Source organism: Sander lucioperca, chromosome 10 (genome assembly GCF_008315115.2).
Source record: "Sander lucioperca isolate FBNREF2018 chromosome 10, SLUC_FBN_1.2, whole genome shotgun sequence".
Taxonomy (NCBI): domain Eukaryota; kingdom Metazoa; phylum Chordata; class Actinopteri; order Perciformes; family Percidae; genus Sander; species Sander lucioperca.
Window position 1 is genome coordinate 37,879,571 of NC_050182.1, and position 576,716 is coordinate 38,456,286.

General features: G+C 40.8%; 2 protein-coding genes, 6 long non-coding RNA genes and 1 pseudogene across 11 annotated transcripts in view; 4 read left to right on the top strand and 5 right to left on the bottom strand.

Annotated features, from left to right (window-relative positions):
* The window catches only part of ascc3 (activating signal cointegrator 1 complex subunit 3), a 208,505-nt gene extending 190,579 nt beyond the window's left edge, over window positions 1–17,926 (bottom strand). The window contains exons 1-3 of one of the 3 annotated variants that reach the window (XM_031278220.2): window positions 17,829–17,926; window positions 12,414–12,548; window positions 6,657–6,807 (exon numbers count right to left, since the gene is read on the bottom strand). In XM_031278220.2, coding sequence (XP_031134080.1) covers window positions 6,657–6,807; window positions 12,414–12,503 — 241 coding nt within the window. In that variant the 5' untranslated portion in view covers window positions 12,504–12,548; window positions 17,829–17,926. Of the gene's footprint in view, window positions 1–6,656; window positions 6,808–12,413; window positions 12,549–12,739; window positions 12,760–13,422; window positions 13,528–17,828 lie in introns of those variants that run through there. The other 2 variants (XM_031278219.2, XM_031278221.2) reach the window with 2 other exon arrangements.
* Window positions 17,927–23,411: 5,485 nt separating this feature from the next.
* On the bottom strand, window positions 23,412–35,491 carry LOC118496188. Its single transcript, XR_004898675.1, has 3 exons — window positions 35,404–35,491; window positions 26,822–26,824; window positions 23,412–23,421 (listed from the first exon to the last, which is right to left on the bottom strand). It is a non-coding gene; the product is annotated as an uncharacterized LOC118496188 (long non-coding RNA).
* A 23,113-nt stretch (window positions 35,492–58,604) lies between these two features.
* grik2 (glutamate receptor, ionotropic, kainate 2) lies at window positions 58,605–358,082 on the top strand. 2 transcript variants are annotated; one of them, XM_036005960.1, is made up of 18 exons: window positions 58,605–58,839; window positions 61,590–62,010; window positions 153,244–153,411; window positions 155,535–155,792; window positions 176,312–176,493; window positions 186,952–187,005; window positions 191,119–191,292; window positions 245,600–245,743; window positions 249,235–249,342; window positions 252,620–252,733; window positions 268,793–268,999; window positions 276,123–276,346; window positions 284,735–284,853; window positions 293,009–293,226; window positions 308,729–308,954; window positions 332,824–333,074; window positions 333,357–333,384; window positions 356,036–358,082. In XM_036005960.1, exons 2-18 carry the CDS (start codon window positions 61,893–61,895, stop codon window positions 356,287–356,289), a joined length of 2,847 nt encoding a protein of 948 aa, XP_035861853.1. In that variant the 5' UTR covers window positions 58,605–58,839; window positions 61,590–61,892; the 3' UTR covers window positions 356,290–358,082. The 2 variants fall into 2 exon arrangements, with proteins under 2 accessions (XP_035861853.1, XP_035861854.1); XM_036005961.1 differs by lacking the exon at window positions 333,357–333,384 and having other exon boundaries at window positions 356,036–356,291.
* LOC118496009 lies at window positions 209,853–223,509 on the top strand. Its single transcript, XR_004898475.1, has 3 exons — window positions 209,853–209,863; window positions 222,528–222,533; window positions 223,430–223,509. It is a non-coding gene; the product is annotated as an uncharacterized LOC118496009 (long non-coding RNA).
* LOC118496010 lies at window positions 339,206–341,401 on the top strand. Its single transcript, XR_004898476.1, has 2 exons — window positions 339,206–340,641; window positions 340,691–341,401. It is a non-coding gene; the product is annotated as an uncharacterized LOC118496010 (long non-coding RNA).
* A 40,046-nt stretch (window positions 358,083–398,128) lies between the features above and the next one.
* Window positions 398,129–422,421, bottom strand: LOC116035272 (annotated as a pseudogene).
* Window positions 422,422–435,180: 12,759 nt separating this feature from the next.
* On the bottom strand, window positions 435,181–453,508 carry LOC118496123. Its single transcript, XR_004898584.1, has 3 exons — window positions 453,498–453,508; window positions 448,934–448,941; window positions 435,181–435,393 (listed from the first exon to the last, which is right to left on the bottom strand). It is a non-coding gene; the product is annotated as an uncharacterized LOC118496123 (long non-coding RNA).
* Window positions 453,509–468,906: 15,398 nt separating this feature from the next.
* On the bottom strand, window positions 468,907–482,095 carry LOC116035304. The gene is made up of 3 exons (XR_004101325.2): window positions 481,987–482,095; window positions 480,244–480,249; window positions 468,907–468,917 (listed from the first exon to the last, which is right to left on the bottom strand). It is a non-coding gene; the product is annotated as an uncharacterized LOC116035304 (long non-coding RNA).
* A 55,010-nt stretch (window positions 482,096–537,105) lies between these two features.
* On the top strand, window positions 537,106–558,454 carry LOC116035222. The gene is made up of 3 exons (XR_004101304.2): window positions 537,106–537,117; window positions 540,112–540,114; window positions 558,217–558,454. It is a non-coding gene; the product is annotated as an uncharacterized LOC116035222 (long non-coding RNA).
* The last annotated feature ends 18,262 nt before the right edge of the window (window positions 558,455–576,716 follow it).

The following is a 576,716-nucleotide window of genomic DNA, read 5'->3' on the forward strand; positions in this document are numbered from 1 at the left end:
ACAGTTCATTAGCTGTGAAAGGGGGCGTGGCCAAAGCATAGGGGTCGGGGCAAACCTTTACCAATAAAAAATGAAGTCTCTGCTGAGTTCATTGATACCTCACATAAGACTACCTTAAATGGGTCACCAGTTATGAAAGAGGGGTGGCTTAAGCATAGGGGGGCGGGCCAAACCATCACCAATGAATAAGGAACTCTGCTGGGTTCAATGATACCTCACACAAGGGTCTACATCAAACGGGTCATAAGTTATAAAAAGGGGCGTGGCTACAGCATAGGGGGCGGGTCAAACCATCACCAATCAAAAAGAAACTCTCTGCTGAGTTCAATGATACCTCACACAAGACTCTACCTTAAATGGGTCACCAGTTATGAAAATGGCGTGGCCTGAGTAAGTGGGCGTGGTTAAAGTATAGGGGGCGGCTCAGTATCACATGTAGACCACACATTATAAGTTTCATGTAAATCGAATGATGTTTGTCATATAAGGCTGATTTCCTGTTGCCAGCAGGGGGCGCTATGACCAAAAGTCAATTTTGGCCTGTAGTTGTTTTCAGGCCTGGACCCTTGTCAAACCTAAAAAAACTTTTGTACACTAAAGTTACAACAACTTCGTTCATCGATAATTGCTCAAAATGGCCGCCACGCCACACCCACATCGTTTGACGAAAGGTTTTTCTTTTAATAACTTTTCATCTTTAAGGTGTTGAGATGCTACAGACCAAATTTGAAGTCCATAGGATGAAATCTCTAGGAGGAGTTTGTTAAAGTATAGCACCTTGACTTTTAGGTCTCCTTCCTGTTGCCACTAGGGGGCGCTATGACTTTGAGCTAATATCGGCCTGTAGGTGTCATCAGGGTTGGACTCTTATGAATCCTGAAAAGTTTTGAGCCAATTGGACAATGTACACTCGAGTTACACCCACTTCCTGTTTCGATGGCGAAACGCACAAAATGGCCGCCCCGCCACGGCCATGCCCTATGACGAAAAGTTTTTCTTTTAATAACTTTTCATCTTTAACGTCTTAAGATGGCACAGACCAAATTTGAAGTTGATCGAATGAAATCTCTAGGAGGAGTTTGTTGGAGATGGAGACTTGTTGTTTGTTTGTTAGTACGACATGTGGAAATGGCCAAAATCACACTAATTTCGAACTTTCAATTAAAAATGGCGGACTTCCTGTTGAGTTTAGGGTATGGCTCCAATGACATTTCTTGTACGTCTTGACATGCTACATATGTGTGCCAAGTTTCGTTCAAGTCGTTAAACGTAATGCAGGGGCTCAATTTTTTTTACTTTATAGGGGGCGCAAGCGAGCCATTTTTGTGCGCCTATTCCCGAGTATGTTAAGCCCCTCAAAAAGGCAATTAATTTGCCGGGAAAATAATAATTCCTTCAGTTTCAATAGGGCCTTCGCCGCTGTCGGCGCTCGGGCCCTAATAAATTTTATTTATGGGCACCTTTCTGGACACTCAAGGGTCACCTTACAAGACAATAAAATAGTAATAATAATAGTAAAAACAAACAGAACATTACTAAATACAGATGAGTGGTTATGCTTTTGGATAGGCCAGTGTGAAAAGATGTTTTCAAGCGGGTTTTGAAAAGGGAAAGCGAGTTAATGTTGCCAATGTCTGGTGGAAGGGAATTCCAGAGGCGAGGGGCAGAGATGCTGAAGGCTCTAAACCCCATGGTGGTCAAACGGGCAGGAGGTGTAGTAGTGAGGTGAATAGATGAAGAAGACCTTGGAGTACGAGTGGGTGTGTTGATGTGAAGGAGGTCAGTGAGATACAGAGGAGCGAGGTTGTGAATGGACTTGAAGGTGAGAAGAAGAATCTTAAAATCAATGCGGTGTTTTGATCCAATGAAGCTGCTGAAGAACAGGAGTGATGTGACTAAAAGGAGATGTTCCGGTGATGATACGAGCAGCAGAGTTCTGAACCACTTGAAGTTTATGTATATGTTTGAGAGGAAGACCAAAGAGAAGAGAGTTACAGAGTACAGAGTTTCTGCATGTTTCACCAAGTCAAATTTAAGACTTTTTAAGACCTTTTTAAGACCATTATTAATGAAATTTAAGACCTTTATCACAGCCAAGTATCACTAAAGAGTAAAATCAGTTCTATGTCCGTGGTACAATCCGAAAGAGACTCCCGCCAATAACACAAAAGCTGATTGACTGCAATATAAGTAGCATGTTGGTCTCATTTGTAGTCGTAATACAGTGAAATTTTATTTGGACTACAAAAGAAAGAACTACAACATCGCGGAATTAAAAAAAAGAGCATTAGAGGTAGCGTTGCATGGATGTAGAAAAAGCCCTGTTTAAAATTATTTAAAACCTAGAACACAGAACACTTCAGCAAATTTTAGACTTTTTAAGGCCTAAAATTTTGATTTTGAAATTTTTGACTTTTTAAGACCCCGCCAAAACCCTGTAATTAAGGTGTGAACAAGAATGGCTGTACCAGTGGGTGTGAGAGACGGACGAAGACGATCGATGTTTCGTAAATGAAAATGTGCAGACCGAGTGACATTTTTAAGGTGAGCTTGAAAGTGTGCTGTCAAAGATGACACCCAAACTCTTGACCTGAGGGGAGGAGGAAACTGAGGAGTTATCGATGGTAAGAGAAAAACATTCGACATAGGGCTGTAATGGTATGTGTATTTGTCCTGAAGCGCCACGGTACGGGGGTCAAGGTTCAGGGTTCTCGGTTCGGTGCGCACAGCCGTAGCAGAATACACGGTATTTAGATTGATGCACGGAATGCGGAACCAAAGTTCACAAGTGCATGTTCAGCCCGGAATTTTTGAGAAATTCTTATGCTGAGCTCAGCGTGCATCACCTGATGCATCAAACACCGAGACGAGGAAAAAAACTAACTTCAGCCTAACTCCTTATTCCCGCTGTTTTCTAGCAGCCTTTAGAGCAGAAAAGCAAAACGCGATAAAATAATTACTAAAGCAATTTGCATTTACATTGGAAAATAGCCAAGGTGGAACTAAGTGAAACACTCCTCCTAATGCACAAGTTTTATTTTTTTATTATTCTATGTATTTAGTTTTTTTTCAATTTCATAGCATAGGAGATGCTTTTCAGTTTTTATAGCCTTTTGTTTAGCCTAATGTTTGGTCAGTGTGCATTCACTGTTAATACAGGAGTGTTTGAAATGTTTCTTATTTGTATAATAAAAATAGTTTACGGAGTCACTTGAGACCGCTGAGGGAGATGGTTGCCTAGAACTTTCCTCCCGATTAAAATTCTCCTATTTTCATGTATATTCGATAATTAAAGCCTATATTTTAAGTTACTACGAATTGTAAAGTGTAGTATCACACAGTATCGCACACACAGCACAAGTGTGTGCGAGTGCGAGTGTCTATTCCGCGTCTTTTCCCTCCCCTCATGGCAAATACGTCGAAGAGTAGATCAGCTAAGCAAGGAATAAACTATGCTAGCATGGCTAGTGGCACTACATCCAAGACAGGATCCAATTCAGCCAGTGTTCCCAGTCTTGCAACAGATGCTATAGCCGGACTTCCGGCTGCTTTGGAGAAAACAATGCATGAGATTCTCAGGTTAGTGGTATACTTAAAGAGCTACAAGAGGATGTTTCCCAAGTTAAGAGAGTACAAGCTAAAACTAGCATGGACATTAAAGTTCCCATATTATGAAAAAAATCACTTTTTCTGGGATTTGGGGTGTTATTTTGTGTCTCTGTTGCTTCCACACGCATACAAACTTGGAAAAAAAAACATCCATGCTGTTTTGAGTGAGAGGGTGAGGGTTTCTGAATGTCTTCTGCCTTCTGTCTCCGGGTGAGCTGTTCAAAATCTGCACGGCTTTCTACGTCAGTAGCCAAGACGAGGTGGCTAACCGCAGCATGCTAGCGCTAGCATGTTAGCGCTAGCATGCTAGCTCGTTCTCAATGGAGCTACAACACACACTAGTTCACCATAATAAACCACGCAAAGTTGGAAGTGCGCCCTCATTTAGAAGAAGTCTCCCGGCTAATCCTGCCTTGTATTGACTGAAGTTGTAGAAACAAACGGCTATCTGATGTGATCCTTACCTAGCTACTGCGCATGTGCAACTCCCAACAAAGATGGGATAGAAGTGCGATGTCTCACTCTGTAGCTAAAACAGAGAGCTCAACACACAGGGTGAAAAGAGGAGCTGCAGCAAAAAAAACAACAATATGGTGTTTTTTGAAAATTAAACCATGTAAACCTATTCTGGTACAACCTCAAAATACACTGCTCAAAAAAATAAAGGGAACACTAAAATAACACATCCTAGATCTGAATGAATGAAATAATCTTATTAAATACTTTTTTCTTTACATAGTTGAATGTGCTGACAACAAAATCACACAAAAATTATCAATGGAAATCAAATTTATCAACCCATGGAGGTCTGGATTTGGAGTCACACTCAAAATTAAAGTGGAAAACCACACTACAGGCTGATCCAACTTTGATGTAATGTCCTTAAAACAAGTCAAAATGAGGCTCAGTAGTGTGTGTGGCCTCCACGTGCCTGTATGACCTCCCTACAATGCCTGGGCATGCTCCTGATGGGGTGGCGGATGATCTCCTGAGGGATCTCCTCCCAGACCTGGACTAAAGCATCCGCCAACTCCTGGACAGTCTGTGTTGCAATGTGGCGTCGGTGGATGGAGCAAGACATGATGTCCCAGATGTGCTCAATTGGATTCAGGTCTGGGGAACGGGCGGGCCAGTCCATAGCATCAATGCCTTCCTCTTGCAGGAACTGCTGACACATTCCAGCCACATGAGGTCTAGCATTGTCTTGCATTAGGAGGAACCCAGAGCCAACCGCACCAGCATATGGTCTCACAAGGGGTCTGAGGATCTCATCTCGGTACCTAATGTCAGTCAGGATACCTCTGGCGAGCACATGGAGGGCTGTGCGGCCCCCCAAAGAAATGCCACCCCACACCATTACTGACCCACCGCCAAACGGTCATGCTGGAGGATGTTGCAGGCAGCAGAACGTTCTCCACGGCGTCTCCAGACTCTGTCACGTCTGTCACATGTGCTCAGTGTGAACCTGCTTGAAGAGTGTGAAGAGCACAGGGTGCCAGTGGTGAATTTGCCAATCTTGGTGTTCTCTGGCAAATGCCAAACGTCCTGCACGGTGTTGGGCTGTAAGTGTGTTGTATGTGGATGTCGGGCCCTCATACCACCCTCATGGAGACTGTTTCTGACCGTTTGAGCAGACACATGCACATTTGTGGCCTGCTGGAGGTCATTTTGCAGGGCTCTGGCAGTGCTCCTCCTGCTCCTCCTTGCACAAAGGCGGAGGTAGCGGTCCTGCTGCTGGGTTGTTGCCCTCCTTCGGCCTCCTCCACGTCTCCTGATGTACTGGCCTGTCTCCTGGTAGCGTCTCCATGCTATGACACTACGCTGACAGACACAGCAAACCTTCTTGCCACAGCTCGCATTGATGTGCCATCCTGGATGAGCTGCACTACCTGAGCCACTTGTGTGGGTTGTAGACTCCGTCTCATGCTACCACTAGAGTGAAAGCACCGCCAGCATTCAAAAGTGACCAAAACATCAGCCAGGAACTGAGAAGTGGTCTGTGGTCACCACCTGCAGAACCACTCCTTTATTGGAGGTGTCTTGCTAACTGCCTATAATTTCCACCTGTTGTCTATTTCATTTGCACAACAGCATGTGAAATTGATTGTCAATCAGTGTTGCTTCCTAAGTGGACAGTTTGATTTCACAGAAGTGTGATTGACTTGGAGTTACATTGTGTTGTTTAAGTGTTCCCTTTATTTTTTTGAGCAGTGTACAATTATGAACCTGAAAATGAGAATAATATGGGCACTTTACAGCCATATATGGAAGACTGGATGAGGCAGACGGTCAAATTATGGACTTGGAAACTGAAAATACCAGGCTGGCCCCTGAATTACAGAAAAGAGCAAAGCATTGTGAGGAGTTGGAGAATGCAAAATGCAGAAAATAAGGACAGACAACTGTATTTGCAGCTGGTTGGATTAAAGGAAAATGAGGGTGAACATTTGAGGGAGCTAACTCGTCAGCTCATTGATGACGTTCTGGGAGTGAGGCTAGCTGACAATGAGCTACAGCGCGTGTATCGACCAGGGCCATTTCGGACGGATGAGGAGTCCCCTCCGCGACCGGTCCTTATAAGATTTCATTCTCTACAGGACAGGGATCGAGTGATGGCTGCCGCTAAGGGGTATGTGACCAGCTTAGACAGGTTTTGGGCTTGTGTTGAGTGTTGTCTGATGTATTGTGTTTACTTTTGTTATGTGCTCTACCCTTGATATATGTTTTTGCTGTTTTTATGATGTACTGGGAGTATGAATGTTATGGATGTATGTAAGTTTATATAATATTCTCATGAAATAAGAGAGACCCCAGGAAGAGTAGCTTCTGTTTAAGACAAACAGATGCAAATGGGGACCTTAATAAACAAACAAAGATTTCTAATCTCGATCTACCAAAGGCACAAAACAATAACATGATCATTTCAGCCGCTAGTTAGTATCATAATCACTAAAGTCTGAAGTCTAAACACAGTAAACGGCATGCTGTTATTTTTAACTGTGTTTTATCAGTGTTACAAAAGCATTTGAGGCTGAGGAGTTAATTACCAATTTCTTTGGCTGCAAGGAGGAGGCTCTTCAGTTCCTGATTGGCAGCTTGCCGTTTAGCTTTGTCCTGATCCTCAGAGCAGAAATGGACAATCTTTTGCCACGTCAGACCCTCTCTGGCAAACAGCTCCCGTCTCTTTAGTCGTTTGGTCTAACATGAGCCACAGGGAGAAATACAATTACATTTCAAAAGTAGCACTTAAACTGCTTTTATAATCACATCTATTTCTAAATGTACACATAGCCTTGGATAAGACCAATGTACCCCGACATGTATTGTGCAAATAGCTTGTCAAAGCAGGACATGGTGCAGTTCAGTCAGTCACTGAACGAGTGTAGTTCATCTTAGATATTTGCTGTAAAATTAATTAAGACAACCAATGCATTCTTTCTGTGGCATGTATTGAACCCAAATTGATTCTTATGAGTCATTTTGATAAAACTGAAGAACCATACCAGAGGTTTTTGTTTATCCCAATCAATTAATTCAATCATTTATTTATTTATTGATTTATTTATTTATAAGGACAAGGCACATCACCAGTTCATTTTCAACATGTTCATACCATAATTCAAACTGAAGCTCCAGACTTAAAAAAATGCTGGATACTTTTCCATATTGCAACTAAATAGCATCTTTTTGTTAGGTCTCGCATTGCCGGACCTTCCTCCAGAGCACGGAAAGAAAGAAAAGAAAGAGTTAGGGACATCCAGCCGAAAATGAGGGACATCAGGCGGATCTTCCGGCGACACCGGAATAATCCCCTAAATGAATCGTCGTCGATTTAGACTATACCGTTGTTAGATCCTCAATACCTGGTAAACGCTGAAGAATTTCAAACTCTACACCCTTGTGGCTTTCAGTTAGAGATTTGTCATAGAAAATAACCCTGGTGACATCATCAAGGTTATTTTCTCTGACATGACAAAGCTCCAGAGCAACAGAAGACATTATACAACCGTCTTTATAGCCTGAGTAGTACTCTCCAAGATCAGTACACTGACCTTAATGTGTAAAATTGTTGAAGTGGTCCTTATGTACCCCTATAGAATTTGGAGAATTTTTCCTCTCAGAACAGACATTTTGGGCAGGATTAATCACAACAAAACCCAGAGGCACCCTGATGGGTGTGAATCATTAGGGGCTCCAAGAAATAGAAGCTGGGTCTCATTTGATTTGTGTTAATGTATGAATTTAATTCAAACAACTTCAAAGGAGAGATGTTTAGTTAGTATTATCGCAGTTACTGTATGTTCCTGTATGCATTACAATAAACCACAAAGTCCTCCAGAAATCAGCCACAGAATTTCTTTGACACTGAATATTTTCTATCAAGTGTTATCCATTCATAGATAAATGGAGTCATGTTGCACAATCGCTAATCATTTTGACATTTTCTAGTAATAATTACCTCCCAAAAAGACAATTTATTTATTTACTTTTCAGCAAACACCCAACAATGAGCAAGTCAACAGATTCACCTCACTATCAGAACTAGGCCTGGGAATCATTTGAAAGTGCCTTTACGACAAGTGACTTTTGGTACTGATACCAAAATGATGCTATTTTTGATAATGTGCTTTTCATATTGTAGTTACAAGTTTCCCTTAGTAGTTCTGTAGAAAAGTGTGTTAATGAGATATATTTTTTTTTCTTTCTTTTTTTTTTTTTTTTAACTTCTATCATTAGAGCAGTGAGGTATTAAATCAGTTCATGCTCTGAGGTCAGGAGAAGGATTGACCCAGTGACTCCATTATAATCTGCATCTCCATGTCTTCTAAAACTAAGCATTTTAACACAAGCTGAGAGATAATCTCAGAGTGACTTCAGCCATCTTTTCCCTAGAGAAGCAGTTTTTCTGCTGAGATTATTTAACTGGAGGTGAGCCAGCTAGAGGTGTATGGCTGAATAAAGCTTTAAACAAACAAATCACTGACATGGAGTGAAAAGACGAGGATAAGAAGGAAAAAGAAGGATATTTTGATGGCAAAAGACAAAAAAGTAATGTTCCATATCCCAAGAAGGAAACATCCCTACAAACGCAGAGTTTATAACTAGTTGTATCTAGTTTAATTATACATTGTGCAGGTAGTCGTACGCGACTGTGCAGGTAAGGTCAGCGGTCGAAAAAAAAAACAGACATGATAAGCTTATAGAATACAACGTATTATTAAGATAAACCAGTGCTTTCCAAACTTTTTGTCTTGTGACTATTTGGCTGGGGATCCTTGCACGTTTCCGGTGTCTCAGAGTTGTAAACAGTTCCACCAAAGACATATTTCCCCAATAACTGTTAAAAATATCCAATATTAGCAAAAAAAATAAGATTAGAGAAAAGTAAAAAAAATATATATATATAATATATATATATGAAAACAGAGCTTCGATTTTTCTTCTAGCCTCTCCCCTTAATCACCTCACCACATTTCCCTGGCCGGGCCCCTAGGTTGGGAACTACTGGACTGTAAAACCTTTTTACCTTCAATACCTTAAGTACATTTTTTCTAATAATACTTTTACTTGGGATCTTGAAAACAGGAATTTTAATTATGAAGGCCATTACACACCGGGGTGGTGACGAATAAACGACACGAAAACGCGAAATAATCGCCTGTGAATATTTCGCATCAAAACTATTTATACCAGGGGCGCCTGGTTAGCTCACCTGGTAGAGCGGGCGCCCATATATAGAGGTTTACTCCTCGACGCAGCAGCCGCGGGTTCGACTCAGACCTGCGGCCCTTTGCTGCATGTCATCCCCCCCCCTCTCTCTCCCCTTTCAAGTCTAAGCTGTCCTATACAAATAAAGGCCTAAAATGCCTCAGTCAGCAGTTTGAGCTCCTCCGGACCAGTGGAGGTGTCCTGTCCTGTTTCCCCGGCTGCTGGAGCCCCGGAGGCTCCAGCCCCGTTTCTCCCTGTGCTTTCCAACCAAGGTCTGGAAGCCGAAGCAGGAAAAGCTACTCTAAGCTATTTATTGAGTTTCCTCTTAATTTAATTCCCTCTGGTAAACAGTACGCAGTGTAGGTTATTTGTCTAGGGCTTTTTAAGAAAGGAAATAGTGTCTCTGGTAAATGCTGTCTTTGTCAAGGTTGAAAGGAGTAATAAAGTTTCCCATACAGTCTATGGTTCGGACAGCAGCCTCCGCGTTGTTGTATTATGACCCCCATGAGTAAACAACACAAAGTGATAGGTTGATGTCTTTATTGGCGGTGCGAAAGCTCAGAAAAATCAACCTAGTTTCGGAAAAGAATTACGTTGCTTTATCGCCGCGCGACATTCACGTTCTGTGGGAAAGTACTCACGACAAAAACAACAGACCGAAAAAATGAATTGACTTGTGAATTAATCGCACGAAAAAAAAACGGAGTAGTTTTATATTGTCGGATTGGTACTTTTACTTAAGCAAGGGATCTGATCCGAAAACTTCCTTTAACCACTGGGTAGGTAAGGTAAGGAAGGGTAGGACTGCTGACTCTGTAACTGTATGTTTATGACTGGTTTAATGCAGAGCGCAAATGTTTATCGAGCTCAAAAATAATATTAATAATAACTTCTGAACATGTGTTCAGTTTCAGTGTGTGACTTGTCGACAGCTGATAGAGGCGGCAGACTGTTGGCTTTGGATGGAAAATGCGTCGCGTTGTTATGCCAATAATGATTCAGAGGGAAATAAAATCAGAAAACTGTGTGCAGAGTCTCTTTTCATGATCCCCTGCAGCTGATAATAAATCCAGTATTGACAGTATGAGCAGAGCTTTATATACACAGCAGGCATCTAAGAATAGGAGTTTTTGCACTCGACATCTGGCAGATTTCTAGTGTTGGATATATTTTTAAGGCCAACATCAGATATTTTATTTACTTAATATTTATTTTAAGTGTTAATACTGCTACTAGGTGCCATTAGCCATACGAATTACGTGTGTCATGTACTCCTCTGTAGCAGTGGTTCTCAACCTGGGGGTCGGGACCCCCAAGGAGGTCGCGAGTTCATTTCTCGGGGTCGGCAGATAGTTGGGGAGAAAAAAAAATGAAATTACATATTCTAGACTGGGGAATGGTTTCTACGTTACTGTGTGAGTTTGGTACATTTCATGGACACAGAATGGGGTGTGAAGGTGGTCAGGGAGAGAGAAAAAGTCACAAATGCATCAAAACTCCACAGAGCCTGGAGCACATTTGACAATGCTAGGGGCTAGCTGCTAAAAGTAAAACTAAAACGTAAAGCAAAGCATTATTTGTTTTTATGTATTAATCAGAGCATTCACAAAACTCACTCAAAATCTGCAGGGGGAGGCGAGTAGACACCTGTTTGCAGCTCTCTTTCTCTTGTTGTCGAGGGAGGTGGGGGGTGGGTCGCGAACATTATTATTATTGTTAATTTTTTTTAACCTTTTTAACAACAACAACAAAAAATTAAAATTAAAAAAAAAAATTACCATGAAACCATTACATTATTAGCAATATAAATATATAAATCAGCCTGTTTGTGAAAAATAAACCCATTGATGATAGGCTTACTGGCCTATAGGTGAGGTAGTCACCAAAGTAGCCATCCACAGATACAGTTAATAAGGATTCACTGTGCCACAGCTATGTTTAACAATAAAACATGATTTTTTTTTTTTTTTTTTTAAAACATGCCAACAATTATTATTTTAATAGCTTAGTATTCTGTGCACTAAAAAGGTATGTATAAAGGCTTTAGGCTGCCCTACAGTTTACTGTAGGCCCAGTTTAATATGCAATTTCATACAAAATATATAGTAGGGGGTCCCTGCTCCGTCTCTCTTTCAGTTAAGGGGTCCTTGGCTTAAAAAACGTTGAAAAACTCTGGACTAAAGTATCGAGTATCAAAAATACCTCGTCATTCAACACCCAATATCAATACCTAAAGCGTGATTTATGGTTCTGCGGAGGCTCCACGCACAGCTTTTGCTGTGGCCTACGTAAGTGACCTGAAATTTACTTTAAGAGAATAGCAGGGCCAGCATGTGTGTGTGCGTGGGGAGTGTTTGGTAGAGCGAGTGAGAGAGTGACGGTGATTAGCTTCGGAGCGAGTAGCGACTCTAGAGAGGCATAGTGAGAGAAACAAAGTGTCTCCCCTGTTCTTTCTGACCACAGTAGGAAGTCTGTAGCAGCAAAGGTTAACCCTCTCCTTGATTTCATGTTTTTTTTTTTTACCAACAATGAACGTCTCCTATTAATAGGTTTGTGTGTGTCTCCAAAGCCTAAAATATCTCATTTCCTCTGTGTCTTCATGCTCCATTGTTGTCCAAAAAACTATTAACAATTACATCAATGAGCCACACCATTGCACTGGGTGACATGTTCCTTCACTGCCATGGACACACTGTGGTGTGTTTTGCGTCAATCCCACATACACCATCCTTAACCATCACCGGGGGCTAAAGGGGCCAGTGCACTCTGAAGAAATAGAGTTGCAAAATTCAAGGTGGAAACTTTCCATGGGAATTACCAGGAATATATATGGAAATTAACAGAAAATCAAGGAACCAGGAATATGTCTTTTCCTTGTTTTAAAGGCTGCATTACAGTAAAGTGATGTCATTTTCTGAACTTACCAGACTGTTCTAGCTGTTCTAGTATTTGTCTTTACCTACTTAGTCATTGTATCCACATTACTGATGATTATTGATCAAAAATCTCACTGTGTAAATATTTTGTGAAAGCACTGATAGTCAACGTTCTATTGTGACAATACTAATTTCCAATTATCCATTAGCTGGCCTCACCTTCAGATCATGGAGGTGCTCAGTAAAGTCCTCCTTCTTGCTGACATTGGAGAAGGAGCGCAGTGCACCTGTGAGCCGTGGAGGAGACATCTTTCTCTGATGCTCTCATCCATACACTGGTTCTCCGGCTTAATTCTATGACAGACAGAATGACAGTTACAAATAGCGAACATAACTTTCGTGGCAGTATGGTTTCTACATGACATAGCCTGTCAATAGTACCGCACGTGTCTATATAAATACAGCTGAACGCCATACAGAAAAGCTGTCAGTTTAAAGTTGCATTTCTAAACCAGAGTCACACACGTAAGGTAGGACATTATTACCAGATGTCACACATCGTTGGGGTCTTTTGGTGTATTCGGCATACAATGAAACCCCACAAACACCTAACAGCAGTTAAATATTTGACTGTAATATCTGAAACGTTATCTGTAAGGAAGTAACTTGCTAACGTCACCAATGCGTTGGCTGAACAGTAACTGAGATACCGGTAACGTTAATAAACGTCAAATTAATAGCGAAACAACGACGTATTGGTAGATAGGGTGTACGCCGAATTGAACACTCGATACTGTCGATTCGTCCAAGGCCCGAAATCATCTATAAAAAACATTGTTTTTTAGGTGAATTAGGTGATCAAGACAGCTGTTTTTAACGACCTGTCATTCTCTCCGCGCAGTTCAAGATTAACGTTAACGTTAGGGCACACGCCAGAGCCAGTGTTGTCTTGCTTGTATTATTGTAACGTAATAAACGATACGTTTTCTTACGCCACTTTTACAAACTTTAAACATAACAAAATTAAAGATGCTCACTAACGTAGCTAGCTAGTAGAGTCTGTGTTGCTAGCTAATGTTAGCTTGCTTGGCAGCCTGGCTGCCACTTCCACAGTCGTATTACTGTACCGTTAGCTTTAGCACTTAAGAACTGTCACTGTCAAACGAAATGCGAAAAAAATAGCAGTCTGTTTGGCAATGTAAAACATAATATTTCAATAGCAAACTACCTTCCAAAGTGTCTTGTAGAATGAACTGTAATACGCGTGTCAACTGACTGGCCTAGCGGCAGATGTCAACAGAAGTCGCGTGTAAGCTATGAACTATGGGTATTGTAGTTTATACGACAAATACTTGCTATAAGCTAAGCATAGAGGCTAAGCCTAAAATGACTACATTGCCCACTTATACACAGGAGTGCCACATCACACAAGGTTTGCTTTAAATTCAAACCAGCGTACACCGAAACACATATAAGCGGAGTCGGTACTCGAATTAAAACTGGGTACGCCTCTGCTATTTGAAATTGATCACGGGTGCCACCAAAACCGGGTCGTGCGTCAAAGTCTGCTCCGTGTTGTGGAGTTGTTTGATGCCCCAGGGTCTTGTTGCCCTATCCTTACAATGACTAACTCCACACAGTGCGAGCTCCCCGGTATCTACAACAAGCGCTACCACAAAAACTATAAGTTTACTAGAAAACGAAACTTGTCATCCTCTTCTGGGACATTACTTTAAATCACTACATGCATAGCAAAAAGAAAGCCATCAAGACTAATGTGGCAAATGTAGGCCACAAATCAATATTTTGAGATATATATATAAGACAAACATAAATCTTCTTTTTTTTTTCTTCTTTTTTTTAAGTTAAGATTACTTTAATGTATCCGATTGGACAATACAGTCTTGGAGATAAGGACATCGCACATCACAATTAAACACAAGTGCAAACCTGCACATAAAACCTAGATTAAACCATCAGCCTACATGTTATGATCATCATCATGGTGGTAGTGTCTGGAGATAGGATGTATCCGTCTCACATTCAAACTGATGCCGATAATCACATTATTCTCCACTATACCGGCTCAACCCTGCTCTGTAAAACTGACAACATATGGATATGGTACATGGTAACATTCAAGACAAACGTGTATGCAACATTATCTCAGCATATCCATATGACTGAAGTGTTTTCAACAAGTGCTGGCCAGATTTGCATGACTTTTTCTGTGGGTATTCATGAAGATTCTGGAGCGTCTGACCTTTCCTCTAATAAAACCAACCATTTAGAATTTCCCCCCTCACCGACATTGTAATCCATGACAGGGTATCTTAGAAACAAATGGGCACATTTTTATTAAAGAGGACAATGAATATCCGCAGCGCTATACATCTTTACTGTCTGGCCAAGCTTTTCTCTCTCTCTTGACATATTAAAATCCAGTGAATTGATTGCCATACAATATATGTTTCAGCCTAAACATTTTACTCACATTCAGATGAATGGGAGGACTGGCTTTTTTGCCACAACCCATGAGATAGTGTGAATGTAGCCTAAAGCATTACCAATAATTTAAAAAAAAAGTTTGGTGGGGCTGTTTATATGAATGCATCAATCCGACGCTACTTCAGTTATTCTACCGTATGTCATGTTGTAAATGATCACACCATATCTTAAAACCCTCTGAGGTCTAAGGGCATTTTCACATATCATCTTAAATTTAACATGTTAAGGTATTTGCATATAACTGATCCCCATGTGTGTCATATGAAAATGTTCAGAACAAACTCAGCTTGACCCAAATATGTCTCAGAGCAATGTGTAAGGAGATAATAGAGGGTTTTCACCGACGTCACGTTCTGGGCGGTAACCTGGATGCGCGGCCATATTGGAGGCACTCGGTGTAAACAACTGAATGGAGTAAACGGAGTATTGTGCACTTTGGATACTTTAATACTTTATGTCTAAACAACAGAAAAGCTCATCAAAACGCGTCCAAGATGCAAAGGCATGGAAGGACTTGGGCCACAAAAAAGGCGCGATATTTTGAGAAATTACAGTTTACTGGCGGTGCAGATCCCTACAAGTTGGCTCCCTCTTCTTGGATCCATGGCGACCCGGTGATTCTTCCTTCAGTTGCATATCCCGATATAGTCAACTACCTGGTTTTCTCGCCGAGGCCATACACAGCGGAAGACCTTAAATCCTACAAAAGTTTGGAGGCTTATAACCAGATGGTGTGTGGATGGGTGAGGGAGACGCAGTACCAACATCATTAACGACCGTTGTGTTGTGAAGACCAAAGTAAGTAATTCAATAATGTCTTTAATCAACCTAACCTTAACTGTATGATATCATTGTGATACTCAAGGTGTAGCCAAGTGACTCTCAATAGTTTTTTTTTTTTTTTTCATTTCAAAGACTGAACAAGACAGATTTGTCCCTCGTAGATCCTGGTTGAGCTTTGCCAACCACAAGCGCCTCCTTTCCTCTGATAACTTCTGGCATTCCTCTCCCTGGTTTTTAATAACTTTGGGAAGTCGATAATATTCCAAATTCCAAGTTTTTCTCGGTCTGACCTATTGGTACAACCTAAAACATGGCAATAATTAACCATTTTCCTTGACGCCGTTCGGGATCTACTTCAGTGCCTGTGCTTTGTTGTGATGCGGAGTACCTCCAATATGGCGACTTCTGGTCTGATGACGCGTCTGATGACATGTCGTGAAAACCCTCTATATGGCGCTAAGGCTGAAACATTGATGTTGGCTTTTTGAAATTCCTCAAATCTCTATAAAAAAAACAAACCTTAACTTATAATGTGTTATGAGGTGCTTGAAATGAGTTTACCAAAGTCTTAGGTTATATATGATTCAAATAGTAAATAAATGTCTGAAATGAAATTTTGTGATATCGCTTTTTGAGTGGGAGTTTTGTCAAACATCGTTTGGACGTGCCGGTGCGTCTTTTGTCCTCGGAGGGTTAAAATGTGACAGCAGCTTTTGCTTCATAACGCATTTCAGGAATAAAACGTGAACCGCTGTTTTTTTTCAAGTAGGAAATGAGGACATGTAACGTAATAACGTATGTGCCATTGGTGGAGCCGTGCGCAATGAGTTTATCTGTGTTTTATCTGTAAGTTGTTGTGCTAATAGGGCCATATCTCTCATTGACGACCTTCCACTTCCGGGATTGCTCCGTCGCCTATGGAAACTCCGCCGGATTTCACTCATTTCGGCTGGATATCCGTTGCCTTGGGCTTCCTTTGTTTTGGCGTTCTAAACTCAGGTGGATTTATGAGGACTATGGTTAACTGCTCCTCAGATCTCTGCAGGGTAAATCCAGACAGCTAGCTAGACTATCTGTCCAATCTGAGTTTGCTGTTGCACGACTAAAACTACTTTTGAACGTACACGTTCTACCAAAACAAGTTCCTTCCCGAGGCTATTTTGCTGAGGCACCATGGCTCCATCCGGCGCTTAGCACCGACCAAGACAATTGTGATTGGTTTAAAGAAATGCCAATAAACCAGAGCACGTTTTTCTCCCATTCTGGAGTGCTGTGTGAACTAGCCAGACCCTCCTCCGCAGCGCTGTGGAGGAAGGTCTGGCAACATGAGACTACTCACTGTCTAACACGCAGATTGTCTTTTAAATGCTTCCATACTGAAGACTCACCTATTTAACCCTTGTGTTGTCCTCTGTCTGTTTTGCCTCTTAATAAAGTATTAAGTATAAATTATCTCCCGATTGTGTTACATCTTGTTAGCTAACTTCATTCCTACTTATTAACTCTAGTTTTACATTCATGGACAATAATCCTAATTTTTATGAAATTATACCCAATTAATGAGTTTTAAAAAAAGCAGAAAATATGAATTATTATGACTAACAGTTAAAAATCAGAGGATGTTGAGTGGATCACAGACTGGTACATGTTGCACGTTTAGTCAGGATACTGTTTTAAAAACCATTTCATTTTTCAAATGTTATAAATTTGAATAAAACCCCAAATCAATAAAAGTAGAGATCTGAGCTTTCATTTTACTTGCAAAGAGCATTGTATGGAACCGTGCATGTTATTTTAGTGCAATTTGGTTGAAGAAAACCCAACATATTTGATACAGAAACTTTGAAAACTGGTCAAATTTGACCCGAGGAAACCAGGAGTGTTAAACTAAGTTTTTGTCTCATGTTTGTAATTTCTTTTTTTCCCATTATTTGATTCCTTTTTCTGCTGGTTCCAATTTATTTTTACTGCAATGTTTCTCTTGTGAAGCACTTTGTGACTTTGTCTGTAAAAGCTTCTATATTAAATACACGTATTATTATGCTATTATTATTATTATTATTATACTGTGGACTGTAATACTATGAACATTGCACATTCTAGGAGCCATTAGCAGAGATTTAGACTTAGATTTACTCCATTTTTTTATGATTGTCATGTCTTTAGTAGTAGTTTTAGTCAGCTGAAAAGTGTATATTGTTCTATGCACAAGAACAGAGGTAAACATGCCTTTGAGATTCCCTGCTACAAATCCTTCAATGTTGTATGCTGCCACACAATGATGGTAAAAGCAGCCTGCCATGTGCACTCAATTAGACAACCTCATTGTAATTCATAACTCACCCACTGTGACTTCAACCTGTGGAGAAGGTGTCTCGTCTGCCCTCTCACTTCATTTTCCTGATTCCTCTGTGTGGTTTCTCCTCTTGGCCAGGTCCAAATCAACGTTCGTTCCCCCCTCCACACACACACACACACACACACACACACACACACACACACACACACACACACCACTTCATGCACTGTATGCATGAGTGGTGTCCACCGAACTCTGGCTACGCTGCAAGAGAGCTCTGCTTCAGAGAATAGTGAGAGTGAGAGAATGATTCACTCTTATTGTGTGTGTGTTTGTGTGTGTGTGTGTGTGGGTCTTCCTCTCTATCCCTTATACACACACTCACACACACAAGCCAACAACAACAACAGATATACACATGTCCCCGAGACAATACTAAAGGGCACGACTTGTAAAATATAATGCATCAGTTTGAGTTTTATCTATGTGAATCTCTCATGTTTGACTTGTCATCTCTGATATTGTTGTATCAAACATAAACCACATTCCAAGTGAATATTCTGTGGAGGACATTACCAGGGGCAAAGACAAAGTAATATGAACCAAACTGTAAAGAAAACCACGAGATCTATGAGGCAAATACGATTTCCTATATATACAGCATCACTGAACAAACAAATGTGAAAGCTATTATGCTCAGCAATTAGTGGTTAAATTGGAAACAAAGGGACATTCTGTTTTTAAAAAACGTAATGAGAAATGATTTATTCTGAAATCAGGCTCGGTACACTATATTAAATGTTATTGTTCTGACATTTTTTTATAATTATAATCATAGTTTTTTTCTGTAATTATGTACATTTGTATCTAATCAAGATCTTAAACTGTCATTAGTCACCTTAAATGCTTTGTCAGGGGATTGTTGCAAACAGCCAAAGTGTATAAAAAAAACATTTTTTAATTTCTTTTTGATATGAAAACATCACTAAAACAATCTTTTGCTGCATATGCTAAGGCCTCTTCATATGACCAGCTCCAGATTGCTTTGCGCCATCAGGATCTATTGTTTAGCAGGTAGTCTCGCATTGCCAGATCTTCCTCCACAGCGCTGCGAAGGAAGGTCTTGCCAGTCCACACAGCATTCCGGGATGGAACAAAAACGTGCTCTGTTTATTGGCATAGATTTAAACTAATCACAATTGCACTAAGCACCGAGCGGAGCAACAGTACCGGTGCAAAATAGCCTCGGGAAGGAACTGGTTTTAGTCGTGTGAGAGAAAACTCAGATTGGACAGATAGTCTAGCTAGCTGTCTGGATTTACCCTGCAGAGATCTGAGGAGCAGTTAACCATAGTCCTCATAAATCCATCTGAGTTTAGAACGCCAAGTTTAGAAAGTGGAAGGTAACGGACATCCAGCCGAAAAAGAGTGACATCTGGCGGAATTTCCGGCGGCAGCGAAGCAATCCCGGAAGTGGAACGTCGTGGATATAGACTAGTGTCCGAACTACCATCTTACCGCACCAATCAGTGTCCAGTGAGGAGCTACTGGCAGCTACGGCCGTGGTTTAACTATGTGTGATGGCCGTGACTGTTGTTCAAAACAACAATGGCGAACGTGATTGACAGATGGTTCATCCAATCACCTGTCAAAGTATTATCGACACCCTGCTAATGTGCTTCCAGGATGCTGCTTCCGGCTATTCCCTCAAGGCGCAAATCCATCCTAATTATTCACATTTTGAAGTGAGCTCCATGGTGAAGACCTTCTCCCATGGTGCAGCCAGCGTCACATACATCTTAATAACTCACCTCCCTGAAAACTGCAGCCAATCTGCCACACACTCCCAACAACTCTTTGTATAGCCAGCACAGTATGTGTACTGTGTGTGCGCATACATGCGTGCATGACAAATTGAACAACATAGTGTCTGAGGTCATGACTGTACATGCAAGAGTGACTGGGTAAGTGTGTCTGGCCATGTATGACGTGCAAGCTATAATTCATTCTGGGCCTCTCACATATAAACATTGTGCTGTAGATTTTATTTTCACATTAATGTACTTTCATTTTTCATATACACTCTTCTACACTCTTCTCTCATATACATTTATCCACTCATATACATAAACACTACATTCTCACACCTATATATTTTAAACTTATAATCATTACTCACATACATACACTCAGTTGCCAGTTACAGTAATAAGGTCTGTCTAGCTAAAAGTAATACAGTCTAATCCAACAGTTCTTCAATAAGTCATGAAGGCTACAATGTTTAGTTTTTGTTTAAACAGTTTTAGAGCGATGTTGATTTAACTTTAGGATCATTATAGAGGTTTGTGGTGCTGTTGAACTGTATTGCATTATACTGAGAGCTGTTTCTGCTTTACTGCTCCAGCTTCACAGTCAAGCACAATGCACTAAATGAGCTTTCCTCTGTTTCCCTGTTTCCACTATCCTCTCACGTATACATTACAGTCATTATTTTACATACATATATTATATTCATAAATACTGTACATACATTCTTATCTTACCTAGGTACATATCGTCGCTGTCCAACAAAAATCAAATATCTACAATTGTTTTCAGGAAAACAGGAAAATGGTTTTCCATTAATGTATCCAATAATCTCATAGATATATTTCAGCTCACATTTATATTTTTAAAAGGAACATGCTTGGTTTCCAGATGTGGAATGTGGACATAAATGGTTAGCTTACCACGGATTGCAATGAGCTGCTGATTGTTCTTACATTCAAGGGACTGTTAAAGTGTAACCGCATACCCCTGATACCCATTATTACGTGTTAAGCATTTCACCTGCAAGGTAAAATATCTGTACGCAAAAGTTGAAGTGGGCTCTCCCTCACAGGCTTGACCAAGGAGACACGGAAGATGGGAGGGATCTGCATGAAACGAAGGAGTTGGAGGCGCACTGCGGCCAGGTTGATTACCTTGGAGACGGGGACCATGAAGCCTATGAAGACCATGAAGGCCATTAGATGGCTGGGGGAAATTCTGGGAGTTGTGGGCATTGAAAGGGGCTTCCACCAAGCTGTAGTTCTAGATGAAATGCTGTTGGCGAACCCCAGGAAGTGTTGCAACTGCTCGTGAGAGGAAGGGGCGGGCCAGTCAGTATCCAACTTGACCTTCGACGGGTCCATCTGGATGCTGCCTGCGGTGACACTTAACCCTTCCAGCAGCCTTTGGAGAACACACCACACATGTTGTCATGCTTCTGCTGGGTCTCGGAAAAGATCAGAATGTCAAGTACAATCAATGGTTGTGTGTTGAGAGATGTTTACAATCCAAATGAATCTGTGAAAGCAGAATATACTGTATATGTGAGTATATAAAAGTGTGTGTGTGTGTGTGTGTGTGTGTGTGTGTGTGTGTGTGTAATATGTGTTTGGGTGCGTCTTTGTGTTTTGGGGCATCTTTGTATGTGTGTGTGTGTGTGTGTGTGTGTGTGTGTGCAGGTTGGCTCTGTTAATTCTCTCTGACTCTGGACTCCTGGTAATTTGTTGGCAGCTTGTTCAAAAGAATGGGCTCTGAATTATTCACTTTTTTCTCTGTGAAGAGAACTCTCCTGACTTTTAGTTTCCAAATTGAATTCTCTGTGGGCGCAGTTGATTCGACTGGAGGATATTTTAAAAGATTGAAAAATGTATTTTAGACAGAACTTAATATGACAATCAGTACCGTACAATAACATGGAAGGCAAAACAATATGATTCAGTGTGCATCAAACTCTTGGTGCTCAGTCCTTATTAAAGTGCTCATATTATGCTGTTTGGCTTTTTATCATGTTATATATCTTTTTGTGCACGTTATAGGTTTGCAAAGTGAAAAAGCCCAAAGTCCACCCCAAAGGGACTTACCATCTCCAACAGAAAACACTGTTCACAAACTGCTCCAAACAGCTCTATTGTAGTCCAGCCTTTACTTCAGAGACAAACGTGGTCACTTTGTAACACACGTTATAATGCTCACCTAGCTGCTGGCATGGCACGCCCTCATACTCTGCTTCTGACTGGCTAGTAGTCCTTACCTAGGTACTGAGCATGTGCGACTCCCAGCAAAGATGGAACAGAAGTAAGATGCCTCACTCTGTAGCTAAAACAGAGAGCTCAACACACAGGGTGAAAAGAGGAGCTGCAGCAAAAATATGATGTTTTTTGAAAATTAAACCATGTAAATCTATTCTGATATAACCTCTAAATACAATTATGAACCTGAAAATGAGCATAATATGAGCACTTTAAAGACACATGATGATGGATGATGATGAATTTTGCTTAGCCTCAAAGGACGGACATTTCAGTAAGAGAAAAATTAAGGATCAAATCATCATATACTGCGTACTGAAAGCTTTCAAATGCAAATTGTAACATGACTTAAACTTACATCCTCAGAAAAAATACAGAGGACATGATGACCAGGGTGTCCTGCAGCTGTGATTTGTTTGTGTTACTGCCCAGTTTCAACAATCGTGATGGATGGTTAAAGGGGAAAAAAAAAGATTCCAAAATTACCTTTAAATGTAATTGATTTGGAGCCGAGACAAAAAAAAAAAAGCCTGGCATCTGAAGTTTTTTCTCTGCTTATCTTTTTGACAGTTTATCTACCATATTTACCCAGAATGCCTCTGACAGCAGTTAGCGCTAGTCGCTGTGCTTGTGATTTAATAGCAATGTATTGCTTAGGAGAAATCTGTTGGCATTTTCAGATGATCAATTTGACAGAGACTAAATAAACAGATTTATTCAAGCATTTGAGAACCCAGACACCATTGCACTGAGAAACTTCATCCATCAACGGGCACAATTGCTTTCTTTGGCGTGTTGCAGGTAAGACACACTCCATCACCTTCCACAGAGAGAGACGCTATCAACTGCGGACTGGTGCACCTACACCACACTATCAAATACTGGCTGACATTTGGAGAGAGTGCAGAATCAAAGCAATTTGTGAGTCATTTATTTAATTAGAATTTACAAAAATTAAGAAATCACTGAAATTCGACAATGGAAATGCAAACATTTTCCAAGTGCTCTGTTTTTTTTTTTATAGTAAAACCAATACATGGGGCACATATAGGGCCTTTTATTAACATGTTCTCATTCCAAATTCAAACCTTAAAGGTCCTATGACATGCTGCTTTTTGGATGCTTTTATATAGGCCTTAGTGGTCTCCTAATACTGTATCTGAAGTCTCTTTATATAGGCCTTAGTGGTCCCCTAATACTGTATCTGAAGTCTCTTTTATATAGGCCTTAGTGGTCTCCTAATACTGTATCTGAAGTCTCTTTTATATAGGCCTTAGTGGTCCCCTAATACTGTATCTGAAGTCTCTTTTATATAGGCCTTAGTGGTCTCCTAATATTGGATTCAATGATTGCCTGCTTTTAGCCGAGGGCATTGAACCATCGACCTCCTGCAAATCTCCAGGACCAAGCGCTGACGACACACCTTCAGGTACGTATGACTTCCGGTTGACTTCCTGTTTCCTGTTGTAGACAACGGCAGCTGCAGACTGCTTAACGCTTAACGTCCTGCGATTTAAGTCCTCTACAGTGAAATACTGTCACTCTTTGCATCGTTTAGCTGTATTTTAACCGGACCTGTCTGGCCGCAGTTTCTCTGTTGTTTGTAAAACTCTCCTCCGCTCCGTTAACCAACGTCTAGCTATTTGTTGTGCTAACGGCTAGTTAGCCTGTCTGCTAGCGGGGAGGTGATGCGGACCCCTTAGGATGTTTGCCTCCTTGGAATTCTTTTCTATATTTTGGCAGTAGTAACGGAGTATCCACAGCTTGCTAACACAAGCAGGAGCATCCGCAAGTGTTGACTTGTGAAGTGCAAGTGAAGAGGGATCGGTTTTTGGAGAGGGCCTCCATCAACGTTGCTGCTAGCTAAACTAGCAAGCTACACGATGCCCCCCCTCAGCTGTACACCTGGCTGCGACTCGTGCCTCCTGTTCAGCCAGAAGATAGTGGAACTTGAAGCCAGAATAGCGACTCTCCACCAGATCAAGGTGAATGAACAGTTCCTTGACACCATTATCATTGGAAGTTCCCCTCACACACACACTAATGTCGGATGTCTTGATTCCACTCTGCCCTGCACTACTCTCACCCCACCACGCACTAATACAACCTCTGTCCCTGTCGTCTCTCCTCGGCTTCTGCCGAGAACCAAGTCAACTCTGCTGACCAGCTCCACTCCACACCAGCCTGAGCCATGGCGTATAAGCAAGCACCACAGCAGGCGGTCAGGACAACGCTCAGGCCCAGCCCAACCTATACGACTAGAAAATCACTACACCATTCTGATGAACGATGAGGAGTTCCCTCTGCTCTGCGGAAACCCTTCTCTGCCTCGTCCCCACGGCACTCATCCTGGCCCATCCACACAGTCGGCGCGCCCCCCTTCAGACCCAACAACTTCCACGCTGGTCATCGGAAGCTCCATGGTCAGGGACCTCTACATTCCCCCTACACCTAGCGGTCCGTCCAAGGTCTACTGCTTCCCTGGTGCCAAGGTCCGTGACATCCAGCACAAACTTCCCAGCATCCTCGCCTGCCACGCTAAGGTCGACAACATCATCGTGCATGCGGGCACAAACGACATCAGAGAGAGACGGTCGACAGCACTTCGAAAAGACTTCACCACTCTCATCACCACCCTGATGGGCACAGGAAAACGGATCGTCATCTCTGGGCCTCTACCTACCTACAGAAAGGGTGCTGAAAGATGGTCCAGACTGTTCTGGCTCCACACCTGGCTGAAACCCCACTGCGCTTCCCTGGGCATTCCCTATGTCGACAACTTCAACTTGTTCTGGGAGAGGCCCAGCCTGCTGAAACATGATGGTCTCCACCCAAACCGACATGGAGCCAGGCTGCTATCTGACAACATAACGACCACACTGAAAGTTAAGTATTGACATTCTGTTGAAAATATCACAGATTCATGCCCCCCAGGTATTGATCCTAATGGCACTTTACAAGTGAATGAATCTGAAAATGTTTTCTGCAGGGTAACATGTAGTACTAGTACTATTCCAGTTATAATCAACAATAGACCATACAAAGTGTTGAATCCCCTAAGTAATAAGAAGTTGACTGCAAACATAGTCAATTTAGCATCCAGTTCACGTCAGCCACAACCTGCCCCAAAAAACGAGACAGTGTCTGTAACTCGACTCAGATCAGTTAAATCACAGGTAACCAAAAGAGGGGCAATACTTAACAACCTAATTGGAATTACAACTACCACTGCAATGATAGAACAGGATAGGAAAATTAGATGCGGTCTACTAAATATCAGATCTCTGTCTTCTAAAGCAATACTAGTAAACGAATTGATATCCGATAATCAAATTGATCTATTCTGTCTAACTGAAACATGGCTGGGCCATGAAGAGTATGTCAGTCTAAATGAAGCCACTCCTCCCACTCATATTAATACTCAAATTCCTAGAGGCTCAGGCCGAGGAGGGGGAGTTGCAGCCATATTTGACTCAAACCTGTTAATTAATCCTAAACCTAAACTAAATTATAACTCTTTTGAAAATATCGTTCTTAATCTTCAGCATCCAACATGGAAAACAGTACAGCCTATTATATTTGTTGTTGTCTACCGAGCACTAGGTCCATATTCTGAATTTTTATCGGAATTCTCAGAGTTTTTATCATGTGTAGTCCTAAAATCAGACAAAGTACTTATTGTAGGTGATTTTAATATCCATGTGGACGTTGACAGCAATAGCCTTAGTACTGCTTTCAACTCACTACTAGATTCAATTGGTTTCAGTCAGAGTGTGCATGAGGCCACGCACTGTTTTAACCACATCCTTGACCTTGTGCTGGCATATGGCATAAAAATTGAAGACGTAATAGTATTCCCGCAAAATCCTTTATTATCAGACCACTTCTTAATAACTTTCGAATTCTTACTACCCGACTATACGAAATTAGATAAAAGCTTCTACACTAGAAGCCTATCTGACAGTGCTATAGCTAAATTTAAGGAAGATATTCCAACAGCACTAAACTCATTACCGTGCCGTAATATAACAGAGGATCTTTATGTAAACTTTAGTCCCTCTCAAATTGATAATTTTGTAGACGGTGCTACGGCCTGCCTACGGACTACTTTAGACTCTGTTGCTCCCCTTAAAAAGAAGACGATGAAGCAAAGGAAACTAGCACCTTGGTATAACTCCCAAACTTGTAAATTAAAGCAAATCTTGCGCAAACTTGAAAGTAAATGGCGTTCCACCAAACTGGAAGAATCTCGTTTAGACTGGCAAGACAGTCTGAAACCCTATAGGAAGACCCTAAGAAAGGCCAGATCAGACTACTATTCATCACTAATAGAAGAAAATAAGAACAACCCAAGGTTTCTTTTCAGCACTGTAGCCAGGCTGACAGATAGCCACAGCTCTATTGAGCCATCTATTCCTATAGCTCTGAGTAGTGATGACTTTATGAGTTTCTTTAACGATAAAATTATAACAATTAGAGATACTATTCATCACCTCTTGCCCCCAACCTCTAATGGGTCACCTTTAACTGACAGACTGCTAGAAAGAACGACTAGACCTGACATATACTTAGATTGCTTTTATCCTATAAACCCTCAACAATTAATGCTAAAGGTCTCTTCAGCAAAGCCATCTACCTGTCTCTTGGACCCCATCCCAACGAGGCTACTTAAAGAAGCGTTACCCGTGGTTAACACTTCATTGCTAGATATGATAAATATGTCTTTATTGACAGGTTATGTACCGCAGTCATTTAAAGTAGCTGTGATAAAACCTCTACTGAAAAAACCCACCCTCGATCCTGAGGTCTTAGCCAACTATAGACCTATATCTAACCTTCCCTTTCTCTTCAAGATCCTTGAGAAAGTAGTCGCTAATCAGTTATGTGATTATCTACATAGCAATAGCTTATTTGAGGACTTTCAGTCAGGATTTAGAATGCATCATAGCACAGAGACGGCACTGGTGAAAATTACTAACGACCTTCTAACTGCTTCAGACAAAGGACTTGTCTCCGTACTTGTCTTATTAGATCTTAGTGCTGCATTCGATACTATTGACCATACCATCCTCTTACAGAGACTGGAACATTTAGTTGGCATTAAAGGAATCGCACTAAACTGGTTTAAGTCCTACTTCTCTGATCGATCACAATTTGTTAATGTTAACAATAAACCCTCCAATTACGCTAAAACTAACCATGGCGTTCCTCAAGGCTCAGTGCTTGGACCAATTCTATTCTCCTTATATATGCTTCCTCTAGGCAATATTATTAGGAAACACTCAATTAACTTTCACTGTTATGCGGATGACACCCAATTATATCTGTCAATCAAGCCAGACGAAACCAGCCAGCTAGCTAAACTTCAAGCTTGCATTAAAGATATAAAATCATGGATGGCCTACAATTTCCTGATGTTAAACTCAAACAAAACCGAAGTTATTGTGCTGGGCCCGAAACACCTACGAACCTCATTAGCCGAAGATATAATTACTCTGGATGGCATTACCCTGGCCTCCAGTACTACTGTCAGAAATCTAGGAGTTATTTTTGATCAGGATCTATCCTTTAACGCCCATCTAAAACAAACCTCTAGAACAGCCTTTTTTCACCTTCGTAACATTGCTAAAATTAGGAACATCCTATCTCAAAACGATGCTGAAAAACTAGTCCATGCATTCGTTACTTCCAGGCTGGACTACTGTAATTCCTTACTATCAGGATGCTCAAATAAAACCCTTAGGACTCTCCAGCTGATCCAGAATGCTGCAGCACGTGTTCTGACAAGAACTAAGAAAAGAGATCATATTTCTCCTGTATTACCTTCTCTCCATTGGCTTCCTGTAAAATCCAGGATTGAATTTAAAATCCTTCTTCTGACCTATAAAGCTCTAAATGGTCAAGCTCCTTCATATCTTGAGGACCTCTTAGTACCTTATTGTCCCACTAGAGCACTACGCTCCCAGAATGCAGAGTTACTTGTGGTTCCTAGAGTCTCTAAAAGTAGAATGGGAGTCAGAGCCTTCAGCTATCAGGCTCCTCTCCTGTGGAACCAGCTCCCAATCTGGGTTCGGGGGGCAGACACTAAGACTAAACTGAAAACTCTCCTCTTTGATAAAGCTTATAGTTAGGGAGTGAGGAGTTGCAGTGAACGCCTAGACCGGCGGGGCAGGGTGTATAGCTGCAGACACAGCACCCCTGCTTTTCTCTGCTTCTCTTTACAGTCATCAGATTTACCTATCGTATAATCAATAATATAGTGCCTCTCCTAGTTATGCTGTTATAATTCTAGACTGCCGAGGAAGTTCCTTCTTATGACACGCTCTTTTCTTTTGTTTCCTTTTATGCACGTCCTGTCTCAGAAGTGCTTGTTACTAACCTAGCTCTGGGGAGTTTACTCCCCGGAGACCTTATGTTTCTTCTTCGCCCAGAACATCGCCTCGGATTAGGGCGACACCAAGACCTGGGTCTTGGGTGCAGCTGTGGCTATGGACCTGCTACACCCTGCTACGCTCTGCGATTCCCTGCAATGCCTGGCTACGTCCTGCTGCGTACACCGCGTCCACCCATGCTCTGCTGTGCCACGCTACATCCCGTACCGTCATAACCCCAACCGTCAGACACCGCCCACCAAGAGTCTGGGTCTGCCGAGGTTTCTTCCTAAAAGGGAGTTTTTCCTCGCCACTGTCGCAATAGCCACTGCTAATGCTTGCTCTTGGGGGAACTATTGGAATTGTTGGGGCTTTGTAAATTATAGAGTGTGGTCTAGACCTACTCTATCTGTAAAGTGTCTCGAGATAACTCTTGTTATGATTTGATACTATAAATAAAATTGAATTGAATAATACTGTATCTGAAGTCTCTTTTATATAGGCCTTAGTGGTCTCCTAATACTGTATCTGAAGTCTCTTTTATATAGGCCTTAGTGGTCCCCTAATACTGTATAAGAAGTCTCTTTTATATAGGCCTTAGTGGTCCCCTAATACTGTATAAGAAGTCTCTTTTATATAGGCCTTAGTGGTCTCCTAATACTGTATAAGAAGTCTCTTTTATATAGGCCTTAGTGGTCCCCTAATACTGTATAAGAAGTCTCTTTTATATAGGCCTTAGTGGTCCCCTAATACTGTATAAGAAGTCTCTTTTATATAGGCCTTAGTGGTCCCCTAATACTGTATAAGAAGTCTCTTTTATATAGGCCTTAGTGGTCCCCTAATACTGTATAAGAAGTCTCTTTTATATAGGCCTTAGTGGTCCCCTAATACTGTATAAGAAGTCTCTTTTATATAGACCTTAGTGGTCCCCTAATACTGTATCTGAAGTCTCTTTTATATAGACCTTAGTGGTCTCCTAATACTGTATCTGAAGTCTCTTTTATATAGGCTTTAGTGGTCCCCTAATACTGTATCTGAAGTCTCTTTTATATAGGCCTTAGTGGTCCCCTAATACTGTATCTGAAGTCTCTTTTATATAGACCTTAGTGGTCCCCTAATACTGTATCTGAAGTCTCTTTTATATAGACCTTAGTGGTCCCCTAATACTGTATCTGAAGTCTCTTTCCCGAAATTCAGCCTTGGTGCAGAATTACAGCCACTAGAGCCAGTCCCACAATGAGCTTTACTTAGGATGTGCTATTTCTGTGTCTGTAGCATTGACTGTAAATATTAATGGACAGAGCATGTGTGACGTCAGCCATTGGTTTGTGGAGATCTGCTATGAGTCGTTGAGTTTGCCGTTACGGGCCCAGCCATCCTAGTTGCGGATGTGACGATTTTACTTTTTTTTTTAGATTATTTTTTTGGGCTTTTTCCCTTTACGGCCTATTATATAGTGAGAAGTGGGTCACTTTCTCATAGACCTCTACAGAAACCGACCTCCTTTTGCAACCGCATGTGTCGCCCCCTGCTGGAATTCAGATAGAATGCAGGTTTAAGGCGCTTCCGCATTTGCAGCACTTTGCTGAACTGGATGCTTTGTCCATTAATATAATTAACAGTCTATGGTCTGTAGCTATTGAGGAGGAGAGTGTGTGTGTGTGTGTGTGTGTGGGGGGGGGGGGGGGGGGGGGGAGGGGGGGGGGCCTTGACCAACTGCCATGCTTTGCTTGTTTTCAAGCCATGATGTCTCTCTCTTTCATGGGTGGGCCAAATTCTCTGGGCGGACAAAGCAGAGAAAGGGGAGGTAACCTTCCTCCTTATCAGAATCAGAATCAGAATCAGAAAGGGCTTTATTGCCAAGTACGTTGCACATACGAGGAATTTGTCATGGTGTTGTTGGAGCATGTCACACATACAAATATAAGAAGGATAAAAAGATATAAACAATATAAGTATAAACATATACACACAGTACGTATTAATAACGATAAAATACATTTAAATAAATAGTAAAATAAGTTAAACAGTAGTGAAAAGGGACGCTACAGCAGAGTAGGTACAGTGGCATGAGGAGCCAGAGGTGGGGTGTGGAGAGAGTCAGGATGGATTCCGAGCCTTGTTAATAAGGCTAGTGGCGGAGGGGAAAAAACTGTTTATGTGGCGTGAGGTTTTGGTCCAAATGGACCTCATCCTCCTGCCAGAGGGGAGTGGCTCAAAGAGCTTGTGTCCGGGGTGGGAGGGGTCAGCCACAATCTTTCCAGCACGCTTCAGAGTCCTGGTGGCGTATAGGTCCTGGAGCGGCGGCAGATTGCAGCCAATCACCTTCTCAGCTGACCGAATGACACGCTGCAGCCTGCCCTTGTCCTTGGCAGTGGCAGCAGCGTACCAGATGGTGATGGAGGATGTGAGGATGGACTCAATGATGGCTGTGTAAAAGTGCACCATCATTGTCTTTGGCAGGTTGAATTTCTTCAGCTGCCGCAGGAAGTACATCCTCTGTTGTGCTTTCTTGACGAGGGAGCTGATGTTCAGCTCCCACTTGAGGTCCTGGGAGATGGTAGTTCCCAGGAAGCGGAAAGACTCCACAGTGTCAATTGTGGAGCCACAGAGGGTGATGGGGGCAGGTGAGGCTGGGTTCTTTCTGAAGTCCACAACCATCTCCACTGTCTTTAGAGCGTTGAGCTCTAGATTGTTTTGCTTGCACCAGGTCACCAGGTGGTCAGCCTCCCACCTGTAGGCGGACTCGTCTCCATCAGAGATGAGTCCGATGAGGGAGGTGTCGTCCGCAAACTTCAGAAGCTTGACGGACTGGTGACTGGAGGTGCAGCTGTTGGTGTACAGGGAGAAGAGCAGAGGAGAAAGAACGCAGCCCTGGGGGGATCCGGTGCTGATGGTCTGTGAGTCGGAGACGTGTTTCCCCAGCTTCACATGCTGCTTCCTGTCAGACAGGAAGTCAGTGATCCACCTGCAGGTGGAGTCAGGCACACCAAGCTGGGAGAGTTTCTGCTGAAGCAGAGCTGGGATGATGGTATTGAAGGCAGAGCTGAAGTCCACAAACAGGATCCTGGCGTAGGTTCCTGCGGAGTCCAGGTGCCGGAGGATGTAGTGGAGGGCCAGGTTGACTGCATCGTCTACAGACCTATTGGCTCTGTAGGCAAACTGCAGGGGGTCCAGGAGGGGGTCGGTGAGGTCTTTGAGGTGTGAAAGCACAAGGCGCTCAAAGGACTTCATAACCACAGAGGTCAGGGCGACGGGTCTGAAGTCATTAAGTCCTGTGGTCCTTGGCTTCTTGGGGACAGGGATTATGGTTGAGGTCTTGAAGCAGGCTGGCACGTGACATGTCTCCAGTGAGGTGTTAAAAATGTCTGTGAACACTGGAGACAGCTGGTCAGCGCAGTGCTTCAAGCTGGATGGGGAGACAGCATCCGGTCCAGCAGCTTTCCTGGGATTCTGTCTCCTGAACAGTCTGTTGACGTCCCTCTCGTGAATGGAGAGAGTCGTCACTGAGGTGGGAGGGGGGGTGGAGGTGGAGGGGACCTTTAAGGAGGGCATTGGTGGGGGGGCCCAGGACCCTGCTGAGGTGGGCGAGGTGGAGGTGATGCACAGTGGCTGTAGCTGTAGGGAGGTGTCGTGGGGGATGGTGTCAGGACTGTCCTTTTGTCTTTCAAATCGACAGTAGAACTCGTTCAGGTCATTGGCTAGGTGTCGGTCATTGAAGGAGTGGGGGGTTTTAGGCTTGAAGTTGGTGATCTGCCTAAGTCCTTTCCAGACAGTCGCAGATTCATTAGCTGAGAACTGGCGTTGGAGCTTCTCAGAGTACCGATGTTTAGCCTCCTTCACTGCCTTGCTAAATTTGTACTTTGACTCTTTAAATCTGTCTTTGTCCCCATTCCTGAACGCCTCTTCCTTAGCCAGCCTTAACCTTCTGAGTTTGGCTGTGAACCAGGGTTTGTCATTGTTGTAACTCACCCTGGTGCTTGATGGAACACAGCAGTCCTCACAGAAGCTGATGTATGACGTCACAGCCTCTGTGTACTCATCCAGACTGTGGGTAGCAGTCCTGAACACATCCCAGTCAGTACAATCCAAACACGACTGGAGATCCTCCACAGCTACACTGGTCCACTTCCTTGATGTCCTCGCTACAGGTTTGCAGAGCTTTAGTTTCTGCCTGTAGGCAGGGATCAGGTGGACCATGACGTGGTCAGAGTGCCCCAGTGCAGCACGGGGGACGGCGTGATAAGCATCCCTGACTGTGGTGTAACAGTGATCCAGAATGTTCTCCTCTCTGGTCGGGCATTTAATATGTTGACTATATTTAGGGAGTTCATGAGTGAGGTTCCCTTTATTAAAGTCACCAAGGACAATAACTAGGGAGTCCGGGTTGGTCCGCTCCACACACAGTATCTGGTCGGCAAGCATGCGCTGCGCGTCCTGCACGTTGGCCTGCGGTGAGATGTAAACACCGACCAGAATGAATGAATGGAACTCACGGGGTGAATAAAAAGGCTTACAGTTTATGGTGAAATACTCCAGGTCAGGAGAACAATACTGCTGGATCACTGTCACGTCGTTGCACCAACCGCTGTTGATGTAGAAACAGATTCCTCCACCTTTAGTTTTGCCAGAGAGGTCCGTGTCTCTGTCCGCTCTGAAAAGCTGGAAGCCTGCCAGCTGCAGCGCAGAGTCCGGTATTATTCCACAGAGCCACGTCTCCGTGAAGCACAAAACAGCAGATGAAGAAAAGTCCCTGTTTCCCCTCAACAGCAGTTGTAATTCCTCCACTTTGTTGGGCAGAGAGCGCACGTTAGAGAGGAATATTCCAGGTAACGGTGTGTGTGATCCTCGCTGGCGGAGACGCACCAGCGCACCGGCCCGTTTCCTTCTCCTCCGGCGTTTCTCTGCGTGAGCAAAGGTGAGCGCACCTTTGACCAGAATGTCCAAAATTTCCAGTGAAGGGAGAAGAAAAGTGGGAAATAAGTCTGATGGTGTTGTTGCCCTGAAGTTCACGAGCTCTTCACTTGTGAATGAGATACGGGTACCATCGCAAGAAACAGAATTAAAACACAAAACAAAACAAAACAAAACAGAGCGCTCCAACACACCGTGTCGCCATTCTGCGGCGCCATCTTGAATGTACAGACCTCATATGTATGACCTCATAAGGAGCAAGATTCCAGATCGGCCCATCTGAGCTTTCATTTTCTCAAAGGCAGAGCAGGATACCCAGGGCTCGGTTTACACCTATCACCATTTCTAGCCACTGGGGGACCATAGGCAGGCTAGGGGAACTCTTATGTGTCACTGTGCCGTCTACGGCACAGCTTGTGGCTGTGGCGTCGCTGTAATCTCCATTTATAAACGTTTTTATAACTTTAAAGCATTAAATCTTCAAAATATACAGCCATGCGACACACCAATTTAAAGCTTAGAGTCTCAGGATTCCATTAAGCCCACACACAAAGCATAAGATGATATACAGCAGTTACACAACTGCTACAAAGTTATAATAAATAAAACAATACAGCGTAAACAGCGCAGCCCGTGTGTAGTGCATCCTTACCTATTTCCTTGTCCCTTTAGCCACTGCGTGGATTTTTTGCCCAAAACTTTTTTTTCTTAAATCCCCAAGAGTCTAAGGAAATGGAATATCCAAGCCATTATATCCAAAACGAGCTGTTCGCCTCACAATCTTGACGTTTCTGGCCGAATCACAACGGGAAATCGCTAAACTGTTTTTCATTTCCGCACTTCTAACGCTGCTCGCTTCTCTCCTGAGGGTCCTAGCAACTTGATGTGGGCGTCACTCTATTCCCTGAGTTCTAAGGTTTCCATGGATACCTGGTATCCATCGGTGGATGGAAGCCAATCGGTGCAGGTTTGGCTGTGATACACCAATAAGAAAGCTGAAGTCTCCTCTGACGCGTTTGGGCCCACGTGGAAATGATCGACATTTGCTCGGACCAGTTAGATTTAAATGCCCTAAGACCCGGCTACATTTGTAGCCAATGAGCAGACAAGTCGATAGATACCAAATGCGCCAGTGAAATTTTAACCCTGTAATGGCTGGAGCTGTGTCAAAGCAAAAACAGGGCCTCCTATAAGCATTTCACACCCTGTGCAGTTTATAATGACTTATTTCTATATATTTATGTATATAGTTATTTCAAGTATGTGTATAATTGATGTGGATGTGTTTGTGTATTTGAGAAGTGTTTTATTTTGTACTTTATTGGCTTTTTTCTTTGCACTTTTCAAATGGAAATTAGAAAAACGCACAGACATATATGTAGAAAAAAATTCATATAAAATCCATTTTTGAGTCTTTTGGCTTCTGGATTTTTTCTGTAGTAAGCTGAGACATGTGGCTAATGTCCTGGATTGTCTGTCAGCTGGAATATGTGTTCACAGCAGTGTATTTTAATCATTTTACAGATGTATGACTTGGACGGAAATAGAAACCCTCCATTCTAGCCTCTGTAACTCTGTGTCAGTAAGGTCTAGAATCACCCTGACACTTGGAACAAAAACTTGAGAGTGTTTTCTTTCCAGTGATACCAGGCACATCCCTGAGTGTCAAAGTATATGGGAGCTGTACCAATTTTAATTTGGGTATGATGTTTAGACCAAAAAGCTTGAAAATGCAGGCGACTCTTAAAAAACCTCATAAAGTGAAATTTTCATGCCATGGGACCTTTAATTTACCAGTTTAATATTGTATTACTTCATAGCCACTGTTACGGAAAAACTCAGGAGCAGCACAACTCATTTCACATACGTAAAGAAGGTTCAGGAGACTTATGAATTACACAGGAGCATTTAATGAACACTCAATTGAGGAGACACTCAGGCAGGCAGTAAAGTTTAACCACGATGTGTTATTGTGCAGTGCTGTCCCAACTCTCTGAAGATCCTGTCCTCCTCAAGGTGTATTTAAACTCATGCTGGAGGCGTTACGTTTAGCTGAACCTTTAAGGTAAACAAAGATATTGCAGGCGCCTAAACACAGACGCTAAAGCCTAGCTCAGCCTATCTCTCACTCTGGGAAGTATGCTAAAGTGTGGCTGGCCCGCCGACCTCCAAAAGGAGACAGTCCTGAAACAAAACATTCATTTATCATACAGCTGACACATACATATTCATATATGAAAAGGTTTGGTTATTAGAGAATATTCTCGTTCCCTTACCTGTGACCTATGAATGACCTGATGTTGTCTAAGCTTTCCCTTTAGTCTCATCATACCACAAAATTTTGTTTCTGGAAATTCCACCACAGCCATCATGTCTATAAAGGCTAAATGAATAACACTAGGCATTGAATGTCAGCCAATGAAATGTAAAATCTAATTGAGTCATTTTGCGGGGGATGTTACATTACACTAATTTACAGATGTCTCTTTCACGATGTAAGTATATGGGAATGCAGTGAATCTGGGGCTTTTTGGGGCCCCTTAGGGTTAAAATACAACAGTCTAATTACCCTTTCTTGTTTCAAGAATGTTTTTTTCAAGCCTCAATGTGCAAGGTCAGAACACCTTTGTCGGGTGCTTGGCAGTGGTGGACTGTAACTAAGTACATTTACTCAACTACTGTACTTAAGTACAAATTTGACATACTTGTACTTTACTTGAGTCTTTTCTTTTCATGCCACTTTCTACTTCTACTCCGCTACATTTCAGAGAGAAATATTGTACTTTTTACTCCACTACATTCATCTGACAGCTTTAGTTACTAGTTACTTTACAAATTGAAATTGTGTGCACATAAAACACATGTAGTTTATACAATTCAATGTGTTATCATTAATTAAACTACCCAACAATATATAGATCCACAAGTGTAGCTGAAATGATTAGACCATTAAACACTTAGTTGAATGGCATAACTGTTTTGGATCATTTCCAGTTTCTAAAATGTGAGGATTTTTCCTTTTCCTTTTAATACTTTAAGAACATTTTCCTGATGATACTTACATACTTTTACTCAAGTAACATTTTCAATGCAGGACTTTTACTTGTAACAGAGTATTTTTACAATGTGGTATTAGTACTTTTACTTAAGTAAAGGATCTGAATACTTCTTCCACCGCTGTTTGAGACTATATTATATACTTGCTAGTTGATACATGAAACTGTAAGGCTGAAGATGATCTGTTTCATCAGTAGGGTTGGGCATCGTTTGGATTTTAACAATTCTGATTCTAATTCAGATTCTTCCTTTCGATTCCGGTTCTTATCGATTCTCGATTCCGATTCTTTGAGGGGTGGAGTTGAAACGGCTTATGGTTAAACATGCTTATTTCACAAATAAAAGAAAAGTTGTATTTTGATTCAATGGTGGTTTGCAGTTTTACCGGGCTTTTTCAACATCAAATAAAGCCACACTAGAACGCCCCTTACTGTGCTCCATGGCTGCAACACAACAAGCGCCTGGCCGCTTCGGAAACCAAAATTTGCGCATGTTAAATTTGAAACTGATGATCGGATTGGAAACCTCCAAACGATTCCACTGGAATCGTACATTTTTAAACGATTCCAAGTAAGAATTGGTTCTCAATGCCCAATCCTATTCATCAGTGCACTAAAGAACTCTGCCATAGTGAATGGATGATAGATTGTGACTTAAGCTTATTTTATAAAAAGAGTGTAACCTTTACTACTGAACTCTATTAGCATTTGGAGCACACATGGGTTGTATACAGTCGATAGTTTGTTTTCCTTATATTTAATTTAACTGCTGAACTGTGTTGTGCACCTGCGCAGATTTTACAGCTGTCAGTCATAGAAATATCAATTTCAGCATATTATTTGGCCCTTCTGATATTTGCATTACTCCTGCAACAAATTTGTAAAATATGAGTGACTGAACACAAGACTTTGAGAGAATTTGTTTTAGATTAATAATGTTTCATGTAGCAACTGTAATGCATCAGTTGTCACAGTAAGTCTCCATCTGCATAAACAAAATACCCCTGCCAATTAGATAGACAACTGGCATTTCTCCCTGCAGCTATCACTGTGAAACCACACTCCCTCCAAAAACAGAAAATATTTAAATTCTTGTACTGTATGAATTGTGTTTCTCATGTATCACAGGCCTATAAAATATGACATTGTTTGTTAATAGAATTCAGATTTACATGAAAAGTGGCAATATTATAACGTTTATATCGTTTCTGACAGTTTTTTCATATACACAGTACATATATATATATATATATATATATATATATATATATAGCGCCCTTAACGCACCTGCGCCTGGCGCTTCACACTGTGCGCTTAGATCGTTAACATAGGGCCCTTTATGTGGTCGGTTTGGAGAACTTATAGATAGATAGATAGATAGATAGATAGATAGATAGATAGATAGATAGATACTTTTTACTGAGCTTGGATCAAATATTGGGTGTATCTTTTACTATTACATTTATCTATTTGATTCTAAATGCCAGCAGTTTACTTTGGTCATGAGCGGTTTGTGCAGTGTAGCTGGGGAGTTGAGTCAATTTTCGAGAAAGCTGTAATGCATCTAACCTTCATTTGACTGGAGGATTTGCTGCCTGCCAACAAAAAGGGTATTGTCACTGACTGATATTCTGCGCTGTCTGGAACTGAGTCCATTGTTACATCAATACAAGGATATCTGTGAAGGATTGATCAGTGCTCTCAGTCCCTCATCAAAACAACACTTTATGTGCATTGAGACAAATGTAATTACACAAAGAGATATCTACAATAGACAATAGAATATGTACCAGTGGACCTTTCGGGGTTAGAGTTAGGCTCATTATTACAGCTGTACTGAGTTGAAGATATTTGTGGAAATTTCAAATAGTGGCTATTTCCAGAGTAACATTAAGCCCTGGTTGCCATAATCACTAAAGGATAATCACAAGGTGACATGCCACTCTCTTGTCAGAGGGATTTCTGAAGCAGTATGAGGCCAGTTCAAACCCTCAGAAAAACCCTATACAACATGAGTACATGGAATAAGAGGACAGGGGGTCCACAGAGGGAAGACAGACAAAAGGAGCGCTTCTTTTCGGTGGGGGTTGAAAAATGTCTAACAAGGTGCTCTTTGGTGCAGGGGTAGTCTCTCATTGCCAGACCTTCCTCCACAGCGCTGCATAGGAGGGTCTGGCTAGTCTACACAACATTCTGGGATGGGAGAGAAACATGCTCTGGTTTATTGGCATTTCTTTAAACCAATCACAATCGTCTTGGGCGGCGCTAAGCTCCGGATGGAGCCACGGTGGCACTGCAAAATAACCTCAGGGAGGATCATGTTTTGGTGGAACATGTGCTTGTTCAAAAGTTGTTTTGAAAATGTAGTTTGGACAGATAGTCTAGCTAGCTGTCTGGATTTACCCTGCAGAGATCTGAGGAGCAGTTAACCATAGTCCTCAGAAATCCACCGGAGTTTAAGATTACAACACAAAGAAAGCGGAAGGAAACGGACATCAGTGAAAAGACTTGCATCCGGCAGAATTTCCTGCGGCACCGGAGCAATCCCGGAAGTGGAATGTTGTGGAAATAGACTAAAGGGTCCTTGGCTTAAAAAACGTTGAAGACCCCTGATCTAGGGAGATAAAATGCATAAAATAAAAAAACATCACTGAAAAAAATTTATAACATAAAAATAAATAACCAGAACATTTTATTTTTTGGTAGCTAATGAAAAATGTCCTGGCGGTAAGGCTGCACTAGAGCAGTAGATCATTAATATTTTTCTAACCTCCAAAAGGATGAATATTAGAGATACGTCTCTAGATCTCTGTGTCACTTTAAGATTGTGTCTCCTTACTTTTTAGCAAATAACTTTTTAACTCCTAAGTCGGCTTTTTATTACATTTATATATTTTTGATAAACACTGGCCCTAGTTGTGTAGGAAGCAGCAGCTTTTTGTTGTGGTTAAATCTACAAACTGATTGACCAGGACAATCCGCCGATTTTGGCCCCCTCCACCTCCTCCTCCTCCTCCTCACCCTCATATCTCATCTGTTCACAGCGAAGGCCTGAATTAAACATGGCTTCATATAATGTAAGAGGCGATTGCACAGGCCGGTCGATAGGCTTTTAATCCCTTTCCTGCTCTCCTTTTATCCCCATTCTGCAGTTTTAGTCTCCCAGCTAAATACACAGTGGCTCTCATCTCAGTGTCCTTCAAGCCTTCTCTCTCAGCCGCGCACCACTTTGTCCGGCTAAACACTTTCTTTCTCTCATTCTTCCCGATAGCCTCGGCCCCTTTCTCTGCCACTGCTTGGTGTCATCCTGTTCCCCTGAGGCAGCTGCTTTGTAGTCGCTGTTATTCTGCCCGTGTCTAGGCTGTGTGAGCATACATGCCTTTACTAAATCACTTTCAGTTTATCCACACGTCATCATCATACTATTACAGTAAGACACAATTTCAGAAGGCACAAAATTCATATGTAGGACAAAATAACCGCATAACATTAAACATACAACAGAGATTTCTGTTTAGTTTATGTTGAACATGTAAAAAAATTTAAATTAAAAAATAACAGATAAATAAGAACACGTATTATACATTTTCAGCACAATCTTCCAAAAGTATTGTAAATGATTCAAATAAGTAATTCCCATGTTCAAAAAGGAGTAGGAAGAAGTTGTCTATACTTTAGTTAAATACAAAACAATTTGATGCTTCACTTATTTATATATGTATACATACACATACATGTACAGTTTATCTACCTATCTACACGCACATTCACACATAGACACACATGCATACACACATACATATACACATTTTTTTTCTTTTCCATCTATCTGAGAAGTTACAGAAAGTCAACTCACAACAGACTCGACACAGACAAGTACAACATCATACAGACGATCCCAGTACAAGTGTAACACTTAATGAATAATCAAGAATCATATGTTGGGGCGTCTGGGTAGCCCACCTGGTAGATTCTGCGCCCCATGTACAGTGGCTCGGTCCTTGCAGCAGCAGCTGCGGGTGTGATTCTGACCTGCGGTCCTTTTCTGCATGCCATTCCCCCACTCTCTCCCCTTTCATGTCGAAGCTGTCCTATCAAATAAAGGCCTAAAATGCCAAAAAATATATAATAATAATCCATACGTTATAAGCAGTTTTACCTTTAGATTTTTCTTGAAGATGGAGACAGAATGCAACAATTTTAAAGCTTTCTTCAAGCTCGTTCCAGATTGTGCACTTCGGCCTTTGTTACATGTAGTTAAAGGCATGTAGTTAAAAGGAATCCTAAGACTTAGAAACAGTGTTGATGTGCTTACTCTTGACCTGCAGTCTGCCTGCTTCCTAAACTACCGTGTCCACTTGTACGCAGTCATGTCCTGCCTCTAGAGTCGCTACCTGACTCACTGTTTTGGCTAACCAAACACCCCCAGGCCTTTCTTTTTATATCAAAGTTAGAATACATAAACATCATTTCCCTTGTGCGTGTTGGGAAATGGCTGAAGCAGATGCTGTACATTCCCAGTGCAGCAGAAGCTAATAACGTCATGCTTACCAAGTAGCAGTGTTGTGACCAAGTCCCAAGTAAGTCTCAAGTCATTTGGTCCAAGTCTCAAGCAAGTCTCGGGTTAATGTTTTGGGGGCAAGATAAGTCACAGGTTATGTCAAGTCGAGTCCTTAGTCAAGGCAAATCCCAAATAAAGTCACTTTTTTTTTTTACAACCAAGACAAAGCACTCTTACCTGTAATATCTGGTCTTTATAAAGAGAAAAGACAAGGTTTTAGTTGCCCATCTAATAAAATGATTGGCTAGTACAAAAAGTATGACAATGAATTTCATCTGTAGCACAGCCATTGTGGTGATCTGGTCTGACTAATGAGACTTCATCAGGGGTCGTTGATGTTATGTGTTGCCATAGCGAGGAGTTTGACTGACAGCCAGTCATCCAGTCATGACAATCACATACCGGCATACCGGGGAGCTTTTTGAGTCGTCCAGTCATGATTAACTTGCACTGTTGCCCCAGCATAGCATACTTGATAGTTAGACAGAAACGTGACAACATTAAATTATATTATTTTATATTTAACAGCTATGATTCAAACGCAAGTCATCCGAGTCATTATGCCTCAAGTCAAGTCTCGAGTCATTAACTTACAAGTCCAAGTCGATTTTTTTTCAAGTCAATGGAAAAAAAATACAAACGGTGACTCGACTCGAGTCAACCTCTCAAGTCAACCTTTTTACTTAAAAATGCTCCATAATGCGGTTACTTTCACACTTTTAAAAGATTTTGTGGTATGGTGTAAAACAGGTATTGGCCAGTCCCCCAGCATAAGCGCTCAACTTTGCAGCCAATTTTGTCCAGTGGCCACTCGTGGTATTGCAACGGAAAATACCCCCTGCAGCCTAAATAGGATTTTCCCAATTGTAATAAAAACAATTTTAACGCTGGAAAGAGGTTGTTTTCATAAAACTAGGCTGTCTATGCAGTAAAGGGTGCAAACATTTTTTTTTTTAAGTTGGTGCTACATGACCAGAGAAAAACAGAAAAAGATCTGTGCTATTCCTTTACACTACAACTACTGTACTGCACCGGACCAACAAATGCTCCCGCTGGTGGGTGACGTAATGCAAGCTCGTCGAGATCCTCCGTATGGACACAGAATGGTGACAGGCAACACATTCTCACTCTAAAATACGGACGCTTGGTCATGTGCCTTTGGTGTTTGTTGTTCACGGTAAAAGTCTCCTTTAGCGTTGGGACTCTTGACATCACTTTTGACGCTCTGTGTTGGGACGTACTTACTGACATGCGGCACAAGAACGGGACAGTTAAGTTTAGGAAAAGATCGTGTGTGAATGGGATTATAAAATGTACATTTCAGTGACATGCGGGACAAGAACGGGACACGAACCCTGGTCTCCTGGGTGAAAGTCCTGTGTTGTTTGACCCATCCAACCTCCTCATGCGGCATTTCGGTCTTTTACACTACTCGCTACCGTTGTCTCTCTTAATAGTACGTCATCTTGCAGCGCTGCAGAGCTGCTGCTCTCTGCCCAGAGCGTTCCATACAGACACTGAAGGGTGCTTTTTGCGTTGCATCTGCCGCTGAGAACCACTGCCCAAGTGTCCGTATTTTACGAGTAGGGAGTGAGAACGGCTTGTGACAGGCTGGTAACAAACAATCTCGTATTTCATTTCACTAAAATATGTTTCTGAAAACATTTTTATGCGAGAAATAGGCAGTACAGTAACCAAATCTTAGTTTATATTTAGTCAGCACTGTTTAGTTTTACAGTTTCATCTGAGTTCGGTCTGAGTTTTGGAAAGAGAGATCAGGGCGGCTGTCTCTCTAGATCGGCTTCTATACTCTTTGTATCCATATGCGGGAGTACAGTACAGTCTGTAGTTCAAGCAACAGGCCCTAGGGCCAGCGGCAAACCACCAAGTGACACTTTGTGTTTCTTTCTGCTGGTCTGTGAGTAGGGAGATCTGGGCACTGGTTAGATGGAGAGAGGTTTATCATAGTTCATTTACACATACTACCAACATTATTACGATACAAAGTTAGTTGAATAATGGCAAAGTATCCCTTTAACAAAGTCTTGCCCTACTTATCGGCATGGTGACTCCATTAAAGGAAATATTCAGTTCACTCTTTTCTGAAGTGGCAATTTGCAGAGCATTTCTAATTAGTGTCTGGGTCAGCTAATTATAAATCGGCAAAAACCCTTTGATTCCTCACAAATGAGGACAAATGAAGACAGGTAACGCTGTTAACCGCATCTTTCTCTTTACTCCTTCTGTCTCCATCCATTCAACCTTTTCCAAACTCTCCTCTATTATTCTCCCTCTCGTTCCATTCCCTCCCTCGGTTATATCTCATCCCATGGCTGCTTGGTATATTGTCAGTTGGGAACAAAGCACAGGTTGTGTGGTTGATCTGCTCTGGTATTTAGAAAGCTGACATCAGATGCATAGCAGTGGCCCTCTGTCTCATTAAGATGGAGCTGGCTGCACGGCTTGAACTTCCTCTGGAGAGCACAGCAGTAATTGGTAATCAAAGAGGGATGGGGCAGGGCATTCCTTGCTGGCAGCGTGACCTCTCCCTGCGGTGTAGACGGCTACACCTCGCTTTGAAACATGCATGAACATTGTACTTGACAAGTGCCTGGCTGTGCAACTAAAGCGGCTACAGTCTGGACAATGTTTCGTATAAGCTTTTGATGGTCTATAGAAATCACTTAAATCTTCTGTAGTTATTAGAATTGCTCTTATTATGTCAGGCTTCAACCTAATGCGTTTGTGTCTGAACTACCAGCGTATAGTGTGTTCCATTTGTACCCGAAAGTCGGATTTTTCCATCGGAAACTTGCCTCCTGACCTGGGATTTCCGAGCTTGGAATTCCACGGAGTACCCCTAGCTAAAAATCCAACATGGCTGCTCCATGCAGCAACAGTAGTGAAAGCTGTAGTAACACACAGTTATTAGCACTTCTGTCTTATTTGTAGGGCTGAACGATTAATTGCATTTGCGATAATATCGCAATATGTTAAAACGCGATTTCCTAATCGCAAAGGCTGCGATTTGGTCACATGACTCGCGAGAGCAAATCAGTCTGCACTCCGCAGAGAAAGCATCAACTTAGCACGCTAACGCTACACTATACTGTCATTCAAACAACTCTGAGTTGTAGTTTAAAACTTTTACAGCCATTTTAATAAAATGAAGGGTTTTATTCTGGCTCGAGTCTATACATGCAGTTAATGGATACAGACACGCAGAACTGAAGGCTCGTTTGGCAACTAGCACTGATTAGCGGTTAGCTCCGGTTAGCGGTTAGCTCCGTTATAAAGATATGGAGTGGAGGAGCTGCCACTGAGAGGGGTAACAACCAGACTCTGATAAATGACGTTCGGGGAGCTTTCACAGCAGCGTGGCCGGGGCGTTTCAACAGTTTTATTAGTACAGTTAATCCCATGGCAAGAACACCAACAACATGCTAACGTAACGATAGCCTCTCTGAACTGAAGTGCACACGGCGGCACGCAACTTCACGAGGGGGAGGGGCTGGAGGCAGCTCCTCTCTGTGCACTGTAAAAAAAAATACACTGTTTGTGTGTGTGTGTGTGTGTATATACTATATTTTTACTTTTTTAACTGTCTAATGTGTAATTGTGTGTTGTTCATACTATAAAATGATTTATTGTTTGTCTTTGTTGAATAATACAGAAGACAAAGCTTAAAAAAATAATCGAATCGCAATCGCAATATTTGGGAAAAGAATCGCAATTAGATTATTTTCAAAAATCGTTCAGCCCTACTTATTTGTGTCTCACTAAATCAGTCGTACACACAGTCCTGTCCAACTTCTATCTGTGGACATGTTACTACGCTGTTTGTGTGCAAAAAAAATGTGTAATGCGTTGTTATAAACTTATATGTTATAAACTGTCATTGCTAACAATGGCTGACCTGGCTAAAGCTAATGAAAACAATGAAAATCCGACACTTAAATGGCACATTCAACTCGAGTGCAGTGAACAAGGCTTCCAAGTCCCGAGGTAAATGGACGCACTATTACCGACCAAAAAGGTATCCGGTGAGGAGCTACTGGCAGCTGCGGGTGTAGTTTAGTGGTGTGTGACGACCGTGACTGTTTGTTCAAAACTACAATGGCAAACATGATAGACAGATGGTCCATCCAATCACCTGCCAGGTATTTCTCTGAAAGTGCCTGCCCTTTTCCAAACAGTTTCCAATGACGGCTTCTCAGACGGTTCTGTGTAACAAACCATATGGCGCGTCAGGTTAGCTGACCACTATATCAATGTCAAATGTTTAACATTACACATTTTCCTGACTGCTTATTTTCTATAGAATATTGTTTGTGCCTTTTAAGTCCAAACAACTTCTTAAGTTTTCAAACAAAAGTCACTAAGTGAAGCAAAAAATTGTCATCTCAAAAGGTTAAACTTAAAACCTGCAAATAAAATATTTGCGTAGTCGTAAAATATTGGACTTTTATTTGTTTAATGATATGTCATCTTGTTTACAGTTCCCTCCGCTTCTTTCTCAATGATCTTTTGCGCTCCCAGCTTTCTGGTTTGCAATTCCATATGCTTTTTTTTGCAGTTCTGGGACAAACCTCTCGCAAGGGCGGGTCTTACAGGGGTGCGTGCCCATTGGGTAATCAGTTTTTCAGTGCAGCTAACGTTAGAACGAGTTTGGAGGACACACAACCCACCCTAAACAGCATATGGATTCGTACATGATCAGTGAAGGGTAAGTAGTGATCATGAATGTTGTTTCGTTTTGTGTGTGTGTGTGTGTGTGTGTGTGTGTGTTTGTTTGTGAACGAGCGGACATGCAATGAACGTGTGTGCCTGACTGTACCTGTTTTCATTTCTGATATGTAATCGCATGCCATGAGCTTATTTGCCAAGGGTGTGAAAAAGACCATGCCCCTGTTTATATTTTCAATTGAGCACCCCTGAAAGAACAATTTCAGAGACAGCCAGAGCCAGGCACTTTACCAGGCCCACACATTTCAAGTGTATGTGACTCATCAGGTGAAATTCAACTCCCTCTATTCCCTCTATTTGTCTTGCTGATTTGCCTTTAATGAGAGTGTTGTGTGGCTGAAATGACATGATAAATCCTCCTGAAAACATTTGTTGTCGGCAATCAACGACAAAAATGTATTTCCACAATTCTCACATAATTATTTTGGCTAAAAGGGGCCAGGATGTCGGTGTTGTGTGTTGAAAAAGAAATCGTGTGGGGTGGCTGGGGGCAGAGAAAGCCTTTCAACCTGATTTTCTCTCAGGCAATACCCTCGCTGGCTCTGTGTGTTCAGGTCCTTCTGTAATCGCCAAGACTGTGCTCTAGGCCTCATTACCAACTATGACAAGAGAGGAGAGACCACCACATTGTCATTAGAGAGAGAAAGAAGAGAGACAACTTTTTTATGTTATGGTCCAATTTGCTTGGACTCCATATAAAAAAAAGATCATGTAGTTGAAAGTAGTACAACAACAGCATCTAGAAAATGATGAACACCAAAGTCTTTAGGATACATCCTCTGGGCACCATGGAATGTCTGTTTATAATGTGCCAATCCATCTAGTAGATGTTGAAATATTTCACAAGGTACATGAAAACTTTAACCTCCTGCTGGCATTATTTCATTCTTCATATATGTTTATAATCTATCTGTCCTTTTGTCGTCATGATTGTCTATACTTTCATTTTATTATCTTGGTCTATTCTGTACACTCGGCATCTATTGCATGTCTGTCCATCCAGGGAGAGGGATCCTTCTTCTGTTCCTCTTCCTGAGGTTTCTTCTATTTCCAGTGCAAAATGGAAAAAACGGCAAATGCAAAAGGGAAGGAGGAAATGGACAAACAAAAGATAACTCTGAAGTTCTCCCTTTCCTTTTCAATTACATGTTTAATTTTGAGTACATGCATTAATGAATATATTGACATTTTCTTCATATTTATCTTTATACAACACTCACATGACGCTTATCTATTGTGCATCGACAGAGGTATTGGATGCTTTAAAACCACGGGTGGAAACAAGAAACAAATAGCAGTCTCCTGTGTCAAAATGTAGTGATTTGTTGACCATCCCCCCTACACAGCCTTTGTCGCTGTACAACAACATCACCTGACTTCCTCCTTTGCTCCTGCAATTACTCTGGACACTACAGGGCTTTGTCACTTGTGCAAAAACACATGTTCCTTTGAGGCACTGGCTGAAAAGACTGATGCTGTTGCTGGGGACAGTCTCGAAGGAATAGTTTTTGCTGCGAAGACTTTGGAGGATACCCACTTCATTTGACTAATTTAGCTTCAGGTGAACAAATGCATTTTTGAATGCAGAACGGTGACTATGGATTTTGTCACCCAAGTTGCCATTTCACAATATCAGTTTGTCATTTTTTTTTATGATTAACAGTTTATTGGTTTTTCAGAAAATTTAAACACACACACATATCCATCAGAAAAAAGAAGCAGTACACATACAACAAAAAAGAATGAAAGGAAGACATAGTGCGACCATAGACAAAAACTAAACTATAAATACATTTTAGAAAATTATAAAAAAGTAAATAAAAAAAAAAGAATGAAAAAGAGACAGTGATGCAGAGACCCTTGAGTTTACAACCTTGCCTATATGTAGGTACAGTATTCTATCAAAATGTATCCATCAGTCATGTTTTATATCAGTTTGTCTAATTTCCCTTTTCTTTTTAATATTTAATTTTGGCCTGATTATTCTAATTAATTACTCAGAATAATAATTAAATGTATAAATACATTACATTTTTCTTTTAATCTTCCATTCTCCTTTTGAGTTTTAATTCTAGATAAAATGATTCTCCACACAAGACTGGTAAGGCTCTAAAACAGCAAATTCATCATCATTGGCCCCCTCTGTTAAACCAGAGGCAAAAAAAACTTGGAGTCATATTTTACAAACAAATCAATCAGGTAGTAAAATGAAGCTCCAAACTCTAATCAATTCTCTGTACTTCTGACCTGGAGAAAGTCATTCATTCATGTCTTCATATCCTCCCACCTTGCTTGTTACAACTCGTTATATTTTGGTATCACCCAAGTCTTGTTTCTGCCGTCTCCAACTAGTTTAAAATGCAGCAGCAAAAGTCTTGACAAGGTCAACAAAAAGGGAACACATTTCTCCCATTCTTGCCTCTCTACACGGGCTGCCTGTTAGCTATAGCTAGAATTGATTTTAAAATCCTGATCTTTGTTTTCAAGGTGTTACATTTGTCCCCTATTACATTACAGAACTCCTGTCCCCATATCACACAGTCAGGGATCTGAGATCTAAAAATAAATGGACGAAGCTTCCGGGCCTGAAAAGTGAAGCCAATGCTGAAGTGTCTTAAACCTGCATTCTATCTAATTTTCAGCAAGGGGGAGACTCCACTGGTTGCAAATAGAAGTCTGTTTCTATAGAAATCTATGGGAAAATTACCCTAATAAACATTTTAATGAGTTTATGGTCTCAATCACTGGTTTTAATTCTTCTTTAATACAGCATAATGTTGCAAATTTATAAATTATGGTCTCATTTATTTTAAAATAGACGATTAAGCAGGTGCTTTAGAGGTGTGACTACACACCACCTGTCAATCATGACAGAGGCTTTGCAATGCTAACCATGGCACAGTGTGCATTAAAACAGCCTTAAACTTGTTTTTGGGTGTGTTGTCTTAAACTTTGACCCTCTCACTGTGTGTTTTCACTTCACTAAAAAGGTAATTGGAACATTTTTGTTCCTATGAATTTCTTGTTCATTTTCTGTATTGCCGTACATGCAGTATGAAAATCGGCAACTTTCCCTCTTGCATTTAGCTTAGCGCAGCGCCATCCATAAACAACACTGGCTTGGCCGCGTCATCTTCCCCAGCTCCACCCTCTCTTCAAAAATGGTCACGTCCGGTTTCAAAAAACCAAGATGGCGACAACCATATTGCCCAAACTCAAGGCTTCAAAACGGCAGTCCACAAAGCAATGAGTGATGTCACTGCTGCTACGTTCACTATTTTTGCAGACTATGCATATGACCAAAGACTTCTGTCTGTCCGAAGATCCAGGACTAAGTGTTATGGGGACAAGCCTTTCTCTATTGCTGCCCCAAAACTTTGGAACTCCATCTCACCATCAGATCCTCCCTCACTATTGAGACCTTCATGAATCCTCTTAAAACACACATATACTCATTAGCTTTTAACTGTGTCACGGTATATCCAACCGTGGGGAAACTTGATTACTCTCGTTACATCTAGGATTATAACAGAGCTTGATTTTCCTCGTGTATTTGAAAACTAGAGAAGCTAACGCTAGGCCGCCAGAATGGAGTTAAGGATTATATCCTTATTTTGTTTCTCCAGTCAAAACACTTACTTACTGTACTCACTAGGGAACTCTACTGGGATTTTATTCTAATTCTATAGACAACTGACACCCTTAGTATGCATTACAGTAAACCCACAAACCATCAAAATATCAAAACTATCATAGAGGCTCTGAACAGATAACTTGGCAGTGAATTTGTGGTGACATTGAGAAACCCTCTAGAGAAGAAAGACACAGTTGTTTACCTCAGTATTGGGGCTGATTTGTATGGTCATTGAGTATTTGTTTCCTCACTGATGGGCTATAAAAGCCCAGTGTTGGGGACAGTGCAGTGTCGCCGCAAGCACAGAAGTGAGTGTCATCAGGAGTTTACTGTTAGATTTTGGAACAGTCATGGGGGACAGGCCTGACTCCAAGGACATGAGTGGATGTTTGCTTTGTTGTGTGGGACACACCATAACTCTCCGTATAAAATAAATAGGGAAACAGAACTGGGAGTAATTCTACCTTTTGCTGCAACATTCCTAAATGTCATCATTTCAGCAAACTGGACTTTGATGTCGAACTATAATTGGCATCAGAGTCTCAGAATTGTTAGTGGATTCACTGATGTGAGAAGGAAAGCAAACAAGCATGAAAGAAAGAGTGCACTGAAAATATCCCTTCTTTTATACTTGCATTTATGTTGCATGGTACACCAGCAAAAGCATGACTCTACAGCTAAATTAGTTTGTAGTTACTGACAATGGCTCATTGTACTTTACCTGAGAATACAGTTTTAAGTGATTGCTTCATATATCCACTCATCACTAAAATTAATTGACATAGATTTACAGTGCTTCTGTACTGATGTGTTGATATATTTATTGTTAAAGTGTCCTTCAGCACTCTAGATGTTGGTGCTAAATTGATTTGATCTTTTTCTAGTAGCAGTAGTTGCAAATGTATTATGACTGTTTATGTGAATTTTGATATCATTTCTAGAATTACAGTGCCACTAACAGGAGTCCCCCTTTGAGTTTTTGCACATGTTGATACTTTTGTTGCTATTAACTAATTTTCAACATGTGTTTATGCCGGGTGTGTCATGTATGTCCTGTTCCATGCTGAATCCATGTGAATGCAGCATAAAGCATTCTGCACCCGTAATTGTATACAGTATATAATGTATAGGTTCTAATTGTAAAAGTATACTGTTTTTGATGGTAGTAGACAAAGGACTAATCCAAAGACAAAGAATTAAAATTTAGTTAAACAATTTGTGCAATTTAAAAAAACGCAATACATCACTTAAACAGCAACTTTGGAAAGCGTAAAATAATCTTCCAAAGATTAAAAAATACTTATTTTCCAAGATCTAGTGTGCAATTAATGTAGAGAGGTGGAAGGTAAGGGTAAAGAGGTTAGGGAGGTGGACTGGTTCGTAGGATCTCGTAGCATTCGTCTGGCTTTTAAAGGTCCTATGACATGCTGCTTTAAATGCTTTGAGGAAGAGAGAGGGGGGGCAAGGTGGAGGGTGGGGGTGTGGCCTTGACCAACTGTCATGCTTCGCTTGTTTTCAAGCCATGATGTCTCTCTCTTTCTCATGGGCGGGCCAAATTCTCTGTGCGGTCAAAGCAGAGAAAGGGGAGGTAACCTTCCTCCTTATGACATCATAAAGGGAAGATTCCAGATTGGCCCATCTGAGCTTTCATTTTCTCAAAGGCAGAGCAGGATACCCAGGGCTCGGTTTACACCTATCATCATTTCTAGCCACTGGGGGACCATAGGCAGGCTGGGGGAACTGAAATTAATGTTTAAAAACCTCATAAAGTGAAATTTTCATGCCATGGTACCTTTAATGCAGGGCACCATAGTTTGCGTCCCATGACAGACCTGCAATTAATGTTTGTCCTTTACTTTAAAGCAACACTATGTAACTTTTAGTGCGAGCTGTAGTTCCAATGAGACAAGTAGGGGGACTGAAGCGGGGAAAGTTACATAGTGTTGCTTTAATGGATAATTTCCCCACAGCTTTAGACCCTTTTTAGTAATGGGGCTAAAAATGTAAAGCTCATTGCCTAGCAACATCAAAATTAACCGCGAGACTCCAATAAGTCACCGTGACGGCTGCTGGTCACCGAGAAATAGTTTCAGCACGAACTCCCCGTAAACTCCCAACTTCTTTGTTTTTACACATCAGTTTGTGTGCAGATTATGCAGAATAGATACAGTATGTAAATTAATGATCTTAGATGTATTTATATTTTAACTTTAGAGAGACATAGTCTAGCTGTTTCCCCAGCTTCCTGTATTTATGCTGAGCTCCATAGTTAATTGACACACTTGAGAATGATCTTCTCAATTAACTCTCACCCAGAATGCAAATAAGCATATTTCCCAAAGATTTTGAACTAGTCCTTTAACCAGGTGGTTCAGTTGTCTTACCCTAAACATAATTCCCTTTACCCTAACCATTCTATAGCAGCCATGCACTGATACTGTAGTAGGAAAAACATTTAAAAATGTGAAAAAAGAAAAGAAAAATGATCTAAGAAAAAATATATCTGGGAATTTTTCAGAATCATTCAACGTCTATGTTTTTGTCAGGTTGAGCAAATCAACCTCCCTCACAGTGGGCCTTTATTGAGCTTTCTGAATCAGGCTTTGGAAGCTCATCATCTAACCTGTAGCTGCCTGGTGCATCACAAAGCTTTACATTTTAAACTGCCACAGGATCATCTGAAATGTATTTGGAAAAAATTGAAATTGAATCCCTCTTCAGTGAATAAAGGACTGTGAAGTTCCCAGCTCCATTAGTGGCTTCATTAGCTTCTTGATTTGTTTTCAGAAACTGTAAACTACAGTCTTTGGCAAATGAAGTCTACTGGACAGGAAACTGAATAATTCCATTCTCTAGAACTTCCAGCTGTGAGAGTTTTTAAAGCAATTATAGGAGTACTTTGACAGGGATCGTGGACCAATTTTGTATGCGGCTGAATATATTAAAAATGACCCTTTTAAGTCTGACACTTGATGGTTTTTACATGTCAGGGTGTCAGCTTGAGAGAACTGCACTAGTGGCACGGCTGAATCTGAGATGGGCTGAAAATGCATGCAATAAGAGCACTTAACTGGCTAATTTCTCTCTGTAAATACACATATAACCAGCAGCATTTCATTTCCACTACAGCAGACCCTTCAACATTCTGAAACATAGAGAAAAATGTTTTACTGAAAAGAGAATGAGCAAAACTGAACGTTTTTCAATGAGTCACAAATTATAGCAATATTTCAGATCATTTCATGCACGTCAGATATGTGATGTGTGATGGTGGTCAAGTGTATTTTCTCTTAAAGGTATTTGCATGTGCAGTGTGTGTTAGCATTTACGATGTCCTGGATTTGAATCTGACTTGACTGGGTTGTATTTCAACCCATGAGTCTACCCTAAAAACTGATTACAAAGTTCCATGCTTGTGGCCACTTCATTCAAATGAATGTTCCCAGCCTCACCTCAGAGGGCTAAGGGTGTTTCAGCCTTCAGAAATTCAGTGGGGACCATTACAGGGGCGGGTCTAGAGGGGGAGGCCCGGGGTGGTAAACCTAACTGCGTCAAAAGTGACGCCAATAGTCCCGACCCAGCCCGTTTAGATAAAGCGCGTTTAGATATTATATATATATATATATATATATATATATATATATATATAATGTTATTGACGCTAAAGGAGACTCTCAGCGTCAATAACAACACCAAAGGCACCTGACCAAGCGTCCGTATTTTACGCGATGGGAGTGAGAATGTGTTGGAATATTGGAGATGCATTTAAAATATGGAGACAGTTTAAAAGAGCCAAAGAAAAAAAAAAAATATATATATATATATATATATATATTAACCCAATCAGCCTAAAATGTATGCAAGTTTATACATCATGAGTTCAGTGGCAACTATTTTTTTTATGTCTTTGGCTTTGGCCTTTTTTGAAGTGAATTCTGGGAAGATTTCCTTTATTTCAGTGTATAAAACACGTAAAAGGAACCATCTGCAATCATTGTACGTGGTTTGTCTTTGAATGGCAACTCCAAACATGTAAATAAATTGGGCACAATTGGAATGTGGATCATGAAGAGGATGATGTAATGGTTGTGATGGAAATGGTGCTATCAGACACACTCAAACTTAAACCATCCAATTTGAATGTTATTTATATGTTGAGCTAATACAGTTTACATACAACAAAAGTTGCTGCTAAACTTATAATGTAACAATTTCTATACATTGTAATAACTTTTTTTAACTTATGTGCTTCTATGTGTGGGGAAATTTTCCTTGAAAAGAAGTCTAATGTGACCAAACCTTGAGGGAAACAGGGCCACCATGGCTTTTCTCAAAAATCTTCCATTTCTGAATGATTGTTCTGAATGGTTATTATTATTAACCTGAAACTCTTCTCACCATGTGGCCCAAATAGCATCTGCAAAGACTGTATTTGTTCTTGAAAAGTTGTCTATATTCTCTGTTGTTGAACTCTGTGTAACAGACAATATGTTTTCAATCAACTGTGTTTTTGGAATTCATCATTCATCAGTGTTCTGTGGCACCAATTACAATCAACGTCACTCCCAATCTGACTGAATAATTAATCTCTACATTATCTTATCTTATCTCTTCTGTCCCATGGGTGAGAGTAGTAGAGGTTGTTGAATCACAGAGCTGTCATTGACTATTTATGTGTAACCCCCACAATTCAACTTTTCATGCTGCACACTGTGTGGGTGGGTGGGGGGTGGGGGGGGATTGCGATCAAAGCTTCCTTTCATTTCAGCTCCAGACTGTGGCATCAGATCAGGCCTCCATTAATGCAGGGATGTGCTCTTTCACCACTAAATTGTATGTCTTGTTGCCGTTATTTCTGTCCTTTGGCCTCACTTTGTTCCCCTTATTTTTTGATCCTGCCTTTTGATTGGCCAATATGCTGAAACAAAATGAGAAAAGGTGTTCATGTTGGGCAATGAACTGCAAAAAATAAAGGCTTTCTATCTAAACTAGGCAATTGTTTAGACATTGCATCTGGAGAAAAGTGACTTTGCCAAGCATAGGGGATCATTTCTGTTGTTTCTATGCAAATCAAGATGTATCAAGATTTTTCAGAATTGAATGACATTATCTCACATAATGTCAAGATATTGTCACCTGCTTCTCTAAACATAAATTGAAACAGAGATAAGTGTCTCAGCATCTCAGAGTTTTTCATTGGGTTTTAGCAAAAACGAACATTTGTTACATGTTATGACAAACATTGTTTTGCAATATGCTCCATAGGTAGACTAATTCATGCATCGATATTAGGCTTTTATGTTATTCAATCAGTGTCATCTGCCTCCTAAATGGCAGCCGTTTCCTGCCTGATTACACTGAAATGAAATCAGTAGGACATAATATTTTCTTTGCACATCCATTCATTGTTTTTTCTTTTTTAAATTCTTAATACATTTTTTATTTCTATGTATGTAACCTTTAGGTTACAGTATAAAAAATGACAGGTTGGACACCTCTTTTGCAAGGGGGAACTGGCCAAAACAACAACAAAGTAATGCAAAATCAGGCAACAGATAAAACATGTATGTTCCTAAAACATTAGGGGCAGATAAATAGTAAAAACATATGTCTTATGGTTTGATATACATCTTAAAGCTCTGTGATAAACAGAGTTCAACATGTGGGAATGTTGTGATTATGCATCAAAGTCTTAAAGGTCCCATACTGTAAAAGTGAATTTTCCATGTCTTTTTTTAATATAAAGCATGTCGAGCTGCTATATACAGTAAATACTGTGATCGTATCAAAACCCTCAACCCACAGAGAAATGCACAAAGCTCGTATTCAGAAACTATGCCTTTAAACGAGCTGTCAGGACTTCCGTACAGTTATAATGTCACAACTACACTATATATAGGTGCTAAGAGCTGCTACAGTGCCGTTTCTGTCATTCCCCGGCTGCAATAACAGTGCAGAGACTCGGAGCACAGATGCGGAAGACCCAGAAACGTTGACCAATCAGAGCAGACTTAAATGTTTTCAGGAGCGGGGCTTAAAGAGACAGGCGCTAAAATGGAGCGTTTCATGCAGAGGGTGAATACAGGTATATTCAGACAGACAGTATGAGAAAAAGATTGTGGTTTTAGGAAATTAAAGCATGTAAACATGTTCTATTAGAAACCCCAAATGCATGTAGGAACCTGAAAATGAGCATGATATGCGACCTTTAATGTAGCCCTGCAACTGAACAGGTCAATCCTGCTCGGCATAAATTAAGGTTTGGGTGTCCCTTACTGGTCTAACTAATGTTTCTTTGGTTTTTCCACACTAACAAAAACACAGTTCTAATGGAAATTCGAAAAATCCTCACACTGAAAGATATTTTATTTCAGCACAAACACAACAGCTTCAGTACACACACAACATTGTATTGTTATTTGTATTTGTTTAAAATACAAAGACCTGTGTGTACACCCATTACCTCGACCAGACACAGGACACACACACGATAAATGTTATATTTCTTTTAATTTCTTTACAATGCTGTAATGTTCCAACTGTAACATTCTTATAATGTGTTTTTAACTACTGAATGTGAGTGATGGGAATGTTAGAGGGGAACTTACTGGTCTGAGTCAATTTAACCCTAAGTAAGTCTGTACATTAAATGCAATTTATCACCCAACATCTAACCTCTGCTTACAGTTTGTAGAACTGATATGAAGCATGCATGCTTTTTTCTTTTTCGCTTCTAATTCCTTGACAAGAAATAAGTAATCTGATAAACCAGCGGCATCCAACCTACTCCATAGACTGTGATTGAATGTCTGTCTCCTGTCACAAATGCAAAATGGCCTGCATCCTGCGTACAGTAATTGAGTCCGAGGTGGAAAGGTGGGTGACTGAGCAGATAGTTAATAAAGATCATTCAAATGTTTTCACCCCGTAACAGTCCCTTTAAGTTCTGACAATGTGGGGAACCTGTGAACTGCAACATTCAATGTATAGACGAGCTCTCTTGCTTTAATTTTTTTGTATTATCTTTTTTCTAAAGAGGGTTTTAATATTGAACACTAGTGATGGGAATGTTAGGGTTATGTTTATGGAAACAATATATCTGCGTTTACAGAGGCCTTTTATTTTTTGGCTAATATTAAAAAGGAATTTGGAAATGTTAACTTTAGTTAACATACCAAACCCAAAGCAGTGGGATCTTTTGTCATCTGTAGTTTTTATTGAAACCACCAAGCTTTTAAAACTGAATAGTTTGCATAAGTGATAACTTCTCTTTTGCTTCTACTCTTTTGACAAAATATTCGTTTAATTCATTTACTTTGGTGAACTATTTTCAACAACTTTCAAACACACTACATAAACTGTGTCTGAAAGTCTATATAGCTTGTCACAAATGCAAATTAAACTGCCTCCTATGGACAATAATTCAGAGTCTGATGAACCAAAATAAGCTGGGTTCACCAAACTCTGGGGTTAAAATCCTTCATTCTTCCATTCATTCCCTAAAGCCCAAACAGTGGGCTTGGCTGTAATCTATACTTTTAATACCATTTACCACCAAACCTCAAGTGGCAACCCATCCCCTCTTTAAGTTCTGTTTAAACGCTTATTTGACTTGGCCACCGATGCAAATTAAACTTCTTTAATTACCGTAACCATCTTGCTTTCATTAAACGTGTTAAAACAGAGATCTTCAACAGGAGGTCTGGGACCCCTAGAGGGTCCTCAGAATTGCTGCAGGGGGGGCCCACCAAATTACTGATTGATGATTTAAAAAAAAATATGTCTAAAAAAATACATTACCATGAATCCAATATATTATTAAAGATAAATCTTTTTTTAATGTGCACAACTTTGATGATAGGCTTACTGGCCTGTAGGTAAGGTAGCCATCCACAGATACAGTTAAGCTTAAGGATTCTCTGTTCCACATTTCAACATTAAAACATGATGATAAATATATGAACATGCCAACAATTTTTGTTTTAAAAGCTTAATGTATGCACCATTAAAAGATATGTATACAGGCTTTATGCTGCCCTACACTTTATTGTAGGCCCAGTTTAATATGCAACTTAATTTTATACAATATATGTAGTAGGGGGTCCCTGCTTGTCTCTCTTTCAGGTTAGGGGTCCTTGGCCTAAAAAACATTGAAGACCCCTGCGTAAAATTGAATCTGTAGGGTTATGATGGCTAACCGAGTAGATATTACTATTTGATAAAGGTCATCTTACTACATAGTCTAGTGTAAGAGCAGGGAAGTTTTTTTTCAAAAATTAAAAAGTGTTAATATGAATCCAAAATATTATTAGTAAATATACCGTAAATCCCCACTGATGATAGGCTTACTGGCCTATAGGTAAGGTAGTCACTAAGACATCCACAGATACAGTCTATCCTAAGGAGTCGCTGCTCCACATGCAGCGGTGGAAGAAGTATTCAGATCCTTTACTTAAGTAAAAAGTACTAATACCAAACAGTAAAAATACTCTGTTACAAGTAAAAGTCTTGCATTGAAAATGTTACTTAAGTAAAAGTATGTACGTATCCTAAGGGAAATGTACTTAAAGTAAAAAAGTAAAAAAATCCTCACATTTTAGAAACTGGAAACGATCCAAACAGTTCTGTCAATCAACTTGGTGTTTAATCGGCTAATCATTTTAGCTGTACTTGTAGGCCGTTATATTGTTGGATAGTTTAATTTATAATAAAACATCAGATTTTATAAAATCTTAATGTGTAAAGTAACTAGTATATAAAGTAACTAAAGTGAGTAACTAGATGAATGTAGTGGAGTAAAAAGTACAATATTCCTCTCTGAAATGTAGCGGAGTAGAAGTAGAAAGTGGAAAGAAAGTGAAAAGAAAATACTCAAGTAAAGTAAAAGTACCTCAAATTTGTACTTAAGTACAGTACTTGAGTAAATGCACCACCAATTATAAGGCTATTTTAATAGCTTTGTATTTTTAATGCAAAAAAAAAGTGTAAGTACAGTTTAATATGCAACTTAATTTTATACAATACTGTATATGTAGTAGGGGGTCCCTGCTCCATCTCCTTCAGTTAAGGGGTCCTTGGCTTAAAAAAATGTTGAAGACCCCTTTCTTAGAGGGAACATTGATCTTCTCTCCCCTAATATGGCGCATCTATATTCACATTCCTGTCAGATCAGTTCAGCTTGGGGCTCACCCAATCTGCAGCATTAACAGTGCCACCCTTTTACACCCAATTAGCGCCTCTGATTCCCAAATTCCCAGGGGACTGCAGATGTAAATTAGCCTGAAGCTAACTCTGGTACAATGCATCAAATGGTAACATTTATGTTTAAAATTGAACATGGTCCCTAATAAATATAAGAAACAAACAAAACAAAAAAAATCTGCATCGCAATGGTTTATACTTCCTCGGAGTGCAAATTTCCACAGGGGTGTGGGGGCTGAACTATTACGTGGATAAAGGATTATAATGTTCCTCAGTCCGACCTGACACCTGCACACTCGGTGTCGGTGAATCCCCTGGTCCGGTGTGTGGTCCCCCCCCCCCTGTTGCTTTAAGCAGTGCGTCCTGCCGTCCGACAGGAGGCGTGTCTCCCCTACGGCCGGAGCGCAGCGCTACCAGATGCAAGTGCGGGGGAAGCGACTCGGCTCCTCCATAGAAACAAATCAACTTCTTTGTGCTGCTCTGGTGACTCTTCCCTGCTCCAGCTCTACCTAGGGTAAGCCCATTCTTTCTAACTTTACATACATTTACAGCTCTATTTCTTTTTTTTTTGCGCGTTACCTCTTTTCTAGGACCAGGTTATATCTTTTGGAAACAGATGAGGCAGACGCAGATTTTTTTAACATCGTTTCCAACCGGCAAAACCGCGCAGAAAACACCGTTACGCACTTGACCGGTCAGGTTTGAAGTTCATCAGTGAGTTTAGAGAGGCAAAGCCGCTTTTCCCCCTCCGCACCCACAACGAAAATAACATTTAAATGTGTCAGAAATAGGCTCCGACTTATGGTTTAATAAGCCTTGGAGATGTGACCTCCCTTGTCTTTGCCCGACCTCTATTTGGAGACGCTTGTCACCTTTTCGGGTTCCTCCTCCTCCTTTTTTCTTCTTCATCTTCTTCTCCTCCCCGGGCTGATGCCCTCACTGTTGTGGGGCTTGAAAGACATTATGAGGGTCGTTAAATGCCTACCCGTGATCCGCTTTAGGAATGATCCGTGGATAACGTCTCTAGTTCGCGGGGCTGGATGGGAACCTAGCGGAGACGAGCCGCGCATTTCAATCCCATAGTTGATGAGCACATTAGCTTTAAATCAACTTTATCATCAAACAGCGTTGGGGCTCCGCTCAGCCTGTTTTAAAGCCCCTTCTCACATATGCAAAGGGACATTTGTTGAGCCGTCGCTCTATCAGTAAAAAGAGCTAAATATATATATAAAAAAGAAAAGAAAACGAGGACAATATGCACTGATGCCAACTGTGTTTCTTTCACCTGCCAACCCCGAAGACTCCATAAGCACCTTTCTGGCCGTTATGCACGGCTATCAGAACGGCGGCTTTGTGTTCTTGATATAAGTTCAGAGCTGCTCCTTTTAATTATGGCCTCTATGTGGGTTAATATACTGCGCCGATTTACTCATTGTACGCGGAGAGACAAACACATCTCAGTTTTGTGCATTAGTCACACATTGGCTCAATCATTTTGACAATATATTTTTTAAATCAAAATAAACATGCATATTCTAAAAAAGTAAGTTCCACTGCATGTTGTCACAGGCGAGGACAGTACAAATGATATTCCAACTACTTGATTAAAACTATGACGTTGGTATGTTTTTAAAATCACTTTTGCATAGGCCTACAATTCGTTACATACAATGAGTGCTAATGTGGAAGCAGGCAGTATAGTGGAACAATATTTAACCTTTAGGCATAAACTGTATCATCACATGGATCCGGTCCAAACAGAATGCCCTGCTGCTAATTAAGGAGGCACACGAGCAGGGAAAACTGGTAAAAATAAAAAGGAACACACGGGGCCGCGGAGTCTCTGTCCATGGTGCTGAAAAAAGCCTCAATGCAAAGGTTGAGCCAAAACAGATTCGCTGTCCGTGGTGCTGAGAACTCCTCAACGCAAAGACTCGGTAAAAACAAATTCCATCGGCTATGGCCTAAATGTTAAGCCGTTTATTTCTTTAAGAGGCTGTCTGAAATCTCACAAACAGACGACGTTACGAGAAGAAATGTATTTTTGTCAAAGCTTAATGTTTTCCTGAAAATAGCCTACTGTTAATTTGAATTGAGTGCTGACAGCTTGCAGTAGAGACAGCTTCCCACTCTTTTTATTTGCATTTTTTTTTTTTTAAATCAGCTTGACCTCCATATATATGCAATAGTCTTGATCCTGTCTAAGTTAGGAAGTTTAGAGAAGGAATACATACGATTTAGAAATGATGCATCATCATAAGCAACCAGGATTTGACTGAACACTCACACAGCACATTTACCGATCTTGGAAATAATACAGTAATACTGTGTGCTTTTTATATCTAGATATCCAATTAAAGTAACCCATATGGTTTTAATATCGTTATGGAATTATGAGATGTATTTGTAAATAACAGGTTAGAGGCCACACCACCAGCCTACGGGAACGTATCGAAGGTGACACTTACATTTCTTCGCCTTTCAGACCACGTATGCACGATTAGTAATTCAACAGTCATATAAAGGAGCCGATATGGCACTTCTTCTTGCGATCACAAGTCAGATGACACACGCTCAATTAAAATGTGATGCTGAGGGTTGGCTCTTATCTAACAGGCTTGTACAGTCTCAGTCGCCGGCGGAAAAGTAGAAAATCAACAACAACAAAAAAGTAATAATTCAAAAAAATACAGAAGAGTGCTGAAATACAACGGGGGGTGAGCAGAGGATATTCATCATGTTGAGTGTACGGTGACAGGTTTGCTTCACGGAGCCCTCTCACATGAGTCCAAGCTTGAGTGACTCCGATCAAACACAGGCGATCTTTTCAAATTCATAGATTGGCTTTTATACGGCAGTGCACGGCGGCGCTCCGCTGCCAGAAACGGCCATTGAACCGTAGTGAGGGTAAAGAAATCTGACGGAAAACCGGAGAGCGGCGGCTATCTGGCCGGGGGACACGACATTGGGGAAAGAGAAAGAAGGAAGGAGGAGTACGGGGGCGATATAGATCAAGGGGTCGAAGTAACAGCCGAGAAACATGCCCGCTCTACCCTGTGCGCTCCCCCACTACTAGTGTTGGCTCGACGTCAGATGCTGTGCGGCAGTGCAGCAGGAGGAGCTCGGGCTCGGGAGGCTGCTGAGACCGCCGCTTCACTCACTCCCTCTCTCACTCACACACACTCTCACTTGGTCACGCTGGATCTCCACAAATCCCCGCTCTCCCCCTCTCACCCCCCTCCAACCTCTGCCTGTGTCTTTCAGTAGATGGATTTCTTCAAGCTCTGCCCTGCCTAACATGGATGCCCAGTCACCTCCACCACCAACAACACCTCCACCATCCTCAGCTGAGTCGGAGGGCTGTTTCTTCTTGGCGCAGTGAGCTGGACACGCAGTGCTTCCTCTTCTTTTTTTTTTTTTCTTTTTTTTTTTAGCTAAATGGATGTGGGGAAACCGCTGCCCAGCCCACCGGTGGTGCCCAGCCGCCTTGCCTCACGTTAAAGAGAAAACAATTCTGGGGAATATACCGAATCAGGGAATAAAAATCCTGTGCAGCACACAAGCACCATGAAGAGTACCTCCCTGCTGATACTTAATGCGAGAGTCAGGTGCACCGTCAGGCTTCTACTGCTGCTTTTACACTGTGTGGGATATTCTCATGGGATGCCACACGTCTTGAGATTTGGTGAGCTACTTCTTCTTTTCCCTCTTATGATGCCCCAAAAAGTTGAATTGGTGTTTTTTTCCATCTCCATAAAGCATGTTGCTCTCATACCGACCTGTTGGAGACTCACTTTCCTCCCTTTCCTCACTTGTGGGAAAGTTGTTGTTCTGAGTGTTATTTGCAGTGTAACGCGGAGTTTTAATAGCAATAGCACGAGAGTAGTTCGTCCATAGAGTTGGCACATACCTGCAATACTATGGTGCAAAGCTGCCAAAAAAGAGAAATTAATATATAAATGGTCCATAAGGAAATAACCTGTAACTTGTTGCTATTTGGAAACTTTTCCATTTAAAAAGGTTTAATGTTTGCAGACATCAATGCCCCTCACACTACACCCTGTGTGTGTGTGTGTGTGTGTGTGTGTGTGTGCGTGTGCGTGTGCGTGTCTGTGTGTGTGTGTGTGTGTGTGTGTGTGTGCGTGTGTGTGTGTGTGTGTGTGTGTGTGTGCTCATTCAAGAAATCATATTGTGCAGTATATTTAAATGTGGTAGTGGTGTGTGTGCACTTGTGTGTGAGAAAAACAGAGAGACAGTTAAATGTCATTTATTACAGTAAACAGTAAACTGTATAATTTGGCATACTATACCCACATGCCTCGTCCATATTTCAGAAACGGGAAGAATATGCTGTAAGGGAAATGTTTGGATGACCTTTTGAACCACACCCCTTAAATTTGCTCAGTGAGCAGCTTGCAATTTCCACATTGCAGCTACAGTATATGATGCTTACACAGGGCATTTTCCACTCCAGGTCAACATGTTTGCATAGCTGCATCATTGTATCCAATGGAATTATCCGGATGTCTCATGTATCATTTTTTACACAACAAAATGTCCGTGGGTTTGAATAAGTCAGCGTTCGTAATGTGAGGGCCAGCGTTTTTAACGAAAGGGTTAAGGTCACTGACTTGCATATCACACAGTGTGGCTGCGACCACAGAAAAAAACCAACAGAAAGAAGGAAAAGTGCTGCAGAAACAAACAAAAAACATTAGAATAAAATGTTATGAATCTTATAGTATATACAGTCACAGTTATGAATATTATAGTTAGTCTATACAGTTATATTCTTCTTATGTTGTTAAAAATGATTTTATTTATCCTATCAGTCATGTATTTATCAAGAAAACATACAGTAATGCGGGCACGCAAACACACAGCACAATAATAATGCGCACAGATACAGAAGTACGCAGAGTGCTGCTACTGTACTTTGACCAGCACACGGATATATTTATATCGACAGATGTATGTTTTGTTGAAAAATCCAACCGTTTTAGTTTTGTATGGATTGGAAGCAACAGCGCCGCTACATACTACAGTATTTAGAAAAAAACCCCACAGTAATTAAATCCACAATGTACTCAGAATTCATTCATGAATGCAAATTGATGAGGTGCAGATTGATCTTTCCGCTGATGGAGCTGTAGGATCTGAATCAAAGTGTAGATGGATAGATAGGTGAAACCCTGCGAACCTCTGGCCTGCAGGGTGTGTGTGTACAGCCGTAATCTCTTTACATAACATTGACTGGCTCCCAGTTTAGAGACGTTCAGGCAATGTGTAGAGGGGGACACGGTGTGCTGATGGAAACACCCTGTACCCCATTACATCCCATTATTTCATCACAGTCCTTTACCGCTCCTCGGCTAAATAGGCCTGTATTTGGCAGCAGCAGAGTCAGAAGGCTGAAGCTGAACACTTACAAGCGGAATCTGTCTGTCGGACAACGTGTTTTGTGATTACATTTATTACTCCTCTCTTTTTTTGCCAAGGTACTTCTATTAGCTACCAGCCACATGTGGGTTGACACGTCTGTTCAGCAGGCATCTTTAGCCCTCGAATGTGTGTTTTTAAGGTCCCATCATAGAATGTTTTCAGTTTTGGATTGTGAAAACATCCACCGGGAGCAATTCAGTGGCTCAAGAGATAACTAAGAGCTGCGAAAAGAGAACACCGTTAAGCATATTAATAAATCATGGCCATATAGAGGTTTATGCCTCGAAGCAGAAGGTCCAGGGTTCAAGTCCTACCTGCGACAATTTCCTGCATGTCTTCCCCCTCTCGCTCCCGTTTCATATCTAGCTGCCCTATTCATTAAAGGCGGAAATGCCCAAAAAAATAATCTTAAAAAAAGAAAAGAATATTAATAAATATTAAAGGGGCACTCCAACAGTTTAGTATTGCACTAAATACAGGCAAGGGAACATGTGAGATATAGATTAACCAGCAAATGCACACAATCTAAGCAGCAGAGGCTGAGTTACCCTTACTTTTAGTCCCTAGTTACCGAATTTCCCCTCTTATCTTACTGAAGTATGGGTCAAGCTCCATAAAACACTGGATCCTACACTTCCCATGATACAACTCAGCAATGTCTTTCACTAGACCCTCCCGCCCTGGTAAAGGCCAACTTCACACCCCCAGTTCGTAAGTCAGGCTTTCTGTTAAAAAAATTCCCTGATGTTGTCATCTGGTCATCATCATGTCCCTGGTGAAATCATCATGCCCTGGTAACATCACCAGGGTCATTTTCTGAGACAAAGTTCCTTCAGAGCCACAGCAGATTCAGGCTGAATAGTACTCCTCGTGACGAGTAAAATGACGCTCATGTGTAAAATTGAGTACGTTTACATGCACGCCAATATTCCTGTTGTATAAATCCAGAGAATGTTGTAGGACCCACATGCAGAGACAACAGGCAACAGTAGTAAGCTTGAGGATTTAATATCAAACAAAAGATATACAACCAAGGAGTCCTCAAGACAGAAGGCAAGGAAATCCAGCAGTCAAAAACAGGAGTCACAGGAAACAGGAACACTGAGACAAAACGGGTAGACTCACACACCGACACGCCAAAACAGAACACAGTCCAAAACAGAAATAATGACCTGACAACAGACAGAGAAAACACAGAGACTAAATACAAGAGGTAAGGAGGAAACAAGAGACAGGTGACACTAGGCTCAGGAACAGGTGAAACATATCACGGTGGGGCAGATAATCACAAAAGGTGGGAAAACACAAGACAGGAAGTAAAACAAGACAAGACAGAAAAACAGACTACCAAAATAAAACAGGAAACAGAAACATACACAGCCATAACAGTTCCACTATTATTCCGAATATGACAATATTCTGAATTTGATTCAGGTCATGTAAACAGCATGTTCCAGTTGAATATTCCAAATAAGGCCTTTTTCCGAATATAGCATTTTCCGATTAAGACGTGAGATATTCCGGTATAATACGGGTTTTAGAGGCATTCTTTGGACATGTATACAGCGCATTCGGAATATGCGTCTCAATCGGGCTTTTTACGCCCAGAGTATGGCCTCTTGCTTGTTTATGGCTTACGGTCAGCTGTGCGTTGCGATGGTTTCCATCGCAACGCTGACCTTTTCAAGAAGCTGGCTGAAGGAATGAAAGAGGGATGCTGTGTTCTCACGGTCCAACATGTCCGCCACCGCTGGAAAACTTTGAAAAAATTGTATTTTTCACGACTACATGTAAACGGGAATATTAGTGGAATATTCACTTTCATTAGCCATGTAAACAGCTTAGTCAGAATAATAGGTGTTATTGAGTGCTTTAAAGAGATCAAGGAGTGTATCTTTAAATAGGAGCAAGGGCCTCACAATAAGTAGTACTCCTTACTTGTCCACTGTCAAAGCTGTGCTACTTTAACTCAACCAATTGAAATTTGACTTCCCCAATGGGATTTCCTCTGCTTCTGGAGCAGCTTTGAAATGACATGAAAAGAGCTTGCTATTAATGCAATAATCCCAACATTACATTTCTGGATGTGTTTTGACTTTTCATTTGTAGTAGCTATTCTTCAAAATACTGTAGGAGCTTGCAAATGGTTCAAATCATTCAGCCGTTAGAAGAATAACGGTGCAAGAGTGATGGATAGCTAAATTGGATTTACATTTTGAAATTCAAGCACAAGAAAAAGAGCTCAGAGTAAGAATGCCACGGCTGTTGTTTTTAATCAATCTGACCAGCTCCTGTGATGAAAGAAAAAAGCTTTTTAACAGCTTCCCACTGTGAGTTCTTAAGAGACCTTTGGAGTAGAGATATATATGGTTAAATATTTTTTTTTACAAGCAGCTGTGCAGGGAATAAGGACATTGTAGCAGGGTAAGAGCTCACATAGATTGTTTAGCAGTTGTGTTTTGTTGAAGACAGAGGGTCACTTGCTGACAACCTCTGAGGATAGAAAGCACATAACTGAATTTTCCCACAGCCCATTGAAGATAACGCTTGATACACATCAGCTTTTAGTAGCGATAGACTGAACCACAGCAACGTGTGACCTTCCAGCTCTTTAACTACGACTCGATTGGTCGGCTGAAATGTTTGAGTTTTTTTTCAAGGAGTTGTATTGCAGACAGGAGAGGTGTGAAGGAGAAGCCATATTTAGGGTCACTTCACAGGAATTCAGCAGAATGTATTTCAATCATTCGCTGCCTGAGCTGGGGGGCGGAAAGCAGCCCGGTTCACCCCTTTAGAGAAGAAGCGTTAGCAAAAAAAAGTTAAGTTCAAGAAAGTGGTCCAACTAAACAGACAGTGTGGAAAGTCATGGATTAAATACAATTTATCTACATCAGAGCCACCGAGTCATGGACATCCACGAGTTTCCTAACATCTAAAAGAAGCAATTTTAAGCACTGTTTTTGTATCGTGCGTTGGCGCTGGCTGCCGTGGTCGGCATTAGTATGAAGGTCACTGTCTAATGGGGCAGATGAGCTACATGTTGCAGGTCGAGGCAAGAAAAATCCCTTTTTAGAAAATAACTCGCTCTCTGAGGAAAGGCTGGCTGTCAATAACTGAACAGAAAAGTTGACATTATCCTCCAGGCTCCAGGCTCCAGCCCCCATCTCACTGATGACTTGTAAATAAGGAGATTTGCAGAGAAACGCGAGCTGCTTGGAAACAATGGGTGGCTAAGCAGATCATTGTGCAATGGAGAGCATGAGGTATGAAATGAGAGGTGATATTCACAGTGTCCTTCAATGAACATTTGAAGCTCATTTACTTATTTGCTTTCCAGTTTATCAATGTAGCTGTAGGCGTTAAGAGCTTTCTGAAGAGACCGCTTGGAGATTATAATACCGTAAGGTGACAAAAGCAATAAATGTGTATTAATTCACAACTGAAAATAGTCCACAACAAATGGACTATTTGTAGCTGAAATTACTGAAGCATTAAAAAATAAAAATAAACCTGTATTTAAAGACTTAAGTCTTCAGTAGGAACCAAATGGCTTAGGGCTGTGAGTCACAGACTGGGCGGGGATGCCAGAAAGGACCATAACATAGTTGATGTTGTCCTTTAATGGGATAGCCTACAAATTAAAATCCATACATATTTGCTAAGACAGTCATTACACATAATGTGTACAACAAGTGCTCCCAAGTAAATGACAAAATTGGTAGCTGGTTAGTACTTTCCTAGTCTATATCCATGACGTTCCACTTGCGGGATTGCTCCGTTTCCGCCGCAAATTCCGTCAGATGTCCCTCTTGTCGGCCGGATGTCCGTTACCTTCCGCTTTCTTTGTGTTGGCACTTTAAACTCCGCTGGATTTCTGAGGACTATGGTTAACTGCTCCTCAGATATCTGCAGGGTAAATCCAGACAGCTAGCTAGACTATCTGTCCAATCTGAGTTTTGTGTTGCACGACTAAAACAACCCTTGAACGTACACATGTTCCACCCAAACATGTTCCTTCCCGAGGCTGTTTTGCAGTGGCACCAAGGTATAACATTGCAATTGTAATAGAAAAAGTAGCCCAGATGTTTAAAAAGTAAAAAAAGAGGCTCTGGTGTGTTCTTATTTTGCTTCTATGTTACGATACTTTACAATATTAAAGTTGATCAATGTTCAAATTACACATTGAGGCAAAAAACACAATTTAGCTAATACCTTACACGAAATTTAGTTATGATATCAATTGACTAGTGATAGGTACTTCCAGTGAAGACGCATTTTACTTCCATGATGTTTGAATTGTTAAATTTGCCACGGTTCATTTGTCTTACAAGTGCTGCAGCAATGACAATGTGTAATACAGCATACAGTGTGTGTTGCCAGATCATCAGGTCAGGTATCTTTTTACAGAAAATATACAAACCTGGCGACTTTACCACTACCTTACCAAATCTTCAAAATGCAATGCAGCACATTTTATTGACTTATAATACTGGATATTTCCTTTATAGCTATCTTGTTTAAAATGCTTTAAATTCCTTCTCTTTCTAGCTTCCGTTTGTCAGAAGTGTGTACAGAACTCTGTGCACTTACAGTACATGAAGAACAATCTGCAACAAGAGAATATAAGTGACAATAATAATTTCCATGTTTAATATTTGGACTGCCACACTTGCTGGATAGCTCATTATGTTTACTGCCTGTGTTGTCACACTTCCTAAGTTTTGAGACGCCACATGGGAGGTTAACACTGCAACATATCCTCCTTGTATTTCCAGGGGGATGATGACATGAACACTTTTTATCCCAGTCGGCATTCCCTGTTTACAGGAAATTCAACATAGCATCACTTGAACAATGAACAGCTGACTAGCCCACGGAAGTTATCTAATTCTGATAATATGCACTTCTCAGGCATGTAAGCATGCAGGTTCGCTGCAGTGTTTGTGTGTGTGTGTGTGTGTGTGTGTGTGTGTGTGTGTGTGTGTGTTTTTTGGATTCAGCTGTTGGAGACAGTTTTTCCCCTGTGGGTGTGTATTGGGAGCAGCGTTTCCAGTCAACGGAAGCTACATCACGCTTGCTAGTGAAGTAAGAGATGAAATCTTGAACATAATCAATACTCATGATGGAAGACGCTCCATTTTTAGGTTTAAAAATGGAGCAGGTTATGGATTATGAATAGCAGTCCAGTCATAAAGGCTTACATCAAAGGAGAGTGGATAATTTATAGTATTTGGAAGAAAAGGCTCTGTGGTTGAGCATGATTATCATATGAATCCGAGCAGCATGTTAAGGATTCAGCAGGGGCCGAGATAAAAACGCTCAGGGGTATAAAACAGAATCCAGCAGAGACATTGCACTGAAAAAAACACAATAAAGGCAGCAGATGCAATTGTATATTGAGAATTACTTTAAGAGTTTTGGGAAATATTCTTATTTGCTTTATTTTGGAGAGTGACATGAAAAGATCAATTGCATGTCTGTACAAGACAAGACGGAGAGACAAGAGCTGGAGTCAGGACAAGGTTAGCCTAGCTTAGCATACAGACTGGAAGCAGGGGGGAACAGCTAGCCTAGCTCCGTCTGAAGTGACAAAATGTACCCATCAACAACTCTAAATCTTGCTTGTGTCGTGATGGTGCTATTTCTTGATGAACAACAGTGTATTCATCAACCGAGTGGAGCTCCGGGCTTATCCTGGGCAGACACTGTATGAATTAAGACAGATTTTAACCCCAAATTGGTCGCCCATGACTAATTTAAGGAGGCTTCCACTCCTGCCTTGTTTAGTTCGGTTGTAGTCTCTCATTGCCAGCATCGGACGGAGCAATGGTGCCACTGCAAAACAGCCTCTTGGTGGAACTTGTCTTGTCTTGGTGGAACATGTGAAGTTCAAAAGTTGTTTTAGTCGTGCAACAGAAAACTCAGACTGGACAGATAGTCTAGCTAGCTGTCTGGATTTACCCTGCAGAGTTCTGAGGAGCAGTTAACCATAGTCCTTAGAAATTTAAAATGTTTAAAATGCCAACATGAAGAAAGAAGAAGGTGACGGACATCTGGCCGAAATAAGGGACATCCGGTGGAATTTCCGGAGGCACCTGAACAATCCAGGAAATGAAACGTCGTCGATAAAGACAACCCATTCTCACTCCGAACTCATAAAATATGGATGCTTGGGCAGTGGCTGTCAGCGTCAGATACGATGCAAAAAGCACCCTTCAGCATGTGTGTAGAACACACCGGGCAGAGCAGCAGCTATGCGACGCTTTAAGATGGTGTAGTATTAAGAGCGACGGTAGTGAGTAGTGTGAAAGCCCAAAATTCGGCGTGGTTGGGGTGGTGGATGGGTCAAATAACACAGGACTTTCAACCCGGAGACCAGGGTTCGTGCCCCGTGTGTCACGTCTCCTAAACCCAACTGTCCAGTTCTTGTCCCGCGTGTCACGGAAACTTAACTTTTATAAGCCCACCCACGATCTTTTCCTTAACCTAACTGTGTCAAAACTGACCAAGCGTCTTTAGATACGACGCTAAAGGTTCGTATTTTATGCGACAGGAGTGAGAATGTGTTGATAGATAGATAGACATTTATTGATCCTTTTGGAAACTCATCTTGCACCATACAGCTCATCAAATAGACAGACAGACAGCAGACCATAGACAACAGACAACAACAAGACCACTAAACCCCCCCCCCCCGCACAACAACAATACACAATCCCAAATATCTCCACATCATAAAATAGCAAAGTGCAGTCGTTAGCACCAGTGGGCTATCAATAGTAAGGTGCAACATCATCACTGGTGTTTTAATATTATACCAAAGTGCAGTATTATCACACAGAAAGGATCAAGTTATTTTCCCTAACTTATTCAGTAGTGTAATGCTGGTAGGAATGAATGATTTGCGAGCCCGGTTGGTTTGTAAGGATGGCACCCTATATCTTCTGCCTGATGGCAGCACCTCATATGCCTGAAATAGGGGATGTAGACCATTACCCCAAATTGCTTGTCCTTTCCTCACTACCCTGGATTCGCAGATCGTGGTCAGAGAAATTAACTGATGTCCAGCAATCTTGCTGGCCATGTTTTGTTTGTCACTGACAAAGACAAATACCAGGCAATGGAGCAGAAAGTTAAAATACTCTCAACAAAAGAGCGATAGAAAAGGACCATGACGGATCATGTCTTTTTCTACTCTGAACTGTCTCAGCTTCCGCATAAAATACAATCACTGCAGACCCTTTTTATAGATGGCATCAGTAAAATATATAAAAAAGATAAAGACTAACATTCCATGTGAGCACCCAAATTGTATCTGGTTGATCGAGTGAGCTTAGAGGTCATAGATTCTGGATGTGCAGGGCGGATTAAAACGTTTAGGGTGAGTTAATGTGAAGGACTAATATCATGCCCGGCTTTAGAGGTCTTCACAAGTCCAAAGTTTTGAACCCAATCAGAGACCTACCTGAACCCAACATGCATAGATTTATATTACTACTACTAACAAAAACATGTGGGCCCTTGGTTGGGTTGCCAGGTGAGGTCAATGAGTCTCTGTACAGGCAACATGGTATCAAACCTAGACCCGTGGAAGTTGTTCACCAAGAAATACTTCTCCTTATCAACATGTAATTCCGCCTGACAACATTGTTTTTATTTTCTTCTATTCATGTAGGGGTTAAACCAATTACATACAAGTTTAAAGGTGCTGGTTTTTGTAACAGGCTAGCTGTTCCCCCTGCTTTAAGTCCTCATGCTAAGCTAGGCTAACTACATCGCAGCAACTATTTCCTCAAATGTTGAACTCTTCCTTTGACACAAACCCAGAACAGATAGAGGCTAAGGTTGTCCATCCATCCATCCATCCATCCATCGTCGTCTGTTTATCCAGGGTCAGGTCACGGGGGAGCAGCTAAGACTGAAAAATCCAACAGCACCATGACTTCTGTACAGTAAAAGTGTAAGCTGTCACACTCGAAAGAGCCATTCATTGTCTTTGTTCATGATCTCATAATCTCCAGTCATATTCAAACTGCAGTGCTTTGCCAAAACATGATGCTCCATTCAGTATACACTGGATACAATAGCCAGAGTCAGATCATCATGCTCAAAAGACTGACTTTCCGGCCATTTGTTTACCAGCTCTACATCTTCCCTACTTGAATTAGCGAGCTAAATTAGAAGTGTCAGAAGTCAAGGTTATCTTGAGCTGGAAACGAAGCTATAATTTCAATTAGAAGTGTACTAGTTGAACTACATTTGACCTCAATCAGAGGTAACTAATCTGATTTGATGGAACCGTGTTAAGGAGGATATTTATAGGAACTTAGGCATAGGCACTTTTTCTGGTTTGAATGGCGAACAGGTGTTTGGTGCTTGAGTTATCAGTGTAAGATTAGGACACAACAAATATTCTGCAAATGCCAAAACACATGGAAAAAGAAAAAATGAACAGAGCAGAACAGATTCTCCAGTCTTTAATATCTTTGAGAAATAAATCATCCGGCTGTTCCAGAATAACTGGAAACATGTAAGCTTTTACAATCAATTTTATACTTTACTTTTTGTCAAATTCAAAGCCAAGACACTCATTTTTGCAGTCTTGTCTCATTGTAAAATGACAAATATGGAGAAAATCTGCTCTCTCACTTTCCAGTAGATGGGATATGTGCACCTATACAAAACCAATAATGCTGAGCATTTTTTTTTGACTGATATTCACTGCTTTTCTTCAAGTGACTTTGTGTTCATTATCCCTCCCTGCAGTGTAAATGTAGTTTATATACTCTGCCATCAGCACTTCTTCCACCAGTAAGTGCTCTGCAAGAACAGGTCTTTCACTCAAAAGTGGTATTACAATTTATTGTAAAACGTGTGTGCATTTCTCTGTAACTCAATTAACAGCAGGCAGTGTCGGGCAAAGGCAACGGCTGCTTTATGACATTGAGATGAGGACATAGCACAACCTTTATCTGTTGCCAAAGCATTTAGCTAACATCTTTGGATGTCATGCTGCAGTAAGGGCAGGCGATAAACCTGCTGTAAACCCAGCTCCAGCCCCAATGGCATCGAGGACTCATACGAATAAACATTTCCAAGGACAGCTTGGGTGATAGCCATATCGTTTGCCTTTATTATCTCCTCCAAATACATTTGTTTCCAACCTCTCTGATTGCCATTGAACATCATTTTAATGATGTCACCATGCTTTAAATCTCAGCAATTTCGTGAGTACAATATTGTCATAACTGATAGAACCAATGGCCAGAGATATGAAAATGAAACCCATGTCATAATAAACCATAGTTTCTGTTCTAAGAGCAGCTATTATACTACTTTTATGGTCTTAGTTTTTAATTCAGGACTATAGAGCAACCTGACATGATTCACGGCACAATAAACTATGTAGATCGTCGGGAAACTGTTATCGTCATCTCTGCACTTCCTCCAATAAAAACTTGGTTTAGGTTCCTCCTCACCCTTTTCCCCCCCTTCGCCCCCCTCCAGCCAAGCCCGCTCCGTTGTTATTGGTCATCTTCCGGAAGACCTCCGAATGGGATGGCTTGGAGCTTGAAGCAGCATGACCATGTAAGGAAGTCTGTTTCATTGATGTAGACAAATCTAGGAAATTCAAAGACCCCACTGAGAGCCAATGAGATTTGAGCGTTCCGAGCTGGGCAGAGCTAACCCAAGCTGCCTGCAGGGCTCACGTCTGAATGCATTCACCTAATTATTTGACACTTTGGTATTGTTTAACATGACAATACCATTATAACAACATGTAAGACGAAAAAGCATAATATATGCTCTTTAACCCCTATACCCCTATAGGCTGCAACGTTCCTCACATGGAAGGTTGATAATTTTACTGTGAACTTCAGAAGAACACCAAAAACACAGAACGATATGAAGACCATGACTATCCAACTTCATGGAAATCTGAATAGTAGCTGTGCACCCATCTTGCTTTGGAACAAGGTGTTGGATTGAAGAATAGAGAAGAGGTGCTAAGATATTTATATTGATATTTGCCCATTTGACCAAAATGATGGACATCTCTAGACCCTGTCTACTAAGTGGAGCACATAGTAGGTAGAACTTACCCAAATGGTAATGCCTTGGAAAGAAAGACAGAGCAAGTGTATATTCCTTATTACACAGTCCTTGGGAACCTGTTTTCAGCCAGTAGGCATGTTTGCTGAGACGGAAAGAAGTTCAGCGGCTTCACAGAATGGCAACACTCATCGTATCATCCTTCATTGAGGGTAACTCAAGCATATGATGTGTCAGTGACTCTTTTTATGCCCTTGGCAGCAGAGCACACGTTCTACCATTGCAGCACTTCCCCTTCGCTTGTTCTTCCAGTTTATGATGATTTCCTACTAAGATGTGCAGCTTTACTGGCCTTATTTAAACAGATGTAGAGTGCAGTGATCGTGTTTTATAAGGTTGAGGATCCTCATGGCTTGTTTCTTGCCAACCATATGTAATGGTAAAATAATTATAAACACTTGCTGCTTTCTTGCCACTGCTAATAGGGTTTCAAAGTTGTTATAAACCTTTAGTTTTACATCATTATAAACTGATCTTGGTTCTTGGTGAAAATTACCTGGTAGTAGGAAGTGATGCATGATGATGCTAAGTTTGCAGTCTGTTTGGAATACTGTAAGTAGAAAAAGCAGTGGCTGGTTAGCAGAAGCAGCAAAGCCATCATGGCTTAACAGGCAAAAAAGAGTAGCAAATTACGAAAATCACTAAAACTCAAACCTTGACAACAGAAAATGCAAGTAAAAAGGTTTTTAGTTTACACAACACAAAACAACAACACAAAACAACAAATCATTGAGAGCGCCATCTAGTGAGCTCAGAAAATAAAGACAGTGGTTCGCAAAGCTTCATCTGACCATCACTACTGTTAACCAGTTGACCATCATCGTTCGTGATCTTTGAAATAGTAGTTTGTCAACTCAAGGTCCATTTACTAGCTTTTTCAACCATATGACATGGTTTTCATCAGCAGATGGAATTTGCATAGTTGTCATGTGGATGACAATGTGTATGTTCAAACTTTCCGTTAGTGTAAGTTTGGAGGTAGACATGTACTGTTTATGATTTGCTTCTTAAGCTTTTTGAATACTACATTTTAACATGTAGCAGGTATGACACTATCTCCTGGATTTCTTGCCAAAAAGCTGTACAAAAGTTCTAACAACTCAAACCTTTACATACACTACAGTGTACTGCGCTAGTTTCCAAGTGCAAAGCAGGCTCTGTCTCTCTTGTGGCTGTCTGCCTACAACACTGATTAGCCTATACTTCTGAGATCTGTTCATTTAGTCATTTCTGTAAATACTTGCAATAAACATATTCAGTATTATTATAATGGAATGTCAAATTATTCCAATGGTCATATTATTGTGTAGTTACCACCAAAGCCATTGCCTACTGTATACTGTCTGTCGTATTGGAAATGTCCTCTGTAAAAAGGACACGTAATGTAGAATGGGAAATGACTCACCCCACTGGTCTTAGTTTTTCTTGTTGCTTAATATTCTCTTTGCCATGTTCTCTCCATGTCTACTCATATCAGTGTTATTCTCCTTGCTGTTTCTACAAAGCCTGAGAAAATGAAATATTTTACTTAAATGACTTTATTTGCCTTAGCGCTGCCAGTCTGAATTATCAGCTTTCTTAAATTGAGTTTAGCAGTGGTGGCTTTGTGAAATTACACTGTGTCCTGGCCCACAGCCAGCACACTGCTGGTAAATATATTTAAATCAGTGCTAAGCTGCTTAAAATATTCATATTTCACTCATAGCTAGTTTATAGAAATTTGAAACTATCTCAGGCTGGCAAATCATTTACATGGATAATATATATATGTATATATATATATATATATATATACATATCATTGCACATTTTCGGGTAACAAAGAGAGCTGGAGCTGGTGAGCGGTGGTGAGGCGTTAAGCCCCCGTGCACAGTGTGTGTTTTTCTGATATGGCTGGCTTTAGATGCTCTGTCTCTCCAGACTGAGAGAGGCAGGAGGACGCATGCCATGTTCCTCTCAGGCTCATGATACTGCCACGCGTGACGATGGTTAATGTGCCACGTAAAATGATTATTCTAAAAGCCGTTTCTCTGCTTCCTTCCCTCGGCTTGAAACAGAAAGTATCTGCCCGCTGTTGGTTTTGCCAAATGCGGCATGTATGTGGATGTAATTAGCTGAGTCTTAGATGCTGACTGGGGTTGAGCTGGAGGTGACTTACCGTGCGGACTAACAGTGACAGAGACACTCTGTTCCTGCTGTACTGGAACACACTGAGAACATAAGTGACCAGATCCATTCCCTGTATCACTGTGACGGTAATACAAACCAGGACTTCTCATGACACACTGTCCTCTGCTCTGAGTATTCTATCCTTGTGGTTTGTCCTACACTTGAGGCACTGTGTACTAAGAGCTGCATCCTGGTGCCATGACTCTGTGCACTTTAGGGCCATGACTGAAATGAATTACATTTACCCAATGTTCTGTTTGCCTGATTCAGAGTCGCTTCTGCAAATTCTGATCCCGTTCTTAATTTACACAAGAGCAGAGCTTTAAGAGTCTCTAAGGGCATTCAAATCACATTTCCCATATTCAGTGGTCTCAGTAAGTCTTCTCTGCATTGACACTTTCAATCTGGTGTTCCTGAAGTATACATACATGCCATGGTAACAAAAAATGGCAAAATGCATTGTTTGTCAGTAATCAGTGGTTACCGGTCTAGGGTTAGAAGGGGCCTGCTACACCTTCTTGTAGGTTTAGATCTAGATCTAGATCTAAACCTACAAGATCTATTCACATGGTAAAGGTCGCCGTTAGCTTGGTCAAGACCCCTTGGCGGCACTTTTTAACACTCTGGTAGTTCCATTGTGAATTCAAACAAAACTAATGTTACTTGATTAGGCTAAGGAAATGGTTGTGGATTGGGTTAAAATTAGGGCTGGGCAATATATCGACATTATATCGATATCGTGAAATGAGTCTAGATATCGTCTTAGATTTTGGAAATCGTTATATGGCTTAAGTTTTGTCTTTTCCTGGTTTTAAAGGCTGCATTATGGTAAAGTGATGTCATTTTTTGAACTTACCAGACTGTTCTAGCTGTTCTATTATTTGCCTTTAACCACTTAGTCATTATATCCACATTATAATCATTATTTATCTAAAATGTCATTATGAAAATATTTTGTCAAAGCACAAATTGTCAACCCTACATATCGTTGCTATATCGACATTGAGGTATTTGGTCAAGAATATGTGTGATATCTTAATTTCTCCGTATTGCCCAGCCCTAGTTAAAATACTTGCGTTTGTGGCTTTAGTAAAAAACTTTACGTATATTTTATACATTTTACATTTAGACACTTTGTTTGACCAATGGTCCTCCATTATGCAGATGTTGTGCAGCAGTCTAACAATGTCATACTACCACCTCCTTTTGCATCTTAGCGAAGACATTCATTACTTGCATGACAACAAGAGGTTGCTTGTCGGGAAAACCTAGAATTAGGTTGTTATAAGTAGGGATGTCCCGATCCCGATCACAGTATCGGATCAGAGCCGATTTTGGTATTTTTTAACTTTTAACTGGGATCATTTACATCAGCTTGTTATGGTAGCCCTGAAGTGCAAATCACAACAGCAATAAGAAAAATGCGACGGCAAATATGAAAACACGACAGCGAATATGAAAACACGACGGCAAATAGGAAAACACGACGGCAAATAGGAAAACACGACGGCAAATAGGAAAACACGACGGCAAATAGGAAAACACGACGGCAAATAGGAAAACACGACGGCAAATATGAAAACACGACGGCAAATATGAAAACACGACAGCAAATATGAAAACACGACGGCAAATAGGAAAACACGACGGCAAATAGGAAAACACGACGGCAAATATGAAAACACGACAGCAAATATGAAAACACGACGGCAAATATGAAAACACGACAGCAAATATGAAAACACGACAGCAAATATGAAAACACGACGGCAAATAGGAAAACACGACGGCAAATAGGAAAACACGACGGCAAATATGAAAACACGACGGCAAATAGGAAAACACGACGGCAAATAGGAAAACACGACGGCAAATATGAAAACACGACAGCAAATATGAAAACACGACGGCAAATATGAAAACACGACAGCAAATATGAAAACACGACAGCAAATATGAAAACACGACAGCAAATATGAAAACACGACAGCAAATATGAAAACACGACGGCAAATATGAAAACACGACGGCAAATAGGAAAACACGACGGCAAATAGGAAAACACGACAGCAAATAGGAAAACACGACGGCAAATAGAAAAACACGACGGCAAATAGGAAAACACGACGGCAAATATGAAAACACGACAGCAAATATGAAAACACGACAGCAAATAGGAAAACACTTCAATAAATCACAAAACACAACGGCATTAACTTCTACCGGAAAAGGTAGGGCCTATCTAGTAGTGGACGGACTGTCTGTCTTTCGCACTCCCAAATCACCCACAATCCTATGCGCGCGGCTTTGCCGGCTCGTTAAAAAAACAACAACAATGGCGGACCTAAGTGGGAGTTGGAGCGGCATTGCTGATGGCACAATTAACATTTAAATGTAAGTATATTTAGTGTTTGCCGTACATTTGTTATCACCGTTAATGTGTTACATCAATGTCAAGTGTTACGCATTAATGCTGGTACAAATTGCTATTATAATTAGGTAGATACACCCCGAGCTAACGTTAAGCTAACTGAACCTATCATTTAACATTAGGCTGTTAGCTAGCTAGCTGTGTTGCTGTCTTTTATGCCATTTGTGTTCGTAAAGTTTAATGTCCGGTGGCATTTTCATCTCTTTTTGTAAGCCGTTACTGTATATGCGTAATGTTAGCAGAGATTTAGAAATTGGTTTGTTTATCAGTTGTAGCTGCAGGATTGGAGGTAAAGCTGCACCTTGTTAACTTCACTAGCAACGTTAAATGAAAGCTAAAATGTATGAGTAGTTTCCCATGTAACAAGTATAACATTCCGTTATAGCATTTATAATGGTAAAGATCTTTTTCTTGTGTTTGCTGTCTTTTAACAGGGACTAAGGAACAAATGGAGGCTGCACTACAACGCTGAAGTTGGCATCCGATTCGCAGCTTCTGATTCGGCAGTTAAGGGGAAATTTAAGGGGAACTTAAAACTGTCCGATTCAGCAGGGAAACATAATTTACATTGCTAAGTGACTGATCCTCCGTTTTTTGAACCTTTACTGTATTGAATGAGTGTGTCATTAAGGTAAATTATTAATTATATCTAAAACACACTTTTAGATTTGTGAAAGCTTTATTGTCTTTATGAGAACACAATAAAGGGAGATTTCACCGTTTTTCTAAACTTGTCAAATCAGGACTAAATTATCCCAGAGAGTCTAAGGAGTCTTAAAAACACAGTTTGAGATTTGTGAAAGCTTTATTCTATTTGTGAAAATGCAATAAAGGGAGATTTTACTGTATTTTTCACATATAGACTACATTGGACCAGGTCCAGATCCAAAACCACAATACTTAAGACTTGTCAAATCAGGACTAAATTATCCCAGAAAGGCTAAATAAACTGTTTTATTTTATTGCCACAGCATGGCCTTTGCTAATTGACATTCAACGTACAAGTCAACGTCTCTCCATGTCATTTCTTATATCCATGAGCAGGTCTTCCTTCTCACTTCAAAAGAAAAGTAGAAAAAGTTATTTTTACCTTTTGGAAATCAATCCAAATATCGTCATAGATTTGCCAGTGGTTTAATTTACTCTTCAAATCCTTCTCCTTCAACATAAGTGTTGTTTTCTCACCTTTCCTCAGAAAAAGAGGCAGGACTGAGTATTTATTAAGATTTTTTTTAATTCATACTTCATAGGCCATTGTCTCAGGTGAGGAGCAACCCCACTTCTGGGGAACGCTGGATCCCGATCTTCTTTGATGATGAAACCCAGCTGGACAGGATTGTGAAATACCTGTCAAACTTCCTCGACAGCTGTGACACACTCTCTGATAAAGTGTGCACCATGGTGTCTTCTGACAGGATCAAATACATCCTAAATGTGTTGCTGTCAGAGATAGGTCCACAGCAGTTCCACATTATATTCATGAAGACATTTTTTTCTATGACTTAAAGTGGCTATATGTAACTTTCAGTTTGTGTTAATTCTAGCGGCCACTTTGGACAAAAGTGGTAGTATTTTCACCACACCTGCTGTCGTAAAGGTCTTTTCTTTACGGTGCTGTATTGCCCACTGTAGATTACCAAGTTTGCGTTACCGTGTTTACACAAGTACAGGGGAAGACCTGCTCATGGATATAATAAATGACATGGAGAGAGTGAGTTAATTCTTGTCCAGTTTTGACAAGTTTAGGTATTGTGGTTTTGGATGTGGACTTGGTCCAATGTGGTCTACATATGCAAAAAACAGTAAAATCTCCCTTTATGGCATTTTCACAAATAGAATAAAGCTTTCACAAATCCCAAACTGTGTTTTAAGACTCCTTAGCCTCTCTGGGATAATGTAGTCCAGATTTGACAAGTCTAGGTGGATCTAGACCTAGTCTAATGTGGTTTATATGTGGAAAAAAAACTTATTGTGTTCTCATAAAGACAATAAAGCTTTCACAAATCTAAAAGTGTGTTGTAGACATAATTATAAATTTACCTTAATGACTAACACTCATTCAATACAGTAAGAGGTTAAAAAAACAGTTTTAAGTTCCCCTTAACTGCCAAATCGGAAGCTGCGAATCGGATGCCAACTTCAGCGTCGTGGCTGCACTAGCGTCACCAGAAGGGAGAGATGAGGAGGAGAGGGAAAGCAAAAGACAAGCAGGGAGACAGAGGCCAAAAAGAGATGTTGAATAGATTATTTGCTATATTAGAGATTGCCATTCAAAAAATAAATACATTAAATTAACTAGTTTGTCTGTGTCTTTTAAGTTTTTGGGTGTGTATATAATATAAACTGTTTTTCAATGTTTATTTTTCCATCAAATTATGACCTGGACACAGGAAACTTCTAACTGAGTAATTATATTCAGATGCTACCTGTTTTAATAACTAGTTAGGTATACAAGCTCTAAAAAGACATTAATGAAACGTGTATCTTTATTATAACATTTATTCAAACATTACTATATACTGTACACAAGTATATTCAACATGAAGCGGCGATCAGACTCAGCTCCCGATGATGGTGTTGCTTCCGGACTGCAGACAGAAGGAGAAAGATTAGGTTAGTCCAGTAGTTATCCAACCTGTCCTGGTAAGATTAGAATTGTATCATAAGTATATTTAAGCATACTGAAACATGAAGGTACTTCATGTAACTGTGTAGTGGTGTAGTTTCTTCATCATGGTCTTAACTGACAACTGTTGACCATTTAACACACTTACACCTACCTTTACTGTATTAGTGGGTGTTTATCAATGGAGGTATTATGACTTTTCATATGTTGGTTGTAGCCTTGTAGCTTGTGTGTTTACAGTACTATTTACCCTTTCTCACTTGCAGTTTAATGCATATCATACTGCCTGTGGTAGCTCATTAGCTGGTAGCGTTTACCTTGTAGTTGCTGATCATATTTTGCACTGCATTTGTCTGAAAGCTAGAAGCTACTGGACAATGAGCTAATGTTGCATACATGCAGTAAACTACAAGCTAATGTAAACGGTTAGCTACTGCAATTCTCCTTACCGGTAAGTGTTATGACTACTGTACAAACATGAACTCCCACGAGTTTTTAATTTGTTGACATGGGATAAATAAGACAAAACGACTATTGCTTACATTAAAGCCTATCGGTGTCGGTAACGTTACCTATCTTTGCACGTTGCGAGCAAAGTTCCTGACAGAATATTCTCCTCCTGCAAGCAGACTGACGCCGATTCACCAACAGCACAGTTCATAGTTCCACATCCATTTCGTCCAGTGTTTTGAAATGAGAAACGGCTAGTCCGTCTGTTAAAAGCATAGACAGTGAGGCACTTTTATTTTTTCACCTCTCCTTCCTGTCAAAAGACAGACAGTGCGTCTGTCCAATCAGGAGGGTCCGTCCTCTACTAGATAGGCCCTACCTTTTCTGGTAGAAGTTAATGCCGTTGTGTTTTGTGATTTGTTGAAGTGTTTTCATATTTGCTGTCGTGTTTTCCTATTTGCTGTCGTGTTTTCATATTTGCTGTCGTGTTTTCATATTTGCCGTCGTGTTTTCATATTTGCCGTCGTGTTTTCATATTTGCCGTCGTGTTTTCATATTTGCCGTCGTGTTTTCATATTTGCTGTCGTGTTTTCCTATTTGCCGTCGTGTTTTCATATTTGCCGTCGTGTTTTCCTATTTGCCGTCGTGTTTTCCTATTTGCTGTCGTGTTTTCATATTTGCCGTCGTGTTTTCCTATTTGCCGTTGTGTTTTCATATTTGCTGTCGTGTTTTCATATTTGCCGTCGTGTTTTCCTATTTGCTGTCATGTTTTCATATTTGCTGTCGTGTTTTCATATTTGCTGTCGTGTTTTCATATTTGCCGTTGTGTTTTCATATTTGCCATTGTGTTTTCCTATTTGCTGTCGTGTTTTCATATTTGCTGTCGTGTTTTCATATTTGCTGTCGTGTTTTCCTATTTGCTGTCGTGTTTTCTTATTTGCCGTTTTGTTTTCATATTTGCTGTTGTGTTTTCATTTTTTCTGTTGTGTTTTCCTATTTGCCGTTGTGTTTTATGATTTGTTGTTGCGTTTCTCTAATTGCTGTGGTGATTTGCACTTCAGGGCCACCGTAGCTTGTACTGATCCGTCGCCTTTAATCACACACGCTCTGCACCACAGACGTACCGCCAGACTGCCTGGAGGCCGGCACTTTCATACCAAGAGATTTAAACAGTTTTGTTTTAATCAGAAGAGAAGACACATTAAACACACACAACTAGTTCTGTTACTATTTCTTTTTTTACATACATTTGAATATTTTTCCTAACAAAACATATTTTGATCAAACTTGGCTGGACGGGCCAGTGAGTAAAGTGGGTGGGCCAGTGCCGCCCTGGCCCATTACTGACTACCCGCCTGGCGCGGCCACTCACTAGAGAAATGTCTCGTAGCTTGCCGTCTTTCTTAGTCACTCATTTTATACAGATGCAGATTATTCTAAATCTCCACACCTCTTCCCTGATTCCACAAGGAAACCACACGTTCCGGCTGTTATTTCCTGGAGCCGGCATCGGTAAACACGAGAAGAAAATCAAAGATTGACTATTAATCGCAAGAGGCGTCACTAAGTTTAGTTTTTATCAAAGATTCACCATTAAGCGCGAGAGTCACTAAGTGTAGTTTTTGTTGTCCAGTGGGGAACTTGAGACTGTTTTTTTTTTGATGGGGGGTTGCTTGGATCCTAAAGAGAACTGTTTTGGTGTTGAGAGAAAAGACAAATTTGCTGCACTGAGTTAAAGCTATTAAGCTTAAGATATATTTTAGTTACTTTGTTTACTTAGTTATTTTTGTAAACAAAAAAACAGTGTGCAGCTCTATTATCTGAGCAAATATAAGTATTGGATCGGGACTCGGTATCGGTAGATATTCAATATTTAAAAAATTGGATCAGGGTCAAAAAAGCTGATCGGGACACCCCTAGTTATAAGCATTTGAAGAAACAAATGCTTTTTGTTTTTCAGGTAGAGGCAGCCTTAATCGTAACTTTAAAGAAAGTGATGGGACATGATTAAAAAAATGCATTGCTGGTATAAGTCATCGCTTCAATTCAAAGGAGAATTATCAATCATACTTAGACATGTATTAGAAATACTCAAAACCTTTATATACATATAACGACGAGGCTCAAAAACAATCCAAAACAAACTGGCAGTGTTACTGAGACTTGTTAAAAAAAAGAAAAAAACGTGTTCAGTTACATCCTTCCATTTGTTTTCAGTTCTGCATTTACAGTTATGTCCTCATTCACTCGGGGGTGTGACATCCCTTCCTGCCGTTAGAACTGTATTAGACATTCAAATGAATGACAAAACATCTTCATTTACAATCAAGTGGTTTCAGTCTGACTTGACTATGAATGCGACGTGAACCTATTCGTTACATGCATGGGAGGAATATATATTCTGTAGAAGGTTTAGCAGCAATTGTTAATATTACACTAACTGCTAACTCTATACTTAACTGTAAACATAATTTATGGTGAAAAACATGCCTAGAGTCTCCTGCACAACCAGCTGTGCATAAAGCAAAACCTATGGATCTCCAGTATGGCTGCCAGAGGGGGTGTTCCATCACCTGAAAGCCCTCTATTTCCATGTGAGTCCTCCAGATGTCTCTATCTTTCCTCCCGCTGCTGTCTCTATCTTTCCTCCCGCTGCTCGGAAGACAGGTGTTTGGAGACCAGAGCTTGATATATTGTAAGTAAAAGCCTCTGATTGTGAATGGCAGCGAAGCCTCTCCAAGTCAATAACTCATTTGGAAATAGTTTTGAAATAGAATGATCTTGTTGAAGGGAAGGTAGACTCCAGCCTGTATCCTGCCTCGAGTCGCTGAAGAAACTAGAATAATAATACTCCAGGAAAATCGATGGCAGACTGCAGCGCCACAGGGACAAATACCAGCACTGGTCCCTTTCTGCACCACACAACTCTTATCGGTCCATCGGTTGAATTTCTGCTGATACGCCATAAATCCAATTCCCTGAAATGTCATATTAAAATTTCAGGCCATTTAGATTGGCTGGCGGATGGAGAATGACGGCTTCCCTCTCCCAGGGGCTGGGATTATATGTCAATAATGTCCTCAGTGCCAGGGAGGTTCTTTCATTAGCTTGTATTTAGATTGAAGTGTCATCCATATTATGAGAGTCTGCTACTGCGTCTCAGCAGTGTGTGTGTGTGTGTGTGTGTGTGTGTGTGTGTGTGTGTGTTCTCAGCTCTCACCCTTAATAGAGTCGTCAGTTCGATAAGTCAACAGCGTGATGTGTTGGGAGATACACAGTGTATGGAGTGGCATTGTTACATTGCAGTGTAGAGGTCACAGAGACCACCCCAAACTGAAAAGTAGCATGGGTTAAAGGTCAGTTAGTGTCTCTGAAGTACCCTTAAGTCCAAACCTGTCTGATGTACACATCTTTATTGGCTACTTGAAATTTGCGCATAATCCATAGTTGTCAGTATATTGACAAATGTTTGGCCCACTGTCAGGCCTTAATCAGTGCAGAACTGTAAACAGGCTCTAAATGAATGTCTAAGAATGATTAAAATTTCGTTTATAGTAAAAATGACATAGCGAGCAAGATGAAAACATCAGTTTGTCAGAAATGACCAATCCTATTTTTTAAAAAGACATTTTTGACATTCTCTTGAGAATCAAATCCAATCCAGTAATTTCTTCTGGACATCCATGGTTCAATGTAGATTGGAACTGCTAACAGACAACTTTTGAATTGGACCATCAGTTTTCCCAATTACTTCGGTCAGTACGTTATTTTAATCAATAGAACCAGAGCTATGAAAATTAAATGCGTCTGTGTAGTATTTCTTACAGTGATCACCTAACTTATTATCAGCATTCATTCCTGGCGTTGGACAACACATTCTTCGAAAACTGACGTCATGTGCCTTGGCATTAGTTTCTGACGCAAAAAGTCTACTTTAGCCTCTCAGTCAGACACAGCCCTTTGGCATTGTTTTTTTATGCACTTAGTCAGGGCTCTTGGCGTCACTTTTTTAAGCTTTGGGTCGGTACCTATTTGGCGTCATTTTTCAACGTGCACGGTAAAACCACTTAGTTATGGTTAGGAAAAGATCGTGGGTTGGGTTACAAAATGTACGTTTCAGTGACACGTGGAAAAAAATCAGGACATGACCCCCGATTTTCTGGGTGAAATTCCTGTTGTTTGACCCATCCATTTTCCATCCATCCCATTTTGGGTCTTTCATACTACTAGCGACTGTTACAGATTTGGGAAGTGATAAGACTTCATAGATGACAGACTCAAATGTCTTTCAGTTTAAGGCAACTGTATTTGAACACACTGTACCGGGAGATTCATGTTCAGCATTCAAAACCATCTCAAAATACATGGTTCTACTGTATTTATCCTTTTCTTTCTGCTTACGTACAGTATCTTGGTTACGTATTTTAAATTACCTCCTCCTAACGTGTATGAACAAAATTGTTTATCCCTCCACTCTGGCGTCCATCTCAGTTCTCTTACTGTAGTCTCAAAGGTCAGAGGTTAAAGGTGAACAGATGAACTTGGACATAGTATTGGGGCCTCTTGTCTGACACTTGTAGTGATGTCACTGTACACACGTGTAAAGTCAAACAGTAAAATTATTATGATAATTAACACACACTGGCATTTCACATAAGCACACATGCTTAATACTCTGTCATCTTACAGTGCAGAGGTCGAATTGCTGCTCTGCCCGGTGCGTCCCATACAGACGCTAAAGGGTGATTTTGTCGTCAGTATCTGACGCTCAGAGCCACTCACCAATCGTCAGTATCTGACGGGTTGGGAACGAGAACGGGTTGCGTTGGAGGCCGTGTAAAGCAGTGTGGATGCTGTGCTGCTGTTTAAATGCATTAATAGAGATTATTGAGCTGGTGACTCTTTGGTTGCCTTTGCTTTCCAGCTAATGTAAACCTCAACACGTTTCCTGGGTCAGTGGAGCGTTTGGCATATGTTTCCCTTCGGATCATGTCTGGGTTACAGGTCAAAGAATTCAGGGACCTAGTTGTCTGCCTTTAGGTGCTTTGGTGCTTGATCATTAAGTTTTTTTTTTTTAAATATATTAGCTTTCAAAATGTCTATAAATGACTTTTTCTAGACCTATATAAAAGCCATACTGATTTACATCTCTTTGATCTTGCCTGACTTCCTCTAAGTCTGCCCTGCACGTCCTGGCTCATGATTACGTTGGTTATATATAAATTTAATATTGCATTACTTTTCATAGGTCTAAGTACGGAGACTGAATGAGAACAGTCGGGCCATCATGACCCATCAATCATCAAGGTTTTCATTTCAGATACACACTACAGCAGCTGCTTTCATTCATTAGCCGAACAAAGAATGGTAGTTTCCTTTTTATTATTATTTTTAAAGGCTGTAGCATGTCTTGCTGCTACCGTGGGTTACCCTCAGCACAAAGCACAGCCAAGACAGACAATTTACAAGCAACAGTCTTCATTTTGACTGCTCACACACTTCTAACCTAAATTTACAAGCTTGCAAACTATGCGCCTCTGTGTGCCCGGCTACTGTCGGCACAAGGTCCCGTTGCATCGTCACAGTCCAGTGTCCTGACTCTGTAGTGTGTGGCAGTCTTGTGAAGGTCCGGCACGCTACTGCATATAAGGGAGAGTGTAATTAGTCCAACAAGAATCAGCTGAGACAATTAACTGCTCTCATGAGCTATTCCCACACTTCTCTCCACTGCAGCTAATTGCAGACCATGCCCACCTCCACAAAGGCATTTCCTGTTTTATTGGACAGTTGACAGTGCAGAGGCAGACAGGAAACAGGGTGAGAGAGAAGAGGGTATGCAACAAGTCCCTGGCTAAGTGCGAAAAAATCATATGTACTACATTATTGCGACGTTTTTCAAAACATACCAAGCTTTTCATACCTTGCAGTGAGCCATTGGTTTCACTTCATTTTAGATTGCTCTGAAAAGAGATTTGAAACTTGGTGTGGAAAGCTAAGTCCTTACCGCAGTGGCCCGGGTTCAAGTCCGAATCAGGGCCCTTTGCTGCATGTCACCCCCACTCTCTCTCCCCCTTTTCCTGTCGTCAGCTATCCTATCTAATAAAGGCCAAAAAGCCCAAAAAATAATCTTAAAAAAAAAAAAAAACTCTCAATTTGTGGAGACTTAGCTGCTGTATAGCTTGACCTTCAATGCACCACCAAGGAATGTTAGACAGACTATAGTTGTCTTTTCATGGGATCTGTTGACAATAAGTAACATCAGCCTTATTCTTTAAGTTTAAAGCAAAGGATGGTCAACAGAAAGGCCATCATAGTGTTTCTTATTATCTTACAACCCAGTCTCACAGCAGTTCGTGTAAATGTCACGTAATTTGAATCTATTGATTCGTGTTCACGGGGACGTTTTTCTCGGTTTTGTTAAGCTGTGTCCAGCATGTCCAGCTTCAACCAGCCAATATGTGCTTTCTAATGCTTCAGGCAATAATGTGCATATTTAGAGCCGTTTTGTCCCGTTACTCAGTGACTGTACACACTGAATCTTGCATTCAGAGACAGGCGCAGAGAAAAATGCTCTCACTGAGGAAGTGGCTCACACTGCTGACTGGAGAATAAAGAAACACTTCAGGCATTTCTTAGAAGTGCTGCGACATCACAACCAACAGGATCTCTGGTTGTGGGGTATTTTATCTGCACTTCTAAAGGCTGTGTGTGTGTGTGTGTGTGTGTGTGTGTGTGTATGCGTGTGCGCGTGCTATCTCCTGCTGTTATCTTCACTCTTTGAAACTTTGTATGTGGGATTTTTCTTGTGTGTTTTTTGTCTTTTTTTTCCCTCATTTACCAGACTTTTGTAAGGTTTCTCATCTTGAGCTGATCTGCCCTTTGTAACTCTGAGGGTATATCTGTGCATCTCAAACACCCCATCAGCTCACTATAACTCCTTATTGACTGCTATGGTTTTGAGTTTTTGAGAGTGTGTGTGTGTGTGTGTGTGTGTGTGTGTGTTGTCATGCAGGCTCATATCCGTACAGTGGGCGGGGAGCCGCTTTGATTTCCCAAGATGTATCGGTCAGGCCTCATCGCTTTCAAACAGCAATTTCTACTTAAAGAGGAGAGAAAAATGTTGGGAGGAGCGAAAGGGCAGCGGAAAGTGCGTGCATCCTTGTGTGTGTGTTTGGGAGAGAGAGAGAGAGAGAGAGAGAGAGAAGATGGAATGGAGGTCAGTTGGGGAAACTTTGCAGAAAAATAGGAAGACACTTTAGAGAGTAAGGGGCAAATAAATAAAGGATGTTTCCTTTGAATTAAACATGACTGTAAACAGCGTCGGGGATAGGGACCTCACACTTAGTTCATCTGAGCTGGTCAACACAGCACATCACTACGCCTCATGAGCCTGTTGGGGCACTGAACAGTTAGGCACACTTGCCTGGGCCGCTCTTCTCGTCTATATTTTGAGTCTCTAATTTATGTTTTCATGATCTGTCTTCTAGCATGTCTGGTGTTTTGTAGAGCAAACGCCAATAGCGTTAGACCAATAGACTGGTGATGCCAGGCTACCAAGCGGACAAGGCTCGTTTCAAAACAATAGTGTAACTGGGGTTGGCTTTTTAACCTGCTGGCGAGCATCGTAACCCTTGTTGAGCCGGGGCCAACTTTGAATGTTGTGTTTACCAACCCAACGACAAATCTTTCTCATTCTGCCTTTAGCTGCATAGGCTATTTCTCAGATCAAATATATTCAGATGTTGGTGAAATTGTAGAAATTTTAGAGAGATATTTTTCAGTTGAAGAACGTAAATACAAGCTCAGCTCATGGTGTGGTACATTCAAGCATAGTACACATAGGGGGAGGAGAGAACTGCCAATCAAATTACAGTTGGATGAAAGCAAATGCTTTGTTGCCCTGCAACACACTCACAAACATACACACGATCACACCTGGAAGCTGCCCGAATCACCCACAGTCTGATCGGTGGGTCTCTAAGCATTGTAAGTGCCTTGCTAAGGGGCACCAGGGGCAAGTGGTGCTCCTTCACTTCCCTGTCATGGTTTTGACAGGCAGATTGATAAAAAAGAGGCAAAACTGGTAGGATGGATTACAATTTGGGAGGAAATCCGCAGTATTTGAGAGTGAACATGATCTAACTTGAAGAAAATCCAAAAGATGAGGTAATGTTGGTCACGTTTTTTCAATTTTAGCCGGGCTCCAGTTCCACATTTTGCTGACTGATTGTTGGATGCATGTACTCGGACACCAATGTTACGGTCAACTGCACTGCGCTGAAGTCAGTGATATTTGTTAACCTAAAATATAAATATAATATAAAAAATATAAATAGTATTAATTGAAAATCTAAGCATGTGTCCAATGATTCGAATCAGGGAGGGTTGTTCAACAGTGAAAAATATGGAAGAGGTCTAATTTAACAAGCAAGCGGGCCATTTCCCTGTGAGGGCTACAATTACCCTAATTGAAAAAGCTGGACACGGATTGAAACTGGCAGTCTAATTAATGGACTCATTTACAAGCTTCCATAGAACCCTCTGTTCAGTACAATACTTTCTCACATGGGTGAGTCCATGGTAAGTCTATGTATATATATATATATATATATATATATATATATATATATATATATATATATATATATATATAGCTGGCATTTATTGGTATGTGTAATATGTGTGTTTTTTCAAGGATACAGAGTTTGCCGTCTTGGCCCTTTCTTTGTACGTGTGGAGCCCCAAATGTTTTAATTTTTTTTCAATAGGACATCGTGAAATAAATAATCATATGATCACTTTGTGAAAAATATATAAATTAACCAGTAATTTGTGAAATACAAGTTTCATTGTTTTTCTTCAAACTCAAATTTAGGGGCATGTGATTGGCTAAAGGTGACTGGTGGACAACTTCACTGTCATGAAAAGTGACATTATGAAATAAAAAATGGCATGAAATAAAAGTGTAAGTAACAAAAAAACATTATGAGATAAAAACTGAATTTTTAAAAAAAAGTGTATTTTAAAAAATAGTACTCAGTCAATATGAAAAAAATAACATTTTACTATAATGATGCTGAGTTTATTTCTGAAACTACTGCACAGTTTATTGTTCACATATATAAAAGAAAATAAATGAAACACAATCTATTCATGTATATGTGTCAGCACATTGGGGCTACATATTTGGGTTAAAGTTTAGAATTAAGGTTAGGTTGTAGCTTTTTTCTGTCTTTGTGTCATCTATCGACTTATAGTTAAAGCCACAGGAAACTCTGAATATGTGTTAATTGTTTTGGTGGCCTTTTCATCAGCTAATAGAAATGTCATCAATAGTTGTTAATGGTTTTTCATGTTATCTTTATTAACTGGCTCCAATGCTCAGTTCTGAATTGTTATGCCACTGACGGTAAATGCTCCAACTATAAAATGCTGCTCTTCCCTCAGCTGCTTTCCCCTCAGCATTCCTTTCAATGCGACATTATGGTATTATGTGCAACATCCTGGACATAATCATAAACATTTAGAATGAACTATATAAACTCATCCAGGGCACTACTGTTGTTCAGATTTCATAGTGCATGCCACTTCTCATACATATCTTTAAAGGTGCCCTGCTACACAAAACCATTTTTACTTACTTTATTTTTTTTTTTTTAAATATGTTAGGTCTGTATGTGTTTGTGTTATGTTGTGAATGTGAAAATGAACTGCTACCTCCTCTGTCAGCGCTAGCCACTGAAAAGAAATAAGCGGAGGAATCAGGCCAATTACAAAAGCTGGTCAGTCTGACGTGGTGTTGCCTGAGCTCATTACTATTCATCAACTCCACCAGTTGCGCTGGGGTAAAGGATGCTGATAGCCAGCCTCTCATTGGCTAGCTGTTAGCCAATCAGAGTCAAGCAGCTTAGCTGAGAACTGGCACAAATCGAGCTGAGTCTTCCTGCAGGCTTTCTATACTACGCTAGAATGGCTTGAAACAAGGTAACCGAGGCATTTTTTCCACAAAAAATGTTACAGAGTCCATGGTAGAACTTCAGATATTACTACAAAGTAATGAAATATGTGTGGCAGGGCACCTTTAAAGAAAACCACCAAGACTGATCCTTAACTTGTTTATATTCTTTTGGGATTTTGGATTTTCACCTTATTGTTTTTTTATATATACATACTGTATATATTTGCACTGCTTCCTACTTTGTACTGCAACTGCTGCACTACAATTTCCCTCAGGACTAATGAAGTTCTGTCCCTGAGGACAAAGGACGCACCGGCAATTTCAATTTCACATTTCGTGTTCAGAAAGCGATATTTAAAAAATACATTTTAGATACAATTTTATTCATATGTTACACTATTTTTGTGAACACAAGACTTTTGTAAATTCACTTCATGCGCCAAAACAACTGAGTTTTGGTTTGTTTTCACAAGAGATTTGAAAAATTTCTAAAAGCAAACAAACTTTTCAGCTTAAGGGCCGAATTATCTCTTTACACATTGCTCTGGAACAAAATTTGGCCTCACTTTACAGAAAGCTGAGTTTGTTCTGAACATTTTGATATGAAACACATGGGGATCAGGTTATATGCAAATACCCATAAAAAGTGAATTTAAAAAAAATGCCCTTAGACCTCAGAGGGTTAATATGGAATCAACATAAATCAACTAGTTGGAGCTGGGAGAAATGCAACTTGTCAAGTATTGACCAATACAAGCAAAATTACAGAAAGTTTCACCATAATAAAAAAAAGGAAGGAAGAGAAAAGATTTATGCAGCGTGGCATTTGAGCCAGGGCACAATAGAAAACCACCTGGGTTGGTAAACAAGATTTGGGGCAGGATGCATTGACTACATTGTTGGCATTCTGTGCTGCTCAGCAGAAGTTTTTCCAAATGAAATGGCAACATTTTATATTATGTTTGTTACAGCTGTAGCTTTTGGCAGACGTGTTAAACAATTTGTTGGCATTGCTAAATGAACTCTTCCTGCTCCCTGTCAAATAGAGAAATACAGACCTTGTTGAATTGGTGCATGTGTGAAGCATAAGCTGGTTTCATTCCTCAAGTGGAGGCTAACAAATACTCCATTAGCATTCAATGAATGAAAAAAAGAACAAAAAATGAATCTTTCCACTTGGTTTCTTGTTAGGTTTAACGTGCTTAAGTTGCTTTGCAGTTTGTTCGAAACTGTCCTTTCCGCGAAAAACGCCCACATAAGTCGTTAATTCAAGCAGCAATTAGGACTCACATTTACTTATATTGAAAATTAGGGCTTGCCCTCAACTGTACCTCCGAGAACTAAATAAAGGTTCATGATGTTGATGATGATTTACGTTTATAGTGGCCGCGCCATCTAGTGGCCGTAGTAATTATGATGGGAGCAAATCAGAAAGTGAGGTGAAGTTTAACAGCTTAAACATATCTGGCGCGGAAGCGCTGCGCTTAGCCCCAAAGCACCGTGAAGCGGAGCTATTTTCATTTCGGCGCCCATGTTCCAATCTGTCCGTTCATACTGGCTGTGATCAGGCGCGGAATGGCCACGCTGGCCTGTGCGCTGCAGCTCCTCTTTTTCTTCCGGGAGCCGCAAGTGAATGTTTCAAGCTAGGCAGGTAATCACACACAGGAAGGCCACAGTGCAGCTGGATACTTAATAAAATAAACCCAATTTCAAAATAAAACACCCAGGTTTATGGTGATTTTGGCTGTCTTGTCTTCTCAGCAAGACACACGATTAAGCACACGGAGAGAGAGACCGACGGATGGACAGACAGAGAGAGAGACACACACACGGAGAGAGAGAGCCGAGAGGAGAAGGATCGCTTTGTGACCAGTGCGGAGAAATGCATGTCCGGTATGAATGGCCAGCCGTGCGATTAGGCACCAATATATGCTAAGCGGCTATTTGCGCCCAGGGGGCTTTCGCTGTAAGGGTAAATTTTGTGTGAGAAAACAGGTTGGGTTGGTGGATGGGTCAAACAAACAAAGGAGTAAAAATAAGTAAACTGCAAGGTTTTTTTCTAAAAGGAACAAACTGAGCTACGCCACTTCCTGCACCCTGTGCGGTGAAGTGAAGTAACGTTTGATTTGACCCCAAACCCCAATCTTTTTTCAAAAATGACCTAGTAGTTTTTTTGCCTAAACCTAACCAAACTGCTGCAACGTTAACGATATGTTTAAACCTGCGACTGTTATGTTCTGTGGTTTAGTTATGAGGAAAATTCTCCTGTGGGTCATATTTCCTGCCACCGCTAGGGGCGTTCGTTTATGAAACGCTGCCATATGGAAGTAAATCGGTTTCATTGGATTTTGAAATGAAAAAGCCATTGAATTTCTAGCACTAAATATTTCGGCATTGAAATTATGTACCTGAATTTTTTGCCTCTGAATTTTACTCTTCAAATTTTCAACAACAAATTTTAAATTTTTTTTTTAAGTTCATAAATTCAACGTGAAGAAATTCAATATAACAAATTCAGATGCAAAATACTAATATATGTTCAACTTGCTCAAATTCAACAGGCCAAATTCAGCTGCAAAATGTAATGTTTAAAATTCAGTGTCAACATCCGGGAACCCAAGGAAAAGCAATCGATTCTAGAATCTAGATCGGGAGTTTGCCATCGTAGCAGCAGCCAACAACTGGAAACTTTTTACAATTTTCGTCTGCTATTTCACCACTAAATTCACTTTTTATGCGAGAAATCAACTGATCAACTCGAATATGGGCATTTTCACAAAAATCGATGGCAAATTGCACATTTGCTCCGATGTTGTCGGACTTGAGAAGCTCCAGTCTGACGTGACAGCCAGTTGGTGGCGGCCGGGATCGCTCGCTCGCCGGCTGGCCAGTGATGCTCACAGACCCCGCTGTCAGCTGGAAGTCTCTCAATAGACTCATGGACAAGTTTATTTTCTCAATCATTTGTTTAAATAACAACACACAATTATCTATTATAAGATAAACAGCAACCTGTGGTTAGGGCAGCCTAAAGCCTTTACACATACCTTTTCTATGGTGCCCTAAGCTACTATTTACATATTCATATATCATGTTTTAATGTCAAACATACATGTGGCAGGCACATGTATGTTGAGGTTGTTGTTCTTTTTTTACAAAAAGGCCGATTTGTCTTTGCTAATAATATGTTGCATTCATATTAATGTATATTTTTATTTTTATTTTTTTATTTCAAAAAAAGTATTTAACAATAATTTGGTGGCCCCCCTCCAGTGACTCTGAGGACCCCCTGTTGAAGATCTCTGGTGTAGAGATTAAAATGGAAAGATCCATGAGTGCTAGTGTGATATAATAAGTGACACGATGTGGGTTGTGGTTGGGATGAGCTACTGGTAGAGGGGTTCAGGTCAAAAGATCTAATGCAAAGTCTGTCACATTAAACCCCAGTTCGGGCAGTTAACGGGTCAAAGGGTTTAAGGTTAGGATTGAAACATATTGCCACATTCATTCTAATTTCTGTTTGGCTTCTTGCCTTTGCCAACATGCATGTCGACTTAACTCATAATGAGTTCATAAAAACTTAATGCTAATTGCCAGTTTCTGCTAGTCTAATTTAGTCATGATTCTCTCTATTTCATGTGTCCACTTTATTAACAATAAATAGAAGAACTAAAGAATTAACATGAGTAGTTATTGTTACCATAAGAAGAAAAAAGCACCACTATTAGGAACAAGTTAAAAAAGAATAGTGTGTTTTTACATATCTGTTTCATTCTTTAAGTGTCTTGCACGTACGTCTGTTTTTCTGCTGAACAGTGAGAGTGTGAGCACCACTGAGTGAGCATTTACATATGTCTGTGACTAAGCCCGTTGGCACAGTACAGTATGATGCAGTGCTCCTCGCTCCTCACTGTGCCTGTCTGCTGAGAGTGTAGTTTTCTGTGTCCTGGTTGTAATCCTCAGCACTGTCCCTGGGGAAAAACTGGTGATGCTAATAGCATCTGGAGACAACAACAGGTCAGTCTGTCCTAGCTTCCCCACTGGCTGCCACAGCACTACAACAGTATCACAGCACTCAAATGGCGTTTTTCCATTACATGGTACCTGCTCGACTCGCCTTGACTCTACTCGCCTTTTTAGTTTTTCCATTATGAAAAACTAGGTACTTTTTTTAGTATCACCTCTGTCGAGGTTCCAAGCCAGCTGAGGCGATACCAAAAGGTGATGTGAAAACCTGCAGGCTACTGATTGGTCAGAGAGAATCGTCACAAATCACTGCGTCATCATTGCTAGCGACAGACGAACAAACCCGCCATATTTTTTTTTACGATTATTTTTTTGGAGCTTTTCCCTTTATTTGTGGTGACAGTGGATAGACAGGAAAGGTGGGAGAGAGATGGGGTATGACACGCAGCAAAGAGCCGCAGGTCGAATTCGAACACCGGCCGCTGCAAGGGACTCAGCCTACATGGGGCGCACGCTCTTACTGGGTGAGTAAGTCTTCTGGCTGTGGTAACAGCCACATGCTGAGAATCAAAAACAACACACCTTCGACGTTCTGTGTCTGTGTCGCGTTAGGTCATGGCCGTGTCCTGCGGCATCGCTATGACGGCCAGCCATGCTTGCCTCACGCATGAGGCGGTACTAAATCTGCAATGGAAAATGGAGGACGGAGCACCGCGGCTGAGCCGAGCCGAGCAGAGCTGGTACTAGCAGTGGGTAAGCGCCATAGGTGATGCAGAGCACTGGGGAAGTTAATAAAGGAGACCTATTGTATACAATGTTCAGGTTCATACTTGTATTTTGTGTTTTTACTAGAACATGTTAACATGCTTTAATGTTCAAAAAACACTTTATTTTTCTCATACTGCCTATGGCTGCTGCACCTGTTTTCACCCTCTGTCTGAGACTCTGTTGGAGCACCTGTCTCTTTAAGCCCCCACTCCCGAAAAAAGCCCAGTCTGCTCTGATTGGTCAGCGCTTCAATATCACCGGAGTGTCTGCATCTGTGCTTTGATCTCGCTGTCTCTGTACAGTCCATTTCAGGAGTATATAGCGGGACTAATAGTGGATTGTAATGGAATATAGCAGCACCTTCTACCGTCAAGATAAAGGCTTCTTAACCAAATAATATAAAACTAGACATTTTCCAGCAAAGACCCGAAATTGGGCAGAAATTTATAACATCTGGAACCAAGATTACAGCTTTCCCTGACTTAGCATGTAGCTACATTCAAACTCAAATTTGTTTGTCACATACACCATCATACGCAGTACAATGTGCTTCGAAATTCATTGTGTACCTGTTCCGGCTCAATAAAAACAATAACAATGTGACAGGGTATTTAATGTTAACATTGCAGTAGCGTGCCTGCCTGGAGCAGATGACCACATATGGAAAACCGGCTCGGTATGACATCATACAGAGCCAAGAGTAGAAAAAATTGTTGATACCGGACCGTTGAGAACAGTGGAAAATCTGAGGTTTTGGCTCACAGGGATTTTTTTTAAATAGGTTTACCTCATTATTTGAAGCTTTGGCCACATTTAACATTAACATCAGACATTGTAACATAATAGATACAACAGAAAATACGGGAAAGCATAATTGGTCTCCTTTAATGTTCAATTAGGAAGTCTTTGATGGCACAAACAACATACAGTACTGACAAATTATATATGAGTGCCATTGGTCGTGACACTAAAAATATAAAGTTTGTTTTTGTGAACCCCTACACTTACATTGCATGTAAGCCATGACTGATAGCAAACTTCCAATCTGGCTACTACATCATAAGCGAGAATGCTGGCAGTAAAGCTAGTATTTTTGTAGAGCAACATGGTGATAAGGGTCCTATTTTAACGATCTAAGCGCATGGCGGGAAGCGCATGGCGCAGGTGTGTTTAGGGCGTGTCCAAATCCACTTTTGCTAGTTTAACGGTGGAAAAAAGGGTCCGTGCGCCTGGCGCATGGTTCAAAAGGGTTGTACTTAGTGTCTTCATTAATCATAGGTGTGTTTTGGGCGTAACATGCAATAAACCAATCAGAGAGTCATCCCCCATTCCCTTTAAAAGCCAGGCGCGTTTGTACCTTGGTGCATTGCTATTATGATGTCGGATTTGGACTGTAAAATTTCTATTTGTAATCTTTTGCATGTTTGTGTGCTTCTGCGCTTCCGTGTTTGTGTGTGTAACAAGCATAGTGTGCGTGCGTTGTGCATAAGCCTAGGAGCATTTTACTAATGCGCTGTTAAAATAACAATGAAATGCTGCGCTATTGACTTTAGACCAGGTTTTTGTTGGTCAATGGCACGATCACTTCCCGCTGCCTCAAGATAGCAATACGCCAAGAATTCACCTGAACGCACCTCCCTGTAAGACCAGCACGCCCATGGGCGCACAGATGGGCGCAGGTGCATTTGCTAATTAAACAACGCGGGCGCTGGACGGGAAATTGACAACTGCGTCGGTCTTAAACAAGCAAAGGCACTTACGTGGGTGCAAGATAGGGCCCTTAGGGACACATAAAGATGACGATATACTCTATAAACTCTTTCAGTGCTGTGGGTGTGCGAGCCCCTTTCATGGAACTCTAATCTCACTGTCTTCCATTTGACTGCTCCATTGAACAGACCTCTGCCCTCCTCTCTATGTCTTTCAATAAATCAGCCAGTGTAGTACTACACAGGTCACTACATGTGGGATCTTATTCATTAGGAACATGGATGACAATTGGACACTAAATTATTCATTCAAAATTTGCAAGAAGGAGAATCTCTGCCCCCCATCCCCATGTAATTCATTTACGAAGTCCAGTTAAGAAAAGGCGATTAAAGCCAGTGAATGATACACAGTGACTCAGGCTACAATCTGAAAGCAGCCTTTGGGATACTGTAGGAGAGATGTGCATGGGCCCTGTAACTCATTCAGAGGTGAAAATAGGCATTGGGGACCCGCTGGGAGACGGGAGTGTTGGCAGGTGTCCCATATCGAGGAGTGTGAGACAACCCCATGCTGCATGGCAGAGTGAAAGAACTAAAAACACAGTTTGGATGAGTACCTGCTTAGTTCAGGGACTATCATGTGACTTGGAGGTTAGAGAGGCCACTCCCTTAAATCCCAGGACCAACTGGGAAAACCTGAAGAAAGCAATAAATTAACACTCTCCATTCCTTCATCACAATACTTTTTTAAGTAAAGCGCAGAACCCTCAGCTGTTCAGTGGTCACTAGTAGACAACAGATCAGGTCCTGTAATAGTTGTGTGGTTTAGATTTGTAAATGTAAAAAGTCACTTTCGCCACATAAATAAAGTTGAAAATATAATACCTGCAGGCAGCACTTCCTGGGGCTAAGCACAACGCATCAAGCACAGTGCACTGCACACAGGTACTATGAGGACATGTCTTCCCTCGGAGCAAGTGTGATCATGATTGGAGAAAGCATCACAGAGATGTGGCCCACTTCCTGGTTGTTCCTACCAACTTTGACACAGGAGAAATGGTCTGCAATAAATGACTTGTTAAATAAATGACGGAACGGAAAAGAGAGCAAACGGAAGCAGTTTCCTCACAAGAAACATAGAAAGCTGTTTCTGCGTCTTGAACAAAATTATATTTAAATCACTGCCGTTAAAATGTAGTAAATAAGCCACAATGAAGGCTGCATGCTAAGAATGTGAGATAAAAGGCTGATTTACACACGATTACCATGTCATTTAAAACAAATCACTGAATGAAACATGGCAAAATTCTACACTTTTTAAGAGATTTTTTTTCCTGCTTTACTTTACTGCATTTAATATGTACTGCGTGCAATGACAGTAAAGTTGAATTTAATCTGTAACCTGCGATAGGACAGATTCAGTTCATCACAACAAGTATATGGCAACAGCTACGTGGCAACTTAAGAACAAAGATGCATCACCTTATTGTTTATGTCTGGCAGTAGCCTGCATGCTTTGATCAAGTCCACTGCTCTTCTTCTCCTTCAGTATAACCCATGTTGTCTGCCTTTGTCATAATTTACATGAAATAAGGGATGTGCAGTGGTTAGCACTGTCGCCTCACAGCAAGAGGGATTGCTGGGCTTTTTTTGTGTAAAGTTTGCATGTTCTGTTTTCTCCAGGTCCTCCCACATTCCAAAGACATGCAGGTTAGAATAATTGGTGACTAGTACCCTTTTTCTACCAAAATTCACGTCTATATGCAGGGTTTTAAACACCGGTAAACCTGCTAAAAATGGCCGACTCCTTTCCCATTGCCAGTAGACAAGTATGGTTGTCTGTTTTTTTTCCTAGTATTTTACGTTTGACATCACGAACCCGCCGTAAAAAAACAGGTGTTAACACATCCTGATACAGTGCACACAACTGCAAATTCTGCTGTACATTCACTTAATATCTTCACTAATGAACTTAAACTCCTCTGCTGAGACTGATCACTTTGCATTCACAGTCACTATCTCACTCGCTCAACCACACACTCCCCAGACACTGCCAAACACACACACACACACACACACACACACACACACACACACACACACACACACAGATTCTCTTTCAAACTCGGTGCCAACTAACTTGATGTTCCAGCGCTGCTTGGGCTGAGACGGACAGAATTTGTGGCCAAGATGACAGAAGTTACCGACGGAGACGACGTGCATCACAGCATTGCACAGGAAAAGGCCTGAAAATTTACGTAAATTAGCGTATCTACCCGGCTCTCCTGTTTCCATCACTGCTGATAGTAGCTGGAGTGGAGAAATACCCGTGCCTACTGCAGAGTCATTTGTACTGGGGTTGAATGCCCATTGTAACTTTTCCCATTGCAGACAAAAGCTAGTTAGTGGGTGTATGTGGATTGTTTGGCTAGTGGGAAAGGGGTATAAATTGCCCATAGGTGTGAATGTGAGCGTGAATGGTTGTCTGACTCTATGTGTCAGTCCTGTGTTAGCCTGCCACCATGTCCAGGGTGTACCCTGCCTCTCACCCAGTGCCAGCAGTGATCAGCTCCAGCACCCTGCAACACCGTAGAGCAGGCCAGGGACCCCTTAGCTGAAAGAGAGAGTAGGGACCCCCTACTGCATATATTGTGTATACATTTAAGTTGCATATTAAACTGGGCCAAATGGATGAAAATAAATAGTTATTATTTATTTCATATATGTGGAAGGCCCAGTGAATCCTTAAAGTGCCCATATTATGAAAAAAACACTTTTTTTCTGGGATTTGGGGTGTTATATTGTGTCTCTGGTGCTTCCACATGCATACAAACTTTGAAGAAAAAAACATCCATGCTGTTTTGAGTGAGATGCGGTTTCTGAATGTGTGCTGCCTTCAGTCTCTGGGTGAGCTGTTCAAAATCTGCAGGGCTTTCTACGTCACTAGCCGAGACGAGGGGCCTAGGGGGCTAACCGTTAGCATGCTAGCGCTAGCATGCTAGCTCGTTCTAAATGGCAAAATACTGCTACAACACACACAAATTCACCCTAATCTACAAAATAAATTGTATAGAACTACTTACATGTCCCTGTTCTGCAGGTATTCCAAACAAAGTTGGAAGTGTGCCCTCGTTTAGAAGAAGTCTCCCGGCTAATCCTGCCTTGTACAGGCCGAAGTTGGAGCTAGCTCATGTAATCCTTAGCTAGCTACTGCGCATGTGCGACTGACAACAAAGATGTTACAGAAGTTGAGAGGTCTCACTCTGTAGCTAAAACAGAAACCTGACAGCGTGTGAAATGAGGAGCTGCAGCAATGTGCAGTAGAACAAAAATATGGTGTTTTTTGAAAATTAAACCATGTAAACCTATTCTGGTACAACCTCAAAGTACAATTATGAACCTGAAAATGAGCATAATATGGCCACTTTAAGCTTAACTGTATGGCTACCATAGTGGCTACCTTACCTATAGTAAGCTTCAATGTGTAAATCTTTTTTCTGTACAAATAGGCCAATTTATTTTTCCTATTTATGTTGGATTCATTAATGTATATTTTCAGACATACTGTATATTACTTTTCGGAAAAAAAGTGAGAACATTGTTTTTTTTCCACATTATTTGGTGCCCCCCTTGCACTAACTCTGAGGACCCCCTAGGGGTCACGGACCCCCTGTTGAAGATCTCTGCTGTAGAGGATAATTAGTTACAGATAATGGATGGATTGATATTCCAAAATAAATGTATGTTTGATGGGGTCAGCAGGTGTCTGCAGCCCCTTTTTTTTTCTCGAACCAACTGGTTCTTTTGGCTGCCATAGACTTCTATGGAAAGACAAAAGGAAAGCAATAAGGTGCAACTGCCTACTCTTTCAGTGATTGTCCCTTTAATAAAGAAAAACGAAAAAAATCTCACACAATCTTTGAGTTTTTATTTTCATTTTATACTCAGTTTATGTCAACACGTGGCAGAAACCAGGAAAAAGTTCATTTTGGAAATGAAAGTAGGGTTTTTTCCTGGGCCATCTATCTCTCTCTTTTCTCTGCCTCTCTCTTTACTTCATGCTCTGTAAGCCGAACCCTTGAGGGCGACGGGCTAAAAAAGGAAACAGACGGTTTAGCCCTTGGCTCTTTTCTCTTTTAATAGGCCTGATATTCCTGGCGGAGCAGGCAGGAGTTCACCTTGATGTCACATATCAGCGGCAGGCGCAGGGCCGGCCTTCTCTCACTGGCTCATAGTTACAAAGGACAAGGGTTTGGGGAGGGAGGGAGGGAGGTGGAGGAAGTGAACAAATTCTCTGCCCTTCTTTCATCTGCCAGGTCTACTGTGAAGGGGCAGTGTGTGATTTCATTTAATTGTATACTGTATGTGTGCGGTCAGCCAATTGCTAAGACACACTGAAATATCTTTTTTGACATGTAAAACTGGTCATGAACTACAACTTCATTTTTTTATTTTTTTTTTGGTACTACTGGCTTATTGCCAGGGGCGGATTGGCCATCTGGCAACTCTAGCAAATGCCAGAGGGGCCGGACCATTTTTTTTAATGTGGTCCGGTCAGAATTTTTTTTTTTTAACATACAAATTGTCTTTTACAGGCCGACAGCACATAGGACGTTTTTTTATCGCTTGCACGATTTCACTATGGTTATAATAATAATAAAATTAATAATAATAAATATTAAGCATTTGGCCAGTCGGCAACGGCGAAATGGGCCGACCGACCCAATCAGAAGTTACCAAATTGGGACATTGTGATATCATAAATATAGATGTTTTTACCATAAATTGGTGCCCAAAAATGTATCAGAATGCAAGAATTGAAGTCGTTTACCCTCAAAATACCCCCAGACCCCCGCCCCCCTGCTTTATGTGTTCCCCCAAAGGTCAATTCTGAGCAAGGAAAAACCCTGAAGTATAATCACAGACAGCCATAACAACATATTAAAATTGCAGAATTAGAGAGTTTAAACAGATAAAAGATGGAGAACCAGATGGACAATATGTACAGTGTCAACAGAGAGAAGCACAGAGAATCGAACAGACAGTGACAACAAAGAACAACATACTGTAGAGAATGACAGCATACAAACGGCATAAACAGGCAGACAGTATGTGTACATTTGTTATAAACATGAGCTCTTTAAAAAGTAGTAAACATTGTTTGCCAGTTACTTAAATTAAATGTTTAAAAATCTGTTACATGAGGTACTGCTTATATTATTTCACCATCTGTACACAAATGTAATTAGTGAATGCATGTGTCCGTGGGTGGGGCTGCATGGGCGTGGTAATGTGAGCTGGTGTGGCTACAGTGCCAGGGCTGAAATTTTGTCCCAGTCCGCCCCTGCTTATTGCTGCAGGATGTTTTTGCACTGTTCTTCTAAGAAATCACTCTGTCAAACCAGTGTGGTATCTTTAGTTTCGTTGCTGTGATGCTGTATGGAAGAAGTATTCGCAGACACTGATCTTGATTATAAAAAGGTTTATTACATCAAAGATTTCAGCATCATGACGGGCTCTGCAGAACCCGGAGAGGATTTTCTCTTCAAACATGAGGTTAAGTACTGTCCTGTGTAACATGAGACGTGGGGGGTAGTTCAGTCCAGTGCAGGGGCCAATCAGTCAGTGGCCCCCATTTGCTCCAACAAAGTCACTTCCCCCAGAAGGTGACCTCCAACCATTTGCCCTAGCCAAATGGAACCATGCGTGCAAGCAAACCATATACTACACCAGTCATCGTCTGAGTATCACTGCTCATGCCAATTTCAAATTTTTGTCATTCGAAACCCTTCTACTCCTTCATTAACACCTGTGTTGTACATGAAAATAAGGGTTGTGCAGTGTTTCAAATCAGATGCCACAAATCACAAAGTAACGTACGTAGTGCTGAGATTTATTGGCGATACATAATGTACTAATGTAAAACCATGATGTCTAAGCACCCAGCTTCAGGTTAGTATCTGCAATACAATATATAACCCATTCTTTTTTGCACTATGGCCTGTTTATAGATCGACAATGTTGTTGTGACTGCCTGTCAAGAGGTGGGGTGGTAGATCCCGACCAAAGTAAAAGTTGTATTCCAAGCAGGTCGACACGCACAAAAGATGCGTCTCCTCAACCTCATTCACACAATTTCTCAAGCTGTCTCAAACTTTTGTTTTACTCATATTAGCTAGCTGTAACACTAAAAGTACACACAGGTCAAATATAATGGACTGGCCACACCAACTTTAAGGCATCTACCACAAAAGCCTATACAAATACATATATATTCAGATTTTTTGAAGAATCATATAATTTCAAGTAAATGTGCCATGGAACAGGGGTTGAGTCCCAGCAAGATTGCAATGTACATTACATAATCCTTGGCTATACAATAGTCAATGTTCCACTCTTATTTGCAGTCAAATCAGTTAAATCTGACTCAGACTGACTGTTTATTTGTCCACTTATTTGAATTTTAAGTGCAAAAACTGGTTGAAACCCATACTCTCACCAACACCATGCCATTAGAGCTATAGTGTGTAGTTTCTGTCTCCCCCATGAGGAATTCTAAGAAATGACACCAACACTGTCAGCGCATCCACATGATGCAAGCCATCCATCATCACGTACCACCCCCACCCCTCCTCCATGTAATTGCTTGTGGCCAAGGAGGACAAGGAGAGGATTAAAAAACATAAAACACTCTTCAGAAGAAGCAATTATCTTCAATCGTGCTTCTGCGCTCGAAAGTTGCCGGACTACACCATTTTCTAAACATAGCCATACTGAGAAATACAGAGAGAGTTGTGGGGAGCTGATAGTCTTAATTAGCTTTGTAGCAACTCATTTGGCAATGGCTTGAATGTAACAGACGTCGATTATTATAAAAAAAAGTTACGCATTAAAGCTTTAAGGAGAGTGTAGTGCCATGGACATTGGCATTCCTCTGCATAATGCTGTGCTCCCATGTTTGGTGTGAAAGCCCAATTGCTCTGTTATCTGTGCACATATGACTGCATATTTAAAGGCCGAGTGCATCATAGGACATGTGATATGTTTAATAGTTCATGAATCAGTTGGCATTGTGGCCAGTGAATAGCAATTAGCAATAGCAGCAGTATCAGATTGTATCATTAGCAACACATTTGTGAAGCAGGTGTTTCAATAAACCGCTCTGCGTAGTAAATGTGTGTGATGATCTCCTACTAAAGATGTCATGGTCTTACCTCAACCCGCATTATATAAATTCTTATAAGAGAATCACTCAGATAACACACATACTATAAGTAAAAAATAATAAAGTGGTAATAACCAGGAAACAAAAATTTGTTTGACTTAAACTTCCGTACAACTCGAGAACTTTACATCTGACTTTTAAGTCAAGTGAAGGTGAACCCTTTAGTGGGCATGAGGTTTCCAAGGGATTTGTTATGGTGTCATAATATCATAATATAATATACATTTTGCATTGACTTTCCTTGTACTGAACTTGTCTGTCCAATTTTTTATAAGCACATGTCAGGGATCATTGCTTTAGGGCCTTCTGTGGAGTGCACATATGTTACTGAGTTAATCTTGGCCTTTTCACCATCAGCTCTCTGTCATTGTGTCTCTCTCTTTCTGTCTCTCTCTCTCTCTCTCACACACACACACACCCCAACTCTCTCTTTTACTCAATTTTCAATTTCAATTTCAATTTGCTTTATTGGCATGACAAAAAAAAATACATCTGTGTTGCCAAAGCATAAGAACAAATAAACAACAACAAGGAGTTAAAGAGGTGGTTCAGAATTTTGGACATAGGACCTCATTTCCAAGTTAGCCAGTGTGTTATTTATCAGTGGAGACAGTTTTCAACACTTTTCATCCAGTCCTTCCAGTTGCAGAGTTCACTGGTGCTAGGCTAGCTCAAGTCAACAATATCTGCTAGCCTGCCAATAAAAGCAGTCTTACACACTCCACAGTACACCAGAGGCAAATAAATTATAATGCCAGACTATCGATGTAAATGTCTGTTGATAGAATAATGTCAGAATTAAAACTACCCTTGCATCGCATTGCAATAGTTATACTTTGTTCCCTGTAGTTGGTGGCATAGGCTACAGCAGCGGCGGAGTGATATTACCTAGGCTACCGAGAAAGCCGGTTTACATGACATCACGCAAGTTTATTTACCTGCCGCTGTGAGCTCCAACTAATTCCACTCTGCCAGGCTATAAGTCACATAACGTTACCGGTACATGAAAGCACACGGGCTAGCAATTTGCATGTAAACTGTCCGAGCTTACATGACGTTTCTGTCAGCAATTACCTAAAGTTAGCGGTTAGCCCAGCCAGGTATCTACTAAGAGTGTAGCTATACCGTTAGCTAACGTTGTCACTCTCCACAGTGCATTGAACAGTAACGTTCCACTAATGTTGTCAGTCTCAATCTATCAGAAGCAGCTAGGCTAACGTTATGAAAGGGGCTAGCTTTATTAGCTAGAGTAGCCTACCAAAAGTTTTTACCTGTTCATCAGTAACTGTTGGTGCATCTAGAAAGACGGATGGAACCGCATTCGTTGTTAGTGATTTGTGGTCCTTTAAATTGCAGGGTTTTTCAAAGTCGTCTGGTCTAAAATGATCACTACACATTTGCCACTTGAGTAGAGTCTCCGCCGGTGTCTTGATGTCCAAGCCAGCAGCTACTAGGTTTCCCGACTGGAGTGCGCTTCTCTGTTTACTTTATGGCGCAGTACTACTAACTGGAGCTAAGTAAAATTCTGCCACTGCTGAGAAACTAGTCCCTCAAAATGTAATGCGATCATTGAGATGCAAAGGTAGTTTTATTTCTAACATTATTTTATCAACAGACATTTACATCAATAGTCTGGCGTTATAATTTATTTGCCTCTGGTGTACTGTGGAGTGGGTAGACTGCTTTTATTGGCAGGCTAGCAGATACTGTTGACTTGAGCTAGCCTAACACCAGCGAGCTCTGCAACTGGAAGGACTGGATGAAAAGTGTTGAAAACTGTCTCCACTGATAAATAACACACTGGCTAACTTGGAAATGAGGTCCTATGTCCAAAATTCTGAACCACCCCTTTAATACATCAGATATAATAAGTGATTATAGTGAATAGGATAATTATGATATAATTGCAGATACTAAACAAATTATGTGCATGTCCCTCAAAGGGTACGCAACAATAATATAAAAAATAAAAAATAGAATAAAAATGATAATACTCTTTCTCTCTGTTATTTAGTCACTTGCTGCTCTCTCTCTCTCTCTCTCTCTCTCTCTCTCTCTCTCCCTTTATCTCTCTCTGTGTTATTCAGTCTCTTGCTGTTTGGACAAACACTTTACCCGAGAATCCAGCAGGCCAGACAATCAATGGCAAATGCCCATGGCTAAATCAAATTACTTCTTCTCGATTTGTAGCTGAAAAGAAAGAAAGGGGATGAGGAAAATATAAAACAGTATTATTTCCAGGGTCAGTGGCTGTCTGAAGCATTTTTCGTTGTCTTTCTCAGTCTGGGAAGACGCACAGCTCTGAGTCAAACTTCAGCCGAGTACAGATGATCCCTGCTGTGAGTGCTGTGGTGTGTGGCGGTTCACCGAGCTGATGAAGCAGTGGGTGTTCAATGCATTGTGGACAGTTACGATATACTGTAATTTCTCAAAGAAAAAACAGCAATAATGGTAGAGTCTACGTGTAGTCAGCATTAACAAATAAAGGCGGGTGACTAATAAAGGCCTGTAAACATTGAGGGGGTTGGAATTTGTATTGTAATGCTGCACATAGTAAATTTAGTAATTCAGAATGTCTAGTCTTGCATTGTCAGACCTATGTCCACAGTGTTGCGTCAGCGCTGGAGTATGGTCTGGTGGCACGAGTTAACATTCTTGGTTGTTTGCATTTCTTTAAACCAACACAATCGTCTTGGGCTGTGCTAAGCCCCGGATGCCAAAACATTCTCCCTCCCATCGCATCAAATAGCGACGCTTGATCAGGAGCCTTTGGTGTTTGTTGTTGACGCAAAAAGTCTCCTTTAGCATTACATTTCTCGCGTCTTCTCCCTTTGGTGTCATATTTAGATGCGCTTGGTCGGGACTTTTGGCATCAATTTTTGACGCTCTAGGTTGAGACTCTTGGTCACTTTTTGACACTCTCGGGACTCGCGTCTAGCTCTGGCTCGGGATGTACATTTAACTGACATGCGGCACAAGAACAGGACAGTTAGGTTTAGGAAAAGATTGCGGGTAGGGTTACAAAATGTACCTTTCAGGGACACGTGGGACATAAACAGGACACGAACGCCAGCCTCTTGGGTGAAAGTCCTGAGTCCATGAGTTTGTGTCAGACAACTTTCACCCAGGAAAGGCGTGTTTGTGTCCTGGGAGTACTACTTTAGGGGACCGGTGTTTTAATCTAAACTACAATCTTTTGTGTCACCTTTTGTTGGCTAAACTCAACTGCAACGGCGTCTGAAACGACTACAACCTCACAGAGCCCTGTACCTGGCTCACAGTACTAATAGTTTTCTTGGCTAAATTTAACTGTAAAGACTGCTAAACTTAACTGTCATGTGACTGGTTTCGCATGACCAGCTGGCGGTCGCCTAATTTCGTGGGACATCATGCAAATTGTTGTGCATAAGTATCGTTCGATATCATATGAACCTGTTCATGAGAAAGCGTTGTTGCACATCCAGTAAGCCAGACTAGTATATTTCCATTTCCACAACAGAGTCATGTCATACTTACGAATACATTCTTTATTTACACTAATTAATTCCAAAAGCTTCTACTTTGCAGTTCTTTTGTTTTGGTGTGCTGCTGATGAAACGCAACACTTCTTGCAAGTATTTCACGTTAAAAGCCTTCCAAAAAGGGATAGATTATGCTAGTTGAGCTGCTGGACAGATATTAATGTAACACATCTGTGTTAAGTTTTAAATGGGTTACAATGCTCTGAAAAAATAATACCAAAGTGGAACTACCTCAAATTTAATTGTGATTGAGGAGAGTATTTCCTTTAAAAGGAGAAACAGCAGCACAATGAGTATGACATGGTATTGCTAATGAGATGTAACTGATGAAAAAAGGGGAAACATTTTCAAATTGACCAATGATCATATTCAAACCTTTTGGCTATTCATTTGCAAAATTCATTGGCGTATAGTAAAAACAAAGAGTTCTGTAATTTCTTGATGAATTACAAGTCATATCCTTGGAAGTTTCCTGATCAGAACAATTCAATTTGTCACTAATTATGGGAGAATTATCTCTTTAAACAATAGCACAGGTGTTACTAATAATGTGTGACAGTGAGCCAGTATGAACAATACCAGGACCCTGAAACTGAAGCAGCTAAATGGATTCCAACCATCATTTATTTGACCGTTTACACTTGTGCTTTTCCTACTGTGACATGCCAGCAGATTAGATTTATGATTATGCATGTTCAGCTGACCTGCTGTGCACCAACTAAAAATGTTTTAGATTATGCAAGTAATTTATTGGAATGCATTACTTTCATCATATTTTCTTTATAATCCATGTCAAATTACATAGTTCGTCACAGGAAAGGTTTTGGAAATTGTTAGGACATTGTTTGGAAATTACAGCCCTGTAAAAAAATGCATTTTCAATCTTTAAACCTTTGACTGATTCTTCATTCTTCTTTTTTTTAACCCCTTTTCTTGCATTTTTTGTCTTATCATATTGTATCATCATTATTCTAGTCCATATTCTCTCTGTGTGCCATCCTTTCCAGTCCTCTCCTTTCTGTCTACACCCCTCACCCCTGCCTCCAGGGCCATTTTGACAATACATGATGCAGGTGTCAGACTGCAGATACTAAGCTATCCATTTCTCTGTCTAATGGAGTTACGGCTGGCCTCTGTTGACCCTTAAACAGTTTGCGGTGGAGGAGGCGGCCACCGGCGGCGGCATTAGTGTGACATTCTCTCCTTGCCGCCGCCTGTTTGTTCTCTGCCAGCTGATTCCATTTCAGGGTGAAAAGTTGGATTTGACAAAGAAGGACCTTTAATGCAGCAGAATGATTGATTTGCGGAGAGATCTGGAGGTGAGTTTGTCTACGCACGTCCTCCAGCAGAGCTGGGGTTTTCATCCTGGTTGTGGCCTCGGGGCTCAGCCTTTTAGCCACCCCCCCATCGCTTTGTCTCCTCCTCTTTGATCTCTTGCTGCTTTATTTTCTCAGCCAGTTTCAGTTGGAACCATGAAGGTAGGCTGGATTTGCTGCATCGTGCCTATGCTTGCATCATAAAAGAATACGTAGCGGTGGTGTCTAAAAAAAAAAAAGTTAGACTTTTGTCAGAATTTAAGGAAAGATCATGCCATTCAAAGCCATTGAAGACCATTCAAAAAGTGTTACACTATTTATCACTTCAAACCAGAGGAAGGGCATAGCATTGACATCTTCTGCAAAGGTCATGAGCAGTAATACATCTTGAATCATATTTCTTATGGTTTGTGTTTAATTTTTGATCATTTCATTTTCACATTGTATTCACCAGTATTTGCTGAGATCTGAGAACATGGTGACATTATTCCAATATTCCAATAATTAAGCCAGACCAACAGTTTATCCAGATGATCTAAACTACTTGGAAAACTGAAATGTCAAATGAAATGAAAAGCTTGTTTTTGCTGAAGTGACTGACAAATGTCATGCTGACATTCAGAATGACATCATGTGAAAATAATGCCAATTTAATTTGTCTCTCGAAGGCAATTAAACAATTGCCGTATATATTACAGCAAAGATCTTCAACAGAGCCACAAATTACATAAAAAATATATATTTTTGAAAGTTTCTTGTTTCAAAAAATTAAAATAAGTCTGAAAATATACATTAATATGAATGCGAAATTGTAATAGCAAAGATAAATTGGCTTAGGACTTGTTGGAAAGCTCCAAAAAAGGCTAAAAACTGGACCTTGAGTTGAGTTAAGATTATATGGCAAAGGACCCAAGTAAAAATAATGAGTGGAATTATTCTTAAAATAAATTATATTGTTATAAAATAGCATATAACAGTCAGTTTTCATATCACAACATTGATATTATAATGCTATAATGGCTGACTCTACTCTACAATCTAGCCAGTAGAGATTGCAAATGAGGAAAGGTCTCAGAAAGATGGAAACAAGATTCCCTCACCAAGCATCAAAGAGCTTAAAAATGACAAAGAAAAGGTCTCACATTCAGATTTCCTGTTTGTCTCTTACCTGCAGATTCATTCTGGGGCTGAAGAATGTCCTGCTGCTAATTGTGTTATTTCTGGAAAGTTGAGGCTTTATCCTTGCAGAGCTGCAGCACTTGCCTTCCATGGCACCTGTATATTCTCTCTACAATATCTCCCTCATTCGCCTCTTCCATAATTACCATTACATTTTCTGCTAAAATGCCTTCCCTCCTCCAGTCTAATTATCACCAACCTGTTCCCTCTCTCTACATAATGGATACCAGGAAACATTAAGCTCCTGTGCAAAAATTTGCGCTTGACCCGCAGCCCCCGTACTGAGATAATGTCTGTACGCTTACAGTAGAGGGAAAAAAAATCGGGGAGTGGGTGTGCTGTGGGAAAGGGGGGTTGGGGGTGGAAGACTGTTATCTCTTCCTTTGCCTTTTAAGTGCTGAGGGAATTGAGCGATAAAGTCTAACTCAAAAAGGCTTGGTGTCTATAATCCAGACAGAACGAGAAAGGCGACGCAGAGACACTGAGAAGGAAAGGGATCAAGAGGGTGAGGCGAGAAGAAAAAGCTGCTCTCATTATCCCTCTCTCTTACCATTCAGCATCATTACTGCAACATGCCTGTCTACTTCTTCTTCTTCTTCCTCGCAGCATCCAAAAACACTGTTCCATTGCTCAGATAACTACTGCTATGGGAACTGGGCTGTTTCATGTGGAGTAGGCACACAGAGAAAAGACAGCAAAAAGGAAGGCATTTACCAACTTAACATGAGAGAGAATGGGCTGTTTCACAGTTAGGTTGACATTGAATGTTATGAGGGTGGAAACATGTTTTTAAACAATGTGCCAATAGTTATTGATTCATGTGATTAATCATTGTCTCATTTAATTGATTATTTGTTTCTATAAAATGTTAGTAAATTGTGAAAAATGGCCATCACAATTTCCAAGAGCCAAAGTTGACATATTCAAATGATCAACAGTCCGAAAGCTCACGATATTCAGTTTACCATTGTAGAAGAGAAAAGAAAACTAGCAAATATTCAACTTTAAAAGGTGCTCTAAACGATGTTGGGTGACGGCACTTGTTGACGTTCAAAGTATTTTCAAACAAAACGAGACTAGCTTGCCCCCACCCTCCTCCTCATCCCGTCCCCCTCCATTCCGTGCTTCCGCGCACTAACCCCCCAACCCCCACCCCCAAATCCTTCTTGTCGGTTATTGGCTGCAATGCTGGAAGACTGTTTGTTATGTTTGGTGGTGCAGGTTGGCGCAGTTTGTTTTTGTTGGCGTTTGTGGAGCCTGGGCTGTCTACAGAGATTGCGTTTTTTTACAGTGTGTTCAGGGGAGAGGCAGCTAGCCGATAGTGAGGAGATGTTTGCTGTATGTGACAAAAAATGTTGTAGCCTAAAAAACGCGTGACATCGCTTAGAGCACCTTTAGGAAGCTAGAGTCAATGGAGTTCTAAGTGTACATTTGAGGTCTGGAAAGTGTAAGAGCAAACAGATGATTTTTCTATTCTTACCATGTTTTCACATCAAACGTGCAACCTTGACATTGGAGGAAGGCTATTATTTTTAATTGAGAGTGCTGCTGTCCAACTGGTCAACTTACAACTTTGTGCATTTCTGGTGGATAATAATGTCCTTATCCACACCAGTCAGGCTTGAGCCCTGGACACAGTACAATAACTGTTATAGCTGCTGTTGTGGATGGTGAATATGTCAAATATGCTGCTTTCCAAGGGTTTTGACAATTCTGCTTACAGCTGGTTTAAATTCTAGTAGAGTTCAGGTGAATTTCAAGTTAAAGGTGCAATATGTAATGCTGACAGCTAGTGTTTAAAATAGTTACTGCAATACAAATTCTAAATACTGGAGAGAGTCGTCTCCCCCGCCCCCTCCTCCCCAGACTCGAAGTTCATGGAGGTTGCCAGGCTGAGACCGCAGCACAGCGGAGTAGCTAACGCTAGATGCTGGCTATATTGAAAGTCATAAAAGCCCATGCTCACGTGGAGCTCTGTACCCAACTGACAGACAGACTTTTTCGGCGTAGAATTACAGTAGGAACCGCTAAAAACACAACAAACTCGCCGTCCTCTCCACCCAACGGAGAGTCACACTTCCTAGGCTTAGAATTACGGTTGGAGCCGCTAAAAACCCCACAACCTCGCTGCCGCAAATGTTGAAATTACATAAAATGCCTGTCCCTAGTAGCTGTGATAAATTAGCCTGAAGCTAATGCTTACCTGTTCAGGAGGAAATTAGCCAACTCTGCGTCCTTTTGGGCTCTAAGCTGTCTCCATCTTTCAAATACATCTCCAATATTTACGTCTCTGGTCACGCAACTGTTAGAAATATGACGTTTTTTTTTTTAAGGTTGGATAGAATCTATCTCCGTTGATCCCGTTCGTTTGTGTGCTGCTTTCATGGCTGTACTAACGTTACAGCTGTGTTTACGTTTTTACAGGTATATCTGGCGGCCAGGTTGCCAGATATACCTGTAAAAACGTAAACACAGCTGTGCCATCAATTCTACTGCAAGCCAGGACTTCTCCAGGTAACAGTCTGTATTTGACAACCTCTAGACCTTTCTTACTAATTTAAAGGTTGTTTTTAATTCCAAAAAGACAAAATACATGCATTTCATAAGCACATTCAATGATGGGGCATGGGTTATGACAATGGCAATTATACCGTAGAGAAGAATCAAGGAGTTTATGTCTCTGAATTCCAAAAGTACTATATGTAACTCTCTCGATCCTACTCAGAATTGTGTTAAAAAAATCTCAACCATGACTGAAGAAATCACAAAGATTGGAGAACCAGGTTAGAAAACTAATATGTGACTTTTGTATTGCAGTGTAGTCCATAACATCCTAGTTAGCTGTTTTTTAGGATGGGTAATGCTTTACACAATGGTCTTCATTTCATGCTTCTTGACCGCACCTGCCCTTGACCATTTGGTATGAAAGATGCTTTAGAACCTTGTCAGTAGGTTAAACATATAGCTTGTTCTAAAACACAGGGTCATTATAATCAAAGGCTTCATCCTGTATGAGACTGTTATAGAAAAGAAAGTGCATATGCTCTCAGATTCCTTCCTTATCTTGGCATAATGATATGCCGTTATATGCCAATATGTTAGAGCTGGAGGCATTTGATTCAGCAGGAAGTCTTATTAGCATAGCACTGGCTGCAGGACATTTGCCTCATACTTGTTTAAAAGGTAATGAAGAATCATCTGAGAGAGCACATGCTGCGATCAGGCTGCCATCTGTTACCTGCTAACACTGCTCACCCTAACAATGAGGAAAAAGCTGGAAACACTACACAGCCACACCGACCTGTGTGTTCATATGTGAGCACTTGTTTTACAAATGATCTGTTTCAAAAGTTGCTGACACTCTGTTCACGCCTCACTGTTGGCCTTTTTTTGGTCTTCTTGTCTTCCCCTCTCTCTGATTTACTGTTTTTATTTTTGTTGACTGATAGTGACTTTTAGACTGATATTAAGATTTAATTTGAGCATTTTCATGTCAAAACATCATACCTGAAGCAGTGATTTTGATCATTAATCGTACAATATGTAATTTTCAATGGACAATGGATGTAAACACAGACTTTTGACGACATTGTGAAGTTGCACTGGATCATGGGAGTTGTTCATTCATTAACTAAAATTGGCGATTAAAATGTATGTTCAAAGACGAGTTAATCTATTAAAGTTGTGTTCACGTTATGTTTATTAATGTTGAGTAACATTTATTCATGAACTTTGTTTTAACCTTATAACATTAAGGTGCGGTTTAGTCACCAAGCATTAGCATGAGACACTTGTCAACCTAGCACATTGTAGTAAGTTGGATCAATATTGAAATATCATATCAATCCAGCCTGGTCTCACAGAATTCCGTGAAATGATAACGAACTGTTAACACCGCATTACGTGGTGGTGGCACGGAATGTGTGAAAATTCTGTGTGGCCACCATGGAAAACAATGCCAATGTAAAGTCAATGAGAAGATGACGTAGCATTAAAAGAGACTACGGTAGCAAGTAGTATGAAAGCCAGAAAATCAGCGTTTAGAGGTTGGTTGGGGTGGTGGATGGGTCAAACACAGGACTTTCACCCAGGAGACCAGGGATCATGTCCCGTGTGTCACATTTCCAAAACCCAACCGTCGCGTTCTTCTTTTACTAAAACCAACCATCCCGTTCTTCTTTTCCTAAACCCAACTGTCCCGTTGTTGTCCCGTGTGTCATGGAAACGTAAGCCCATGACAACCTTTTCCTTAACTTAAGGGGCCGTGTTCATTTCACAGAATTCTTCCGTGAGCCCAAAGAAAGTCACCGGATGACACAATCTTCTGAACATAGCCATATTGAGAAATACAGAGAGAGTTGTGTGGAGCTGATAGTCTTAATTAACGTTGTAGCAACTCATTTGGAAATGGCTTGAATGTAATGGACGTTCATTAATATAAAAAATGTACGCACTAAAGCTTTAAGTCAACTGTAACATCTGTACACTACATGTTGCAGTTATGTAAGAGTGTGTGATACCTAGTTAACAAGCGAGCACAGAAGTTTAAACAGGTAGCTTAGAGTAATGACTAAACAGTTCAAATGATTAGCTAAAAGTAATGGAGAAACAGTTAAGATAGTTTATGAAAGTAACGTTAATGGATAAATGGTTGAAACATTCAGCTTCACAAGTAGTAGTAGCTTAGTAGGCTCGTAGTAGTTTGATGACCAAACCAAACCTCAATATTGACGGTTCACTGAAAAAAATACCTATATCCGCTTTTGTATAAAGGTTGCACAACTTTGGCTACATTGAACGCCTATTAGCGGAGCCCCAAAACAATCATAGGGGAAACACTAAAATGTGAAGAATTAATTGAATAAATAAATTAATAAATACACAATTTTTTTGGTTTCACGTTGTCGTTACATCTGGTTGTCCTCATGGTTGCTTGGCAACGATCATCTCAGACTGATTGTCATTCCATTCCTCTTACATTCCTCTTTAGTTTGTTGATGAAAGATCAAACTGTTCTCTGGATATTTATTCATTGCTTCAGCAATATTGCATACAAAGAGCTCATCAGGAGCAGTTATGGATGGAATTTTGTTTTGCTTGGAGACAATCATGTCATATTGGAAATACAGCATTACAGTTATCATTTTCTTCAAGAGTATCAGTATTGCACTGAATATAATTTGTGAGTTATCATAATAATTAAAGTAAGAAGAGAAAGCCTGAATATTATTACAATGAATCAACCTCTAGGGCTCTTACTGTGCTTTGGCTAGTGTTCTAGTGTTGTTTGGGGATTTCTGAGGAAGCGTCCAATCTATCAGGGAAAACCATAAGAGTGTGAGATGAACTAACACGAAAAGAATTGTTTCCGTCACATTAATGACCACAAGATTTTGTATTTGTTCAAAAAAATCTATTCTGTCCACAACACGGGGAGAAGAAATTGGTTCCCCAGTGTTTGTTTCATTTGTAATCGACAAATCCCAAAAAACCATAGGGGAAATCGAAACACGGCGGGGTGGGGGAATAGTTACTTGGTGGGTAGTTTCAGATTTTGTTGCTGTTTGCACTGTCTTCATCCTTGGCGTGTCGTTATGGTAGATCCAATTAAACTTGCTGTAGACATGAGAAATGAGCAAAAATTAAATCAATACTGTATTGAGTGTAAATTCTACCCTGCTCTATTTTGGTCTCTCTTCAAACATGGCTGGACGCACACACACACACACACACACACACACACACACACACACACACACACACACACACGAGCGCACACATGCAGCAGACACACACACAGAGCAGTGAGACTGTTAGTTAACGGGAGGCTGGTATCGGGGCAGTGAGGTGGTGAATATTGATGCCAGCAGTATTGATTGAAGACCTGTAGGGTTTGTCTTCTTTTATCCAACGAGCCTTCTGCCTGTCCAGCAGACTTTATGGAGCATCCTGTCTATGCCTGGCTGCACATTATGAGAGGTGTGGAGGAGGCCCATTAAAAGAGCTGAAGAGACACACTTATATACACTGCACAGTTCAATCATAGCAAGACACTGCCTAACACTGATGTTACAGCATATAATGAGCTACAACTGGCTCAGTCCTCATCATATAAACCCTAGCTGTGACAGCTACTATATTAAGATCTTTGTAACTACAAGTAACTACTACACAACCACACCGTAATACAGCAGTAATAAAGCAATCACCCAGAATCCATTAATATCTGCCATGCAAACACTAGATAATTGCTTCACTGTCCTTGTCTGGTGATAGGTTTGATGTGAATCCTCCACCCAAGAGGTTACGTGATTCCCTCCAGCCACTCAAAATGTATTTGTCTGTAGCCAACATAACTCAAAAACTAATGGCTGGATTATAACATTAAATGTGCTGAACATCAATGCTCCCAACAGAAGGATACCTATTGATTTTGACTGAATATTGATTTCAAAACTGGTACGCTACAACTAACGAGCAACTAGCGTGAGATTATTAGGCCTTGGAGGGAGGTCAACACTACACTGAGTGCTTCTTGCTGCCTAACGGTACCATTTTCACACTGATTGCATTTTGCACCTTTTCACGCTGATTGTATTTTGCACTATTTACTTCTGTCATTTAAAAGTGTCTCGTTTCAAGAATATATCTAGATTCGAAAATTTTAAATGTTGCAGAGGGCCGCTGTTTGAAAACAGGGTTTGATGCATAGACTGTATAAGCGAAGCCAGTGGCTGGCTGCAGTATAGGTCATAAATCCTGCTATTGACAGCTGTGACTTTCTTTTTGTCCAATTATTTTTTCTCATTTTAATGCTCTTATCAACATGGAAAAGTGGATCGGCTTGCTTTGTGCTTTCGTCGCCTGGCTTTGACAAGGGGGCGGAGAATTGGCATCAGCTGTGTGCTTGGCCATCAAGTAGTATTTCAGTCTGGACGTGCTGCGATGATAGCTCAGTTCACAACGACAAAACACACAGATCACTTTGGTCTTGTCAATGGAACCATTTGGCAACTTTTACTTCTTCAAAAGTAAACTTTCCATTCAGAATCTTATTGGCATCCATTTCGGCGTCTTACGCTCGCCATCCACCCAAAACGTAACGTTAGCCTACTACTCTTTGGTCGGCTCGCAAGCCCAAACAAGTGTGTGCAGCGTGCCTGTTGTTTTGTTTCCGGTCTAGCTAGAGCCGGTGTGGTGTTGTAGTTTTTCTAACGTTACTAGTTGTTGCAACAGCATGTGAAAAAAACTACAAAGTTTGCTAGGCCAAAAAGAACGTTAATCTGGGGCCAGGCCCGGTAGAGGTTACCAGAGGGGCATACCCTATCATACCCGCCGCAGCGGCACCCACACAGTAGCACCGCCCTCGGACAAAACCATGGGGAGCGTGTCGACTCGGGGACGGAGGTCTCCGGTTGGACAATGGTCCAGTCTAGGTTGGCCAGTCACTCGCGATCTCATATCTGTCTTCGAGAGAAGAATAAAAAGGTGCACAGGAAACAAAAACCTTAAAAAATTATATACAGTGGCCGGGTTGGATCAGGGGGTAGAGGAGGTGCACATATACTGAGAGGTTTATGCCTTGACGCAGAGGTCAAGGGTTCGAATCCGACCTGTGACGATTTCCTGCATGTCTTCCCCCTCTTTCTCACCTAGCTGTCCTGTCAAAATCAAAGGCGGAAAAAAATCATCTTAAAAATAAAAAATATTATATACGACCCAGCCAAATCACAGACATGTTGATTAGCACAGGACTAATATTATTATAGGGCATCGGTAATCGGCGAAATGTGTTAGGTCATTTGCGGGTGAATTTTTACTTGACAAATTACCGACATGGCCAATTCGCACGGGATTGAGATCACAGACAACCTCCGTAATGATTACAAATGACTAGAGGTCACGAGGTAATACTAATCCCGTGCAAATAGGGCTTTAGTTGCTTTCATCTATGCTATGCATTTTACTTATGTTTTAATATAAACATGGGATCTGGTCGTGTCAGGGGAGCGTTGAGATGGGAACGTTACAGAACAATTTTGATTAAGAGACACAAAATATAGTGTTCCTGCCAAATGTTGGACACACCACAGTAGTCTCTGACTAGTTTTCAGGATTTTAGAACTGCTCCATTGTGAAGTGTTGTTTGTGGCCCTGTGGGTTGGAAGCCTCTGGATGTTTGAAGCCTTATATAACACCACCATTCAGCATTAAGTACCACTTATTCAGATTAGTGCAGCGCTCGGCTGAATCACCTGTTTTCACAAAACCAGTACCCACTGAGTGGAGAGCATCTGGGCTTGCTTTGCCAAACAGGCTTTGCATTATCTACCCATTTGCGATTTAGATTAGCTGTGATCTTAATGGCCATAAAACACTTTTGGCATATGTGTAGATATTTATGTGTGTTAGGAATTAAGTGTTTCTGTGTGCCAATTAAGTAAAGATAATGTATTATTATGTATCATTCGTCCAAGTGTTCACTTAAAAAAGGCTACTGGCACCCCAAGTTAAAAAAAATCTACAAGAGAAAGAAGTTAATATAATTTGATTGAAATGTAATTTCCTTACATATTTTTGACATTTTACCCTGATATGATGCAAACTTTTAATGCATTTCTTGTTTTAGTTAATTGTTTCCTTAGAGGTTTTTGGCTATGGTGTCATTTTAATAACACTTCTGATGGTTACCATGGTCCAACCATAAATCCACCCGTAATCTAGGACCCCCCCCATATTTCTCCATCACCCCGGAGTACAGACTTTATTTGCAGGCTTGCCTTGTTACTGCTTAGTTTCCACGTATGCAGTTCCTCCGGCTGGTGAACAGGGAGGAAAGTGGAATTGGTAAAAAAATGTTTGAGCCTGTAATTACTTCCTGAATTATTATAAGTGCCTAATGTTGTTGATGGTGCTGCCTCCGTGTGCACCCTCAGGCTCTGAGCTGAGACCACCAAAGCAAGGAAGTTGTGCATGTTTCCCCCTCATGTTAAATACAAACAATGGATAACTGCTCAAAGTATTGACCAGATGCAAATCTGGTCCCTTAACACAAGCATTTGGTAATTTACTAAATAATTCATTTTGCTTATTGATGTTTTCTGGTAGGGCCGATGAGAGTAACATGGATTACTTCTGGTTCCAACACTGCTCTAGCCTCGTGAGACCGTCCTGATCTCGTGAGCTCTAGTTTTCCACTCGCAGATCAGTCTGGCATCTTGAGACAGAGAAAATTTGGAGCCGTTCGCCAAACGACTGACCAATCAGCGTTGGTTTTGAGGCGGGTTTAGGTGTGACGCAACGTGAAGCGACTGTTCAGTCTAAACAACATGGCGGCTTCCACGGATGAGATGAGCGTAGCTATCACGCAAGTTTTATCCGAATTAGAAAGTATTCCTTCATTGAAAGAAGAGCAAAAAACGGCACTGGAGGCTTTTCTTGGAGGAAAAGATGTTTTTGCTCTTCTCCCGACTGGTTTCGGCAAGGGTTTGATATTAAGTTGATCTGATTGGTTGATTTGGCCCGTCTATCACCAACATAGGTGGTGATAGACAGATGGTTTATCCAATCAGCTAACCAGTATTTCTGCCCCTTCCCAAAAGTTCTCCAACGGAAAGTTCCCAGATGGATATGCCGAGCAAATGCGAAGCAATCCATCTGGCGGAGTCAGGTTAACACTGCTCTGGGAGTTCAAACCCACAAGCTGCTGTGTCCATAGTACATGAAACCTTTACAGGCAAGGGCGGGATAGAAGGGGGGCAAGGGGTGGCAAGGGATGGCACAGGTTTAAACTGATGATAATATATTATGCTGCACTAGGCAAGATTAGTAGAAATAACCAGTGTGTATACATCTGGATGTAGGAGTGCAATAGCAAAACATGACACTGTCATGAACACATGACAGTGTCATGACACATGAACCCTAACCCTAACCCTAACTCTAACCCTAACTTGTCATGATAAAAACCGAATGACACTGTCTGACAGAAGCGTTATGTCATAAACGTTTATGACTTGTTTATAATGTTTAAGACACTTTCATGACAGTGTCATGTCACTCCTATGTAGATACCTTCAAGTAAAGTGCAACCAATTGTTCTAAAAATGCATTTGTGTAATCCTTCTCTTCTGTGAAAGATACAATAGATAGATAGATACAATAGAATTTGTTGTGTTCTGTGTGTTTGTAACTGTCCTTTGTTCTGTTGTGTTTGTGTTTGTGCAACTCATATCTGATTTACCGAACAGAGAATAGAACAGAGAAGAGAGAGAGAAGTGCACAGGGCAAAAACGTCAGCGTTCCACAAAACCCCGCTGGTGAAAATCACTTAGACGAGCATGTTTTCCTGGATATTAAGTATTGAAGACAATTACAGTATATTCTTCATTCAACTTTCATTATTCCCCTCCTCCTGCCTCCCTCATCACCACATGCTTTGTTTTCTTCCCCTTCCCTCTGTTGTATTTTGTCAAAAAGGAAAAGCACATGCTCGTTCCTCTGCTAAAGGGACTGTTTAACTCAACAAGAACAAAGAGCAGCAGTCTTGTCTGCGTTGTGTCACACAACTCTTATGTCGATTATTTTTACCTCCTCTATTTATAATCTTTCCTCTGTCCTACATATGTCTAAGACAACTCTCCTGGGAGGTATTTGTCACTAAAAAGCCTATTGCTCTCTTTGCTGTCTTCACCTTGTGATTAGGTCAGAGAACACAGCACCAAATGGACTGAAAACCGCCCATTTTGAATGTCATTAGTTCGTATCACTACCATTATAATGCTTTAGACAGGGCAAACTGTATGGGGCGGCTATTGCTCAGGTGTAGAGTGGTCGCCTACCAATCAGAAGGGTGGTGGTTTGGATCCCTGGCCCTGCAGTCCCAAGTGTCCTTGGGCAAGAAACTGAACCCCGAATTGCTCCCGATGCTGCGCCATCGGAGTGTTGATGTGTGTGAATGTTTACCTGATGAGCAGGTGGCACCTTGATTGGCAGCCTCGGCCACAGTGTATGCATGTGTGTGAATGATGAATGGTTCCTGTACTCTGTAAAAGTGCTTTGAGTAGTCGTTAAGACTAGAAAAGCGCTATATAAAAACAGTCAATTTACATTTACAGTCCATGTACCTAGTACCAGCAACAGGCACACGTTATGAAACGGTCGCACGGACATTAACGTTGTGAATTGAAACAAAACTAACTGGTAGGCCTACCAATGATCATGGTTTGGTTAGGATAAGTACATTTGTTACATAACTTAGGTAATGTACGTATGTTAAGTATGTTATGTTAAGATAATAAGTCAATGTTGACTTTTAGTTTCACATGGGACACGAACAGCGGTCTCCCGGGTGAAAGTTCTGTGTTTGTTTGACCTATCCACACACCCTGACCATCCTCCATATTTGACGTTGTGGCTCTTTATACCAAGTCACCTGACTTCCTCCTTTGCTCCAGTCATAATTACTATGGCTGCTAGAACAACTAACAATAAGTGTCATAGTAATATGTGTCATTTTGAACCTCCCTGCGGTGAAGTGAGCCAATTAGGATGTAGAGTAGGGCCACACCACCTTAAATCTATGCTCTCAATGACAACTGATAACAGCCATTTAACTTTCTAATCCGCTGCGAAAAACAATATTTCTCATTCTTTCTTAATGTGGCTGTATGTAACTTTCAGTTTGTGTTGATTCCAGCGGCCTCTTTGGACAAAAGCGGTAGTGTTTTTATCACACCTGCTGTCGTAAAGGTCTAGGAGTTAGCGTTACAGGGAGGTCATATAGTTAAGATGAATGTTTTGCTCAGACATAAAATCATTAATTTAAAATAAGAGAATATGTTACAGATGCATCATTGCATTTCAAGTGCTGCATACGGTAACTTAGCCTACTTTACATGTATTGTGAGCTAAACCAGGTATCACTGTCACTGTGTCACGAGCCAAAGCATTAGGAGATTGTCGTAACTTAGATTATAGCCCATTTCATGAAACCCAAGGACGCTTTACACAAGTCATAGTTACTGTAAAAGCTGGTTAACTAGTTCACATACAGCATTACAGCATGGTGTGTGTGTGTGTGTGTGTTTTTTGGATCATAAGATTCCTGCACGGGAGGAAAGCCACTGTGTTGGAAGCTCTGTCTCCAGTGTGAGTGGATTGTAGAGGGAGGTGACTGGCTGCTGGCAGCTTTCTTTGTGTGGCCTCTATTTAGCTGGTGGTCCTGTCCCTTTGCTCTGTATCTCCATTGTTGAACTGCTCCAGCAGTCTCACCTGGTAATCCCCCCTGCCTTTACCTGCTTCCACAAGGAGCTCCTGCACTGTCTGCCCGCAGGCTTGGCTGGCTCTGATTACACTACCTGTGGATATTGATGCCACATTCTCCTCACACTCAGCCATTTGAGGCGTCTACATCTCAGAGAAAGCGCAAAATATTCCCACCACATTCCCACCTCTAGCAATATAACGTTTACACCCCGCTCACAGCTTGGCACACACTCTTTTTGGGAAGGGTGTGTGTGTCCAACGAAAGTGTTAATTTGGCTTTTAAGAAAAAGAGTGTGTGTTTCTGCTGCATGTGTGTGTGTGTGTGTGTGTGTGTGTGTGCGTGTGCGTGTGCGTGTGTGTGTGTGTGTGTGTGTGTGTGAATGCAAGTGGGTGCGGTTGGAGTTTGGTGGGACCATGCGGTGGTGTAATGGAAAGCAATGGTGGTGGTAGTGTGAATTGTGCGTAGGAATGCTACGTTGGACCCCAGCAAGTGTTGTTGGTGGTGGCTCATGTGGGACGCAGAGCTGATCCTGGGTCATTGCCACGCTTAGGCTCGTCAGGTCATCAAGACTGCTTCACTGGGGCTTCTTTGAGGTAGCCAGGTGTTAGTCTCGCATTGCCAGACCTATCTCCACAGCACTGCAGAGGAGGGTCTGGCTAGTCCACACAACATTCCTGGATTGGAGAAAACGTGCTCTGGTTTATTGGCATTTCTTAAAACCAAACACAATCGTCTTGGGCGGCACCATGCACTGGACGCAGATATACGGTGCCGCTGCAAAATAGACTTGGGAAGGAACTTGTTTTGGTGGATCCACGTAGGGAGGCGAGCTCTGAAATTACAAATGCTGTTGAGCGTGTGATGAGAATTTTACAAAAAAAAAAGATAAATTAAATTTGATTGTTCTAGCTCATAGGATGTTTCCCAAATCAACCAGAGTTTAGAATGCCAACACAAAGAAAGCAGAAGGTGAGGGGCCGATTAGCGATACTCAAAAGCGCCCAAAAAATTGTCTAAAGCATTTAAGAAGTGTGGGAGAAAAACGTGCTCTGGTTTATTGGCATTTCTTTAAACAAATCACAATCGTCTTGGGCGGCGCTAAGCAAAATAACCTCGGGAAGGAACTTGTTTTGTTGAAACGTGTACGTTCAAAAGTTGTTTTAGTAGTGTGAGAGAAAACTCAAATTTGACAAATAGTCTAGCTAGCTGTCTGGATTTACCCTGCAGAGATCTGAGGAGCAGTTAACCATAGTCCTCATAAATCCACCGGAGTTTAGAATTCTAACACAGAAAAAGGACACCGGCGAAAAGACATGGATCCAGCGGAATTTCCTGCAGCACCGGAGCAATCCCAGAAGTGGAACATTGAGGATATAGACTAGTCTTGCATTGACAGATCTATCTCTACAGTGCCTATATATTCTGGGATAGGGGTAAAAACCAGGCCCCCAGAAAGAACGACAAGCTTTGAAATTCTTTTTAACATAACAGCCAAACAGTGGAAATACAACGCCCGGTTGTTTAGAATGCCAACACAAAGAAAGAGGAAGGTAACGGACAACCGGCCAAAATGAAGGACATCCGGCGGAATTTCTGGCAGCACCGGAGCAATTCTGGAAGTGGAACATCATGGATATAGACTAGTATATTATATATGCTATTCTTGTGTGTGTGTGTGTGTGTGTGTGTGTGTTACTGCCAAGTGTGTTTTAATTCTATAAAAAATAAATTTGGCAATGACTAAATAAATAAATGTGAAAATGCAAAGTGGCACTGCACCATTTAAACAACTGAACTCTAAAGAGATTTTAAGACGTGTGAATTTCAAGGGACAGCGTTAGTATCCTTATAGAATCCCCTCGAAAATGAGATGCTACATCTCAAGGGGCTATCCTTTCAATAAATTCAATGGTGCATGCAAATGCATGCCGTTTCAGAGGCTTGTCCACCTGGCTTGGTGAGTTAGCACTACAATATGACATAATATGAATGAGTAAATACTCCTTCAACCACCACCATCATCATTATCAGCACCCCGAAAGAAACTACAAAAAGCCAAAAATGTGCAACATAAAGCCAAAAGCGCACAAACACACACACACACACACACACACACACACACACACACACACACACACACACACACACACACACACACACACACATATTGCCCGGTTGTGTAGCAGCTGGCTCTGTATCACAGCTGACTGCAGCCAGAGGTACAAGTTCCCTCAAACAGGTAACAATTTCCTCCAAATGCGTATACTGTTTGAAATAAATAAGCTACAGTATGCATAAAAGGGAAAATGATTACCTGCTTTTAAAAGCCTTCATGAATATTTATATAATGTTTCTGTCGCCACTTATTTCCCTTCCTTTTTGGATATGCAGTAAGGAGCCACTAATAGAAAAGCCTACGCTCCCTCTCACTGTTTCAACATAAAGCCGACTTGCATATTACAGAAACACTTTTAATGCTTTGCCTTTACATCAAAAAGTCTTACCTTTGATTGCTGATAACATTTTCATTTCCCATGCTCTTTTTTTGGGTGATTGTATGCCTTTTGTGTGCTTTTACATGGGAGCCTGACTGTGCGTGTGAGTGTCTTTCAGTTTTAAAGGTGCCTGCAGGCAGGAAGCTGTGTAGGACAGCTTTTCCCTCCCCGTAGCTGTGATTGTCAGGGTTAGTTAAAGGCAGAGGGTCCAATGTTCCTGTGGCTTTAAGGACAACGTGATCTTGCAGTGGAGGGATGAAAAGATAGAGGTAACTCTTCCACCCATCTGAGGGGATTTTCCCTTCATCATGCCCTTTCCAAATGAAACCATTATCTCGACATTTCTGCCCCAGGCGCTCTCACTCAGACTATTTTGCTCTCTTTCTTTTTTTCTTTCTTTCTTTCTTTTGCACACACACATTCACACCGTGTCATCTATGCTACCCTGAACTTTTCCCTCTCTTTGGAGCGGTATTTTAGAATTGTGAAGGGAAGATGGAAGGTGACAGAGGCAGAGAGAGGCTGGATGGTGGGAATGGAGAAGGGGGAAGTAAAGGGGTGGAGGTGTCAGGGGAGGAGGAACCAGCAGGGAGGGAAGTGTCAGAGATGGAAGAGACAGTGGCGGTATTATGTGTGTGTGACTGGAGGTGACTCCTAATTCATCCAGGGAAAGCTGAGATTTGGTTTGCTTGTCATAACAGATGCCTCAGCCTGCCCAGAGGGAAAGCTCTTCTCCACCTGCCGTGATTCAGTTTGAAATGTCTCTTAATGTATTAGTCGGCTATAATGGATCCCATGGCTCATACCTGCAGACATGGCCTGCCTTTTATCTCCATACACACACACACACACACACACACACACACACACACACACACACACACGCACACTGCAGCCACCCACCAACCCCCAAAGGAGGGAAGGGGGTAAAAAAGGAGAAAAAGAAACGACAGAGTGAATGAGAGAGCACAGTGATCATGGTGGTAACGGTGAATAATGGCGTGGCGGCAGGACTAAAACAAATCACCTGTAGATGATTCTATTATGTGCAGCCACAGAGGAGCTGTTCACCACTGCCTGCTGCTGTGAAGCTTACTGAGAAGCTGTTCACTCAGGACACAACCAATGAAATGAGAATTGAATTATGTTTATCATTGTGTGGTTAGTCTTGCATTAGTCTTGCATTGCCAGACCTTCCTCTCCTCCACAGTGCTGTGGACGAGGGTCTGGCGAGTCCACACAGCATTCCGGGATGGGAGAAAAACATGCTCTGGTTCATTGGCATTTCTTTAAACCAATCACAAGCGTCATGGGCGGAGCAAAGCTCCGCACGGAACTGCTGCAAATTAGCCTCGGGAAGGAACTTGTTTTGGTGGAACATATGGACGTTAGGGGTAAAAACCAGGCCCCCAGAAAGTACGATAAGCTTTGAAAAAAAAAATGTAACATAACAGCCAAACAGTGGAAATACTACGCCCGGCCCGTCACGTGATGGCCTCTGGCCCCAAAAATACTTTTTCCCATAGACTTACATGGCGAAAGAGACATCTGTAAATCAGTGGATGCTTTTTTTTTAGCGTCACAACCCCCGCGAAATGACTCGTTTCACTATCAGAATTTGATCCATTCGGTCCAATAACATTTGGAAAGGCTATTTAAATAGGCTCAGAGGTGAGCCTAAATTAATAAGTGAAATGACAGTAGTAATCTAGATAGTATGTTTGTATTTATAAAGCAAAGTATGGTTTTGCAGTGTGACAAACAGTTATATCCACTGGGCAGCATAATGTGGCCTCACAGCAAGAAGGTTCCGGGTTCCAATCCCAATCGTCTTGGGCCTTTCTGTGTGGAATTTGCATGTTCTCCCCATGTCTGCATGGGTTCCTCCAGGTGCTCCGATTTCCCCCACCATCAAAAACATGTAGAATAGGTTCTCCAGTCAGTGCCCTTGATCAAGGCACTGGCTCAGATCAGGGGCCTGTTTCACAAAAGCAGAATATATAAATCCAGGATAACTGATAAAGCGAGGCTTGACCTGGTCTAATCTGTGCATCCTGGCTTGGTGCGTTTCACGAAGGCCAAGCCAGGCTGAGGAGGAGCGACTAGGTTGAGCCAGGCTGAAGTAATTCAGATAGATGCGCGTCCACGGCTTTCCACAAAAGACCGCGAGGTCGATCACAGATTTTCTGATGCCAAAATGGAGAATACGCATTGTACATACTTTATACAGAGTGAACAGCAGCTTCTTGTGGAAGTATGATGACGTGAAACACATTATTTGTATAAAAAGAAAAGAAACACGGCCGCTGTAATGAAACGGCGAGAGAAAGCGTAGCAGACGATCACGGACCGACTGAATGCATAAGTAGCCTAAATATATACATTAACTGACCACTGCTCTGAACTGAAACCGTCATAATCATACCATTCAAGGATTAGGCTACTAATCATTTGCACAAATTAACAGTTGTACTCTTTGCCTTAAAAGTAAGCAGAAGATAATGTTACTCAGTAAATTTACCATGAAGATCAATTTTCTACAACGCCAGAATATGATGGGTAAATATCTCTTTCACTCTGTTCCTCCCTCTCTCTCATGGGCTAAAATATAAATTTCCTAAGTCATATTAACTTCCACTGCTCGCTTTTAATGCAAAGTGTACAACTGTTCGTTTTTGCAAATGACAGTGACTCATTGAATGGTTTCAGTTAAGAGTAGTAGTTGATAAATGTATATTTTGCGTTTTTTTTTTTTATTTTTTATAGAGGACGAGTTTCCTTCTCTACATATTATATGCCTTGCTCCCTTGTATATATGGACATAGAAAATAAAGACACTGAAGAAATTGGACTCTAAAATCTAGAAACTATAAAGATAATTAAGTGATAAATATAATGCACACTGTAAACATGAATGGAACAGAGTATATTCATCAGTTATTTCCCCCCCAGCAAAATATAAGGTCAAAAACCATTGAGGTGTCCTCTCCCTGTTGTAACATGAATGTACAGTAGCCTACATCATAGTTACTGGTCCAGTGAACTAAGACTATAATTTGGGAGGATTGTACAATTAGGATATGTTCTTAAAATGTACAGTCCTCCCAAATTATAGTCCCAGTTTACTGGACAACACAAATTGTGTGCTAAGAATGCCAAATACAATGCACATGGAAGTGGAACAAACATGATCCTTATTGTTAAAGAATTTAAAAAAAATTAATCAACTAAAATAATTCAAGGTGCATACGTCAACTATAGAAATGTACAGCATTGTATGTATTGCCCTTAGTAACAGACTTCATTTAAAACACATTTGAAATGTTATCAGCAACCAGAAACCGGGTCAAGGCTAAATTCATCCAGGATAACGGGGAAATCCCGGCTTAATCCCTTATCTTGGTTTTGTGAAACAGGCCCCTGGAGTTGGTCCCTGGGTTAAAGTGCAGAGAATGAATTTTGCTACATGTATGTGTATGTGACAATATAAGTACATTTCTTATTTCTTTCTGTGAAACTTAATATTTCCAGTAAGGTTCAACATAGTTATAAACAATTATATAAAAAATAATTACAGTTTTAAGAATTAAATTATCAGATAAGTTGCAATTGTTAAGACTTGTTAATAGTGCAAATGTTCAGATTCCCTAAATAACTAGGTAAACTACAAGCAGTATCCACATGTGCACCACGGTCTAGTTGAATGAAGAGATGTGGATGGGCATTGGCGGTCTGGGCCCGGCCACTGAGTCAAGTGGGATGAGCCTTCGTCCCCAAACTTGGACCAGCCTAATAATGTACATTACACACACACACACACACACACACACACACACACACACACACACACACACAGTTGCCAACTTGGAGACTTTCTAGCTAAACATAGCAACTTTTTAGAACCTTTTTGCGACTTGCTGCTCAGAGTAATCTCAGTCAGCGGCTGAAATCCCCTGAAATCGATGTCCGTCTGAATATTTCCACAGGGGTGTGCAAGCATTCATAAGAACCCACAAAATGAGTGTCAGGGTTTCAGGGAATGTAGGACCCAAATGCAGAGACAGATGGGGAATGTTGAGTTAGAGGATTTAATAAGCAAAAACAAAGTTCATATCAACAAAAAGGTGTCTTGATAACAGCAGGCAGAGTAATCCAGAATAAGAAAAATATAAAACAGGAATCACAGGTACCAGGACCAGGAATCAAGAACAACGAGACACAACACACAGACGCTCAAACCATGAAAACACACCAACAGGAACACTGATCCGACAAAAGACAAGGGAAACACAGAGACTAAATACAAGAGGTAACGAGGACTAACAAGGGACAGTTGATACAACAGGTGAAATACATAAGACAATTACAAGGGTGGGAAAACTAAAGACAGGAAGTAAAACCAGACAGAAAACCAGAGACTTCAAAATAAAACAGGAAACAGAACATATACAGAAACATACAATCATGACAATCAGTTTATATACATTTTTAAAAAACAAAATGAAACTAAAATCCGTGCTTGGTGTTTTGTTGGTTAACCAATACATGTGACTTGGACACACTGTTGTTCACTTCCTCTTTCCTGCCAGTGGACAATGTTGTTTTCGTCTAACCATAGCTGTGTTCGAAACCGTTCCCTATCACAGAAATATCGCCCTATATAGTGTATTCGCCATTTTGTAGTGGTGTTCGAATTCTCCGTGGTTAATTTAATTTACTATGTAGTCCACTATAAAATACCCACAATGCACAGCTAATTTGAGTGTACATACCATGTACCCTACATTTTACTCCCATATACCACAATGTAGTCTATATCCTTGGCGTTCCACTTCAGGGATTGCTCTGTTGCCGCCGGAAAATCAGCCGGATTTCACTCATTTAGGCCGGATATCCGTTGCCTTGGGCTTCCTTAGTGTTGGCATTTTAAACTCCGGTGCATTCATGAGGACTATGGTTAACTGCTCCTCAGATCTCTGCAGGGTAAACCCAGACAGCTAGCTAGACTATCTGTCCAATCTGAGTTTTCTGTTGCACGACTAAAACAACTTTTAAACGTACACGTTCTACCAAAACAATTTCCTTCCGAGCCTATTTTGCAGCGGTAGCGCAGCTTTTCTCCGGTGCTTAGCATCGCCCAAGATGATTGTGATTGGTTTAAAGAAATGCCAATAAACCAGAGTACGTTTTCCTCCCATTCCCGAATGCTATGTGGACTAGCCAGACTCTCCTCCAGCGCGCTTTGGAGGAGGGTCTGGCAAAGCGAGACTAACCACAGTGCAACGCGGTCATGTTTTCCCGCCGAAGAAGAAGAAGCAGAAGCACCCGCAAAAAATGAAGAGGAAAAATGGAGCAGGCTTCCATTTCTAAACAGTGAAAATATAACAAGCAACATTTATACAACCTTTTATTATTCTCCTGAGTACTTTGTTTCAGGGACGTATTAGAAGTATTTTTGTTTCGGTTTGTTTACATGATGCTGGGCGCACCCACCTCCATCACACAAATAACTGGTGCATCTACTAATGCAACAATACTTTCAGTGAGTGTCCGAAATCTCGTTTGGTCATTCCCTATATTGTTCACTATTTAATAAACAGTTTATAGGGAATAGTGAGTGAGTGAATGAGGGAACGGTTTCGAACTCAGCTCATGATTGTTTCCTACCCCTAACCTAGTAGTTATATCCCTCCTATTATAACTACAATCATGCTGTTTTTGTGGTAACATGAAGCCATTTTTAAAGGTCATGTGTTTTGGAAGGCACTGACAAACAATGTTGTTCTGCTAATAGGGGCGACAGATTGTGACACTTGTGTGCTGCAATGAAAGGACGAGGAATCCACTGGATATCACAAATGTGTTTATCCTTTCAGGAGAGAGGGCACAGGATGCAAGAAAGGTGGCTGCAGAGCCACTGTTACAGCAGTTAAAATGTTATAATAGCACCGTACATCTCTTAAATTAATAAGACTATGCTTGGACTTTAATCTATCCACAGGTTACATTGAAGGGTTGCGATGAACAAAGGGTTAACGCTCACCCCCACTCGGTTCCATGCGACGGATCAAATGGAACAAGTTCATTACAGAGACGAGGCGGTTTGTTCCACTGCATCCATCATCCATCCATCAGCCGTTAGTTCTGTCTCCCAGATTCCCAGAGAACCTGTTGGGACCTGGGAGGCGAAGCAATCAGTCCACAGCCCCCCCCCAACCCACCTCGATGAAGCCGACCCGGCTGTGACCTTGCGGCTGCTGCGTGATTTCATTATGGGGACAGTTGAGACAATGGAGGCAAGGCGTCTTAGAAGCACAGAAAGCTACATGCTAAATGATGATTACATTGTGTTGGCACTTAGTGAAGACGTGTACAGCAGTGGGGAACACAAAATGTGCACATGGTAGACACACAAAGGATCACAGTCTGGGTTTAGAAAGAAAGTCTGATAACTGATAAGATCCCCAGTTCAATAAACACATCTGTCTCGTCAATTACTTATTGAGAACGACACTGCCCTCCGCCTTTCTTGCTCATTGCAATGCATAAAGCCGTTCAGACATTTCAGACATTTCAGACATTGCTAGCGTGATCTTTTCTGTTGAAGTGCTGACCTGTTTGGCTTTCAAACATAGGTTACTGTTACGGAAATGTTCCGTAGTGGCATGACATGACAGAATGTTTTGAGCATTCAGTAGCTCTTTATGTCATTGTTATACATTACGAAAATAACTGCAATGCTTGCACAATATTTGGTACCTGGCCCATGAAGGAGAGTGTGTCATTGCTGGAGAACAGCAGTAAGAATGAACAGTATTCTCAGTTGTCAGGCTCCATGAGTAAGCAACCTTTTAGTGTCATATTTTAATGTAAAACTAACACTTTGTGGAATTTGTATTTGTGTTTTTTAATACGTATTTGGTTTTTAGTCAAGGTAGTATTTATGAGCCAGAGGAGCCACGTTCATATGTGCACTCTGTATGTTAAGTTGAATGACAATAAAATCTATCTATCCATCCATCCATCCATCCATCCATTATTCTATCTATCTATCTATCTATCTATAGATTTTAAAGTGCTCATATTATGCTTTTTGGCTTTTTCCCTTTCCTTTATTGTGTTATATATCTTTTTTGTGCATGTTATAGGTTTACAAAGTTAAAAAAGCCCAAAGTCCACCCTGAAGGGACTTACCATCTCCAACAGAAAAAAACTGTTCACAAACTGCTCTATTGTAGTCCAGCCTTTACTTCCGTTATAAACGTGTCCATTTGCAACACACGCTATAATGCTTACCTAGCTGCTAGCATGGCACTCCCTCATACTCTGCTTCTGACTGGCTAGTAATCCTTACCTTGGTACTGCCCATGCACACAAACATGCAAAAGATTACAAAAGATAGCCACTGTTTTTTTTTACAATCATGACATACAGGAGTTAACCTCTGCTTTCTCATCTTACACATCACACTCAACTAATTACGGTGGCCATTCCAGTAGATTTACTCACTAACATAGTTGTGGAAACACAATAAGCATGGAAACTAAATGCACACTTCCTGAATTACTGCATTACTTCAAATACTAAGTTACTCCTCTAGTAAACTAGTATTCACATGAAATAAAACAATAAAACAGTGAGACCAACAACAACAAAGCACACTGGGTAATAACAAATTCAACACATGAACTGGTTGCTATGGACTCATCACTAGTCATTGTATATTTTAGCATATAGGTAAAGTTGCCGAAGCTGAACATTATCCAAAACTCTCATTTCTCAGACGAGCGTCAATTTGAGAGCTTGCATGCTACCACTCATTCCTTCTCAAATGCTTTGAAAAGGCTGTCGTTTGCACAATTTCAAATCACTGTGACCGAAAGGATATTTGAAGTACGTATTGGCGCCAGAAATCACATTCGCTCTAGAATCTTTGCTAGTGACCCTCAGTCTCTCCACTCGAAAGCCACAGCGCGAGGCCTTTATTTTACTCTCCCTACCCTGCAAGAAACAAGGAAATGAAGGATAAACGTGGTGTGCAGAGGGGTAGGGGCCTGAAGTGTGAAGAATGCGATAATTACGACCTGCCATCACAGGGCAATGCCTGCAGCTACTGTGGATGCACACCAGGACACCACCTGCAAGTCCCAGAGACCGAGTGGGGTCACACATTTGAAAGTTGCCAGAAATTCGACCAGGTGTTAATGTTATGTTACTTACATTTGACATGGTTTATGTTAATGGTGTTTCTGCTGTTGGTTTGAAGCTTTAAATGAACATTTATTTGCTAGGCAACGTGAAACCTTTGAGCTAGTCAGCTTCATTATATTCCAGCTTCATGTCAGTGACGATACTTTGGCAACAGGTAGCGCAGTTAGCCATAGGGTTTTTTGTTGAGTCAGACCAATCTGCTAGCGATGGGGGGCCGAGACTGAGAGCTACATGGAAAAATATGCACTTTGAAATTTTTCAAATGAAAAAGTTTTCATGAATACAAAAGTTGGGTGACTCCCCCCTCCTAGACTAAAAAACATTGGGTGATCCTCCCCTCAATAAAGAATAAAAAGACATGACCCTCCCCTATTTTACTCCGGTGGTCCATTCCATAAATACAGAACGGTCCCTTATAGACTGACATGAAAAGAATGGCGAAAACAAGCTGTAAATATCTTTGTGAGTATAAACTTTGTAGCCTGTAGCCTTTATGTTAATGTGGCGGCATTCTGACCTAGTAATATTGCCATTATGTCCTCGTCGTAGAGTTATTCAGATATGAGACCGACATCTAAAATTGCCAGCACATTTACATAAAAAAGCACGTGTCTGTTAGGGGCTCAAAAGCGCCAGCTAAACATCTCAGTTTTAGTTGTGAACACACACACAAACAAGCTCCCATTAACTCTGCTTGCAGTGTGACCCTGAGTGCAGCTCTATATGAACGATGCAGCTGTGAGGAGATTTTTCTTTTAAAAGCCAGGCGTTGCATCTTCAGTGTTATCAGTGCGCTGTGCCGGGCTCTCCCACCTTCTGAATTATCTTTTTCTTGACATCATAATTCAGTGCACACTCAACAGCGCTGTTTTTCTCCCTCAAAAATCTCATTTCTGTAAATTTGATTTGTTCCTCTTTTTGTTTTCTCATTATCTGCAAAACATGTTGTGTACCTCTCCACCCATTTCTAACCCTCTACAATTTCATAGAGGCAGCAGCAAATGAAAAGTCACACGGCATATCTTCATATGAAAGTGTCCAGGTTCAATTTTCCTCCTTCCCACTTTTCAAAAAATATTTCTAATAATAAATAGGTCTTGGCTGCAATTCTCTGGAAAATGAATTCAGAACATGATGATAAATGTGCATAGAATAATACCCTGGATGATAAAAGAAGGGGACTTTCTTTTAAGTGGTGTACAGAGAGCTGACTTCTCCCACTTTCTTCCTCCATGTACAATATTTTTTACCAGCCCAGCCATTGGGTTATTGGAGATATTCAGAGATTTACAGCATTTATATGGGGATGAAAGAGTTCACGTTTCCATTTCTCTGCTTTTAAATCATCTGTAAAATATGTGGTGATACAGAATAATCTCATCACGCTGGGATCTTCCTTTTTATTTCTGGGCTACATGAAATGCAAACCTTTATTTCTTTGTGATGAGCAATGACATTTCTCTGAAGCTAAAGCGGAATTCATGAGGTAACTTTAAGCTGCTCTATTTAATATTTTATAATTAACATTAGATCAACTGGCTATATGAAAGGGGTCATTCATAGTAATAAACCAGCACAGATTTATCACAAACTCTTTTTGCCTCATTGTTTAGTTTTATGGACCACAAACGTCACTGCTCAGTGTCAGTGCTCGCATCAGCCTGGATTCCAACAGCTGCAGCCTGCTGTTTTCAGTAAAAACTGTGCTCTGCTCCGAACCAAACAGCAGACACAGTTAGAGATTTGCTAGTCTCGCATTGCCAGACCTTCCTCCACAGCACTGCAGAAGAGGGTCTGGCTAGTCCACACAACATTCCGGGATGGGAGAAAAACGTGCTCTGGTTAATTGGCATTTCTATAAACTAATCATAATCATTTTCTGCGGCGCTACACACCGAATGGAGCAACGGTGCCACTGCAAAATAGCCTCGGGAAGGAACTTGTTTTGATGGAACATGTACATTCAAAGGTAGTTTTAGTTTTAGGAGCAGTTAACCATAGTCCTCATAAATCCACCCGAGTTCAGAATTACAACACAAAGAAAGAGGAAGGTAATGGACGTCTGGCCGAAAAGAGTGAAATCCGGTGGAATAACCGGCGGCAACGGAGCAATCCCGGAAGTGGAATGTCGTGGATATAGACTATGTGGCTTGTGAAGAATAGGTCCAATATTTACTTTGATGATTATGGGCCAAAAGAATTGGTCATAAACTGTGTTCACGTTCACTTCTCCCATTGGAATCAATACACTCAGGACCTGCTGCTAGTCTCCTAAAGAGGCGCGGCCGTGGCGGAGCCCACGTGACACATTTCTTCTACTGTGTTTTCGGGTAGGACTGTGTTCAACAGCTTTTTGACAGTTTCTGTAAACACTAAGTCTTTGTTGGCCATGAAAAGGGAATATTGGCACAAACAATTGGCTACTGGCAGCTTAAATTCTAAATCTGTTGGTCAAGCCATCAGCAGTACAATAGAGAAAATGGTAAAAACAGCAGAAAAGGAAGGAGGACAGCTATACGAGGGAGGACAGAGGGGGCATGTAAGATTCAAGACTCTGTGACCTGAGGAACCTCTATTCAGGGCTTTAAAAATCCACTATTGATCCTATTATGGGTGGACGACTTTATAGACAGCTCGGCATCGGAGCCATCAAGAGCTGTATATCTTAATGAATCTGAATCATGGACAGAGAAAGCAAGTTTGTGTTTGTGTACCCGTTCGATCATTGGCTGATGTTTCCTCCTTTGCAAATCAATGAGTCTGCTGAGACGTCTTCATATCTAATCAGAGCTGGGCTGATCCCTTAAACGGACTGGGATTACATCACAATGGAAGGGTCAAGGGGCATCATGCCGGTGCACCAAGGGAAAATGGCCTCGGGAGGAATGAGCCCCTGACCCCTCATCTCCGATCAGTTTTTCCCTTTTACTCCAGATAATATCACACACTCGCCTGAGCACAGAAAATCAATATGCCTCAGCTTAGTTCAAAACCGAAGCTCCTCATTAAAAAAGAGAGGGAGCAAACACGTTGTTAGAGTATTGGTCCAACCCGGCGAGTTAAGCTGCGGGGATTGTTATCACTGTTAAGCAAATAGATCCACAGAGGGAGAGATAGAAAGGAGAGAAATAATAAGATTAACTCCCTGTGCTATTAGGAAACTGTATCTTATTGTAGACCGACGGGGGGAGCCTGCCCCTTCGGAGTGACTGAATGCCCACCTCAGCACATGGGGAATTAGCTAATGTGATATGGAGGAGGTTGAATTGTAAAGCAGAATAAAGATGTGCTCTCTGAGAGTCCTCTAAACATCTTGCTCACAGTGTCACTGCATGCTATTGCCTCCAGTGTTTGAGGAATGCAACGTGATGCACTGGAAGTATAGAATAAGCATTCTCTGGGGTTAAATTTAATATATTAACAATGTTCTGTTTGACAAGGGAATTTTCTGGTGCAACATTAACCCTGATCCAAGGCTGCATAGGCATAGCAGTGCTGCTAACAGCGGCAGCCCTGAGAGCTGATTGTCAAGAACATTGCCAACAATTTGTATTGTAAACAACTTTACCATACCCTAAGTAAATGGTCAGTTTCCATAGCCGTAGATTGTAGGGCTGATGTTTCCGGGTTGTTTGGTCGATTGGTTGGTCAATATGCTCTTGTACAACCTAATTTGTCATTGGTCAGACAATCGCTGGTGTTACTTTCATACAGCTGAAAATGCTAGGCACTCATATATCACGCGCTCCGCGATTCCGCAGAAGTAAAAATGTTGGGTGTCTGAACCATATTGGTCAGGATGGACTGTTTTTATTATACATCCATGGTCGGCACAAGGTAGAATACTTGCTCTGGATGAAGGGAAGGCTGAAGCACGTAGGTAGGGAAGACAGATATATATATATATATATATATATATATATATACGGTCCAGCAGTATTCATTTCTCCTCTGTTGTTTGTTCAGCACAGTACATGTAGAATGTGATGTTTGGTCTTTGTGGTAATTGTACCGCCCCTCCTCCACTGTGAATTGACAGCTGGGTAAAAAGTGACAGTGAGGAGCGCAGCTTTTTACCCAAAAGTGAACATTCTTCAACGCCCTGTGACCAGAAAAAAACTTCCAGCACTCAGTAGAGAAGAAGAAGAGACATTTTTTACACTTTACTGTTGATAAATTACATATTACACACAGGTCAGAAATACACAGACATGCACAAACAGGACCTATACATGCACTAATGGAGAGATGTCAGAATAGACACTCACCGCCGCGTCACGCTGCTGGCGTTTGTAGCATCATTGCAAAGCATTTAAAATGTACAGTGGCTTCAGGAAAAAAGGTTTTGATGGATACATAACGCTACCAGGTAGAGTGCGCTCAGTGCACTGCGGACCATTGAGTTAATATAAAGATATTCTCGCATTGCCAGACCTTCCTCCACAGCTCTGCGGAGGAGGGTCTGGCTAGTCCACACAACATTCCGGGATGGGAGAAAAACGTGCTCTGGTTTATTGGCATTTCTTTAAACCAATCACAATCGTCTTGGGCGGCGCTAAGCGCTAAGCAGAGCAACGGTGCCTCTGCAAAATAGCCTCAGGAAGGAACTTGTTTTGGTGGAACGTGTAAATTTTAGATGTGCAACAGAAAACTCAGATTGGACAGCTAGCTGGATTTCCAGCGGCTCCTGAACATTCCCGGAAATGAAACGTCGTTGATATAGACTAATATAGAGATAAAATGCAGATGTTTTTTCCCTATCGAGCATGAATTGGTTGAAGAGTAGGTAGAATTTCAGTCGACCAAGATTTTTATTTGGTTGAATACAACCGTTATAGATTGGACTTGTGGGAAATGATGTTAATCGAAAGAGATGCTAATTGTTCACTCACTCAAACACTCAACGTACTAGCACCCTCTTGCAGCAGTAAGTGTAAAGTTGTGAAAAATGACTGAGGAAGAATTATGCTATATGGCTTAATGCTTTATGTGGGGGATAAGATTAATCCGTTTCATTTGTTCACAGTTATTCAGATATCACAATACATTTGAAAATGATTGGTTATTGATTGTAACACTTTAACACCTATTTCTAGGTTAAATGTATCATCTAAATGTGTGTGACCTTTGCCTTGTATGGGTGCTGATATGGGTCACAGGTTAGTAGCAGTAGAGTGGATGAGTTTTTCTTCATTGCGTGACCAACCTTCTACAGTAGCTCTTTATAGTAGATTGGATTATGCTGTGGTTTCTGCATTCCAAGAATCTACTCCCTCCCATTGTGGATTGCTCATTGACATTTCCAGATGTGAGCAGTTCACAAAGGCTGTGACTGAGGAGAGAGGCTGACATTTTGTGTCTCTCCGAGTGCTTGACAATGGCTGAGAAGCACTGACATTTGTGAAAGTGCCGCGAGGAGCGCTCCTCAGATTTTCTATTATGAGAAAGAGAGGAAAATTACACATTACACGCTTATATCTGTTGCAGTAATGTGTGCTCACTGGATGTCAGATAAAAATTAAACAGAAAAAGATGAGTGGTGGGAAAGAGGAAAAACAAAGTACAGGAAGAAGAAGGCAACAGAAATAGGAAAGAGAGATGAATAAAGGAAGATGGAAGATAGAATAAATACAACAACCTAGTTGCAATTCTCAAGTGGCTCACTTTGTGAAAGCGTCTTCAGTCTTTTTCTTCTAAAACTCCCTCAACTGCTGCAGACAGCTCCCTGAAGTATAGAAAGCCTTCTGCTGTTGATCTTGGATGAAAAAAGGTACAAACTGTTCTGCACAAACAGACCATTGAATAATAATGACAACACTCTGGGAAACAAATTCACAAGTGACTGTACAAGTTTTGCATGGGCTTACAGAGATAGAACACTGAACAAGGACAGCTGGAGTAGGAATCATATTATTTCACAATTGCATTCCACAATTAAAAACATGTAGTAAACTATTTAAAAAGGCTTAATTGCACATTTACTCAATAATTGATACTTCTAGAAACTATGAATATGCAAATATAGGGATGCCTCAGACCCTGTTCCTCTAGTTACACCACTTACATCATTTAAAAGAAGAATTCAAGCTGTTATAACCATGTGTATTGTATCCACATTCAGAAATAACAGTCTGATGGGACTACTCAGATAAACTTGGATCTCCTAATGCCAGGATCAGATACAATATAAACTGATGGGTGGTGATGGCGCAGTGGATATGACACATGCCTTTGGTGTGGTAGATCTGGGTTCAATTCCCACTGCGATACATCAACCAATGTGTCCCTGAACAAGATGCTTAACACTTAGTTGCTCCAGAGGCGTGCGTCCTCTGATATTTAACATATATAGCAATTGTAAGTTGCTTTGGATAAAAGATAAATGACATGTAATGTAATGTAATGATAATGTCCCTATACAACAAGCACGGGAGGTCTTGAACAAAAACATCAGGACATGAGCACTTTTTGTTTTGTCCTGTGTAATGTGTCATAATGCAAGAAACTGATTGTGTCTAGAACACCTTATGAGCAGAGCTGGATTAAACTTTTGCAGGGGCAAAAATAAGTTGTGGGCCCCTATCGAACCCCCAATTCTTTGTAGTCTTGTTGCGATTTGTACAGTTTTTCCAATGATTAAGCATGAAGAAACTAAAGTCCTGCGCACAATTTATCTGGAATAACTTACTGTAGTAGCAGTTATAAACATTTTAGCCACAGTGTTTCAGTTGTTAGACCTTGGTTAACATTTCACCCAGTGATTTATGATCGTGATTTAACCCTTGTGTTGTCTTCCTGTCAACCTTGAAAAAAGACACTATTTTTCCCGGCGTTTTTGATGCCTTTTTTTCACGCCTTTTTTTTCACAGTTTGTTTTCGCTTTTTCCAACGTTTTAAATTGTTACATTTTTCTTCTACACATTTTCAGCGCTTATTTCTACATCCCATATTTTCTGATATAAAACAAAAATTGAAAACGGGTCATGTGACCCGAAGTCAACACAAGGGTTAAGGTAAAGACCTTCACCAGGTATCAGGAATTCATTAGCCCTACCTTCAGCTGATACATTTTTACCCAATGAAGGTCTGAAGACCAAAATGTAATAAAGCCAGAACAAGTAATAAACAGTGTGCAGGATTATTTGTTTTCTTCACAGCCAATCATTTCTGGTTGAGGTACTTCTCAAGATTCTGGGAGAGCTGTAGTACTCTGACTTGTCTTGGACTTGTTGGCATTTGGACTCAGATTTGTCTCGGACTCGGCCATTGGACTCGCCAAATATTCTAGTTGGTCGAAATCAAGTCCAGCACTACATGCTTTTTTTCAGTTCAATAATGTGAATATGTCAGTTCTTTAGTGACACCTTTGTTACTTGTTATTTTTTACATTTTCCATCGGCAGTCCAAAATGTTCTTGTTACACCAGAATAAAAAGACTCAACATCTAATATGTAAAGTTGTACTTCAGCTTTATGCGACTTAAGTGAAGTAAATAATATTGCCTAAATTGATTATTTTTCTCTCTGTCTCATTTGGACTCGGTCTTGACTCTGTCTCTACTAGTCCTGGTCTTGGACTTGTCTTGGAGTTGACAAAGGTGTATCCTGGATTCTGGCATGCAGAACTTTACCCTGATTCAATGAAACATTATTTTTTATAGAAACTTGCACCAGTTAGGCATATTAACTATAGTAATGATCAGTAAGGCCGGCTCTGTTTTGGGAACTACCCTGGAGCTGTTAGAGGTGGTGAAGAAGAGTATGCTGCACAAACTGTTGTGCTAACTAACCCATAACATAATCTTAAATGAACTCCTGTTCAAACAGTGGAGTGCTCTCAGTAAGAGACTGATTCAGCTCTGCCGTGACAGCTGCCATCTCCCTGTACAACCAGTCCCCTCTGCGTCAGAACAGGGGGCTCACGAGGAGGAACAATTCACATGCAATGTATTTGGCACTACTTGCACTTTCCACCTGACACACGTATATATGTATAGTAAAACTTTTCCCACTTTTAATTAAAGTTATCTATCTATCTATCTATCTATCTATCTATCTATCTATCTATCTATCTATCTATCTATAATAAAGACCTTAAAATAAGATCTTAATAGTGGGCCCCTGTGCAAGGCAGAGTGTCACATAAAAAATAAAATATGATAAAAATGGATGAGAAACATTAAAGCCTTTACCATTTCAGTTTATTTTGGGCTGTAGTGATTAGCATTTTACCCAGAAAATTTGTAATGACCACAAACCTATTGCCACACAGTAAACATGGGGTCTTCCAACCTTGCAGATGAATTACTGACAGAGACATTCATGGCTTTCTCTAGTTTTGCAGTGTCTGTGACATGCTACAGTATGCCATACTTATATATATATATATACATACATATATATACAGTATATACAGTATATACTATGGAGCTAAAAGAGTCTCAATAAAGATAAATGCACACACTACATTCACATATGCACACACAGGATTCATACATCCACGCACATGATTCATAAATACACACACAGGATACATAAATGCGCACAAAATTCACAAATACACACACACAATTTAAAAAGCACAGAAGATTCACAAATGCATACAAAATTCAGAAATGCACACAAAATTCTTAAATGCACACACAATTCAGAATTGCAAACAACATTTACAAATGCACACAAGATTCAGAAATGCACAGGACAGGATTCAGAAATGTATTTCTGATGCACACACAAATATATCTTGATTTACAAACTGCTTGCGGTCTGTGAACTTCACTGCATTTGCACAACTGCTTTCTCTGTGCCATTGCAGGAACTGTCTCCTTCTCAGAGGTCTGTGCTTGAAGGAGGAATGCACCCTATTCTACCTCATGAATATCACTGCCCCTTTTTCCTCATCGTTTCCCATATTATTCAGTTTGCATTCATTGCCCGTTGCCTTTGCGTGTTTATTTTTTTCTTTACCGCCTCCATCTGGCCCTTTTCCTGCCCTCCCTCTCTCCCCCCAAACTTGTCGACTGCAGCAGAGTCTCAGCTGTGATAAAGATGGAACATGCTCTCGGAGCTCGTCATGCTACACTTCCCGTTCTGCAGCGCTGATATTCTGACACTGATCGCCATCAAACTGTCAACAACAGACAGGGAGTGAGGGCCGAGGGTGGGTGGAGGTGCCGGGGGAAGCTAAAGTATTTTTCCTCATAAATAATTTTCACTCAACAGAAAAGATGAGCTGAAGCAGGATTTATTATTAATTTCTGTCTTTTTTTTTCAAGAGACAAAATTGAGATGGATGATGCCTGGTGTTTGCCGGGGCCTGCCAGAGAGGAGACGTGTGAAAGGCCGGCCCATAGCCTGGCGGGGCCCTGAGTTAAGTCGTAGCCCAGTGAGGCGGGATTAGATAAGGCCTTTATTCACTTTGTGGATAAGGATTAGGCTGACATGTTGTTCATGAACTCACTCGAGGGTTTCAGAGGAGTACAGAAGTCATCTTTGCATTTAACACTGTCCAGGCAGTAAACCAATCACAGCAAATAGACGGTGCTCATCTGTCCTTCGCTGTCTCTTTGAATTCAGCAGGAGATTTGTCTGCAATTTACTGTGACATCCTAAGTATTGATCTAGATGCCAGTAGTGGCACAGTGGCCAAGTTGGGGAACTGTAGCATTCATGCGCAAACACATATTATCTATCATGGGCAGATTTTCTTAGCTATGGAAGTCTAAAATCTCTAGTAATAAAATCTATTTGAATTGCTGAATCGCTGAAGGAGGAAGAGCAGAGTGCAAAAGACAAACAGAGCTTTTTTAGCAAACCAAACAGCATTGATGCTACCAACTGACTGGTTTACTGCACATTCACCAAATGGTCTATACAGCCTTCTTCTTCAGTACACTCGTGTTTTTGAAATGTGTCAATACTACCAACTACTTTTGTTCCATTAGGGATAGAAATGATAGTTGGTTTGTCCAACTTTGTTCCAAAGAAAGATATCTTGGCAACTACTGGCCATATTATGTGCAGCAAATAAAGTTTACTGAGCATATTCAAGCTCTTTTAAACATTTTAACAAGTGCCATGTACTTTTGTATAGATTCATGGTTCCCAGACAATATATCCTCATATAGGTCAGACTTTCAGTTCGTTCAATACTTTGGTTTATGACGGGATTCAGACTAAAACTAGACGTGCACTCAGAGAGTACAGACCTCTGTCAAGGCATGCCCTACTTCACAATGTTATTACAGTGTGAATTATTGCCATGGTAGCTCACCTGGGTGAGTGTGCGCCCCCATTTACCAAAAAAGCTCAATCTTTACCCCAGCACAGAGCGTAGTGATTACATAATTTCATTTCATAGTATGTAGTTTCCAGGGGCCATCAATAGTGAGTAACCTCTGGCTCAGGAGAAGTGTGACTTTGTTAACAAGTTGATTCAGATACCATCCTATTGTGGTAAATTGTTTGATTATTGAGAGAAAGACATTTCACTGAACCAGATGATTTAACTGATCTCCAATGGAAACCCATTTACGGATCAGTTAAGACTGACGGATATACTTAAGCCGCAGATGTGGTTTTTGTGTTTTCCTGCAAGCCTCGTATTATTCATTCTGTTTGTACTGTACCACATACTGTGTAGTACTTTCTTGTGTAACGTGAAATGCTCCTGAAAAGGAAGTACAGATTTCTGCTAATGCCAATACCACCCCCCTGCCAAGCTCTGACTGTTATTTAGGGTCGTAATGATTACACTGACTTCAATGCTGCTACCAGTGTCATAATTAATTATTTATAACTTCTGAGGGGGTTCAATCGATTGGGGAGCATGTGGTGGGGAAAAAAGGGATTGATGCATGGTCTTATTAAGACCTGGCTCTGTGCTTACAGGACTTGTGTCCATACAGACAGGACAGGGACATAATGGATCCATCTCAACAGTGTTTGTTGTGTCTTAGAACCACCAGGAACTCAATATCCTGTGGCTCAGGGCACCTGTCAGTCACTGTGCTTGCTGAATACCAGGGAAATGTTCTACCAACCCTTTATGCTACAGGATCATAACTGCTTCAATGGATACAGGAGCTTTGTAAATACAGATATTTTTATCATATCACTCTAACAGGGGTTCTCAAACACATCAGTCAAAGGTCTGCATCTGATTTTTATTCCAGGTCAAAGGTCCGGAACATTTGGCAATAACGTTTGGTCCGTTTTTTGAGCTTCATGCAGTAAAAGTACAGCAGTATTCTTAGGTTCATGTAGTAAAAGGAAGTTTTTGTCTCTTCCACATTTTTGCTTGGCGTTGTCTGTTTTCTTTTCAAAAAATATTCTCTCTCACTTTTGCGATTTTTGCCACATTTTCGTCACTTTTTGAGGTTTTTGTCCCCTCTTTCAATGTTTATGTCGCCTTTTTTTCAACGTGTTTGTCGATTTTTTTCGTGTATAGTCACATTACTAACAATGTATTGATCAATAGAAAATGTATTTCAAAATAGAATATACTTCATAAGGTATTGTATTCATAACACAAGGTATGGGCCGGGTCCGGATTGACTTGCCATTTTGTCCGGATGCGGACCTTGGTCCGGACTTTGAGAAGCCCAGCAGAACTTGATAATTCTGTGACTTTCCTTGAAATTCATGTTTTATTTTAGGATTAAGATAGACATCCTTTTTTCAGGTTGATGTAAATTCCTTAATGTCAACATCAAGCCACAGTTTGGAATAAAGTGAAAGACAAAAATGATTTAACAACAAGAAGGTTTTTGTCGGTGTCAGTGAAAGCAGAAAGACGGTTATGCTACAGGATAATGACCCAAAACTATCTATCTATCTTAGAAATGCTCCACAAAAAGAAACCTAAAGCGAGGCATTCACAGCAAAACATCCAAGGAACCACAGGGGAACTAATACAGTTTTGGAAGGAGGAATGGGCCAAAATTCCCTTTAAGCAGTGTTCAGGTCTGATCTGCAGCTACCGGAAGTGTTTTATGAAGTTAATTGCTGCCAAATGAGGTTCAACCACGTATTAAATCCAATGATTCACTTACTTTTCTACAAGCACTGTGAATGTCTATTGGGTATGTTCAATACATCCATGAATAATTATAATTGTTTCTATTTTATTAACGTTATCATGTTTGTCTATACATGTGAATTTGAAAATTATTTTATGACCAAATAAACAAGAAAACCAGGTAATTCCAAAGGGTTCAATCTCTTTTTCTGGGCACTGTATAATACACTAATGTAGGCTATGTAGATAAACTCTAAATTTCTTTAGGTGGCGCTCTTTTCTTCATCTGTTTAGCCATGTTGGCTATTTTAAGGTGGTTATATTCCAGTTAACCCTAACCCCAGCACTAGTTCAATCATCAACAGGTTGGAGCTGGATTAGAAAATTCTAATTTGTTCAGAAGGGAGTAGGGGTTTCACAGAATAGTCGACTATTCTATCATCAAAGCTACGAATCGACGTGTGCATTATTGTCAAATATTCATTCTTCTGTGGTTTTTACATGGTGCAGTAATAAAGTATTGGCAATGTATCTTACTTCAGATTTGCAGCAGGGGCGATGTGGGAAAACATGTCATAGTTGTTTTGTGTGAACTATGACAATGCAGTGAACTGCAGTAAAGCAGTGGACATGGATCAGAATGGAGCAACGCAAATAGACAATCAGTGCGTTTACATGCACTGCAGTAACCAGGGTATGGTTATGCCAGTTCTCCCCATATACATGAGCGGGGAAGAATGGTAAGAATGACGGGTGTAACTCTACCTCCGATACAGTAGGTGGCGCTCTGACAACGCGCAACTGGTCAGAATAAGGCTTTTTCTTCCAGTCAATCTATGTCAAAATTACACCGACCGGCCGCTAAATTAGTTGCCAGATGACATTGACATTATCTGTAACCAATGTCGGCCAGTGTCGGTTGGAATTAGCAAGCTAGCTAACTAACCACGTCGATCACATCGGGCTAGTCGGTTCCTCCACTTCTTTGCCGAGACACCGTTGACAGCCCCGGAGTTGGACCATCTGTTTAGCCAGCTCCTGTTGTCCGCTGCTAGGCAGGGATTGAAGCAGATGAACCGTAGGCTGCTGCTGATCCGAGCAACGCTGTTATATAACAAACGCCAAAGGCACGTCACCAAGTGTCAGTATTTTATGCAGTGGGAGAAGACAAGAGCATAATGTCTCTGTGAGTCCTGTATTCACTGCGCACATCCATCTTAGGCTTTGGCTCAGCAATAAACATGCTGGATGCCAATCAGGGCCCACCTGCCAGGCTTGGACACTCTCTAGACTGTCATAACTTTTTTCTTTATTATAATATTAATGATTGCACACGTTTCATGAATCAGATGTATGGTTTTCTTATGTTTCTGTTATTTGCAAGAATAAATAGAGCATCTGCAAATGAGGCCCACTGTTTGAAAGTATCCCAGAAAGAGGTTGGGAATATAATTTCTAAAGGGAGGTTGGAAATAGAATCATTTAACATTTTAAAACTAATCCCAATCCTAACCCAAGACTAACTCTAATTAAGATTAGAACAAGCACAGTGTTCTCACATTGAAGGATTTTCTCTTTTTTCTTTCTGTCCTCAGCTTCATTTCCATATCTCCGTGTCCATGCAGACAAGCGAGCAACTTTCTCATTAGACTTCATGTGTATTCCTATTCATGCTTAACTACTTAGACAGTCACCTCTCTAACACCGATTCACCTTCCTGCAGTGATTCATCTACACATTTACCAGATTCCTGTCAATGGAACTGCAGAGATTCTCAGCAGGAAAACACAAGGTTTCTTCTGTGTGAACAGAGCCATTCCAAACGCTCAGCTTTCCAATTATAGAACATCCCGCTTAACTGATGCTTATTAATTCCTTCAAACTCATTATGGCACGCAAAATAGGGCTTTCCCATGAGATGAATACTAATGAAACTAGAAACTTTTCGACAGTGCCGCTGCTGTCAGAGGTCTTTCTATTTAGATGTTTACTTTAGGCTGCCGCACACAGACAAAAGAAAAAGCCCCTGGAAAGAGAGCATTTCTAAAAAGTCCACTGGTGAAATCATTGTAGGGAGCATTGATCAGAATCAGTCTGTCCTGTGGTAATCGCTTGTGACAGGGGGGGGAACCTGCAGTACTCGTGCAATGGTGTGTATGGATCATGTCTAGACTTGAAGAGGGTCCTACAGTAGAGTGCTTGTAGTTGGAGTAAATAAAGCTCCCTCTGACTGACACTGAGCCAGCAGGGCCAGGCCATAGGGCTAACCCAAACAAAACACTTCAATCACTCTTTGTTGCTCTCCACTGCTCCTCAAGGGCTTGATTGATTGATTCGCTGGCCAATCAGAGAACATTGATCTCAGGACCCCCCCCCCCCCCACCCAGCCCCAACTCACCGGGGCCTCCTCTCTGTCCATTCATCTGCTGGCTGTCAGAAGTATTCACTGGAGGATGCTCTTTTAAACACACATCAGCTTTACATTGCCTCATATTGTTATTGAATCCTCCCTGGATCTGGTTGATTTTGCTATCATGGGGCTCATGGTTCATTCATATATTGTGTCAGGATATTAAAAGCTCGCTTAGTTACGGTATTGAGCATATGTGGTTTTCACCTGCATAGACAGTGTTGATTGTTGGAACTGTTCCAGGCTTGAATGGACATAAAACTCTCCTGACGGAGTGGCCAGGATAGCTCAGTTGGTAGAGCAGGCGCGCATATTCAGAGGTTTATTCCTTGTCTTCCCCCCTCTCTCTCCCCCTTTCGTAGCTTTCCTATCCATTAAAGGTGGAAATGCCCAAAAAATAAAAAGAAACTCTCCTGGTGGAAATCAGTACAAAAGTGAGCAACTGGATTGGAAAATGACTGTTTTTTTCTGATAAAAATTCAAAGTCAAATAAAAACCTGGGTACAACATGAAAACACAAGGAGATTAGTCTAGTACAACTCTCAAGCATTTTGGCAATAATCATCTGATCGCTGAGCTTAACGTTTGAACCGGATTCACATCAAAATCCCCACCTCTTTTACTTGAAGCCATAACCCAGTTAAATTGGAACACATATTTCACAAACATACTGCTGAAATCAGTGTGACTTCATCTTTCCACTATGTCCATTTAGGATACACGTCCATAAATCTGCTCAGAAATCCTGTTAAAATAGGCATTCTGAAAAAATTCAGATGCTGCCTTGTAATCATCATTCATATTACATTTATTTAGTATCAAAAGTAATTCAGGTAATTGCTGTCTGTACATACAAAAATCTAAATTTCTTTCTAAAAATAACCTTTAAACATTCGTTAGAAATGGAGAAAGACTAAATGTAAAAATATTACTTTTTTAATTAAATGTTTTGACAGAAGTAATGTTCAGAATGTCCCATCAACAAAGTTTCTCCACTGACTCTCCTTCATCCATTCGTTGACAACAATGTTGTCATTTAGAATATTAATCTGAGCCTGTCAGTGGCAAAATGAGCACTTTTGTGAAGGTAAATACAAGCTGGACAATTGCCCCATTAACTTACATTGTAGCTCGTTTTACCGCTGCCTACTGCAGCAATCTCGCTTAATACTGGACCAATGTCAAAGATTGTTGTTCCCATCAGTCACTTAGACACAAACACATGGAAAATAGGGTCCAGGTTGAAAAAAACAGTAGTTACCCTTTAAATTATCCAGGAGACTGCCATGTTTGTATGTTGATGAACATGAGGATATCGGTAAATGATCATTTTTAAAAGGCAAATTTGGAAAAAATACAACCAGCAACCCCTCCCACTTTACAACTCTACTGACATCTAATCCTCCCAAACATATGAACACGAATCCCAAATGAAATAGGAAATAAAGTTATCAGTTCTGACTTTTATAGTGCAACCACTCCAAGGTTGCTTACTGAAGCAACCGCTGCATCTGACTTAAATATCATACTGGCATTATTCATCATCATCATCATCATAGCTTTATTTGTATAGCGCCTTTCATACACAGAGTGCAGCTCAAAGCGCTTTACATCCAAAACATTCAACACAACTCTCGCAGGAGCACATTTAAAGCACGCAAACAGTATATTTGCACTGTTGCACTGGTATTTTTTGGTATTATTGACCTGTAAACATCACTTACTTTAACCCAACATGATTTTCATTTAAGAGACGCACCACACAGAAACGTAGAGTGCTCATAAATGGCAATCAATGGATCGATAAGAGAGTGGTGCATCTTCCCAGGGGAACATCTTTGAGTTAACTGAAGAGGGAAAGTGTGCAGCAGTGCAGTGTGAATATTCCAAAAATAGACAGTAATAAGGACACGTTTTCTCGTTACTTGTTATGTTCTTACTATTATTATTATTCATATAGTGCTAATTAATTGTGTGGTAATAACTTTCACAGCTATACTGAATTTTTTTAGTAACAGGTTGTGTAAAAGATGCACTAGAGTTACCAGTAGGCTACTACTCGTCGTTTGGTGTCTTACTGGACAGGGACCAGGACAATGGAGGTTTGATATCAACTTCACATGGGTTATTTTAGACTCTTTTTAGGGGGGCTTGAGCTTCATCTTAGCCCCCCTAAAATTTATTATATTAAAACACTTTTTTTTTTAATCAATTTTAGTGTTTCAAGTTAGAGTATGCAGTAAGTTTAGCTAACTTGTCTGTTAGTGACAGAGGACAAACAATTACAGGTTCAAAGGGCTTGAAACAGGTTTAATATCCTGTGTTGCTGACGCCGATGCTATGCACCTGTAACCCAGTAGTAGTAGTATGTTCCCTGTGTACAGCAGTAGTAGTAGTGTGTTCCCTGTGTACAGCAGTAGTAATAGTATGTTAGGCGTTAACAGTTTTGCATGCACTATATCATTGTCGCATTCTCATTAGGGGCTGATCCTAGAATTGCCCCTGCAACTTCATCTCCGTGCATTCAGCAGAGATACTGGTGTGTAATTACCTGTTGTGTTTTGTTACCTGGCTTGCTAACCACTGGTCACTCTATATTCAGCTGGGGTTTTACAGAGTAGGAGAGACAATTTTAGTAACTCCAAAGCTGTTTTACATTTTGTCTTTTGCGGCGTCTTGCTTACGTTAGCTACATTTAGGAATCACCTGGGTTTTAAATAGCTCGCTAGCGCCGGACGAGAGCAGTGGAGCCTCTCACTCTCTCTCTCTCTCTCTCTCTCTCTCTCTCTCTCTCTCTCTCTCTCTCTCAAATGCGCATAAAAACAGGTGGTTAGAAACGCACTGTGAATTTCCGGAGGTCTAGATCAGTGGTTCCCAACCTGGGGTCCGGGCACCCCTCAGGGGTACACTAGAATATATAATTTATACAAAAGTCTATAAAAACTATATATTTTTGTTCTCGCTTAAACTTGTAGTCAGGCTACTTAGTAGGCCAAACCTCCGGGACCTCTTAACCTGGGACCCTTGCTGTCATCAGGTCAGCTGCTAGCTGCTATCATCCTAGTTTTTCCTGCCGCCACGGCATCACTATTTTATGAATGAAACATGGCGGAGAAACGTAAAAGTGCTGATAACTCCTCTATCTGGGTCTATCTGGAGAGTTACCTCAACTTCGGTTTCGGGGGGGGGGCTCAGCTTTTCTTAGACATGAGTAGGGGGGGTGCCAAGGAAAAAAGGTTGGGAACCACTGGTCTAGATGCAGTCATCATGGCTAAGCTAGGTGTTGATGGTCAGTAGAAACCTATTAATCCACAATGTCTCCTTTTTTAACATGCATTAAATACAGAAGATGCATGATGTGTCTGTGGCAAGGAGTAGATGGAAATGGGCTGGTACACTAAACTAGGAGACTAAGTAATTGGAAGCAGGTGTGCAGTAGTTGTGGGGATACATTGACTGGAACAGGAGGAAAAACACTGAATGCAGGACAGGATTTGTCGATGTGCGACTGTTAGGGCTGGTTATTGGTACTCAATACCTTATTGATGGAAATAACCCAGTACAAAGTAGTATTGAAAACTTCTTCAGTCAAACGATACCAACATTCAATACTTTTTGTACCCAGATCTATAATAAAATGACTATTTGTATGTTTTTTCTCGCAGTCAATTGAGCATTTAATTTAGCTGGAAATATTTAGGGAAAATATTTTAAATAGTAGATATCACCATGAGACGTCCCCAGTTGATAACATCTTTTTTGTACTACACGTTTTCTGAAATGTATGTTTAAATTAGCAAATGGGGCATTATCTTATTAAATATGTGCTCATTTGCATACATTTCCTGACCATAAATCTAAACATTTGATGAAGCCAGTTTCAAAATTCTTGTCTCATTTTGTTGACAATTAGAGTCAAGGTTTTTACAGATTTTGGACATCAACTATTTTCGCTACGTTTTTAGGTATGTTGTTACATAATCAGGTTATGAATGATGTATGAACACACCCCCCACAGCTTCGAAATATAGATAGGAATGAAACTGCAAAGTTTGGTGTATGTAAGTGCTAATGAAGTGGAGATTTCTGTCTCAGAGTATGAGAAACACTCATTTGTAGTAAACGGCCTTTAAAGGTTAAAGCTAGATTTTAAAATTCATACATTTTGAAGACACTACAGGTGAATAGAGTAAAACATATCGGCATCACTTCAACGGTTCTTGTATTGGTACTGGTATCTTCTTTTTGTAATACCCAATGATCCTGAGAAAGACCGGTGTTCAGTTGATACGTCTCGTTCTTGTTTTAATCCTCTAGCAACTATAGTTAAAGCTTTTTAATGTTTTGCACTGTAAAGATGCAAAAGGCCTTGGTTTCCCTTTTTTGTGGACAGCACTAAGGGAGTGTGTATATTTGGGGGAAGAAATCCTTTAATCTTCTGTCTAATTATAAACTAATTATAAAATGTGTAAGCCAATTTCTTCTGAATAAGCCAGGTTACTGATTGAGATGCTTCTTCCTACTCTTATTTTTAGTATTGGCTTCATTTAATCATGACTACTGGCTATTGTTAAGCATCTTTTCCAATTAAAACAAGTCAACCTTGATAAATCACTAATCACTTGTGTCTCTTTCTTTGACAGGGGGGATATTTGAGTCCATTGAAAGCGGCCCGTCAGGTGCTGAGGAACTAGCCTTTAAATTTGCTTTAAACACAATCAACAGGAACAGAACCCTACTGCCAAACACCACGCTCACCTACGACATCCAAAGGATAAACATCTATGACAGCTTTGAAGCCTCCAGGAAAGGTATTTATGTGTTTGTGATTGGAAGATCTGCCTCCGGTGTTGGCATGCTCCCGGCTGCTGTGTATGTATAATATGTGCGAGTGAATGTGTGTGTGTGTCCCATATGCTATGCCATAGCTGCTTTGCATTGTAAATGTATTCCCCGTTCGAGGCTTACGAGCTGCAGTGGCTTAGATTGTGACAATTATAATCAGGCGAGGGAGAAATGGCTGAGCACTTCAAATGTAAACAGAGGGAATTGATTGGTTCCAGGTAATGACTCAGCGGCAGTAATTCATAGAGAAGACCTGTTTGGCCCCCAGAGACAGCCAATAAAGTGCTATAATCTATCAGTTTTGTGTGTGCATCAGGCTGACATTTCAAGTCTCTTATCAATTATGGGCTATTATATCCTGTCTCAGTGATTTAGCCAACTCCCTAATATCAAATAAGGTGATTAGAGGGCACAGTCGAGCAAATACAAAGATGTGCAGTTGTTTGTATGTCCTCCGAATAATTTCATAAAAGCAAGCTCAAATTGGTCACACCTTAAGCTTGCGCTTTTTATTGAGGAAAGGTAATGTAGTAGAGGTTGTGGAATCAATATCAGTAGACATATTCACAGTATATATATATATATATATATTTATAAATGTTCATACACTACATGGCAAAAATATGTAGGTATCTCTTTTCAAAACCATGGGCATTAATGTACCCATGCTCAGGCTTTTTTTTTTGTAGCCACAAGAGCATTAGTGAGTTTGGCCACTAATATTGGCTTTAAAAAGTTTAATCTGTAACCTATGTTCCTGCTCTTATCTTGATTTTTTTTAGTATTAGTATTTTTGAGTACAGGATAAGGCTGGTGTTATTCTATTGTTTCCTGAGTGTCAACAAAACTATTTTGGCACAAAAATATTGAGCTTCAATTAAAAAAAAAGACATTCCTCAAGCAGGAGAAAATAATGCATTTGTTGGGGACTATTTTCGGTTGCGGATTATTTCACATTTAGAGCTGTTACGGCACAGGTACATGGGTAATACTAATACGATGTTTTGTTGTTAGGTCTAGAGGTTTTAATTACCACAAAGGGCATTTTAACACTGTAGATTCGCTGTGATTCGGGAGTGAAGTTGCAATACTGTTGCATTTTTTTATGTGGTTCGATTAGCATTCGCACTGCACTTTGTCAAGCGCATCAAACTGTCACACAGTGAAAACGGTTGAGTGAAACCCGCTGACACTTCCTGCTCTCAGAAATAAGGGACACTAAATGCATGTCTTGTCTTGGGTTTTCTGGTCTTGCTTTAGTGTTACTAATATTTTAGAAGGAGGTGAACAACATGAGCAGCTGACAAGACAGTGAGTGAAGAAGAGGGCGTGCCATGATGAGAGATTATGATGTGTTGTCAGACTGACGACGGGCAATGTATGGTCAGCATAAATTATGGATTTGAAAAGTTATTTGAAAGTTATCATGAAATCATATATGAATTGCAGGCTAATAAATGAACTGTTTTTTGATTAACTTCCTATATTTGGGTCCATATTTAAACCAATATCAATCGTCTTGGGCGGCGCTAAGCGCCAGACGGAGCAAGCGCCTCTGCAAAATAGCCTCGGGAAGGATCTTGTTTTGGTGGAACATGTGTACGTTCAAATGTAGTTTTAGTCGTGAAACAGAAAACTCAGATTGGACAGATAGTCTAGCTAGCTGTCTGGATTTACCCTGCAGAGATCTGAGGAGCAGTTAACCATAGTCCTCATAAATCAACCAGAGTTTAAAATGCCAACACAGAAAGCTGAAGGTGAGGGACAGCCGGCGGAACCTCTGGCGGTACTGGAACAATCCCGTAAATAAAATGTCATCAATATAGACTATTGTCAGACTAGCTCATATTAGTTAAGCACACCTTCTCAACAAATGGGAACCAATCAACAGAAAAAAAGAATTTTGGGTAGCAGGACACTGTCTGTGCTATTGAGTTAATATAAACCACAGTGTATTTGTTCATGGTGATGAAGGAACATGTCACCCAGTGAAGCTCATTAATGTGTTTTTGAACAACAATGGAGTTCTATGGCATATGCTGCATCACAGTAGTAGGAAGCTAACTAGTCAAATATTCCCCCTCTCTAGCCTGTGACCAGCTTTCTCTGGGGGTGGCGGCCATATTCGGTCCCTCTCACAGTTCCTCGGCCAATGCGGTCCAGTCCATTTGCAATGCCCTGGGAGTGCCACACATCCAGACCAAGTGGAAGCACCAAGTATCGGACAACAGAGACATCTTCTACGTTAGCCTCTACCCAGACTTCTCTTCCCTGAGCCGGGCCATCCTGGACCTGGTCCACTTCTTCAAGTGGAAGACGGTCACTGTGGTTTATGATGACAGCACAGGTAAGAGCACTTCCTCTACTTTTACTACTGTTGTTTTATTCCATCTGTCTGCTCTGATGTTGTCTAGCAATTACCAGGAGATTGTCTAATGTTTAATCCTGAACAATTTTCATATTGCATATATTTTTCCTAAAATGTATTTTACAAAAATGTTTTTAGTGTTCTGCTAGTCTCGCATTGCCAGACCTACCATACAGCATTCTGGGATAGGAGAAAAATGTGCTCTGGTTTATTGGCATTTCTTTAAACCAATCACAATCACCTTGGGCGGCGCTCAGCAAAGGACGCAATAACGGTGCCGCTGCAAAATAGCCTCAAACTTGTTTGGGTGGACCATGTGTACGTTCAAAAGTAGTTTTAGTCGTGCAACAGAAAACTCAGATTGGACAGATAGTCTAGCTAGCTGTCTGGATTTACCCTGCAGAGACCTGAGGAGCAGTTAACCATAGTCCTCAGAAATCCACCGGAGCTTAGAACGCCAACACAAAGAATTTTTTTTTTTTGTGTTTTCTCAAGATGAAAAATAAAAACAGTTTTATATATAAGGGAAACTATTTGGGAAATAGAAGACTGAGAATTATAGCAGCGTATTTTACCATTTGTAGATGTTTCATCTTTATTGGAAGTCAGAGAGCTTGTGAGGCTGCAGAAGACATGCTTGCCTTGTTACTCAGGGAAGCAGGCCTTGTTCAAACCATCCTATTATTGCAGTCCAGGTCAGCAGGTGACAAATACGCCAGCAGGCTGGGTACATGTACCATATGCCAGGGGTCAGGGTGTGTGCCAGCCTGAAGACAGGCTGCCAGGCCTCCCAGAGCTCCATCCAACAGACACACTGGGACCAGTTTGGCCTGTATCACAGCACTGCGTGTTTACTGTGTTTAGCATTAAGGTCAGCTGAACTCTGCTTTTTCATTTCATATGCTAGTTAGATTTGCTAGATTACAAACTAGCCAAATTATCAAGAAAATCTGCAAACAGAGATGCAGAATATTGCAGTTTATAAATTCATTCATCTTATTTTCAATGGTATTATGTTATAATTGGAAAAGAGGTCTCCAGTCACAGGGCTAAGGCACATAGGCAGATTGACAGTGGTAGATAGTAACTTAATACATTTACTCAAGTGTTGTACTTCAATTTTAAATCCTTATTTTGATTACATTAAACATTCTCTAACACTTTTTAATTAATGGTACATGAATTATCATGTGTGTATATTTTGCATGTTTGTGTGTGTGTGTGTGTGTGTGTGTGTCCTTGCCCTGCAGGTCTCGTATGCCAGCTTTAGGGAGGAATTGATTGTCGCTGATCCCGCCACCTCTGTTAATTAAGTTGTAAAGTGGACATCGCTGGTTCACTATGGGGTTAATAGTGGCTTGATTTTCTGTCTCGGTGATAGGAAATGAGATCCTGGCTCGACCTACAAACGGCTTTACCTTCTCATTGTCGCCATTTACACAGATGACCTGATAGCGAGGACAGATAGCATTGATGGTGACCACTGAGGGCAAACAGAAATCTGATTTGATTGCAGTTCTTGAAGAGGTTCAGGCAGGATTCTATTTCATTTAAATCGTTTTCTTCTCTTGTTTCAGTACGAGAGCCACATTGCCTGATGTACTGAGCAAAGTCAGTGCAGCAGAACATTTATATTATCATATAATTCTCATGGGTTCTCCCCCTGACCCCCCCACCCGCTGTTCTAAATCGTGTCTGCTTTTCGGGAATGGGATATATCACGGCGGTAGGAAACAACCTCTCTCTTTGTGCTGTTTCACCACCAAGCGGGAGCAAACAAGCAAATCAATAACCGTAATGGGACTCCTCTAACGGCTCAACTTTATAATGGCAAAACTGAGATGGCAGCAGTATGTGTTATAGCTCTCCCAGCCAGCCATAACATCCATACAACTACCTGGAACACTGCTGCTGCTGCTACTGCTGCTGCTGCAAAGTTTGATTAGGCCATAAGGGAGAACAGGCTTCTATACAACAAAACACTGCAGAAAGAACTGCTTCTTTCTGCTGTTCACAGTATGGATACATACACCTGTCAGTTACCAAACAACACAGTCTATGCTTTCAGCTTCTGAATTGGAAGGATTTGCTGCTTTTCTTTGTCATAGAGTTAATAAAAACTCTTTGGGTTTTGGACTGTCGATGGAACAAAAAATGTTCAAGACATCAATGTGGGCCATTGAAAAATCCATTTATTTACCATTTTAGAACATTTTATAGACTAAACGATTAAGTGCTTCATGCAGGGCAGGGCTGTATATTGAGGACATTCTTGAGGAGATCATGTCCTTTCTTTTAGGCAGATTTCAGTATTTTGACCCAGTATGAGTCTGGCTAGGCCAACAAAAAACTATTTATCAGATTTCAGCTAACTGAATAAATGAACAGTGAAGGTCGGCCACTTGGCTGATAAGGCCTGGCTTGCAGTTGGCGCACCAGTTCATCCCAAAGCTGTTGGGATTAATGTCCGGGCTCTGTGCAGGCTAGTCAAGTTCTTCTACACCAAACAGGGGAAACCATTCCTATTTGGTGCTGGCTTTGTGCGTAGGGACATTGTCATGTTGTAAGGAAAGTGTCAAGCACAAACTGGCTTCCAAACTCAAAGTTGGAAGCCCTCTAAAATACCACTACATGCTGCATTTTCCTTCATTGCAAATAAGGGACCTAGAACAAACCAAGAAAAACAACAAATACACAAATATTTGCCCACATACATTTGTCTATAAAGCGTATGTTGACTATCCCCCCTCATCACACGTTTTTTTTTTCAGATGTCTGGGCTTAAAGATCATTACATTAATGGTATTACTTAATGGTTTTTGTTGTGACTCCCTTTAATGTTTTTTCTTCTTAACAGATTAATGAAATAGTATCTACTATAAACTATATTTTGGAATGACAATTCCTATACATATACAATACATTACAATTTGGACATACATTACAATTTGGATAGTTTTAGTTCAATGACAGACAAAAGATAATCGTGCTAAAGATATGTCCAATCTGAGTTTTCTGTTGCACGACTAAAACCACTTTTAAACCTACACGTTCTACCGAAACAAGTTCCTTCTCGAGGAAATTTTGCAGCGGCACCGTGGCTCCGTCCAGTGCTTAGATGATTGTGACTGGTTTAAAGAAATGCCAATAAACCAGAGCATTCCCATTCCGGAATGCCGTGTGCACTAGCCAGACCCTCCTCTGCAGCGCTGTGGAGGAAGGTCTAGCAATGCGAGACAAAAAAATGATTAATCTCCTGTGTAGCATGAATGTGTTCAGTAAATGTAATGTTGGAACGTGTTGCAGGTATCATATTCAAAATGAGTGAATATTTGCAAAAAAACTCTAAAGTTTATCAGTTTGAACATTAAATATCTTGTCTTTGTAGTGTATTCAATTGAATATAGGTTGAAAAGGATTAGCAAATCATTGTATTCTGTTTTTATTTACATTCTACACAACGTCCCAACTTCATCGGAATTGGGGTTTATACTAATTATGCTTTGGTATTTCTTTTGTACAAGTGGAATTTTTGGCCTGGTGGTTGTGCCAGTGGAACGATTGGAGGTCAACGTGATCTTTAGGAATGCTGCTGGCAGTGCAAAAACATCAGTCAAAAGCAATAACAGCCTAGTCAACCCCTTCTTGTTTATAGCCTGGTTTCTATGGCAGCAGCATCCTGAGGTGGTGTAGGAAAGAAAAAAGATGCTGTACTACCCCAGCCAATCACATCTCCATTCACTGTGACTCTGCTCACAGTCGTTTCTGCAGTATTTTACCCCTAGCTGTTTTTTAGCCTTGAACATGTCTTGTGAAACTCTGACAGTAAAATAAATTAAAAAATGTTTTGCCGCATGCTTTCCTCAATTAAATAACTTACAAAGTCCTGAATCAGTATCCCGCTTCTTTCTTGATGCGGTGGGGGCTGTGGGGCTTCAAGAAAGGTCAGCTTGACGGCACGTTCACTACAGGTAATATGGATGACTGCATGGTGTAATTTTAAAGTGGTCATTTGAGAGAGGCACGAAAATGATTAAGAGCCATGTCAGACCAGCTGAGTTGGTATTTACAGGGTGGGCATGTCTGATCTTTGTCAATCCTGGTGGGATGTTAATGGAAATTAGAAGGCTAGGAGCAGCAACAGGGACAATAGTGAGTTTTAGTGGCAAAGGTAATTGTTACAGTGCTAATGTTACCAGTAATAGTAGCAGTTGTACAAGGGTTTGTGTTAAAGCATTAGTAGCTTTAGTAGTAGTAGTATTGCAGTAGTAGAAAAGGTATAATTACCAGAAAAGCAGTAGTTGCAGTTGTTGCCTAGCACTAGTACAGTCAGAGACACAATTAGGGCAAGAAAGTGACCATTTATAGCAAATGGTTATATAGTTAGATTTGGGGGGAAAAGGCTCTGCTGTTGAGGGAGGTGGATCTAATTAGTGACTGAAAACATAATTTTTTACATTATCCTGAATTTATCAAGACTTCATGGGGGATTGTGTTAATAGCAAACACATCGTCATTCCTAAACAACATTATGGGTCGATTTCCAAAGAATCCCAAAATGACAAATAGGACAGTTCAATTACTGCTGCATGGTGGTGGAAGGCTCCCAAAACGACATATGCTACGTAACGGACAGTTTTAAACACGCAGTAAACATTGTGAAACGGAAGGAGTTTAGGTAACAAAAATACTTATGGTTAGCATCAGGGACTGGCTTTAATTGAGTCAGGTAAAATTACCAAAAAGGAGGACGTACTGTAACGTGACGTCACAGGCGTCATTGCGTCGTGGACTAAGGTCCGTAAAACTCATTTGATTTCAAAATGACAGTTGACTTTTGGTTTCACAAAACCTGCAAGTTGTTTGAACCATCCCACCCCAACCTGGCGCTCTTATACTTTGGCACCTCGCGAAAAATTACTACAGCCACTAGAGTTCGTTGCCTAACAAGAAACGTAATTGATGATCATTATTGCTTGCATAATCAACCCAAATGGTCGTTTTCTGGGTGAGGACTGGCTGAACAAGGAGATGCTTGATAAACTAAAAATAGACATAAATCTGGGAAAATTAAAATTAGAGAATAAAAGCCTGTCTCTAATATAAACCTGTTTTAAAAAGGTCTGGTTCTCTTCTCAGTTGAGGTTTATAAAGAATTTACAATATACTGTATCTAGAGCATATATAGCCATGTGAGTGTGCCTGTCTTTTTAAAGAGAGTATATATATACTACCACTGAGAGTCCATTCCTTCCCTTGTACTTCGAAGTGTCCCAGGACCCCTCCAGTAATCTGTTTCAATTTGGTATGTGTGTGTGTGTGTGTGTGTGTGTCCGCACCAGCAGTCCCAGTCCCATCATACGCTCGACTACCGCTCAACAGCCTGTTTAAAGAAGGGCTCACTGACTCTTCACAATTCACCATGCTAATCGCACTTTTGCTGTGCTGGAATGCTAATGGCAGCTGCAATGTTTTTATGTGCGGTGTCCCTATATTATTGTCTTGTGTGTTTGTCATTTTGAGAGTGTGGAAAATTGGACAGTATTGTCAAATGAGCCTATTTTCAGCTGTTTCTAATTAGAAATGTATCTGGTCAGTAACAAAATCCATGACACATGCACCAGTATGAAACCAAAGGGCATACAAAACTACCTCAATGAGTGACCAAAGTATTGCAAGAACACTGACTGATTTTTGACAGAAACATGAATAATGCAGTAAGTCACACAACTGGCAGGATGAAGCAAGCCAAATATCCAAGAGGTCCAAAGGAAACTCCAAGAGAAGATGTCGCTTTGGAGGAAAATTGCAAAGACAAATCAAATCTCCTCCGAGGCTGACTTTTTTTTTCAAGCTTCTTTGTAAATAGGGAGGCACAGTCCCCTTCATGTCAACCAAAGTTAAGGGTGGGAGAATCTAGTGTATTATTACATGGTACAAAGCTATAAAGAAAAAAATTACCAAATTTATTTTTCAACCAACTTTTATTGAAGGCCTTTGCAATAGCAAAAGTCTAGCAATGCCCCTTCTTTCCAAGCAGTGTTTTGTATAATCTTACCTTTAAACTTATCAGTCCAGACCCAACGTTGAAGTGGTTTGAGCTGCTTTTTGTGTTCGCTTTCAAACAATATCAATACTTCTGTCTTTAAAAGGCAAAATGGGCATAATAACTTCTGACTATATTTCCCATTTGAGGTGAACCTCATAGAAATTACCAGATAAAAGTTGCAAAGTAAGAGTGCAAAGTAATGAATGAATTGTCTAATACCATGTGAACTTAATAAAACACGGATTCCATGTAATACATTCAAGTCTATCTTAAGTGAATGTGTGTAAAGGGCTTTTCACACAGGGAGAGATTGTCGCGCCTCGTAATTCATTTTCAATGAGAGGCGGCGGGCTGGTTGGGGGGGGGCGATGCGACAAGCGGGCGCAATCCCATGAAATTGCTGCGTTTCTGCTCGCCACACACACACGCCCGCCCACTGCAAAAGTTGAATTGTGTTGAACTTCTCCCCACGCGACCGACACAGCGCAAATCAATGAACGAGATACTGATTCTTGCTTGTTTGTGAGTTCCCTAAAATATAAAAAAAACATTTCTAAACAGTTATCAGAACATGGACAGCGGGGCTTTTGCTTGTCAGAGCATCGGCACAAGACTAGATTTATCAGGTATCGTCCATAATGATGACTATGCTAATTTAGCTAACTTTAGCTATCAACAACAACAGTCCGTGGTTAGGAAAGACTCGGATTACCACCATTTGTTATAAATCGACCAGTGATTACGGATATGTGAAACCACAGTCAGCTAATCTCATTCAGTCGTACGGGGAGCGTTGTCCTTCACATGAGGAGCGTAGTGGACACCTTGGGTTCCATGTGACTACCCAGGCGAAGTGTTGCTCCCCGTGTGAAAAGCCCTTAACACTACTCAATCCTCAGTTGACAAAGACATGTCTGTTATTGCCATTGCTGGTTTTGTGAATCCAGCTAAAGCATCTTCTCATCTTCTTGTATCAGCTGAAAATTATCTCCAAGTATTTTATTTGAACTGAAGATTACATATTTTTTCTGCAGGTTAAGAAAAATTCATGACACTCATGAAACCCTTTAATGTTATTTTACCTGTAGTCATAATAACATACATGTAACTAAATGTTACTGTACCTTCATGAACGTGTGAAACTAAGAAACAACCCACATTCATTAATCCACTTTAGAGTGGTATCTGGCATGGTGTGTGTCTTCACACCTCGTCAGCACTCGATGCAGATGTTGTTTTCATTAGTGCACTGTCACCATCAACACCAAAAGGCAGCTAAAAGGAAAACTGAAGACAGATATTAGATAAGGACAATATTCTCCATTGAAACCTCTTCTCTTGGGGATCAGACTTTTTAAGAAAAATTTCACATTATACAACAGGATTTAAAAACAACAAAATGCTATTATGAAATAATCCATTACTTTTTTTTTAAACTTAGCACAATCATTTGAAATGTTGTTTCTTCATTCTATCCCTTTCCATCTTTCCATCAGATTTTATTCCATTTCTTTTTACAAAGTCTGTACGCATTTTTTTCCCAACAAGCATTGTTTTTCATATTCATCAAAAAAGTCTTTGCCGAGTCAATTGTCTGATTGGCTGTTTCACTCATTCAGACCAAAAAAACAGGCAATCACATGATTGTCGCTGCCCCATTTGTTTAATTGACAGACAAAGGGCTCAATTTAAATTAACCCAGCGATGCTTATTGCAGCCAAATGCACCCTGACATTTGCGTGCGTACCTTTGGCACCCCTGGAACAGATCGTACGTTACAGATGGCCGTGTTAGAGGTTGTGGCAATCATGGCAAGTCACATGCTTAACTTGCAACCCTTTTTAAACACATCACAATGATCCGTACATAACCATCTGCCCTTAAATACCACCATAACGCCAAATACAAAATTATAGTATAATATAAAATATGGTCTAGTCTTTCCATGTTGTATGTTACATTTGATTGAGTTACATGCAAAAATAATTGCTGACAATCTGGGAACGAAAAAGTCGTCAACTTAATCTTCATATTGCAACATAAATATAAACCTGGTAATGATACACAAATAAGTTCAAATTTTTTTAAATAACGCTTTTATTTCTAGTAAAATTTAACCCCAACAAATACTATCACATCACGTTGCTCATCGAGACTGTCCTCCCCCGAAAAATGACCCCATAGGTTGTTTGTACAAGCAGCAATTACGACCCATTTTTACGTTTATTGGTAGGTGGCACCAGCTAGTGGTCGTAGTAATTATGACGGGAGCAAAGTCATGTAAAGTGGTATTTAGACCCAGAATGTCTGTTGAGGGTGAGCGGGAGGGGTGTTGGATGGGTCAAACAAACACAGACTTTCACCAAGGAGACCGCTGTTGGTGTAAAGTTTGAAATCCTTTTCAATATAAAAGCATACAACAAATTATTTTAACTTAAACGGACCCATATCATATTCTGCGTCATGTTCGCAATTACGTCATGTAGGTATGCACGGAATGAATGAACTTAACAAATGCACTATTTGTTACTACGCAAATCTCAATCTTTTTCTAAACTGAACTAAATAGTTCTTAATGCTCGCGTGGGTCGTATTTCCTCCTATTTCCTATGGGCGCGAATTTATGAAATGGGTAGGAATAAACAACATACTGTATGTGGTCGTATGGTTGGGAGGAGTTGTTCATCACAGCCACATATCTATTTGCATTGTAATCAAAAACACAAAAGCACTTTGGCCGGACTGGTGGTCCAGGATGTTACTGTTGATTGTATTTATTTGTATGATGATTTTTGTCATGTCTTATTTATGCATTTATTGAATGCTATATAGTAAATTATTTCCAAGTGAACCTCTCAGTAAATGTATCACATAGTAATTTTAAAGTATGTTGAAAGAAGACCACTGAAATGCGCTGAGATTTCAGATTCTGGAAATATTAGGGATTTCTTTGCTTAAACATGGGATGAACAGTTCAGTTTATTAAGTGTGTGAGAGAGGATGCATGAGCAGGAGAAAGACCCACTGAGACTTCCTGCTGAGGGCCCAGTTTTTTGTGCTATACCCTTTCATATGCATTTGATTTGTCTTAGGACTACATATAATAACTAAAGGTATTTGCTCCCATTCCGAAATGAATTAGTTTGAACTCATTTTGTGGTAGAGGAAGAAGGTTTTATACCCACTATACCATGTGGCAAGAGTAGAAGGGAAGAGTTAATTGCACAAAGATAGAGTGGTGGTTCAGGCAATGGACTCTTTTTCGCACAAATGATTTAGAGCTAGGAGAACTATGGTGAAGCTAATAACCAAGACAAATTTCACTGTTGTGACTGGCCCACATTTACACCCAGAGGTTTATTTATAGTGAGGGAACAGCAGCATGCATGTTCTGCCTCCACAATCCTACAAAGGCAAAAGTCAAAGGCTCTAAAAACTGCTAGAACCTTTGACTGCAGGCCTGCTTTAATCTTTCTCCAACTTGTTACATGCATTTAATTGAACATAAATAAGCCATCCGATGTGGCGAGGGTCACATTAACCTTGACCCGCGGGAGTCTGCAGCTCAGGGACTGATCAGCCATTACTCCCATCATGCAACGCTTCGGATCAGCCATCTGTGGGAATCACTTTAACGTCTACGCGACCTATGATGATTGAGCAGCCCAGTAAAAGGAACTCTTCTTCCTTGTCGCACGGCACTCGCGAAGGGGAGTTGGGAAGGGAACGCTTGAGGGGCCGTTTCCTTACAAGGATATTTATCACAGGCAGGCCGATCTGTTTTACGCTCAGGAGACTCCCAGACGGCCCCCTAATAAACGCTTAGAGGGGATGAAATATTCATGCAGAGTTAAATATGGATCCTAGAGCAGTCGCTGCACATTAAACACCGTCGATGCTGATCAGCGCCGACACCCCTCTTTTCTCCCACTCCAGTATTTTTCCCCACCAGATTTCCCATCGGCTGGGCCTGCAGATTTTAGAAAGGTACATGTAGAAAAGGAAAGATCGGCCATGCAGAATGGAAGGAGAGATGTCTTAGGAACGAGAGGCAGAGCTAGAAAACTCTGACATGTGTTTATGATGAGCGAGTGCAGCAGTCAGATGTGTCGGGGTGCTTTTATCGATGTTAACTAACTAACCATAAAACAGCGATTGCTGCTCCAGCAGCTGAAGCTGTATTTCTCCTAAGACAGCTCACACAACATCAAGCGCTCGTATGAGATTAGACTCAAATCAAATATAACACACAAACACACACTTTTGCTCTCTCACACTCTTGTATACATGCAAATTGAGCCAGGTGATTTCTTGGTATGGGAACCTTACAGTGCAAAACAAAAATGTAATGTTTGACATTGTCAAAGTGGCTGGTAAAATAATTGGCACGCAGCAGCTTTCTTTGGCAGATATCTATGAAGGAACGGTTCATCTTCGGCAGCTCTGACCCCCCTCTCTAGGAGGAATTTGTTTGTCATATCGCTTCTGGGCGGAGATACAGGTTCCCCAGGGAAAAAAAACAAAATCGGTTAGAATTTTCCTTTGTTCCAAGTGCAATAAAAAGGCACAATTCGCACTGCACCTTGACTGAACTTTATCATGGCTTCCATTCGCATGGTTTAATACTTTTAAAGAACAGATGCACCTTTTTTTTATTGGTTGTTCTCTGTAACTGTTGTGTGTTCATGTCCTCTTCAGGGGCGGGGATAGAAGGGACGCATGGGTGGACATGTTTCCATGACAACTATCCAAAGTTTTAATACCATGCAAACATCACTGGAATTGTTTATATTAAAAGATGCAGACTGAGCCTATAGAAAATGTGTACTGTATTCGGATAAACGAACGGATTTTCATGAAAACTAGTGAAATTAATAATAAATGTGTGTTGATGTGTTTTATTTAGCAGAATTTCATTTTGTTCTATCCTATCCAATATTTCCTATATTTCTAAGCGGATTTTCAGTTTTTTTTTTTGCTGTATTCTGATAAAATACATAATCAGTCAGGAACCCCCCTGACTGATTGGGCACATCCAGAATTTGTCAAGCATGGTGGCCACCCCCAGTGGAATCATTGGAGGGACTAAGTGGATCAGCATGGGTCTATCTGTCCAAGCATCTTTCCATCTGTCATGTCAAATGCAACTGACTGGCTTTTGTTTAAGATTTATGGAAGAACTTGTGCCTGTCCTTGGTTCTAAATTCTCAAAAATACAGCAATTGGCCTTACATGGATCAGATTGGTCATGTTGTAGGGCTCAAGTACAAGTGAGTTGTTGTGTTGAAGTCTAAACTGAGTTGCACGTCTTTTTTGATCATTTTGACTGTAGTCATCAATAAAAATATATAGAGTGATCAAATTTACAGCAAAAAGTAAATGGTCATGTGACCATGGCAGGTGACGAAATGTATGCCATGCTAACCATTGTTGACCCTTGTGGCAACACAAATATGGGAGGTATAAATGTGCCTTGTGTTTGTCTTTAACTCCAGGTAGCCAGGGTGATATTTCCACCTCATACCAAGAGCATTTCCACTGTCCTGAGCTTATTTTTTTGTTTAGCAATTTTTATTCATGATAAAAGCTTTTTCCCACAACATTAACTGGTTGTATTTAACTACAGTGTTGATAGCCAATAACCAACGTTTTCACATGAAAAACAGGTGAAATTATGTCCAGTTGTCACATCTGCAGAAATCTCCCTTATCGGATCATACTTAGTCAGTGGCGCCGGCAACCATAATCCTGTACGCACTGTGCGTACATTTTTTACATCTAATGATAACAATGCATAAATGCGCACCAGCAGCCAACATCAGCTCTGTTCTGCTCTATGCTCTGTTCACAGTAATCATGTTCTCATTAATTATTAGGGCTGTCAAATGATACATTTTTTTTAATCGCGATTAATCGCTGAATTTCTATAGTTAATCGTGATTAATCGCATGTTTTATCACATGATTAAAATTCTATTATTTTGCATTTCAGAACTGTTTTTAAGTACATATTAACAATGGAAAGCAATTCTTACCAGTGTATCTTGATTGGGAATCAAATGAATGCAAGGAAAGTTACTACTAGATTTGTATTTGTTTATTATTTATTTATTTATTTACTGTAAACAAAAGAAAAATGTGTGAATCTAGTCACACATTTGAATCTAGAGTCAATATAGTGTGCAGTAACTCCTAAATAATTTTGATTACTCACTGACGTCCAGTGATCACCTTGCCTCACTTTGCAGCAGTTCCAGTTGGGCTGCTTTCTCCGTGTGGTACAGGCTGTGTATGCGTGAAACTACTGTCCCCCTCGAAGGCAATGTATAAGACGGGTCAGAACATTCCAACCGTAGTACGTCTTTAAGACCCGAGTCTTCTACGATGCTGACAGGTCTGCAGTTAGTTGCTACCCATTTTGGCTGTCATCAGCGGTAGTCATTTTTTGGGATTTGGTTTCATCCGCAGGTCGGCAAGTTGCACTCTCCAAAATAGTGCTTTGCCTGAACCCGGTAGCGTCAACCGGTAGAGTCACGTTAACTGTACTATGCTTAGCTCGTAGGTGGTAGCTCCAGCTTGACGTGCTTCGTGATATTTTAATTCAGCTAAACACAATGTGTATATGGCTTTCGACCTGTCCGGGAGTTTTGGAAAATAAAACGCGCTATTCAGAATTTTGTTGCTGCTGTCTTTCTCTATCATGCCTGCAGCCTGCAGCAGCAGGATGTGTTGTTACGAGGAAGTATGGCAAAGTGCGGCAAAGGGTCTAAATAGTAGCCTGTTAGGCACGACGCAAAGCTGAGTGAAGTGAAAATAAATTAATAAATTAATAAATGGCGGCATGCGATTAATGCGTTTAAAAAAAATTAACGCGTTATGCTCGGCCCTTAATCACATCGCGATATTGCGTTAATGCTGACAGCCCTATTAATTATACCTTATTTCACCAACAACCTATCAACTATTAAACAGAATGTTCATCTATATGACTCGATCTGTAGATAAACTGAAACTAAACTGTTGCTGAACGCTGAGTATCGCTAAACAAACGGACGGAGCTATAGCATGTTTGTTACGGAACGGCACTGGAGGTTGGACCCAAAAGCAGACGTGACACAGGAGTAAGCTCGCGGATTTACTTTAATGAAAATCCAAACAAACAAAAGGAGTCCTGGAACAGCAGGCAAAATACAAAAACAGGAACAGGCAGAATCCCAAAAAACAGGAACAGGCAAAAACACAGAAACAGTGGCAAGCAATCCACTGACAGAGGCAAGCGAGATACACGAAACAGAAACAATGATCAGATACAGACAAAAGATTACGCAGAGACTAAATACACAAGTAAACGAGGGTTAACAAGGGGCAGGTGACACAAGGGCTAGGGAACAGGTGAAAAACATCAGGGCGGAGCAAACAATCACAAAGCATGCAAGAATTAAATCCCCCTTCCAATACCATGGATATAGAGCCACTCGGCCAGCCATGCCAAAACACTTATTTATGAACTTCAATATTCAATGGTAAATAATCTCAAAATGAAATAGCACAACGTGGTGTCACCATAAAACACAGCGCTTACAAGCAGGAAAGCAGAGTTCACTTTGCAAAACAAAATACTTTCACCCAGGAAACGCTCGTTCGCTCCTCTGGAGTGTTTTAATCCAAATCCTCTTTTTCCTAAACTTCACTAGTCGTTTTTGGTACCTAAACTGTCCTTAAGTGTCACCGCTGCATGACGCTCACTTTTTCTGGCTAAACTCCACCACCACGGCCCCTGAAAGGACCGTCATTTGGCAGTGCCTGTAGCCGGTCACCTGTTGGTGGCTTAACAACTGCCGCTGGTAGCCGGAGTCCCGGAGCTCATAGCCGCTAAATACAACCAGCAACTGCCGCTCTGATTTTATTGTTCTATCGCACTATAGACTGTTCATGTTACAGCGCTTTACTTAGTTTAAAATACTTCTATTTTAGGTATATAATTAATATATGGTCTATGCCAACGGTGAAGTAGCATTGATCACTTTGAGGGGGGAATACATTCTGTCCCCACCGGGGATAAAAATAATTCAGCAGAGGCAGGGATATGTAGACCAGAAAGGGGGAAATCCCACGCATCCCCCCCCCCAGCAAATCACACCCTGTTTACATGGCACACAGAGATATCTCTCTGTGTATCTCCGTACAGGCTTGCCAGGGGCACAACTACCCAGTGTCAGAGGGGTATGCGGCAACAAAAAAAAGTAAAATAAGAGTATGGGGTTTAAATAATAAAGGTTTATTTTAAAATATATCAGTCCCTGTAGGCCTAGCATAATTATAAATAATGATATGGTATCTATATACATATATAAATTTACTTTATTTTCATTACAATAAATAAATCATCATTGATGGCATTCGAACATATGTGTTGTGGATGTTTAAATTTGCGTTCTGATTTGTTTACTACGTCCCCGCTGTCAGACAATTGTTATATTTCCCACATGTGCTGGGTTTTGATACAGAAATGCATTTTTCATTCGCAATGGCAAGATTAGCCTAATAGCATATAACAAAACATGTTAAATTATTTTTATTTGGCATTAGAAGTAATCAGACTTCATCTGTAGGCAACACTAACGTTAAAGTGCAAAATGAAACGAAAGTGAGGAGGACTCGGAGCTTGAACTGGATATTTAGTTTTGTGTGGTCTAATAGAACTACCTGATGTCATCACTGGTCTCATCTCTACGTGATGCCATTGCTGACCTCATGTCTGTCTCATTCACTCCTTGCCTGTGTTCTTCTCCACTAAGACATATTGTCAAACAAACATTATGTAATATATATTAGTTTTTCCATATTAATAATACTAAGAAATGAATCTGTTGGTATCAAGTGGCTCCCCCTACACTTCCACCTAATGTTAGACCTACCTGTTGCCTTCCCGTCTTTCCTGATCCACCATCCTCACACCTGAATGAAATGAACTCACTGTTAAATATAGCAACCTAAATTCAATTTTTATCAGCCTAGTGATGGCATCAGATAAGACAACTATTATGCAGTAAGGTTGTGTTGCTGTTGAAATTACATTCACATTTTGGATTCTAAAAAGTACAAATATGGAGAGCCACTTAGCATAGACCTTTAAAGAGAGAGATGTGACCCTGTAATTACAGCTTCCATGTCACCCAACAGATGTAACTATAGCCTGTATGTCTAACAGCACAGCTAACAGCTAATGGTAAAACAAAATCTATTAATGATTCCATGGTAAACCAGAGTTATTGCATAAGTTATGTTTTCCAGCTTCTTGTCATTTATTGTGCATGCTACCTTATATTTACCAGTTATTTTACATTAATAAAATTAACATATGTCATGCATGGGATTGGTACCATAGGGTTTAACCAAAATCTAAATGTAGCTATCAGCAACATTGGTTTGCATTAAGCTAGCCGTAAACCCCACTTTAGCTGCTAGTGTTAGCAAACACTAGCTAGTCTGAGAACAGTCTGTTAACATGAATATTTGCAAGCCTCCAAGTTTGGTAGCAAATCTATGCATGATTCCATGGTAAACCCCCATTTGGCTGCTACATTCCCAGTGTTAGCAAACGCTAGCTAGTCTGTTAACATGAATATTTGCAAGCCCCCAAGCACAGACGTCACACTTTAAATCCTACCTGTTGCCTTTAACTGCTGTCACATCCCTGGACATGCCATCTCCTTTTCCCTCTTTCATTCATTTCAACATTCTCTGATGGAATCTTAAGACAGGGCGCCTACTCTAACTTGTTAGTCCTCTAAAATGTTATATAATAACATTGAGGAAATGCAGAAATGATTTAGAAACGCACAACAGCAGCTACCCAAAAAATAATTTTTTATTTTTATTTAAAAAATTTTACCATCGCTTTGGCGCCTCCATGGTGCGGCGCCCCATATAGTGCATACCCACTTTTTGCGCCACTGAGGCTCACCGTCAGATGTCTGCTCTGAGCACATCCACCTCTCTCTCTGCCTCTTACAAAACGCTTCAGTAAATATTTTCATGATCTGGTCATTATGATATGATAAAAAGTACGCTAGGAGCACACTCTCATACACATTAAATATTATAAGAACAGCTCATTTCTGTCACAGTAAACTGCTTCAGTGGGCAGGCGGTTTTTGTGCATACTATGAAATAGAATCCTGCCGGCACCACTGTACTTAGTCATTACTAAATGGATACACAGCTACACCACAACAATCTCTATTTTTACACATACATTTACACATAAATATATATTTTTGCACAGCTAGTTCTCTGATAGTCATGGTTACTGGGAGCTCTGTGACACAACTTCAAACCTTCATAGTCTGCTGTGTCTATATTACACAGTAGTGTTTCTGAGGCCAGCTGAGATGTTGTGAACCCCTAGCCGAGGAGTCACTTTGTCATGAGACGGTTAAATGGAACACTGCCAGTGTCTCACAGGTCAACACACTGGGGATATCATCATCAACAGTGTGCGACAGAGTGTTTGATTTAATGAAAACCAGAGACAGGCTGCTGAAGCTCCGGCAGGCTGCAAGCTGGTTTCCCACAGTGCAGTGCACTCATCTGGAAGCAGGAAGTAAACAAATAATGCCACAGGCCAAACAGCTGGGGACGGTGGGCTGTGGGCAGAGACACGGCACTGCTGCGCCAGTTTTGGCCGATGTGCCTGTTTGTAAATGCATGGACTGGTGCTGGACTAGTATTTACAACAGCATCTGGTCCAGAATTCACTTGTGATAAACAGTAGTTTGATTAATTACCTGTGATCACTATTGAGTTTTTAAATTAGAGTCAGAGTAGAATGGCAGTAACTCTACACATTTGTTTTTCACTGGATAATAACTTACTTCTTACTTCTTACTTCTTCGACTTGAATTTCAGCACCTGCATCTTAAAATGATTTCTTTTTTTTTCAAAATTTTCAAATTATAATGTGAATAAAAAAAATGGGGTAACACTACATAATGGTATTTAAAGCAGAGTAAAGGTCCTTGCACACAAATATTGGTATGGTTTGTTTTTGTACTTTTCTTTGTAGAAATTCGTCCAGCTTTGCACATTGCACACTGAGTCCGATGCGTATTATTTAATCCGTTGCAAAACGTTTCGCAAAACATTACGTAGTGTGACACTGCTGTCGCTCTGCCTTTCCTTCCTTCTCCCTCACTTCATCCACTGCTTCTCTCCGTTGACAGTACCTCGCTAGGCTGTCCTCTTTGCCTGTGTCCTCTTGCATTTGGCACCGCGGCTACCTGAAAGAGTTGCGCTGCCCTCGCTCTTTGTCTCCATCTCCATCACTAGTCTCGCTTTGCCAGACCTTCCTCCACAGCGCTGCGGAGGAGGGTCTGGCTAGTCTACACAGCATTCCGGGATGGGAGAAAAACATACTCTGGTTTATTGGCATTTCTTTAAACCAATCACAATCGTCTTGGGTGGCGCTAAGCACTGGACAGAGCCATGGTGCCGCTGCAAAATAGCCTCGGGAAGGAATTTTTTGTGTACATGTGTACGTTTAAGAGTTGTTTTAGTCGTACAACAGAAAACTAAAATTGGACAGATAGTCTAGCTAGCTGTCTGGATTTACCCTGCAGAGATCTGAGGAGCAGTTAACCATAGTCCTCAGAAATCAACCAGAGTTTAAAATCACAACACAAAGAAAGCGGAAGGTATCGGAAAAGAGTGACATACGGCAGAATTTCCGGCAGCAACGGAGCAATCCCGGGAGTGGAACGTCGTGGATATAGACTATCACTACACTGTTGCGCTCCTTTTTTTACCTGCGTTCTCTCATCTTCCCCTCTTCCATTCTCCTCCTCCTCATCATCATCTTTCTGAATATTCCTATCTGACCTGTTGACAGTAGGCATTGCACTCTTTCTTTGGTGCATTTCTGCATAGGCTCATACCTTCTCCTTATCAATATGCTTGCTAAGGATGCAAGAAAATTTAACCCCGTTCTGATTTTTTTATGACGACATTTTCAGAGGCAGTGTGTAAACATGATTGACACAATGTGAGGTCATATTTATAATGTTCGAAAATGTCGGGCACTCAGTGTGCAAGGCCCTTTTTTTAAGATCATTTTCTTGGCATTTTATTGTTGATAGGACAGCATAGACTTGAAAGGGGAGAGAGAGGGGGAATGACATGCAGCAAAGGGCCGCATGGTAGAACCGAACCCACGGCTGCCACGTCGAGGACTGAGCCTCTGCATGTGGGCGCGAACTCTACCAGGTGAGCTACCCAGGTGCCCAGTGTGCAGGGACCTTTAGCTGGAGTTGGCGAGCAGTGGAGGGATATAAAGAAAAGATGCAACCCTCCCAAAACATTTTTAGCAAAATGAAAAGATGGTTATGACATGGATATGGCTCTTTTCTGGTCTGCCACTGCTATGGTTGAGGTGTGGCTAGGTTTAGGCACAAAAAGTGTGAGGAAAAGAAGATTGTGGTCATGGTTAAAAGAAACCAACATTGACTTTTTGGTTGGAAACAGGATGCAAGTGCAAGTGGTGCCTTGATGTCCAAAAATACATTGTTCTTCCATCCAACCATCCACCCAGGCCTCCCCCCCCATGAGGCTTTTCCAGTGCTCAGTAGGTTGTAATAAAGCATTTGAATAGCAGACTGATGCTGTTCTTTTTTCTCTAGAGGACAGTCTTCAATTGAGAAAGCAGAAAAGCATACAAAAACATCTGCCAATTGGATGCACAGACAATGCATTTAACAAACTAGATTTAGAGAAAATATTCTTTCATCAAGCATACACACTCCGTGTGAATCCCTTGAAAAATGACTTCAATTGCAAAAAGCTTGCATTAAATGACAAAATGAGTGCATCAACCACAAAATCCATTCTAAACTAAGGCCATGTTCACACTTGGCATCTTTGTAAGCTGCCAGTATCTGTTTTACATTATAATCCTATTGAGTAAACCATGTGTTCATTGTCTTTTTTAAAATTGAAAAAGCTGACCAATGGCATATGCGGAGTGGCGAGACCTGTCGTTTCCATAACAACAAGGAAAAATGGAGAAGGTGCCGATAGATAGACTTTGAAGCACACAGCCAGTTGTATGATATGACCGGGTGCTCCTTGTTCAGGCAATGACGGTTAGGGGAACTCGCTTTGTTTTATTTATCTATCTAGCGTTAGCCTTAGCATTAGCATTAGCGTAAGCATTAGCACAGCTTCCCTTTACAAAATCAATATCTGTTTTTTATCTTATTAAACAAAGCATCACGCTGTTCACAATTAAAAGGACAGTAGAAACCAAAATGGAGCTCATTTTCTATATCATTTAAACAATACATCATCAATATGTACATATGCACATATTCTTCTGCTGCAACACAAAAAAGATTGATCAGCTACTGAGAAGAGAAATGCTCAGTGAACATTACAGTAGAAGTGCATCTGTCAAAATTAAGATGTTTGTGATTCTGTTGAAGTCACAGTCAATTTCTCTAGCAAGGTTGAATTTACAAAAATCCTATACGCAGCAGTGAGTGGCCCATTGAGGAGGTGAGGGATCAATAGTGAGCACAGAATCAATGTAATCTATGATGAATGATGAATGTCAGGTAATGTGTAGTATTGATGTGTGCATTTGTTCTGTTGTGTTTGCAAGAATATTTTATAGTTGGATCCATGTCTGCTTTTTAGATGCGGCGTAGTCTCGCATTGCCAGACCTTCCTCCACAGCTAGTCCACACAGCATTTGGGGATGGCAGAAAAAAACGTGCTCTGGTTTATTGGCATTTCTTTAAACCAATCACAAGATAGAGCCACGATGGCGCTGCAAAATATCCTCAGCAAGGAACTTGTTTTGGTCGAACATGTGTACATTCAAAAGTCGTTTTGGTTGTGCGAGAGAAAACTCAGATTGGACAGATAGTCTAGCTAGCTGTCTGGATTTACCCTGCAGAGATCTGAGGAGCAGTTAACCATAGTCCTCATAAATCCACCAGAGTTTAAAATTCCAACACAAAGAAAGCGGAAGGTAGCAGACATCAGCCGAAAAGACATGCATCTGGTGGAATTTCTGGCGGCACCGGAACAATCCCGGAGGTGGAATTTCATGCATATAGACAGAAACTAAAAGAAAAACTGTGTGTTTAGGATAGAGAATAGAGAAGGCAGGGGAGGGTGTCGAAGCAAAATGGATTTTATTAGAAATAAACCGACAACAGAAATATATCCCTACAGCTTTCTTATCCTGACTGTTATTATGGCCACCACTGCCAAATGAATCAGAGGAAGCTTTTACCTCAATTACTGTGGAAAAGTATGTACATATATTTGAGATTTCCTTTTATGAAATGCATTGCCCTCAGGACCAGGCTAATTTTTCAAATAGCAATGACTCTTTGGGCAAAAGTAAAAGTGAAAAAAAAATTTTTTCTTTGTTGTTCTCCCTGCAGGTCTGATTCGCTTGCAAGAACTCATAAAGGCACCATCCCGGTACAACATCCGGTTAAAGATCCGACAGCTGCCTGCAGAGACCAAGGATGCTAAGCCGCTGTTAAAAGAGATGAAGAGGGGGAAGGAGTTCCACATCATCTTTGACTGTGGCCATGAAATGGCTGCTGGGATCCTGAAGCAGGTGTGTGTGTGTGTGTGTGTGTGTGTGTGTGTGTGTGTGTGTGTGTAAATCATTTTGAAGTCCTCAAGTGGGGAAATACAGCAGGAGACAGCTGTGAGGTTCTGAATGTAACAGGTCCAAGAACATTTTGTTGCTAAAGCACACTTCAGTGATGCTTGAAAATGTAGCTCACACTTGTGTGAACAATTTCATGTGACACATTTTGTACCAACACATTCAATTGTCTATAATTATGTGGAATATGTTTCAGTCCTTAGGGTTCAACGGATATTGTAGCCTATCATCAGGCCAAATTGTTGTCTTTTCTTAAAAGAGTTTTTTTTTTTAATTTGATAGGATTGCGAAGCCGGCATTTTAACAGCAAACTGCAGCTACTGCAGCTAAGCTAACATTCAGAGTCAATACAGGCATTAGTGTGCCATTTCTATTGTCAAATGCACAGTAAGGAAACATGTTTCCCTGTACAATGAAATTCTTCCTTTGCTGTCCACAGAATGTAAAATCTACAATATATACTACAAATATACAAAATAAAGCACTTTTAAAAGGCAGGTCTATATAGTGAGGCGGAGAGTAAGGGCAGGTAAGGGAGTAAGGGAGGTCGCATTGCTGGATGGATGTGTGTGGAAGTTTAGAGATCCCGTCCCATGAAGGGCTGCAACTAACAATTATTTTCATTGTTGATTTATCTGTCAACTTTTTTGTCGATTAATGGATTAATTGTTTGGTCTAAAAAATGTCAGAAAATGGTTAAAAAATGTCAATCAGTGTTTCCCAAAGCCCAAGATTATGTCCTTAAATGTGTTTTGTCCACAACTCAAAGATATTCAGTTTACTGTCATAAAGGCGTGAAGAAACTAGAAAATATTCACATTTAAGAAGCCAGAGAATTTTTTACTTTTTTTCAATATAAAAAAGATATAACTGGTTAATCGATTGTCAAAACAGTTGGTGATTAATTTAATAGTTGACAACTAATCTTTGCAGCTCTAGTCCCATCCCATTTAAAAAAAAATCTAAACTACAATCCTTCCCTAACCTTAACCAAGTAGTTTAGCTGCCTAATCCTAATGATACCTAAACCATAGTTTATTTGTTATAACCATGATCTTTTTTTAACTTTCACTGGCACGTACAAATAACGAGGACATCACTGGCATGTAAAGATATCATAGCAAATGTCGAACCTCCACTCTCCATTTTGCAGATTGGTCCAATATAAATGTTCTCTGATGAGTTGGTTTCCTTCTCCCCTTTCTATGTATGCTGATCTCCTTGTGTGTGCATGTGCAGCATTCAGCAGTAAGCCAAACTCCATTCAAATGAATACGGGAGTCAGGATAGTGTCCAAGCTCCTGGTGATTTATTTGGCATCACTGTCATATACAGTATGAATAGGAGTGAAACTGTAGAACATAAACAAAAATATACAATAAGCAAGATGCACAATCAAAGTATACACTGTAGTATAAACTCCACATAGGTACTATGCATCAGTTGTATAGTGATTTAAGTGTACAGTATACATGGCATGCAGTTAAGCTGATAACTTGCTAACGTACTTGTGGTTTAGCTTACGATTTACTAACTTACAGAAATTAGGCTTAGTAAAACATTCATCCCAAATATAATGTCCAGATATTGTTATATGGTCTGTGCTAAACTAGTACTTCCAGAGTTTGCTTTCGAAGGCATAAACAAAAGAAGGATTGCAGCAGATGAGATGTGAGTCCATTCAGCAAAAATATGGCTGCATACTAAACACTAAAATGGCCGACTTCCTGTTCTGGGTCAAAGTGCATATCAAACTAAAAGAAATTGAAAGGGCCGGTAGGGGGTTAATTCACTAAACCTGAAAGCAAAACACTATGCATGAGTGCATTATCCCTCACCGGTTTCCCACCTTTCAATGCTGCCAATAGTGTTCAATGTGGAGCCTTTTCCCAAACAGTCCAGATACTACAGTGGAAGCCTTGAATGGCTGTAGTTGCTGATGATAATAGGTAGTAAACATAGTTGCTATGTATAGTTTTTAGACCAATTATGTTTAAATTAAGACTCAGTCATCTCATTATCCCAAGGTAACAAAGGCAACAAGCTGTTTATCATGACTTAATTATCTAATTTAGTATCATAATGGTCATATTGTGCTCCTGTTAATTGTGCTCTATCCTCTTCTGGGATACCTTTTTTTTTCTTCCAAATAATGGACAGACCATGAAATACAGAAGCCTTAGACACTGTGATAATGACATATTTATATCACAAACAATGTTTGATATCTCAAGATATTAATAATATTAAAGCTTTAGTGTGTAACTTTTTGATATTAATGAACGTCCGTTACATTCAAGCCATTGCCAAATGAGTTGCTACAAAGCTAATTAAGACTATCAGCTCCACACAACTCTCTCTGTATTTCTCAGTATGGCTATGTTCAGAAGATTGTGTCGTCCGGCGACTTTCCCGCGCAGAAACTCGAGTGAAGATAATGACCTCTTCTGAAGAATCCATCATGTTTTTTTAATCCTCCGTGTCCTCCTAAGGCTTGTATCATGTGGACGCGCCGACGGTTTTGTTGTCATTACTTAGAATTCCTCATGGGGGAGACAAAAACTACGCACTATAGCTTTAATTTCAGAATTTCACATTACAAGCTGTCAAAACATGTTTAGATAGTTGACTGTGTTGTGCATAAGTCAGCCTGACGCATAGAGACACACAATATTGAGAATGTTGTAATGTTCATATTTTCAGTAAAATTGTGAATGTTGTGTTTTATCGAGAGCTAAGAATTTGAGTAGACCTTCTGTTAAATATAGTTGTTAGGACTTCTATTGTAAGAGGGGTGCATATATTGTGTATTTTGGGCTATTCTGTATTCCATAGTGAGATACACCTGATGGATTGTGGGTAGTCTATATCTATGACATTTAATTTCCGGGATTGTTCAGGTCCATCCATCTTCGTCCGCTTATCCGGTAACGGGTCGCGGGGGTAGCAGCTCCAGCAGGGGACCCCAAACTTCCCTTTCCCGAGCCACATTAACCAGCTCCGACTGGGGGATCCCGAGGCGTTCCCAGGCCAGGTTGGAGATATAATCCCTCCACCTAGTCCTGGGTCTTCCCCGAGGCCTCCTCCCAGCTGGATGTGCCTGGAACACCTCCCTAGGGAGGCGCCCAGGGGGCATCCTTACCAGATGCCCGAACCACCTCAACTGGCTCCTTTCGACGCGAAGGAGCAGCGGCTCTACTCCGAGCTCCTCACGGATGACTGTGCTTCTCACCTTATCTCTAAGGGAGACGCCAGCCACCCTCCTGAGGAAACCCATTTCGGCCGCTTGTACCCTGGATCTCGTTCTTTCGGTCATGACCCAGCCTTCATGTGAGGGTAGGAACGAAAACTGACCGGCAGATTGAGAGCTTTGCCTTCTGGCTCAGCTCTCTTTTCGTCACAACGGTGCGATATATTAAATGTAATACCGCACCCGCTGCGCCGATTCTCCGACTAATCTCCCGCTCCATTGTCCCCTCACTCGCGAACAAGACCCCAAGGTACTTGAACTCCTTCACTTGGGGTAAGGACTCATTCCCTACCTCCATCGGTTTCCTGCTGAGAACCATGGCCTCAGATTTAGAGGTGCTGATCCTCATCCCAGCCGCTTCACACTCGGCTGCGAACCGATCCAGTGAGTGTTGAAGGTCACAGGCCGATGATGCCATCAGGACCACATCATCCGCAAAAAGCAGCTTAGTTAACTGCTCCTCAGATCTCTGCAGGGTGAATCCAGACAGCTAGCTAGACTATCTGTCCAATCTGAGTTTTCTGTTGCACGACTAAAACAACTTTTGAACGTACACGTTCCACCAAAATAAGTTCCTTCCCGAGGCTATTTTGCAGCGGCACTGGGGCTCCGTCCGGCGCTTAGCGCAGCCAAGACGATTGTGATTGGTTTAAAGAAATGCCAATAAACCAGAGCATGTTTTTCTCCCATCCTGGAATGCTGTGTGGACTAGCCAGACCCTCTTCCGCAGCGCTGTGAAGGAAGGTCTAGCACTGCGAGACTAGATTGTGGGTAACTTTAGGAAAACGTGCTTTGGACTTTAGATCAGACTATTCTTTTCTTTTTCTTTTTTTTACAATTGCAAACAATGGCTTTTCTATGCAGCCCAAGAATGTTGGCGTAAAAGGGGAACTTTGCAATGAGTAACTCAATTAACAAGCATTCATATTTCTTCTGCTTGCAAGATTTATCAAATATTAAAGACAACATTATTCACCCCAGCACTCTGTCACTCTCCTAGGGTTTTTAATCAATGCCTGAGTGGTAGATTGCTTGGGAAGGTCAAGTACTACTTTCATTAATAATGTCAGAGAGAAACCCTGCTAATGGGAGGTAATGAAAGACTGTCCTGCTCTGAAAACTCTCATTACATGAGACACCAATAAGTTAGAGATCGTAAGTAACCTACTCTTCACCAGCTATCAGCCAAGCCTTTACCCCCAAAATGTAGAAACATCAAGAAGGATAACAAGTGACAGTCATGTGAGCATTTGTATTCATTTATTTTCTGTGTTCAGATATTGGCATGTAGCACAAACACTAGCAGGGGAAAACTTTTGTTAAATATTGTGGTGCCTTAAGTAGTAATGCTGTGATGCTGTATGAAGAGGAATCCGCCGACACTGTTCTTGATTATAAAAAGGTTTATTACAATCAGAGATTCAGCATCAATTTTACAAACTCCTGCAGAGAGCTTGGAGAACGACCAACACAAAATTTGTCGCTCTGCTTTTTCTTTGTGTGAACACAGTATATATATCCATACATTGTATTAACATAAGACGTGATATGTGTGAGTATATGATTGGACCAGATAACTGACCAATCAATGCCTGTTATCTGGCACAACTCCAAAAAAGGTATCTTCTGTCTTGGGGGGACCTCTGCTCATGTTAACAGTTTCCAGATGTGTGCAGTAAATGTGGAGTAAAGTTCATGCATCTCCTTATACCAAGAACTTAAGTCAAAGTGTATAGAAAGTTATAGACTGTCAATATACCACAATATACTATTCAAAAACTATAAAATTGTATTTTTGCATGCAAATTGTGTGTTTAACAAAACAAATCTGCTACAATAAAAAAGAAGCAAACTAACATTTTCAACATTTAACAGGTTCATGTTGCTGTGTTGCTCACAATAACTGCATTCAAACTTGGCAAGCCCACGGGGATGACCTTGCTGTTGAAAATGTGGTTTACAATGCTAAAGGAGGCTGATTAACACCAACATGTGCAGTCATTTTTTAAACGATGGGTGTTCGATTTCACACAGAATAGAAAAAGAACAAAGGCTTCTCATTTTTAGCTGATGGCGCTAAAACTGAGTGTGAGTTGGTTGAGAACTCTGTCCCCATCTGATTTGTTTTAAAACGATAAGCCTGTTACATGGTTTTAAATATGCACATGGAGGCACACAATTCTGTGCTAAAGGCTGAGGCTAAAATTGCATGGCCCAACCAAAAAATCTGCATGCATCCTCACCAGCTGTAGTCTATATCCACGACGTTCCACTTCCGGGAGTGTGTGTTAAGTTAAACTGTTTTTATAAATGCCTCAATTTCCAGTTGTTGTCTTAGACAATTGTGATGACCTGACTCTGACCAAGAATCAGGATGCAAATCTTTCTATGACATGTCCCTAAACTAGTGCTGGGCAAAATGGAGAAAATCAGGTATCAGGATATTCTTCACCAAATACCTCAATGCTAGAACAGTCTGGTAAGTTCGGAAAATTACATCACTTTATTCTATTGCAACCTTTAAAACCAGGAAAATACAACACTTTTGCCATATTACGATATCCAAAAATCTAACACGATATCTAGTTTCATTTCACGATATCTATATAATATCGATATATTGCCAAGCCCTACCCTAAACCTCTGATGCTGTGGCTACCGTTTACTAAATCCAATTCATTTTGCATTGTGTCACCGAGAAGCACAGCTTTGTATCTGAATGCACCTTTAAGTCATACAACACTAGTAGGGAATGCTTTCCCTTCCTGTTGCTATATTTGATCAATATTTTAAAGCTTAACGGCTTTTATATCTGAACACAATGTCTTCTCTATCAATTTGTTTTCATTGCCCATAAGTGGCATACAAAAATTCATTCATTCATTTAGATGGCGACGGCGTTTTTGGGGCTTAAAAACGCAAAAAAGTGAAACCACCCTCCAGAGTGGAAATCTTAAAAAGTCGGGTTCCCGTCTAAAGGGTAAAAACGCACTGTGCGATTATGTGTGTGTGTGTATGTGCCACGTGTGTGTACCGTGTGTGTGTGTGTGTGTGTGTGCCGTGTGAGTGTGTGTGCCGTGTGAGTGCACTGTTTGGAGCAATAACTCCACCTCCTCGTCTGTCCAGACAAAATTATCAGCTTTTGTTGTTCGCTACTAGGGAGAGAAGTAGAAGGAAGGTTCTACGCAGGCGTGGTGGTGTTGTGTGGCGGTGCTTCACACTACCACCTAGCCGCCTGGTGTGCATTTCACACACTTTTGCGTCACCATATGCATGCAGATTTCCCCCTCAAAACGCTTGTCTAAACGCGGAATAAAAACTGAGAACGCAACGCCACTTTTGCGTTTTCTCTTCAGATCGTTTCCGTCTAAAGATAGCCTAAGATTCATATTGAGTGAGTCTCAGCACGGCAGGCAGGACTCTGACACTGCCATATACCCCACACAGCCAGCACACACACACACACACACACACACACACACACACACACACACACACACACACACACACATACACACACACACACATACACACACATCTGCATGATAATACAATAATGCAGAGAAAAGTTCCACTTTACCATCTCAAAGGTGCTTTTTTAGAGACAGATTGTCTAGGTAATGGTGTGAATGAGTACATCTTCCTGTTGGTGATATTACTACAGTCGCTTGGTAAGATGGGCAAGCGCAGACAGCTGGCAACAGTCTGACTCATACTAAACGCGAACAAGGCAATCAACTTAAAATGGAAAATGGAGCTGCAAAAGAGCAAAACGTTGTATCCCCATTTATATAAGCCCCCCACCCCCCTGTATGCTCAGATTCAGTGCTGGTGTTCATGTGATTCTAGTTTCTCTACTTACAGTTTTTTTCCGATTGCTTGAGCACTATTTTGAAAACAGGGACCGGTTTTTCAGAACACTACACACAATAGCACAACCACACACCCAATCAGCAGAACACCTCAGACCCTTTGCAAAATGAAACACAACAAAAAAATATACACTAATTCATAAAAAAAGAAACACATGTTTCATATGACTTAGTTCTGTTGGTACCAGTTACACACTGCTGTTGCTAACCTAAAACACTTTTAGCAATTCTACTTCTCAGTGATTAGGGACTGTTCGGTATTTATGGAATGGACCACTGGAGGAAAATAGGGGAGGGTCATGTCTTTTTATTTTTTGCTGAGGGGAGGGTCATCCAACATTTTTTAGTCTGGGCGGGTGGGGGCGGGGGGGGGTCACCCAAATTTTTTATTCATGAAAAGAGCAAAATTTCAAAGTGGCTTGTTTGGTGCATATTTATCCATGTAGCTCTCAGTCTCGGCCCCCTAGCAGATGGTCTGATCGCATATGCAGAGTTTGCTGGGGGGGGGCAGGAGGAACACTGCCCCCTGGTGGCTCAAACAGGTAATTGCATTGTTTAAAAAATGAGTGGAATAATTACATCTGGCATGACCAGATATTTTATAAATATCTTAAATAACACAAAACAACTAAATGGTGATAGGTAATACATCAGATTTCATATACTGCTTTAGTAATAAAATATTACCTGGCTGACGATGGGAGCAGCAGGACGCAAAAAACAAAAGTTACTGTTGCACTAGTCTGGACATCTTTCCGTGCCAACCTTGCAATAAAGGTTTCCTAAATGCCATGTATATACATGTGATGTCAGCTTACTAATTGATGTTTTGTGTAGATTTGGACTTTTATACGTTTATTCCACTTTGTTTAAACGGCGAAGTGGAGAGGCCTCGTTCACCTGTTTGGAGCTGGCTGGTGAATGTGACGCTCGTATCGGCCTTGCTGGATACACCGTGACTCTGTTTGTGGATCTACTGATCGCTGTGGATTACTTTTTTTCGTGTCATTGGATTACGGCAAAATGCGGATCTTTTTTCTCAACGTGTCTTAACGTGTGACTGCGCTTGGTTTCTGCATTTGGAGAGGCATCTCAACAGACTGTAGGTCCAACACTGTTCACTGCTACATTTTAGTTGAATTTAAGCGTTTGTCTATTGCGTTCCAAAACAGCCGTGCCGCGATTGGATTTCATAAGGGCGAATTGTTAAATTGTTACAATGTAACTCAAAATCTGCTTTAAAAATAAACATATATGTTTTGGAATATAATGTTCAGCTTCGGCAGCTTTACCTATGTGCTAAAATATACAATGACGAAGCCTAGTGACAAGTCCATAGCAACCAGTGTTGAATTGGTTATATCCCAGCGTCCTTTGCTGAATGGTCTCAATGTTTTATTGTTTTATTTCATATGAATACTAGTTTACTAGAGGAGTAACTTAGTATTTGAAGTAATGCAGTAATGCATGAAGTGTGCATTTAGTTTCCATGCTTATTGTGTTTCCACAACATTGTTAATGAGTAAATCTACTGAAATGGCCACCACACCATAACAGAGGAGTGGGATGTGTAAGATGAGAATGCAGAGGTTAACTCCTGTACATCATGGCTGTAAAAATCAAATGTACTTCTTTGCTAAGTGCAAACTTGCACGCAAGGGGAGGGTCATGCCTCTTTTTCAAATCATTTTGGAGGGTCATAGGAAAATTATTACTGATGAGGGGAGGGTCAAGTCTTTTTAGGTTAGAGGCCACAAAACTCCTCCGGTGGCCCCTTAATTAAATAACGAACAGTCCCTTAGAGTACTGTAAATGAAGTACACAGAGAAAGTACAAATATACAATATCTGTAGGTAACTATGTTTTAACTATGTGCTAAGTCTTAACATTTATTATGGTCCGCTGCATGAAAGTTGAGTGTGCAACACACCCATTCACCACCCTTTCCTCCACACCCTTGCTTTTCGTTTCCCTACATAGAGGACACACTACTTCCCACGTTGATAATGAGCTGCATTAACATGTCCATCTGTGTGGTGAAATAACGCAAATGCTGGCCCACTGATTGTTGCTCTACATGCTACTGTTTTTAAACTGTTGATCAGCTGCTTGCACCTTCCCTCGTTGACAGTGCCAATAAAGTCTGTTCCAAATGTTAGCACTGAAAGCATTATCACACACCATGCTTGTATTTTCACACATTCAAATCAACAGCATAAGTATCACACCTTTCTAGCTGTTTTCTTCCCTCCAAATGTTGTAAACACCTAGCCTGACAAGCCAGACCCACATTAAGATGTTGGGTCTGGGAACTCATCATTGGCAGGGCTCAATCCGAGGGGCGGGATAAACGGTTGTCTTTCAAATTCCCTCTGCACTCATAGCCAACCAGAGCAACGCTAGTTGATAGATTAAAATTTTGCCGTATCCGGTCGGCAAAACTCCGAACACATCTTCGTTTTTTAAGAATGACTTCAGTGCCGTTCTTTGTTCTTTTCTCAAAGAAAAGCTTAACTCCAAGTCTTCCAGAGTCGCGGCTAAAGCCGATTCCAAAGACCGCTGTTTGCCAGCAGCAGCAGCCATCTTCTTTGTTTTCAAGTAGTAGGGAATTCACGCGGAACCGTCGTAACTCTGTCGTCCTTATGTAAAGCTCACCCACCGACTCTATACACGATGTGATTGGCCTGACCAGCATTTGGTTTTTCCAGCTCACAAGCCAACGGAGAGTTCCTAGACCTCCCTGGCTTGCAAATTACATTTGCTGCCGCTAGGGTGCGTCTAGATTTCTAGGCTAGTAAACACCACGTAGCTTCCAAACAATCTCCCACAGCAACTACACCGTGAACCTCATTATTGTAGGATGACTTCTTATATACGTTTCCCAGATGTCCCACATCTATAGAATCATGCACTATCATCCATATTTCCCAACACGTGCCAAATGCATGATGAGACTGAGCTCTGTTTTTTGCTTTATTTAGCTGTTTTTTTTCTTTTTGGTGGGTGTTTGTTTCTTATCTCTGAGCCTGTGGCTGCAGCAGTGTAGCAGAATATATGCCTCTTCACATTACATGGTAATACAGCCACACAAACAGACAAATGGCTGTGTGTGTGTGTGTGCATGTGTGCAAAATATGACAAAATATTGTATCTGCCTCCCTATTCATTTATAAATCTCTCCCTCTCCTAATCTCTCTCTCTCTCTCTCTCTCTCTCTCTCTCTCTCTCTCTCTCTCTCTCTCTCTCTCTCTCGCTGCCTCCTTCTGTCACTCTCTTTCTTAGGCTCTCGCCATGGGGATGATGACAGAGTATTATCACTATATCTTCACCACACTGGTAAGTAGAGAAAGTGGCTGTGCTGCACAGTTGCTTTGTCATCAGGTCTAACTCAGAGCTCCATATCCCCATTGTTGCGTGCACAAAGAACGAGATGACGCCGCTCTTCAATCTTCATTTTCTCAGCTATTCATTTTACATGTATTACCTTTGATCAATCCTTTTTTTTTCCCTTTAATGTGTTTTCCAGAGCCTGAGAAAATAATAGCATGGTACTTTGTGACATCAAGATAATTTTTTTTTCTCCCTTTTTTTCAACTTCCACTTCTTTTTTTCTAAAGTTAATGCTCTTCATCTTCCTCGTGCAATGTACTCTGCAGTGACTGCAGAGAAAAGAGTGGATGAGGCAGAAGATGGTGTCACTATTTATTTTTCACCTAAATGTGAGAGGCTGAATTTATAGTCTGTAGCTCTTCTGATATTATGTGGCTGTAGAAGTGACCTTGCCTTTGGTTATCTCGGGATAAAGTCCCCTTCCCTGTCCATACAATAAAATGCAATACAACACACTTCTACATATGTACACACACTCAAATATTTGACTCAAATAAAACTCTTTGTGTAGTCACATCCCACTCTCATCCTGAAGAGGCTGCGTGTGTTGCCTTGGATCAAAACACTCTGTGTGTGTGTGTGTGTGTGTGTGTGTGTGTGTGTGTGTGTGTGCGTGCGTGTTCTGCCTTCCCCCTTGTCCTTTACTTTTTTTTAATGTCAAGTTCCTTAGAAAACTGAATAATTCTGTTTTTCACTGTCACTGCGCTTTTCATCAAGGCGCCTAAAAGGGATCAATTTTGGTTTGAAATGAAACATCTAAATGTGCATACTTTTCTTTCTGCAACCATTCGGCGTGGCCCAATTAATGTGAGATAATTAAATGTCCCACTGTTGTTTTCAGGAAGATGAAAAGTAAAATACAAACATGAATGAGGCAGGGGAGGTACGGTAGTAGTTGTCATTTCCCACTGTTGTGTTTGGCAGACAGAATCCAGTGCTGACAGCCTAATTCTCCCAGCAGAGTGAACAAACCAGCCATACTGAGGCCACATATGGCAGCCACTTTCCTGCCAGATTTTTCTCTTCACTTGCCTCGTGTTAAAGGAACACGCCGACTTATTGGGACTTTAGCTTATTCACCGTATCCCCCAGAGTTTGATAAGTCCATACATACCCTTCTCATCTCCGTGCGTGTTGTAACTCTGTCAGAGGCACCCACCGCTAGCCTCGCATTTTGTCACTATGTATGGACTTATCTAACTCTGGAGGATACGGTGAATAAGCTAAAGTCCCAATAAGTCGGCATGTTCCTTTAAGTGTTTAGTCTAATACTGTATGGAAGGTTTGGTCAGTGTGTCAGTTTGTCAAACGTGCCTGACTAAGGTTTGACAAACTGACATGCTACGTGTACATCTCGCATTCACACTGCTCTGGCGTTTCAGAGCCCCTAAACCGGAGAAATTTGAAAGCACTTCTGACCCATTTTGGTTTGGAATCTGTGGGGTTGTGTTGCAGTCTCAACACCTTTGGCAACACAACACTGACACCAACGTTTCGCTGCCAGATTGGGTCCTATTGTTCATGACGGCTCGTTCTCTGAGACTAAGCTACTTACGTTACCATGGCAACTACCAGCAATGGGCGGAGTATACATGCTGCCTCCATGCACGCACATGCCCAGTATACGAGAATGTTGGTGAGATATTTTGGTTTGGGTGTGTTAGTTTAAACAGAGATTAGTTATTTTACTGGAGCTAAAAACACATGTGTGCACAGAGATCGCTTTTGGCTCAAAACTCCACTTAAAAATCAAAACTTAGCAATGTAAATGTAGCCTAAAGGTTCACCACTGTCATGGTGTATTTAATACAGTTTGGAAGATTGATCACTATCATTCTAATAATAAAAGTAGCAGTAGTGAGTTCAAGTTTAAAGAGATATTTAAACAAATATACTCTTATCTTTTATTGGTGAGAGTAAGATGAAAAGATGGATATCATGTCTGCGTGTAAAGTACAGAGCTGAAGTCCAGGCCTGGTTAGCTTAGCTTAGCAATAAAGACTAAACAACAGATGAAAAAGAGATGAGCGGTGGGGTATTCACTTGGTTGCAAACTGCAACCTCAATGCTTGATGCCATTAACACTGGTCCTTTAAAGCGTAACTCTCGCCAAAATGCAACATAGGGTCTTTTTGTGAATGTACCTGAGTCAAACTTTCTTTTAAAAGCATATTTAGGACGGAATCGCCACTTTTAAGATTTACCGTATTTTCGTTTTTCGGTCAAATGGCCTTTTGAATGGGAGTGCTAGGGGCACTTTTATGCTAGCCTCAAAATAGCTATTTTTAAAACACTAAGAAGGCTCAACACAACATGAAACTTTGCTCAAAGTATCACCAGGGGCTCTACACCTTAACGAAAGCATTAACAACATTGTTTGTGTACCCAGAGTTTACTAAAAAGAAAGGTTTTGAACAACTCACCGTAGCTCTTGTTGTTTCCGGCCGCTACCACCTCGGCAGTCAAAACGAGTCAATATCCGAATGCGGATGAACGGACTCCATATGAGGCTCCTTTTTCAACTATGAGGTCAATATTGTTTTTCAATAACGACAAAACAAGAAATAATCCGTGCATTTATATGGAACTAAGCTTTAGGAGCTTTCCATCTTTACTCTCCTCCCTGTTATGTTGCATTCGGAAATCGTTTGTTTTTGACTGATAAAATGGCTGCGGCCGGAAACAACAAGACCTACGGTGAGTTGTTCAAAACCTTTCTTTTTAGTAAACTCTGGGTACACAAACAATGTTGTCAATGCTTTCGTTAAGGTGTAGAGCCCCTGGTCATACTTCGAGCAAAGTTTCATGTTGTGTCGAGCCTTCTTAAAAATAGCTAGCATAAAAGTGCCCCTAGCACTCCCATTCAAAAGGCCATTTGACCGAAAAACGAAAATACGGTAAATCTTAAAAGTGAAGTAGAAGTAAATATGCTTTTAAACGAAAGTTTGACCCCAGTACATTCACAAAAAGACCCTAGGTTGCATTTTGGCGAGAGTTAAGCTTTAAGCTTAATGTTAGCGGAGGAGGACACAGAATTTAAAGCTCAATGATTGGGCAGTTCTTACAAAAATGCTCTTTTGGAGTTGTAGTTTACTTGTCTCTTTACATTTTTACGTCGACAGGCTGGCACCTTTGACTTTTCTTATCAAATAACCAGATATTTCCTGACCCAGTTATTCATCTCTTATACTGATGATTCAAGCATAGTTTCATGTCCATGTAAGCTCCAGTTGAGACAATGAATAGGACCCTCACTTCAGGAACCCTGTTGGATGCCAGACATATCGGCTCAACAACCTAGAGTTCAGTCCAGATGATCCAGCCATTAGCACAAAGACCCTAGCCTTGCTATGTCAAAAGTTATTATGTCTTATCACTGACTACCTTTACATGCACATAATATTACGGTTTTTGCCCTTATTCCGTTGCGGACTTGTTGTGCATCCCTCTTTCATTCCTTCAACTAGCTTCTTAAAAAGGTCGGCGTAGCGGCGTTTGCTCATATCCACAAACCTGTTGATATCCAAGTCTTTGATAATGTTTAAAAGTTGCTGTGTTTCTCCTTCTTATCGGGTCTCCAGCCTTGCAAACTGTTGGCTGGTTGGTTTGTGTACAGCAACCATAGCAACGCCCAGAGCTGACCATAAGCCGTAAACAGGCAAGAGGCCGTAAACTGGGGTAAAAGGCCTGATTGAGACGCATATTCCGAATACGCTGTATACGTGTCTAAAGATTGCCTCTAAAATCCGAATAATACTGGCGTATCCCACGTCTTAATCGGAAAATGCTATATTCGGAAAAAGGCCTTATTCAGAATATCTAAACGGAATATGTTGTTTACATGACCTGTATCAAATTCGCAATATTGTCATATTCGGAATAATAGTGGAATATTGGTGTGCATGTAAACGTAGTCACTGAAGTGTCATTATGTTTCTTGTTAGCTAAGATTCTAGTAACTAAATATGACTTACTAGTTAAACTTTCCACTGCATGGCTGTTGAATAATGAAATCTCAGTCTGTCTCTCATACCTCTGATGTATTTTCCTTCTTTCCAGGATCTGTTTGCGCTGGACGTGGAGCCCTACCGTTACAGTGGTGTGAACATGACGGGCTTCAGGATCCTCAACACTGAGAACAGCCAGGTGGCTTCCATCATCGAGAAATGGTCCATGGAGCGACTGCAGGCTCCACCCAAACCTGACTCTGGTCTACTGGACGGCTTCATGACCGTGAGTCTCATGCACAAAATAAATAAAGAGTGAATGAATTAATCCCTCTGACCACTTTGGCAGAGATGAGTTTCCATGATATGGAATTTATATGTTGTTTCCCATTGGTCAGTTAGGAACATTGATGAAAACATATAACATCCATGAATTTGCTTCCACGCTCCATGTTTTTTTTTTCTTCTGAGGTCACTTTCACACCTGTAGTTCGGTTCATTTGTTCTGGACCAAAGAAAAAAATGTGATTCTGTTTATTTAGATTTTGAATTGCATAATTTGTGCACCGACAACTTTTGGCGGCCACGGAGGTGGTTTTTGGGAGATTGAAAATGTCAACGTTGTCACTTTTTGTTTGTGTTTGTGACACTTTTTACGACGTTTCTGTCGCTTTTTTCAAACATTTGAGAAGTTTTTATCAACGTTTTCAGAAGTTTACTGACTGAGCAGCTTTGTATGTGAGGATTCTTAACTTAACTTAATTGTTCTGTTTTTTAAGGTACACCATAATTTCTGTTTTGTAATTATGGGACAAAGTGAGTAATGAGCTGCCAGTAATTTTTTTATTTTACTGATTTATTTCTTAGAGTGTAACACATTGTTACCCGTGTTCATGCCAACTTATCACAAATGAACCAAGTCATGTAAACTGACAGATAACTTGTTCATTGGACAGATTTGGTGGCTGCATCAAAAGCAGTACATGCAACGTTTATTCCAGTTACTGACAGCAAGTCCTGTTGTGCTTTAGTGTGCCTTATGGGTTTATTCATCTTAGCGGGAGCTCACAAAGAAATTGGTGTATATACGCATCATAGAAACTGCATTCAGACAGCGAATATCAAAAATAAAGACAGCTAGAAATAGCACAAGAACAAGGCATCTTACCTTACAGTAACTTACCATTAATGTCAACTGGATGCAGCTGCGTCAAATTCTGGCTCTGTTGTAGCTGTTGGACACAAGCCACTTCCATCCTACTGGTGGACGTCCTTCAGACAGGAAGCATCTTTATGAAGACTGACGCACTTCTCTTTTCTTTATACACTGTATTTTATAGAAGTTGTTGCAGCTCCACTCAGTTTACGCAAGCTACTTGAGTTTTCACAGTGAATATAGTCTTGCATTGTTAGACCTTCCTCCACAGCATGGCGGAGGAGGGTCTGGCTAGTCCACTCAGCATTCTGGAATGGGAGAAAACATGCTCTTGTTTATTGGCATTCCTTTAAACCAATCACAATGGTTTTGGGTGGCGCTATGCGCCGGACGGAGCCACGGTACCTCTGCAAAATAGCCTCGGGAAGGAACTTGTTTTGGTGTACATTCAAAAGTTGTTTTAGTCATGCAACAGAAAACTCAGATTGGACAGATAGTCTAGCTAGCTGTCTGGATTTACCCTGCAGAGATCTGAGGAGCAGTTAACCATAGTCCTCATAAATCCACCGGAGTTTAAAATGCCAACACAAAGAAAGAGGAAGGTGAAGGACATCCAGCCGAAATGAGGGCCATCCAGCGGATTTTCCAGCGGCACCTGAACAATCCCGGAAATGAGACGTTGTCGATATAGACTACAGTTAATATGATGTATACTATGTTCTCAATCTAAAATCTTTTGTCACAAAAACCGATATCTCCTGTGCATTAGCCCACTAGTTGGCTGATCGATTGAAAATACCTGTAAATATTTGCCGAGTATGAAATTACTCTTCGAGGTATCATTTTTTTAATCGCTGCCTCTGAAACACTTTCAGTGGACATTGAAACCGCAACGGAAAATGTCACGGCCATGGCGCATCGTGGCTCCAGCCGCATCCAGCTGACATGAGGGGAAAACATAAGCATAAACAAATGGAGGGTATTGTTGAGTGTGTGCTCTCAGAGATATATTGATTTGTAGAAATAGAAGTGTATCTGTTCTCTGATGCTTGCGTGTCAGTGGATCAGTGTAAAGCTCACTGAAACACTGTTAGTGATATGGGGCACCTGTCGTAGTGAGACAAAACTTGAACTTGTGAATTTCCAGTGTGCTTCTCCACTTTTTCTCTGCTGCTTTGGCTGTTTTTTACAGATGTAAAGTCAGTATAAAGCATTGTTCTGGACATGATAGACCTGTTAGAATGGATGTACAGTGGCATCTCTTACTGTAACTTGCTAGTCATCCTGAGGGAGTCAAATGGAAAACCTCAGTGCCCTGAGTTGTGAGTGGGTGTGTCACTGTGATCTGAACAGTGTTGGGGAAGTTACTTTTAAAAAGTAGTGTTTGCTCGTTACTCGTTACTTCTTAAAAAAGTAATCCGTTACTTTACTTAGTTACCCCCTATGGAAAGTAACTTATTATTTTACTTGTTACTTTTACATTACTTTTAAAAGCAGGCATCTCTGGCAGGGACTGAAGTTAATTATACAAAAACTATCTTAGACCATAAAGCCAATCAATGGTTTATCAGTGAAGTGTCTGAACTACATTGCAGACTGGATTCTCTCCTCACAGAGTGACAGCTGATTCATTATGAACAAGTCCAGCGCGGGTTGAATGCACATGAGCAGGTCATCGGCGTTACACGGTGTTAATGTATACTATGTAATGTCTGTATCGACTTGTACCGGTTGCTCAGCCACGATGTGTTTTGTCGTAGACACATACAGCGTCTTTTCTGGAAGTCCACAGCAGTCTGCTGCGTGTATGTATGAGGCCATCTCCACCGCATCCATCTGTGAGGTTGTCAGCTTTGTGTCTGCCTGGCTCAGAACGCCGTCCAGCAAAAAGCCACAAAGCTTAAAACGCTCTCAAAAGTTGGCTTTGTTCTCGCTTACCATGATTACTCTGCTACCAGCCTCTGTCACATCCCGTGTGGAGCTTGTGAGCGCGCAGCTGAGAAGGCAGTGTCGCTGTCAAATCTGTCCCTGGGAAAAGTAACGTTGCGCCGAATTGAAAAAGGAACTACGTTTCGTTACCAAATTTTCAGGAGTAGCGCGTTACACTACTTTTTACCCGAAAAAAGTAGTTACGTTACTGTAACGCGTTACTTTGTAACTGTAACTTTGTAACGCGTTACACCCAACACTGGATCTGAAACCCCTCTGATCACAGCACACCGCCTGTAATAACTGTTCCTCCACGCTTTCATACCACTCTATCTTGGAACCTTTCCAAAAAAACGTCAACCCACCAGAGACAAGGAATGGGAAGGAAAATAAAGTAATAGAGGAGATGAGGGGCATGAATAAAAAAAGAAAAGAAGAAGAAGAAGGACAGAGAGTGGGTGAAGGGAAGGCAGAAGTGAAATCAGAGTCCTTGTGTTTTATTCCCAGATCGACTGTTGAGGTGTTAAACGTTGGGCCGATGTAGCCACTTGGTCTGATTCCAGTTGGAAAGCACTGGCGGCGGCCGCGGCAACATGTTGGCTGCTGATTGAAAACAGTGGCTTACCTCTGGGGAATAACACATTCCCTTTTCTTTTTTTTCTAAAACAGCGAGATCTCGCTGAGTCATGTTTCTGGATTGATATCGGAGAGTGGATGTTACTCAGTTTAAGCCCCTTTTGTTGGATTTGTGGCTCAATCAATACGCTTTCCCACTTGAGACCTGAAATGTACTGTGTGTGTGTGTAATAACTGTACCTTTCAAAACACAAAAAGCTCAGAGAGTGCCTTCATAGCTACTAGCTTTCAGCACAAGCTGCTACATGGAGTCAATTTGATGTCTTAAGTCCGCATAGGAAAAAAAATAAAATATCTGTCTCATCATCTTTGTGTTTATATTCAACTCTTTTACTCCATTCTGTGCTGTAGAGAGCCATCAGGCGAGCAGAGCCTGGTGGTTATTTTTGGATCAGCGACAGGTGAAGATTTATGTGTGAGGAGTGTGCAGTGACCCTGCTCATCACTGAATTAATGGCATTTGCGTTCGAAGGTGGGGATTGATTAATTAGACAAATGGCAATCAGTCAGCAGCTAATGCATATTGACATGGTGAAAGGTTCCGTAAACGTTTGATTAACGGCTTAATTTGTGTGCTGTATTTACGGTTTTGTGTGCTTAAGTAGTGAACTGCTGATGTGATGTAACTTATGAACTCGCAGATCATGACGGATTGCACTGAGCAGTGAGCAGTCCAGGGTCTTCACTCTCTCACACTGCTTCTCCATTCAGCACTATTGTTTCACATTTAGTGGTCAAATTTGCAGTTTGAACTGAACAGTATGACTGATTGCAGAATAACAACAATACATTTGCAGCCAAGGTTGCAAATGTATTGTTGCTGCAATGTTGAAATTTAAAGCAAACAATTACAAGTTGCGACTTCCCCATAAATGGTGTTCTTGGCAGCTGGCAAAAAAACTCTGAAATGGCATTTAGTTCAGCAATAAATAGCCTCAATTGCAATCAAACATTTGATCTATCCTGTCTGACATAGGCGAGATCATGCAACTGATTTTAAAATCAGTGTGTTATGCCTACCATACACTAGAAGACTTTGAATTGACTTTGAAAAGACTAAAGTCTGACACCATCTCACATCTAAAGACAATCATCTCACATCTAATGTTAAAGACTGTCATAATATGTAAAGACTGGAGATCTTGCAGGGTCACACATTACAAGACTACAACTAGATTAATTTTGAAAGATTCAACCAAGGTAGCTGGCTACCGCTAGCGTTAGCTGGTAATTTAAGGGAAAGTTTGCAGATTTTCTGTTCTGCCGTACCTGCAGATGAATGTTTGAATTTGTCGGAATGTCGAGACGGGAAAAAGTCTGACTCAGAGTTTTATGACCACCTTACATCAAACAATTGAGACGACGGGAGCGCACCCCAACTCTAGCAAGACTCTCAGGATTTCATTCCGATATTGGAAATTAGTCTGCGAAAGTGAAATCGCTTGAATAGCTGTTTGGTGTAAGGTCGGCATTAGTCTTAGAGTTTAGATTCTCAGCCCAAGCCCGAGCCCGACCCAAGCCCGACCGGACCTCGGGTCGGGCTCGGGCCATTATTTTCCGCCACATCCTCGGGCCGGGCCGGGGCCGGGGCCGGACCGCGCCTGGGCCGGACCCTTGATCAAGCAATTTTTTTTTTTTTTTTATCCATTACCTTATTATCCTGTTTGGGTGGGGAGATAGCTATGCCATAATCAGAAATATTATAAATATATATATATAGGCTATATAAAAGTAACAAATGTGTACAAAAGTTAGGCTGCAGTTACAAAATGCAGCACGTGTCATGCAGGAGTCTCCTCCTCTCGCACGCATCACACCGGGAGCTTGAAGATGTAAAGAAAAAAAGAAAAACAGGAGAATTAACTTTGAGCAAGTGTGGAGGAAAGTCGAAGGTATGGAAGCAGTTTAAACAAGTCGTGGGCAGTGACAACAATATGTTGTTCATCATTGTTTCTTTTTTTTTTAACGTTTCTTCACTCGGATCCACTTGCGATCCGTTCCATTCTAAACAAACAGCACAGTTTACAGGCTTCGTCCTTGTTGTATTATTCTAAACAGATTTCTGCAGTTCAAACAACTCTGAATTGTAGTTGAGAACGTCAGTTATAACGGCCCACGTATTAAAAAATTGTCGGGTTTAAATCGGGCTCGGGCTCATAATTACAGTTAATGTTTCGGGCCGGGCCGGGCTCGGACACAACGTGCTCGGGCTCGGGCAGGTTCGGGCTTGATTTTTTGGGCCGATCTAAGCTCTAATTAGTATCAAGGCATGGTCACACCTGCATTTCATACTAAAAACAATCATTTCAACACTGCAATCACTGGATTCACTTGTGGACCTTACGCAAATGCTCCATTTCAAATTCAGTGAACCTTGAAATGCGTATTAATTTTTTGACCAATTGCAAAGTATTTTGACAGTGCTAACCTTTAATTGAGTAGAACTCTTGAGTCCAGAATGGAGGTTGCTATCGTACTAGCTATGTTGCATCGTTCAATTTTACATAACCCTTCTCTGCTGGTGTTTCAACTGCGCCAAAATTTACCGTAGAAAGAAATTCTTCTTGTTCTTTTAAAAATCACAAAGTCACTGGTGTGGTCAATCAAGCCAATCAAGCCGACATTCACAATCTTTTTCCTTGAATATCCTCAAGTGAAACAAAGGAACAAATGCCAAACTCATGACAATGTTGATTTAGTCTGGCAATACAATATATTTCCTGAGGCCTTCCTGAAATCACAAGTCATGTTAATGTGTTTCACAATACTGTTGGATATGTAGAAGAAACTGCCCTCTGGTGGTTAATAACAACTATTTGTCAGGAAAAACATGATCCTTTGAGACTTTTGTCTCTCAGTTGACTGTTAATACATGTCTAACAAACCATACACTTCACCAAACTCAATACATGAAATAATCTTAAATCTACAGTCTAAATGTTCATTTCCCACACTTTGTTGTCATAAGACGGATGGATGGTACAAATGCATTAAATTAACTGTTAACGTATTAAACGGTTTGTGATCGAGAGCCCATTATTTACTATGGCTGTGTCTGAAATCACTCCCTCCTTCACTCATCCACTACTCACTACTGTATGTTATAGAACCTGAGCAGTTTTTGCAGTAAATTGAGATTTCAATATATGAATCACAATCATCATTATCATCATCATCATTGTCATCATCATTATCATCATCATCATCATCATCATCATAAAATGCAACGGATAGCATTGTGGAATTGTTAGTAGAAAGTACTGTACACGCAATGGACATTCCTGTTTTCCTTTACATTTATCCTGGAACGTGTTGTCGCTGCTCAAATCAAAACCCACCTCACCTCCAATAAGCTGTTTGAACCTTTTCAATCTTGATTCCTCTCACAACACAGCACTAAAACAGCCTTCCTCAAAGTCACCAATGACCTCCTCCTCTCCTCTGACTCTGGCCACCTCACCATTCTCATCATGCTCAACTCAACCACTCCATCCTCCTGTCCCGACTGGAAAGCTACTGCAACATCACTGGCACCGCACTCTCCTGGCTCCGTTCCTATCTCACTAACAGACAACAGTTCATACACATCAACAACTGCACCTCCTCCGTTGCTCCTCTGTCACAAGGCGTCCCCCAAGGTTCGGTGCTTGGTCCTCTCCTTTTCATCCTCTACATCTTACCACTCGGAAATATCATACACAAACATGGTCTTCACTTCCACTTCTACGCTGATGATGTCCAGATCAACATTTCCACCAAATCCATCACAGCTACATCCTCCACCCTGACCTACTGCATCACTGATATTCAAACCTGGATGCAAACCAACTTCATCCAACTCAACTACAATAAATCCAACTTGATTATCATCAGCCCGAAATCCCTCACAAAGAACACCCATAACTTCGGTCTCCCTGTCAACAACTCCACCCTGTCTCCATCCCTACATATCTGTAACCTGGGAGTCATCTTCGACAGCAACCTCACTTTTGAAAAGCACATTAACCAAATAACCAGAACTGCCTTTCACCTCAAAAACATTGCCCATCTCCACCCATCACTCACCTTCTCTGCTGCCGAATCTTTGATTCACGCCTTCATCACTTCCAGAATTGACTACTGCAACAGCATCCACCATATGGTTCATCTGCAAAATCAACTTCAATACATCCAAAACTCTGCTGCCTGCCTTCTCATCCACACCCGTTCCCGTGAGCACATCACTCCCGTCCTTCAGAACCTTCACTGGCTCCCTGTTCCTCAACGCATCCAGTTTAAAGTCCTCCTTCTCACCCACAAAGCCCTCCATAACCAGGCTCCTTCCTACCTCACAGACCTGCTCCACCGCCACAATATAGTTCACTAAGTAGCCTAGTATACACAGTAAATTTCAGATACCACCTATAGGCCTATCACTTAAATTCCTGTACCAGCCAATTTGCGACAATGTGCAAATTAATTTAGCTCTCTCACTTTCTGTGAGCAAGCACTAATCCCTGTAGTTATATGGAGAGATAAGTAGCTTATATGCCAGTGGATTTTGTCTTTAATTGTGTCAAAGTCAGTTTTTTACTTGTTAATTGCTGACTCAGAATCAGTAGTGTTGTTAACTGTGTAGCAAGGTGTTGCGAAACGTCTTCTGTTGCTGAAGTAGGTGCAATTAACCTACCCCCTGATTTTAATATGACAATCCAGCAGTGCCCTAAAACCCAAAAATACCCTCCCAGTCACTGCTGAAGTTTAGAAACTCACTGATGACTGCTGAGTTTCAAAACATCAGTGAAACGGAACAGTGTGGAAGTGCTCTTGGCAACATTACAGACAACTAACCAAAATCAGGAGGTACATACTGTATCCAAAGCTATGCGAAGCAATCTTATATGATTATAAGATATTTCAAATAATTTAATGTCTTAATTGTATCAGGATTTTTCTTTTTCTTTTTTCCAGCTGGAATGTTTGCTACACTGGATGCATTTTATTATAAATTGCATGTGGTTGCTGAATTGATTTAGAATAAAGTGTTCCATGCTACTGTATGTTAAAACGAGCTAAAAGCACAGCTCTGCTGAGTATGGAAGTTTTTTCTTGACCTTGGAAATCATAGCTCCACAAAATCATTTCTAACTCATGGTCCACTTACTAGCTTTTTTTTTTAAGAGTTCTTCCTCTGATGCTTCCAATACTGCCTAAAATGCTGGCATTGCTATCAGTGAGTATGCAAGACTGACTGTCAAACTAAAATAAAAGAAAGTTAAACGGTTACTTAAGTGGTAGCAATCATATCACAACCATACAGAGTTACTAGTATACAGCTGTTTAAAACTAATAATATACTGTATAATATTTTTTTTAATGCACTGTTATCAGATCGGATACTCGCTATCAGCCAATATGCCACTTCAGGTAATCCTAATATCTGTAGCTTTTTGATATTGAGATTCTCAACCACCTGCCTGATAGTCTTTTCCCACCCAGCAGACTATCCAGTTCCAGCTTTTCTCCCTGCAGCCACAAACTGCATCGTGTCATGGCATCATATCCTGAAAATGATTAAATTAACCCATGAAATTTGGCCCAGACATTGTTTTCTTCTTTCCACAACATGTTTATGTGTGGCAAATCAGGTAAACTAATTCTGCACCTCATTCCTTTTATACTGCCTTCAATTAAATTGGTGGTGAAGAATACCTGCCCTGAGTTGTGGCTTAACATTCACGACGAGAGTGACCTTACAAGCGCCACACTCTCATTACCATAATGCCTTTCCTTGTTAATTGCTTAAGCTGCTGTCTGATTCATTGTGTGCCTTGCTAAATTGAAACAGGTTAAAAAAAACACTCATGCATGACTGTAATCTTTGCATTTATCTCTTTGTCATAAGTTGGAAAGCCGGAGACGTCTGGGCAAACGGGCTGACCCTTGAGTTGCCTCTTTGTTTGTTGCAGCTCCAAAACACAGTTGTTATTCAGAGCCACAGCTTTGCTGCGGAATCAGTTCTATTCCCATATTACCATAAATATGCTATTCTTGTGGGTACATTTAAATGGGGCAGTGATGGAAAGCTATTTCCTTTTTGACAGATATAATTTAAAGTCTGATCCAAACAGAGTTATAAAAAAAAATGTCACACAGGCATCAGGCATATTCCAGGATTCATATTATCTGAGCATCACTCAAACAGTCATATGGTGGACACCGTCAAAGGATGGGATGAGTCATATGAGAAATATGTTGCCTTCAACTAAGCTGAAGGATTAGCAGCCAAAACTGTGTTCGCACTTTGCAGTTGTGTGGCTGCCAATAAACCTACTTACATTAACTTATATGTATACCATGTATTTTATATTTATTAATTCATTTTATGGAAGACCATTCATAACCGTCATCTGCACTCAAATGCACACATGATATATTAACTTATGCTCTCCATTTAGCTGTCTATTTACTGTCTATCTTTACAGAAAATTTGTTTCTTTTTGAGTCATGGTCTAAATTTTGGTATTTTGATAATCAGTTTTTGTCTATTTTCAATGCTGAGACATTTCCTGCCATGAAAAGTAAATTACTGTCAAAGTGAAAAAATAACAGGTCAACCATTTTTTTTATCATATGTTCACTTATTTTTTTCATATTTTTTTCCCAGAAGCTTTTGTTGTTCAGCTATCATTGAGAATGTTTAGTTATCATATGACCTGCGTATGGAATTTAAGTTACATGATAACAATAAAACAAGCCATACATGAGCAAACTCCATTTGATAATGAAGGCCATTAGGTGTGGCTGTAAGCTCCAGGAAAAAAAATAATAATATAAAAATAATAAATAAATGGACCTTGTAATAAGATGTTTTTGCCAAATTGCTACTTCCAAGGTCAAGAAGGAACCACAAATTCTCAAAATATCTTGGTTTAATAGATATTTGTCATGATTCCTCAATAATATGATGCTTGCATCTCTAAAAAAAGATATCTGCAAATGAATGCAGAATATGTAGGCAATGGGACAAGATTTTAGTATTGGAAGCGTTCTGTTTGGTTTCCGTTTGTAGTCTGAGTAGTATTGACCAATCCAGTTTGAGCGTTTGGCTTTGGTTGCATGCAGGTTAGTCTATGTTGACGACGTTTCACTTCCGGGATTGCTCCGGTGCCGCCAGAAATTCTGGCGGATGTCCCTTATTTCGGCCGGATATCTGTCACCTTCTAAACTCCGGTGGATTTCTGAGGACTTTGGTTAACTCTCCTCAGATCTCTGCACGGTAAATCCAGACAGCTAGCTAGACTATCTGTCCAATCTGAGTTTTCTGTTGCACGACTAAAACAACCTTTGAAAGTACGCACGTTCCACCAAAACAAGTTCCTTCCCGAGGCTATTTTGCAGCAGTACCGGGGCTTCATCCAGGGCTTAGCGCCACCCAAGATAGGCGACCAGACGTCCCCGGTTTCGGTGACCTGAAGAAAACATTGACCAAATGTATAGTCGCGCAGGCTCACACCTAGGCTACACGCGCAGGCTCAAGACAGCCAGAGCAAGCGCTGCTCAGGGCTCAACTTCGGTAAAGGTAGAAAGATATTCACAAACAATGCATCTTTCCTAACATAGTAAGGTAAACAACGAGCTACAAACTCATTTTCATCAAAACGAGCCGTCCTACAACCTGGAGACATAACATTGGTCTCTACGAGCAGCCGGCGGTGAGACGGCAGTAAGACGAGTGCTTAGGGACGGTCTACAAACTACAACACCGAAAAGAGATACAACAAAAATATGTATTCATTAAATGAATAAATAAGGTAGCGTCTCCAAACATACCTCAATTATAACTTGTCTCCTGTTAGTTGTACTACAGCAATTACTTTTCAAAAATAGGCATATGCCTAATTTTGGGGAATATTTTTTGCCAAAGAAATGTAATATATGTCAAAATTATAAAGAGTCATGTCTCCAAAACTACTCCACACATAGAAGGCCCCTGCTGGTTGTACTACAGCACTTACCTTTAAAAAAATAAGCATATTCATAATTTTGGGGAATATTATTTTGCCAAAAACATTTACTATTTTAATAATTAAATAGAGTTGTGTCTCTAAACCTACCTCACATATAATTAGTCTTCTGCTGGTTATACTACATCACTTACTTTTCAAAAATAGGCATATGCATAATTTGGGGGAGTATTTTTTGCCATACATTTTTTTTTAATATATGTCATAATTACAAAGAGGCATGTCTCCAAAACTACTCCACACATAGAACCCCTCCTGCTTGTTGTCTGGATTTCTTTTCAAAGTGCCCCAGTGTAGCTCTAGGTCTAGTGACACCCCTGGGGCAGTGTCCCCGTTTTAAGTTTACAAAGATAAAAACATTACCTGTTTAGGAGGTATATATGCTTCTGAGCTGAAAATGTCCCCGGATTTTGTCTCAGAAATCTGGTCACCTTAACCCAAGACGATTGTGATTGCAATCCCGGAAGTGGAACGTCGTGGATATAGACTCAGGGCTGACTGAGTCAGTGGGGGTTGGGTTGGTTATAGGGTTGGTAGCAGTGGTGGAATGTAACTAAGTACATTTACTCAAGTACAAATTTGAGGTACTTTTACTTGAGTCTTCTCTTTTCATGCCACTTTCTACTTCTACTCCGCTACATTTCAGAGAGAAATATTGTACTTTTTACTCCACTACATTAATCTGACAGCTTTAGTTACTAGTTACCTCACACATTAAGATTTGTGCACACAAAACACATGTAGTTTATAAAATTTGATGTTTTTAAATTACCCAACAATATAACGGCCTACAAATACAGCTGATTAAACACAGAACTGTTTTGATCGTTTCCAGTTTCTAAAATGTGAGGATTTTTCTGCATTGAGTACTTTTACTGTTGATACTTTAAGTAAATTATCCTGATCATACATACTTTTACTTAAGTAACATTTTCAATACAGGACTTGTAACTTGTAACAAAGTATTTTAACAGTGTGGTATTAGTACTGGCTTTGAATACTTCTTCCACCTCTGGTTGGGAGGGTTGTGTTGGTGCTGACCCTGGGCAGAGTTTTTGTCAAAGCACACAGCAGTAAAGTATACAAACAGCCAACACAGAGCAGGAACCTGCCAGATCATGCTCCACTCTATGGCCTCATTGTTTTCCAAGACGCACAGCTTTTGCGTTGCATTGTGGGATATGCCTGGATAAGGCTGGTGCTAGGGCTTTGGAAGGCTTCCAAAGCCTTCGTCTGGAGTTCAAGCTGTTTGAAGGAGTTCTCATTAGAAGGAGGCTAATATTTGGTTATTCCACATTTTGGCTGCGGCCCCAAACGTGGCGCTGGGATGATGCTGTGGACTGTGCCCTTCCCCGCCTCTTAGATGGGGCTTCTCTGAGCTTAGCTTAGTTTATTCTCTGTGTTCATCGCGCCATGCCTCTGTCTCCCTCTTCTCTGGCTCACAGACTTGGATCTGACTCTGGCATAGTCCAAATGTTGGGGTAGGAATTTGGCTGTGAGATTTTGCTGGGACATGGGCAGCTGGCGTTACTTGTGCAGAGGCTGGCGGTGCTTGGCAGTGCTGGGCAGGACGAGGAGCAGTGACTCCGGTGCCACAGAGAGCCATTTAGTGACTGCCGGGGTTTCTGTGAGCGCAGAGGACTGTGGGAGACAAGTCGCTCTCTACAGTGCTGACTCGAGGTGGTTGAAATTTGCACCTTTTTACATTTTTTTCAAATAACGTGATCTGGTTTTTGCTTTCTGCAGTTTGTACAGCAGCGTGTCAGGGTTTCAGGAGTGGGCTGCAGATTAGAGAACATTCAAACAGGGCTTCAGCTCAGTTCCTTGTTTTTGGCAGGCCCGTTGGAGTGGCTGCTCTGCCTTAGAGCCATGTTGTCAGTCTAAGAAGCAGTACAAGGTAACATTTTCATTCTGAACATTAGAATACTGGATACAATACTATTGTGGAGTCACCGGATTAACTTGACTTTGAAAACAAGCATGAGAAGGGAACTTGCTACATAACTAGACTAGCCAATGAGATGCAGCGGCAGTGCTTTTCCTATTTGTTTGTGTTTAAAGACAGTCATTGGGAGTGAGACTCATCCACGCTCAGAGAGAAGGGATCATTGATTGTCTTTGGTCTCATTTAAAGTAAAGAATTCAGTTGACATTGAGGGGACTGGAATAACAACATCTGAAAAACCACAATGCCATCAGTTGTAGCTGAAGGTCAACATACATAGGGGGATTACAAAAGACCATTTGACACAGAGATTCAACAATAGCGCCGCAATGAAGGTCTGCCATTATGCTGGCTTTGTTTATTCACAGAGAACCAAGCATGGACGCCATAATGCTGCCCCGGTGCGTGATTTCACATAGCTTGCCCACATTCCGACTGCCAACTTTATACATCATAGTAGCACAATTGTCAATAGAAAGAAGAACAGAGACAAGCGCAGAGCAAGCATAGTGTGTGTGTGTGTGTGTGTGTGTGTGTGTGTGTGTGTGTGTGTGTGTGTGTGTGTGTGTGTGTGTGTGTGATAAGTGATTGCTAGCTGAAATGTGCAGGCCATTCAGCTGTGATTAGAATAGACATGAGAATGCTACAGAAGACACTTTACACCATTCAAACATTCAGATTCAAGTATTCTCCAGTCTTCATTTTGCTAAAGTTATCTTATAGCTGCATGGAAATGGAATTTTATGTAAGACCCTATTTATAAAGCCCATGATTAATGTGTTGATGAAACTGAACTGGTCAGAAAATGTCAATGCTGTGTAAAAAGGTTTTTCCTCAGGAACATTACATTGTTTTATTTCAGTAGGAAGCCTTTAAATGTTTTCGATCCATGTTTTATGGCCAGTGCCTTGTATTATGCTGTTGTATGCTGAGCTCAGAGCAAAGATTGAAATAGGATTCAAAAAAAAAAAAAAAAGGTTTTACACCTGAATAATTTACTAATATTAGTGAAAAGAACGGTATGCAGTTTAAAAACTGTGTTGAGTGAGTTCATTTTTTTTTTTTTTTTCATTTATTCATTTATTTCAGGCAGACAATAGTAACAAAAGAAAATTATACAATATATAAATAAAATGATCAATTTCTACCTGAAAGGGAGTGGGAAGAATATAACTTATTTAATCCCACCCCCAGTTCCCCATTCAGAGCTTACTACATTCAGCTTCACTGTTACTTGTTCAAGGATTATTTTACAAATGAAAGATCATGGTGGCGTTACCACAGGTAACAATAATTATTACATTACAACAAACTGTATACCAACAATATAAGGTAATATAAGTTAAAGATACCCGCAACTGTAGAACAACATTTAAGATGCACAACAATATTTTACAGTATCCTTCAATTTCCAAATACCATCGCAGCTCACAGCAGGTGTATTAAAACTCAAAATAAAGATTTTTACATCAACACATCTGCAGTGAGCTGAGGCAAATTTTAAGATTTGTTAGGTACTAAAGCAAAATCAGGGAGTGGATATGTCAAAAATGAACACACTAACTAAATCATTTCTCTTTCTCCACAAACACTATACGGTGCATATAGTTTATGAATCAGCTTAACTGGCTAAATACATTTGCACTACTGTAAGAACCAGAGTTGAGCCGGATACTCGGCTGAAACGAGTACGGATAAAGCACTTTTGCCGAGTACGAGTATTATACGAGTAATACGAGTCAATATCTGTGCTCGGATTGAATAAAAATCCTCATTGGGTAGTTGACTGTGTCTGCGTTCTGTGATAGGCTAGTCGTCACAGCGCCCCTCCCCTACACACATACAGATTTATTGTGTTGCTGTGTCCCGTTCTGCTCACTCACACACAGAACAGCTCTCTCTCTCTCTCTGTCTCTCCCTCAGTCACTCAGGTTCGTGGGTCTTTTCCGTTAACGTTGAGGGTTTCTTCAGCTTCAGGTTTGTTTTTTACTTCGGTTTGTAGTACTTACTTATTAACCAGTAGAGTTCTGGTAAACGTGGGGTTTGTTCAGACGTGGTGCTTGGTAGAATGCGACTCACGTTGCGTCTCTGCCTGTCGGAGATTTTTTTTCTTTTTTAAACCGTCAGCTGGCTCTAAACACATCTGAAAAACAGCGTCGGACTATTTGATCCGTAGAACACAGTACCCCCCGCCCCCCTCTCTCTCTCTTTCTCTCTCTCTCTGTCTCTCTCTTACTCACTCACACACACACACACACACACACACACACACACCTGGTGTGGAAATAAAAAAAATAAAAAAGAACCAAAAAAAAATAAATCACACTGATCATAAAAAAATTAAAAGTTAAAAAAAGAAGTTATGTTGAGTATGAAAACTCTTGTTCATTACATTTTACTTCATAATTGCAACCGCATGTGTTGTATTCATTGTTCTTGTTCTGTATATAGTTTGTTTATCATGATCAAAACCATTGATCTGAAGCGCAATGCTGATGCTGTCATGTAAATAGTTTTCTAATCAGCAATAAATATAACAATTTCTGATCAACCCATATCAACTGCATGCTTAAAATAACATACCAAAGCCCCGCCCATTTCAAGACAACCCGACCCACTTCCAGGTTAAATCCCGCCCACTTCCGGGTTAGGCCCCGCCCAGTCCGAGTACAGATACAGATAAAGATAATTCATATGGTTAACAGATACAGATACAGATAATGCTGTACTCGCTCAAAACCTAACTGTCCCGTTCTTGTGCCGCATGTTATTTAAACGTATGTCCCGACCCACAGCGTCAAAACCTAACACCAGGAAAGTCCCAGCCCAGAGCATCAAAAAGTGACACCAAGACTTCCGTCCCAGAGCGTCAAAAAGGGATGACAAGAGTCCCAATCAAACTGTCAAAAAATTATGCCAAAGGACTAGACGCTAAAGAAAACTTTTTGTGTCATTAAGAAACGCCAAAGGCACCTAACCAATCGTTGCTTTTTGACGTCCTGAGATGGAGAATGTGTTGGTATTCTTGCTTCAGGTCAATGTTCAATGCAGCATTTCAGTTGCCTCTATACACACATGCAATATATTGTTTTACTATGATTCAAATTCCAGCACGCTTGGCATATTAAAGCCTACAGTTAATTCTAAATCCTCTCATTGAACAGTGCACACACTGCCAGCGTCCTGATGCTGCCCAGGCTGAGAAAGTTTGCAGACGTTCCGAGGGTCTTTATAGCAGATTCCTTTCTCTGCTCATTATCTGCTTGCTGGGAAAAACTCATCAGATTCACTTGAGTGTTAAGACTATTAGTCCTCCTGACAGTGTGTCTTAGTCACGGGACGGTGGATTCTGCTACTAAAGCAATATGGCAGAGCTCTGCTCATAGTCATGTCTACAGTCCATTCGAGGATTGGGCATTAGTATGCCTGACAGAGTAGGAGTCTTTTTAATTAGCAAAGCTCCGCTTAAAGAACTCATTTGTGTTGCTTTGAACGAGATCAAATACAACACTCTGGGTGTTTTTCTTTGTCTCTCCCCGCATTCTGCAGTGGACTCTAGACAGACAGGTTTGATAGACATATCATTGCACAAACCATAATCAAATGGGCTGCGGCACACCAGTGTAGCACATACTCAGCACACCATTACAGTTTATTGGAGTGCTGCAGCCAGGGCTGGACTGGGGTAAAAATCTGCCCTGGACTTTTGAGACCCAGACCAGCCCACCAAAATCGGCCCGACACCAACCATCCTTGCACTCCCCTTCAACACATGTACATACCAGCAGCGCTCTGTCTCTATGAAGTGGGACATAGTGGGATGTGATTGGCCCGTGTTCAGATGAGAGACAAACTAGTTGGCCAATCATGTAATCTCTCTCCTCTCTGTGGCGTGGTCAGTCAAAGACCAAGGATGTGAATGGCTAGTGTTTATATGACAGACACACAAGTGTGCCAATGATGTGATCTCTCTTCTCTTTATGGACCGATCAAAAAAAAAAAAGTTTAACCGGAGCCCATTCAGCCCACACAAATAGGCCAGCCCACCGGGAAATCTCCTGGTACTCCCGATGGCCAATCTATACGTGGGTGCAGCTGGAGACATTATGGATTTAGTTTTCTATTGTTGTGTATTAAGTTCAAGTTTGAATAGTATTCAGAGTATTCAGAACTTCATCTGTCTCTGTTGGTTAAATCTGTGCGTCGATGGGCGTGACAAAGCGATGGTTTGGAATTTAAACGGGCTGCACAACCTGTGCACAACCTTGTATTAGTCTATACGTTGTTTTTTTAGGATACTACTGCATAAGGCAATCTACAATGCAACACAATTGAAGATTAAATTAAGGCTAACCATGCTTTTTGTATACTATTCGTCATTTGACATAAAAAATACTGTTATTTCCACAATAATTGCATTTGTCTTGTAAACTTTGCAATATATGATCACACAATGATGTCACCTCTGTGAAAATGAGGAATTAATATTATAAGAGACAGATAAATATACCAGTTGTGGTTTTAGGACTTTTGTGTACTGAGACATTTACCCAACTTTGAACAAACAAAGAGCGAAAATGAACTTTTCTACAACAACGTGCAACAAAACAAAGATAGAAGTGGAATACTCATTCTCTCCGTCCTTAAGTTTTAATACATGGTCAAACTAGCAAAAAACCACGTAACTGAGACAATGAAGTTTAACTTTTCTGAAAAAAACGCCCTACATCAAGCGCTTTTTTGACAGCCGACCAATGACAAGCGGAGTAGCCAGACCTGTCGTTTCCATAACAACAAGAAAGAATGGAGTCGGAGCACAGCGAGTTATACGCTTATACGGTATGACCGGGTGCTCCCTGTACAGGGAACTCACTTTGTTTTATTGAACGTTAGCAGCACCGCTCTCTCTATCTGTTCTTTGTCTAGCTCGCTCCACCGCTTAGTTTTATCTAACGTTAGCACCGCTCCACATAGCTTTAGCTAGGATACTGTAGCAGTTATAGCAACAAAAGACACTCTCTGCTGCTTTATGGAAACAAAACGCTGCCAGCTTTTTTTTTACTACAAAAGCGCCCTAGTCAACTTTTTCTTGTCAAAAAAGACGCCAAGTGTGAACATAGCCTAACTGTATCTGTGGATGGCTACCTTACCTGTAAGCCAATAAGCCTATCATCAATGGATTCATGTTAATGTTTTCAGACATTTTTGTTAAACCATCAATCAGTAATTTGGTGCCCCCGCTCCCCCTGCAGCAACTCTGAGGACCCTCTCTGGGGGTCCCAGACCCCCTGTTGAAGATTTCTGGCGTAAAGGACAGGTTGTGTAAATGCAGTGATCAGTGAATTTATCAGAGAACCAAAACTAAAGTTCCCCGATGCACTTAATAACACAGTCCCCATTGAGTCATCAGTACCCACACTCATTATTACCCAAGTTGTGGTGCTTTGTCAGGGGACAGATCAAACCATGTGGATGAGTCAGACTCAGGCCTGAAGATGTTCGCACATCCTTGAACACAAAAGAAGCTCAAACCCAAGGCCCCACAGCTGCTGCTTTCTTACCTTAAACTCAAAAATCCTTCTGCCCTTTTTACACTATTCACTCTTTCACTGGGAGAGACTCTTATCAAAGGGCTCCCCTCCCAGGTTTACTGAGGCTGCTTAAGCAGATAAATAGCTGCTTCCTCGATCTTGTTCTGCAGAGGACAACTTGTAAATGGCTGTGTAGTAACTTTAGAGCTGCAAAGATTAAACGATAAATCGATTAGTTGTCAACTATTAAATTAATCGGCAACTATTTTGATAATATAGTTGGTTATATATCATTTCTTGAAAATTCTTGATTCCAGCTTTTTAAATGTGAATATCTTTTTTTCACTCCTCTGTGACAGTAAACTGAATATCTTTGAGTTGTGGACAAAACAAGACATTTGAGGACGTCATCTTGTGTTTTTGGAAACAGATTTTTCACAATTGCTCTGACATTTTATAAATATAAACATTTTATAGACCAAACAAGTCATCTATTAATCGAGACAGTTGACAATGAAAATAATCATTAGCCCTTAGTAACTTAGCGAGTAACGAGCCAGTATTAGTTTTATTAGACATAATTTGCATATGATTTTTAAACTACCAATTGCAATCTAACATTTATTGCATCAAAAATAGATGAGGCAGGTCGAGGGAAATTGTGTACAACAAAAAGCTACAACTGCAGCACTTCAAAATAAAGTAACTCTTGGAGTTCATTATTACATGTAACATTATCAGAGGATAGAACATGTGATTATTATTTTTTTTAAGAGAAGAGGAGCATGTACACAGAGTCAGGGCATTCTTTCTCTTCACTCCAGTACAGCAAAGGGAGAGTATGACGGATCAATTAACTCTTCTGAAAGGATAAATTGTGCTGCTAGCTCCGGCTGAATCTCAAACTCATTCAAGCGCTTTGTGCAGGAGAAAGGGTCCGACTTCACGGCCATCTGCTTAATTCATCGCTCTGTTAAAAAAAACAAAAAAAAAACAACAATCACGAATCGGGGATGTTTTTTAATCAGCTCACCCTCTTTTAAAGCCATAACGCTTGATGACTTTTCTCATGAGTTAAGCCATTAACTGAGGCTTTAAATTGATGAGTTAATCTGGGCAGGGAGATGGAGATGCAGATAGAGATGGAGGACTGTGTCTGGTGGCAGTGGAGGCAGAGGAGGTGGAAGTGGTGGTGATGGGATGTTTTCCAAGTTTGAAGGGTTCTCTCCGGTCATCTTGTCAAAATTGCTAATGGAGACATCCCGCTGAGAGACGCTCCGAGTGTTTCGCGGAAAGAGACAATGTGACTGACATTGCAAACCCAAATGTCCCATTGTGAACATGAGGCGGAAAACTGCCCACAGTACACAAAATAACCTGAGGGGCCTGCAGGGGGGCCATGATGAGATCGAGGACAGAATGGAGGGATGGCTGAGAGAGAGAAAAGGAAAAGAAATCTAAAGTAGACAGACTCGATGAGACTGCAAAGAGAGGGGAGTGTGACATTTGGGGCGTGCAGAGTTGGGGTGGGAGGTGGGGGATTTGGACAAAAACAAAACACAGAAGTAAAGAGACGCAGGAGGGGGAGACAGCAGCGAATGAAACAGCAGAGCGCAGCAGAGTGGGAGCGGCAATGACATTAAATCTGTGGCTGAAAACAGATGATTTCCCATTTAACACTCCATTGAGTTCTCCGTTATCCTGGGTCCTGCCTGGCACTGTGATGGCGCCACTGCTTTCCTTCTGTTTCACAATAACAACCTCAAACCAGCCACCCTCCACGCATACACACACACCAGCAGATACACATCATCCTCTACACACCCCTCCTATTGTTTATATACAGTGCTGTTCAATATCCCTACCACAGAGGCTTCCAGGACATTATTAGACAGCCTGCAGGATACTGAGTGGGGGGTGGAAATGGGGTTTAGGGGGGTGGGGGTGGATGGTGTCCAAATAACAACAATCTACCACCCACGCCTCTCTCTGTAGCTCCAGTAATGAACCACGATGGACTCAATGGGAGGCATTGTCAACAGATGTTTTTTTGTTTTTTTTGTGGGGGAAATGATCAGGCAGCAAAGGGGTGAGGATGTTCTCACTTTTACTGAGAGAATTACACACATACAGCATCAAAGGGACAGTGGAGGTGAGGGGGAATTGTGTCTTTCTTCAGCCTCAAAAACACGGCTGACATTCTTAGGCTGTGTTGCACCAAAGAGAACATTGACTATATGTTTGCATTCACATAATATTCTGGTTTTTGCCCTTTCTCTAAAATAGACAATATTCTGACTAAGCTGCTGACATGCACGGCTAATGAAATGAATATTCCACTAATAATACCGTTTACATGCACCCGTGCAAAGTAGGATTTTTTCAAAGTTTTCTACCAGTGGCGGACTTGTTGGACCGTGTGACCACAGCATCCCTCTTTCAGTCCTTCAACCACCTTCTTGAAAAGGTTGCGATGTTTGTGCATATTCAAAAATAGTCTTTCATAATATTTAAAAGTCGGTGTGCTTCTCCTTCCGACCAGAAATGCGGGCTGTTTTGGGGGGGATGCATCTCTATTGCAGCCTTGCAAACTGTTGGCTAGCTGGTTAGTGTACAACAACCATAGCAACGCACAGAGCTGACCGTAAACAGGCAAAAGGCCGTAAACTGTCGCAAACTGTGGTAGAAACTCTGATTGAGATGCATATTCCGAATACACTGTATACATGTCCAAAGAATGCTACTCAAACCAGAATAATAACCGCATAACCCACGTCTTAATTTAAAAAATGCTAAATTTAGAAAAAGGCCTTATTCGGAATATCCAAATAGAACATGCTGTTTACATAACCCGTATCACATTTGATTGTTGTCATATTCTGAATAATAGTGGAATATTAGTGTGCATGTACAGTTGTGTTCAAAAGAATAGCAGTCCAACATCACTAACCTCATAAATCAAATTTTTTGGTAGAAGTGATATTTCTACATGGCAAATAATTTACTAGTAAGTGTTGTAGAGTTATAGAAAACCAACAGACCCAACAGTCATGACATGCATGCTGCTCATTCTGTGTAATTGAATCTGTAATTGAAAGGGGCATGTTCAAAATAATAGCAGTGTTGTGTTCAATTAGTGAGGTGATTGATTCTGTGAAGAAACAGATGTCAATTATGGCCCATATTTAAGGTAGGAAGGAAGCAAATGTTGTGCATGCTGGTTATAGTGCATTTCACACTGAAATACTCAGCAAAATGGGTCGTTCCATACATTGCTCTGAGGAACGGCGGACTTTGATTAAAAAGTTGATTGGAGAGGGGAAAACATATAAAGAAGTGCAGAAAATTATAGGCTGCTCAGCCAAAATGATTTCAAATGCCTTGAAATGGCATCCAAAGCCTGAACGACGTGGGAAAAAACGGTCAACTACCATTCGAATGGATCAAAGAATAGCCAAAATGGCAAAGGCTCAACCAATGATCAGCTCCAGGAAAATCAAAGAAGACTTAAAGTTACCTGTGAGTACTGTTACGATCAGAAGAAGGCTATGTGAAACAAAGCTATCAGCTAGAAGCCCCCGCAAAGTCCCATTGCTGAAAAAAAGACATGTACTGAATAGGTTGAAATTTGCCAAAGGACACATTGACTGGCCAAAGGAGAAATGGCGCAACATTCTGTGGACTGATGAGAGCAAAATTGTTCTTTTTGGGTCTAGGGGCCGCAGACAGTTTGTCCAACGACCCCCATGCACTGAATTCAAGCCACACTGTGAAGACTGCAAAGCATGTTGGTGCATAAATCATGTTATGGGGATGTTTCTCATACTGTGGTGTTGGGCCTATTCATCGCATACCAGGGATCATGGATCAGTTTCAATACATCAGAATACTTGAAGAGGTCATGTTGCCTTATGCTGAAGAGGAAATGGCTTTGAAATGGGTCTTTCAACAAGACAATGACCCAAAACACACCAGTAAGTGAGTAAAGATTGATGTTATGGAGTGGCCAGCCCAATCCCCAGACCTCAATCCCATAGAAAACTTGTGGGGTGATATCAAAATGCTGTTTCTGAGGCAAAACCCAGTAATGCAGAGGAATTGTGGAATGTAGTTCAGTCGTCCTGGGCTGGAGTACCTGTTCACAGGTGCCAGAAGTTGGTCGACTCCATGCAACACAGATGTGAAGCAGTTCTCAGAAATAATGATTATACAACTAAATATTAGTGCAGTGATTCAAAGTAAAGCAAACCCTTGAGACATTTTTCAGTTTATACAGTAAATGTTTGAGTTTGTCAAGAAAAATGCAAATACTGCTATTTTTTTGAGCAGCCTAATATTCCTTTTTCTTCACTTTCTGTAAAGGTATAACACAAACTTGATCAATTCTGGTCATGTTTTGATTTGGAATAGAATGTGCAGTGTTCCCAATGCATTGATATTATGGAATTAAAAGCTATTCTGAGGATTTTGAAGATTACTCACTTTTTTTAAACACACTGCTATTATTCTGAACACAACTGTAAATGCAATGTGTTTATCCTGCCAACAAGTATTTTCTGTGTAGCCACAGCCTGATACTGTACAGTAGCTATGAATCTGTGGAATTAAACTCTATTATCATCCAATAAAAACTACTTACTTACTTACTTCTTATGCTAACATGCCACTCTTTTTCAACATGTTATTAACTTCTTAGCCAGCCTAACGGCAGATTGATTATTGCAATGATTATTTGGTACAGAGAACAGAAAATGTCAAATATGTTATGATATGGTTATCATTTATTTCACTATGTTGTTATATCAATTAGTAATGATTGTAGCAAAAAAGGTATTTATTTTAAAATTAGTTTTAACTTTACTGACGGGGCAACATCCAACATCCAAAAGCAACTTAAAAACCTGAAGGAGTGGGTGTGTGGGATGAGAAAGCGAAAGGATATGGCGGAAGGCAGCAGGCCAGACGGAGAGATGGTAGGAGATGGTTGGGCGCCGACACCATTTCTGGGTGTCGGTAATGAGACACAGTGGCAGTCTTGGTCTGCTTTAGGAGTGTTTGCCAAACAATAAGTGTTAACTCAATTAAAGGCCAGATTTCCTCCAGGAAGAACGGAAAAGTGAAATTATCCCTGCTTGTTAAACCTGCCACTTAATTTCACTCAAATTATTACATATGATCCCAAGGACCCCTAGGCTAATTGTTTCTCTCTCTCTCTCTGCTTTCCCCCTCACTCCTTCTGCCTTCTGCTTAGTTTGCAGTGACAGAATGAAGCTGTTTCATCAGCTCTGGTAAATGGCTTCATCAGGGAGAAGCTGTGAGCTCCCTCTGCTTTGGAGACTGTTGCTGTAGTCATCTGAGCAGCATCATGTCACTTTGTAAAATGAGCTCAACGTCTGGAAAGCACATTACATGTTTGGACACAAATCAAAGTGATTTTCATCGCAATGCACAGAGTATGTGATATACTGTCATTTTTAATCCTCTCTTCTTTCTACTTTTACTCATTCAGGCTATAGTGCGTAGTTTCTGTCACCCCCATGAGGAATTCTAAGTAATGACAACAAAACTGTCGGCGTATCCACATGATACAACCCTCCCAGCCCTCCTCCATACAGTTGCTAGTAGCCAAGGAGGATTAAAAAAACATGACGGACTCTTCAGAAGAGGTAATTATCTTTACTCGGGCTTCTGCGCGGGAAAGTCACCGGACGACACAATCTTCTGAACGTAGTCATACTGAGAAAGACAGAGAGAATTGTGTGGAGCTGATAGTCTTAATTAGCTTTGTAGCAACTCATTTGGCAATGGCTTGATTGTAACGGATATCAAAACGTTACACAGTAAAGCTTTAAAAAGTGAGCTGAAGCTGAGGCCGCACAAACGTTTCTATGCACTTCCACGTGGGAAGGATACATTGTCATCAAATACCTTGGACAACAGACTTTTGGCAGATGAGGCATCTGTATTTGTTTCTCAGTTGTAATTGTGACTTGGATTTTGACATCAGCACTGTTTACAAGTCAGAAACTGGTTATAACAGTAACTCCGATATGATGTGCATCAGACTTCCTTGATGTAGTCTATATCCACGACGTTCCACTTCCGGGAATGCTCTCGTTCTGCCGGAAATTCCGCCGGATGTCCCTCCTTTCGGATGTCCGTTTTCGGATGTCCGATTCACCTATAAGTGATTGATCCAATGTTAAACCCAAATATGTGAAAACTTTATTTGTGATTTTCACTGTAGAAAGTCCTGCTATATACTCTGTTGCAGTCAGTCTCAGGCTTCAGAGTGAATCAACACAGCGGAGATCTCAGAGACTCGTGGACATGCACAGGCCAATCAGAGCAGACTGGGCTTTTTCGGGAGGGGGGTGCTTAAAGAGACAGGCGCTCCAACAGAGTGTCTCATACAGAGGGTGAATACAGGTGCAGCAGTCATGGGCACTATAAGAAAAATAGTGTTTTTTGAACATGAAAGCATGTAAACATGTCCTAGTAGAATCACAAAATACTGTACAAGCATGAACCTGAAAATGCTATATAATAGGTCCACTTTAACAAACCATCTGGCGCGTCAGGTTAATACTTCATAGTAGATAACAAAAAAAACAACTTGATTGACATTAGAGTGGATGTTCCTTGTAATCTCATCATGTAAAACTTTGCAGGTAGGGAAACATTTCTCGCACATCACATGGTGGGCGTCTCACATCATTTCCTGAGAACAGGCTGAATACATATACAGATGGACATTTTATTTGTTAATGTTTTCATGATCCGTGCAAGTTTCTCTTTTTCCTTCTTGCTTCATCACTCGGTTTCAGTGGGTTCCGTGCCGTTCGTGCTGCATTGAGGTGATGGACTGCACACATGACGGACAACGAGCTATCATTCAGCTCAGCTCTAATCAAAAGGCTCTCTAATTACATGCGGAGGAAGTGGATATCGGTTTGTGTGATGAAACGCAGCTTTGACATTGAAAGAAAGACTCATCCTGTTGAAACGCCGCTCTGACATTGAAAGAAAGAAAGGCCCGTCCTGAATGTCACCCACAGCTACGCCTTCTCAATAAATCACCATTTCAAGGACTGCAAATGAAAAAACGTGTTGGTTAGATTTTCACAGGAGCACGCAGTCACACATCCATATATCCACATGCACATCTCCCCTTTGTTGCCCTTTTCCTCACACACATATGCTACCTCTTTTTCTGTGAAAACACTCATATTGCCTACCACTACACACACACACACACACACACACACGCGCACACACACACACACACACACACACACACACATCTGACCTAGATCACTGGAACACATGCCTCCATACGCCTGCAGAAAACTCATAGGGCACAATTTTCCAAACATGCTCCCTCTCGGCAGAGTCTTCAATCTTCCTACCCTGAGGAAATCTTAAGCAGAAGATTAGCTTTTCCAATTTGTGAATTGAAACTTGCATCATTGTTCATATTTAATCAGGCGCTTGTTTCAAACTGACAACAAAAAAAAACGCTTGAGGAGGGGAGAGTGGGACATTGTCACTGTATGCTTTACATAAAAATGGGATTCAAAAATAGTAGCATATCACCAGCTCTAGTAATCTCACAGAAGAGAATGAATGAAGAATCCACTGAATAGAGGCATAAAATCTATTAGGCATTACTAATGAATTTAATGAGTGAGAGATATGTTCCTCTAAGGTGAAGATGCAGTCCAAGAAGACATACTATAGCAGCAGAAATCTCCAACGTTGCCTTACCGCTGAATCGTAGGGCTGATGGTGCTGTAACTCTGCTTTACTATGCTATAAGTTAGCACTGCCGTTTTTGTCCGTTATTGTACTGCTGAGTTTTGTGGCATTTTATACTCCTTTGTCCATTATTTTTCCTTAACTTCCACTAGTCTCTATTAAATGTTTTATGTTTTGGGTGTATATTAGTTTTCATACGCAGGGTTTTTCTAGTGTTAATCACTTCTCCCTAGGCTACATACAATTTATAGGAGATCAAAGCAGTTAAGCAAAGGAGGTTAAGCAGGTTTTGAAAAACAGAGTGAAAGATTCAGCCTGATATTTAAAGAGTGTAGAAACTAAGCTGTTTGCTTATTATAGATATGATGACTTTCAAATTTCTGCCGTCTCAATTGACATAATTCAAAAGTGAAAATGATGGTGATGGGGAAAACTTGACAAGGACCTAATACAGGGGTGGGGCTAGAAAGGGGGCCCGGGGTAGCACCCGCTCCCCCTCCCTGAAATATGATTGCCTATGGTTAACTGCTCCTCAGCTCTCTGCAGGGTAAATCCAGACAGCTAGCTAGACTATCTGTCCAATCTGAGTTTTCTGTTTCACGACTAAAACTACTTTTGAACATACATGTTCCACCAAAACAAGTTCCTTCCAGAGGCTATTTTGCAGCGGCACTGGGGCTCCGTGCGGTGGTTAGCACTGCCCATAACTATTGTGATCGGTTTAAAGAAATGCCAATAAACCAGAGCACGTTTTTCTCCCATCCTGGAATGTTATGCCAATTGTTTTCATCGGCTAAATGTAACCATACCTTAACCCCAACCTTTCCCCAACTTTAACCATTGTATTTTTGCCATGTACAGATGTTTTAGAAAGCATAATTTAATTAATATGATAGCATTAGACCTAAACAATGTCAGTGCGTTAAATCCGTGATTTTGTTTTAAGAGTCTAATATTGAAGTTCTTTTCTGGCAGTAGGGTTGTAGTGTTTACTTACTTTACTTACTTTAGTGTCCATCATCATGAATATATTAATGCTAGTCTTTTGGTCACATATTGGGCAGATGAACAATGAAAAACACAGCCTTGATGTTTTGATGCTGGAGAGTAATTACAGTCCATCTCAGAAGTAGGGGTGTAACGGTACAAAAAAGTCACAGTTCAGTCCAACCGTGACTCGGTTTAGGAGTCATGGTTCAGTGTGAGTTCGGTACAGCAGAAAAAAAACTACATGAACCCCAAAGGTTTCTTTTTATTATTTTTATAGGTTTTATTTATTTTGAAAACAGGTTGTAGTGCAAGTGTCAAAGACAGACAAAATTCTCTTGATGGGGACTTAGGTAGCACTTTGCCCACTGGCAATTTTGGTAAACTATTTTCATTATAAAAATAAGCAATATTTTAAAAGCTTCTGTATTACACTGTATGAACACTGAACAAACACTTGGGAACAAACACTATAAAACTGAAAAGCATCTTGGGTTGCTTGATGTTTCAACTTGTTCAACAGTGATCTGTTTGGGCATGCGACTGATATGACCTCGTCGTTTGCCATTTTCACAACCCTGTGAGTTTTTTTTCTTGTGTCCTGATTCCTGTCAAGTATCCCATTACAATGCTCATACCCAGCCTTGCTCTGTGTGTTAATGGCTTGTAGTGATCCTTTAGTTGTCACCTCTATCACTCTCATTGGCAGCCAGCAGCCATCTTCAGGACTCATTTCCTGGCGTCATTTTAGGGGCGTGTACGCTGATGGGATGTGGAGAGACACATATCGTCATTACAAAGGATAGCCAGCCGTAGTAATGATTCGGTTTTACACAGTCAATTTCCTCTCCTATTGAGGCACAATAAGGACCCTCAATAGGAGAGGAAATTCTACGGCATAAATGGTGAGGCAATGTCATTCTCTCCCCTCTTTTTTAGTCCTGCTCCTTTTGACTCAACATTTTATCTCCCCGACACAAAAATAGTTTTTCATTTAACAGATTTAACATTTTATACATGAAGGGAGTGGTCACTGGAGCCAAATGTAAAGGGAAAAGTGGTTGCCATGGGAAAGATTTTGGAGAAAACATTTGATTTCTGTGAAGTGAGTATAAAAGCCATCTGGAATCTTAGCCGCAGGCACAGTTGCAGAAATAAACAAGAGCCTGGAGGCAGTCCGCTCTGCTCCCATCTCACAGTCTGCTCCTTTATTTCTAAAAGGATTTATGTTTGCTTTGCAAGTTGATAGAGTATAAAGGGTTTGACTGATATGGGCTTTTGAAGGGCAATATCTATATTATGTTTCTTGGTGTGAAGCTGCCAAAAGCCAACGTTTAAGTTGGATCACTTTCTACCAATATAATTCTATAGTGTACTGCAGAAGGCACAACTTACTATAACGGAATGGAAATTATTTTATATGTCTTTGAACTACATGATTTCATCAAAGCCTATTAAGCTTAAGTTAAGATATTTAACATGATTCCACAGCATCATACTGGTCCTTTGGGTTCCACTTTATCCCATCATGCAGTCTCTATTGTCCATCCATCCATCTTCAACTGCTTATCCTGGCTCGAGTCATGGGAGTAGCAGCTCCAGCAGGGGACCCCAAAAGTCCCTTTCCCGAGCCACATTAGCCAGCTCTGACTGGGGGATCCCGAGGCGTTCCCAGGCCAGGTTGGAGATATAATCCCTCCACCTAGTCCTGGGTCTTCCCCGAGGCCTCCTCCCAGCTGGACGTGCCTGGAACACCTCCCTAGGGAGGCGCCAAGCGGGCATCCTTACCAAATGTCCAAACCAGCTCAACTGGCTCCTTGAGACGCAAAGGAGCAGCGGCTCTACTCCGAGCTCCTCACGGATGACTGAGCTTCTCACCCTATCTCTAAGGGAGACACGAGCCACCCTCCTGAGAAAACCCATTTCGGCCGCTTGTATCATTTTTTTTTCGGTCATGACCCAGCCTTCAAGACCACAGGTGAGGGTAGGAACAGAAATTCAAACAAAATCCTTGTCATGACATTGTAGAAATCCTGTGGACAAGTTGTTGCGAGAATATAATTGTTTAGCAATGCTCTGTTGCTGAAAGCAAGCCAGCAAGCAACTCTACAGCACACTTCAGTCAAGGAGAGACGCAATGGGCATAATGCAAGAACATTTTTCGTATTCTTATCCTTCCGCTCCATTTGTGATCAGTTTCATTCACAAAATCATTAACCAAGATTCACATAAGAACTTCACACCACAGAGCTTCAAGTCCTGCTTTTGAAAATCAGCAGATAAGAACAGAACAAGTTTAGCCTATTCAGAATTGAAAAACAATTCAAAAGTATGAACAATGTTTCCTTAGAGAAGAGCTGCACTGTGAATGAAATAAAGAGGGAAAGGTTTAGGCTACATGAAGTTAAATGGTAAAAAGCATTATAGTAGCATATAGTGAAGCAGACCATGACTTATACTGTGTATGAGGCAGTCAAGGGGAAGTGACAGTCACAGGCATATTAGACGAGAGAATATCATCGCCTACAGTAGACACTTTCGGTGCAACAGAGGATGATACTGGACAATTTACTTTCAATCAAATCAGAGTTATTTAAAGGTTATTTAAAGGTCCCATATAATGCTCATGTTCAGGTTCATACTTGTATTTGGGGGTTTTACTAGAAGTGTCCATGCTTTAATGTTCAAAAAACAGCCCTCACCCAAAAAAAAGCCCAGCCTGCTCTGATTGGTCAGCGTTTCTGGGTCTTCGCATCTGTGCTCTCACTGTCTCTGCACCGCCATTGCAGCTTGCAGCTGCATGACTGTGACGGCACTGTAGCAGCACTTTCTACCCATATACGTATAGTTGTGACATTACAACCGTACGGAAGTCCTGGCAGTTTGTTCAAAGGCACAGTTTCTGAATACAGGCTGTGTGAATTTCTCTGTGGATTGAGTGTTTTGGTAAAAATAGTGGACGTAGCATCAGACCCATTGGTTTGTGGACTGCCGTTTTGAAGCCTCGAGTTTGGCGATACAGGCGTCGCCATCTTGGTTTTTTACAACAGGATGCAACGATTATTGGTGAGATGGTGGAGCTGGGGAAGTTGACACTGCCAAGCCAGTGTTATTTATGGTTGCAATGGTGCTGCGCTTAGAAAAAGGGGGAAAAGGGGGTCCGGGTCCTGCCTCCATTCATCTGCATGTATGGCAGTAGAGCCCGACCGATAAAGGATTTTTAAGGGTGATATTGATACAAATATTTGGTAATTTAAAAATCCCATATTCCGATATATCGGCCGATATATATTTTTAAAAAAAATCCAGAATCGGCAACAAAACATAAACAGATTTCCCTAACATTTGTTATTTGTAGATATTTGAGTCCTCACTAAAATAATATGATAATGCAGTTTAAAAATAAACTAAAAATGAACAGAGGAACATCAAAATATATTAAAGTTCTGATAAATAAAATGTATAAAAATACAAACTTAAGATATGAAACTTAAAGGTTTAAACACGAGTGTTGCCAACAGGGAGGTTGTAGAGAGCCCTCTGGTGGACAAACTATGCAACGCCAACACTCAGAACAAGGTTGAAAGGTGTTTCGTCCATTTATATTTTATTTTATAAATATTAATTTATCGGCCATTATAAATGCTGATACCGATAGTTTGGAAAATGCCTAATATCGGCCGATAATATCGGCCCGCCGATATGTTAAAATAAATCGGATCATAATTTACAAAATGAACATCATGCTGTATTGAAGAAGAATTGAAACCAGTGATTAAGGCCATAAACTCAATATGAAAATGTTTATTGAGGTAATAAATCAAGACAGAAGTAGGGGCGCCTGGAAAGCTCACCTGGTGGAGCATGTACCCCATGTACACAGTATCGGTTCTCGCCATAGCGGCTGCAGGTTCAATTCCGACCTGCGGCCCTTTGCTTCATGTCATTCCCCCTCTCTCTCCCCTTTCATGTCCAAGCTTTACTATTAAATAAAGGCCTAAAATGCTGAAAAAATTATCTTAAACAAAAAGACAGAACTAGGGACATTTCCCCATAGACTTCTACAGAAACTGACTTCTTTTTACAACAGTGAAGGCGCCCCCTGCTGGGAATTTGATAGAATGCAGGTTTAAGACACTTCCGCATTGGCTTCACTTTGTCAGGCCCGGAAGCTTCGGCCATTATTTTTACAGTCTATGGTTTTGATACTTTCACAGTATTTATATACAAAGTAGCACCGCGGTCCTTTTTATAATAATAAATTACATGGTATCTCACTTCTCATAATATGGGGCCTTTAAACTGCAAAGTAGGTTAGGTGTGAACACAAACTAAGAGGCCAAACATAAGCCACAGAAACATTGCCTCACCATTATCCAAGATTAATTAGAGCAAGAAACGCCCACCTCCTCAGCTGTCCAGTTTTTAGGATAATACGCCCACTGTGGCTTCATGGTCCTGTGAGCTGATAATAGTTTAAATTTAAGGTTATTTCATTTATATAGCACTTTAAAAGCAAACAAGTTTGCACAAAATTGCTTCACAAAGACAAAAACATACCAGCATAAAGCACACATGTATACATAGATATAGTGGAAATATGACACTATTCAAGTAGAAACAAGTTAAGAAACAAGTTGAAACTTATGAAATCGCATAAACAGATAATATATATACTATATATATATATATATATATATATACACATACACACCCACATACATAAAATAGAAGGAAAGAACACCGTTTAATCACAATTAAAAATTAAACGCCAGAGAATAAAAGTGTGCCTTAAGCTGCGTCTTAAAAATATCAATAGACTCAGCCCATCTAAAGGCCTCCGGCGGGCTATTCCAGAGCCGAGGAGCCGCTACAGAAAAGGCCCAGGCACAGTCAACATGCCACGGTAGGCTGATCTGAGGGGTTTGCTGGAGCTGTAGGGGCTGAGAAGTTCTGATATATATGCAGGGGTGAGACCATTGAGTGATTTATAGACAATTAAGAGGGTTTTAAAGTTTATCCTGAAGTGAACGGGGAGCCAGTGTATGGATACAAGGACAGTTTGAAATGTATGATTTGAATCAATTGAGGGCGGACCCTGAAATGCCGACCCATCGTGACAGGCGATCCAGCAGGATCATCATGATATCGAAAGCTGCACTAAGGTCTGAAAGAATGAATACAGAACATTTACCACATTATGCAGCACAGAAGAAGTGATTTGTCACTTTCAGGAGAGCTGTCTCAGTGCTATGGTGCTCCCTTAACACTAACTGAAATTTTTTGAAGATCTCGTTTTGTTTTAGAAAGGACAACATTTGATTACATGTATTTGGGGGTTTTACTAGAAGTTTCCATGCTTTAATGTTCAAAAAACAGCCCTCACCCAAAAAAAAGCCATCCTGCTCTGATTGGTCAGCGTTTCTGGGTCTTCGCATCTGTGCTCTCACTGTCTCTGCACCGCCATTGCAGCTTGCAGCTGCATGACTGTGACGGCACTGTAGCAGCACTTTCTACCCATATACGTATAGTTGTGACATTACAACCGTACGGAAGTCCTGGCAGTTTGTTCAAAGGCACAGTTTCTGAATACAGGCTGTGTGAATTTCTCTGTGGATTGAATGTTTTGGTAAAAATAGTGGACGTATCATCAGACCCATTGGTTTGTGGACTGCCGTTTTGAAGCCTCGAGTTTGGCGATACAGGCGTCGCCATCTTGGTTTTTTACAACAGGATGCAACGATTATTGGTGAGATGGTGGAGCTGGGGAAGTTGACACTGCCAAGCCAGTGTTATTTATGGTTGCAATGGTGCTGCGCTTAGAAAAAGGGGGAAAGGGGGGTCTGGGTCCTGCCTCCATTCATCTGCATGTATGGCAGTAGAGCCCGACCGATAAAGGATTTTTAAGGCTGATATTGATACAAATATTTGGTAATTTAAAAATCCGATATTCCGATATATCGGCCGATATATATTTTTTTTAAAAATCCAGAATCGGTAACAAAACATAAACAGATTTCCCTAACATTTGTTATTTGTAGATATTTATGAGTCCTCACTAAAATAATATGATAATGCAGTTTAAAAATAAACTAAAAATAAACAGAGGAACATCAAAATATATTAAAGCTCTGATAAATAAAATGTATAAAAATACAAACTTAAGATATGAACAACCTTTTCTAAAGCCTTTGATAAAAACGTAAGCTTTGAAATGGGCCTAAAATTATTCAGGATAGCCGGGTCAAAGATCTGGCTTTTTGAGAAGTGGCTGAATTATGGCATGTTTAAATAAGACGGGACGGTACCTTTGGTTAGAGAACTGTTAAAAATCGCCACTTTGGTAGGACCGACTGCATCAAATGACTGTTTTATAGCTTTGTTGGTATAAGTCTAGCTGGCAGTTAGTGGGCTTCATGTCTGCAATTATGCGTCCAAGCAAGGGTAAGGAAACTGGACGGAAATTATTAAAAGCTGGAGTTTCCTCAATAGCCAGTGAGAAATCTTAAGTCTTAAGTTTGACCTAATGATTTCAATCAGGGGTTAACTACAGAGTTTATGGTATTAAACAGAATCCTGGAGTTGCTACTGCTCTTGGTGATGATGTCTGAGAGGTATTTTGCTTTTGCGTTCTTAACGGAGGATTGATACTTCATTAGAAGGTCTTTATACATTTCATAGGAGATGTGCAATCTATCCCTCATCCACTTTCGCTCTGCTTTCCTGCAGTCCCTTCTTAAGGAGAGTGTGGACTCAATCAGTCAGGGGTCAGTGGTAGTCTTCCTAGCTCTAGTCCTAAGAGGGGCAATGGAGTGAAGGATAGAAAGACAGATCCTGTGGAAGAGGTCTGTCAGTTCGTCAGTCTTTAGACGAGAGGAGGATTCAATAACAGGGACTGTGGAATCGGCACTATAGGCACTGAAAAACAGACAGTGTCATAGAGTTAATTATACGGGAACACATTGGGGCAGACGGTTTTGGTATGGATAGATGGTCAGACACAGATGTCACGTAGAACAAAATTTCAAAAAAAATCAGTAGCCAATGCATTTGTTCTACAGCAGACATGGATATTAAAATCACCTAATACTGCTAGCCAGCTCGGCCGCTGTTGCAGTGCATCCATTTTACAACTGCTTTGGGCTGAGATATCCTTGTGCACATCCTATCTTTCCATTCTCCTCTGACCTCTGTCATCAGTCAACATTTGGGGTGACTGGACTTTCCAGACAATGTGTGTGGTAAAATCCCATGAGGCACTGAGCATCATGCCACATTCAGAGTTCCATGAGGCAGTGTCTGGCTCATTCCAACACTGAACTGAACAGTAAGAACCTCTCCTCAAGCTTTACACATCTACTTTATTTATAATATGATATCTGCAGGAGTGAGTTGTTGGCACAAAGGCGCTGTACTGAGTTAAGTGGGCACAGAAAGTACAGTGGTCTACCTCTTAATACATGAAGTTGTCCAATACGCAGACACCATTAATTTAAGCACCAATTAGTGGCATTAGTCCTGTCTCATTATCTGGAGAGACTCCTCAGAGAAACTCTTGTGTAACCCTTGTGTGGCTCGATACCCACATTGCCTTCCTCAGCTGTGTCCCAGAATACATTTCAGGGGTGAAGATTGTGTATTTCAAAAAGTGACAAAAAGCTCCAACATTTTTTTTACCTTGAAAAGGTGACAAATGTCCCCCCCCCGCCCATAAATTACGCCTATGCATAGCAATCATTTCTGAGGCATAACATCAACACCTAGAAGGAACGTACCTGTAGGTTTGTGCAGGGTAGCCATGCACACAACAGGGGGAGGTCTGGCTCTGTCCGGTGGGTAAAGAAAATCTACCTACTAGCCCCTATGAAGCTCACTTATTGACATGTTATATTTGTTTGTTTAATCCGTACGAAAAACAAGGTGTAACAAAGGTTTATGTACTGGACAATTTTTTGACAGAGACCAGTAACCTCCTGGAGTCTTTGTTAGTCGCCTGGCAACTGCCGTTGGTCAAGAAATAGTCCGGCCATAACCTCCCCCTGTTAAACAATTAATTTTTACACAGTTTTTGTACAGACAGAACAAGATGTTAATACATTTAGTTTAGTTTATTCACACATTATTAAAAAAAAAAAACAATAAGTCTTGCAAGGTAAACATTGTGCAGGGGAAGTTAGAAGTAGTACTGGGTGGTATGACCAAAAATTTGTATCACCTGTATTATGATATATGAAAAATTCATATCATTCATGAAATTAAACCGGTATACTTTATGAACCAGTATACCGCCCAGCACTAGTTAGAGGCCAAGAAAAGGCTCATAAAGATACCACCCCTCTAAGTAACACTAGTTACACTAAGCAGCAGAAGAAAAAAAAAAGAAAAATAACAATAAAATAGGGTGTAAGTGTACAAAATGGGATGAATTACAATAAGATCTTAAAAGTCTTAAAAGTCATTGTTAATTAATGACCTTTCAAGAAAAATCTTTTAAAAAGAGACAATTATGTGCATTTTACAGCTAATAGTGATGTACTTTTACTTGAACTTGAACTTGAACTACATTTTGAAAGCTGGGCTTTTTTCAGAGCATAATTAATTATTTGTCTGTATTTTTCCTTTCTACAACGTATGAGTTGTTTTTTTCTCACACCGTGCAGGTGAATGCATGTGAAGTGTCTGGCCTGAATTTGTCTCTTAAAATTGCACGGCGCTGAAACATTAAGTAGGATGGGATGTGAAAGCTACACGATGCTGGATGGAAATGAGAGGGCAGTGTGAGGGCATCCAGACTGAGGCTGGCTGGTTGAGAGCAGATTTTAATCAGAGAGGCTGGTAGCAACAGCAGTGCGGCCCCTGAGGGGCCCGGGCATCACATCACATTATAACCCAGCCCAAACAGAGGCGCCAAAATGGCCGTGCCTGAAATAACAGATAACCCTGCCAAATCGCATCATCATCCAACCCGCTGCTGTCTTAATCCGCCGCATCCTCCCGCACTAATGAAGCTAATGGAGGGAATAAGTGACATGCTCTTTCTTCTCTCTCCCTCTCACTGTCACTGTCGTCTCTTTAATGGCGTAGCTGCTGGTGTCGCAGAGAAGGACCAAATCTGTTCTCTCGTGCCTGTGTTTATTTTAGGGTATGAACATGAAAAAGAAGAATGAAATACATATGTAAAATGGATATAAGCAGATATCTGGGTCATGGATGCATAGTCAGTTTTTGTACCTATAGTTACTTATACTAAATGTAATGCTCTATTGAAACAGACGATAGTTTGTAATGATATTCAAAATCTTTAAATCAGATAAAGTTGCTGCATACTGTACTATATATAATATAATAACATTTTTAATCACGACTAATGCACAAAAGTGTCCTAGTTAACTCGCAATTAATCAAATTTTTTATCCGTTCTGAATGTAGTTTAAAAGGGATATTTTTCCAAGTTTTTAATGCTCAAGTGGTATTTGAGACTCGACTACTCCGCTGGTGACTCGACAGAATCGACAGTACATGCAAATAACTAGTGGAGATGGAGAGAACCATCTGAAGGGTTTTGAAACTCAACTTGCCATTCAAAAGACCCTTTTATTCATAGGCGTAGATTTCAGGGGGGGATGCAGGGGAAATGTTCCCCCCAATATTTAATTGTTTTGTCCCCCTAAACAAATATGAGTGGTTTTGGATTTTTTTTTAATTGTTTTAAGAAGTTTACTAACTGAGCAGGTTTGTATGAGATCATTTTGTATAGGCCTAACAGTACAGGAAAATACTTTTGTCATCTACAACGTGAGACAGGTGCGTCAGAGGGGGACAAGCAGGTCAAAAAACATCTTCAGGCAAAATCTAAATATATATATATATAGGCTTAACAGAAAATGTTCTTTATTTTAACTGTAGCTACACAAATCATTTTCCAGTTTTTAATTACGGGGCAATGTCCGGGTAAGATCTGTGATGTCTATTATGTTTTTCTACCTCCAAGATGATTTCGTTGTCCGTCGTGTTGTACAGGAGAGATATTGTTGGGTGTATTTTGGTAAATTAACTGGTGGCTGTCCAAACGCCCCGCGGCTCGCGTAAAAAATAGACCTGGCGCGTATATTTAGCGGAGCGGAAAGCCGCTTCTTGGACGCGGTGCGGGGGGTGGAATATCATCATCTACTTGAATGGCCGCGATATTACTCGCGGGGGTCGCGCTGCCTCTGGAACGCAGCGCAGATGGGCCCAGTGGAAAGTAGGGGTTATATTTGTCATCTTACTTCCTTGTTTGCTCTCGCGATAATCACTACAGCCACGAGAGTCCTCTGCCTAACAAGAAACAAGTAATTGTCGCTCGTTATGAGCTGCTTGCAAAAATGACCCACATGGTCGTTTCAATTTGAAGAAAGCAAGTGTGTGTTCTCATACTTTACACCGAAACAATAGCCATATCCTACATAGAACCCAAACTTATTGATTTTCAATGTAATACCTAACCCTTAAAATGTCTATCTAATATATAAACATAAACATGAGTTTGCAAGCCTATGATAGTTTTTTTTCCCACACCACTGCTTGTGCTAATGTTAAATTGAAGACCTCATTTCCCATCAATCCTATGGGCTCATAAAAGCTACTAAAAGGTGCTCAGAAATGTAGTAATTTCATTTTATTGTTAGTTGTGTTTGCTTTGAGTCAGTTAATCTAAGCCGTTCTTTTGCAGAATTTATGTTTTTCTGCTGCGGCATTGTTGCAAGTCAAGTCAATGGTATTAATAAAGCCCAATATCACAAATCACAGATTTGCCTCAAGGGGCTTGCACTCTCAGGCTGATCTGTTTACATTGCTGCAGTTTAAAAGAAGAAAATAATGGTTTTATTGCATGCAAGCTCTGCCGACGTCGTGCTGATTATGCATGTGCAGCGTAGCTGTCCGTGGTTCAGTCCAGTGAGTGCTGTCTGAAGTGCAGTGTAATAAGTTAATGCTCACATGATGATTCATATGATTATCTGATCCTGCTTGATTTGTACATGGGGTTTTGATTACTTATGCAAATAATCTATAGTGATTTCACATACTTTTTTTGCAATTAAAATGAAGTTGTTTTATTAATCTTGCCTGTTTATTAGAGTTTATGTCAGCTGCTGGAGCTGTCCAGCAGTCCGGTGCTTTAGCACCAGCATTAGTGTTTAAATGAATAAATCATAAATAGCTCCCACAAAAAAAGATCATCATAATTAATATGCAATTCCAAAAAAAAAAAAAAAAAAAAGGAAAAGATATGAACTATGAGCAAGGCAGGCTCCTGAAAAAGAAAGTGAACTCTTTGGGCTATAAATAGAGTGAACATCTCCAATGCCTTTCAAAGATGAAAATCATTTCAAGATGAGAACAGACATTGAAAAATGACTTGGGTGTGATGTAGCTCTTTTCTCTGTTGGAATAGAATGTGTCCTTATCATTTATTGGCTGAAGTTCATATTTTTGGAACTTTGAATAATATCTGCAATAATATGTTGGGCTGGTGCCTACAAGGAGTTGGAAGTTACAGCAGGAGGACAAATTTGCAAATCCATTAAAACTGAATTTTAAAAAAAGAAGTAAAATATGCAGCAAACCTCCAAATCTCTTTGTTAGTAAGTTAACAGACTTAAACTACTGAATCTATGTTACTAGGGTAGTTGTCTGCAGTAGCTTGCAAAATATGTGGACCATTTCTTATTTTTGTATATAACACACTTATTTTTTGTGTTTTTTCAGATTTGTGCGAAAAATCGTCTGACTTCCTGTAAAGATAGGCACCGTGTTATTGTGTGGGAGCGTGTGAGGCTGTCATACTGCACGTGCGCATATGAATAGCTTTCAAGTCGGAGAGTGGAGTTCACTTTGCGGCGACAACAAAATACTTTCACCCAGGAAACGCTCGTTCGTTCCTCGAGAGTGTTTTAACCACAATCTTTTTCCTAAACTTAACTAGTTGTTTTGGTGCCTAAACTTAACTGTCATCGCTGCATGACGCCCAGTTTTTCTGGCTAAACTCCACCACCACGGCCCCTGAAAGGACCGTCATCTGGCGGTGCCTGTAGCCGGCTCACAGTCACCTGTTTGGGTCTGAACAACTGCCGCTGGTAGCCAGCGTCCCGGAGCTCTGTAGCGGCTAAATACAACCAGCAACTGCCGCTCTGATTTTATCGTTCTATGGCACTATAGACTGTTCACGTTACAGCGCTTTACTTAGTTTAAAATCCTTCTATTTTAGGTATATAATATATGGTCTATTGGTGAATTAACATTGATCACTTTGAGGGGGGGGGATACATTTTGTCCACACCGGGGATAAAAATAATTCAGCAGAGAAAGGGGTATGTAGACCAGAAAGAAGGTAAATCGCACACAAACCACCCCCCTCCCCCGGAAAATCGCACCCTGCGAGGACTAACGAACACCCTTTGCCCTTCTCTTGTTCCGGAACAGAAACTCTGCTCCCTCTCTTGAAAGCCCTGTGTTTTAAGACCCTTTATGCTCTTATAAAGCAGCAGTCAATGTAGTGCATATAGTAATAAATACCTGGAATACATACAACTGACAGTACTTTTAGTAGCTATATGTACGAATGGTTCATGAGAACAGCCTGCTGTTGTTTGGTTAGCCAGCAAGGTATCCCATAAGTAGATCCTAATGCAGTTAGCTACGAAACCTAATCCCGGGGGCTAGTTTCTGTATATACCCTGGGTCAGATGCAGAAAAAGGCCTTTAAAGTCAAAAAGTTTATTTGTATAGCTTTAGGAGGCTAGCGAGACTCAGACTCTCTGTTTCCCAAATGGAAACATTTCTGAAGCAGAGCGACTGATCTTCAACAGCCACATTTTTTATGTTTTTGTTGTTGTCTTTTCTGTTTTACAAGCATAAATCCACATCTGCAGGTCATTTAACAGATGCTCCTTAGCTGTACATGAATATGACAACCGTTTATTGCTTCAAACCTCCTCTGCCATCACTCAATTTTAAATGTCAATAAAGCCGATTTCACTGCACAGCTGCTGTCATAACCCATATTTTTTGTTTATTTTGTCTGTCGATGTCTTAATCGTTAAATAACGATTTTATCTGCATCTCAGCAGCTTGGCAATGCCTGCTGGTCAACATAGTATTTACGAGACGAGATCAAATTTCATACTTCATACACGTTCCGTTGTCTGCCAACAGCATGAGAAAAATAAGTAAATGAGAGCAACTATATCATAAATACAGCTACATTAAAACACAGTTTAGGTGATCACAGAGAGCAGGAGGAAGCAGAACGAAGGTCCTCCCTCCCTTACTTTTAACCAATATCTCTCTCTCTGTCTCTCTCTTCTCACTAACTACAAACACAAACAAAATGTTTTCAGCAGCGGTGGAAGAAGTATTCAGATCCTTTACTTAAGTAAAAGTACTAATAACAAACAGTAAAAATACCCTGTTACAAGTAAATGTCCTGCATTGACAATGTTACTTAAAGCGCTCATATTATGCTCATTTTCAGGTTCATAATTGTATTTTGAGGTTGTACCAGAATAGGTTTATGTGGTTTCATTTTCAAAAAACACCATATTTTTGTTGTACTACACATTGCTGCAGCTCCTCTTTTCACTCTGTGTTTAGGTCTCTGTTTTAGCTACAGAGTGAGGCATCGCACTTCTATCCAATCTTTGTTGGGAGTCTCACATGCGCAGTAGCTAGGTACTACGCAGTAGCTAGGTACTACGCAGTAGGTAGGTAATGGGCTACTAGCTAGAAGCTAACGCTGATAGCGGTTAGCCACCTGGTTCTCAATGGCAAAACACTGCTACAACACACAGGAGTTCACCATAATCTACAAAAGAAATTGTATAGAACTACTTACATGCCCCTCATCTGCAGGTATTCCATGCAAAGTTGGAAGTGCGCCCTTGTTTAGAAGAAGTCTCCCGGCTAATCCTGCTTTGTACTGACCGAAGTTGGAGAAACAGCTAGCTGATGTGGTATTAGCTAAAGTGGTTAGCACACACCAAATGTTTTGGCCGATGACGTAAACGGCCCTGCCGATTTTGACCAGCTCACCCGGAGACTGAAGGCAGGACATATTCAGAAACCTGTATCTCACTAAAAACTTTTTTTTTTTTCCAAGTTTGTATGTGTGTGGAAGCACCAGAGACACAAAATAACACCCCAAATCCCAGAAAAAGTGATTTTTTCACAATATGGGCACTTTAAGTAAAAGTATGTAAGTATCCTCAGGAAAATGTACTTAAAGTATTAAAAGTAAAAATAAAAAATCCTCACATTTTAGAAACTGGAAACGATCCAAACAGTTCTGTCAATCAACTCAGTGTTTAATGGTCTAATCATTTCAGCTTTACTTGTAGTTTACATGTATATTGTTGGGTAGTTTAATTCATAATAAAACATTATTTTATAAACTACTGTTTTATTCATGCAGTATAGATTTCCATTTCTGTAGACATGACTAAAATGTTGTCATTTCCATTACATCGAAGCACAGGAGATACTTTTGGAAATTGATTGCTGGGGAAATGCAGTAAAACAGGATACAGTGATGACCTGTAAGCACAGCAGATGTTACTGCACACGTCACCAAAGCTGTTGACTAAAAATAGTTGAAAAGTCGGTCGTATGGTTGATTTTGATTGCATGCATTAGTGTATTTCACTCAGCCCAACAGGAACAACAACTGACCTGCAGGCTGTACTTAAAAAGCTTTATTTATTTATTATGTATTGCATCTATTGCTCATGTAGGTGTTTTTAATTAAAGAAGTGAGACTTCTGTTATTGTGAAACTCTGAATCTTTACACCTTAGCTATTATTCCTCTAAAATACATGCCAAACAGTTGGTGTTTGAATTCACATCCAATATTTGCTGGAAAAGCTTTTAGGGTAGTTGTCTGCAGTAGTTTGCAAAGTATGTGGACCATTTCTTATTTTTGTATGTGACACCTGTTTTGTTTTTTGTTTGTTTTTCTTTCTTCAGTATTTTTTGAAAAATTGTTTAAATCTTCTGATTTCCTGTAAACATAGGCACTTTGGTATTGTGTGGAAGCGTGCATGCTTGAGGCTGTCATTGCATACTGCACATGCACACATGAATAGATGTGTGCGGAAATGTCTTATCAGGATATGTATGTTTGTGTACATACACTTTACACTGGTGCTTACCTTACAGTGCACCCAGAATTCACAGAACCATAGTTACATACGTAACTCTCATGTGCAGTTGTAATTTAAAAATAAATCAGCTGAAACTCGAGCCGTTTCACCGCCAGTATAGACATATTTTTTAATCCATTTAATCATTATTTTTCATAGGAATAAGTCAACGCATTCTCATGAACGGGTTTGTAGGATATCGTACGAAAAGTTACGCACACTAAAACGTATATATATTATATGAAAACTTGAAGACTGCCGGCTGGTGACATCAGCTACAGAGCGCCGTGCTACAGAGAGGCAGTTGCTAGCTGTTTAAGCCGCTACAGATCTTCGTGACGCGGCTACAGACCTCCATCACAGCTCGTCGTAACAGCGACAGTTAATAGATGTGTTTAGCCTCTACAGAGCGAAAGGCTGAGTCAGTGTCATGCACAGAAGGGCAGAGCAAGTTTAAATATCTTTTCCACTCTATATTTCCATCTTGTAATGCCACTGTTTGGGGTATTTTTTTAAATATAAGTCATTTGTAATAGAGCAGACTTAGGGTTGTGTTGTAGCCCTGCTTGTTTTTAATGTTTTTATGAAATATCTGTATTGACTGCCTGATCATATCACCGTATTATTTACTGCCTTGCGAGCCACAAATTAAAGCTTGGCAGCGCAATGAGTAACACTGCTTTAACGCCTCCATAACTCTGTGAAAGGTAGTTTAATTTGGAAGAAAGCCTTGGTAATGGCTTTACTGCTTGGACTTTTTAAATGGGCAACAGGTTACTGGCATTCTTTTCTAGGAAATGTAACACCTCCCATTTTATGGGATCTTTAAAAATTACAGAAAACTGTAGTGTATGTTTATCTCACACCTGTTTGCCACTGCCAGTGTGTCCCTTTTCATCCATTGGAAAATAATCAAATCTTGGAGCGCTGAGTGATTACAGCGCATGTCATATAACCACAAAGTCCTGGATTTGATTCTGGCCTTGGGACCTGTGTTGCATGTCATATCCCTCTCTCTCTCTCTCTCTCTCTCTCTCTCTCTCTCTCTCTCTTTCTTTCCCACATTTCTACACTGCCTTCTGTCAAATAAATGTGAAAATGCAAAGCCACACTCTGTGGCTGTTGTCTACTCCTCCCAGTGAAGTCTCCTACACTAGCTAGCTAACTTTTACTGATTAAATGAGTTGAACCTGTTGAACGGTCTTGTAACGTTACAAACATTATTGTATTCATTAGCTTGGTGACTGGCATGAGCCACTTGTCTTAGCATTGAGCATTTAGCTTTTATGATATAATATATGATATTTTATTTACATGTCATGCCACTAAGTGGCCCATGCCACACGGAATTACATGACACCTATATGAAAGTAATTTCATCCACAGCTTCTAGTCCAGTATCCACACACAACATGCTCTACTTTACACAAAATAAAGAATAAAGAAAACATATTAAAGCAGCCACAACACAATAGTGTAACCTATAAATTGTCCAACTAGAACTAAACATTTCAAACATAAAACAAAACCACAGACACAAAAAATAAAATAAAAAATAACAGGGAATGTCACTTGCAGACAGATAATTATTGATTCAAAGCAATCTTGTTGTAGCACATCTTAGTAATGTGGATTGAAATATCATCAATAAATTAGGTCACTGTGTTGCAAATTGGCATTTAATTAATGAAAGATGATGCTGCGTGGCAGAATAAATGCTGTAACACAGTATGATTTACAATTACTCTCCGACATATTATCTAGTGTTTCTTGTGTTTCCCCAGAATTAGAGGGGTCACAGGTTATATGACGCCAATGACAGGCGACCAAATGTTTCGGACTGTTACATTGAATAAAATAACAGATTTCTCTGGGATAATGTATAGTAAGCACACAGCTCAAAATTTTTAGACATTTTGATGTGGAAATGTAACATAGTATACCATTATCAGGGTGCAAGTGGAGATATGAATAGGTAACTGACTCATTTTTAGCTTCTCTGTCCCTTCTGACACCAGAGAATATGCCGGTATTCTCTGGATAAAATTATTTGACATATCAGTGCAGCTTGTGTATACAGTGCTGAGAATAGCAAAAATAGCTGATGGCAGTGAGTGACCCAGTCATGACTAAGGCTTCTGAGAGATTCCAAAAGAGTACAAAACATGCTCAATTTTAATCCCTTCAAGTAGCAGGGAGGAGGGACACGAGTAGCCACAGAGAACGGAGGGAGGGTACTGAGCTGCTTTGGGCAGTCGGCCTCGTGTTAAACCTCCCTCCCTCCCTCCCACACACACACACACACACACACACACACACACTCCTCCTATACCTACTTTCCCTGGCTTGTTCCCGAGTGCGCCCTCATCTCTCAAGGTGTTTATGTTTCAATCAAGAGAGCCAGAGCAGCGTGACCACAGCTTTCTGCGTGACCAGCAGAGCTCCAGCTGCAGCCACCACCCTTCACCGCTTTAGGAATCAGCCATAAAAATGCCACCTCGCCTGACTAACCTAGACTCTGGAAGCCAGCTATTGGCTTTGTGTCCCGCTTTCTGAGAGGAACTTCAAAGTAAATCCATCACTGTCCCCCATGGCAAGAGTGTAAGAAGGGCTAGGATTGACCTCTGTCCGTTTGTTCCTTTTGTTTGAACATCTGTCACATGCGATATCACTAATACAATTTTGACAAACATGGGCAGCAGTGTCACAAATAATCATCATGTGTTCCAGTGGTGTTCCAGAAGAGTTAGATCAACATATTGGGTCAGTATTAATTATATTGGAATCAAATGTCTGACTACCTAAGCCAATCATTGTAGGTTCACTGCCAATATAATAAAGGATCTACTTTGACTTCAGAAAATAATAAATGCTAAATGCCTAATTGGTTAAAGAAATGTCTCCTCTTATATCAGCTTCTCTAAAACTATACACCAATTAGATACATTAATTCATTCTCCAGTTATTTTTCTTCTGCAGCAGGCTCTGCTCTCCTCAGAGTGCATGTACAAAGAGAATTCTGCAAACCAGTGTCAGGAAACGATAACCCCAGCCCCAGTCAAGCTATTTCTTGCCACTTTGTTTCCATGGCAATGCTGATGAGCTAGTTGGTTAGTACAGGGGGTTGGCTTGGGGGAGGGAGCGGTGGGGGGAACCTTTGCAGCCGCCAAGTCAGGCCTGGGCATTTTAACAATTCATAAAACTGGTGAAATCAATCTGAGCTTAGGAGATTTAATAAATCTCTCTCGCTCTCTCTGTGAGATGAGCAGGAGAGAGAGAGAGGAGGTAACAATGAGGTGGAAAAATAGACAGCGTCAGGGGTAATGCTCATATTGGCTGACACAAGGGAAAAGCAGCTTTTAAAGCATTTAGCTTTAATTTCATTCAGGAGTGACATAATTGATTTTAATGAGATGTTTATAGAGTGAAGTGCCAGTGTTGCAAAATCATTTGCGAGTCTGCCTGACGGGTACTTGTGAGGCTTGCACCGGGGAGAAGCAGAGAGCCACACAAGTCTCTGCTGCCAGAACTCCTCCAGCAAGCCTCTACTCATCGTCACTCACTTCCGCGCACAACAGAATACATTTGGCTGCTTCTTTTAATTAAGAGCATATTTAATTCATGAACTACTTTCGTAGATTTGACACCTTATTGACTGAAACGCTAAATCCTAGGATATGCCAGCCAAGTCCCAGCCATCTGGGTGAGAACACAAGTTTACTGCTAATACCCAACAAACCCCGCTGACTTCTCCTGTTTGAAATATCAGTGCTGTGACTGACAGGGTGTCACATTGCTATTATGAGATCCCCGTGGGCCTGTGTGGTTTATAGCAGAGATAATGGATGGCAGTGTGAACATCACAGTGCCCTCAGCACTGAGAGAAAGACTGGGTGCCATGAAGCTAGCAGTCACACTTCAGTCTTTCCCACCCAAACACACAAAGTCATGTTGAACTAAAGTAGGTTTGTGATGACTGATATAAGAGACTGTCCTATCCCAGAAAAACAGCATTGGTCATGATTACAAACACTTCAAGCTGTAAATGGTTACATGTCCTTGACAGTAAGTAGATCACCTTGGTACTGTATTCGCCGTCGTCAAACTGGTCTTTTAACTTTGATGATATCTTAATGACATGTCCAAATGGTTCAACATTACTTGGGGAACTATTACTAGGGGATTATTCATGCCAAAATTATAAAAGCATTTGACATAGTAATCAAACTTTATGACATCTTTAAGTCTAAATTGTTTGACTTTACTTGAGGTAAAGGAAAATATTCATGGCACAATTATAATGGTCTCATGACAGCCAATGTAAATACTAACTACTAATGACAGTTTAATGTAATGCTAACACCTAAATGGTTTATTTAAGTTTGATAATTAGGCCTGCCATGACATATTTATGACAGGTTATGTTGTCTAGGTTAATGTCAAGTTGTCATACCAAAGACATTGACAGGTTATATTGTCTTGTTTGATGTCGAGTTGTCATGACACAGAGATTGTTGTCCTGGTTAACGTCAAGTTGTCATAACACAAACATCTCAAACAATGCTAACTTTGAATTAAACGTGTCATAATTTACCAAATGACACCTAATGACAACAGGCATAAACATTCTTAAAGACTCCATGTCTGGTTTCATGTCATGGTTATGATGGTGTCATGTCAGATATACGCATACCCCTTCAAATATAGTGATGATGTTTTATATCCAAAAGGTCAAAAGTCAACTTGACTTTGACATCATAATGTACTGAAAAAAAAATGCTTTTCTGGCCATTATTCATCGCCATAACTCAGGAACAGAAGGGTGGATTGTGACCATATTTCACATTTGGTTGGATAATGAATTGGTGACACTAATCTTGGGTGCCCACCTTGAAACTGTGGTGATTGTATAGAACTTCTGTGTGAAACATCCATATTTTGCCAAAAAATACACTTAATATCTTTTAATCAATTGTGTCAAAGTCTTCACTACATATACAATATTATGAGTCTGGATAGACATGGATGTAAACTTGACTGGTTGGTGGAGGCATACAGCCGTAGTAGACACTGGCTTTTATGATGCCATTGGCTAGACATAAGCAATGACCAGATCCTGCCAATACAATGACATGCATCTATTAGTTAATGAAGACATGATGTTTTTTGAAACATTAGGGGGAAGGAAACTATTTTATGTGTTTCTCCTTGACAACAAATCCCATGTGCAAACCCAAACAACCAACAATGGATGTATCCTACTTTCACTGGTAAAACGTGTGTATCCAAAACCTAATATATCTTATTGCTCATTTGTCATCCAAAAACAATCAATGAAATCAATCAATGAAATTAGTCGCCATGAATACACTATTTACTCCTTGCTCTAAGCTACAGGACCCAGCTATAAAATTGTCACCCCTTTTATAAATAAAAGGATATGTGTGAGACCTATTTTTAAAGGTTTAGATCTTAGTGTGCTGAAAAAAACACAAACAATTCATGGAAGTTGGAAACTATTGAGAGATTACAGGATTGCATGTGGATATTCTTGAAGGATGAACCCTACTGATTTTGGTGATCTCTATTGTTATGTGTGGTCCTTACACCAACATCTTTAGTCGCACATAAGATATTTGACAGTATGACATATAGCATGATTAATTCTACAACCAGTGTAGCCTTGGTTAGTTCTATATATAAAGTCAGTCAAAGTGGGTCATATCCTATCACTGCTGGTGACACCCATATCTGCAAAACGATACTGCATAACCCCCAACACACACACTTAACAGCCTCCAGGTGATACCCACACTGCAATAAATTCACACACCCTTTGCTTCAACACCTTCTTCTAACACAGATTATTAATACCTCACACTCCCGTGGGCATTCACTAAAAAAAGTCTAAATTTCTAGAAGGCAAGCTTATTAACTGTGATTGATTTTTAAACATCTCTGGACATCTCCCATGCATCTGTATCCGGCTACACAAACAAATACACACACACACACACACACACACACACACACACACACACACACACACACACACAGACACACACACACACACACAGACACACACACACACACACAAATTCAAACATGTAGAATAGCCACTGGAGTGTCTTCACAACGCTATTACAGCCAAACTGGCATCTTAAGCTGCAACCTTTCCAATGCTCAATCAGGGCTCAAATGGGGGAAAATGACAGGTTTGGGAGTGATTTTTTTCCTGCAGGACAATGCTTTCCCAAGCACCTTAGGGCACAATTTCCGTGCAACAACTGTGGAGAGCTGTTTTGATTGCTTTTCAATCAAGCGAGACAAACACTAATTAGATTTTATTTTTTTTTTGTTGAGGAACTGCAGAATTATAGGCTTCATTCATGAAGCGTGGATGACTGGCACTTCTCTGATAGCTTCAGCGACACTCTTCTGTTTGGACTGTTTACTGTTAAGACTTTATTATATATGTCTGTGTGTGTGTGTGTGTGTGTGTGTGTGTGTGTGTGTGTGTGTGTGTGTGTGTGTATGTTATATATAGTATATATATCGAGAAAGAGAGAGAGAGAATTCTTGCAGCACACAGTCAACCTGGGAAAAGGGTCCTGCACATAGTGAGCTTGAGAGCCTTTTGTATTCTTGTTTATTTAATTTTCCTGAGCCGTCTCTTGTTGCTGTATAACAAAAGAACATTATTGACACCATAGTTTAATTGACGTGGAAAAAATGCTTGCTTCTGTCACTTCAACTCCCTGCTCCTGGTATCACCCGTGTCTTCATTTACTGTAGGCGCTTTTTGATGTCCACATCAGTCCTCCCCAACAGAGCTTTACCCAATTCTGTGGCTATTTGTGCATCTGTCAAGGTTTGTGCAGGCTTGGACCCAAAAATGCAGAGGGTTAAGACGAGAAGGCAGCGTGAAGGTCTTGAAGGTTTATTAAATTAAAACGGCTACAACAAAAGGTGTCCTGAAGCATGCAGGTCAAAAACTGGCAAAAAGAATAGCCAAACAAAAATCCCAAACACTCAGGAAACAGAAGACTAGAAACAACCAAAAATACTAAGAAAGAAACTACACAGGGACGCAGGGAATGTCTCAGGAAGCGACACAGGAAAAGACAACAGGCAAAGAGAGCACAGAGACTAAATACAGGTAATGAGGGTAGTAACGAGGGACAGGTGACAAGCGAGCTGATGAACAGGTGAAACACATCAGGGCAGGGAAGACAATCCCACAAGGCAGGAAGTAAAACAAGTCATGACACAGGAGAAACAGAAGCCATGTTTGAAACCGTTCCCTATCACAGATATAGTGCACTATATAGTGTGCACATTTTGTGGTGGTGTTCGAATTCTCTGCGGTTAATTTCCTTCACTATAAAGTCCACTATAAAATACCCACAATGCACAGTTAATTTGAGTGTACAAACAATGTCGTGTTTTCCCACAGCAGACGAAGAAGCAAAAGCACCCACGAAAAAAAGAAAAAAGAAAAATGGAGTAGGCTTTCATTTCTAAACAGTGGAAATATAACATGCAACACATATACACCCTTTTACTTTCCTCCTGAGTGCTTGGTTTGTTTCAGGGACGTATTAGACATATTTTTGTTTCAATTTGTTTACATGATGCTGGGCGTGCCCGCCTCCGTCACACAAATAACTGGCGCATCTACTGACGCAACGATGTGTTTTCAGTGAGTGTCCGAAGTCTCGTTTGGTCGTTCCCTATAAAGTTCACTATTTAATAAACACTATATAGGGAATAGTGAGTGAGTGAGGGAATGGTTTCCAACACAGCTAGAGACTACAAAAAAAACAGGAACTGCAGCATGGAAACATACACAAGAATGGTACTGGGAAAGACAAAACAGAGAACAATACTGCAAAACAGGAAACGGTGAACAAATGACAGGGAAAACAAGCAAAACAGGGAATGAATAAACAAAATAAAACAGGAAAAACCACAACTGAAAACCACAACCATGACAGCATCGACCATTACAGACTTTAATTTATCAAGCATAGTGTGGCAGTATTGTACAAAGCCCCCCTGAAGGGTCAAGGTGAATTTTTTTATTACTAAAAATCTTTTATACTTTTAATTATATAAGAGTATAACTATGAAAATCCTTCTTTTATGTTCCCTCACAATTTTCTTTTTGCTTTTTCCTGTGTTGTATTGCTTTGTATTTCCTTTAATCCATGGAGAAAGGCTGAGTACAGCTACCATTAGGGCTGGGTATCGTATAGCTGGTAATTCGATACCAGTACGGATACCAATACCATGACTTTCGATACCGGTTCCTAAGCAATACTATTAGAATGATTAGATTTTCTCCTTAGGTATTGAAATTGGGTACTGAATGACAAGGTATTTTTTGATAATCCATACTTTAAAGGCAATTCGCTCGGTGCCTATAAGTATTGAATTCGGTACCCAGCCCTAGCTACCGTAGCCATATCCACAGCGACAGCTTCAACCAGCACATCCAGAAAGGGCAGCTGCAGCTGTGCTCACAGCCAGGGACCGTATGTTCTCGTGGCTCGGAATTTGAAAGAAGTAATGAGCAAGGCTGTGTTTCAGTCCACCTTTATCGAGTCCAAGACCAGGACTAGTCGAGATCAAGTCAAGACTTAGTCCAAATGAGAGACAGTCAAGGCCGAGACAGAAAAAAGACAAATTTCTTACCTGTTCATAATTTATGTGATGTGAGGGACAGCATATGATTTTGCTTTATTATTTGTAATAATCACAAAGCAAGTGCAGAGTGACACACTATAGGATCAAATTAGGCCATATTGTTTACTGTAAGCATAACAATTTCACTAAAGTCACATAAAGCTGATGTGCAACTTCACATTTTAGATGTTATTCTGGTGTAACAATAACATGCTGGACTGCCGATGGAAAATGTAACATATAACAAGCAACACAGGTGTCACGAAAAAATGTAAATGTTCGCATTCTTGAACTTATTACTGAAGAATACATAGTACAACATGCTTATTGACATTGTGTCTATGGCCAAAATGAAACGGATTGATGTCTGATGATTGAGGTATACCAGGCATCCAGGCGACCAATGTGAATGCCTGTTCCAGATAAAGTAATACCTGTTTTCAGAACGAGCGTGCTTCATCCATGGTTTTGTTTTGAAGGAAGAAGTTACTTTAGAATAAAAGCATATAGTACAGGACATTGGACTCAGAATATTTGGCGAGTCCAATGGCCGAGTTTGAGAAAAGTCTGAGTCCAAATACCAACAAGTCCAAGACAAGTCCGAGGCAACAGAAAAACGTCTCAAGTACTACAGCCCTGGTAATGAGTAATAAATGCATAACGTGAAATGTCACGTCATCCCTCCCTTCTCTAGTATCTGCAGAGTGTTTCCCACAACTGCGAGTGTGTTATAACTGGACTGGACCAACACACTAACTGGTCCTATGGATCATTGGAATGCAAAATGTATTGCGAGGAAATGCAAAAGTAGTTCAGAAAAAAAGAAATCCCTCTGTGACCCTTTGGGGCCTCTGTACTATAATTGTAATCACTTCACTGCACATTTAGATTTGACCTTTACACTGTATACATAATTTTACATGCATAAAGTGTTTCTGAAAGGCTTTTAAGAGTTGGCTGCCACCTTTTGTTCTGTGAATTAGAGCTGCAGCTAGACAAGTACCTTCTATTCACTATTTTATCTTGTGTCATTGGGTTTGCTGAATAGTCCTAACTAGGACTAAGCTTTTTTTTCCAAAATACTTTGAGAGTTTACAGATGGCTGGAAGAATATATAGCTTATGGAATGTGCACTCTTGTCATTAAGGGACCTAAAAGAATTAAAGCTTTAGTGTGTAACGTTTTGATATTAATAAACGTCCGTTACATTCAAGCCATTGCCAAATGAGTTGCTACAAAGCTAATTAAGACTACCAGCGCCACACAACTCTCTCTGTATTTCTCAGTATGGCTGTGTTTAGAACATGGTGGCGTCCGGTGACTTTCCCGCGCAGAAGCTCGAGTGAAGACAGTCCATCATGTTTTTTTAATTCTCCGTGTTCTCCTTGGCTACTAGCAACTGCATGGAGGAGGGGTGGGGGCGCATGCGCGATCACAGAAGGCTTGTATCATGTGGACATGCCGACAGTGTTGTTGTCATTACTTAGAATTCCTCATGGGGGAGACAGAAACTACGCACTATAGCTTTAATGGACTGTGGGTCAGAATTAAGGAAATTAACTATGTACCTACAGCTGTGTAAAAGGTCAGACTGACAGATATGTGGTGTCACACTCTCTACTCCCTTTTCTCCTGCTCCAACCTGCAAATCTCTGGATTGTAAAGTGACAGTTACACAAAGACTACAATAATCTTAGACTATTGTACACTGAATCAAGCACAAACAAAATGACCTTGTATTGGACCATACTGTTGTTGTTAGAGAAAATCGGAAAGTCCTGGAGTTTATGCACCGATCCGATACCACGTAATTTGGCCCTTAAGAAAATTTACTTTAAAGTAGTTTATTTATGTCCTTTTTCCGTTATGACTGACTGTCAAACTGGATAGTAAAAGAAAGTTCAACGGCATTCATTGTTTGTGTTGTGAGCCAGGCCGAACAACAAAGATAGAAGTCATTTCACATCCATATAGGGATAGTAGTATACAGTTGTTAAAGTGCTCATATTATGCTTTTTGGCTTGTTCCCTTTCCTTTATTGTGTTATATATCTTTTTTTGTGGACGTTATCGGTTTACAAAGTGAAAAAGCCCAAAGTCCACCCCAAAGGGACTTACCATCTCCAACAGAAAACACTGTTCACAAACTGCTCCAAACAGCTCTATTGTAGTCCAGCCTTCCATACTTCCATGATGAATGTGCATAACTTTGTAACACGTTAGCTACTGCGCATATGTGACTCCCAACAACAAAAGATGGAACAGAAGTGTGATGTCTCACTCTGTAATTTCTTTAATTTCTCAGTTTATATGTATTTCTTCATGTGTTTCTTTGCCCTTTTATCCTGTTTCTTATGCTAGTGTCACATCACACCACACCACTACAGATTAATGCACAATTCTGACCTTTGACAAGAAAAAATAAATACAAATAAATATGCCAAATATATACAGTATATATATATATATATATATATATATTTAGGTTTAACCCAAATTAATTCTATATACAGTGTGCATGTATTTCGACTTTTGTCTCTTTCCTTTTTTTTCTCACTATTTTTCTCTCTCTACATTTACATATTGTAATTCTATTACTCTCAGTTATTCACACTCTGCAGAATCATACAACTGAGTTTTAATGTGAGGCTTTGATTCTGCCATCATGATATGGCTATTACTTTGATTCTGAACACATCCATGCTGACTTCTCATGTGCTGTATTCCATGTTAATGACGCTCTGTCCCCCCCCCCTCCCCCTCCTCTGTCTCCGCCTGCAGACGGCCGCCGCACTGATGTACGATGCCGTGCACGTGGTGGCCGTGGCTGTGCAGCAGTCTCAGCAGATCACTGTCAGCTCATTACAGTGCAATCGGCACAAGCCCTGGCGCTTCGGGAACCGCTTCATGGCCCTCATCAAAGAGGTAGATGCTTCTCTACCTGCTCCCCATTCTGTCTTCCTCCTCAACATACACAGCACCTTCACAAGGAAAACACATGCTCTCCGCAAAGCAGACAGAGATGGAATGCAAATAAGGCAGAGGCAGTCAAGAGAGGGAATGTTAATGAATAGAAATGATTTATCTGTGTATTTATTTATGTGGAAATATTTTTTTCAGTTTGTCTACATACATATTCCCCATCGAGGGCAGCCATCTTGAGCCTGCTTTCTGAATTTCAGCATTAATCACCCATGCAGAAACAAAAACACCACATTATCTCATTTTTAGTAATTGCCCCACAGTTCACTGCATTTGTGAAGCTGGAATGCTTAATCCAGAGCTTTCTGTCTGTGGAAAAGGCCGGGGGATTAGGCAACCTATATTTAGGGCTCTCTAACCCGCATTCATAGAGTGATGTTTTGAATGCCACATAGTTTATAGGGCTGTTGGAATGAATTCCGAAAGTCAAATATAATTTGAATAGTAAAAAAATCAATATTATTCGAATGCTGAAATTACTATTCGAATGTGGTTTTTTTTTTTATAAATATGTTGGCTAGCGTTAGCTAATCTCCCTCTTCTCGCCTTGGCCTACCCGCATGTGAAAACGAAATGATTTTGTCATGTCATGTCTAATGAACAATAAGTTAGCGGGAGTGAGAAGCACAAGGCATTGTGAAATCACGGAGCTAATGTTACGTACCGAGTAACGTTAGTACAGGGGGGAGCGACAGGCTGCGGTTCAAAATCGGAAGATGGGAAATAGTTTTAACATGACTTTAGAATCAACATCCACTGAGCCAAAATGCTTATGTTATCATTAGTTAGCTGGTTCTTGTTTCCTAACTGCATCATGAGTTATTCTCACCATCGCTTGCTTAGATGCCATGGTGAATTGACAACTGACCAAACTCTCTCCAATTAGAAAGATGGTGAGATGCAGTTGAAAGCTAATACGTTTATGTAATAAATTAATTTAATATACGTTTTACAGACAATGTTAAAAAGTGTTTCACAAAGGGAACAATTGTTAAAAATAAGATACATACCGTACTCACACAATGCATACATAGTAGAAACAAAGTAATACAATTGCAAAATAATAATAAAAAAACAATACTATACATTGCTGTTGATGAATAAAAGTGGCTTTAAAATGTACTCTTATACTAGCAATTATTAAACGGTGGTGAAATTTGCATCTGTGTTGCTGTTTTACAACCATCATGAAACTATATGAATGTAGAAGTAAAAACTGTATGGCAGTGTGCAGCACTAAAAGAAGAATAAAATGGAAAGACATCTGTTCAGATTTCCACGAGATTTGGTATGCATATTGACAGTCAGAGGATGGTCTCTGACTTCTATACTGCTAAACTTTCCAATTGTACACAAAAAAAAAAAAAAGGGGCCAATGTGAAACCTAAGATCATCATACAGTAGCAAGCACTGATGGAATTCAATTCAAGTAGACACAAATAATTCAAATACAGTATATTCTTGTTTTACAGGGTCATTTAAGAATGCTTTCGTGGACCCCTTTAGATCAGTTTGCCCCAGTTTCAGAACCCCTTTGCTGGCTGAAGTGCAGTCGTTTGTATTAGCTCTCACCTCGTCTATATCGACGACGGTTAATTTGCGGGATAGTTCCGCTGCCGCCAGAAACTCCCGCTGAAAGGCCCCTTACTTTCCACTTTCTTTGAGTTAACTTTAAACTTCGGTCGGATCGAGCAACATTAACTGGAACCTCTGATCAACGTAACAGGCTGACAATGGCAAAGTTAAAAAAAGTTTTAAGGTACATTTTGGATCGTGCAACAAGACAGGCCTGTTTGGTTCGTTCGGGGAATGATTGTAAAGATTTACAAAGAATATGTTTACTGCATTTACTATCTAACTGGGGCTCTTTAGGACTGATTGGTGGGGATTTGCTATAGACAAAATACAGCTCACGTTACTGTATTGTATGAAGTTAACTTCATTTAATAATTAATGTGGCGTTTTCTTTGGCGGGGTGCGTATATTAGAGTAAGTTACTTACCGAAACCATTTTGAAGAGCCATGCTCATTGCGTCCAGAGCTTCGCGTCGCCCAAGATGATTGTGATAGGTTTAAAGAAATGCCAATAACCCAGAGAACATTTTTCTCCGATCAGTGAATGTTGTGTGGAAGGGCCTGACCTTCCTCCGCAGCGCTGTGGAAATAGGTCTGGCAATGCGAGACTAGCTCTCACCCACAGTGCCTCTATTTAAGAATCTTTAGCTAGGCAAAAATCTCCTTGGAATCCTCTGCCTCCCAGTTTACAACAGTTGAACCACGGGGTCACTAAGCTGGTGTGTATTGAACAGCTGGTGCTTTACAGGAAACAAAAAGGCAGCACAGAGGTTTGAACTGTAACTTCGAATCCCCTCTAAAGTCAAGGTCAAACTCTGTCTGTGATAAAATAGAATTCCCTGCCATACACAAAAAATTATGTTTTCAGTAAAGAAAAATGTTTTAGTAATTTTGGACAAAAGACTCTATAGACTCTTTATAGCAATAATGGACACTATGTAAACATGACACATTCAAATAAATGTGTAAAGAGCCATTACTACTCCCACTATAAACTCTCGGTAAAAAAACAACGGTAGACATACATTGTTTTAGATCACAAATGAATTGTATAAAACAATGGCGCAGATGAAATTGTTTGTGCTTTTACATAGCTAAGACTTAACTGAATCACCTCAAGTGACCAACACGGTTCATCACAATGTTGCTTTTCACAAATTCACAACATTTATCAGTTATTTAAAAAACAAAAATACAATCATGAAATACAAACAACAAATCCACATGTTGTTAGCTTACCCAAACAGTTGACAGATATACCTACCGCATTCCTTGGTAATAGTAGTTCATAATTATCTCCATTGGAGTAACTTATGCTTGTATCTGCAAACAGCACTGGTGTCAATAGAGAGGTATTTAGACACTCAGTCTCAATGTCAATTCAGACAGTCAAAGTAGTATGACAAATGCTTTCTAGCACAGTTGACTGTGCAGCGTGAGTAACTTCCAGATCTGTGACTCCCACTCATCTAACTAAAGATAGGCCCTGAAGTTCCCGGCTTCCAGTCGGAGCAGCACGGTGATGATTTGCTGTAGCTGAAAAAAAAAGCCTTTCCTGCTCTGAACCACTTTCATGCTACATTGTATCCTATCACACCCCTAAATATCTGTAAAGATTGGGTAATTGCATTCCCACTGTTACAAATGCAGCCTCAGACACTGTGTAGGCATCATGATGCCAGGGAAGGCTGTACAAACCGAAACAGTGTTTGGGGAAAAATAGAAATAGTGTGTTTTCACTCCTTGACTGCTTTGCCTCGAACACTGACATCAAAAACATATCAGAAAGCGGAGATGTAGACTTGATGCTGATGATCTCCTCTAATATTCTCTGTGTCTCTCTGCCTCCCTCTCTTTAGGCCCACTGGGACGGCCTGACCGGGAGAATCACTTTCAACCGGACCAATGGCTTGAGGACGGACTTCGATCTCGATGTCATCAGTCTGAAGGAGGAGGGCCTTGAGAAGGTAGTGTGTCTTTAATGTGTGTGTGTGTGTGTGTGTGTGTGTGTGTGTGTGTGTGTGTGCGTGTGTGTGTGTGTGTGTGTGTGTGTGTGTGTGTGTGTGTGTGTGTGTACGTTCACTTATGAGCCTGGTATGCCAATGTGATGTTGAGATAAATTCAAGGAGTTAATGTAGCCGTGGTTCATGAAAGATCAACACAAACACAATCAATCTGCCATAATCCCCTAATTACGTTTATGTGTAAATGCATATCTCAATGCATAGCTGCAGTCCATTAATTGAGGGCTTTCAGCTAACTCTCTGGCAGCCACATCGTAGGTCCATAAGTCACGGGTAACATTGGCATTGAATGGCATATACTGCAGCAGCATTATCTAAGCTTTGTGTAGGTATCCAAACAGACAAAGAATTGATCATTTTACCAGTGAATCATCTTTTTGAAGAAATTGTTTAGCTTTTACAAGATTGGAAGATCAATATCAATCTCTCGTTTGTATGTTAAGTTCAGACATGGAGTCAGGACGTGATTTCAAATATATATATATTAGGGCTGTCAAAATTAATGCATTAATAACGAGTTAACACAAATTCCTTTGAACGCTACACATTTTTTTAACGAGTGATTAACGCACGCACGTTCTGTGATCTAGCTCCATAGTTTGGATGGCTAGCAGAAACAAAGCTCCTTTCCACATGTCGAAATGTCTTTGGCCAAGACACTGAACCCTAAGTTGTTCCTGATGGGCAGGCCAGCGCCTTGCATGGCAGCTCCATTGTGTGTGTGTGTGTGTGTGTGTGTGTGTGTGTGTTTGTGAATGGGTAAATGAGAAGCAAATTGTAAAGCACCTTTTCAGTTAATGTAGAAAAGTGATATGTAAGTGTAAAAAGTAGAATGATGCTGTTAATTGTATACAGTAATCTCAGAGGAATGTATATCTGCATGTATTGGATTGGCCAACTTAGTGCTTTGCCACAATAGCATTGCTGCAAAAGTTGAGCAGGTCCATCTACTTTGCAGATGAACTTATTTTTGCTAAAGCTCTTTACATAGATGACCCCAGCATGCCAGCACTAGGGTGAATCAGGGGGATGCATTTTTTGACACAGCACTAATGTCAGTCTAAACACAGCCTAAAATGTGTATTAGCTATCCACATGAAAATAAATACACCAGTTCAGACTTACATGTGTGTAGATGCCACTTCATTCGACTTTTATGTCCTTTGCAATTTTCTGCTGCAGGTCAGCATGAAAGTGCTATAGACTAACTTTAAAATATACCAATTTGATTTGTCTAACATCCAAACTAAATCCAAACACTACCTCAGTTGGAATGCATCAGGCATGTGACTGTGTACTAATATGAATATGAATAGTTGCATCTATGGTTTACATCTTTTCCTGGCATCTCCAGTGTTCAGCACTCAATTTAAGATTCATGAGATTACCAGCGGGAGGATAACCTGCTAGCACCGCCGATACAAATAATATTCTCGAATGCAACCGCAAACACTTCACACTTCAGCATCCTCACTGGTGCTCGCCTCTCAGCAGCACCTGACCTCTGGTCTGTGTGCGCCTGCACCTCCATGAATAATTTACTCGATTAATAAAAACCCCTTCAGAAGCCCTCCAGCCTCATGAAGCCTGAATTAAAGAGTTGATTTGCAATTACAAAGCCTATCTCTGGCCCTCGTGTGGAGCATCAGAGGAGCCCTGAGGTGTGTGTGGCTGGTGTGGGTTGGAGTGTTTGTGGTCCATGTGCTCAGGTCAGTGGGTTTGGATGGGGTGAGAGTGGAGGGTTGCTGACGAGGAGGCTTGGGTGTGGAGACTTGAGGGAGAGCCGAGAGAGGACAAGAGAAGCCTAGAGGCACGATCCGATAGCTTCACCCTCCTCTTCTTCCTGCTTGCTTCCCCAGGATGCTCCCCTATTCTTCTTTATATCCCTTCTTAGTGTTGTCCTCCACCAACCCTCCCACAGGGCCAACCCAGATCCTAGATCATCTCTAACATTATACCCTGTGGGAGTATAGAAGAAAGTGCCCCCTGACAGTGGTGAGGGTTCACACGGCTGTCAACTGTGTCCTCAGGGTGCTGCACATTATCATCTGTATGTATCCAGAAAAGAAAGTGGGGGATGTCTGAGTACAGTTTATGTCTATACTGTACAGGTCTGCCTGTGTGTTTGGTAGTGTTACCAATTGAAACAGAAATAACATAAATGCTTTATCTTCTGTTAATATACACATGAACGTCTCCACCAGTCCAGTATCCTTAGCATTGACAATGGCAATGGAAGAGTTTGCGCCTCACAATATATGTCCTATGCCACTCCAGGAAGTATTATGTCCTTCATGCGGCAAGGCAGAAGTTAAGAGTGTAGATGTTTGTGTGGTGGATGGTCATAAAGTGCATACGACTTTAATAGAAAAGACCACAGTTTGCATCCCATCACAGACCTGGGTTTAAGGTTTGTCATTGGATTAACCAAAACCATGATCTTTCCCCAACCAGTTGTTTAAGTTGCCTAACCACATAGGGTTTCCATATACAGGTATTGTAGAAAGCAAGCATTTTTAAAAACAGTATCATTGGATGTAAATAAAATGTCACTGAACCTACATCAGTCTTGTAGAGTTGTTCAATATTGACATTCTTTTTTGGCAATAGGGATGTATCTGCAAATCTATGCAGTGAATCATAAATCACAGAGGGTTGCAGAGGTGCTGATACTTAAACCTTTCAAATCTCAACATTGCATTTTATGGCCCTGTTTGTCAAAAAAAGCTGATTGGTTGATCCAAGACATAATCTTCAATCCAAAACGTATAAAAGTATAAAATAAAGGTGCTATGTCAAATGTCTCCAAACGTTTAGAATGTTCACTCACATCCAGACGGAGCAGCACATTCCAGTCATTGCTAGAGATAAATATTCTTTATATGGTACCAATTACATCTTTCAATCAGAAAACAGAACTAGCTTTTACTCATTAATTATTGTTCTTTCTAAATAACAGACTGAAACTGAAGTGCATCTTGCATTTTCCCTCTGCTTAATTTGAGTTGCTTTTCCTCTCACAATGAGCAAGTTTTAAATAGAAACTGTCACTGCTTTCATGACAAATGGTAAAATATTCCAAATGAGCCAAAAGTAAGCAGCCTAGTATTAGTTTTTTAAGTGAAATGTCTGATCTGTATGCCTGTATAACTGTATGTTACATGTATCTATCTGTCCTGGAACCAGTTAAAAAAATAAACAAGTGTATTTTGTTTTGCAGATTGGTACCTGGGACCCTCCAAGTGGCCTGAACATGACGGACAACCAGAGAGGGAAGACGTCTAATGTATCTGATTCCTTATCCAATCGATCTCTGATCGTCTCCACCATACTGGTACTTGTTTTAATTAATCTGTTTGTTTTCTGAACTGTTGCTGGAGCGGTTGCAACACTGTTCAGCAAGTGGAATTGGCTCAGGCGTCGTTATCTGATCGAAACTTCAGTTAGGCAAGGCAGGGCAGCTTTATTTGTATAGCACATTTCAGCAACTGGGCAATTCAAAGTGCTTTACCTAAAACATTAAAGAGCAGTTAAAAACGATAAAAAAAAAAATAAAAAAACGAAACAGGCAGGACCATATTTCTTTACCAACTCATCCACCACGGGCCCTGCCAGGAACATGTGACTTTGTTCTCTTGTTACCCATAACAAGAGTGGAAGTACTTCTCTTTACCTACAATATAGCCGTCGCTATAAGGCTTAGTTTAATCAGACAAACTTTGCAAAATCCTAAACAGTTCCAACTGTTTTACTTTAGATTTTATGATAAAATCTATGTCACACCCGCGTTGGAGAAATTCTCAGAAATATGTCCATTATCTGTTCAAAAATGTAACACGCCTGTTACATGATAACAGGCGTCTGTAAACGGGGGGAGATTGTTGGAAGTCGTGTATAGTACGCATTGAAGACACAGTATTGGTCCTTTGATTCTCTCCACTTTGGCCAAATGAAATGCTGGTGTTGTTTGCTCACTGGCATTGGTGTCTTTGATATCAATACTGTATTACTAAGTGGGCAAAGCAGGCAACTGCCCCAAAGGTCCCTTGATCATTGAATCCATCAATTTCTTTTGTAACCACTGCGACTATTACACAGTCCTGTTTTGTACAGCACAAAAGCCAGAGTAAAGACGTTGCTTAAGTTTACTGCAGATTATAGGACTTGGACCACAATTTCTCAAATACTTCAAACAAAAAATAGTGCATCATAGTGCAACAGTGGTAGGACCTGCAAAAGGAAACAGAAGGCAATTGTTAGCCAATGGGAGGCTTATCTCACCATCCACATCAATGTGGAGGCAGATTGGTATTGGATGAGTTCTTTGATAAAGAAATAAGACACAGAGCCATTTGGTAAACATAAACCAGTGTAGTTTAGTAATGTTATCTAACAGGACTTCTAAGTAATGATGTCTGCAAAATTCAAACAGTTACCTCTCGCTGCCATTTTGGGACGGCAGTGTGCAAATTAAATATCGCAGCTTTAGATGTCTGTTTATAGGCAAATCAAATTGTAATGGTGCTTTATGTGGGACCAATTATAGAAGGGTAGAACAGCTCTGAGCCAAAATAGACTCCCTCCAAAGATGTCATTATTTTTAAGCTTTTCCTCTTGAAAAATCCTTCTCTGCTTTGCCTGAGCTGCCCTTTCTGTTTAGAGCACTTTCTGGGGATGCTGCTCTCCGAATCATTTGAAGTAGAGTACCCCAAAGCACTGTACTCCCAAATTGCCAGTTGACTTCACCAGTGTGGAGGACTCCAATTTGGTAGGAACAGGCTCAGGCAGGAACAATTGACTGATTGATTGTCCAATAAGATTTCATGGTTTACAGCTGTGCCTCCTGCAGACTAACTTATCAGGCATATTGTGCTATTGTCTCTCTTGCCAGTGGTGCCAAAAAAAAGAAATTCAGATCTAAGTTTGAGAAGAAGCAGTAAAATCAGTGTATTTTTATAGCAATTCTTTCCTAGTAGTAATAGTAGTAGTATAGTATAGTAGTAGTAATAGTAATACACATATCAAACATGCTGTGTTTTAAGGTTAATTGTAATATTGTTTTAGACTACATGTCATTAAACTTAGACTGTTCAGCAAAAAAAAACTTAAAATAAATCATGACTATAAGTCAACCAAAATTATAGTTTAGCAGCTTTAAAACAACATTATGACCTGACAGAAGTCTATCAGTTGTCATGGAGATGGATCTGTTGACAAGTGAGCTCAGTAGCTGTTATAGCTTCATCCATAGCACCTTCTTATCATGATGGCTTAAAAGTCAAGCATCAAATTTCATTCTTGACCACTGTACTTAGTGGCAAACTTGCCATAGCAATACCAACTCAGGGTCGACTTATTAGTTTTTTTGGAGCTTACAATGAAGATCATTTAGACCATAATGTATGGAGATAAAGGAGATAAAGTTCATTAAAATACAAGGACTACAGTTGAAAATTAGCCGGCTGTTAATGAATGTGTGTTGTCCTTTATAAAAATAAAGAAATTAATACTCAAACAACTTTGGTTGGCGGCCAGTCACACATTTCTCAGGTGACATGGGTTGTGATGGGACAATTTGAACTTCAGTCAAGTTCAAGTCAAGCCACTTTTATTTATATTGCCAAAATCTAAAATTTGTCTCACGTGGCTTTACAATCACTTCAACATATGACACCTTCTACCTATCAAGGCTGGATTAAACCACTAAAATAACCTGTGAGCCCCGTTTGGCCCCAACATTTTATCCATCGACACAGCTATTCTGTGGAGCATCTGGCTGCTTCACAGTGATGAAAAGTATGCACGCAGCTGGTGTTCACCAAGAAATAGAGCCAGCATGTAACTCCCCCAAAAACCGATTTAAAAGAGGAGACACATCATGCTAATTAGTGAGTTGGTTGGTGTATTCTTGACATTGGATAAGGCAAGGTTACCTGTTTATCCCAGCCTCCAGTTTTTATGCTAAGCTAAGCTAATCATCTTCCAGTTTCAGCTCCATACTGTTAATGTTAATGTTAAACTATTCCTTCACGTGCCCTATCACTTCACAAAGATACCACTAATGTCACAATGTGCAACGTTTGCAATTGATTAAATTACCACAAAGGTATTGCCAAATGGTGCAGCTGGAGCCGTTGTTTTTCTGTCGCTGAACAATTCACTTACCATACCTCCCGTGTGTTCGAATATATGCATGCCTGTACTCCTACAAACAGTAGGCACAGACTATGTGCCATGTGAGAACCATGACAGTGGAGGAAAACTTGTGGAAGTGAGCCAAATTAAAGCCATTTATGATCCGGTTATCGAGGAGGCAAGCGTAAAAATAACAATATCAAGTAAATTGCGGGTTGTCATTATTTATCGTGGGCCGTCTTTCCTTCCGCGCGTGCTGTGAAGTGATTGGATTGCAGTTATTAGCAAAGACTTCACAGCTGTAATTGCCATATCAGGACTGAGTCATGGGGAGATGTGTGATGGCTGTGAGCAGCGAGGAAAGGAAGGGAGGGCTGACAATAATTGGGTTTGTTACGTTTGATTGATGCACACTTTCATCCAGCTTCTCATCATTTTCTCAGGGATTATGTACTATAAAACATGATGTAATTACTGTTGAGATCTTGGCCTATCAACAGTTTATCTACTTTGGAAATCACTCCCGTAATGTTGCGGTGGAAATGAAGTACCTTTAGGCTAATGGCTGGAGCTGCAGATAATATACTGTGTAATGTCTCAGAGAGAGCAAAGAGCAGGCATGCTTCCACTTCCACAGAAACAAACCCACGTTTTATTAGTCACTGCAGGAGAGTAGTAGCGCTACGTGCAGACTGCTCTAAAATACAAAATTATGGATTTTCTCTGTTGCAATGCAAAAATGGCAAATTGGATAAGATACCCAGCAGCTGGGCATCAGGTTTAAGAATTAAATAGCTGTTGTTGAGCTGTTGAAAGTATATATCATATGTGATCCTTTCTAGTCAACCTCGATAATTATAACAATGTTATGCTTGCAGTGTCCACTAATCTCCAGACTAGACAACTAAATACATTGATTGACATTGCCTTCCAAAACAATCCATATGCTTTGTGATCTGATGCCATATCAAAACTATATTTGGTCATGGTTAGGGAACCATGAAAAGACCAAGCCAACATGTGTCAGTCCGTCTCAGTCTCAGTACTTTCAGACTTGTCCACCCTGTCTGTGGCCCATTGGTTCCTACTGAGATATACTCCTTAAAAATGTCTCAGAAATATATAGTTTCTTTTTTATTTATTTTTTAACAACAGTAATTTGCAAAAACATCTGGTCACTGTAGCTTTTATCAAACGTTACTCAGGACAGGAATGAGAAAATATTTAATTTGTTGTTGTTGGGCCTATTTTCAGCAGCAGATTAATCCACATGTAGTGCTCTAGTGAGTACTTGGGGCAGCAGGACAGTGTACGTGGGATTGAGCCAAAATAAATTACTGTTTGTATTTCCAGGGTGATGAAGGAACATGTCACCCAGTGCAACAGTGTGGCTCATTGATGTGTTTTATGTTATATAGTTATTATATATTTATATTAAAAAAAGATTACTTAAAACTGTGTGCAGGTAAATAATTTACCCCCATTTATATCTTATAGTTTTCAGATTCGAGTTCAAGGTGAAACATCTTAACAAAGAGATTATTGTATAGCGGGATTGGAGGATGGGTTTGTCTTCATTAGTAGGTATTTAGTATGCTCCACATTGGAAACAGTTTATTGAAATGGAATAAATCATATGACTTGTATTTACTTCCACTGTGTAAGATTAAGACATACTTTATTGATATATAAATTAACATTATCACTCTGTTGTCAGTTATTACACACAGGCCTGAAATGCACACACATGCCCAGGACCTATACATGCATTAATGGAGAGATGTCAGAGTGCCTTAAGCAGCACTCCGTACTTGGTTCGCACGGGGACTTGAACCGGCAACCCTTAGGGTTCCCAAGACAAGACCCTATGGACTGAGCTACTGCCACCCCCTTGCCATCTAATCTATCAAACAACTAGTCTATATCCACGACATTCCATTTCCGGGATTGTACAGGTGCCGCCGGAAATTCCGCCGTATGTCTCTCATTTCGGCCAGATGTTTTTTAACTCCGGTGGAGCTTAGTGCCGGCCATGACGATTGTGATTGGTTTAAAGAAATGCCAATAAACCAGAGCACGTTTTCTCCCATCCTGGAATGCTGTGTGGACTAGCCAGACAATCCTCAGCAGCGCTGTGGAGGAAGGTCTGGCAATGGGAGACTATCAAAAGTCTATCAGGATTTCTAAAAGCATCTGAAAGCTAAAAAAAAAAAAGAGAGCAACAGTAAAGCCAGTGATTAAAACGTTTGGCTGAAAAACGGACAGACCTCTGGTCTTAGATCAGGTCTCATTTCCATTTGGCTGTCAGTATTCAGGGCAACCGTTCTTGGATGAGACGTGAGGAAATGCAGTCAAGCTGGTGCCAGAGCCCACAGACCTTCCAGGATGTATCACATTCAGGAAAGAGACAGATGTGGAAAGATTATTTAATAAATTGGAACAGTTGCATCACACTGACAAATAAGTACTGTAAAGGATCATTAAGCTAAATGCCCAAGCTATCAAACATATGGTGTTAGTGTAACATCCTGGCGATTATCTGCTATGGGATGCATCTCGCTTTTCTAATATATCTCCAGGATCCAATGTTGATCATTTGTAGGACATAAACCGGATTGTAATACAATTATATTAATTGAAATAGCATAGAACAGACAGTAGTTCTAGTAATTTGTCAGTGTTGAATTAAACCTGTTTGGGTTTACTTTAATATACCCTTCAGTGTAGAATATCATATGGCAATGTACATTTTTTAGGGCAAGGCTAAAGTTCCATAGTGACAAAAGCTGCAACAGTCAAGAAACATAAATAAAATTCACGGTAACAAATATGAAACAATATTATAACAATATGTAGAATATATCTTCTTTTAAAATTAAAAGCTTTACAGTTTTGTGCAGGAATGTGCAGTGTATTTTTTTTTTATGATTATTTTTGGGCCTTTTTAGGCCTTTATTGACAAGACAGAAATGAAAAGGGAGAGAGAGAGGGGGAATGACATGCAGCAAAGCAAGCAGCAGACCCACGTGAGGCGATCAGTTGCAGCCATCTCGGTTGTAGGAGGGTGTAGACTGTTTTCTTTGCTTGTCAGTGGTCAGTGAAGAGAAACTGGTAGCAAGCCCACTAGCGTGCAATGTTGGGAAGCGATCCCATTCGTGAAAACAACGCGTATATGGACACACACTATCAGATTGCCCGTGCCCCCCTACCTGCCCGCTCGCCTCTCATCGAAAAAGCCATTAACATGCAAGTTTACTGCATATTAGTTGGATTTATATATATAAAATCACAATGTCTTCAGTATGTCCCTTTGTTATGTGTAAGCCAATGGGCAGTTCTTCATCACACCACTGCATGCTGAGAGCACCTGGATGATTTGCTTTGTTCTCAGCTACAGCCACACTAAAATAAATGTTTAAAAATGAGTCAAATAATGCAGTATCATTGTTTTTCGCTGACGCAGAACATCTATTGTGTTTTTAATTTGTTGGAAAAGAATGGGCTTGATTTCGTGTTTAAGGAGAGTCTGCAGAGAGGCATGGATGTGGTATAGCTTTAATTAGGTTTGCTTCACAGAGACACTCAGCTTCTCCTTCTCTCTATCTTCTTAATTAAAGATGCACCGGCCTCCGTCTGCAGCCAGCTTCTCTGCAGGAGACAGGAGGGAGTGTGTGTGTGTGTGTGTGTGTGTGTGTGTGTGTGTGTGTGTGTGTGTGTGTGTGTGTGTGTCAGAGATGTTCACAAGTCATTTTTTGGAAGTCCAAGTCGAGTCTCAAGTCTTTGAGCTTGAGTCCAAGTCAAGTCTCAAGTCTTTGAGGGGAAAGTTCAAGTCAAGTCTCAAGTCTTTTGCCACGAGTCCAAGTCAAGTCTCAAGTCTCTGGCCATCTGATCTGTCCCTAACACTGTATTGTTAAATCTTAGGAATTCAAAACATGTCCTGTAGCTACCATCCATACAGTACAGTATCAAAATCAGTTGTGGGATAACTTTATGGGGTCTACTTAACACATCCATCTTGCCCTCAGACCTGGTGAAATATTAACCTAAGTCTGTCACATCATATGGATACAACTATAAAGATACAATTTGCTTGTTCACAGGCAATCCCAGCATTAGCACAACACTTTGCGATGGTTAGCTTGTTACCTGTGACGATATATGCTAAATGTAACGTCTCTTTCACTCAAAAAAATGTCTAATGTCGAAGTGGAAATCAAGAGAATAGTGGCAGCGCCACACCAGTTACAGAACAACATGCATCTCAGTGTCAGTCCAAATTATGCACAATAAGCAGTTTGAACTCACTGATGTAATGCAATTTATTTATTTTCTAAGTGTTGGTACGCTCAGTGAAACTGAGTCCAGCGCGATGGAGATCCGACTCAGAGGAGGAGAGGTTAGTGAGGCCAGCGTCTCCACGGCAGGTGACAGTGCGCACGGCTCCGCTGCGCCACGCATGGATGAAATAATGAAATAGTAAATAGGACTACAATAACAGAAATATGTGCAGAATCAACACAGTCAAGACGGCCCAGTGTTTGGTGGACCGAGTACACCTTGTTCACTTTATAGCCTACAAATCATCCACAGGATCAATTACGCATCACATGAGTTTGCCCACCCGACACAGCGCTTGTTCATGGGAAGATGGATCAGTGCGTCCTGCCTCCTGTGCGCCATTGATGTCTGAGCCTCAGCAACTACTAACTATAAAGATACAATTTGCCTGTTCCCAGCATTAGCACAACACTTTGCAATGGTTAGCTTGTTACCTGTAATGATATATGCTAAATGTAACGTCTCTTTCACATTAGCAAGTGACTGACCTGCCTGGGTGCATTTGGAGATGCCTGATGAAGTTCAACGTTGTTGATCCGGTATCATTTATCTTGGTGCCACACACCTCGCATGTAGCTGTTCGCTTACTGCCACTGTTTACAAAGTTATTGAAAGCAAAACTAATGACAAAAGGTACAACTCTGGGAGGACTTGGTATCGCCATCGTCAGTGCATTTTTTGATAGGTGAGTGCGCGCACATATGGCATAGAGCATGCGTTACGTTGCACATTATGGCAACGGGCAGGGGACATGCAGCTCGTCATACGTTTCCCCAACGTATATGCGCCAATAAAAGAAAATAGAAATATATGAATGTATGAATACTTTCAGATATAAAAAGCAATAATTGCATGAAAACAGGTTGTTGACGAGTCTCAAAGCTCGAGTCCGAGTCAAGTCTGAAGTCTTTTGGGTCGAGGTAGTCTGAAGTCAGCGGTTTGTTCGACTTAAAGGGGTGATAGAATGCAAAACCGATTTTACCTTGTCATAGTTAGTCATAGACAGTTTGGTGGGTAAAATAGGACATACATTGAACCTCAAAATCCCATTGACACCTCTTTCCTCTGCAAATCTCACAATTTGAAACGGCCTCTGAAAACGGGCAAATCTCAACGAACCACCGAGTTGACGTCAACAAATTGTATACATTGTTCATCTGCTATTTTATCACTAAATTCACTTCTGAGACTTTTTTATGCGAGAAATCAACTATGTAAAGGTCAAATATGGCTAAGTGCAAATTTTGTCCGAATTCAGCGGCCGGTGCTGCCTGGGTTACTGCCTTGCCGCCCGGCCTGTCGTCCTTCACAGACCTCGGCCCGCTGTGAGGTAGATGGAGCTCCATCATGGCTGGCAGCCCGCGGTGCTCGATACCCGCGCAAAGTCACCGTTTCTGGGTTGCTGGACTACCAAATGCCGCTGCCCTGACAGAGCTCCTCTAAAATTCACAAAAATGCAGATTGCACACACAGTGCATTAGCATCACATGTATTGTATGTAATGTTATTGGGCAATGTGCTCGTGTCAGATTGTGCACTTTACTGGGCCGCCTGTGTTGATACGATTATTGGGATTAAAGCATGTGTATAGCAGCTGGCGAACCATGCTGGTTGAATCAAACCATTCCATTAAAAATTCTTTTGAACGCGTCTCTTTTGAAGCTGTAATTCATAAATAACAGACATTGCTAAATCACTGTTGGTCAGTGTTGGACCTTAATCAAACTTGAAAAAAAAACAAAATGCATGAATCTGATTGGAGCAGACAAGGCTTTGGAGCTGACTAATTATCAGATTTGGGTCTGTACAGCATAAACCAATGTGTCAGTTATCTACTCTTCTACCATTGGACCACAGTGTTCAACCAAGTCTCCTAAATTAGAAATAAAAGCTTTGGGGCTCAGTTCTGGAGTATTTTGTGAAATGTGTGAAGAGTGATAAGTAACAGTTCTCTCATGTTGTGGCTACTAATACAAAAATATATATTAAAACCCCTCCATGTGCCATTTCCAGTTCCACAGATGGAAGATGAAAGCTTTTATAATGTCCTGAAAGAATCGTAGGTATTGCTGACTGTTCCAGTGAGAGGTGCTTTTTGTGCCCAGCGACGGACGGTTTATGATAATTACAGTCTTTCACAGTTGACAGAAGGTGAGAGGTCATAAGCTGCTAATGGGCTCACAATAGCGTCTTTGTGCTCATGATAGATAGAACAGTTGTTCTACTAGTTAACATGGCAGCAAATAGAGACTGAGAGAAATTATCAAAACATAAAGAGAGGAATAAAATGATTAGTTATTAAAGGGGCTGAGGAGGAATTTACTGTCACCATGTTCAAACAGGTTTTTGAAAGAGATAAGAATAAAGCAGAGATGTTGTCTAAGCCTCTCTACATTACTCTCTCTCTCTCATACTCATACCTCTCTCTCTATTAAAATAGCCCCACATCATCACATCCCCTTCACCATATCTAGAGATTGGCATGGTTTTATTTCAGTTAGCCTAATAGCTAGTTTGATTTGCATTGAGAGATGATTTTATGGAAAGTACCCCATGCCAATCTCTAGGTATGGTGAAGGGTATGTGATGATGTGGGGCTATTTTAATTCCAAAGGCCAAGGGAACTTTATCAGGATGCATAGTATCCTGGATCCATGAAATAACTGGCCTTTAAAAATAAAAATCTGCCTGCCTCTATGGGAATTTAACATAGGGGTGTACTTACTTATGCCCCCTGTATTTTAAGGAAGAACATTTATTTATTTACGATACATTATTCATTCACAAAGAAAATTGGTGCCCTTAAAAGATTGGATTTTTCCTAATTTTTTTTAATTAAGGCATTAAGATCAATTTCCAAAAGATGATTTTTTTATTCCTCTTTTTAGTCAACTTTAGCATGGGTATCCTAATTTTTTCACATGACTGTATATGTACACTGCATAACGCATTGCGAGGAGAAGTGTACTGTTTACGTCACCAACGGGCGGCAGCTACTGTAGCAGGAAAGTATTGGGAAATGTGAGGACGAGCTTAGCAAATACAATTTGTGAATTATGTGGATGTGTGAGCTATATTTTATGACAGGTAAATAACCCATCAGTCAGGAAGGCTTAGGGTGCATATAGTCTGGCATTGACAGACCTTCCTCCACAGCGCTGCGGAGGAAGGTCTGGCTACTCCACACAGCGTTCCGGGATGGGAGAAAAACGTGCTCTGGTTTATTATTTCTTTGAACCAATCACAGTTGTCATGGTCGGCTCTAAACGCCGCACGGAGCCCCGGTACCGCTGCAAAAAAGCCTCGGGAAGGAACTTGTTTTGGTGGAACATGTGTACGTTCAAAGGTAGTTTTAGTCGTGCAAAAGAAAACTCAGATTGGACAGATAGTCTAGCTAGCTGTCTGGATTTACCCTGCAGAGATCTGAGGAGCAGCTAACCATAGTCCTCATAAATCGGAGTTTATAACGCCAACACAAAGACAGAGGAAGGTAACGGACATCCGGCCCAAAATGAGGGACATCCTGCGGAATTTTCGGCGGCCCCTGAACAATCCTGGAAGTGGAACGTTGTCAATATAGACTACCGTAGCCTATATTTCCAACAGTAACTCTGTTTAATCTATTGTGTTCACAATGTGACATAGAATAAAGGTGGGCCACACTTAAAGAAAAGGAGTAACACCCAGGCATCACCTGTTTCACTTTGTTTCATTACTGAATAGGAGACTACTACCGTGCAGTCACTGTGTTTACAATGGTTCATTCACTGTGATAGAGAAAGGAGGTCATGAGCCGTGGAGATGTCTTTGTTAGATATGTGCTACTGTGAAGGAGAACAGAGTTGTTCTTCAAATTGCTTCATGTTGTCTTCACTCTCAACGGCATCAGAAACTTGTAGGAGTGTAACGTAAATAACCTACACGTGTATTGGATTTTGGATATTAATATTGAATATTAATCAATTTTAAATCAATAATTACTTGCACTCGTGAAAATAGGGCGCCACTTCGAGTTTTAGGAGTCGAAGACGCTCAAATTGAATGGATTAAATCATCAAATTTAACGTATAACGCAATTTAATCACCAATTATGTTTCAGTTAAGATTTAGTATTTCAGTCTCAAATCGAAAGCCGTGGAGTTTGTAGGTGTACATTGACCCGAGAGTCTGTTCATGAACAAGATAGACATACAAACCGATTTATCAATAAATGGAAGGATTTAATAATCATTTTTATAATATTTTTTTTTATAATATATAATATATTTTTATAATCAGATAATAAAAATAAAATAACCAGGTACTGTAACTTAGAAAAAGGCAGAAAAAATGAATGAGATATGAACACGGACTAACTGCTGAATTGAAACTTTAGTGATGGGAAAATGATTTGAAAAATGTGAGAAAAACGGAAGACTTAGGAAGAGGACTAAATAACTTTTAACTGAATTTAAACGGACTCAACAAAACAGAAAGAGCAAAGGTTTCGTCCTCTGACGATCTGTGTCCACCTTCAGGAGGAATCAACGAGCCACATCCTCGCTGGCGATCGAAGAGGATTGCTTTGCAGGAACAGAGTCTGTTTGGCCTGCTGGCCGGCGTCTGCAAGCAGCGTAGGAAGTCGACAGCTATGGTCAGGTGGTCAGCTATCTGATGATTGTTGATGAGAAGGCTCTTACAGCCTGAATAGGAGTCAGTGTTCGTTTGATGCGTCAAAAACTATCCACTTAAACGAATAAAAAAAAACTTTAGATTTGGAAAATGAAGGTTATTGAATTGATGGATGCAAAATCAGTGAAACGCTTCTCTTCAGTTTGAATTTAGAGAAACTTCAAAAAGCATTGTGTCTCAAAAATACAGCTGAGAATCTTAAAATAGTCGAGGATGAAAGAAAACAAGAAGGCTGCATGTGTGTCTCAGTGCGGGACAATTTGTCTGGCTCTGCGCATCCGTCTGTGGCCTGCTAGGCCGAGCTAAATCTCACCCGGCCCTCGTGTGTTGCTGGTGATCGGAGCTGTGTGTGTGTGTTTGATGAGAGCACAGATGATGGCGGGTCCCTCAGAACTCCAAGGCAACTGGCAAACGACAAAAAAACTGTTGTTTCTTTAAGTTTTAGTTTGTGTGGCTTGTGTGTTGGTTGGATCAGAGATTCTATGTTAACTGGAGGAAAGGTTAACTAGTGTTTTCTAATGTCCATTGATTCTTAGGTGGTCGCTTATGTAAGGTGTCCAACCATCATTTTTCATGATAGGTACTGTCCTGTATCAGGGGCCCATGATTTGATGTAGAGTTGTTTTACATCTGGTTTTGCTCAGCACTGGCATTGGGCAGACATTTATGGAGTCAAAGAGAATGGGCACATTCAAGGGTAAACGACCAAAAGATGTTTATCACGTATCATATGAAGGAACCTTGCAATTTACAGTCTTGTTGTGTAAGATTTTAGCCCACAAAGTGGACAAGTAGAGTTTGATAGTTCAGAGGTGGAAAAGGGAGAGAGAGGGGCATTCCTGTGCAGCACCAAAAGGGGCCCCTCAGCAGTAGTGTTTTGTCACCTTAGTGATAAGCAGTCTCTCTCAACAAGCTGTTCACGAGGCCTTCAGCGATGCAGGAGACATGGTCTTTGTGCTATGATGACAGGAGTTCTTGGAGAATTAAAGTTTAATTCAAAGTATTCCACTTCATAGCGCTACAGGAGAAAACACAAACAGCCCAAGCTGACCAATCACAGTTCTTGGGTGGCGTAAACCTTTGACGCACAACTGTACTATAAATATAAAAAGTCTATATCATTTCCTGTAGCAGCAGCTAACTGGATGTGATAGGGCTAAATGCTTCACAATTTGTACTTCAGCTCTAAAGAAACAACAGACAAATAATAATCATTTCTGATATGTTATTGCGGAGGGAATTTCAGTGATGAATGTGAATTCTGAAGTTTGAAATGAAAATTAAAAGATAGAAACCCTGTTTGAAAAGATGATGCCCCTGTTCCTTCCTTAATACTCTAATATCAGTGAGTGTAGTTCTTCTGCACACAGTATTAAAAGTGCCTAGAAAACTACCTGTTTGGATTTAAAAAACACTGGCATGCTCATCACCACTGAAGCAGTTACCATGGCAATTGGAAGAAAGGAAAACACTGCTCCTATCTTTGATTGTTGGATGTTGCAATGAATGTGTTAAAAGGCTGCCATTTATATGTATGGTGTTGTCAACAGTAGCTGACCTGAGGGACAGAGTGTGTGCACATCCAGGCAGAAATACTCAAAGATAGACTTAACTGCAGGGCATAAAGAAGGTCTGCACACTGGCTCCAAGTCAATAGTGTATTTCTCTTTTTAAAGCAACGTTTTGATCTGCAAAGATCTTCCTCAGGCCATCTTCCAACAGTAGCTGACCTACCATCTCATATATATTTCAGTGGTAATTGGGTCCGGTATGTGTGCCTATTTTATATGCCAGCAGAGACGTTATGGAGTTATATGTACATTTCACCTATATTCACCTTCAATGACATGCCTGGACATACAAATAGTAGCCTGTTTTGGTGTTTGCACTGTATGTCTTGACATTGCAGCCGCGCTGGTATTGATCCAATTGTGGACAGTGCTTTCTGCTCTTTCACCAAGATTACATCAGTATAATGTCGCAGCCCATGAGCTACAGTAGGTATATTATGTGCTGAGATGTGTCAGCAATGATAATTGCTGGTTGCAGTGTGGTTAAAGTGAGGCTGTAGGGGTGGGAATCACCAGAGGCCTCACGATACGATATCATCACGATACTTATAGATATTATTGCGATTTTAAACATATTGCAATATTCTGCGATATATTGCAATTTATCACCTTTTTTCCAACTTCAAATTTTTCCCAATTTCAAATTATGTCCCCAAAAGGAAACTCTGTCAACATCTGTTTTATCTAAAAAGAAAATGTTATTGCTGCAAAATGGGATTGTCAAGCAGACAAACTGACCAACACATATATGATAATAGATCGATACTTGGCATCTGTGTATCGATACAATATTACCACGGAAAGTATCGCGATACTATGCTGTATCGAATTTTTTCCCCCATCCCTAGGCTATCCTGTAGCTGCTAATTTGAGATTATTTCCTGTTTTTTTACATTTCACATGTAAACAATCCTAACCATACCAGGTGTTCAAAAATGCTTTGCGCTGGCCGTTCCATTGATTTCCTATTGGGAGGGCGGTGGCCCAACTATGTGCTGCGCTATCCCTGGCGTCGCGCACCGCTCGGATTTGCTGCTTTGCGCTGCACTCAAAATTCAAATTATTTCAACTTTGACCTAGTTGCTGCTGACTTTTCGAAAGCGCAACCAATGAGACAACAGCATGCCGTTACCTAGCAACAGGAAATAGCTTCCTTGCCACCGTTGATGATGAATACCTGCGCTGCGCTTTGCTCTTTGTGCTTTGTGCTTTGCTCTTTGCGCTTTGCTCTGCGCCCTACCTAGCGGTGCGCAGAGAGCAAATCGTTATCATGTGTAGGCGGATTACTGACAAAAATCCAAACATAATAGGAGATTTCAAACAGCATTTAACATATAATCAATTTCCATTATATGGCTTTTAAACATTTGACATGTGAAATGTCAGACATCACTGCTGTACTGTACTTTTTGGTAAGGCACACAAGTTTCTCATTTTTAACCATTTACATCACATATTTACACTATTAGATCACACACAGGCATTTGTGTGTTTTGGATATTTCACATGTGATGCACACATGATATAGTGAGTTGTAGTGTTTTATGTAAAATAGGATTTCACATGTGAGATTTTTTGCAAGGGACAAACATTTCAGGTTTAAGACAGAAACAATAATTGCATACAAATATAAGGGACTAATGATAGATTATAGAGAAAACACAAGGGGACATACAATGTCATGCTGTTCTACCTTTTCTTCTTTGTGATCTATATATCCTGTCTGTCTAATAGTGTGCAGTGAAATCATTCTCCTCAACATCTGTCTTTTATCACGACTACAAGGCAAATGTATGATATACTGCAAAGACAGCCTGTTTGTTCGGGCTGCCATTACTAGTAAAGAGAACAAACTGTTGTTTACCCCTCTGTTATGCAAACATCTCAAGGCCTGCATACTGTTAAAATTCCAGCCAGTGAAATGTGTCAAAGCTGTTAGCAATCTTTAATTGTTTTGTGTTTCAGTCATGGCACAGTTATATTATAAACAACACCTGCCTGATGATATATTTTTGGATTTATTTGTCTGAGAGAGTCAAGGGAGTAGTAGGAATGAGGGACGTGTGGCGAGAACGAGCGCCGAGGCTAAGGAAGACAGATGGTGCGTGTAGCATATAGAGAGGGGAGGAAGCAGGAGGGGGAGAAAACAGGGAGTGAAGCGTGGAGGAAAGAGAGGAGAAGGACATGGTAGAGGAGATGCTCAGTAGGCGGGAGGGAGAAGAAAAAGCTGCATGAAAGAAGACATTAGTAATCTCCCCAGCTGTTAGTGTGAACAGAGGGATGTGACGGCTCTTGCTCTCTCTTTTTGTGTCCGTCTATCAGCATCTCTTATCTTATTGACAAAGCATGTGGTCTCCCGAAAGCTGGGCCTGGGCCCAAAGCCAGCCTGCTGAGGCTGAGAGGAGCACAGAGTCATTGATATGGGGGATTATCTCTTATTGTGGTCATGCCTCACTTTGCACCTACCCTACCTCTCATCACAGGACTCTGACTGCTGGCACACATAAACACAGCGGCTTTACACATGCATTACTAGTCAAGCCAGTGTGTGTTTGGGCTCACACAGTTCCAAAGCCTATCTCACACATCAGACAGCCTCTCAGATAGGCCTTATCAGTTGTTAAAAGATGCCAAGTGCTGTAGCGACTCATCCCTTTCTCCAATATTTCACCTGACAGGAAGAGCCATATGTGATGTTCAAGAAGTCTGACAAGCCGCTATATGGGAACGACCGCTTCGAGGGCTACTGCATAGACCTGCTGAGAGAGCTGGCCAACATCCTGGGCTTCACTTACGAGGTTCGCCTGGTGGAAGATGGGAGATACGGTGCCCAGGATGAGAACACGGGCCAGTGGAATGGCATGGTCAAGGAGCTAATGGACCACGTGAGTCTCTAAATCATCATTATTAAAGACACTGCATGAATGTGATCCCAGCAAACGGATGTCAACTTATTATTAGAGGATCTTTCCGTTTTCCGTGTTATTGTAAGTTAAAGGGTAACTTCATTTTTTTCAACCTGGACCCTATTTTCCTATGTTTTTGTGTCCAAGTGACTGATGGGAACAACAATCTTTGAAATTGGTCCAGTATTAAACGAGATCGCTGCAGTCGGCAGCGGCGAAACAAGCTACAACGTAAATGTCAGACAGGATCCCTAAAGCATGATTTATGCTTCTGTGTTAAATCTACGCCGTGGCTACGTACGTAGCTACGTGAAGACATGGACCCTACGCCATAGTTTGACGTGCACCTCTCGAAAAATGTAACTACACGTCATGGCGACGCACGTCGCTCGGCCGTGGCTTTGTAGCGTTGCATTTCCCCCCGACTCATTTTCTGATTCTCCTTCTCCATAAACAACATGAAATCAAGGAGAGGGTTAACTTTTCCTGCTACAGATTTCCCACCGTGGTCAGAAAGATCAGGGGAGACACTTTGTTTCTCTCACTATGACTCTAGAGTCACTACTCGCTCCGAAGCTAATCGCCATCACTCTACCACACACTTCCCACACACACACACACACACACACACACGTCGGCCCTGCTCTTCTCTTAAAGAGATATTTACAAGTATAAACATCAGGCCACTAACGTTGGCTTTGGCGAAAGCTCTGCGTGGAGCCTTTGTAGAACCATAAATCACGCTTAAGGAGGTTAACCTTTAAGTAAGAGTAAGATTCTTTTTTGTTAAACATGAAACTACCCCAAAATCACTGTCGCCAAACTCACCAGACTCTATTTAAATAAACCCACAAAGCAGCCGGTTACAGCATTTCTCGATCAATATTGGACCAGTTTCAAAGATTTTTGCTCATATCAGTCACCAATGCATAGGAAAATAGGGTCCAGTGCGAAAAAAAACGAAATTACTCTTTAATTGCTGAAATTTGGGGAAATGTTGTACATCTGACTTTTTGAGTGATATTGTTATCATTTCAGATAAACAATCAGCTTGGGGAGTACAATATTATAATTACTGGAAGAATTGGTGACCGAACCTACGAAAATGAAATTTAAGTTGTAATAAACTGTAATTATTCTTAAACACATACAGCACTATGAACAAAATGCTGCTTTTTACCATTTGAAACGGGACAAAATGGTAAAAAGCTTGTTTAGGTTTCAATTATTTATTATTTTTTAAGTATAAGTTTTAGTATGATAGTGAAAGCAAGAACTGTTTTTGGTTTAAAGTTATGTTTTATTATTGGTCAAAAAGTGCATTAAACTTTTGTATTTTCTTGAGAGAACATCACATCCTTTTTTCAAATTGTTTTGACGTTTAATGTCGAATCTATAATGGGGAAAAGAACATTAAAAGATAAATACATCCTGACATTAATTGTTAGTTGCCAATCTAATTTTCAATGCAATTCACCTCTAAGATGCTCTCTTGTTTTATGTCAAGAACAGGTTTTACAGATGTGCCAATACTAAATTTGCTTTCATTTTTTTTTTATTTATTTATTTTGGTGCTGGTTTAATGACTTGTACATTAGTGATACAAGTCATACCAACATATATTACCCTCCAAATGTTTGATCGAAAATGACCAAAACTAAGATGTAATGGGGAGGAGTATTTCACTGCAACTTACTAAGAGGTAAATAAAATAAAAAAGAATTTAGAGGGAGGTAACTACTAGCACTATTTGAGAGTACAGTTATGCGAGTCACAATATCACTAAAAGCCATGTTGCGCCATGTTGCGCCATATTGCGCCATGTTGCGTAGTTTTGCATGATTGGATGCCCATTGCACACACCAGACGTGCCATACAGACATAGTCAAGTACAGTAGCCAGGATGTGCCAATGCAGCCAGCGAATGTGATACAATTTCTGTTTTTTGAAAAGTGGTCTCAATTAGGGTTGGGTATTGTTTGGGTTGTTCCGATACCGGTGCCTAAACAGTGCCTGAACAGACCACAAACTGACGGTTGGTGACATTAAAGAACAGGTTTTTTTATTGCGAAGGCCATATGGACAAATTTAAATGATTTATTTAAATATGATAACAATAACTCATCTCACCAGTCACTAGCTGTTAAACAACAAAAAGAAGAACCACTAGATGGCATTAGGGTACTTTACACAGCTTGAGTTTCTCAAGGTGCATTTGAACGCACCATTAAGTCCTGTTCGGACAACTCTGACTCCGGCAGTGGCCATGGTGTTGTAAAGTGCGGCTAGTCTTCTATGTGTCTTAGCTGCAGACTGTTGAATGTCTCGGTGTTGGAATCCTTTCAAGTGAAATACATCGATACGTTAGACCGTTTAGCTGTCAGCATTTTATCCGTCTTCAAGCCAGCTACTAGCTAACAGTAGGCTAAGGTTACCTGCTGCCAAGTCTAATGTTAACTAGTGTCACGTGCAGTGATGCTTTTGTTGCATGTAACATCATACGTTCATAGCACCAGAAGGCAGCGCAGGCATTTAAGTGGCAGGGAAATATGGCACCGAAATCTGCATTGTCATTCGGTCCGGTAGATACCATCACCGTCGTTTAATCACATTGGCACCTGATTTTGGTACCCAACCCTAATCTTGACATGACATCATGCCGTCACATATTGATATGTTGATGCTGCCTGTGTATGGACTTAAATAGAAAACAGTAGGCACAGGATTTCGATGCAAGTCATACAAGCCAGTGTGTGTTGTCCTAAGGACTGTAGTTTCAAATAAGATGTAATGAGGAGAAGTATTTCACTGAAACACACAGATAGGGAAAGAAAGTAAAAAAATAAAGAGGACGGATGTAACAACTAGCACTATTTGAGAGTACAGTGATGTGAGGAGAGCATAGATTTTGTCGGGACGTGTTTCCCCTACAGAGCTTATTAAAACACACACACACACACACACACACACACACACACACACACACACAAGCACACAAGCACAAACAATCTGCTCACAGTGTAGATCATTACACCCAACAAAGTCCCAGTAAGGATAAACTTCATGGGCAGAAAAATAGCAGGTGCTGCACGGCCGATAGTGAATGTTTAACCCAAGAGGGGTCGAGTCTCCCATAACTGCTTCTGCCCTTGATCAGTGCAGTGATTGGCTGTCGTGACGGATTGTCTGGTTCTTTCATGGGTGAAGGGCCCAATCCCCTGCGAGATAATATTGAGCGTTGGTTTGCCCCACTTCTTGCACATGGTCAGGGCTTGATTTAGACTGGTAGTGATTGTAGCAGACAGGCCCTCAGAAGATTGGGTAGTGTGGACTCACAGAGAACAAGTTGAGTTGAGGAAGACATGCTGAATCGAGCTGAAAAAGTTGGAAACATCCTGTCAAAGGCTTTTAGCAAAATTTTCGTTGCTCTATCTAATGCTCAAAGTGGAGCATGTGTAGGGTTGTGTTTAACTACTTTGGATAAATACAGAGAGAGAGCATGATATGCGCAAGACTTTTTATGTATCACAGCTGTGAGCAGGAAGCTCAGTCAATTCATCCTAGAGTGATATATGGCAACCTTCATAAGACAAAAAGGGTATATCTTTGAGAAATGAACTACTTGACCTTGCTGTGAATGTTTCGCATTTATAGTCACAATGCAGCCCAAGATTTATTAACTGTCAACAGCACAACATGGTTTTCACCCCAGATATGGTAACATGACTTTCCTTGGCAGGTTCTATACATCCCTTCTCTTTATCTCTAAAGCACACGTCTCACATATAACCACGACTTCTGTGTTTGCCAGAGAAGGGATTATGCCTTATTATAAATAAGAAATGTCATGTTAAAGCTCAATGTGTTGTGCAAACAGTCACCTGTCTTCAGAGCAGAAACTAATTCTGTAGCAAACCTTTTTTTCCACTGCAGGACCTTAAAGCTAGGGGTGCGGAAATTGTACTTGTAATTGAACGTGAAGCATTTGCCAGGGAAGCTCTCTGTATTTCTCTGGATACCAGAGTTGGGAAAACACGGACATGTTCAAGTCCTCATTAGTATTTGGGGAGAGGAAGCCATTTGGAGGGAGCCAAATCAGAGGGTTAGAAATTAAACCGAAAATACTACAAAGTGATGCAAGGCACTGGATTTGGTTTTTTAGCCACCGACTGGCAGACCCCCAGTGGAGCCCTGCTTTAGTATATAATGTACTTAGTGTATCTTATGTTTATGTAAATGTGAAATAAAATCAATAACAATAATAGTACTGCTTCTTACAATTTTGTCTGACACATAACCACCTATCTTACTACCAAACAAGTGCATAAAAAGGATGTAGTTGGTCTGGCTTTGCCTTTTATATGGCGTATATCCAAAATATAGTGGAAATGAAAGGAAGAATTTAGGACCGAAGCCTCACAAGGTTCTTAAAAGTTCATGTTATTGGAAGCCTGGGGAATAGGTTGTTAAGTTCTTGCAGTGGAAAAGGATTATAGGTGTCCCCCAGAACTGCAAATGCACAGTATAATTAAGCAATAGCTCATGACAGGCCATGGTATGTTGTGCCCTTTGCACACACCGGACGTGCCATATAGAAATAGTCAAGGTACAGTAACTAGGATGTAACAAAATGCCAAAGCATAATGTTTTACCTTTTACAGTCAAAGTACTTAGCTTAATAACTTATGTTATGTTAATACTTAACATAATAAAAAATAGTGTGGCCAAGACTATTACCTAGTAGCCGAAATCATGTTAATACAAATCGTATCATATTAGCTAGACCGGTGATTCTCAAACTTTGTTCAATAATGTAATAATGTTTTAAGCCACATACCCTCTTACCGGCGTAAAACATTTGTGGTAGAAAAGAAAGTCGATACAAAGATGTACGATACAGTATCCGCAGTGATAGAGTTACTAAACAACATTACGCCAACACTTTTATCCAAAGCGACTTACAGTTGCTATATATATATATATATATATATATATATATATATATATATATGTCAGAGGTCGCACGCCTCTGGAGCAACTAGGGGTTAAGTGTCTTGCTCAGGGACACATTGGTTGGTGTATCGCAGTGGGAATCAAACCCAGAACCCCCACACCTAAGACATGTGTCATATCCATTGCGCCATCACCACCCCAGTTACAGCAACCTTGTAACTGAAAAACATTTATATGCTACATTTCAAATGTTTAGAAACCATCACGTAATTCATTTATTATTATAGTATAATTATTTTAGGAAATATGCATGACATATATTTTAAATTAGCATTTTGCAAAACTGTCACGTTCCTGCATTAATCCAACATTCCCCAAGGGGTACCCGTACCCCCATTTGAGAACCACTAGGCTAGAAAGAAAGCAAAACTAAAAGTACTCTAGTTGCTCGTTTTCTCCCACAGTCCAAAGTATTGAGTCAAAGTATTGTGCAGTGAGTTATTGGTACTAAGAGGTTGTTGTAGTTGTGTTAGTCCTCTAAAGCACTGGGGACCTGTTTCCTGTATGGCTCCCATCGTCCCAGTACATCTTATAAACAGTGTTGGGCAAGTTACTTCCAAAATGTAATACATTATAGATTACTAGTTACTGTCATTTGAGAGTAATTAGTTATATTACAATATTACTGTCTCTGAATTGTAATGCGTTACACTACTTTTGCATTACTTTTGAGTTACTTTCACCAAAATAACAGGGGAAATTTGATTTGGCAGCTAGCTTGTGAATTTCACCACCGGATCAATAAAGTCTCCTCTTTATCCACTTTAATACATCATAGATTATTCATATTTTGTATAATCAATATAAATATACAAAGTAACTAAAGCTATAAAAAATAGATAAGTAAAACGTATAACAGGCAAGTAGGAGAAAATGAAAATACTCAATTAAAAGTACGGCATTGTTGTAAAATGTTTGTTTGTAGCACTTGAATAAGAAATTCATGTTGTTTAGTTTAAAACACTCTAAAGGAAATGTTCAATTATAGCGTGATTAAAACTCACTATTTACATTATTTACAGTACTTGATTTACAGCTGGTTTGTGAAAAGGTAGCCTACACAACCTTATTTAACAGTAATTTAGTTTTACTGCGAACCGTCACAAGAAGTGCTTTTATTTTGAAGTAGGTTACACGGACGTTGTCTGTTGTGTTGTTACTCAGATGAGGCTCAAGTTGTTCACTTTCTTGTTTGTAAAACTGCAACATATTGAACAGTAAATGGTCACAATAAAAGACAAGCGTTTTTGGTCGTCATTCGAAGCGATTCCACTACATGCAGAGTTACTCTCCACGGCTGATAAAATGCAATGATATTTACGTGTAGCAAGCCTCAACATTAATTCCCGACATGTTTATATCTGTCAGCCGCTGACGTACCGTCACCTGTTAGGACATACATGCTGTCCTTACCGTCTCTGGTTCTGGTTCTGACCACGGGAACAGAAACAGGACAGCTCACTTCAACGCAGCGTAATAACTCCTGAAAATAATATCCATCTCGCAAATGTATTTGTCTCTGCAGTCATCTCAACCATCGAATACAGCGACAGGAAAATAATACGGCTTTTTTTTCCTGTGAAAAAATGTGCGGTGTTGGTGAATTCTTTAAAAAAACAATGCACCACTAAATGTTGCGTTAAAATGCGTTGTAACTCGCGTTACTGAGATTGTAACGAGTATAATATTACCGAAATTTAATTAGTAATGCGTTATATTACTGCGTTACAGCAAAAAGGAATACATTACTGTAATTGCGTTACTTTTGTAACGCGTTACTCCCAACACTGCTTATAAAGTATAGTACTATGATAGGCTACAGCTCCCAGCCATCCCAACAAAAGGAGAAAGTAGGTAAAGAAAAGCAATGCTTTGATTTAGGCCCCAGAGGGAAAAAAGTGAATTTAGTAGTGGGAGTGTACTTGATGGGTGGAAAGAGAAAGAGCGCTTTAAATTTCTTGCTAAGTGCCTTGGGACAGACTCTGTAGTGTGTAAAGACCCTGTTTTCTTAATTTGATTGCCTCTAAATGCTTCCTGTGCTTGTGACTTATAGCCTATCTCTCTTCCCTTTTATGTTTGCTGTTGACAGAGAGCTGATCTGGCAGTGGCTCCCCTCGCCATCACATACGTGCGCGAGAAGGTTATCGACTTCTCCAAGCCCTTCATGACGCTGGGTATAAGTATACTGTACCGCAAGCCCAACGGGACCAACCCTGGGGTCTTCTCCTTCCTCAACCCCCTCTCGCCTGATATCTGGATGTATATTCTGCTGGCTTACTTGGGTGTCAGTTGTGTGCTGTTTGTCATAGCCAGGTAACATGTCACTTCCAGTGATCACAGCCTCACACAGTCAGAAACATGCTTAGCTGTCATCGCCCCGCCTCGCCCATCTGACTAACAACAGGCCAATCTCTGTAATTAACGGATCAGCATCCGGAGCACACTGACTCACTGATAGTAAAAACGTACCCCTCAGTGACAGTGCTGACACTAACCAGCAGCCACGGATTAAAACTCAGACTCAACACCATTGCTGTGTAATGTGTTTAATGCAGTTTGACCATGAAAGATGATATAAATATTTGCCTTTTTCACCATTAGACATTTAGAAAGAATACATTTGGTACTTGGCTTAGCTGCGGGGTTACTCCTGGCCTGCTTCTACTCACCCTGGTATCATTAAATCAAACCACAGGATATTCACACACACACAAACACAAACCTTAGACAGAGAAGTTGTAGGCCTATCAGCCGTTGTAAGGGTTGTGTGTATAAGTCTGAGAGAGTGGCAGAAAGGTTGTGCACTCATATGAAGATGTGTGCGGAAGTGTGTGTGTGGGGTGTGTCGAGCTCGGTGTGAACACTGCTGCCCCTCTACCCCCTTTCCCTCACTGTCCCCAGTGTCTCCAGAGTTCATGCTGTCTTTTCTTTTCTCTTGTTTCCTTCACCTTGCTTCAAGCACAACCATGACTCAGAGATAAAAAATGTTTCTTCTTCTGCTGGTTCACAGTCTCCAATTAACTAGAGAAAAAGATTTACAAGTAGCTGGTTAATTTGAGTTTTGAGCTGTCATCTCACCAGATTAGACATTTTGTTGGTAAAGTGGAGTCAAATCTGATTCTAGTCCATGAAACCTTGGTTTAGGATGACAAATGTATTTTTACTTTTTGTTATGACTAACCTTCTCTATTGTAGCAGCTGAGGATATCAAGATATAACCAAATGTATATGTCCAGACTACTTTGCTAGGATTTCAAAGCACACAGAACTGTTAGATGTCAACATCATTCTCATTCCCCATATAACTTTAGATGTGGGGTTATTTTCTGTAGTTGCCTTGGATTAGTTTTCTGCGCCAATGTTCTCTTATAAGTGGGGCTGAGACCTGCAATTTCAGGTCTCTCAGTGCAGTTAATCGGTGCCACCCAAGTTCAAATGGCATTGCACACTTTCAGAGAAACTGAACTCAAGGAGGGAGTGCTGCAAAGTTTAAATACATTGTTCCAAATGTGCTTGCTATGAACATTTATGAAGAAGGACAAGGTTCTAGAACTCATTTGGAGTTGCACTAATGGTGTTGGTGATGGGAAGTTATAGTACATACAATAAGGGCTATGTTCAGTTGGGTTCTGTTAATTTAATTTATACTGTTTATTGATCCCCAGTGGGGAAATTACAATTTACACTCTTTTTGTTAGAAATCACTACCTGAAATACACACACATGCTCAGGACCTATTCATGCACAAATGGAGAGTGGGCTGCCAGTGCTGGACCAGCGCCCTGAGCGGTTGGGGGGGGTACGGTGCCTTGCTCAAGAGCACCTGGAGTTGAACTGGCATCTCTCCAGCTACCAATACACACTCTGTACTTTGGTCCGTAATGGGACTTGAACCAGCGACCCTCCGGTTCCCAACCCAAGTCCCTACGGACTGAGCTACTGCCACCCTGTTGAGGGTAAGTGTAGTATGGGTAGGGTTGGGTATCGTTCGGATTTTTTTCTGATACTGGTGCTAAAACGATACTTTTAAAGCGTGTAACGGTGCCTGAACCGACACTTTTTTTTTTTTTTTTAAAAGATTCTTTTTTTGGGCATTTTCGGCCTTTATTTTTGACAGGACAGATGAAGACTTGAAAGGGGAAAAGAGGGGGAATGACATGCAGCAAAGGGCCGCAGGTCGGAGTCGAACCCATGGCCGGTGCATCGACGAGTAAACCTCTATATATGGGCGCCTGCTCTACCAACTGAGATATCTGGGTGCCCTGAACCGACACTTTTAAAAAGATTTTTTTTTTTTTAACGGCAGTCGGTGACATTTAAGAACGGCTGCTTGTTTATTGCTAAGGCCATCAAAATCTAATAACAATAACTTATAACAATAACTTATTTCACCAGTAAATTGCTGGTAAACGACAAAAACAACCATTAGATGGGAAAATCGTATTTGCATTAACTATCAATGCACCACGAGGCTGGCGAGGCGAGAGAACATACCGTCTGTGTGGTTTTCCCGACAACGGCAGCTGCAGACTGTTGTACATCCCGCTGTTGGGATCCTCTACAGCAGAGCTCTTCAACAGGGGGTCCGGGACCCCTGGGGGGTCCTCAGAGTCACTGAAGGGGGGGCCTCCAAATTATAGTTCTTTTTTCAAATTAAAATATCTTAACATGAATCCAACATATTATATCATATAATAATGACATTTTTGCTCTGCTGGTTTCACTGAGACTTATCGTGACCTAACCCTAACCATATTGTAAGTAAATCTTGCATAGACTGGTAGGTGTTGTATCTAAAACGGACACAAGCAGCTCTGCGTTACGTTATTTGCTTTTGTGTTCATCTACTCCACAGTTTATTGTGGTGATGCAGCTGACATCAACAAAGCTTTGGCTGGTGAAATGATACAACAAATTATTTGCATTGGCTGTCTTTCCTTTTTTAAGTGTCTTTGCTCAGACAAATCCTTTCAGTTGATGAAACCAGACCAGTGTTTTCTCACGCTCGGTTGATCGCGGGGCTCTTGCTTGTTCGCTGCCATTTGAAGCATGGTGAAGCAAAAAAAGAGAAAGAAAAGTTCATGTTAACTCTAAAACTTTTGGGAGACATCGGTTCTCTTGCGGCCGTGACCCGACAGTTTTACAGTTAACGCACATATGTTTTTCCGATGTTACTGGCAATATGATCACACAAGAGAATAAAAAGCGGCAACTGTCATCTAAGTTGGCTCAGAATATGCACCTATCTGTATTTAATATCATAATAAGTAAGTGCTTGGGTAAGTGTACAAATTCCCCCCTTACTTTATTCCTTCTTTTCTCCTCTATACACAAATGCATGCTGGGCTACAGTTGCATGTTTTTTTTTCTGTATAGTGTAGCACATAACAGTCTCACAAAATTTCATGAAATGAGAAGTCTAAAAGGCAGATTACGTAATGTGAACAGAGATGCGGATATAACGTCCCTCTACCATGACAGGATTTTGTGACAATTTTTATATGTTTATAAAATTTCAGGCGTTGGGGAAAAGTGTCTGTGCAGTTGAACTGTCATAGGAGTGTACATATATTCTAACTTTCCTCCCCCTGTGGCATGTAGCCATACAGATAGTTTTGATTGAGATTTTGGTTCCTTAGCTCCAACACAATGGAGGGGAATGGAATTTAGTTTACAGTGCTCACCACAGAAATTCAACAGGCATATGCCTTGCCAGAAAGAGTGTCCCTGTTGTTATAGATCATCCACAGACCTAGCTGTCAGCAGTTTTTACTGAAGCTACCTTCTACAGAAGAAATAGTCTTTGTTTAAACTAAAAATATCTGTGAAAATCCAGAGATAGATATCTTAAAACCATCTTTAAAAATAAAAATAACTTTCACACAGGCCACAGACCCAGTGTTTGTGTCACGTTACAAATCTGTAAACGGTAACTTTACTTAACAAATGGAACTAAGTCATGTTCTGTGTCACGTAGGTAATTACGCTATGTACGAACGCATGGAAGTGAAGTAACTAGGGCTAAACAATTTGGAGAAAAAATCTAATTGCGATTTTCCTGCCACATATTGCTATTACGATTCAATTTACGATTTTCTTTTAGCTACATATTGCACCTTCTACGATCATGTTAAATAAAGTAATAAAAAATAAATGAAAGATCCACTTGAAAATAGGACATTTCTGTAAACAATCTGTGATATGTAACATGATTCCAGCATTTATCTTATGAAAAAAACAGTAAATATAATAATGAAGAGGAATAAAAAATGTGAAATCAAGTGTTACACCAAACATTCAACTAAATATTTCAAATTCGATTAATCGTGGTTTTCTTCTTCAATCTGATTTATCGTTCAGCCCTAAGAGTGACTTAACTAATGTACTGACTTTAACCCAAACCAAGATCTTTTCCTAAACCTAAGTAGTTTTTAGCCTAAACCTAACCACACTGCGACCATTCCACATCGTTAACAATAAAACAGTAACAGTTACATTTAGATAAGAGGACAGAAAACGCTCCTGTGGGTCATATTTCCTGCCACCTCTAGGGGGCGCTGATTTATGAAACACTCCTATGGGTCGTATTCGAGGGTAGAAACAACCGATCTATATGGTCGTATGGTTTGGAAGACGTTTGGCTATTATAAATAGCCTAAATTTGGCTACTTATAAATACAACCTTTTGGTTTTAACAAGATTTTTTTTCCAACAAGTCACCTAAACTGAATGACCAAATATGGAATTTTTCATTGCCATACAAAATGACATATATATTTGTGTTTTCTTATCTGATGCCCTACGGCAAGAAAAGTGCCCTCTAAACCCTTATAAATCAGTTAAAGATATATTTCTTTATCCGTCAATGCTTTGGTAAAAGTTTGATTAGGTTTAGGCACAAGAACTACTTGGATACGGTTAGGGTCAGATCTAGGGATAGAGTTAGGGTTCAACATCATTATCTACTTGGAAAATTTTGGTTTGGGTTCAAAACTGCTTAATTCAGGTCAATGTTATGGTTAAAAGAAGAACTGGTAGGTTTCTTATTCACGTGGACATAAGACGTTGCATCTTACTTAGATGTAAACATACAAGTAGGTCGTTTTTAGGCATTTGCATAAAACATTGGATGCTATCATTTTCTTGGAACAATCTCTGCTTATTCTACACACCCCATACATAGCCTTATTTATCCAATGTCCTCCACTTAATCCTTTCATGGTGGCGAAATGTTTTTCCTTCACAGTCTGTTCACATACATCATTTGTATGTTAAGAAGTCACACTCATTTCACAAAAGTTTGTGAGACCAAACTGTCTAGCAAATTGACAGGCAATACCGGTTTAGATTTAGTTCCACTGTGCATTTATATACTGTTTAATATATGTGTGTGTACACATTACACATTTTATCTATGTATGCTTGTGTTTGTGCGGTACTGTGTGACTGTTTGTATGAATGAGAGAGTGACAGTGACTGAACTCTAGGACTGACACACACAGTGCTAGAGTTAGAGCAGCTTCTCTTTGCCATGGATAGGCCTATTCTACATGTGTGCACAGCTAAAACCACATGGCTACTCTGTTGTACTGTCACCTGCCCTGATATCTCCAGTTACTGATGTTAATGTCACCAGTTGCTATTGCTTTTTATGTTCCCTCTAATGACATAGCACTGCTGCTACTTATGGCAGAGGTGATGAAAAAAAACATGTGCATTATCACCTTGTTACACTTTGGGGAATCACATTCCGGACATCCTACACGTCAAGCGAACTTTCTTAAATAAGCAAGAAGCAGAGGTTAAGCTTAGTGACTGTAGTCGATCGGAACGTTTGTCTTTCTCTAAATAACGATGACTCATGATATTGGCATCTAGTTTTCACCTGTCTTTCTCAAAATTTGAATATTTCTCTGTGTGCAAGTCTTTATTTCCTTACATCAAAGTGCAATATGTCTTTGAATGAAAGTACGTGCTCATATTAAAGGCACAGCCTCATCATGTTAAAATTCTCCTCTGAATCCCATGCAAACCTCTAATTATATATATTATAATTATTATAGATATTCTGGATACACTCTTTTTCTCAAAATCTAAGATTCTGAAAACAACTGGGGTACTGAGTCTTAATAAGTCAAGAACATGTTAACAGTTCTAATTGAATTGGACCTTAAAAGAAATAAGTTCTCCTTAAATACATACTTTGTAACTAAATACATACAACTAGAAGGGAATGTACTCGGACAGTGCAGATTCAGATGGATTCTTCATTGGCCCATGGTACAACCTTCCACCAAGTTTCATGAAAATCGGGCCGGTAGATATTCTGTAATTCCTCTGACAGATAAACAATTAAACAAACCAAACTGATAACACAACCTCCTTGGTGGAAGTATTAAATTAGTGTCGGGTAGGGATCTGCAAATACAGTACCATGTACAGTGTACCAGAGTTAACGAACCCAACTTGTACATTGGTTGAACCTTAAAGAATGTTGCCGGTGTTAAGCCAATGAACAACAAATGATTTAGCTTGCACTCTTCATTATTAACGTTTTCCAAGGCACACCATCATGTTTTATGTTTTTTAATGTTCTCTGCCTACCTTCCAGGCAGCTATTAATTTTGTATTAATTATTGTCTGTACAGAATGGAAATCACCATATACTGTAAAGACACTGAATCTGCTTAAGAGTGCTGCTAACTCTTTGACTCTTTGACCTGAGAATATATTTTACTTTTTCTGCATCTTTCATTAGACTTTTGGTGTGACCTGTTCAAAGATCATAACAATAGATGGAACAATATAACAATCTAAAATACTTCAACAGTCAGTGTAAGGTGTACTGTTCTGGTCCTTAATTGCTCACTGCAGAATTTATAACATCAGTCAAAAGCTCATTTGTAGACATATAAAGTCTATCATCCTGTGACGCTGTTGATTCATGTCCCCTGACATTGGCATTATCAGGTGTTAACATCGCTGGTGGTTTCTGCTTGGTGACCCTGTCCCTGTAGAAAGATAAAAGCCTCACATTGTTTCTGCGCTGTGGGTGAATTCCTCGCCTTTTTTTTCTTCGTCCGCGCTTATCTCTGCACTGACCTTGCTCAAAGTTTCTCCCTCTGCAGCACAGATTATCTGAGATAATGTAAGGACAGTGTAATTGGATCAAAATGACAGCAAGCGGGGCCAAGCAGTGCTACAGTGAGAGACAGGTTAAGCTGTTGTCTCCTGTAAACGGCATTGGTTTAGCATTCCCTGACCCATCCAGCAGCAGCAGCAGCAGTCTAGCCAGCCACTCCCATGATCTAGCACGGTGCTGACAACTTTGCTCGTCCATGTTCATGGCGAGCGGTAATTGGCTTTTCACGATGCGATTGGAGGAAACACACTCAGAGACCTCTGCGCAAGGGATTGGGGTCACATATTCACATATGCCACGGCAAGGGCGCAGTTCAGCTGAACTCAATTTGGCATTGCAAATTGACAAGCAAGCAAATCTGGGGCAAATTGAGTGAGCGGATGGATTGATTTAAGGCCAAGGATTCTCTTAAAGCAGAAATAAGGGGGACATTCAGAGGTCCTTGAGCACTGCACAATATCCTCCTGTGAGTGTTGTAGGGGTGGAAAAGAACACCACTGCTAGCCCATTAGTCAATGACAGAGTACAGTTATGATGCTGTCATGTTATCGATACAGCCATACATCTTCATATAGAGTCGCGTATTACAGTATTCGACCCGTACTACTGTATTATAACCAGAGGACAATGGATCCAAACTTTCGACACACGGCGGTGTGGCACTTTGATCTGCATTATCCTCCATCAACTCGAGGTTATCGTTCTTGACTTCCAGCGCAGTAAGTCTACATTATGCATTGCAATTTGATTAGTCAAACCCTTGTGTCTGTTAAACAGCTTGAGTCAAGATAGGGCCCCGGTTTCCCCCTCTACACCAGCACACACCAAATCAGGTCAGAATGCTTAATTGTAGACCAATCAACCTTTACTAATGTAATGTCACTTTTATTTGATATGAATAAATGAGAAATCTCTGCTTGAGGAGTGTGTCGAGTGAGGGAGGGGGGAGCGCCGGGGCCGGCGTGGGCATGATGGGAATGAACCGCTTGATCTGCTGAATATTAATGCTCCTCTAAGATTATAAGGATTATTAGTTCTTTTCTCGGCTGACAATGGAGTTATTTTCAGACCCCATCGATTAAATTACTGAGGGAACTGCCTTTGATATGAGCACTCCCACATGAGGAGCCACCTTTGGAATATGAGTGGTGTGAAATCGAGCAAGTATAGTATCTTTTTTAATTCAAAAGCACACAAGAGAGATTTAGATGAGCAGTCATTTCTCAGGCTTTATTTTGACTAATAGATTATTCCATAAATAAAATGCTAATCATCATTTTACAATAATTCATGTAATAAACTCTTAACGTACTAATCCAGTTAACAATCTGAGGTATGTACATGAAGACATAGAAATGCTTCTTGATTTGGGAAGTGTCCTCGGGCATGATTTGCAGTGTCTCATCCCTGGACATGCCTATGTAACCCTTTGTTTTCTCTCTCCTGTCTCCCCAGGTAGGATGACAACTCTCGGTCTCTTTTATTGTTTACTCTTGTGTCTTTATGCAACTGCAGTAAACATATATATGTGTGTTTGTGTTTTCTGTTAATTGTCACAGGTTTAGTCCCTACGAGTGGTATAACCCCCACCCTTGCAACCCCGACTCGGATGTAGTGGAAAACAATTTCACCCTGCTAAATAGTTTCTGGTTTGGAGTTGGAGCTCTCATGCAGCAAGGTAGACGCCTCTGCCTGCCCCCCTTTTTTTAGCACATGTCCCACTTTTTGCTGGGGGTCAACCTTGCTCTTTGACCAGGCCCGTGACCATGCATGGGGGCCTCTGTGCATGATGCGAGATGCTTCACAGGTAGAGTCCAGCAGGATGGACTAAGTGTGGGATTTGAGTGATGTAATCAATGACTAAGGATGGTATTCCTGCACGCTCCCCTTCCCCATGCTTCCTAACTCCTTCCCCCACCTTTTCACAGCCATCGGAACAGGTAAGTGGACCCACCCACAATACCTGAGATGAATCAAATGAGTGAGATTGAATGAGAATGTGAACTCAGCAGCTTACCCTGCCTGTTTAGTTTCCTTCTGCCAAACCAATGCCATATCTTCTCAACTAGTTTAGTAGTTAGTAAAGTTTAACAGAAAATGGAATGTTATCACTGTAATAATGTTGTAGCTTATATCGTTTAGAAGGCATGTCACAGTGGGAGAAGTGTTGGATTTTTTTTAAATTTGCATTTCCTCCGAGGCAATTGACAATGCAACATTATTATTATTTTTTTTATTATTTTATTATTTTAGGTAGTGATGATTGTAGGGCCTTGGAAGCATGATATATAAGTCTGTGTGTGTCCTTGCATCTAAACAGTGCAATGGAGCACACAAAGAACTAGCTGCTATAGTCAATGCTGCTTTACAGGGTCAGTTGACCCGAATCACAAGAAATAAATGCTTTAAAAAATCTCCCTTACCTCTAGTGGTATCCAGCCATGAAGATTGGGTTTGGATTTTATATGTCCAGGTTTTGAATATCTGTCTCTGGCATTTCTGCCTCCACCTTAAAACAATGGAGGTGGATGGAATTTCATTTGTGGTACTCACAGTATTGAAATATATATATATATATATATATATATATATATATATAAAACCAAAAAAACGCCATAGTCATTTCAATTTTAAAGGTCCTATGACATGCTGCTTTGTGGATGCTTTTATATAGGCCTTAGTGGTCCCCTAATACTGTATCTGAAGTCTCTTTTATATAGACCTTAGTGGTCTCCTAATACTGTATCTGAAGTCTCTTTTATATAGACCTTAGTGGTCCCCTAATACTGTATCTGAAGTCTCTTTTATATAGACCTTAGTGGTCCCCTAATACTGTATCTGAAGTCTCTTTTATATAGACCTTAGTGGTCCCCTAATACTGTATCTGAAGTCTCTTTTATATAGGCCTTAGTGGTCCCCTAATACTGTATCTGAAGTCTCTTTTATATAGACCTTAGTGGTCCCCTAATACTGTATCTGAAGTCTCTTTCCCGAAATTCAGCCTTGGTGCAGAATTACAGCCACTAGAGCCAGTCCCACAATGAGCTTTCCTTAGTATGTGCCATTTCTGTGTCTGTAGCTTTAAATGCTAATGAGAAGGAGAGAGGGGGGCCAAGGTGGAGGGTGGGGGTGTGGCCTTGACCAACTGCCATGCTTCAATTGTTTGCAAGCCATGATGTCTCTCTCTTTCTCATGGGTGGGCCAAATTCTCTGGGCGGGCAAAGCAGAGAAAGGGGAGGTAACCTTCCTCCTTATGATGACATAAAGGGAAGATTCCAGATCGGCCCATCTGAGCTTTCATTTTCTCAAAGGCAGAGCAGGATACCCAGGGCTCGGTTTACACCTATCATCATTTCTAGCCACTGGGGGACCATAGGCAGGCTGGGGGAACTGAAATGAATGTTTAAAAACCTCATAAAGTGAAATTTTCATGCCATGGGACCTTTAAAATCAACCATATTGTGAATTTCAACGACAAATGAATAGTTAATGTTAAACTTTAGGCACCACCGAATCGTCAAATTTACTGAAATATTTTACTTCAAAAATGTATTCAGAAAACAAAAATTCAAGATAAAAAAATCTAACTTGATTACTTAAACTTTAACGTTCGTAAATGTTTATTTTTGACTTTGGAAACAGTAGTCCAGTCGTTTCAATCATATTTCATGGTCTTCCTCAGCAACCATATTGTATACACTATACACCACATGTTAACACTTGACCCAAGTTCCATACTTAGGTCACGTCCTGACAACTGAGTAACTCCATTCATGAAATGTGGTTGAAAGCTCCAAAAAAAAGCGAGTAAGTGGACCTTGAAATATATATTTTTTACACTTTTCTATCTGAATTTGAAAAAACTGAAAAACAACACTTTAAATCACTTACTGGATGTTTTTAAGAAAATGTTTCTTACAAGATCAAATTATTTGTCTGGTATTTGCTTCTGTAGATTACATTTAAAAAAAAAATCTGTTTCCAGACACCGGTGTTCCAAGTACTCTGGATATTCCACATGACACAGTACACTTCACCTCCATCATGGTATTAGACAGATATCTCAAAACTTGGACAAATAGGAGCAAAACTATCTGCCCTGTAATGATGATACTACTAGAGGAAAGTGAGATAATGTGTTTTTTTTGGATGAAGTGACTCAGTCAACAGACATCGCAATCTTTCCTACGATTTAGTAGCTGATAACGTATCCCCTGTTGGCTGGTTGCATGCTTACTTATTCTGCATGCTTACTAATATCCCCAAATTAGCTACACATTTTTTTCACAGATTTTCAGAGTCCTAGGATGCAAATATTATTTTAATTATTTAAAATCAAAATGTGATGACTGGTTTGACTGTAACCTCGCCCCAACAAAAAACACCCAAATGATTTTATGAACAGTGAGCATAAAACATGTTTATAACTAACGAGGAGGTGTTCAAGATCTTTGTAAATGTCATGCATTTTAACAACTACAAATACAGTAGGGTTGGAAAGCCAGCAGAATGTGTGTAATCTTGCCCAGTTGAGAAGATGTGGCTGCGGGCCAGAAGGCTGTGGGATTAGAACAAACACACAGTGTCTGCATGGCACCGTGCTGGTCTGCAATGTAGAGAGGCTCCCCTGCCCGGCAGCGTGCCCCGCCCCCCAGAAAACTGTGGGATGTGCTGTTTGGTCATGACGTTACCTTGGGTACATGACAGTCAGCCCCAACCAGGCTCTGTTTGGGTCAACCTCGCCTCTCTGTGTGGGTTGCCCCTCTTTTCTGTGTGGTTTCTGAGGTGAAACAGGAAAAGAAGCTCGGAGCTGGTAACATGTTCCACTTTTAATCAAACCTGCATCTGATAGCCGGCCATGGGTCCGACACAGAACAAGCAGAATTCACTGCTAAAAGTACTGATGAATATGTGTATGTGTTCATGCCTGCTACCTTGATTTTTGTATTTGGTTGTGCTTTTATGAATGGGCAAAGTGGGTGGCTGGTGCCCCGTGCTGGGTGACTCCGATACTGGGGTTGAGCCATGTCTGACAGCGGGGATGGCTGGTGGCTAATGAGAGGTTAAACAGACAATGACTACGTTTACATGCACATATCATTCCGGATTTTGCCCTTATCCTGAAAAAGACAATTTTCTGACTAAGCTGCTTACATGACTAATGAAGGAGAATATTCCACTAATATTCCCGTTTACATGCAAGTGTGAAAATAAGATTATTTCAAAGTTTTCCACCGGTGGCCGACTTGTTCGACCGTGCAAACACAGCCTTCCTCTGTCATTCAACCACCTTCTTGAAAAGGTTGGCGTTGCAATGTTTGCACACATCCAAAAACCTTTTCATATCCAAGTCTTTAATGTTTAAATGTAGGTGTGTTTCTCCTTCTTGTCTTTTTGCCATGCATCTTAACGGCAGCCCTGCAAACTGTTTGGCTGTTCAACTGATGACTGGTTGTTTTTTGTACAACAACCATAGCAACGCACTGAGCTGACCGTAAGCTATAAACGGGCAAGAGGCCGTAAACTGTCACAAACTGCTGTAAAAACCCTGGTTGAGACACATATGCCGCTGTTTACATGTCCAAAGAATGCTTCTTAAACCCGAATAATATCGGCATATCCCACGGCTTTATCGGAAAATGCTTATTTCGGAAAAAGGCTTTATTCGGAATATCCCAACGGGATATGCTGTTTACATGACCCGAAATAAGGTCATATTCGGAATAATAGTGGAATATTGGTGCGCATGTAAATGTACTCAATGTGTTTTTAGAAGACTGTACCACTGGTTAATTCATGTTTTCACTTTCAATTACCCAAGTGATAACATAGACACTAAAGTAAGTTTTTGTTGCTACTGTAGTAGCAGCGCCAGCCTTAGCTTTATGAGGGCCCACTGTGAGATTAACATTTAGAGGGGTCCTCCACTCAATTACTTCTTAACTTTTGAAATAACCTTCAATTAATGTATTTTACATTTTAACATATGGCAGATTTGAGCTATGATGCGTCTACCAAATGCATACAAATGAAAGGGGTGTAAATGCAAGTTCTATATCACTAAAGACTCTCATAAAAAAACTGAAACTGATCCAGATACGTGCAGTTTATCACATAGCAGCATCATTTTGCCTCTAAACCCATTCATTACTTTATAAACCAATCAGTAGTGTAAAATCAGTTGTTTGCAGGGGCAACATATTGGGTAGGTAGGTAGAACATTCAAAAAGAAAAAAAGAAATTAGCTTTTTACAATCCTGTAAGGTTATAGTAATGAACAGCCATCAATACATTAGGATAAAGCACTAATGGCTAATGTTGCTGATCTGGGAGCTGAGGCCGTGTCTCAATAGCGGTGGGCTTAAGCTGCAGTTGGCTGTCATGTCTTTCGCTGCACGCTCCCACTCCTAGACAGCTCACTCAGGGGATTGCGAGAAAGAAAGAAAGTTTTATGAAATGTGAGTTTCTCACAAAGGGAGTGGAGCACAGAGTTCTTAACCTCCTATATCTCTGGCTCTTTATCAGCTTTCCCTCGGAGTGAACGTGCAAAATCCCAGCTTTCAATTTCTTAAGCCGCTTGAGGAGAATAGTCCTGATATAACCCAAGCCCACCTTCTTACACCCGGACGACATACCTCCCCTTCTCACTCACTCCCACTCTACCCACGCACATATGCTCCTTCATGCTTTGGATACATTCATCATAAAACTTTACTTGAATGTAAAACAGTCAGATTAATTGAAGATTAATTTTACTTTATTGTAAGTGATAAAAATGGTGAAAGCAACTGATGCCGGGCAAAGCTAAATAACTGTATGTAGACAGCCAGTTGCTGCCAAATAACTTAACAAAGTTTATTTCATAGGAATTGCTGCAATCAGTGGAGTCACTCGCAGAGATTAAGTAAATCCCGACAGATCTTTATGTAGAGTTTAGCTTTTGACATCTTTGACCAGATTTGATCTTTTACCAGAGAGCTGAAGAGTCTAACATATGGCAAGGTAACATTTAAGCTGCGTGCAATCCAATTAACTCTGATATAGTACAGCATACACAGTCAGGGCACCGGTAGTACTGATCAAAATATTTATTGTTTTGTCTAGGGGATCAATTACCACTAAGCCTTATAGCTATATCAGCTGCTAACAGGCCAACACATATGCTAAATGCCTTAAAAAATAAATGTACAAGAAAAGTATGCAGGCCTTAAGCCTGATTTATGGTTGTGTGTGTGTGTTGAATCTACGCAGTTGGTACGTACGTAGGTACGTATGTATGTAGGTACGCGTAGATACGGACCCTCCCCAGAAACTTCACGTCGCTGCGTGGCAGACCGCAACAACTGGGATTGGTCTGTTTGGCCGTGGCTTGGTTTCGTTGCATTTCCCCCTACTCATTTCCGGGGAACAACATGACATCGAAGAGAGGGTTAACTTTTCTTGCTACAGCTTTTCTTACCGTGGTCAGAAATCACAGGGGAGACACCTTGTTTCTCCGTCTTCACCGCTGGAGTCTGGTACCTGCTCCGAAGCTAATCTCTCTCGCTCTACCACACACTCCCCATGCATACCCACATACCAGCTCTGCTATTCTCTTAAAGAGATACGCTATAATGACGCAGACACAACAGCACACATGTATAAAACCTCACAATGGCGTAGGCCACGTACTGAAGTCAACAAATAGATGCAGACATAAACTAAACCAAATTACTTCAGGGATGGGATTTTACCTTCATCATCCATCGGTCTCAACAAAAAGTTGCTCTTTGCATTCATCTGCAGTAGTCCGCTCTCATGCGTCCATATCCAACCTGTTCTCACTCCGAACTCGTAAAATACGGACATTTGGACAGTGGCTGTCAGCGTCTGAAGCGACGAAAAAGGCGTCTTTCAGCGTGTTTGTAGAATGTAGCGGGGAGAGCAGCAGCTAGACGGGGTTTAGCGTGTAGTACGTAAGGCCGAAATTCCGCGTAGGGAGGTTGGTTGGGGTGGTGGATGGGTCAAACACAGGACTTTCACCCAGGAGACCGGGGTTCGTGTCCCGCTTGTCACATTTCCTAAAGTCGCTTTCTTCTTTAACCGTCCCGTTCTTCCCGCGTGTCACGGAACCGTAAGCCCACCCACAACCTTTTCCTAAGCCCAACTGTCCCGTTCTTCCCGTGTGTCACGGAACCGTAAGCCCACCCACGACCTTTTCCTTAACATAACTGCGTCAAAAGGGACGCCAAAAGTCCCGACCAAGCGTGTTTAGTTAAAACGCTAAAGGAGACTTTTAGCGTCAATAACAACGACAAAAGGCGTCCTTATTTTACGAGATGGGAGTGAGAACAACCATCCTTATTTTACGAGATGGGAGTGAGAACAACCGTCCTTATTTTACGAGATGGGAGTGAGAACCTGTTGCCATATCTCTACTCTAGCAATCTCTTCCTCTGTGTCTGCCCTCAGGCCAGCTCATATTACATCAGGCATGTCCTCTTGAGTCTTACCAACTAATCAAAAAAGACTAATGACAACCTGTGACCGTGACAATGCCTTGCTTCACAAAAGATGGTTTGCAGACAGTTGCAAGACCAAAGTCTGAAATGGTACAAATACTTTGTCTCCAATAAACTGTTAAATATTTGTCTAGCCAGCAACGGGGCAAGGTTTGGTTGGCAATCTTCTCAAAAATAAGTTGTTTTCTTCTAGCTAGCTAGAGTTAATAGCCCCCGAAGTAGTCACTCTGTCACCAACTTTCCAGAAGTAGCCTACCTATGAACGTAAAATTAACTTTCCTGTGCCACTTTCTAGCAGAGGGACACGTTCTTTTTCTTTCACATTTTTAATTTAAAGAGAAGTGATGGAAAATGATCTTGGTTATAGTAGTTGTAGAAGAGGCAGTACAGTAAGGACAGACAGTCAGACCAGAGCACAAAGGTAGTAAGCATAATGCCTACCATACAGTAGAAGACTTTGAACAGACGTTGAAAAGACTAAAGTCTGACACCATCTCACATCTAAAGACAACCATCTCAAATCTAACGCTAAACACTGTCATAATATGTAAAGACTGGAGATCTTGTAGGGTCACAAATTGCAAGACTTCAACTAGATTCATTTTGAAAACTGTAACCAAGCTAACTAGGTAACTAACAAGGTAACTTAAAAAGAAGATTTTATGTTCTGCTGTACATGCAGATGAATGGTGGCAGTCTGCATTTATCTGCTGGTAAAACTCCTGTTGGATGACACGCTTCAGAGGGGTTGAAAATTGGCAATTTCTCCTCTTTAGCGTTTAACTTAGCGCGGTGACATAGCAACCATAAACAACTGGCTCTAGCTGTTGCCGCTTCCTCTTTGGTGCTGGAGGGAGGGCAACCATTGGTTGTTGACAATGTTCACATGATTTAATTTCACTACCACGACAACTTACGATAATATCAAACACGTAACATATTTCGTCGGATTGTCAAGATGGGAAAAAGTGTTTTATGACCACCTTACACCAAACGATTGATACGACCGGAGCGCGACCCAACTCTAACAAGACTCTCATGATTTCATTCCGACATTGGAAAATAGTCAGTGACAGTGGAATCACTTAAAAAGTCGTTTAGTGTAAAGTCAGCATAAGAATAAATACCAATCCCCAGTTCCAACCATGAGGCCGCCCACTCTGCCCACTTTGTGTGTATGTGAGTGTGTGTGATCCAGGCAGCAGATGCAGAGGCCTAGCCTGGCCCGGTCTGGTCTGGCCTGGCCTGGTCTAGTCTGGCCTGGGTGCTGCCCCTTTCCCCTGCCTAATGCTGTACCAGGCCTCACCAGCCTCCTCTGCTCCTCTCGTTCAGGATCTGAGCTCATGCCGAAAGCCCTCTCCACCAGAATTGTAGGAGGAATCTGGTGGTTTTTCACGCTTATCATCATCTCCTCCTACACGGCAAACCTGGCGGCCTTCCTCACCGTGGAGAGGATGGAGTCGCCCATTGACTCTGCTGACGACCTGGCTAAGCAGACGAAGATAGAATACGGGGTGATAGAGGATGGCTCCACCATGACGTTCTTCAAGGTTAGTTAAAGCTGGATATCATTAAACCAACTACAGTCTTTTCTAGTTTAGTGGTTCACTGCTCTCTATCACCCAGCGGTTTACACATACACAATATAGCTATGTCAAGGCTTATGCTAAACTTTGAAATGGTTGATGCAGCATGTCAAATCTGCATAGTAAATACTGTATTTATAGTGTAATACAGGTTTTTTTTTTCTTTCTTAAGATGGATAAGTTATTTTATGGGACACTAAAACTCTTCACTTCAACTCACACTAATGAAATGCTTATGTGGTTGTTTCCCAGTGATCAACCTCATGCAACCACTGAATTAATACAAGTATATTATAAGAACACTACTTTATAAATCTGATAAATATCAAACTCTAACCTACTTAACCTGTCTTATGTTTGCTGTACTTAACACAAAATTTAGACATTTCCTTGGGAAAAAAACCTCTGATGGTTCAAAAGTTAATTTCATAATTGTTCATTGTTTATTCTTTTGTTGAAAGATTACATGTGCTTTAGAATTATACTTTAATAATGTTGGATTTTTTAAATCAGATTTAGAAAAATAATGTTAAAAATCACTAGATCCTACATTTCCGTATTAATTCAGTATTGACTCTCTCTGCCTGGTGAGTCTTTTTAAAACCACTTTGTAACATGTACTTTCAGTTCGAATGTATGAGCCCAAACCTATAGATTACAAATCACTCAAATTATGTTGCCTGAGTAATTTTGTCATCAACACGTACTCCAAACTTAACATGTCAATTTTTATTACCTTCCAAAATGCATATGGCTGTGTAGTTTTATCTGCCACCTCTATGGTTAAGGCTCGGTCATGTTTATGCTATTATGCTACTTATGCTACTATTATGTGTTCTGACATATATCGTTTGCATGACCAAGAAGTAATTTTCACGTGAATATTGCCACAGAAACCATTTTAGACATTTTACAGTTTTCACAAGAGTGGCCCTTAAAGGTGCTCTGCCACACGTATTTCATTACTTTGTGTGTCTGAAGTTCTACCATGGAAAAAATGCCTCGGTTACCTTGTTTCAAGCCATTCTAGCGTGGTATAGAAAGCCTGCAGGAAGACTCAATTTGTGCCAGGTCTCATTAATATTCAACGAGCTAAGCTGCTTGACTCTGATTGGCTAACAGCTAGCCAATGAGAGACTGGCTATCAGCATCCTTTACATCCTTTAGCTTTTGTAATTGGCCTGATTTCTTCGCTTATTTCTTTTCAGTGGCTCGAGCTAACAGAGGAGGTAGCAGTTCATTTTCACATTTACGACATAACACAAACATCTAACATATTTAAAAAAAAATACAAGTAAAAATGGTTTTGTGTGTTAGGGCACCTTTAATAAATGGCAAGGTGGCTATCATAGTTCATGGTAAATACTGTGACACACGCAGCACCTATAGCTAATGGTTTTAAAACTTATCATCAATTGTCTAATTTTTAGCTACACTGGCAGTGTGGCTCTATGGATGAAAATGTCCCATAAATCAGTCGGTCAGTCAGTCAGTCGGTCAACCACTTTCTTTCAGAGTGAAATAGCTGTGACCCTGATGAAGGCCATAGAGTTTTTCTTCTTCAGAGTGAAATATCGAACAAATATTGGAGGATTGCTATAACATTTTATATATCCAGAGATAGTGTCATTATGATTATGATAAATAAAATGTAATTGAATCCAGTACCATCATCAGATCGAAATATATTTTGTCTAATGTTTTGGAGATCCACAAACCAACTAGTTTTTCTATGCTGGAATAATACTGAAACACCTGACTCTACTACATGACTGTGTGCGTGAATGAGTTTGTGGTAATTTGATTAAACTCAACTTTTCTTTGGAATGTGTTCTTTGATAGCACGATATGAACTCCAATAACAAAGGTGTTCAACATAGATTTTGACACAAGGCCACTCAACAAGACAGGGCCTCGAGATTAAGTAACAATGCAGTACTTTCCTAAATTGATATTGTGACAATTGGTGATAATTGGTGAAAAATTTTAATTATTGAAAGTACCAAAAAATCTATTGAAACAGTGAATCGGAAGCCTTTGGGACCACTGAGTGTCTGGTGCTCAGAGGCTGTTTCCCACTTTGCCCAGTTGGCGTTCCAACATCCGTAAAATAGAAAGCCATTGAGTTGATACAAAGCTTACTAAGTCTCTAGGTCCACAAAACTCTCTCTCTGTACTTCTCAGTGGTGAAAATGGTGTCGTCCGGTGACTTTCGCACGCAGCAGCTCAAGTGATGCGTTTTACGTCACCGCTGAGAAAGGACAATAGCAGCGTTCAGCTTTGAAGACAAAGAGGACATAAAAATGATAAGATAATTACCTCTTCCGAAGAGATTATCATGTTTTATTAATCCTCTGTGTTAGCAACTGCGTGGAGGAGGGGTTGGAGGCGATTACCGAAGGCTTGCGTCATGTTAGTCTATATCGACAATGTTCCACTTCTGGGATTGTTACAGTGCCGCTGGAAGTCCCTCTTTTTAGGCCAGATGTCCCACACTTTCCTTTTTCTTTGTGTTGGCGTTCTAAACTCCGGTGGATTTCTGAGGAGGTTAACTGCTCCTCAGATCTCTGCAGGGTAAATCCAGACAGCTAGCTAGATCTGTCCAATCTGAATTTTCTGTTGCATGACTAAAACAACTTTTGAACGTACACATGTTCCACCAAAACATGCAACATGCTGCATTGCAAGGATGTTTTGTGATTACGTTTGAAAACTTCCCTGCATTAGTTCTCTTTGCTCCAAGTTTGATTTCTCACCTCTGTTTTTAATTAATTTATTTAATTTTTTTTGCTTCTCTTGCAATCCGTCGCTTTTTTCACACCTCGTTTTCATCCATCTGGGCAATAGACACACATGCATTCACGCGTACTGTTCACACACAGGGGCACGGCTGTGATTACTATGTTTGTGTGTGTTAAGTCTTCACACTGAAACATACTGATACCAATTCATTAGAAAACTCTTTATCATTTCACCACAGAAATTAATGAAAACAACAGTTGGTGTATGAAGCAGCATATGTGCTTGTTAATCAGCCTACCTATGCTGAGGTCCCTCTGCAGCCATAATGTACAGCCTCAGGTCACTGTTAGTGCAAATTGTGCATTATGGGCTCTGTTGGTATACACACGCAGGATAATACCCCTGCTGATTTACAGTGTAAAAATTGTTTAAATGCACAATAGTCAGTATTGAGAATGTTTCATTTTGCAAAATAACAAACATATGCTCCAAACTTGTCATACCTTCAACCAAATGACATAATGGTGTCTAAAAAGAAAATGCTGTAACTAAATAACTCCTTTCCAAACAAAGATAGCAAAATGAAAAACAACCTTCTTTTTCAACACAAAATATCACAAGTTCACAAGTTTCATGGTGATGAAAAAAGAGAAAATAAAATTAATACAATGTTTTGGGCCAACTGGCACTCCATATAATTGATATTCTTTCACATCACACCTAAACTAAAATGCTTTCAACACAGTTGATCAAAATGCTTTGCGTGACTAATCCTACTTTAGAACACACTTCAAGACTCAGCTGTGAAAACTGCAGAGAATTCTGTGAAGACAATCAAAAACCATTAAAGGTTCAGTGTACAGAAATTTCAAATATGTTCTAGTGGTTTAAAGATATCTGTACAATTGAGGCGTATGGTGGTTTTGAAACCAGGAAAGAAAGAAAAAAATGTACTGATTTCTGTAGATATTAGCACTGCATTATGCTACACAATATTGTTAAAATTGTCCAGGGGAGATACCATTACATAGAGCTCTCTCTCTCTCTCTCTCTGTCACGGAAACATTAGTCTCGCTTTGCCAGACCTTCCCCCACAGCGCTGCGGAGGAAGGTCTGGCTAGTCTACACAGCATTCTGCGATAGGAGAAAAATTTGTTGTGGTTTATTGGCATTTCTTTAAACCAATCACAATCGTCTTGGGCGGCGCTAAGGACCGGACGCACGGTCTATATATATATATATATATATATATATATATATATATATATACACACACACACACATACAATTTGATTGTCGGCTTTGGATACCTCGGAGTTTAGAATGCCAACACAAAGACGGCGAAAGGTGAGGGACGTCAGACTGAAAATGAGGGACATCAGGCAGAACTATCCCGTAAATGAAACGTCGTCGATTATAGATTATAGACACAACTATCAACTAGTTAGCTACGTATCCCTATCTTTCTTCCCCTCTCACACTCTTACCTGTGACTCCTTCTCATCTCTTTATTTTCTGGGTGGTTTTGGTCACATTTCCTCTGTCCTTTCCCCTGTAGTTGTCCCTCACATCTACAGACAGCAGTTTCACTGCAGCTGATGTTATTCTTAAAGTCCTCTTTTTTCTCTGACTTCCATTAGTTGAGATGGACCTCCAGATGTAAGTAAAAATCACGTGAAATTAAATTTAAGTGGTTCTCATCTGGAAGCTCTATTAGAATGTATTTGCTGTCAGTGGTGGTGGTTACGCTAATAACCCCAGCTCCATGATCTTTAGCTAAGCCGTGGCTCCCTTTGCCTACAGTTTCATACTGCTGCATTCATTTAGAACTGCAAACCCTGTGTCATAAATTGTCGGTAATGCTAGCAGCGAAACATTGTGAACAATCCTCACTGAGATAACACACACTCAGTCACTCAGAACACACTGAGAGTAAAAACACTAGCATCAAACACCAATACACAAATTACAAACTTTTCATCTTTACAGTTTGAATAACTTAAGTGACTTCACACTAATCAATATTTTCTTCAAAGAAAAGAGTGAAATTCTTTCACATGATATTTTTAATTTTATAATATACCAGTTTTTAAGGTAAACAATAAGGAATCCAAATCAGCAGTTTGCTTCAATAGATATATTTTTTACAGTATTTTGTCTCTAGTAATTTATGGATTTACTGGGGGAAAAAACCTAAAGGTGCAGAAACAGTAACAAAGAATAGTGTGACTAATCCTGTTTCTCTCCAGCATCATGCGGCAAGTTATCTTCATCACATTGGATGTCTGCATCATCTCTAAATACAAATTACTGTAATGTTGTGTTTCCATTGCTTTCACCTCCATTACTTTCTGGAAAACAGTAAGAACACAGTTTTACTATAGTAAAGGAAGTGTTTTTTCTCACTTTTTGTTTTATAGCTGTGTATAACCTCAGACATCTTACCTGGACATATTGGTATCTCTGCTTTTTTACCTGTTTCTCTCAAACGGTACAGTGTATAATTGTTTTATTCTAATTTGGTGTTTGTATACAAAAAAAGGCTTTCTGAGCTTTCTCTATATCAATACCGTATATGTTCACTAACTAGTCTAAAACAAGACACCTGCTTAGACTTTCAGCTAAAATTGCAATCAGCAGTGTTTGATAGGCACCAGACTGAAATCTGTTCTGTCTTGAATGCGTGGTTAACAGTTTTGACAGCAGTGTGTTAGCATTTGAACAAAGTGCTGTAAATCCACAGTGTTGTGCACGTTGTGGTTAAAGTGATGGGATAAGTGTGTATTTCTTGTGTTCAAGCAATGAAAAACGAACTAGAGTTTGGATCATGTGAACTGCTGCTGTGCAGACTGGAGTTAGAGTTTTGCACGTGGCTCCAGTTGTTCCCACTGTCGTCTAGCAATCGAAACAAAAACTGTAATTAGCTTTATATCAACTCATTTGGCAATAGTTTGAATCAGGGGCATTCATTAATATAAAAAAGTTGCACACTAAAGCTTTAAATGGAAACGGTATTGGACTATAAAATAACAAAAAATTGCCGGTGCAACACAGATGTCTTCTTACTTGATGATTTTATTTCTTAAGGTGCATAACAGTGACTAACGTTTCAATGTAAGGTTACATCCTCATCAGAGTCCTTCTGCAGATCTGCAGAAGCGCAGAGAACTCTCCTTTTGACCTGTATTGGACTATCTTGCCTTGATTAAATGTCAGCAGAAATGTTGCCAAGTAACAACTAAAGCACATAGCTATGTTTTCATCAATAAAAATTAATTTAGGTGCTGATGCAGCTTCATTAGAGCCCCACTGTGTCTGAAAATAATAAACATGCACCAGCCAATCAGAATCAACTTCTCTGTTTGGTCATAACAAATAAAAAAATAAATAAAATACAATGTATTACAAGGATGATACATACATAAATAACGTTAATAAACATATCATATCCACCGAACAGCAGATTTTACCATGAGATCCACTGTTTGCCTATTTCTGTAACATGTAGTCCTTTGCTTTTTCTTTGTTTGAGTATTAATCAGTCCAGGCAGATGCAGAGGGCATTTGTCCTCAACTGAGTTAACATATTCTGTCCACACATCCTGTCTGAGGTGTTTAGAACGCACTGTTGTGATGATGGATGGAGCGTTTTGATTATCATCAGTCTTAGTTGATCGAGTGCAGCACACTCGCAGCTGATGTGTGCACGCATCACAATCTCGATTCAAAGCCAGGGGAAAAAATGACAAAATACCTACTGTTTGGGGTAATTATTGACTTCTGCTGTAAAATACAACTCTAATGGTGGCTGATTATGAAAATGTCGGCGTGGGATAGTCTCTGAGGCATTGAGGCGTGTCACTCGTCTCCCAGGCAGGTACATTCCCTATGGACTGTCGCTACAATACCACTGAATAATTGAATAAGCAAACACACCACTGCTGTGGCTTGCTTGTTAGCTAATAAAATCCCATCTTATTAAAGGCATTGTTGGTTTTTCACCTTGTGTGTATAATGTGGTGATGGCTGGAAGCCCTTTACATGGCCGTGGCACGGAGCTCCATGGCTGTACAAGCCTGCATTGTTTTGCATTAGCCATAAGACAAATGGGAGGAACACCTGCAGCATGGTGATTAAATCACAAATCTAAAGCTTATTGGGATGATGTGCTTGATACCTGAGAGAGGACAGAGGCAGGGTATGGAAGAGTGGAGGGGGGGGAGAAAAAGCTGCTATATTTCTAACTTGCTTCAGCCCATGGTTGTATGATTCAAAGTGTTTATGAACTCATGAATAAATTCACAAGAAAATAGCAGCAGACTGCATATAAGCTAGTTACAATGATAAATGCAATTAGATTACATTAGATTAGATAGACTTTATTGATCCCAAATTGGGAAATGTCAGTGCTACAGCAGCAAAATATCAGAAACTGCACACATACAGAATATACAAGAAATAATAAATAGGATAGAATACTAGAACAACTATTCAAAAAATGAAGATAAAAAATACAAAGGAAAAAATGTACAAATGTATATACAAGTTGGGAATAAAACTGTGTGTATGTATTGTGATGTATATGAGTCTTATCTAACACTTAGGGCCCTATCTTGCACCCAGCGCAATTGACTTTATACACCGACTCATGTATCATTCCTATTTTGCACCCGACGCACAGCGGACTTTTCCCTCCACAGACTCACGTCGGTAAATTAGGGAATGAACTTGCGCTCCCGGGGGCGGTTCAGCAAAAAGAGGAGGCGAGTTCCGGCGCAAACGTTCCCTAGTGCTATTTTGCAATTTCAGAAAACAGTTCCGCCACAGACCAGGAAAAACCTAGTCTAAAGTCAGTGGCACGTTATTCAGATGCTATTTTAAGGGTGCATGCTTGGCCGTAATGTAGAGTGTGCACACCGCGCATACACTTTGCTTCTCTCATCTCACGGAGCCAGCAGTTCCCATTTTTGCAAACCATACATAAATACAAGGAAAAATATAACCTTGTTTTACACAACATTTCCATGAATCATGGATGTGTTGATGACATAAATGAGGAAATATTAGAGGACTTAAGGTGATGTGATGTTGAACTGCATGTGCTGATGCCACTTAACCCAAATGCCCCAGCAGCAGCACGGGAGAGGAGAGACAGAAGAGCTGCATCGTCTATAGTGAGGTCATCTCGGTCTAATGTTAGACTACATTGCAAAAATATCACCATGCATTCATAACCTCGTGATTCAGTGAGAGTGAGCCCATAACATCGGAAAGTATGTTTTTGTGACATTTCTTTATGAAATTCTTTATTTACATTTTGACAAATTGTATTAAAACATTCCCCGGGAACAAACACGAGTTTTCTGGGTGAAAGTCTTTTCTTTTCCCTGGGAAGTGATCTCCACTATCCTGGCTTGAAAGCGCTGGGTTTTATGAACCACCCATCCCCTGACCTAGTCCCTATGGAGTCCAAAGGACTCACATACAGCGGCAGTCAGTGTGGTGCAACAGCTACATACGAATTACAGTGCATTACTTTTTGTAGCTATATGAACAAATGGTTTAAACTTTTTATTTTGATTTATCCAGGTAAGTCAATTGAAAATATATTCTCATTTGCAACGACGACCTGTCACATTCACACAGTTACACATTCATACCTGGAAGCTGCCCAGTACAACCACAGTCTAATCTGCTGGCCAATGAGCAGCTCCACTGGAGCGTGGTCCTTTGGCCCTTGCTCAAAGGCACCTCAGTGGTGGTAATGAGGGAGGGACAAGTGCTGCTCTATCACTTCCCCACCCAGATTTATCCTGTCTGTCTGGGTATTGAACCAACGACCTCCCGGTCACAAACTCACTTCTCTAACCTGCCCCATGAGAAAATGTTCAGGAGAACAGCCTGACCTGTAAGCTGCACTTGTACTGTATTGTCTTGACTAGACAGTAGGCTTTAGTAGAAGAAGACACAGCACAGTACTGTATGTAGCCTACAGTTTTTTTATATTAGAAACATTACATCTGTCTCTCTTTATGTGATGTCACTGTCTTTCGTCCTTACATGGGCGTGTGTACCTGGGCTGTGTTTGTGTGCTATGATAAAGACAAAAGTAACGCGCCAATTTAAATTTCAGTAATTGTAATTGCGTTACCTTTCTAGTTACCGCCGAAAGCAGTAGAATCACAGCAATGCGCTACTCTATAATGCGATAATGAGAACCTTGACAATGAGATCAAGCTATTATTGGCTATATATATATGGAGTAAACCTATACAATGTACCACCTACCTTTGGTCTATATATGTAGTGTTCATAATGCAGGAACACAACTAAGATATGCAAGATTCCCCAAAGTTTCAGAGGTTTTCAACGTGTAGTGTTCGACGTATTGTGCATGTGTCAGACAGAAGGCCAACAAGTCTGCAACCAGCTTGACAGGGTCTTCAATACAGGATATAACTAGAAACGGGCACTCAGTAGAGTGCAGATTTTCCCCAGGCGTGTCTCCCTCTCCCAAACAAAGATTAGTTCAGTCTCACTCAATCAAACTCAATCAAACTCTGGCTCCCTTTCAGTCAAGATGGCGGCAAAGATAACAAACACAGAGATTTACTAATCTAGTATTGTGCCTAACTTTAGTGGATCATAACATATCGGGTATGGAATTAATCTGCATATGCTCCGGTTTAAAATGAGAACAAACTTTTCTATGGATGTCAGTTTGTGAGCCACGACAAAGCCCAAAATGTGGCCTGCAACAGAGGAGGAAAGGCTTGTTTTTAGTCTGCCTTTTGCTACTAAAGCAGTTGTTGATTACTTGTGGAGTGATGAGTCAGCAGACTGACGGTATAAATTTAGAGCACTCAATAAAATAGGTTTTTCAACGATTGTGAATCACAGCAACCACAAGAGGTCCTTGAGCAGTCATAAATGTGCACAAAAACATTTAAGGCTAATGGGTCCAGTACGCAAGATTAGAGGCGGACAGACACACACACACACACACACACACACACACACACACACACACACACACGACCGAAAACATGATCCAGGCTTACACCTAACGGAGATAATAAATACCAATTCAAGTTGCAAAACCTTGTATGCATGTTTAAAGACAACCTAAACCCCCTGTTTTTGCTTGTAATTTAAAAGAAAATGAATTCTGAACCCTGACATACACTGACCCCCATCCCCCCACCCCATCATAGATTAATAACGTGACTCTACATGTAATTTACTAACTCAATAAACTTGCTCTTTAAAGAACTTTGCAAGTGGTAACATTGATTCTCGCAGGATCATGCAGTTGTCTATGCTCTTCTTGATGAATCTCAAAGTAAATATAGTCTTGCATCTCTAACAACATTAATATGTTAAATGAGTCTGCCCTCTTTAAGTCCGCTATTTGATTTTACAGAACTGGGATGATTACTGTGCACTTTTGTTTCCTGTTCCCCAAGGTCCTGGAGCGCAGCTAGTTTGATTTGTTATTTTGTTGACTCGGCACTGTTGGCCAGAAAATAGGCTCCTTAGCTAGCGTAAGCTGTTACGTGATGTTTCAGTACTTGCTAACCCAAACCCACTCCCCTTCTTTACTCGCACAGCTCAGAGAAATGAAGCAAATACAACAATTAATGTCTTGTTTTCATCTGAGAAGCTGCATTTTCTGTGTAAGGGCGGTATAGCGGTCTGACAGGGCCTGCAGGGGATTTTTCTTCACTTCACTTCATTTTGTTTGTGGTTGGTGTTAGGAATTTAAATGTATGTTTTCTGTGTAAAATACTGAGGAAAAACTATCAGAAAGAAACTGAGAAGAATACTGTGTCAACCCTTGTGCTCTGAATGCTTATTAGAATGTCATTGCTCAATAGCTGGGGCATAAAGACATTCATATAGGGTGGACAAAATAGCAGATAACCATGAGAAAGTCACTCAATTCCAGTTCAAAAAGAAGCTTAAAGCAAAGTGTCAGCTTTATCTTTACCACTGACAATCACACCTTGTACATTTTCAAAGGAACCTCTAAGGTATATAATAAACTGGCAAAATAATCACCAATCAATCAGTGTTTTCCATGAGCCCTTTTTACAAAAAACTGCAAAAAACGGTTTAATCTGTGACAGAGAACAGTCCAGTCTTAAACATCAAGAGTTATAATGCCAAGCAACAGAACAGTGCATCAAGAAGAGGATCCAACTAGTCCTGCTTCCCAATGACAAAATGGGCTGTTTTGTAGTGGTGGAAATCTCAAATAACTTTTATAGCTGATTAGCAGTGTTGGGAGTAACGCGTTACAAAAGTAATGCAATTACAGTAATGTATTCCTTTTTAATGTAACGCATTACTAATTAAATTTCGGTATATATTATACCCGTTACAATCTCAGTAATGCGAGTTACAATGCATTTTAACGCAACATTTAGTGTTAGTGTTTGTTTTTTAATTCACCAACACCGGGAAACATTTCTTCACAAAAATAAAAAGCTGCGAGTATTATTTCCTGTTGCTGTATGTGTTATTAATCATCACCCTGCAGCAGCTCCTCTGCTCTCTGATGTTGGGGCTGAGCTCCTCCAACTACGCTCAAGACAAGATAAATCACAATAAGTTTAAAGCTTTAGTGCGTAACTTTTTGATATTAATGAACGTCCGTTACATTCAAGCCATCGCCAAATGAGTTGCTACAAAGCTAATTAAGACTATCAGCTCCACACAACTCTCTCTGTATTTCTCAGTATGGCTATGTTCAGAAGATTGTGTCGTCCGGCGACTTTCCTGCACAGAAACTCAAGTGAAGATAATGACCTCTTCTGAAGAGTCCATCATGTTTTTGTAATCCTCCGTGTCCTCCTTGGTTACAAGCAATTGTGTGGAAGAGGGGTGGGGGCGGTGCGCAGTCACGTAAGGCTATATCATGTGGACGTGCCGACAGTTTTGTTGTCATTACTAAGAATTCCTCATGGGGGAGACTGAAACTACGCACTATAGCTTTAACCTCACTGAAGATCACTGAATGTTATTTACACAACTAACCAAGGCAGACAATAGATAGATTTTAGAAATGTATTGGACTTATAGTTCAATACATTTGATAAAATGTATACACTGTAACACATTGCTGCTGTTTTCACAGCATTACTGCATTATGAACAAATGCTTACTGTAGAACCTGTAATGCAGTTATGCCTGTTATTGTAGTCAAATATTTTCTGTAATAAAAATTACAGCACCCAATTACTGTGATACTGTGAACGCTTATGCTATATTATATTATTATATTGATGAATACACAGATACTGTATACCCATCACTTTAACTTGTGTGAACAATGCTTTACTGTGCACCCTTGTGTGAGTGTGTCAAATTATATACAAATTACATATATAAAATATATACTGCATGCCTAAAGTTTATTGTTCATATGTAAAATGTACATTAAAGGTCAATAATAAATACTAAACAGAGTCATAATCATTGCCACACAGCTCTTTATACGGAAGTGAAGCTATTTTATGCCACCTGCATCTGTATTACTCAACTTCAGTAAATACATGCCAATAGGTGTCATAAAAGAATCTCAATGCAACCAATGTAACCATTACTAGAACTTAACAATAAAATACTAAGTTAAGTATAATAGTATTAAGTATAATAAGTGTAGTAATTAACAGTCTTACCGGCAATTTCCACTGGATGCGGAACGGCTGTGGAACGGCTGTGGAACGGCTCCGGAACTTCGATGGAGTCATTAGGTTTCCATTAAAGTCAATGTGTGTATTTCCACTGACTGCGGAACGGCTGCGTCCCTACTCCGTCCCAGCTCCGGCGGTCCACAGCCCTCTGGAGCAGATACGCAGAGCTTTTAATTTTGCCGGACGCCGGAGAGCTCCGCAGCAATTCAGCACACGGCAGATAGTGCGGGACAGGACAAAATAAAAATCTGGTTAATTTTCAAAGTAAAATACACCGTGCTCACGGCGGATCATATTTCCCTGCACTACACCTTGAAAACACAGCACAGAGTTGTTTCCCCTCTACTCCTCTGGATGGAAACAAACTGTTGTTGGTTTTGTGGTTCTATTCTACGTGAATTCGCGAGATATTGTGGGTCCTTGTGACTACAGCTGTCAGTCATGGCCGCAGCCGTGCCGCAACAAATCCGGACCTGGTGGGTATTGACGGACGGCGGAGCACGCAGCGGTTCCACAGCGGAGCTGGTCTGCAGACGTTCCGCATCCAGTGGAAATCCACAGTTACAGTACATCAAAAAAGCCAACAGCTTTTGGCCTGGCTAGGGTCAGCAAGAAGCCCATTAAAGTTATTATTTTACTGAGTCATTTATAGGGTGGTTCGCTAGTAGTGGATGAAGTAAAAATCCCCCGTTAAAAATTAACAAATTGCCAAGTGACCGAAATGATAGTGAGATGATAGCCAGTAGTGATGGGCAAATTAAGCTTCATGAAGCTTCTTAAACCATTTTCTTTATTTTCCAAGCCCACTTGATGGTGCTTTCTGTTCAAAAAGGGTTGATAACACACTGAATTGCCATTCCTTGAGCCATTTTCTTTAAATCAAAAACACCATCTAGTGGGCTCAGACAGTAAAAAAAAAAAGATTTATGAAGCTATATGAAGCTTCATTTGGACATCACTAATAGACTGATACAAACAGCTGACAACAACTTATAAAAAATTAAAGTTTGATACCTTCCGCTTTCTTTCTGTTGCCGTTCTAAACTCCAGTAGATTTATGAGGACTATGGTTAACTGCTCCTCAGATCTCTGCAGGGTAAATCCAGACAGCTAGCTAGACTATCTGTCCAATCTGAGTTTTCTGTTGCACGACTAAAACTACCTTTGAATGTACGCGTTCCACCAAAACAAGTTCCTTCCTGAGGTTATTTTGCAGCGGCACTGTGGCTCTGCCTGGTGCTTAGCGCCGCCCATGACGATTGTGATTGGTTTAAAGAAATGCCAATAAACCAGAGCACATTTTTCTCCCATCCCGGAATGCTGTGTGGACTAGCCAGACCTTCCTTCGCAGCGCTGTGAAGAAGGTCTGGCAAAGCGAGATTATATATGAAGGGATTTATTAGGAGACTTTGATCATGTTCTAGTGTAAAAATTGTCATATGGAGTACTATTAAATGTTGAATATTTTTGCCTTCACAAACCCACATTCAATTGACAAACTTTGCATTGAAAGCTCATATACTTACAGATAAAAGGATCAGACGCCATATCCCTTTCAATCTTAAATGTGTCTTAGTGTATGCAATTACATGACATAAACCAGTTAATACACAGTGTAAATATTCACTCAAGCAGTAATAGAGCGGATTACTCGCCATGTTGATCTAACTACGGCTGATTGTGGTTTCGGCTGGCTCTTTCCACCCAATCACCCCGCATGACTCACCGCTGCCTAACATTTCAGCTCGTGTGAACAATCTTTGTGATTTATAGAACAAAATGTGTGACTAAAATCTACAGAATGTGAAGCATTGCTAATTTACAGCCACTTCGATTTGATGACAGGATTAACCAGCAGATTTTACAGATACGGGAAACTGAAAAACAGAGGACAGCATTCTCCAACAGAGGCAGGTCCAAGGAAACTTTATCAGGCAGGTGATGATTTGAGAGTATCAGACAGCAGAGAGCTTTTTTTTTGACCTGGTATTTCTTTTAGTTATTGCAGGATTTAGAATATTCTGATTCAGTTTGGCTAAACAAAAAGGATATTACACATTCTGCAATGCTACGGTTGGATTCATTTGGATTTGTTTACTATTTCAATTTGACAGCTATTCACTGGTGTACCCGTTGCATTTTCCAAGATCTCTCGTATGGTTTAAGTGCAATCAGCTCTGGATCCCCATGTGAAGGCTCTGGGAAGCCCTCCACGGCTCTCTGCCTGACTTGGAGTGTAGGTGGTTATCTGACTCCCCGTGTATTCACAGCCACCGCTCTCGCCTTATCAGCAGTCTGAAGCTTGCATGCTCAATCGCCTGATTTGTCAAGGGTGACTCCGAAAAGATTCTGATAGGCACTCCGCAAATCACCCAGTTGATCTAAAATATCGACCAGCCACAAAAAGTCATTACACACAATAATGGCGGGCAGGACCTTGAAGATGTGACTTAATTAGGTTTAAAATGGCTTCAAAAATGCCTTCAAATCTGCTCCCCTGGAGAGTAATGTGCTCTTGGATTTTTCTCCATGATTACAGGTGTAGAAAGTGAGGCACACTGCTACGGACAACGCTGCTGGTGATCCTAACTATAGGTGATAGCAGCAGCACAGGCAGCAGAGATGTACGGTTATACAACATCACACTACATGTTGAGTTGAAGTAAAAATTGTTAATCATAAAAAAAAAAAAAATCTAATGCTGCTATTTAACATGCTTTTCCTCAGGCATAATGCAATTTGGAGAATAATTAAATACAAACAGTTCTGCAGTCCTTGATAGAGCTGTATACATTGGTGCTATTTAAATACTATATATAATGAGGGATTTGATTGCTCTGCCTTTCGTTGTTTCTTTTATTGGCTTAGAACATTATAACTGCAGAGACTAATTCTTCATTAACCTCCAACCTAGAACTTCAAATTCATCAGTGTGGCTTTTACAATAAATACATGTGACAATGTTCCTTGTGTCTAAGTCAGGATATATTTTCTTACTCACATTGCCATTCTGTGTCTCCTCACAGAAAACCAAGATCTCCACATATGATAAGATGTGGGAGTTCATGAGCAGTCGGAAGCACTCGGTGATGGTAAAGAACATCGAAGAAGGCATTCACCGTGTGCTCACCTCAGACTACGCATTCCTCATGGAGTCCACCACCATTGAGTTTGTCACCCAGCGCAACTGCAACCTCACCCAGATTGGAGGCCTCATTGACTCTAAAGCCTACGGGGTTGGCACGCCAATGGGTATGTATGCTACAATTATAACACACCATGTTTTGCTGAGGCAAAGCATAAACTCTTATACCTGTAAAATATCTTACATGAAGTTGAAGTTGAAATGTCTTTAATGTCCCCAAGGGGCAATTTGGTTCACAACAGATAGCCAACACATACACATTCACACAAAAACACATAAAAACATGAGATACTAGATAGATAAGAGCATAAATACACATATACACTGTACGCAAAGAAATGAAAAAAAATATTTGCTGTGACATGGTCAGGGATGGCAGATGACCTATAGTTTGTTGAGAAACCCAACAGCTGATGGTACAAATGATCTCAGGTATCTGTTAGACCTGGCACGTTCCCGAAAGGTATACCTCCTTCCTGATGGTAGGAGGCAAAACTCAGAGTGTAGTGGGTGAGTGATGTTAGCCAGAATGGCCGTTGCTCTCTGCGTGGCTCTGGCCTCATACACATACCCAATGCTGTTGAGGTCAGTGCCAATTATTTTTCGACATATGTTTACAGTTTTTCCCAGTCTGTTTTTGTTGATTACACTCAAATTGCCAAACCAGCAGATCATAGCAAAGGTTAAAATCGAATTAACGAAGGATGAATAAAAAGTTTTCAGAAGTGATGTGTTAACATTAAACCCCTTCAGTTTCCTTAAAAAAAACTGGCTTTTTTTACATATATATATAGTCTGTATTGGTAAAATGGTGCCCAAGTACTTGTATTGGTTTACCACATCTACCGCTGTGCCATTAATCAAAGTTGAAGCATGGTTTTTTGATCATGCACAAAAAAAAAACATGCAAGAATTAAATCCTCCTTCCAATATCATGGATATAGAGCCACTCGGCCAGTCATGCCAAAACACTTATTTATGAACTTCAATATTCAATGGGAAATAATCTCAAAATGAAATAGCACGTGGCATAAAACACAGTGCTTACAAGCAGGAGAGAGGAGTTCACTTTGTGGCGTAAACAAAATAGCCTCTAGAGTGTTTAATCCAAACCACCATCTTTTTCCTAACCTTAGTCATTTCGGTGCCTAAACTTAACTGTCATCCCTGCATGACAACTACCATGGCCCCTAAAATACTTTTATTTTAGGTATATAATGGTTTATTGGTAAAGTAGCATTGATCCCTTTTTTGGGGGGGGATACATTTTGTCCACACCAGGGATACAAATAATTCTGCAGAGGCAGGGATATGTAGACCAGAAAGGGGGAAATTTCCCCCCCACACGCAAATCGCTCCCTGTACATATGTATTCAAAAACTACCAGCTACTCAAAGTAATTGCGTTGCAATTAGTGGCGCTGTAGCAGGCAACAACTGGATGAAGCTGTCTTTTCTTTAAATTGTTTTCCCTTTTGGCCCTTCGCAGCTGTCATGGGAGCCAAGTTCAACCACTGTTTTGCTGTGTCAATGCCTTTTGGTGTGCTGAGTCTGAACAATCTCATGAGTCCATGCATAAGCCATGTGTAGTCATTAGAGTTTAGATTCTCGCCCGAACCCGACCGAGCCCGACCCGAGGTCCGGTCGGGCTCGGGCTGTTATTTTCCGCCACATCCTCAGGCCGGGCCTGCCCAGGCGGACCCTTGATCAAGCAATTTTTTTTTTTATCCATTACCTTATTATCCTATTTGGGTGGGGAGAAAGCTATGCCATAATCAGAAATATTATAAATATATATATATAGGCTATATAAAAGTAACAAATGTGTACAAAAGTTAGGCTGCAGTTACAAAATGCAGCACGTGTCATGCAGGAGTCTCCTCCTCTCGCACGCATCACACCGGGAGCTTGAAGATGTAAAGAAAAAAAGAAAAACAGGAGAATTAACTTTGAGCAAGGGTGGAGGAAAGTCGGAGGTATGGAAGCAGTTTAAACAAGTCGTGGGCAGTGACAACAATATGTTGTTCATCATTGTTTCTTTTTTTTTTACGTTTCTTCATTCGGATCCACTTGCGATCCGTTCCATTCTAAACAAACAGCGCAGTTTATAGGCTTCGTCCTCGTTGCATTTTTCTAAACAGATTTCTGTAGTTCAAACAACTGCGAATTGTAGTTGAGAACGTCAGCGGGTCACGTATTAAAAAATTGTCGGGTTTAAATCGGGCTCGGGCTCATAATTACAGTTAATGTGTCGGGCCGGGCCGGTCTCGGACACAGCGTGCTCAGGCAGGTTCGGGCTTGATTTTTTGGGCCGATCTAAGCTCTAGTAGTCATGTGTAGTCATGTGTTTTTAATGTACTTGCATGTGTTTCAAGCTTAAAAGCATTAAAGCACTGAATGCAAAATTAGACGCAACACATTTGGTAATCTGGTTTTATGACAATTTATGTTATAGGTCAATAAATTCTAAATAATTTCCAAAATGTTTACTGCAAAGAACTATCTAAATTAGTACTAATTAAAGGGGAAATGGAATTTTCCTTGAAAGAAAAGTTCAATTTCAACCCACTAAAACATCCGTTTCATTATTAATTAATGTATTTATTGGTATGTATTTATAGCCAAACTTTTATTTTAACATATATCTTCACAGTTTTGCATCTTCAGCTGGCTGAAAGACTATCTAGGTAACGCTAGCAATTCCATGGAAATGTAGCAATTGAACACTCTCTTTTTCACTATGATCAATAAGGAATTACACAGTCCTTTGGTGGAACTTCTTGGAAATAGTTTGGATCTGTTCTAAAATTACAAAGTGTGACCAATGAGCCTGTTCTACCAAAAGTTAATGCTGTTTTGGATCTTGTGATGGAAGCGTGTAGGAAATGGTTGTACTCTGACATAGCAGTGAAAGGTAAAGGTCTTGAGGTCAGAGCTTAATGTTCTAAATGTCCGTCTTCAGTTGGATTTAGTTTCCAAATCATGGCAAGAAGATTGGGAGTTATGGTTTCAATTCATATTCCGAGATTAAAGTCGGAAATTTATGAGAAAGAAAACGTATCAGAATTGTTTGATATTAAAGTGGCACATTTCCAAGAAAAAGCTTACAAATTTACAAGAAAAACAGAGCTTTTGTTCCCCTCCTTAATGCAGTGTGCAGCATTCCAAGTGGGCCGGAAGCGTGCCAAACGCACTTTTGATCATTTTGTGGCCAGGCTTCCTTGGCGCACCTGTGGCACACTTGGGCACAGGGTGGGATCAGAGAGAAGGCATTATTATTATAGGTGGTTGCATTAGAGGCTTTGGCAATCGTGGCTTATCACATCCACTACTTTCACCCCCTTTAGTCACAGAGCTCTCTCCGTCATGACACACTGACAGTTTGGATATTCTGTAGAGAGTTTTCCTCAGAGGAAACTTATTGATGGCTGGGACTAGGCACAGAAATTATTTTTATACTTTAGTATTGCACCCGAATAATCTCTATCACATCATGTTGTTTGTAGGAGCCACATTTTTCTCCTGTATGTTTATTAGGGCTGGGTATCGTTCAAAAAATATCGATACAGTACCGATACCAAAACCGTGACTTCGATATAGGTTCCTAAACAATACTTTTTTCGATACCAGTTTTATAAAACAAAAAGAAATCACACATCACCACACAAATCTTTTTATTTATTTCTCAGTTCCTACTACGTCTCTGTGTAACGAGTTTTTCCTGCGTGTCTCTACGACGTGTAACGTTAGACAGCCAATCACAAACATTATTAGATCTTGGTAGAAGCATGCTGCATACTTATTGGCTGACGTTGATGAGATTTACTCCTTAGGTATTGAAATTGGGTATTGAACGACGAGGTATTTTTCGATACTCGATACTTTAGAGGCAATTCGGTCGGTTCTCTTAAAAGTATTGCATTCTGTACCCAGCCCTAATGTTTGTGGTCTCATTTATGTTATTCATTGATTATTATATTATGCACTGATATTGTAGGTGGTGGGCGTGTTCACCGGGGTTTGGGCGGAAGTGATATATGTTTGTTTGCTTCCCCTGTTCATCTGGTTTTTGGCCTTTGACAGAGATGGGGTGAGCCTGGGAGCGAACACTTTCTGTTGACCACACTTATTCGCATCACAAAGTCATTTTGCATTTGACAACTGCTGTACCAGTTGTATTTTACGTGTGAAGGAGTACATGATTGAAATTGGATCTTCAGCGCGTCATAGTGTTTTTCATCTATCAGTGTTTAGTCCCTCACAGCGGCTTTTGTTTTGGGTCGGCTTACAGCCGCAACATTGTTCATCACAGCCACACATTCCTGTAGGCTATGGTAATTAAAAATGTGGAGCTCTAGGCCAGCCTCGTTAAAAAAAAAAAAGAAAAGATGTTACATGCAGCCGGTTACCTGGTGTTTAGGATGGAGATACCGGGTGATAGACTGGGCAGGAATGGATGGTCCTGAGGGAGTTAATAAGATGATAAGTGGAGCAAGAAGTTTCAAGTGATTTATTGTGGAGCTGTGTGAACTGTTTTCAATGTGTCAGTCTCCAACACAATGCAGAAGAAACTGTGTAGAATAATTAATCAAAAGGCGCATATAATGTGCACGTAGCATTATAAAATGTAACCAGAAAGGAGTATCAAAAGGAGTTAATTGCCGCCCTACGTGGAATTTGCCTTGGTGATTGGTGCATACATACACAAACAAACATATTAAACATTAAATAGGAAATAAACAATGAATCCAGAAACATACACAAATATATACAAAATAGCTGTTTAGTGTAAGAGAAAGAAGGCTGAATGGGTTTAGTGCAAAATGCAAAGAAGTATATTATGTGCAATGGGCAGATGTATAGTCCAGGATGGTGGGGGGTTCAATGACAGTGGGGGGTCCGGGGGCCTTGTTGGTGAGGCTGACTGCAGAGGAGAAGAAACTTTTTATGGCGTGAGGTTTTGGCCCTTCTGGGGGAAAGGTTCAAACAGTTTGTGTCCAGGGTGAGAGGGACCAGCGGATCTGCTGTGATGGAACAGATTTAGCACTGTAAAGGAAATGTCTTCAGTAATACTAGTACAGTGGTAATGGCACCAGATAACACCAGTGTTGATTAGTGCTGTCAGTTAAACGCGTTATTAACAGAGTTAACACAAACCCATTTTAACGGCATCAATTTTAAAAAAAATGTGTTGCTGTTGCAACAACTAGTAACGTTAGAAAAACTACAACACCACACCGGATCTAGCTAGACCAGAAACAAAACAACAGGCACGCTGCATACACTTGTTTGGGCTTGCGAGCCGTTTTGTCGTTGTGAACTGAGCTATCATCACAGCACGTCCAGACTGAAATACCACTTGATGGCCAAGCACACAGCTGATGCGAATCAAATCCAGGCGACAATGGATGACTTCAGACAAGCACATTTGCACAAAGCAAGCACTTTTCCATGTTGATAAGAGCATTCAAATGAGAAAAAATAATGGGACAAAAAGAAATCAAGGGACATTTAGAATAGATAAAAATGTGTGATTAATTGCGAGTTAACTATGACATAAATGCGATTAAATATTTTAATTGTTAATCTTTTGACCGTACTAGTGTTGATAGTTACATGTTGAAAAGAAATCTTACCAGCGCCTGCAATCTATTATACAAAAACTACAGCCCAAACTTGTTTGGAGCACAATTCACAACAGTATCTCTTCAAAGTCCCCATGCTTATGATAATATGGTGATTCTTGGCTAAAATCCAGAGTATTTCCTTATTGCCTTGTGCGGTGCCAGCAGCGTCTGGTGTTGTGATGAGTTGGTTTTTTTAAAGTGCTCATATTATGCTCATTTTCAGGTTCATAATTGTATTTTGAGGTTGTACCAGAATAGGTTTATGTGGTTTAATTTTCAAAAAACACCATATCTTTGTTGTACTGAGTGAGACATCCTACTTCTGTACCATCTTTGTTGGGATTCGCACATGCGCAGTAGCTAGGTAAGGAATACATCAGCTAGCAAGCTGTTTCTCTAACTTCAGTCAGTACAAGGCAGGATTAGTTGGGAGACTTCTTCTAAACGAGGGCGCACTTTGCGTGGAATACCTGCAGAACAGGGACATGTTAGTAGTTCTTGTAGATTATGGTGAACTCGTGTGTGTTGTTGCAGTGTTTTGCCATTGAGAACGAGGGGGCTATCCGCTAGCATGCTAGCGCTAGCATGGTTTAGCCCCCTCGTTTCAGCTAGTGACGTAGAAAGCCCTGCAGATTTTGAACAGCTTACCCGGAGACTGAAGGCAGGACACATTCAGAAACTGTATCTCACTCTAAACAGCATGGATGTTTTTTTTTCAAAGCTTGTATGCGTGTGGAAGCACCAGAGACACAAAATAACACCCCAAATCCCAGAAAAAGTGATTTTTTCATAATATGGGCACTTTAAGCTACTGCAGTGTTAACTCTGTAGCTACATGCTAACGGAAGTAAAATATGTCATCTTGGCTGCCAGTGTTGTTAAGTTCTCCCCAATTCTGGGTCACATTACTCCTGAAACATTTTCTGTTAATGTAGTATTTGGTTAAGCCTTTATCTGCGATTTGTGACAGTAGAAAGTGCTGCTATATTCTATTAGTGTCCACTGCTAACTATAGTAGCTACATGCTAACGGCAGTAAAAGATGTTATCTTATATCTTATATATATATAAAGAAATCTCCTGCTATCTTTACCTGGCTGGATACTCAAACACAGGCTTTTCCGGTGTTACGCCAAAATCTGTGACCCTTCAGAATGTGTGACTGTAGAACCGGTCTTCCTGCCGTAAATCATTTTGTGACTTTGCCGGAATAATCGGACCCTGGCAAAAGCATTAATAAAAACTATATAAAAATAGTGTTCGTTTCACTGTTAGTCTCGTTAAAAGCTGTGTTAACTGTATTCTGGTGTGTTCACGCTGCAATACATCCCTGAGGGTAACCCATGTGCAGAAATACTTAGCAGGAAAAATCCTTTGGGCTATCTCTAGCAGGCAGAACGGCGTTACATAAATATAGGGATGAATAAGGAGGGTGGAACATTACAATTTGTGTGTTTGGAGGTGCAACATTTGATTACGGGGCTCAGCAGCAGATACTCATAATCCTGTTATACATGCAGTGAGAAGTACCCGCAGAATTATAACTTCACATGATGACCTGATGCAAAAGGTTGCTCCTAATAATACTTATTCACAGAGAGGGGATTGTAAAATAGTTCCTACAGTGTTTATGCTTGGCTTGTTAAAAGACATGTCCTATTATTTTAAAGGATGCTTCTGGTTTACTTACGTAGAAAATATTAGAAACATACCATAAGACATAGAAGATGAAGCTAAAGTTAAACTAATAATCTTGTTGCCAATGTATAGTATTGATTTGATACAGAATTGCTGATAGCATTCTGATACAGTCTGTAACACCTGCAGTGAAAATGTCTTTGCACATTTACTGTATTTACTTATTTCCAGATGTTTGATTGCAGTTTATACAAATCATTTCATATTGTAAACATGCTGTACAACAGATGACATGAACCTCTCCCACACTGGCCTGAATAAAGGCATCACTCAGTGGGCTGTCATTGGTCTTTATTCCGATTGTTAAAAATGTAGGTAAATGTGGGTTCAGTTGATTCTCAGTGGATGTTTTTCAGGCTTGAGTCAGAACTTTGTACAGTTATGTATCCCTTATTAATGTTCCTCCAGCCATTTAAAGGATAAGGCTTAAGTTATTCTAAATTGTTCCCATGAAAAGACCAAAACCAATAAATAAAAAATATGCAATATGTTAGTGCGTCTCTCAATACTTATTGACTTCCCTACGCTGTCTGTGGCTCTCAGCTCCAAGTAAGGCTTGGGGATATAGCCTAAAAATAAAATCAAATTTTTTTACCACTACACCAAATTTAATCGATTTATTCCCCCTTAAAAAACAAACTACAAAAGACAAAGGAATTGTTCAAATAAGTTTCATTTAAATTTTAACAATAAAATGTAATGCTTCATCCACACACTCCTGTCACAGAGCAGGAAAGCACATTGCTATCGCCAGATTAAAGTGTAACGTTAATCAGTGTACCATAGAAGCCTGGCCAAATAAGCAAGCAAGCTAACTAGCCAGCAATCTGCTAGTTAGCTCCCCTCAGACCTCTGTGCCGCGTCAGCCTTGCACAAAGCTTTAAAAAGCTGGGGATGACAGCAGGGGGGCGGGCGGGTGTCAGATCTGTGCACTGGGGAAAATACACAAACACTACAGTACGTTACTATGAACTACAGGTGCTCAGGGGGTTCCATACCATAATTACCCAAATGGATTTTCATTTTTAAACATCGTCCTAAACCATACATTCGAATTAATTCATGAAATTGATTTATCGCCCAGCTTCAGCTCCAAGCCCATTGGTTCCTACTGGGATTTTCAGCAGCAGATTAATATACATTTAGTGCTCTAGTGAGTATTTTCCAACAACAGGACACTGTATGAGTCAAAATAACCTACAGTGTGTGTGTTCATGGAATAATGAAGGAACATGTCACCCAGTGCTACAGCGTGGCTTATTGATGTCTTTTGAATGTTTTTTTGGACAATGGACCTCTATGGCACAGAGGAATAAGATCAGGCTTTGGATACACACAGTAGTAGAATCAGTGCATTGTTGGTTTGGATATTTTCATAGAATTTGTTGACAGTAATAAAATATAGAATATTACTATATTGGTCCTTTAAAAGTGGAGTAGTGTGTAGGTGTGGTGGATCAAGGTTTCATTGAAACTATTTTGATCCATGATTGTCTGCTATTTATGCAATTTACACTTAAAGGTGCCGTAGGTAGGTTTGTGAAGATCCAGGACTTAGCCAAAAAATTTGAACATTGACAACTTCTCAGTCCCTCCCCCTTTTCCGCTAAAGCCCAAAACGGTCTCCTAAGCCCCTCCCCCCACAAGGGAGAATGCGTGTGCATGAGCGGTGATTGACACGCAGTTAGCTTGCTTCATGTACTTCTACTGGAACATAGGGTCAGTTTTAGCAAATATGACAGAACGTTAGTTTTATAAGGCTTACCTACTGAACCTTTAATATCCAGTTTTAGCCCTTTTATTTCACTTCAAGGCGCTTTAAGGTTGTCAGATTTATCATGTTCCCCACTGTCTGACAGTATCACATATTGTGTATTAGCTCTTCATTGAAGCAACATTGTGTTTACAACCAGTGAAATATTCAAACTCAAGACTCCATGTTTTTATGGCTGTCCCATTCCATCAGATGGAAATACTCTGCATGTTTCAACAATTCAGCCTAACATTTGGTACTCTAAGATCACCATTAGAAGAAAAAAAAAGGAAGTTATAAAAAACCCACACATTTTGACAAGAAAACAGTCACATTTATACTGTAAAAATGATCTGAAAATTGGCAACAACCAAATATCATCAGCATCAGCCTTCAGAAATCTTTCTACGTGGAGGATAGATGATATCCAGTGGCTGTACTGACAAATCGGGGAAATGTCCTCTGGGACTGTGAGTGTTGGCAAGGTTGTTTGCTGCTGTTTGTGTATGCTCTGCTGGTCAGCCACAGAAGGTAATTTGAGTGACTGTTTTTCTGTGTGTGAAAACAGTGGAGGTAGACTATATTTGCTTTGGGTGATTGCATTTCTTGACTGATGTGCTCCTTTTGAAGGTTTGCTACAGTATGTGTGTGTGTGTGTGTGTGTGTGTGTGTGTGTGTGTGTGTGTGTGTGTGTGTGTGTGTGTGTGCGTGCGTGCGTGTGTGCGTGCGTGCGTGTGTGTGCGAGCATTTGCTTTTTGTGTGTCTGAATATATGCCTAGATGACTATATACATATATTTATATTATACATGTGTGTGCATGGGTGTATGTCACTGAAAGAAAGAAAGGAAGGGTGAGCGGAATGAAGGGAAAGTGAGAGCTCGCCTGTGGCAGCTTGTGCACCACACAGATTGTCCGTACTGAAGAAAGGAGGGGTGTTAGCATCATTACTCCCTGGTGGCCCATTCACATGCAGTCAGAACAAGGTATTTAAATTGCTAATCCTACCCTTTTAGTACCCTTTACCATATACAGCCTGTATTCCCATGTAGCAAGGCCATTTAGCATATATCTCATTGACTTGAACAGAGAGTAGGTGTCGGCCTGCATTAGTACTTGGGCCCTGATAAAGCCACAGCGCTCAGCGCTCGGCCCCTTGGTAGCTCTCTCAGCTCTGTAATGGACAGACTTAGTTTACCTCCCAGCTGTTAGTCATAGCTCATTTTAATGGTATGTTTACTACATGAAACCTCTACTGGCCACTTCTGTTAATTCTCAGGACAAAATGTACACATATGAAAGGCCGTTGTAGAGAAAAGATGGATCCTGTGTGTCAGGAGATGTTATTTTTCAGTAGTTATTTTTCTCTATATTTTTTTGTTTTGTTGAAGAGAATTACATAGATTTATTGACCACCTTTTTAAGATGAAACATCCCCTGCGTTATAATTTGCAATATTAGCATGTTGCTATGACAGAAGGTTTTCCAGGAGCCCAGAATCCATTTTAGGAAAGAAACCTTGCGTGCCTGTGACTGTGGCTCAGCAGGTAGAGAGGGTTGTTGTTAATTGCAGGGTTCCTACTGTCCACATGTTGAAGTGCCCTTGAGCAAGGAACTGAACCCCAACCTCTCTCAATGATTGGGCCAGTGCCTTGTATGGTAGCTTGCAGCTATTGGTGTGTGAGTGAGTGTGTGCAAGGGTCAATGAGACACAAATTGTAAATCACTTGGGATAAGAGCTCTATAGAAATGCAGTCCATTCTCCATTTACCTGTGATGGCAAAGTCACAACACTACGTGAAATATGCAAATTTTTGAGAGACTCCATATTTGCTATGTCTGCACCATTCCATCAATTAGAAATATTCCAGATGTCTGTTTATAATTATAAACATATTACCCCAGCAAAATGATGTACATTTGAACAATGTTTGGCTGCACAGCGTACGTTTGTAATGACGTGCCCACTGGTGGGTCAGTAGTTAAATAACCTAAATCTACATAACCCAATGACACATGCAACAGAATGCAAAAATATAAGAATTGGCATGATGGTTAGTCTGTCTCTCTATCATTTTGATATCTTAACAATTATATTGGCCAGATTATCATGACATTTGCTGTGAATATTAACATTCACCAGACGATGAAGTCTGTACAAGAAGTCAGAGAATTCCTTTCAAAATGCATGGAAAATTAGTAAAAGTCCAATAGTAAGGGAGCAGCAGTATTGCTAAATTGATATTACTGTGTGTTTATTCAATTGACAATGTCTGCATCATATTTTTATATAGGCTAGATACCTGAAAGGTTATACACATTTTAGAGGAAAACTGGTTATGTGTCCATAGTGAAATGTGGTACGGAAATGAGAAAATGGTATCAAGCCATCCCTAATTATAACTAGGGCTGGGTATCGTTCAAAAAATCAAGTCAAGTATAACTTTATTTGTTGCCAAAGGGGCAATTGGTTTCGCAGCAGTGACCACACAAGATCAATACAAATGCAACAATAAATTGCAAATATGTAAGGACAAAAAAACAAAACAAATTTAAGCATATGTAAACTTAATTCCAATTAAATTGTTTTAAAAAAACATTCAATACCGGTACCGATACCAATACCGTGACTTCGATACCGGTTCATAAGCCATACTTCTTTCGATACCAATTTTATAAAACAAAAAGAAATTCCAACATTACACATTACGGCACTAATCTTTTTATTTATTTTTCAGCTCCTACTACGTGAGCCCCGTCTCTGTGCTTAACATATAGTTTTTCCTGCGTGTCTCTACGCCGTGTAGCATTAGACAGCCAATCAGCAGCATTATTAGATCTTGGTAGAAGAATGCTGCATGCCTATTGGCTCACTGACGCTGATGCGATTTACTCCTTAGGTATTGAAATTGGGTATTGAATGACGAGGCATTTTTCGATTCTCTATACTTTAGAGGCAATTCGGTCAGTGCCTAAAAAGTATTGAATTCGGTACCCAGCCCTAATTATAACTGAACAAAAAGCAGTTAAGATAAAAAAATATATTCTCTTTTCATCATGGCAATTTCAATGTCTCGCATCTGCCCAAGCGGCAGTAGCGTGGCTGTCTGCTGGGATCCAGGCAGGGGAATGAACAGTCTCAGAGTGCGAAGCGAAGATTGGTTTTCTTCTTTTTCTCTCTTTAGGTTTATGTTTTACAGACAGCTTGCGCAGCCGCTGTCTCCTCCTCTGCCCTGACTGTAGTCTCAGGAGGCTCTGCACTATTCATCATCCTTCTTTTCTCTTTGTCTCTCTCCGTGATGAGTATCAGTCTTCATTTAGCTTCATTAGGCTGCATTAATCAAACAGGCTAAGGGGGAAGTGTATGCGCTGCTTGTCAGCAGACTGCTGTCCTTCCAGTCGTCTCTGCGGCTGCCCGATGGGCTGTTCAGCTTTGCATCATAAACAGGAAGATTCGAGAATGCATTGCTGTGAGATAGAAGATCTCCAACGTGACCTGCGGCGCTTTACCCCCCACCTCAAACCCCAACACTCAACCCCCCGCCACTTTCGCCACCTCCCGAGCACACTCTAGGATGTGTGTGATAGAGAAAGAAAGGATATTAGACATAGAGCGCACACAGAATGAAGATGCAGCAGGGACATTGATTCTCTGGAGGGCACTGCATTTAAAGACATTTACCACCATTCCCAAACTGATACAGTATATCACCTCTATTAGTGGAGACAAGAGGTCATCTGAGCGAATTATAAATACTTTATTTGATATAGGGTGCACTACATCAGAATCAGAAATGGTTTTATTGCCACAATAGGTACACTTATGTGGAATTTGCCTTGGTGAAAATTGCATACATAAACAAAAATATATTAAACATTAATATATATATATATATATATATATATATATATATATATATATATATATACATACAAAGTTGCTCTTGCTAAAGAAAAAAGGCTGAATGGGTTTAGTGCAAAATTTGCAAAGAATATATAGTATATCCAATGGGCAGATGTACATCTACAGTACATATGAAAAGCTGAAAAGACATATGTAGAGTCTTAAGCTATTAAACCCCATACTTTGGTGCTATAAAGCTTACGAACTGAGCCAAGAGCCACCTTCACCCTGAGCCTTTCCAAGCCAGCACCGCCACGGAGGAAAATGTGAGTCAATGACCCGCCCTGGGCAGACTGCGTGGACTGCCACCTGTTTGAGAAGTGACAAAATATTTTGGGGTCATTATGAAACTGTGGCGGACTGCATTTCACCACATTTGACTGTCAATGTGGTCGAAATCCTCACTGAAACTCCTGCCAATGGATCTTATGATTGTCAGATGTCTACTAGAAAAAACAGGAATGAATAGTTGAATCTTCGTATTGAATAGCCAAATCTGATTCCAATTAAAAAACTCAGATTTGGGTACAGCCCTACACTCAGCTGGTTCTGATGAAAACTGGAGTTAGAGGAGTGGATGTGGGTCTCTTCAATCAGACACTAGCCCCATTTCACACAGCCTGTTCAAGGTGGGAATGTTTTGAGATTACTGCTTAGCTCTTAACAAAAGGTACGGACACGGAATACCGGAAGCGGAGGTAGTCACAGAGCGGAATCAACGTCTGTAAAAGGGAGAGCCGGCACGGCAGGACTACATGACATACACACACACACACACACACACACACACACACACACACACACACACACACACATACATATAGACACTAGACAGTGACAAGACTGTGTTGTGTTACATGTCAAGCCTCTTTTGCTTCCAGAACGCATCATGCTATCTAAAATCACACACTGGGGCGACATTCTGCCGGATCTTCTTTGCGGCAGTATTGCAAATCTATGTGTAAAAGAGGCTACTGAAATCACATGTGGCAGCCGCCCAGATATATGGCATATGAAAAGTGGCCTTCCTACTTTCGTTAAGCTTGGATTATTTTCCACTTGTCGATTTGGGTTCTAAATAGATTCCTCTGGATTTTTAAGTCATCATGTTTTTCTTTAGTTATGTGATTTAGTTATGGAACATGACATAGCTTTACATGGAATAAAAAAGGTGCCTGTGCTCTACACCAGCAGCTTTCATAGCATGCACATATGGCATGTGAGGGCACAGAGTATGTACAAAAATCATTCTTTTGAACTACTTAAAAGTAGTCAAGAAATTGGAGAGTCAGGCTTCAGTGTATAAAGGACACACATTGATTTTTCCCTTTCTCCTAATCAAAGGTACCCTAATACCTGCGAAGCTCTGTTGAAACCTTTTGTGGACAGAGGCTTCCAGCAACCTTTTAACCAAACTAGACCACATTTTGTACTTCCAGCAGCTGCACATTTTGGCCTATTCTCGTGGCTTGTTGGAGCAGGAAACTAGCCTATTTTTCCTGACAATTAGAGTTTCCACATCATGTGTATCTACATTCATGAAAAGATATCAGTACTAGGTTATAAAGTAATAGCACTCAGTTGGACAGAAATCAAATGTGTCATGAGTACTGTCCCAATTCAAAAACTGCTTATATATACCAAATTGCATCTGTTACATTTATCTTTTAAAAAAGGTACGAGGTTATGGTAAGAGGAAACTCAAATCCAAAGCGGCTGCCTATTTATAAAACAGAATCTATGATGTTTCCAGTTTATCAAAACCCCTTGAGCAATAACATTTGAAATACACATTTATTTGCTGTTCTTTGTGTTTGTTCCATGCAAAACAAATCTTTCGATGTATTACAGAGAGCAGCACTTGGTGGGCTAAAAATACACGTCTTCAGAGTGTAAGACATTGCAGCACATTTGAATTTTCTTCATCGAAAGACAATGCATCAGGGATCGGTGTGCTATTACTCTGCTTTGATCTGGCAGATTACATCTATGTGTTTTATTCTGGTTTCAGTATGGCCTGTCACTTCACTCTGCACTCTTCCCTGAATTGAAGGATTAAGCAGCTCTTTTGTGGGCACACATGCAGCTCACAAATTAACATATTCTGTTGAGCACTGACAAGGATAACAACACATTTCTCCATCCATCAGCCAACCAGACTCAGGAGAAAAATCTCACTAGATCTTCACTCCCAGTGAGATTTGATTGATGTATATACAGTATATTGTATTAAGTTGCATATTAAACTAGGCCTAACATAACGTGTAGTGTAATCTTGTAAGTTGCCCTACAATACTAAACTGTTTACATATTTTATATCATCATGTTTAAACGTCAAACATACATGTGGAAGGCACAGTGAATCCTTAAGCTTAACTGTATCTGTGGATGGCTACCATAGTGGCTATAGTTATCGTATCGTCAATGTTGTTTTCTAATAACATGTTGGATTCATGTTAGTGTATTTTCAGCCTATTTTAATTTTGGGGGGATAGAACTTTCAAAAAGTTATTAAACAATGATTTGGCGGCCCCCCTGCAATGACTCTGAGAACCCCCTAGGGGTCACGGACCCCCTGTTGAAGATCACTGATTTACAGGATAGTTCCGGTGCAGAGCTGTGGAGGAAGGTCTGGCATTGCGAGACTATTACCACAGCAATGTGTGCAGCATCATATTTACATTCAGTTTATTTTTCCTTATGTGAGCGCATCTGATGATGAGTAATCAGTGTGAACATCAAAATTAAAGAAATGAGGACTACAAGGACATAATTAGTCAAGTCAGATTTTGAGTAAAAGCAACTTACATGAGTATTTAATTTAAGCACCTAACTTTGTGTAATTTGTGTTTGAGTGTGTCAAAACTATGATTTTTCTTTTTTTTAAATCTCCCACAGCCTCACAACACTGTGATTTGCTTAAACTGTTGTACATAATGAAAGAATAACATTTCAAGACAAAATTCTCCCTTGGTCGGTGACAGAGGACTCAATTGATCAATAAATAGTCACTCAAGGATGAAGTTGTCACATGTGTGGTTGCAGTCAACTAGATAAGTGCACACCCCACCCAACTCAAGATAATACCTATAGTACATCACAAACCAATTTACATTTAGACGAAAACCCCATGTCAAGGAGTAAAGAAAAAGAATATAAATTTAGTTTACATCCTGTATCTAGGACTGGAAAAAGGAATCAAATCTGAAATAGGAGACATTTTGAGAGCTGGCGCTTAGTAATTCATTCTCAAAAAAAAGGGGTGTTGAATGAGAATACTACATGTAGTCATACAGGGGCAAATATATAATCAAATGTAGAAAACATATAAAGATAAGATGCAAATCTTAGATGGCGTAGAGAAATCAAATTTGAATAACTGAATATTTAAACTACCTGAAAAATTGTAAAATGAATTTGTCTAAAAGCATTACGCCCTATTTCATGAATCAGTTGGTTTCTGATTTTACAACTATTCTGGACATGATTTACACTACTCGAAAAGGAAGGAAGGAGATTTTAATTGATTCTACATTTTGTAAAATAACATGTATTTGCTTGGGTGTCGGACTGGGGGGAACTTGAGTACCCAGGGCCCTCATGTGAGAAGGGCCCAAAAAGATGCTAGAAATGAATGGCTGTGGATGCGGGGAGGGGCCCGTAGAGAATGCCTTTCTACAGGGCCCAGAATTTTGTGCTACGCCCCTGATGTCCATAGTACATGAGAAGATTGCTAGCACTCTCATGTGTGTATGGTAAATATGAAGTTACAGCCAGCAGCTAGTTAGCTAGCTTAGCATAAAAACTAGAAACAGTGGGAAACAGCGAGCCTGACTCTGTCCAAATGTTTAAGTGCAATTCAAACAAAACTACATGGTTGGGTTTAGGAAAACAAAACCACTTAGTAAGGGTTAGTAAAACATTGTGGGTGGGGTTAAAATAAGCACGTTCGTAACGTAAGTAAAGTGGATAGGACAGGACACGAGCCGCAGTCTCCTGGGTGAAAGTCCTGTGTTGTTTGAAGGTGCCTTGTGGCTCGGTATCAAACGCTGTGGGCTGTGACAAAGCGTCAGGATTGGAGTTGTTTGTTTTACTAAATCATAATTTCTTTGTGTCTAATCCAAGGGAATATCAATGAAATTGGTGTTGGGTTGTTTTGATACCAAATCATGTTTTTCTTATTGTGCACTCAAGGGAATATCAATCATCTTTTGTGTTGGTTTATTCATTTTTAAATGGCCTTTTTCTGTTTTTACAAATGAACTCTTCAATATATCTAGCCAGCATTTTCCACAAAGTTCCTGTATAGTGCAGCAACACTCAGATCCTGCCAGAGCAAAAATCATTGAAAAACTGAAAAAAAGGAACTAGTACTACAAACAATAAAACATGAAGGAAATCCCTACATACTGTATGAAATATTTGATTGCTACATATAAAACCATCAAAAGAATAATTTTAAACCAGCTCATGTACCCTAAATCTGCATGACAATTCAGCACCATCTATATGATTGGATACAAGTCGTCTGGAAATGTTCCAAATATGAAACATAGGAGGTGTAAAATCTTGTTGCCTTTTTAAGTACATTTTTCTACTAGCAGGAATGTGATACTTGTTCAAGGAATAACCAAGTTAAATTAAAAAAGATCCTGGCAGAACTAAAGGCATGAGGTAGCACACAATATTAAATGAAGCTGTTCTAAAAAGATGAGTTTTGACGAACCTCTTGAGCATTAACGGATTGGTGCAGTCACAGTTGTGACTCTCATCCCAGGTATAATCTCCACAGCGCTGTGGAGTAAAGTCTGGCAACACCACATACATTCTGAGAAAGAAGAAAAAAGAACGTTCTGGGTTGTTTGCATCTTGGGCAGCGCTAAGCCACGGATGCAGAGCCGCACCCACAGAACAGCAGTTTGTACCCCGCAAAAGAAAACGCCACATCAAATATTAAATGAATTTAACTGAGCTATATAAATTGTCTGGATACATGGTTAAATGTAATTTGCTCTTACAAGTGTGTACTTAGCCCACAGCAATCCAAAACGTGCCAGTTAGAGAGCAAATGCTGTAAACACATTCTTTGTAAATCTTCACAATCATTCGCCGAAAGAACCAAGCAGGCCTGCCTTATTGCACAATCAAAATTTTCTTTGAAACTTGCCATTTTCAGTGTGTAGTTGAAGTTTGTTGTTCCAAAATCCTTTGGAAGGGATATTGAGAACAGTAACACACATAGAGCGGAAGGAGACTGACATCCTTCCGGATGTCAGGCTTTAGTTGACCAGCAAGGTCAAAGGAGGACTGACTATGGAAAGCACTTTGAATTAAATCCGTTGAGAGACAGGGAGTCAGCAGAGGTTCTTTAGGACAGGGAGCGATGTGGTCACAGGAGTGTGAGTGAGTGAGCAGGCAAGCAGCAGAGTTCTGGATGTACTAGAGTTCATTAAAGCAGCCATATTATGCTCATTTTCAGGTTCATAATTGTATTTTAAGGTTGTACCAGAATAGGTTTACATGGTTTAATTTTCAAAAAACACCATATTTGTGTTGTACTGCACCGCTCTCTCTCACTGCTGCAGATCCTCTTTTCAGCTGGTCTCTGTTTTAGCTACAGAGTGAGACCTCTTTTCTTCTTCTTCTTCTGTACTATCTTTGATTGCACTGCACATGCCCAGTAGCTCAGATGTAGATCATGTCAGCTAGCTAGCTCCATAGACAGTAAAAGAAAGGCTGTTTCTACAACTTTGGTCAGTTACAAGGCAGGATTAGCTGGGAGACTTCTAAATGAGGGCACACATGTAAGTAGTTCTTTTGTAGATTATGGTGAACTTGTGTGTGTTGTAGCAGTGCTTTGCTACTGAGAATGAGGTAGCATGCTAGCGTTAGCATGCTAACGCTACGAGCTAATGGTTGCGGTTAGCCTGCTTGTTTCAGCTTGTGACGTCACAAGCCGTGCCGATTTTGAACAGCTCACCCAGAGACTGAAGGCAGGACACATTCAGAAACTGTATCTCACTCTAAACAGCATGGGTGGATTTTTTTCAAAGTTTGTATGTGTGTGGAAGCACCAGAGACACAACATAACACCCCAAATCCCAGAAAAAGTGATTTTTTCATAATATGGGCACTTTAAGGACGTTGGTATGATGTACCATAAATAATGCTATTGGAGTAGTGGAGTCTGGATGTGATGAAGGCATGTATCAGAGTTTCAGGAGAAGAAAACGAGAGAGATGGGCATTGACTTATTGAAGAAGCATGAATAGCTCTTGACGTTTCCTGCTCTGAACCAAAGGATTGGAGCGATCATATGATACTGCCATACTTAGGCCTCGTGACTAGACAAACTTATCAGTTATTTGCAACTGAGTATAAAGGCCTATTGTGTTTATGGAGCATTCAAGTTTTACAGCCGAGGCCAGCTTCGTAATGCCATCTGATTTTTTGTATGAAAATGGTGGAGGATCTGATGGTGTGCAGTATATTTTACAACTGTAATATAAAACCCATCTAAAGGAAACACAGTTTCTCGATTTTCAACTCAGCGGGTCAGTAGGGATCAGACCCATTTCATGATCATGTCAATGTGGTTTATGACACTTGCCAAAAAACGTGGCACAGTGACAGTGCAGCACAGGTCTTGACTGTGTGACATGATGCTCATGTTCATATACAGTAGTATACATGATATTACTGAGGTCTTTCCATTTGTTTTGATCAGGCAAAGCTGGCCCAGTTTCAAGAATGCTTGTTTCTTTGTCGTAGCAAGTGATTTATGTGACACACATGTTCAACTCAGGAGCTGAAGGGGATCTATCTACTGTAGATGACAATGAATAACTAGAACCAGAGTGCGATTCACATTTGCCATCACCATGGTAATAGATGCTTTTGAAGCATGTTGGCCGGCTTGTTCTGAAATAAACAGTCACATAGCAGAAACCCTTGGGCAGAGATGAAGGACAGAAGAGATGTTAAAGAGTGTGAACACAGCCTTGTGACTGCAGCCACGCTGCCACGAGTCTGAGGGCCGCGGCTCAAAGCGCCACTTCAGTAGGGGCTGATCATTGTCACTGTTTCGGGTCTTTTGGGTCCACTACATAATACTGTTTCCAAACTGGCTCTGCATACTAACTACTAATCACAGAGATCGCTACTCCACTGGAGCTAGCCAATTGCTAATGTTTTCTCATCCAAACATGTTTCGCCCCCTGTGTTCCTCAGAGAGTTCATTCAACTTCATTCAAGTGTTTGCAATAATAGGTGTTATTAGTTTTTTTTTTTAATAATTCAAGCTGCATTGACATCCTGATTGCAGTGTATTGGCTGTACTGCAGAAGACTGGGACTGGGAGCTTTTTTTTTTTTTTTTTTTTAACAAGGCTTCACCCTTCAGGTTTAATCAGGGATCTTGACATGTGGCTGGTTTTGATCAGCAGAGCAGGGGAAGGTGCTGGAGTGCTTTACCTGAGTGGAGAAGGGAGGTAGGGGGTTCATTGAGCACTCTGCAGACATTCCACATGGGCAGACGGAAACATTTCAAGTCTTGCTTTGGGTACAATAACTTATTAAGCCAAGGTAACAGTGCACAGTGCAAACATTAGCACAGATTAACCATGGCAACTGGTTTTAATTACAATTACAGTTATAGATGTAGAATGAGCCCCACAGATGTATTTCAGGTGTATTAGTTTAATGTTGTTGGGCCTGTGGGGACAATGAAATGGTAATGCCATACATTAGCATTAATATTTTACATTGTTAAACATGTGCAATGAAATATACTGGAATGTACCGAATGCTCATTGAAATATAATGGGGTTTCAACTGAAATACACAAATACACAGCAAAGTAGAGAGTGCTTTCCAGAGGTAGGACCGAGGAGGCTTTAAAACCAAAGCATGGAATAAAAAAAGCAGCAAATCTGATCCATAAGAGTAGAAAAATAAGTTTCAACAACGGAATGAAAACATGAGTTTTTCCATCCGATTCTTTTTCGATTCGATTCTCATTTTGCTTTGTTCCATTGTTGAGAAGCAAGATGCGGGAACTTTACTTGGGTCTTGAGTAGGGTTGGGTACCGAGACCTGGTGCTAATATGGCACGACCGGTATCTACCAGTCCGAATAGCAACGCAGATTTCGGTGCCTCATTTCGGTGCCACTGATATGCCTGCGCTGCTCTCTAACGGACGTTAGAGGCAACAGAAGCATCGCTGCACGTGACGCTAGTTAACACTACACTCGACAGCAGCTAACATTAGCCTACCGTTAGCTAGTAGCTGGAGTAAACACGGTTAAAATGCTGACAGCTAAACAGTGTAAAGTGTGACTGTATTTCACTGTAGAGCAGAGATCTTCAACAGGGGGTCAGGACCACTAGGGGGTCCTCGGAGTTACTGCAGGGGGGCCACCAAATTATTAATATTTTTTAAGTTTTACATTTTTTTTAAATGTCTTAACATAAATCCAACATATTATTAGCAAATATAAATCAATCTATTTGTGAAAAATCCTCACTGATGATAGGCTAACTGACCTATAGGTAAGGTAGTCACTAAGATCAATAGATATGGTTCATCCTGAGGATTCACAGTGCCACATGTATGTTTAACATTAAAACATGATTTATAAAATCATGCCAACAATTATTTTTTTAATAGCTTAGTATTCTATGCAAGAAAGGGGTATACATGTATAAAGGCTTTAGGCCGCCCTACACGTTATTGTAGGCCCAGTTTAATATGTAACTTCATTTAATACAATATATGTAGTAGGGGGTCCCTGCTCTGTCTCTCCTTCAGTTAAGGGGTCCTTGGCTTAAAGAACGTTGAAGACCCCTGCTGTAGAGGATCCAACAGCGGGACGTTAAGCAGTGTGCAGCTGCCGTTGTTGGAAAAACAACACAGACGATGCGTTCACTTGAAACTGGTAGCCTCGCGGTGCATTCAAAGTTATTGTAAAATACCCTTTTCCAATCCGGTGGATGTTTTTGTCGTAATTGGCTCCGTTCCGTTGGCGTCCTTGCCGGGCCAGCCCCGCTCCCCCTTTGTTGTCTCAGTTCAGATTTAAAAAAAGATGTATATATAAACGTTTGTAGTGGGGAAAACAAGAAAGTCTTTCGGTCCTCTGTCTTTCGTAGTGTTTTTCACTTGAGACCCCGGTCTTTTCCACTTCCTCCAAAATAGCAATAATCCCACACACCTGTCACTCTCCAGGTTAAATCGGCACACAACCACTCCCCCCTCATGTCACATCAGTCTGACCCTGCCCATTACCTGAAAGACCAATATTAATATTGTAACACTACGTACACACTAAGCACTGAGCTATTCCTAAAAGTAGCTACGCTTCAATTACAATACGGCGATAGCCAGCCAGAACCTCCTGTATTTGGTGTGAAAGTCCGAACCATCAAAAAGAAAAAGCTTTCACAATAGAAGCGAACCGGACCATGGCTCAGTTTGATCCAGACTGATACCACCACTTTTCGTCGGACCAAGGTTTGGCTGTTTGGTCAGGGGGAGGTTTCACACCTGTAATTTTGGTTTGGATCAAACTGAGAAGTCCAAAAGTCCGGACCAAATGAGGTAGGTGTGAAAGCACCCTAAATTGCAATATATTGAGTTAACATTTATTTTACACATAATTTAGTTTATTTGTTCTCCTATTATCTGCATTCGGGAGCTGTGTCAGCCAAAACAAGACAGGTGCAGTTCCTGTGTGGCCCTCTAAAAAATGCACCACTTTTTACAGTATATATGTCAGTCACAACCCAGGTAGTCTATAGCCACGACGTTCCACTTCCAGGATTGCTCCGGTGCCGCTGGAAATTCCGCCGGATGTCCCTCTTTTTGGCCGGATACTTTCCTCTTTCTTTGTGTTGGCATTATAAACTCTGTTGGATTTATGAGGACTATGGTAAACTACTCCTCAGATCTGCAGGGTAAATCCAGACAGCTAGCTAGACTATCTGTCCAATCAGAGTTTTCTGTTGCACGACTAAAACAACTTTTGAACGTACACATGTTCCACCAAAACTAGTTCCTTCCCGAGGCTATTTTGCTGTGGCACCATAGCTCTGTCCGGCGATTGTGATTGGTTTAAAGAAATCCCAATAAACTCCCGGAATGCTGTGTGGAAAAAAACAAAAACAAGGCTAAGCCAGACAATGTCTCCAACTACAGTCTGTCAAATTAAATGCTTTTATACAATTCTGGTATTGAATTGATGCCCCTCTCTGCACTGGGAGAAACTCACATGATTTATACAGCGTTTGTTTTTAAATATCTTCTGAGAAATATTTCAGTTTAATAGAGACTCTGGAACACAAACTGTAAAAGCTGTATTGGGCAGAATAGACAAGTGTTTAGTGCCTGAATACTGGAAATCTTATCTTTAATATTATCAACAATGTATTGCTTTGCAATACTCAAAATGTTACACAGCTGGACCATGACTAGGATGAGCTTTATACATGAAGTCATTTCCAGATGCTAATGAGGCACCAATAGAAAAAGGTTGATATGACTGTGATATTAGATGAGAACATGTAAATTATTAAAAATCCTCAAGACCTGTTTGTGTAATCATTATAATATAGGTTTTTCTGACTATTGTAGGGTCGTGGAACCTAACTAATTGGTTTTTAGTTTAGATATTTGATGGGTGTTTGCCATTCAAAACTAAATTAAAACATATACTTCCCTAAACTACTCTCTACCACCAATGTGTAGCACCCACCTGGGTGATGGACAGTAGCATTACGACGCAAGACGCACACATTAACTTGGTATTATCTATACAAGTGAAGTATTTTCTCTACACCACAATTACTTTTTCACGTGTTTGGTTGATTCACTTTGGCTGATCATCAAAGACAATATTCTATAAAGGTGTCAATCTGTGTCCTCCATGCACAGATAAGGTAAAGGCACTGATTCAGTCATGTTGGTTGCTCACGCTGACCTCATGTTTTTTTTGGTCCTTTAGGCTCTCCATACAGAGATAAGATCACTATTGCCATCCTGCAGCTTCAGGAGGAAGGAAAGCTGCACATGATGAAGGAGAAGTGGTGGAGAGGAAATGGCTGTCCCGAGGAGGAAAGTAAGGAGGCCAGCGCCCTCGGGGTGCAGAACATCGGAGGGATTTTCATCGTCCTGGCCGCTGGACTTGTCCTTTCCATATTCGTAGCCGTGGGAGAGTTCCTCTACAAGTCCAAACAGAATGCACAACTTGAAAAGGTAAGAATGTCCTCTGACTTTCATCTCTGCTTTCTTACTGTATTTACAACAATGATAGCAGAATTTCTTACTATAACCACATATCCTATGAAAGGCAGTCTCATGGCAAAAATAATCTATAAATGCTAACAAAATCAAACAAAATACATGCTAAATATATGTTCTGATTTATAATTTAAAGAAATCATTTGTTTGCCAATTTGCGGAAACTCACACTATAATGACAGTGCTATATCATATGCAGTAAGATAAGGGTTGGTTTCTCTGCATTTATTCACTTAGGCCCAATGGCGACAACGAGATAAGAAACGTGAGGAATTCTGCTGTCACCATGGATCCAAGCTAGACTTTAACCACCATCTCAAATGACCTCAAGAAAAACTCCAGAAATGTTTTTTCTATTGTAATCTTAAATGATCTAAAACTTCCCCAAAACTATTGAACTGTTTTTATGATTTTTTCCTGACACTCCTGAGGGAATGGGAACACTAAGAGCAGTTTAATAAAACATTTGGAGTGCTGGCAGTAATATACAGTTGGATCACAGGCACATGTATGGCAAAGGTTTGCTCTGCTGCATGAGCCATGTCATCAATAGCCCCATCACTAACACACACCTCCCCACTTCTGCTGTCCATTTCCATTCTGCTAATAATGTAACTATTCTCACTGTTTTTATTTGTGGCATTTAGCTCATATATAGTGCTTTCTAAATCAGTGCAGTAACACAACACAAGATTGTGTTGTTTGACTAGAACTTTAGAAGCTATCACACTGACACTGAATAGTTGCTGATATAATGGCCTGCACCACCGGAGAAATACTTAGGGCAACTGTAAATACATTAAAAAAATAATGAAACAGTGAAATCTCACCAGGAATGTATAAACCTGGGTTGTCTGTGTTCAGTATGGACCCAATTCTGTCGTAAATGCTCAGTTTCACTTAGTCCAGCTCAAAACCTTGAGCCAGTTACTAACTCTTTATAGGACACTATACAAAATATATATCTTAACCCAGACTTATTCAGCTGCGAGACACATCTAAACTGCTTTACTCATTTTAACACAGGTCTGCTTTAAGCTAAATGCAGCTGTAACTGTATAAAAAATGAATTACAATACATAAGTATATCCTGTGAAATAAATAATTATGTATATAACATAGTATGTCCTTTATACGTGACATTATAAATGTATCTTTATTTATTTCCGAGTCACAAGTGGGGCATTGTACAATGAGGGATGTATTTACTTGGATGTTCTGTATGACTTAATGTGTTTGCATTAGCAGACAAAATAGCAGTTATGAATATTTTATACGCAGCAGTCCACTGCAAGATATATGCTAAAGAAGTAGAAGCACTGTAGAAGCCAGTTAGCTAAAAGCTAATAAGCTCTCCATTTATTTCCTATGACTAGCTAATGAATAAGAGAGAAAAATATTTGACACTTATATAACATGTTTAAGTTTTTTTATCACCATTGTTAGCTCAAAAGCTGACAGTGAACAGCAGGGCGCCCCAATACTGTAGACTGAACCGAAAATATATATACATTTATCATAGTGGGAGGTGGAGAAAGTTTTGTTTCTTCAGCAAAGAAAATACAAGACATTGTACATTATTGTACATTAGGAAAGAACATTTTTAAATGAAAAAAAAAAGTTTTGCCTTATTTTTCAGTCAAACATGTTTTAGTTTTAATATTCAGATGTAATTTTTGATATAAATTCAGTTGTTATGTAGATATAGCATACTGGGATAATATTTGAACTATCAGTTTGAACATAACTTCATGCCTAATATACACACGTTGTATAGTGTGTAGTATGTGGTAAACCAGTGTAAATACTGCACATAAATGAAATGATGGCCACAGTCATTCATATATGCTACTTAGACCATTTTGTAAAACTTAATGAAAATGAATTCAGAACATTTTAGAAAGCTGTTTCAATATCTTGTAAGGTCACATTGTCAGAATTGTGTACTGATTAAGTTGACATCATCTAGTTGAAAATATGTTCTAAAATCTTTGAGGGCGATTACCAAATGAACAATTATTATTATCCAATACTTTAAGTGATGAAAGAGAGCCAAGACCCTTTAACCCAGTCCTCTGCCCGTGTTGTTTTGCCTTAAAAGTAATAGGCTGTCATGGGAGGAAATTAATTCCATTTTCTGGAGCTATACAGTACTTATCCTGGAAGAGTTAGTAACAACTTCCTTCAACATTTGATTGTATTGATTGTACAGTGTTTTAGCTTCACCCAGTGACCCTGTATTGATGAGTCAGACACTCCTGTTGTGTTATTCTTTTAAGTGAATACACTCAGAACACTCAAATATGTTGGCATGCACATTTGAACGCACACACACATATAGTGTAAGCACACTTACACACCCCAAGGCTGTGCCGGTAAATCAATGGGTTGAAAGCACAGCAGTGAAGAAATAACGCATAATACCAGGGTTACTAATGTTACTTTATCACAGTAATGTTTACCTGCTAAAATGTGTCCATGACTTGCTGTCAACAAGTGACCATGAACAAGCAAACATCTCTTGGAAGAAAAGTTCATTTAAAGCAGCTTTTGTTTTGCTGCTTCTACTAGTGCAAGTATTTGCCTCAACACATAAAAGCTAATCGTTGCTAATGGTTAGTGTTATTGTTGGGGGAAAATCTAAATTTCAATCGCAACACAAGTCCCTTTGCTGTGAAATTGGTATTCTTTTGAAGTTAGTGGTGAAACAAAACTTCAGATCCTAGTAGAAGTAACAACAAAGGGTATGCACATGATGTCACTGTTTGCGTGATGACATTGCATAAATGGTACAAAGATGTTGCGTAATTAACTACACAACTAGATTCAGAATGAATTAAGAGAAGAGGCTAAATAGAAAATTGGTAAAATGTAGCAGGCCAATCCAAGGCATAACATCAACAAATTAAACAGATTTCTGATGTAGTACAACCAAAATACTGTTACAAACCTGCCCACTGACACCCACAATATCAGTTAAAGTTCTCATAATTGTATCTACTTTTAAAGGTGCTCTAAGCAATGTCACACATTTTTTAGGCTACAACATTTTTTGTCACATACAGCAAACATCTCCTCACTATCGGCTAGCTGCCTGTCCCCTGAACACACTGTAAAAAAAACACAATCTCTGTAGACAGCCCAGGCTCCACAAATGGCAACAAAAACAAACTGTGCCAACCTGCACCACCAAACAAAACAAACAGCGTTCCAGCCAATAACCGACAAGAAGGATTTGGGGGTAGGGGTTGGGGCGTTAGTGCGTGGAAGCACGGGAGGGAGGGAGAGGGGATGGGATGAGGAGGAGGGAGGGGCGAGCTAGCCTCGTTTTGTTTGAAAATACTTCGAAAGTCAACAGGAAGTGCCGTCACCCAACATTGCTTAGAGCACCTTTAAGTAGGATGTTGCATACATGTCATGTACCCTTGGCATTAAGGCTGCCAGGAGGACTTTTTTAAATGTCCTATTCTATGTAGTATGTAGCATAGACCATTACCACACACCACAGCATTTATAGATTAAGATAATTTGCAATGCCCGTCCCTACATAGATTGGCCTTTGGATTACATTAGATTATGTGCCCCTTGTAATAAGGCTGTCTGGGGTAAATTAGTTGGTGCTCAGCCTTACTACCGGAGGTAATGTACCCTGGGCAATAAGGCTACATTATGTGGTGCTCCAAGGGTAGGCTACATAATATACCCCTGATAACCTTATTGGCTTGGGTAGTAAATGTGGGAGCACCATATAATGTACAGCATGTACCACTGGTAGCCTTATTGGCTGGGGTAGGACGCATGGGTATGATCTTGCATAATGTGGGCAATAAAGCTACCAAGGGTATATTATGTACCCTTAGCAGCCTTATTGCCTGGAGCAGTGGTTTTCCATTTCAAGGACCCCTAAACTGACAAAAATTAGAAAGGGACACCCATTTGATAAGATTTTGTCCCAGGGTCCCCCATCTGATAGGATTTTTGCTTTTAGATGTTTTATTACAGAAAGTGTATGAAACCCATACCCAAAATAGTCATACATTCTATCATTACTTATGGATGGAATTGTAGTGAACTAAAGTATCCCCTGAAACTACCTCAAGGACCCCTGGGGGTCCCCGGACGCCACTTTGGGAACCACTGGCCTGGAGTACATTATGTGTACATGGGACCCACATAATATACCCCTGGCAATAAGGCATCCAGTGGTATATAAGGTGCTGCTCCCTTATTGTCAGAGGTAATAAACCCCTAGTAACCCAGCTGAACATTATATGGTGCTCCAGGTGTACATTACAGTACCCTGTGTAGCCTTATTGCCTGGGGTACATTACATTAGTGTAGTATCTTAGATAGTTATTCTAGTCCCCATTATTCATTAAAAACACCATATATAGCAAACTTGCAACTTGATATGTGTACTACTATTGGTATTTTCTCAGGTTGGTGCAGGCAATGATGTTAGCAATCAGTGTTCCAAATCAAAATTATTACTGGGATGATGTATTAATGTTCTCATAAACACTGCACTTTTTACATTCAGATATAATTTGAGTTGTCCAACAAGTAATCACTTTAGACATCTGAATTCAGTGTGCTTTTTTCAGAAAGTTCAGTCTATCACACATTTAGAATTCAAATAAGACATTCTTGCTACGTTTCCCCAGCCTTAATAGAAGGTTTGTATATCTAACAATGTAATGAGTAACAGGTTATAATGGAGCATATACATTTAAATATGTTATACACAGTGTGAGTGTGAGCTTCACAACAGCACTGCTCCACCACAACATTAATTCCCAAACAAGGTTATGCATCAATTCGGAACAATTACCTTGTTACGATATGATCGTAACAAGGTAAATAAGAACAGACAGAATGATTAGTCCCAACAGGCACCTTGCAAGCAAAACAGAACAGAACAGAGTCTGACATACTCATACTCAAGGTTTCTCTATTCAAATGATAACATACCACCCTATGTTAAACCTCGTATTGACAACTAATTTCTTGCACACTTGTTTAATGCACAAATGCCACTATTGCCGCATGTTATACACTCTGCTATGTGGACATGCCCTGGATTGGAGTGTGCAATAATTGACACGCTGTCACTCGTTTGCTTTGGATTACACACAGTGATTCACTTAGTATGTAGACAAAATATGATCACTAGACTAGAATAAAATAGGGTTTGACTAATATTGGTTTTGAAGGCTGTTTAGAAGCTGCCTATAGCTAGTATGTGCTGATATTCATTAACTTATTTTTCGGCTGAAAGCGCTTCTGAAACAGTATTTAGATCAGGGGTGTCAAACTCATTTTAGTTCAAGGGCCACATACTCCTAATTTGATCTCAATTGGGCCAGACCAGTAAACCACTCCAGAAAGATCAGAAACTTTATCTGCCACAGAGATTCTTGTCAGCTTGATGTTGTTTCTATGACAGCGTTCTAACGCCGTTGTATGAAAAAAAATAATGTTACGGACCCGGGAGAGAGGGGTAACATTCCGAGAAAAAACTCTAAGATTAAAGTCGTACATTAACTGTAAAAATAACTTGGATATTCTCTGAGATTAAAGTGGTAAATTTGGAATTGAAATGAATTACTTCTCTGCCATTTTCACACTTTGCAAAGTCATCCAGTGGGCCTGATTGGACCCTTCGGTGGACCGGTTCTGGCCCACGGGCCATATGTTTGACACCCCTGATTTGGACCATCATGGAGCTCCAAAGCTCTCCACTGAAACCCAGACGACTTAAATAGTTTGAAGTGGGTTATCAGCTGTTTGAAGGAAGCTCAATATCTGATTTCTTAATTTCTGACTCTGTTCGTGGTCTATTTAGTCCACAATCTTGTTCACTTTGATGTAGTCAATAACAAAGCCTGCTGTTCTGCTCGTAGAGCCTACCTAGCCCACAGGGCATAATATGATGCATTGCAGCTTCTGTTCTCAATGTTGTACCCTCAAGAACAGCCCAGCTTAAAGACAGGCTGATTTGGCTGTCAATGATGACCTTAGTAGGCAAACACAATAGGACTTGAGGACTGGTTTACATGTCACATCCACTGAAATCTGCATCTCTTGCCTATACATACAATATGTCTCTGTGGTGGAGACATATAGTTTTTTTTTTAACGTCCATTGTCAACAGTTAGGCATATTGAAATAATTTCTTCCTACAATATCGGCACATGCCGTTGGTTGGTTAAGATAGAGACATATTTTGGATTTGGCAAATAAACCATGGTACAGGTATAGCTAAGGATAGGCAATGAACGTACTTGTTGAGGTTAGGGAGAGGTTATGATTACAGTTTTCAAATAGCAGACACTAACTGTTGGATTGTGACAGGACAGGAATTCGGTGTCCACAACCCCAATGTCCATATCGGTAGTTTGTGTTTGGTTACATAAAGGGCACACTGCTTCCTGCATTGGCACTGAATGTTGGCACAGGACTTTAATCCAGCAGAATTGCCCAATACAAACATAATTCTAATTTCAAAACCTTTGACTGATTACAATTGGTGCCCAATCAATATGAGCATCCATTATCAAAAGCAATGCCATAGCCACCTTTTGCAACTGCAGTATAACAGCTAACAAATAATTGTTGCCATGCTGGCCATATAAAAATTAAAAACTTAATTTAGGCAAACGCTCAGTACTAACCAGCCCTCTTGTTTGTGTTGGCATTGGTGGTGTAGTGGTTGTGAATTTTGTAAGCAACCTAGGCTACCAAAGCATGGCCCAATGATATATACATACAATAGCAAGTGTTGTAGACATTAAAGGGGAACCACACCTAAATTAAGAATTCCAATATTTTACTTTTATGGGCTAGGAAAGTGCAATCAATATTTGTGAACATAAGCTATTTTCTCTTTCAAAACCAGAAACCAGAGAAGTTAGTCTTAAACTTGTGATGTCATTAAGTGTAAAGTCTGGAGCCGCTCCATAGCCAATGAATGGGAGACTCATTTTGTGGACCCTCAGAATGTTTTTCTTTTCTTTTTTTTATACCCAAATGAGCTTTATTCCATTGTAGTGTTCTCATGTCTGAAACAGAAAATGTACCCATACACTCAGAACATTCCTCTGGGGGCCCTCGGTGTCATCTATAACATCTTTCCCAATGCATTGTCTATGGAGCAGTTCCAGACTATACTTGATGACATCCCAAAATTTGAATTTTAGCACTCCAGTGTTTGGATATGGGAGGGACCTTTTCATGTTTAATAATATTTTTGGACTGTCTCAGACCATAGGAAAAACATGTATGAGTTCTGAAAATAAGCGTAGTACACCTGAAAGACATGACCACTATTACTTAATCATAAAATAAAAGTGGAAATTGACAAAGTGTTCCTTTAAGATAGAGGAAACCGAACACCTTTTTAGCATAAGGGGAAACTCTTGGAATGCATTTATAACAGAGCTGTCAAAATTAAAGCGATAATGATTTAACGCAAATTCCTTTTTAACACCACTCATTTTTTTGACGCGCGATTAACGCACACGTGTTCTGTTATTTGGGCACCGGGCCGTACCGCAGTTTTGGGAAATCAGGAAGCGATGCAGCATTAATGTTGTACTTCCATGCATTGTGGATGGCCAGCAGAAAACGTAAGGTGCCCTGTGATAACATCCAGGGCATCCAGCCATCCGCCGTCTGGCTCGCCACGGTGGAGTGAAGCACATCTCCGGTCTGATCTACGAGGAGACCCGCAGTGTGCTGAAGGTGTTCCTGGAGAACGTGATCCGTGATGCTGTCACCAACACGCCATGAGGAAGATGGTGACCACCATCTATGTGGTGTACGCTCTGAAGAGGCAGGCCCGCACCCTGTACGGCTTCGGAGGTTAAACCTGATCCTGAATCACAAATTGAAGGCTCTTTTAAGAGCCACACACTTACTTCCCGTTCTGAGTAACAGGCTTTTTTACTTACATTTTTAACTAAATTAATTATCATTAAAAAGCAGCTCAAAGCCCTTTTCAAAAAAAAGAAACAAACCTCCTTGAGCAGAAATGTACTTTCGATGTGAATTGAGTGACCACCGGAGTACGTCGAGTCTCATATACCACTTACCATTACCATTAAAAACTTGAAAAATGTCCCTTTAAAGTACATTTAAAACAGATACAAAATGTCCGATTAATTTGTGATTAATCGCGAGTCAACTATAGACAATCATACGATTAATCGCAATTAAATATTGTAATCGATTGACAGCCCTAATTTATATATGTATCAGAAAACATAACAGCATAATGTGCAGAAAAAGAAAAACTTGCATTCCACCCTTTGTAGACCCTTTTTTGTACAGTTCTGTTTTAGAAGTAACTTTAATCATAATGGTGGCTTAAGACTCAGACTGACATGTAATATGAAATATGACATATTAGATAAAGGCAGATACTTGAATAAATGTAGTCCAAATATTGGTTTAAAAAAATGAAGATTCACTATAATGTGTAGCTTGTGCATTCCACTCCAACACTAATTAGTATCAGGCTAATCTGTGAAAATCAACCATATATTTTGTTTCATTGCTCCAGGCTTCTAATATAATTGAATACCACCTACTTTTACAATATGGGGTTGTTTTCTCACCATGATGCTGAAAGTGTCAAGTTGAAAAATGTGGTGCTAAGCATCTCTTTGTTGTGTTTCACATGCTTGACAGTGCACACCCTGCAATTTGCATTTTATAATTACTTCTGTAACATTAGAAAGGAGCAAAAATAGCAGATAGTCATTTATATAAATGGATGAGCCATACACCATACAATAGAGTAACTGCTAATAGTTTTTCTAAAGGTTTAATAGACATGTTAATGCCATAAATATGTGTTTTTGAGACTACTGCATTTACTAAACAGATTGTAATGCCACAAGATGAGAGCATTGTTAGGAGAAAACATACACTTGTTAAACATTTTAATAAAAAATATTAATAAACATTTGATAACTTTACAAACGATAGACCTCTGAAGGCTTGTCATTGTGATTCATCTATCGACACTATGAGACTTTCCTTTCCATGTCTCAAGTGTGTTCCCTTAGCATTATTTCAGTACCTTCTATCATCACTGCTACATGGCGACTTGTTCACTTTAAAAGAGCTCTCCATACCTTTGGGAAATACGCTTGTTTACTTCCAGAAGATAGATCACTTTTATTGCTGTGCACCCACTACAGAAGTAGCTCTGGGAACTGTTTAGCTTAGTACAAAGACTGGAAACAGCAGAAAAAAACGTTAGCTCTCATCAAAAGTGAGATGGGGAGATGGGTTTTTAGTAGACAGGGATATTCTGCATAATGATGAAACTCATAACAGAAAGTGCAGTTCTGCAAAACTCCAAGACACACTTTAAAAATAAAGGTGTCTGCCTGGACATCACTTAAATAATTTGCTATATTGTCAATATAGTGTACGTTAAGTTTAAACTTATATTCTTGGGAGTCCAAGGACAAGCACAAAAGGCAACATTACACTCAGGGGAAAATTCACAAAAGGATTGCACAGCCTCTAAACCTGCACAAATTAGACCATGTACATCTCAAAGTACCCGCAAAGAGTAAAATGCACCCCTAACTGTGCTGCCAAGCAAAAATCGCCTCGGTTCTCCTGTGCTATTTGAATATTAAATTAGGTAGTGTGCATACATCTGGTGCAAAATTATCCCCTTTCTATGCAAATAAGCCTTGTTGCAAAAAACAGTCCAATTTACCAAGATCAGTGCTAACAGCCACACACAGTTACAGTCAAATTATTAGCGTCTTCAGAGAGTTGGTGGTAATGAAGCGCATTCATAAGGGGTGTCCTCCGCTTTAAGTCATGCAATCTTCTTTCACAGTCTGAAGGGGAACACCAACAGCACTGGCAGACTGGGATATTAAATACCTCTGTCATGTTTAAATTCCTTGCCTGAATCATACCAATGATATAGGCCTATGCAGAGTGCAAATCAGAAAAACTCAATGTTCAAAAACTGCATTGACAATACAATCAGTTCAATAACTAACTCTTACAACTGTTGAATTAATTTGGCAATGGTAAATGTTTTGAAGAGCAGATATGAAAACGGCCATCTTAAACTACTTGGTAAATACTGTAAACCTCAGAGCAACCACAGAAATCAAACACATTCTCACTCTTCCATCGTGTAATATACAGACGCTTGGTTATGTGCATTCAGCGTTTGTTATTCATGCTAAAAGTCTCCTTTAGCGTCGGGGCTTGACGTCACTTTTGACACTCTGGGTCGGGACGTACTGACTGACATGCGGCACAAGAACGGGACAGTTAGGTTTAGGAAAAGATTGTGGGTGGGGTTACAAAATGTCCGTTTCAGTGACACGCGGTACAAGAACGGGACACAAACCCCGGTCTCCTGGGTGAAAGTCCTGTGTCGTTTGACCCATCCACCAAACCAACCAACCTCCATACGGCGCATTTCGGTCTTTCATACCACTCGCTACCGTTGTCGCTCTTATCACTATGTCATCTTACAGCGCAGCGGTCGAGCTGCTGCTCTGCCTGGCACGTTCCACATCGTATCTGACGCTGAGAGCCACTGATCAAGCGTCCGTATTTTACGAGTTGGGAGTGAAAACGCGTTGAATGTATTCATATGGGAGAGGAGGGAGATAGAAAAGAAAGGGAGCATATGAAGTGCCAGACTACAACAACCCAGCTGCAAACAAACACTTGGTTTTCACTGAGACCATAGTTAGACATAAGAGAGATAAAACATTTCTCACTAGCATTGACCATGGACATTGTAGAGCCCTTGGGATGGTCCGTCTTGTCCTGCTAGCAGACCATCACAACTCAGAAAATGTCAGTTTAAATTTTCAAGGAGGTATTACAAAATGAAATGATAAACTGACCATATATATTTTAAATCTAATCAGTTAATCTCTCACCTTAGAAAAAAAACAAGCTAGTCACCCATACTGTAAATGCAGGAGTCATCTGGTTTGGGTCTGGGTTATTGGGTTCTCCAAAACTAACTTCTACAACTATAATAATATCTCATTTGCTATTTTTGAAGGTTTGAATTAAACAAGATACAACATGCAAAGACAACAGCGTGACTTTTAAAAGGTGCTTAGCTAGCCGTTTCCTCCTGTAAGCTTAAAATACTTCCTGGAACTCTATGTATGAAATCAATATCAATCTTATCAACTGACTGTGGGTAAGATGGCAAACAAGAGGATTTCTAAATATGTTTTTCTTTTATGTGTATAGTCTAGTCTAGTGTACAATAAGTGCCTAATGTTGCTTTTAAAGTTTTGATTATGAGTTTTGGATAGATGGAAATATTAACCTCTGCTCTGCTCTCATAATGCCTGGTTGAAAGGAAGAGCAAAAAAAGAGAGTGTGTTAGTTTTTTTTTCCTCCAAAGAAGATGTAAGTGTATGTTTAAATAGTCTTCAGATAATTATTCCTGCTAATTTAACCTAAGTTAAATCTTTCAGAAATCACATTTTGAACTCCATCATTTTCAACTGAATCACATGCCTCATAGACTTCCAATGGAGCATTTCTTTGTCATCTCCATTATAGTCTGTCAGATTTCCATGATTACCATGGTTGTCCCCTTCCTTCCTTCCTTCCTCCCTTTCCTCTTTCGCCTCCTGCTCCTTTCTCTCTCTCTCTCTCTCTCTCTCCCCACCCAACCCCCCCCCACAGCTCCTCCTCCGCTTCCTTCTCCCACTCCTCCTCCTCCCGCTCCTCCTCCTCCTGCTGCTTTTTCCTCTCTTCCTGCCTGCTGCTGAGGCTGCCGCAGACTAACCTGGCTCTCGGGGTGCAGGGACCACCAGCGGTGTGTGAGGAACCCATCTCATCAACCCAGCACACACACACACACACACACACACACACACACACACTCACACACTTGCATGCATATGGATGCCCACACCTGTGCACACGTAGAGATCTCTGTGCTCAAAAGGAAAAGTCTAATGATTTAGGTGGTTGGTCTCAGCTACATGGTGGTTTGGAGTTTTCTCACTCTACAAAGATTTCTCAGAGGAAGAGCTGCTTTTAAGGTAGAAACAGATTTAGTGGTTACCTCCTGGAATCTGTAGCTGTGTTCAATATCAGCAACCACCTGATATATTTCATAACAATGGTTTTAACATGGGGCTGTCCAATTCCAATACCCTGAATGCAGCCTTCTTTGCCAGATTTAGAAGACTATCTGTGTATCTATCGTCAGACAAGAATGTCAGTATCGAACGATTCTGCAAAGCCCTAGATCACGTTCATTGCCGCATTTTTTATTTTTAACAAATGCGAGAAGAAAAATAAATAAATAATATCTGCACAAGGCAGCTACAGTATGGTTAATATTAGGGAAAGATCATGGTAACGGCTTATAAAAAGGTGGAAGTTAATTACACGGCCATCCACCACCCCGACCTCCACACTAGAGCTACAACTAACTGTTGATCAATCTGTGGCTAATTTCTCAATAAATCGATTAGTTGTTTGGTCTATAAAATGTCAGAAAATGGTGAAAAATGTCAAACAGTGTTTTTCAAAGCCCAAGACGACGACCTCAAATGTTGTTTGGTCTACAACTCAAAGATATTCAGTTTACTGTCACAGAGGAGAGAAGAAACTAGAACATATTTACATTTAAAGACCCCATATAATGCTCATTTTCAGGTTCATAATTGTATTTAGAGGTTTATGTTATGTGGTTTAATTTTCAAAAAACACCATATTTTTGTTGTATTGCACATTGCTGCAGCTCCTCTTTTCACCCTGTGTGTTGAGCTCTCTGTTTTAGCTACAGAGTGAGACATCACACTTCTGTTCCATCTTTGTTGGGAGTTGCACATGCGCAGTACCAAGGTAAGGACTACTAGCCAGTCAGAAGCAGAGTATGAGGGCGTGCCACGCTAGCAGCTAGGTGAGCATTATAACGTGTTACAAAGTGATGCGCGTTTGTCATGGAAGTAAAGGCTGGACTACAATAGAGCTGTTTGGAGCAGTTTGCGAACAGTGTGGCACTTACCATCTTCCAGAGAAAACAATGTTCACAAACTGCTCCAAACAGCTCTATTGTAGTCCAGCCTTTACTTCCGTGACAAACGTGCATGACTTTGTAACACACGTTATAATGCTCTCCTAGCTGCTAGTGTGGCACGCCCTTAAACCAAGCTACTTAGAGCGGAGGCCTGAAGAGTTCAGATAGTTGTATTCCCATGTCCAGGAGAATTTAAATGTTACTTATGAAAGACTCATTTGTTAACATTTAAACAACTTACCACTCTGAAACATCTTGCTCCAGTCTAGGTTGCAAAGCCAGGTTGTTCTGCCTGTGTTTGGGGATTAGACTTGGGTTCAAACGTGTACGGCTGAGCCAAAGCCATAGGTTACCGGGTGAAGCGGGTTTGTTTTGGATCACACTAGCTTGCTTGTCAGGCCCCGCCCTACTCTGCTTCTGACTGGCTAGTAGTCTGTACCTTGTACCTTGTTTAATCAATGATCAAAATAGTTGGCAATTAATTAATAGTTGATTAATAGTTGAATAATAGTAATAGATAATGGATAATGACAACTAATCAACTAATCGATTAATCAATGCAGCTCTACTACACACCTTTACTTTCAGCCTCACTACATAAAGGACAGACACTTCCTGAACTGGTACTGGATGTTGGAATTGTATGTAAGTCGTGAGGTGCACAATCGTCGTCGATACTGGGCTGCATTATTCATGGTATATGGTTGACCAGTGACCAATGACAGGTCATATGATGTGATTTAAACATTGTCAGCCATTCAATGACAACTTCCGTGTGGTACATTCGGCAACGTATGACTGTATGAGTCGACAACAACAGGCCGAACACAACACAGATTTAAGTCTCTGTGAATCTCCTGTAGACACATTTGGGCAGGCATTTGCAGTTAGCCGAGCCCCTGAAGGCCACATCGTCTGTTTGGAAATCACATGAATAAGCACATCTCTCTTACACATGAATTCCATTCTTGAATACACATTAATCTCTTTTGAGCCTTTTGACAGATTCTGAAAGTATTCGTGGGATGACAGGTTCATAGTCAGTGTGTCTGAATAATGGAATACATATACTGTTGTATTGATTTTCTTACGTCTGATATTTCTGGACGAAAATAATGGACTTGGAGGGCAAAGGCATTTAGTGTGGACGTGGTCTAGATCTCTCAAGGTTTTTTCAGTTGTTGAATCCTTCGCTCATTGACATACACACAAAAATATGCATGCAGGTGGACATGTACACAGACATCGAATTTCACAGTTCATCCATCGAGCAAAATGCAGATTGCACTGCATCGAATGTGGATGACAACTCAGAGGAGCCCACAGATTAGACAAACCCTCAAAGCAGCAAATCATTTACTGCCTACCGGGGGCCAGAGACGCAGAGTAAACTGAGGATCAAGGCTGATTTATGCTTCTGCGTCGAATCGACGGCATACCCCCGCAGACCCCTCTGCATCGCCGCAAACCCACCTCCGAGCCCTCCGCCGTAGCTCGACGTGCACCTCCAAAAATGTGGAACTTTGCGTCGAGGCGACGCAGACTGCAAGGACTGTGATCGGTCAACTCGTCCTGTGTGTTGATAGTCGGTGTTTCAAGCAGCCTACTGTGGGGAGTAGCAACATTCTAGTTCACTGACATAAGCTTTGCGAATAAAGTCAGACATATTTTGGTTACATTGACGGGGTTATCCGTTTGTAAAGTGTGAAATTAGCACTTCGTCAGCCAGCAGTACTTTGTGGACAGTTGTACTAAAGTTTGCTTGCTAACATAACATAAACTGGCTGACAGACACCTCGCAAATAACCTCAGACTTATCATCCCTAGCGTTATGGTGGTGAAATGCACCGTGATGCAAAGCAACCCCGACACAGAACTCTGAAAGGGTCATGACACCGTAGGAGCGGCGGCGTAGCTACGGCGTGGAGTTGACGCAGAAGCATAAAACAGCCGTTACAGCGCAGCCGTGCCCCATCCCATCTGCATCACATCTTCACATCTGTTCCCTCTCCATTCAAGCTAAACGGAGCCCATTAGTTCACTCTCACAGGTGAGGGACCTTTATATTTTGGACCTAGACAGGGCTGAATAATAGGCCAACAGTGTTCATTTTAAATTGACACTATTCCAGATTACTATTAACCTGCTTTACAAGGGTGTACCTTTGGTTTGAGAAGGGGGGGGTGGGACTAGAGTGCGGAGGGGGTTGCATTTTTCTGTCCGAGCCCGGCCCGCGTCCAACAGAGCAGTAACCGAGCCCAGCCCGAGCCCGACACAGTTAAAATCAAATTTTTTTCTCATACTAATGACACATGTACGTTTGTTTGAATTAATAAGCTATTTAATTTAAAATGTGCAATGCCTTATCGCCCTGATGTGACCGAGCCAGACCCGAACCCGAACATCATTTCTAAATATCTGTCCGAACCCGGCCCAGCCCGGCTCAGTTCGGGTATCCTTCCTCTAGGTGGGACACAAAACAGGGGGTCCTTTGCCAGAAAAAAATGTTTTCGATTTGAATCCCATTTTCTGCATTTCTACATACATTTAGGGACTATGGTGGACAAAATCCAAAAAATTATTAAGTTGATCATAATGATATATTCTGCCAGAAAGAATAGTACTAATCTATGTATGAGAAAAAGATGTCTTACTTTCTTTACTGTTTTATTATAGGGGCGATCGCCAAGACTTGACAGAATCATTTTATAGTAAAAAATGTTCACAATTTGAAAGTGGATGACTGTATCATGATACACAGTCTTATTGATCATTCATTTGTATTAGATCAGGCCAGTGTAAATAATGGCATGGACTAAATGCACCCTTTTCCTTCGATGTCTGCTCTCAGCATTAGATTTACGACCTTTCCATTCTCCTCAAAGCGGGCAGGCCCCTTCCTCTGAGTGATCCCCCATTGCTGCGCCTGATTGTTGAGCGTCATAAAAACTCTGTAATCCAATGACCCTAAGCAGCCGCCATCAATCCAGCATGCCAGCAGCAGGCAGCCATGATGGCAATGTGTCCCCTGAGTGCGAGCAGAGTGGGCCCAGTGTTTCCCAAAGCCTGGAGCTACATGGCTTTTACTTGTGAAAACCCTGCCGTGCCATTTCATTTAAAGCGGGATTGGGGGAATCAATAGTTGTAAAAAGGTGGCATATTTCATGGTGGCTTAGAAAATCAGCAGGTACACGGTGATATATTTTTGTAGTCATTTATTATGTTAGCTGCAGGTGTAACATATAACTGCTATTGTGGTTTCCAAGTTTATATCATAGTGGGTAAATATTTAGTGGAGTGTGTGCATTATTTTTACTTAACTGCACAGTTCTGAATTACCATCTGCATCACTGTTATTATGTGCAATATATTTAAACTAAATGCTACATACACACTTTTTGCAGGGGCACATATTACATGATTCCAAATTTCATTTTGGACATTTATTTATTTATTACGCTACTTTTGTGAACCCAACACTTTTGTAAACTCATTTCAAGCACCCAAAACAATTGAGTTTAGGTTTGTTTTCACAAGAGATTTGACAAAATTTTAAGCAAACATCAACAACTTCTCAGCTTTAGGGCCAAATTATCTCTTTAGACATTGCCCTGGAAAAAACTTCAGCCTCACTATACAGAAAGCTGTGTTTGTTCTGAACGTTTTGATATGAAACACATGGGTATCATGTTATATGCAAATGTCCTTAAAATGTGAATTTAAAACAAAATGTTAAAATGCCCTTATACCCCAGAGGGTTAATGTAAACTTTTCATACAGAACTTACACTACTTGAAGTTAAAGCAGCAGCCTTACAAAGCTAATTGAGAAACCTTAAATATAATAATGGTGGGTTGTTGTGTTTTTTGCTATGCCATAAGCTATGCCTAAATGTAGTATCAGCAAAACCTAAATGCAAAAAGTTCAAACTGGTGAAATGTAGCATAAGGAATGCATGCAACTACAATGATGCAATCATTTGCATTTAGCCAAATAGGTTGAGAAAGTTTGTGAAATGCTGGTCCAAAACAACTACATGTGTCCATATTCAGCTGCATTTTCACCATTGTTTTATCCATGAATGGCATTATCAATGGTCACTGAGTAAGATTAATAGTAAGGATAGGGCTGGCTTTTAGGTTAGTGCCTGAATTAGCCTCTGAGTGATTATAATACACACTGGGATAACTCACACCCAATCACATTCACTGTGTCTCCTTCCCATTTGTATGCAAATATAACATGGACAGTATACACAGGGTCACAGCGCTAATGATGGCTTACAAATACAACTGAACACTGTGCGTCACAATAAATTCCTTTTAACTGGGAGCACACACACAGTGGCTCTACATGTAGCGTCTCCAGGAGCAGGACTGTTCCATTCCCAGCTGCTAGTGTTGTTTCACGCAGTATTCGCAGATGCCACAGTAGCTTATGAGAAAAGAGGAGAAAATGTAAAGGAGCAGCAGTTTAATTGGGCATGCATGCAGCGACAAGGAATTTCAGTCTGATGAGATACAATGTGCATCCATAAGTGATGATATTCTATTGGCCTGTAAAACCCACCGTGCTCACTGAGATTGTTTTTATGCACATGTGGAGATGCTTGTAGGGTTTGTGTATGTGCATGGATTTTGTTCTACACAGTACTCTATGACTGAGATTCAGCTTGTGTCTTGTGTTTGTGAATCACTCTACCACAAAGCACACTGAGTATGTTTACATGCACACTACAGTAATATTCCACTATTATTCAGAATATGACAATATACCGAATTTGATACAGGCCATGTAAACAGCATATTCCGTTTGGATATTCTAAATAAGGCCTTTTTCCAAATTTAGCATTTTCTGATTAAGACATGTGGGATATGCCGGTATTATTAAGGTTTTAGAAGCATTCTTTGGACAGGTATATAGCGCATTCGGAATATGTGTCTAAATTACTGTTTTTGCTGCAGTTTCTGACCAGTTTACGGGCTCCTGCCTATTTGCGGCTTGTGGTAGATATGCATGCCCAAAAGAAAAGAAGGAGAAACAAAGCTACTTTCAAACATTATGAAAGACTTGTATATCAGTAGGATTTTGGATATGCACAAACATCGCAACGCTGACTTTTTCAAGAAGGTGGTTGAGGGAATAAAAGAGAGATGCTGGGTTCGCATGGTCGAACAAGTCCACCACTGGTGGAAAACTTAAAAATCCTATTTTGCACTGCTGCATGTAAACGGGAATATTATTGGAATATCCACTTTCAATAACCACATAAACAGCCCGGAATATTAAAACCGGAATATTATGCACATATAACGTAGTCACTGTTCCTGCTTACCCAGGTTAATTGAAAAACTCGTTGTTACATCCACATGTTCAGCCAATGCTGTCATTTCATTCATCACTATTTTAAAAGGGACAACATTTAAAGAAAAACACTGCTTCTAAAGAATAGTCTGTGTGGTTAGGCGGTCTTGTTGATTCCCCAGCTTTCTGAAGTCCAGTGGCAAGAGATAAACTATTTCAGTATTACAGCAACTGTAGTCTATTACTCATCCATCATGTGAGTGAGAATGTTGTCACAATGACAGCCGCTGGTTGTGTTTCACTTCTTTTTCCGATTTAGAACCTACACGGAGCAGTGGGGCTTGTATACAGCCAGCCAACGATAAACAACACTGGCTCGGCCACGTCATCCTCCCCAGCTCCACCCTCTCGTCAAAAATCGTCACATCCGGTTGCAAAAAACCAAGATGGCGATGCCTGTATCGCCAAACTCAAGGCTTCTAAACAGCAGTTAAAAGAACCAATGGGTGACGTCACGGATGCTATGTCAGCTATATTTACAGTCTATGCTTTGACTAAGTGTTCTAGCTGACTTACCTTAACTGCCTTAAACATACTGTAGAAAGAAGGAATTTTACAATTGTTAGCAGTTGGTGTTCAAAAATGTCATTGAACGTAACCCAGGGTTTTGCAAAATCACCCAATATCAATGTTCTTGTCTGGTTGTGGAAAGTCCTTTAAATGCACCAGCCTTTAGGAGCCACACTTCAGTCAGCATTTGCACAGGTTTTACTAAAGCTAGACACTGGCAAGCAAAATCTGTAAAATGTAACAATGACAGCAACACAAACTATCTAAAGACAACCTTGTCTCCAAAAAAAAAATGTTTGTATACTGCTAGAAACATAATGCCTGCCAGATGTTATGTTTTTTTAAATAAATTATAAAAAAAAGGCTTTTTAATGACTATCTGCAAAGTTGCCAAATATTCATTCTGTACACTTGTGGCGAATGAAACATGATTAACATTTTTTATATATAATATGAAGGCATTTTAGACAGGTGACAGAAGAGTGATGGGTATGACATGTAACGAAGGTCCCCGGCTGGACATTTCAGTTAATGTCCAGCCTCAGCCACCAGGGCACCCTATGACATTTCAACCTTATGTTTAGGCCACTCAAAGCTCTTGGTTAATCTTAAGTAAAGATCATTGTCATGGTTGAATATTAAAAAGACCTTTCACATTCACACCAGGTTTACTGTAGCCGTTTTATTGAAATATTTTTTCTAGTTATTACGGCAGTAACATATCTTTTTGTTTTATTACTACACATAAACTACTTACCTTGCACGGCAGCTGGATTTTCACAATATCACGTAATCACGCATGAATAGCGGGATCACATATCACGAAAATCCATCTTGTCAAGCTCTAGCTCCAACCCAATCAGCATCCGGTGAGAAGCTACTGGCAGATGCGGGTGAGGTTTAGGTGTGTGTGGCGGCCGCGACTGTTCATTCAAAACAATGGCGGAAGTTGGGCAGACGGTTATTTGTAGCCATAGTCAATCTTGAAACATTTTGAAGATGTGTCTCTCATGTTCTTACTTTATGTGTTGTGGAGACTGTAGACTTAGTCTGCACATCACAGCTAAAACATTTGTTTTGAGGATCAGTTTCCCTTTAATGGGTCTTACAGCATGTGGATAGATTTAAATGATGTATGAATCTTTGCATTAGTTATGTATTAGTGTTATTCATATCCAGTCAGGATCTATACAGTGAAATTGTTTGGCATGGTGTCCAGATGTTTAGCTACAGTTGTAATAATCACAGTATGCGGATAGGCTGCAATTGGCAATATTTAAATGACAATCTGTGGAAATCCAGCTGTTTCAAGTTAAGTTACAAAGTGGGGCTGGAACACACAGCGTCTCATTTCTCTTCAGTATACTCACCACTCTCTAATTCAGTTCAGGATCCTGATTAGTATTTACCAACCAGTTTACCCAGCTAGTTATATTTACTCTAGGCCTAGTCTATATCAACGACGTTTCAGTTCCTTGATTGCTCCGGTGCCGCCGGAAATTCCGCCGGATGTCCCTCTTTTCAGCCGGATGTCCGTCACCTTCCACTTTCTTTGTGTGGCATTCTCAACTCTGGTGGATTTCTGAGGACTATGGTTAACTGCTCCTCAGATCTCTGCAGGGTAAATCCAGACAGCTAGCTAGACTATCTGTCCAATCTAAGTTTTTTGTTGCACGTACACATGTTCCACCAAAACAAGTTCCTTCCTTCCAAAGGCTATTTTTTAGAGGCACTGTTGCTGCGTGCAGAGCTTAGCACCGGCTATGACGATTGTGATTGGTTTAAAGAAATGCCAATAAACCAGAGCACGTTTTTCTCCCATCCCGGAATGCTGTGTGGACTAGCCAAGGTCTGGCAATGCGAGTCTACTGTAGGCCTAAACCAAAACAGTCTTCTGAATTGCAGCAAGTCAGCAAGCCATCCAGAGACATTTGCATTAAACAACATTAGACCTTTTGCTCCACATAAAACAGAGGTAATAGCATTGTAAACATAAACCTGTGTGTGGTTTTACTGATGTTAAGATTTTAGCTTGGAAGATTTTTGAGACCGAACAAGAAAAACTACAGAATCGGTTGGAGCAAGTGCCTCTGAACGATATATGTTTACAATCAAGTGACAAAGCCCTGTAGTGGCCATGGTAATTATGACGGGAGCAAAAGAGGAAGTCAGGGGAGTTTATTCAACACACACAGCCGAATTTATCACAGGATACTGCTGTTCTTTTCCTGTTTCGAATCGTCAGTTGATGTGGTTTTGCAAAAAGCATGACATGACATAGTTTCTTTATTATCCACGTAGTTATGACTAGGGATGTCCCGATCAGGTTTTTTTGCCCTCGAGTCCGAGTCCGAGTCATTTGATTTTGAGTATCTACCGATACCGAGTCCCGATCCGATACTTCTATAATAATTCAACTTTATAATACCTCCAGACCGCAGACATACTCGCACTTTCCGCTTCAAGCTGCTTCCGTGTTCTACTTTGCCGGCATTTAACCAATAGCGTCTCTGCAACAAAGTGATGTCATGCCGCACGCGTTGCTGTTTCTGTGTGGAGTCAAAAGGGTCTAACTCTGTGCCACCGCATAACTATAGATGTGTTAAAAAATAATGAGAATATATATACATATATATCCGAGTCCTGATCGATAACGTCCTATTCCGATCGAGTCTGAAACCACGTGATCGGGCACGATTTCCGATCACGTGATCGGATCTGGAGATTCCTAGTTATGACTGTAACCATGACAATGAAATTATTATTTTAACACATACCACGATATTTTCCTAAACCTGATCAAGTAGTTGTGAGCCTAAACATAACCAAATCATAACCATAGCATTGTCACATCATGGCGATGTTGGTTGGTGGGAAGCCAGTGTGTTATCATGTAATTGTCAAACTAGTAACTCCAACTGTTTGGTATCTACACAATCCTTCTCTTTCTGGCTTCACACTTCTCTGAGTCATAGTTAGCAGCAACAAGTGTTTGCACCATCTAAATTGGAGAATAAGATAAGAAACAGACTAGAAGCCTTGATAAAGTAAAGTGCAGCCACAAGACCTGTTGCTTTGCCTCATTGAAAAAAGGCACCACTGTAATGCTACCAACCTGATCTATTTGCCCATTGCTGTCTGTATCTGTATGTACAAGAAGAACAGCCTAGTGTCATTAGGACAATTTAGTGAGGCTAGTAGTAGTGTGCCTTTATGCGTCTGCAGTTTGCATCCAATCACACAACCTGCATCGTTCGCTGTTTTCTAACTGCAACCAGGAACATAGTGTTTTACTTACTACTTTACTTATATTTGCCATGACCATGGTTTTAACCAACCTTAGCCTGACCAAAGTGTCATAGCCATGTGCAGATAGTATAGAAAGAAAATCTTAAAAATGTTGACATTACGTTACGTTTTTACAAGACTAAGACTCCAAGAATGCTAATGTTAATATGCTTACAATTGCAATGCTAACATGATGATGCTAAGCAGGTATAATGCATAATAATATGGTTACCATCTTAGTTTAGCATATTACATTAGCTAATTAGCACTAAGCACAAAGTACAGCTGAGGCTTATGTTTGAAATGTAGAATATCTTGCAATGCGTCATACACTGTATGCATACAATTCCTGCATGAGGAGCAACAGCCACACATTCACCACTCGTGTATTCTGACACTATGTTGAGTAATTCCATGTCTTTACACTCTACTACACAGCCTATGGACCTGCACCTCCCTCCATCATACTTCTATTCCTATTCCCATCCAGCATTCCCTCCATTCCCAGCCTGCTTCACTGTATATTTCACTATTTTCCCCTATGGCAGCTCTGAACTGCTGTTGTGGGATGGTGATGGGGGGAGGCTACAAAACGAGGCTGCCCACAGGGAGAACAGGCTTGTTCACTTGCCCATAATATTTGGACAGGGAAAGCGGCCTGAAACCCATTCTGTTCTCCTTTTTCTATTTCCCTCTGCAGAGGTCCTTTTGCAGTGCCATGGTGGACGAGCTGCGGGTTTCACTCAAGTGCCAGCGCCGGCTCAAACACAAGCCCCAGCCGCCCGTCATGGTGAAAACGGAGGAGGTCATCAACATGCACACCTTCAACGACCGCAGACTGCCAGGGAAAGAGACCATGGCCTAAAATGGGAATCTCAATCACTTTTTCACCCTCTCTCCTGCAGTGAGGAGGCGTGCAGAGACACTGGGGAAAAGGGTGGGGGTAAATGGTAAGGGGAGGGGGGGGGGTGTGCAGTGCGTTGTAATGGTCGACAGTTAGGTTATTTTGATGGTAGCGCAGAGGTGCTTGGGATATATTGACTAAATGTCATTCTTGTTTCTTTATAAATAGCTAGGGATAATAGATTCAGCAATATTTCCTGTGGAAATAACTTGAACCTGGGTGAAATTTCAGCGAGTTACCTCAGTACTCTTACCACCTTAGCAAGGCACCAAACTACAGATGCCAATATTTTCAAAACCCAGGCGTCGAAGACAGAGGGTCTGGAAATAAATTTAAGGTGGGCCAGAGTCGGTCCCTTAAATGAAAATAAGAAGAAAAGAGAACCTAGGACCTATCATCTTTAGCTGCTGCTTAGTCGGTCTTTCACTGCACAGCTCAAAAGAGGTTGAGCAGCGCCAAGAGCATCTCGGAGATTATGAGATAATAAAGAGAATCTAACTGGGGGAAAGGGGAAAGAGGATTGTTTATTTTCCAAATTTGTGAATAGAATGACTGCACAGGCTCTCAACCCTCTCAAATTAAACCCAAAGCGCTGAAGACGAAGGAGAGCTCTGCTGTTCCTAAAATGTACAGAGAGACATTGCTTAGTCACATATGATATTGATCGCATCAAAAACGGATATACTGTATATCATCCATCAGGCAATAAGTGATATCATTTATTTGTGTTTCAGAGTACTAACACTTTAAGTCCTTAATGTAGGGGGTGGGGGGGAGGGGGGGGGGGGTGTTATATGGTGAAGTACAAGTAGAGAATGGAGTAAGGGCAAAATAGTGAGCTGTTGATGCATCAGCCAGTAGTCACTTTAAGACGATTCTATGGAGGTACACACTCTTAATGTCAATAAGGAGGAACCTTGGAATAGCGTGGGCACGACTCACCAAGTCTAAATTCATAGCAATCACACCACAACACAACACAAACTCTATTTATTCAAAGTATTTATTGTTTTATTTATGAAACTCCTTATTTATTATCTCTACGGACTGGATATTCACTACTGCCGTAATTACACCTCACTTCAGCGTATGGGTATACACAGTTTCTTTACATTTGCTCAGTGTCACGTCTCCAGTTTCATTTTGTACTCCTGTGGCTTTTTTTCTTTTCTTTCTTCGGCGGTAAAGCTCCACATTTACTTGTGCAAATGCAATTTCTATGAAAAAGTGTTTTTGTACGAAGAGAATCAAAATTTTGTAATAATTTTTATCAACACGAAAACGCACCACGAGGAGTGTCATTCATGGCAGAGGGGTGGTACTCCAGGCTGGTAGTTCAGGAGGCTTTCCTAGACAATAAACACACACACACACACACACACACACACACACACACACACACACACACACACACACACTAGTACTACTATTAGTACAGAGAATTCTGGTAAGCATCCGTGACAATGTTGTTTTGGAGAAGAAGAAAACATAAACTATTTTTATCATGTAAAGGAATCATATTTAAAGAAAGATATTTTTACTTCACATGAAAGAAGAGTAATGATAATACTGGTTAGAGCAAATATATACACACACAGAAAGGGAGGAAGACTGCTGATGATGCTTATCATTCTACACCCCCGATTACTGATAGACTGCTAGACACCAGTGCTGAGCAATCGTGTGTACATGGTTTTAAAATGGAAAAAGATGTATTAAAAATATAAAATAAAGAACACTTAACTAATTTTGAACTTGTTGTGAAAACAAAATGGAGTGCACACAGTTTACCCTTTGAAGTTGATGCACAAGTTTAAAGAAAATAAAAAAAAAATATTCACAACTTTCATCTCATCTGCCTCTTTATTGAATGTTAGTGCATGAATGAAACATGGCAAGAACAGAGTGAACACAACAGCACTTAACATCTTATATTGTAGAAAGCCATTCGAATTTTAGTGTATATACACGTAAAATACATAGCCAGCAAAAATGCCTATGTGGGCCATTTTAATAATGCGATAGAAGCTGGGCCTTTTTTAGATAACCCTATAGTTAAGATTGTTGGGTCTTTGTAAATTATAGAGTGTGGTCTAGACCCACTCTATCTGTAAAGTGTCCTGAGATAACTCCTGTTGTGATTTGACAACATAAATAAAACTGAATTGAATTAGTCAGGGGTGTGTCAAATTAAGAATTAGTTAAAGGCATGTCCTGCAGACCCAACAATGTTTGTTTACAACAACTTCGGATAGAAAACTCCTGCATCCCGTACATATAATTTAACGGCGCTGAGCAAACGGGGACGAATAGCACCTGGCTATAGTCTCATCTCATTTATCTAAAATGCATGTTTGATGCTTTCATATGTCAACACTTTCACTAACCTAATGTGACGTTGGAGACCTAATTTACCTGTTGGGCAACAGACTAAAGAAAATGACACCACCTAAACTAGGAGTCAGTCCGAACGGCGGTGAGATGATGCTGTTCATAATGCTAGATTTGGTCTATCAAATACGCTAGCAAAGCAACACAGTGCAGAAAATAAGCACATTAGAAACGTCAGATAGGTCGGACCACTGTGTTTAACTATAAATCTTTAAACGTTACAGTTACGACTGAAAATGACAGCAGAAAAAAAAACACCTGTGTGGCTGTGCAAGCCCATGCGTTAAATAAGTATAATAAAAATACATGCCTTCAACAATGCTTCAAACTATTCTTTATATGCCAATAAAAATAAGGTCTATAAATATTTGGCATTTATCTCCAAATGTGTGATAAAGTGTGTGTTAAAAATGGAGCCCATATGAGCAATCATTCTCAAGAACCATGGGCCCCATATTGTTTTCACTGACAATTTGCAAGCTTATTATTGGGCCATGATGGGCAACAAATGGGCCGCATTGTTCCCTTTTTAGATAACCCAGTTAAGTCCAACCACTGTATAAAAATGCGTCCACCATTAAAATATGTTCTTCACATGCCAATTAAATAGTCCATCAGCTCCAGAGTGGGCTAAAATGGAGCCCATATGAGCAATAATTCTCAAAAACCATGGGCCCCTTTTTGTTGTCAATGCCAGTACTGCATGTGTGATAATGATTTGATCAAAGTGGACAACAGATGGGCCCCAAGTGGGATATCTCTAAAATCTTTAAACCTTTAAATAATTAGTTTGTAGCCCAAGTCATTAACACAAATAAATGAATACCAAAAGGACCCATGTGGGTCTTAGAATGATTGCACATATAGGTCCCACTTGTATCCCCTTTTGTGAATCACATGGGGCAGTTTGGTGTATTCTTATTCATGTTTCATTTCTTTCTTAATTTTAGAAACTGATGCTGGCAAACAAACTGAATAATCAATAATGTTTACAAATGGAACTAATCTAAAAAAGAAGACATAAGTCTAGGAACATGTCCACTGCAGCTTTAAAAGAAAGAGAAGAAAGTGATGTGTGTTGCATGTCTGGGCTGATTTAGTTGTTTGGTTGTGTATTTTTCTCAATGCATAACTGGATCACAGATTATCATATCACAACACTTTACACTGTACCCACTGTACTATTAATCTGTTGATTATAGATTGTAGATACATTTTCCTAAGCACTATAAAACCATATGTATTCCACTGTCCTCTAATACTGTTGAACACATTTTTGCAGCACTGTGAAGTGGTTACATGGTTGGACATTTTCTCATAAAACCACTTCACTCAGCAGAGACCAAACCACTTGACAAGGTCACTGCGTAACCAATCCGTGACCTCTGTCAGGGACTCCAGTCAATGCTAGCCACAATGAGTCAGCAGAATGGCAGGCAATCAGATTAAAGCGCCCATCCTCCTTGCCATGACCCCCGAGGCGGCACGGATCCGAAGAGAGGAAGCTGTGGGAGATGCAGCCAAAGATTACATTATGCACATTTGTACTTAGTTGTCTGTCCTGCTGGTCTGGAGAGGACTGTGCCCTCATCTGCTTGACCTCAGAGTTTGGCTGTTAACTTCATGTGTGTCTGGCAGCAGAGTGACCCTGGCATTATAGCTCCATCAGTGCATATTTGTGCTGTTTACAGCTAACGGTGCTCACTGACCTCTATGATAATGTTAGACGGTTGGTGAGAGAGCAGGGCGGCTCATTCTGTCAGGATGAGAGATACAGGAGCTGCTGAATTTCATGTTCACATCCGACTGAAATATATGACTTTTTCACTCTCCATTTTCACCACTCAAGTGGATTATCTTACATTGTATTTTTACTGCAAAATTCTATTACTAATACCTTTACATTTGAATTACAAGTGAATTACCTTGGATTGGAAGCCGTTGGTGTGTTAACTGCATGCCAAATTAATCAGAGTAGACATGGCCAATTTGCCTCCTAAGTTGCCATATGAACAGTTTCTGACAAGCATTAAAAAAAAGACATTTTTCAAATGGAGTACCACACAGTCACTCCACATATAGTCTATATCGACTAGGGTTAGGTACCGTTCACATTTTTATCGGTACTGATACCTGAAATTTGGTTCCGGTACCCAATGGTACCTTTTTTATATACTTTCCCTCTGTAATAACAAAAAATAATTTCAGTTGTAAAAATAATTCCAAACCTATTTATCATTTTTCTCTTAGAACATTTTGTTATTTATTTAGAACACTCCACACAAAATAAAACACGTCAATCTCCTCTCCCTAACCCATCCCTACAAGTTATCAAATTAAATAATTATTCATTTCTCACCCTGCACTGTTACTTTTATTCTTGTATTTGTATATTAGTCTTTTTAGCCTGTTTTATTTTCATGACCGTTTCTAATTGCTCTTTAATGTTTTATGTAAAGCACTATTAACTGCCTTGTTGTTTAAATGTGCTATTGAAAATAAGTTGCCTTGCTTTCGAACCTCAGCCTGTCAGTCACCAGGGCATAGAAACCACTGTTGTGCCTGCTTGTCTCAGAGGAAGTGAACGTTAGCCGCACCGCGGGCGCTTTCAGCTCGCCATAATATTATATTGCAGCAAACACTGTCTGCTTGAAGTTTTGAAAACTGTAACCATACTTGCAACTGCTTTATTGGCATTGCCATGACTAACTATGACTTAAACAAAACTGCAGAGACGACGTAGTTTGCTCGAGTTTGCTCCGTCCGCATCTCTGCGTGTGTGTGTCTCAGAGCTAAGCCCCGCTCTCTGTCAACGTGCAAAGAGGACAAATAAGCTTGGGCTTAAAGGAGAATTCCGGTTATTAGTAACTTTATCAAATCAACAAACAATCAAAACGGGGCACCACCCTGGAACTTCAGGGGCCAATATTGAACTGTGGAATAGTCTCATTTGTCAGTGGAAGGGTGAAATCCGAGCACTGACCTGTGTTTAACCAGCAATTAATACAATAATACACAAATAATCACAAACAACTGCTAATTAACGTATAGTAGAATTTATTAACTTCAAAATTATCAATGGCCAATCAATAATCCTTTGATCAATTAAAACCAATATACGTTTCTTTTAAGTACAACAAAACAAAGCAAAACAAAACAGCATGTGGGAGACCCTCTGTGTGTGTGTGTGTGTGTGTGTGTGTGTGGGTGTAGGAGAGAGTGAGTGTGAAAGAGTAGGGGGTGACGAGGTGTAGTCTAGCCAAAGACTACAAAAATGGCTACTCTTGTGAGCTGCACAAAACTGTTTCACCCCAAGAGGGCGGTATTGATAGGCTAGGCCTAAGATTAGCCGTTAGCTCATTCAGGCTAAGCTATGTGCTAACAACAATAGGCTAGCTGCTAAGCTAACGTGTCTGCACACGTGTGGCTGACCAGAGGGAGACACACAGGAGTGCAGAACTGTGGAGCGGTGCGCGCTCTGCAGTTTATGTGACTCGCTGTTGGCCAGCTGTTCACCTTAGCGCGTGTGGGTAACTAGCTATGTGTTCATATATGTGTGTGTAAGAGAAAGGTTAGAGAAGTAGGAAAGAAAGATATATATATATATATATATACTTGGATCTAACAGTACCTAAAACTCCTCAGCAGTGGGAGAAGCAGAAAGTAGCATTTACAGCCTGAACAAGCTAGCTACATATTCAACACAACATATCAACAATGCACCGTGATCAGAGTACATTCACAGAATAGATTTGACTCAGCGGTCACAATCCTAGATTAATACATTACACGCGCAGCAGTAGCGCTGTATTAATCAGATCACATTAATGGTAACACAAAGTAGCAGCAATAGCAAATTACTCATTAATAAAACACACTATTTATCTCTGCCCAGACGTAAGCCTTCTTACTGTGTGTTCAGTCCGTTTATCCGTAGGTTTCCACGAAAGAAACGGGGTCCGTGTCTGCTCGTCAGCAGATCAGAGGAAGCACTCCTTCCAAAAAAGAGCAGAAGGAAGAGAGCTAGAGTCGACTTGAGAAGAAAAACGTTGTTTCCTTCTCCTGCAGATATGAAAACACTGGCGAGTGGTTTCAGAGGATCCACGGTGCTCCCAGCACCGAAATTAAATCCACTTAGTTTCAAAAATGGAAGTTTTAGCACAAACTTGTAGTGCTGACCTGTCGTCAACTGGAGTTGAGGTGGAAAGCATTTGTTTCTGTGTGTCATGCTGTAGTGACCAAAGTCACAGGGCAAAAGACGAGAAGTGGGGGGTGACATGGAGTTTTATAGCTCAGGCCACCAGACCTGGCTCCATGCTGGTTTTATGGTACCTCTGAACCAATGGGAGAGTCAAAGTGAAGCTGAACGTGTCGAACCTTATCTGCAGGCCCCTCCCTGACGCCATTTTGCGTCTTTCTTAGCTCCTTTCCTTCATTTAGGAGTTTGGAGCAAGGGATGTGGACTTTACCGTAGGCCAAGATCCTTTGTCTGAAAGACCACATGGTCTCTGGGTCTTTTGTCTTTGAGTCACATGTTGACTGAAAACCCTTTGCTTGAAAAAGATAATGTTTAACCTCCTCGACGGTCCCAACAGTCCCCCTTTTGGTCTGAAGAGCGGGTGGACCCGATCTTCGGAGCAACCAAGGACCGTACAGTTCATGGGAGAAAGGGTTAAACTGATAGTAAAGTCCATTCATTCCTGGGAATGAGAGAAAGTTCACAAGTTCATATTGTTCATTGAGGCTGAGGCTAGTTTCTGGGCAGACAGTAGGCTAAGGCAGCATCTGGGCAGATGATTTCTAACTGTAGCTAAACACAAAATGTTTAACAAACACAATCCTTCAAATAATAAACAATGATTAATCATCCCTTGTACAATCATTGCTGCTGTTTCAATATGACATGGACTCAAAATATAGTGAAACAAAAACAAAGGAAGATAGGAAAGAAAAGTGAAGTAGTTAGGGGTTAACAGGTTCACTCCAGAAAAGAATTGGGGTTAGCCAGTGTATGTACATGTGACTGTGTGCATGTACGTTTTACTGTCAAAACAAACACTCAATACAGACTCTAGTCTGTATACATTCTATCTTCTGATGTATAGGTTAAAAATGAGTCCTATCTCTTATTCTTATGAGCTATCAAAATTTGGGATTGCACTGCCAAGACTATACGTCAGATGTACCTGTGAAGGTTGCACAATACGGTTAGTAGCAGATTTATGGGTCTACACCGAGGTCCCTGGACACCAGGCCGGCTGGCATCCTTTCAAGGCTCGAGTTTGTTGACCGAAGAGTTCCTTTCTCTACCAATGCTTCGCATTAAATCTCTCGCTACTCGCACCTGTGTTGTGTTTTCTGTGACATCTGACAGTCTAAAGCACGAACAGTGTTTTTTTAGGAGCAGAATGAAAGTAACAGTAAAATGTTATCCTGAAAATAATTTTACTACCGAAGCTTTGAGGTAGTTTGATTACTGTTTGAAAAAAGTTGGATGGGAGTGCATGTCAACAGAGTGAGGTGAGAGCATGCAGCTATCCCTATGATTCAACTGGTTTGCGTTTCTATCCTCTTGGGGGGAAAGCCTCCCTCCCCTTTTCCTGGGCGTGAGGACCGCCTGTTGAGTCGGTCTGGCTGAACGTGGGGTTCAGAAGCAGAACCGCGGCTGTCATGGTTGTGCAGTTGGGTAATGAGAAGCATTCAACCCACACGGTGAGAGTGCACGTGACAGTGAGGAGGTACTGGTTACCTCGCCCAGTTCTGGTAACTGGGCCGATCAAGTTTACCTGGAGGTGGGGACATACGTGTATGACCCCCTTTCCCTGGAGTACAGAGAAGGCGCCTGCTCCAGCCACCTTGAGGAGAGTCTGCTGGGACTCTGAAGGAAGACAGTGGTTTTGCTGTGCAAAAGCTGGAGGCGGATCAGGTGGGTGCAAGAAATGGTGCAAGTCTGGCCTGACGGCAGGGTTCTTTGGCCAAAGTGATATGGGCACATCTGTGGGTGTGGCGCCATAAAAGGGTGCACCTTCAACCATACAGGGGCAGCGCGGTGCATCGCTGTTGTTCAGCGAGCAAAGGAAAGGCCTGTGAGGGTTGGAAAAATCAAGATTGCCAGACTGCGGCGGCTGTGTTCTCGCCAGCGGCAAGGAAGAGTCAGAGCCAGGATCAGGCTCTGGAAGAATCATGGCCATTTGCTCATGAATGACGGTGACTTGTCCGTCTGGGGCTGGCAGAATGCCTGCAGGATCAAGTGGCTTCAGGGTGTCAACCTGAGCCTGACTGTGTCCACGGTGGAAGTCAGTGAGTGGGCCCGGTCTCCAGTGGTTGTGACCGGTGTCCAAGCCATCTGTGTCACTTACACAGATGTGAATAGGATGCACAAGAGTCATCCTCTGGGGTGTGATATCGACCAAAACAGGTTTTGTGATGGGCGATTTATCTGGCAGGTAGCTGGGAATGCTACCACTGAATGCTACGGCTAGTACTGGTGTACTGCGGGGGAGCATTGTTTTAACGACTTCTGCTGAAGTGTTATAATGTGTCTGACTTTTCCTGGAGATGCAATCCAGCAGGGCTAGGGTGGTGACACCCCCTTTTGCCCCTGCTGTGGTATCTGTACCGTGGGCTTTGCCCTTGTGGGCAGGGTCTCCCCAGGACGTCAGGGGAGGGGCTTGTGAGGCGCTAGGTGTCGTGGTTTCAGGGAGCACTCTGGGCTCCTCTAGGTCCCCTCCCTGGTCTGGTTCTGCTGGATACAGACCTTGTTTTGTTGTCCAAGTCATCAGGAGCTCCCTCCCCCTTTCGTGGGGGCGGAGTCCAGGCAGAGTGTGGCTTTAAGCTACACAAAGTGTCCATCGCGGTGGATGAAAGTTTCGATCCACTGTAACCGCACAGGGTTTGGAAGGTTTCTTCCTCTTTAACGAGTGGAGAAGATCTGTTTTCTTCAGGAAGCAGGATTTTGCAATCAGAAATTAGCTGCGGTGTCTCCTTGAAGAGTGGAGCACCTGTTTCCAGCAAACGGGCCGATAGAGGCTCTTGATAACTCTCAATTATGACCAGCTCTGACACCTCCCTACTGGAGTTCACTAGGCTGCTAGCCCGGGTCTCTGAGTAGACCAAAGTGACTGGAGGCTCCGAGGGGAGCCAAGTAGGTTCATCCAGGTCAGCTGGACCGTTGGATGTGGTAGGAGGGTCATGGTCAAAGGCAGAATCACGTGATTCTTGGACGTGCGAAGGTGTCAGCATACTTACCCGTTCTGTTGGGTCAAACTGGACACTCTTTCAGAGTCGGAGAGGATCATGCAGCCAAGGCTCGATCTGGCGAGTGCTCAGATCATGTTTTCGGAGCCAGCGGGGGCCGTTCGAAACATCAGAAGAATCATAGTCACTCAGGTGAGGACGGTTCCTCCCCTTTGGCAGTGGGGATGGAGTCTGATCAAAGCGGGATGGCGAGCTTTGTGGCTCATACCGTTTGTCAGTGGACGGAACTCTGATTCTACCTGTGTTTCTCTGATGTTGCAAGAGATCCCTCCCCCTTTTGGCAGGGGAGTGGTACTCTCTCCTCCGAGGGGGAGGAAATGAAGAAGAAGAAAGGTGAGGAAAAGGGTTTTCTCCACCGAGGTGGTGGAGAAGAGCAAGACTGGTGTCTCCGAGGAGGAGAACCAGAAGAAGATGATGAACGGTCTCTTCTCTGGGAAGAGGAAGAGTTGGTTTCTCGCCGAGGTGGCGAAGAAGAAAGGTGTCTCTGACTGTGAGGAGACCAAGGAGGAGGAGAAAGGGAATGGTCTCTCCTGTGAGGGGGAGAATAGAACGCTGTTCTTTGCTCGGCACGCCGGAGCTGTGCTGACAGATCGTCACGGCTCTCCTCTAACCGAGAGATCTCATCACGCCTGGCTTGGACTCTCTGTCTAAGCCACGACGTTTTGCGCTGCTCAGTTTCATAGCTGTAGCAATAAAGCAGTTATTCAACGCTCGCATGGGCGTTAATGTTTCCAAAAACAATAATTTTCAAAAATAAAATTTCTTTTAAAAAAAAAAAAATTAAGTTTAAAAATTAAAATGTATGAATCATTATGTATAATTATTGTAATAATGCTGGTATCTAACAGGCCTCACACGGGGCACCATTTATGTTGGGTACACGTAGGGGTACAGATCAGATTATTGGCATATTATCAAAGATGTTTATCAATATTAATAAAGTTATGAATATGGTTATTAGTAACTTTATCAAATCAATAAACAATCAAAACGGGGCACCACCCTGGAACTTCAGGGGCCAATATTGAACTATGGAATAGTCTCATTTGTCAGTGGAAGGGTGAAATCCGAGCACTGACCTGTGTTTAACCAGCAATTAATACAATAATACACAAATAATCACAAACAACTGCTAATTAACGTATAGTAGAATTTATTAACTTCAAAATTATCAATGGCCAATCAATAATCCTTTGATCAATTAAAACCAATATACGTTTCTTTTAAGTACAACAAAACAAAACAGCATGTGGGAGACCCTCTGTGTGTGTGTGTGTGTGTGTGTGTGTGTGTGAGAGAGTGAGTGTGAAAGAGTAGGGGGTGACGAGGTGTAGTCTAGCCAAAGACTACAAAAATGGCTACTCTTGTGAGCTGCACAAAACTGTTTCACCCCAAGAGGGCGGTATTGATAGGCTAGGCCTAAGATTAGCCGTTAGCTCATTCAGGCTAAGCTATGTGCTAACAACAATAGGCTAGCTGCTAAGCTAACGTGTCTGCACACGTGTGGCTGACCAGAGGGAGACACACAGGAGCGCAGAACTGTGGAGCGGTGCGCGCTCTGCAGTTTATGTGACTCGCTGTTGGCCAGCTGTTCACCTTAGCGTGTGTGGGTAACTAGCTATGTGTTCATATATGTGTGTGTAAGAGAAAGGTTAGAGAAGTAGGAAAGAAAGATATATATATACTTGGATCTAACAGTACCTAAAACTCCTCAGCAGTGGGAGAAGCAGAAAGTAGCATTTACAGCCTGAACAAGCTAGCTACATATTCAACACAACATATCAACAATGCACCGTGATCAGAGTACATTCACAGAATAGATTTGACTCAGCGGTCACAATCCTAGATTAATACATTACACGCGCAGCAGTAATGCTGTATTAATCAGATCACATTAATGGTAACACAAAGTAGCAGCAATAGCAAATTACTCATTAATAAAACACACTATTTATCTCTGCCCAGACGTAAGCCTTCTTACTGTGTGTTCAGTCCGTTTATCCGTAGGTTTCCACGAAAGCAACGGGGTCCGTGTCTGCTCGTCAGCAGATCAGAGGAAGCTCTCCTTCCAAAAAAGAGCAGAAGGAAGAGAGCTAGAGTCGACTTGAGAAGAAAAACGTTGTTTCCTTCTCCTGCAGATATGAAAACACTGGCGAGTGGTTTCAGAGGATCCACGGTGCTCCCAGCACCGAAATTAAATCCACTTAGTTTCAAAAATGGAAGTTTTAGCACAAACTTGTAGTGCTGACCTGTCGTCAACTGGAGTTGAGGTGGAAAGCATTTGTTTCTGTGCGTCATGCTGTAGTGACCAAAGTCACAGGGCAAAAGACGAGAGGTGGGGGGTGACATGGAGTTTTATAGCTCAGGCCACCAGACCTGGCTCCATGCTGGTTTTATGGTACCTCTGAACCAATGGGAGAGTCAAAGTGAAGCTGAACGTGTCGAATCTTATCTGCAGGCCCCTCCCTGACGCCATTTTGCGTCTTTCTTAGCTCCTTTCCTTCATTTAGGAGTTTGGAGCAAGGGATGTGGACTTTACCGTAGGCCAAGATCCTTTGTCTGAAAGACCACATGGTCTCTGGGTCTTTTGTCTTTGAGTCACATGTTGACTGAAAACCCTTTGCTTGAAAAAGATAATGTTTAACCTCCTCGACGGTCCCAACAACTGTCAGTAACGAGAAAAACGAAACCAATCGGTGCTGCCTGCACCGAGTTATCCTCCTGCTAGCGTTAGCACCCAACAGGCTTAAACAGGGCTTAAACAGGGTAAGTTTTAAACGTGTTTTTAGCCTCTAAACATGCTCGAAATGCCATTACAAGTGCTTAGCCATGTGCAGTTATTCCTTCCAAGGGAACACAGTGAATTTGACTGCAGTAGATGTGACAGAAAGCCATAAAAGTTGTGTTAATCCATACCTCTGTTTATTTCCTGGTTTATGGTGAAGCCCACACTAGTCGAATGCCAATCTCATACAATCCAATATTCCAAAAAGTATTTTTTCCACAAAAAAACGATTTGCAGAGGTTCTTTCCATAGTAATGCGTATGTATCAACAAGCTGTAACCTGACACCACAGTGGAGCGAGCAGAGCTGCAGTTCAAGAGTTCAACAGCTAGGTAACCTAGCAACGGCAGCAGGGGGAGGAGCTCACAGAGCTGACAGACGGAGCTTGGAGTTAGATCAGGACTAATATGAGAAAATGGTTCCAGTTTGTGCCTTTCCAAATTGCGGCAACCAAATGAAGAGATATTTGAGCTTGAGCTTTCACCGTCTACCCCTCCGCAACCGGGAGATTTTACAGTTGTGTGTAGCATGATTATGTATAAAACCACACACTGCACTGTACATACTTTACATTGATTGTGTCTAGATTGTGATATTGTAATTTCCTTTTTGTTGTTGAAGTAAAGAGACACAGAAGCACAAATGTAATGTGTACTGTTATATTATAAAACCACTGATAACAGACAGGTGCAGCAATATATTATAGAACTGTACAATGTACTTATTCTTACAATTTATTTATGCATCACTTCTTTAGTGAAATAACCAAAGCTCGCCCTTCCTCCCCCCCCAGCCAATGCAGACTCGTGGCCTACCGGGTGATTCTGGAGTGGGTTCTGAGAGGAGAGCGCCTTGGCCGTAGCACCAGAAGAACATTGCCTAGCTGTGTTATAGCAGTGATCAGACAAGAGTACCCCTCCCCCACTGGAAGTTACACGGGATTCAAAGAGGCAGAGGACATTTTCTGAGTCTAATAATATGATTTCTAGTAATACTTGATATTGCCATTACTAGGAATAAACAAAGCAATTGCACAGTTCTATTAGGAAAAAGTGTTGTACAAGTAAAGTAAATTGTAAGAATAAATAAATTGTAAGAATAAGTACATTGTACAGTTCTATAATATATTGCTGCACCTGTCTTTTATCAGTGGTTTTATAATATAACAGTACACATTACATTTGTGCTTTTGTGTCTCTTTACTTCAACAACAAAAAGGAAATTACAATATCACAATCTAGACACAATCAATGTAAAGTATGTACAGTGCAGTGTGTGGTTTTATACATAATCATGCTACACACAACTGTAAAATCTCCCGGTTGCGGAGGGGTAGACGGTGAAAGCTCAAGCTCAAATATCTCTTCATTTGGTTGCCGCAATTTGGAAAGGCACAAACTGGAACCATTTTCTCATATTAGTCCTGATCTAACTCCAAGCTCCGTCTGTCAGCTCTGTGAGCTCCTCCCCCTGCTGCCGTTGCTAGGTTACCTAGCTGTTGAACTCTTGAACTGCAGCTCTGCTCGCTCCACTGTGGTGTCAGGTTACAGCTTGTTGATACATACGCGTTACTATGGAAAGAACCTCGGCAAATCGTTTTTTTTGTGGAAAAAATACTTTTTGGAATATTGGATTGTATGAGATTGGCATTCGACTAGTGTGGGCTTCACCATAAACCAGGAAATAAACAGAGGTATGGATTAACACAACTTTTATGGCTTTCTGTCACATCTACTGCAGTCAAATTCGCTGTGTTCCCTTGGAAGGAATAACTGCACATGGCTAAGCACTTGTAATGGCATTTCGAGCATGTTTAGAGGCTAAAAACACGTTTAAAACTTGCCCTGTTTAAGCCCTGTTTAAGCCTGTTGGGTGCTAACGCTAGCAGGAGGATAACTCGGTGTAGGCAGCACCGATTGGTTTCGTTTTTCTCGCTACTGACAGTACTCCTAATTTACAAACAACAGAGCTACGGGTTGGAATCGACCGGAATTCTCCTTTAAGCGCTCTCAGGTACCGAAATTTGTCACCGCTTAATTTAACGTGAATCGGTCCTCGGTAGTACCAATGTATTTTGGTCAGTACCCAAAAAAGTACAGAGTTCGGTACGCAACCCTAATATCGACGACGTTCCAATTACAGGATTGTTCAGGTGCCGCCGGAAATTCCACCGTATGTCCCTTTTTTAGGCCAGATGTCCCACACCTTCAGCTTTCTTTGTGTTGGCGTATTAAACCCCGGTCGATTTATGAGGACTATGGTTAACTGCTCCTCAGATCTCTTCAGGATAAATCCAGACAGCTAGTGTGTGCCTTATTTCATTTACCAGAAATATATAAATATAAATGTGCCACAGAATACTAGTGCTGCAAAATATTAGTAATGACGAGGACCTGAATTACAGTGGCCCAAACCACCTCCAAATATGGTCTGAGTGATCGGTTCTCAATGCATATTGGGTGCATTTCCCACCTGTACTTAGAGCTGTCCACTTGTGATCATAATCTTAGGTGAAAATGGGGCAACAGACCCTGACTGGCTAATTCACTATTAAATATTTTCATGATGTGCTCAGAACATGGTTGGCTCAGGTTAAAATTACAATAATGATGCCAGTGGTAGACAGCAGCCCCTACTGCTACACAGAGCTCAGCTGTAGCTGTTTCCTCCCTGCCCAAAGGTGGCAACAATAAAAAAAGAAGATAAGGTTCCTAATGCTCAATCCATGAAAAATAAATGAAATGTGCTCTTTGTCTGCCCAACTGGAAAACAACTGAACGGTAGGACACACAACATTCACACATAAAACAATCTTCCTTTTATAGTGTTTGTCTCCTATGTGTGTAGGTGTCAGCCAATCCATTATCACATTGACTATTTCACACATAGGTACACTCATATAAAACTGGTGCCTCAGCTGGGTTGGTTTGCAGATAACCAAATCACATGCCGATCCAATTAGTTGGCTAATTATCATGCTGGGAGTTGCTCTGATCTGGACATGGTAGGAAGAGACTGTGTCCCTGGCTAAAGCTAACATATCCTGTTGATCAATCAACAGTTTTAATGAAGCCTTTAACAGAGCTGCAGCAGGGTGACTTCTCCAAGATGTACGTTCATGTCTGATGCCCTTGTTTGTCTGGTTCAACATGGAACCTGACCTCCCATCTTGTTCCAAATCAGTTGTTTTGGTCGAGAGCTACAGGTGCATCTCAATAAATTAGAATATTGTGAAAAAGTTAAGTAACTTTAATAATTCAATTTAAAAAGTGAAACTTATATATTATATAGATTCATTACACCAAGTGAAATATTTCAGCCTTTTTTTTTTATTTTGATTATTACGGCTTACAGCTCATGAAATCCCAAAATTCAGTATCTCAGAAAATATGAATATTGTGGAAAAAGTTTAATATTGTAGACTCAAGGTGTCAAAACTCTAAACAGCTAATTAACACAAAACACCTGCAAAGGTTTCCTGAGCCTTTAAATGGTCTCTCAGTCTGGTTTAGTAGGCTTCACAATCATGGGGAAGACTGCTGACTTGACAGTTGTGCAGAAGTGTCATTGACACCCTAAGGGTAACCCTCAAAAGGTCATTGCTAATGAAGCTGTGCTGTATCCAAGCATATTCATAGAAAGTTGAGTGGAAGGAAAAATAGTGGTAGGAAAAGGTGAACAAGCAACAGGGATAACCGCAGCCTTGAGAGGATTTTCAAGCGGCCATTCAAAAATGTAGGGGGGGGCGGACTGAGGCAGGAGTAGGTGCATCAAGAACCACCACACACAGACGTATCCAGGACATGGGATACAACTGTCGCATTCCTCGTGTCAAACCACTCCTGAACCAGAGACAACGTCAGAAGCGTCTTACCTGGGCTTCGTTCAGTGGTCCAAAGTCCTCTTTTCAAATGAAAGTAAATTTTGCATTTCATTTGGAAATCAAGGTCCCGGAATCCGGAGGAAGAGTTGAGAGGCACAGAATCCAAGTTGCTTGAAGTCCAGTGTGACGTTTCCACAGTCAGTGATGCTTTGGGGAGCCATGCCATCTTCTGGTGTTGGTCCACTGTGTTTTATCAAGTCCAAAGTCAACTCTTTTTAGAGCACTTCATGCTTCCTTCTGTTGACAAGCTTTATGGAGATACTGATTTAATTTTCCAGCAGGACTTGGCACCTGCCCACACTGCCAAAAGTACCAATACCTGGTTCAATGGCCATGGGATTACTGTGCTTAAATGCCATATAAAATGTTGGGGTATTGTCAAAAGGAAGATGAGAGACACGAGACCCAACAATGAGTTATTGTAATCGGAGATTACCACAGGTACATGGTCATTTTGTACCTTGGTAGGAGGTATAGACACCACGCAACTGGGCTGTCAGCTCCACCAGGAAGGCACTGTAGGTCATGGGTGTTTCCTGCTTCTCGCTGCAGAGCTTTTTGTATAGGAGGAAGCTGTTTGTGGCTGCAATGTCCACGAAGTGAAAGAACAATGTCTGTTACCAGAGTGCATGCTCTTGTGGTGTACAGAGTAGTACTGTATCAGTTGGTCTGACAAATCCACACCTCCCATGTGCCTGTTATAAATTACAACAGGTGTCAGGCATGGAATGCTTTTTTGTGGTCCAAACACCACTCTCAGTTTTGACTCTCCTCTTAATGGTGTTTTCCTGTTTTATTGTGTTTATTTGTTCTGTTTCCTTGTTGTTTCACATCTCATGTTTTCTGTATTCTTTTTTTTGTGTTTGTTTCATGCTTAGTTTCCTGTTTTATTTTGTAGACTCCGTGTTTCTCCCATGTTATGTCTTGTTTTACTTCCTGTCTTTTGTTTTCCCGCCTCCTGGTTTTTCCTGTTCCTTCTGTGTTCCTGTTCTTTTCCTGTGTTTTGGAATTTCACCTGCTTACATGTTTGTAAGTGGCTTTGTGTTTTTTTTTATTAAATCATTATTTTGAACTGCTGCTCCCTCCTTGCCTTCCTGCATTTGCCCGGCGTCTCAGAGACTTTGCCGAGGTCCGGCGCCTCAGAGACCTTGCCTATGCACGGCACCCATCGTGTTCTGTCGGCGGTCCGTCGATCCCTGTCTCCAGCGTCCAGTCGGTTGCCCGGTCGACTCGGCCAGTTAGTGGCCCGGTCGACTTCTGTCTCCAGGGTCCAGTCAGGGGCCTGGCCGACACCTGTGTCCGGTCGGCGGCCCGGCTGAGACCCCTTTGTTGAATCTATGATACAAAATATCGCGGACGTAAAAACTTTGGTGTCAGCAACATATGGGTCAGCACTGTTCTTTATATATAAAGTTGGCACAAGGTAGAGTACTTGCTCTGGTTCTTGCTGGAGGAAGGGAAGGCTGAAACACATAGGTAGAGAGGACAGATACAGTATACGGTCAAGCAGTATTCATTTCTCCGCTTTTGTTGTTTTTGTGCAGCTTTTTACCCAAAGTTTAACATTCTTCAACTCTCTGCGTCCAGAAAAAAAACTCCATGCATGCAGCGCTCAGCGCAGAATAGACGCTTGGCGCCTTGTCATGCTGCTGGTGTTTGTAGCATAATGTGAATTTAGTTAATATAGAGGTAACATGCAGACGAGAGGGCAGCTGTCGCTCAGGTGGTAGAGCAGTCTTCTACCAATCGGAAGGTCGGGGGTTCGATTGCTGGCCCTACAGTCCCATGTCGAAGTAAACACACAGGCAGCTCTGGAAACGGACAAGCTAACTGCATCTTATGGGCTCAATGCTTAGGTGCGCTCTCAGTTACGGAAATGTGGCACCGATTGATTTTACGTAAATGGGTACTCAGTAGAACTGACATAATTCAGTTGGTACTCTTAAATGTACCTAGTTCGGTTCTCAATCCAAGTGATAGCGGATTACCGGAGTCAAATTCCTTGTTTGTCTACGCAAACCTGGCCAATAAAGCTGATTCTGATTCTGATAGCTGAAAAAAGAAACATTTTTAATTGGTTTTGTTTTCCCTGAGAGAAATTTGAGGACAAGAAAGGTTAGAGTTGCCATACTTATGAGGGAAAAGGGCTTTGTGGTAGGAGGGATTTGGCCACAGCCATATGTGCTGGAACAGAAACACATTCTGAGAACCTGTGTTGTCGTGTTAAATCATATGTAAAATTCACAAGGTCTAAGCAAGCCTATCATGTAACACAAACAATGGCAGCACCTTGGACTTGGTCAGGAAAAGAAGATAAAACAGCTAAATCTTCACACAGCTATAAGGAATAAAAAAAGTGGCTGGGTCAGAAAGAAATGAAAAATCACATCATGCGGAATATGATGCTATGATGATCATGTGACAATACATTTCTTTCCTGTGTTTTTAAGGTGGAAATCTAGTGTTGAAAAAATAAAGAGGGGTTAGGCTGTGTTTCTGTTTGTGTGCTACGGGAGATTATTGGCCCAGTAAACACAGGGCTGTGCGGTTCAGGGGAGAGCAGGGAAAAGGGAAAGTCACAGGCGTTTACCCGCCTCTGATCCCCACCACAGGAGATTTACAGACATAATCCCAAATTCCACTGAGGGAGAACCACACGGACCTTACAAGCCATGACCTGATTACACAGATTGAGACCCACAGAGTGCTAATGGAGCGTGCCAAGATTACGACATCTGAGATCCACCTGTGGAGAGACCCTTTATGGAAGTGGTGCCCTGTCGCCTATTCTTCAATAGAAAATATAATTTCCTGGTGGTCTTGCTCTACCCATTTTGTTTAGCTCTGGGGAACTTGGGGTAGACAAGTATCCCAGCATGCATTTTGCATCAACCAGCCTCAGTGGTGGAGAATTTTGCTAGACGCTAGTTTAACATAGCGAAACATTACTCCACAGCGCAGCGGAGTAGCTAACGTTAGATGCTGGTTATGTTGATAGGATATGGTCATAAAAGCCCATGCTCACGCGGAGCTCTGTACCCAACTGACAGACACACTTTCTTGGCTTAAAATTCTGGCAAGAACCGCTAAAAACACACACTACCTCGCCGTCCTGTCTACCCGACTGACAGACACACTTTCTCGGATAAAAACTACGGTAGGAACTGCGAGCGCTGTCCTCTCCACCCGACTGACAGACACACTTTCTCTGTTAAAAATTACAGTAGGAACTGATAAAAACACCACTACCTCGCTGTTCTCTCCACCCGACTGACAGACACACTTTCTCGGCTTAAAATTACGGTAGGAACCGCTACACCACTACCTTGCCGTCCTCTCCACTCGACTGACAGACACACTTTCTTGGCTTAAAATTACTCACCGTTGGTAAGCTACGGCCGCTGACCAGGCTACACGGTTGTTTGCTAAAGTTTAATTAACAGTTTCCATTATGAGGAAGTCAAACTTGCGGTTTCTGTCATAAGCATGTCAAGGTGGTTGTAAACAACTGTGGCCCACTTGCCTGGTCCTCCGGTAACGTTAGCAGTTATCGTTGAAATGACTGAAAATGCCCATCCCTAGTAGCTGTGATAAATTAGCCTGAATCTTAATGCTTTCCTGTTCAGGAGAAAATTAGCCAACTCTGCGTCCTTTTGGGCTCTAAGCTGTCTCCATCTTTCAAATACAACTCCAATATTTACCGGGATTTTGTTACGTCTCTGGTCACGCAACTGTTTAGAAACAATGTGTTTTTTTAGGTCGGGTAGAATCTATCGCTGTTGATCCCGTTCATTTGTTTGCTGCTTCCATGGCTGTACTACAGCTGTAGTGCGGTGGGTTTGCGTTTTTACAGGTATATCTGGCAACCCGGCCCAGCTGTCAAAATGGGCAGTTCATATCAAAACACAGGCCAAAACACAAACCCGTCACGAAACGGAAATTTCAAAATAAGTAAATAATGGCAATAGCATTGTTGTCAGAAAAGATAGTATTTCAACTTAGCATGTTTCCTTAATATCTGATGACATATTGTGGTCATTTTTGGATTTAATACAGTAAATATCTTACATATTTCACTGTTAACTTCCTGAAAACCACTGCATCTCTCTAACCCTCTGTTTGTTTGTGTCCCACAACATCAATTACATTTCTGGCCATCCTGTCCTATTGGGTGGCAGGTGCTGTGCTACAGGGACAACAAACAGCAGAAGCCCTGCATTGTTTGTTCTATTAGCCAACAGCAGAGTTACAAGCAGCTACTAAAAATGGGAGATCTATGTGTAAATCCTTTCTTCATAATCTGTTACTGCAGCAACAAGCATAGTCTGCTGCCGGCTGTGGGCTGAATGAAAACAAGCCAAAGCCATCAAGGCGCTTCATCTGTAATCCTTCCCCAGGAAACAGCTCATAAAACAATGCAACGCAAAAAAAAAACTCTCTTTGTTCCACTGAAACCAATAGGGCTAAGGAATAGTATGTAATGGTGCGGCGTTACTGTAAATATATATTGATATATTGTTGATAATGGTAACACTGCAAAAATCTGTGTTCATACTCAATAATAACCAGATAGACTAATTGCCATTGAGGTAGAAAAATTACACCTTATGGCACTATAGTTACCTTTGATTGTTGGTATGTTCTAAAGAAATATTCACAAGAAGTAGACTGCTTGAAACTATGTGGATCCAACCCCACCCCACGTCTCCTGTATGAAGTTTTGATTGTACTCAGCAGAACATGAGAACAGTGGCTTGAATCATGACAACTACAGATAAATAGTGATAAAGACATACATCTATCTATTAACTACTTTGCTTGGGCTGGTAATATTAGCAATCATACAAACAAATATAAATGGCTCAGTCACCTTGGCATTTCTTTACATGGGCTGTAGTAAAAAAACCATTAGGCGTGAAATGAATTAACATTTCTTTTTAGCAATGGGGGGTGTCCGGGTGGTACACTGGTTAAGACGCACAACTTTTAACACCTCCCCCCAAATTTTATTTCTGTCTCTAAACTGTCACTATGAAATTACAAAACAACATTAACAAACCAATTACCAAATAACATTTACATTACTTTCTGTACCTGCTACACCTGGAAACCATTGTTGGATCCTTTTGCACACAATAGCGGGGCATTAAAAACACAAGAGGCACCTTCAATACAGTTTGAAGTTCCTTTAAAGGATAGGTTCACATTTCTATTTTCAAGTCATTCTTAAAACAATAGTCAGATGCTCATATGAAGAATGAAATTTAATAAATTGAATTGCTATAATCAGTCCTCATACTTTATCTGAGCTGTAGTTCTGTTTTGTCACACAAATGCAGATCAACACGGTGATGTTACGAACATTTTTGAGTTCATGGTCTATCGCTATTTTAAAGTCTTCAATACAGCATGATGTTCATTTTGGAAATTATAGTCCCCCCTTTTTTTAAATAGACGATAAAGCTGGGGATGCTTTAGGGCATGGCTAAACGCCGATCAGGATCAGGATCAGAATAGAGCCTTAGCAATGTAAAATATCCATGTACTGTGTACATTAAAATTGATTGATTGATTAACTTGTTGTGGGTGCTGTCCATGTTTTTGTCTTCGATTTTAACCCCTAACACTTTTTTATATCATAATTGAAACATTTTGGTTGCCTAAAATGTCTTGTTCAACGTTAGGTAGCACCTTGCCAACCAAAGCTAGCTAGCTAGTGTTAGTGTTAGCTCGTAACTTAAGGGAAAGTTAGCTAATTTTCAACCAGCTCTGTGTACACCATACAGATGAACGGCACCAGTGCCCGGAGGCCCCCTTTTACCCACCGGCAAAACTCTGCCAGATGACTCGCACCAGCCGGTTGGAAATCAGCAAGTTTCCCTCTTTAGTCGACACTGGCTTAGCTGCATCATCATCTCCAACTCCGCCCTCCAAATATGGTAATTTCTGGCTCCAAAATACCAAGATGGCGACGGCCAAAAAGGCAAGCTTCAAAACAGTAGTCCAGAAACCAATAGCTGATGTCACTGATGCTACATCCATTTATTTTTTTTATTTTTTTATTTATTTTTTTTTTACAGTTTATGAGTAATACATATAAACTAAAGTAAAGCAGAGGATCACTGCATCTTCACCCAACCAGAAAAATAAAGGTAAGGAGCAGTGACAGGCAGGATAACTCGCATTACTTTGATCATGCATTATAAATTCTGGATGTATTATTCATACAGGCGAGAGAAGCACAGCTCGAGGATGTGGCCTTTCCCCCTCTCCCTGGTGCCCACTCCTACATGAGGTAATACAGCCTTGTTGTGTCTCCACTGCTTTGTCTCCACCTGAAAATCAGAAAATCTCTCCCCTGAGACCTCATGCTCTGAGAAAAGATTCAATGCAGAGGAGGAACTGTAGTTAGGCAGCAGAACTGTTACAATATATAATTTGTATCACTATGATGTGCTTTGAGTCAGCTGAGGAAATTGGCTCTGGATTAAGGTAATCAGAAGGCGAGAAAAGGCTTGTTGTTTTAGTTTGATCACTCCACTTCTTCGGTATGAAACTCTTGCTAAACAAATATATTAAGCTGGAATCAGTCTATAAATTAAGATTTAGGAGCATGCAGCAACTGTCGGCTCAGGCCCTATTAAAATTGTGTTTATTAAGGCCTGAGCACCCAACGTGTGCGAGGAACCTTTGGAAACTGAAGGAATTATTATTATTATAAATCATGTTTTTTAGCGAAAAATTTGCACACTCATCAGGACTGGTGAAAATTTTAGGTGTTTTTTGCTCAGGTGTAACCAAATAGCTCAATAGCGGACCCCTACAAAACAAAGGACAAACAACAAACAAAGGAAGTCAGCCAATTCTTACTGTTTAATTTTATTGCATTTTTCGCATTTTAAAGTAAAGCGACACCCGCATTAGTAACAGCATTTGAGTGGAATCTTTTGACAGACTGACATTGCTCAAGACTATGATCTGCTAAAGGAAGAGATTATGAGCCACAAATTTAGTATGGCTCAACGTTTTCATAATTGGACTTTCCGAAATGGGCTCACTCCCCGTTCCCAAATGCATGATTTGATCTGTATAACCAAAAAAATAGCTAGACAAGAAAAGCCCAGCAGCCATTATCGAGACCCTTGTTATGGATCGCTATCTAAGGGCCCTGCCTTATAAGGCCAAAAAGATAATGAGTCACCAGAAATTAACCTCGGCCATGGAGTTAGTAGAAGCAGTAGAACAGTACCAGGCTGCTTCAGATATGCTCCCCCCCACCCGTAAGGAGCCTGTCGCCTCTGTCCCAGCTCGATCAAAATTGCCTCACCCAAACGGTCCCAATCCAGCCAGCTCCCAGCCCCGCCTTCCCCCACCAGTGGACAGACGACCGGCGCAGCCATGGGGGATCCCAAACCCAGAGTCCCGCAGGTGCTTCCGCTGTGGTGAGTTGGGCCACATCCACCGCAGTCCGCTAGCAGCCCCCATGTACATTTTGCTGCTTTCCTGGGGTAGAGTTATGCTATTTCCATACTGTTCACTTCTTTTGCCCTACTTAAGTTACTGTGTGGTAGTGTGGGGTAACACATATGCAACTAACATAGAGCCATTGCCATTCCAGGCAGCACCTCCCTCATTGGAACCCAACCAAGCACTACCAAGGGCCTTGGTTGCTCCAGACCTAAGGCTGATTTCAATCTTCAAAAGTCTGTGGTAGAGCCCGAACGATAAAGGATTTTTAAGGCCGATATCGATACAAATATTTGTTGATTTAAAAATCCGATATTCCGATATACATATACATTTTTTTTAAATCCAGAAATGCGTAACAAAACATAAACAGATTTCCCTAACATTAGTTATTTGTAGATATTTATGCGTCCTCACTAAAATAATATGATCATGCAGTTTAAAAATAAACTTGTTTGTTTTATTGTCACAACAGAACAGAGGAACATCAAAATATATTATTATCTATATATTATATTAAAGTTCTGATAAATAAAATGTATAAAAATACAAACTTAAGATATGAAACTTAAAGGTTTAAACACGAGTGTTGCCAACAGGGAGGTTGTAGAGAGCCCTCTGGTGGACAAACTATGCAACGCCAAGACTCAACATGGTTGAAGGGGGTTTTGACGTTTTTTATTTTATTTTTTAAATATTCATTTATCAGAATAATTTATTTGTCATTATAAATGATTCTGGTAAATGAATATTAAAAAAATAAAAAAAATAATTTATCGGCCATTATAAATGCCGATACCGGCCCGCCGACATATCGGTCAGGCTCTAGTCTGTGGTCTGTCTTATGTTTGGCATTTTGTATGTATTAAAAAATGCCCTCTAGCCAAAAGAGGTAGTTCCTGAACTTGTTAAAACTATTATTAGGAAATGCACTCATAAAATAAAGCATAACCAGTGATAAAGTTGTAAAATCCTGTCTTGATATTACAGGATAGTACACGGTGCAGTCTTTTGGTGTCTGAACCGAACGTCGATACTTTTATGGCACGGAAGAAAATACCCGGATCCTATGAGTATCGAAAAATTATTTATCTTTCGGTGCCAAATTTTGGTTCCAAAAGCGGCTGAGCGCGTAAGCGGAGGGTTATCTGTCCTCTCTGCATATTGACGCAGAGCGGAGCTCTGACCGAAGCACACACACACGCGCCCACGCAGAGGTGCGAATAGAGTAAACTCGAGCAAACTCAAGCAAACTAGGACTCGGCTCTGCAGTTTTGTTGAACTCACAGTGAGTCACGGCAATGCCGATAAAGTGGTTTCAAGTGTGGTTACAGTTTTTCAAAACTTCACGCAGACAGCGTTTGATATTAATGGCAAGTCGAAAGCGGTCGTGTGCTGTTGTTTTACACTTCCTCTGAGACAAGCAGGCACAACAGTGGTTTCTGTGCCCTGATGACTGACTGACAGGCTGAAGTTGTAAGGAAAGGCAACTTCTACAGCACCTTTCAGCAAACAAGGCAATTCAATTACATTCCTTTGCACTTAAGTTAGTTCTTCATTAGTTCAAGTATTACATTGGCTCACCAATACCAGAGCCCCCAACAATGGATTTGGTTTTTCTTAATGCAGTGCTATGGTTAGTCTGAATTGTTGCTTAGTACAGTGTGGTGTTGGAAGACAGGTAAAGACCCTACTGTTATGGCATTTCTCCCCTCATATAAAGAGCAAAGCAGACCAGTTCCTGTGCTGTCCTGCCTGCTGTGCCATCATAGTGCAGTTTCCTTCCTGATCACTTCTGACTGATGGCTTATTGCTGCTTCTCACCTCTATCACACTAATGGAGCAGCTGCAGCCCTTCAGCTGACAGGTGCACATTAAGACATGCAAGGTACTCCTCTCCCTTACATTATATCATGATAATGCATCCAACCCTGCACACAAAACACATCTCCAATCGTACATACATGTGCGCGCGTGCACACACACACACACACATACACACACACACACACACACACACACACACACACACACACACACATTTAATGTACATACACACACCCCATCACATCTCCATCATCAACAAAACATTTGCCCTGTCCTTTGGGAATATGACCAGCAATGAAGCTCATCTGTGATAGAGCCGGAATCACTTGCACCATCATGTACACCACAGCCAGGGGTCTAATATGTAGATTTATCATCCTGTTCAGCAGTTTTCACATTAATCACCTGTCAGCACAGCAGACACTGAATCCATCTCGTCTCCAGAAGAGAGCTAAACATGTCTGTCTCTAGATGCACTGAAACTCTACTACAGACACATGCTTTTCTTACAGTATAAAACAATATGCCATCTTTTTACCATAACAAAAAGGATATGTTATATATTATCAGGGTGTGTCTTTGACCTTGAATGACCTTTGTAAAATATTTTCTTATGAAACACAGGAAGACCTTGTATGCTCTCTAGGGTTGGGTACCGAAACTCGGTGCCAAATGAAAAAATAAACTTACAGTCCAAAAATGGCAGCAGGAAATCCAAAAAACAGGGAACACACAGGAATACTAGGACTCAAGGAACTTAACACTAGGAAACAAGGCTGGGATTCTAAGCACAAGGTAAGACGACGAACTGACACCAGACAAAGGGAGCACACAGATACACAAGGCAACAAGGGTTGTAATGAGAGACAGGTGCCATGACAGCTGATGAACAGGTAAAACACATCAGGGGAGGGCAGATAATCACAAAGGAGGGAAAAGAAACAAGACAGGAAGTAAAACAAGACATGGCACATGCAAAGTGACCCTACAAAATAAAACAGGAAATTAAACCAAAACCCAGGACTAAAACAGTAACTGACTTGGAAGGTGGTGTTAATATTGTCCAGCAACATGAGCTTGTGCTAACATGAACCTTAATTATAGTTTACTGATCTGACATAAAGTATGTTAAGTTAATGTTTTAGTTCATAATTTAAGTACGTCAGCCTTGGATGAAATAAATATATCTAAACCAAAGGGAAAAACTGGGTCCAATATCATCTTCAAAATTGACAGTATTTCTTAAGCCTTCTTATTTTATTTCAAGAAACCAAAATCAGCTAATAATATAGTTTTAGATTGTCTCTGTTACTGTAAGTTTCTGTATTATGTGGCAAAAGATGAATTCAATAATACAGGACAGCATACAAATGTTTTGATATTCATAGTGGTTAAGTGATATTTGTGATGTTTTGAGTCAGGGCTTCACCAAAATCATTAGAAATTATCCATTGGGGGCCAGGAATACTACTTTTTCAGTGGCAACTTGTCAACTAGTTGTCCAGATATCTTGCTCTGGAAGTGTAGGATAGACAAATATAATGCATATAAGATGTATGTATTTTAAATTATTATTATGATTTTAAAACATCCTCACTCTTAGAAGGCATGGAAACTCTTTAGTCACCTCTCCGTCAGCTCCGCAAAATGTTCGCTGAATTGGCTATTATACAAATGTTTTTTGTGCTTTCTGTGGTTGACTTTGGACGGGGATGGCATATGGCTATGAGTCGCTCATCAGGATCGGGAAATTAACTCACCAGTCTCCCGCTGATTCTGCTACCCTGGCCAGTCAGAGTAAACACAAAGGAAAAGGTAACACTGGCTATCAGCAACGACTTATGGCTACAATCACGACTGTGGAAAATAGGGTTGCACGATATTGACAAAATGTGATATTGCGATATTGATTATGAATATTGCAACACCAATATTTTTAAACATATGTAAAATTACTAAACTTATGGGAAAACGCATCAAAATAGAGTCATAACAAATAAAACAAGTCTTCTTACAACACAAGGGTTATTTCAACTGACAGTCATATTGGACTGGTAAAACATGAATAAATAAATAACAACCATGTCTACAGAACAGGACTTGTTTTACTGGTTGGACAGTATAAAAACAATAAATAAAAAGCATGTCTATAGAACAGGACATATTAGAAACAATAAAAATGAAATATAAAAAAATATTGCATACTTATCGCGACACTTTCAATATAATATTGCGCAACGTGATATCACGATAACGATATTGAGTCGGTATATCATGCACCCCTAGTGGAAAAGCAAGAACATCTCTGGGTCCATCTCCGTATCTACATCAGAGGGGGCACCGAGGCAACCGTGAAGTAATTGGACCCTGACTGTGATTGCTGACTGTGAGCTTGACTCTTTCGCCGAGACTTGGCTGCATCCTGAAGTGCCGGTGACATTTAACTGGGTGACTCTTTTTCTGTGTGCCGATCTGACAGTCACATTCTGCTTTATGATGAATGGTGCACAAGTTGAAGGTGCTAATAGGATAACATTTCACTAGAATTGTACCTCACAAAATTTCATGTGACAAATAAAATTGATTGATTGATTGAGAAGAAAAGTAGCACTGATGAAGGTCAGGTATGAAGCTCGGAGCCACACTTTTGTGCTTTGAAGGCAATCAAACTCTCAGGTAACTAGTAGAATGATGCAAGGATTGCCATGATGTGTTCTCATTTTTAATGCAAGTTGAAACTATGGCTGTTGCATTTTGGATAAGTTGAAGAGTGCAGAGAATTTTTACTAATACCCAAGAAGACAGAAGGGAAATCACCTAGACAGAATTAACTCATTGACTGTTTCCTAATATTTGGTGACAATGAATAATTACTGTTTTCTTAAAGCTATGGTGTGTAGTTTCTGTCTCCCCCGTGAGGAATTCAATGTACCACACAGTTGCTAGTAGCCAAGGAGGACACGGAGGATTAAAAAAACATATACAACAAATGCAGAAAATAGTGTGTATTACGGGGTGCTATATGGGCATAAAAATCATTAAACTCTGATACTTAAACTTTGGTATTGCGGCATCGTGTTCTGTTACATACTAGTAGTCAGTATTGATATATATTTTTTTTTAATTTTAATTAGACCACAATCTTTTCCTAAACACAATACTTATTTATCATGAAAATGATACAGCAGTGATAGACACATAGTGGCCCGTGGGCAAAATCTGGCTTTCCGGCTAAAATATTTGGCCCCTTATAGTAGTTGACAATGAAACTTCAACATTATTTATTCAGCTTGAGTCAGTTTGAACAAAACAGATTTGATTCGAAAACGAAAAAATGTCATTTTATTGGGGGGATGACATTTTTTACTCAGGCAACAACAACAGCCATATTTATAAGGCAACTGTAAATTAAGCAAGCCACTGATTGTTGTATGTGGATAACCTATCATTTACATCTAGTCTCGTATTTCAACATACATTTGAGTAATCTTTTCAGTAATGAGTTGTTGGGTACTCGTAGGTGTACAGATTAAATTATTGGCATATTATCAAAGATGTTTATCAATATTCATCATCATCATAGCTTTATTTGTATAGCGCCTTTCATACACAGAGTGCAGCTCAAAGCGCTTTACATCCAAAACATTCAACACAACTCTCGCAGGAGCACATTTAAAGCACGCAAACAGTATATTTGCACTGTTGCACTGGTATTTTGCTTATTAGTTGACTGAATAATAATAATAATCACATACATAACATAACATAGCAGGGACAGATACAGCATGACATGAAGGAGAGGAGAGGGAAAAAAAAGCAACACTCAGACTATCCTCATAAAGATAAGAACAGTGTGGGAACAGGAAAAAACACCTCAGCCCATAGCACACAAGCAGTACATTTGCACTGCTGAACATAACATAACATAACATAAATGTACAGTTGCACATTTAGCGGCGAAGGCGTGGGACTGGGGAGGGGGTAGGTTGGGGGAGTTTGGCCTGCTGAGAAACGCACAGCCAGGCAGTCCCACTAGTGTCCCAGTCCGCAGAATGTTATAGCGATAACACAGCACATTGCCGTGGTGACACCCTTGAACAGTCCAGAACCGATACGACAATCAGCAGGCAGTGGGGAAGACGGGGGAGGAACCAAGAGAGTCTCACTTGCAGAGCCCCAACAGGGTGACTGTTTGTTCCAAGAAACGGCCTTAGCAAGGCCGTTCAGGATAAGGGAGCCGAAAGATTAAATTTGTTTTGTCTATGCGAATGGCTGCTCTAATTTAGACATACATTCTATTGTTCAACTGTTCAACTGTTCAACTGGTCAATTTTTCTTTCCAAATCCATGACCTTCCTCATGATGGTATCCAAGCCGCGGGTCATTACCATGTTGTTTTCCATCACGCGATTAATAGTTCCAGTTTGCGAACTGATCGCTTTTTCGACAGCTTCAGTCAGGCCAGGCAGCTTCCTTGGGCTTTGGACAGCTACCAAAGTCTTTCCAATTTTTCGATAAACCAGAGCGAAGCATCCTCCAATCAGCAACATTCCAGTTATCAAGGTTCCAAATAGGTAGATATCCTCAACGTCCTCCACGGAAAGAGCAGAGAGACACACGACACGCCATTTCTCCCAGCCGTCCATCGTATACCCCTCAGCAAACGTCCCGTCAGGACATGCTGGCTCACCCGAACCAGTGCTCCTCCTCGAGAATACAGTGTCAATTGCGTTGAGAGACCAGTTAATCAATTCCATGATTTTTAGGTATTTGTAGAGCCTTGCAGGGAGAGTCTCTAAAAAGTTAACAACAGACAACACAAGACAAGATAGCAAGCAGGGTAGGCCTGGGAGGGAGAGGGAGAAAAAAAGCGACCGCCTTCGCTGAGAGCTGGAAAAGAAAGGATATATTAATAAAGTTATGAATATGGTTATTAATAACTTTATCAAATCAACAAACAATCAAAATGGGGCATCACCCTGAAACTTCAGGGGCCAATATTGAACTGTGGAATAGTCTCATTTGTCAGTGGAAGGGTGAAATCCGAGCACTGACCTGTGTTTAACCAGCAATTAATACAATAAGTATACAAATAATCACAAACAACTGCTAATTAAAGTATAGTAGAATTTATTAACTTCAAAATTATCAATGGCCAATCAATAATCCTTTGATCAATTAAAACCAATATACGTTTCTTTTAAGTACAACAAAACAAAGCAAAAACAAAACAGCATGTGGAGAGACCCTCTCTGTGTGTGTGTGTGTGTGTGTGTGTGTGTGTGTGTGTGTGTGTGTGTGTGTGTGTGGGTGGGTGTGAGAGAGTGAGTGTGAAAGAGTAGGGGGGTTTGACGAGGTGTAGTCTAGCCAAAGACTACAAAAATGGCTACTCCTGTGAGCTGCACAAAACTGTTTCACCCCAAGAGGGCGGTATTGCTAGGCTAGGCCCTAGCCGTTAGCTCATTCAGGTTACCGTGTGGTTGACACAAAAGGGACACCCTGAGGAGCGCAGTTGTTAAGCAGTATGCGTTCTATAGCTAGCTACGTGACTAGCTGTTGGCCAGCTGTTCACCTTAGCGTGTGTGTGTAACTAGCTATGTGTTCATATATGTGTGTGTGTGTGTGTGTGTGTGTGTGTGTGTGAGAGAGAGAAAGGTTAGAGAAAGAAGATATATTTTTACTTGGATCTTGGTTACCGATAATGACCAACCCTCTCAGTCAACTCATGTCTGGACTAAAGTGGAATTAGGCGCAGACTCTGAGAATTTCGTCTGATTGAGGGGACGTTCATTATAACCACTCCGGTGTACAGCACCTAAACTCCGTGGAAGGAGCTAGCAATGTAGCATTTACAGGTCACCCAAGCTAGCTACATATTCAACACAACATATCGACAATGCACCGTGATCAGAGTACATTCACAGAATAGATTTGACTCAGCGGTCACAATCCTAGATTAATACATTACACGCGCAGCAGTAGCGCTGTATTAATCAGATCACATTAATGGTAACACAAAGTAGCAGCAATAGCAAATTACTCATTAATAAAACACACTATTTATCTCTGCCCAGACGTAAGCCTTCTTACTGTGTGTTCAGTCCGTTTGTCCGTAGGTTTCCACGAAAGAAACGGGGGTCCGTGTCTGCTCGTCAGCAGATCAGAGGAAGCTTTCCTTCCAAAAAGGGCAGAAAGAAGGGAGCTAGAGTCGACTTGAGAAGAAAAACGTTGTTTCCTTCTCCTGCAGTTTTGAAACACTGTTGAGTGGTTTCAGAGGATCCACGGTGCTCCCAGCACCGAAATTAAATCCACTTTGTTTCAAAAATGGAAGTTTTAGCACAAACTTGTCATGCTGACCTGTCGTCAACTGGAGTTGAGGTGGAAAGCATTTGTTTCTGTGTGTCATGCTGTAGTGACCAAAGTCACAGGGCAAAAGACGAGAAGTGGGGGGTGACATGGAGTTTTATAGCTCAGGCCACCAGACCTGGCTCCATGCTGGTTTTATGGTACCTCTGAACCAATGGGAGAATCAAAGTGAAGCTGAAGGTGTTGAACCTTATCTGCAGGCCCCTCCCTGACGCCATTTTACTCTTCTTAGCTCCTTTTCTTCATTTAGGAGTTTGGAGCAAGGGATGTGGACTCTACCGTAGGCCAAGATCCTTTGTCTGAAAGACCACATGGTCTCTGGGTCTTTTGTCTTTGAGTCACATGTTGGCTGAAAACCCTTTGCTTGAAAAAGATTATGTTTAACCTCCTCGACGGTCCCAACAGAGTTTTGACAGGCTGCTGGAACTTGTCAACACTCACTTACCAATGGAAAAATGACATCTGCCCTCAGATACAATCCTAAAACAAATTAAGGCTACATTAGCTGCTACTGCATTCCGGAATCTCTGACCAAACTGTCTGCAGTCGAGTTGCATTGTGGGAAATGTAGACACCAGATTTTGAAGAATAATGCATGTAATAAAAAAGGCAATATCTCTCCTTCTGATGCATCAATTTTAATACTTTTTTTAACTGTCCAACAATGTTATAGGGTTGAATTGCTTAGTTCAAGATAAATATCAACTGAACACAGTCATTATTTGTAGTGTCATTAATTACAGGAACATTTTCACTGTGGACTTCAACCTGTCCCAGAAATGGCCACATACGCCTGCGTCTCTCATGATAGTGTCAGCACTATGATGATTAACTGCTCAGTGCTCATTCATTAAAGAGAGTTCATTATCAGTGATTTTTTTTCAAAAACTTTAGCATGATAGGATAGGTATTAAAGCACTGCAATCAAGTCAGAGGAGATACTAAAAGACAATGGGTGGATGCAAAATTTAAGAGAGCAATTTGTAAAAAACTGATGAAAAAAACAGTATAAAGAATGCCAAGAAGCCAATGTTGAAATTACATGTTTTGACTGCTTTAGGCTTCTACTCCAACTGTGTACTTGCATTTTCTTTCAGTATTACATTTTTTCATAGTATAAAACCACCACGGTGCCACATTTATGAGCTGCCATATTCTCCATCAGTAATTCATGTAAACACTCTGAGTATGTATGACAGAGAGTGCAGCCATTTATTCTGGTTATATATTCACACAGTCAGCCTTCTTTTGTACCATAATACATTGTGGCTGAGGCTGAGCGCAGAATTTGTCAAGCACACACTCTCAATCACAACACCTAGCTCGAGTCTTTGATCACAGTCTGTGACCAATTCAGCTCAGTCCACATGCCTAGTGCTAATTGTCAAAAACACTGTGTGGCCTTTTGTTTACTTGCTCAGCAAATCAGAAGGCTTTTTAATGACCACATCTTTACACATTGATCCGACACTGTGCTAAATAATAGCTGAGTGAGAGCTAAATAATAGCTGAGTGAAGCAACACAGTAAAGGATCTAAAGAAAGTTGTCAATGTTTTGTTTAAGTACAGAGCTGTCTTGTTAGCTGTTGTTGTATTTCACTTCGCAAGGCAAATGTTTGCTTGTTACTAGATTTTGGAGACACCTCAGACATCATGCAGGAAAATGGATGTGATGTATGATGGCAGTGAGATGATAAAGTGGTCCATCTACAGTGACAGTACAACATGCAACGCTGCATACTGATGACACACAGCCAGTACAGGGAAGATGGATACAGTTAAAAGTATATTCACACATTATGAGAAAAAAATGCCTGTTTGGTTGCTTTCCTTTTTTTAATATTTAGTTTTTTTGGCATTTAGGCTTTATTTTGAAAGCTTAGACTTAAAAGGGGAGAGAGAGAGGGGGAATGACATGCAGGAAAGTGCCACAGGTCAGGCTCGAACCTGCAGCCCCTGCATCAAGGACCAAGCCTCTACATATGGGTGCACCCTCTACCACTAGCCGGGCACTGTGGATGCTTTGCTGTTAAGTGAGGGAGAATTTCAGTCTCAGTTTAAACTCCGTTCAGAAGAATCTGCCTTTTTCACTGGCTAGGGTTGGGTACTTTTTTAGGTAATTACGTCGGTGGTACCCGAGAGCACATAAGCGCGAGCATATCTGTCCTCTCTGCATTTTAACAGAGAGCGGAGCTCTGACTGACACACACACACACACACACACACACACACACACACACACACACGCACACATACACACACATATACACACACACACACACACAAACACATACACACACATATATACACACACACACACACACACACACACACACACACACAGAGCTGTGGTGCAGACGGAGTGAAACAACGTTGACTCTGCAGTTTGTTAAAGTCGCAGTGAGATGGGCGCCTGGGTGCTCAGCTGGTAGAGCGTGCGCCCATATATAGAGGTTTACTCCGCTGGTTCAACTCCGACCTGTGGCCCTTTGCTGCATGTCATTTCTCCTCTCTGTCCCCTTAGATGTCTTCAGCAAATTATCTTAAAAAAAAAAAAAAAAAAGTCACAGTGAGTCACGGCAATGCCGGTAAAGCGGTTGCAAGTGTTGTTACACTTTTTAAAACTTTTTAATTTAATGGCGAGGCGAAAGCGGTCGCAGTACGGTTAACATTAAGGCTGATTTATGGTTCTGCGGAGGCTCCAGGCAGAGCTTTCGCCGTAGCCTACGTAAGTGGCCTGAAGTTTATACTTGTGCGTTGGTGTGTGTGCGTCGAGCCGGCATGTGTGTGTGTGTGGGGAGTGTGTGGTAGATCGAGGGAGAAAGTGAGAGAGTGAAGGTGATTAGCTTCAGGCGAGTACTGACTCTAGAGTCATAGTGAGAGAAAGAAAGTGTCTCCCCTGTGTTTTCTGACCACGGTAAAGTGGTCAGAAAGGAAGGAAAAGTTAACCCTCTCCTTGATTTCATGTGAAAATGAGTCGGGGGGGAAATGCAACGCTACCAAGCCACGGCCGAGAGACGTGCATCGCCGCGACGTGTAGTTACATTTTTCGAGAGGTGCACATCAGGCTACGGCGTAGGGTCCGGCGTAGACGCAGAGGGGTCTGCGGGGGTACGCCGTCGATTCAACGCAGAAACATAAATCAGCCTTTAGACTTTCTCTGTGATAGGCAGGCACCACAGTGTTTACTATGCTCTGTTGACTGACTGACAGGCTGGAGATTGTAAGGCAAGGCAACTTTATTTCTATAGCACATTTGAGCAACAAGGCAATTCATAACGCTTTGCATAAAACATTAAAGAGCAGTTTAAAAAGAGATAGAAAATAAAAACAGGCTAAAATAGAATAGGATACAAATACAAGGACAAAAGATACAGTGCAGTGTAAGAAATTAATAATTATTAGATAGACCTACTGGTCACAGATGTTACTAATAACATTAACGATGGTTCAGTTCCATTTCAATTGTCCCAGTAATGACAGTAAGCCAGCATGTACTAAACCAGGACCCTGAAACTGAAGAAGCTAAATAGAATTCAGTCATCATTCATTTACATTGTTACACCTTTTTGTACTGTGACATGTCAAAATGTCTGCTCTGAAAAAGGCCTATCATGATGCAACTCTGTTAGCGATAGATAGCTGCTAAGCTAACAACCTTATAAATGGTGCTTGTACAGTATAGGCCTGGTTTTGTACTGCACTAAACAATTTAAACCAAGACTGTCGCGCCAAGAAAAACAACAACATCAGTCAACTCACCAAGTGCGGTTTCGGAAGGCGAAGACAAATGATGTTGTCCTGCAAATAGGGGCATCAGATAAGAAAATGCTTGTGTCGTATTTTGTCATTTAATTTGGTAAACTTGTTTAAACCAGCTTTAACTACTGAACTGAAAAGTCAAAACAGAGCCATACCATCACATCGTTATGAACGGTGATGCGGATGCTTGCCTGCATCCCAATGTATTCATATTTCAAGGATGATGTGATCCCTTAGCTTAACTACATAGTGACGACAAACCTTTCAACTGAACTAAACAAAAAGGATTCCATTCAGCAAAGGGATCTGTAATTTCCACCTCCTATCACCCGCAAAATAATTCAATGATACACCCTTTTCTTATTGGAGTTAATGGCTTAAGCGGCACAAACAAGTAATTTAAAAGAACGTGTCGCACAAGTCGAATGTACAAATGTTCTACTGGATGCATTGATAGTGCATTGATATAATAATAATAATAATAATAATAATAATAATAATAATAATAATAATAATAATAATATTAAAATACAGCATTGATAGCTGTAGTAACATTTTCCTGAGTTTTCTCGGATCCTGTATCCTACCAGCACTGGGAGGCTACATTCTATTCTTTGTTTTTGTCTGCTGATTTCTAACAACAGTACTTCAAGCTCTGCATTAGAGCCCTGCACGTTTTTTTTTTTTCATTCCCGCTCCTGGTGGATTTCTGACCATTACTGCCTGCTCCTGCAGTGTGTGTTGGGTCCCGCCCGCACCACCAACATTAGATTGTCAATAGATTGACCATTGATTTAGTGTCTTCTCCCCTCCCAAGGGGAAACTAGTTGTTTTACTGTGTAGTATTAATAAATATGCATACCTGTTGGTAATAACTAGCCTAGCGAAATTACGTTCTAGTGCATAGTACATTTAAGTGCAATAATTTGTTATTCTAGTGCAATATAAGGGCAAAGTGACATTGTGTTAATCTATCTTATTTTAGAATGTGTTGGCTGTAGTTTGTTTTGCTCAGGTTGTTTTATTTTGTTTCGTTTCGTCTTTTAACGCACTCTAACAGATTTCATGTTAAAGTTCCTGTTGATTGGCTCCCTCAGGTTGCCGTAGGAGAAAGGGGCGGAGTGCAGTGCACTGGGAAAGAAGTGAGAGAGTAGAGGAGTGTCAAAGAAGCGTTTGGCTGGTGTTTAACTGGATGTACTGTGTACGTTGCTGATTTTCTTATGAAACCTAGCTTGGCAAACCTAACAGTCAGTTACAGTACTAGTCAGGAGCAGCACTGCTAAATGCACTTGGCAAATAACCTGATTCTAATTCAATTTACTAACCAATTTAACAACTTTGCATTCTTTCGTTCACTGTTAAGCGACTCTCAATGAAACTCACTACTTTTTTGTAGAGGTTTCACATTAAAAGTTTACCATATAAAGGAGGGCTTATGTACGGAGCCCCCCTGGTCCCACTTTGTAAAAAAAATTTATTATAACTATCTCGTGGCCTCGAGATAGTATCTCGTGGCCTCGAGATAGTAACTCGTGGCCTCGAGATAGTAACTCGTGGCCTCGAGATAGTAACTCGTGGCCTCGAGATACTATCTCGTGGCCTCGAGATAGTAACTCGTGGCCTCGAGATACGTATCTCGTGGCCTCGAGATAGTATCTCGTGGCCTCGAGATAGTAACTCGTGGCCTCGAGATACTATCTCGTGGCCTCGAGATACGTATCTCGTGGCCTCGAGATAGTATCTCGTGGCCTCAAGATAGTAACTCGTGGCCTCGAGATACGTATCTCGTGGCCTCAAGATAAGTGTATATAAAAGGAGAATGCACAATGGAGCAGCTTTTCTCCCCAAAGCAGAGAGTGCAGAGAGTTTCTCCTAAAACCCAACCTCCGCCATCCCGTTATTGTGGCGCGTCCCCCACGGCCGTCTCCCGGCGCGTAAGGCGCCCTTTCCCCATTATGTTTCTCCAAACCCAACCTCCGCCATCCCGTTATTGTGGTGCATCCCCCGCGGCCGTCTCCCGGCGCGTAAGGCGCCCTTTCCCCGTTATGTTTCTCCAAACCCAACCTCCGCCATCCCGTTATTGTGGCGCGTCCCCAGCGGGCCGCCTTGCGGCCGCCTCCCAACTTACAGAGCATCATTTTCGGCTATTTCCCAGCCGTCTCCCGACGTCCTTTCCCCGAGAAAATAACGTGACATTTACACGAACTGCTGTGAGACTGCATATCCATAGTCCTTTATAATTCTTCTTCATATTTTATAGCCTATATTTATACTTTTTACATGTATATACTTGTTTATTTACCAACTTCTATTATTATTTATATTCCTTTAAATGTCTTGATGCACTCTCTGCTTTGGGGAGAAAAGCTGCTCCATTGTGCATTCTCCTTTTATATACACTTATCTTGAGGCCACGAGTTACTATCTTGAGGCCACGAGATACTATCTTGAGGCCACGAGATACTATCTTGAGGCCACGAGATAGTATCTTGAGGCCACGAGATAGCTATCTTGAGGCCACGAGATAGCTATCTTGAGGCCACGAGTTACTATCTTGAGGCCACGAGATAGCTATCTTGAGGCCACAAGATAGTTATAATTAATTTTTTTTGACAAAGTGGGACCAGGGGGGCTCCGTACTTATGCACTTAGAGCGACTGGGGGACTTTTTGTTAACCAGATAAACTCAGAGCAGCAGAGCACTACGACACGACTGCTGTTGTATATTATGCTGAATTGATCACACCATTGTATTACAGCACTTATGTAGAAGAGCAGATCAGAAAACAGGCGTACAATGAAACTAACTTTTTGTTACTGCATGTTTCAATTAATGGCCTGGCTCTCTCTGCATACGAGGTGAATAATGTATTTGGCTACTATTTGAGAATGTATAATATATTATGCAATATAAGAGTTAAAACAGCTGTAGTCGGGTTAGCTCAGTTGGTAAAGCGGGTGCACGTGTAGAGGTTTATTCCTCGATGCAGAAGGTCCAGGGTTTGAGTTCGACCTGTGACAGTTTCCTGCATGCCTCGCTCCCCTTTCATATCTCAGCTGTACTATCCATTAAAAGTGAAAATGCCCCAAAAAAATGATCTTAAAAAAAGATTTGACACAACTGCTCTCTGACCTAGTCTCTAACTAAAACAGTTGAAGTTTAGGGTAAAATAAATTTCTTTTATATCGAAGTGCACTACAATAAATTTAGATTTTACAGGACACTGATTGCAATTCTTGAAATACAAAAAAATATATATACACAGACAGGAAGACACTATGAAAATAAGTATTATAAATACTGCTTTTAATTTCTCATAAAAACTGTTGAGGGGATTTAGTACATTGTACCCAACTCATTTCACAACACCACACACTGAAAGGATTTATTTTGGATTTCATACTTGCTATTGCCATTACATGATTCCTATGTTAGTGAGCTTTTAATAATTCTTGGCATTGATTTCTGAGGCAGCTTTGAATTATGGCTTAATGTTTTGAGGGAATAACAATTAATTTGTGGGGCTGATTGATGTCAGGAAAACTCATTTTGCCCCACAGGAAAAAGGAAACATCTCTGACACATTCAACGGCAACCTACATTTTCCACTGGCTTATAATCCAATTAGCAGAGCAGCATTTATAGTGGGTCTAAGCACATGGATAAATCTGTGTCTCACTCAATGTAATGGATAATGGAACATCTAACGCTACCGAAAATGACAATGCTGGTAGAAAATATAAATGCACCCTTTTCTCTGCGACACAGCCACTGTAGTAAAGATTCCTATTTTTTTCTTATTTTGGCACTTAACTTTTCTCATGACTTCCTGTACCTCTGAACTGGTCGGGACCAAGCTAGCTGTACAGAATAAATCTCCAGGTAAATTCTGTGCCTCTGCTTTTGTGAAACCGAGTCAAGTTCAAAGTTCATCCTGTTGTATTTGACACCCCACCACAATTCCCCACTGCTACAGCTTCTTTTGACCAATTCCAAGCAGTGTCCTACACTGAACTATGGGACATTGTAAAGCACATGAAACCATCAACAGCCCCACACGATCCTATCCCTTCACAGATCATCAAAGATGCTTTTGATGCTGTTGGTCCCTCTATTGAATTTATTCTTAACTCCTGCCTTACCACTGGCACCGTTCCTACATGTTTCAAGCATGCGGTCGTCCAGCCTATGCATTCTGGTCCTGTTGGACCTTAGTGCTGCATTTGACACTGTAGACCAGCCATTGTCAACTGGCGGCCCGCAGGCCAGATCCGGCCCGCCAAAGCTTTTAGTCTGGCCCGCAGATTAATCACAAATTCAGAAAATGTAAAGAGGATAAAATGCGTTCTGTTATTTAGCATTTCAAGCATTTACAGCAGGTAACATTACAGGTCAGACCCTGTATTTGCATCTCTATTCACATGCCGAGATTCTGTACAGCGATGCCTGTGCTTCACACACACAGCTGAGCCGAGATGTGTGTGCGTTAAAACACGCAGTACCTGACTGGGAACGATACAAAGAGGATGGCCAATGGCCGCTGGGGCAGATGAACTAACGCTAGTCTCGTTACTGTAAGTAGGCTACAATAAAACCTTTGTGAGTAAAAAGTCAATACTTATCAATGCACTCACCTGTATAGACAGGCATAAACATGTAGAAAGCAATATTTCAATCTGCTCTGTCTGCTCAGTCCACTCTTGTCCACCGTGCTGTTTTACGCAAACACAGCTCTACTCTGCAAATAGAGAATTTTTACAAACAAGCTAAAACAAAAGCTAACTGTTTCTTAGTTTGCTGGGAATCTTGAAATTTGGACAAATTCTTATGAACTTAACTGCTGGCTGAGCGAACCATCCTCTCCGCTGGAGCGGTAAACCTATGGATGTATTAAGACCAAAACAGATGCATGTGGCTACTTAATATGCACGTGAATGACGCGACCATTATGTTTGCGTTCTTCATTCTTGATGATGATGCTGGTTGTATTATTTTGCAACAACATCGTTTCATTGCAAATGAGGCATACAGGACGAATGCATAGCCTGCTTATCTGTCCATCATTAAAGCTGGGCTATTCCACGTCAACTTTTCGCTTCAGCCTCTTTGACAGTGACATTCTTACCTGACAACAGCCGTTTCTTTCTGCAAGCATTTTCCACCAATCAGGACGCTGCATACTACAACCATGTTTCCTAATCACAGACTTTAACCATCACTCCTCAGTGAACTGCCTCCTAGTCTGAGATCTTTTTCTACTTAAAGAGCCAGTTATCATTATGGAGTTTCCATGTTTTTTAGGAGTTTGCTCACACTAATACATGTAAACAAACAAAATTAAAAAATAGCATTAATTAAGCAAGAAAGTGAACATTTCAAACAAGAATAGGCGTATTAAGTATAAATTCATTTTATTTTCTTTATTTGAAAGTCCGGCCCCCAGAGTGTTAGAAAAATTCTGGCCCTTGGAAAAATGTAGTTGATGACCCCTGCTGTAGACCATGGTACACTACTAGAGCGTCTTGAACAGTGGGTTGGCATCAAGGGTACAGCTCTAAAATGGTTTCACTCCTACCTCCACCAAAGAATGTTTTCAGTATCCATAGGCCAGTACTCTTTATCCCCTGCCCCTGTGTCTTATGGTGTCCCTCAGGGATCCATTCTGGGTCCAGTACTCTTCTGCCTCTACATGCTCCCCCTATGTAACATCATCAAAAAATGTAATATCTCATTCCATTTCTATGCAGATGACTCCCAACTGCACATCCCACTTAAATCCAGCAACTCCATGCAGCCTCTTTTAGACTGTTTGAAAGAAATTAAAATCTGGATGGCTAAGAATTTTCTTCAGTAAATGATAACAAAACTGAAGTTATTTTTGGCCCTTCAAAATCCAAAATTTCCATCCCTACCGACCTTGGTCCCCTTGCCCCCTATGTTAAATCCCATGCACGCAACTTGGGTGTTATGTTAGACTCCCATCTTAACCTGGAGAAACAAATATCATCTGTTGTAAAGACCAGTTTTTACCAGTTAAGAATAATTTCCAAACTCAAGTCTGTTCTGTCATACAATGATCTGGAAAAAGTCATCCATGCCTTCATAACCTCCCGCCTACTCTATTGTAACTCACTCTACCTTGGTCTCCCTCTAACTCTGGTGGCATGGCTTCAGATGGTTCAAAATGCAGCGGCTAGGCTGCTCACGAACACAAAAAAAGCGTGAACACATTACACTTGTCCTAGACTCCTTGCACTGGCTTCCAGTCCAGTCTAGGATACAATTTAAAATACTGTTGATGGTTTTTAAAGCTCTTCACCCCCTGGCCCCCAGCTACATAGCGGATATCATTCATCCCCATGTAGCTCCCAGGTCCCTCAGATCCTCCAGCCAAGGTCTTCTCCATGTCCCACGGTCCCGGCTTAAGCAAAAAGGTGACAGAGCCTTTTCTGTTGCTGGCCCTCAGCTGTGGAACCGACTGCCACCTGACATCAGAAAGGCCCCTTCTAATGCAATATTCAAAGCCAGGCTCAAAACTCACCTTTTTACATTGGCCTTCCCGGCATTTTAATTGTCTTACTCTGCTATGTTTGTAATTCAGTGTTTGTCTTTTGATGTCGTTTTAGCCTAAACCACTGATTTGTAAGTGTATTTTATTTTTATTTTATTTCCTTGTGGCTAATGCGCTATGTACAGCACTGTGGTCAGCGCAAGCTGTTTTTAAATGTGCTATAGAAATAAACTTTACTTACTTACTTACTTACTAAGGCTAAATTGAGCCAGGATAACTAGGAAACCCTGGCTTAATCCCTTATCTTGGTTTTGTGAAATAGCCCTCAGGTCTGTGTGTGCATTTCATGTTGTGGCTATGGGCGTTATTAGAAAAATTGTGAATAAAAATTGTTTCATGTTGATTACCTGAGGGAAATAGATGTGCCAGTTCTGAAAACGTCACACTTGAGGTGCATTCATCTGCTGCTCTAACATGTCTATGTTCCAGCTTCATATGGTAATATATTAAATTGCGTTCAGGTCAAACTTTAGCAACATTTGTTGTATACAGAACAACTTTATTGTTATAAAGCCAGAAATTGATATGATCCTGGTGAATGAGCAGCTCCTGAAATTTCTTGCATTTATTTGAGTCTTGCATGTGCATATACAGAATTTTGTAAGTGTGACTAATGCCTTTGTATGGGTTCCAGTTTCAAAGATTGTTGTTCCCATCAGTCACTTAGACACAAAAACAGGAAAATGGGGTCCAGGTTGAAAAAAATGGTAGTTACCCTTTAAGACTAGAAAAGGGCTATATATACAGTTCATTTATGTAATTTTACTTCATTTTGTATTTTATTTATGCACTTGTAATGCTCTAGATTTGGCTGTTACCCTATATATTGTTTAAACAAAAGCTCCCACCTAGCTGTGCAGGGGCTGGAGGCAGGCCTGGGTAATCCTGCATTAGTGGCTTAGGCTTCTCTGCCACTGTCTCCAGATGTGACTGATTCTCTTTCCCGCTAGAGCAATTTTATTATGCTGATGAGTGTTTCATCCTAATGGAAAAACCATTAGGGTAAATATATGCAAATAAAGTGCTCCATTCTTTCAACTCTGTTTGTGGCCTAAGGGTTAGATGAAGAGCTTTAATGTTTTCATAGAATGACAATTACTTCACAGAATGTCAGGGCCCACTGTCCTCACAAAGGTGCTTCCAACAAACTCAGACTTATAGTATTTACCTTCACTTTCATTGTGATTCCTATTTAGTTTATCTGAGCTTGTCTTTGGAGCAAAATCAGTAGTTACATCACATATTTCTCTTAATACACTTGGAGGCATTTAGTGTAGTTCATGGCATAGTGCAGCGTGCACTTCCACATTTGCAACTGCAAGACTGAACACTTCGCAGCACCGTTGTAAGATTTTTTTATTTATTTACTATATAATCTAGCTATTTTTGACAGAATGGATTTCTATTGTCACGACCCAAGCCCAAACCAAAATAACTTTGTCTAAGCTGAGTCACCCAAACAAAAAACAGAAAATACAAATGTATGATCACCTTACAGTAAATGGTCACTTCTCATAGAGTTTAGTAGTATTAACAGAAAATCACAAATTTCTGAGAGAGCATGCTTAATTATGCTTTCTACACCAAAGAGCTGCTCCCAAGTGCTAGTAGCCTAAAGGGCCCTTTATTTCACACCCAAACACTTTTCAACCTGTACGCAATACGACTGTTTTTTATTGTAGAAGGTGAGAGTAAGGTGCAGGGGGGCCTCCAAATTATTGTCAAAAAGGTTTTTTCATAAATTAAAATGTCTTAACATAATGCTAACATGTTAGCAAATATAAATCCCCACTGATGATAGGCTTACTGGCCTATAGGTAAGGTAGTCACTAAGGTAGCCATCCACAGATACAGTTCATCCTAAGGATTCACTGTGCTACATGTATGTGTAACATTAAAAGATGATTTATAAAATCATGCCAACAATTATTGTTTTAATAGCTTGGTATTCTATGCAAAAAATATATGTATAAAGGCTTTAGGTCGCCTACACGTTATTGTAGGCCCAGTTTAATATGCAACTTAATTTATACAATATATGTAGTAGGGTGTCTCTGCTCCGTCTCTCTTTCAGTTAAGGGGTCCTTGGCTTAAAAAAACGTTAACGACCCCTGCTCTACACTGTTAGTTATTGAATAGAGGCAATTTTGCCTTTTAACCCTCTGCGGTCTAAGGGCATTTTCACATATATTCTTGAATTCTCCTTTTAAGGGTATTGTTCTGTCCCCATCAGGACATTAGTTCTGTCCCCATCAGGACATTATGCGTGTGTTCCTTTAAGAACTGTAGGACCATCGCACCATGGGATGTAGTCAGGAAGTTGAATGTGAGCAGGACAACCTCATGGTTTTGTGTTATGATCTCTCCATATTATCCACTTCAATCTTCAACGTTCCATGCCTTTGGTAGCATTCTTGGTATGTGAAATAGATGCTGACATACTGTTCTTATATATTTGTTAAGTATTGTCAGTAAGTTTGATGTGCAATATGTATATTTTGATGATGATTCATAGCTCATATTAGACTGACAGTATGTTTCAGTAAGCTAGTTATTATCTATATTATATTAAAGATATATTATCTTGGGTTGTGCTACATGTAAGTATATTTTAGTTTATTTAGATAAACAATATAGGTTATATTACGTACACTGTGTAGCATATTTCCTTTATTTCAGCTTGCATGTTGGTTACTGTATATACAGCCGCATTACAGTGGCGTGTAGTTGTATTGTTTTTACAACTATCATTGTATAGTGTTCGTAGCTCATCAGTATGTGAGTAACAGGTCATTTTGTTTTATTTCTCAGTTTCACCCTTTCTAAATCAAATAAACTGAGTTACGACGTTCCCAGTCTCCAGTGCTTGATGGTGGAAGGTGTTTAGCTGCTAGTCAGATTGCACAGGGTTATGTGCATGCAGGACAAGACAGGTATTATAACTGATCCCCGTGTGTTTCATATAAAAAATGTTCAGAATAAACTCAGATTTCTGTATACTGATGCACAAAATTATTCCAGAGCAATGTGTAAAGAGATAATTTGGCCCTGAAGTGGAAATATTTCTCAAATCTCTTGTTAAAACATACCTACACTCAATTGTTTTGGTGCTTGAAATGAGTTCACAAAAGTAGCGTAATTTATGAATAAAATAGTAAATAAATGTCTAAAATGAAATTTTGTAATTTCGATTTATTAGTAGGAGTGTTGTCAAATTGCTTGGACTCGCCGCCGCTGCGTCTTTGGTCCTCAGAGGGTTTAAAAGAAATGATGAAAGGTTAATTAGAAAAAAAACTTGAGACACAGCACATATTACCTGCAACAGCTATGTGATTTCTTGCTTCCACAGCTGGGCAATTGCTTGTCAGCACGTCCAGCACACAGCTTGATATCTCAATACATATTTTAACGCGTGTAACGCTCTCTCTTTTTTCAGATGCGCAGACAGTACATTGTGCAGACAATGCATTGCGCCCGTGTGCAAACAACAGGATTTTAGTAGCCTTGTATTTCATGTGGGTTACATGTACATACAGGTTTCACAAACATACTGTACATTTGAACATTCAATGTTTTTCACCAAAATACAGTAGATTGTACACCCTGGGATATGTCGAATTGTTGCTTTTCATACCTAGATATATGGATTACCTTCCAAATAAACCCGTCAATGTGTCCTGTTTTCCAACCACCAGTGTTCTTAGAATTTAAGAGTATCGCCCCGAGCAATGTGTCAAGCCAGGCAGGTAATCACACACAGGAAGGCCAAAGTGCAGCTGGATACTTTACAAAATAAACCAAATTTCAAAATAAAACACAGCGAGACACGCGATTGGTCACACACACAAGCACTCACTGGGAGAGGGAGAGAGAGAGACTTTTTGTAGAGTGTAGAGGAGAAGGATCACTTTGTGACCGGTGGGGACAACTGCACGTTTTGTATGAACAGCCAGGCGAGCAATCAGGCACGAATCTACGCTTCACGGCAACTATTAATTTCTAAGTACATTTTTACTTATAGCACCAGAAATTGTATTACTTAAAGCTTTTACAGCTTTGTTTACACACGTTCTTTAGTAAATGTGTTATATTTAGCCTGAAAAGTAAAAAAAAAACTTTGTAAAAGTGCAATACCTAGCTCCTAAGGTGATATAACACAAGCTTTCCACTTACTGAAATGTGTGTGTTTGATGTGGAAAACTGGGTGTGAGACAGGTGACTTAATGCCCATCTAGTTTGTCTGCTAAGTGACAGCTGGAGAGCACTTTAAGGTCCCCACATGGGCCTTTATACAATATTAACGTTGTCTTAGTATGCAACAGAACACATGAAAAATACAGCTGTTACTGCCTCAACAGCCCTGTGGGATTTACAGTACATACAGGTCAGTATGGAGGTGGCCGCTGCTTGAAACTGAAAGGACTCTACAGCTACATTCATACAGTAAACAGTGCATTTTTAGTTTGTTGTATTCACGTGAATTTGAATGTTGAAGTTTTGCGGGAGTTTCTTTTTAGCCACAAAAAAATTTGTAAATGGTGAAAAGTATTTAATTAATGCAATGTGTGCATATTTGTGTTTTATATGTACATTAACATACTGTACTGTTAACAACTGTCTGGAATCATGATAACACTCATCTCACCACTGAGATGATTGCTAATCGAAACCTGCTAATAACAAATAGAACTCTGGAGAGCTAATATTTCTTCCACTTTGTTGTTGTTTTCAGTTGTTAAGTACTGTCAATGAACTAATCACTTCCTGCACAAGTGTTCCACATTAAAAGCAGTGGTGGAAAATAACTAAGATCAAGAAAATTCACTCAAGTGCTGTACTTTCAGAGTAAAATATTGCACTTTTTACTCCACTACATTTATATATATATATATATATATATATATATTTTTTTTTTTTACAGGGTGCGATTTGTGAAAAAAAAGAGGGGGGATGTTTTGAAACAATTTTATTCATGAAAATAAATCACAAACTTATTAACTGCATTTGCAGGAATACTTTTTTTTCTTTAACTCATCAAATGTTTTGCTCTAATAGCCTATCTTCACCTTCCTCATGCTGACACAGCGATGAGGAGACTGCGATCATGCACAACAAAACAAAACATGGAAGAATTAAAAACCAAAAAATGTATTTATGAACTTTAGTATTCAATGGAAAATAATATCATAATATGCCTATGTAATGCGTGCGTCATACTAAGAAAACTGTCCTTTGATGACAGACTTCAGTCGCCTGTTTCTACTTTCCTGTGAACCTTCAACTCCAGAATTACAAAAGCAATATGCTGTCGTTTACAACTGAAAATATTTTTCATTTTTAAACCTAAAAGCTGGACAACATTTAACACATCCAACAAATAGAGCATAAGCACTGGTCGGTCCATGTCTGTAATTTGTCAAGTAAAAGTAATACTAATAGCCCAAAGTATTAATGGTCAATTGATATTAGACTGATATCACATGCAGTAGCTCTGTATAAACATGAGTGCAGGTCTCTGCAGGCTGTTGGAGATCAGAAAGGGAAACTCATCCAATCAATCTCAACCATCTCGGACAAACAGCAGGGAGTCCTGGGAAACTGTGAGGCATCAGTAGTCACATCACATCATTGTGTTCCAACTGCAATTTTCAGCCGCTGAGTGTTGGAGAGTGCAAATAGAGAGAGGTAGGGAGAAAATTACAGTAGTCACCTCTGTGATGCAGCCTGTCTAATGGCATGGTATGGAAGCAGCAGACACACCCACACAATAACCCAGCAAAGAAAAAACAAAATGCTACATGGGACTGATGATACAATAAAGTCAAAATTACATGTTAACAATCTATGAATGACAAGTAGAGAAAAGCCAGAAAACAAACATCATCTTCATTGTTACATTCTCTATAACAATAATGAGAATTCGGGACAAAACAAAATGGATACAGTTTAAGGCATTTTGAGGTAAAGCAGTCAGTGTGCAGTGTTCTTCTGGGGACATATCAGTCCCCAGAGTGTGTATATATATATATATATATATATATATATATATATATATATATATATAAAATGTGAATGTTGTTGTCACTCTGAATGTCCCCCTGAATCCTGTTCAAAAATCAATTCAGTTCAATAAAGCATTGCTTGGTAGTTTATATGAAAAAAAGAAAGAATAGTTGAATTAGATAGCCAAATCTGATTTGAGTACTGAGTTGTGTACAGCCTCAAGAACTAGGGCTGCAGCTAATGATTATTTTTGTAATCGAATATTCTAGCGATAATTTCATCGATTAATCGAGTAATCGGATAAAAAATGATTTTGCCTTAACCTCTCAAGGATCACCGTACCGTGGACTGTGGTTTCCTGCTAAAAGCTGAGGAGTTACCCATCACGGGTGTGTCTTTGGTGTCTTTTTAGCCTTCAGAGGAGTTTTTCTATCCAGCCTGGAAGTTGTGCCATTTTTCGGAGTTGTTGAGCAATAAATCCAAACTCTTACATCCTAGATTTATCCACTTGATGTCCATAATTTATCACGTTTTCGGTCATTACTGCCGCTAGCTCCGTGCTACAGTCTAGCATAATTCTCCCATGATGCTTTGCGAGATTGTGTTGACGTCTTTCAACCAATGGGAAGGCAGGTCCGTCATACAAAGACTATGTAGTTGAAAAGATAGATGACTCCAGCGAATCCGAGCAAGAACAAAGGCTATATAGTAGGAAAGAGGTCACTGCATCTATCTAGTCATATCAACTCACGACATTAGGCTACAACCGCTAAAAATACTGCACGTTCTAGCTAGCGGCAGTACGTTAAGCTAACATCAATACGTTACCTTGTGTCAGCTGGGCTTGGTGAGCTGACATTAACAACAGGAGGTTTTTGGCTCAGGTGTTGGATCATAGTTGATGTGCTGTTGTGGTTGTGGCAAGTTCTACTTTGCGGTACACACATTGTACCTTGTTACCTTCTTTTTTTACTTTAAAATGATCCCAAACCTTTTACATTTTTTGCCTTTTCCTGGCGGTATCTTGGCTCTCCGCCATCGCGCCACTGAATGTTGTATGCGTCGTTAATAACGGTCCGTGTGAAACAATGACTGAGCGGAGCGGGCCGCATAATGCGACTGATTGGAATTAAACGAAGCTTCGAGGCAGAGAATTTGCCTCAAAGCTTTTTTGTAATCGAATTATTTGAATTATTCGAGTAATCGTTTCAGCCCTATCAAGAACTTTACTGTAATGGGGGTGTATTTGCGCCCTCTAGTGTCTAGTCACTGTAGCAGCTGGTTGGGTCGCTGTGTGCAGTGAACCGTGGGAAACTTTTGCCTGTGATCGTGGGAACTTTTCCATGCGGCTAGCTTGAATGTAAGTGTCTATGTTTGGTCTGTTTTTTTTTTTATAACCGTTTGAAAGGCTATATATTCAAAGTTGATTGATACATATCAAGCACTGTATTATGTTTTAATGATTTTCAGCGCGGTGCAAAATGTGACGGTTTAGTCATATTTGCTGTTTCCCCGCAGGTGAGAAATTGGCAGATTTTTCAGTTCTGCACTGAAACACAGAGTATAGCTACGTACGAGTGAAATTCATGTCTTTGTTCAGCCAAAAATCTTCAAATTTATTTTTTACTAAGAGCCTTGGTAGCCGAGTGACAGGGCATACCACATAACTGCAGCCACAGAACTGCAGCACTGTCTGTTAAATTCATGGTTTTAAGATTACGACAATGGGAAGATGACCTAAAGTTTGATGAGAAATTCCAACAACTCTTTTCACTAGCTGTCTGTCATTTACACTCAACAACCTGTTTAAGACAAGACGAGATGATCACCCAGGTTGTTGGTCTGGGAGTGTGCCTATGTTCCCACAGCCCTATGTTCCCACATTTCTAAGAATTTTTGGTTTCACTGAAAATTAGGCACTATGTTCCCACAGCCCTATGTTCCCACAGTTCCCACATTTCTAAGATTTGTTTTCCAAAATTAGGCACTGTGTTCCCACATTTCCTTTTTTAGATTTTATCCCCCTTTCTCCCAATTTGGTAGCCAATTACACCCAACCTATTATCCAGTAGCAATGGACTACAGATGGAATGTAACCCTAACATAGGGCCTAATTTTAAGAAAAATCTTAGAAATGTGGGAACATAGGGCTCTGGGAACATAGGGCCTAATTTTCTGTGAAAAAACAATTCTTAGAAATGTGGCAACGTAGGGCTGTGGGACCATTGAGTTGTGGGATCATAGGGCTGTGAGACCATTGGGCTGTGGGTCCATAGAGCTGTGGGAATATAGGGCTGACCTCGTTGGTCTAGTAGAAGACCAAGCACTTTGTTGGTGTTTTAGAGCCTCAGAGCCTTAGAATTTTCTTCTATGAAACCATCTCTGGTCAGCTGTGAAAAATAAAGTCACTGGCACGCAAAAAGCTTATCATCCAAACAACAGGAGGGTTTCTTTTTTGACTGTTTAGCCAATTTACAGAATTACCATTAATTATCTACAACCAGCTACAGTTGTCATTGTAGCTTGTCAAATCAGAGGTTGACAACTAATCCTTGTGCTTTATACAGCTTGTTAAGAAACCATTAATTAACTATTAATAATTAAATCTTAACTATGATTAAAATCACGCCTCTTGTACTTCAAAAATTGCACACCTTGAAATCATCATATTTACATATTCAAAATGATTATTTGCTCAGTACTACAACAAATGGAACTGCATGTATTCAAACTGTTTGCAGATTTTGTGATATAAAACAAAGACAATCTTATATATTATTAACACCTGATACTTAAAGTGACTATATGTAACTTTTTAATATTTGTGAAGCTCTGTCGTTTTTCATATAATGATCTTAAATGACCTGTAACAGCAAACAAGACTAACAGTGAAAAGAACACTATTTATATAGTTTTTAGTAAGGCGTCTGCTAGGGTTCGATTTTTCCCGTGCAGTCACAGAATGATTTGCGGCAGGTAGACGGCGCTACAGTAACACATTCTGATGGGTCACAGATTTCTTTGTAACACCAGAAAAGCCTGTGTTATTGTATCTAGCTAGGTAAAAGGTAGCAGGAGATTTCTTTATATAGGCCCAATTTTATTTTAATGTTATTTTAGAAGTTATCTGTTGTAGTTCTGGCTGATACTGGGGCAGGACCATCACAGAAAAAAGGAAATTAAACGAAGAACTAAAAGCTAAAAGGGAAAGGGAAAGACAACAGGCAATAACGCGAGTCAATCTCGGTCGGGCTTTAACAGATGGAGACAATTACGAGATTGTAAATGATTCTAAACCCACCCTGAATTGGCCCTCAGGTATGTAATATGTCTATTTCATTCATAAAATAACCTTAGATTGAGCGATGTGATTGTACGTCAGTAGACGACATTAAATTACATCCCCCTTCCTTTTAGCGCAGACGTTTTATTCCTTTAAGTCTGTGTTTGTGCCTACTATTTTCTTTTCGCGTGTCCCCCTGTAATGTTACGTGTGTAAAGCGTCCATGGGTTTCATGAAATGCACTTTATGAATCTAAGTTATTACTACGTTGGTTGCTTCAACAAACTCTTAATGCTTTGGCTGGTGACTCAGTGACAGTGATAATGTTACCCGGTTTAGCTCACGAGACATCCAAAGTAGGCTAAGTTACCGTATGCTACACTGGAAATGCAACGATGCATCTGTAACTTATTCTTTTATTGTAAATGAATGATTTTCTGTCTGAGCAAAATCCATCGCAACTGTATGACCTCCCTGTAATGCTAACTTAGTAATATACAGTGGGCAATACAGCAGCGTAAAATAAAGACCTTTATGACTAAGGCTGAAACGATTCCTCGAATAACTCGAATAATTTGATTACAAAAAATCCTCGAAGCAAAATTCTTTGCCTCGAAGCTTCGTTAAATCAATGTAATTAAGGTTGTACGGCTCACTGTGTTTCCACACGGAGGATTATTACTAGCGCACAACAGGTTGATGCTTCTGTGGACACAAGACGTTTATATACTGTCTATGCACGAGACTGACGGCCCAGATTACAAATGAAGGAAGACGAAAATAGCGAGGGTCTAAGAGAAGAGACAGGCGAGAGAAAACGACAGAAAGTTTGGGATCATTTTAAGCTGCAAACATGCTACTACATCATCTTTGTAGAAAACATCCCGTCTACTCATCCATTCCACGGAGCGAACCCGACACAAGGTAGCTAACTACCGTCTGCTGCTCTCGTCCACCGCGCTGTTTTACACAACTAGCCTACAGCATGCTACTCTGCAAATAGCCATGTTTTACCAACAAGCTAAAACAAGAGCTGTCGGTTTGTAGTCTGACTGTTTATTAGTTTGCTACAAATCTTTGGAAATTTAGCTGCTGCCGGAGACAAACCGGCTCCTCCCCCCAGCATGGCCACTTAATATGCACGTGAATGACGTCATCATGCCGGTGATGTATGATGATTGTATATATACAAAAGACAGGTTTCCTTTTTTTTAGTACACAGCAATAATAAATATTTACTATTGCTGTTTACTAAGTATTTCTTATCCGATTACTCGATTCATCGATGGAATAATCGGTAGAATACTCGATTACTAAAATAATCGATAGCTGCAGCCCTATTTACGACAGCAGGTGTGATAAAAAACACTACCACTTTTGTCCAAAGTGGCCGCTAGAATCAACACAAACTGAAAGTTACATATAGCCACTTTAAATGGGATAATTATGCTTGTTTATGCATTTAAAGGCCAAAGGGTGTGTTTAATAACACACTAACCCTTCTTTAGCATCAGGATTGAATGCAGTTAATTACCATTTGATCCGAAACGTAGAAGCGAGTCATTTACTGTCACAGGGTGTTCCAGCTCCTGCTGTACAAATGTTACCTGACTGTGCAGAGTAATATGTTCGCAGCAGAGTAGCAGTGCCTTTATTTGAATAGACTGTATACGCCATCTGCAATCCACTGCATATTGTCTCCTCTGCAGATCAATGAGGCTCATAATAGAAGTTGGTCTTCACTGCTGTGTTAACTGGATGAAATAATTACACTGGAGAGTATGATCATAGCAAGAAAGGAGGAATGCATTCCATTACAAGTTGTGTGTGTAATGATGTATATAGTAAAAGTCAGATCAAACAGATCAAAGCTGTGGAGAAGATGAGTGATGGAGGTAGCAGCGATATAAAAAGGCATGCAAATATATCAGGATGCCAAGCAACCAGCAATGTTAAACTGGGAATAATACTGCAGTCACGTACAGCGTTATATACCTGGTTTTGACTGAGTTCACTCCATAATTGCAGAACCCCTGCTGCAATTTCCTAAGTGTAACCAAGCATTTTGACCTAAACCATGATCTTTCCCTATAACCTAGTGCACTATGGAGTTTGATTGTAAGATTATTTTTGAACATTTTAAATCCTGCAATGTTAACAACCATGTGTGCTACCTTGCAGGCTTCTTCTCCTCTGCCTTTGTTGGTGCATTTCTACATGTGTTACCACCACCAACTGTGGATTAGTGAAATAGTGTGAAAACAGCAGCAGGTAGTGTGTCGCCTCACCCACATGCTGGCCCTCGTGCACGTGTAACCTTGTGTGGGCATGATTTTGAGAAAATGGGGACCCACTTGTAAAAACATCACTCCATAGCGCTACTAGTGGTCAATAACTCCACAGGGTACTTGGAACCAAGCTGTTTTAGTGCCTTAGCCTAACCATAGAGGTGGAAATGTGCAGAAAATGTTTCTTTAGTATCAAAATGATCATCAATTATTATTAAACAACCCCCTTTGTATAATTTATATCTACTCATTCATTAACATGTTGTAGCCGTTCAGTGGATCTAATTTTACCTACTCTAAATACTCTGTTATTGTATTGTAATGTATTATATTTTAGAAACTTGTAATGTTTTTTTTACGTAAAATATTAATCTTCAAAGAAACTAGTAACTACTGCAATCAGATAAATGTAGTGGAGTAAAAAGTACCCTTTGAAATGCAGTGGAGTAGAATTATAAAGTAAATTACTTAAAATGAAAATATTTTTAGGAAATTACAAGGACCTCAAAATCTTACATTGGTGTAGTACTTGACTAAGTGTATTTAACAACAGCTTCCTATTGCAGTTTGTTGCCAACTACACTGACTTGCATAACATCAGCAGTAAGCTTGGAGGACATTTTTCAACGGAAATGTTATCCATATAGTTTGCAGTCAAGAGAACGGTCAGTCAATGACAGTGGCTGAAATTGTAACTATAATACCAGATTACAGGAGAGGATGGTTACCGTTTAAATGTTCCTCATACCAAAACAAACATAGCTGGAGAGACACATTTTCTGAAGGACTAGTTTTACTTAAAGCTATTTTCAATCATTTGAAGATAGTTTTTAGGGCTTTTTTCCTTTATTAGAGATGTGATGACTCCTTTGTTTGACCTAATTGCTTTGGGATGTATATAGAGTATATCATGTGTTCTCTTCTAAAAGAGATATTGGTGTCAATGAGAAATCCTGAATTAAGAAAGCTTAACTTATTGACTAACAAATTGACTAACATGTCTTTTTCTATTCTTCCTGTTGGTTTCTGCTTTCAGCCAAAGGAGCTTTTCCCCCCTCGTTAAAAAAGAAGACATTTACTGCCACTTATTCTTCTATATAATGAAAACCAGCTTCACAAAGCTTGATAATCCATCGCATAGACATGAACCCTTCAGGTTTGGTCAAACCTTGGGTTTGGTTATTATTTCACTGTGTTCAAGTTGAGTGTTTTGATATCAGAGCAGCATTACGCTCCACTCGGTTCACTGTCAATCACCTGACACCCACAGGAGGAAATGAAAGACAAATAATCCCTTAAAATCATGTTGCCTTACAAACGAAATTGACACATCTGTGGCAGTTCAGTTGAAGCTAGGATTTACAATGAAAAATAAAATAAATGTTATAAATCAAATTAAACTCTACATGCAGCCCAAATGTGTGCAAATTGCTAGAAATATTATAGACAACCTGCACAACACTGACATGTCAATTGTATAGTGGCTTTTGCCTATGTTTACCTCAACTGCAGAGAGAATCAAGTCTTTATTTGAAACAGGCTCTTAGTTCTAATTTCCTCTGTAGTATGGGAGCAGCAGAGTCGTTGTACTGATAGAATTAGTACTTAGAACAATGACTACCTTTACGTGGAGATATTATTTCGGTTTTTGCCCTTATTCCGAAAAAGACAATATCCCGAATTCCTAATATTCCAGTTTCCAGTGTGACTTGTTAGACTGTGCAAACACAGCCTCCCTCTATCTCTTCTGACTGAGGAACAGCAGCAAGAGTATGAGCGCGTCATGTAGTGGGCCAGCGCCTTGCATGGCAGCGTCGCCACCATCGGTGGATGTGAATGGGTGAATGAGAGGCAAATTGTAAAGCACTTTGTCCAGTAAGGTAGAAAGGCGCTATATAAATGTATACCGTTTACCATCGGATGAGTTTCCGAACGCTTCAAACGGGCACGCCATACAACAACACTGAAACCAGCAATTCTGGGAACCAAGCGTTTTATAACTGCATTTTGTGTCCCATGTTTGTGAGAAATTACACAATAAAGTTGTGTAAAACAAAATACTGGGAACCAAGCAATCGGCCCGTTGCGAACATGCACATGATTCAAATGGACAGTGCTCTAGTTTGTTAAACCACCTTATTGAAAAGATTGGCGTTGCGATGTCTGTTGATATCCAAGTCTTTCATAATGTTTAGAAGAGAGTTGTGGGCTTTTTTGGAGGGCATGCGTTCCCTACGACAGCCTTGCAAACTGTTGGCTAGTTGGTTTATGTACAACAACCATAACAACGCACAGAGCTGACGGTAAAGTCTACCATACACTAGAAGACTCTGAACAGACTTTGAAAAGACTAAAGTCTGACACCATCTCACATCACACATAAAAAGTTAAAATTCCATAGTCTTGCATTGCCAGACCTTCCTCCACAAAAAAAAAAAAGTGCTCTGGTTTATTGGCATTTCTTTAAACGAATCACAATTGTCTTGGGCAGCAATAAGCGCTACCAAGACTAAAAAGTTACAATAATATCAAATACGTTTAGATTTTTGAAGACGGGAAACAGACTGACTCGGACTGAGTTTTATGACCACCTTACACCAAACAATTTAGACGAAATTAGTCTGCAACAGTGAAACTTGAAAAGTTGTTTGGTGTCGGCAAGAGGCCGTAAACTGGTGCAAACTGCAGTAAAAACTCCGATTGAGAAGCATATTCCAAATGCACTGTATACCTGTCCAAAGAATGCTTCTAAAACCCACATAATACACGCATATCCCTCGTCTTAATCGGAAACTGATAAATCTGATAAATTCGGAATAATGTCATATTCAGAATAACAGCGTGCATGTAAACGTAATCAATTCACGTGAGCCATTGTTGTACAGGGGATTCCACTCATCCTCAATGTTTGTTAACATGGATTTATTAGAGATTCAGTAATTATATAAATACTGGCATTTATTTGATAATTTACTTTAATATAGGCAATATTCTAACATACACACTTAACTGATATGCATACTACAGTTACAGAAGATTTAATAATAGAAATATCTCTCTTTTAGTCATTTCAGCTATCACTTCACAAAATGATAAAAAGTGATAAAATCCAGTCGAACAACACTTAGCTAGCCAGTTTTGACACCATGATGGACGGTTATGTTCACAGTCTCTTAGATTTCCAATCTCAACTCATGTAGCCTGAATTATTCTTGCCCTTCAAATGCCAAGCACCTTCCTGTGATGCAAGACTCCAGCCAGGCTTCATTCACACCCACTACCTCCAAATCACCATGCTGTCAGACCTGAAACCATGGCAACAGGCATTCTAGTCTCCCAACACACTCAAACTGTCACATGTGCGACTCATTAAAATACATTTGCTTGCACATTAGCATTCCTATATTTTTAGGATTATTCAGTTCCCTTCATGAGTTGGCAGGTAGAAATACCACAGCCAGTGTAAGCTGCTGTATTAAGTATGGGAAGCCAAACTGATATTTGAGATATACAAACACTGTCTTGTCTTTAGAGATAATTGGTTTTGGCTTTTATGAATATATAATGCAGGCAAGTTACAAGTGTCAGTATCGATCTTTCTAAAGAAACTCGGACTAGGTTTACTGTAAATTGCAGTGATTAGTCTCTTAGAGCAGGAAGTTTTTGGGTGCACATGAAGAGCAGATCAGTTTGAAAAATGATCTTTAAAAAAATATCTTGGTATTTGTTTGGTAAAAATTGACATATAAATGATAAACCTTGTTAATGACAAATATCACAGCAAAGTAGAAGGTCCATTGTCTGTGACAAGAAGCCATAATACGGCTGGGCGATTTGGACAAAAAAATCTAATTTTAAACTGAATTGAGTGATACACATGTATATCTCTGTTTTTTAACAAAGTAGGCTAAATGTTAAGTTGTAATCAAAGTCACGTGAGATGGTACAAGCACTTTTATTAAAACAGTAAAATGTGAAGACAGGTTTTCCTTTCCTGTTTAAAAATGGAATGTATGTATAAAGGCTTTAGGCCACCCTATACATTATTGTAGGCTAGGGCGTTTTAAAATCCTGTTTGTGTCCCCCCTACTTTCAAATTAGTTTGATATTATTTTCTCGGTGATTGGCCACTATTTTAAGCAATAAAGAAAGTGAGACATCTTTTTTTTTATACATAGTTTAGTACTATTCTTTCTGGCATAATTTCATTATGGTCAACTTCATTATTTCCTGGATTCTGTATATCACCATAGTCCCTATAAATGTATGTAGAAATGCAGGAAATGGGATTCAAATCAAAAACATTTTTCTGGCAGAGGACCCCCATGCCCCCTATTTTTCTGTCTTTGCACACCAGAAACGTGTCTGACGCGGCGCTGCTGCTGCTAGCCTTGTCTGTACACGTTTCCCTTTGATAAACTGCACTCAAGCAGTATATACTTCATGTTAAACATAAATATATACTGATTTGATTACAGCAAAGACAACGTCGGCAGTATTGACGGCAAAATAGGCTACAGAATATTTCGTTCTGTATTGACAGGTGAAATATTTGAAAATCTATTTTATTTTATTACATTTATATCTGCATTTATATAAAAACCTAGAGACTTTCAAACATCAAAATGTAATTTATTAAATGTATTCGTGTCAAAATGACATAAACATCTTTTCCTATTCTATTTTGAATGGAAACACTTCCAACACGCTTGCCTGTCGCATGGAAAATAGGCATCGGTCCTATTTCTAGCATGCATGCCTGAGACGTGCGTGTCACGCAGGCATTGTGTAAGCTCTAACCTGTTAACATGTGAGCCGAAATAAAAACGGACACGCCACGCAGCTGACACGCTCACGCCACGCATCCAGTCTGTAGCCAGCCTAACACAGCGTTGTCTCAGAGGCAGGTGTCCTCTGGCTGCTCCTGAATCCTGGATCGAGACCACAGATGACCGGGCCCCTCAGCTCTGGAGCTTCTCATAACCTCTTAAAAAGATTTTATTTAGGTTATCCCTTTGTTTTATTTTTCTTGTGTCTTATCCATTTTTGTTTTGTTTATGTCACTCTTTTCTATTGTTTAACTTAAAATGCAATTAGATGAGTAAGATAAAAATAGGATCTCACAGCCTATATTAGCAGCAGCTCCTGACCCGGCCCAAGCTCTATAAGAAGACGAGGAAAAACTCCCCAAAATCCTGAGGTTAGCAGAAATGGGACGAAACCTTGGGAAAGGCAATTCAAAGGGAGATCCCCTCTTTTCTGGGACGACCAGGGGTGCTACAGGATTTGCAAAACAAAGGCCAATAGAGCCCCAGCAGCACTGGGGCTCTATGGTCAAACACATTCTCAAGAAATCCTGGCAGTCTGGAGAGAAAGAAGAAGAAGAAAGATGACGGTGACAGGTACAGTGATCCATCACATGATAACTACGACTAAGATTTGTGCCTGCTGACATGCTGATTCTCAGCTTGTTTCCGAGGAACTCTGTGGTCTCAAACATGACCACTCCCAGCTGCCACGCTGCGGTGGGGCCGGGCCTGTAGATAAAACGACTGTACCACTCGGGAGGAATGTGAGAAGGGGTACCTACAATACACAGACATAAAAATAAAATGGTGAGGGTGGGGCGAGGATAAGCTTTGTCTAAATGGAAGAATCATAGAAGGGTAAGTTCGTGAAGAGCAGGAGTAGAAGCTAGACTCCTTACTGTAGAAATTGTGGTGAAAGGATCCTTTCTTTGCGAACCAGCTCAGTCCAAAGTCAATAAGATGCACACGAGGGACATCTGAGCCAGTCTCAATCAGTATATTTTCCACCTTGATGTCTCGGCGAAAGATGCACTGGCTCTCAAGTTCAATTGCTGCATCAACAAGCTGTGTCAGTATGATCTGAGAGACAAAAGGAGAGAGATGAGGGATTGGAGAGGAGGGTTTTATGACATTTTCTCATGGCTGCAACTGCCTTTAGCCTATAGGCACTGAAATATAGTGAAGTGGGTTATAATTTTCGTTTATTTCTCTCTTTGTTTGGCTGGGGCTTTGTTTACAACCTGTTTGACTGCCTACACAGCCTGTTTCTTGCTCCATCACAGCAATTACTTATTTGTGAGTACAATGTTATCAAAATCAATAGAAATGATGGCCTAGCAAAATAAGCCCTAAATTGCAAAAAGAAAAACCTTTAAGTGCCCACCCTCACACACATACACACACACACACTTACAAGGATCCTCTAGTAGCTTACCTTGGCCTGCTCCTCCAGTAGGGAACCTTCGTTGTCCTCGACGTAGGTCCTTGGAGGGAAATGGTCTCTCCAGCACCAGGATCAGCTCCTGGACCAAATCATAACAGTCCAGTAGGGACACTGGTGCAGATGTCCCCACTGATCCACTTGTTCCGGCCGCAAATTTTAATATGACAGCCACCTCCGCGGACAGCTGCTTCCCATTCTGGTCCTGAAACATCACAACAAAGTGGAGGATGAGGGAGAGGAGCACTGTAGAGAATAATATAGAATCATTCATCCATAAAGCATGCTGTAAGAGAGTGCAGTGCTGAATACAGTTGATTTCAACAGCAGTAGGTTTTGCTTACCACTACTTTGCACAAGACTTGTCCTTTGGTATGTGTTTGATGGCAACCTGCGTGGACAAACAGGACTTTGGTTAGCACTTCCTGACCATACTGTGTGTGAGTGTGTGTTCAAGAATGTGTGTGTAACATTTACAGGTAAATTATCTGGTCTGCGATAGCTGGAAAACACAGATCTGCATCCTCCTATGCCCAGCTGATCCTGCTCTTGGTATTTGGCCTTAAATTCAGCAAGCACACATATTTTGTTTAAATACAGTTGTGGGGACTACCAATTATGTAATATTACACCTAATGTAAATCATGCTAACATAAAGCAAAACCCTACATTCATCACTATCTACTGACCTGTTAGGACGGCAATGGACAAATCCAGTTTGGTCTCCTTCAGGTTTTGATTTCCTTTTCATCTTCCTGCTTGGTCCTTCTCCATTGGCAATAGCCTTCCTCTTAACGCCTCTCTTGCTCACATCATCCACAGATACTAGGTACTGCAGCTTTCTACATGAGAAAAAAAACCCAGAGGAACATCAGCTTGTTGACAGTCACAGGCACTAACATGGACAATAAGTCCTCCAAACTAAATAACAAAACAGGCCGTCATTTGGTGCTTTCCAAAATGGCACATATTAATCTTCTCTGCTCTGCTGCCGGAGCTGGAGTTTAGCTGTGGTTAGCCTAAGTTAGCGTAAAGACTCTGGAGACTGGGGGAAACAGTAAGCCTGGTTCTGTCCAAAGTTTTTTTTTAAAAATGCCTGCCAAAACAATATTTCTCACTGTCCTATAGTGGTATTTATCCATGTGGATAGTTTGTTTTATTTGTCCAGGTTTGGAGATAGATGTCTCTCCACCCCAATTCAATCAGGAGAGACTTTGTTGCAGATATGCAAAGATTTATTGTACATATGCATAATATGAAATGTACAGAGTTCTTGGAGATTAGACTCCATCGTTATAAAATCATTTTTAAAGAAGCCAAGACATATCCCCCCGATGGAGTCTAGACACTGGTGGTGGCGGCGAAGGAGCCCGAAGACCAGACCGAAGGAGTCAACGGAGCATTCTGCTGGAGGAAGACCGAGGGTGTCACGGGAGATGGTGACTAGAGGTGGAAGGGGAGGAGTAGGGTTGCACACTTTGCCTGAAATGACAGATTTAAAGCAGTGTAATGCTGTGATTGGATCATGAATTTCGTGGCCAATTCTGGTTGGTTTACTGAAAAGTGAATGCCTCTAAACAGTTGAAAAGTTTTAGGAAGAGAGAGTGGTGATTGAAGATGTTAGAAGTCTTCCTGAAAGAATTTTAATGGAGGTGGATGGAACATAGTTTATGATGCTCACAGCAATTGAAAATTTAAACATTTCGTCATTGTTTAACTCTCCTGTGTTCTTTTTAAGATGGAGACATACATTAAACTGAATTAAAGCCTTCAGCATACATTATACAAAGCCAGATCCATCCACTGGAGTCTCACAAGATTAATTTAGGTTCAATAATAATTCCAAACACCACTAAATGACTTGCACAATGTGAGCGCAGGACAGTATCGACAAGGGGGGTGTTTAATTATGATAAGCAAGGGAAATCAAATTTATCATTTAGGAATTTTAATTGATTAATTCAAATCATGTCCCCTCTTTATTGTCAGAGATAGAGGATGAGTGCTAAAAGGAATATTAGGAGAATAATGAAATGAAGCTCTTGCATTTGAAATGAATGATTTATTAGTTTAGAGGAGATTGGAAGGAATCCTTTGTCCTCATAGAGCCACAGTTACCAGCAGTGATAACACAACCATTTGCCTGACAATACATCCTCCTTCCTTCCAAGTGCAGTATTTGTCATTTGTATTACTATATATAGTCATTATGAAATGGACATGATTTAGGGAACATAATCCACCGACTTCATAAACTTCCTCCAGCTCAGCAGTGACAGATGAAATAAAAAACACCATTTATAATCTGAGCAAATCTTGAACTACAGATAGCCGAAGTATTTATCAGACACACTCACATGTAATGGTATTCATATTCTGAAAGCAAATAAATGACTGTAAACAAAGACTATCTCCTGCCATTCCTGGAGGATATCCTCATTATTATGGATTTTGATCAGGGCCCAGTTTCCCAAGAGTATATCTTCAAGGAAAAAACTGACGTGGTTGGGAATTATCGCTATACCACAAAACTGCTCACTTTAAACACACTGTCTTTATTTCATTCTGCTCATTTGGCAATGGTAAATAAGACTTAAGGTTTTAAAACCAGCCACTATTCTCTGGAGGTTGTAATGTTTAAATTACCTCGCAGTAATAAATTGTTGGATGGAACATACTCACAAGTAGTGGAGCTAAAATGTGAAGTTTTTACCTGTTTATATGCTTAAATTATGAAAGAGATTCTGTCGGTTTTGATATTTCGTGATAATGCAACCCGTTGTCACTCCCAACTCGTCAAATAATGCTGCTTGGTCTGTTGCTCTTTGTGTCTGATACTGATGCACAAGGCACCCTTTAACGTTTGTATGGCATAGCAACAGCTCGACCGTGGCACTGTAACATGACATAGTATGAAGAGAATCAGAATCAGAATCAGAAAGGGCTTTATTGCCAAGTACGTTGCACATACGAGGAATTTGTCATGGTGGTAGGGAATAGTATTACCAAATAGTAAGACCAAAAATCCATGTAAGAAGGTAGGTTGGGGTGGTGGATGGGTCAAACAAAACAGGACTTTCACCCATGTGACCAGGATTCGTGCTCCATTCTTGTCCTGTGTCACCTAAACTTATATTTTGTAACCCCACAATCTTTCCCTAACCCTAACTAATGCCAACCTTACACCAAACGACTATATAAGCTATTACAGTGTTGCAGACAAATTTCCAATATCGGAATGAATTCATGAGAGTCTTGCTAGATTTGGTGTGCGCTTCCATCGTCTCAATAGTTTGATGGTCATAAAACTCGAGCGAGCTGTCTAAAATCTTTTTCCCGTCTTGTCGTTAACACATTAAACAACACCAAACGGATGTCACAACACATTAACGTTAAGTTAAAACTTATTTGCCAGTGGTTAAACTGTGCCGCTGTTAGCCAAGGTTAGCTTGCTAGCACGTTACAATGCGGTACCAAAATCATTACCGATTGCGAAATTAACCAAATAAACATACAGCTGGCTTATATAGTGTGAATGCACTATGTTTAAGTACAGAAGTGCGCAATTTGAGACACAGTACTAGGTATGCTTGAAAAAAACTAGTTAGTTTAAGTCTTATACATTATGTCTGAATTGTTTGACCAATAGAAGACACAAGACACAGAATGGAACGTTGAGGTGCTTCCACCGGGCGCGTCTGCACTGCGTTCCGGAGGCGCTGCGAGCAATCGCTGCCATTCAAGTCAAAGCTTGATATTCCACCAGCCGCGCCACGGTGCGTCCCAGAAGCGTGCATGAAGCGGCTCTCCGCTCTGCTCCACTAAAGATACGCGCCAGGTCTATTTTTACGCGAGCCGTTCGGACAGCCGGGCAGGAAGTGAAACAGCAAGACTATCGGGACAATTAACTAAAAGACTACCCCCAATATCGTTTGTCTCCTCTACAACACCATGGACAATGAGAGATTCATCTTGGAGGTTGAAAAACATAATACATCACAGAGAAGGCATGGAGTGAAATTACAGCAGTGCCTGGAGTGGAAGGTAGATACTAGCTAATAAACACACAATTGTTCTGTAAAGTACTTCTGCGAGTCGGGTAGCAAGATACTCCGCTTCTGAGACACTCTCGGTTTGGTATTTCGCAAAACCGCAGCGAACGCAGCACAGACACGCCCGGTGGAGAATCAGAGTCAAAGCTGAACTGAACTGACCAGGGTCTACAAATAGCTATAGCTACAGAGGATGAAATATCTGAGAAACATGACCAGCAGATAAATCAGATTCATTGTTAAGTTGAGAGAGAAACAACTTCCAAGCTTTTTATAGAAACCCAGTCTAGACTGTTGATTAAATTACATATAACACTGAAATTTCTCTGTAGTCCAAATGAAAATTTCCAGCTATGCCAATTGGTCTCTCCCCAGAGCACTGAAAGAGAGAAAGAGATGTTTTTGTTTTAAAGGCTCCAAACTCAAGTTCATGTGCAATTCTCCTTTTTTTAACACAGCAAGCTGTTGGCCAGATTCACCCTGTATATTTTCAAATCCTTTTTGGCTTGATTCTGCTTCTTTCTCTGTGTCTATAGCAGTGTGCATGCCATCTGTCTTGCTTGGCTGTTTTTATGTCATGTTGCTATACAGACCCTAAACAGAGCTGTGACAAAGGTACCCTTTGGCGTCTGTAGTGACGCATTGGGTTTTCAATTGACTCCAATTTTAACCCACCAGTGGCAATATTTGGGGCTTTGTGATAACCATTGGAGAGCCGAGGCATGAAACACATTTTCAGCCCAAATAACGTATTCAGTGGGAGGACCCTCTGTTCAGAGATATATTATAAGGATAATTGCACACAACTTTTTATTTTCATCATATTCCCATTACTTTAATAATTTTATATAGAGGATGGCTTGAGTCTTGTTAGACTCCCTGGCCGCTAGAGGCTGGCTGCAAAAGTGAGACAATTTACTGAGATCCCCTTGTTAAAAATGCACAACTTTTCAACTGAATTAAACATATTTACACCCTGGTTCAAAGAACTGTTTTGGTCTCTCTCTCTCTCTCTCTCTCTCTCTCTCTCTGTGTGTGTGTGTGTGTGTGTGTGTGTGTGTGTGTGTGTGTGTGTGTGTATATATATATATATATATATATATATATATATATATATATATATATATATATATATATAGTTTAGTTTATAACTCATCAGATTAGGTTATATTCAGGTTTAAAGTTCTGCATAATTAAGGGGGTGGTCACAGTGATTGACAGGTGCATGTAGTGAGATGAGGCTAGCCCTAGGCTGCAGCTCTGCTTGTTTGGTGTCCCCGTCAGTTCAGTTTAAGCTAATCCGAGTCACTGCACTTGACCTCCCAGCCGTGTTTTAGCCTTTTAGACAATATTCAAGCAAATATCCTACACATAATATGGCTTGCTGTACGTTTGATTATACTGTAACAGACCCTCTCCAGTTGTGTCAGTGTTTTTTTAACATCCGTGAGCATTATTAGCACGTTAACTAGCTAACGTTAATTCGCTATAGACAGAAGCCTCGGACAAGGAAGGTAATGGGAGCGTATGCTAAACTGGCTTGCACCGAAGTTAAAACAGCTGAAAAAACGGCAGAGCTGAGCGATTTTCAATTCATTCCCTATGAGAACAGCGGTACGAGTGAAATCCGCTGATGTTGTGTAGAGTAATAAGAAGCACTATGGAGCTAAGTGTTGTGAAAATGGAGGGGGGAATGAAGCGATCCCAGCCGGGAGGTTCCTCAGGATCAGGACCCAGTGGCCCTTATTGTTACTATTGTTATCAAAAGATAAATGATGTTAACGTTTAATATAGACTATAAAGTTCACAACAAGACCGATTCATAACGCTGTAGTACGGAGTTTATATAAGATGATACTCTGACCTCCCGTTCCCGTGAAGGCAGCACGGAGCTGACAGAAACACAGAAGAGAAGAGTTGCGATCCACCATCTCGTCCAAGCGCAGTGCCGTAAACTGGTAGGTTTTAATGTTGCAGATCACTGTTTTTTGCAACATGTTGCAATATGTTAGTTAAGCTGGAGTTAGTGTATATCCACAACGTTCCACTTCCGGGATTGCTCTTGTCTGCCGGATGCATGCCTTTTCACCAATGTATGTTTCCTTCCTCTTTCTTTGTGTTGGAATTTTAAACTCCGTTGCATTTATGGAACTATAGCTAACTGCTCCTCAGATCTCTGCAGGGTAAATTGAGACAGCTAGCTAGACTATCTGGCCAATCTGAGTTTTCTGTTGCACGACTAAAACAACTTTTGAACGTACACACTTTCCACTGAAACAATTTCCTTCCTGAGGCTATTTTACAGCGGCTCCGTGCGGAGCTCAGCACCGCCCAAAACGTTTGTGATTGGTTTAAAGAAATGCCAATAAACCAGAGCATGTTTTGGAGTTGGTTATCCAGGCTGCCGACCCCCTCCTCCTCCTCCCAATAGCAGAGCTGTGCAGCAGTGTAGCGCCGTATCCATGGAAACCATCATTTGATTAACGTTAACTTTAAGTTTGTGTTGATGTTCGGAGGCAAGGTGGCAAAGCGCAAATATGACCCAGAGTATTTAAAATGTGGATTTTTGTACATTAAGGATAAAAAGGGACAGAAATGACAGGTTAGGTGAAAACATATCGTTTTGTGGGCCTTTATTTATATATATATATATATATATAGTGCAGTTTTCATATTTTATTCACTTTTGTACATACATTTGTCATGCTCCTCATCAGTTTCTTCCTAATGTTCTCTGAATGCAGAGATAGCATTGAAGTTAAATACCTAATTTTGTGGCCTTATTTATTTTAGTGACTTTTGTCCATGCAGTTGTTATGGTCGTCCTCAGTTTCTTATTAATGTGCTTTGAAATGCACTTTGCACATGTAAATATGTGTATTTATGTAAAAAAAAAAAGATGACCTATGGGTGTCTTAGCCATTGCTAGCTTGGGAGCTTCAACTAGGTGGGCGTGGTTTCAGCAACTGGGTTTCATTCGAGTCTGCCTCAGCTCCACCCACGCTGACCTCCTAACGTCAGCACTGTCAACATGGCTCACTTTGAGCTTCATTCCAATGGGTGACGTCACGGACACTATGTCCATAGTTTCAACAGTCTATGGTTTCAACCTGCAGCCCTTTGCTGCATGTTATTCCCCCTCTCTCTCTCCTCCTTCATGTCTAAGCTGTCCTATCGAATAAAGGCCTAAAATGCCAAAAAAGAAGAAAAAAAGAAAAGGGAAGATGACAACTAACATTACGCTCGTTACTCCAAGTGCAATGAAACCTTTGAAGCCAATAGTTTATCAAAACACCTGTTCAACAGGCATAAACATTAAGGTTGTCACAATTTAGATTTTAAATCAATCAAAAAAATCAAGCTTTCGATTTCAACTATCAAAATCAAAAGCTGGATCAGCAATTCCAGTATTTTTTTTTCTCTCTCCACCCGTCTACTTGCAGACGTCCAAAGAAGAAAAATAACATACACAGCCTATGTATCTTAGGAGCCCTCCAGAAAGCTCAAGTACTTTCCCCATTTCCCCGTGTAGACATCCAATCTGGCAAACCGTTTGTATGACATCTTTTCAAATGCCGCCACCCTAGCCATCTTAATTCAATTCAATTCAATTCAGTTATATTATCAATATATTATCATATTTATAGTATCAAATCATATTATCCTGATATCCTGATATTTTTTTTTTTTTCATTTCATCTTTTTATACTCCACTTACTATGTCTGAGATGTTGTATGTATGTTTATCTGTCTTGTATGTCTGGTGAGCCAAAGAAAAATTTCCACCATGGTGGACATTAAAGATTTATTCTATTCTGTTCTATTCTAACAAGAGTTATCTCAAGACACTTTACAGATAGAGTAGGTCTAGACCACACTCTATAATTTACGAAGACCCAACAATTCCAGTAATTCTCAGCCCACTCTTGAATTGACGGTCCCCCTTCACTCCTTCATTCTCTTGAATCTGTCTGGCTATCATTAAACTATTTGGACCCAACTTCTTATGTGCTTATGTATTCCGCTTAGGATCCACTTAGCCCTACTTTATAACATTGACCTTCCCTGCTATTCAGAAATTGAGAGTCACCCATCTATTAACATCACAAGAGATTTATTCAATAATGGATCCAAATTAACTTTAACTAGGGGAGAGAATAATATACTCATATATATGATACCTTGCTTGGGCCACCGAAATGCACCTGATTAGAAGGCTGTTATTGGTGTATAAATGTAGGTATGTGTACCTCCACAGTGGCTGAATCACAATTGAAAAAACTTATGAAACTAAGCAATGTGAGCAACTCTGAATATTTGAATCTGCTCTGTTTACCTTTCCCATATTGGAATTGAAGCATACTTTATTTGCCAGCAGAGAGCTGAACAACATTCAGGCAATCAGGCTCTCACAGGAAGAAGACAGACACCATAGCAACAGCAGAAAGTTTGAGAAGTTGTGTGCTGGGAGCAGCATCGGTGGCGGCAGCAGCAGTGCTTGTGTTGAGTCGTTGGACTGGAACAGATATACGTTAATTGGAAGTAAATTTGACAGCTCTGGGGGAGAAATGAGGTACGGCAAAGAGAGGGGGGAAGCAACACCATCAGCAGACACCTAGACCTAGGAATGCATTACGAAGTAAGCTCCCAGATCTGAAGAGGGTACTTCAAACATCTTGTCCTCATTATGTATTTATTGTTTGTATTATAGCCTGCATTTCTCCCCACTTTGTACATTGAGTCTGAGGAAGAAGCAGGGGGTGTACCCACGGTCTGCATCCACAATTATTTCTAGACAGGTTTTTTTTAACAAAAAAATAGTTATGAAGTTATCTTCTGTGCGTTAACTTTCAACTTCACAGACGGCTGGTGATTCTAATTAGGAACAAACAGAATAGAAGAGTGATGCTTTCAGATAGGAGAGGGACAGGAGCGGGGGGCGTGATGGTGGTGATGATGATGGGTGGGATGGGGAGGCTGGAGCAGAGGAGGTCAGGGACACTGTAGAATGAAAGGGATGCTTTAGAGTTTTCAGGTCGGACTGGGTGTTTTTGAAGCTGACAGCTTCCCCTGCCATCTCAAAGAGCACGTTGTGAAGTCAGGGGAAATATATGGGCTATGAAAGAGGGAGAGGGGCCTGCATTGAAGCCTGCTGCCAGGAAAGCCGAGATAAAAGCACAGAGAGATAATACCAGAAATATTAGAGGTGTGTTGATCTTACTTAAGAAGGAGTCCTATTTATCAGACTGTTCCTTTCAGTTTATAAATAGTTCTAAAAGGCAGCGGTGATTATCACTTTACTGGAGAAGGAAACATAAGTCTAGTGTTAATTGTTGAATAGTATGTTCTATTAAATAATTGGTTTGCATGATAGATACTTCAATAACAAGACTGTAAGTCTAAAACCATGCAAGTGACATCCTCAATGCTGTAATGTTCATTACATACCACAAATCAAAGGCGAACACAATTCATTTAAAACTATTCTAGCAGCCTAACCAGAAAAGGGGCTAAGAATCGATGTCTGTATTAAGGGTGGTGCTAGAGGAAAAGTCACAGTCACTAAAGTCTAAAGGGCACCTCTATTATCTGCTGAGTCAAGTCATCTTCTGATGAGCATGATTTTGCACAGTTGGTTATTAATACACAGTGAAAAGTGCCAAAGTTGAATGAGCATTCCTTTTCATTCTTTACTTTTACTATTCATTTACGCAATCGCTCATGACAGGCCTTGGTATGTAGTGATTATATCGCAGTAAAATCCTTTAACTTCTGCTAGTTATAGATATGGTAATTTTGGTTATACTTATTAATTTAATTATTAATCATAACTCCAAATTGTCAGATTAGTGAGGCTTGGACCCAAGTGCAAAAAGGCAAGGAGGGAGCAGCAGATAGTAATAATAATTTAATGATGAACACAAAGAGAACTTACAAACATGTAAGCTGGCGATAATTCCGAACACAGGAGAAAAAAAAAACAGGAACACGGAAGGAACGGGGAAAATCCAGGAGCACGAAAATACAGCTTAACACAGGACGGAACTCACCACGAAAGACTGACGAAAGACGATGAACCAACACCAGACACAGAAAGCACACAGACTAAATACACAAGGTAACGAGGGAAGAAATGAGGAACAGGTGACATGAGGGCTGATGAACAGGTGGAACACATCAGGGCAGGGAAGACAATAGGCTCGTTCGAGATAACCCAGGTCTGAGCAGAATCGATCACTGACGATCCCCGCCCAATGCATGCTGGGTAGATTTGTATAGACTTGATCCCGACGTGCTCTGACGTCATGCACACATGGGCAACAATGACCTCACGAGATCAAGGCGGTCGCAGGTTTGTGACGCAGGCAGCGCAGTTGCTCTCCACCGACTTCAAGACCCAGGCGGACCAAGGGCATGCTGGGAAACGCCTGGCTCTCAGCTGATCTAACATGTGATTGGATCAGAATCGACTCAATATGATGACGTTTTATATAAACTTTTTATTGATTTTGAATGGAAGGGATTTGAACTGCTATTTGTCAGATTTAAAGGCTTATTCTGTACAGAACACATGTAGTGTGGCTGATAGTGACGTTTAGAAGTCAGAGAGACTAAATCCGTTCAGATTACGGATTATCTACAGTCTGTCGTTTATTAACATCAGCAACAGATCGCTGTAGAGCATTTTGACAGCTACTCTGTCATAATAAAAACAACTGGAGACTATTCAAGATGATATATGGGTCTGATAACATTGTATTAAATCGGAATCGGACCTAACAGGATGTGAGTTTTTCTGTGACTTCCTGTTCAGCCTGAAGGCTGCTGGAAACGAATGTAAACTGTCCGACTTTAACGCAGATTTTTGTCACCGCCCCCGGCTGCTGCCGCACGCTCTCGTCCACTTTACAGGCGAGGCGACGCTCATCTCGAACGAGCCTAATCACAGAGGCAGGAAAAACACAAGACAGGAAGTAAAGCAAGAAATGTGCGCAACCGCCGGCAACAAACAACGTGCTGGAGAACCCAAGGGCCTGGGCATTCATCTAACATGTGTTTGTGCATGGATGCCATCAGGCGGCAACGCAGTACCCGGGGCAGGATGATACGGGAGAGTCCGGTACAGCCCTACTCTGTACGGTAAAACTGAGATCCCATTAACACTAGCTCAGTGTGGTTTGCGGGTTTGTTGGAGGAGACAGCCAAGGTACTTTTGCTTTGTTGGTCTTTGTTGGACAGACATTGACCTTTGTTTTTTTCTGTCCGTGCAGTGTACAGCGCCGCTGCTGTTTTGCCTAGTCGGAGTTTTACACTTACTCACTTAGCTTACCTGTTTTAGTAATTTTAACTTATCTGTACTGGAACCTTTGCCTCTTTGTTTATTGTTACGATGTGGTTTTATGTTTGTATTGAGGAGAGTTAATTTCTTTTGGATATTGTGCATTAGGTTTAGTGACTTTTAATCTGGCCTGAGTTTTTAGAAAACTAGTGGTCGCTTGAGTTATTCATAGAGGTGGTGACGTATAACTGGCTCATTTTACTAGTAACATTGCATGGTTTTAATGTGTTATTTGGGTTTATTTTGCTATTTGCATGTTGTGTTCATCTGTAGTCCTTGCCTTTTGTTATACGATCCACCCATGATGACCATTGCAACCACTTAAATAGTTTCCACTTCAATAGTTTCCACTTCAATAGTCTTTACTTTAACAAAATTCTCCTCTCCTACTGTGTTTTGTATTTTTGGTTGTTTTGTCTTTTATTTCATTGGTTCTGTTTTTAACTTACTTTTACAGTTACGTTCAAATGAACATTGTCTTTGGGTTTATAATAAATCATTTTGAGTTGCCCAAATCAACCTCGTCTCTGATCATTTATGTGGGCTTGCCTGTGTAGTGGGAGTCCCCGGTTTGGTACCAACTGATATCAAATTAAATTTAAACTCTTTGGGTGAAAGTCCCAAGGTGGCGTTGTCAACTGTGTTAAATTGCAACATTTTGGCTAAGCCCTCTATTGGACCCGGTTACACTTGCATGGATCATACTCTCTGACCTGTTTTATGGGTACCTTCTCAATAATTGGTTGAGTTGGGCCCATGACACCAAGAAGGCTCAACAGTGTGTTTCAGGGTCCCAGAACCACCCCTCTCTTTACCTGCACCCACACACTCAACACAGCCCTTCAAAGCAATATATTCCCTTCTGTCTATATATCATCACCAGGTAACAACATCAGCTAACAACATGCATGAAAACAGCTTGTCATCACTGGCAGCATACTGATTCATCCACCAATCAACAAACCAAACAATCTTCCTCAGCTACTTTATCTAAGCAAGCAACAAAACATAGGCAAGGACAAATGAGACAGAAGCACAATATAAGCATCTACCCTTATTTCAGGATGTCTCCTATAAATTGAAATTATAAGAATGCATCTATTACAAAGGGCCATGAAAATATGACTTTGGGGGAAGTCATATTTTCATGGGTTAACAACCATCTGGGGGTAATTTAATATTTTTTTCTTTCCCAAATAGTCACCAACCAAATAAAGTTTAATATTCTGAATAGTGTCAATGTTTGCCATTGGTGAACCACCAGTTAGAGCTTTAAGGGCCCTGACACACCAACCAGACGGGCCGACCGTCGGCAGAAAAGCCAGTCGGACTGATCAGTCGGGTCCCCGAGGTCCAAAAAATGTCTCAGAACACACTGAGGCGACGCCGACTTGAGCGTACCCTCTGCGCGTGCGCGAAACGTAATACTGTATTGTCTGTATTGTTTCCATTAACAGTCTGATTATTTCCCAGAAAATGAGAACCGGCAGCTGATTGGACGAACACGTCACGTGGTTCTTTTTTCTCCGGAAATTCACAGCCAGACTGTCATGGCGGCTTGTTCAGAATATGATCTTATATTGTACTAAAATAGTTCACCGAAACGTGTTTCTGAAAACATTTTAAGCGAGAAATAGGCCGTGCCGTTTCTGAATCTGTCTTCATTTCAGATCAACAAAGGTCAGTTTAAAAGATTTTTGTCAGATTTTGAGCGGCTCATCAGCTCCCCATTTCCCGAGTCCCAACTGCCCTCTCCTGACTGAACATGTCGGGTCGGCCCAAATGAAGACGATGGCCGATTATTGGGCTGGTGTGTCTTCTCTCTAAGACCAATGCACAATCAAAAATGACTATTCAAAATTCCATTCATTAAGGTTACAGTGTAACATGAGTTGTTGCTACTTCCTTGCAGTTCCTTCAACTTTTTGAGGTTGAGGTAGCTTCTTCAGCACATCACTCCGTGGGTGGCAAAGATCCCTCGTAATTGTCCTTGAATACAAAGGTGGATTTCTCATTGTCAGTGCTCCCCCAGATTTTTCTGAGAAATCTTGCATCCATTTCGTTGCCCCTCAATGCTTGTCAATCAAGCCAATGTATTAGTAGCTCTTGCATTTGGTCGCAAGGTTCACTGTGACAAAGTCACCAACTAACAGATCTGAGATCTCTGGTTCACTTCTCTCATCCTCAAAGCTCTCAAAAATAAACAGAAGGGGGAAAAGTAAAGTGACATCAAAGAACAAGGAAAGCTTAAGAAGAAACAAACCAAGAAGAAAAGCCCAGTGTACAGCAGCTCTGAGGAGAATGATGTTCCACTTGATGACACTTCCATCCAGATCTTCAGGCATTTCCCTCCATCCCTTCACCACCGCCTGTGTCATGACTCCATCAGGGGGATATTCCTGTACTACTCATGGCAGCCCTACTCCCTGATGAAATCGCAATGGGGTCTAATCGACTGTTAACATTTCTAAACTTTATTGTGCACCATGTTTATACATTTATTTAACTTTTAAATGAAGTCCCTCCTGGTAGAATTCATCAGTTGTACTCCCCACGACTGGTAGGCTAATCTTGATGTGTAAATTTAGGCACAGCTTTACACTGTCCGGGTTTACCTTTCACAATAAAAGCCCAACTTAAATTCACTCGCTAAAGAAGCTACTCAACAACATTTTAACGTTACTTGCAATGCGACACATAACGACAACGTCAAATCGAGAGTGACGGAGGTGCTGAGCAGATGCTGCTACTAGCATAGCGCTATGGAGGACAACATGGAGAACAACAGTCCGTTCTGCATCGCGACTTGTCAGCACGATTGGAGGGCGATATAATGGACTTCCATTTCTCAAGCATCCATATTAGAAAGCCGCGTCACCAGCGTAGCTATAGTGATGCCTAGAAGATAGGTTGGTGATGTCTAGACACACAAATCCGATCACTTGCAAATAACGTAGTGCATACTGTCGTAACAGTGCGTACTGTCTGTCTTAAAGATCTGATTTGAGAAACAAATCTGATTTGTCTGCAGTCTGAACACAGCCTTAGTGTATTTAAGCTTATGAAAATAAGCTTATAAAAATGTGGGACATTTTAGGCCTTTAATTCCACAGAACAGATGAAGACATGAAAGGGGAGAGAGGGGGGGGGAATGACACGCAGCAAAGGGCTGCAGGTCGGAGTCAAACCCGCGGCTGCTGCATCGAGGAGTAAAGGCCTTTTTATAGTTGTGCGTCAAATCGACCCTACGCCGGACCCTACGCCGTAGCCTGACGTGCACCTCTCGAAAAATGTAATTACACGTCGCAGCGACGCACGTCTCTCGTCCGTGGCTTGGTAGCGTTGCATTTCCCCCCTGACTCATTTCCTGGTTCTCCTTCTCCATAAACAACATGAAATCAAGGAGAGGGTTAACTTTCCCTGCTACAGATTTCCCACCGTGGTCAGAAAACACAGGGGAGACACTTTCTTTCTCTCACTATGACTCTAGAGTCACTAGTCGCTCCGAAGCTAATCGCCATCACTCTCTCACTTCTCCCTCGCTCTACCACACACTCCCCACACACACACACACACACACACACACACACACACATACCGGCACACACCAGCGCACAAGTATAAACTTCAGGCCACTTATGTAGGCTACGGCGAAAGCTCTGCGCAGGACTATAAAACGGCCTTAAACCTCCTATATATGTGTGCCCGCTCTACCAACTGAGCTAACCCGGCCACGAAAAAAATGTGGGAAATTATGGGAAATGAAGAATCTAGTAGCTTGGCCCACACAGGAACTAAACGTCAGAATATCTCTGCCTTTCAATTTTGACCATTCTGTCTCATGTCAAATTAGTCAACAAAAGACTCACAGTACAGTGTAGCATCAAGCATCTATTAAATAACATCTAATTTCCACAGACCTGTATAATCCCTTATGCAGTTTGGTATTCTTGTGGCATATTTTAACTTTACGTTATTAGGCTTATCTTCTTAGTTTGCACTTAATAGTGAGATAATATATTATTTAATGGTGGTGATGACATTGCGTCTCACTTCCATCCCATCGCCCTCCGCTTTTATCTCACCTCCTGATAAACTGTGCCGAGAAGTAAAGCGGTGTCACAGGAAATGTGTTTCCACAAAGGTACTTCCCACATTTGTTCATGTGAATATTTGATAGCAGATATGTGCTGCTGCAGTTTGCCCCGAGTGTTTGTGTTTGTTTAGCTGCCATGTGGTTACACAGACAAATGCGCAACATCCAGACAGCACTTGGCAGGTTTGATGTTTCATCCTAAAGCGTGGAAAAATTAGCACTGTGCCCTGTGTCAGGATACATCTGCCAATTTGTTTTCAACACGCATAAACATAAAACGTTTGACCTACTTAAAAATATTATTAGCAACACTTTCTGGCTACATATTAATAAAATTAGGTCATGTTTTGGTAGCATTGTACATCATCTTTATCAGTTAAGTGTGTGTGATCGTGTGACTGCTCACGTTTCTTCCCTTGCTGTACTTCTTTTTTTTTTTTTTTTTAAGATCATTTTTTTGGCATGTTAGGCCTTTATTTGTGACAGGATAGCTTAGACATGAAAGAGGAGAGAGAGGGGTAATGACATGCAGCAAAGGGCCGCAGGTCGGAATCGAGCCCGCGGCCGCAGCGTCGAGAACTGAGCCTCTGTATATGGGTGCGCGTTCTACCAGTAATGTCACCTTGTTCCCATCTCTGCAATTAAGCTGGTACTACTGAATTCAAACCAAGGAATATACAATTTAACAAAGTAGAATTATCTTTAGCCATGGCTTCTGTTCTGCATGTAGAGGGGGTTAAAAAGCTAGGAAACAACCTTTTTTAGAAAACAAACTGATCCAGTAGAAGCTAAAAAAAAAAGAAAGCTTGAACTTCTGAATATTGTGACATTGCAAAAAAGAAAGTATGAGTTTAAAACAGAGTGAAAAAGAAAGGAGGAAACAGGGACAGATCATGTTCAACCAAGTTCCTTTAATCTATGAATGCTCTTCTTTTTGCATATGAGAATTCAGCATGGCTTTTTTTAATCATTTGGTTTTGCCATATGAGCGAAAAAGAAAAAAATACTAAGCACACTTGAGGGAAGCTAAGCCTCAAATACATTTTATGAGAAGAAAACATTCTGTCTTACGAAAATCACATGTTGGTTTTACACAACATATATGATGCTTTTAAATACCAGTCAATATACATATTCAAAAAATTAGGAGACATACCGTTATACATACTTGTAAGTCACTCTGAGACCTCAAAGTGTCATTCAAATAGGCTTTTCCAGACAAATACTTATTTTCAAAGTTGAAAGATTAAAGCTATTGAAAGGACTTTGATGTAAATGTTTCGAAGACTTATTACTGCACAGATGAAGAATGCAGCGGATTTGTGTGTGTGCCTGTTAAGGTGGAGGAGAGTGAAGCGTGATTTATACCTCTGCGTAAAATCTACGCCGTGGCTACGTACATAGGTACGGCTAGGTAGGGTACGGACGTATGCCGGACCCTACGCCGTAGCCTGACGTGCACCTCTCGAAAAATGTGACACGTCGCAGCGACGCACGTCGTATCTTGGCAGTGTTGCATTTCCCCCCCGACTCATTTCCTGGTTCTCCTTCTCCATAAACAACATGAAATCAAAGAGAGGGTTAACTTTTCCTGCTACAGATTTCCCACCGTGGTCAGAAAGATCAGGGGAGACACTTTGTTTCTCTCAGTATGACTCTAGAGTCAGTACTCGCTTCGAAGCTAATCACCTTCACTCTCTCACTTCTCCCTCACTCTACCACACACTCCCCACACACAGACACACACACATGCCGGCTCGACGCACACACCAACGCATAAGTATAAACTTCAGGCCAATTACGTAGGCTGTGGCGAAAGCTCTGCGTGGAGCCTCCGCAGGACCATAAATCACGTTAAAGGAGGAGGAGAGTGAGATTGAGGAAAGTTTAACTGTGTGTGTGTGTGTGTGTGTGTGTGTGTGTGTGTGTGTGTAGTACATGGCGAAGATGCTGTTACTTATACCCATAAGAACAGAGGGGTATGCTTAATAGTATGAATACCTGCTATATGCCAATGGCCCATGATTTAGTATATGTATTTAACTGCATCTATAATATTTATGTCCCTGTAAATTATTCTTTTCAAGTGGACTTATATAAATTGTTAAAATGTGTGTGTGTGTGTGTGCGCGTGCGTGCGTGTGTGTGTGTAGTAGAGGCATCTCCATGTTACAGATAAAAAGAGAAAAGATGATTTGTTTAGGTGTGTGCTGGACTGAAAGGTCAATCTCTCAGCCTCCATCGGCAAGAGTGTCTCTTTAGAGGAAAAAGGCAAAGGTTGTTAATCAATAGCACTTCAGATTGGTCCCAAAAGTCAGTTGTGAGCCTGGAATATCACTGCCAATTTGATTACCCCAATGATTAATTAAAACTTATGTATCCTGCAATCAAACTGAGCTTGATCAATACAGCGCCTAGCTCATCTTTCACACTTTCACTAACAAATATCACATCAAACCTTTCTGCTGTGCACTGCACTCCCACCTACACTGCCACAGGTAAGCACTTATTACTGTTTGCTGCAGAGGGTTTAAGGGCTCTGCTGTTTTATACTGCCTCAGCAGCTGCTGGCTCCAGTATATTCTCAGTTACAAATTTAAGAATTAAGTTCTAAAGAACTTTACGTAGTAAAAGCAATCAATGCGTCATCAGGTTTTTTCAATTTCAAAAACACTGGTAGAACCTGTCTCCTACCACAAGTATGAAAAAGCTGGCCCTCGCCGTCAAATGCCATAATGTCATTGTGATTGATGAAAAATTTGCTTCTAGCCTATGAAAAGTATCTCTAGGTGGGTCTAACATTAGTCCCTGAACTATTTGGAACTGTAAGGTGTCACATAGATTGGATTTAGGGTCCAGATTCAGTGCACATTGGCACACAGCTAAGTGAAAGATCTGCACACAGTTTCAGTACATGACGATTAATAATATAGCTCCCCACAGTTAGAGATCTAACGCAGTTAAATTGCGTTCTGGCTCCATTGCAGCTGCTTGAGATGATCCGCTGCCATCCCAGCTTTACATTCCGAACAGAAACAGGTTTGTTTCTGTCATTTCTCCTCTGAAGGCTGTGAAGCAGGAAAAAGAATGCCTTTACATGTTTTTAAAGGTAGCTGAGAAAAGATCAATTCAGTCATTACTTTAATCCTGCATTTCTAGACATTTCCATATATCAGACCTTTAAAAAGAGTTAAATCTCACAAACTCAAAATATCTTCTGCTTCTTGAAATCAAAAACCAGTGGCTTCAATGTCCCATGGCTCTACACCATATCCTCTCTTTTCAGCACATACAGTTATAATAAGTAAGTAAGTAAGTAAGTAAGTAAAGTTTATTTCTATAGCACATTTAAAAACAGCTCGTGCTGACCAAAGTGCTGTACATAGCGCATTAGCCACAGGGTCATAAAATAAAAATAAAATACACTTACAAATCAGTGATTTAGGCTAAAACGACATCAAAAGACAAACACTTATTTACAAACATAGCAGGATAAGAGAATTAAGATGCCGGGAAGGCCAATGTAAAAACATGCTTTAACATGTCTTAAGATTTTTGTTGTCCCCTTCAAAAAGTGGAGCAAAGTAAAGTAGAGCACTAAGCTCATAGGACTGACATCATCACTTATTAAGGACCATAATGACCTACATCATTTGTCATGCGGATACTACTAAATTAGAGCATCCTACCATCCTACCTACCTAACAGACTGGAAGCTGCTGAGTTTTAACTGTATATGGTCTGACAGGTAATAAATGCAGCACAATTCTCAGAAGATCTTAAATCATATTTAGAGCACATTCACCTCTGTGTGTCATACTTTAGCTAGGTATCTGTTATACTTGATATAGTAACAAACCTATTATTGGTAATAATCCAGAGAGGACTATCTTACTATATGGTGACCCATCTATCAGATTATTTTCATAATTAAACAAAATAACTTGTATGAGGGATGTTGGTTCCACATGTTGGTTAGGTGTTTATAGATGGTAGATGAAATTGTAATTGACAGTATGGCCTTTTTTCTAGCCGGCTGAGCTACTGAAATAAACAACAGTTTACCAAGCCGAGGAAAAGGTCAGTAAACAAATTAGAAAATATCAATATCAAATATCTCCTAATAAGTGAGGGCAAATCTAAACTGATCTGAACTGACTAAAATATTTATGATAGATAGAAGTTGTGGTAAAGAAGAAAACTAGTTATAAGTTAATAATGAATGAAAACTAATAACTAAACTAATAGCAGACCCAATGTGCTCCCTTTGTGATGATTTAGAAAAATTGTAAGGATAATAAAATAAGGATACACCAAGGCCCTGATTAAAAGACAATCATTAATGTCTTTCTATATCCTGTATAATAATCAAATAATCAATCAGATATAATGACTCTTTAAATATAAAGGATGTGGTAGTTATTACTTCAGATATAGAGTTGAAGGTCTGTGTGTGTAGGTTGAGAGAGATCAAGGGGGTCAAACAGCCAGCTCAGGAAACAGGGATGTAGATGTTTCCTGGGGGGGAGGGTATATTAGGTCAGACATCTCTATCTGGGCGAGAGTTCACAAGGTAATCATGGAGATGAAGAAACCTTGGACCGGGGATGCACTCAGAGGCATGGACACGCCTATGTGCCAACACAAAAGGGGGGCCCACGGGCCTGGGCCCCCAGCCCAACAATAGGAAGAGACAACACCCCTGTGGGGGTTAAGAACTTTCTGTTAGACCAAAGAAAGGAGCCATTCTATGGCGCTCCAGGGTGAAGTAGGATGGCCCACATCAATGTGTGTCATGTAACCCTTTTGCTTTATTACTTATAACAAATAGAGATCAAATGAGAGAAGTTGTTGGGGCTTTTGTGACTTCCTCTTATTAACGAACATGACGACAAATTACAATTCCTCCACCAGTGGAAAACAAACAGCCAGGTTTTTATATAGCCATGTTTTTATAACAATCAAGTTAATTGAATTCAAGTTTATTGTTCGTGTCAAATCATAACAGAAGTTATCTCAGGACAATTTACAGATAGAGTAGGTCTAGACCACACTATTATTTACAAAGACCCAACAATTCCCTTTAAGCGCAAGCGTTTGATGTGACATTAGCAAGGAAACCTGGACAGAACCTCAATCTTGGTTGGCAACAATCTGACGTGACCGGTGGTTGGGGGAGAGAGACAGAGATAAAGAAACTTGACACATAATAATAGCAGAGGGTATAATAAAATGATCAACAGTGGCAAGTATACTAACAGTAAAGATAAATTTAGAACTATGACTAATAATAATAGTAATAAAAGTACAGGGCTTTGGTAGATGAATCTGACGCTGAGGAAGGGTGCCGTGTCTGAACCAATACACCCTCCCTGGCCGCTCTAGGCTTTTTCAGCCACTCCTCACTTCCTAACTATAAGCTTTATTGAGTATCTGCCTCCCGTACCAGAACTGGGAAGCAGCTTCCAGTGATTTCTCTAAAAGAGAAATATTGTCTCTTTCAATCATTCTTTCAAGAAAAGCAGAGGATATAATTTGACTACTTACATTTACATTACGTTGAGTGAAACTAGCAGGTGAAATAATGCACCACTTGTTATCTATGACCAAAAAACATCTCTAACCATTACACTGTCACAATCGCAGCTGTTGTATCAGTTATGACAATATTGTTGATGATCATATGAGTAATACAAATGTACATGCTTTGATTTCAGTTTACAGTTAATGAACGCAACAAATAATGATTTAAACTGACATAGCCGGCTCAGAGAATGAATAATTCAAAGATGCAGATTGTGTCAGTGTCGTGCTCAGGAACAGCTTGCCTGGGGATACAAACAGTGAGATGTAAGATAAGAAAGCTGCTTTTCAAAACTCAAACTTGCATGTCAGTTAACATTTGTGAGTTTACCAAAATAATTGTTAATTATGCAATACAGATTATTGATATCTGTAAATAATAGTATAGTATAGTAAAGTATATAAATAAACTGCACTTACTGTACATATTCATGGAATTTGTATGTTTCACCTTATCCACTGCATATTACCCCGTTTTTAATGTATATTTTAGTAGAATACAGGAATAATATCATTCATGTTTTCATCATCTATTCATTTAAATGTTTCTACTTACTGTTCTTGACATATTGCAATTCCTGTCTGTCTTGTCATAACAACAGCATTTAAGGTCAACACACAGCAGTTGCTGACACGTCAAAACACCCACATCCATTGTTTTCTATGTAAGCCCACACACTGACGGTGTCCCAACTGCATTAGTGGGAGTTGATGAGCTTCTCAGCTCGCCGAGATTCACCACCGTCCTATTTCATGGAGTTGATGTGCTTCTTCTGAAAAGCACCTATTCCATTCTGACTTTTCTCTATTTTTTATTCCCCTTTTTATTTTCCTGTATTCAACTTTACTGTCGCTGTGATCTAACCTTTCCTGTGATTATCAGTACCTTAAAATTTACTCGTTGTGCAATCTTCAGTGTCTAACTTTAACTATACTTTAAAGGTCCCATGGCATGAAAATGTCACTTTATGAGTTTTTTTAACATTAATATGAGTTCCCCTAGCCTGCCTATGGTCCCCCAGTGGCTAGAAATGGCAATAGATGTAAACCGAGCCCTGGGTATCCTGCTCTGCTTTTGAGAAAATGAAAGCTCAGATGGGCCGATCTGGAATCTCCTCCTTATGACGTCATAAGGAGGAAGGTTACCTCCACTTTCTCTGCTTTGCCCACCCAGAGAATTTGGCCCGCCCATGAGAAAGAGAGAGACATCATGGCTTGAAAACAAGTGAAGCATGGCAGTTGGTCAAGGCCACACCCCCAACCGTTTGAAACCAGACAGACAGCTGAATCCTTGTTAGGTATGATACAGATACTAGAGAATTTTACTAGTGGACTGTTTGTAGTTCAATTCCATTCATCCTGAGACATCATCTGACGAGTATCTCCTGTGCAGTCACGCTACGTTAAACAGTAGCCATCCATTGTGATGCTGGGTAGTAAGTTTCACTTTCACCTCTATATTTCTTTTTATTTATTTATTGCAAGACAATAGTAGCGGTTAATATACTTTGGCAGGAGAGACAAGTGAAGAGTCACAGAGAAATGGACAGGCAGTGAATGTGGAGGCTGAGAAAGAACAGTAGTGTGAATTTCCCTTTACTTGAACACTTTAATTAAACATTTTAACATTCATGTTTTAATCATTTTAGCCTCTTCTGTATTTCCAGTAGGGATGGGCGATACCACACTTTTAGGATTCGATACGATACCGATACTTTTTCTTGCATTTTCATCGATATCGATACCGATACCGTTAATTTCTTATTGTCAATTTTTGTCAGTAAAAATATTATTATATTTAAGAAAAATCACAAGACAAATACAGACCATTTATACAAAATGTATTATGGTCAACACATAATAAAATTAAAATAAATAACATAAATATGAATGAAATAAATTAAATATGAACAAAAACATACACATTTTCAGGCCCTTGGCTGTGTCGCTGTCGGCTGTGTCGCACGTTGATGCTCATTCGCTCGTCTCCTGTCACGTGACATGGGCCAGCTCAATACGCCGCCAGGTACAGGGGTGTCCCGGCACATAGTAATTTAAGTAGGTAATCTAAAACAGCTGAAAGTGATGCATACACCCCCAATTATTATTTTTTAGTTTATATCGATATTCTTTTAAGGAAATCAATGCCAAATGAGTAGCGTGAGTATATCGATCTATCGATACCACAGGATCGATACGCCCATCCCTAATTTCCAGGTTGTAGTGTGGATCATTCATTGCAACATTTAACCTGAATCCCATGGATACCTGCTTCGCAGAGCATTATGCTACTGCTGACTGACATGGTTTTAAAGCTACTGTTATCTAATTTTTGCTCTCCAAACATCTTCAAAAACACAAGGAAATCAAAAATAAAATGGCCCATGTGTTCCTAGGCCAAATGGGATATATAATCTCTAAAGTGTCTTCTGGAGCAGAAAGATGTCACCTGCAAAAAGCACAGATCCAATCCTGGGCCCACAACACTGAAAACTCTTTGTCCCTTGGCAACACCTATAGATTCTGTTCATGAAATTCAAAAACACACTGATGATGAGGCAAAGCTCTTTACAAAATACAGAGCTGCAATGTCCTTCTTATGCCCATCATCTTGAAAAATGTATAGCTTTGTAAACAACATGGGCAATATGTTTATCTAATGCCAAGTTTAAGGAGGATACATTGTTGATTCTGATACGACATCCGTACAAGAAACAGAATAATTAAGCATTTAAGAGTCACTATCTGATTATCTTGTAGTCAAAGCTTCCCAGAGATGGTGCATGATAACTCTGGGGATGACGGGATTAAGGGTTTAGGAAGAAAGCAACTGAGAATTCAAAATGGCAGACAATTAATGTGGAGGAAGTTGGTATCAGCAAGAATTTAAGGGAAAACAGAATTTTCTTCATAGAAAAAGTGGACAATAAGCAAAGTACCACCAGTTGGTCCAACAGTATAACAGAATAGTATAAATGGTTTAAAGCTGTAACCCTTGCAACAAGCAAAAACAAACCTTAAATCCATGAAATCTGTTGGAGTTGGAATTGGAGTCAACAGCAGTATACAACAAAATGCGCGTGGTCCTTGGGCTCCGCTTGAAAGTGTGCATGTTGTCTCAAGGCAGTTTGTGAAATGGTCACATTATTTAATCTATTGATTCGTGTTCACGCGTGTGGCGTTTTGTTTCCCCGTTGTCTTCCTAATCACAACTGTCCCGTTATTTTCGCGCGTCCCCCGCGGCCGCCTCCCAGCGTGTGAGGCGTCCTTTCCCCGTTGTGTTTTTCCTAAACCCAACCTCCGCCATCCAGTTATTATCGCGCGTCCTCTGCGTCCGTCTCCCGGCGTGTGAGGCGTCCTTTTCCTGTTGTTTTTTTCCTAATCCCAACCTCCGCCGTCCCGTTGTTGTTGTTGTCGCGTGTCCCCCAGAGACCGTGGATCATGTCCCGGGGTGTGACGTTTGCTTTCCCCATTAATCTTTTCGTGCTGGCCACCACGAAAAAAAAACGAGATAAACGTGTTGTTGTACACGAATCAATAGATTAAAAATAACGTGACAATTACACAAACTGTCATGAGACCGTGGTGGTATGTATGCATCTACTGTATATCCTGACCTCCCTCTAAAGGCTTCACCACCTTTACCCCACTGATGATATTCAAGGAGTGGCTGGCCTGTCAGACTGGCCATGGTTGGATGACTGCTGCTTAGCAACAGCAGGAAAGGATGTTATATTTTCCAATCTTTTCTCTTTTCTTTGTCTCACTTCTTGTCTCAGGATAAATATTATCAGATGGTTTTGAGTCAGATTGAAGCTCTGCATGTGGACAACCTACTGTAGGTAGAAAGGCAGCACAGGTTTGCCAGGTCGTTGCAGGTTTTAGTATAGATGACAGAAATCAGATAAGATGAAACTTCACAATCCGCCAATTCTTCTAAACAAAAAATGCTTTGCAAAACTCCTCCAGTACAGCATGCTTTATTCACCAAAGGTCTAAGCTTGTTGTCGCTTTACTTTGTGCGCGCCATGTTTTAATTTAGATTTGCATTGAAGCCCACACTGGTCAGCACCACTGTGTGTGTTCTAAAGTAAAAAAAAATCTAATTTGTAAGTATTTTGTTTGTGGATTGGACAATGTGTCATACACATTTGTAAATCTGGTTTTGTCACCAATATTGAGACAAATATTTCTCCACAGTCAGAAGCCTTAAGCCGCCTACACATAATGCACAGTATAAACGCTCTGTGCTGGCTGTGCCATTGTTTTTCAATTGGGGGAGAGTAGTAATGACAACTCGGAAAAAAACACTACCCTTGGCGTGGCGCACCTTTCAAAATTGCCCCTGAGAGCTGCACTCAAAGTTCAAATTATTTCAACTTTGACCTTGGCCGCTGATCGTTCAAGGCACAACCAAAGCCAGAAGCAATGATGAAGTATACCTGCGCTAGGGCTGGGTATTGTTAAAAAAAATTAGATACCAATACCAATACCGTGACTTTGATACCGGATCCTAAACAATACTTTTTTCGATACCAATTTTATAAAATAAAATAAAAAATTACAACATTACACATTACAGCACACATCTTAGTATTTATCTCTCAGCTCCCACTACGTCTGCACCCATCTCAGTGTAACGTAAAGTTTTTCCTGCGTGTCTCTACGACGTGTAACATACGACAGCCAAACATTATTAGATCTTGGTATAAGCATGCTGCATGCTTATTGGCTCACTGACGCTGATGAGATTACCTCCTTAGGTATTGAAATTGGGTATTTAATGACGAGGCATTTTTCGATACTCAATACTTTAGAGACAATTTGGTTGGTGCCTAAAAAGTATTGAATTCGGTACCCAGTCCTAACCTGCGCTGCGTTTTTCCCCTCTGTCTGCAATATACTCGGCATCCTATCCTTTTGAAACTACAGAATGTTCACACAGTTTCGGTTGCAAATCACATGGTTCGCTGATTAGACTATATCATATGAGATAATATTTTATATGTTTTTTTTTAGATATTTTTTCAGTTTTTTTTGATAGGATATTGAAGACGGGAATGGGTGGATAGAGAGAGAGAGAGAGAGAGAGGGGGCACAACATCCAGCAAAGAGCTGCGGGTCGGACTCAAACTCGGGCCGCTGCGGTAAGGACTAAGCCTTAGTACTGTATATGGAGCTCATGCTCAACTAGGTAAGCTACCGAGCGCCCCGCCTAATATTGTTTTGACGTTCCATGTTTTCTTGTTCTTTTGGGGAGTTTGAGGAAATTCCTTGATGATGTTGCATTAAAAACTGCAGTTTCAGTTGTGGAAACCCTGGAAAGTGTTGTATTTTGCAGCCCGGTCTCACGGCAGTTCGTGTAAATGTCACGTTATTTTAATCTATTGATAAATGTTCACGGAGACATTTTTGTCGGTTTTTACGTGGTGGCCAGCACGAAAATGTGAAGTAATGTATTTCAATGGGAAGCATATTTCGTGGTCACAGCACAAAAATGGTAGGGAGTAATATAAAAAGCCGAAAATCTGCGTAGGGAGATTGGTCGGGGTGGTGGATGGGTCAAACAACACTGGACTTTCACCCGGGCGAGCGGGGATCGCGTCCTGCGTGTGGCGTTTTGTTTCCTAATCACAACCGTCCCGTTATTGTTGCGCGTCCCCAGCGGCCGTCTCCCGGCGTGTGAGGCGCCCTTTCCCTGTAGTGTTTTTCCTAAACCCAACCACCGCCATCCCGTTACTGTCGCGCGTCCCCAACGGCCGTCCCCTGCGGTCGTCTCCCGGCGTGTGAGGCGCCCTTTCCCTGTAGTATTTTTCCTAAACCCAACCTCCGCCATCCCGTTACTGTCGCACGTCCCCAGCGGCCGTCTCCCGGGCGTGTGAGGCGTCCTTTTCGGCCGTCTCCCGGCATGTGAGGCGTTCTTTCCCCGTAGTCGCGTCCCCAGCGGCTGCCTTGTGGCCACCTCCCAGCATATGGGGTGTACTTTTCGGCCGTCTCCCGGCGTGTGAAGTGTCCTTTCCCCGTAGGGTATTTTGTGCTGGCCACCACATAAAAAACGATAAAAACGTCCCCGTGAACACGTATCAATAGATTAAAAATAACGTGACATTTACACGTTTTTACTGACTGCCGTGAGACTGGGTTGTATTTTGATGTGCTTGAACTGTATTGCTTGGTAAACTGTGTGAAGAAGATTCAAGACAAGAGGGTTTTTCTGTTACTGTGACTGCAGGGGCTGGTTTTGTTTACATTGTAGGAGTATTTAGGAAATTATCTTGTTTTGAGGAATTTCTTCTTCTGTCTATTGTTTCTGCTCGTGTTCAAATTCTTATAGATGACCTGCTGGCAGACAGACTCGCCCACGCACTCAGTCAGAGCTTTATAAATAAAGATAGTAAGCACATATAAGCAGGAGCCTCACTTTCTCCCAGAAATAACACCCTCCTGTTTGTGTTGAGGTATCAGACGCCATCCATCAAAGGGCGATCTGTGTTTCTATCAATAAAAAAAACTCATGCATTTTTCAACATTCAAATACCTTGCAGCTCCAGGGACGGATGTTGCATTCCTGCCTGTCTACCAGCTCTGCCACAACAAAAGAATGATTCATAAATATTAGAGCGGAGTACACCAAGCCTCCTTTTTCACTGAATGCTCTTTCTTGATTTACTGTAGAACTATAAAGTTACACCATTTCTCTCACATGGGCTTTTTAGGGTTTTATAAACTCCCTGAGGATCAGCCTGCATATATTTACCATTAGTTTGCTAGCAGGTTATCCATTTAAGAATGTGCCTCTGAAACAAGCTACAGAGATGCCCTTGGTACACACAAAAAAACCTTATACTTAGAGAAAGCACTTGAGGAAAAAACTGAATTGAGCGAGACTTTGAAGCATACAGATGATAGATTACACAGCATTTGCTCTTTGGCTGTTTTGCTACTGTGTTTTAAAATGATTCATCTCTGCATTTCTGAAAGCTAAGTCAATTTTTTTCTTTGTTTGTGTGAATTTAATCACAACACAGACACAATCCTTGTCTCAGCATGACACCTCACTTCAATTCCTGGGTCTGAATTTGCAGATGCGGCCAACATTGTTATGGATCTCCTGTATTTTTCTTTTTTCAGACTGATTATGATAAACGAATGTTTCTCTCACCCGCCCATTTCCAACCTATTCATCACAGGGCCAATAGAATATAAAAAGATCACAACAGAGGCTTTTAAAGGGCCTCACAATGGAGGCAGCGGCACACAACTCGTACATTTAGCCTCAAGGGGCTGGTGACAAGGATAACACAAGGGGCAGATATTTTTATTCCACCACATACACACGTATACCCTATCTAATAAGATATCACACTGTGTCATAGAATATGCCACACAGCCCTGTCCTTTCCATGTTACTGATGATGACTTCTGGCAAGTAAATTCCTGTCTCATATAGTAAGGACAGGAGAGACAGACATATTGTTCTACTGCTTGAGATGGTGACAGATGAGCTGGCAAAATGCTGACTGGTCACAGTCACACACAAAAGCAACACTGAAATGCGCACATGCTGTAAAAGCTGTCATGTATATGAAGGGGGAACAAATGATGACAAGGACAAGTTTTCACTGAAGGCAGCCAGCAGGGTTACATGCTGCATGTTACAAGGTTCTTACTCTGTATTATTTTATGTAAAAAGAATGCACAAGGAGGTGCTGATTAGGGTAAAGCCTGGTTCACACGGCAGGATAATTAGGCAGATTTTAGTCCCGATTCACCCCTTCCGACAATCTTAAGGATGCTCCGATTATCGTAAAATAATCTGTTCAGATATTCCTGCCGTGTGTGGTGTGTTAAGACTGCTCTCGTCTGCTCGGAAGGACGTCGGGACCGCTCCGATCTCAAAAGCGGGGATATCCAAACATGTTGGATTGTTTTGGCCCGATTTCTCCTCGTGTGTGGTGTCCCCCGGGGACAAACGAGCACGCAGCCTGTGGACTGTGGCGTGTAGCCAATCAGAAGGCGAGATGACGAGGCGGCGAGGAAAGCACCGGGAAACAAAATCAAAACAGCCGGCGGCATGGCGCACCAGTAAGTCCGGTGGACGTCGGAAATAAGTATAGCAAGAATAGTCCATGCTCGCGTTGTCTCCACTTCTTTGACCATCGCCTTTTCTTTTGATAACATTTTTTTTTGGTTAAAAACAAACTACAAATTATCGCCACTGCATCCTCTTCGTCCGCCATGATTGTTTACTCTGAAGTCACGTTTGCTCTCGAGGGATTTTGCGAGATTTCCCGTCTGACCTGGGAATGCTCGGGAGTGAAATCGGTTCGTGTGTGATGTGTTGATTTTGCCGTGTGCTGCGCACCACACACTGTACGACCAAAACTGTTAGAGCGGTGATTTTTTATCGCCTCAGGATTGGAAAATTTGCCGACAATTTTAAAATCGTCCCGTCTGAACCAGGCTTTAGGTACTAAGACCCAGTGCTAATATGGCACCGGTGCCTTAACGACTGGTACCCAACCCTAGTGCTGATACAATAAAATGTGTATTTTGAATGTTTCAGTGCCTCTATCTAATAAGGAGTTCCTCAACTGTAACTAAAAGCTGTATTCATAGTTAATGAATCATTTTCTAATGCTTTATGTCAATTATGAGCTATTAAAAACCAACATTTGGGTTGCCAGGTTGCAAAAAGTCTCTCTAGTTGGTGTTTGTTGTCCCACAGCTTAACACTTGCTTTGTCCTTTTAGCTCTTTTATTCATCGCATCTGGTATGGGCATTAAAAGGACTACAAATAAAATGTGATAAAGTCTTTCAAAGCTGTGAAATTGATATGATTTAGTAAAATCAAACTTCAATGGATATTTACAACTTAGAAACTACATGCAATCATAAAAAGGGAATGTACTCCAGAGCCCCAACCCTCTGATATTTAGGATTACAAAACTAGAAGAAAAGATAAGATCAGAAAACTACAAACATAAAAATATCTCTCTAAAAGAGATAGCATTTTATAAAATCACAGTGAAACAAAGGACACAATTAAATTAAAGTTGAAGTCAAGTCAACTTTATTGTCAATTCTGCAATATGTGCCAGCCATACAGAGCAATCGAAAATACGTTTCTCTCCGACGGTGCAATAAGGACACGTACAACTAGTATAAAAAAAGATAATATGCACAATTTATAAAGAAAAGTAATATATATAATACAGTAATACATTCTAAATAGTGCAAACGTTAGGCAAAACCAAACAGTATAGAAAACTAAAGATATTGAAAATGTGCAATATAAAAGGAAGAGTTCCTGAGTGCTGTTGAACTTAGAAAGATAGTTGAACCAAGAATATTACACCAAGAATACAGACTAAATGTAGCAGTTAAATCAGACACATTGATGAAAACCACTAACTTATGCCACCTGAACTATCTCTCTGCATTTTCATTTTCCAGATTGTCAATGGTCAAATATTCCATGGGAGAAAACATCTTGATAATCCATAGAGCGAAAAAGACAAAATGTTTCAAAACCTTCAAAAGCCAATTGTGGAGTTTAAAAGTATTGTAGTAAGTATGTACTATTCATTAAAGGTGCTCTAGGCGATGTTGGGTGACGTTACTTCTTGTTGACGTTCAAATTATTTTCAAACAAAACGAGACTCGCTCGCTCCCCCCTCCTCCTCATCCCGTCCCCCTCGTGCTTCCGCGCACTAACCCCCCAACCCCCACCCCCAAATCCTTCTTGTCGGTTATTGGCTGGAACGCTGGAACACTGTTTGTGTATCTTTCGTGGTGCAGGTTGGCCAGTTTGTTATTGTTGGCGTTTGTAGAGCCTGGGCTGTCTACAGAGACCGTATTGTTTTACAGTGTGTTCAGGGGACAGGCAGCTAGCCGATAGTGAGATGTTTGCTGTATGTGACAAAAAATGTTGTAGCCTAAAAAACGCGTGACATCGCTTAGAGCACCTTTAATGAAGCCATTAGTTACAGCTTGTAAACCCTAAAGATTTATTTGTGGCCACAAATGTCTGGCAGGGGAATGCATCCTATGGTCTAAACTCTGCTGCCCATCTACTCATCCACACCCGCTCCAGTGACCACATCACCCCAGTCCTCCAGAATCTCCACTGGCTCCCTGTTCCCCAACGCATTCAGTATAAAATCCTCCTCACCCACCATCCATAACCAGGCTCCTTTCTACCTCACAGACCTGCTCCCCCCCCCCCAAAACTATTTTAAAGCTTACAATGCTGGTTGAGACATTATTGAGTTTTAGCTAATATAGAAGTGAATGCTGTACTTATTTTGTAAAACGTCTGGGGGGAAACTGTAGCATAATGTTGAAATTCCAGAGATAAGACATTCAGTAACAGTAATCCATCACTGTAGTTAACAGGTACTGCCAGTTCTGTTTTGAAAAGTTGTGTCAGAGTTGTAAGGGTATCTAACTTTCACTTTCTGCCTCTCTGATTTTGGAATGTCTTCCAGAACTGAACTTATCAATGGATTTTATTTGTGGGGTTTATTTCCAAAGCTGCATATCCTAACATTTGAGACTCTGTAACTAGACAACGGTTGGCATTTTTTCTCGATTAATGACAAAATTATTGATTTTCGTTGATCTACTAATTGATTAATACAAAAAAATATCATATATATGTCATGTACCTACATCTAAGAGGAACAGGACTATGAGTCCACAGACATGCTAGCAACTCTGTCAGGCTGTACTTTATGTGCATGCTAATATTTGCGTATTAGCACTAAACACAAAGCTTAGGTTGATTGAAAATATCATTAGTTTTGCAAAAAGTAATGTCATTTTGACATAATGATGGTGCTAGATGAAAAAAAATCAAGGGATCACCAAGAGATTTGGTAAATCCTGAGGGGAATATGGATGTCCGTGGCAAATTTCATGGCAATCCATCCTATAGTTGTCGAGATTTTTCACAAATTCTAAACTCATGGTGACGCTCGATCAGGGGATCACCAAAGTCAGTAGGATATATTCTCTGGGGATATAAATGTGTAGAAAATGTGTCTTGGCAATCCATTTAATGAGATTTTAAAATATGTCTGTGTAGAGTATGCGCAGCAGGGCAAGGAAGCATTTCATTGGTTATTTCCCAGCGGAACGCGAGGCAGTGATTAGTGGGTGTTTTTACAGGATTACAGCAGCTACAGATGACTCATCTTTTTCGCCCCTTTTTCAGAGCCCATAAGTTATCTATTGCTGTCAGGGTGTAGACCATTTCAAACAATATATAAGAAAAAGTGTATGTTGTAAATAGTTACCAACCTTACCTTTAAGCAAGACCATCATTCTCTAACCATAACCATGTGCTGTGAGTTGCCTAAACAGAACATAAACATACTGTACAGTATGCAGGGTTGGGTATCGAGACCCGGTGCTAATACGGCTCCAGTGCCTAAACGACTATCGGACCGGGCCAAACACAAACTAGCGACACAAAGTTGCAAGCACATTTTTGTCTAGAATAATGTTTAATGTTGTCTTAAAACTGACATCATTGGAACTTAGTGTCCTACCCTATAGCCCCAGTTTGTGCCTGTCACGTATTATAATTACATTCGAATCACAGAGCATTCTGTTTTACTGCTGTTTTGAAGGTATTTCCACAATCCTCCAAGAATCTCCCATCCATCTAGAAAAGTATTTTTAAACTTTTTCCCATGTTGAGACTATAATACTTTAATACATTTTATTGCTACTTACATATATTTGTCTATAATAATGTTACAATATATTATTCTATATTTTCATACTAAATAATGTGTTTATATTTTTCACTTGATGTATAATAAGATCTAGGACTCAAATAGCAAGTTACAACTTTAGAAACAACTGAAAAATCTTTTGAAACAGATGCTTAAACGAGACTTTATTGATCGGGGAAACACCTTTAGGACAGCAGTAAGTGTTGATTAACAACCTTCTGGATGGGTTTTAAAGATCACTGGCTATTTCATTTTAGGACAACTGAATGGTTAGCCCTGTGACTCAAATGTAATGGTAATACATTAGAGGCATACCTGTAACTTGGCCTAGCCATAAGCTGATATTGTAGGAAAACAAATGAAATACGTTGCCAGTTAATGTTTTGCAGCTTTAATATATATATCCGTTTCCTCTTCATTTTGAAATATAATCACACAGCATTACCTTTCTTACAAGATGTGTTTTCTATATTTGTATAGAAATCCAATTTTTATGAGACATGGTTACTGAAAGAGTATATCCTTTATGTAATAATATGCTACAACTGCAGGTTGTTTGCAGTTCATCCATGGGTTAATACATTGAAGAGAGGTAAACTATGAAAATAACTCTGCTCTTCTGTTTTGGCTGATGTGTATTTTTAACAAATATTTGACAAACTGAATGCAGGGAGAATAATTCCCTTTCAGTGCTATATAATACATAATCTCAGTGCCAATGACATTTGAATAAAGTTTAATTAAGGGTAGGAAATGTTTAATCTTTATTTTCCTCAATAAAATGCTTTGTGTCACTTTTTAGAGACGAAATACTGCAGACACGGTTGTTTTAATATTTAAATAAAACACAGAGCTGCTTTGGAACACAGGCCCATAAAGGAGAAGCATCCATTTGGTTTGTGTTCATAATCACTGTCAGACGGCTGTGACCAGATGGCAGAGATGCTACTTTGGACAAACTCCAGAGCCACTTCTGTTCTCTGAGGAGATGTCTCTGTGAAATCTAACCTTGAATCTGCCAAAGAATTTCCCCCAATATCTGCATATGCCCACAAAAAGTTGCTGCATGCTTTGTTGTTATGCTTTCAGGATCAGATTCTCTCAAGTCAGTCACCTTCAGCGATCAGCTTGAACGTCTGCCATCTACTCACGGCAGGGCTTCTGTGGATCTGGAGATGAGTCCAGAGAGCATGCGCTTCACACTACACAAAGCAGAAAATGCACTTCGGAAAGAAATAAGGAGGAATAAGAAATAAGTAGGAATACCTTCAGCTGGAGACTTTCAGAGAGCAGGACTTTTTTTTTTTAACAGTTTCCTCCTATACTTCTTCCATTTGTCATCTCATAATTTATATATCCTAAAATTGCTCCAATCTCACAGCCAACGCTCCAGTAGAATTGAATCTGCTCTGAATGTGGCTAAAAAGAATCTTAAAATCAAAAAGGCTTTTCTCACAGGCGAGTAAAGTCAAGGTTGTTTGGGATGACTTATTATTTTGATGACGCCGAGCACTCTAAGTGACGTCGTGACAGGGTTTCATGTCTGTCCTACAGAGTCCTTGATTAAAGGTGCCGGGAGAAAGCAATACCAGCAAAGCTGTGCTCCAGCATTAACCCCTCTGAATTAGGGAGGAGCAGACAGAGACAGAGGAGACAGAAGGATTATTGTCATATGCAGCCATGTTTAGCATTCAAAAGGCCTTCCTGTGACAACTGTTCAGCCCTCAGCTTGCCCAAATGTTTTTGGCTCTGTTAACCATACATTTGGTTTGCAAAAATATTGAAATGAAAGAATATGGCATATTTCCAACAGCAGTGTAAGAGTGTGTCATTGTTTTTCTGTCACACAAGCCTTAACTTTAAGAAATGTACTTTTAAGTCTGTCTCCTAAAAATGACATTTATATACAATTAAATGGTTTTTGCCAAATTATTTTTTTCTGTATTTGTTTGATTAATTTAAAGCTATAGTTATAAAGTGTGGTTTCTGTCTCCCCCATGAGGAATTCTAAGTAATGACAACAACACTGTCGGCGTGTCCACATGATACAAGCCTTCCGTGATTGCGCACACACCCCCCACCCCTCCTCCACACAGTTGCTAGTAGCCAAGGAGGACACGTAGGATTAAAAAAACATGATGGACTCTTCAGACGAGGTAATTATCTTCAATTGAGCTTCTGCGCGAGAAAGTCACCGGACGACACAATCTTCTGAACATAGTCATACTGAGAAATACAGAGAGAGCTGGGTGGAGCTGATAGTCTTAATAAGCTTTGTAGCAACTCATTTGGCAATGGCTTGAATGTAACGGACATTCAATAATATCCAAAAAGTTACGCACCAAAGCTTTAAAGAGAGGTATCGGAAAAGCCTCCGATACTGCCTAAAATGCTAGTATCGGTATCGGAAAGTCCTGGAGTTTATGCACAGATCCGAGACCACATAATTTGGCCCTGAAGAAAATGTACTTTTATTTTTTTTAAGATTATTTTTGGGGCATTTTAGGCTTTTATTTTTATAGGACAAATTATGACGTGAAAAGGGAGAGAGGGGGACATACAGCAAAGGGCTGCAGGTCGGAGTCAAACCCGTAGCCACTGCGTCAAGGAGTAAACCTCTAAATATGGGCGCCTGCTCTACCAGGTGAACTACTCAGGCGCCCCAATGTACTTTAAAGTAGTTTATTTATGTTCTTTCACCGTTATGACTGACTGTCAAACTGGATAATAAAAGAAAGTTTGACGGCATTTATTGTTTGTGTTTGTTCATGTTTCACAAAAAAGTTGAACCTGAGCCAGGCCGAACAACAAAGATAGAAATCATTTCACATCCATACAGGGATAGTAGTATACAGTTGTTAAAACATAATAAAATATATGACACACTGTTATCACATCAGTACTCGGTATCGTCCGAGACGCAAGTTCATGTATCGGAATCGGGAAACAAAAAATGGTATCGGACTATCTCTAGTGGTTTATGTTCTGTTTAGGCAACTAAAACACTTTGGTTAAGAGTAGAAAGTAGGTTTTGGTTGAATATTAAAAAAAAAAAAAAAAAAAAAATTAGCTGACTGGCTAACACTGGCACATTTACAGAAATGTTGATTAATGTGCATTGTCCTAATCAAATGAACTTACAAACTTAAAAAAACAAAGATACCATCTCGTGTCACCTTTTACTTTTTAACTATTTAAAAAAAAAAAAAAGACTACCATCTTTTCCCAAACTGTACCTGCTTCAATAAAGGTGATGACAGCTACGGAGATAGCCTTATAATTTATATACCGCAAACATCTGATTGGTCAGCTTGGGTTGCTTGTGCTTTCTCCTACATGTTACTGATGCTGGTACAGATTGAGAGTGAGAAAATGACAGTGATGAGAAAATGTAATAGTGGGTCTGAGTTTATTATAATAAAAAGAAGTGGGGACGAGTGTGCCTTGCACTCATGATGGTCATTTAATAATCCACCAAGATCAATAATGTCTAGCTACTGCTCATGAGATAGCAATCTCAATACATTGCTGATAAGATTTAGGATACGTTTTTCAGTATTCAGTGCACTAAACGCTTGTCTATTTTACCCAATACAGCTTTTACAGTTTGTGTTCCAGAGTCTCTATTAAACTGAAATATTTCTCAGAAAATACTTAATCATGTGAGTTTCTCCCAGTGCAGAGAGGGGCATCAATTGAATGCAGAATTGTATAAAAGCATTTAATTTTACAGACTGTAGAGGGTGACTGTGTCTGGCTTAGCCTTGTTTTTTTTTGTTTTTTTTGGGTGACCTGGGTTGTAGTCTTGCATTGCCAGACCTTCCTCCACAGCACTGCCAAGGAAGGTCTGGCGAGTCCACACAGTTCCAGGATGGGAGAAAAACTTGCTCTGGTTTATTGGCATTTCTTTAAACCAATCACAATCGTCTTGGGGCACGTCTTGCCTCAGCAAAATAGCCTCAGTAAGGAACTTGTTTTGGTGGAATGTGTACGTTCAAAGGTTGTTTTAGTCATGAAACAGAAAACTCAGATTGGACAGATAGTCTAGCTAGCTGTCTGGATTTACCCTGCAGAGATCTGAGGAGCAGTTAACCATAGTCCTCAGAAATCCACCGGAGTTTAAAAGTACACAAAGAAAGCAGAAGGTAGCGGACATCTGGCAGAATTTACAGCGGCACCCTTGAACAATCGTGGAAGTGAAACATTGTGGATATAGACTACTCATGAGATAAAGCGGGACGTCCACTAATTGGTCAACACACTGAACACAAAAAATGTCAGAGAGCACAGATGAGATTTTAAATGTGCACAAAGTTTTGGACTTAAGCAGAAATCTTGCTCAAGCACATCTGAAATATGACAGTCCAGGGGTAACAAGCAGTATACCTGTCCTCTTATGTCTGAATAAAGCCATTACAGAACATTTACGTGACAGAAAGCTGTATTATAAGGCCCAAAAGCCATTACTTGAATACATGACTCCATACCTTCTAGATTCCATGTCTATAAAGGGGCTATAGAGACCAAGCCCATACTCATATGCAAGCATTTCTGCAAAGCGACAATTTGGCCCATCAAATAGTGGGATGTCTTGTTTCTGCTTGTGCTGCGATGTGGAGGGTAAAATGGAGGCTGAAACAGCTCTTTTCCTTTGTCTTTGCCATGATCAAACACCCATCCAAGCAAGAAGCAGCTAATGATTAGCATAATCACTCAGTCCCCAGAGCACTCAATCACCTCCAGTGGCAATTTATGATGCAGAAGGGGAGACATGATCGAGAGGAGCTTTTCTAGCCCATAATTGGCAGTAAATATTGTATGCAGTATATATATATATTTTTTTTTTCTTCCATTTTATGGCCCAAATACAGCTGTATGTGTGCAGCTTGTGAAGTGTAAATTTGTGTAAACAGAAGGAATGGAGGAGTATTCACTGTCCTGTTGTTTTCAGAAAAGCTAAATCTTCACTAAACAGGTTCAGGTACATAGCTCATCCCAGTGGTAACCAGGCACACATACCAGACACACACATTTGGATATAGTAGCAATCAGATATTAACCAAGAACCAATACATATTTATAGAGCTCTGAGGTCTGTATGTGTGTGGCAAGGCAGTTTGTAGTAGTAAATCGTATTGCACATGCAGGCCTGAGCATTCACTGCTGTCCTAAAAAGAAAATTGTGCAAAAGATAAAATGTTAGGGCCATTTCCGCTCTTGGAAACAATAGCAGAATGATGATGCATTTGAGAAGAGTGCTAGATGTCAGCTTGTGTACCCATTCCAACATCATTAGTGTTAATGTCATGCTAATGTCCCCAAAATATCCTGCTTTGCCTTATTTGACATTTTCAGAACCACATTTGATGTCAAAGAATACACGCTCGAGGACGCATCAGAGAACTACTCACAGAAATGAGCAAAAGTGAGTTTTTTTTCCCCAGTCCCTCTGGAGAGATTTATTTATACAACTGTCATCTAATTCTGTCGCAAACACACACATACACACACCTTCTTCCTGTGTATACCCACCCCCCCCAGGAGAGCTGCCCTCTACTCCGCATATCCCCTAAGAAAGAGATCACCATCCAGCCCAATTCTCCAGGGAATTGCCACGTTAAGATGGCGCCGCTGCTACCCGTCTTACATCTCCAGGTTGTACACACTCTGTAGTTGCAAATCAAATTCAGCTGGGGAAACAAACAAACCTCAAAGAGCATCTCTGAGGGCCGTCTGACCTCGTGGGAGGAGGAACAGCTCATCTCTCGCATTACCAGCATCTCAGACATGACAGAACGTCAGGTCATCGGTCACCTGCCACTCGCTTGTCAACGCCGACTCAAGGGCAGTCTCACACCTCCTGTGAGCTGCACAGACCCGCTGATGAGAACTCATCTTCACTTCTGACATAAAAGCTTGTGGCTGCTGCGTTGTGTGAAACAGTCACCCTGTGCATAAATCAATCACACTTCCGACTCAAGACTATTTTCCAAATAAGTGGTGACTCGTCAGATCTGCAGTCTGGGAGATGAAGGCGAGGATTTGTCAAGCACAGCTCTCTCATCACTTTGCCACCCACTAAAAGAAGGTGGACGTGAACTTCATCTTATTTGTTCAAAATACGCTGTCGCAAGTTAGATTGTTGTTTGTACTCCTTTGTAAAGAACATCATGTGTGCTAGTATGCTCCCATAAAGGCACTACACTGTAAAATCTGGCAGTCAATAATAAATATATTTCAATCATATGAGTTTGTCAGCAACAATATCATATCATGTTTTTTTTATTTAACCATCCTTATCTATTAAAATATGGCAGTGTTGCAGGGTTAGTAATTTGCCTTATTACAAATGTTAATGTGATTTTGCAAGAGTTTTTGTTACCTATGGAACAGAACCGAGAAGTTCCGGTTTCACTATGAGGGTTGTCTCACAGTGCTCATGTTCATGGTAATGAAGGAAAATGTCACCCAGTGCAACAGTGTAGCTCATTGATGTGTAAATTTAATATTTTTGGACAACAATGGAGCTTAGGGAAGTCTCGATGAGCAAACGTAGTAATGTCACTTACGAAATAGTCTCGCATTGCCAGAACTTTCTCCACAGTGCTGCGGGGGAAGGTCTGGCTAGTCCACACAGCATTCTGGGAAAAACAAACAAAGTGCTCCGGCATATTATTATTATTATGTATTATTGGCATTTCTTTAAACCAATCACAATCCTCTTGGGCGGCGCTAAGCCTCGGACACAATGACGGTGCCTCTGCAAAATAGCCGCGGGAAGGAACTTGTTTTGGTGGAGAACGTTCAAAAGTTGTTTAAGTCGTGCAACAGAAAACTCTAGCTGTCTGGATTTGCCCTGGACAGATCTGAAGAGCAGCTAACCATAATCCTCATAAATCCACCGGAGTTTAGAATGCCAACACAAAGAAAGAGGAAGGTGACGGACATCTGGCGGAATTTCCGACGGCACCTTACCAATCCCGGAAATGAAACGTCGTCGATATAGACTACTTGCGAAATTATGTCTAAAAAATTATTTAATGCTGGTTTGACCATTGAGATGCAAGAAATATGCAGTCAGTGTCAATAAGAACAGTGTGTCCTTTGAGAACTGGTTTGTTTTTGTCTTCTTCCTTGATTTGTCCAGTTCCAACTAAAGCATTTACTTTACTCTGGGTACATTTAGTGGTGCAAGGCCACTTGGTTCTTCTTTTCTTTAGCAGACTCTGTGTCTTTCTCCCGGAGTCGATTAAAAACATTGCTGCCACACACGTACTGATCAATGCTATCTCCCGGCTGATAAAACAGGAGTGTGATTGCCCATGGAAACACAGTGTTTAGTTCCTTATTAGCATGTGAGCTAGCACACCCGGCTGGGGGGGGTCAACTTCATCAGCTCAAACTCAAACTCTCAGCGGTAACCGTGAGGTGGTGGAGCCTGTCAATAACTTCCTTTGACCTACCTGCACAGCTTTAGAAGCTCTCTTTGAAGAACATCCTGATGCCTGTGATCATAACAGCTGAAGGATCCGCACTCACTCTCGCTGACAGGATCGGGGCGGCTGTGGCTCAGGTGGTAGAGTGGTCGTTTACCAATCGGAAGGTCGGTGGTTAGATCCCTGGCCCCTGCAGTCTATATGTCGAAGGTTCCTTGGGCAAGACACTGAACCCTGAATTGATTCTGATTATGTGTGAATGTTTATCTGGTTGTATGGCAGCCTTGGCCGCCAGTGTGTGCATGGCGCCTGCACTGTGTAAAGCGATTTGAGTAGTCGTTAAGACTAGAAAAGCGCTATATAAATGCAGTCCATTTATATCTTACACATAACTTGTGGTTACTATTATTAATCTTGAGCTAAGTAATGCTGTTTGTTGTTAGCTATTTTTCGTCCGTGACCAGGGTGAGTTTACTGGGGGACAATGGTCATTAGCAGTATGTAATCAGCAGAACACACACACACATACACAGACACACACACAGACACACACACACACACACACACACACAGGCTATACACTATATAGACGAATGCATGAGGCAGATGGTACCTGATAACGATAGCAACCCCCAAAGAACAACATTCTGCCTACTGATCCAACCATGCCAAGAGAGATGATCTGTAAAAAACGGCAATAGCAAATAAACAAGAGTAAATCTTCAAGAAGGATTATTTAGTAGTTTTAAGTGTTAATCATGTCTGAGAAATCAACAATACATTCAATTTGTATAGACGGCACTTTGCAGCCTGTTCATACAGTACAGCTGATTGTATAATACAATTATAAATATACAACCACTTCCACCTGTATAGCCTAACTAGGATTAACCAAAAACAGAGGACAAAACTCAAACAATTACACAAATATCACCGACAATACATAAAAAGTGTATGGAAACAATGGCAGTGCAACAAGCATTATTAAGCCATTACCAAAGCTACATCAGAGATGTACTGTATGAACAATATAAACAGCCCACAAATACTCACATTAATTCAAAATGAGAGCCTGCATAGTTTTTACACACACACACACACACACACACACACACACACACACTCTTTTACAATTTTTTACAATTTAAACATTTTGTTCTCACCTTTCTGTACCAAAGTCTTGGCCCTCCACAATCTGCTCTAGGGTTCAGCTGCTCTGTTCGTTCTTTCTCAATGCATAATATAATCAGTCCTGTCAGCTTCTATGTCCCACTGCGCTCCTCAAAGTTTTTAGACACTTTGAGGTATTGTCACAAACAGCAGAAAGGCTTCACTCACCTCACTGGAGGATCCACCATAAGCAATTTTACAATTAGCATGTTAGTTAGACCCAGCGTGCACCTGCACCTCAACATCATGGGTCTCGTTTGATTTGGGTCACATAGCATATTCGCGGTTGTTGGGACCGTCGAGGAGGTTAAACATTATCTTTTTCAAGCAAAGGGTTTTCAGTCAACATGTGACTCAAAGACAAAAGACCCAGAGACCATGTGGTCTTTCAGACAAAGGATCTTGGCCTACGGTAAAGTCCGCATCCCTTGCTCCAAACTCCTAAATGAAGGAAAGGAGCTAAGAAAGACGCAAAATGGCGTCAGGGAGGGGCCTGCAGATAAGGTTCAACACGTTCAGCTTCACTTTGACTCTCCCATTGGTTCAGAGGTACCATAAAACCAGCATGGAGCCAGGTCTGGTGGCCTGAGCTATAAAACTCCATGTCACCCCCCACCTCTCGTCTTTTGCCCTGTGACTTTGGTCACTACAGCATGACACACAGAAACAAATGCTTTCCACCTCAACTCCAGTTGACGACAGGTCAGCACTACAAGTTTGTGCTAAAACTTCCATTTTTGAAACTAAGTGGACTTAATTTCGGTGCTGGGAGCACCGTGGATCCTCTGAAACCACTCGCCAGTGTTTTCATATCTGCAGGAGAAGGAAACAACGTTTTTCGTCTCAAGTCGACTCTAGCTCCCTTCTTTCTGCCCTTTTTGGAAGGAGAGCTTCCTCTGATCTGCTGACGAGTAGACACGGACCCCCGTTTCTTTCGTGGAAACCTACGGACAAACGGACTGAACACACAGTAAGAAGGCTTACGTCTGGGCAGAGATAAATAGTGTGTTTTATTAATGAGTAATTTGCTATTACTGCTACTTTGTGTTACCATTAATGTGATCTGATTAATACAGCGCTACTGCTGCGCGTGTAATGTATTAATCTAGGATTGTGACCGCTGAGTCAAATCTATTCTGTGAATGTACTCTGATCACGGTGCATTGTTGATATGTTGTGTTGAATATGTAGCTAGCTTGTTCAGGCTGTAAATGCTACTTTCTGCTTCTCCCACTGCTGAGGAGTTTTAGGTACTGTTAGATCCAAGTATATATATATATATATATATATATATATATATATATATATATATATATATATATATATATATATCTTTCTTTCCTACTTCTCTAACCTTTCTCTCACACACACATATATGAACACATAGCTAGTTACACACACGCGCTAAGGTGAACAGCTGGTCAAACAGCGAGTCACATAAACTGCAGAGCGCGCACCGCTCCACAGTTCTGCGCTCCTGTGTGTCTCCCTCTGGTCAGCCACACGTGTGCAGACACGTTAGCTTAGCAGCTAGCCTATTGTTGTTAGCACATAGCTTAGCCTGAATGAGCTAACGGCTAATCTTAGGCCTAGCCTATCAATACCGCCCTCTTGGGGTGAAACAGTTTTGTGCAGCTCACAAGAGTAGCCATTTTTGTAGTCTTTGGCTAGACTACACCTCGTCACCCCCTACTCTTTCACACTCACTCTCTCACACCCACACACACACACACACACACACACACACACACACACACAGAGGGTCTCCCACATGCTGTTTTGTTTTGCTTTGTTTTGTTGTACTTAAAAGAAACGTATATTGGTTTTAATTGATCAAAGGATTATTGATTGGCCATTGATAATTTTGAAGTTAATAAATTCTACTATACGTTAATTAGCAGTTGTTTGTGATTATTTGTGTATTATTGTATTAATTGCTGGTTAAACACAGGTCAGTGCTCGGATTTCACCCTTCCACTGACAAATGAGACTATTCCACAGTTCAATATTGGCCCCTGAAGTTCCAGGGTGGTGCCCCGTTTTGATTGTTTGTTGATTTGATAAAGTTACTAATAACCATATTCATAACTTTATTAATATTGATAAACATCTTTGATAATATGCCAATAATCTGATCTGTACCCCTACGTGTACCCAACACGGTGATACATTAAATCCTTGATTAATTAAAGATGCTACCTTTTTTTAAACTACGCCGCGGTACAATAATGCTAACCATAACCCACAATGACGTGATCAATTATATTGCATTGTTTTGCATTTTTGTACTGCTTGGCACGGCCCTGATGCCACCGCCCCCCCCCTGACACTCGCCTTTTCAAATGTTATCAGACAAAATTGATCAAATTCTGATAGTTAAGCTTAAAATGCATTTTTTATAAGCCAGTTTTGATATGGATATTATGTATTTTATGTAGTTTAAATACAACTATGTGTGTGCACAGGTCTTATAAAACCCATCTTAATGAAACCATACAAAATATGGAGCCCAGATAAAACCTAGTGACCTATTTGTTATAACATCCCTGCTTACTCCTTCTCTCTGTCTCTGCATGATTGAATCAGATTGTCTTTTCTGAGGGTTTAATGAGGGTTTAGGGTGAGCATAGGAGCATCTTCTTCCTACAGCAGGCAGTTCTAAAGATACAGAAGCCTATAATTAGAAGTTTAAACATGGCCATCACTTACTCTGCCTGATGTCTCTGTCTTCCTCCACCTTTAAAATGCTTTGTCACTGTCGCTACAGACACTGGGGAGAAGCGGAGGCAGAGTCAGTTTGAGTCTCAAAACTCTCCATTAGTTTTAAAACTCTTTATCAGACCTTGAAGTGGATTTTAAAAACTTTTTGCGTAGGTATTCTTAAATGGACAGGTCATTGCCACATTAGCATATGACATACAGTATACAATGTATACCCTTTGACTTTGTGCACTACTGGGTTTTATTCCAAACAAACTCTGCTGAATTATTATTATTTACAGCACACAAAAAAGAGGGCACTGTAGAGTGTAAAGAGTACAGTTTACGTCAAGCATTGAGTGTCTCACAGTGGCACATGGTGGTAGGAGAGGAGTCAGTATGCTTCACAAAGTGCTTGTTGAGTCATTGAACACCTCCCCCCCTCTGCCACTGTCCAGGACACCCATCTCTTTGGTTCCCTCTGAATTTCTCCTCCAGAACCCTTCCACCCACCCTGCTTGATGTCAACTCCTCTGTTTGTGCCATAGACTAAACTTTTTTGAAACCGGACATGACGATTTTTGACGAGAAGGCGGAGCTGAGTTGGATGACGCGACCAAGCCAGTGTTGTTTATGGTTGCAATGGCGCTGCGCTAAGTTAAACGCTAAAGAGGGAAAGTTGCCAAATAATTTTATCAGCGGGTAAACGTGGACCTCCGGGTACCGCCGCCATTTATCTGCATGTAGGGCAGTACAAAAATTGTCAGACTTTCCCTAAAGTTACCAGCTAACCCTATCAGAATCAGAAAGGAGTTTATTGCCACAGTAGTTACCCTACGTGAAATTTGCCTTGGTGATTTGTGCATACGTACACAAACAAACATATTAAACATTAATACGAATAAATAACATATACAGAAACTGAAACAAGTATATACATAATGTTGTAGCTGTTTAAGTAGTTTAAGCACTGTGTTGCAATGGGCAGATGTATAGTCTAGGTTGGAGGTTAGCGGTAGCTAGCTAGCCTGTTAAGTGTTCCAATTAACTTTCATAAAGTAAAAACACAGTGAAAGGGTCAACGTTTAAGATGAAAACATGGGCAACACCCAAAAACAAGTTCAAAGCTATTTTAATGTACACAGTGCCATGGTTAGCATTGCTAAGCCTCTGTCATGATTGACAGGTCAGTGTGTAGCCATGCCCCTAAAGCATCCCCTACTTTATCGTCAATTTTAAAATAAATGGGACTGTAATTTACAAAATGAACATCATGCTGTATTGAAGAAGACTTTAAAGTAGCGATTGAGACCATATGAAAATTTTACAGAGGTAATATTAAAGTGAGAAGTAGGGTCATTTTCCCATAGACTTCTATTGAAACTGGCTTCTTTTTGCAACCAGTGAAGTTGCCCCCTGCTGGAAATAGATAAAATGCAGGTTTAAGGCACTTCCACATTGGCTTCACTTTTCAGACCCTTAGCCGCAATTTCCACCAATTGTGGAACGGCAGCGGATGCGCTCCGGAACAGCGGCGGAGTCAATAGGTTTCTATTAAAGTCAATGTGTGTATTTTCACTGACTGCGGAACGGCTGCGTTCCGACTCCATCCCAGCTCCAGCGATCCGCAGCCCTCTGGAGCAGATACGCAGAGCTTCTATTTTTGCCGGATGCCGGAGAGCTCCGCTGCAATTCAGCACAGGGCAGATTGTGTGGGACAGGAAGTCGAGCACAGAAACAAAATAAAACATCCGGTTAATTTTCAAAATAAAATACACCGTGCTCACGGTGGATCATATTTCCCTGCACTACACCTTGAAAACGTCATAATGGGCGGAGACAGGCCTGAAGTCAACAGATCATATGTGAATTTGCGAGATCTCGTGGGTCCTCATGACTTCAGCTGTCAGTCATGGCCACAGCAGTTCCGAAACAAATCCGGACCTGGTGGGTGTTGAAGGACGGCGGAGCACGGAGCCGTCACGCAGCGGAGCCGATCCGCAGCCATTCCGCAGTTGGTGGAAATTGCGGGTTAAGCTTCGTCCATTACTTTTCTATGGTTTGTGTTGTCCTGGTCTTCTGTGTGTGGAGGGTGACAACAAGGCGGCAAAGGCAACATTAGCATGACCCATAAGCAGAATAGTCACAATTATGAGATGTTTATAATTATTTTACATGGGTAGAAAACTGTGATGAGAAGCAACTTATAACTATTAGCCATTCTTTATTTGGCTCCAGTTTGCGTTAAATTATGTTAAAATAAGCTTTTCTTAATTTTGTCGGGGGGCGTGGGAAATAAATGCTTCATAAAAACACCTTAAAATCACCAATTCCATGCATCACCCCTACCTACTTTTTTGTCTTTTTACAGTGTGATATGTCTCTATTTTCATTCCTTATATTCACAATCCTTTTCCTTAATAAAACCTCCACTCTGCCAGTGTTTCCCAGATAAGGGGGATGGAGATGCATTTTGCTAACAACCACAATCCCCTGGATGCTGTCCCACCACCCATGCTGTGTCGCAGGTACTTCTTCATGTGCCATTTGATTAATAGATTAATTCCAAATTAACATGCTCTTATTCATTGTTTTCTCTGGTGGGACTCGATTGCGGAAGCGTTGATTAATGGGATTGAGTGTGGAAATGGTAATCTGCACTTTTGAAATTCATGACCTACTTTATGCACTAGTTAATTTTTTTTTTAAACTGCTAGCTCTCTTTCTTTCTCATATTATATTTGCAGTAACAGACTCCTATGCATAGAAGCTGCAGCATAATTCCCCTGGGCCATTTTGTTTATATCTGCAATAAAGTGCTAGTGTCACATTAAATATGGTAGACTGGAGACAGGGGATAATATAGTTACTGTGGAGCCTTCATTGAATGAGTGTTCTCAGGTCTGGCTGTGGTTTCTCTCCATGCATTCTAAACTAATGAATTGGTCCAATTAGTGGACCAATTAACAGCACCAAGAGCTGTGCTATCAATTTTCCAGCTTTGTGAGAATACACTACACATATACTGTACTAGGGACTGTTGTTGCGCAAGCACGTCCTACACCGGTTTCACTTTATAAATCACAAATTGACTCTAAATGTGGCGCAGCTTTGGCAGCTCAATGTCATGCCTATAGTTGCCCTTAAATAGTCAGTTTAACGCCCCAAATTAATATTCATTCATACCGACATGATTAGCAGGGAGAAAAACAAAACAAAATGTTTTCACTCAATGTGAAGTTGTAGTTCTTGTTAGAGAGGTGGGAAAGAGGAAACAATGTTTGGAGGGCACAGTGTGGCCATAACTAATGCCAAAAAAGCTGTAGAGTGACAACATGTTGCAGATGCAGTTAATGCCACAGCCTCAGAGGTCAGACCATGGCCCAAATTAAAAAGAAATTGTCCGATATTAAAGTTGACGCAAAAAACGCCTAGCGCTACAGAGAGAAGTGTTTCTGCCACGGGACACCGGAGCTGACCCCTCTTGAAGTGGGACAAGTGTCGACACGACACCGGCACGGCGTGGTTTCTGCGAGTGCTCCTCTCTATAACGCTAGGTCCAAAACAGCACAGAGATCCAACAGGACAGCTCGAGGAAGTCAGAACCAGCTCTGAGACCACTCGTCCTTGTCTGTCTCCATTTACCACATCTTCCAACAGTGCAAAGGCAGCCATTGTGAGTCATTTTATACCCATCTATTTGATTGTATCTAAAAAGCTAAAGGTGTGAGAATTAATCTAATAATAATGTAAATGCCAAATAGTTCTGCGCAAGGAGCGTATACTTTGTAAAACTTTTCTGTTGCACCTTTCACAATGGTTAAAACAAGCTTTAGGCCTAAAATAAAAAAAAAAAAAAAAAAAAAAAAAAAGCTGTTTGGCATTCTCAGAGAAGATTTAGCAAATCTTTCATGGGCGCAACCCACATACTCAGCTCTGCTGCTCATCCCACAAATGCATGTTCCTTACAAATGTGGCACAATTTAAAAAGGGAAATAATCAGGCTTTCCAATGGTATAAGATTTATTGGCAAGAAGCACTGTTACAACGAAGAAATCTACCAAAACACAAATTTCCTTGGTTTTTGTGCGTAGTTTATATTTTCATTTTAATTTACGATAGTATCTTTTTTACTTTGTCTGTTTTTCACCGCAGATCGATCAAACAGGTGTTTGTTCAGGGCTACACTCAAAACATTCGGGGCTGAAGCCCCGGCAAAATCGGCAGACGCCGCCTCTACTGCCAACCATAGCTACCGCTTGCGTTAGCTGTTAACCAGGGTTCAAACCTAACTTTTTTGTCCACCAGCCAAATGGCAAGTAAATGTTCAAATTTTACCAGCTACTCAATAGATTACCATTGGTAGAGGCAAATCTACGAGGCACTTACATATTTTACCAGCATTTGGCTAGTGGATGGTGCTAATTTTGAACCCTGCTGGTAACTTAAGGGAATGTTTGCCAATTATCTGTACTGTTGTACATGCAGGTAAATGGCACCAGTACCCGGAAGTCCGCTTTTACCCGACAGTATATCTCCACTGGATGACTCGCTACAGAGGGATTGAAAATCTACAACCGGCCCGTGTCCGACAGAGCAGTAACCGAGCCCGGTCCGAGACGAACACAGTTAAAATCAAAAAAAATTCTCATACTAATGACACATGTACGTTTGTTTGTGTGGAAAGCCCACTTTTATTAATCAACTGTAGGAAAGCATTCGGAAATATCAACAGATGAGCGCATCAGCGCACACGGGGCAACAAGCACATGTTAACACAGGCGTGCACCTACATAAGCTTTTTTTTTTATTTAAAATGTTCAATGCCTTACTGTGCTGATGTGACCGAGCCCGACCCGAACCCAAACATCATTTCTAAATATCTGTCCGAACCCGGTGGTACCCGACGGGCTCGGTTCGGGTATCCATCCTCTAGTCTACAAGTGTCTTATTGATTAAAGAAGAAAAAGAAAATCAGCAACTTTAGCGCTTAACGCAGCGCCATTGCAACCATAGACGACACTTGCTTAGCCACTTCATCCTCCCCAGCTCTAGCCTCCTGTCCAAAGGCCGACACGTCCAGTTTCAAAAAACTAAGATGGTGACAGCCAAATTCCCAACCTTGAGGCCATTGGCCACAAATATTGGCAGGGACGATTCAGCACTGCCTGACTATGTCACTGTTGATAAAAAGTGCAATGCAAAACATCACTACCACCAATTTTACACATTTCACACAGGTTCATCTCTAGTCTGTCCAAATTAGACACCTATCTGACACGGTCTCCTGAGGGAAGAAAATAAATCTTCAAAAAAGAACCTCTTTTGGAGAAAAGCAAGGACGTCCAGCGACTAAATCCTGCCTCATTACCATATCAATTACATCTACAGATCGACATGGCACCGGCTTTAAAGAATGTGTTTGCTGCAGTCAATGAATATTCCTAAAGGCTGATGAGCTTCAAGAAAAAAAAGAAAAGAAAGAGTTGAAGTCTTGACCCTTTGCTGGACCAGCCAATCAGAATGTGTTGTTCCCAGCGGGTTGAGGAGCCAATCGCATTGTCCAGTGCTGGAAGCCATGTGTCCTCCGCTGAGATGTCTGACCGCACTGGAGGTGATCACACACATGCAAATGAAGCAGAGAAACAATTAAATGTTGTCATTGAATCAGCGAATATGTGTAAATATAACAGAATGTGACAACAATCTTAAATGCTGATTTACAGAGTACCCGGAATGCCTCTTTGTATTCTTGTCAATTTTACGATGACAGCTTTTTGTCCTGTAGTTTTATGTTCATGTTTTATAATCCTTGCATGATCACATTTCACACTTTCAAATATAGCCAGCACGTGTGATGTAAAGCCTTTCGTCCTCCCTTGTTTCCCCCCAGTCTCTTGTCCTTTCAGTGATGAAACCTTCCCCACAGCGGACACCCTCTTCTAGTTGCTGGGAGGAGAACAAAAGCTGTCATTCACTGATCTCCCCATTACACAAAGCGAGCCCGTTCCTGCCATCATCACCTTTAAATCCAGCTCTGCCTTTAACTGGAAGAGAACACAGAGAAAAGGAGGACCCAAAATAGAGTGGAGTAAAGACAACACCAGATTTTAAACTTTTTTTTACATTGCTGTGAGAAAGATCTATAGTTCTCCTCCTCTCCAGCCTGCATGTTTTGGAGGACCGGGAGCTGATTATAACTCCCTCCTTTATCCTCCTATCTTACTTTAAAGCAGGCCAACCTGATTCCTGCAACCTTTTTTTGCATGTGGAAAAGGTTTATGAAATTGTGTTCTTGTATTTGTGTCTTGGGCAAAATGCTGCATTATGGACAAGGACAACCCAACATTTAGCTCAGATAGAAGTTCCTCTCTGTGTACATCTACCTAAATAGCTCCTCAACACTGACAGTTAATGCTGGTTTTAGATTGACATATATTGCATATTGTAAAACTTGCATTAGGTTCCCATAAAGCAGGCTAAACCATTTTGAAATACAGCAAATAGACAAAATGGAGCAGAAGTGTGGAGAACTTGTATTATTGCTGAAATATGGTGTCTCCCTTTTACACAAAAAACACTGGACGTAGAAGTGTCAGAAAGCCCCGTGAAGCGGAGCTATTTTCATTTCGGTGCCCATGTTATCCAATCTGTCAGTTCACACCAGCTGTGATCAGGAACGGAGCAGACGCAGAGGCCGACGCACTGCAGCGATCGTTTCGGCATCAGGGACGGAAGGCAGGTCTGGTTTCTAGGAACATGGCAAGGCAGGACAATCAAAAACAGGCAGGGTCAAAAATAGAATCAAACTGGAGAACGCTGGGAGATCTGGTATGTGAACAGAGAACAATCTAGTAATAAGTATATGAACCGGGGAGGCTTAAGTTGTGACTTTATTGCAGATGAGGAGCAGCTGTGTGTCCAGGTGAGCAGTGTAGCTGATGAGGTGGGAGTGTCCGGTTGGCAGAGTGGAGCAGAGGTGGGGTGAGCGGAAAATTACCAGGCAGCAGGTAACAGAAAGAACAGGTTGTGACATCTTGTGACATTGGTTGTATCATGAGTTGAACCTTACAACTGCCTTACAACTGCCATTGTACACAGAGTAACAGAGGATAACAGCATAGCAGGCTATACACTTTTACAAACCTCTCCTCTCACAATTACCAAAACGCAGACCTAATGGAAATAAGAAAGGGTGGCAGAGCAATGCTGAATGCTAGCAATGGCGGTGCTGTCAGTGGCCCCCGTTAGAGAAGCGTGTCCCGGTTTGTAAGTACATTATCCCAAGTCTCTTATTTGATATATCCTCGCTTGAACCAGAAGTCGTTCTGATCCGCCTTTCTGAAGGCCATCTCAAAGCTCTTATTCCTGCCCCGAGGAGCTAGGATTGAGGAGGGATCTCTGAGGAGCTATAAGCGAGGATACATGAGAGCAGCCTTCCCAGAAGAGCCATGCAGCTGAAAGCCACTGCTAACTCCGCCCATACAACTGACAAAGTCACGTGACGCTTCAAAGTCAAGATTGACTTGTCCCTCTAAAAACACATTTTCTCGTCTCATCGCTCATCACGTCTCTCCCATGCTTCCTCAGTGGGAAGGACTAAGACGCGAGGAAGGGAAGCAAGTGAAGGAAACATGGATGCAATTTAAGGACCTGGGACGTACCGACGGATACACTTTTAACAGGATGAACACTTGGTCGAAGAACACTTAATGAACATGTATTCCTTTGACTGTGTGACTATCTGATGTTTTCACATCAGAACAAATCAAGTATTTCAGTTTACAGAAAGAGGGCACTGACATATAGGCCTACTACATATGTTTTTTAGTTTCCCATTGTGGTATGTCTCTTGGAGCATTACACTCACCTTGAAGATTATTAGGAACACCTGTTCAATTTTTCGTTAATGTAATTTTCTAATCAACCAATCACTTGGAAGCTGCTTCAATGCATTTAGGGGTGTGGTCCAGGTCTAGACAATCTCCTGAACTCCAAACTGAATGTCAGAATGGGAAAGAAAGGTGATCTAAGCAACTTTGAGCGTGGCATGGTTGTTGGAGCCAGACGGGCTGGTTTGAGTATTTTCCAATCTACTCAGTTACTGGGATTTTCATGCACAACCATTTCTAAGGTTTACAAAGAATGGTCTGAAAAAGGAAAAACATCCAGTATGCAGCAGTCCTGTGAGAAAAAACGCCTTGTTGATGCTAGAGGTCAGAGGAGAATGGGCCGACTAATTCCAGCTGATAGAAGATCAACTTTGACTCAAATAACCACTCGTTACAACCGAGGTATGCAGCCAAGCATTTGTGAAGCCACAACACACACAACCTTGAGGCGGATGGGCTACACCAGCAGAAGACCCCACCGGGTACCACTCATCTCCACTAAAAATAGGAAAATTAGTTACCACTGGGCAGGCTGGTGGTGGTGGTGTAATGGTGTGGGGAATGTTTTCTTGGCACACTTTAGGCCCTTTAGTACCAATTGGGCATCGTTTAAATGCCACAGCCCACCTGAGCATTGTTTCTGACCATGTCCATCCCTTTATGACCACCATGTACCCATCCTCTGATGGCTACTTCCAGCAGGATAATGCACCATGTCACAAAGCTCAACTCATTTCAAATTGGTTTCTTGAACATGACAATGAGTTCACCGTACTAAAATGGGCCCCACAGTCACCAGATCTCAACCCAATAGAACATCTTTGGGATGTGGTGGAACGGGAGCTTCGTGCCCTGGATGTGCATCCCACAAGTCTCCATCAACTGCAAGATGCTATCCTATCAATATGGGCCAACATTTCTAGAGAATGCTTCCAGCACCTTGTTGAATCAATGCCACGAAGAATTAAGGCAGTTCTGAAGGCGAAAGAGGGTAAAACACGCTATTAGTAGGGTGTTCTTAATAATCTTCAAGGTGAGTGTATTTGTGGGAGGTTTATATGTATGCTTGGTTGATATTTATGTATTGTGCTGTTTATTGGTAGTTAACGTGTCTGAATAATCCCATGAGGGTTGGATCATGTAAATGACCAGACACGAAAATAAAAATATATTCATTCATTTATATTACAGATAAGAACCCAACTGTCAGGGTTAGGTTTGGGTGCATAAACTAAACTCAGCAAAAAAAGAATCGCCCCTTTTTCAGTACACTGTATTTGAAAGATAATTTTGTAAAAATCCAAATAACTTTACATGTCTTTATTGTACAGGGTTTAAACAATGTTTTCCATGCTTGTTCAATGAACCATGAACAATTAATGAACAAGCACCTGTGTAACGGTCGGTAAGACAATAACAGCTTACAGGCAGTAGGTAGTCAAGGTCAAAGTTGTAAAACAAATTATGAAAGTAAAGAGACCTTTCTACTGACTCTGAAAAACCCCAAATGAAAGATGCCCAGGGTCCCTACTAATCTGCGTGAACGTGCCTTAGGCATGCTGCAAGGAGGCATGACCACTTCAGATGTGGCCAGGACAATAAATTGCAATGTCCGTACTGTGAGATGCCTAAGACAGTGCTACAGGAAGACAGGAAGGACAGCTGATCGTCCTCGCAGTGGTAGTCCACGTGTAAAACCTCCTGCTATTCCAAGTTGGGAGTATTCACACATTGTTCGAAGACGGTTATCCCTACCACCTTATAGTCGCACCATTTACATAACACACAGTGTATAGCTTATTTTAAATTTGATGAATCAACTGTATTAGTCTAGATTTAATTTAGATGTAACTGCCAGCGATGTGGCTGTTTAAGGAAAGATTGCAGTTTGGGTTGAAATTACTACTTTGTTACTGTTAAGGAAAAACTCAGGAACAGCACATCTCATTTCACATACATAAAGAAGTTTCGGGAAACTTTGATGAATTATACAGAAGCATTTAATAGAATCTTAATTGAGGAGAAAATTTAGGCAGGCAGTACAGCTTAACCACAATCGTACCTGCAAACTAGTTGCTTTTTGGCGAAAATCGCCGTTTTGAATAGGAAAATGTCATCCACGTGAATCGTGTAGATCCGAAGAGTTTTTATTTGGGGGGGGGGGTCCGAGACCCGGTGCTAATACGGCACTGGTGCCTTAACGACCGTTCTCGACCGGACCAAATAGCAACGCGGATTTCGGTGCCTTATTTAGGTGCCACTTAAATGCCTGCGCTTCTCTCTGATGCTCCGAAAACGGACGTTAGAGGGAACTGAAACATCGCCGCACAGGACGCTAGTCAACACTACACCTGACAGCAGCTAACGTTAGCCTACCGTTAGCTAGCAGCTGGAGTAAACACGGTTAAAATGCTGACAGCTAAACGGTGTAAAATTGTGTCTGTATTTCACTGGAGAGGATTCCAACAGTCTGTAGCTGCCAAAAAACAACACAGATGTTGCGTTCACATGAAATTCGCCTTGCCAGCCTCGTGCTGCCTTCAAAGTTGTTGTAAAATACCCTTTTCCCATCCAGTGGTTGTTTTTGTCGTTTAACAGGAATTTACTGGTGAAATAAGTTATTGTTATAAGTTATTGTTATTCCATTTTTAATAAATCATTTAATTTTGACCCTGTGGCCTTAGCAATACACAAGCCGTTCTTTAATGTCGCCGACATTTTGTTTTGGGCTTTTTTTTTGTAGATCAGCTTTTTATTGTTTTATATTTTTGAACAGACAAATACAACTGAACAAGATGCTCCTTTTTTAAATATATATAAGGATCGTTTTAGCACCAGGAAAATGCTGTGTTTTCCCTTTATTTTCTTCTCGACAAATGATGTGTCACCTTTTTCAGCTCTTCTGAGTTTGCTGGTATGCACAATGTGTTATCCTGTCGTGCCGTCCCAACTCTCTGAAGTTCCTGTCTTTCTGAAGTAGTATTCAAACTCATGCTGGAGGCGTTAAGTTTAGCTGAAGCTTCAATGAAAACAAAGATATTGGGGTTGCCGTAAACATGCATGCTTAACCCAAATTCCCCAGCACAGACAGAATGAGTTGTGTTCACTTCCTCCATAGTCTACGTATATCGACGACGATTCAATCAGGGGATTGCTCTGGTGCCGCCGGAACATCCATCGGATGTCCCTTACCTTTCACTTTCTTTGTTAGCATTCTAAACTCTGGTCGATAACTGCTCCTCAGATCTCTGCAGGGTAAACCCAGACAGCTAGCTAGACTATCTGTCCAATCTGAGTTTTCTGTTGCACGACTAAAACAACTTTTGAACATACACATGTTCCACCAAAAAAAATTCCTTCCCAAGGCTATTTTGCAGAGGCACCGTCGTTGCGTCCAGCGTGTAGCGCCGCCCAAGACAATTGTGATTGGTTTAAAGAAATGCCAATAAACCAGAGCACATTTTTCTCTCTCTTTTATCTCTCTTTTATCCCGGAATGCTGTGTGCACTAGCTAGACCTTCCTCCACAGGGCTGTGGAGGTAGGTTGGGCAAAGCGAGACTACTTCCTCCATGACCTTGGCAAAATGAGGCAGCACTTTGTTATCATACAGCTGTGACATCTCCCATAATGTATGGAGACAGATGTTGAAGTACTTCTGCCTGGAAAGGTTATGAAGTTATGTTGGACACTGACCTGAATGAGACCTGGGTACCACTGTCTCAACTTACATAGCATGAGTTTGTTAGCTGGAAATTCCACCACAGTTACCTTAATTGAACCTTAACCTTAAATGTCATAATTAAAACAAAATCAAATTTTTGATCATCAGGAGGAATCGGGAATCAGCGTTCAATCAGAAAAGAGTTGTTTTTTCATGTCAAAGTCCAACGGTTTGTTAGCTCATTCATCCTCCGTACAGAGTTTTTGCAGTCTAAAACATCATGCTACTTTCCCATTGTGTCAAGAGTCGTAATTCACATATCCTGCAAGAGGTCCCTGTCAGGAAACGTAATCATACGTCGTCTTTGAGCATTTCGGCAGACATTTGATGCTGTTTTTTTCTCACGAGGACTATCTCCTTTTCAATCGAATCTTGTTAAAAACTTACTGTACCAAAGATATTCAAAGGTTATTTAATATATAATACTATCTATAAAGCTGCAATCATGGCACTATCTAGACAATGTTAAGTTTTTCCTCTGTCTTTTATTTATTGAAATATTGCATATGTAAATATACTATAATACAGCATATTGTGATAATGCAAAGATGCTGTATTATGTTATTGAACCACAAATGTATCATTTACCGTTTTAAATCTTGTGTTTGATCCAGCTAATAATAAACTACATTACTGTAGCAGTCCAGTGTGTTGGTGATTACACGTTGTGTTCCTTTGCTACACATTTGGGATGCAAGTGTAAAATAATTTTGTATCAATTACTCCTTTTTTTTCCTTGTCATGTTAGTGTTAAGTTGTTTTTAATGGAATGACAAAGCAGTGATATGCTACATTTAGATTTTCCCCCAGATGGATGCCCACATGCCTTTAAAGTTTTATTTGAATTCATAACTTAGACAAGCTGTCAGTGCGTGGCGTGTCACCAATGCAAGCAGTGTGAAACATGTTTAACGAGAGAAACTCATTTAAAAAAAAAGTGGCTGAATGTGCTGATGAAAGCAGGTAGTGCTTACACAACTATTAAGCAGAACAAAAGCATAACGCCTCAGTTTACTGTACTAAGCCTAAGGCACAGAATAAATGAATATAAATAAATAAAAAAAACATGCATTAAAGGTGCACACACACATCCTGGAATGCTGGGACTCTTAACTCTAACTTTAAAACCAAGTATCCAACTACTGCAGTAGAGGAAGAGCTGTAAGTGTGTAATAAAAGAAAACTTCACTACCTGCTCGGACAGTATCCAGAAGTACAATAAATGTATCTACAAGCCCAACAACTATCAACAGCCTACAATTAATTGTTTTAAAAAGTTATTATTTAGCTTGATTTATACCTAGTATATCAGTTTCTCTCCATAACCCAAGCTGTTATATTAACATAAACCTACTGTTAAAGGAAAAGTTAAATTGATGTCCCAATCTTGTCCCGCGTGTCACTGAAATGTACATTTTGTAACCCCACCCACAACCTTTTCCTAAAACTAACTGCCCCGTTCTTGTGCCGCATGTTAGTTAAACGTATTTCCTGACCCAGAGCGTCAAAAGTGATGCCAAGAGTCCCGACCAAGCGCGTCTAAATATGAAGCCAAAGGGCTAGACGCTAAAGGAGACTTTTTGCGTCAGAAACAAATGCCAAAGGCCCAGGACCAAGCGTCAACTTTTGACACGCTGGGAGTGAGAATGTGTTGGACAGGCAGACCCCAGGTGGTGAGGGTGGGTGGACATACCTCTTTCACCATCATCCTTAACACCAGAGCACCCCAGGGCTTTTTCCTCTGTGAGTCCCCTGCTGTACTCCCTGTACACACACAACGGTATAGCCACTTTTGAATCCTATCACGTTCAAGCTTGCTGTAGACACAGCTGTGGTGGGCCTGATCACAGACAACAATGAAAAGGCCTACCTGAGAGAAGTAGAGTAGATGGTACCATATACGCCAGGCCAGCAATGAGAGGCTCAGGAGGTGCTTCTACCCTCAGGCCACTAGCATCCTAACCCTTAGAGGACCACTCATAACTGGATTAAATGGAAGAAACCATTTAACTATATGGACTACTTACTTTTATGGTAGATATATATATATATGGTAGGTACTATCCAAAAAAAAGACCAAAACAATGGAATCTGCGAGTTGGCCAGGCAAAATGCTCCGCTTCTGAGACGTTTCCAGTGTGGTATGACGGGCGACGGAACAGAACCACGGCACAACAGGAACACATTGAGTCCGCCCACGCCTTATGGAATCCCGGGTGAAAATGAGGACACTGCCAAAGACTGACCCAGCACAAAGCTTCTTAGGAGCCCTCCAGAAAGCTCAGGTACCCCAGGTATCCCATTTCCTAGTCAACACGGTCTCACGGCAGTTTGTGTAATTGTGTATTTTTAATCTATTGATACGTGTACAACAACACGTTTATCTCGTTTTTTTCGTGATGTCCAGCACGAAATGGGAACCATCTATTCAGAGGTTGGGTTTCGGAAAACCACAGGGACGGGCCGCTGGGGACACGCGACAATGACGGTTGTGATTAGGAAGACTACGGGGAAAGCACGCCTCACACGCCAGGAGACGGCCGCTGGGGACGTGCGACAATAACGGGACGGTTGGGATTAGGAAGACAATGGGGAAACACGCGGGACGCGATTCCCCGTCTCCCGGGTAAAAGTCCTGTGTTGTTTGACCCATCCACCACCCCGACCAACCTCCCTACGCAGATTTTCGGCTTTTCATACTAATCCCTACCGTTTTCGTGCTATGATCACGAAATATGCTTCCTATTGAAATACATTACATTTTCATGCTGGCTACCACGAAAAAAACGTTCCCGTGAACACTAATCAATAGATTAAATAACGTGACCATTTCACGAACTGCCGTGAAACTGGGTTGTCCTAGTATATACATCCAATCTGGCAAACAGTTTATATGACATTTTTTCAAACGCCGCCACCCTAGCCGTCACACACGCCCACTCTTGGATTGACCGCATCCCTTCATTCCTCCAAAAAATCATTAAACTAGTCTGGACCCAGCTCCTAATGTGCTTATCCATCCCGCTTAGGACTAACCTATCTCCCAGAACAAATAATCTTGGGCTGAATGGAACCTGGGTCTCTGCAATCCGACATAAGTTATCATGTATCCCAGTCCAAAATTCCTGGACCTTATCACAGGACTATAGGACATGAAGTAATTGGCAACAATGTGGTGTCTTTGGTGAGCAATTCTAAACAATTAGCTTAGCCCTGTTTTTTAGCCCATATTTTCGTACTTTTAGGTGAACATGACACTAACACAAGAGTGGAACACCACCAGTATGCAGGTGGACAGTGGTAAAACAGAAGTGATAAGCTGTTTATAATTCACACACATCCGCAGCGTATCATATTCAGCAGTGGCGTATGTCAATAGGAAATTAGTATAAGCTGTAGAACAGTAGAACGCCAATGGAATAGCAAAAGTGCCACACTGTACCACTCAGAATCAACACCTGCCACTAGAACAAGAGGGGCATACCATGAACCACTTCTCTCATAATCTTGAATACAACTACACTGCAACAGCTCCTTCTACAAACAAAGAAATATTGTGCAATTTATTGAAATTTGCTAGAATGTCAATGGGGAAAGCAAAAAGCTTGACAAGACACTATTTGACCTTAAAACAAGAAAAACTTCAGAATTGTGTCACATTGGCAACTGTGCCGTTATTACACACAATCAATATGCACAGCTCTGGCTATTTATAGCAACTGTTTAATTAATTCATCATATGTACTGTACAGTACAAGTAGTATTTTAATTACCATCATCAACTAGAGAAACACAATTCCGTTCCTATATGTACTGCACTGTATGTTTTAGTGTACACATCAGAAAGACTGTTGAGGACTTTTAGATGCCTAGGATAAATCAAAGAATTTATCAGGAGATTGAGATGATGCAATTTAAGATCTTTATTTCATAAACAAGCATGGGTTAGTCTGCGAGAAAAAAACTGAACTTGAGTGTGCAGATATGTGAAGATATAAACTGTGAAAATTATTAAAACACCTTCTTATTATCCCCTCCCTCCAGAAGTTAGCCCCTCATCAAAATATATGCACTACTTCAGTTTTTGGAAATATACCCATTAAGGACAAAAAAAAAACTGTTTATGGAAATGACATAATGTTCTTCTCAGGGTGGTGTTCTCGTCTGATATGTTATTATTGATTTTTTTTGTTGTTGGTATAACACATTTGAAAAGTCCAGGAAAACACTTGAGTGTCAGACTTACTGTTGTTGTTCACACAAAGCATGGGTGAATAAAAGAACATCCATATTAAAAGGCATAGGTCTATACTTGTGGTTTTCTACCACAGGACAATGATTGAGTTTATAATGCCGATTTTACATAGTGCTTCACAATAAAGGATCAAATGAAAATAAGGTAATCAGCGGGAAATAAAATGATGCAGACAGTGTGCATACAATGGGTTTTTTTTATTACTAGATTATGTCCCTCATCTTAATTGTCCATCTTTTCTGACCCACTCTGGTCATGTTCTGAAGTGTGCTTGAGGTGTGACATTCTCTGTTTTTATAAATACCAGTTTATCTGTAGGAAATGGAATATGTTTTTCTGTGTGTACTCATTGTTTTTACATCTGGATAACTACATTACATACATTTATTTATAACTTATAGAAATGATGGCTAAAGTTGCAAATTTCGACCCAGGTTGCAAAAGCATGCAAGTTTCCTTTAGTGCTAAACTCATATCGTAATCCTAACAGGCAGTTAAGGAATAAGGATCAATGAACTGTCTAAACTCAACATAGTTGCACACAAAGGCATGAACTTGTGTGTTAAGTCTATTGGGTTGTCTGTTGTCCCTCCTTATGGACATTTTCCAGTCGGACGTGCAGTGTGGCTTCTCTGCGATCGAGTGTGGACTTCTTCCTCTTCTGCTTGCCAGTCAGAGCAGGATGCCAGCTGGTTCTCCTGGGGGAAGCAGGAGTGTGACTCGCCACAGTCTGTCTGTTGCCAGGCTCTTTCTCCCAACTCAGTCCGCAAAACAAACTCATCCACGGCCAAATCAACACTACAGGCTGTCAACTCATCAACAAGACAAACTTCAAGACAAATCATACCCTGTGACATCCAACTACAACATGAGCAAAAAGACAATGAAAACACAGCATCCCAGTGGTTCCTTGTGTGTTTTTTTCTTCCTTTTTTAACATTAAGGACAGCCCACACCTGTGCCAAGCAGATAACGTGTGTGTTAGTTACATTTAGGAGATTAGGTCCTCAGGGGAAGCTAGCTTCTCTTCAGTCATTCCTACTACAAGAAAGAGCTGCTGTATACCAGAGCATGTGAGCGGAGCAGTAGGATTTTGGATGGAGCATTGCCTTATCTCCGGCTCCATCCCGCTCCAATTTCGCTCCTGTACTCCTGTACTCCTCACACCATGAGTTTGAAGCATGCCTGATTTACTGCAGCAAAGTACATGCAGATGAATGGTGCCTGTAGCCTGGGTAAACCCTGACGAACTTCCGGCAAATTTGAGATTTGCTCTGCAAGTCAGTCTGGCGAAGAGCCCATTCAAACCCATTTCCAACGTCCCCAAAATCGAGGCACCAATCACAACCGCTGAGGCGGGCTTTACACCAATCACAACCGTTGAGGCGGGCTTTACACGACGACGATAGCGCAGCGACGGCGAGCAGCTTTTTGTTTACATTCAACATGACGGCTACCGAAGCGCAGTGTCACCCGGATTGTTGGTCTGATTGGTTGGACTATCCAATGCACCCAGAGGCATTTGAGCGGGGTCCGTTGGTGACGCCCTTTTGGAAATACACTGTCAATGAACCTTTCCCAGACCCACTCTCAGTTACAACTGAGAAGGGTCTGGTGTCAACCAGGCTACGGTGCCTGCCCTCCCTCCATGCCTGCCATCCGCCGGACTTTTTCGCTGGCGGAACTATGGGCATGAACCCCCCTCTACAGTTCTGGGCAGGCGCACGTCAGGCAACAGCGTAGGGTACGTATCTACACGTACCTACGTACATACCTACAGCGTGGATTCAATGCAGAGCCATAAATCAAGCTTTAGTGTTAATACCAAAATGATTATATTGTAACTCCGGGGCTGAAGTCAAGTCACTGTATATGACTATAATTACAAAACAACTACGGATTGTGACTTTAAATTTACACATTCTACATCAGTACGTTTTTTTAGATATACATAGACCAATATCAGGGCCGTCACTAGGATTTAAAGACAGGGCGTGCTTAGCCCCCAGGGTATTTGTAACCTGCATTTTCAAAATCTTTGCACTCACATCTTTTGTTACTGTATTAGAGCTACACTTATGTCAACAACCAGTCAAGAAACCAAGATGTTAACAAGTAAAAAGTGACAGACGTATCCTCTTCTTCCATTTCTACTCTGTTCAACAAACGTTACTGTAATGTTAGCTTTTAGACACATCAAAGCTGGATGGGGGGGATTTACTTAGGCCAGACTTTGCTCCTGATGAGTTCTTCTGTAGGCAACGACTTAAATGCTATCTGTCTGCTCATGTAAATGTGTGATAAAGTAATGGCATAATATATCTAATTCCTCTCTCTAAAAGATAAGTTGTCCAAAGAATGCTATTTAATTACACTAATTACTGTAACTGCGCTGTGGATTGGTTCAATCAGAGTGTCATTTCACAGTGTAGTTTGGCTTGCATACAGTATAACCCAAGAACCAGAATTTGAAGGTCATAGTGAAATTTAACAACACAAGTTTGAGCGTTTCTCAAATAAAGATAATTTATCCTGCCAAATGATTTATACAATGTATGATATTCAATTCAAAATCAATGAAAAGGCAGTATTCAAATAAAGGAAAATTGAGAATGAAATAATGTTCAAAACCACAGTCAACAGTTACTTTTTGTTTATTGTCTACTTCGTGGGTGGAAGCAACCTTTTCTGCCCCATTGTTTGACGCAGCCAGGAGTGAAGCCAACGCAGTGCACTAAAGGACCTTTCACAAGAGCAGCTGCTCACAGGCACTGTAAGGGCAATTTGGATGGTTGCCCTCAGAGAGGGAAATATGTCTGGGTCTAGGAGGTTGTGCACAGCTAACATGTCTTGGGGTGGACATCCAGCCTCTGTTTTGCGCGCAAGAAAGTTTTTTGCTACAAGAATTTGCTACATTTCAAGTCAATGCTGTAGTGCCTGGCAAGCTCATCCAAGTAGGATTCATTCAAGAAGTTCTCAGATGTAGGGCTGCATGCCTGGATGCCTTTTAGGAGCCCTTAATGTACACTGGAAAATCTTAGTTCAAGCTCACTAACCATCCAGTCCACACAGGGGAAAAGGAAATTGGTTTTCAAGGTCTCTGAGCTGATCAACTCAGTGCCTGAATCAAAGGTTGTCTCCAACACAAAATCCTCCATTTTCTTCTGTCTCTCATACATGTCTGTTGCAAATGCATTTGTGCGTTTGCCCCTCAGTGTGTCACAGACAGCTCCTTTGCCCATAAAAGATTCTGCCATGTCTAAAGTCTCCTTCTGTAGGAGCCTGTTGAGTCCTTGAGTAACAGACAGAAGTGCCTGAAACATCAGTAGTGCATAGACTGTTGAGAACTTGTAGAGCTTTGCTCTAAGACCAACAGCTATGGGGGATACAATGACAGAGAGACACTCAAAAATGTCTGGTAATGCCTCAAAAACAGCATTAATGGATCGCAGATGGCATGCCCAGCGAGTGTTTGAAAGTTAACGAGCTCAACTTCTGTCAATTCAAGCCTGGACTGAGCCTCTGTGAACTTATGATGATTTACTAGAGAGGTGCTGAAAAAAGAATACACACTCTACAACAAGCTGAAAAGCTCCACAGCCTCTGAAACAGCCCTGCAAGTATGGCACAACACTAGGTTTAGCTCATGAGTATAACAATGCACATAGATAGCCTCAGGGTGGAACCTTCTAAAATATGCTTGCACACCTCCAGTGGACCCACTCCTAACAGCTGTGCCATCATATGTTTGTGCTACACACTTAAGTTCTGCTACACCATTGTTCTGGATCTGCTGCTGCAGCTCGTTAGCAATGGACTGGGCATCAAATGACTTTATCTCTGTAAGTGCTAGGAAACGTTCCTTCACTTCCCTCTCTGACACGTACCTAACACAAACAGTCAGCTGCTCTGACCGTGCATCACTTGCCTCATCTGCCATAATGGCATAGATTTTGGATTTTGTCATCTCAGATACAATGACATTGGTCACTTCTTGAGCACAACAATCAATAATCTTGTTCTGAGATGTTGGCGAGATATAGGTAGCATAGGTTAATATTTTTGTAGGAAAGGATCAAACTCCTTTAAAAGCTCCATGAAAGCAAGAAAGTTGCCTCTGTTTGGGTCATCTCCGCCTTCATTATTGCCACGAAAGGGGATTCCCTGTCTCCCTAACATGGAAGTGACTGCAACAATTCGCCTTAGATACTCTCTTCTCTCCGCTATCTCACTTGCATTTGCAGATGCTATCATCTGTGCAACGTCTCCCTGTCGGCTAGTTGCCTGGTAGCTTTTCCATGCAACAACACTATCCTTATGTGTGTGTACCATCTCATGCTTGCCAAATATAAGGATTTCCTCCAGTTCTTGCAACCACTATTGACCAAAGCATCACGTTTGATGTTTTTGCCAAACACTCGACATGGGAAGCAGAAAGCTGCATTACGGTTGATTGACTATTGCAACCAGTTGTGCTTTTCAAACCAGCTGTGGTGAAATGCCCTGTTCTGTGTACCAAAGCTATCTTGTGGGTAGCTCTTCAGCTTCACCTGTCGGGGCCCTGTGTATTTGCTCAAGCTCCTCTGTCCCCATACCTACTTGCTCTCCCTGCCTCGAGCAGCTTGCCTTTTGACCCTTTTCCTCCTCAGCCTCTCCTTCTGTCTTATCCTTTAAGATAAAACAAAACCCTGATGCTAATTTCATGACTTCAAAATGCAAATTGGTCACATGAAACAACATCCAAAATGTCCAAAAACAGACAAACAGAGGTCGGACAGCTAATAAGTTGGTAAGTTAAACAAATATGACAAATAGCAGTACAAGAAAAGAAAAAAATAGGCATCGCTGCATACTTTATCATGTAAGCTAGTGATAAGGATCCTATTTAAAGTGGCTACTGTCTAAATATAATAACGTGATGGTGGAAGGAATAAAAGATTTGGAGTAACGATTACTGTATGTAGGTAGTAGCGAGTTCAGACCAAAGAGTAGCGACGAGACGAGATGAATCCTCCAGTTACTTGCTTACTCTGAAAGCTGCGAGTTCACGCCAATGCAACGAGACGGTGCATCATCTTTATAGCACAACAACTCTTTGTACTTCTGTCTAACTTCCGACTTTTCGGCTATTTTGTAGCTGGATATATATCATTTGTTGCGTCTAAATATTTATGGGGATACAGTTAGTGATAATGACATGCTTGCAGTTGCAGAATCTTTGATTCTTTGCTTTGTTTTGTTTTTTTGTTGTTTTTTTTTAGGCATTTTCAGCCTTTATTTTGAATTATTATTTTTGTTATTATTATTATTTAGGGGGGCTTTGGAACATTTTAGGGTAGCATCAGCACCACTAAAATAGGCCTAACGACGTCCCTGACCAATATGTCTCTAGCCATCCATCACCGCCACTGTGGGCCAACTACAGAATAGCTGACATAAGGTTTACCCACCCTTTATTTTACCATTACAACCCTGCTTTTGAGGTTGCATGCTGTGACAGCCAACACATTCTCACTCCCATTGTGTAAAATACGGACGCTTGGCCATGTGCCAAGCGTCCGTATTTTAAACACGCGCTTGGTCGGGAATATCGATTCATTTTGGGCGCTCTGGGTCGGGTTGACGTTTAACTGGCATGCTGCACAAGAATGGGACAGTTAGGTTTAGTGAAAGATCGTTGGTGGGGTTATTAAATGAACGTTTCAGTGACACGCGGGACAAGAATGGGACACGATTCCCATTCTTGTCCTGTGAAAGTGAAAGTCCTGTGTTCTTTGACCCATCCACCACCCTAACCAACCTCCCTACGCGGAATTTCTGGCTTTCATACTACTCGCTACCGTTGTCGCTCTTAATACTACGTCATCTTAAAGCGCCGCGGAGCTGCTGCTCTCTGCCCGGCGCATTCCATACAGACGCTGAAGGGTGCTTTTTGTGTTGTATCTGACGCTGACAGGCACTGCCCAAGCGTCCGTATTTTACGAGTTAGGAGTGAGAACGGGTTGTGACAACATATGCATGGAAACACTCAAACAAATTTCATAGTTGACTAGTGAAATGATGCCAAAGATAAGGTGATGAGGTATGGGCTAATGTTGGATTAGTCTGACAGTAGCTTCATTGTAATTGTAATTTATTTATTTGAACAGGGACAGTGCACAAAAAAACATTAATAGATGTCTTGTGCCAGGTTGTAGCAAATTGCTAGTTTCCGCCCGTAGTACCTGCCAGCAGTTCCTAAAAATGCCTTTTGCAAATATAATTGTTCTCTTGAACAGGAGATCACCAGACTAATATTCTTTTTGCTATACTATCAGCAGAGTGCTTTACAAACGCACATCCTAATGACGAAGGTTGAGTACGGCACAATGAAGGGAAATCATCACACCATTTTGGGAACAATCATTTTGTATTTCAGAGCCCTTTGCACACATCTGCACTGTGCATTATTTGTGTGAAAAGATGTTAACTTTTGAACAGTTTTTTGCCATAACTGAAAATGCAGAAAACACAGCAGTAAACCTTAAAACAAACAAGCACCATGTCTAGTGAGAGAAAAAAAGGAGAGAAGCAGAACAAAAACAAATCCAGCACAATCTTACTCATCAAACCGCTAAAAAGCGTCAAAAGAACATCTTGGATTATTACCGCCTCAGAGAACAGAGATGCATTTTGAAAACGATCCCCCTAATCTGTAAACATACTAGAATTCCTTGTTGTCGAAGGAGAAATCCTTAAATCATCTTAGTGCATAACAGCCTTTTTAACAAAACTGGGTCGTTTTAGTTAATTTACCTATTGCACTAGACTTTTCATTTCTTTTCAGAGGCAGATGCTCAAACAGCATTTCTAAAATAGGAAATGAAATCAGGACTAGTAGCTTAGCAGACATGCAAAAGGCACACAAGCCGAACCACTGTCTGATACTTTTGTATAGGCGACAGCAAAGACTGACACCAAAGAAATGGAATGTAATGCCAAAACATCAGAATCTAATGTATAAAAAAGCTAATTTGCTATGGAGTATAAGAGGATTCTCATCCACTGATAATAAAATAAAAAAGAAATCTGTGCACAGCAGCTTCTGTAATTATCTGAGATCATTCAGCACAGAGCGGTCTCTACACTTAAACACCTACATTCAGAATTAACTGCATCTGCAAATCTGCCATTTAGGAGCAGAACAGTGAGAACAGAGAGCTGCAGAGTATTGTGTAGGCCACCCTCGCCATGCTTTCACCAGGAGAAAATAGTGACAACATATTTTCCATAAGCATATGACACAATCACGAAAAAAAGCTTATGTTAAATTTTTAATTAAGCCACAATCACGTTTTCTTTAATAATGCAAGACTAAATCTCGGAAATGTTTCCTTGTTTTTAAACGCACCTCCATAGGAAAAGGCATTTATAACCTACGTGAGCAGCAAAGCCGTGACACTCTTTCAATTTGCTGACAAACTTTCTTGTATATTTGCTTTAAATTTTAAATGCATGGTAAATTATTAAACATGTTAGAGCTTGGCTCAGACTCCCCAGACCGCAAGCTAGCCATGCAATAGTTCAGCAACAGTCCATTCATATGCACGGGACCCCTCCTGGTCACCATCTCTCCTGCTTCAGAGCCATGTTTGGTTAAAACATGATAAAATACTTTTAAGATTAATCTGATAAGGTTTGGTGGCGCAGAGAATACATAAAAGACGTCAGAATATTTTGTCGGATAGATTTGGACATAACGGCAACTTATTCCGTGTCTGTGCTCTCTTCTTCAGAGGAGCTGCCTGTTGAGGAGCAGAGACACATGGGGGGGATCCTGTGCCTCTAATCTGTTTGGGTGGGAATGCAATTTGCACGGTGCATTTCATCTTACTTTTTAGGGGTTTTCAGGTTTTCACAGTGATCAGCATATTAAGGAGCTGTCCAATATTTTGGGAAATATATTGTATATGAGTAGAGATGTTGGTGTGGAATTGTTCTATAGTTGGGAAATATGTTTATTGGCTTTCTTTCCAAGACTGAGATGAGAAAATTGACATCAGTCTCATGTCTGTTTTAAAGTGGCTATATGTAACATTCAGTTTGTGTTGATTCTAGCGGCCGCTTTGGACAAAAGGGGTAGTGTTTTTATCACACCTGCTGTCGTAAAGGTCTTTTCTTTACGCTGCTGTATTGCCCACTGTATATTACCGAGTTAGCGTTACCGGGAGGTCATATAGTCGCGATAAATGTTTTGCTCAACCAGACAATCATTCATTTACAATAAGAGAATAAGCATGCATTGTTGCATTTCAAGTGCTGCATACGGTAACTTAGCCTACTTTACATGTATCGTGAGCTAAACCAGGTATCACTGTCACTGTGTCACGAACCAAAGCATTAAGAGTTTGTTGAAGCAACCAACGTAATAATTGATTTTTCATTTAGAACACAAGACAAAATAAGAGTTTACTTGCTAAACGTAATGTGCAAAATAATGTTTTTTCTCAATTACTCTGTATATACAGTACAAATGCTGGAAGGGCTGTTTAAGGGTGGTTACTCAAAGAGTGGGCAGAATGAAGACACTCTGTGACTGAGAGTCAAGAGACATTGCTTGCCTTTGAAAGCATATTTAGCATGATGTATATAAATAGTTGGGGTGCCCAATCTGCTGCTACTGTATTTGTCCTACTAATGATGTATTCATCCTGCACCTGGACTAGAGCCCCTGGTCACCGGTGCACTTCAAGTCTTGTTGTTCTTAACTGTTTATCCCAGGCTTACTCTCAATGCACTTTTGACTTGAACATAAAAATGCAATGCACTTTGTTTTCTATGGCGTCCATCACCTAGTGACCCTGCACACCATTTCTCTACAAAAACTGTTTATGTAGACTATACCATCCTAGATTGTTTTGAACATGCACATCTGAGCACTCTCACCTGACGTGTTGTACTGGGAAACAACATTTTTTTTTATTTTTTTTATTGCTGTTTTATATGTGCCCCTTTTCGATTCAATCTGTTCGGCTCATTCCCTCCACATTGGCCACATAGTTTCTCTACCTTAGATTCACTCAGCTCAATCACTTCAGCATTGATGGCAATCATCAGGGTGCTCATTTAAACAAGCGAGGAGCTACACTAGCTGCAAATGGCTTTGGATGAGAAGCAGCTTTTAAAAGTACAAGCTTTAACTTAGTCACAGGCGCTGAGGGGAACTCAGCATTCGTGTTTCCCTTGTGAGGTAAAAAGCTCTTCCTGATACTCTCATTAATATGGAAATTTAAGCTCGTAAATGCATCCTCACATCATTACAGAGTCGCTTGATGACTCCTTTTTACACATTGTGTTAACGGAGTGTGAAAATGACGAGAAAAGGAAACATTTAATGGTAAAAAACAACTATTTCATGTATCTTTACTGTTTACATAGACAGACTCGGATAGCGTACACTATCTCAAAATGAACATGACCCACAGTAAACAGTTAGGTCAGAAAGTATCTTGAAGATGAAAATATTGTTGCTCTCAGACTGCGTTCTATTATTCTTAACGAATCGACTCAGCCCTCAGATATGACGTCATTTCCACACTTCAAGCGTTCTGGTATGTTTTGCGCGTCCGAGTTGGAGAAAAACATGGACGCCACCCGGAAAGCCGTTGTTATATAGGCTCAGGTTAAAGTAAATTAGGTGCAAGCCAATCCTAGCACTTACATTACATTTTTTGATTATGATTATGACTATTACCCCACCTTAAACTCCCTCCCTCACCCGACATGCCCAGACTATTTCCCTCAACATCGATGGCTCCAACGTCGCCCCCTCCACCTGCATGGAACATTGGAACCATCTTTGATCCCACCCTCTCCCTTTGTACAGCATGTCAACCACATCACCAAAACCGCCTTCTTTCACCTTCGTAACACTGCACGCCTCCGCCCCTCTCTGTCCACCACTGCAGCTGAAACACTCATCCATGCCCTCATCACCTCCAGACTGGACTACTGCAACAGCATTCTTGACGGACTACCAGACAAAATCACCAACAAACTCCAATACGTCCAGAACTCAGCTGCCCGCCTTCTCACCTCCACCTGCTGCCGAGACCACATCACCCCTGTTCTCCACAACCTCCACTGGCTCCCAGTCAAACACAGGATCAACTTCAAAATACTTCTCCTCACATACAAAGCACTTAATAACCTTGCCCCTCCATACCTCTCCGACCTCCTCACCCGCCACACTCCCGCCCAACTCCTCAGGTCCGTCGATGCTAACACACTCAAGACCATCAGGGCTAAGCTCCGGACCTGGAGCAACAGAGCCTTCTCAGCTGCTGCACCCACCCTCTGGAACGCCCTCCCAAACAGTCAAGCACCCTACCATCCTTCAAACAGGCCCTTAAAACTCAGCTCTTCGAACTTGCTTTTTCCTGTTAACAGACTTTCCCAGTTTTTCCCTCCTTTTTCTTTCCCACCTCTCCTGCTTTGCCTGTGCTTGTCCATGCACCTATGTGTTTCCTTTTCTTTTTGTCTGTCATGTAACCTTGTCTACGTACCTTGTCTGTTTAGTGTTGTCTGTTTGTAACCAAAACTGTTATGCGTCTTTGAGTGTCTAGAAAAGCGCTATAAAAAATAAATGTATTATTATTATTATTATTATTATTATTATTATTATTATTATTATTCAAAACGAAGCCATTTGAACTTCTAAAATTTTCACTTTATTTCATGTTTTAGTTTATTTTCTGTTAGCAACGCTAGGCATGTTTAGCAACAACCGTTTGAAACAAGTCTTCATTCAATATTGTACTCACAACAAGACTGATTCCCATACCCACAGGCAGTGATATGGACGCAGCAAGGTATTGCAGTAATACGAGTGATTGAAATCGTCATTTAAAGCAGCCATATTATGCTCATTTTCAGGTTCATAACTGTATTTTAAGGTTGTACCAGAATAGGTTTACATGGTTTAATTTTCAAAAAACACCATATTTGTGTTGTACTGCACCGCTCTCTCTCACTGCTGCAGATCCTCTTTTCAGCTGGTCTCTGTTTTAGCTACAGAGTGAGACCTCTTTTCTTCTTCTTCTTCTGTACTATCTTTGATTGCACTGCACATGCCCAGTAGCTCAGATGTAGATCATGTCAGCTAGCTAGCTCCATAGACAGTAAAAGAAAGGCTGACTTCGGTCAGTTACAAGGCAGGATTAGCTGGGAGACTTCAAAATGAGGGCGCACATGTAAGTAGTTCTTTTGTAGATTATGGTGAACTTGTGTGTGTTGTAGCAGTGCTTTGCTACTGAGAACGAGGTAGCATGCTAGCGTTAGCATGCTAGCGTTAGCATTAGCATGCTAACGCTACGAGCTAATGGTTGCGGTTAGCCTGCTCGTTTCGGCTTGTGATGTCACAAGCCGTGCCGATTCTGAACAGCTCACCCAGAGACTGAAGGCAGGACACATTCAGAAACTGTATCTCACTCTAAACAGCATGGATGGATTTTTTTCAAAGTTTGTATGTGTGTGGAAGCACCAGAGACACAACATAACACCCCAAATCCCAGAAAAAGTGATTTTTTCATAATATGGGCACTTTAAACAACCAAAGAGGTCCAAAAACAATGAAAACAATTCATGCTTACAAGTCACACAGGGCGCAGCCATCTTGGATTCCGTATCGGAATTCTTGCTCAGTGTCCTCTGAGTTTGACCGAGTGGGAAAGAGTAAAGGGGGCGTGTTGGTCCGTGTCACTAGGCAATGTCCTGTCTTTCTTGTCGGAACTCCGACACGGATAGATAATAGAACGCAGCATTAGTCTATACCCTTGACGTTCCACTTCCGGGATTGCTCCGGTTCCGCAGGAAATTCCGCCTGATGCATGTATTTTCGCTGATGTCCGTTTCCCTTCCGCTTTCTTTGTGTTGGCATTTTAAACTCTGGTGGATTTATGAGGACTATGGTTAACTGCTCCTCAGATCTCTGCAGGGTAAATCCAGACAGCAGTTTTCTCTCACACGACTATTTTACAGTGGCTCTGTGCGGAGCTTAGCGCCGCCCATGACGATTGTGATTAGTTTAAAGAAATGCCAATAAACCAGAGCATGTTTTGCTCCCATCCCAGAATGCTGTATGGACTAGCCAGACCCTCCTCCGCTCCGCAGCGTGTAGATGGTCTGCCAAAGCGAGACTACTCTCAGACGGACTTGAGGGAGAAAGTCAAACGAAAAATGTTGACGAGATTTCAAACTCTTTACTTACATTATGTGACAGAATTAATTTCAGTGTGTCAACAAGTTGAGCTTTGAGTCAAATGTACTTAAATGTTATTTTAAGAATGAAGAAAAATTAGATAGTATAGTCATTTGTGTGAACTCATGGTTAATACATGTATCTTATAAATAATGTGTGGTTATGAAGGGCTGGTGCTTCGCCACTCACTAAAATCAAACTGATAATTTCAGTTTATTACAACCTCGATCTTATTTTCATAGTTTTAATAGTTCATTATTTTTAATCACTCATCAAGGTAATTTAGGGATCTGGGAAGAGAGCAAAATCACCAAAAAATAAGTCCAAGGGATCAGGAAACTCAGATATTCATCAGACTCGTCCAAATCATCGAAACCACACAGGTCAAAGTAAAAGTGAGCTGTTTTGTAGCTAAACCCCTTTTTATTATTTTTTAGCAAAACATCTTTGTTTACAGTAGGAATGAGCCAGTACCACATTTTCAGGCTATGATTAGTGTGGCCAAAAATATCACAGTAAACAGTATTATCACAATATGCATTAACACTTCCTGAAATACTAAAATTAGGGTTGAACAATAGAAAATTGACACTTTTTCAAACCTTACAAACTAAACTGTGAACCATATTTTGCATCTTTGGTGGACTCTGAAAGAGACTAAGAAAGTTATTCTAAAAACACCAAAAACAAAAGTAGTAGAGTGTTAAAACGACATGTAGTCTTACACATGGCAAACACATTTCCTCCCTCCTGACTTTGTCACTTTAAGATTTCCTCCTGTCACTCTCCTGTCTCACTACGTCTCCTGTGGGGAAGATAAGAGATTCGATTATCTGTAGATTGCACTATAATTACCTGTGGATTTGGAGATTACAAAGTGAACATCTCTTGATCAGCAGACACAGAGGATGGTAATGAAACAAAGGCCCGTCTCTCAGGGAAGAGATCAAACCAAAGTGAAAAATGCAAAAGAGAGAATCAGACAATTTACCTTGGCTTCTCTTTTACAAGATGACCAGTGAGGTAAGTTTAAGCACTCAACCATTTATCAAAGTGGTCTACTTTTTCAAAACGTATAAAGCTTTATTTTTTTATGTTATCCCCTCCACAGCCTCCTTTTTGTCTTCAATGGACCAAAGAACGGGCAATACATGGTAAGCTTCTATGATCTAAAGACCTTTCCTTTTTGAGGATTAAAAGCTTGGAGGAGGAACATTCAGTAGATGTAGATTGGGGTTAGGATAACATCTCTTTACAGGCACATTGTGTTATGTTTTATACAGTGGATTTTGGAGGATGCGTTCTTAATAAAATTGTGCTAAATCAAATTACCACACACTCATTTACGCACAGTAAACTGACTGGTATCAGGGCATATACTGAAGCTACCATGTATAGTCTGCTCTGTGCACTGTACCGAGTTCACATGGAAACTGTATACACCTTGTTGCCCCCCTCTGAAAGTTGGAGACTAAAGAAGGTACCTAATCGATAGAGGTGAATGGGTGGTGGATGGGGGCCTAACAGCAATTTTTTTTGCCTGGGGCCCCCTCAACAGGTTAATCTGGCCATGTAAAGGGGCTTTAGGGGTTTTCCATTGGCACTTTTGAGCCCAGAGATGTGCCTCCAGAGTAGGTCCAAAGCTCACCCGAAACTCCAAGCGGATTGCGGTGACCTCTCGCTGACCGTGGCCCACCTGTGGCCATGACGACCCCCCCTTTTCCCAAGCATTACTTTTGGTCTGCATGACGGCCTCGTCCAACACCTGAGGGAGGTGCCGCGAAGCGCATATGCCCACAGCAGTATAGTTGCTGGTTTGGGGGGCCAAATCTGACCACCTGCCTAGGCAAGGAGATCTGCCCTGACCGGCAACTGGAGGAGTGCTAGAAACTAAAACCTCCCAACTCTTTCAGCCACTCTTGAGACAGAGCATCTTTGAAAGACCCCTGAGCCCACCTCGAGAAACAGCTCTGGCAATAAGTCATTCTGCTGACACAAACAGATCGGTCAGAGCTCTGCCATATTGGGACCACAGTGGAGCTACAACCTTCAGATGTAGCCTCCATTCGCCTGGAAGGGGGGCCTGTCCTGGACAGGGGATCTGCTGCACATGCACACCTGCAGGGCTTAATTTGAGCCGGAACACGCTGGAACATTTTCCGGCACCTCCGACGTTGGATCCGGAACCTATTTTATTGGATCCGGCACCTCCTGTGTCACTATGAAAATGTAATCGCCTAAATGAAAAAAAAAAGATTACTGTCTGTGTAGTGTTCAATGTTGTTATCTGTCTTGTTAGTCTTTATTCCCCATTGAAGTTCCACAAAAATCTTGTGTTTGCATTTTCGATGCGTTTTGAGGTGAATTTTCAGGGTAAGTTAGTCGCAGGGGGGGAGAGGGACGGAGGGAGGGGGTGAGACACTTCAAGTGACACAACCACTTGTGCTGGTTGAGATTGCTGTTATAGCCTCATTTCACTCATGGGAAAAATGTCAAATAGACAACAAAGTTTGCTTAACTTATTCAAATACGCTGGCCAGTCGGATCCCAAACAAGCAAAAAACCTTTCTGCCGATCAAGAATGTGGAGACTACGGTGGGTTTTTTGGTTAATGTAATAGTCCGATGGATAATTGCTGCTTGTGAAAACGATTGTTGCAGTTTATTTATTTTTTTACAATTCGCACCGATGCAGTGCATGTTCTGAAATAAAAATAAACATTGCCCTGATGTAGCCTACACACAGCATTGTTTAGGTTTTTTAGGTCAGAGAACTACGTAGGCAGTGTAATTTCTTTTTTTGTTCCGTTACCTCCAACCCCCGTTTTGAGTCGCCGGATCCACCCCCCCTCTGTGCTCCGGGACCTCCCACTTTACAAATTAGCAAAAAAAAGCACTGCACACCTGTCCTGTTTTGGATGTATATTAAAGGTGTTCAACCACATCTGCAGTTGTCAGGCCCTGAGAAGACTCATAATATTCAAAATCATACTTGACAACATCTAAAAATGGACCATTTCCATCCACCTGCCTAGTTGAAACTGTTCTAAAATTATAGGCTTCTCAGCCAAAATGATTTCAAATGCCTTGAAATGGCATCCAAAGCCTGAACAACGTGGGAAAAAACGGTCAACTACCATTCGAATGGATCGAAGAATAGCCAAAATGGCAAAGGCTCAACCAATGATCAGCTCCAGGAAAATCAAAGAAGACTTAAAGTTACCTGTGAGTACTGTTACGATCAGAAGAAGGCTATGTGAAACAAAGCTATCAGTTAGAAGCCCCCGCAAAGTCCCATTGCTGAAAAAAAAAGACATGTACTGAATAGGTTGAAATTTGCCAAAGGACACATTGACTGGCCAAAGGAGAAATGGCGCAACATTCTGTGGACTGATGAGAGCAAAATTGTTCTTTTTGGGTTTAGGGGCCGCAGACAGTTTGTCCGACGACCCCCATGCATACTATACTATATATACTATATATAATACTTGAAGAGGTCATGTTGCCTTATGCTGAAGAGGAAATGCCTTTTCAACAAGATAATGACCCAAAACACACCCGTAAGTGAGTAAAGATTGATGTTATGGAGTGGACAGCCCAATCCCCAGACCTCAATCCCATAGAAAACGTGTGGGGTGACATCAAAAATGCTGTTTCTGAGGCAAAACCCAGTAATGCAGAGGAATTGTGGAATGTAGTTCAGTCGTCCTGGGCTGGAATACCTGTTCACAGGTGCCAGAAGTTGGTTGACTCCATGCAACACAGATGTGAAGCAGTTCTCAGAAATAATGATTATACAACTAAATATTAGTGCAGGGATTCAAAGTAAAGCAAACCCTTGAGACATGTTTCAGTTTATACAGTAAATGTTTGAGTTTGTCAAGAAAAATGCAAATACTGCTATTTTTTTCAACAGCCTAATATTCCTTTTTCTTCACTTTCTGTAAAGGTATAACACAAACTTGATCAATTTTGGTCATGTTTTGATTTGGAATTGAATGTGCAGTGTTCCCAATGCATTGATATTATGGAATTAAAAGCTATTCTGAGGATTCTGAGCATTATTCACTTTTTTTTTAAACACACTGCTATTATTCTGAACACAACTGTATATTAGAGACAGCCGTCTTTGTGTCCTCTGCAATCTGACTCCAAGTTCGGGGGCAGATCAGCCAGTCATCCAGATAAGGCAGGTTCTTTAGGCCGCACATTTGAAGGGAGGATATAACAGCTCCAACTACCCTGGTGAACACACTTGGTGAGAGGCAAAGTCCAAATGGGAGGGCCTTGAACTGATAGGCCTGTCCTGGAAAGCGAACTGAACATGCAAAGTATGCATCTGTTAGATCTGGGGAAGAGAACAATTTCCCTTTCTCTATGGACTCCAAGATAAGTCTGGTGGTCTGGTGGAGGAAAACACTGGCCGTGAAGCGCCACAAAGCATTGCGAAGCGTGGATTCATGCCTGATCAGGTGCCTGGCTGGTCACAAAGCGATCCTGTTGCTCTGAACTTAAAAGAACAGCTCTCTCTCTCTCCTCGTGTGTGCGTGTCACTCTCTCTGTCGTCTGTCTGTCTCTCTGTGTGCCTGATCGCCTGTCTCGCTCTAGACACAGCTGAGAAGTCAAGACAGCCAAACTCACCATAAAACTGGGTGTTATATTTTGAAAAGTGTTTGGTTCCTGTGTTTGATTACACATTCGCTTGTGGTAGAAATAAATGAGTCGCCGAAACAATCGCTGTGCGCACGGCGACGGCGAGGCGCAGCCGCTCCTGATCGCAGCCGGTGTGGCCAGACAGATTGGATAACATAGGCGCCGAAATGAAAACGGCTCTGCTTCACGCCGCTTTCACGGCCAGTGTGTTCCTGGCGTAAGATGGGACGCAGGATGCTATCTTTTAAAAAAAAAAGACAAGCTGTTTGCTGGAGTCTACTCTCACAATCGCCTCCTCGTCATTTTCCGACAGCGCGCATTAGATTGTAGTGCACTGGCATTGTTGTTCCACGCCTTCCTAAGCATTTGCAAATAATCTGTAGCTGCTGGAGCTGAAACTGATCATATGCATACGGCAAAAAAGTTAATCATAATTCTGTTATGAAGGCAACTCCGTGTGAGGACACACCTGGCTTCGGGTCTGTGCCAGACATGGGACGTTGATTCTCAAATACCCATCACCCTACCCAGTCTTATCTTAAAGACTCTGAATAGCTGCTAATATCTTTAGCTGGGTGGCATCTTGTTGTTCTTGGTCTCCTGCCATAGCAGCTGGACTATGCAGCTTCTTAGGAGCAGGTTTCCCTGAGCCTCGTCCCTGCTCATGAACAGATGTACACTCAGGTCTGTGCTCCTTAGTATGCCCTTTAGAAACATCTGCCTTCATTCAGGTAGGTGGAGGCTGAGTTGCCGTTCCCCATGCAGACTGCTGCACCTGCTTAGCTCTATGAATGTGTTTTTTTTCAAAGGGAGCTCAGTAGCAATACCTCAAATGTGCCACCCCCAGACAATGGGAGCATTCCAGATGGCCATCGTGGGTGTCCATGACGGCATGGTAGAAGCAACACACCTGGGAGGCCATTTTCCCGGTAGCTATAGCTGTCTGCCAATCTATATAGATTGTGACTAACACTCACCCAGTGATAAATCAAATCAAAACAAAGCCTACCCAGTGCGAACAGGGGATAAAGACAACAAAAATAGCACCACACAATAATGGTGTTTTAGTTTTAATATTATTTAACAATTGATTGTTGTTTAATAATTTCAGTATCTGAGCACCCTGCTTCCTCGAGTCTGATAAAACACAACACTAAATAGACCCCCCCACACACACACACACCTTACAGAGTAGAAATGGGAAATAAGCACCTTTCACAGGAAATGTAAAACCCCCACTCACTGCGAACAGTGAGCTACTGGGGAGAAAACACAGCAAATCCAATTTAGATATCTTTTTAGGTTACATAGGAGAACAAAAACGGTAAGATCAAAGAGCAGCACTTACCAAAGCTGTAGAATAAGTGAAGCCACTTGTTTAACCAGATGCAATAAATTAAGCCACCTACAAAGGGATAAGGGGTTAGCAACAACATAACCTCTTAATATAAAATGAAAATATAAATATAAAGCGGGGATACAACCATAAGGGACACAAGGCACCTGCACTGAAGTGATGAATTGGTTATAGAAGAGTCCTAAACACAGTTAAGATAAGTATTGCAAGGAAGAGGAGGCATGTTCAAGGTTAGTCACATAACTTTGTTGATATAAGGTCGTGAGGATAGGTAGAAGGATGGCATCATTCAAGGTGAAGATTGTGGTGACAGTCTGAATAAGGTTGAAATAAAAACTTGTTTCGGCTTTCGACTGGCACTATGTTTATGTATTTATGGGTGTATGTGTATATGCATGTATGTGTATTCATACAAATATGCAAATATGAAAATGTTATCTCCATAACTAAAATATACAAGATGTCTAGGTTAATATGACTAATAATGTGAGTCCTATGCAAATGAGGATTAGAGGGGATTAGATTGGAACAGATACAGGAGACTTGGCAAAATAGATAATTTCAGAATATTCATTTGTCGAATTAATATTTATCTTAAAAGCACAGCTGTTAACACCATTATTTATGCTATTATAGCTCCATTTGCCTGTAGGTACTGTATACTGTAAATTTCTATTTCCATTTTTTCCATTTAACAAATGTACTGTACTCTTTAGGTTAAACATTATAGCAGAATGACAGAGGGAGGAGTGAAGGGAAATAACACTATAATAATTGTTAAATTCAACTTAAATTTGCATGAGAAGGGTCAAAGGAGAGCAGGGCTGTTGTCAGTGTTATTGTACTTTAATAACTCCCCATTAGAGAGGTGTGATGGGATCTCTCCATTATGAGCTATAAAGCCATGTTCCCTTTAGGTTCTGCAATCCATTTATATGTAGATGATGTCCATCCTGTATCTCTGCCCGTCATAATTAGGCCTACAATCTGTAAAGGGGTGAAGTACACCTCCCTATTCTTATCACTCAGATAGGAAGTGTGTTAGGAAGTGTGTGCACTGATGTGTAGCTACAGTATATATCCATGTGTGTATCTGCATTTGAATACATTTTTGTGCGACTGTACCTCACTAGTCTCTGTGGAGAGATACAGAGTGGCGAAGGAGAGCCTTGATCTCACAGGCTGGAATCACAAAGCAGGCACGTCTCAGATGTTAATTTGAAAATGAAGGATATCTCTCATGCCTTTTCTTTCCCACTCTTAGCCCACTCTTTAGATCTTGAGAGGGCTCTCCATATATTGGAGGAATGCTGAAGTTGGGCTTATCTGTTAGTCCCCTAGAGGTTGCCCTGTTTCACTTCTGTCCCTATTCTGTCGCCATTGATCCATTATCACAAGTATCCATTTCAATTCCAAGACAGACAGCTTCTTAATATGTGACCTTGTTTGCATCAAGGTTGTTTTATTTGATCAGAGTCATGAGAAAGAGACAGAGACAGACAATTCCAACAGAGGACTCCCGCAATCTATATTTTAATTTGGCTGAAATTGTTATCAAATTTCCTCTTTCCAGATTCAATATCACTGAAGTGAGTGCTTTCACAGGCTACTGTTGAAAATCAATAGGAGTTAGTCATCCCCACCTAAGGACATGCATAGCAGCTCGATAAAGTCACAACACTGGTGCATGATTTGAAAGGACACCCTATTTCCAGGGCTGAGTCTCTTTCATGTAGAGAAGTTAGGCCCAATCAACCCCAGAGTTTGTTGCATACTGTTCATGTGCACTTTAACACAATTGTCTACATGCTTGGTGTTCTGAATGAACAGCTTTTTAATTTTCACCCTGGATATTTGTATGAGGGAATGATTTACAACAATTACTCCATTATTTAAAGAATGAGATCAGAGCCTTCGCAGGTTTAAAATTTCCAAGGACTTTACATTTTTGGTTCTTTTCATAATCTCCAAGTTAAATGTACAAGTAGTTATTGTTTTCTTCTGCTTAATATCTAAATGTGATATACTACAAACAGATTACTGTTAAAAATCTCTTAATGATCCGACGGTCTGCTGGCGGGCCCGGTCGACATACTGTCTTTCAGAGGCTCTAGCTAGAGTAAAGATATTTTAATCATATGAAAATAGACAACCTAAGGAATCCATTGGTGCCATGCTACAGTAGCTTGTCAGGAAGAGAGCTAAATAACGATCTGAAGTTAGGCTAAATTTTGGCAAGGAAAAAACTGGCGTGGCATTTTTCAAAGGTGTCCCTTGACCTCTCACCTCAATATATCTGAATGAAAATGGGTTCGATGGGTACCCACAGGTCTCCCCTTTACATACATGGCCATTCATGCTAATCCCACGCAGTTTGAGGCAAACACCATGCAGTTTTTCTAATGCAGTCCAAATGTATTATTTTTGTCTTAAATGGTGTATTTGAATATGTCTGCATACTATGGTCCCTAAACAGCCTTTAAATTGGAATTGGGTATGACTGGAAAGCTGAAACTCTTGTGGATTCAGTGAGCCTGATTGTATTCATGTAAGATGATGTTAGTTCCCATAGTAGCTATTTTATTGTAGTGAGACAATTTTTTAAAACTTGACCACACCGTATAAAACGGACAATTTATTTTAATTAAGTCGTTTTTATTTCTGATTTATTACTGAAACAACTTGACAAAGGGTGGTATATAGGCCTACTTTCAACCTTTTATCAACTACTCAACATAACCCCCGCCCCATTTTATTAGGGTTAATCAAAATCAAATGGCCATAGGCATATATTTAGTTATTGGTGGTAATGGTAGGGACATCTCCCTTTCAATTTTTTTTAAGATGCTGCTGAATTGTCCCTGCCAATATTAAACGGATCTCTAAGACCTCTAAGAGCTATGCAGATTTGCCAGGTTTGGGTTTTTACTGCAAAAGGTGAGCTATTTCAATATAGCGGAAGAGCAAGATATGGGGGATACCTGAACTGATGATCTGGCAAACCTCAGGCTGTACTATGCATTGTCAGCTAGCTGCAGCACTAGCAATAAGTCTAAAGACTGAATGAATGGCGATGATTCTGAAATGCTTGGTAAAATAATTCAAACATTTCAAACATTACAGAATTTAAATACCTTTGCTGAAGTTAATATAAGCAGATACTGAACTAAAATGGCACTCAGAGAGTGCAGACCTCTATCAAGACATCTTGGCCCTATCTCACAATGTTAATGCAGTGAGAATTTATTCCAGTCGGGAACTCATTTTTCCAATTATTTCAACACCAAATGAATGCAGAACAATTGCCCCATCTCGCCCTGTGATTGGGATAGGCTACAAAATTCAATGGGTCCACCAAGTTTCGTTAAAATAGTAGCCAGTAGTGTTCCCGTAATCCTGCTGACGGACGAACAAACAAACCGACAAATCCAAATGAAGACATAACCTCCTTGGCGGTAAACATATTCACGTGTGTGTGTGTACTTGCGTGCAAGAGAAAAACAGCTAGCGCACACGTACACAACTGTGCATACCAAACTTTTGCCCATGCAAAATGGTAGATTTTCCTGGTCACAAAATGACCCTTGGGAGGAACTTGCAGCACAGCCAGAAAGTAGTATCTGAGGCAAATCAGCAGTCTAACTGTAAAAATTGTTTCATCAATGAAGTTCCATGTAGCAGATTTGGAATGGTCATACCCACTTCATTGCTAACAAATGCCGGTTCAACCAGTTAGCATAAAATTCAACTCGTTTAGCCTCGCATACCAGACTGATCTGGTGAAACTGGAAATGGACCCAACTCTAGTCACTGGAAAAGACTAAGAATGCTTACTCGACTTTTAGCTGTGTAAAGGTTCAAAACAATACAAATAATGTAACCCCTTTCCCCCCTTAAAGCAGTCAGCTCTTTAATGAACCAGGTCTGAGATAATTATATTGGAGAGCAGGACTTGTTACCCCTGGGCTGAATTCAAGCTTATTTCACCAGAATGTGACAGAGTGAACATGAGTTAGCCTTGAGCCAAAAAGAGCCAAAAGCCTTTTCCTAAGGGTGTGAGTGTGTGTGCTTATTGCCCTCTATTGTCTGTCGCAAACGACAGTAATTAATTGAGACAAGCACAAAGACAAAAGCACTGACTTGTTCAAGATGCCACCCACACAAACAGGCTAATTATTACGACAGGGCACTGCTGTTGCCCGCAGCAACATTTTGGAGTGAGAAGAGAGGGGAAGCGATGTTGCAGTGCTAAGGAGAAAAGAACGCTGAGGAACAGGAAAGAGGATGCTCAACTAGTCATGTGATGTCATTATGACTTCCTGCTTTCTCCAAGGACATAGTACACATCCTATAAAGACAAACTGAAGACAATCTGAACACACACACCATAATAATAATAATAAAAAAAACAAAACAACATAATATAGAGTGTAGCCTCAGTCCTCCTTGGAGTTTTTTAGGACCTGATCCGAAACTGACATTGACTGACTGAAAACATTTGTTACAATAGAAAGAGACCTGATCCAAAAGGGATCCTAGGACAGTCAGTTTCATTTTGAAACAATATGTGTATATGTCATTTTGTAGAATTCAGAAACTATCCTCTCAAAGACCTGGATTCAGCCCTTGGCAGCTGCACGTCATCCTCCAGATCAAACGCAATTGGTTGTGTTCATAGGTGGGAAGCTAGTGAGGGATCCTGTCATAATTTGTACTGGTTGGTTAGCACGAATGCTTGTCTCGCTTTTTTCATTTGTTTCACTGCTATTTCATGAGACTTTTTATGTGTACAACTGAGTGCAATACTATGAATACATTCCAGGAGAGATTTCCTGAAAATGGGATTGTTATCCCCATATTTAACCCTTATTTTATCTCCTCCATCTCTATGACGGTGGTCTTTTCACTCAGCCTTGCAGTATGGCTTTTCTAGCATTGCCAGACTAATTCCCAAATTAGTAATAGTCTGGAACCTCTCAGTTCATTTTCGACTTCCAAGGGGCGCAGACCAAAATGCCTCTGGACACAATTGGATAGACCTACAACCAATCAGAGCAACACATGAGACAGAGCACTAAGTGACACATGCAAGTTGGAGTGGTGCTTGGTCCTTTTTCAAGCAGGGAAAAAAAATCACAAATTTCTCGAATTACAGCTTAACTATACGCTAAAACGTGTTTCTGTAAACATTTTAGGCAGGAAATAGGCAATACAGTAACAACAATTTAATTCTCAATACAGTTACAGAATCTTAAACTCAATTCATTCGTTTGATCAGCACTGCTTAGTTTGACAATATGATCAGAGTGAGCCTGGTGAGTTGCACTGGGTGGACCCCTTATGAGATAAACGGTTGTGATTGGAGGAACTCGGAGTAGAGCCGTTGCTCCTTCTCATCGAAAGGAGTCAGTTGAGGTGGTTCGGGCATCTGGTAAGGATGCCCCCTGGGCGCCTCCCTAGGGAGGTGTTCAGTCAGAGCTGGTTGATGTGGCTTGGGAAAGGGAAGTTTGGGGTCCCCTTGCTGGAGCTGCTGCCCCCGCGACCCGACCCCGGATAAGCGGCTGACGATGGATGGATGGTTGTGATTGGTAATAATCTGTCTAAATGGGAGCGGAGCAAGATGTATCTGCCAGAGCAAATGAATCATGAGCTGGCAGATTCATCTGGTTTTCCTGGCTAGAAAGAAAGAGTCTACAAAACACATTTCACATGTGAGCTCCAAAATGTAGTGGGTGGCTACTTTGACAGTGTGGTGACAGGTCGCATTTTATTCACTTGTAGTTCTATTTCGTATAGGCTTCGCCCTCTAAGAGCTCTTGCTAATGGGTTTATCCCTTGCGCCTGTGCAGTCGTGAAGATTTCTTCCGCGCCCTGGTGCACTGCACGGGACTCTCTTACGTGTGTGTGTGTGTGTGTGTGTGTGTGTGTGTGTGTGTGTGTGTGTGTGTGTGTGTGACGGCCGGCCAGCCGCAGGACACGCTTGTGGAGTTTAACTCCAAAAAGACAGTTAACCACAGGTTCCCGTTAATCTTATGACGGACATGTGTTGTGATATTTAAACAAACGAACCGTCAACGGCGAAATAAAAGCCTCTTATTTACAAGAGCGGTCTGAGAGACCTCCAGCTTACAGCGAAGTCTCTGAGCATGACTGGCCGAGCGACGAGCTAGCGGCCGGGCCAGGCGCCTGCTGGCTGTCGCCTCACTACATGGAGCTTCTCAACTCCGAAAACTTTGAAGCAAATTGTCAATTCAGCATCAATTTTCGTAAGACTGCCTATCGAAATCTAAACAGTTAATTTCTCGCCTAAAACGTTGTCAGAAGTGAAATTAGTGATGACACACACACACACACACACACACACACACACACACACACACACATACACACGCAGATGAATGGTGAAGGAAGATTGAGTACACGTAGTGAGTGATACAGAGTGAAATTGTAAGTTGTTTTCAATGACCTGCTTACCTTTAGCTATGTTTTCTTGAGGTAAAGGAAATGGGATATTTTGGTTTACTATGGAAAACAATAGTCTAGCTAGAGTGAACGAGCGAAATACAAGAAATAGTTAACCTAGCAAGCTATCCACAGCTCTTTATTCATTGCCAATAATATAGCCTCTCTCTATAGTATTCTAAAACAATATCAGTGCCCATAGAATGTTGTTGTCACTGAAAACTAAATGTCATAGGGTCTCTGTTAATGCTATTGTACCGTTGTATCCTTCAATTCATTGAGCAGATGGATATTCAAAGATATTTTAGCAGAGAGGAAGAGAAGCAGGAGATTGGCAGGGCAGTTGATTCTGAGGGAGCCGGCGTGATTGAGGTCAGTAGTGGTGTATAGGTCTAAGGAAATGTGGGGTTTTTTGTTTTCTTCTAACAATGAGCATTTATTGGCAGGTCTAGGCACTAAGGCATAGCCTAAACTAAATTATTTCATTATATTTATTATATATGCTAGCTATATTCTGACCAACTTAACTTTCTGCATTCATTGGCTTTGATAAATTAAATAAATATGTAGATGTTGCCTAAATGTAGGCCTTAAAATTCTGGTTCTTGTATGCATCCAGCTTTGATGTGTCTAAAAGCTAACATTACAGTAACGTTTGTTGAACAGAGTAGAAATGGAAGAAGAGGATATGTCTGTCACTGTCTACTTTTTAACGTCTTGGTTACTTGACTGGTTGTTGACATAAGTGTAGCTCTAATACAGTAACAGAAGATATGAGTGCAAAGATTTTGCAAAGGCAAGTTACAAATACCCTGGGGGCTAAGCACGCCCTGTCTTTAAATCCTAGTGACGGCCCTGATGAGACATCCTTTCCTCTGAAGCGTCATGTTAATTCGTCGGCTGTGTGGGCGGAGTTTGCGACGGCTTTCAGCTGCAAGTCTGTATCCTTGCTCATAGCTCCTTGGAGGTCCCTCCTTGATGTTAGCTCCTCGGGGCAGGAATAAGAGCTTTGAGACGGCCTTTACGAAGGAGGTCCGGAACAACTTCCAGTTCAACCGAGGAGCTATTAAAATAGGAGAAGAGAGATGCACCTCAAGACTATACACAAGGAAAAGAGTGTTGTAAGGAGGGACAGGTGCCATGAGGGCAGGTGAAACACATCAGGGTGGTGCAGACAATCACAAAGGTGGGAAAACACACAAGGCAGGAAATACATATGGCATATGAGAAGTGAACCTACAAAACCCAGGACCATCACAGTGTGAATGCTTGCTAATAAAGACAACTTAGTCACCACTTTGGAGAGCATTTTGTTGTTAAATTTCAACATTATCTTCTGTTTGAGCGACTTCTAATTTATTTGCATACTCTCCTTTTCTGTTGGTTGCCTCATGCTAGTTTGAAAAATGATTCGAACACTAGTAATAAACAATCAATTTACGTGACTCAAGAATGTAGCTTCCTGACTTATGATTTCATTTTAAATTTATTTTAATGTGGGGGTTCTTTTCCTGTGTCCACATCTTTAATATTTACACAGCCAGCATGCACACAGTCTGAAATGCACCCTGCTGCAACTGTGTCACCATGTTGCCTCAGATTCTATTTTCCACCTCATCCGTCCCAGAAACTCAGATGGTGTTCCCCTTCACCTCCCTTTCTCAATTTCATAAATGGATGTTGTTGTGAGCCATGTCAGAGGGGTGGTGGACTGAGATTATGGCCCCTTCTTACCCCCTGCCTCCACTGTGACTGAGACCTGCTGCTGCCACACTGAGACACTCAACTGAATAGCGCTACAGTGCACAAGAACACTCCAGGGTGTGTGTGTGTGTGTGTGCGTCTGTGTGTGTCCATGTGTACATCTTTAGTTTTCCTGAGATTGTCTACAAGTGCAGATGTGAGGAGAACAAATATGTATGCTGAAAGTGTGTCTGGTGTATGGAAAAATTGTCACCGTAGAGGGTGACAATTTTTCGGGACTTTTTCGGTATTCCACGGGACTCCCGTACCGCGGGAGTCAATTTCACTGTTGGTAACGTGATAGGGACGGAATAGAGCATAGAAATCAACAGGAGCGGGACGGAGCCGGAGATTAAATAAAAAAATGACGCTGCAACGTGGTGAGTGCGCCCAAAGATTGCGAGGCATTTCGTTTTTAGAAAAGAGAACCACTTACAACTCACAATACGTTTGTTGATTGGCTACTGCTAGCCGCAGAGTAGCCTATGAGAGCAAGACAAAGCAGCTGCCCTGTTCACAAGCCAGTCAATCAGCGTCAGCGACAACACCGAGAGTCGGCAAAATGGATTCTGGAAAGAAGCTGTTGCAATTGAAAGTGTCATTGGAGGGACCCCTCAATCCATTTTTAGGAGCTGTGAGAAGTTCTCCGTTAGGAATTACGTAATGAAATCGCCTAGGCCTGCAGGTAATGCATGTATAGTGTAGCCTAAATTTCTGAGGCAACCTCAGTGATTTGACCGCGATTAACCAAACATACTACAGGGGGGCAACAGAGTCTGATAACTTTAGACAACATAGGGAACTAAACGGGAGCGGGATGGGATTCAGGAGTCTCTCTCGGGATTTTGCAGGACAGGATTTTTTTGGGGGGCGCAGTCACGTATTCGGGATATGACGGGAGTATTTTAGTATTTGTAGTTTAGTTCTCTATCCATTTCGAGCAATAAACAGGGATCCGTTGATTCATTATTTAGCAAGATTGATGTGTTGGCTCCAGAATGGTAATGTCAGTCTGCATAACAGTTTGGTTGAAACTTTGGTCCAAATTTTCTGTAGTAGGGTAGGGTGGCCAGATTGTATCCTAATCAAGTGCCTATAGTATTCAGTAATGGGGTGATGGGGTGCTGCCGTGCTATCGCTTGTTAGGTGGACACATTCCTTCACCCAGTTTGCTGTTTTAACACTGCGGGTTGACAAAACATTAGCTGAGGTGTTGTTAAGTGAGCTAGCGGGCTATCAAGGCTGCTCTCGTGGTCATAATTCACATTAAACTGAACATTTCTGTTAATGGTGAAGTGAGACAAGGTGAATGGGACTTCTTTGGGAATATTTATGTTGACATTTCTGTCCTCATTCATCTTGTTCCCTTATTGCACAGGCGCTGCAGTTGACAGACCTCTAAACACGATGTTGCAATGTAATTAATTCGTTGTTGTCCCTACGGCTGAAGTTACTGCGTAGCAATCATAGACCGTATATAAAGATGTAGAGATAGGCGCTCACCAGATCTGCTGTCATCGCCTGTATTGGAGGACAGGAGTTGCTCCACGTTTCCCCGCTTTTTGCCACAGTTGATAAATTAACCAAACTTCTTTCAGCGGATTGATGGCTGTCCTCCAGAGGGATGCTATGCATGGCAACGGTCTGTTATACTTAGCAACGGTCTGTTATAAAGAATTAGCAGACCGCAGAATGTCGTTGGATTCAACCAAGCTGTGTAATTATAGAGTAAGAAAGGAGCCTTAACTTTATTTCAGAATTTGCAGGTTTTGCTGGGCTGTAGAATTCTGTCATTATGTTTCATCATAGCGTCACCATGTCTGAGTCACTTTGTCTGTCTCACCAAATGGGATAAATTTGTTTGACCGACAAATGTTTCTGTCACCTTGCTCTCGTATTTATACTTTAACTTTTCTGTCTAAAAGCCTGTGTTGAAAGGCTCTCAAGTGGGTTGTTCCTTTTACTGAGATCCCTTAGAGGTGCTGTTCAGCCAAAGATGGCCACAGGGGAGTTGCTGCAATGTATCACTCCATTAGCATGTACTCACAATAACTTTGACTCAATTACTCTGCCAGTCATCACCGCTCTGTGTTCACTTCCTGGCATTTTCACAGTGGATATTAACACCCAGACATAGAAAAGGAGAGAAACACTTAGTCCCTCAAAGGTTGTGTCAATTTGTTTTCCATAACTCTGTTAACGACAGTAGACCTCAGTGTGAACTATAAAGTGTGGACTGCAAAGATCAATCAATGAATTCACTTGCCACATACCGAAGTATTTCCAATCCATCAAAACGTTGCTGAAATATTTTGTTCCAATGCTTTCATGGACTCTCTATGGGCTTCTCCCTTGACTGTATGCCTCCACGTCCCCCCGATTGCCTGACTATATGGTAATTTATCTACTGTGCGACAGAAAGTCGCGTGGTTATGACACAATCGTTAGCCTATTTTTACAAAAACGGCTGCTACGGAGCCATAACGTGAGATACAAGGTAATGGAGCCTTTTATACATTGACGTGTTTCTTTAGAAATAAACAATTGACAAATAGAGTCTTTAAATCCTTCAGATGTAAAGTTATTCGCTGTCAAAGTGACGCCAAAATGAATGGCAGTCAATGGAATGCTAACGGAAGATGAATCTCCCCATAGGAGGTACGCTTTCCGGATGCTTGTTTACCCCCTTGGAAGTTACGAGTGAAAAAAGTGAAATCCTTTACAGTGCTGACCATTTTACTTAAGATGTCTGGGTTTGAGAAGAAAAAAATCTGCCAATTCAGCATTTGCGATTAAATTCTTCCGATGTGCAGAGTAGAAGGCAGGTGAAAATACCATGTAGTTGAGCAGATCCGCAGTTCTAAAAAAAAAAAAAAATGAAGCAGCTTCAGGCAAGGTTATTATGCACAGTACTGCATACTCTGAATAACAGTGCACTGGAAAAAATAGAGATGAGTAGAGTTTATAGCAATTATGTTTTCCATTTCCTTTTATTGCTGCACAATTGTTTCAGCAAAACAATCTAAACAACAATTTGACCCATGAATGAGATTGTGTTTGAGAAAGTGATAGTTGGAAGTAAATGTGAAGGAAGTAAATATGCAAAGGACAATTAAACTCCGATCTCTGTGCTTCCCCCAATATGGCTGCAATCTGCTGTGAATTAACAGTTAGCCCTGGGTGATCATTACCCAAGCACCCCTCTGCGGGAGGCTGGCACTGACTAACTGACATATCCCTGTAAGAGAAATTTAAGTTTAAACTCTCCATCTCACTTTTCTGCACTCCAGTCAAACCATGAAATAGCAAATTATTTGTCACGTTTCATTGCCCTCATCCAGACACAAAAATACATGTAGCATTTTCTTCATTTCACTCAAAGATGACTCTGAATTTGTTTTAAAGTGTGGCTCAATTATTAAAGTTGAAAGCACAAGACAAAGCGGCACAAAATGCATTAGCACATCACTGATTCCATTCTGGAAAAGATTGGCTGACACTGCTGTGAAGTAATGGTCCTTTAGAACAAAACAGACTGTGTGTGTGTGTGTGTGTGTGTGTGAGAGAGAGAGAGAGAGAGAGAGAGAGAGAGAAACAGAGGGCACTATTTTAGTGCAAGTGTTGCACTGGCAAGCTAGCATTTTCCTAGGCGCATGAAGCAAATAACCTCAGTGCACTTTGGTATCTTGGTGACTCGCTTACCAGCATCTGTCATCCAGAACAGCTAGTAGTCCATTCTGACGGCCTATACGCTGGTGACTCTCTTTACAGCCATCGAAAGGCAGCAGGTAGCTGTTCCATCTGCAGTCTTTAACTAGAGTGACGTTGCTTCAGGTCAGAATTACGCACAACAGATCCGCTGGGTAGATTTTGTGCAGTTGCAAAATAACCACAGAAACCTCTGTGCTTATGCACACATTAAACTTGTCAGTTATGATTAATTATGATTCAGATGTTCAAGGGGAAAAGCTCTGGAGGGTAGGGGGATGATCACTCGCATGGACCACTCCCTGGAGCCTTCTGTCTCTTCTCTGGTGCAATCGGTCCCACAGGGTGGCTCGGCCTGGCCTCTCTCTCTTTCTTTCTCAGGAGGCAGCAGGATGATGAGGTCATTTAACATAACATAACATTTGTTGTGTTAAAACGCAGACGCTGCACAGGCTGGAGCAGGTTTCTTTCAGGCTGAAAAGAGCAACTTAGGAGACCTGACCCCTATTTTCCACCGGGCGTGTCTGCGCTGTGTTCCGGAGGTGCCGCGATCCTGGCAAGCAATCACAGCCATTTAAGTCAACGCTTGATATTCCACCACCCGCGTCACAGTGCATCCCAGAAGCGTGCATGAATCGGCTCTTCACTCCGATCCGCTAAAGCTGGCAGGTCTATTTTCATACGAGCCGTTCGGACAGCCAGACAGGAAGTGAAACAGCGAGAGCATCCAGTCAATTTTCCAAAAGACGACCCCCAATATCGTATACGTCTCCTCTACAACAACATATACAACCCAGTCTCACGGCAGTTTGTGTAAATGTCACGTTATTTTTAATCTATTGATACGTGTTCACAGGGATGTTTTTCTTGTTTTTTACATGGTGGCCAGCACGATATACGCTACGGGCAAAGGACGCCTCACACACCGGGAGACGGCCGAAAAGGACGCCTCATACACGCTGGGAGACGGCCGAAAAAGACGCCTCATATGCTGGGAGGTGGCCGCTGGGGACGCGACTACGGGGAAAGGACGTCTCACACGCCAGGAGACGGCCGCAGGGGACGCGCGACAGTAACAGGATGGCAGAGGTTGGGTTTAGGAAAAACACTACGGGGAAAGGACGCCTCACATGCCGGGAGACAGCCGCGGGGGACGGCCGCTGTGGACGCGCCACAATAACGGGATGGCAGAGGTTGGGTTTAGGAAAAACACTACAGGGGAAGGGCGCCTCACACGCCAGGAGACGGCCGCTGGGGACACGCAACAATAACGGGACAGTGATTAGGAAGACTACGGGAAACAAAAACGCCACACGCGGGACGCGATCCCCGCTCGCCCGGGTGAAAGTCCTGTGTTGTTTGACCCATCCACCACCCCGACCAGCCTCCCTACGGGGATTTTCGGCTTTTTATACTACTCCCTACCATTTTCGTGCTGTGACCACGAAATATGCGTCCCATTGAAATACATTACTTCACATTTTCGTGTTGGCCACCACGTAAAAACGTCCCCGTGAACACGTATCAATAGATTAAAAATAACGTGACATTTACATGAACTGCCGTGAGACCGGGCTGACATATACAACAAGTCAAACTCATCTTGGAGGTGCAAAAACATAATAGACATCACAGATCCTTTTTATCAGGACAACACCAGAAAAGAGAAGGCATGGAGTTTAAACTGCAGGAGTGCTTGAAGTGGAAGGTAGATACCAGTTTAATAAACACGTGATTGATATACTTGTATAGACGATAAAATCTGCAAGTCGGGCAGGCAAGACGCTTCGCTTCTGAGACGCTCCCGGTATGGTGTAGCGCGTGGCGGAGGATGGAACAAAACCGCGGCGCAGATCGAAAGCAGTAAAAAATCTGGTTAAAGGTTTCCTAGATCATCAGCATGATTGGGTTATAGTTCATTGTCTGTTTTGTTTGTATTGGATGTTGTGACTATTGTTTAATCTTTTTCTTAAATTGTGTAGAGGGAGGTGGTGATGGTGAGTGGGGTTTAGTCAGGGAGATGATGTGTTAATTTCTTGAATTGTATGTTTTGTGTTTGTTTTGAAAGTGAAAAAAAAGTTAATAATAAACAAAGTGATACAGCTCCTCTGCTGCAGTCCCTACTGTCCGCTGTGCTCCGCCGGTGCCATGTCATTTCTCTGATGCTCCATTGTTCCGACCTCTCAATAACCCGAAAAATCCCCTTTGGTCCTACAGCCCACGAGTCCAATCCCACTATGGCCACGCCAAGACCCGCCCTTCAATAGCATTTATTGGTAACGTAACCCCATTTGTACAGGTACTACCCCCTGACCAATTGGCTATCCTAACCTTAACCACTCGAGGTCAAATGTCTAACCCCAACCAATCGAGCTGCTTCGTAGGGCGGGTCTTGGCATGGCCATAGTGGGATCCGTAATTTCGCCACCAGCGGGACGTCGGACTAGTGAGCTGCAGGACCAAAGGGAATTTTTCAGGTTATTGAGAGGTGGGAACAATGGAGCGTCGGAGAAATGGGCAGTCCCCGCTCCGCCTAGGTTGCAAAATGTAAATCAATATATTAATTCAAGCCTTCTTCTTGGGCATCAACCTCACGTTTACGCACGTATTGTCAAAAAAATAGACTTAATAAACGCTTCAGGACGCATTTACGTCACAAGATGGAGCTGAGACGCGAGAGGTGCGAATGTAAAACGCAGGACCAAGAGAAGAGGAACATGACGGTACGGAAATATCATCTTCCAAATATAGCCTACCTCAGTCACCCGCTGCTTTCTGTTCTGTGATATGGCCCTATTTGCAGCCTTGCCCACAAACATACTGAAATAATATTTAAAAAAACATCAACATCAATCTGTTTGCAGGAATTCACCGGTGCATGCAGCATGTATGCCATTCATACAGGTTTGTATTCATGTAGGATTGTGTTTTTATTCTTCAAAATCAAGTGATACTAAAGAATGAATGAAGAACAATTTACAGTTCTGGTCATTTTTATTCAAACTACCCCATGCAACCAGCGTCTGCCTCATCTGGTGAAAAATACCCCAGGAAGAAGCACTGATCAATCATCATGCCATAAAGAGACTGCATGTAACATGCTTGCCAGGTGAACCTTAAAATATACATGCAGCCATATATCACCTGCATGATAGGTGCATTAGAAAGAGGCACAGGAGTAGGGAAAAGTCAATGTCGAATCAGTCCACTGTCACACACTTTGTCAAAAACACACTTTATTTCCTGCTGGCCATGAGTGCTTGACTGAATGAGAAAATATGATAAATAAGACTTGCATTCACATACACTCATACATTATCATATACATTCAATCCTGCTCTGTAGGGGAGAGCTCTCACAAAAACATACATTTGACCCTGAACAGCCAGGATAAATTCATACTCAACAAAATGTTTTAGTTTTTTTTGTCATCTTAGAGGCAACATAAACACACATTCATGAATCTTTAATGCCATATCTTCAATGCATCACTACAATACAGCAACAATGCCCTACCAAATTCAAGAAAACACTTTCTTTTCATTGTTACAATAAAAAATAACCTGGATACCAATGCAGTACATGTGTAATTTTCACTTCACTAAGTCATGATTTCCAGCTACCATTTCTTTAAAAATAATAACATGAAAGGCTAACTTTAGTGTAGTTAATTAGATTACAAAACACTTTAGGGTAAGAAGTGATGTAACTGAATATACAGAATTAACTATATAAAATAAATGATATGCAAAATGTTTTTTTTTGTTGTCATTTTTCATCTCATCTGATCAATCCAACACATAAGACCTGTCAAAACTGGTGTAGAAATATTTTATTAACAAAATGTGTGTATGTGCTCGTTCCAAAAGAGCTGTGTGCAGTCATTGAGGAAGTGGTTAAAAGTACTCCGGGTGACCTCTGATGCACAGAATGTTAAGCTTAAGTCATAAAAATAGTTTAGGCCTTATATGGCATAAAAGTGCATTGTTTAAAGGTTACGAGAACAGAAGAGAAAGTTGCACCGCACAGAGGCCCCGACCTTGGCGTGTGTGTGTGTGTGTGTGTGTGTGTGTGTGTGTGTGTGTGTGTGTGTGTGTGTGTGTGAAGATAGCAGTTTCTGCCTAGAAACAAGAACGTATGACAGCCCGGGAGAGGCACAGTCTGGTTAGCCCTCTCCCAGTGTCCGCTGTCATCCTTCAGGTAGTGAAACAGAGGACTGTAGGCTTTGTTCTGTTCTGCCACTTCTGATACAAGTAAACTCTGTTTGTTGTGGGTATAATAGCAATGTTTTTTATCAGGTTTCCCTTTTTGAATGAAGAATAGATTACCGCTGCCTGCTGGTATGGAGTTATTTCCTCTCACGCAGGCGCAGTACATGGTACTTGGCCGTCGGCTCTTTTCTGTGTGGTGTTTCAGCTTTATTTTTTGACCAAGACAAAGGCGACGAGGGCCGACGTGAGGCGACGCCACAGTCCGTCTTCGTCGCACTAGTTTCTGACCGTCAGCTTTGTGTGTAAGGGCCTTAAAGCACATTTGATTGGATACATTTATGTAATGGCCCGCTAAGATAAATCATCACAATTTTTTTTTTTACGTTTTCCAGGAACTGACAATAGAGGGATTTTGATATAATAAATGCTGACAATTTGTTTTTTGCCACATATTTAGCATAGCATTTAGCAACTAAAGATACATTAATAATTAACATGGGACACAGGATTGTAACTTGGCTTTTGAAATGTTCTTTCATTTAACTGTCTTTTAAAACTGAGTCTCTCCAAAAAAACTTTCAATTTTTTTACTTTTTCTTGAACAAGTCAGGAGCAGGTAGAGCCCAAAATTTCACCAGGCACGTCTGCACTGTGTTCCGGCAGTCATGGCCGCTGCCAGCAATAGCAGCCACTTAAACTGCTTGTAAAATAGAACATCACCACAACACTCATCACAACAACATCATGTTAACAACTTAAGTTCCTTAGCTTTTAGACCACTGTTCAAAGAAGGTTTATATTCGCTGATTTAAAATGCCTCTTTGAGAAGAATATCCCAATATTTCATTTGGTCTATTATTTCTGTTTTGCATATTGTCCATAGATGTTTGAAACAAGATGTTTTTGTGTTGAAACTTTAAAGCTTAAATGTTAAATGAGTAGGATCTGTCGGTTGCTGTTCGAATACACACCATTCAAAGTTAGATCATCCCTCCTTGGCTCAATAAGTCAGAGAGAGAGAGAGGGAAGGTTTGGCGAGAACAAAGAAGTGAATCAGAGAAGAAAAAAAACTTTATTTTTAGAGTTGAGCCGGATACTCGGCTGAAACGAGTATCCGGTACGGATAAAGGACTTTTGCCGAGTACGAGTATTATACGAGTAATACGAGTCAATATCTGTGCTCGGATTGAATAAAAATCCTTAATAGTTGACTGAGTAGTTGACTGTGTCTGCGTTCTATGATAGGCTAGTCGTCACAGCGCCCCTCCCCTACACACATACATATTTATTGTGTTGCTGTGTCCCGCTCTGCTCACTCACACACAGAACAGCTCTCTCTCTCTCTCTGTCTCTCCCTCAGTCACTCAGGTTCGTGGGTCTTTTCCGTTAACGTTGAGGGTTTCTTCAGCTTCAGGTTTGTTTTTTACTTCGGTTTGTAGTACTTACTTATTAACCAGTAGAGTTCTGGTAAACGTGGGGTTTGTTCAGACGTGGTGCTTGGTAGAATGCGACTCGCGTTGCGTCTCTGCCTGTCGGAGATTTTTTTTCTTTTTTAAACCGTCAGCTGGCTCTAACCAGTTTTTTTTTACTTCACGCACTGAGTGTCTGACACTTTCTTGCTATATTTCATAAAAAAAATAAAGCCCCGCCCATTTCAAGACAACCCGACCCACTTCCGGGTTAAATCCTGTCCACTTCTGGGTTAGGCCCCGCCCAGTCCGAGTACAGATACAGATACAGATAATTCATATGGTTAACAGATACAGATAATGCTGTACTCGCTCATCTCTAGTTATTTTCTGATTGTTTCACTGTGGTTATGTTCTAAAGCACAAATAAACACACACATACCTCCGCACAACCCCGCGGGAATTGCCACATCCTGTTTTTTGTGTGAATACAGTTGAAGCGCACACTTCATTCCATCCGCTGTAGCCTCTCTGCTTTGAGTGGTTACAGTGTGTGTCTGACTCACCCCGCCTTTGGTCAAACAGACACACAGACCTCACACGGATAGAGAGCAGAGGAGAGAGAAAGAGGGTACGTCCCAGTAAAATTCGGCAAAAACACCTATCCTAGGCGTACCTAAAGTAACTTAAAAGCTGCTCTTGATCCATTTGGTCTACATGCATGTCCTTGGTCTCTTTTGAAAGGTAACACTGGAGTATCTTATCCAACAGTCAGAATCATAGTAAGTGCTATTGGCATTGAGTAATATAAGTATGAATATACTGGAAAAATAATGTGTTCTCCTTTGTACATGTGTTGAACTTGCAAAATGTACGTAGAGAAAAATATCAAAGGTATATCTCTTGTAATGTATTTACCGGTGAATTCTCTTCAAAATGTATGTTGTCCTTTCTGCAATAAATAAAGAAAAAATAAATAAAGTTGAGCATGTTTTTCGCCGTTTTCGCCTTCCTTGTTTTGGCTTGTAAAAAAACCCCGGAAAGCAGCATATCCCCGTGTTCAGAATTTCATTGGCTATACTAACTGTCAGTCTTCAGAGTAGAGTAGCCTACTTTTCACTAAAGAATAGTATACATGTATATGCCTTGATGATGTCATAGCCCTATGAATCGTTTAAGTTCAATAAACAGAGATAATATTTGACCTGAATTTCTCCCATTTGTCCGGGACATTGAAATCTACCAGCACACATGGACCGGCACCAATTTTTACAAATTGAAATCCTGGTATAAAGGCATGTCTCCATTCCAGCACTCGAAGCCAGAGTACATCATCCTTAATGTAGTTAGTGCCATGTCAATCAGAAGAGATCCAGGGACAATTGCACTGTAAAAGAATTAGGGTTCCAAGCTGCTGCATTAGCAGCAGAGTGAACTATTAAATGTGATTTAATTAAAGGGTTTATAGGAAGGGGAAATGATTGGAGGCTTGGTCTCCATTCACTGATGGCATATGTGGAAGGATTGTTATGGCAGTGAAAGAGGAGGAGGAGGCCTCTGTCAACACATCTCTTATCAGGCATAAAGCACTGGGGAGGGCCTGAGAGCAGGCAGCCTCTTTTTTTCTTTGATTGCTCACACTGAATGTTCTTTGAATTATGTGCTGTGTATACACAAAAAGATATTAAACTGTCCACTGACTAATGCCGATGTGTGGAATAGAGTTAAGATGCACTACCACTATTATTACTACTAATACTAAAACAAAACATATATAAAAGTAAGTAAGTCCTGGGGCCACATGTAAACTGTCCTCTCGAGTTATTGTGTGTTTCACCAGTGCTCGAGATAGTGTATCCGCAATGATGAGCTGATTTCTGGGTACATGTATTATGTTAAAGGAGAACTTTAGCAGTTTCAGTCAGAACCTCAGGATTCGAAAAAAGGAAGCTCATCCAGTGCCTTTGTCCTCAGCAGAGACGGCAGAGTTTTGTGTGAATGTCATGCCAAGTAGATATAAATGCAGTCACTTTCATATCTTGCTTGGGTCAGGGTTGGCTCCCTCAGTGGTGATGCAGTGTCAGGCAAACTTGCATTTATCTTGTTTGGAGTCCTTAATCACTCAGGGCCAGATGTATGTACATTTGCAAACATAGCGTTATCAGTGCCATGGCCAACCCGCAGAAAGACACAAAAAAAAACACTGTGATACTTCAGCTTACGTCGTATTTACCAAACCTGCAGTTCATCGGATAATCAACGCCTTTCTCTGCCCAATATATACCGTAAATTTATAATATGTGCATTTAAACGTGCAATTGAATGGGCCTCCTTCTATCTTTCTATCATGGATCAGCCATTAAGTCAGTCAAAACAGCGAAAACAAAGATTTAGTGATAACGAAGTTGATGTGCTTGTTCATGAGGTAACAGTGAATTTAAATATTATACAAGGCCGGAATTCCAAACCAACACAAAAAAATGCCATCTGGACCGAAATTACAAAGGAAATGAATGTAATATTAGACACATATTAGATTATTTTCTTTTTTCCCCTTTAGCAAGCACATCTTCAAATGTTGGTGCTACTGCACCGGCATCCTGTGAACCTTCTACCTCGTCTCTACCCTCTGCACCCGCACGTAGGATGAAATGGTGAATGACTTGGATGAAAGGGGCCAATCGAGGGCACTACAAAAGATTTTGTCGGATGTGCAGCAGATGGGCATTTCCATCAGGGCTATGAGACGCGACAGTCAGCAGTTAAAAGACCTTGTGGTTGCAGTGAATGGGATGACGTGAGCTGTCACAAGATTATGTCACCAGCAGCAGGAGACAACTGCCTCAAGACGATCATTGCAGGCATGACCGGAAACCTCCAACCCTGTGCCACCCAGCCTTGTGCCATCCCGACCTGCACCACCCAGACCTGTCCCATCTCCAACTGTACAGACGCGTCGTCTCAGAAAAAGAACATTTTTCTTTCTGAACAAACACAGTTTCAGTCTGGGTTATTTGTGTAATATTTTTCTCCTCCATTTTTATTTTTACATGGTTCAGTGGGTTATACCAACCCGGTCTCACGCCAGTTCGTGAAATAGTCACGTTATTTAGATTTATTGATTTGTGTACAGGTCATGATTTTCTCGTTTATTTCGTGTACAGGTCACGATTTTCAAACGTTACCATTTCACGAACTGCCATGACACTGGGCTGCTCTGGGGGACGCAACAACGGGGAAATTAAATGCCACAACGGGGAAAATAAACGCCACATGCCAGCGACAACAACGGGACGGACCGCCACACGGGAACGCGATCCCCAGACGCAGGGACACGATCCGCAGTCTCTGTGGCACGCAACAACGGGCACATGAAACGCCACAACAACGGGACGGTTGAGGTTAGGAAAAGAAGATACTGGGAAAGGAACCGTCACACGCAGGACACGTCAAAAACAACGGGACAGTTGTGGTTAGGACGAGAATAACGCGGAAAGGAACTGCAACACGCAGGACATGATCCCCGCTCTCCGGGGTGAAAGTCATGTATTGTTTGAGCCATCCACCACCCCGACCAACCTCCCTACCATTGTCGTGCTGTGATCACAAAATATGCTTCCCATTTAAATACATTAAATTAAAATTCGTAATCACCACACGAAAAAAACGACATAATTGTGTCCTGTTCACGAATCCATAGATTCAATAACGTAACCATTTCACAAACTGCCATGAGACTGAGCTGGTAATACAACTCATTTCAACAAGGCATTATTTCACATTAGGTAAAATATCTCTGCACGATATGTTCTCGCAGACGTCTGCCTTCAGCCATCTCATGTTGTGGGTGGCAGGGTTCGAATTACGTGGGAGCCAGTGGGAGCTGAGCTCCCATAGAGAGAGGATGAGCTCCCATGAAAGCAGTAAAATCATACACCTGTGGGGGTCTCTAAAAATCATCAGCACCATTATTTAAATCACAAATAAAGCACTTTTCCCAAACACACGGAGCTCTGAAGCAGACCTGTGCGTCGCTTAGTGTCCACTCTCGCTGTAAAAATAGAGATGAGCAGCGCACCTTCCATCTGTAGTTTATAATGGACGCGCTGTGCTGTGGGCATGCTGCGGCACGTGTCACGTTTATGCTCCGTGTATTTCTGTCGTAGTTTCGGTTTCCCACCCCCGATGTAGAGCAGCGTACAGCCACTTCCCTAAACTTTGTCTCATTCAGAGACCAGAGACACAAACGGGGCTCTGTGTCTGTCAGACGGTCTGAGATCTACCGTATCAGCAGAGCAATCACGTAATGCACAGCAGACTATGGTGCAGGTAGATTATTTTCTGAAATATAGTGACTTTATTTTTGTAATAGCCTATTATCACTTTATTTTTCTCAAAATATCACGACTCCTCCAAATCACAGAGAGCACAGATGAGATATATTTTGAATGTGCACAAAGTTTAGAACATGAGCAGAAATCTTGCTCAAACACATCTAAAATATTACAGTCCAGGGCTTTATTAATCCATTAAAATGAATGTGTCATTGAGGTGAATAATTGTCATGTGCACATTTAAGGAGACGCAAAAAGAGGAGGGTAAATGATGCTAGGCTACATGTGTGCTGACTCAGATATAATTAGAAAAGTCGATCTACAGGAGAATAAATAGCAATACAGAATGCCTGAGAGCCTTATTGTAATATATTCCATTATGTTTTTATATTTGGATTGTAATATATGTTTCCCTTTACATAAAGATATTTCCATCATACGTTGATTCAGAAAAAGGTAAATAGGTGCATAACAATTCACCAGAATGCAGTAAATGAAATGTTTAATGCTCAAAATTTCAAAGGGTGAGATTGAAAATTTAAAACTTGGGATACCCATCTCACAAATGAGGATGTCAATGGAAACTGCAGGGTATTTATGGATGTTGTTCAAGAAACTATGGGACAGTTTATGAAGAAAATTAAAACTAAACCATCCAAGAATCACTTACCCTGGTTCAGTGACACCATATGGTCATTAATGAAACAACGAGATCATGCTCTCAAGACCTCGTTAAAAACTAACACTGGGCTAGACAGACAGATCTTTACCTCTTTACGTAATAAGGTCCCTAAAGCACTTAGGACAGCAAAAGCGAACTTTTTTATTAATATAATAAACAGTGCTAGAGGGAACACAAAAGAAATCTGGATAAACATTAAAAAGCTGACATCAAATAGTACCATATGCAGGAAAATCAATGAGTTGCAGCTGCCTGACAGGGTAATCAATGATCCCAGGGACGTTGCAACAGCTCTTCATGTTTATTTTGTTGACTGTGAAAAATATGAAGCAAAACCCGGGTCATGTAGTACAATAACTAACTCCAATGCCCCTTAACACTGAAGCCCCAATGTTTGTTATTCATGCAGTGTCTCAATCACAAGTTGATAAGGTCATCTGCGGCCTTAAAAGTTCCAGAGCCAAAGACACTTTTGGCATGGACTCATTATTTCTCAAAACTCACAAACAGTCTTTCATTGCTCCGCTAACAAGCATTATCAATGATTCCATAAACGTAGGTGTTTTCCCAGAATCATGGAAATATTCTATTATTACACCAATCCTTAAGTCTGGAGATCCTACAATGACTAGCAACTATAGACCAATCAGTATACTCCCCTCTATATCAAAGATAGTGCAGAAACTGGTTGCAGAACAACTCATACACCATTTAAACACAAGTCCATTTATGTTAAATGACCTGCAATTTGGCTTCAGAAAACTCAATTCTACTGAGACAGCTGTCTGCTTCTTCTTGGAAAACATTAAATCCAAGCTTGATACAGGTGGGGTTGTTGGAGCCATGTTCCTTGACCTGAGTAAGGCTTTTGAGATGGTCAACCACCAGTTATTAATAACCAAGTTGACTCATTATAATTTCTGAGACCACCTTGACATGGATGGAATCATATCTTACTTCAAGACTACAATGTGTCAGAGTTCCAAATATAAAATCTATGGTTTGTGAGAATAACCTAGGGGTACCCCAAGGTTCAATCTTAGGACCTCTATTATTTAGTCTATACATACATGACCTGGCAAGTTACTGTCCACCAACAGTGACCTGCCAGCTGTTTGCGGATGATGCTGCGCTATATGTACACACAAAAGACAAAACACAAGCTGCAAAACAACTAACAGCTGTTTTGAGTAACATGTGCAATTGGTTAGAGAGCTCTCACTTGCACCTAAATGTGTCCAAGGCTATGTGCATGTATTTTTCAAAAAGGGTAAATAAGTCTGACACAGACCCCAATATTTTTGTAAGGGAGAAAAGGCTTGAAGTAGTTCAAGAGTTTAAATACCTAGGTGTGATCTTGGACTCACAACTGAACTTCAAGCAGCACATAAAAAAACTGTGAACAAAATGAAATTTAACTTGTCCAATTTTAGATATATTAGAAACAATCTAAATTTTAAATCAGCGAGGCTATACTTTGATGCAATGATCATGTCTCACATGACCCATTGCATAACTAGTTGGGCCTCAGCATGTAAGACAACTTTAAAGTCCTTAGAGACAACATATAAACAAGCTATAAAAGCTTTAGATAGAAAATCTAAAATGTACCATCACTGTCAGATTTTAAAGAAACTTGAACTGCTAGATTGGGAGAACACTGTGAAATACATTGACTCTATATTAGTTTTTTAAATCCTTCATGGTCTAGCTCCACCTCCTTTACAGGAATATACAGAAAAGAACTCAAAACAGCACAACCAGAGCAGGCTGGCTCACTGTCCGTTTTTGAAATAAATAAACTTCAAACGTCCCCATGCAAACAAATAATATAAACAATGCTTGGCATTTGGCCATGCATACTTGCTTTCTAATTTATTTATTTAATTAGTTTATTTGTCAGGGACAATGTACAAAATACATTAATCTTACGAAAAGATGTTTTGTACCAGAGTTAGCTAATGCTAGTTTCCATCTGCAGTCCCCGGGCAGGTGCACACAATAGTAAAACATTACCTTACAAATAACTGTCAGTAGCACTAACAAATACATACAAGATTAGTTAAACACTAATCAGATGTTTAAATAAAAAACTAATCAAAAAAATCCATCACAGCCTAAAATATATACAACATAGTCAAAAACATTTACTTCAATATTACATTTGTAAACTTTTAAGTGTGCTGATGCTCACATAGCTGGTTATCGAGGATGTATTTCTTTAAGTTTCGAGAGAAATTATTCAAATCTACAGACAACTTTAGACTCCCTGGGAGTTGATTCCATTGTTTAATGGTTTTAAATGAGAAAGCTGTCTGTGCAAAGGCAGAGGATCTTTTCAGGATAGCACAATTTCTGTGAGCAGTGGAGCGCGATGTTCTGTTCGTATGTTCAGAATAAAGTTCTATGAATTTTTTCATTGAGGGTGGTGCAATATTATTAACAATTTTGAAAACGGTTCTTAAGTTTGTATATCTAATTAGGGAATCAAAACTTAATATTTTATATTTACTCAGAATATTACAATGATGATAGCGCAAGGCTTTTCTGTCAAGCACTTTTACAGCTTGGTTATAGACCGATCTGAGGGATTTGAGTGTAGTCTCGTTGGCCTGAGACCAACAGGACAAACAGTAGGTGATGTGTGGTGAGATCATGGCATTAAAATACATGAAAGATGCTTCAATTGTCAAACTATTCCTAATGTGTCTAAAGATAGAGATATTATATTTAATAGAGTTGCACATTTTAATATGTTTTTTAAAACTTAGAGTTTGGTCCAAATGGACACCTAGATATTTTATCTCTGTCACCATGTTCATTTTTTGTCCATTGAAATAGATGTTAGGCATATCTTTAACTTTGTTGGACTTAGCGAAATACATTCCAACAGTTTTTTCAGTGTTTAGTGTTAAGCAAGAAGATTTAAGCCAATTACTTATTTTATCCATGGCTGAGGACAATTTAGTGGCTACTTGCTCCATATCCCTCCCATGTACGTAGATGACGGCATCATCTGCATACATGATGATCTCTATGCCCTTGCACACAGCCGGAAGATCATTGATGTAAATACTGAACAACAAGGGTCCCAGAATGGATCCTTGCGGGACCCCAGTTGTGCAGGGTTTCAGAGAGGACAATGTATTTTTTACCCTCACACATTGCATCCAATTTGAAAGATATGATTGTATCCAATGCAATGTCTCCATGGACAGATTATACTTAGAGAGCTTAGACAGGAGGACACCGTGGTTTACCGTGTCGAAGGCTTTTCGCAAGTCCAGAAACACGGCACCCACCGTGCCCCCTCTGTCCAAGTTGGCCTTGATACTTTCTATCAGATAGCAGCAGGCTGTATCGGTGGAATGGTTGCGTCTGAAACCGAACTGCATGGAGTGCAACAAATTATTACAATCTAAGTGATCGGTTAGCTGCTCTATCATGGCTTTCTCAAGAATTTTAGATACTACAGGCAATATACTAATAGGCCTGTAGTTGCTTATTTCATTTTTGCTTCCTGATTTATAAATTGGGGTTATAACTGCTGTTTTAAAAACACTGGGGAATCCCTATGTTTTTTAATGAGAGAGCTATCAAGTCCCCAGAAATCTTTAGCTTTTGAATTTGATAAGGATTGTATTATTTTATCTGTTTTAGAATAATCAATGTGTTTAAAACACAGAGCCTCTTGATCATAAATGGAGGGCTGAGGTGATGAACAAGGATAAGGCAGTCCAGAGGCATGTTGGATAATTTCATTCACCGAATCAATAAAATAATTATTAAAATAGTTTGAAACTGTTACACCATCCTTATGATTTTCGTCATCTATTTTCAGCTCTATTATTCCACTCTTAGTTTGCATCTTTCCAGTTAGTTTGTCTATAGTTTGCCAAAGTTGTTTAAAATTGCCCTTTGCTTGTTTAATTATTTTCAGATAAAATGTTGCTTTTGCTTGTCTTAGCTGTTGAGTGACTTTGTTTCGAAGTCCATTATAGATCAGACGATCAGTTGTGAGTCCCGTTTTATGAGACTTTTTTAATGCTGAATCTCGAGTTCTCATCAATTTCCATAGATTATCATTTAACCAAGGTAGAGGGATTTTGCCTTTAGGCTTTACCTTTTTTCCTTTAGAATGTTTAAAAACAAGCTGTTGAAACATATTTATCAACTCACTAGAAGCTGCATTACTGTCTATCATTTACCATTTCAGACCAATTTACCTGTCTTATTTCATTATCAAACCTCTCAATATCTTTCCTGGGGATATAGAGTACAGATTCATTAATATCAACTTTATTTAAATTTCGGTAACGCACTTTTGACAGTTTCCTTGCAACTAATGTTAAATTATGATCAGAAAGACCTGTTATTAAATTATAAACTTTACCAATACGGTCAGCTTTGTTAGTAAAAACTAGATCAATAAGTGTTTGAGATGTCTTAGTAATCCGAGTTGCTTTTTCAATCATTTGTGTAAAATAAAATTTTTGAGTAATCTCCTTTAGTTTTTTTCTACCATTTTTATCAATCCACACACAGTTAATGTAACACAAAGGCTACGTTTTATGCAAAGGAACCATTTGTCTGGTAAAAAGGCTCCCTAAGAGAGAGGCAGACTTCATATCAGGCAGGAAAAAAAACTCATCACGTTAGTTTTACACTCTAATCTCGCCAGTATAAGAAAGCCCTATGACACTAAGCAGGCAGTTGTTTTTCTCCCTCCTCTGTCCTGTGTTCACTCAACTGAAAAAGTGTGATCCTTGTGGCAAAAATCTTTTCAGCTCGTCTCCTTGGCCTATGTCTTCGTCTTGCTCGGATTGCTGCTGCCATTTCACCAGGAGGCATATGCGAGGAAACCCGCTTCCTGGTTTACACCTGCTTTTAAGAGGCGGAGAATTTTCACCGCAAAATAGAGCCGGGCAGCTTTCACAGGCAGTTTTTGTACATACCGCAGAATACATAATTAGGCGCACTTTACGCTTCCCCTCCCATCTCTTTATGGGAAACTCCCACTTTCCCCTTGACCCTCCCATGAATGCATACGCATGACACGGAAAAGTATAGACAGTGGAGACAGATTCTTGAATAGACAGTTTCGAGTTGCAAACAGTAACACAGCTTTAATTTGCTGTGCTGTTAAAAAAGCCTAATTCTTTCATGATGTTTCTGCATGTTTTGTAGCGACATTAATGATAAATCACAGCATTGTTGCTGGTTGAAGGGATTTACACAGCAGCTACAGTGTTATTACAATATTAATATCCTGGAAGCCATATGCCGTGATCTTCACTGTTAATCCCCTGTCTAATGATCTGGATTTTGTCATTTGTACCTGTGATGATCAATTTAAGAGTTTCTGGCACTACATAATGCAAAGTTTTCATACTGTAGGGTCAGGACTGTGAGATTGGTTCTCTTGATACACAGACAGGCAATTTGTTCGATTGATGTATTAGTATGTTTGATACATTTTCAAGACAAGTTCGAAGACAACTAGGTAACTGCTTGGATAATTAGAAGGTTAGGATCTAACACATGGGCACAGGCCAGAAACAAGAGCAAACTGTAAAGATGTATGCAGCTAATCAAATTTGTATAAAGGTTTTGATTAGCAACACGGTGTACAATTACAGGAGTATATAAAAAGGAGAAAGTGATCACATCCAGGGTTCATCATACTTGATAAAAAAAAAAAATCTGTCTACTGTGCCTTAGACTACTTTCACACTAATCCGTTTTCATTATGAAACAGTGTTTTAAGGGGCGCCCTGGTAGCTCACCTGGTAGAGTGTGCGCCCCATGTACCAAGGCTCAGTCCTTACCGCAGCGGCCCAGGGTTTGATTCCGACCTACCACCCTTTGCTGCATGTCTTAGCCCTCTCTCTCCCCCCTTTCCTGTCTACAGCTGTCCTATTGATTAAAGGCCGAAATGACAAACAAAAAAATCTCCGTCCTCATGATGCGAGTCGTCTAGGGTCGACTGGTCGCCATCCAGGGAAGTTCTGCCTATCTGCCCTGCCGCCAGGCAGTCTGCCTGAGGTGTCCTGCTCTGAGTATACAATATACCCTGCATACTACAAATGAATTACATAAAAAAAGTGCTGCAAGCTGGCTATCAGGGAAGAATTGAAAGATGTCCTTTTTGAATTTCAGCCACTAAAATGAAATTATTAGTTTCAATTTGTTTGGTGGCAGAGGAAACAACAACACTGTGGCAGGTCTCCTCACTGTTGGGTTTGAGAGGTGGAAGGTCAGGTGTGTTCAGCGGCTGTACCGTGGCTCCGGGAGCCAGCGCAGCAAAATAATCCAATGTTTCAATGTCCGCTGGATGCGTGAGCAGAGCGGCTCACTTGTGCCCGCATCTATGCCTCCTGCCTACGTTTTTCATGACTTGCACCTAAAATGTAATGTTTTCATGTATGTTTGCATTTGTGCAGTAATACAAATATTCAGCCAGCAGCAGTAGCAGTATTTTTAACCATTTCTCTCAAAATGGTGTTAATATACAACAATCATAAACAACTAAATTGTGAAACAAGTCAAGTTACATTGCAGTTATCTGCATGTGTTGTGACTGGCTTCCTGTACAAAGCTACTATTTTGGGACAGTGCATGCAGGAAGTTTATTACTCTATAATAAATAACTGTAGTGGAAAAGGGAGCGCAGCCAGATCCTGTGTACATCAAGCATAATATTGTGTTCACCATATGAGTCTCAAATGTATTAACAAATCACTGTGTCTAGCTTTTACTCACCTTAGTGCTGCTTAACATGGATATAGAGACACATAACTCTGCACATTTGAGTTGGTAACTGTATCAAAAGGCCTCACTATCTTAAAAAAAAAATCGTTGTTGTAATGATACCTGTGTTTGAGCATCACAGTTAGAATACCCTAAGTGGAAAATCCTGCCGCAAAACAAGGCATCATGCCTGGCTTGCTTCTCAGTGAAGGGTACTGTGCTTAAACCATTTAGAGCTAATTCTCAGCAAAACCTCTTCATTATCTACTGACCTGTGCCTACAAGGCTGCAATTATTTATTTAATTCAGCCCTCATAGTGAGCACATTGTAATCAGTTTAATTAGACCAAATAGACTTCCTCCATCTTCTTTCCTGGGCTCGGCACACAGGTCTGAACCCAGAAGGGCATTGGAGTAACCCACAGAAGTCTAATATTCTTGCACTGTGATAAATGGTGTTTAAGATTATGTTGGATAAAGAATAGACTAATGTTCCATGTATGCAGCAGCCGGGGGAAGATTTTACTGAATGCTAATGTATGCAGTGCTTGGCATTTGGCCATGCATACTTGCTTTCTAATGTAACACAAAGGCTACATTTTATGCAAAGGAACCATTTGTCTGGTAAAAAGGCTCCCTAAGAGAAAGGCAGACTTCATATCAGGCAGGAAAAATAACTCATCACGTTAGTTTTACACTCTAATCTCACCAGTATAAGAAAGCCCTATGACACTAAGTAGGCAGTTGTTTTTCTCCCTCCTCTGTTCCTCGTGATTAGGCCTGAATTTTGATAAGGGAGGCTCACTGAAACTGAGGCCAAAGAGTTTTCATCCATTAGTGTTGGCTAAAGCTTGAATGAATGTTAAACAAGAGGACTGGAACAAAGGAGATGATAACACATCTAAAAGTAGGACATAATGCTGAGTGTTGGAGAGTTCTTCTAACAGATGCCAGCTATTTTAATATAAGTAATTGGGGAAAAGTCCTCGAAAAATGCATTACAATCTTTGCCAATTTTACAGAAAATTAAAGAGAAAATTGAAGAAAATGTGAGAAATAATGTGCATTTCCATCCACTGCTGTTATGTAAATATTAGGAGTTGGTTCATGGAGATGTAGCTGGTGGTGCTAATTCTCCAGTCAGCCATCATGAAGTCATTGCAGAAAAAGGAGACACAAGGAGGTGACAAAATCAGAAGAGTGCAAGTCAAACGTCAAAAGATAAAACATGGAAATATGACATTTCTGTTTGTTTCATTTATTAATTTGAAGAAGGTTACAGTCTGCTCACCATTCCACACAGCTGATGTTTTTGTCTGCCTCTAGTTAGGGTTACTCCGATTTTCCACTGAGTGTGTGTGTGCTGCGTTCTGGCTGCGTTCCAGTTTTGTTCCTTCCTCCACGGCGCGCCATAACACACCGGGAGCGTCACAGAAGCGGAGCATCTTGGCTGCCCAACTCGCAGATTTTATTGTCTCTACAAGTACTTTACAGAACAATCGCGTGTTTATTAAGCTAGTATCTACCTTCCATTCCAGGCACTCCAACACTTAACTCCATGCCTTCTCTTTTCTAGCGTTGTAATTATAAAAAAGATCTGTGATGTCGTCTTATGTTTTTCAACCAAGATGAATCTGTTGTTGTCCGTGGTGTTGTACAGGAGACATATACGATATTTGGGGGGGGGTGTCTTTTGGTAAACTGACTGGATAGTTTTGCCGTTTCACTTCCTGCCTGGCTGTCTGAACGGCCCGTGGCTCACGTGAAAATAGACCTGCCGCGTATTTTTAGCGGAGCGGAGAGGCGCTTTAGCATGCTTCTGGGACACGCTGTGGTGCGGCTGGTGGAATATCAAGCATTGACTTGAATGGCAGCAATTGCTCGTGGGGGGGTCACTGAACCTCCTGAACGCAACGCAGACTTGCCCGGTGGAAAATAGGGGTTAGGGTTAGGGTCTCACCCATGGAGTGGAAGCTTCAGTGGACTTTTAAGTCACAAGTTGCAGGGAATGGAGGACCCAAATGCAGAGAGCAGGCGGAAGTTTGTTGCTTAAGGATTTATTTCACAAACAAAACTGAAGTACATACCAAAAGAGTCCAGAAAGCAAAAGGCAAAAACTAATTCCAGAACAACAGAACAGGATCTCAAAAACTGCAAGTCAGAGACAGAAGGTAGACTCCATGCATTAACACCCTCACAGAACACACAGCAACAGAATACAATAACCTGACAACAGACAAGGGAAACACAGAAACTAAATACACTAGGTAATGAGGAAACAAGGGACAGCTGACACAACAGGTGAAGCTCATAAGACAATCACAAGGGCGGGAAAACTAAAGACAGGAAGTAAAACCAGACAGAAAACCAGAGACTTCAAAATAAAACAGGAAACAGAACATATACAGAAACATACAACCATGACATTTTAATAAAACTAAATATTGTGGGTCGCACATTTAGTTGTTGACCAACCTGAGAGAATGTGTGAGAGTAAATAAAACTAAGCTACTAAACTGAATTTTATTTTAGATGTTTTTTTTCCAGCAATACAATACAGGAACATTCATATATACACACAGTAACTTACATATACTGTAGATCCAATACATAAAATCCCACATCACAACAGCGTTAGTGAGGCCATTTGTTTAGGGCTGTTATGGCACAAGGGACAAAACTAATGCTGAAGGGAGCTGTTCTTCATTTTAAAGTCATGCATATCCAACCAGATGGTAGTAATGTGAAATGCTGATTGAGACGGTGATCAGTGTCATTTGCGATTTAGTCTATTTCCACGACGTTCCACTTCCGGGATTGCTCTGGTGTCGCAGGAATTCCGCCAAATGTCCGTCACCTTCCGCTTTCTTTGTGTTAGAATTTTAAACTCCGATGGATTTAAAAGGACTATGGTTAACTGCTCCTCAGATCTCTGCAGGGTAAATCCAGACAGCTAGCTAGACTATCTGTCCAATCTGAGTTTTCTCTCGCACGACTAAAACAACTTTTGAATGTACACGTTCCACCAAAACAAGTTCCTTCCTGAGGCTATTTTGCAGCGCCTCTGTGCGGAGCTTAGCGCCGCCCAGGACGATGGTGATTGGTTTAAAGAAAGGCCAATAAACCAGAGCATGTTTTTCTCCCATCCCGGAATGCTATGTGAACTATCCAGGCCCTCCTCCGCAGCGCTGTGGTGGATGGTCTGGCTAAGCAAGACTATTTGCTATTGTGATGGCTCCGTGGTTCATGTCTGTCATGAGAGATAGGGTGAGGGAAGGCAAATGATTTTGGAGGCAGTATGTTAGGGTGACCAGACATCCCCGGTTTCCGGGGACAGTCCCCGGTTTCGGCGACCTGTCCCCGGCTGGAGATGTCTCCGGAAATGTCCCCGGTTTTCACTGTGACTGACAGACCCGAAATTGGAATGAAATAGTCGTGCACCCTACACGCACAGGCTCAAGACAGCCAGAGCAAGCGTCAGAGCTCAGAGATGTTCTAGAATGCCCATTTTACGATGCTAAAATTACTTTTTATTTACATGGAGTCTGGTGGGTTTAGCGAACGCAATTTCGCCGACTTTTTATATTTAAAAAAGGATCTTACTCTTTAACAAAAAGATCGACCTTGACTCCTCGGATTTCTAAGGATCAACTCCTTAGAAATCCTTTCCATAAGTTGTCAGACACTTAGAATATTAATCTGAGTCTGTCAGTGGCAAAACGAGCACTTTTTTTAACGTAAATACAAGCAGCACAATTGACGTCCTATTAATTTACATTATAGCTTGTTTCGCCTTTGCCGATCATTGAATACTGGACCAATGTCAAATGAAAATATTTCCTCAGTAGTTTTAATTGTATCTGATACTCAATGAGCTGTTGCAGAAACAAGCCCAGCGTGAAGCAATAAAGCAAAAGCTGTCAGATGAATGTAGTGCAGTAAACATTACAACATTTCCCTCTGAGGTGTAGTGGAGTACAAGTATGAAGTAGCAGCAGGGGCGATTCTAGGATCAGACCTTTAGGGGGGCTCAGCCCCTAATGAGAATGTGACACGGATATAATGCATGCAAAAGTGTTAATATGCGCCATGAAATTACCAACTTCTTCACAACCACACTCCTGCTCTCCCTCTGACAGACAGAGACTCAGCCAAAGGGCCAAAATTATAATGTATTCTCATGTAAACTATTTATGTCAACACAGACATTTCTGTTAGCCAATGTATCCCACCATAATGTTTATTATATTGCCAGATTCCAGACAATCCCACTTACTTATATTTATATATATATATTTAAATCCCACTTACAAATATGAATATATATTTCTACTGGTATGCTTCCTAGTAACATTAATGCAAAAATATGAAGAAAAAATCTATTCAACCTGTGTGTGCATGGTTAAAATTCTGAAGTGCAAAATAGTTCAGGCTACAGCACAAATATTTCCATTCATAGATAAGAATAATCAAGTCTAACCTCTGAATTTCTTTTCGAAGTGCACCAGATTGATGCATTTAAATGTTAAAATAGACAAAATTTTCTCACAGGGGAGCATGCCCATGTGACCCCCCCTGGGGCAGTGTCCCCATTTTAAGTTTTACAAAGATTAAAACATTACCTTTTTGGAGGTATTTATGCTTCTGAGCTGAAAATGTCCCCGGATTTTGTCTCAGAAATCTGGTCACCTTACAGTATGTGATTTATAGCCTACTCCTCCAGAGTCAGGAAATGGGTAGGAAGCATCACTACTGACCCCTCACACCCTGTTTCAGCTTCTGCCCTCTGGTAGGCGCTACAGAACACTGTTTGCCAAAACAACCAGACACAAGATCAGTTTTTTTCCACAGTCTGTCACTTTGATGAACACTTAACATCAGCGCATAGTGCCAGGATCAATCCCTATATATATATATATATATATGTAAACGCTAAAGAGGTAAAGTTGCCGATTTTCAACCCTTCTGAAGCGCGTCATCCAACAGGAGATTTACGGGCAGATAAACACAGACCTCCGGGTACTGCCACCATTTATCTGCATGTACTGCAGAACAAAAAATTGGCAACCTTTCTCTTAAATTCCCAGCTTATGGTAGCGGTAGCTAGCTAGCTTGGTTACATTTTCAAATCAAATCTAGTTGTAGTCTTGAAATGTGTGACCCTGCAAGATCCCCAGCCTTTACATATTATGACAGTCTTTAACGTTAGATGTGAGATGATTGCCTTTAGATGTGAGATGGTGTCAGACTTTAGTCTTTTCAAAGACTGTTCAAAGTCTTCTAGTGTATGGTAGGCCTAAGGCTTCTAAGCTAAATACTACACAACTGACCAACATGTTCCAGCAGGAATGTGACCCTAAATTTGGGAGAAATTAACAACATTGGCAGCCAAGTTTACAGCTGTCCCTGACTTAGCATATAGCTACATGACGTTAGCAGGGAATTGTAATGGAATATAGCAGCACTTTGTACCGTCAACAATCGCAGATGAAGGCCTCTAAACCAAATACTACACAACCGGACATGTTTCAGTACAGTAATGTGACCCGGAATTGAACATCTGCAACCAAGATTACAGCTTTTCCTGATTTAGCATGTAACTACATGTGGTAGGGTATCGTAACGTAAACATTGCAGTAGTGTGCCTGCCTGGAGCAGATGACCATATATGGAAAACCATCTCGGAATGACCTCATATAGAGTCAAGAGTTGAAATAACTATTGCAACTGTTGAGAAATCTAAGATTTTGGCTCGCAGGGATTTCATTTACAGTTTTTTGCTAACAAGCATCAGGCAATACTGAAACCACTTTTTCAAAAACTATTGATACAGTCTACATTACCAACATGCATCTTGGCCAAACAGTTAATCTCACCTCCAAAACTCAAACCACTAAAACACTTCATAAAATGTCTAAAAATAAGCTAGTTGGACCAAAACACTGGCAACAATTCTCACTTAGAAAGCAAACATTGTCACTCATAACACACAGACCTAAACAATACTCAAAAACAGGGAGCATTACCTAAATGATTAACTTTAATCATTGAGGTTTAAAGTATTTTTGAAAATCAGTATTTTGTTATAGAATAAGAACTTTTTACTTTATTGACTGTACTACTGTAAAGTATGTCACAAGAATGAATCATGAACGCTGCCTTTTTCTTCAATATCCTTTATTTTTTTTCTATATCTTTGCATATTGTGCAAAATAAAAAAAAAAGATTAATCGAAAATGCTTGCAGAAAGAAATGGCTGTTGTCAGGTAATGGTGAATGATGAATGGACTGATAAGCAGGCTATGCATTCGTCATGTATGCCCCATTTGCAATGAAACAATGCTGTTGCAAAATAATACAACCAGCATCATCATCAACAATGAAGAACGCCAACATAACGTTCGTGTCATTCACGTGCATATTAAGTGGCCACATGCGTCTGTTTTGGTCTTATAATACATCCACAGGTTTACCGCTCCAGCGGAGAGGATGGCTCGTTCAGCCAGCAGTTCAATTTATAAGAATTTGTCCAAATTTCAAGATTCCCAGCAAACTAAGATAAACAGTTAGATTACAAACAGACAGCTTTTGTTTTAGGTGGTTTGTAAAAATTCTCTATTTGCAGAGTAGAGCTGTGTTTGCGTAAAACAGCACGGTGGACAAGAGTGGACTGAGCAGACAGAGCAGATTGAAATATCGCTTTCTACATGTTTATGCCTGTCTATACAGGTGAGTGCATTGATAAGTATTGACTTTTTACTCACAAAGGTTTTATTGTAGCCTACTTACAGTAACGAGATTAGCATGAGTTCATCTGCCCCAGCGGCCATTGGCCATCCTCTTTGTATCATTCCCAGTCAGGTACTGCGTGTTTTAACGCACACACATCTCGGCTCAGCTGTGTGTGTGGAGCGCAGGCATCTACAGAATCCCGGCATGGGGATTCTGTAGATGCATGGCCAATCTCTGGCCTGGGACATCCACGTTTGCTCTCTGTCCAATCACCTTTCTTCCCCTGCGGTGTGATTTGGCCAGGTTGAATCCAGCTTCATGCACAAAGATGAATGTATACTGTGCAGTTTGCCTGGCTTCCATCTCCATTACTCTCCAAAATACAGTACAGTATGTAAATCCAAAGTTTTACAGTACTTTACATTATGCATAGCTGTCAATGTACCCTGTTTGGTTATTACTGTAAACAGACATCTTACTTGGACATATTGATAATGATGTTCTTTCACACGCTCACTGTTTCTCTCAAAGGGTACAGTGTACAGCTGTGTCTCTAGTAGAGCTTAGATTGGGCCCAAAAAATCAAGCCCGACCCTACCCGAACCGGTGCATGTTGTGTCCGAGCCCGGCCCAACACATTAATTGTAATCATGAGCCCGAGCCCAATTTAAACCCGACAATTTTTTTAATACGTGGGCCGTTATAACTGACGTTCTCAACTACAATTCAGAGTTGTTTGAACTACAGAAATCCTTTTAGAATTATCTTAATAAATACCGGTAATGCAACAAGGACGAAGCATGTAAACTGCGCTGTTTGTTTATTCAGAATGGAATGGATCGCAAATGGATCCGAATGAAGAAACAGATCGGGTAACAGATCAAGGCAGCAACATAATCAAAGCCCTGGAACCATATAGGAGACTTTCTTGTCTCGATCACCTAATTCATACTGTCCTTCGCCACGGTCTGCGTGCTGACGCATTGGCCGACAACAGTGCTGCAGAGGGGGGAGATGCGATGTAGCACAGTTTACCTCACACTCAAGTCAGTGCAGGGCTACGGGAGAAGCTGGAGAGGCATAGATTGCTCCCCACCGAATAAGGCTAATAAAGTAATGATTAAAAAAACACAAATGCTTGTTTAAGGGCCCGGCCTGGCCCGATCATAGCGGCATAAAATGTCGGCCCGGCCCAGCCCGGGCTCGGGCAGAGAATCTAAACTCTAGTCTCTAGGACTCTGGCAATTGTTGTTATGCTGACCATATTCAAATTCCCAAAAGTGATATTGTCTGCAAGCACTCTCTCCTGAATTTCCCGCAGTTTTATTGCATTTTTGCCAAGTACCATGTCAACAATGGAAATTTCCTGTGAATCTGAAAATATTCTGCCTCTTCCTCCTGTAGGAGGCAACCTTTGGATCCTATTGTAAAACACAAACAACACATCAAAAAATCAAAATCAATATATTTAAAAAATGTCAGTACATGTAAAAATGTGAACATACTGAATGTTACTGTAATATGAAGTTCAACTATCATTGAAGGATGCACATCTCAGCTGTTGTGTTGCTGGGAAATATGTACTATTGATGTAATAGTTGAACGCTGCAAATTTGGTTGCACCCTTAAAGGTCCCATGGCATGAAAATGTCACTTTATGAGGTTTTTTAACATTAATGTGAGTTCCCCCAGCCTGCCTATGGTCCCCCAGTGGCTAGAAATGGCGATAGATGTAAACCGAGCCCTGGGTATCCTGCTCTGCCTTTGAGAAAATGAAAGCTCAGATGGGCGATCTGGAATCTGCCCCTTATGATGTCATAAGGAGGAAGGTTACCTCCCCTTTCTCTGCTTTGAGAAAGTGAGAGACATCATGGCTTGCAACATCATGGCTTGCAAACAAGCAAAGTTGGTCAAGGCCACACCCCCACCCTCCACCTTGCCCTCTCTCCTCCTCAATAGCATTTAAAGCTACAGACACAGAAATGGCACATTCTAAGGAAAGCTCATTGTGGGACTGGCTCTAGTGGCTGTAATTCTGCACCAAGGCTGAATTTCGGGAAAGAGACTTCAGATACAGTATTAGGGGACCACTAAGGCCTATATAAAAGAGACTTCAGATACAGTATTAGGGGACCACTAAGGTCTATATAAAAGAGACTTCAGATACAGTATTAGGGGACCACTAAGGTCTATATAAAAGAGACTTCAGATACAGTATTAGGGGACCACTAAGGTCTATATAAAAGAGACTTCAGATACAGTATTAGGGGACCACTAAGGCCTATATAAAAGAGACTTCAGATACAGTATTAGGGGACCACTAAGGCCTATATAAAAGAGACTTCTTCCTCTCTTTTGTCCTCAATGCCTTCACCCTCTCCATACCACTCTTCTTTTCCCCACCACACTGTCTTCCTTGATCCATATTTCTAAACTGAATCATTCTGAAGCTGTCCCCTTTTGTCTGTTTGTTAAAATCTACCAATAAGAATGATTAAGGTGTCATGTGTCCTACCCTAACAGGTGCAACAAAGTAACAGGAGGCTCAGGAAGATGTCAATGAATCAGTCTAAACACACCCACACAGTCCTGGGAAGAGGTCCAATCAGCCAGAATAACTGAAAACACCTGTGTGGGTGTCGAGGGCCTTTTACAAGACTTAAAACAGGACACCTGGTTAGCCTTTCAGCTGAAATTACAATCAGCTATCTTTGGAATGAATATTTATTCATTTTATTGTAAATATTCTGCTAAGATGTTATATATATATTCCAATATGGTTTCTGCAGAAATGCACAACATGTGCAAAATGTTCCACATATGGAAATGGAAATGTTTTTAAAACAGTGTTAGCATTTGGATGTGCAGCAGATATAACGTGTTTTGCAGTTGGTGGAGTATGAATGAGAAAAGAGTTCATGGATTTTAGTGAATGTGGTCATTGAATGCATTTTGTGTGAAAGCAATGAAAAGTGATTCACAGTTTGGTCCACATAGATTTCTGTTTTGCTGACTGTGTGAAAGGTTTTGACAGTGTGACTTTAGTTTTGACCAATGTCACTCTTACTTGGCCATTAAAACTGATTGTGCTGCTGGTAAGTTTGTTTTTGTTAGAGATGATTAAGCAGGGGGAACAGTACAGCAGGATGGGTTATATGCTTCTGTAAAGCAACAACAGGAGGTGGGGTGCAACAGTGCTCTGAGTTTGTGCATGACATGGGATACTTAATGGATAGAAGTCATGAGTTAATCAAAACTGAGTTTATTGTCTACAATGAGTTAAGATATTTGAAGCTGCTCATCTGTTCAACTGTCTTGCCATGGAGTTGACGTTTAGTCCAATGTGGGGTGTGTTTGATGTGCTAATGACCAGTTTTGTCTTGTCCATGTTCAGATGCAGGTAGTTGTCAGTTGTGTGAAGTGAGAAATAGTTTTGGTAGGCTGTTACAGGGTTATTTTCATTGAGTAGACAGTGTCGTCAGAGTATTTGAAGTATGTGGTGATGGAAGGGCTGGTACAGTCATTTGTGTAGAGGGTGTAAAGGAAGGGATGAAGGTGTGAAGTAGGGATGTGCACGCTCACGAAAGGGGAGGTGTTACAAAGGGCTAAACTAACCTGGGCTCGTAACACAAAGGAACACAGCTAGCCTAGTCGGTAACATTAATCCCCTCATCTTGTTTTCCTTGTGTGTTGCTTTTAATGTGAGAATGACACTAAAGTTGCCTGGATGAGTGTATGTCTTTCCTACTTCTAGAGGGGTTTGTGCTGTGTTAAACTGACTCACCCAGACCCCAGACACTGTATGCTGAAGCCGGGCCTGCAGGCGTCGGTCTCTCCTGCCGACGGGTGGCCGCCATTCCGCATTCAGTCTTGGCTCTTCGCGACCTGCTTCCAGCCAGAAACAATCTCCTGAATTAATCTCACACACTTGCAAATCTGGGTTATAAGCGTCACACAAACACGCCCACCTCATGTCACGTGTCAGCATTTACTCTATCAGCTAAGTACTCAAAAGACACTAAACTGAAGACGACAACCCACGAAGATGGCGCCAGTGTGCATGGCAAGCCGTCTGTCTCTGTCTCGTCTGCTTAGTTTGCTGTTTGCTATTGCCCTATTTATATGTGCATATTGTCAAGATGTCTCTGCTTTGCTCGTTTATGATCGCCACACACTTTTCAACATTCGAATATCTGCTGTTATATTGTCTGAAAGACATGATTTGGGAGACCACTGGACCTCGAGGCTTCCTCCTTTGCTGTCGGATATACCTGAGTACCTGCGCCGTTCACCTGTTGTTCTTCCCCGTAAGAAGCGCTACAGGCGACAGGGAAAACGCGGAGGTGTGCTGGTCAGATTCAGGGCTTACCTGGCGTCCACCTGTGTGACGTGTCCTGATGGACGCTACGTTCCTGCTGCCGGGCGCTTGCTGGGGATGAGAGGCCGCTGGCTCTGTCCCGTTGTCCCTGGCTCACGGGTTATTTCCGAGGCCCACCTGCTGACGGCACCATCTTCTCCCATGCGGGCTCGGATCCACCGAGGTGGTGTGGATTTTTCGAACCTGCGCCCGCTAGATCGTACGGCGTCTCCAGTCAGTGAGGATCAAACTCTTCGCCTGGCTTTGTTTAATGCTAGATCGCTAGCCAACAAGACTTTTCTCCTCAATGACTTCTTCACTTCTCGTGAGTTGGATTTTATGTTCTTAACAGAAACCTGGCTTCATGATGGCGAGCTCATGCCTTTCTCCGAACTTCTTCCTCCTCGATGTGGCTTCCTCAGTTCCCCTCGGACCACAGGTAGAGGTGGAAAACTAGCCGCTGCGTTTAAGTGTGCTTTTCAGTTTCGGGAGATTCCGTTTGACAGCTGCTCTAGCTTTGAGCTGCAGCTGTTTGAGGCAAATCTTCCAGTGATTGTATTATGTGCGGTGGTGTATCGACCTCCAAAGTTTAACAAGGATTTTATTCAGGACTTTGCTAATCTTAATGTGGAGGAACTCACCAACCTCTTTGACTCTTCTTGTACTGAGATACTCAACTCTGTTACTCCACAGAGGGAGAAACACACTAAAGCACTTACAGAACCTTGGCTAAATGACTATACCCGCTCTCTCAGACGTACCTGCAGAACTGCTGAGAGAAAGTGGAAGGACAAACTTCAAGTGTCGTTTCACATTTTAAAGGACACCTTACATAAATACCAGGGAGCAGTTAAATCTGCTAAAACTCATTTTTTATCTCACCTGATTGCTAATAACACCCAGAGGCCTCAGGTTCTCTTTAAAGTGTTCAACTCTCTTGTTAACCCTTGTGAAACTGACCGTGCTGTGCCATCCACATTGTTGTGTGAAAACTTCCTGAAACACTTCATAGATAAAATTGTTGGCCTGAGCTTTTCATCCCCTGCTTTTACCAGTGACCCCTCTGTTCCTTCTTTATGCCCAGCTGTCTTCCAGCAGTTTGAGCCAGTTACATTACACGTTCTCTCGGACATAGTTAAGCAGCTTCGTCCTGCAAACTGCCTGCTGGACAGTATCCCTGCCCGCTTACTCAAAGATGTCTTTAACACTGTTGGGCCCAGTATTTTATCCTTGGTTAACACATCTCTCAGCTCAGGGTGTGTTCCAGCTGCTTTTAAACATGCTGTCGTGCAACCACTTTTAAAATAGAAAAATCTGGATCCTTCAGTTTTGTCTAATTTTAGACCTATTTCTAAACTTCCCTTCTTATCTAAAATCTTGGAGAAGATTGTTTTTAATCAACTACAATCATTTTTAGATGATTTTAGTATTTATGAAAAGTTCCAGTCTGGTTTTAAGCCCCGCCACAGTACTGAAACTGCCCTTCTAAGAGTCTATAACGACCTTCTCTTAGCGGTTGACTCAGGAAACTCTGCTGTTTTAGTGCTCTTAGATTTGACTGCTGCCTTTGACACTGTCAACCACTCTATCCTTTTATCCCAAAAGTGTTGGCATTACGGGCATAGCCCTTAAATGGTTTGAATGTTACTTGGCAGATAGGACTTTTGCTGTCCACCTTGGGAATTGCTCTTCATCTGCTGCCCCTCTTTCTTGTGGGGTCCCCCAAGGTTCCATTTTGGGACCCATGCTCTTTTCTCTGTACATGCTGCCCTTAGGGTCCATTTTAAAAAAACATAACATTTCCTTCCACTGTTTTGCAGACGATGTACAAATCTATTTGCCTGTAAAAAACAATGACAAGGACACTGTCCAGCCTTTGTTGAACTGCTTGAGTGATATCAAAATTTGGTTGGATCAGAATTTTCTCTGTCTCAATGATAATAAGACTGAAATTGTTGTGTTTGGTCACGCTGTACATTTTAGTGCCTGTGTTGATGCTCTTGGTACTTTAGGTTCCCATATTTGACCTTTTACCAAGAATCTGGGTGTGATTTTTGACAGTGCTTTTAAATTTGACAAACAGATTAGCTCTGTTGTTAAAACCAGTTTCTTCCAGCTGAGTCATACATGCATTTATTACGTCCCGTTTAGATTACTGTAACTCTTTGTATGTTGGATTGGATCAGTCATCCCTTCGTCGGTTACAGTTAGTCCAGAACGCAGCAGCTCGACTTTTAACTGGGACCAAAAAGTGCGACCACATTACACCAGTTTTGGCCACGCTCCACTGGCTTCCTGTTTGTTTCAGGATCAAATTTAAAATTGTATTAATTAGGAATGAGCGAGTACAGCATTATCTGTATCTGTATCTGTTAACCATATGAATTATCTGTATCTGTATCTGTACTCGGACTGGGCGGGGCCTAACCCGGAAGTGGGCGGGATTTAACCCAGAAGTGGGTCGGGTTGTCTTGAAATGGGCGGGGCTTTGGTATGTTATTTTAAGCATGTAATTGATATGGGTTGATCAGAAATTGTTATATTTATTGCTGATTAGAAAACTATTTAAATGACAGCATCAGCATTGAGCTTCATAGCAATGGTTTTGATCACGATAACAAACAAACTATATACAGAACAAGAACAATGAATACAACACATGCGGTTGCAATTATGAAGTACAATGTAATGAACAAGAGTTTTCATACTCAACATAACTTCTTTTTTTAACTTTTAATTTTTTTATGATCAGTGTGATTTTATTTCCACAGCAGGTATGTGTGTGTGTGTGTGTGTGTGTGTGTGTGTGTGTGTGTGTGAGTGTGTGTGAGTGAGTAAGAGAGAGACAGAGAGAGAGAGAAAGAGAGGGGGGCGGGGGGGACTGTGTTCTACGGATCAAATAGTCCGACGCTGTTTTTCAGATCTGTTTAGAGCCAGCTGACGGTTTAAAAAAGAAAAAAAATCTCCGACAGGCAGAGACGCAACGTGAGTCGCATTCTACCAAGCACCACGTCTGAACAAACCCCACGTTTACCAGAACTCTACTGGTTAATAAGTAAGTACTACAAACCGAAGTAAAAAACAAACCTGAAGCTGAAGAAACCCTCAACGTTAACGGAAAAGACCCACGAACCTGAGTGACTGAGGGAGAGACAGAGCGAGAGAGAGAGCTGTTCTGTGTGAGTGAGCAGAGCGGGACACAGCAACACAATAAATCTGTATGTGTGTAGGGGAGGGGCGCTGTGACGACTAGCCTATCACAGAACGCAGACACAGTCAGCTCGGATTTTTATTCAATTATTATTATTACTCGTATAATACTCGTCCTCGGCAAAAGTGCTTTTCTAAACTGCTCGTTTCAGCCGAGTATCCGGCTCAACTCTAGTATTAATTGTTTTCAAGATCTTAAATGGGTTGTTGCCTTCTTATTTATCAGAGCTTTTACATGTCCACACACCTGTCAGAGCACTGAGGTCTTCCAATCAGATGCTCCTCGATGTGCCCAGATCCAGGTTAAAAAACAAAGGTGACCGAGCCTTTGCAGTGGCTGCTCCAAACCTCTGGAATGGTCTACCAATTCATGTAAGAACAGCTCGGACCATTGAAACATTCAAGTCCTTGCTTAAGACCCATTACTATGCATTGGCTTTGAAATCAAGTTGAGCTTTGATATCTTGGCCTTTTTTCTACTGTTGGTTATTTTGTATTGTATATTGTGTATTGTTTGTGTATATTATCTCTTTGATTTTGGACCTTGTTAAGCACTTTGGTCAACTATGGTTGTTTTTAAACGTGCTATATAAATAAAATTGAACTGAACTGAACTGATATCGTAACAGGAGGTCTTTCAACAGCTCCTCACAGGCAGCAGAGAGGTTATGGATTTCCAACCGTGTGTAGAAAATGGCATCTGTCATTACCTCCGCTAAGGAGGTAATGACAGACGATTGTCTGTCAGCAGGATTATTGTCTCAATTTTCATGACACTTGGTGGAAGGGTGTAGCATAAGCCATGGAAGAACCTATTATATTTTAGAGCAGAGCTGAACCACAGGGGCGGATATACAAATTACTTTTCACTCATTAACATTGGGAGACAGGGCGTTTTGGACTGCATTCATGTGGTATCAGAATCATCTGTGTTCCCGATTGGGAAAATTCACACTGAATTAACATTGTGAGATAGGGCATGCCATGGCAGAGGTCTGCTTCTAAATTCCTGCTCTAGTTGAGTTTGGCCTTAATTCTTAATCTCTCGGTTGTCTTAAAGGCAGGGTTGGTATGATTGAGAAGCTAGCGAGATTTGAAAGTAGCATCTCCTCTGGGCTCCGTCTAACCCCTCCCCCTGCCCTCGGTGTTCCCCCCACACACAGACGTGCACGAGTACCACTTCAAAGCGAGGCAATGGTCTGCTTCTGTTTCAGAGCAGAGTGGAGAAAGGACTGCACTTTCCTCAAAACTCCTTCATTTTACATACAACTACACAATTTACATAGTTTCCCTTTTTAATTATTCCCAGGAGGAATTAACAGTACAAAGCACCCTTTGCTTTTATATTTTGTTTGAATAAAAAAGTGATAAATTACTTTTACCATTTATATTATTACAACTATCAAGACATTATATCTACTCTCCGTACATGCTGCACAAAATAATTACAACCAATGTGCCTTACTTCCCATGCCTTGCAGCTCCCTCAGTGGTCGCCATTGCTGAAAAGCTACGGCAATGTTTACTCCAGTTTGTCCTAGTGATGGTCAAATGAAGCTTTGCGACCCACTGTCTTTATTTTCTGAGCTCACTAGATGGCGCTCTGTTCAACAAAGGGTTGAAAACACACTGAATTGCCATTTGAACAGAGAGCGCCATCTAGTGAGCTCAGAAAATAAAGACAGCGGTTGGCGAAGCTTCATTTGACCATCACTAGTTTGTCCTCTCAGAATCTGCAGCCCTTTTTAGTTACCGCTTTTTCATTTAAATTAGGGAATGAACTTGCGCTCCCGGGGGTGGTTCAGCAAAAAGAGGAGACGTGCTCCGGCGCAAACGTTCCCTAGTGCTATTTTACAGTTTCAGAAAACAGTTCCACCACAGACCAGGAAAAATCTAGTCTAAAGTCAGTGGCGCGTTATTCAGATGCTATTTTAGGGGGCATGCTTGGCCGTAACGTAGAGTGTGCACACCGCGCATACACTTTGCTTCTCTCATCTCACGGAGCCAGCAGTTCCCATTTTTGCAAATCATACATAAATACAAGGAAAAATATGACCTTGTTTTACACAACATTTCCATGAATCATGGATGTGTTGATGACAGAAATGAGGAAATATTAGAGGACTTAAGGTGATGTGATGTTGAACTGCATGTGCCGTCTAATGTTAGACTACATTGCAAAAATATCACCATGCATTCATAACCTTGTGATTCAGTGAGAGTGAGCCCATAACATCGGAAAGTATGTTTTTGTGACATTTCTTTATTTACATTTTGACAAAAAGAAAAATCAATAGCAAATGTCAGTCTACTCGGCTGTAAACCGCTCCTAGCATGCGCCCATGGATGTATTAAGAGTGTGTGCCTATTAAATCCGCCATTATAATAGCAATCCGCCATGGAACAAGTGCACCTGCTTTCAAAGGGAATGTGAGATAACGCTCTGATAGGTTTATTGCACGTTACGCCCAAACCACACCTAAGAGTAATGTAGCTACTTCAGACCAACCCATTTTAGATTTGCTTCGGATTTCGGAGTCATTTATCCCGCCGGTATAATAGCAACAGCGCCCGTGATCCACCCACAAAGCTACTTGCGTTTGGCGTTTGATACTTGCGTTTCAGATAGTTAAAATAGGGCCCTTAAAGTAATACTGGTGGCGACACAGCGCGCACTGATATCGGGCTGGTACACCGGAGGGGAAGAGTACGTGCAGCGGGGCAATGAGGCATTTTATAGGACTACAACAGCTACGGATGATGGATCCTTTTCACTCCTTTTTTCAGAGCCCATAAGTTATTTATAGCTGTCGGGGTGTAAAAAGTGTATATTGGAAAATGTTACCAACCCTACCTTTAAGGTCACCCACAATGAACACCGGGGCTTCGGGCCAGCATGGACCAAGCATCCTCAGCTACTAGCTCCGCTGCTGCTTTGGTATTAGCGATGGGTGGGATGTAAACACAGCCAATGAACACAGTGTGGAAGGCTCAGCATCTCCACATCTGGTGTACAGACTTTAAAGTGGGTTTTGATGTTCATACACCACCCCTACCTCTTCTCTGCCGGATCTCAAGACTCTTACAAGCCACCTACATGGACACTAACAGCAGACATGATAGACTGTGACGTTGCAGCAAAGCACGAAAACATGTATTTTAACCCAAAGTAGGTTGGACTGGTGGGCATGCAAGTGTAGCCTTCTAAAGTTCTTATGTTTCTCATAATCCTTAATCCATGTTCAGCTCTTTGAAGAACCAATGTGACTAGACTTGATTCATGTGACTTATCTGCTGTGAGACTCGACTTACTTGAGACTTCAGTTGGACTTGGTTCAAAAGACAAAAAGGAGAAAAAGACAAAAGACACCCTATTTGTCTAAATCATATTTCGCATTAAATGGAAAATGGACCTGGGTTTATATAGTGCCTTTCTAGTCTTCCGACCAGTCAAAGCGCTTTACACTACATGCCACATTCACCCATTGGTGAGGATCTAATCTAGTCTAAAACTCTAATCTAATCTCTCATTTACACACACATTCGCCCACCGATGATGGCACAGCCTTCGGGCAATTTCTGTTTCAGTATCTTGCCCAAGGATACTTCGACATGCGGACTGGAGGAGCAGGGGATCAATCCACTGATCTTTCGATTAGTGGACGACCCGCTCTGCCTCCTGCTCACTAGTGAGAAATATTTTGCACAAAGGAAAGGACCAATCCAAATTGTCCCCTGAACAGCAGAAAGCTCTTTATTCAGAGTAAAAAAAATTTTTTGCCTTTCTCATTCTTTTGGTTTGAAGCATCACAGAGCTGTTGAGCTGGTGAACATGACATGCTGTGTGTAGTTCACTGATGTCTCACAGAATGCCTTAGTTGTCTAGGTGTTAAGAGTTTGTTTGTCTTCGATTTTTTTTTTTTACATTTTCAACCCACCTGTAGGTCTATCATTACAAACTCATGCTATGCAGCCAACCATTGTTGAAACTCAGATTTTTCTCACAGAGGTGTTTCCAAAAGTATCAAACATGTCAAAATTTGAGGAAATATGTCAAACATGATGGACAAGAATATTTGCGTTTGTTTTAATGATTCAACTGAAAATAATGACATGTTAGAACTGAGATTTTAACTCAGTTTCAGCGTTGTATACAATAGCCTGATTAAAGTACAAATTGCAGATACAGAATTATAGCCTCATCTCTGCAAAGGAGAAAGAAAGAAAATCTCATATTGGGCCATTTTGCAGCACAAAATTTAAGTCCAAGGCTACCATTTGATGTCAATACAGGACGTAGTTTGTCCTTTAAAGGCGACCTTTTATGCATTTCTGTATTTTCTGTCATATATATATATATATCTATATATATATATAGATATATATATATATATCTATATATATATATATCCGATGATCCCTCTGACGCAATGTGCCTCCCACGTGTGTTTCGATCGACAGCTGCTCGGACCAGTAACACTTTCATGCTACGAGACCCTCCTACCGTTTTAGCCAATGAGGAGATGTTTCAATAGACACCCAACATGTATTGGTTTTTCTCATCCAGTGCTGAGTTATCTCTGCTTTTCTGATAAAAAGGGACATAAATGATGCATAGCACTCCCTGAACCATTTATAATTACTTATTTCTATATATTTATGTATATAGTTATTTCAAGTATGTGTGTGATTGATGTGGGTGTGTTTGTGTATTTGAGAAGTTTTGAATTTTGCACTTTTTTAGCGTTTTTCTTTGCACTTTTCAAATGAAAATAAGAAAAACGCACAGACATATCTGTAGATTTTTTTTGTTGAGTCTTTTGGCTTCTGGATTTTTTTGTAGTAAGCTGAGACATGTGGCTATGGCCTTATGTTGTCTGTATCTCACCAGATGTGTTTACAGCAATGTATTTCAATCATTTTACAGATGTATGACTTGGACAGAAATAAAAAAAAACTTGCAATAGGGAGTGGGAATGGCTTTAGAGACGTATCTCTTCTGAGGTGTCCAATATGTCTTATGAGATATGTTGAAGTGGATCTGCTGGTGATTTGGGTTTTTGGAACAGTGGGAAATGTTGTCCCAAACTGTCTCCCAATTAATTGTGTTCCCCTCAGGGCTCAGCTCTCGCTCCCATTTCTTTACAATTGGGAGTTCTCCTATGGATACTTGCATCAGTTTAGCATAAATCTTGTACACTAATCCTCTCATAGGAAAATCAACAAACCATTTAATGACTGGGTGTGCCTAAAGACTGTTTCCCCATGGCACTCCATAACATTTTAGGGCTGATCTTAAGCAAAGATAAAAGTAAAATGATGTCCTGGGGACCTCAAAACTAGCTCTCAGGTCTTCAAAACTCAACATACCTTTCTCATTGAATAACTGGTCTAGTATAAATAGCTCTGTCACTCCACTGGTGACAAGCAAAGGGTTTGTTACCAGACATTAAGTGTGTATTGTGCCATATTGGGGTATTCAAACGCCACTTATTGGTGTAGTGTAGGTGCTCCTCCACCTGTTTAAAGTTGGCCAATATGTTGGTGATAATAGGGCCATAATTTAGCATACACTTTTTTGGACACACACCTGCAAAGGCAAGGTCTTGCAGTCTTGGCGTTTTTACACATGAAAGTCTGAACCAAGGTCCGGACCAAGGTTCATGTTTTTGTTACATTGTATACATTTGATCCGGTAAATTTTGGTTTCACATAGTGATTTTGCTAGCGCACTAAAGAACTTTCCATGACATACCTACAGCGTGTCGTCACCACGTACGTGTGTTGCGTCTCCCTTTGGTTGGTAAGTAGACGGGCGTGCGTCTGACGTTGGCGTCGGTGGCGTTGGTTTTTTGGCGGGTAGTCTTTTCCGTGGTAATGAAAATGAAGGAAGAAATGAATGAGCAAATCCCGATTGCGTTATTATGGTATTACTACCAGCAGCAACAATGTCAGCACCAACTGCAAGCACAGTACTCGCGACAAACGTACGTTCTTGTAGTGCAAAAAGTTTATCTTCGCCGACAGGAAAGGAGGTGAAGAATGCAAGCAATCCTGCGACTTGGCAACTTCGTTTCTGCAGAGACCAGTAAGGTAAGCATTACCATTACAATCACTGATAGGGAAAGAGGGCAGGAAAAGATGATAATGACATAAGATAATAGTTATAATATAACAGTCAATGACTTAACATGGGTAATCCAAAACAGTAAAGAGTTGAAAAATAACGAATATAGGCCTATTGTTGAGTTTAGACCTTAAAGCAATAAATAAAAAAGCCATAGGGACAGGCTATGTCTTTTATCCACCCTTTCCCTTATTGTATGACAATTATCAACAAATTACCAACTAAAATGTAATGAACATGACCGCCCTAAAAACAGGTTGTAAGCCTACACCATGTCATTATAGGCTATTAGACACAAACAGTGAATAAAAAAGGCATTTGTCTGCTTATTTTATTAACACAGCCTTCTTGCATATGTTTTTTATTTAGATGATATTTTTTAATTATTACATAGGGTCTAATAATTTCTGAATATAATGGTGTTTGTGTTTGTTATCTTTAACAGGAATATCTGGGCCCAACCACGATGTCATGCTTGGTGGCAGCATGTATGTGACAACTGGACAGAAAGAGATTGGCTGCTCAATTTTAGAATGAGAATAACCACCTTCCATATTCTCTGTGGCAGTCTTCGTCCAAGGCTGACTCGACAGGATACAACATGCCACCAGGCAGTGCCTGTGGAGCTCTCGAGCTCCGATCTATCTCTCACTTCTTTGGTGTGGGATTGTCGAGTGCTTGTGTGTTCACCCAACAACATGTTGCTGCCATCAACGACACCCTAAAGTCAGAATACCTACACACACCTTCAGATGCAGAATTTGAAGAAATAGTCAAAGGATTCAACGACAGATGGGGGTTCCCACAGTGTGCTGGAGCTGTGGATGGCACTCACAGTGGCATTCGGGCACCACCTCACAACCCAGCTGACTACTACAACCGCAAAGGCTTCTACTCCGTAATCCTGCAAGGTGTTGTGGACAACAGCATGAAGTTTTGTGATGTCAACATTGGCTGGCCTGGGAGGGTTCATGATGCCTGTCTATTCGCAAACTCCTCCCTTTACGAACAAGGGCAGAATGGAACTCATGCCAAGGTGGCGAGAAACCATTCAGGATGTGGATGTACTCCTTATGATACTAAGAGATGCCGCGTATCCATTGCTACCATGGCTAATTAAGGCATATCCGGAAGGTAGAGGGATAACACCAGAGCAAACTGCTTTCAACTACCACTTAAGTCAAACCAGAATGACCGTGGAGAGAGCTTTTGGACGCTTGAAAGGAAGATGGAGGTGCCTATTAAAAACATGCGACGTTGATGTCACTTTAATCAGTGACATTATCTTGGTCTGCTGTATCCTTCACAATTTCTGTGAAAACCACAATGAAGAATACATGGGCAATGAAGACAATCATGCAAGACCGAGACCAGACCCTGAAGACCCTGTCATAGGTGGTGGGGCAAATATTAGGGATGCATTGTGTGCTCATTTTTTAAATCTGTAGGTAAAACAGAGAGATTGCTTTGATTAAAAGTTCAGTAGTTGTTGATCTTGTTGTTTGTTTGTAATTACATGTTAATGTCGTTGAGGAGATGACACACCGTTCAAACATTTGTTATAGAAAAACAATACAATTTATTGACACAGGTCAAATATTTGGTCATTTTGTATAAAACAATGACATGTATTTAAAGAATCAACTTTTTTTTTTTTTTCAAAAACATTAGCACCAAACATGTCAGACTCTGAAAAAACCCAAAAGCCTGACAATAACATATTTCACTTGTTTTTCTAAACTTTGGCACCAAACATGAAAAATGCAAATCTGACAGAAATGAACAATGAGAATATGGCTCATATACTTTCTCCATAACTGTTTTTTCAGCACCTCACTTACAACTTAACATCAAATACAACATAAAACAATTAAAGTGCTGGGTAATAATAAAAAAAATTACAACTGAATTCGCTGGTTGTCGTTGCTTGGCTCACTACTATCATTTTGATACAGGGTGTATGGGGCCTGATCAGATTTGACTATTTACACAACACACACACACCCTGGAATCCCTTTCTCCTTCTATGGCATCACCTCAGGACACTGTTTGCAGCACTATCCCCCCCTACTGTCTTCCCTTGCCATTAACACTACCACCGGTCCATCTCCCCATTCAGACTGTTGTCACAGATAGGGCCTCCTGCCCTCATTACACAATTAATAGGGTTAATAAAAACAATCTTCTTTACGTAAAATGCACTACTGTCCCATTACCAGTGGTTATGTGTAAACTGGCCCTCCTAAATGTGAGGTCCCTCTCAAATAAGACTTTTATTCTAAATGAGTTTATCTCCTCCACCATGCTAGATTTCTTGTTCCTCACTGAAACCTGGTTGGAGTCTGGTGAATATAGCCAGCTCTTAGAAGTATGTCCCCCTGACTATGACTTCTTTAGCTCACCCAGGCTTAGTGGCCGTGGAGGAGGTATTGCTGTTATTTTTAAAAAATGCCACCGGTGCACTCCTGTTGGTTCAAATGCTTATACCAGTTTTGAGGTTTTTATGTTTAAAACAGGTGGTATAAAGCCTGTCCTTTGTGTAACTGTATACCGCCCTCCCAAACAGAATTCTCTATTTTTAACTGAATTTTCTGAATTTTTATCTTCGGTGGTTTTAGGCTATGATAAGATTTTAATCTCTGGGGACTTCAATATTCACGTGGACATTCCTTCCAATGCCAGTGCTGAATTTCTCGGAACTATGGACTCTTTTAACTTTACTCAGCATGTTACCTGCCCTACTCACAACCGTGGTCATACTTTGGATTTAGTCTTTACACTGGGTCTATCCATTGATTCTCTGGATGTGGAGGATTTGGGTGTCTCAGACCATCAGTGTATCAGGTTCTCCACCTTGTTTCAAATCATCGCCAATCATCAAACTCCTGCTCACTACTGCCGATCTATAAATACATCCACTCCAACTTATTTCTCAGATGCCTTCAGAGCCTCCTTTTCACCTAGCGGTTCTAAAACCCCACCCCATCAGCTGAATACAGACCTATTAATCACAGAGTTTCATTCTATCTGTGGAAATATTTTGGACTCCATTGCCCCTCTGACTATCCGGAAACCTAGAGCCAAATCTCAGCCTTGGCTGAATAGCGACACTCGTGCTCTGAGACGACTATGTCGAAAAGCAGAGAGAAAATGGAAAAAGGACAGGCTACATGTTTCTTTTGAGATACTGAAAGGCTGTCTGACTAACTATCAGTTATCGGTCAAAGCAGCAAGGGCCAAATTTTTCGCCAACATCATCTCCAAAAATCACCACAATCCCAAAGCCTTGTTCCATACAATAAATTCAGTTCTCACACCTGTTGACAACACTTGTCTTGTACCATCCACAGCCATTTGTGAGGATTTTCTAACATTTTTCTTAACAAAAATAGATCTTATTCGTTCAAATATCTCACCGCCCATTTATGATCCTGGTCTGATGCTTGCCCCCCCTGCCATCCTAAATAGCTTTCAGCCTGTATCTCTGTCTCTCGTCTATGACACTATTGCTCATACAAGGTCCTCCACCTACCCTCTGGATATTGTTCCCTCACACCTTTTAAAGGATGTATTGGACACTGTAGGTCCCACAATTTCCCTTATTATAAACAGCAGTCTTGCCAATGGAACTGTCCCATCTATTTTTAAACATGCAATAGTTCATCCTCTTATTAAAAAACCGAACCTCGACAAATCAGATTTAAATAATTTCCGTCCCATTTCCAAGCTTCCCTTCCTGTCTAAAGTATTGGAGAAAATTGTTTATGCTCAGCTATTGTCTCATTTAGATAATAACAACATCATGGAAAAATTTCAATCTGGGTTTAGGACTCGGCACAGTACAGAATCTGCCCTTCTTAAAGTTTCAAATGACCTGCTACTGGCTTTAGACTGTGGAAAATGTGCCATCCTAATTCTGTTAGACCTTAGTGCAGCATTTGATACAGTGGATCACAATATTTTATTAAATCGTCTTGAGGACCAGGTTGGCATCCAGGGCACTGCCCTCAAGTGGTTTGCCTCCTATTTAGCCGATAGGACTTTCTCTGTTAACATTGGCAGCCTTTACTCCTCCACAGCCCCTATTACTTGTGGAGTACCTCAGGGTTCCATTTTGGGACCTATTTTATTTGCTCTGTATATGCTCCCTTTGGGCAATATATTCCGCCAACACAATGTCTCTTTCCACTGCTATGCCGATGATACACAAATCTATTTGCCGTTAAATCTGGGGGATTCAAACTCGATTACATCCATTCTTAACTGCCTCCAGGATGTGAAATGCTGGATGGCCAAAAACTACTTACAGCTGAATGACTCTAAAACAGAGGTGATTCTTCTAGCATAGCTAGCCACCTGGGTCCGCTGTCTCTTAACCTTCACGTCCATGCAAGGAATCTCGGTGTCATCTTTGATTCATCACTTCGTTTTGAGAAACAGATCAATTCCGTGGTCAAAAGTTGCTTTTTTCAACTCCGGAATATTGCCAAACTGAAGACCATCCTGTCTTCTGATGACATGAAGACTGTCACCATTGCATTAATCTCCTCCAGGCTTGATTATTGCAACTCACTGTATCTGGGTATTGGCCATTCCTCTTTGTCTCGCCTACAGCTGGTGCAAAATGCTGCAGCGAGACTTCTGACTGGCACAAGGAAAAGAGAAAGCATCACACCAATTCTGGCATCCCTGCATTGGCTACCTATTAAATACAGGATTGATTTTAAGATTCTTTTATTTGTTTTTAAAGCCATTCGTGGTCAGGCTCCTCACTATATTTCAGAACTCCTCAGCCCCTACTCCAAATCCAGGCCTCTTAGATCCGCGAATCAATTATTTTTAACTGTTCCTAGATCGAGGTTAGTGGGTAAGGGAGATCGTGCCTTTTCTGTGGCAGCTCCAAAGCTTTGGAATAGTCTCCCACTTTGTCTCAGATGTTCCCCCTCCATTGACAGTTTTAAAACACATCTCAAGACATATTTGTTCTCAAAGGCCTTTGGTTGATCTTAGAGGTTTGTAGCATCTTGAGATGATATTGTACTGTATTTCATGCATTTCTTGCTTTGTTTTTTTTTTTTAGTTTTTTTTTTTTTTTTATTCATTTTCAATTTGTACAGTACTTTGGTCAACTTTGGTTGTTTTAAATGTGCTATATAAATAAACTTGACTTGACTTGACTTGACTTGATCAAAGGGGTTTGAAGGTTGGGCCTGGGTGTGGATACCGTCGTGCAGCCCAGTCACTGGGAGCTGGAGGAGGTGAATGAGGTTGATGATGTGGATGCATGGGACACCAGGATGCCGCATTATGTGGAGCTTGGCTTTGGTGATTTCCTTGCATGAATGTCTGCATTACATTCATAAACATCCTGTTTGTGGCTGCCTGCTGCTCCATCAGCATCCTGAAGCGCCTCTCCTCTGTCTCCTGCAACTTTAGCATCCACCTTTCCAGAGTGGCATCCTCTTTCTCCTGCCTACGGTCTTCTGCTTGGTTTTAGTTTTATGAAACCTCTTGTACATCTCCATTCCAGTATCTTTGGCCCTCCTCTTTCTCCTACTGCAAGGAGTTGTTTAGCCTGGCCCATATTGGCGATAACAGGGTTTTCTCCTGCAAAATGAAATTGAACATGTTTAGAATTTAGAATTGAGAACAGAATTAGAAATGTATGCATAACATTGATAGCCAATAGCTTACCATTGCCACTAATCTACAATATAATACGAGCTATCATTATGATTAATAGCTTAGCTCATTCGTTGTTTTGAGCGGTTCATATTGTATGCTAGTGTTTAGGCTAGTCAATTTTGTTGAAATAATGACGGCTAAAAATATGTCGATAGTCTATCTACTACTACTCACCACTTTCCGAAGTGTTTTCAGTCCCACTGGATGCAGTTTCATTGAGGATGGGGAAGACTCCACCACCTTCATTGGTGAGTGCCAAGAATAGTATCCATCTCGTCATAGAAAGCAAAAGTGTCCTTTGCATTCGATGACGCACCGCTTTTTCCGATTGCATTGCGTACCTTCATGTACTGTTGCCGCAGTTTCTTCACCTTTAGATGACATTGCTCTACCGTTCGCTCATACCCTCTCTTTCATCCGCTAAGAATTTTTTTTGTAAATGTTGGCATTTTTGTGAGTGTTTTCTAATTGAATTTTAATGTTTTCGTCTGACCAAATTGAAATTAAATATCTAATCTCCTCCTCTCCCCACTTACTTCCACGACTCATTTTTGCTTGTTGTAGTGTGGTTTTCTTCCGTTTTTTTTCTTCTTCTTCTATGGTATGTAGTTGCCTAACTTCCTGTAATTGGTCCGAAAGTCTGAACCATCCAAAAAATGCTTTCACACTATAAACGAACCAGACCACCATTCAGTTTGGTCCGGACCGAGACCACCTCTTTTTACTGGACCAAAATTTGGTGTTAGGGTTAGGGGTGTGTGTGTGTGCGCCACGATCACACACCTACAGTACATCCACAGATACTGTACACAGAATGTCTCAGTGAGTGATGTGTGTATTTTCAAGGATGACATTATGCTATTGTTTGTTTGCTCACCATCTGTCATTTCTCAGCTTTCAGTACCTTCTTTGTTTCTGTTGTGCTTTGTTTGGTCTGACAACAGTGTCCATCAACACCACACTCCAAAATGAAATGATTTTTGACTGCACGCTAGCATGTCCTTTTTCCCCTCTGTGGTGGTACTACACAATCAAAACATATTGACTGAAGCAGGTAGAATGTAAGTGTGACACAGCTTATGTTTCTGTGTGATGAACAGCAAGCATTAGGGGTACACAGTAGCCACATCAGCACCCTGACTGCTTTGTTTTCTTGTTCAGTGAGCCTCTTGCTGATGCAATATACAATGTAAAGCAAATTAGCTCTTGTGGTCCACAGCATTGAAACAAGGGCTGGGATCAAATTCAATTCCATTTCAATTCAATTGAGGCTGCCGTACACGGTGCCACCTGCTCATCAGATAAACATGGTAAAGTGTCTTGCCCAAGGACGCTTTGACATGGGACTGCAGAGCCAGGGATCGAACCTTCCGATTGGCAGGTGACCGCTCTACCACTGAGCCACAGCCACCCGTGTAGCAGTGCAGCAGGACGTAGCAGGGAACTGCAGGGCGTAGCAGGGCAGCAGGACATAGCAGGGCACTGCAGGATGTATCAGGGCAGCAGGATGAAACAGGGCACTGCAGGGCGGAGCAGTATGTAGCAGGGCGTAGCAGGGCACTGTACGGCGTAGCAGGACAAACTGATATCAAACAGGACAAACTTTCTTCAGTCTGATCAGATGAAAGCATGGACTCAACACAACACTAAAGTAGTTTAAAAGTTTTGTCAGAGTAAAGTCACCAAAGTCAGTGAAACAAAATAAAATTGTGTCCAACCATTCTTAGATCTGTTCTGTTTTTGCATTTTCTTCAAAATAATAAGATAGGGTGTCACATGACCTAATGGCGAACTAGTTGGGTGAAGGACGAGCTCCATATAGTGCACTGCTGTATTTATCCTTTTGAAGATACTGACCAGAGATATTTGTGCTCAGCCGGGACGAGAAACATTCTGGAGGCAGAAAATGTCAAAATCAAAAAAGTTAGCTGGTAGAGATATTAAGCAGCATATGCTGCTGAAAAGAGTAAAAATGGCGCCGCTGCTGTGACCATTGCCTGGAGACTGAGGGAGAGGTTGAGATTGAGCATGCAGACAGAACCACCGGCCAGCAGCCCCAGACAGGAGACAGACCACAGACCATTCTGGCAAGATTCTTAAGATCATCGGACCGGGAGCTGGTGTTGCGGGCGGCGAGAGTTAAGGGCAAGTTATAAGATAAGATAGACTTTATTGATCCCACAATGTGGAAATTCACTTGTCACAGCAGCTCAATTCAGCACAACAAAATAACAAAAATACAAATTTAATATAAACAGTCTTGTATAAAGTACTCAAAAGCAATACTTGAGTAAAAGTACAAGTATCTTCCCAGAAAATGACTTTGGTAGAAGTTAAAGTCTCCTTTTAGAATATTACTTGAGTAAAAGTCTTAAAGTATCTGATATTTACAGTACTTAAGTATTCATAGCAAAGTTCTGATATTAAATGTACTTAAGTAGAAGTAAAAGTAAAAGTAAAAAAACTTTGATTATGAACTTTATGGCCAAAGGTGTGTAATGTTATCTTCATCACCACTGTCGTTACCATGGCGGCAGAGCCTGCAGCAGGTGCTTCCATGACACTACCAGTCATTATGCTTCCTCTTCTTCTTTAGTTTTGGCCTATGTTTGTTTTTTTTGCCACTTGGCCACAAACAGGCATCACGTCACCAACTGGAATGGAGCGTACATTATCTTGGCAATTTAGGAGCAATGATTCGCCAAACTTCCTTTTTTTCAGTGTAATAAATTTCTTCCGATTATATTTTGTAGTAACGAGTAACTAAGATGCTTAGGGGAAATGTACTGGAGTAAAAGTATACATTTTATTTAGGAAATGTAGTGGAGTAAAAGTAAAAGTTTCTGGAAATATAAATAACGAAGTAAAGTACAGATACGTGAAAATGCTACTTAAGTACAGTAGTGAAGTATCTGTACTTTGTTACATTACAACACTGAATATAAATAGGATAGAAAAAAACTATTATCCTGTGTATTTTTCCTGTGTTATCCTGGCAGAATAACAACATAATGGACTTCTGGATGCAACTTGATACTATGTTTCGTTAGACCCTCCCATGCTTGAACATATCCACAACTCCATATCTTCAGCATATTTTCTGGTATAAATGTGTGGTCTCTAAACCAAGTTGAGATGACTAAACAAGCTGCAATGACCCTGATGATATCATTATGACATCATCAGGGTTTCAGGGTTATTTCTCATACCTTAGAAAGCTCCTTCTAGTTCTAGCAGACCAGTTACAGTATAGTTGTGTGTGACAGTAATGGTCAGGTATCAGAAAATGTTGTCGGGTCGGTTGCCCTGTGCCAGACCGGCTTTAAGTAGCGTTAAAAAAAATGTTTTTATAACAAAACGCAATGTGGGGCGGCAGGTGTTGATTGTGCGCCGCACCGCCACAATATAGTCTATGTGTGGGAAACACTGCATTAGCACCCGCCAAATGCGGGTAATAACACAGTCATTCTCACTAGCCACTTTGGCAGGTGGCATGCCTTTATATTGTAAAACAGTTGGCAGGAGTAGCCTACTGTGCCGCCGCCCGACACAGGAACACAGCTGTGACCCAGTGTGCAGGGGCAGCCCATGGCCGGAGTACGGTGGCCCGTACAGCACACCAGACCAGCAATCCGCTGCAATTCCTTAAAATATCCCCCAGAGCTCCGTTCAGCACATGCACGCGACATGGCAAGCCAAGACTGTATAAGGTATAGGTTTGTAGAAGAAGTACAGAGAGAGTGCGCAGCAGGACAATTTAGAAGGACATTTGGTCTGTGCGTTCCGCTTCCCGTCACTGAGGGCGCATGCCGGCTGCTTAGTGACACGCGAGCACTCCAAATCACTAATCTTCTCCACCCCTGCACTACCTAGCCTATGCATAAGAACCTACTCTTGACTCTACGTCTGTGTCTTATTCGGTTGCATATTTTCATACAAAAAGGATATCACGTTGAATATTTGATGACTGCAGTGTTATGTAGACTTGATGTAGGTGTTTACAGTGCTCATTTACATTTAAAAAGGGGTAAATCTGGTTCTTCAAGTTAATTGTAGCAAACAATAGTCAACTTTATTCAAATAAAAAGTAATTTTCCACAAAACAGCAGCTAGTGAAGATGCTAAGTGGCTAGTAGCTTTTGGAAAACAACTAGCCACAGTGGCTGGTGAGCAAAAAAGTTAATGTCAAGCCCTGATTGCCAGTCCGAATGCTGCTCATCATCGTCATCAGGCTTCAGGAGAGGAGACAGACTCTGACAGAGACAGAGGCCCAGACTCAGGTTGGGCATTCAGAAAAGGCCTACATGATGCCCTGAAGGCCTGTTACTTGTGAGCATGGGCATAAATCTCATCAGTTGGGGGGGACAATAAACATAACATTTCTGAAGAGCAATTGTTGAAGGGGACACAAATAATACAGCCACAATTATACTTGTAGAGGATATATGTACACAGAGGAAAGCTTTAATACTATCATTAGTGTAGCATGGAGACTGTAGGCTACCATTATCCTTCTTTTCAGTGTTTCTCTTGAATCAGGGAAAAAGTGAACTAAATTGACCCAAATATTCGTCTTTAAAACTATTTATTTATTTTTAAGTTGTTTACAATCAAGCCACAAAAATACCTTAAAACATAATGACTTATTTTGAAAAAGTGTCCCTATATAAAAGAAATACAATGCTTTTGTACACTAATTATTGTATTATATGTATTAAATTAGCTGATCATAATGTAAATTAGTGAGCCACTGGTAAAGCTCATCTGCTAACCCTGACAGCCACACACCTCCAAAAATATTAACTAAGCTCAACACACTTACCTGAGACTCTACACCTGACTGTCCCTGGTCTCCCTGTTCCTCAGTTCTTTCTGTCTCCTTTTCCTGTGACATAGTGACGTTAGTATTTCCATAAGCTCCCATTCTTATAAAGATGTTACCAAATTGTCTTGATATGAGGACTTATTGTACTTACTTGGCGTTGTGGTGTACTGAAAAAAGATCTTATGTCTGTTTTTCTTTTCTCTGTCATTTTCTCTGGGCAACAACAACACAAATCTTTGACGTCAGATGTCTAAATATGAGTTCATAGGTTCATCACGCGGTCATAAATAATTATAAAATGATCTTGCGTCCTCCACATAAATATTAGGTTTTGTCTGGGACAGAGGATACTGTATATATTTAACTGCAGCAAACCCACTGATCAGCCACTTAACATCATATTGAGCAAAACACAACTGTAGATCTTCAATATTAACCCTAATATCAGTTCTCACACAACGTTAGGCTTATCGCCGTGGTAACGTTAGTTGTAGTGGGTGCATTTCTATCCAACATGCTATTAAACAAGCTAGGTAACGTTGCATTATATTACACTAATATAGTGAACTTTTTTGTCATGACTAATTTATTAATTACTCAGCATGATTTCTATTTGAGAAAAGAAAAGCAGCCTACTAACAGTACAGTATACAGTATACATTCTACAACTAACGTTACTGTAGCGACTCCAACTACCAGTATGTTCTCTCATTCTCTCCTGCGGTCGCTGGACTTGTTGAGTGGACCAAACCACTGTGAGGAAAAGGAGGGGGGACTCAAAATGTTTCTAAATACATCATTATGTTATTTACAATACACAGCATGATTTTTAATGATATTTCTAAGGGGGGGGGGGACAACCCTTAGATGGGGGGAGGATCCTGACCGCCCCGACCCCCCTGGGATTTCCGCCTATGCTTGTGAGGACCACAAAATAAATTAGTTAACAGAGGATTGAATTAGTGATGTAGGAGGTACTGTTGTCAGGTGACGTGATAGGTTTCTCACTATAGATCTGTAATCAGCGCACGCCATGCAGACGGTAATTACTGGGATCAGAGTGGTACGCTCATCAAAGCTTGTTTCCTAGACTCCATCCCATCCCTGCACTAATACACAGCTGCCATAATAACCCATCATGACATCAAAATCACTAGGCAGGAAGCAGACTGCTAGCTTTCAGCATGCGGCCCCCTAAAATGACCCAGTTTCAAACTGCAGGATTATGAGTTCTCAGCAAACAGATCAAAGCTAATGTTGAGTTTTTGCAATGAGGCTGTACTTTATAGTTGGGTAGTATTGTCTCCTGTGTCATGGGGCTTTGGATTATTATATGTTTGCCTTGCCCATGGATATGAACACTGGTGTGACAGGGCTGTTACATTAAGATCATCACCTAATGTTATTGTTATCTAACAAAAATTAATTAATTAATTATATGACAAAAATAAATTAACAAACTGTTTCTTCATGGTCTTGGTCATGTGAACTTCCTTTACCATCTTGCATGTACTGTTGTCTTCTGGGATGCATGTTTTAGTCAAGGTAGAGAGGAATGACTCCATGAATCTGCTGTCTTCCCACATACAAGTATTATCATAACATTTCTCATTGTCTTTTACTGATACAGCTTTTCAAGACTTTTGTCATTTTTATTAGACAAAATGGATGAAATTCTGATAATATAAGTATCATTTTAGGGTGTTTGGGAAGCTCAAAAAAGTGTGTATCATTTGAACATTTCTTTTGTAATGATTGCGTGTGGAAAAACACACAAGACAATTTTATGTTTTGCAATACTGCCGGTGGCCGCTTTGCCAAAATCAGACCAGTGCTATTCTTGAAGCTTGGTTTAAATTGGCAAAATACCAGTACTGTAATGAAAAAAAAGCAGAAAATCAGATAACTAGTTAGCTATTGTTGGTAAATCCCCAGACTTGGTCTGTGAATGCATTTTGTCAATTGTCCTCATCGATATCGGGCAATTCTATGTTGAATGGGACAAATACGGGTTTACGTTATTGATCGTTATGGTACATTATAATATTGATCACAGATATGGTACTAGGTACTTTTTGATCATCAATCTGTAAGGATTAGGTTTGTGATTTGGGTTCAGGATTACGATTATAATAGGTCCTTTCAAGTATCATAATTTAAAGATGGATGTAGCTTTATGTGGCTGGAGGTTGAGCTCCTCACTGCTCCACTGGTTCTGATCTTCTGTTTTATTGTGTTTACAGTGCAGATATAATGAGAGAAGACAGAAGTGTTTATTCAAGCGAGGTTTCGCCAACTCTGCCTGCTCCCTCCTGAGTGCACACACACACACATACACACACACACACACACACACACACACACACACAGACACAACACAAACATAAAGCACTGTGTTAATGTGACTTAGGCTACGCACCTGCTGCAGATATTTAGCCAAATGATAGCAAACTGTGACAAAGTAACATGCAAAAGGCAGGTGATAAATAGTGACACATCCACCCGATTATACCATGTTAATGTTAGATGCCATCAGTGTAGAGTCTGTGTTTCATGCATTGGGAGTTATATTGAGTTTAAATGTTTCTATATATTTCCCAAGAAGCATAGCTAGTAAATTGTGAATGCTGAAGGAGACATTGTTTTGGTTTTGTTGGTTTTCTCTCTGTATGATTGTACTGTAGTCTGAGTGTGACACTATGTAACTTTTGAAACAAGAAATACATTATTATTCCTCTCATAAATACAATCCAGTTTTACAGTACATATTCTGTTAGGTCCAGTAATATCTGGTAGCTAATAATAGCAAACTTAAGCTTGATGATTGCTGTGTAACTGACATTACTGAATCAGTTTGCTGACTTTATGGCTCTTTACTAACTTTGTTACTGTCACACTATGTTTTAGCATTTACAGTTATCCTGTAATTGTCACTGGTGGCCACAGTGCCTGCCGTTCAGCAAATCTTAGAAAGAATCGCTTTAACATGCATTCTGACAGAAGGCAATGTGAGTTCTTACCTTGGCTAATATGCACAAATTTCACTGCTGGAGTGATAGAGGATAACATCATTATATTGGAAAAAATATTCAACAGTTGTTAGAGATTAGAGTTAAAGAGAGTTAAATTAAAGCTGTTAGTTGCTGCTGCCGGTTTCACTGCTGATTTGGAGAGGGCATTTGATAAAGTATTTTTTTGTTTTTCTTTGTTTCTACCTTCTTTTTTTAGCACTGTTATGATATCAGTCTATGTCTTGGGCGTGAAGTGGGCGTGGTTAGCTAATGGACAGGGTCAGACTGACACGTCACATGAGGGGCTGTGGTGATCTGATTTAACCCAGCTAATGCAGGTGTATGGGAGAGATTCATTGAGGCGTTATTATGGCTCCCATGTAACTTCTAGGCAAGTCCCGCCCTACGAAGAAGCTCGATTGGTTGGGGTTAGGCATTGACCTTGAGTGGTTAAGGTTAGGATAGCCGATTGGTCAGGGGATAGGACATGAACAAATCGGGTTACGTTACCTTGCGTAAGCATGGATGCCTGGCCAATAGTAGTGTGTGAATGCTATTGAAGGGCGGTTCTTTCCTAGAAGTTGTGTAGGTTTCATAATAATGCTTCATTGAGGGATTCATTCAGAAAATGCAGCAAAAGCCGACAGACAGACACTGGAGAAAGACACTGAAAGAAAGACTGATTAAAGAGACGTTTTCTTATTTTCCCACAACACAACTTTTCTAAATACACATTTTAAAGCTGAGCGATGACAATAGCACTCTCCATACCAATCCCACCAATTGGTTCCAAAATGTCCCAGTTAGATTGCAAATGCCTCAAACATATTCTTTGCAAATCTTTACAATCAATCATTCACCAAAAAAACCAAGCAGGCCTGGCTTATTGCACGATACAAATTTTCTTTAAAACTTGCCATTTTCAGCATGTAGTTTGCTAGCTTGAAGGTTGTTGTTGTTGTTTCCCTTAGCAAAAGGATTTTGAGGTAACAGTAACACTCACACAGAGCAGGAGGTTTGGGGCAAAGCCTGACAGATGTCAGGCTTTATCCTGGAAATAAACTAATGTTGATCCAGACTAGTCATACGATTACACCTGAGGCAGCTCCAATCCTTATATGAAGACAGTGAGATGTTGATGAAAGCTTAGAATAGTTTAAAATATTTTGTTACATTAGATTTAAATTGCTGATACCCATTAACAACTACCCAGAGGGCTCAGTCAGTCCCTGGCTGTGCCGTATGTTCTACATCACTGATAAATGAAGCCAAACTGACATCAACAGCTCTAGTTGACCTGCCAGCTGGTCCACAGTACAGTGCATGTTTCTGCCTTCAGTAGAATTAATGTGGTCAGTCCTGTAGGTTATTTATTATAACCCCAGTCTAATAAATCTTTTCAGAAACAGTCTTTCAGAAGGCAAGGTATATCCTGACTCAGGATGGGCCTTTGGGGGGGCGACTACGCACAACAGTAAGCATGATCGGTTTGCGTACAGTAAAGGCAATGGGTCTGTGTCTATTTGACAGAAATCTATATGCATTTGCCTGTCATTTCTGACAATTTGATAAACAAAATGTCTATTATGCTTGAATAAATAAAACCCTAGTCTATATCCACGACCAGGGCATGGAATGAACACCCGACCACCCGCCAAATGCGGGTGAATTTTGCATTTGGCGGGTAACACTGTCAATCTACCTGCCACATTGGCAGGTAGCCAATGAGAATTGAGTGATTCAGACGCGTAACTATCGGTAAGCAGGGTACGCGGTTGCTTACGGGCCTGGTCCAATCAGGGGCCCGCATCACTGGAAGACATTGTTTGACAGCCGGGGCTCCCTATCGCATTTTCATTACTCACACAATCCCAGCAGTCCCACGTGCAGCCACTGACCAAGCGGGAGTGAGAACGGGTCAAATTCATTTCCTCATTTCTGTTATGAAGACGAGACGTGTGTGTGACTCGAACATCTCACATTTACCAACAAAACGTACAGCGAAAGACAGTGCAAAACATTTCAGACCGTCCTGCCAACCTGTAGACATTTTAACATCAGTGTACGCTGTAACGATTTTTCACTCTAAAGCAGCGGGCGGGGCTGCTGCTGTTTCCCCGCGACTGACACGCACACACACAAACACACACAATCACACACGGTAGATGCAGGAAAAAACACAGATGAGACCTACAGGATGACCTAAATTGAGGACAGCTACGCTCGTTATTGTACATTATTAGTGCAATGATAAGTTAAAGTCCAATAAGTACTTTATTAAACCGTATGAATGTGTGTCCCAGGCCAGGATAGGAAATTAACTAACAATGTAAAAATCAACAAGCCACTGACAGTGACAGATCATATTTGATTAATTCAATATATTATTATTTTGTGTCTTAAATCCACCAGCCGTTTTCATATTATACCAACATTTGCAGCATCCTGAGCCTTTTTGGTAAGGTTCCTAGAAAATCTCAGCCCAGATTAATTTATTAATAGTAATAATTATTATTCTCCCCAAAACAAGTTTCCTTTTTATTTATTTTTTTATTTTTAAGAACTATAACAAAAAAATGGCAACTTTTTTGCAACAACTCGTGTTATGGTGCGCATTCACCAGTGTTTTTTTGTTGTGGTGCGCGTAGGCTACTCCTGATTTTGTCAGTCATCTCATCTCTTACATGCTGTGGCGTAACGAGCCAACACCGGGCCCCTATGCAAGATTATCAAGGCGGGCCCCCCTACTACAGCACGTGATGACGGCGCAATGTCCACGAGTAGGCTACCATCAATAGGACAGGATAGGATCATAGAGACACAGCAATTCCTGTTTTTCACCTTTATGAGGCAAAAAAAAAAAAACTGGCTGGTAAAAAGTCACTGTGGCAGGTGGATTTAAAAATCTACCTGCCACAGTGGCTGGTGGTCAAAAAAGTTAACTTCATGCCCTGTCCACGACATTCCACTTCCGGGATTGCTCCGGTGCCGCAGGAGATTCCGCCGGATGCATGTCTTTTCGCCGATGTCCGTTACATTCCCCTTTCTTTGTGTTGGAATTTTAAACTCCGGTGGATTTATGAGGACTATGGTTAGCTACTCCTCAGATATCTGCAGGGTAAATCCAGACAGCTAGCAAGACTATCTGTCCAATCTGAGTTTTCTCTTGCACGACTAAAACAACTTTTGAACGTACACATGTTCCACCAAAACAAGTTCCTTCCCGAGGTTATTTTGCAGAGGCTCCGTGCGGAATCTAGCGCCGCCCATGACGATTGTGATTGGTTTAAACAAATGCCAATAAACCAGAGCTCGTGTTTAGGTTCAGTGTGTTTTCAACCCTTTGTTGAACAGAGAGCGCCATCTAGTGAGCTCAGAAAATAAAGACAGTGGTTCGCAAAGCTTCATTTGACCATCACTATTGGACTATCAATTTTAAAGACAAAGGGACAGTTCTGACACCATCCCCTGTGACTCCATTCCCCCACCTCAGCAGGGGCCTGGGCCACTGCTCAACTGCCCACCTCAGAGGCCCTCTCCTACCCTACCGCAATGAAGACTCCATCCTCAAGGGACATTAACAGTCAAAGCAGCCAGACCAGATTCTGTCTCTCCTTTCCCCTGAAGCAATGCGCTGATCAGCTGTCTCTGGTGTTCTGAAATCTTCAACCTTCACCATCATCTCTTTCCCTTGAACCACAGAACTTACTGTAATGACTACAGACCTCTGTGGTAATTAAGTAATTTGATTTAATCTCCTTTATACTTTTGCATTCCCTGGTCCATATTTTGCACATTGCATGCTCTTCATTTCAAAAACTATACAGATCTTTTAATTTAGTTAACGGTTGTATTTTTACTTTTTTAAATAGATGTTTCATTTTTTATTGTATTTTTTTCATATGTATGATTCTGTTGTATGTGATAACCTACTTGGCAATAAACCTGATTTCCCAGCTCATTGGTAAGAGGCTTTTTTGTAGTGCCAAGCAATCACCCACAGTCTTTCTCCCAGTGCATCCTTCATCATTAGGCCCAAACAGCCTGTATACACCAACTCTCCTTTATGACTGTCTCTTGCCTATACCTTCATTTGGCTTACTATCCTCTGCTCCCATTTCCTTGTTATTCCTTGAGCTGGTGGTGTCAGCGGGTCAGGATTTGTTTGCAGCTTTATCCAAGAGGGTAGCATACACTGGCCATCTCCACATGGCCATTAGATGCTTTCTCTCTATAATAAGGTTCCAACAGTGGTTGCAGTGGCTTTTAAAAAAAGAGCAGATTTTCTATGCAGATGACATCCAGTTATATGTCTCTTTTAACCCGGAAGAGACTGACAAAGTGTTGGAACTGCTCAAATGTTTGACTTCCATCAAGGATTGGCTGGCAAAATCCGAAATCCTTATGTTGCTCCGGACACTACAGCTTCCAAGGTTACTCAGCTCTTGGGGTCCCTTTCTTCAGCGGTACAGTCCAAACTGAGAAATCTTGGTGTTATATTTGATAATAACATATATTTTGATCAACATATCAAATCACTGACCCGCATGTTTCTTTCAATTAAGAAACATTGCCAAACTTAGAGCTGTTGTTTCGCATTCTGAGCTTGAGATGATTATTCATGGATTTATATCATCCCGGCTTGATTACTGCCATTCCATTTTCACTAGTCTTAGCAAGTCGTCCCGGGACTGTCTACAACCAGTCCAGAACTCTGCTGCAAGGCTGTTGACCAGGTCCAGCAGGATGTCGCACATCACTCCAATTTTATACTCATTACATTGCAACCCAGTCTCACAGCAGTTTGTGAAATGGTCACGTTATTTAATCTATTGATTTGTGTTCACAGGGACGTTTTTCTCTCCCGCGTGTGGCGTTTTGTTTCCCCGTTGTCTTTCTAATCACAACCGTCCCGTCATTGTCGCGCGTCCCCTGCGGCTGTCTCCTGGCGTGTGAGGCGTCCTTTCCCCGTTGTCTTCCTAATCACAACCGTCCCGTTATTGTCGTGCGTCCCTGCGGCCGTCTCCCGGCGTGTGAGGCGCCCTTTCCCCGTTGTGTTTTTCCAAAATCCAACCTCTGAATAGATGGTTCCCATTTCGTGCTGGCCACCACGAAAAAAACAAGATAAATGTGTTGTTGTACACGAATCAATAGATTAAAAATAACGTGACAATTACACTAACTGCCGTGAGACCGTGTTATACATTGGCTTCAGATCAAGTTCAGGATCCAATTTAAAGTTCTTGTTCTGGCTTATAAAGCTTTGCATGGTCTGGCACCTGTTTATATCTCGGACCTGCTCCATCCGTACACTACACTACTAACAGGTCCCTTGGGTATTCTAACCAAGGATTATTGGTGGTCCCACGCACTCGTTTAAAAACTAAAGGTAACCGTTCCTTTGAAGCAGTGGCTCCAAACCTGTGGAACGTCCTTCCTACTGTCTTACGTTCTGCAGTCTCTGTTGAAGCTTTTAAAAAGCAGCTGAAGACACGTTTGTTTAAACTTTAGTTTTTAATCGTTGAAATGATTTTCATTGGTCGTTAAATTATTATTTTTTTCCCTTGTTTATTATCTGTTGGATTGTACTGTATTTTTTACAAATGTTTATCATGTGAAGCACTTTGTGACTTTGTCTGTAAAAGGTGCTATATCAAACGTATTATCTATCTTTCCTCAGCCATAATGGGAAACAATCCAATATTAAGAATGTTTTTTGGCAAAAATGTTTAAATTTATTTATTTTTTACACATCTGTACATTGTATGGCGTATGTTTTTCAGTGTGCATTGCGTGTTTGTTTGTTTTTTCAAAATGACGACAGTTTGCAATATGTACATATTTCTCATCTTGGTTGGATACTTTTGGACCCATGCTTATTATAATATTTAATCTCAACATTTCAGTGCAAAGCATACGGTCAGTAAATCATTTCATTCACCAATAGCACCACTACAACACTAAATGCATGTGTCAGGCCAAATTTGTGCTTAAATTAATTAAATCCTTTTTCAGTTTTTAGTCCACCAATTCCTAATAAGTGTCATGGTTGTGGTTTTCAGTTGTAGTTTTTCCCTGTTTAATTGTATTAATTAATTCCCTGTTTCCTTATTGTTTACTGTCTCATGTGTTTCTGTTCCATCCGTGTGTATGTTTTATGCTTAAGGTTTCTTGTTTTACTGGGTACTATTTGTGTCACGTCTAGTCCTTTGTCAAGTTTCTTTGTTTAGTTGGTTTCATGTTTTCTGTTGGTTTTCCTATTTCCTGTTTTATTTTGAAGTCTGTTTTTTTCTCCCTAGTCTTGTCTGGTTTTACTTCCTGTCTTTTGTTTTCCTGCCCTTGTGATTGTCTGATGTGTTTCACCTGTTCCCCAGCCCTAGTGTCACCTGTCCCTCGTTTCGCTGTCCCAGAAGGATTCTGCCTTCGCCGCCAGCCTCCAGAGGGATATCGCCTTCGCTGCCGGCCTCCAGATGGGTTTCGCCTTCGCAGCCGGCCTTAAGAGGGGATTCGCCTTTGCCGTCGGCCTCCAGAGGGGTTTCGCCTTCGCCGCAGGTCTTCAGAAGGGTTTGGTCTTCGCCGCCAGCTTTCAGAGGGGTTTCGCCTTCGCCACCGGCCTCCAGAGAGTCTTCGACGTCCTGTTCGGCCGCCAGAGGGGTTTTGTCTTCGTCGACGGCCACCTGATTATCCTCGACGGCATGTTCTGCCACCAGAGTGGCTCCATCTTCGCTGCTGTCCGCAGCCTTTCTGTCCCCAAGTCCCACTGTCCCCAGGTCCCGAGTTCCCACAGTCCTCAGTTCCCAAACCCCGTTGACTCTTGGTCTATCCACCTTTTTCCAAGCAATTGCAATGACTCTTTTGGCCAACAACAGACCTATATCTAAAAATAATCGATGCTTCTTTCTTATGTTACAGTTAGTTAGTTTTGGCTCAATACACTGTTTCACTTCTTCCCAGAATTTCTTTATTTGAGAACACTGCCACAAACAACGGAAAATCGTGCCCTTTTCCTTGTCACATTTTATGCAAACATCCGGTATGGCATTATTGAATTTGTTAAGTTTAACTGGAGTCATGTAAGAATGCATTAACCAGTTGTTTTTATTTTTTTTGTATTTTAAACATGTGTTCACTGTTTGTAATTGTGCTTTGGTACACGCCCTCTCCCACTCCTCAATGGAGATATTCTCCTGCAGGTCCTCTCTCCAGGACTCAAGCTTATTTACTGACGTTTCTGAAGATTCACCAATCAGTTCATTATATATTTTGGAAATCAAGCCCCTTCCCTGGCAGTCTCTCACCATCGTTTCTTCGAGTGATGATGGGCTAGGAATGGACAAGGACTGATTTTGTTGAGTTCTAATAAAATCTCTCAGTTATAAATATCTAAAGAACTGTCTGCGAGCTATGTCGTGCTTGACAACAATTTCATCAAAAGACATGAGATGAGTATCGTCAGGACTATAAAGATCTATTTTTTGTAACCCCTGTTCAGCCCAAATTTTAAACACCCCCTCACCTCCTCCTGGGGGGGAAGAGATAATTTCCCCTCATCGGAATAAATAATGAGAGCGAGTCAACTACTTTGAGATATTTCTTAACCTGTTGCCACACACTAATCATATTTTTAATATATAATATATATATAATATGATTCTTGGTGTTATTTTTGAGTTTCTTAAAATTAGCTGAGTACAGGTAAATGGGCAAAGGCAGCTTCAGTGTATCACCTTCCATTTCTCTCCACAGTGGCACATTCTCTTCAGAGTAGAGGAACATCAGTGTTCTCAGTTGTGCCGCCCAGTAGTACCATATTGGGTTTGGGCATTTAAGCCCTCCTCTATCATAAGGCAAGGACAACAATGATAGGCGCAGCCTGGATCGTCTATTGTTCCATAGAAACTTGATGAAAAGTGTCTTCAGCTGAGAAAATAAATTGCTTGGTGATGGCAGAGGTTTTATTATTTTTATAATATTTTTATTTTGAAATAAATACAACAGTTTAGGAAGTACATTCATTTTGAGAGTATTTATTTCCCCCATTAACAACATTGGTAACGAAGCCCATCTATCTAAAGAATTTGAGATCTCTTGCATAACTGGTCTATAGTTAGTTTCTATGATATTGTTAAGCAATGGAACAATTTGAATGCCTAAATAAGAGAAGCAATTGACAACCTTAAATTGTGCAACTACATTAGTTGGATTTTCCCTGTCTACTTCGTTTAATAACATAATGGATGTTTTAGACTTATTAATCTTAATAAGTCTAATCTTAATTCATACCCTGAAATCTTACCGAACTTCCTAATCAGGTCTAGCAGGGCCGGGATGGATTTGTTGGTATTTTTGAGAAAAACAATTATGTCATCTGCATATAAAGCTAAACGGTGTTCCGTCTGTCCTATGGTTATTCCAGAAATGCTATCATGTGACCTCACTGCAATTGTCAAAGTTTCGATTGTAGTGAACAACAATGGAGACAAAGGGTCCCCTTGTCTACACCCTCGATTTATTTTTATAGTTTTCGATATATTACTGTTAGTCAAAATGTGTGCATGTGGTTCCTTATAGAGTAATCTTATCCAATTACAAAAATTCTCCCCAAACCAAAGCGTGCCAGAATCTCAAACAAATAAGACCATTCCACTCTGTCAAACGCTTTTTCAGCATCGAGTGACAATAAAGCAGTATCTGGGGCCCCCTTTTGATGATAAAGAATTTTCAAAATCCTTCTGACATTGTGGAAGGCTTGTCTGCCACGAATAGACCCATTCTGGTCTCCCAATTATCTTAGTTATTATTTCTTCGATTGTTTTTGCTAAAATCTTACAAAGTATTTTCAAATCTGCGTTTAGCAGACCGATAGGTCTCCAGTTTTCACATTTATTATTTGGTTTACCTGCCTTCGGGAGCAGAGTAATTAATGCTCCTCTTAGAGACGATGGCAAGGTACCATTTTGGAAGGACTCTGTAACCATTTCTAAAATTGGAGTCATCAATTTATTTTTAATTTTTTTATAGATTTCATTTGGGAGGCCATCAGGTCCGGGACTTTTTCCTACTTTAATACTATCAATTGCAGCAGATAATCCCTCTATTGTAATATCTTTCTCCAAATTAGTCCTCCTAAAAACACTTGTAGTTCCGAATTGTCATTAATCATTTCCGAACTATAAAGACCCTCATAAAATTTCCTGAAGGTTTCATTTATTTCTGTTGGATCTGCAATGGTTTCTCCTTGATCGCTCCGCAGTGAGGTGATAGCTCTTTCGCTCTGTAGCTGCTTGAGACGCCATGCAAGAACTTTCCCAGGTTTTTCACCCTGATCATAGAACTGCTTAAGTCACAACAGACTGGCCATCGCTTTGTGTGCAGATAATTCGTTGTATTGTGCTCTAAGCCAGTGGTTTTCAACCACTGTGCCGCGGCACACTAGTGTGCCGTGAGAGATCGTCCTGTGTGCCATGAGAAATTATCCGATTTTACTTAATTGGTCCAACATTTTTTTTTTTTTATTGAGTTACTGCAAATAATTTGCCATTGTTGCGCATCTGTGCCTGCAATGTGATGACTGGCAGAGACATTAAATACTATTCTGTATCAGTAGGTGGCAGTATAGCGCAATAATGACCTTGTTGATTTAAGACAATAGAATTACTGCCACAGGGCTCCAGACTGCGGCCAAATGGTCGCATTTTGCGACCAAAATTTGAGTGTGCGACTGAATTTTACATCCAGTCGCACATGTGCGACCAGTAAATTTGCCCCCTTTTTTTACACGTTAAACGTTGAAATTTCGGTACCTGAGAGCACGTAAGCGCAAGCTTATCTGTCCTCTCTGAAAATTGACAGAGAGCGGAGCTCTGACACAAACACACACACTCACACACACGCAGAGCTGCAGACGATGCAAACTACGTGGGCTCTGCAGTTTTGTTGAAGTCACAGTGAGTCACGGAAATGCAGATAAAGTGGTTTCAAGTGCGGTTACAGTTTTTCATAACTTCACGCAGACAGCGTTTGCTGCGATATGATATTAATGGAGAGCCGAAAGCGGTCGCGGTGGTGTTGACGTTACACTTCCTCGGAGATGAGCAGCCAGGCACAACGGTGGTTTCTATGCCCTGGTGACTGACTGACAGGCTGAGGTTGTAAGGCAAGGCAACTTTATTTCTACAGCACCTTTCAGCAACAAGGCAATTCAAAGTGCTTTACATGAAACATTAAAGAGCAATTAAAAGCGGTCATGAAAATAAAACAGGCTAAAAAAGAATATACAAATACAATAATAAACAAAATATATATATTTTTTTTTTACTGTCATGACAGCGATGGTGCTGTCGGTTAACCTATGTTGCATCTTCAAAAGTGACACTGAATTTGAAACAGCACATTGTAATTTCTGCATCTATTATCAAAGTATTTATTAGTAATACAGTGGAAATTAGTAGAATGTGAATATTTGGTTAGCATGTTGATTTACGGTGTGTGCCCCTAAATTTTCTGGTTGTGCCCCTAAAATTTTCAGTTGGGGGCCACTGTGCTCCTAGTGAAAAAAGTTAGTCTGGAGCCTTGCTGCCACCTTTCGCGCGCATCCCGCAGTGACAGGATGTAAACAGTAGGGCCGAGATCATCGATGTAAGCCTGCAAAAGCGATGGATACATTTTTAAAAAGGAAAAATGCAGATTCTGATCTTATTAGGCTACAATGTGTCATTTTGTAACATTTTTGGTTGGTGGTGTGCCGCGGGATTTTTTTAATGTAAAAAATGTGCCGTGGCTCAAAAAAGGTTGAAAAACACTGCTCTAAGCAGCAATAGATTTTGATGAGATTCTGTTGACCTTGTTCGATAATACTCATTTTCTATTTACGTTATTTTCTTCTCTAAGTTTTTTGCCTTTTGAAAAGTAAATTTTGCTTTAGAGCTTGTGATGCTGATTATTTGGCCTCTAATATAAGCCTTAAAAGCCTCCCATCTCATGCTTGCCGAAGTTTCTGTCGTATTAGTTTCAAAACAGAAACTGAGTTGTTCATCCAGAAAAGAGACAAAGCCGGGGTCCGCCAGCCATTTTTGTTTGCAACGCCAAATCTTAGCGTCTTTCACTAGCTTTGAGTCCTGATATACCAATGAGTTGGGAGCATGGTCTGAAATTAGGATAGCATCATAAGAGCATTCCTTGACTTTGTGCCTTAACTCTGCAGATATAAAAAAGAAGTCAATTCTTGAATAGGACTTGTGTACACCGGAGTAACACGAAAACTTTCAATCGTCAGGGTTTTCTTCCCTCCAGATATCTATTAAGTTCAATTCTTTCATGAAGTTATGTATAATTACCCTACTACAAATGTGAGACTCTACGGCTCCAGAGCTCCTATCCTTCGCCGGATCTAATGCACAGTTAAAATCGCCCGCCACCACACATTTACCAGGAAGAGTGGACAAAATAAGGAATAAGTTTTGAAAAAAGTTGGGTTCATCTGTATTTGGTGCATAGATGTTCGCCAAGAAAATTTGCTCTTTTAGTAAATTTCCTTGAATGATAAGGTATCGTCCAAATTTCTTTGGAGTGGTATTGACTCATGCACCAAAGTAGTGACACCTCTAGCTTGAGAGTTAAACGATGCAGAAAAGACCTTGCCTCTCCACCTCGTCCTAATTTTCAGATCCTCATTGTACATCAGGTGTGTTTCCTGAAGAAACAGACTGCATTGATTTTATCCTGTTCATGACTTGTTTGACTTTCTTAAGTTTTCGTAACCCCCTGCAGTTCCATGATGTGATTTTAATTTTTTATCTCACTAGACATTTTGTATAGTTTGTATAGTTATACTCCCCAAACATTTTAAGGTGTTTGTAAAAAGTAAAAAGTGAAACAAACAAAAGACAAACATAAATAATATTACTGACGAACACCATACCCAAACCAACACCCATATCCAGGACACTTAGCCTGAATTTCTTTCCCCTGTAATCTTAAAACTTCCAGATAGCTGTTAACTGTTCCACCCCAAGGGTAAGACAGTATCACTGAGCTAACAAAAAAACAAACAACTAATTATAACACTAACCTCACGCTCCCATGCTACCATAATTAAAACTTAAACATTTTTCTTTCATAAACACCCTCCTTTTACTATGAACTAAATCAAATTTCACTCTCTGAAGTCACTATGTTGTTCTAGGAGAATCTGAACAGAAATGAAGAAGTGAGGTGATATAATCCCAATTAATTTAAGGTTAACAAAGTGACAGTTGCCAAAGTGACAGTTGCCAAAGATACATTCTGCCTCTTAACTCTTGTTTATAAAGAAAAGGGGAATACCTAAAGAGCTCAGTCTTGGAGTGAGTAGAGAATGGAGAGTAACATAGCTTTAACAGTTACTATAAGCTCTGAGTATAAGCCTATTATATATACTGTAATAAACACTATTAAACAAAGGTGTATACTTGCTACCTGCCGCCACGTCTTGGTAAAACCTCACTGTCTGGTTCTTGTATCGTACTTCTCTTTTTGTCTTGGCTACTCTCGTCACCAATTCTTTATCCCTGAAGTTCAAAAACTTCATTATCAGCGTTCGGGGTGAAGGGTTGTTGTGTGCGCCTGGCCCGATTCTGTGAGCCCTCTCCACCGTTAGTTTTGTGCGCCCCAGCGGCAGTTCCAGTGCACCCGGTAGCCAATTCTCCAAAAATCAGAATCAGAATCAGCTTTATTTGCCAGGTATGAGGACATATACGAGGAATTTTGCTTTGGATTATACATTGCTCACAATGTGCTTACTCATACAAAACAAACAACAAAAATAAACAAACTGGTTGAGGCAGTAGTGCAAAATGTGCAGGAGTAAATTATTTTTATGATAAATTATTATTATTTTAATTATGGAGCATAGTGCAAAGGATTCTGTAATAAATAAGTATTATGTTATTATACAAGTATTATATTACAATATGAACAGTATGAACAGCTCTGAAATAGAAAATAAATAATAAGTGGATCCAGTAAACAGGTGCTGATTAGAGACAGTGTTGCTGGGTTATTGCACAGGAATTGAACCTGACACTGTGAGTCAGAAGTCAGCTGTTCATCAGAGTGATGGCTTGTGGAAAGAAACTGTTCCTGAGTCTGTTGGTTTTGGCATACAGTGCTCTGTAGCGCCTACCAGAGAGGAGAAGCTGAAACAGGTTGTGTCCGGGGTGAGATGGGTCTGCAGTGATAGTCTTGCTCGTTGTAGTCTGCTCCTGTCCTTTTTGGTGGCAGATCCAAACCAGACAGTGATGGACGTGCAGAGGACAGACTGGATGATGGCTGTGTAGAAGTGGATCAGCAGCTCCAGAGGCAGGTTGAGCTTCCTAAGCTGGCGCAGGTAGTACATCCTCTGCTGGGCCTTCTTGATGATGGTGTCAGTGTTGGGCTTCAGGAGTTTAACAGATGGGTCTCCTGTGGTGCAGTCATTGGTGTAGAGGGAGAGGAGTGCTAATAGTCCGGGTGCTGGATATGATGTTCCTCAGCCTCACCTGCTGACTCCTGTCAGTCAGGAAGTTTGTGATCCACTGACAGGTGGAGGCTGGCACAGTGAGCTGGGTGAGTTTGGTGCTGAGGATGTCTGGGATGATGGTGTTGAACGCCGAGCTGAAGTCCACAAACAGGATCCTTGCATATGCCCCTGGAGAGTCGAGGTGTTGCAGGATGTAATGCAGTCCCAAGTTGACTGCATCATACACAGACCTGTTAGCCCTGTAGGCAAACTGCAGGGGATCCAGTAAGGGGACTGTGGTGTCCTTCAGGTGGGCCAACACCAGTCTTTCAAAGGACTTCATGACTACAGATGTCAGGGCGACAGGCCTGTAGTCATTTAGTCCAGAGATGGAAGGTTTTTTGGGGACTGGGATGATTGTGGAGCGTTTGAAGCAGGAGGGAACTTCAGATGGCTCCAGTGATCTGTTGAAGATCTGAGTGAAGACACATGGGTCTTCACCCTCCGCTCCCTCTGGTAAATTGACCAGCCTCAAATTGGAGCGCCTTGATCTTGTCTCCAGGTCCAGTAGTTTTCCCTCCAAGTCCTTATTTTTGTTTTCTAGGACTTGTACTTTTGTTTGGAGCGAGGCGACGTTATCTTCAGTTGTCGAAATCCTTGTTTCTGCCTCCGTGACACGCTCTGCACAGTCAGTGATATCTTTCCTGACACTTTCAATAGCGGACAATATGCCATCAAACCTGGTGGAAACTTCAGTTTTCATGTCGTTAATAGCAGTCAGAATGGTAGCCACCATAGGACCGGACTCTCCCGCCGCCGTATCATTGCTTCTACCCGACGATTTATCCTCCGGAGTCGAGCTAGCATTAGCCTCGTCGGAGTCCATGGCTTCGAAGTTAGCTAAGGATTTCTTGCTAGTGCTAGACCTCGTAAAGTCCAACAATTTAGCTTGAAGAGTTTTATTTCGCCCTTGACTGACTTTTTTCTGTGACACAATAGTACAATATTTAAGAAGGATTTAGCCAACAGGGTAGCAAAGCAGGTTAACGCGCGTTCACTCAGCTCGCCGCCATACCGGAAGTCCCCGATGATTTTTTTTAAACATTATTACGGTGCATAACTTACTGGAACAAAACTGAGCAACGTGTTGTTGCTAGTGACAAAACAACTGATTAAATATGTACATTGAAGTGCTTTTATCATGTATGGTCACGTGAGTATCAGAAGTGTAGAGGGTTTCACAGCATGCAAACTTTAAGAAGAGGTTGTACAAAGCATATTTTGTAACTTAATCACTAGTTATTATATTACACCCATCTTAAATGCCATTGTTTATAAGGGCATACAAAATGTATTATTTTAATAAGAATTTGTATTATTTTTATTTCATTTGTAAATTACTAAGAACAAAATTGAAGTAGCCTATTTTATGCATTTTCCTTGATAATCAAACTCATGATACCTTTATAGCGCAATCATAATTGCATTATAGTAATCCCAATATGACTTTTTCTTCAAATCATGCAGCCCTACCACAGTATGTGAAAAAATGAAATGGCAGATGCAGAGTTCAATTTTATAGTGTACTAGTGCAATTGAACGTATCATTTATTTTTTCTGGAATTCATTAGGGACCTAAATTAAAGTTGTAAAAAACTGTGGTTTGCACCACAGGTGCTAAATCACATGAACTACCCATTAACATTTGTTTCCTTTTTACTAAGTTCAGAGATGGTTTAACATCTCTAGGTGTCCTAGATGCTCTCCGGAGATACCCTCTACAAACAAAGTGCCTTTTTGTGAAAGCTGAAAAGGGTTTAACAGCGACTGATGTGGAGAATCTCTTCCAGATCATTTATTCAGAAAGAGGGAGTAATGCATTTCGAGAAGAGTGCCGGATCCTGGTTTTCTGGCAAGACTATCTTCAGGATGCTGAAAGTAAGTTCTGCATTTTGGCAATGTATTTCAATATGAGACAGTTTACTATTATTTGTCTTCTGCCATGGCTTAAATAGTCATGAGCTGGAATGAACCTCTGTCTCCCTTGTTCAGGTGAGGTGAATAAATGGTAGGGGGATGTGTGATGCTCGTACTCCCTTGGCTCTCATCCTTATACCACTGGTTAGCTACTGTATCACTGCTGCTCTGCCAATATTGCTGAGCGGTTTAAGTACATTATTGTTGTCATATGCACAATGATTACAGAAGTCATTGGCAATGAAAGGCAACAGGCTCACTCCAACAATGCTCATGAATTAACTATAAAAATAGAAATCATGAAAGTTAATATATAGGCCTTAAATATAAATGAAGTAATAGAAATGGTGTACAGTATTACCAAAGAAAACACTGAATGTAAACGGAATTATATAACATATATTGTAGATGCAAAGTTTATTACGAATTAATAAAATGCATAATAATACAAATTCAATCAAAATAATGTTCTCGAGTGCCGCTGCGGAGCCTTGAAAAGGTCAACCAAAAGCAAAGCCAATTACAGGGCTCCACACACACTTATTGAAGTCGAGTTACATCCAAGTAACTCCTATGTGTGATCAGTCTCACTCCTTAAACTGATTTAAACAAGCTGAAGTGACTTTGTGAAACCCCAAACCCAGTCATTGCTGCTTATGACTTGGATTTTGGCTAATTGATCTGCTTCCTTCCTTTGATTGCAAAAAAAGCTGCAACAAAAAGTATGCAGTGTTGAATTTGATCCCTCCACAAAGTAATACAATTTATATGTACCATAAACCAAACTAGCAGATGCACACCTACAGTACCAACATATCTTGGCTGTTATGGCTGTTGTGCGCAAATAATGTTGCTAGCACCTATATCTTTTTTTGCTGATAAATGGTGCACTATGCACTATATTCACTAACCCAGGCAACTCTTCCAAATTCCAGTGTCATTTCAACAGTCACCTTTCTTACATCACTTCTGCATTACTCCAGTAGTATAATACTTAATAATTAAATATCAGACATATACATGATTTAATTGTGCTACTCTCTGTTTATGTTTTACAGTTGAAAACGATGTCTCTCTAGAAGATATTCTTGTTTTCTTCACTGGATGTGACAGCATTCCAGCACTGGGTTTCTCTCCAAAGCCCAGCCTTGAATTCATCACCCACTCCCGATTTCCAGTGGCTAATACCAGTTCATGCAGTATACGCTGATTTCAGATCTAAAATGAATTTTGCCATACACAGTTCACCCGGATTTGGAAGAGTGTGAAATGTTAAAAATAATGGAGGGCTTGTAGAGCTTGTTATGATTTTGTGTTTTCTTTATAAGTGCAAGGTTTATTTTTGTTTGTTATCCTATGGAGAAAAATCAAGCATTTGCTGTAATAACAACATGAACAATATACAGTAAAACAATCTAAGTTTTTGAAGACATTTGAAGATATATTTCAAGCCATGGCTTTGCCTTTCAGATTGTATAATGTGAACTTTTTTTAAGTTGATAAAAGTGTGGCACTTTTTTTCTTTTTATTTACAAACACAATTTGGTTATAGTTAAGGTCATGGTAAGGGTTAAAGAAAAGATCATACATGGCAATCTTTCAAATTCAGATTTGGGGTAGCTAGATGTGTCCAAACAACTGTACATAGCTATGGGTCGTAAAAGAACAAATTGCTCCAACAACTCATTAGTTCATTTTGTACACGAGGACAGGATGTTGTTGTTAATTGTTTTATAAGCTGTAAATCCAGCCCCATTGCTATGGCAGAATATGGACTCTAGGTTGTGGTATGGCCTTCTAACAAATACACTGTTTTGTTACTACTTTGTGTGTACTGGCTTACTGTCTTTTTAATATCTATTGTGATGGGATATGTGCATCGCAGACTTTAAATGTAATATTTTTCTATTAGATAGTTAACAAAACTGTATACAAAATTAAGCTTATTTAAGTAATAAAAACACAGGGTTCATCTTCGTCAATATGGTTATAATTATACTTTTTGAAAAATGATACATAATATGCACAGCATGTATTTATATGGTGATAATTGCTATGGGTTTTCATTAGTCACATTATTATTAGTCATCATTTCTTTGAAGCAGTGTTCTATCCCATGATTTCCATCATCAATCATTGGATTAATTTGCATTAAATCAACATCCCAGTGGTGGTAATAAGGGGGTTGCACATGATTCAGTCTTACATGTTGAGGCAGTTGGAGCATTCCCACTGTCCAGAGTTGCATTGGGGACCTGGTCTCCATTGTCCTTAAGCTGTGGTTGTTCCACTGCCTTACAAACTCATCCACAGATCTGTTTACTCTTGGAAGGTAAACATGGTAAAGAGCCCTAATGTGAAGTGGGTCAGTGCTGTCTAAAATTCCAACGTTTTCCCTAAAGAGGAAAAGGTCTTTAAAGTATGTTGACACCACCTGTTTAGTTCTCCTCATTACGATTACGAACACTACGTCCAACCATGAAACTTGCCCTGTTTGCCCCTCAATTTTCAATCATAAACCATGCTATATCAATATTTTCACTCCCAGCATCACTCCTGACATGTGGAAGTCTAAATACATCAATAGCACCCTGAAAAAGTTGCAAGGCAGTTTCTGCTCTGTTGTCTGTGTAACATCGTAGGTAAGTAATGCAGCGGCTATAGCCGTCAACTCCTTCATGAAACACAAATCCCCATGGATTTAACTTGTGGTTTGTGTCAATGTGCCTGGAATAAGAAGAAATGTTATTATTTTTGAAACACTTGGTTGCTCATCAACATTTAAGTTATTTGGCTTTGCTGTCCTACGTTTTGTATATACAGTATAGTTTAAATGGCTTATTATTTATTTGGTCTTCTTAAATCAGTACATCAATCTTTCTTGCTTCATTCACCATCTAGGGAGTAATGACTAATGTCAATCAAATTTACAAAACACATACCACACTTGATTTGGGACAGAGACATTGTAGACACTCCTTTGTATTGCCCTTTGTCCTCTAAGGCTCTTCCCTCGGGATCTACTGTTCTTAATTGCTCTTGCACTCGCCATCTCTGAACTCTTATCCCTCTCCCTCTCAAACTACCAGTGATGGAGGTCTCTCCTGAGCCAGGGGTTTGTCTAAGAACCTTAGTAATAAGACGGTCAAGATCATCATTTGAAATGTTGGTAAAACTCCCATAGTCCACTAAACCAAGATGTGTCCTGTGGTTGTACAGTGTTCGTATGTTTACAGACAGCATTCGAGATATGGCCATCCAGCTAAATCCTAAATCCTGCATGTGAGTAAGCTGAACAGCTGGTATGTTGTACCTTAAAAGAGAAACAAAAGAAAGAAATGTGAATGAATGGCTGATTTTATATTCAATGGTGGACTGTAATCAAGTACATTTACATGAGTACTATA

Coding starts and splice junctions, on each gene's coding strand:
- grik2 (XM_036005960.1), top strand. CDS start 61,893: ATGAAGAGTACCTCCCTGCTGATACTTAATGCGAGAGTCAGGTGCACC. Junction 187,006..191,118: donor ACTATATCTTCACCACACTG/GTAAGTAGAGAA, acceptor CCTTCTTTCCAG/GATCTGTTTGCGCTGGACGT. Junction 284,854..293,008: donor TGGAGCTCTCATGCAGCAAG/GTAGACGCCTCT, acceptor CCTCTCGTTCAG/GATCTGAGCTCATGCCGAAA.